This window comes from Lissotriton helveticus, chromosome 1_1 (assembly GCF_964261635.1).
Source record: "Lissotriton helveticus chromosome 1_1, aLisHel1.1, whole genome shotgun sequence".
Taxonomy (NCBI): domain Eukaryota; kingdom Metazoa; phylum Chordata; class Amphibia; order Caudata; family Salamandridae; genus Lissotriton; species Lissotriton helveticus.
Genome location: NC_136057.1, coordinates 2074715037 through 2075291752, shown reverse-complemented (window position 1 = coordinate 2075291752; position 576716 = coordinate 2074715037). Strand labels below are relative to the sequence as shown.

The following is a 576716-nucleotide window of genomic DNA, read 5'->3' as shown; positions in this document are numbered from 1 at the left end:
AGAACTCTTTTCTTCTAGCATTAGTGGCATTAGATAAGTCTTGAGATATGAAGATGTTGTGACCAGACCATTTGAGATGACGTTTTGCTTTGGCTGCAGAGAGGACTCGCATTAAGTCAGTAAATTCCAGGAACAACCTAAATATCCCTCTAGGTTGGGAAGCATGAGGTTGCATTCAACCAAGTCTATGGGCACGTTGGATATTTAATGAAGGCTCTGGCAGAAGGTCCAAATGTTCTGACAAGAATTTCTTTAGAAAAAGAAGCATATCCAGACCTTCAAGATTTTCTGGCAGACCATAAAGACGTAGGTAATTGTGTCAATTTCGACTTTCAAGGTCCTCAGTATGCAGCTTTAGACGTTGAATTTCTTGTTTAAAAGTCGGAATTTTAGAAGAAACATAGTGTAAATCACGGATGTGTTGCTCCATATTTAACACCTTAGCTTCCATACTAATCCATCTATCCTCATTTGTTGACGTTTCCCATTAGTCGTGGTCATAAAAGAATTAAGACCTCTCACTTCGTCCAAAATAATATCGAGAACAGGGTTTTGAGAGGATAGAATGGGTGAAGGAGGGTCATTTTTGGCTCTCTTGGGTTTGGTACCTGAAGACAAGGCTCTGACCAAAATTGGAGCTTCATTGGCCCTCTTGAAATGATGAGGTGGGCGAGAAGTGATTTTTAATAACGATTTCAATCTGCCCATAAGCCTAACAAAGACACATCAATAATTAATAATACTCCAGAGAAAAATATATCATAAGAATGACATCACTCTCCTGTCAGCACTCTGGTATTAGCTATGAAGTAATATAGCATAAGTGATGTGGCAAATATTAAATCACATGCCAAGTTTTCATGAGGCTAAGAGTTGTGACCAAATGTAGAGAGAAAAAAACTAATATGAAAACTGGCCCAAACTTGGATTAAAATGGCTTTGGCTCCATAAATGCAGTAGCTTCTGAGGTAATTTCCATTCATTCATTAAGCTGGAGAATGAGTCATACAGGAAAAAAAAAAACTTGAAGCGAATAGTAATGTCAGCAAAATAAATTAATCTGTGAGTCTGAAAACGTTGATATTTGCATTGTAAGGCCAGTAGTGACAGCGCTTGCAATGACATTATTGAGAAAAGAAAAAAACACACAATGCAGCGCGTTAATAATCTAAACGCCGGTTACCTTGGAACTGCGTGAGACGTGCGGCCGATATAAAATGGTGGCCGACGCTCACATTGCGATGAGGGAGAAACACCTTTGCAGCCGCTGGGTCGCTGTAGGAAGTTGGAGGTGTCGAAGCGTTTCAATCACCTCTCTGATCTTTCATGTTCAGGAATCCATCACTGTGGTTCCTGTTGAGTTCGGAAAACAAGCTGAAATCCTAAACGAAGCTCTGCGGTTGTACGTAGCTCACAGTAAACCCGCCATCTTCCGGCGGCGCGAGACCAGACCCCCCTTGACAATGATATTCTGGCTGTTTATATTTTTGTAGTCTGAGATTTTGGACTTTATATTTGTGCTACTCGATATTTCCTACTTGAAATTATGTCTGTTCACCTTTCTTCCACCGACCGAAAAAAAAAACTTTTATGGATGTTGCATGAAACATAAACACATTTTGTCTGCAAAATGTCTGTAATAGACTCTCACACATCAAATGTAAATGATAGAGAAACGCTATTTATAGCAATCTGTTTAAAAAGTAGTCACGGTCATTAGGACAAGACTCTTTGCAGAATATAGCTAGCTCTATCAGGGGGCCCCGTAAAAGGCTGGGGCCTGGTGCCAGAACCCACTCTGCCCATCGCTAAAAATTTCTCTGATCTGTGGACTGCAGAGAGAGTGACGATTGTGCGCTATTTGAGCTGGGTTTGCAGCAGCCGCACACTGTCTTTATTCACAGCAAAGGCAGGCTTGTGTATGCAGCTATGGCGGAGGAGCGTTGCCCCACATGCCAGCAGCCGCCAAAAAATTCAAATAAAACTAGAATAAACTCTTGTTTATTATCATTTTATTTTTCTCTCTGAGCTGAGGCTTGGGGGCGGGGCCAGGGCGGTGACAGGCTGGAGGGGGATTGTTGGACACTGCCTTCACTATGCGTGTGGTTTTGGCTGGCCATCTTAGGCCAAACAAACCCACATGCGCAGTGAAGCTCTCTCCAACCCCAGCTGTTTTGCTGGGTTTGGGAGAGCAGGTGAAGGCTCCCAGCCTGTGTGGGAGTGCAAATCATGAAGAAGAAGGACTGCCAGAGTAGCGAGGTGAACCAAAGTGAAGCCATCTGCTACAACCCGAGGAACACCTGCATTCTTCTGATCAGGCCTAGAAGCCCTGATGTCCCTGCTGCATGTACTGAAGCATATGTACACAGAACTAGAGAGTGCTAGGGGTCTTGACACTGTGAGTACAGAAAAGAATCAGGGTGCTAGGGAATCCTGATCACATTCTGTGGTTTCCTTGAAAATAATGAGAGTGCTGGAAGAGGTGCGCCCAGTGCTTATTTTTAGCTGCTGGTTTCCGGTGCTTGGGAATGGCCCCTAATTGCCATCACTGTGGCGTGTAACAGTCTGCCACAAGGTGGCACTGTCTGGTCAATTTAGAGATGACCACAACAACAGGTATTATTAATTCAACATACATTAGAAATGACTATTACCTGCCTCCCAAGCCATGCTTAAAGTGTTGGGGGCCTGAAATAGTCCGAATTGTCACACTTGTAGGAGTGTGATGGTTAGTGGTCGTGTTATTACTGTCATTTGCAGTGCAGGCATGGCAAGGTGCGGTGCAAGCTGCAGTGGCCTCCTGAGGAGAGCCCTGGCACTTATTTTTTCATAAATTAGGTACTGGGTACAATACTAACAGAGAGGGGACATCACCAGTCAGAAGTCCCCACCACTGCAACTTGGGGAGGGCAAACAGCGTGTCTGAATGGTGGATTTCGTGATGGGGCATGATGAAGAACTCAAGCAACGGGGGGCGTGGCTTGGAGCCCAATGGATGCTGTGGTGATTCTGTGAGGCTCCCGAGCTGGAATGAGGGAAACGCACCTTCATCACCTCTAGAGTGAAGGTTGCGAGTCGAGTCACCACATGGAATAGCACAGACGTAGTCGGCAGCATTTTGTCGCCTCCTGAAGCAAGACTCTGCTAAATTGGAAGGTGATGAAGCAGCAGATGCGCCCGTAGTGGCAACCGCCATTTTGCATTCCCGTATTCTTCTGCAAGCGGCGGCTTGAACTCCAAGTATCGGCGGAATTTGCCCCGAGCTAATTTCATAACTGTCGTGTCCTGATAGGGTGGGCGACCGACAGTAGGGCGTTAGGACCCTGTGGGTCCTAAGGGAGAGTGACCAGGTCGTCACCGGACACCAGTTCCGGTGACGGGACAGGAAGAGGACAGACAATGACCAGGACAGAGACGAGGACGGACGCACTGACGAGCAGCTGTACAACATGATAATAAAGGAAGTACCCGACTAACCTGTGTCCTGTACTTGGGTGCCGCCCAGCGAATAGCTACAACACGACACTGGCGACGAAGGAAAGAAACGGATCGACGTGTGTCCAGCACGTGCACCATCGTGGAAAAACCAGGTGCTCACCCTGGATGTGCCGCAAGTAAGATGGAAGACGGGAAGAGCGACGCGGGAGCCCACCAGACAGCGACAGTGGAAAGATGCAGCAGATCGCGGTAAGCGCTAACAACAAGCGCGGGCCTTTGAAAACAAGGCGCGAGGTCCCGCGAGAGCTTAGGAGTCTCGGCGGCCATCACTAAGTCAGGTGGCTGAGCCAATGAAAGTGGGAAAAGAATGAGGAGGCCATTATGAGGTCAGGAAAAGCGAGATTTTGATCGCGAAATCTCGCGAGATAACGGCGGCCATTTTAAATGGGACATTGGAGAAACAGGCCATAAGAAACAGCGGGGCTGCTATTTCAAGGCCAGGCGAAGAAGAAAATAAGTGAAACAACATTGAAAAAGAGACAATTAAAGAACACGAAGAGAAAAAAAGGTAAAGAGAGGTAGAAAGGGACTAAAGATCCCCACAACAAAACAACAAAGAAGAAAAAAAAGGGGCAAAAGAAGATAAAAGAGAAGAAAATAAGTACAAACACAATTAAGGTGCCAGAGAAAAAGATAAAGGATAAAGAAAAAGGAGCACAACATAGCATACCAAATGAAACAGAGACTCAAGAAATGATCAAAGGAAAGAACAAAGCAGCCATTTCAAAGCCAGGCAAAGGGCAAAGAAGAAGAAGAACATAAGACAAGGTGAATTAAGGAGAACGCGAGCAAGAAGAAAAGACAGGAAGAAAAAGAAGATAAAGAATAAAAGAAAGATAGTTCAAGTTCAAGTTCAGGCATTTATAAAGCGCGCTACTCACCCAGAGGGTCTCAAGGCGCTAGAGGGAGGGGTTTATTGTTTGTCGAATAGCCAAGTTTTCAGTTCTTTTCTGAAAGAGATGTGATTCTGAGTAAGGCGGAGGTGGGTGGGGAGTGAGTTCCAGGTCTTGGCTGCTAGGAAGGAGAAGGATCTGCCACCCATGGTAGTTTTTCGGATGCGCGGGACTGCGGCGAGGGCTTGAATGGATGATCTTAGTTGGCGGGTGGGATAGTAGAAGGATAATCGGGAGTTGAGGCATTCTGGTCCTAGATTATAAAGGGCCTTGTGTGCGTGGGTAAGAAGGCGGAAAGTAATTCTTTTGTTGACGGGAAGCCAGTGGAGGTTTTTTAAGTGACCGGTGATGTGCTCTTGGCGCGGGATGTCTAATATGAGTCTCGCTGATGCGTTTTGGATGCGCTGGAGCTTTTTCTGCAATTTTGTTGTAATTCCGGCGTAGAGAGTGTTGCCATAGTCCAGTCGACTCGTGACCAGTGCATGGGTGACAGTTTTTCTTGTTTCGAGGGGGATCCAGCGGAAGATCTTTTTGAGAATGCGAAGGACGTTGAAGCAGGAGGACGATACGGCGTTGACTTGTCTGGACATTGAGAGAGAGGAGTCTAGAATGAAGCCAAGGTTACGTGCATGGTCGGTGGGTGTGGGCGCTGATCCCAGAGCGGAAGGCCACCAAGAGTCGTCCCAAGCTGAGGTGGAGGATCCAAGGATGAGCACCTCAGTTTTGTCTGAGTTGAGTTTTAAGCGGCTCTGTTTCATCCATTCGGCTACTTCCTTCATACCTTCGTGAAGGTTGTCCTTGGCGGTGTTGGGGTCTTTGGTGAGGGAAAGTATCAGCTGGGTGTCGTCGGCGTAGGACATGATGTTGAGGTTGTGTTGACGTGCTATCGAGGCGAGGGGACTCATGTAGACGTTGAAGAGGGTGGGACTGAGTGATGAGCCTTGAGGTACGCCGCAGATGACTTCTGTGGGCTCTGAGTAGAAAGGGGGGAGTCGGACTCTCTGTGTTCTCCCGGCTAGGAACGAGATGATCCAGTCCAAGGCTTTTCCTTGTATGCCGATGTTGTTGAGGCGTTGTATGAGGGTGTTGTGACAGACAGTGTCGAAGGCGGCGGAGAGGTCGAGAAGAATGAGGGCCACTGTTTCACCGTTGTCCAGGAGTGCTCGGATGTCGTCGGTCGCCGCAATGAGGGCGGTCTCGGTGCTGTGTTTGGCTCGAAAGCCGTTCTGTGAGGGATCCAGGGAGTTGTTAGATTCAAGGAAGGCTGCGAGTTGGCTGTTGACGGCTTTCTCGATGACTTTGGCCGGGAAAGGGAGGAGGGAGATGGGTCGGTCGTTTTTCAGTTCTGAGGGGTCTGCTGTTGGTTTTTTCAGAAGGGCGCTGAGTTCGGCGTGTTTCCATATTTCTGGAAAGGTGGCTGAGTTGAAGGAGCAGTTGATGACATCGCGGAGTTGGGGAGCGATGATGGAGTCAGCTTTGTTGAAGATGTAGTGGGGGCAGGGGTCAGAAGGTGAGCCAGAGTGGATTGAGTTCATGAGGCGAATGGTATCTTCAATGGTGATTGGGTTCCAGGAATTGAGGTAGTTAGTTGGAGGGGTGGAATCGGAAGGGGGTGGGGTGAGTTGGTCGTTGGGAGTGTTCTTGAAGCTGTTGTGGATGTCGGCAATTTTGTTGTAGAAGAAGGAGGATAGCGCATTGCAGAGGTCTTGGGAGTTAGTGATGTCGTTGGATGCTGCGGGAGGGTTGGTGAATTCTTTGACGATATTGAAGAGTTCCTTGCTGTTATGAGAATTGTTGTCGAGACGGTCCTTAAATGCTGATTTCTTAGCGGATCGAATCAGTTGGTGGTGTTTGCGGGTGGCTGTCTTGAGGGAGGTCATGTTGTCTGAGGTTGGTTCTTTTCTCCAATTCTTTTCCAGGGTGCGGCATGTCTTCTTGGATTTTTTAAGGTCATCATTGAACCAGGGAGCCTTTTTGCTGAGTGATTTCAACTGGTGTTTTTTCAAGGGTGCTAGTTCGTCCGCGCTGTGTGTAATCCATTGCCTGAGGTTTGTGGCCGCTTGGTCTGGGTCCGTTGTTAGGGTGGGAGTGTTTTGGCTGAGGGATGCGAGAAGTTGGTCGGTGGTGATTTTGTTCCATTTCCTTCGGGGAATGGGTTGTGGACGGTTGTGGGTCAGGGTTGTTTTGTAGCTGAAGTGAACACAGCTGTGATCCGTCCAGTGGAGAGCTGTAGTGTGATCGAAGGAGATGTGCTTGCTGGAGGTGAAGATAGGGTCGAGCGTGTGTCCGGCTGTGTGAGTGGGGGTGTCAACAAGTTGTTTGAGTCCGAGATTGGACAGGTTGTCCAGGAGGGTGGTGGTGTTGTTGTCGAGAGTGTTGTCAAGGTGGTAGTTGAGGTCTCCTAGAAGAATGTAGTTCTCGGAGGCGAGGGCGTGCGGGCTGATGAAGTCAGTGATGTCGTCGCTGAATTGAGATCGGGTGCCTGGGGGCCTGTAGATGAGGGTTCCTCTGAGGGTGGTCCTGGGGTCGGTGTGTATCTGAAAGTGGAGGTGTTCGGCGGTTGCAAGATTGTCGTCAGAGCTGGTTGTAATTTTGATGGTGTTTCTATGGACGATGGCGATGCCTCCTCCAGTTTTTTTAATGGTGCGGTCTTTTCGAATGATCTTGTAGGTGTCCGGTATGGCTATGGCGATGTCGGGGGCAGAAGATGCGTTCATCCAAGTTTCAGTGAGGAAGGCGATGTCAGGTGACACAGTGTCGATTAGGTCCCAGAGTTCGGTTGCGTGTCTGTGGACCGAGCGGGTGTTCAGTAGGATGCATTTCAATCGTTGGGTTCGGTGCTGAGTGTGGAGGAAGTGTGTTTGGTGAGGGTCCTGAGGCAGTAGAACTTACAGGAGAGGCAAGAGAATGGGCCGTGGGTACGTCCTGGGGTAGCTACGCAGCATAGTGGGGTGCGTCCTGCGTTGAAGGCGAGGAGAGTAGCGGCATCATAAGTAACTCTGGGGGGTTGGGAGCGGCATAGAGCAGGGGGACGGGCGCTGGGCGTTAACGCTGCGCGCAAGTGCATCTGTCATATATGGAAAGTGGGAAGGGGAGGGGCGAGGGGGGGGTCAGCTGGGAGGCGGGAGCGGGGAGGGGCTGAGGTCAGGGAGGCTAAACAACAACAACACCAGTGCGATTAAAATGGCCGCAATGGAAATAACTTCGAGTGCAAGCGCACCTTGTCAGCCAAGCGCTATGGAAAGTTACTAGGCACTAGTAAGCTACAGTGTAGCAATGCGACGCCGTCGAGCGCGAGTAGATAGAAATGAATGCAAATCCCAAATCAGGCAAAGCAGTCTAGCGCTACGATCTGTGGGCAGGTAAAATGGCAAAGCAGTCTAGCGCTACGATCTGTGGGCAAGTTAAATGCGGTAATTCTGTGCAGGTTAAATGCAGTAAGTCTGGAAAGCACTTATCAGTCTGGCGGTATGGGCAGCAGGGAGCAGCGCTGGGAGCGACCTCTTCTGCGAGGAGCAGGGCGGTCACAGCGTTCGGGCGGAAGGGAGAGGAGAGCAGTATCCGTGGGAGGGGGGGGTCAGCTGGGAGGCGGGAGCGGGGAGGGGCTGAGGTCAGGGAGGCTAAACAACAACAACACCAGTGCGATTAAAATGGCCGCAATGGAAATAACTTCGAGTGCAAGCGCACCTTGTCAGCCAAGCGCTATGGAAAGTTACTAGGCACTAGTAAGCTACAGTGTAGCAATGCGACGCCGTCGAGCGCGAGTAGATAGAAATGAATGCAAATCCCAAATCAGGCAAAGCAGTCTAGCGCTACGATCTGTGGGCAGGTAAAATGGCAAAGCAGTCTAGCGCTACGATCTGTGGGCAAGTTAAATGCGGTAATTCTGTGCAGGTTAAATGCAGTAAGTCTGGAAAGCACTTATCAGTCTGGCGGTATGGGCAGCAGGGAGCAGCGCTGGGAGCGACCTCTTCTGCGAGGAGCAGGGCGGTCACAGCGTTCGGGCGGAAGGGAGAGGAGAGCAGTATCCGTGGGAGGGGGGGTCAGCTGGGAGGCGGGAGCGGGGAGGGGCTGAGGTCAGGGAGGCTAAACAACAACAACACCAGTGCGATTAAAATGGCCGCAATGGAAATAACTTCGAGTGCAAGCGCACCTTGTCAGCCAAGCGCTATGGAAAGTTACTAGGCACTAGTAAGCTACAGTGTAGCAATGCGACGCCGTCGAGCGCGAGTAGATAGAAATTAATGCAAATCCCAAATCAGGCAAAGCAGTCTAGCGCTACGATCTGTGGGCAGGTAAAATGGCAAAGCAGTCTAGCGCTACGATCTGTGGGCAAGTTAAATGCGGTAATTCTGTGCAGGTTAAATGCAGTAAGTCTGGAAAGCACTTATCAGTCTGGCGGTATGGGCAGCAGGGAGCAGCGCTGGGAGCGACCTCTTCTGCGAGGAAAAGCACGGAAAAGGTCTGAAAAGGGAGACAAAGGAAATAAATGTCTTGATTGAAGAATAAAGGATAAATAACGGGCAAAAGAGCGCACAAGTGGAAAAAGAGCAATAAGAAAAAGAAAGAAGACAGTGCAATAAGAAAAGAGAAAAGAAAAGAATAATAAGTGAAATAAAAAGAGAAAGAAAGAGAAAGAAGAAAAGAAAAGAGTTAAGAAAGGAGCAAAAGAGAGTGAAAGAAAGAGAGTGGAGGAAGCCAGAGAAGGCTAAACAAAAGACAGAAAAGAGAAATAACAAAGAAAAGAGGGACAAAGAGGACTTAGAGAAGGAGAAAGAAGGAAAGAATATATACATATATAAGAAAGAAGAACAAGAGCGTGGAAGAAGCCAGAGAAGGCTAAATAAAAGACAGAAAAGAGACACAACAAAGAAAACAAAAGGAAAGAAAGCAGAACAACAAAGAGAAATAAAAGGACAAAGATTGCGCAAGGACAAAGAAAGAGCAAAAGAGAAGTTACAAGGCAATAAAGAAAAGAAGAAAGAAGAAAGAGGAGTAAAATAACGTGGAAAGAAGGGACCAAAGAAACAGGAAAGAGAAAAGGAGAACATAAAAGAAAAAGAGAGAAAAAGGAGACACAAAGACAACAAAAGAGACACAAGAGAAAAGGACAAGGAGAGCCTAGAAAAGGCTAAAAGAAAAGGAGAATAACAGAAGAAGAAGAAGAAAAAAAGGGACACAAAAGGGACACAAGAGAAAAGGACAAGGAGAGCCTAGAAAAGGCTAAAAGGAAAGGAGGATAACAGAAGAAGAAGAAGGAAAAAGGATACAAAAGAGACACAAGAGAAAAGGACAAGGAGAGCCTAGAAAAGGCTAAAAGAAAAGGAGAATAACAGAAGAAGAAGAAGAAAAAAGGACACAAAAGGGACACAAGAGAAAAGGACAAGGAGAGCCTAGAAAAGGCTAAAAGGACAAGGAGAGCCTAGAAAAAAAAGGGGTAAAAAGGAGCAACACGAAAAGACATACCGCAGGAGAAAGAGCAGCAAAAAGAAAGGACAAAGACATGCAATGAGCAGAGCGGACAAGCGCCACCAAGGAAATAAAGGAAAGAGGCACCGCAGGGCCAGGACCAAAGGTGTTGAGACAGAAATAATATAGATGATAAGACAACAAGTTCTCCAAAGAGTCACTGGCGGTGACGAAAGTGAAAGGATGGATGATAACGGCTGTCTACGACAAACAACGAATAACAAGAAAGAGATAGCATTTCAAGGACAAAGAAGGCGGAGAAAGAAGAAATGGCAGCGACAACTGCAGCCACATGGAAGGTAGAAGATAGAGGACAAGGAAGCGATAGAGACACTAGATTCACGAAGGGCATGCAGTAAATAACAGAGACTCATTGAAGAAATGTAGAATGACAAGTACTCTCTCTCTCTCTCTCTCTCTCTCTCTCTCTCTCTCTCTCTCTCTCTCTCTCTCTCTCTCTTTTCGTTCTTTCCCCTTCATCAATGTAACTGTGAATGAGGACTGTCAATGGTGGGCGACAGTGGTTATGATAAATGTGTCATGAACATTTGTTTGCAACAAGGGGGGAGATGTCATGTCCTGATAGGGTGGGCGACCAACAGTAGGGCGTTAGGACCCTGTGGGTCCTAAGGGAGAGTGACCAGGTCGTCACCGGACACCAGTTCCAGTGACGGGACAGGAAGAGGACAGACAATGACCAGGACAGAGACGAGGACGGACGCACTGACGAGCAGCTGTACAACATGATAATAAAGGAAGTACCCGACTAACCTGTGTCCTGTACTTGGTGTGCCGCCCAGCGAATAGCTACAACACGACAATAACCTTCACACATTTTAGGGCATTTCATCTTCTTTATTTAACTTAATTTCAGGAAGCGTTTTATAATAGCGCAACAAGGACAGTTATTTACTCAGCTCTGTCAATGCCCTGGGGGAATGTGTTCATAAACGCTGATATGACGACTATACAAGCCTCTTCAGCGCCGCAATTGTAATGCTTTCAAAAAGCACCTGGCTTTTTTCACTTCATTTCAAACTTGTTGCTTGTATGTTAATGTTTCTGTGAGAATATGATATGACAGTCACCATTTTACCACCTTCTCACCCAATTTTACACATGTTGCAATCCCACATGAACTTGCGTAACTAATTCAGTTGTCGACATGAATTTAACTCCATCTACTTCAACTGTGCTGCGTTGGTTTCTGCAGAGTTACTTGGCAAAAATGAAGACTTTAGAGGATTACCAGCCTAAACATACAGCCCTGTGATGTTATGCAGTAGTTCTTTCTCTCAGAAGCCACCTCGTTGCTTTATATGTCTGGCTTGAATGTATTTAAGAATGTTTATTCAAATAATGCAGTTATGTAACCTGTGGGGATGATTTATGGTTTACATAGGTTTCCAATACTTATTGATCTGCCTTAATTTCCAATATCTCCATTTAGAGTGGTGTCCTACTGCTTTGTATACCTTCTCATCCGCATTTATTACCCTGTATTCAGCCTCTTCATTTCGAAGTTTGTGTCTGTCTTCTCTTTTTTCGCTGTAAAGATTTTCATGGGAAGGACCAGAGGACCTTCTGCTATCTCAAAATCTAAACGCATCTTCATCAAAAACTCTAAGGTTTTTCGGAATTCTCTAATTTGGACAGTTTAGGACTTCTTCAAAAAGACCAGCATAACGCAGAAATGGAACCATCACAGTTGCCAACAGGAAAGTCGAATGTGAAACGTTTATAAAAGGATCCCCCCTCTCCACCTAAACTGACTTCGCCTGTCTCTATGGAATTACTGTTACAGGAAATAAGGGCCCTCAGGCCATTCATGGAGGAAACAAACACCAAATTACAAATTCTGTCTGATAACTGGTCACAAATGGGTGTTAGGCTCACAATAGTGGAACAGAATGTCTCCTCCCTTCAAGACATCACTAAATGTTTGCATATGGCAATGTCTGAACTGGGGTGGCTTGGTGAGCAAAATAATGATGGATTAAACCCAGATTTGTGACTGGGGGTGGATGTTTTGCCATTGTGAAACATTCCGTCCATCATCTTGTTTGTTTTGCTGTTCACCCTATGTGGGAAGGGTATGCCCAAACGTGGGTCCCTTGTTCACTAAGCCACTGGAGTCAAGCTATCCTGGCTGAAGACGGCTGATAGCCAGAAACCGGTCCTAGGATGCTTGATTCCGGTCCAGGAAAGACATGGCTTGGCAGTTCGGGCTGGACTGTTCCCCTGAGGCACAGGGTCAAGACTGATTTGCATATGGCCATGTCTGAACTGGGGTGGCTTGGAGAGCAAAATAATGATGGATTAAACCCAGATCTGTGACTAGGGGTGAATGTTTTGCCATTGTGCAACATTACGTCCATCATCTTGTTTGTATCCCTAAATGTGTTACCTCCCTACACTCTCAAGTATCAACATTACAAAAACAAGTTGAGGACTTGGAAAACTGAAATAGGAGGAACAACATACGTATTTTTAATCTGGTTGAGGGGGTTGAAGGTAAAGATCCTATTGCCTTCTTTAAGTCTTTTCTCCCAAAGATCCTTCATTTACCAGAACACACCATTTTGAACATACAACGTGCTCACAGGTTAGGTCGTATTGCTACCAATACTTCTACTCCACACAGACCGAGAGGAATGATTATATATTTTTGGGAATACACAGACTTGTTAAAAGTGCTGCATGCTGCCAAGGCTCTTCAAAAGATTTCCTGGTCTGGAGCTACATTATTCTTCACACAGGACTACTCCAGAGCTACTGCAGCAAGACTTGAGGCTTTCCTTGACATGAGGCCAGTCTTAAGCTCTATGGGTGCCAGATATGGTCTATTCCACCCATGCTTGTTTAAAGTTACCTACAATAACAAAACAACTTCTTATGAAGATCTAGTATGTCCATAAAGCTTTATCAATGCACACAAGACAGACCTCATGGATTCTTCAAGACCACCCTCTTCTCATGGGACTTGATTTATTTGCACTTCCTATTTGAGTTGTTAATTTTATTGTTGCTTACAGGTTCTAGGATATTATCGAGATGTATTAATTCTACATTTTAATATTTTCTTAGGCATTGTTAACAAATTCTTATAAGCTGTCATTACTTTTATGTTCACACTTAGGGGGTCATTAGGATGTCGGGCGGATTGCCTCCACCAGGCTGGCGGTGGCCCCGCCCGACATCCTTCCCTGAATTCCCCCCCCGCCATATTAGTATGGCGGGGGGACCACGGCGGAAGAAAACACCGCCCGCCACTTTTCCGCCCCGTCACCTTGCGGCCGGGGCGGAAAATGTTGAATATGGTGGTGGTGTCTATGAGACACCGCCAGCCATATTACAAGGGCAAGAGTGCAATGCCTTTCCGGAAAGGCAGGCGGTCTTCACTCTGGGGGCCCCCTGTGGGCCCCCAGAGTGAAGGTGAGGGGGGGAGGTGCACACGGGGGGTACCTGTGGTACCCCCCTTCATTTTCATTTCCAAAGCGGCAGGCACCGCGCGGTGCCTGCCGCTTTGGAAATGAAAATGCTGTGATGTATTGTCAGCATTGTGGCGGGCGGTGCAGAGAGCACCGCCCGCCACAATGCTGAGAATACAGGATGTGCCCGCCACTGTGGCGGGCACATCCTAATGGCACCCCTGGGACCCCCGCCCTTAAGGCGGGCTGTCCCGTTTTCCGATAGGGTGGCGGGCGGAATGAGGCCCTTAGAATCTATCTTAAAGGTAACCTTGTTTATTCCAATCTTTTGCCTCCACAGTTACGTTTATAACATGATGTGTTCCCTCCTTGGTTCGGTTTAACCCTCGCTGGTTGTCTCGTCTGCTCCATGTGGTCCCAACCTCCTCCACATTCATGTTCCCTAAATGTAGGTACGTCTTTTGTCTTGTCCTTTGTTTTCTGTTTCGTCTTACAATTTTGCTCTCTTTTTACTGTTGCTGTCTTTCATACTCCTTTTCAGTCTCACTCTTCTCTTTCCAGGATCTTACTTACTACCTTAATTCTCATTTCTTCTTGTTCCTTGTTTCCTCATCATACTGCCTTCAATGCTATCCTATGCTCATTTATCAACTCTATGTTACTTTCATGATTTATATTTTCTATGTTTTTCATCTCTCTTTTATCTAAGTTCCAATCTTTATTTCAATTCTTTCTTACTTATGTACAACGTTGTTATAATGAATCAGATTTGTATTTCAAAGTTTTGATTATTCCTGTTTATGATTATCTATGTCACTGAAACTTATTTCTTGGAACATTAAGGGGTTGAACTCCCCCATCAAAAGGCAGAGAGTCCTTACCCATCTAGCCAAGTTAATGCTGATTTGGTGTTTTTACAGAAACTCATTTAACAGATACTGAATCATTAAAATTGAAGAGAGGGTGGGTGGGAGATGTTTTCTCATCTCCTGGAGATGGGAAGCGTAATGCAGTAACAATACTTTGCCATAAATCACTTTAATTTTCACTCTTATCACAAGAATCAGAGGTTGATGGTGGATGGAGTGTCAAATTGTTGTGTAAAGATACTCCAGTCTCTTTGCTTAATGTATATGCCACCACATGCGGTAAACCCTCTTTTTGGTCCGCATTAGCCAAAGAAATTACGCACTCTATGGAAGATAATTTTATATTGGCGGGCGATTGTAATCAGGTTTTTGACCCATTTATTGACAGGAATTCCAAAATTCCTTTTGTTCCTCATAAACCGCATGAATCCTTTGTTCACACTATCACTCGAAACAAACTTCTGGACGCTTGGCGCTTATGTAATCCAATAACCAGAGAGTACACCTTCTATTCTCCTACTCACCAAACTCAATCCAGAATCGATTATATTTTTGTCTCTCACAATATTTCCTAAACACTTACGTATGCCGAAATCGGCCCTATCTTAATCTCAGAACATGCTCCTGTTTCAATTGGTATTGATATCCTACCTAAATCCTCCATCCCTAAAATATGGCGTTTTAGTAATGCTCTTCTTTTGAATCCAGAGTTTACTGTTTACTTCACTAATTTCTCTAACGAATATTTTGAACTCAATCACACTGACAACATGCCATTTTAAACCATATGGGACGCTTTTAAAGCCTCAGCAAGAGACTTTATTATTGGTTTTGTCGCCAAACAACGTAGAACTGCTCACCTACATACTACACATCTTCTTCAAAACGTATGCCGAAATCGGCCTATCTTAATCTCAGAACATGCTCCTGTTTCAATTGGTATTGATATCCTACCTAAATCCTCCATCCCTAAAAGATGGCGTTTTAGTAATGCTATTCTTTTGAATCCAGAGTTTACTGTTTTCTTCACTAATTTCTCTAATGAATATTTTGAACTCAATCACAATGACAACATGCCATTTTAAACCATATGGGACGCTTTTAAAGCCTCTGCAAGAGACTTTATTATTGGTTTTGTCGCCAAACAAATTAGAACTGCTCACCTACATACTACACATCTTCTTCAAAACATTAAGAAGTTAGAACATTCTTATTTCACTTCACGCACAAAGGATTGCTTAACAGCTTTTATGAACGCAAAACTGCAGTTTACCAAAAAATCGACCGATGACGCCTCATTACACTTATTAAAAACGAGCGCAAAGTTTTATGGAGGTAAAAATAAAGCTGGGAAAATATTGGCGAATTATTTAAAAGTTAGACAGAACAAAATAAAATATCGAATCAATATATGACACCAATCTAAATTCTGTAAGAACTATAGGCCTATCTCACTGGTCGACATCGATTATAAAATCTTCTCAAAAGCACTAGCTATTAGATTGGATTCCTATTTGCCAAATTTGCTGGGAAAGGAACAATCTGGTTTTGTTAAAGGGTGATTAATTACAGACAGTAACCTGACGCTGAAAAAGCGTTTGATAGAGTTGAATGGACCTATTTATTTTATACTCTTAAATGGTTTGGCTTTGGTCCTAAATTTATATCTTTGATTTCCCTTCTTTATTCTAACCCCATGCTGCAGTCTTTGCCAATGGTTTGATCTCCCCATTTTTTAATTTGGGTAGAGGAGTTTGTCATGGTTGTCCACTCTCTCCCTTTTTATTTAATCTGGCTTTGGAACCCTTCCTCTTCAAATTACAACAAAATCCAAGTCTACATGGTTTCCAAACGACTATTATCACATTAAACTTGCAGCTTATGCCGATGATATCTTGCTCTTTATTTCTAATCCAAGTGAATCAATTCCTGCCTTTTTAGCTGGAGTACAAGCATATTCCGTTATCTCTGGGTATTAACTTAACAACGATAAATGCGAAAAAGCCAGACTTTAGTGCTTCAAATTTTACATGGAACTCTAACCATATCAAATATCTAGGGCTATATATTAGACCTACCATCCCAGACACAGTAGCACTGTGCATGAATAAATGCATTAAGAAGCTCTCAGACTTAACCACCAAGTGGCATCCCCTTCACCTATCTTGGTGAGGACGCTTAGGCACCATTAAGATGATGTTGTCGCCTATAGTCTTATACACTATATCCAATATACCAGTTCCCATCCCGGTCAAATCATTTAACAAAGTTAATTCAATTCTCTCTTCCTTTTTATGGAACAACAAAAAATCTAGAATGTCTCTGAAGAGGTTAATTTGTTCCAAGGCTTGAGGTGGAGTTAATTTTCCAGATTTTCAGACCTATCACAAAGCTTTCCTTTTACGTCAGGCATCCTTTTGGTTATTGGAACCCACTTCTGACTGCCCCCTGTGGACCTCCATTGAACGTCTATTTCTTTATCCCTTTTCTTTTCAGGAGTAGCTTTCCTTCTCACGCAAACCACAAACTCTCTCTATCCCCATAATCAAACTGACTTCTAAACTCCTCCAGCCATCACCTCCTCCTTCTCAACTCACCATAGATTCTTTTCTCAATTCCACCATTTGGCATAATAAAAATCTGCTTATTCACAATAAACCTTTCTATTGGAAAACTTGGAGACGTTGAGAATTCATTTGGATTCATCAGTTATTCTCCTAATCTACTTTTTTACCTTTTTCCTCACTTAGCCAATTGTTTAACCTGCCTACCTCATTCACAAACAAATATAACCTATTAAAAGAAACTGCGATGACTATCTATACTCAAATATCTGGTACACATACTACTTCTATTAACCCTATCATTCCCTAACAACTGCACACTCTATTACAAAGCACGAACAAAGCTTCCACCATATACAGGTTCCTACAAGACACTGCTATTAATAGGCAGAAATCTAAAACTGAAGAAGCGTGGGAACAAGATCTTCAGACCTCGTGGCCAATTCCTTTATGGAAGAACCTATGGACCAAATTACGTAAATCCTCATGGGCAGCAAGTACAATACAAACACTGTTTTTTGTTTAGAATAGACTTTTATTATCACTGGTCGCTTTAAGCAAAAGTTTCTTAACTGTGTCAGACGCTTGCTGGACATGTTCGTCTCCGGCTGCTGATTTATTCTACATGCTGTTCTATTGTGCTTCTGTATGTCACTTCTGGAAGCAAGCATGGGCTCAAATTAACTCAATTTTTAACACTAAGTTCCCCTTTTCTTTCACCATTGTTTTCTTAGGTAGCCTCTCACCTGTTTGGGAAAATATGACGTTCAATGTTAAAATCATTGATCTGTTATTAGCTGTCACCTTTCAACAAATTACTATAAATTAGAAAGATTTTACCAAAATTTCCTATAGGGCTTGGTGGTATGCCGTTTGTCACAATCATAGGTTAGACACTGCTTTTGTGTATCCTATAAACCTGCCAACAAAACGTTTAGACGTATGGTCACCTGTCACAAAATTTTTTGATGTTAGCACTAAAAGGTTCTCTCAACCACAACCATTACAATAAGAGGTTTCTAAACCCCCTGATCCCTTATTTGTTCCTATTTTGCCTATATTTTTATTGGTATTATTTTATTTACACTTTACATGTAGGATTTGTATTTTGTACATTGTTTATCATACGTTTGATTCGTATATTTGCAAATACACTACTTTGAATATTTAAGATATGAGGATCCTGTTCTGTACCCATTATAGACATCTTTATATTTCTCAATAAAATGTTCTTGAACTGTAAAGAACCCAAGCAACAAGATCCATCCAACTGCAAGCATGCCTGTTTACCCAGTGCTGGCACTGTCTCTGCTTATGTGAACCAGCACTCACAACCACATTCACTAGGCCAGGAGTGAGAAACTGTGGTCCGGACTCAGGGGCGCTGCTGAGTGACCCCATCCCAGCTGGAGAGGCACTACCTGAGCCAACTAATGAATACCACATGCTGTGCATGCAATGTCAAGACAATTTGGACAAAACGTAATGTGGAAAGGGAATGGTACCAAAGCTGTGCAGGGTAGAAACTCATACTGTTAGGGAGAAAACATTCATCAGCATCGGCAAAGGCTAGGTCGTCCTCCTCACTGACACCAGTTATCCTAGAACACCTCCTCGCATCCCCAGGAAGATACAAGTGACTGTTTTTGCTTTTAACTGAGGGTACCATTGCAAACTCTCACACATGTCGCAGCCCAGGCTGTCTCCCAAGAACCACTAGAATATTAATTGAGCACAGATGCCCTCTACTATCTATGTGTCTATGTACAGTATTGTGTTGTGTATTAATAGCAAAGAACTTCTTCTTTTCAGACAAAGCACAGACTTGGCATTGAGTTATTTATTATTCGTTTCTAGTGGATAGTTTGTTAAATTCTAAGTCTCTCACTCCACCCTACCTCCCTGAGTAACCTTCTCGAGGACTTCTCAAATTCATTACCCTGAGGGTCAAGAGCTGTAGCGGTATAGTTTTTGCCTCCTTTTGGGTTCAATAACTAGGTTAATTCCCATTACACCAGTGCTAATGACTCTGACTGTTACAAGCTGAGCCCAGTAACCTGTCTGCCCTGGGAGTCCTGAAAGATTTCCCACATGAGGTGTTAACTCCTGAAATGTGTGTGGGGATAAACATCAGGCTGTAATGTTCCCACAAAACTTGCAGTTCCCAATTCTGTCAGTAACTACCACTACTGATACCATAGGGAATTATCAGAAACTCGTAAAGAAAGACTTGGAGTTCCAGTCGTTAGTTTTCAGCGCTGCCTCAGATTTACACATCTTTGTAAATCTGGATTAGCGTCAAAAAGCAATGGGTGTTGCGGTGGAACCCCCACACCAACTTCCATTGCATGCCTGTTTCACACAGATACGTGCCTGAAAGGGTACCACATCTACAAAGTGGCGTTAAGCTGCAACAAGTGGATTAAGGCCACATTGTAAATATGGAGCAGGGTGTTGCGCCACTGGAACGCCATTAAAAGTGACATTTGGGGTGCAATCCCTTGTAAATATGCCCCTAAATTATACCATTTATTTTTATCTCTGTTGAAATCTTAAATGGTTCTTCAACCTGCAACAAACACAGCAAATACATGAATTAGTTTCTGATATGTACTTGAGCTCCAATTTGCTCTGAATTCCTAGGTACTGACCGCTCAGCCCTCCACAGGGCTTGGTCGCCCCACTCACTGCTGCCGCTCCTGCCTGCCGCTCCTGCCTGCCTTTGCCGCCTCCTGCCTGCAGATTCCTTCGCTCGCTGCCCGCTGCTCCTGGGAATTTCCCGCTGCTCCTGGGAATTTCCCGCTGCTTCTTGGAATTTCCCGCCGCTGCCTCCCTGCAGCCCCCCCCTGTGATTCCATTCGCCGCCCCGCTCCCGCCACCCAGCTGCTCCTCCCTCCCGGCTCCTTACTTAAGGGGACCGTAGGGGACCACAGAGTGTGACCGCTCAGCCCTCCACAGGGCTTGGTCGCCCCACTCACTGCTGCCGCTCCTGCCTGCCGCTCCTGCCTGCCTTTGCCGCCTCCTGCCTGCAGATTCCTTTCCTCGCTGCTCCTGGGAATTTCCCGCTGCTCCTGGGAATTTCCCACTGCTTCTTGGAATTTCCCACCGCTGCCTTCCTGCGGCCCCCCCCCCCTGTGATTCCATTCGCCGCCCCGCTCCCGCCACCCAGCTGCTCCTCCCTCCCGGCTCCCTACTTATGACGCCCCAGAGCGACCGCGCAGCGGACGCGCGCAGCGGGAGCGCCGATTGATCGCCGAAGGTGCACCAAAGGTAAGCCCGTCTGCGCCCGTCCGCACCTGGCCCGCGCCCAGCGCCAGGACCCCTGGCCCTCCCCGCCGAGGCAAGGCGACCCGACTGACCTACGACGCCGCCACTCTCAACGCACTCAATGCCGGCCCGACCCACGCCTGCTGCCGAGCCACCCCGAGACGCACCCACGGACCCTTCACCTGCTGCACCTGCAAGTTCACCTGCCTCCGAACCTGCCCCGCACCCGCCAAGACAAACACCAGCAGCAACCACCTGAAGTGCATCCTGATCAACACCCGCTCCATCCACAGACACGCCGTGGAACTCTGGAACCTCCTCGACGCTACATCACCGGACGTCGCCTTCCTCACGGAAACCTGGATGAACGCCTCCTCTGCACCCAACATCGCCATCGCCATCCCGGACGGGTACAAGATCATCAGGAGGGACCGCATCAACCAGACCGGAGGTGGCATCGCCATCGTCCACATGAACACCATCCACATCACGACCGACGCCAACGACTCCTTCGCCTCAGCCGAACATCTCCACTTCCAGATTCACACCGACCCTAAGACGACCCTCAGAGGCACCCTCGTCTACAGACCCCCGGGACCACGCACACAATTCAGCGAAGACATCACAGACTTCATCAGCCCGCACGCCCTCCCCTCCACTGACTACATCCTCCTCGGGGACCTCAACTTCCACCTGGAGAACAACAAGGACCGCAACACCACCGCCCTGCTGGAAAACCTCGCCAACCTCGGACTCAAGCAACTGGTCAACACCCCCACCCACTACGCCGGCCACACGCTTGATCCCGTCTTCTCTTCCAGCAAGTACATCACCTTCAGCCACGCCACCGGACTCCACTGGACCGACCACAGCTGCGTCCACTTCAGCTTCAAAAGATCCATGACCCACCACCACCCGCAACAGGTACCTCACAGGAATTGGAGCAAGATCACCGCAGACCAGCTCACCACCTCCCTCAGCCAAAGCCCACCCGCCAACACAACGGACCCCAACGAAGCAGCCCGCAACTTCACACAGTGGCTGACCGCCTGCGCCGACGACCTCGCGCCACTAAAGAACCCTCCCAGCAGACCCAGAAGCAAGAAGGCATCCTGGTTCACCGACAACCTCAAGGACTCCAAGAAGACCTGCCGCACCCTCGAGAAAGCCTGGCTCCTCGACCGGACCACCGACAACATGACCGCCCTCAAACACGCTACCCGCAAGCACCACCAGCTCATCCGCACCACCAAGAAGAAATCCCTGAAGGAACGACTGGACAACAACGCCCACGAAAGCAAAGAGCTCTTCACTATTGTTAGAAACGGCTGTCTCTAGTTGGCAGAGGTATACACTTCTGACAAATAGGGACACACCTTTTCTAGTCAGGGCAAGGGGATCACACACTTAGATAACCCCTGCTCACCCCCTTGGTAGCTTGGCAAAGCAGACAGGCTTATCTCAGAGGCAGTGCGTTAAGCATTTATGACCACATACAGTAATAAAGTGAATACACTACAAATGGACACGACACAGTAGTATTATAAAAATAAGGATTTTTATATAAGGCTTAGCACAAGACCAAATAACGACAAAATATACCACAATCTTAATAAATACTCTTGGAAGGAAAAATAACAGTTCAAGCACGGTTTCTTATTAGCACAAAGTCTTTAGTAACAAAAGCAACTCTTTTTCTTTAAAACACAGTTCTTGGCAACAATATAACCCACGCGGGAGTCACACGACGTCGAGGCAAAGTTAATCCAAAGGTTCGGCGTCGACCGCGAGGAGCGCTACGTCGAGCCCGGAGTCGCACAGACCCCAACAACACAGTACCTTGGAAAAGTGAAGCACTCGATGATCAGCGGCGTCGAGATGTCAGGCGTCGCGTCTTCGGCGTCGATCGGGCCTCGGAGTCGGGGCGATCTGCAGCGGCGTCGACCGAAGTCAGGCAGGAGCAGCGCTCACGAGATGAAGCAGGATACGGCGTCGTCGTCGATGTCGATGTTGCAAGAGTGAGCAGCGCTCACGGCGTCGAGAGGGCTCGGCGTCGATGCGATCAGCGGCGGCGTCGACACAGGGTCACTTGGAGCTGGAGCCGAACTCACTACTCACTGGCGTCGCTACTGGCGTCGATCGGGCCCGGCGGCCGGCGTCGAAGGTGCGGGACACTGGAGCCGTTACTCACGATGTCGAGCTGGATTCAGCGGCGTCCGTCGGAGTCGAGATTGCTGATTCTTCAGAGGTGCTGGATTTCAGGTTCCAGCAACAAGCACTTTTAGCAAATAAATGAAGTCCTTTGACCCTGTGACTTCAACAGGAGGCTGGCACTTCTTCCAGCCCTTGGAGATTTTCTTAGCAAGTTTGAGAGTACACACTCAGTTCCTCTCTCCTGGTTCCTTGGCAAAAATAAAGAAGCAACTGCAGGATTCCCCCACCAAACAGCACTCTGGCAGAAGGGGTAAGCAGTCCTTGGATCAGCAGGCTTCTTGTCCTTGGTTCAGGTTTCCTTGTCAGAAGTGATCTAAATTCTTGGTTCAGGGGTCCTTCTCTTATACCCTTTTTTGGCTTTGATCCCTTTGTCCATGCAGGGGAATTTCCCCCCATCTCGGGTTTGTTGTGGGTGTTGCCAGGTCGAGGCACCTGGCCTATTCACTGTGCAGGGCAGAGTCTTCAGCCGCCCAGCAGGAGCGGAGCCAGCATTGTCACTGGCAGGGGCCGGGCCATCAGTTGCCCGGCAGGAGGTGGGCCAGGAAAGTCCCAGGCAGGCACAGAGTCATCAGTCGCCTGGCAGGGGGGCGGAACCAGCATTGTATCAGGCAGGGCAGGCTATCAGGAGCTACTCTTCCCCTACTCTCAATGCAAATGCCCCACTCATCCCACACTGACTCATTCAGACCTCTGGAGCCACCCAGCTCCTGTCACACGCACTCCAGAACCAGCAGAGACCGGTAGACAGTTAGACAAGAAAATAGCTACTTTCTAAAAGTGCTATTTTCAAACACAGAGTCCAAAAACCATCCACCCAAACGGATGCGTTATTAAACCCTGAGTTCAGGGATACCAAACTCGACATTGCACCATGCTCCCCGAGCCCGCTAGGATTATAGCATTAATAATCCTGGCAGCCCATTCTAACTGATGGAGAGCAGGTAACCTTACAATAGTGAAAAACGAATATGGCTGTAATTCACTATTAGGACATGCCAACCTTGTCAGGCTTGTCCTACCTTATGCTTACAATGCACCCTGCCCGTGGGCCTACCATAGGGGTGACTAACATGAAGTTAAGGGAAGGTTTAGGGACTGGCAAGTAGGTGTACTTGCGTAGTCTGCGTGACAGTACCAGACTGCACGTGGTCTAGCAATGGCAGACCTTCAGACATATTTTACCAGGCCGCTTCTGTGGGTGGCACAACACGTGCTGCAAGCCCACTAGCAGCATTTGTATTTACAAGCACTGGCACTCTTGGTGCACTCTACTAGGGACTAATAGTAAACCAAATAAGCCAAACATGGAATTCAATCAATACAGCAATTTCACATAGGGAGCACTTGCACTGTGGCACTGATCAGCAGTGGCACAGTGCCCAAAGCATTATACCAGCAAAAACATCGTAAACAGAGGAGGCAAACAGAAAAAATGGAGGAGAGACTCATGCCAATGATGTCAGGTCTAACACGTGTCCCCTCCAGCTGAAATGTGGGGAGAACTACCCTTACCCTAGGGAGTCCTCATCACTAAGGCGGAAAAATCTGGACAGACCATCAGCATTGGCGTGATCTGTACCAGGGCGGTGTTCCACCGTGAAGTCCATCCCCTGTAGGGAAAGGGACCACCTCAACAGCTTTGGATTCTCACCCCTCATCTGCATCAACCATCTGAGGGGCCTGTGGTCCGTCTGAACCCGGAAGTGAGTCCCAAACAGGTAGGGTCTTAGCTTCTTCAGCGCCCAGACCACAGCAAATGCTTCTCTCTCTATCGCACTCCACCTCTGTTCCCTGGGAAGTAACCTCCTGCTGATGAAGGCTACAGGTAAGTCTCGGCCCTCTTCATTCACCTGAGCTAGAACAGCCCCCACGCCATGCTCTGAAGCAAATTCTTTAGAAAAGTCGGGTGCCTGGAGTATGGTTGCTGTGCACATTGCAGTTTTCAGGGTGTCAAAGGCCGTCTGACAGGCGTCAGTCCAGATCACAAGTCGTGGCTGCTTCCTGGAAGTCAGCGTAGTCAAGGGGTGCACAATGTTACCATAATCCTTGACGAACCTCCTGTAATAACCCGTGAGACCCAAGAAGGCTCTCACCTGAGTCTGGGTTTTGGGCGGTGCCCATGCCAGGAGGGTATCAATCTTGGGTTGCAGGGGGGCCACCTTGCCGCTCCCTACTTGGTGCCCCAAGTACACCACTGAACCCTGCCCAATCTGGCACTTACTGGCTTTGATTGTGAGGCCTGCTCTGCGCAGGGCCAACAACACTTCCTGGAGGTGGCGCAAGTGTTCCTCCCAGCTGGCGCTGAACACTGCGATGTCGTCCAGGTAGGCGGCACTGAAATCCTCCAGTCCAGCCAAGACCTGGTTGACCAACCTCTGGAAGGTGGCAGGGGCATTCTTCATCCCAAAGGGCATAACCCGGAACTGGTAGTGCCCATCTGGTGTGGAGAATGCTGACCTCTCTTTTGCCCCATCAGTCAAGGCGATCTGCCAGTACCCAGACGTCAGATCAAATGTACTAAGGTACCGGGCAGCCCCCAACCGATCTATGAGCTCATCAGCTCTGGGGATGGGGTGCGCGTCAGTCTTGGTGACTGAATTGAGTCCTCGGTAATCCACACAGAACCGAAGTTCCGGTAAAGCACCAGGCGCTGCAGCCTTTGGGACCAAGACCACTGGGCTGGCCCAAGGACTGCTAGAGGACTCAACCACCCCTAAGGCAAACATTTTGGAGACCTCCTCCTTGATGTATGTTCTGACCTTGTCAGTCACTCTGTAAGCCTTGTGCTTCACAGGAGTGCTGTCCCTGGTGTCCACATCATGGACACACCACTGAGTGACACCAGGGATCAAGGAAAACAGATCAGGGAATTGTCCCAACAATTGGCGACAATCCTGCTGCTGTTCAGGGGTCAGTGTGTCAGAGAGGACAACACCATCCACTGACCCATCTTGCTCTTTTGCATACAGGAGGTCAGGAAGAGGCTCACTCTCCTCCTCCATTCCAGCATCTGTAGCTAGGAGCATGCCCACTTCGGACCTTTCTAAGTGGGGCTTTAAACGGTTGACATGCAGGACCCGCAAGGGGTTCCTGGGAGACTTTAAGACCACCATGTAGGTGACATCGCTCTTTTTCTCCACAACCTCAAATGGTCCAGTCCACCTGTCCTTGAGCGCACAAGGTTCCACAGGGGACATGACCCAAACTTTCTGTCCAGGTTGAAGCTCCACCAGAGTGGCATTCCGGTCGTACCACCGCTTCATCTCTTCCTGGCTGGCCTCCAGATTTGCCTGAGCAAGATCTCTGAAGCGCCTAGTCTGGTTCCTAAAGGCCAGCATGTAACTGTATACATACTGGGGAGGTTTCCTGGGAGTTTGCTCCCAGCCTTCTTTGACCAGACTTAAAGGTCCTCTTACCGGGTGTCCATACAAAAGCTCAAAGGGGCTGAACCCTAGAGACTTCTGGGGCACCTCACGGTAAGCAAACAACAGGCATGGCAAGAGGACGTCCTATTTACGCCTCATTGGTTCTTCAAGACCCATAATCATGCCTTTAAGGGTACGGTTGAATCTCTCAACCAACCCATTACCTTGAGGGTGGTAAGGAGTGGTGAATTTGTAGGTTACCCCACACTCCTTCCACAGAGACTTCATATAGTTGGAAATGAAGTTGGTGCCCCGGTCTGACACCACCTCTCTGGGGAACCCCATTCGGGAGAAAACACCCATCAGTGCCCGTCCCACCACGGGGGCCGTCACTGTTCGGAGAGGGATGGCTTCCGGGTACCGTGTGGCATGATCCACCAAGACCAGGATGAACCTGTTGCCCATGGCTGTCTTGGGGTCCAGGGGCCCAACAATGTCAATCCCCACCCGGTCAAAGGGGGTACTGACCACGGGAAAAGGTTGGAGGGGAGCCTTCTGCTTCCGCCCGCTTTTCCCACTTGCCTGGCAAGTTTGACAGGTCTTGCAATGGATATCTGTATCCCTTCTCATCTGAGGCCAAAAAAAATGGGTGACAAGCCTGTCATAGGTCTTGTCCTGCCCCAGATGTCCAGCTAACGGAACGTCATGAGCCAAACCCAGTAGGAAGGCTCTGAAGCGCTGGGGTACCACCAGCACACGGGCTGACCCAGGCTCAGCAGCCTTAGGCTCGCTATACAGGAGATCGTTCTCCCAGTAGACCAAATGTGACCCTGATGTTTGGGCTGAGGCCTGCTGCCTCATACCCACAAGAGAAGGGCACACTTTCTGTTCTGCACAGAATTCCTCCCTGGAGGGACCACCATCCTGCTGCCAGTGGGTCAGCTCGGGCAGGTCTCCCAGTTCAGCAACTTGTTCACCTGTGGGTTCCAGGGCATACCCCTCAAGGTCTGCCTCCTCCTGGACCACGGGAACTACGGGGGACGGTTTCCCGCGCCCCCTGCCTCTTCTCTTCACAGCTGGGTCCTGGGCCATACTTTCAGGCTCCAGACCCCATCAACACCCTTACTTGCTGTCATGGATCAAGTGGTTGCACACACCCACTCTGGCACACCCAACATTTTCAAATGTGTCTCCCTCTCCACCTTAGCCCAAGGGGAGTCTTCCAAATCATTGCCCAGGAGACAATCAACAGGCATGGCGGGCCTTACAGCAACTTGAAGAGTACCTGAAACTCCCCCCCCCCATTCAAAGGGAACCTGAGCTACCTTACACTCTCTCTGGGAGTTGTCAGCAGCTATCACAGGGTAGAATGCGTGGGGAACAACCTGCTCTCTGGACACCAAGTGACATTTGACAGCTGTCGCACTCGCTCCGGTGTCTCTGAGAGCTTCCACTCTATGGCCATTAATGGTCACCTACTGCCTATATTTCTTAGTGTTACTAGGCAGAGGGGGTGGAGGGACCAATTCCATGTCTCCTAGAGAGACCAGGGACATCTCTGCGGGACCCTCCACACCATGGGCAACCATCTCCTCCCCTCCCAGGGCTACACACACCAGCTGACGGGGTGGTGCACTGGGTGGTGCACTAGAGTTCTTCAAGGGACACTGAGGATCATAAAAACGGTGTCCCACCTGCTTACAAGCGAAGCAGGTCATTGGGCCCCTACGAACAGGTTTACCTGTCGGGGCCTCTGATTTCTTATCTGGGGGAGGCTGGGAACCCTTCCCTTGGTTCCCTTGGGGATTACTTTGGGGCCCTTTCTGGAACTCCCTCTGTTTGCCCTTGTCCCCCCCCACTCTTCTGCTGGGGACCCTGCCCACCTTTGGCTGAGTCTCCCACTGGACCCTTGTGGACCCTGGTACTGACCCAGCGGTCCGCCTCCTCAGCAAGTTTTCTAGGGTTAGATATCTTGCTCTCAATAAGGTGCTGGCGCAGCTCTGGAAAACAGTTATTAGACAAGTGCTCCCAAGCAAACAAATCATAATGAGCATCATAACTTTCCACTTTGCTGCCCTTTACCCAACCATCCATGGCTCTGCAAAAAAATGACACATATTCAGCCCACGTGGTACCAGGCAACTTCTTACATTCTCTAAAGGCCTGTCTGTACTTTTGTGGGGTTAGGCCATACCTTAACATTAAAGCATCTTTCATATGAGTATAAGACATCCTATCCTCAACAGGCATGTCTAACAGGGTATCTCTTCCCTCATTCACAAAGCGACCCCACAACCCCGCTCCCCAATCCTTCTCAGGGACCCGGTGGGACAACAATGCTAACTCATATGCTTTAAACCATTGACCAATATCCTCATTCTTCTGAAAATCTTTGATCACATCTTTGGGAAAATAAAACCTACTTTCTGCAGGCACAGATGGGATGCTGCCACCAGAGGGATTCAATTCTAACTCTTTAGCTTTGAGCTCCAACTCCCTCAACCTGGTATCACGCTCCAAAGCTAACTTCTCTCTTTCAAACTCTAACCTTTTGATCACCAGATCAGCTTCTCTCCTGCCTCTTGCATTCTCTATCTCCAACTGCCCATTTATCTTAAGTTTTGCCATTTCCATGTTGTATGCTCGCTCCTTCGCCCTTTCTTCTCTTTCTTCAGGAGAAAGACCTTTGGAGGAAACACTGCTGCCAGGAGGGGAGGGGGGCCCATTCACTGGCACCTCCTCTTCCCCTTCCCCTGTCGGTACCACCACCGGATCAGAGGAATCTCTGGCCTCTACCCAGGCCTGCAATGCTTTGAGATATTCTGGTTTGTTTTTGCAGCCTGTGGTAGGAACTTTAAATTGCTTGCAAAAGGATTTCAGATCCTTTAACTGATAGTCGTTGATCTTACTCCTATCAAATTCCTCCACAACAACAACAGGGGCAGTGACTCCGGCATCACTCATGGGCAAAACTGGCAGTTTCAAAAATCAAGTTCCAGGAAAGCGGAGAACAAAAAATAAAATATCCAACCAAAACAGATTGTGGCTCCGCTATGGTCTGCTTTCACTATGTAGCGCACACTAATCACTGCACATGGGTCATAAATGCAAAGTTCAAATCCTCACCGCTGACCCACCAATGTTAGAAGCGGCTGTCTCTAGTTGGCAGAGGTATACACTTCTGACAAATAGGGACACACCTTTTCTAGTCAGGGCAAGGGGATCACACACTTAGATAACCCCTGCTCACCCCCTTGGTAGCTTGGCAAAGCAGACAGGCTTATCTCAGAGGCAGTGCGTTAAGCATTTATGACCACGTACAGTAATAAAGTGAACACACTACAAATGGACACGACACAGTAGTATTATAAAAATAAGGATTTTTATATAAGGCTTAGCACAAGACCAAATAACGACAAAATATACCACAATCTTAATAAATACTCTTGGAAGGAAAAATAACAGTTCAAGCACGGTTTCTTCTTAGCACAAAGTCTTTAGTAACAAAAGCAACTCTTCTTCTTTAAAACACAGTTCTTGGCAACAATGTAACCCACACGGGAGTCACACGACGTCGAGGCAAAGTTAATCCAAAGGTTCGGCGTCGACCGCGAGGAGCGCTACGTCGAGCCCGGAGTCGCACAGACCCCAACAACACAGTACCTTGGAAAAGTGAAGCACTCGATGATCAGCGGCGTCGAGATGTCCGGCGTCGCGTCTTCGGCGTCGATCGGGCCTCGGAGTCGGGGCGATCTGCAGCGGCGTCGACCGAATTCAGGCAGGAGCAGCGCTCACGAGATGAAGCAGGATACGGCGTCGTCGTCGATGTCGATGTTGCAAGAGTGAGCAGCGCTCACGGCCTCGAGAGGGCTCGGCGTCGATGCGATCAGCGGCGGCGTCGACACAGGGTCGCTTGGAGCTGGAGCCGAAGTCACTACTCACTGGCGTTGCTACTGGCGTCGATCGGGCCCGGCGGCCGGCGTCGAAGGTGCGGGACACTGGAGCCGTTACTCACGATGTCGAGCTGGATTCGGCGGCGTCCGTCGGTGTCGAGATTGCTGGATTCTTCAGAGGTGCTGGATTTCAGGTTCCAGCAACAAGCACTTTTAGCAAATAAATGAAGTCCTTTGACCCTGTGACTTCAACAGGAGGCTGGCACTTCTTCCAGCCCTTGGAGATTTTCTTAGCAAGTTTGAGAGTACACACTCAGTTCCTCTCTCCTGGTTCCTTGGCAAAAATAAAGAAGCAACTGCAGGATTCCCCCAACAAACAGCACTCTGGCAGAAGGGGTAAGCAGTCCTTGGATCAGCAGGCTTCTTGTCCTTGGTTCAGGTTTCCTTGTCAGAAGTGATCTAAATTCTTGGTTCAGGGGTCCTTCTCTTATACCCCTTTTTGGCTTTGATCCCTTTGTCCATGCAGGGGAATTTCCCCCCATCTCGGGTTTGTTGTGGGTGTTGCCAGGTCGAGGCACCTGGCCTATTCACTGTGCAGGGCAGAGTCTTCAGCCGCCCAGCAGGAGCGGAGCCAGCATTGTCACTGGCAGGGGCCGGGCCATCAGTTGCCCGGCAGGAGGTGGGCCAGGAAAGTCCCAGGCAGGCACAGAGTCATCAGTCGCCTGGCAGGGGGGCGGAACCAGCATTGTATCAGGCAGGGCAGGCTATCAGGAGCTACTCTTCCCCTACTCTCAATGCAAATGCCCCACTCATCCCACACTGACTCATTCAGACCTCTGGAGCCACCCAGCTCCTGTCACACGCACTCCAGAACCAGCAGAGACCGGTAGACAGTTAGACAAGAAAATAGCTACTTTCTAAAAGTGCTATTTTCAAACACAGAGTCCAAAAACCATCCACCCAAACGGATGCGTTATTAAACCCTGAGTTCAGGGATACCAAACTCGACATTGCACCATGCTCCCCGAGCCCGCTAGGATTATAGCATTAATAATCCTGGCAGCCCATTCTAACTGATGGAGAGCAGGTAACCTTACAATAGTGAAAAACGAATATGGCTGTAATTCACTATTAGGACATGCCAACCTTGTCAGGCTTGTCCTACCTTATGCTTACAATGCACCCTGCCCGTGGGCCTACCATAGGGGTGACTAACATGAAGTTAAGGGAAGGTTTAGGGACTGGCAAGTAGGTGTACTTGCGCAGTCTGCGTGACAGTACCAGACTGCACGTGGTCTAGCACTGGCAGACCTTCAGACATATTTTACCAGGCCGCTTCTGTGGGTGGCACAACACGTGCTGCAAGCCCACTAGCAGCATTTGTATTTACAAGCCCTGGCACTCTTGGTGCACTCTACTAGGGACTAATAGTAAACCAAATAAGCCAAACATGGAATTCAATCAATACAGCAATTTCACATAGGGAGCACTTGCACTGTGGCACTGATCAGCAGTGGCACAGTGCCCAAAGCATTATACCAGCAAAAACATCGTAAACAGAGGAGGCAAACAGAAAAAATGGAGGAGAGACTCATGCCAATGATGTCAGGTCTAACAACTATCGTCAAGGAGTTCTCTAACCCCAGCACCGGCACCAACGACATCACTCCGTCACAAGACCTCTGCGACTCCCTCGCCTCGTTCTTCCACCGCAAGATCGCCGACATCCACAACAGCTTCGGCGCCCCACCCATGCACCCAACCATCGAACCAACGCCCCCCACCGCCACCCTTCGCACCTGGACCACGGTGACCACCGAAGACACAGCCCGCACGATGAACACCATCCACTCCGGATCACCGACCGACCCCTGCCCACACCACGTCTTCAACAAGGCCGACTCCACCATCGCACCCCAACTCCGGAACATCATCAACGCCTCCTTCAACACCGCCACCTTCCCGGAGAGCTGGAAGCATGCCAAGATCAGCGCCCTCCTGAAGAAACCTACAGCGGACCCCACCGATCTCAAAAACTTCCGCCCCATCTCGCTCCTCCCTTTTCCTGCTAAAGTCATCGAGAAGATCGTCAACAGACAGCTGACCGCCTTCCTCGAGACGAACGGATCCCTCGACCCCTCGCAGTCCGGCTTCAGAGCCAACCACAGCACCGAGCCCGCCCTCATCGCAGCCACCGACGACATCCGGACCCTGCTAGACAAGGGGGAAACAGTGGCCCTCATCCTCCTGGACCTCTCCGCTGCGTTCGACACGGTCTGCCACCGCACCCTAGTCCAGCGCCTCAGCAACATCGGTATCCAAGAGAAGGCACTGGAGTGGATCATCTCGTTCCTCGCCGGAAGAACACAAAGAGTCCGCCTCCCCCCGTTTCGCTCCGAGGCCACCAAAGTCATCTGCGGCGTCCCGCAAGGATCTTCACTCAGCCCCACCCTCTTCAACATCTACATGAAACCTCTCGCAGCCATCGCACGCCAGCACAACCTCAACATCATCTCTTACGCCGACGACACCCAGCTGATCCTCTCCCTCACCAGAGACCCCGACACCGCCAGAACCTGCCTACACGAAGGGATGAAAGACGACGCCGAGTGGATGAAGGACAGCCGCCTGAAACTGAACTCGGACAAGACGGAAGTCCTCATCCTGGGATCTTCGCCCTCCGCCTGGGACGACTCCTGGTGGCCCCCAGCCCTGGGCACTGCACCCAAGCCAACCGACCACGCACGCAACCTGGGCTTCATCCTGGACCCCTCCCTCTCGATGACCAGACAAGTCAACGCCGTCTCCTCATCGTGCTTCAACACCCTGCATATGCTTCGCAAGATCTTCCGCTGGATCCCGACCGAGACCAGGAAGACTGTCACCCAGGCACTCGTCACCAGCCGACTGGACTACGGAAACGCCCTCTACGCCGGAACCACAGCCAAGCTACAGAAAAGACTCCAGCGCATCCAGAACGCCTCCGCCCGACTCATCCTGGCTGTCCCCCGACGCAGCCACATCTCCAGCCACCTGAGGAACCTGCACTGGCTCCCCGTCGACAAGAGGATCACGTTCCGGCTCCTCACCCACGCACACAAGTCTCTCCACGACCTGGGCCCCAAGTACCTCAACGACCGCCTGACCTTCTACACGCCCACCCGCCAGCTACGGTCCACCAGCCTCGCCCTCGCAGCCGTACCACGCATCCGAAGAGCCACCGCCGGAGGAAGATCCTTCTCTTACCTGGCTGCCAAGACTTGGAACTCCCTCCCCATCCACCTTCGGCTGACCCAGGACCATCTCGCCTTCAGGAAACAACTCAAGACCTGGCTGTTCGAGCAGTAGCATACCCCTCCCCCCAAGCGCCTTGAGACCCTCCCGGGTGAGTAGTGCGCTATACAAATGGCATGATTGATTGATTGATTGATTGGTACTTACATTAACGGAAGCATGCCATCAGACAAAAGCTAGTGCTTAGATAATAATAAAATATGTTTGCGAGAAATTCCATTAGTAGAAACCTTTGCTGGGCACATTTCCTCCAACTCGACTCCTTTGATCCAACTTAAGGGCAGTTTCTTAGTTGTGCAGACTGCACTTTATGTATGCAGATTTAAATATTTCTTCTAAATGACAGTCTATTACGAAAAATGGAGGACTGTGCAGCGATGTTGAATAATCAATAAAGAACTGTTAGTAACACCCAACATCGTTTTTTTAGAACGACTCTACATTTTTGCTGCCCCATTATTCCAAGATCTACAAATTGAGAACCATTACGAACAATAACAATTACACCTGCTATTTACAGCACTTAGAAACAAGCAGTTTTGTAGAAAAAAGTGTATAAACAATTATTAATAATTTCACTATATTAATAAAGAAGTTGGGTATGATATTTCAATGTATAAAAACCGGGCTTCGCTCTAATTATCTACTTGTCCATAGCTTCCTTCAACAAGCATTCTTTATACTTTGCACAATAGCAAGAAGCAAAACACTACAGGCAGATTTGTCATCCTTTCACGCAATGTAACATTCTGCACTGTGTTGCATGAAAGGAAGATGGCAGAAATTCTCCATATTTACAAAGATATGGGGTATTTCAGCTCTCTCCTTGCAATAGTGCACTGTCTGCTGCCTAGTGCCCAGGCAGGTACCCTTGCGCAATACTGCAAGAGTGTCTTTGTTACGGGCAGGATTGGTTTTCTGGAGGAATGGACACCTTCTTGCACAAAAAGGATCCTTAGAGGCAATTCCTCTTTCTATGTGTGCTGTCACACATGGAAAGAGGAATTGTAGAAAGAGGAATTAACAATGAGAAGTAAAGATATTTTTCCTTGTTACGCCTCTGTAAGGTAGGTGCACAATTTTGACACAAACCCAAGTGTACAAGTCTTTGTAAATCTGGGTTTGTATCAAAATATCTCAGTGGATCCATGGGTACGCCCACGTTACGCCCATGTAACACCTACCCAAAGCAAAGTGATGAAAGGCAGCACTATGCACTGCCTTGCATTAATTTGCATTTACTAAACCATGCAAAGCTATTCAAAGAGGCTTGCATGGCTAAGTAAATCCCAGTAAAGGACTTGTGTTGCCTTGTGAAGACAGTCATCACGCAAGGACAACACAAGTCTTTAGTAAATCTGTCCCTGCGAGTCAAAGGTAGGCCAAAACATTCAACAGAAATATTCAACAGTAGGCTTTTTTTCTTGTTAAGCTTGCTATAGAGTTAAACAGCTGATACATTCCTGTCATAGAAGGAGCATTCCCTCTTCTGCAAAACAAAGCTAAAGCAAGCAAGATAGAACTTTTGATTCTGATTTATGTTGTCTTTGAGATAAGAGCTACTAGCTGCTGAGCTGCTGTGTTTACACTTTTGACGAATTCCATAAAAATAGGTAAAACTTTGGCATGCATTCAAAGACAGCCCCAGTTAAATGGGAAATAAACACAGACAGGTATTAATCTGATCATCCAAGCAGAGAAAGCTAAAATAAACGTGTAGAAAGGGGCAGTGAAAAAAATAGGTTTTCGAAACATTTTGTCATTACCTGGTTATAAAATACCATAATGCTCTTATTGGGTGCACAACTTTAGTCGCTACTGTTATGTTATGTTGACTTGTAGAGCGCACAATCACTCATGAGGGTACCCAGACACTTGAACAGCTAAAGATCCTGGCAGAGTTATCCAAAGATCCAGATTTTCAGCCTCTTGCAAAACTGAAGAAATGAGGAGGAGGCCCTAATGAGTTGGGGGGAGGTTGTTACATGTTTTGGTTGTGATATAGGAGAAAGGAGCGACCTCCTGCTTTGTTTTTGTGAATGCAGGAGGTGTATGCAAGCATGAGTGAGGTAGAGCGTAGATGTCTGGTGAAAGTGAATGAGGAAGTTAATGTACGTTGGGCCGATGTTTTGTAGTGCTTTGTAAGCGTGAGTGAGCAGTTTGAATTGTCTGTGTTTGTGAATAGGGAGCCAGTGGAGTTCCTTGAGGTGTGGTGTGATGTGGGAGGTCTAGTATGAGTCTTGCAGTGACATTCTGGATGGTCTGCAGTCTTTCAAGTTTTTAGGGCCTAGGGGAGGGTGTGGTCGATTTTAGGCCTGGGGTGGAAAGGGGAAAGGTTTAGGGCTTGGGGTAGGGAGTTGGTTTTCAGGAGGAAGGGGGTTGTTTTATGTATCAGGGCGGGGGCAGGGGTCGGGATAAGATTTACCTGATAAGTCTTAGCCATACATGCCTTAAGAACGCATATTGTGTTGTAGAGGCATGCATGGTAAAGGCATATGCCTGGTTAAGACTTGCCTGGTTAAGACCGCGTGGAACTGGTATGCGTGGTAAATGCATGCGTGGTTCCATCACACAACCAGCCTAATTTGGCTGTCAATATGCAGCTTGGACATACTGCTGAGTAAAAGGCAACTGTGCTCTGCAGTTACTGGGTATGTTGAGAAATATTATCTTGGAAGAAGGAGGAGAGTCCCTGGTAAACCACCACTGCCTTGAGAAAGGAACCTGCCCAATTATAGAATATGACCACAGAACGCAAAATGTGCCCTTCGAGAGGATAGCAGAGTAGAGGGAAAGTGGACTTGTGAAGCATGGCTATGGAATCTGAGTAATTACACGCATACAACCCAGTTGTCTATGACAGCTGGGTTGGGGAGTTTGAATTGCGCATGTCGGTTTGGCTGTAGCAAGGTAGCCTGCAAAACCGACATGTGCAATTCATACTGAAGGTCCAGGGCATCATTGCTGCTGATTGGCAGCAATGAGGAGTGTGACGTGTGCAACAAGTGCCCTCTCTGTTCAGCAGAAAGCTGGAAAAATAAAATTGTTATTAAATCCTTTTTTCCATTTTATTTTTCCAGCTTTCCACGCAGCAGTGTGCGGGAGGCGAGGCGGTGGAGCTCCTCCACTCCCATGGAGGAACCGCTGCTGGTTCAAACATTTTTAAGTCGAGGAGTTCTCTCTGGCAAGGGTGGCTTCCTCCAGAAGGATTAACTATGTGCATTTTTGACAGTCTTTCCGTTTTTTAAGGAAGTGCCTCATTTACCTGCTCAGTGGATGACAGCTTTGCTTACACTGGATGGTGCACTTGACGAGCTTGCATTGACAAAATCTGCAAAGCTCGACCACACCACCGTCACTCTCCTCCTGCCATCGAGGCAATCTGCGTGGTAGACCAGATCAACAGATGCTTGTATCCAGCATTTGGGGCCTCTTCAGTGGCGATGATGGCTTACATTAGAAGTGCTACCACCAGTACTTTGGGCTCACTGCAAGGGTATCAGACATCCCATTGTTCATTAACTTAGAGTGTCTTTATGCAGTTTATCAAATGAACAACAGTCAGGGAGACCAGACAACCCTATAAAAGTCATATCTGTACCAGTGATCCTCCCATTTTGCATTCTGCTTCTTCTGGGCACTCAACATGCTAGGAACATGGCTGGGTTTTTCCTCCTGGACAGTCTTCTCCTCCAGGGCGAGGCACTCTCCTTCCTTATCTGAGCAGGTAGATCTCTAGGCATTACACTAATACAAAAAAGGGGGGCCCCCTGAAAAAATACGGGCAGACGTCAGGGGAAAATTACACTACTGCAAGGGAGAAAGTCCACCCTGGCGGATTTGAAAGTGGCCCATAAAGAGTCCAACATTAATAAACATACAACAAGGAACTCACCAGGGGGTAGCAGGGAGGTCACACGGTACACAAAATGTTATATCAAAAAGTATGAAATCTTTATTTTCTTTTTTGTCATATTTTATCAGTGCAAGCTTAATCCATAATATTTCGAATCCTAATACATAGATTGATTAATTCATAAAACATACTTCAATAAATACCTAATACAGTCACCCCACAACACCTCTCAACAGACACACACTTCCTTATCTTTCAGTAACACTCAATCATTCACCAGTACACTAAACATAGATTACACATTCCTCAAGGTAATCCCCAGAGAGACAAGAATAATGATTGGATCCTGCGGGATCTTCATAGCAAATTGCCAGAGAGTCCAAGTTGATGAAACAGGATCCAGGACACATGTAAAGCCAACGCGCGTTTCGGTGCTACGCCTAGAGGAACAGGCGCACCTTCATCAGGGCTCTCACGCCGAGGTAGTGGGGGACACAACACATAGGAAAATATCCGTGGTCAATCTGTTATCAACAGAAAAGTTATATTTTAGAATATATACCCTCATGCACCGTTGCACAATTTTTCAATTTATTCTTCCCATCCGTTAAAACAAAACTGGTTTTCATTCAATTGAATATACATAACTGATTCCACAGGATAAGAGTTCAGTCCTATAATATACTTTGTTTAGAAACCAAACCCTTACTTTGGTGAGTTCCAATGTTGATAGGATAAATAATCATATAGTACTTATATAAGCCATGTATTTAATACACAAAAGGGAATTCCTGGAATCCAAAACATCTCTTACATTTCCTATATCAACAGTCATCCTAGCATCTCATCACTCAAAAATATCTAAGTGGTCATGGAAGGCAGAATTCAGAAATAATGGCAAGAGATTAGGCTCATTATGTAGGTAAGGTACATTTACCTCTGATCCGTGTTCCCTAGATCTGTATATTTCAACAGAATAGTTAATTAGCGGTAACAGGCTCGGTGTAGATGACAGGGTTCAACAGACTGGTCAGATAGCACCTAGTTGGAATAAGGCAGGAAGAAACCCCAAGGGGACATTTCAAACAGGTTCAGAGGGTAGAACAGATTTATACATCCCTCAAACAAGCAACCGTAACCCCTCTCTTTTTTGCACGACTTACCCGCTGCAATAGAATCTTTAGGGACACGTCTTTCAAATCTCTCGTAGAAGGTTCGGATTCAACTAACAGGACGGTTGCCGATTTCATCTGAAAAATTATATATATACACATTCATCAACGTCGCCCCTACGTCCATAATTCAACTTTTTAAAAAAAAAGTTAGTTCAAGGTTTCAGAATATCGCAACAAGCTACATCAAAGCGGATTGAACATTCCCTCGTTCTTCCTCCCAATACAAAAAGTGTACAGGAGAGGAACTATCCAAGCATTCTCGTCCGAGCCAAAGAACATGAGGTTGTAGGAAGCGGCTCAGTCATACAAATACAAAAGTACCAAATAGTTATCGGCACGGCATGCTTCACTCTTTTCAACCGTCCAGAACGGCGGCTCCGCTGGAATTTCAGACAGACGCACTGCTTCTCCTGCAAGTTGTGCAGACTTCAGGTGATATCCTCTCAATGCTGGGAGTCTGGCAGTAATGCAGACACCAAGCCTTGATCACAGCAGCTCTATGAGGACTCTGTAGAGCACTCCTATCCTTGGAGAAGAAAAAACTGAAACTGTACAAAGTGAGGTGGCTTGTGTTCCACTTTTGAATTAATTCTACAGACGAGTGAGGTGGAACCCCAAACTAAGGTCCTGGAACCAGTTTGACGTTGTTCCTTTTCAAATGTAATTTCCTGTATATATTTTAGGCACAACCTGTGTGGCAGGTGCTGGCCCTCACAAAAGATATGGCAACACAGAAAAGCACCCCTGGGTCAAAAGTGGAAGGAGAGAGGGGGGGCATCCCTTTTAAAGGACAGTTTCCCTCGCCCAGTCTTTGGTGCCATACTTCGACATTAAGTAACCTGCTTGCACTGTGAACCTAAGTGCAGTGCTGGCTACAACCCTCTCACTGAGAGGAAGAAGGTCAGGGGTGTTTTAAGATGTGGTCAAGAGGTATTCTAAAACCTTCAGATGGTGGAGGGAGTGCAGGACGGAAGTAAAAGTGAGGTTAAAACTAACTCCCTGGTATGTCAGGACAAGTTTAAATGGGACATCCAGGGGTCAGGATTAAAAAAGTTTTGGCTATGGCAGTAAAATTCAACCTGTCATAGGCTCTGAATGGTTGACATGTTTCAGCTGCAATGGCCTCCGTAGAGCAGCAGATACTCATGATGCTAGCTCCAAGCAAGAGTATACAAAAGATTGGCACAATTAAGTGTGAACACTCTGTACCTAGCTGTCATTAACCTTCCTAAAGTAACATTTAGAGACAGACATAAGATCAGACCCTGTGTAGAAACGTCCTCACCTTGAATAACAGAATCGCCTAACTCACCCCTATACCCTACCATCTACCAAATGGGAGTCCTTTGGGAAAATCTGCTCAGCAATCTAGTGAAAGGTCAGAGAAATTCTGAAGGATGGCCATGTCTCCACTCCATCCTCTCTCACTTATCTGTCTAGATGTCGACCCTCCAATGGAAAGAATGCAAGCAATTTACCTGCACTGCCTGGGGAAGCAGTACCCATCCTCATCTTCTGCAGTGCTAAACTATTTGGCGATCTCACTAGTCCCAGAAATCACTCACATTTCACACACAGTTGTATGCATGCACTTGGCATGCACATGGGATGTTAGGAGAATGGTCTGGGTGTCAATTTAAGCAGAACATTTACTGAAATGGGAGCAGTAGGAGTAGGCCAAATTCTTCTCTAACCCAGGACTATGAATTCACAAAAATTGGTGAATCTTGGCTTGCCCCGAGGAAGATGGTGTATCCTTTACCAAAACTTCGTACTTCACAGAGCCAACAGAATTCCATCTTGTACACAATCTGCAAATGCACAGAGAAACATGAAATAACCACGGGCCATGATTTTCCAAACACTGAGATATTAGCACTCCAAAGATATCCTAAACTAAATGAAAAAAGCAACAATATATAATCTGTGAGGGAGCTAGAATAGGCATCTCTCACGATTACGCCAAAGACACAATGCTGCATAGAAAAAGGTTTTCTCACCCTTTGAAAACAACTCAAGGATCTCTCAATATCTCATTTAATCATGGGCACATCTTGCTTCAAAATCATCTTCAAGGTTACACCCAGAATCTTCAATGACCCTGACAAACTTCAGATATTTCTACAAGGAATAAAGCATTCAGCAATGGACCAGTAATCAAGTAGATTTGTACTACCCTATTCCTACAGATCCACTATCCTGATTTTTAGGGTCTTCTCAACAATGAGTTTGTGAATTGAAGATTCTTGTTGACAGACATGCTTTACTTTAATAATTTCATTTCTCTAACCGTTTTGTGGTGTCTTTCTGTTTGCTTGAAATTCAGGGATGGCGACATTGTTGATAGATAAGTTCACTTGCCCTACTCAAGTAATCCTTGGTTGCCCATAAGTATAAACCCCATTGAAGGCAGGGTTTATTAACTAAATCTCATTTATGTTATATCACAATCTTTGTTCGGTTAGTCCATATCAATAGAGGCTGTTCACAACAATGTTATTGTTACTTATTATATTGAAGTTGATCCATAGTTAATTCCTGTTCAGGAGCTGTCATCAATGTATTATAATATTTGTGTTATGGAGGCCATCTCCGGGCGCTTTCTTATCCCATGTTGTTAGCATTGCGTAGGTTTGTGGGCCTTCGGGCTCCTGATGGGTGGAACGGGTGGGTTTATGTGATAGATGTTATATCTCTTCTTCACTATACTTTGTCTTAATATCATTTTTATCCTTCTCAAATTTGATTGAACGTAATCTATCTTATGAATCACCAAATATACCTTATTTTTGTTTAACTATAACTCATTCAACATTTGTACACATTACTGATCAGTAAGCCTAGGTGGAATTGGCAGAGTTTGATTCTGTGAAATTCTGGGAATTACATTAAAATTCAGCCGAATTCCATAGAGTGGACACGCAGCAGAGACAGCAATATACTGGCAGTGCAAGTAAAAAGTAAAAACATGCATCCCTACAGGAAAGAAATATAAGTCCATTAAAAAAAGAAGCAGGTCAGATAAATCACAACTTCTCCTTCGCACAAGGTCAACATGGCTCTTTTGACAGACCTGCAAATGGCAGTTTAAGTCCCGCAAAAGGTGACACTGTCACGCCCCCACTCTACTACACCCAGCACATTCACATACTCGTTCGACTGCTCATCTGTCATGATAAATTGACAATACCCATCCACCCCCTCACTCACCAGCAGTTGGTTCACCCCTGCTGAGATGTGATCCGTCCCTTTCAGCACGCCTGCTAGCAGGAAGAAGAGGACGCTCAACAGCACACTGATTAGAGTGTAGAGAAGGGCCATGGTTGCTTGCTGCTGGGAGGAAACTGCTGCTTGCAGCTGGGAAAGGGATTTGGCTGCTGCCTGTAGCAGGGAGGTTAGAGCAGGTACTGCCTTGAATGGTTTGATTCACTGTCTTCTTGGGTGGGGGAGGTAGGGGTGGAGGTGTTGAGCATGTGCCTCCTATCTACGATGCCTGCTCAACTACCTGCTCCCTCGCGTTCTTACTCCTCTGCTGCATTCTCCTTGGTGGCAGTATGGATGAGGTATATTTAATTATTTAAGACATTTATAGAGTGTAACTGTTAAGTAAAAAGGTTATCCTGACGCTAAATCCAATCAACTGGGAATCAAACATCAGCACTGAAGAAAGAAGTAACAATAAGAATCAAGGGGGAAAGATACAGGTTTTCAAAGTCCTTCTGAAGCATAGGAGATCAGTTGAGTTTATAAAGGAAGCAGGAAGTTGATTCCAGAGCTGGGCGACCTTCACCAGGAAGGCACATTCACCCTGTCTAGACTTCTAAAAGGTGGCAATACAGACAAGATTAACTGATGAAGTGCAGAGACATCTCCCTGGTGCATATTTCCAAAAACTGTTCTCGAAGTGCATTGGTCCATGGCCCTGGAGGGCTTTGAACACAATGCAAAGGTTTTTAAAAACAAACCTTTGCCTAATCAGAAGCCAATGGAATCCCTTCGGTGCTTCCCAAGTGGATGACCTTCTGGGTCTATTCATAGCCAATTTGATGTTGCAACCTTAACTCGATGTAGTCTTTGCAATAAGGAGCGAGTTGCAATAATCCAACCTGCTCAGAATCACACGACGTCAACCAGAGATTTAGCAGATGGGGCTAACAAGGGAGGAGTTTTCACAAGCCCTGTAAAAGTGAACAACAAGTCCCAGCTACTTTACAGTCGGAGTCCAAAGGGGAGGGCTCTTCCTGTGTGAGTAGTGGCCAGAACTTGGTTGGGTACTAAAGGGAACTTTGTTGGCTGAGAAGCATAACAGCTAAGTTTTGTCTCCTATAAATTTCAAAGAGTTGGTGTTCAGCCAAGTGGCAATGTCCTTCATGCAGTTGTGAAAGATTGTGATCTCTGCCTGGTGCTCATTGTCCAGCAAACATAATAAGATGAGAGACGGAGTGCTGAAGCATTTCAGACACTCATTCCCAATCACAGATATGTGTTCAATCCATCATTGTTCTTTAGCTCACTTCGGCACCCCACTTAAGACCCAGCTATATGAAAATCAGTCTTGACCCTATGCCTCATGGGAACAGTCCAGCCTGAACTGCCAACCCAGATCTTCCCTGGACTGGAAACAAACATCCTGGGACCAATTTCAGGGTACCAACCCTCATCAGCCAGGCTAGCTTGCTTCCAGTAGCAAAGTGAGAAAGGGACCCACGTCTGGATATACCCTGCCACCTTAGGGTGAGCAAAGCAAACCCAATAAGATGATGGATGGAGCCTTGAAACTTTTCAGACATTCAGCACCAGTCACTATTGAGCTGGGTTGAATCCATCATCGTTCTTTTGCTCACTTTACCATCCCAGTTCAGACCAAGCTATAAGCAAATCAGTCCAGTGACAGAATTAGCTGAGTGTCATCAGCATAGTTAACTATCTTGATGTTATGAGCCACCAGGGGTCTTATCGGGGCTGGCTTTAGCACCGGTGGCGCCCGGTGCGACAATCGCTTTTGGGGCCCCCACGCCCCATGACCGCCTCCTCAGATTCTCTCACTACCACCTCCAAAGGTGCACCTCATCCATCCTATCATAAAATATTGCTAAGCACAGAACCTCTGAGGTCACAGCCCCCCTCCACAGGTCAGCACCCAGTGCGGCTACACTGGGCACACTGCCCTTAAGCCGGCCCTGGGTCTCATACAGAGATTGAACAAAATAGGGCTAAGAGCCGACCCCTGTGGACAGCCAGATCTTGTCTGGGCTTTCAGTTCTGGGAGATCCCGTTCCTTGTCTTGCGCTGGCGCTGCTGCTGTGACCAACTCCAAGCCACCTCACAGCTGCTATCCCACTACCATTGATCACACAAGCCCGTACTGTGAGAAAGTGCCATCTTTCTTGCATCCATATGCCCCCACTTTTTGCTGAATTGCTGATGTGCTTTAACTGAGTGTGCCCTGGGCTCCTGCCAACCAGGTACCCAGGGCCTGTGTTCCTTCCCTAAAACTGTGTTGAAACTAAAACTCAATTGGCATCTCTGGCCACCTGTCAGCCCCTAGTAAATGGTACCCTGGGTACCCAGGGCCTGGTGACCAGAGGAGACCCCTAAGGGCTGCAGCAGTTATTGTGCCACCCTTAAGGGCCCTGCACCCTGGCACCCACACACTGCCTTGGCAGGCTGAGTGTCTAACTACAGAACTAAACAGAAAGTCGACATGGCACACATCCCTGTGTGCCAAACCAACAAACCCACTGCCCTGGCATACATCAGCCACCCCTCTAGCTGGGTGCCCTATGCCAGTGGCGTGGGCACAGGTACATGAGCCCTGTGCCCCTACCGTACCCAGGGCCATTCCTGGGCACTGTAAGTGCAGTGATGCCATTAGGAGTATATGGTGCTGGAAGGTTGTCATTACGAACTCCACAGCACCATAATGGCTACACTGAAGACTGACAAGTTTGATATCAAACTTCTCAACACATTAAACCCACACTGATGCCAGTGTGGGATTTAATGTCAAATGCACTACAGAGGGCATCTTAGAGATGCCCCCTGAAACCTAACCTACAATCCACGTCTTGTCTGAGAGGTTGCCTAGGCTGCCACACCGCAGAGATGTTGCTGGACCCCTGGGTGGAGAGCCCTCGCTTTCCTGGGCCTGCAACAATGCACATCCTGGGATGAGGTGCCAAGCCTCCTCCTCCAGGATGGGCAGGGGAAGCTTCAAAGGCATTTTGCCTTTTTGAGCTACTCCAGACCATTTGCTGTACTCAGCTACTGGCCCCCACCAGTTCTGACCCCCACACTGGTGGGAAGAATGGCGGGTAACTCTACGTCAGGAAGGGGGTGTGCCAGCATGTGCCAACTCCACCCCTCAGGTGGGAGAGGCGAGGTGAAGCACGACCTCGGGCTCCGGCCATCTTGAAGATGGAGAACCCTGCCCAATCACAGGTAGGCTCCTGCTCCCCTCCACAGGAGAGGAGCAGGTTAGGGGGTGTACCCACCTCAGGACAGGGACCCATTGGTCCCCCTCCTTGCCCTACCTGTAACACCCCTAAATTTAGTGTTTAGGGGCACCCTGAACCTTCCTTCCTCAGATCCCGATTGCAACTGCTAACAGAAGGACGACGCCCACTGACTTGGCCCCAGAACCCCACAGGCCTGTTGATCCTTTAACCTGCTCCTGTGAAACTCCGGCATCTCCTATGGACAGCAACCTCAACAATCCCGGAGGACCTGTCTGCCTTGAACCTTCCAAAAGACTGGGACTCCCACGAGAAGTGGTTCTGCTCCAACAGCCATACCCCTGGTGCCAGCCAGGAACCGCAATTCCAGCCTGCTCTGCACCCGCCAAGCCCGGCCTGTGCCTTAGTGACCCAAGACCACAAGGACATCCCCCCGGGGACTGGGACCCGTAGTCCAGTGTCCAAAGACCCTCCTCAATGACCCAGATGACACCTGCAGCCTCAGAACCAGGGACCCCTCCAACTGCGACCAGCTGAGGGTAAGATTTCCCGACGCCAAGAGACACCCCTGCACCCGCCGCTCCACGGACCCATGTGCCCTCCTTTGGAGTACCTACCTCTTCTCCAAAATCCCAACTTACCTCTTGAAGTGGTGGTCGCACCTGAAGAATCTCCGTCCCCGAGCCTGCAGCCTTTGTTCACTTTTTAACTTTCCCGTTGGATAACATTGAGCGCCCGACGGCTCAAAAGCACCCTGCACCCAGCCGCCCGAGTGCCGCTGGAAGTGCAACTACTACCCTACTCTACTTCCCCACTTGCCCTGAGTAAGTGACCAGGAGCTCAGCTCCCACAGGCGTGTGGCCTGCTTGCTTTCAGCCACCAACCAAAGGCCCCCTACCCTCCACAGGATTGCATTGGGCCTACTCTCTATGCACCCGGCTGCCCCTGTGCCGCTGAGGGTGTAACAACTGTACCTTTCCGACCCTGGGAGACCCCTGAGTCTATGCCCAGAGCCTTAACTCTACCAGTCGAGTACTTACCTAAAAGCTGATAACTCACTTTCCTTCCATGGGTTAACATTGACTGGTTTTCACTTGAAATTTCTTGAAAGTGTGGAGTTTTGAAACTCTAAAATATTCATCTAAAATCAGCCGAATAATGAATTCCAAAATACTCACCTGTGATCAGGAGAGAAGCCAGTACTGTACCGTTTAGCCCAGTACTGAACCGCAAAAGTAATCCTAACTGTACTTACCAGTTACCTGCATTTTCTTCCAAAGGAAACCATTGACTGTTTTTCTGTGAAATTTCTTCTAAGGGTCGATTTTTGCACACTACAAATATTCTTTAAAAATAGTATCAAATACTAAAACGTAATTACTTACCTGTCTTAGGTAGAGGTCCCAGTGCTAGACTTAGGAGTCCAGTACTGGATTACAAAAGTAACGAGAACCTACTTTACCTATGACTTGTATTTCCTACCATAGAATAACATGGCCTGGTTTTCACTGAAAAGTTTCTAAGTGTCAACCTTGAAAATACATTTATATTCTTTAAAAATCACAACTGTAACCAAAACCCTTTTACTTAACTGTTTACAGCTTAGGTCCAGGATCCAGTCATGTGGTTAGAAAAGTAATCCTTAAAGTAATCAACTGCATCTATGTAGAAAAACCCATTGAGTTCAATGTTAAATTGTGTTTAGAAATGAGTTGTGTATTGCAACCACTGTAGCTATTGTACTTACAAAGTCTATTACCTTTCTGCAAAGTAATTACCTAAAGTTACTCATATTGAGAAAAGTATATTTTGATACCTGTTGGCTCTAAAATAAAACAACTATATCTTTTGATATAAAAACAATTGACATAGAGTTCAGTTCTTGAGTGTGTGAAACCTTTTGCTGACTGAGTGTGTACAACAAATGCTTTACACTGTCCTCTGATACTGCCTTACTGCTCGACCAATCTACCACTTTAGAGAGTAAGGTCATATCTGACTTTAACCTCTGTCATACCTCTGGAGACTGGGGACTCTATACACACTGTACCATACTTTGGTCCAGTATATATAGAGCCACTTTCTTACATTGGTGGATCCGCGGTGGGATACAAACCTGCATTTGTTGGACTACTTGGTTACCATCTGATCACACGACAGAACTCATAAATTGCCTATAGAATTCTGAAATTTATTATTAATTCAGTGTTACATGAGTGACGTGGAATTACTAAATTCCTCCAATCCTGCAGACAGAATAAATAATTCTGCCCAACGCAACTCAAGAGTCCTACTGCAAAGGGTCCAGGATAAGAATCAACCTACTATCACAGGAGATCATGACTGATAACAATATTCAGGTGTTAAATGTGCTCTCTCAAAAGGGCAAAATCATCCTGTCAAAAAAAAAAAGATTATTGTTATCCAGGGAGATATCATTTTATTACCAGAGACATGGATTAGCTCCAGAGAGTCAATGAAAAAATACCTGGATTAATGACTGTCAGTTCTTCCGCACAGCATATGAAAGATTGGGTCATTATTTTAATAGCTACAAAAATCCAACATCACTGTCAACTTTCATCAATAAGACACATTACAGAGTGCTAATCACATTTTCCACGAAGGAGGACACTGAATTCTATATTATCAATATTTAAGCACTTAACAATGATGACCCTGACTTTTGGTCTTCTCTCAAAAAAGTGATTTTGGATTTCCCACAAAATATCAGTATAATAATGGTTAATGACTTTAACCTTCATTCGGATGGGAATCTAGACAGACTTTTGATGGTGAAATTTAGACCTTCTATATCGCATTCCAAACTTCTGAGTCTTTGTGGAGCTCATTGTTTGGAGAATTTACAATCCAACAGGGTGTGACTACACAATCTATTTACAACCCCCTGACTCCTTGTCAAGGATGTATTATCTTTTGGTGGATAGTCGACTTCTCTTTCCCAGATTAGAATCAATAGTATTTTCATATCATGCATGTACATCTCTAGTGTTAAAACTTTAACTCCTACACCTCCATGGAAACAATGGAGGATGTATGACAATCTAGTAGACACTGTAGAAAGGAAACAAGCAACCCAAAAGGATATCAATCATTATATATTTGAGAATAATACAGAGAATACACCCCCTGAAATGGTTTGGGATGTTATCAAAGCTGACATTAGAGGCTGAATTATCAACTTGGTGTCAGCTAAAAATAAAAAAAGATCAGCAACACCTCAATGAACTTGAATCCAAGATTAAGCACCGATATTTCAAACTAAACTATACAACAGCTTCCAAAGTTTTTACTGAATTGAAGAGCCTTTAATATGACTTCAATGACGTTCTGAGTGATAGGGCACACAAATGGGTAGCAGTGAGAAAAGCTGAAAAAATGATTAGGAAAAACAAAGCGGGATGATACCTTGTCAGTTATTTCAAATTTGAGGGAAATAACCTGACTATTCCATTCATAAGAAATAAAATCAGACTCATTTGAGGACTTTTACAAGAATCAATACCAACCTGATAGAACCATTGAGCCAAAAACCATTGAGCTAATCTTTCACTCCCAACACTCGATATATGATCTAGGTAAAACTTCAATAAACCTATTTCATAAGATGAAATACTAGTTTCTAAAACTAGAGAAGGCCCCTCTCCCGGATGGGTTCACTAGTAAAATTTATAAAACAAACCTACAATCTCATTTTACACCCTTACAGAACCTTTTCTCACACTTCATTGAAAGTGGAAACATTCAAGATTCATTCCCAAAGGAGGAAAAATACCTCTTGGATATAAAGAACTTTTGCCCAATCTCTCTCGTAAACATTGATTGCAAACACTATGCAAAAGTTCTTGCAACCAGGCTAGAAAAAGTCCTCAGCCTATTAATCTATCCTGCCCAAGCAAGATTCCTCACAGAAAGAATGGCATGCAATAATATAATAACCTTTTGTCACACTTTAGATAAGGCCAAATTACTTAATTCCCCTGCCCACACCACAACCTCAGAATTTTTGTTTACAGAGTCTTGTAGAGCTTTCAGAAAACGACTCTAAACAAATTTGACTTGGGCAAAGCCTTTGTTAGAATGACGCTGGCCCTTTACTCTAATACGAAAGCCTAAGTATGGATAAATGGATCCTTATCAAAGTCATTCACTTTAAAGCAAGGTACTAAGACAGCGATGCTCTCTTTCACCGCTCTTTTTTCGAATTTTTATTTGAAAGACGAGTCCCTTCTTCAATTTCTACAATCTAACAATGATATTAAAGGGATTCCTTTCAAATCAGGAGTATAAAATGAATGTAGCAGCCTACGAGGATATTGTGCTGATGTTTACAGATGATGCTGATAGCACAATTTTCTATATATAGGAGGAAATAGAGAATTATGTACATGCAGGGGTATTCTCTTAATAGAGAAAAAGAGAGGCATTCCCTTTAAATATACATTGCCTTTCTTCTCTTATTCAGGAGACATGCCCAAAATGTCAAAACAAGGCACTCAAATATATGGGCTTATGGGTTGGAAGGGATATTAAAGAATCCTTGACAATAGATGAGTATATAAACTATTTACAAAGTTTAAAAGCTACTCTTGCAATGGCCTCTGAAATGTATAACATGGTGAGGTATGTCAGAAACCATCAAGATGATGACATTAACTTCCCACTTAGCATGCTGCCACTTAAACTATCACATATTTTTTTAATACTATAGACATATTATTGGTAGATTTCCTTTGGGGAAAAAAAGCTAGGATTTCACTTAAAAAATGTAGACTGGAGAAGAAAGAAAGGGGAGTTAAATTTCCAGGGGTGTTGTAAATAGATATTATATATCTATGCAAGGTTTTTTAAATGCTAATTCCTAACTATATAAGGCCTGAAACCTATGGTTTTTTCAGTGAATTTCAAAGGTTTATTAAATGCTAATTCCTAACTATATAAGGTCTGAAACCTATGGTTTTTTCAGTGAATTTGCAAGGTTTTTTTAAATGCTAATTCCTAATTATAAAAGGCCTGAAACCTATGTTTTTTTCAGTGAATTTCAAAGATTTTTTAAATGCTAATTCCTAACTATATAAGGCCTGAAACCTATGGTTTTTTCAGTGAATTCGCAAGGTTTTTTAAATGCTAATTCCTAATTATATAAGGCCTGAAACCTATGTTTTTTTCATTGAATTCGCAAGGTTTTTTAAATGCTAATTCTATTAGCGGATAACGTTTTTATATATTAAAACGTTTTGTAAATCTCAAATGCCTGCTTTGCTAACAGAGTTTTTAAGCACAGGCTCTTTTGTCTCTGGTGGCCATCTTGGGAGACTGCATATCAGAATTTTTTTAATGAAATATAAGAGGATTTGAGAAGTCACTCAAAATGTGCCCTAATTTTTCTTTCTTCAGCACTAATCATAATTTCTATGGCAAAATGAACCCCCTCATTTTGTTCCTTTGCAAATTAAATGTTTTAAGTGTTAACACTTTATTCCAATCAAGATGACTTCAGGTGTGCCATACTTTTGTCATAAGTAAGACTGTTAGCGCTCTAGTTGTTCTTTAGAACACTCTGGGACATTCAGTCATTGGGCTATAGTTGGGCTACATCTGGCTGATATTTGGGCTACATTTGTTTTTTTTGTCTCTGGTGGCCATGTTTGGGCTACATTGGGCTACATTGGGCTACATTTGGGCTCTAACATATATATAGCCCAATGTAGCCCAATATATATTTTTTCAAAGTTAATTTTCGTAAAAACCACTGGAGCACATATCTTGAGACATAGCAAAGGCACATCGGGCTACCAGTCCCTACAATTTTGCCAACTTTGGTGGAAAACCATTCAGCCGTTCGGGCTAAAAGTGAGTCCAACCGCCCTATGGAAATTAACATGGGGAAAACACGTTTTGGGATCCCCTTTTATCTCCGCCCCCGCTTGACGAATCCCCCCCAAACTTTCAGGGAAGGACCGAAGCGCCGCGAGGCAAAGTTAAGGAAAATTTCAGGAAGATTCCTCAACCGGGGCCAAAGTTATTCCCAATAGAATGTTGCGATTTCCCTATGGAAAACAATCCTAACTATCTTTTAAATCTCAAATGCCTGCTTTGCTAACAGAGTTTTTAAGCACAGGCTCTTTTGTCTCTGGTGGCCATCTTGGGAGACTGCATATCAGAATTTGTTTAATGAAATATAAGAGGATTTGAGAAGTCACTCAAAATGTGCCCTAATTTTTCTTTCTTAAGCACTAATCATAATTTCTATGGCAAAATGAACCCCCTCATTTTGTTCCTTTGCAAATTAAATGTTTTAAGTGTTAACACTTTATTCCAATCAAGATGACTTCAGGTGTGCCATACTTTTGTCACAAGTAAGACTGTTAGCGCTCTAGTTGTTCTTTAGAACACTCTGGGACATTCTGTCATTGGGCTATAGTTGGGCTACATCTGGCTGATATTTGGGCTACATTTGTTTTTTTGTTGTCTCTGGTGGCCATCTTGGGAGACTGCATATCAGAATTTTTTTAATGAAATATAAGAGGATTTGAGAAGTCACTCAAAATGTGCCCTAATTTTTCTTTCTTCAGCACTAATCATAATTTCTATGACAAAATGAACCCCCTCATTTTGTTCCTTTGCAAATTAAATGTTTTAAGTGTTAACACTTTATTCCAATCAAGATGACTTCAGGTGTGCCATACTTTTGTCATAAGTAAGACTGTTAGCGCTCTAGTCGTTCTTTAGAACACTCTGGGACATTCAGTCATTGGGCTATAGTTGGGCTACATCTGGCTGATATTTGGGCTACATTTGTTTTTTTTGTCTCTGGTGGCCATGTTTGGGCTACATTGGGCTACATTGGGCTACATTTGGGCTCTAACATATATATAGCCCAATGTAGCCCAATATATATTTTTTCAAAGTTAATTTTCGTAAAAACCACTGGAGCACATATCTTGAGACATAGCAAAGGCACATCGGGCTACCAGTCCCTACAATTTTGCCAACTTTGGTGGAAAACCATTCAGCCGTTCGGGCTAAAAGTGAGTCCAACCGCCCTATGGAAATTAACATGGGGAAAACACGTTTTGGGATCCCCTTTTATCTCCGCCCCCGCTTGACGAATCCCCCCCAAACTTTCAGGGAAGGACCGAAGCGCCGCGAGGCAAAGTTAAGGAAAATTTCAGGAAGATTCCTCAACCGGGGCCAAAGTTATTCCCAATAGAATGTTGCGATTTCCCTATGGAAAACAATCCTAACTATCTTTTAAATCTCAAATGCCTGCTTTGCTAACAGAGTTTTTAAGCACAGGCTCTTTTGTCTCTGGTGGCCATCTTGGGAGACTGCATATCAGAATTTGTTTAATGAAATATAAGAGGATTTGAGAAGTCACTCAAAATGTGCCCTAATTTTTCTTTCTTAAGCACTAATCATAATTTCTATGGCAAAATGAACCCCCTCATTTTGTTCCTTTGCAAATTAAATGTTTTAAGTGTTAACACTTTATTCCAATCAAGATGACTTCAGGTGTGCCATACTTTTGTCACAAGTAAGACTGTTAGCGCTCTAGTTGTTCTTTAGAACACTCTGGGACATTCTGTAATTGGGCTATAGTTGGGCTACATCTGGCTGATATTTGGGCTACATTTGTTTTTTTGTTGTCTCTGGTGGCCATCTTGGGAGACTGCATATCAGAATTTTTTTAATGAAATATAGGAGGATTTGAGAAGTCACTCAAAATGTGCCCTAATTTTTCTTTCTTCAGCACTAATCATAATTTCTATGACAAAATGAACCCCCTCATTTTGTTCCTTTGCAAATTAAATGTTTTAAGTGTTAACACTTTATTCCAATCAAGATGACTTCAGGTGTGCCATACTTTTGTCATAAGTAAGACTGTTAGCGCTCTAGTCGTTCTTTAGAACACTCTGGGACATTCAGTCATTGGGCTATAGTTGGGCTACATCTGGCTGATATTTGGGCTACATTTGTTTTTTTTGTCTCTGGTGGCCATGTTTGGGCTACATTGGGCTACATTGGGCTACATTTGGGCTCTAACATATATATAGCCCAATGTAGCCCAATATATATTTTTTCAAACTTAATTTTCGTAAAAACCACTGGAGCACATATCTTGAGACATAGCAAAGGCACATCGGGCTACCAGTCCCTACAATTTTGCCAAGTTTGGTGGAAAACCATTCAGCCGTTCGGGCTAAAAGTGAGTCCAACCGCTCTATGGAAATTAACATGGGGAAAACACGTTTTGGGACCCCCTTTTATCTCGGCCCCCACTTGACGAATCCCCCCCAAACTTTTAGGGAAGGACCGAAGCGCCGCGAGGCAAAGTTAAGGAAAATTTCAGGAAGATTCCTCAACCGGGGCCAATGTTATTCCCAATAGAATGTTGCGATTTCCCTATGGAAAACAATCCTAACTATTTTTTAAATCTCAAATGCCTGCTTTGCTAACAGAGGGGTCGATCAGGATGGCGGACGGAAGAGCCACCGCGGCCCTGGAGTAGGCGGAAAAAGCCTTTTCCGTGTCCGCCTGCCGCGGATACTCCGTCCGCCATATCAGGATAGGAAAACGTGTCAAATTTCCGTCCGCGACGGAAAAACACGCTCCGCCGGCCAACTACACACGACCACGCGGCGGACGGAACACATCCGGACGCTCCGCCGTACGCACTGACGTCGAAGACCGTCCCCCAAATCAAGATGGCGGAAAACACACATAAAACCGCTGCGGAAATACAACCTGTCTTAACACGGCGGAATCCCCACAGCGAACATAGGTGACACAGCCGAGATACCCACCGCAAGCTGACCACCACCATGGACCCGGCGCTACACGCTTTCCCGATGCTCTTCGCGATCCACCACGTCCTAGTCATGGCCTACTATGGACGACGACGCAGGTAAGGTACAAACCATTGGCTGTCTGGAGGGGAATACCAGCAAGGGACGTGACGTAGGGAGGGGGAGTGTCATGTTACCGAAACCACTGATGAGAAGCATATACGAATACACATTAGCAGTACGCAAGCAGGAATGACAACGACAGACCACGAGACTTGATAGACTACCTTTATTGTCAAATAATAGGGGTCAAATCACAGTGTATGCGTGAACATGGGCAAAGTGGGCACCAGAGCAGGTACAACATAGCAGGTAACGAGAGGGCAGCATGCAGTATCAGAGCATCAACAGGGCATTGTGCATTACAGAGCAGGTACATCAGAGGCAGGTAACGAGAGGGCAGCATGCAGTATCAGAGCATCAACAGGGCATTGTGCATTACAGAGCAGGTACATCAGAGGCAGGTAACGAGAGGGCAGCATGCAGTATCAGAGCATCAACAGGGCATTGTGCATTACAGAGCAGGTACATCAGAGGCAGGTAACGAGAGGGCAGTATGCAGTATCAGAGCATCAACAGGGCATTGTAGAGTACAGAGCAGGTACATCATAGGCAGCACGTGAGAGGGGCAAAGTGCATCAACAGTCCATTGCACAGAACAGGCCCATCAGAGGCAGCACGTGAGAGGGGCAAAGTGCATCAACAGTCCATTGCACAGAACAGGCCCATCAGAGGCAGCACGTGAGAGGGGCAAAGTGCATCAACAGTCCATTGCACAGAACAGGCCCATCAGAGTCAGCACGTGAGAGGGGCAAAGTGCATCAACAGTCCATTGCACAGAACAGGCCCATCAGAGGCAGCACGTGAGAGGGGCAAAGTGCATCAACAGTCCATTGCACAGAACAGGCCCATCAGAGGCAGCACGTGAGAGGGGCAAAGTGCATCAACAGTCCATTGCACAGAACAGGCCCATCAGAGGCAGCACGTGAGAGGGGCAAAGTGCATCAACAGTCCATTGCACAGAACAGGCCCATCAGAGGCAGCACGTGAGAGGGGCAAAGTGCATCAACAGTCCATTGCACAGAACAGGCCCATCAGAGTCAGCACGTGAGAGGGGCAAAGTGCATCAACAGTCCATTGCACAGAACAGGCCCATCAGAGGCAGCACGTGAGAGGGGCAAAGTGCATCAACAGTCCATTGCACAGAACAGGCCCATCAGAGGCAGCACGTGAGAGGGGCAAAGTGCATCAACAGTCCATTGCACAGAACAGGCCCATCAGAGGCAGCACGTGAGAGGGGCAGTATGCAGTATCAGAGCATCAACAGGGCATTGTGCATTACAGAGCAGGTACATCAGAGGCAGGTAACGAGAGGGCAGTATGCAGTATCAGAGCATCAACAGGGCATTGTGCATTACAGAGCAGGTACATCAGAGGCAGGTAACGAGAGGGCAGTATGCAGTATCAGAGCATCAACAGGGCATTGTGCATCACAGAGCAGGTACATCAGAGGCAGGTAACGAGAGGGCAGCATGCAGTATCAGAGCATCAACAGGGCATTGTGCATTACAGAGCAGGTACATCAGAGGCAGGAAACGAGAGGGCAGCATGCAGTATCAGAGCATCAACAGGGCATTGTGCATTACAGAGCAGGTACATCAGAGGCAGGTAACGAGAGGGCAGTATGCAGTATCAGAGCATCAACAGGGCATTGTGCATTACAGAGCAGGTACATCAGAGGCAGGTAACGAGAGGGCAGGTTGCAGTATCAGAGCATCAACAGGGCATTGTAGAGTACAGAGCAGGTACATCAGAGGCAGCACAACTACGTGTCCCTACCAACCCGTCACAGGGACCACAAGAGTGCCACGCAGTTCTCAATGGACACACCATGTGAATTAACATTTGAGTGAAGTGTACAGCACGTCACATCACAGAATCAGGGGGGACTGCGTGAACGACCTGCCTCGGACACACTGGCAGCACCAGCAACAGGAGTGTGAGACACAGCCACAGCCCGAGTGACACACACATGGGCCACGGACCCAGACACACTGGCAGCACCAGCAACAGGAGTGTGAGACACAGCCACAGCCCGAGTGACACACACATGGGCCACGGACCCAGACACACTGGCAGCACCAGCAACAGGAGTGTGAGACACAGCCACAGATGTAGTCACTGACACGTGAGCCACTGACCCAGACAGACTGCCAGCACCAGAAACAGGAGTGTGCAACACAGCCACAGATCTTCTAACTGACACGTGAGCCATAGACCCAGATACACTGCCAGGACCTGCAACAGGAGAGGGCACAACTGACACTGTGCTACCATCTGATACATGAGAGTCAACTGCACCGGCGCCACTGGGACAACTGAAATGATGAGCCACAGGGCTGTATGGGCCAGGAGGCAGGGTGGGCCTGGGAGCTGGGGATAGCTCACCTAGAGCCAAATCGGGGTTTGCAGGTGTCAATGGTGTGTGTCTGCGTTTCTTAGGGAGGTGTGAGTGCACCCTGGACAGGACAGGACTGCCAAGTGGTGGGGACTCCAAAGAATCACCACCCAGCATAGGTGGAGCAACTGCTGCCGGGGATCTGGTTTCGGGGGACGTGCTGGAGCCTGCTTGTCGTTTGCTCTGTGCCTGCCGCCTGGACTCGGAATGATGTGTAATGGGGGATGCAACAACAGGGGACACCCTCCTCTGCTTCTGACTGGCCTGGATGGGAGTGGAGGTATGGGGGGACTCCGCCGCGGAGACATCAGTTTGCCGTTTATTAGAAAACATCAGCCTCAGTGCAGCCAGGGGTGAAGTATGCCTGTCCTTGATTGCGCCATTGTCCATGCTAGATGCCTTGTCCGTAGGATGTGCCTTATCCTTAGGTGGAGTGTTGTCTCTGGATGTAGCCTGTGCCCTGCTCGCCGCCCTGTTCCTGCCAGCAGACTTGTCGTCTGTGGTGCACCTGCCTCCAGCAGACACCTGCTCCTTGTGTGTGTCGCTGCCCTTGGGAGTGTTCCTATCCACTGCTGTGGGCCTGCTCTTGGGAGTCTCCCTGCTCTTAGTAGGTGCCTTAGTCTTCTCACTGTCCTTGGGAGTGTTCCTATCCACTGCTGTGGGCCTGCTCTTGGGGGTCTCCCTGCTCTCAGTAGGTGCCTTAGTCTTCTCACTGTCCTTGGGAGTGTTCCTATCCACTGCTGTGGGCCTGCTCTTGGGAGTCTCCCTGCTCTCAGTAGGTGCCTTAGTCTTCTCACTGTCCTTGGGAGTGTTCCTATCCACTGATGTGGGCCTGCTCTTGGGAGTCTCCCTGCTCTTAGTAGGTGCCTTAGTCTTCTCACTGTCCTTGGGAGTGTTCCTATCCACTGCTGTGGGCCTGCTCTTGGGGGTCTCCCTGCTCTCAGTAGGTGCCTTAGTCTTCTCACTGTCCTTGGGAGTGTTCCTATCCACTGCTGTGGGCCTGCTCTTGGGGGTCTCCCTGCTCTCAGTAGGTGCCTTAGTCTTCTCACTGTCCTTGGGAGTGTTCCTATCCACTGCTGTGGGCCTGCTCTTGGGGGTCTCCCTGCTCTCAGTAGGTGCCTTAGTCTTCTGACTGGCCTTGTCCAAGGAACAGTCCATGGACATGTGAGTATCCCTTGCCTTCGGAGTACCTTTCGTGTTGAATGCCTGTGTAGCTCCGGAAGGCATGTCCCCCAACAACACTTGTGGATCCTGTGTGTGTACTCCAGTGCATCCGACGTCGTCTACGTGAACAGATTTAGCTGATCTAGGGGATGGGGTCTGTGCCCTGCGTGCCCTGACGTGCTGTCTGACGCTGCTTCTAGTGCAATAACCTGTATTTGAGTCCTGCTCTGAATAATCACTACCCCCTGAGACATCCAGCGGTGTAGATGGGGAAACAGAAGTAGCAGCCTGTTCATTCGACTGTACTATTGCAGACGACACACTGCTTGCCAATGACTGCACTGTCCTGTGTAGACCTGCAAGATCGCCATGCATCCCTTCCATGAATGCCACCACCTGCCCCAACTTCCTATCATGATCCTGGAAAGCATTTGTCATATTGGTCTGACCCACACACAGCTGTCGCAGCAGATCAACGGCCTCAGCACACAGTGCATTTTGGCTCACCGTGGCAGGGGCAGCGGTGCCTGCACCGAACGCCACTCTGCTCCCCCTACTCCTCCGGCCACGAACAGTACATGGTGCAGTTGGCGGAAGTGTGGGCCCTGTGTGCTGTCTTCCGACAGAAGGTGATGAGTGCCCACTCCCAGTCTGTGACAACAGTGCAGGCTCACCAAGAGTGTCCGACGAGGAGGACGATGGTGTCTCCACATGCGAGTCCTCAGGGACGGTCCTGTCCCCCTCTCCGGCGCTGGCCTCCTCCGTGTCAGTCTGCGTGTGTGCGAAGTCTGAGCCGGACTCATTTCCTCGGCTACTCTCCACCGTCTGTGGCTGAGTGTCCTCTGTCAAAGCTGAAATGCACAGAAAAGATGTGTGAGTCATGGGCACACTCACGTACAGAAGGAACAGGATAGCCAAATCACATAGCAGACAAAGGTTCATGAGCCCTCATCCTGCACAAAGCCCACCCCTACCAGTCATCCTCACATTTTCTGCCATGGGGACATGGACCACTAGGGGATGTGCTTTAACACTCAACTACTAAGCAAGTGGCGTGTCAACATGGCGGACCTGGATGTCAAATGAGTACCACCCAATGGGACCAAAATGCCATCACAGGAATACATACGCAACACGGAACTCAATAGTGTGTCTGTGCACCAATACATGCATAGCACTCACAAGTTTCCTACACAGACAGTATGCTCACCGCTAGTTTGCTGTTGATCGGCACTCAGACGTACGGCCAGTTCAGGATGCGTCACTGCAATGATACGGTGCATGAGAGGGGTCATGGAGCGTCGGGCCAGACGGGGCGTCCTTGGAATCAGGCCCAGTGTTACTTCCGCTACATTCTTGCTCAGCCTGGAAATGTCGTCCCAGCGTTTGTGGCAGTGTGTATGTCGTCTGTTGCACACCCCCAATGCCCGTACTTCCCGTGCTATGGTCCTCCACAGGTCCTTGCGAAGGTGCAGCTTGACCTACCATGATGGGAGACAAAAGGGTTTAAGTCAGTGGACAGGTGGCCTGTCACACACATAGGGGCAAGACGTTACTGTCAGCAGCCATGCACAATCAGGAACATATGTCTAGCCCACACTACACAGCTAAGATATAAATAGGCCTGATCATTTGGCCCCCTCATGCACACCAACATGTCCCACACTGCACTTACCACCCGTCCCGGTGCGCCGTAGAGGCGTCCATAGTTGCGGAGTACACCGTCCACGAGGACATCAAGCTCCGCGGCGGTGAAGGGTCGAGACCGGATCTCTTTGCCTCTCGACATGGCAAGATCACGGAGTATGGCACTAGAGCAGCAGTCGGTGGTCAGCTCAGCAGCAGCAGCAGCAGGTCGAGGTGATGGTCACAGGCAGCAGTCGGTGGTCAGCTCAGCAGCAGCAGCAGCAGGTCGAGGTGATGGTCACAGGCAGCACTGGTCCCCAGGGTAGGAAGTTTCATGTTGGCCAAGACACATATATAGGGCCCTCAGCACGTGTCAGTGGCATACGTCGCCAGCAATTGGTCAGCCCTGGAAGCGTGATCGTGAAATGGGCCAATGACTGGCCCTGTTGTTGCGGTGCACAGCTTCCGCTACTTGCGATTGGCCGTATGCGGCCAGCGTCCCTCTTCCCATTGGCTGCATGTGCAGGGACCGTCACGGGCACACATCGGCAACCGCACGTGCAAGCTTCAGGCACGGATGCTTCAGTTGCAACAATATACTATCACTGGCGCCTCCATGGCGGGGCACGTACACAGCGGGGGAGGTGCAGGCCTATACACCCTGCAGATGTACTCAATGGACATGCCAGTTCATGACCCCCCTTACAGTCACCTTGCATCATCCACCGTACACCGGCCGGAGCGGCCGGCCCATGAACATCCGCCGTGCCCGGCCATGAACACAACCGCCATGGCCGTGCCCGGCCATGAACAACCGCCGTGCCCGGCCATGAACACAACCGCCATGGCCGTGCCCGGCCATGGCGGTTGTGTTCATGGCCGGGCACGGCGGTTGTTCATGGCCGGGCACGGCCATGGCGGTTGTGTTCATGGCCGGGCACGGCGGTTGTTCATGGCCGGGCACGGCCATGGCGGTTGTGTTCATGGCCGGGCACGGCGGTTGTTCATGGCCGGGCACGGCCATGGCGGTTGTGTTCATGGCCGGGCACGGCGGTTGTTCATGGCCGGGCACGGCCATGGCGGTTGTGTTCATGGCCGGGCACGGCGGTTGTTCATGGCCGGGCACGGCCATGGCGGTTGTGTTCATGGCCGGGCACGGCGGATGTTCATGGGCCGGCCGCTCCGGCCGGTGTACGGTGGATGATGCAAGGTGACTGTAAGGGGGGTCATGAACTGGCATGTCCATTGAGTACATCTGCAGGGTGTATAGGCCTGCACCTCCCCCGCTGTGTACGTGCCCCGCCATGGAGGCGCCAGTGATAGTACATTGTTGCAACTGAAGCATCCGTGCCTGAAGCTTGCACGTGCGGTTGCCGATGTGTGCCCGTGACGGTCCCTGCACATGCAGCCAATGGGAAGAGGGACGCAGGCCGCATTCGGCCTTTGGGAAGTAGCGGAAGTTGAGCACCGCCATGGCGGCGCCAAATATGTGATCTTGTCAGACGCTGCACCGTGATGTGTTGTGTGCAGTTGCGTCATGAGGGATGTGAGGGTGATTGTGAAAGGTCATATGTCATACAATATAGCATGTGTGTCCATACAATGGACATCGGTCGGCACACAATGGCCAACAGATGTGCATTCGTACGTGTTGACGTCGGGTTTGACCCTACAGACGTTGTTACATCTTCACAACTACACAGTACATCACGGCTGTGTGGCCAATTCATGCATCTGTTGTCGGTTTATTGTTGTGTCGAGGTGACTACAGTGGTGGTGGTACACATGCATTCCGTGTATGTGATTTATACGTTCTGTCACCATGCATGTCATTACCGTATGCACATCATCATTGGTGGTGGCATTTGTGCTTGATGACATGGCGTGTGTAAACTTATCGTTTGTGTGCATGCAGTTGCATGAGTGTCTGTGATGTGTCTACGATACATTAGTGTGACGACTGGAGTTATGTCAGTAAGGTACACATGTGATGGAGTTGTACACGTATGCGTCGTTTGTACGTTGACCTAAGTTACATCTCTCTCCCACACAGGAGGGCTCCAAATGTGCATCGCCCATACACTCAGCTGGAGGATATGGTAGACGAGGAGGTGATTCGGAAATTCAGGCTGGATCGACGTCAGTTGCTGGAGCTTGTGGCTCAATTGGCTCCTCATCTGCAGCCACGTAGAACGTATCCTGGCTCGTTTACACCCACTGCAAAGGTCATGGCGGTACTACATTTCTTCGCTACTGGCACATTTCAGTATACAGTTGGAGGTGCCGGGGGTATGTCACAGGCAATGTTCAGCACGGTTCTTCGGGATGTGTTAACAGCTATGATGCTGTACAAGGATGAGTACATACATTTCCCACGTCCGGAAGAGTTGCCAGCTGTCAAAGCTGGTTTCTATGCACTGGGCCACATACCTCACGTTGTGGGCTCAATTGATGGCACGCACATCGCGCTCATTCCACCACGGGCACGCGAACAAGTGTTCAGGAATCGCAAACACTTTCATTCGCTGAACGTGCAGGTGGTGTGCCTGGCGAGCAACATCATCTCCCATGTGTGTGCAAGATTTCCTGGATCCGCACATGACGCCCACATCATGCGAACCAGCAATGTCCCATGACTCATGGCAAATCTGCCACCCGGTCAAGCGTGGCTTGTTGGTGAGTGTGCAGTGGGGACTCTTGTGATCTCTGTGTTGCATGGGGTACCCACCATATCTTGTTCTGATGTTTGTCTCTGTCATCCCCCTACATAGGCGACTCGGCTTACCCAAACCGGCCCTGGCTCCTCAGTCCCCTACGTAATCCGAGGACGGCGGGTGAAATGCGGTACAATGAGGCACATGGAAGGACACGGAGAGTCATCGAACGTACCTTTGGACTGCTGAAGTCTAGGTTTCGGTGCCTCGATAAGACCGGAGGGGCACTGCCTTACTCACCAGGAAAAGTATGCAAGATCGTGATTGCCTGCTGCATGCTCCACAACCTGGCAGTACGCAATGACATTGAACTGCTGTTGGACCCTGAAGACGAAGGAGTTCCTCGGCCTCCCATCCCACCCATGTCGACTGATGAGGATAGTGGTGAGGAGGAAGGTGTGGACCAGAGGCGCCAGCTCATTGATCGCTACTTCCCTTGAATGTGAGTATCTACCTCTAGTGGCGGTTGACAATGCCTCATGTATGTTTTCTGGTGTTGTGTGGATATGGGGTTATTCAGCTGGGTGTGGTTTGTGATGGTTGCACATGTGTGTCTTCATGTCTTTGGACATAGGAGTGTCCATGATGTGTGTGCTCCCATCCCATGCTTGTGTGATGGTTGTCGTTTGTGTAATGTTGCTGTGCATTGTGTTGTGATGTGTGTGAATCTCTTTACTGACGTGTGTTTGCTGTCTCTGGTTTTCTCTAGGTCACTCCCGCAGCGCCATGATCATGTGCGACTATGATCCCTGTACCTGTTTAGGTCTGTATCTGATGGCAATCATGTGAATAAACATGGAGGCAAAACATCATTGTGTGAGTAAATGCAATTTATTGACAGGTTGTGCTTTTGTGCTGGTGAATATTTACAAGTAAGTGGGAGGGAGGGAGTTGGAGTTGTAGGTAATGGCAGATGAAATGTCCGTGCTGACACCACATTGGGGGGTGTCAGGCTAGTCCAGCAGACCAGTGGCAATGATTGTCTATGTGGGACAGGATGGTTTGCAGGGTGAATGTCTGGCACAGGCAGTGGCATTGTCAAGGTCGTCCCCTCTTGGAGCGTGTGCCTGGCGCTCCAACACTGCTCTCAGCAACTTCCTGCCTCGGACGCCCCCTCCGTCTCGGAGGTGGTACAGAGGCAGCTGGGAGGGCAGGTTGGTGATGGGCCACATCCGTCGCCAGGGGCTCAGGTGGTGGTGGCGGCGGTGGAGGCGGAGGCGGAGGTGACGGGGGAGGCGGAGGTGACGGTGGCGGTGGCGCTGACACACATGGTGGAGGGGGGGGGGGGTTGTTCCGGGCAACCCATTCCCTCCACATCGTTGCCTGCTGGCCCATGATCACCAACATCTGGCCAAGGATGCCAGAGATCTCGCGCAGGCTGTTGGTGTTGTCCACTGAGTCCTGGTGAACACGATCGGCGTTTGCCTGGGACCGGTCGTATGAGGCCTGGCACCTGGCAAGAGCTTGTAGGGACTGTGCCACTGGCTCGGGTAGCTGTCCCTCCTCTGACCGGCGGTGTGTGGGTCGCCTGATTGGCAGTTGTCCCGTTGCCTGTGGCCCACTCACCCTGCTTGTGTGTGGGGCCGTTGGACCAGCGTTGCGCGCTGGGTCATGCTGGGTGGCACCGGCAGGAGTGGTGGTGCTGGTGGTGCTGGTGGTACTGGTGGTACTGGTGGTACTGGTGGTACTGGTGGTGGTGGGGACTGTGCAGATCACAGAGACAGGTGTCGCTGGTGTGACACTTGCGACGTTGGTCGGTCCTGGGAGTCCCTGTGAGCCAGATGGCCCTGGCTGCGTGCTTGGTCCCGCTCCATCCTCCGCCCCGGAGCTGCCTGTGTCGTCGTCGGCAGAGAGTCCTGTAGGTGTGGGAGGCGAGGCTGGCGGCCGGGTACTGCTTTCCCCAGTCAGTTGACGATCACCTGAGGGACAAGATCGAGCAGGTCAGTAATGTGGACAGTACATGGTTACATTGATTTGTAGACATTTCTGTTTCCTGTCGCACACACCCCACCCTCCACCACCACCGCCACCCTCCCCGTGCACATGGGGGCCTGTTGGGAGTTGTAGTTTGGGCCTCTCACACACCCCACCCTCCACCACCGCCACCACCACCACCACCCTCCCCGTGCACATGGGGGCCTGTTGGGAGTTGTAGTTTGGGCCTCTCACACACCCCACCCTCCGCCACCGCCACCACCACCACCACCCTCCCCGTGCACATGGGGGCCTGTTGGGAGTTGTAGTTTGGGCCTCTCACACACCCCACCCTCCACCACCGCCACCACCACCACCACCCTCCCCGTGCACATGGGGGCCTGTTGGGAGTTGTAGTTTGGGCCTCTCACACACCCCACCCTCCACCACCGCCACCACCACCACCACCCTCCCCGTGCACATGGGGGCCTGTTGGGAGTTGTAGTTTGGGCCTCTCACACACCCCACCCTCCACCACCGCCACCACCACCACCACCCTCCCCGTGCACATGGGGGCCTGTTGGGAGCCATGGACATGTTAGTGTGTTGGTGTCCAACGTGCATGGGTTGGGGCGTGGGGGATGTTTATTCTCAGTTGTGTGAGCCTGACCATGTCGTGCTGATCGTGGTGCTTGGTTTGTACTCACCAGTCTCTTCTCCTTCGTCAAGGCCGTCTAGGCTCTCTGGGTGTAGTATCACCAGCACCTTCTCCTCCCAATCGGTGTAGGGTATGGGCTCCGGGGGTGTGCCACCGCCAGTAAGATTGGCTCTGGCGTGGTTTTTCGCTCGGATGCCCTTGACCCTGGTCTTAAGGTCATGCCACCGCCTCTGAATGTCGTGCTTGGTCCTCGGCACAGTCCCCGACGCATTCACACGAGTGACGATCCTGTCCCACATGTGGTTCTTTTGCGCCACGGTCGTCTGCTGGACTTGGGCCCCGAAGATGTTGGGCTCCACACGGATAATTTCATCTACCATTACCCGCAACTCTGTCTCCGTGAATTTGGGTTTTTTTTTGGGTGCCATGGTGTGTGGTGCTCAGTGTGTGAGTTGAGTGAGTTGGGAGGTGTAGGTGTGTGGTGTGTGATGTGTAGGATTTGTGTGGTGGGTGTTTGTGTGGTAGGGTGGTGGGTGGGTGTCTTCTATGTGATTTTATGTGAGTTAGCAGTGTCTCGAATGGCCCTCTTGCTGGCAGCAATGCTGTGGTGCAAGGGATTGTGGTTGTGTGGGGGTGTCTTTTTATAGTCGTGTCTCGATGGTTGTTGGCAGTCAGGTGGTAGGTGGGCGTGTTGACTTGTGTGCATTATTGGATAATTGGGACGTGTCATGGTGGCTTGTGCTGGGGGGGGGGCCTTGTCAATGTTCGTATGTTTGCTTAGGACTTGCGGTGCACTTTCATACATTTGTTAGGCGCTAGGGATGTTGTGCGTGTTGGCCTTCCGCCCTGATGCTGTGGTTCTCGTTGCATTGTTTCCGCCGCGGACGTGGATGGCTGTGAGTTCCGTTGTACGGGCGGATTTATCCTAATTGCGGCCACGGAGTATTCTCTGGGATGGCGGTACATGTTTTATTTTCCGCGGTCATTTCCGTCCGCGGCAGTGGTTGTTCATTGGACTCCGTCCGCCGCGGACGGACTTGGTTGTGTTCCGTCCACCGCGGACGGTGTTGGTTGTGTTCCGTCCGCCGCGGTCGGAGTTTCGTGACATGAATATCCTAATCCCAACCGCGGTTTCTCCGCGGCGCAGCCGGGAGTAAAATTTCCCCCACCATGGCGGACAGTACCCATTTCCGTCCGCCATCCTAATCGGCCCCAGAGTTTTTAAGCACAGGCTCTTTTGTCTCTGGTGGCCATCTTGGGAGACTGCATATCAGAATTTGTTTAATGAAATATAAGAGGATTTGAGAAGTCACTCAAAATGTGCCCTAATTTTTCTTTCTTCAGCACTAATCATAATTTCTATGGCAAAATGAACCCCCTCATTTTGTTCCTTTGCAAATTAAATGTTTTAAGCGTTAACACTTTATTCCAATCAAGATGACTTCAGGTGTGCCATACTTTTGTCATAATTAAGACTGTTAGCGCTCTAGTTGTTCTTTAGAACACTCTGGGACATTCTGTCATTGGGCTATAGTTGGGCTACATCTGGCTGATATTTGGGCTACATTTGTTTTTTTGTTGTCTCTGGTGGCCATGTTTGGGCTGCATTGGGCTACATTGGGCTACATTTGGGCTCTAACATATATATAGCCCAATGTAGCCCAATATATATTTTTTCAAAGTTAATTTTCGTAAAAACCACTGGAGCACATATCTTGAGACATAGCAAAGGCACATCGGGCTACCAGTCCCTACAATTTTGCCAAGTTTGGTGGAAAACCATTCAGCCGTTCGGGCTAAAAGTGAGTCCAACCGCCCTATGGAAATTAACATGGGGAAAACACGTTTTGGGACCCCCTTTTATCTCGGCCCCCGCTTGACGAATCCCCCCCAAACTTTTAGGGAAGGACCGGAGCGCCGCGAGGCAAAGTTAAGGAAAATTTCAGGAAGATTCCTCAACCGGGGCCAAAGTTATTCCCAATAGAATGTTGCGATTTCCCTATGGAAAACAATCCTAACTATTTTTTAAATCTCAAATGCCTGCTTTGCTAACAGAGTTTTTAAGCACAGGCTCTTTTGTCTCTGGTGGCCATCTTGGGAGACTGCATATCAGAATTTGTTTAATGAAATATAAGAGGATTTGAGAAGTCACTCAAAATGTGCCCTAATTTTTCTTTCTTCAGCACTAATCATAATTTCTATGGCAAAATGAACCCCCTCATTTTGTTCCTTTGCAAATTAAATGTTTTAAGTGTTAACACTTTATTCCAATCAAGATGACTTCAGGTGTGCCATACTTTTGTCATAAGTAAGACTGTTAGAGCTCTAGTTGTTCTTTAGAACACTCTGGGACATTCTGTCATTGGGCTATAGTTGGGCTACATCTGGCTGATATTTGGGCTACATTTGTTTTTTTGTTGTCTCTGGTGGCCATGTTTGGGCTACATTGGGCTACATTGGGCTATATTTGGGCTCTAACATATATATAGCCCAATGAAGCCCAATATATATTTTTTCAAAGTTAATTTTCGTAAAAACCACTGGAGCACATATCTTGAGACATAACAAAGGCACATCGGGCTACCAGTCCCTACAATTTTGCCAAGTTTGGTGGAAAACCATTCAGCCGTTCGGGCTAAAAGTGGGTCCAACCGCCCTATGGAAATTAACATGGGGAAACCACGTTTTGGGACCCCCTTTTATCGCGGCCCCCGCTTGACGAATCACCCCCAAACTTTCAGGGAAGGACCGGAGCACCGCGAGGCAAAGTTAAGGAAGATTTCAGGAAGATTCCTCAACCAGCGCCAAAGAAGTTCCCAATAGAATGTTGCGATTTCCCTATGGAAAACAATCCTAACTATATATACCTACTGGCTATCGCCAGTAGGTAATATATATATATATATATATATATATATATATTACCTACTGGCGCTCGCCAGTAGGTAGTTATAGTTAAAACCTAGTTTCCATAGGAAATCCGCAACATTCTATTTGGAATAACTTTGGCGCCGGTAGACGAATCTTTGCGAATTTCTCCAAGAAAATGGCCTGCTCCACTCCACTCCTTCCCTAGAAGTTTGAGGGTGATTCGTCAAGTGGGGGCGAGAAAAAAGGGGGGTCCCAAAACATGTTTTCCCCATGCAATTTTCCATAGGGACCTTTAGCCAGGGCTACAGCCCGAACGGCTGAACGGAATTACACCAAATTTGGCAGAGAGGTAGAGTTCAGTTCGCAGATTGTGCTTTTTATTAAATGGTTTAAATCCGTTCAGTAGTGCCTGAGAAAATCAAAAGTAAAATCATAGCGATATCTAGAGACGGAGTACAGTACGCGTACCTTCCAGAGCACGAGCTGCATGCTGATTGGCTGTCAACTGTCTGTCAACACTCGAAACCAGGAAGTGTTGACAGCCATCTTGTGCCTTGGTAGAACCGAGTCACAAGAAAACAGGGAAAAAAAGGTAAAAACAAAGAAAAGGGGGCAGGGTAGAAACACCCTGACCCCCTACGCCGACACCCAAGGCCCAAAAAAATATATATATATTTTTTTAAATCGCGTGGTACGTGTACACTGCCGATCCCCCATAAAAACATTAAGGCACCTCTCTGCAAACGTGCCCCTTGGCGCGTTTGCAGAAGGGGAACTAATTCCCCTTGAATACTGGGGTCCCTGGGGGCCAAGTAGCCCACCAGGAACCTCCAGTATGTGCTAGGGGGCTGCCTTGCAGAGACGTGTAAAGAGGCCACACCCCTTTTTACATCTCTCTGCAACGCAGCCCCCTGGCGCATTCTGGAGGTTCCTGGTGGGCTAGTTGCAGAAGGGGAAGTAAATTCCCTTGAATACTGGGGGTCCCTGGGGAACAAATAGCTCACCAGGTACCTCCAGTAAGGCCACGAAGCTGCTTTGCAGAGTGTTGTAAAAAGGGGCATGGCCTCATTACACCTCTCTGCAATGCAGCTCCCTGGTGCATACTGGAGGTCCTTGGTGGGCTAGTTGGCCCCCAGGGACCGCCAATATGCAAGAGGAATTAGTTCCCCCTCTGTAAGCGCGCCAGGGGGCTGCGTTGCAGAGAGGTGTAAAAAGGGGCGTGGCCTCATTACACCCCTCTGCAATGCAGCTTCCTGGCACATACTGGAGGTTCCTGGTGGGCTAGTTGGCCCCCAGGGACCCCCAATATGCAAGAGGAATTAGTTCCCCCTCTGTAAGCGCGCCAGGGGGGTGCGTTGCAGAGAGGTGTAAAAAGGGGCGTGGCCTCATTACACCCCTCTGCAATGCAGCTTCCTGGCACATACTGGAGGTTCCTGGTGGGCTAGTTGGCCCCCAGGGACCCCCAGTATGCAAGGGGAATTAGTTCCCCCTCTGCAAACGTGCCAGGGGGCTGCATTGCAGGGAGGTGTAATGAGGCCACGCCCCTTTTTACACCTCTGTGCAATGCAGCCCTCTGGCGCATACTGGAGGTTCCTGGTGGGCTAGTTGGCCCCCAGGGACCCCCAGTATTCAAGGGGAATTAGTTCCCCCTCTGCAAACGCACCAGGAGGCTGCCTTGCAGGGAGGTGTAAAGAGGCCACACCCCTTTTTACACCTCTCTGCAAGGCAGCCCCCTGGCACATACTGGAGGTTCCTGACCCCCTAGGCCTGCTCAGGGGGTCCCACAAGGACCCCCGAGGCCCCCCCAATAATTTTTTTTTTAAATCCCGGGATACGTGCAGGGTACGCGTATACTGCCAATACCAAAAAAAAACATAAAGGCACCACTCTGCAAATGCACCCCCTGGCGTGTTTGCAGAGGGGGAAATAATTCCCCTTGACTACTGGGGCTCCCTGGGAGCCAAGTAGCCCACCAGCAACCTCCAGTATGCGCTAGGGGGCTGCCTTGCAGAGATGTGTAAAGAGGCCACGCCCGCTAGTTCGCCCCCAGGGACCCCCAATATGCAAGGGGAACTAGTTCCCCCTCTGTGAACGCACCAGGGGGATGCGTTGCAGAGAGGTGTAAAAAGGGGCGTGGCCTCATTACACCTCTCTACAATGCAGCTCCCTGGCGCATACTGGAGGTTCCTAGTGGGCTAGTTGGCCCCCAATATGCAAGGGGAATTAGTTCCCCCTCTCTAAACGCACCAGGGGGCTGCGTTGCAGAGAGGTGTAAAAAGGGGCGGGCATCATTACACCTGTGTGCAACGCAGCCCCCTGGTGCATACTGGAGGTTCCTGGTGGGCTAGTTGGCCTCCAGGGACCCCCAGTATGCATGGAGACTTAATCCCCCAACTTAGAACGCTCTACGGGGCGCGTTTGCACAGTGGTGAATGTAGGGGGCGGGGCTTGAGGTGATATGTGTGCAAACATGCCCTGTGGCGCGTTTTAAGTTGGGGAATTAATTCCTCTTCAATCCAGAGGTTCCCTAGGGGCCAACTAGTCCAACAGGTACCTCCATTAAGAGCCACGGAGCTGCGTTGCAGCGTGTTGTAAAAAGGGGATGTGCCCTCTGAACACCTCTCTGCAACACAGCACCCTTGCACATACTGGAGGTACCTGGTGGGTACTTTACAGAAACACACAGTCACTGGATGATGTCATCAGTGATGTCATCAGTGATGTGATCAGTGATGTCATCAGTGATGTCACTGACCATGTCATGAATGATGTAATATGTGACATCATCAGCAGTGGATTGCGGGCGTGCGAGTTATAGTGAGTCCAAATAACTATAACATGGGAATTTCAATGGTTTTGTATGAGTAAAATGTTCAGCTAACTATAACTGGTGTGAAACCTATGGTTTTTTCAGTGAATTTCAAAGGTTTTTTAAATGCTAATTCCTAACTATAACGAGTGTTAAACGTATGGTTTTTTCAGTGAATTTCAAAGGTTTTTTAAAAGCTAATTCCTTACTATAACGAGTTTGTAACCTACGATTTTTAAAATGAATTATTACGTTTTTTCATAGCTGTTTTTTTTATAACTATTAATTATTATATTTTTTATAAAATTATTGAAATAATGTATATTTTTCTAAAAATAATGTTTCAGTGTACTTTTCCTGTGTTTTTTTTTTTTTTTATCATTTTACCTCGGAGCGCTCAGGGTACGCGCACCCGTAAACGTACCCGTACACGTAGCGTAAGCGCTATTCCCGCGTGAGAAAAAAAATGTAAGTATGTATTTAAAGTAAATAATAATGCAAAACATTCAGTGGCATATAAAAGTAGTATTTTTGATTTTAAATAACCGTATTTTAACTTTAAAGCATTTCCGAAAATCTAGCAAAACGTCATTTAGACGTCCCGCGTAAGCGCCCCCGGAAGCGCCTACGTACGTGCCGCGTAAGTGTCCCCGGAAGCGCTCCGGAGCGCGTAGCGTAAGCGCGTCAAGTCATGTGACCTTAAAATAACACTTTTCATTGGTTCATAACAGTTTTTTTCCACAAATATTGAAAGTCCCCACACATATCCCTCACTACCTCTTTGCAATTGCTAAGAGAACACCTCTTGCCTGCTTCTGCATCTAATTTTGGAGAGAAGGCTGATTATGAGAACACTTCCTCTGATTCTGAAGAGGGATTCCTGCCTGAGGATCCTCCTACCAGGAAAGTGAAAGAACACTTCATTTGGAAGTTTTTTAACGTCCCCGAAGGACAAAAAAAGTGAATGCAGCAAAGGTGTGCTGCAAAATTTGTGGCACCACCTTATCACATGGCAATCCTAATAAAAAATATAGTTTTGGAAATGCCACTTTAATTAGGGATGTGCAGAGAAGACACCCGAACAACTTTTCCAGGGAGAGTGTCAGGGACCTGGCACGGAATGCACCGAGAGATGGGGCCAGAACCTCGACTGGTGGTGCAACAGCTTCGGGAAGACAAGGTGGAAGAATGATCCCGAACAACCAGCCAGTCTTTGCACGCATTAAAATTCTATGCATGGACTGCGATGAACTACTCTGTTATGGGGAGCAGAGCATTGAACTGATTGCTCGGAGGAGAGAGAAACACCGCTGCCCTCCCCACCCCTAATTTTCCCCCTTTTTTTGCTCCTGTTGAGCAGTTTTGGAATCCCTGGTTTTGTTTTTCCCCTGAAAAAAATACCAAAAAAAATAAAATCGTTATAAAGAAGTATTACAAAAAAGAAGAAAAAAAGAAAAAAAAAGTTATTTTCAGAACTAACTCCAATTCTCCAAAAAGAGCTATATTCTTTACATATTTTGCAATTCTTTTTTTCAGAAAATGTGTACTGAATAAATGAATGAATGAAATGAGTGAATGAAGGGGAGAAAGTGACAGAGGGAACAAGTAACAGAAGAGGAGTGAGAGAAGGTGAGTTGTAAACAAGAGTGAGTCGAAGGGAGTGAACGAACGAGAGAAGAGTAGTGAGGTTAAGGAAAAGAGTGATGAGAAAGTAAATTTTGTATGTTAAACTTACCTTATATGTAATGTAAACGTAATTACATATTTTTACTAAATTTAATATCTGTGGAAGAGAAAAATAAATAAGTTATAATATTTACAATAAATATTTCACAATACAAGAGACAAGGCAGGAGATTAAAAATCATAAAAGGTTAGTAAGAGATAAAGTAGGAGTGAAGGACACAGAAAGGAAAACAAAGAAATGGTGACGGCTAGAGAGAGTAAAAAAGAAAAAGAGGGAGAGCAAATTACTAAGAGGGTAATGAGATGGATACATTCAGTGACAGAGAGGAAGAGAAGGAGAGAGAAATGAAGTGAAGGTGAGTAAGATACTAAAGGAATGTGAGTTAGGAAAACTAAAGGAAGAAAGGGGAGAAAGGAAAGGGGAGTGAGTGACAGGGAAGGAGGAGTGAGTGAGGGTGGATTCATGACAAGGCAGGAGATTAAAAGTCATAAAAGGTTAATAAGAGATAAAGTAGGAGTGAAGGACACAAAAAGGAAAACAAACGAATGGTGAAGGTTAGAGAGACTAAAAAAGAAAAGGAAAAAGAGCAAATTACTAAGAGGATAATGAGATGGATACATTCAGTGACAGAGAGGAAGAGAAGGAGAGAGAAATGAAGTGAAGGTGAGTAAGATACTAAAGGAATGTGAGTTAAGAAAACTAAAGGAAGAAAGGGAGTAAGGAAAGGGGAGTGAGTGACAGGGAAGGAGGAGTGACTGAGGGTGGATTCATGACAATGAGGGATGGAAGGTGAGTGAGAGTGAGTGTAGGGGCGTAAGACAGTGAGGGGACAATGGGAGTGAGGGTAAGAGAGAGGGAGTGAGGGAAGAGGAGTGAGAATATGAGAGAATAGAGGGAGTGAGAGAAGGAGTGAGTAGAGGGGAGTAAGGTGAGTGAGGGAAGGGGAATGACTGAAGGAGCAAAGGAAGGAAAGAAGGGGAAGGGGAGTAAAGCAAAGGGACTGGGAAAAGGTGAGTGCGTGAGGAGAGAGAGGGGAAGGGGAGTTAAGGATGGGGAATAAGGATAAGTGAGGGAACCGGAGTAAGGGAACAGGAGTAAAGGAGGGTGATAGAAAGGCAGTGAGGTTGAGGAAAGAGGGATGATAGAGGGTGGATAAAGGCCAGTGAGTGCAAGACAAGGGGACTGAGGGAGTGAGGACATATAGGTAGTGAAGGAAAGAGTGAGAGAAAAGGACTGAATAAGAGAGCAAAGAAAGGTAAGTGAAAGAGTGTGGGTGAGTTATAGGGAGTGAGCGTGACAGAAGAGGAGTGTGAGACTGAAGGGATGGAGAGAGTAAGGCTAAGAGAAAAGGAGTGAGGGAAGGGGAGTGACAAAGTAAGAGGACAGAGGAAGTGAGAGAAGGAGTTAGTGAAGTGGAGTAAGGTGAGTAAAGGAAGGGAAAAGAGTGAAGGAGCGAAGCAAGGGAAGAAAGAGGAAGGGAAGTAAAGCAGGAGGTCTGAAAGAAGGTGAGTGTGGGAGGGGAGTGAGGGAAAGGGGAGTAAACATGCGGATTGAGAATAAGTGAGGGAAGTGCAGTAAAGGAACAGGGGTGTGGGTGGGTGAGAGAAGAGTAGTGAGGATAAGGAAAAGAGTGATGAGAAAGTAAATTTTGTATGTCAAACTTACCTTATAAGTAATGTAAACTTAATTACATATTTTTACTAAATGTAATATCTGTGGAAGAGAAAAAATGTAAGTTATAATATTTACAATATATATTTCACAATACAAGAGACAAGGCAGGAGATTAAAAGTCATAAAAGGGTAGTAAGAGATAAAGTAGGAGTGAAGGACACAGAAAGGGAAACAAAGGAATGGTGAAGGTTAGAGAGAGTGAAAAAGAAATAGAGGTAGAGCAAATTACTAAGAAGATAATGAGATGGATACATTCAGTGACAGAGAGGAAGAGAAGGAGAGAGAAATGAAGTGAAGGTGAGTAAGATACTATAGGAATGTGAGTTAGGGTAACTAAAGAAAGAAACGGGACTAAGGAAAGGGGAGTGAGTGACAGGAAAAGAGGAGTGAGTGAGGGTGGATTCATGACAATGAGGGATGGAAGGTGAGTGAAAGTGAGTATAGGGGCGTAAGACAGTGAGGGGACAATGGGAGTGAGGGTAACAAAGAGGGAGTGAGGGAAGAGGAGTGAGAATATGAGAGAAAAGAGGGAGTGAGAGAAGGAGTGAGTAAAGTGGAGTATGTTGAGTAAGGTAAGGAGAATGACTGAGGGAGTAAAGAAAGGAAAGAAGGGGAAGGGGAGTGAAGCAGAGGGACTGTGAAAAGGTGACAGCGGGAGCAGAGTGAGGGGAAGGGCAGTTTAGGATGGGGAATGAGGATAAGTGAGGGAAGTGGAGTAAGGGAACGGGGGTGAGGGAGGGTGAGAGAAGGGCAGTGAGGGTGAGTTAAGAGGGGTGATAGAGGGTGGAAAAAGGTGAGTGAGCGTGAGACAAGGAGAGTATAATATATATTTCATAATACAAAAAACAAAATAACTTGTACAACATGTTATATGGTTTATTTTTGCTGTTCTCAGAATATATTGAATTTCACTTAAAACAGTGAGTTCAATACTACTCATCATATGACAGCGGGCAAAAAAAACCACAATCAAAAAGATTGTGTTTAAAAAACCCATACAACGTTTCAATAAATAATGTAAAATTTAGAAAAAACATATCTTAACTCACTTTTGATCCACATACTTTTCCACGAGGCCAAATAGTATATGGAAAGTCCTTTTCTTTGGAAATTACTCAATAGTATTCTTAAACTTCCATTAACCCGAGTTTCTGAAAGAAAACCTCCAACATCTTTTACATCATGAAACAATAGTTATCTTTTCACTTCTGGCTTACTCATGATTAACATTTCCTATAATAATCATATCACTCACTATGTGATACACTTACACTACCTCTATGACAACTACAAGTTTTTTAATATCTTAATCAATCTCACTCATTAATTTTGAACAGCAGACTAAGTTTTATTAACCCCTCCAATCTTCATAGGCCAATTACCTTTCCTAAAATTTCGGGTGTAAGAATACTAGGTAAGAATTTGGTAACTGATAAGGCAAACGTTGTGTGAAAGTCAATTGAGGATCATTACAATTAGACCAGCCTTTTTGACATTTTAAATAAGCTGCGTAATGTCCTGATGTTGTCGAAGGACCATCATGTTAAATAGTTGCTGCAGTTGCAAAGGTTCTTCCTGAAATTAATAATTGAGAAGCCAGAAATTTTTTATTTAAAGTTGTCAATTTAGTTCCATCAGGTCTACATCGTTGGAACATTAAAATTACATACTGTCCATATCTTTGTATAAATAATGTTGATAGCATTGCAGATTTACATTGAGTACAGACCATGTTTTGATTTGCTTCTCTAACTAGATTATTAAAAGACACTGATTTGCAGTCTGGTAAAGTCAAATATATAAATCTTTCAGTGTCTATTGTAGTAGTACTTGAAAAGGAACAATTGTCGCAGTTATGCTGCCATTTATAAGAAAGGTCAAAAAGATTTCCTACATCTACACCTTCATCTTGCACTACAACAAGCATATACATTAGAAATTCCTGACAATCTTGCTGAATATTCTGTGAAAATTGATTTAGACCAGAACATATGTCTAAAACATTTCGAATTTCAGAAATACTTTGTATTTTTGTTCTATCACTGCTACATTTCTCAAACACAGAATTCAACAAACAACAAAATCTTTGATCACGATTTTCAACAATCTATTCTTGTACAGTTTGGAGAAAAAAAAACATTAACCACTATGTTGGCATAGAAGTTGACACCAGAACTGTTTTCAAACTGAAATCCAACAACATCTTTAACTGAATCCTTTTCCTTTCTGCTTACAATTACTGGTTCATCTACTTTTTTTCTTTTTGCTACAACTTCACTACAATTTTTCTCATTTCTTCTTTTTCGGCCTACTTCACGCTTTTCAAAACTTAAACCTTGAGATTTATGAATAGTCACTGCATATGCCAAAGAAACAGGAAACTGTTTTCGGCGGACATATACATCTTTCACAAGCAAAAACAGAGCAGAACAACGACTGATTTGTTGTACTTTGTCAATACCATCAAATTTAATTTTTATAAATTCAATTCCATCTCTATTTCGGTAATTCACAAAATCCACAACATGACCCATTGCTCCATTTACTAAACCTCTTTCCACATGTAAATTACGTCGTAAAATTATACGACAAATTAAAGATGCATACAGAGTCTTTTCCAAACCAGCAGTTTTAGATATTGTCTTCTCTAAAGAATCCAATTTTGATTTCAACTTTTCTGACAAAATAATAGTTGCTGCTTCATGCTCTATTTTATCAATTGCTTCCAGTTTCACAATCTCTTCATTTTCTAACTTTAAAATTTTGTTGTTGAAGATTGAACATTCTTGCAGAGTTGGCATCAAGCATATGACAGATTTGTTTTCAGGAATTTTCTTAAAATATTCTCTGGGAGAATGTTTTCGTTTGGAAACAAATTTGAAATTAATCGTGCATGTAAAGCTTCTTTGCCATGCTCACTTACTTTTCCAATTCTTACATCTTGTAGAATATTTTTATAATCTTCATCCTTTGCCTGTCGCATTTTTTGAAGCAGTTCTGCATATTTGAAATTTAACCATATGTTAACATTTCCAATGCTTCCTAAGCACTTCTGGTATCTTCATGCGTAAGCATTTTAAACACTGGTTGTCCTTTCACTGGAGTTAGCTGCAGTAGATCTCCAAAAACAATGATGTGTTTGCCTCCAAATAACACATCATACTCTGTTTTAAGAATTTCTTGCATTCTTAAATGCACAAAAGCAGGCATTACATTTGATACCATGCTTACCTCATCAATGATAAGAAGTTTCATTTTCTTTAGGACTCTTGAAACTTCACAACAAGCTTCTCCAGATAGCTTGTGGTATTGTAATTTATTATCATGCTCTACTGGCAGCATCAATAAACGATGCAAAGTTATCCCTTTAATGTTATGTTCTGCCATCCCAGTTGGAGCGGTAACAACACATGACAGCGATGACTCCGTTCTTTTCTGCAGATAAGTTGCAATTGCTTTAATCAGAATTTTTTTTCCAGTTCCTGCTTCTCCACTCACGTACAGTCAGACAGGCATAAATGATGTACATGAGCACTCTTTTTTCTCATGACATAAACCATGCTCAATCTGTTCCGTGACTTCGTCATATATTTGTCTCTGCTCAACGTTTAGTTCTTTTTCCAAATCTTCTAAGTTAACTACATCCTCCTGAGCTTGTTCCATGGCTCTTTCCACTTCATCCATGGCAGTGGCAGCTTCATTTTGAATAATTGGTCCTCCTAGTGGATCCTGACTCAATGAAGCAGAACTCTGACTGTCTTGAGAACTGTCTCTAGCAATCTCTGCTGCAATTGTAGTTTCTTGCTGTATTTCCTCGTTCAACATTTGCAATAAATTGATTTCTCCTTCTATTGCTATAGGGAATATCATCTCCTTCTACAGGTCTAACATTTTTTGAGGGGCACTTTTTTTGTTTGTAATTAGAGATGGGTTTTTTTTCTTTGAAAGAACATCTTTTTTTTTTTTACAATTCATTAATTTCCTTAAAAACTCCCTTGTTTGCTTACCAGGAGCATTTTTTTTTTCACTGAAGATTGTGTTTTGGATGAATCTTCTAATTCAGTTTTCTTGGACCATAAATGATGTTTATAAACTTTTTGTCGTCTTTCCTTCGTTGGCATATTCTTTTATCTTTCTATAGATGATTACAATCTGTGGTAAAGAAACAATAACATATTATAGACCTCTACTAACATACTACATAGCAATTACAATAAGTATACGATATAAACACTAGTTTACAACATAAGTAAGTTTATACCACATCAACTGCGTCACAGCAACAGTGCAGTACAGTTTCATTATTAATCTCACTCTCTGTCTGCACCATCTCACTCAGTGCCTGTGTCTCATGTCACTCTGTGCCTGTGTCTCATCTCACTCTGTGCCTGTGTCTCATCTCACTCTGTGCCTCTGTCTCATCTCAGTCTGTGCCTGTCCCATCTCTCTCTTTGTGTGTGTAATTTCTCTTTGTGTGTCTCATTTCACTCTATGCCTGTGCCTCATCTCACTCTGAGCCATCTAACTCTGTGCCTGTGTATCATCTCACTCTGTGCCTGCCCCATCTCTCTCTTTGTGTGTGTCATTTCTCTCTGTATGTGTGTCTCATCTCACTCTGGTAAATGTTTCATGGTAAAAAGTATGGCTTTAACATTTTTGACAAGGATCACACTGAGTGTCTGTATGAAATAAAGAATTATATTTTCACATTTTTCAATAATGTCACCTATGTCTGCTCACAGTTTACAACTCTAAGCTTAAAGGGTACTCTGTGCCTGTGTCTCACCTCACTCTGAGCCTGTGTGTCATCTCACTCTGTGCCTGCCCCATCTCTCTCTCTTTGTATGTGTCATGTGTCTGTTTGCTTATGTCTCATCTCACTCTGTGCCTACCCCATCTCCAGGGTGTGCAAAAAACAGACCACATACATATAAGGAAGATTGGTGAGATGGTATGACCACAGACACACATAGTGGAGGCAGAGACATACATGGTAGATTACATGTAACATTCTGGTCATGTGCCTAAGATCACACTGTGAGTCAAGCTTAATTTTAAATGAATCTGGGTGTATAATTTGCTTAGTTGATGTGTTTATAAATATGGGAATACATGTATTCTTGAAGTCAGTTAGGCTTTAGGATATGTACTAGTAGAGAATCTTAGGCAGCATGTTTGTCTGGCCTCTTAGTTCACAAATAGGCTGTAACCTGTGCAATAAATATGCAGGGCGTGCCGTTGAAATGAAAAAGGAATGTTATATCTTGCTTATATATATATGTGGTCTTTTTTTGTCAGTAGAGACAGTGAGATAGTATGAGCAGAGACACACATATTGCATGCAGAGACAGATATGGTAGATTACATGTAACATTCTGGTCATGTGCCTAAGATCACACTTTGAGTTAAGCTTAATTTTAATTGAATCTGGGTGAATAATTTGCTTAGTTGATGTGTTTAAAAATATGGGAATACATTGATTCATGAAGTCAGTTAGGCTTTAGGATATGTACTAGTAGAGAATCTTAGGTAGCATGTCTGTCTGGCCTCTTAGTTCACAAATAGGCTGTAAACTGTGCAATAAAGATCCAGGGTGTGTTGTTGAAATGAATAAGGAATGTTATGTCTGTTTTTTTGCCAGTAGAGACAGTGAGATTATATGAGCACAAACACACATATTGTATGCAGAGACAGACATGGTAGATTACATGTAACATCCTGGTCATGTGCCTAAGATCACACTGTGAGTCAAGCTTGATTTTAAATGAATCTGGATGAATAATTTGCTTAGTTTAAGTGTTTAAAAATATGGGAATACATGTATTCTTGAAGTCAAATAGGCTTTAGGATATGTACTAGTAGAGAATCTTAGGCAGCATGTCTGTCTGGCCTCTTAGTTCACAAATAGGCTGTAAGATGTGCAATAAAGATCCAGGGTGTGCTGTTAAAATGATTAAGGATTGTTATGTCTTGCTTATATATATGTGGTCTTTTTTTTGCCAGTAGAGACAGTGAGATAGTATGAGCAGACACACACATATTGCATGCAGAGACAGACATGGTAGATTACATGTAACATCCTGGTCATATTCCTAAGATCACACTGTGAGTCAAGCATTATTTTAAATGAATCTGAGTGAATAATGTGCTTAGTTGATGTGTTTAAAAATATGGGAATACATGTATTCTTGAAGTCAGTTAGGCTTTAGGATATGTACGAGTAGTGAATCTTAGGCAGCATGTCTGTGTGGCCTCTTAGTTCACAAATAGGCTGTAAGCTGCGCAATAAACATCCAGGGTGTGCTGTTGAAATGAATAAGGAATGTTATGTCTTGCTTATATATATATGTGGTCTGTTTTTTGCCAGTAGAGACAGTGAGATTGTATGAGCACAAACACACATATTGTATGCAAAGACAGACATGGTAGATTACATGTAACATCCTGTTCATGTGCCTAAGATCACACTGTGAGTCAAGCTTGATTTTAAATGAATCTGGATGAATAATTTGCTTAGTTGAAGTGTTTAAAAATATGGGAATACATGTATTCTTGAAGTCAATTAGGCTTTAGGATATGTACTAGTAGAGAATCTTAGGCAGCATGTCTGTCTGGCCTCTTAGTTCACAAATAGGCTCTAAGCTGTGTAATAAAGATCCAGGGTGTGCTGTTGAAATGGAAAAGGATTGTTATGTCTTGCTTATATATATATGGTCTGTTTTTTGCCAGTAGAGACAGTGAGATAGTATTAGCACAAACACACATATTGCATGCAGACACAGACATGGTAGATGACATGTAACATTCTGGTCATGTGCCTAAGATCACACTGCGAGTCAAGCTTGATTTTAAATGAATCTGGGTGAATAATTTGCTTAGTTGATTTGTTTAAAAATATGGGAATACATGTATTCTTGAAGTCAGTTAGGCTTTAGGATATGTACTAGTAGAGAATCTTAGGCAGCATGTCTGTCTGGCCTCTTAGTTCACAAATAGGCTGTAAGCTGTGCAATAAAGATCTAGGGTGTGCTGTTGAAATGAATAAGGAATGTTACCCTCCAATAGCATAGAGTGGAGGGGCGTACAGTGGAGCGGTGTAGACTGAGGTGATGTAGAGTATTATAGTGTAGAGCAGAGTGGTGTACAGTCAGTGGAGTGCCGCAGAGTAGAGTGGATTAGCGTAGTGTGTATTGGTGTATAGTGGAGTATCGTAGAGTGTAATACCGTAGAGGGCAGTTTCATAAAGTGGAGCGATGTATAGTGGAGTGTGTTAATTGAAACACACATAGCGTGGAAGAGTGTGAATGGATGTAGATTTAATGTAACACATTTGTAAATGGCAATGTTCGGTAGTATGTGTGAATAGTGTATGTGGAGTTGTAAGTTTTAAAAAATATAGTTATATATTGTGCCACCATATACCACAATAAGTTTGCGTTATACCACAGTACATGTCGATGAGAAGTTTGTATGTGATTGATTAAAGGCTGTGTTTACCAGAGATAAAAGGCAGCCATGTAGCCTTTAATACAGTTTTGCTGTGCTCTGGGTTCTGCTGCATTCTGGATTAGGGTCTTAGATATAGTAAGTAGTAGGTTTTATTGTGGTTCGCCACCGATTACCACTTTATTAAAGGGACAGTAGTAAAGACATGTTTTTATAATTTTCTATATATTTTATAGCAGTCTAAGGAGAACTGCACATTTTTTGAAGTTGCATGGTAATTAGTAGGTATTTGTTATTTCAGCACATCCTATGGAGGGGTGTGTACCCCTGGGCTCTACTCATGTCCTAAAAGATAGACTCCTCAAGTTACGAATCACAAAATGATGAGAAGAAAGTTCAATACATATTTTGTTTTATTTAAATCTTTGTGATAATTTCTTAGTTTTTCACATGTTCAGTTCAGGTAGCAGAACTTATATCATTATGACTGGATCATGATATTTTGGGTATTTATGGTAAAAGAACAATTGTAGCGCCCTACTGGTTCATCAAAAAATAGTGTGAATGTTCCAATCAATTTGTGGGCTCAGGGATGAACAATCATATAGAATATTCATGTTATTTGATTCATATAATCATATTCACATTTTGAAAGAGACGGGTTGATAAGAATATTCACAATGTTTTTTTGATAATCCAATAGAGTGCTACCACTGTTCTTTTATCATTATCGCCCACAAATTGATTGGAACATTCACACTATTTTTTGATGAACCAATAGGGTGCTACAATTATTTTTTTATCATTATTCATGTCAACTTTATCACCCCGTTTTCATTTTTATACATTCATGATGTGTAAAGCTTTATTTTCAGCCATCATGCCACGTTTGTCATTCTTATAGATTGTTATAATCGACAGATAACTGCCAAGGTAAGACGGTCAAACTATTTACTGCATGGGAATCACAAATTAGCCATATGGACACATGGTAAACAACATAATTAGTTACACAGGAAAATATAATTGTATTTTAAGGTCATTCACAACACTCTAAGATGGCCGCCAACAACACATATGTGAACCATATTCCTACATCGATGCAGACTACTAATGAACTTGGTTTAAACTCTTACGTCCACCCACTAACGGATTCACTACGCTGAACCGGAGATAACCAATCAGAATAGCCTGACGACTGGATCATAAGTTTTACCACATTGTTGAATTGCATGATTTTTGTGCTGTCTTCACCGGCAAATTGTAATATGCGTGCACGATTTATTAACCGGCACGAGAGGCATAATAACATGCACATAATTAAAACCTTTTAACACACGGGTTCGCATGTTTCCCGTTGCATGTAAACGTATATTTGCCATACCCTACCGAAGCATGTTGGTCATATCGGCTGTAATCACCCAAGTGCTTCTGACGGCAACATTACGACACTTTAATCACCCGATAACACAGTCTATAACACGGTCATCAAACTGTATCTAAAGAAGCTTGTCACAACTTAGGAATCACTTTTAGTTACTTGGTAACCCTCACACCACTTCTATTTGCTGACATGGAAGCATGGTTTCAACACTCGATTTATTTCAACACCACAGAGCCCAGTGAGGCAGTTTAGAGATGTTTCTCAACTTCCTTGTACGCATGATTTAGCTTATGGGATTTCATTCACTTTGATGTGTCACTATAATATCATGGGAAAGCATTCGAAAATGCACACATTTGTTGTCCCCTCATATTAATATACGTTTATTACAGGATTGTGCCCTGACGAAGTGTAAATACTCAAAATGCATTGGATATCATGATCCAGTTTTTATGATATAAGTTCTGCTACTTGAACTGAACATGTGAAAAACTACGAATTATCACAAGGATTTAAATAAAACAAAATATGGATTGAACTTTCATAATTTTGTGATTTATAACTTGAGGAGCCTATCCTTTAGGACATGAGTAGTGGCCAGGGGGACACACCCCTCCATAGGATGTGCTGAAATCTCATATTATACAATGTTGGAATGGAAGACGTTACCCCAGGAGCACACAACATATTGATTGTTTAAGCGTCTATTCTCTTGAACGTGGCTGTCACGCGTATCTAGTTTTAGTAATTTGTAGGTATTACCATGCTACTCAATAGACATTTCTGCAACTATTTAAATATGTTAAAGGCAGAAACTACACTTTAGTACACTATATTTGTACAATATAGTGTATTATAAGATATTTCTAATTTTTGAACTTATTTATTTATTTTTGGTACCGTCGTACTCCGAGGCAGTACCGCAGTACTCCGTATATATTTTTTTATTATATAGAAACTTATAAATATTTTTCTCTACCTTTTACTGCTACTTTACAAACGTGGTATTAGGTAAGAGAAAAATACTAAACTTAATATTTACCTAGAACTGAAGGCGTAACACAGAACACAGCAAAAACTAATTAAATACAACATGGCGGCCTTTAACTTTTGTAAAGGCAGTCATTAGCCAATCACCTAATGACTTTTCATCACTATGTACCATGGTACTTCTGCGAAATGCCGCAAAAGTTTGAGAAAGTACCACGACAATAGATAGCACTAAGTTAAAATACCTTATAACTTAAACAATATTTACCCTACTCACCTGTAGTACCCATAAGGCTTATCAGTACATCATAATGTCTAATCCTGCCAAATTTCATGTAAATCCGTTCAGCCCTTTTTGCGCGACATCCAAAGCATCAATCTATGAAAAATGCATTGGTGGAAAAAAAAGTTTTGGGACACCACTTTTATCTTTGTACCCCCTTGACCAATTACCGCAAATCTTTGCATCATCTGCCAATGTAAAAGGAAGAACCGGTCTGTAAAGATTTGTTATTTGTACACAAAGTTATTAATGATAAAAAATCTGAGGAGTTCCTATCTTTGATAACTCTAACTATATTGCCACTCTGTAAAATATAAATACATTTACTACTACAGTGCAAAGGTCAGCCTTCAATTTATTACCTTAGAAGTGTGATTTTCACTGCAGTGTTTTTCTAACCATGGGTCCTGATTCAATGGCGGGTTGTGAGCCGATTTTTGGTGGGTTGCAAAAGTTCTAGCAAAAAATAAAGATAACTTTAAATTCTGTATTTGTCTTGTCACATTTGCTCAAAGACAGAGGTCATTTGTCAGCCTATGTCTTCTGACAAATTTCAGCTTTTTGTAACACACAACAAAATGTAAATACCTGTAAATGAACTGTAAAAATTCAGCAGTTAGTAAAACAAAAATGAAGGAATTTTTTGGTAATTCTGAGGTGCGATGGAAGAAAAGAGTTTAATAGGCTCAAAACAAATCCATACCACTTGGTGGTGCACAAAGTATAAATATTGGATCACTGACAGAATATCGACAACAAAAATGTTGAGCTACAAAAATATCGAGACAAAAATATCGTTGTCCAAAATATCGAAGTCCTATCTTCATAATGGTAAGTACCAAAATATTAAAAAATATATCACAGTTAAAAATAATGTTTTTAAAAATATCGTTTTTTTAATGTTTAAAAAATAATGTAAAATAACGTAACTAATACATATAATTAAAAATAAAGATAGTTAGAATTATTAGAAAATCTATAAAACTAAATATTAAATATACATATATATAAAATATAATATATAAATGTACTTAATAACTTTAATTCATATTTTTTCAATAAATTATAAAAGTTAGAAACATATAAATATTTATAAATACATATATCTATACATACACCAGTAAAATAAAAAAATAAAACATGTATATATAATAAATAAAAATACAACAATATTTGTATTCTTTAACAATTACATTTGACACTACATTAACAGCAACAGTAGGGAAATTATTGGATAGAGAAGGGGATAAAATTACTATTCCCACTCCAGGGAGAGCAACAGTCGGGAAAGTGTTGGATAGCGGAGGGGAATAATTTACTATTCTCACTCCAGTAAGTATAACTGTAGGGAGCGTGTTAGATAGTGTAGGGGAATAATGTACTATCCCCACTCCAGGGAGTGCAACAGTAGGTAAAGTGCTGGACAGCGGAGTGGATATAATTACTATTCCCACTCTAGCAAGGGCATCAGTAGGTAAAGTGTTGGATAGCGAACGGGAATAATTTATTATTCCCACTCCAGTAAGTACAACAGTAGGGAAATAGTTGGATAGCAGAGGTGAATATTTTACTCTTCCCACTCCAGCGAGTGCAACAGTAGGGAAAGTGTTGGATAGCGTAGGGATAAAAATTACTATTCCCACTCCAGGGAATGCAACAGTAGGGAAAGTGTTGGATAGCGGAGGGGTAACAATTACTATTCCCACTCCAGCGAGTGCAGCAGCAGAAGAAAATATTGGAGAACAGAGGGGAATAATTTACTATTCCCACTCCAGCGAGTGCAACAGCATAGAAAGTGTTGAGTAGCGGAGGGGTAAAAATTACTATTCCCACTCCAGAGAGTACAACAACAGGGAAAGTGTTGGAGAGCGGAGGGGTAAAAATTACTATTCCCACTCCAGAGAGTGCAACATTAGGGAAAGTGTTGGATAGCGGAGGAGTAACAATTACTATTCCCACTCCAGCGAGTGCAACAGTAGAGACATTTTTGGATAGCAGAGGGGAATAATTTACTATTTCCACTCCAGTGAGTGCAACAGTAGGGAAAGTGTTGGATAGTGGAGGGGTAAAAATTACTATTCCCACTCCAGCAAGTGCAACAGTAGCGAAAGTGTTGGATAGAGGAGAGGAATAATTTACTATTCCCACTCCAAAGTGTGCAACAGATGGGAACGTGTTGGATTGCAGAGATTAATAATTTACTATTCTCACTCGAGGAAAATAATTCAAATTAATTAACAAACAATTAATTAATGTACATTTTTGTTTACATCCCACCATAATCCCCTATAAATGATACCACCAATGTTGTAAAACATAAAACACTTAACATCAATCATTAATAATTAAATATTAAATATTAATGTACAAGCACTTTAAAAACAATCAATAATACATTAACTCACACAATGAACACTAAATAATCACTTAAAATACATTTTAGAATAAGAAAATAAAAAATATATATATATTAAAATTAAATTACTTCCCTATAAACCCAGATCACGCTCTTAAAAAAATGACACACATTACATAAATATTAATTATTTATCAATGAATTAATAATTATTAATAACCAACTAATACATTATTAAAAATACATTACTTACCCGAATTAACAATCTAAAATCATAAATACTTAATTATTAATTAAAAATATTAATTCATTAATTATAATTAAATTACTTCCCACCCTATTCCCCTATAAACCCACAACCCGCCCCTAAAATGTTTTACATAATTATGATATTTACCAAATAATTAATAATAAACAACCAATTAATAACTAATTAATAATAAATGAATTACCACAATTAAGAGTATATAATATTGAATATATAAATATTATTAAATAAAAACAAATAATTATAATTAAATTACTTCCCACCCTATTCCCCTACAAACCCACAACCCATTACGGAACAAAAGACAAAATGGCAAATGTTAATTAAAAACATTTATGAACTTGTAAACATTATTATTACATGTATTACTATTAAATTACTTCCCACCCTATTCCCCTATAAACCCACAACCCACTACGGAACTAAAACGCAAAATTTACTTTAAAAAAATTTAATAACTTCTAAAAATGTAACACATATATTAAAAAACAAATGCAATACTTATACAAAAAAATAGAAAACATATATTTAAAATACACAATAAAATACATAATACTAAATCAAACAACTATATTTTTTAACAATGATATTTTTGCTAACTATATTAATTAATTTGATATTTTAAAAAACGATATTACTTACCTTCAACTCGATATTCTTGACAACGATATTTTTGTAGTCTGATATTACACTCAATATTAGTGCAAGTCGATATTTTCAACTCAATATTATGTCTATTGACCATAAATATTCAATGAAAACTGATTTTCACACATTATCATTCATGTGCAATATAGTTTTATCACTAAAACTGCATGTCTTCGCAAAAAAACACCTGCCTCATGTCCTTTAAAGTTAGGTGGGCTGCAAAAGTTTATAGCTCTAATAATTGGGTTGTGATTCCCAAAGGTTTGGGGACCAATGGTCTACGGCCTCACAGATTGCATGCTCCAGTTACTTTTTACATGGAAACAACTTTCCTTTTACTCAAGATGCCTCTTCACTGTGGTTTTACCTTATTACAGAAATGTAACCCCTTGCATTCTGGTTTTGAATCTTTTATAAAACAATTACACCTGAAAAAATCCAGAGGCATAAGCTACATCTGCAGCTACATACAGTATAAAAAGCTATTTATTTCCATGGATACGGGAGCGGAGGGGCATCATGACCCACCCCAGGCGTCTCTTCTCTTCTCCTCACGCTCAATGGCAATAAATAGCTTATTTCACACATCACATCTGTATACATACTAAACATACACACAATTACCTCTGGTAGTTATTTCTACACATTTAGGTGGCAGGCCTCTATTTTTTTTCCTTCTTTTTATTTTGTAGCATATGCTTGAAATAATGAATAATAACTAAGATCACATCTATTTGCCAATTCAGGACCTATTGACTTTGTGCATCTTTTATACTATTTTTTAATACGTCTCTAGATTCTCTCTTATTTAATCTTTCTTTAGAGGGCAATGGAGGCTTGCTACTGTAAAGAGCTGTGCCTGTGTATGGTAACAGAACACTGGCAGTTATCAGTAACCATGGTCATTATCATTAGAAAGCTATAACTGCACCCCCACCCACTGACAAAATGGGAAAGACAGAAGTCACTAAATTGCCACCTGCCTTTTGGCAAATCGGGGAGGCGTGGCTTCGACGCCAACCAAGATGGGTGTCGAACTCTGGAGCTCCGTGCCAGTGCCTCGCACAAATTTCCATTTTCCCCAAAGACTGCAGCTTTTCTGGAGAAAGGATGTAGGTTTGTGCCCTCTCATCCTAATGGATCCTCCTGAACACTCTGCCTGCCATTCTGCTGCTATTTTCATTTAAATCGCAAGACTTTTTTTTCCCTCATTGCGGCCACCATTTGTTTCAAAAGGCATCAAGATGTTTTTTTCTCTTTTTTCTTTAAAATTACTGCTTAAGTGCTCATTGCCAGTTATTTTTAGTTGGGCAAATACATATGATATAACTATTATCCTCCTTGGTGCTATTTCAGCTCTGAAGACAATATGAATACAATATGAGGGTTCTGTCAGCGACCGCCATTTTGTGACTCCTTCTCTTGCACCTAATAACCAACTTCTATTTTTCCATGAAGCGTTTGATGACTGTTACATCAAATTGAATAAGCAAGCTTTTCTTTTTTTCATTAACCACTTTGAAGTTCCTTTCTTATTCATGAGACATGATGTGCTCTGTTCTTCAACGACAGCCTTACAATCATGTTCCTTGAATGTTCCATGTGCTGTTGCGCTTTCTGCAACGCAAGAAACCAGGATCTTTTTCAGCTATTTTGATCATCTACATGTGAGGACTTCCCAATTTAAAATGCTTTGACGCCTTTTTCTGTGTTTTTCACATTCAATTTTGCATATATGAAATAATTTCAGGCTATAAGAAGGTTGACCTTGCGATTCTTTACCCAGATTAGACTTGCTTTTATCCTCACAAATCACTTAACTTTGCTGCTCAATGCCAATACCATTTATGAACTTCTCCTCTTTTTCTATGGTGAAATTAAGAACCCTTAAACATACTACGTCTTCTAAATCCATTGTGCATTCAGACTCTGATTCAGCTCTCTACGACATGGAAGACGGTTCTCCTAAAAAATCTGATCATCCATCAGGCACCATTCCAAAGTCACATCTTCCAAGCAAATTACCTGCGATTTCTACCAAAGGACCGAAAAAGGATCCTCTCTTCAGTGAACACATCTTCAGCATCCATGGATTTAATTCTTGAGGAAATTTGTGCTTTGAAGCCTTTCATGGAGGAAACCACTAAAACTCTGCAACATTTGGATGATAAATGGTCTTCGTTGGAATCTCGTAGGCTTGTTGTGGAACAAAAAGCGGACTCTATTCAAAACTCTTGTTCAAGAATTTCAATTTTGGAGTCGGAAATATCTCTACTTAAGAAACAGTCGGAGGATTTAGAAAATCGCAAACGCAGAAACAACCTTCGAATTTATGGTCTTCCAGAAAATATCGAAGGCTCTAATCCAACTATTTTCTTTCAAACTTTTCTGCCTAAGCTGCTGGAATTGTCTTCTACTACTTCTCTTAACATCTAAAGAGCTCATAGATTGGGGCTCAAGATTTCTGCGAAACCTCGTGGAGTAATCATGTTTTTCTTGCAATATACAGACCTTTTGTAAGTCTTGTCTGTAGTCAAGTCCAAAAAACTGATTTTTCGGGAGGGTCATCGACTATTTTTCTCTCAAGATGTAGCCAAGGTCCCAGCTGATCGCCGCAAGAAATTTCTTGATCTTCGACCACAACTGCGCTCCATAAACACCAGAATTGAATAAGTTCAACCCTGCATCTTCAAGGTCACCTATAAGGAAAAGACTACTACATTCATTGATCCAGCTGTCTTGCAGGAGTTCCTCCATCAACATGGAGCTGTGGCTATGGACACTTCAAAATCTATTTGACTTAATATTTTGACTCGTCTTGTCTGATTATTTATTGTTTATGTAATTCCTTGATTTTTGTTTTGCTCTATTTTATATTATATAAAGACATCTGATCAATTACTTTTGTGTGATGATGATTATTTGTTTTTGGTGGCGACTGTAATCAAGTTCATAATCCCATATTAGACACACAATCCCCAGTTAAATTTGTAAACACTAAAATGCATTCGCAATTTGCCTCCTCCATACGCCGGAAATCTCTAGTTGATATCTGGCGGCTATGTCATCCAGACCTTTGAGAACACAATTACTACTCACCCCCACATCAATCACAATCTTGTATTGACTACCTCTTTTTAAGTAAATTCTTAGCTCAACATGTCCTTCAATCTGAGATAGGTTCTATTTACATATCAGCTCATTCTCCGGTTTTTGTTGATTTTGATCTGATACCTTTTTTCCCACGTGCTGGCAGATGGCGTTTTAATAATTTGTTACTCGTAGATCCTAATTTCTCTAGCCAATTCAGTTCTTTTACTTCTGAATATTTTGCTATTAATACAACTCCGGAGTCCTCCCCTATAATAATGTGGGACTCATTTAAGGCAGCCGCAAGAGGTTTCATAATGAACTATGTCTCACAAAATAAAAAAGTTTTGAAAAACAAACTACTTAATTACTCTCCAAAATTAAACAATTATAATATACTTATTATCACTCCAATACTGAATCTTCTTAGACAGATCTTATCGATGCTAAACTGATCTTTAATAGACTATCCCCGAAAGCTGCTTCTTCCGACCTTTTGAAAAGTAGCTCTTGTTATTAAGGTGGTCAAAATAAAATGGGTAAGTTACTGGCTAATTACTTAAAAATAAGACAAGACAGAACTAGAATAGAATCTTTGCAAAGCTCGGATGGAACTTTACTTTCTAAAGACGATGATATAAAAAACTATATACTCTCGACACTTCAGATTTATCCTCTTACTTGCATTCTATCAATTCTCCTCCTTCCCAACATATTGATTTTGATTCGTTACCAACTGATATCACACTGACAGAAATTACTCGCGCTGTCTCAGTATTACCAAGATGTAAAGCCCAAGGACCTGATGGGTTCACTGTAGAATTTTATGAACACTTTTCTAAACTTCTCCTTCCAAGCCTTCTCCTCCTATTTAACTCCTTCATCACAACCGGTTGCTCTCAGGGCACTTTTCAAGAAGCCATGATATGTTTAATCCCGAAAGACAATAAAGTTGCCTCTTTATGTAGAAATTATTGTCCCATTTCTTTAGTGAATACAGACTATACGATTTTTGAAAAACTTTTAGCACTGCGTATTGACCCCATCTTACCTGAACTTATTGGACCAGAACAATCTAGCTTTGGTAAGGGCCGATTATCCTCCAACAATTCCAGAGTCTTTTTCAGTGTTCTTAGCAAGGCCTCTTCTTTGGACTATCCTCTTGCTGTTATAGCTTTAGATGCTGAAAAAGCGTTTGATAGGATTAGATGGACTTTTATGTTTCATAATTTAAAATGGATAGGTTTCCCACACAAATTGATTTTTTGAATTTCTTTATTATATTCTGGCCCTGGAGCTTCTATTTTCGCTAATGGTAAAGTCTTGGATTACTTTTCTCTCTATAGAGGGGTACCACAGGGATGTCCATTATCACCTATGTTATTTATAGTGGCATTGGAACCATTTTTAACTACAATTAGGCAGGACACACAGATTACTGGTTTCCAACTAGGTCCACCTCAAGTTAAAATGTCTGTTTACCCGGACAATATCCATTTATATTGTTCTAACCCGGATACCTCTCTTCCTCCCTTTGTCCATCAGGTTGATATTTTCTCTCGGTTATCAGGTTACCGCATTAATCGGGATAAATGTGAAGTACTGCCCCTTAATGTTTTATGTCTTAAACACTATTTTCTTCATACTGGATTTTCCTGGCAACCCCCTAAGTTAAAATATTTAGGCATGTGGTTCTCTTTGACTATTTCAGAGACTTTAAAATTTAATTTTGATCACATTATCAAAACATTAAATGACAACATCACTAGGTGGCACCCTCTTTTTCTCTATTGGTGGGGAAGATTGACTCGATTAAGATGATGCTTTCTCCTTTAGTTCTATATACTCTCTCTATGATTTCTGTGCACAATCCGGATGCTATTTTAAGAAAATTAATTAATCCTTAATACAATTTCTTTGGAAAGACAAACCCTCTAGAATAGACTTGCCCTCTCTAAAAAAAGGCAAACTTAATGGAGGTCTTAAATTCCCTGATTTTAAATCTTATCATTATGCCTTTTCTCTAAAACAAGCTTCCCGTTGGCTTTCTTCTAACTTCCTTACGCATCTCCCAGTATGGATATCCATAGAAACATTTCTCGTCTCCCCTTTTGATTTCCATGAGGCACTAGCCTTCACTAATATTAACTCATCCTTACGCTCTTCCATTATTTCTCTCACTCGTAAACTTTTAGTTCCTCTTTTACCTTCTTCTTATCCTTCCACTACTTTGAAATCTCATCAACCCATTTGGCACAATAAATTATTACGTATCAAAAATCGTACCATTTATTGGAAATCGTGGGGATCCAAAGGTTTAATCTGGATCTCTCAACTCTTGAATACTACTGAACCCTTATCTTTAACTGAACTTCAAACTAAATTCTCTCATCCCAATTCCTTTAAATCACAATATAACCTTCTACTTCCCTCTCTCAATCACTATCTCCTCACACTTCCGGTTAACCCCAATCTTCCTATTGCTTGTTCTACAGTTTTTCCCTTATTAGATACTTCACCCTCTGCATCTTCTATTTATAAATGTTTATTATTACCTCCAGAAAGACATAAGTCGAAGACTGAATTGGCATGGGAAAAAGATGTAATACAGTGCTGGCCTCCATTTGGGATAAATTGTGGCTTAAAATCCATAAAACATCAAGAGCTGCCAATACTACTCAAACCCTTTATTTTGTTTTTCAACGTCTTTCTCCTGCAACATTAGCATCTTTTTCTCTGGATACCCCTTCCACCTGTTGGTCTTGTCCCTGTTCTAACGCTGATTTAAAACACTTGCTATTCGACTGCCCTAACATTTCCCAGTTCTGGCAATCAGTTTGGTCCCAAATTAATTAGAATTTTAGAGTTAATGTTCCCTTTTCATTACCCAAAATTTCTTACGCTCATTATCACCTCATTGGCATCAGTCACCTTCTAATTGTAGCTATTAGATGTATTAATAGCCATAGCCTTCCATTTGATAACCTCAAACTGGAAACAAGCAGATAAAGTTACTTTTAAAGCTTGGTGGAATGCCATATGTTTTTATCATAGACTCAACACTAATAATGTCACCCCAATTTCTCTAGCAATTAAGAGATCTTTTATGGCTTCCTCTCACTACACACTTATCCTGGTCCGCTTCTTCAAAGTATTTCTATTGTTAGTGAAGTAAATTCATTGGCTGATGTCCGGTAACCACAGTGATTCACCATGTTGTCTTTTTCTCAACATATTAAGATATTATTGTTCTATGCCTATGTATTTATATTGCAATATTTATTCATTAAGTATTTATTATGCATACAGTGTTTAACTTAATATTTACTTTTTTTCTTAATCTTTGTAGTGACATATTATATTGCTTTTAACTGACCCCTTCCTTTGCCCCTTTGCTTTTTACTTTTCCCTTATGTTTATTGTAGCCATTATTTCTCCTACCCCCTTTATATTATTCTGATGTTAACTAAGCTTTGTTACGTTTATTGTACTGTTGTTCTTTTTTTCTCCAGTTTTCAATAAACTCAAACTTAAAAAAAATATATGTTAATTACCTTCCCTTGCGCACAACATGGAGGGGATGGGACACACCATCCCAAACATTCTTGCAGCCATGTAACAAATAGCCCTCCTAACTAATAGGTAAAGGTGGGAGGGAATACCACAGCATCTAACAGCTGCCCCATAGAGGATGGAAATTTGATTAAAAAGAGTGGTTTCCCTTCAGCACCTGGTGAAATTCAGAATGGGGTTTGTGATCTTCAGATATCCCCAACCCTCCCCCACCCTCTTTAAACTTGTACAAATTGGGGAGAAACATACCCTTTTAGCCTTGGTTGTATGGTGCACAGCATAGGGGTAGGTCAATGATGGTCACTAATGCTTGGTACCATTTATGTTCAGGACTCAATGGGGCCATCGCCCCCAGTACAGATACCTCCACCAAGGCTCACTAATGCTTTTCTATTTTGATGTTTATTATTGCATGAGGCCATGAGGAATACTAATGGTGGATTCTTTAAAGGTTATTAAGGCTGTCTGCATTGAATTTTATCATTAAACATCAACTTTTATTTTCACTACTCTTTCTGGTAAGCAAACAATTGAAGAGTGAAATGATTGAATTGTCAATAAAGTACAGTCCATCGTTTTTGAGCTAGCTCACCATCAACTTGGATTATTTTCCAATATGGATGGTCCAATCTGCTCTTCCAGTCAGGGTCCCCTCTCTTCAGGACAAGAGTAATCCCAGACATAGTCCTACAGCACCCACCACAGCATGCACATGACCTGTCACTCCTATTGGTCACACTAAGGGCAACAGAAAAGTAGTAGGTGAAATGCTTGGATTGGATCACCTTTCAGCTTGTCATTTCTTGTGTTCACTGTCTCTCCCTGCAACAAATACTGGGACCCCCTCAACAGAATATACTTTAACAAGGCCAGGGAGACGAGGGGAAAACAACAATGAACCACAAAAAATAAACTCCCTAGCGACCTAGATGGTATTACCTATTACTTCACAATACATTACATACTGGGCTAGTGAACTGAAAAGACAATAATATTTTACATTATCATTTCAACTTTTTTATTTATTTTTACTGAATCTTGATTCATTGATTTAATTCATTTACCATCTTTATAAAAATACATATTCATAATATATACAAAAAAGAAATTTCTACACACAAAATCTATTCATACCCAGGTAGAGAACGACCCACACATACCACTCATACACATATATGCATTCCATTCATAACACATCCAAGACTCTACAGGATTGTCCCAAATTGTGCTTTTAGTTGGTTCTAATCTCAATGGCCCAATATTGGGCTACTGCTCAAGAGTAGGTTTGAAAAAGGACACGGTCTCTCCCTGACCATCCTTGACATAATCTCAGCCATTTTACAGGTAGACATCGAATTTCTAAGAAGACATTGGCAACATAAGTGGGACCTCTGACAACCCCTGAATGATGATCCAGGCCCCAAGGTGCTTGTATTATTTACCAGTGCAGATTCACAATATCTACCTTCAACTACCCCTGGTAATGCGGTTAAATGGAGAGGTCCTTTTTCCTGTTTGATAGAAAGTCATAATTTGGCTGTTCTCAAAAGGAATAAAGTGTTTGTGACACTTGAAATTGGCGACTGGTATATCACCGTCTTAATAAATTGCCATGTAGCTCAAAATGGAAAAGAGCCTAAAACTTGAGTGAAATACAGAGTTTTATCTCCTTTCAAATTCCATAGAAGTCTGACTTGGCTGCTGATGCCAATATGAAGGTGAGATCACTGTTTCACGAATTTGCATTGCTCCTAAATACTCAGTTATCAAACCTTTGATAAAAGCTATTTTTCAACTTCCTATTGCAAAGTGCCAATAAAACATACAGTGATCTATCAACATCCAATAAGAGGGTTCTTCAGCTTACAAAGTTGGGTTGTCGAACCTCAAATAGCACAGCCAATGGTCATAATTCTGGGGCACATTGCAGTCAGCACGAAACAATGGCTGAGATAAACTCAAACATTCCACTGATTACTTTTTTGTGACAGTTATGCCAATGCTGTTCCATCGAACTCAAGCTGCACCTCACTGATGCTACCCAACAAAGCAGAAATCGCTCTAGAGTTGGTCTAGTTCCTGTTTATTGGGGACACAGTAAGCATTCCAGGATAAACTGTAGGTCCAAAGCCAATTTGAAAAAAATGATGGACTGGAATGAGATCCAGAGTATTTACCAGTGACTGAGATAATTAAAAGTGTTCTACGTGTAAAGTGAGAACCTAGCTATACTGCAATGACTCCTTTTGAACTGTTTTCTGAGGATAACTTTAATTAGGCATAACCATAAAGATTCTGAAAGCAATATGGGAACATACAAACAATTGTAATGAGCTATATAGATGCAGTTAACATTCGCGTATGATTGCATCGTATCAATTTACTCAGCAAACCATCATGCCCTACAGTTCTCTATGGTTTAAAGGCCCTGAGGATCCGAATACAAGTGATGTAGGTCATTTGCTGAGGTATTTCCACACCCAGAAGTATTGATATCATTAGGGACTGGTATTTTAGAGTTGTAGAAATACCAGGCCATTACGAATTTTGCACTTGTAAATGAGTGATAATAATGGAATTTAATGTCTCAACATGTATTTCACTATTACTAGTATTTATAGAAGTTTAGGTTTTTGGGAAAAAAACTTGCAAATTAAATTTGGACCATAACTCCAGTTGCAGACCAAATATTGAATGATGAGTTACTGAGAATGAGGCATAAATTATTTTCACTAGAGTCCCATAACTAAAGTCATACACAATTATACTTATAGGATCTATCTCCGAATATCAAACAACAGCTTCACATTATCAATCAACTTTTATAAAGCAATGGTAGCCTTAGGAATCAGTCATTTTTTACATATCCTTCCCTTCACACCTTTGCAGAAGGCTCTTCTTTTATTGTGTATTACCTACACCCCAGAGGGCCACAAGAGTTCTTAATATCTTGAAACAGTTGTGTTTCATTTTTTAAAAATAATACTTTGCACACAAGCGAATACAAAAAGCTTCAATAACATTATGAACATTCACACCGAACTCAATAAAGATTTCAATACAGAATTTGTTAAGATATCTTATATTTTAAATAAGTACATCCTTATTAAATATAACTTTTACATTGAGCTGATTTACACGCTTTGATTCTTTTAAATCTCACAACTCAAATAATCAAGCAAAGCCCACATTTAGGAAACAAAATATAATTAAACAAAAGTTTCCAAAAATAGTTTAAAACCAAAATAGTGAGGAGTTGTGCCATGAAATAAACAATATTTTCTTGAGAAAGCATTGATCCAGCGCAAGGCTAATGCCAGTTCAGGGATCAATATTCAATAATATCACAGAACAATGGCCCATACACATTCACCCAAATCCCTGATGTGCTGGGGTCAATTCTTATACGTTCAAAACAGTTCCTCTAAAATCCATATGCGACGTCATAAAATGCTTATCTAACTTATACATCAACTTTCCCTCTAGTTGGTCGATTAACCAATTAATTGAATAGTTGATGGTAATGATAATACCATCTAACTAACTATTCAGTCAGCTAAATAATCACAGACTCTCTGTAAAGTTAATAAATGTTTTATCTCACATAAATGGTTAATGCTCAATGAAATTCACAAAGAGGAGAAAACATCAGCAACTTCAAATGAATACAAACTCATCATACAAGCTGTGACTTTGTGCATGAAAGAGTGGATAGATTACGAGACAAAAGTTTAAGCAAAATGTAATGTGAAACAAAATACACCTAACGGAGGGGATAGATGAAGAGGCAATAGTTTAATCTAAAATAACACGTATCAATATTCCTATGACGGAGTGGATAGGTGAAGAGAGAAAAGTTTCAGAGACAAAATACATGTGCAAGTAATTTTGCAGGAATGAGTCAGAATAATACAAACCTAACGGTCTGTGGAAAACCCCTTCCTTGGCCTAGGTGATAGTGGGGTTCCCTGAAATAGAATCAGGGAACAAAGATTTCAGAACCCAGGAGCAGGACAAGGACAGGAACAGCTAGGCTTCTCTGCAAACCGACGAACAGCGATGCATTCACCCGTCTTCTCTCCCTCCCCACAATTCTAAACGACACCCCTAAAGGCACCCCAATTATACCCTAAAACCTTCATGCCTGTCCACATCAGTTGAAATATTTCACGTAACTCGACAGGGGATTGGTGGGTTTGGGAGGTGGTGTTGTCACACCACGGTGACTTCATTCAAACTTTGGGCATATTCAATGTTCTACACTCATTCCCATGATTTATAATTGTTCCATTCACACGATTTAATACATGTTACAGTTACACATAAATTAAAGCAATATCTGCGGAAGAAGTCTTCTAGTCCCGCGGTCAGTCTCATCCCTTGGCAGACAATCATCACATTGGCCTTCAATCCTTGCATCTCTTCTGCTGTGCTCAGTGCTTCTGTCTTGCCTTTGAAAGATCAATTTCACTCATTTGTTCACCCCTCTTCTATTCGGCCAGGTTAAGAAAGCTGGTGTTTCATCCAGCTCACTATAACAAATGGAATAAGAACATTAATTAATTATATGATAATGCATTTTTCACTGTTTACCACCCACCTTTGCATTATTCCTCATTAGAGTTACCTAGCATAAGCTTTAAGCAAAAGCGGCATTATTTATTATTTCAAAGCAAGATGCAACATGCAACTATGAAATGCACATGCGGCCTAGTCATGCATTATTTCTTGTTTCTTTCAAAGCATACGTATAAATACGGTTTTAGTTCTTTCATATATTATTTCTCATTAGTACATACATGCACTAAGCTATTTCCCTCGTGTTTGGGTAAGGTGCACATTAGTTCTCTATTACTGCTTACTTTTTAGTACGCATTATGGGAGTGTCAATTAGAGCAGGGTTTTTTTGCGAATCCATGATCCATCAGCATTGCCCTATTGATTTATTTGTTCAGTGAAACTAATATTATTCAAAACAAATGTCGACTGGTAAGGCATATTTGTTTCAATTTCCAGGCGCTCTGAATACAGCGAGGTTTCAGTGAGTTGAAATAGTGACCTTAAAGAAAAAAAAGTTTGATTGTATTTATTTTGTAGGGTGATGCAGCAGTAAAGAGGTTACAAGCTTGCTAAAAGGCCAAGTAATGTTCCTACATAAATCTCCATTAGCATTATGCTGACAATTGAGAGTGTTGTTTGCATGGAGCAGTTGCCCTCCCTGTCTTTTTACAGCTTCCTTTCAAGCTTCCAGTGGGCTCAGAACATTGCTTCTGCATTTCATCATTTATGACATTTTCGATGGGTGCAATTACTCAGTTAATTTTCAGAACAAGCATTAAGCAGTGGAAGAAAATCTTACTTAAGCTTTGCAGTGAGTCACCACACAAAGCTCATTGTTTACTTCATTTTGAGTTCAGCTTGAAAACATGAAATGGCAAATGGCGCAAATGTAGAAGGGTTTTGCATACTTATAACGTAATGCCCTTTCGGTTAAACATTGACATTGTAAAAAGGTAATTTCGCAAGATTTCAATGGAATAGAATGTAACTTAAAATTGATGAGATACCATGGGTAGGCCTGGAAGGAAGCGTACTGGAATTAGACCACCACCAAGCAGCATTCAACAAAGTGCAGGGTTTTAAATGTCTAGTCTGGTGTTTCCTGACGCAACATTATTAAGCGATGCCAAATAATTTAATCAGCTTCTGATAACAGAAACAAACCTACATCCAAATTTGATTTGGAAAAGTAGCAGGATAAAAATAGAAACAACTCTAGAAAGTAGTCTCTTCATTTAAAGGAATTATTATTTTATCCACAAATCCAAAGGGTTGAGAGCATGTTTACAGGCATGTTTAAAGGCAATTTTCTGTGATGTGGTGTATGAGAAACTCGTTAATTGTCCAAAAGAAGAAGAGCACTGAACCTGTGTTTGCTTGTGTGGAAAACTCTAACGCCGAATTCCTATTGCCCCCCCCCCCCCCCTACCACATACACACAGACACAAATACTCCCCTGGTAGAAATGCATGTAACAAAAGAGTGCAAACCATGAGAAAAGACAAGGCCACACCAGTTATTGTTGGAGAGAGCTTGGCTGCATGTTTTATTAGTAAGCAAAACAAAATTGGGTTAATTTATGGGCGCTCCAAGGACGGCCAGAGGATGAGCACCTATGCTGACCACCCACCTGATTAGCCAACGAGCGCCTGGACTACACACCATGGGGCGCTATACCTTTTTGGGGTTTCCCACACTGTGGGCCCCATAGAACAGAACTCACATGCAGTGGCGGAGCGGTACGGGGCAAGCCTTCACTTACTTAGGTTTACAACTGACTGTGGGACTAGGGCCCAAAGTAATTAACCCCTGGCCCATCCCCCAGTTGCCCACTACCTCTGGAAGTGACTTCTGCAGCTCAGAGGGAATAGACGAGTACCCACAAGTCAGGTAGTCACGGGGGAGGGGTGTGCCTTGGGGCAGGGGAATGCAGCACCAAACACCTGCCCACCGAAATTGGGAGCCAGCACGTGACGCAGGCAGCTCCATTCCTCGGCATCCAAAGAAGGCCTTACTGCAGCAGCATTCTGCAGTGAGGTGCCTTGTGACATAGCTGTGTCCGCAGGGCCTTAGTGCCGTCATTGTTGCCGTAGTTCCTCTACCCCTGCCTCACCTGGGTTCCACCTTCTGTGGTACATGGTTTTTAGAGGAGATTGAGCTGGAGCAAGCTCATAACTAGGTTTGCATGACTTCACGGTGGTATGAATGCTTGTAGGTACTTGTACTTGTGGCTGCTCCAGCAGGTGTAAATGGCATTGCCATTGTTACAATTGTATGGTTCCATGCGGTCAGGTTTCTATCATGAGGGAGCAGAAGTGAATGATGGCAAGGCTTATTTTTTCAGTGTGGCTGCTTGCCTGCGACCAACATTTTGCCTTTTAAACACAGCTGTAAATGGAAAATAAATTACCATGATTTACCATAAGTTAGGGTATTGTGGGGTCAAACCGTGGCATCGTAAACGTGGAGGAGACATGGGGGCAGAGTCATGGAAAGTGGAGTCTGACAGTCAACTTGTAAACGTATATGTATTTTTTTAAGTTTGTCGAAAATAAAGAGGCAACAAGGAGAAAATCTGTTCTGGGTTACATAATTGGTTACAAACGGACTGCTTTTCAAAACATCTTATAGGGGAAAGGCACCAGCTGAAGAGCTCTTTGTGTACTCACCAAACCTCAGGGGTTGATAATGACAGTAAGATAACTTTGGTGGTTACTGCACTTGCTAACGAGATCTTTGAAATACCCAGGGTGAAGTCTGATTTATCCCCTAAAAAGTAAGTCCCGTCAAAGGGCACGCCCTTAAGGAAAGACTGGACATCGATCAAAAAAACAGCTGATTTCACAAAGGAATGGCATCAGACAATGACTCTAGTGCCAGTGGCTTACCCAATGGAATCTGCGGTATCTAGGGCACAACAGATGGCAAATTTAATGGCATCATAGCCATACCCTATGGCCGCGATCAGCCCAGGATGCAGTTCTTCTTGGACACCTGGGAAGACTTGAAAGACAGAATTCCAGAGATTATGGAAATAGCGGCCCAAAGGTCAACAGACATTGAACGACTGGAGAGCATAACTTATGGAAAAAATATTCTTTTTCTAAATGTCTTTACTCGTTTAGACTTCCTACCTGGGGGAGGAGTCTGGAAGGCATTTTGGTCTTTTTGACTGGTGGAAGCTTGCACCACCAAGCTCTCATGGTGTAAAAGCGTGATCACCATGGGGCAGGGCGATGGTGGTGCACAATCTTACAATTCACAGGGGCACCAAAGCAAGGTTTTGTCCTGGCCCCTATGAGGGTGTTGTCAAGTGCCTCTTGAAAGGGCAACATGGGCTCAGCATTTGTTTTCACCGTATTGACGATATGAGGTAGAGAACTTCGGCTGCCCTCTTCATGACCATCATGAAGGAGGCACCCGTTATCTTCACGGAAGGGTTGCACAAGTTCCTACATCATATTCATGGTCAGAGCCCATCCTAAACAAGAAGTGTAGTGTATGAGACATGCCCTTACAGAACCAGGGCATTAAGTGGCTCAGAAGAAGCGGGCAAAAGCTGGGATTCAATGGATGAGCATGGTCTGGGTCAAATTCGGGGTAGTACTGATTTGGAGTCAGAGAGTACAATAGGATTCACATCAACCTTCGGTGTTGATGGACTAGACATTAACATTTAGGGAACTGGCAGGGGCTGCGGAACCGGAGGTGGAGTCGGCAAAGTCTCTGGTATAGGTCAAGCAGTGGTAATAGAGGGACCAACTGGCACCAAGGGTGACTCCACTGTTACTATCCCAGATGGAGGACTTCTCAGATCTGTGGGTCCTACACCTGATGGTGCTGGATTACCAGCTCAGTTTACCAAACTCAACTGGGCCCATTAGCATACACACATTGAACCGGTAATCCAGCTTAACTTCCTGCCAATCAGAATTTTATTTCACTTTAGGACTTATACCTGTACACCATGACCTACTAAATTCTTGTCACTTTTGCTCTAAGTCCTAAATCTAGGGATCAGGGAGTTAGAATAATAGGTAGCAATTTGGCATTTACCTTCATGGAAAATAACCACAGACTCGGGAAGGTTTTCAACACTTTATCTATTCAATATTTTATGAGTCAGGTGCCACAGTAGTGAAATCAACGACTTTGTCAGTAAGAAAAACAATTATTAAAACATAAATATTGCAGGACTTTAAGAAAATGCCTATATACATTGGTACCTGGGAAGGGTGGAAGAGGAAAACGATATAAGGACATACCACACAGATTATATTTACCTAGAACGGTGCGTAGACCAACCCTGGCCACGGGCTGGGACAAGAAGAAGAGCTCCCAACTAATCAAGTACCAACAGGACAGAACAGGTGCAGGACAGGACAGGCAACCTCCGCTAAGTGCAACAACAGCGTCACACCCCTCTCTACGGCTACTCTCGGACCCCGACTGGGTAGATCGATTCTTCCCCCTCAGTAAAACTCCAGATTCTTCTGTCAGAGGGCTCGACTAGCACCCTGCTCTCGAAATTCTACTTCAGCATACGTTGGGTCAGTGACAGGTTTGTGACAGGTAGGACAATCAAACTGACTAAGCCTACCTTAGTTATACCATTTCAGAGTGTGTACCACCCTCTGTTGTAAATTCCATGAGTTTCCTTTTTTTGATTAGTCAAAAAGAAGAGGAGAGGTCATCACACCATACTAGTATGAGAATATTTCCATTCAATATAGTTGATCAATTTTCCCGCCCACAATTTACTTTCCCATGATTTTATTCCACCCAGCAATATTAGTTTCAATTTCATATACAATGTATTCAAAATCATTTAGTTTCTTCCTTTCCTAGGGTCACACGGTCAGGTTCCCAGGAACATTGCGAGTAAGTCAGGACTTGGCTGCTTGTCAATGTCAGCGGCTTCAAGGCTTTTTATGTTCAACTGGGCAGACGCAGCCCTTTCAAAATTTAGTTTGCGACACCCTTCAGGCCAAAATACGAGCTATTAATGAAGTCAAAGAGAGACACATTAGAATACACAAATAAATGAATGCACTGTATACCACTTATTTCTACTCTAACTACATTATTTTATTTTCACTATAGCATTAATAGTTCAGCAGAACATACAATTGTTAGTTTAAGCAGGAGCATGTGCATTAGTATGCAAAGCATGGAACGGCCATCTTGGCACTAGTGCGCAGCTGCAAGAATTCCCACCAAAAGCAAAGATATGTCACATAACGTAGATGTGGCAGAGGCATGCGCAGAAAGATTCACACGTTTTCAGCAGCCATATTAAGACACTCGGGTTACTGTTAGTAAAAGAACATAGACAAGCTTCCCCTATATACTACAAATGTTGTGTGGTGCAATTATTAGTATTAACAAAACGTGTTGGTTAATAAGTTACATGTTATTTCGAGAGGATTGAATATGAGCAAGTTTCTTTATGTATGAAACCTTGCTCCATCACACCCATGGCAGGAAAAGTCGAAGGAATCCAAAGAGTGGCAACACGACTCTTGAATCTGCCTCGAAGTCGCAATTGGCCCTGGCAACTAGGATTATACTAGGACAAATTTGGGATTCGCTCAGACATTAACAACTTTGGGAGTGAGGTTCAGAAGCATTGTGACACCCTCATTCCTTCTCAGGTGTACAAGAGTGATGGGAAGGGATGAGTCTCACTTAGACTTTATGTTTTTACTGATTTAACCGAGGATTGCAGCACGCGGATCAATCCCGGTACTGACTTCTGGACCTTTGTCTGGCATGGGCGGACATTGGTTCCAAATCAGAAACTATTTCAGGATTAGATTTGTAGAGATCCCCTCTGTAGTAAGGGTTGATGTTTGGGCTTTTGGAACTGACAAGAAACATGTACCAGTGCTCAAAAGGAGCCAAATCATGCATCAACTGGGTCAGTTGGCACCGTGGCAGAACCTGCGAATGGAAGCTCAACTATGGACCCCTAACAATTCTGTAGAGCCCGAAGGAGCTCTAAAGGAAGCTGTCAGCATCCAGAAAACTTGCATCATGGTTTTCCTAAAGGTCTCTATTATCTGTGGGGTTGATGATGGCCCAGGAAACTTGGAGCATGGCAAGACAAGTCTCGGAACATCCTAAGAGTCTGACAACTGTAGCGAGTTGGGATGTTGGAGTGCCAACTCTGTGACTTCTCCAAGAAGTGGGAGTGGCAGGAGGGAGATGAGACTTGCATTTGTGGTGTGGCTTGTCTGGTGAAATCATTTTTGACTTACCTGAGGACAAGTACTTCAAGTGAAACCAGGTAGCGGAGTGGGAGTAGGGCCGTGAATTGGAGCGGGAGCGAGTCCAGTGTTTGGAGTTTGACCTACCTTGTTTTTTGTATTCAACAACATGTAGATTTACATATTGCTCCCTGATCACCTTTGGGTGCATGTGTCTCATGACTGAGAGTTGTGCCCAGACCCTGGGCAATATAGGCAGACATTGTGTGGATTCTGTGACCCACGTCTGCTTCCTGCAGTCACAGCACAGTTTGAAGTCAGTGGTTTTTGTTGAGGTATTTCCCTAACATACTGTCGTTGAAACCTGTGTACAGCTCTGTGCCATCAATGTACAAGTTGTTACAAGTGTCACCTGCCACTCAGTAGGAGCAGTTACTTCGGAAACAAATTTAGACCCAGCCTGGCACTTGGGAATATTTACAAGATGAGGGATCTGCAGTTGGAAATATCAATCAGAAAGCTACATTCTGATTTCAAAAGTGAAAATCTACTGACTGCAACATGATGGCAAAAGCATGGGTCTCTGATCCTTAGAAAGAGCTCAAATATCACCGGAATATATTTATGGTTTGGGAGAATCATCGGGCACATTGATTGGGAATGGAATGGGGAATAAAAACAAACTTGTGCACAGGCTGTACATGCAAGCAGACAAACATAGCAGCCCTTTCAGCATGTAACAGCATGTACGCTTTAGCAAACAGTAATAATAACAAAGGTAAAATCGGGAAATACAGGGTAAAAATAAAATAAAACAAAGACATGGGTATAGGGTTATCCCTAACATGGAAATGGCATAAGGCTCTATTACGACAGGTAAAACAGCTATTTAGTTGTCTTTCATTTTTAAAAAGAATCCTTAGAAGTAACATTATTTGCACCGGCACAGAGATACATTTTCCTCTGCAGGACAATGGATAGCAAGCATTTGCAATGCAATAGGTCTCGCATTCGAATAGTTAGAGTTATTAGTATTGTAAATAGCAATTTGTTTATTTTTGTGGTAGTTTTGAAAATATCTAACTTAATAGTTTATTTATGTAAAATGCAAATATTTTTAAGTTTTGGAAATGTGACACCTATAGCATTAGTAATGCAATATGTCTTGCCTTAATGTAACGTGCATCTATAGATATAACAATGGTAGCGACACTTGAGGGGTGGTTTCATTACTGCCACGCCCACTATCACCGCCACAGCAGGCAGCTCATCATGAGAGTAAAATTGCGTCAAGTCAGCCTGCCTACTCGACCTGACTCGTAGTAATTATTATTCTTAACACGAGGCAGGTTTAAAATGAGTAAATAAAAAGGCTGCTTTTCCCCTGCAGCCAGTGTGAATGTGCCCCTCGCCTCCCGTCCCACGCTTCCCTTGCCTCCCGCTGTCCCAAGTGAGCCATTATCAGTCTGTTCGCCACAGGTAAGTTTAGTACTATGAGGACGAGCACGAAGAAGTTAGGTGCGATGTCTGGGGAAGGCGGGCCCACGGGAGGCTGCAGGCGCAGGGAAGGAAAATAAGAAAGCGTTTGGAGGGATTGTTGTCAAAGGAGGTTAGGAGTAAAGGGTGTGCTATTCCATGAGGTGGAATGGGGGCTCAAGTATATGTGGGGTGGCGGGGATGCGAGCTAAGGGTCTTAGGCATTCATAGAATTGTTAATGGTGGTACTGCATTGTGTGCTGCGGCAGCCTTAGACACTTGTTTGTGGTGGGCGGACTGTAAGACACTGGGTTGGGCTGGATTTTGGTAGGATAAAGGCAGTTTGTGCGAGAACACGGGCACATTTATTTTTCATTACTGCCACGCCCACTATCACCGCCACAGCAGGCAGCTCACTACGAGAGTAAGATTGCGTCAAGTCAGCCTGCCTACTCAACCTGACTCGTAGTAATTAGTATGCGTAACACGAGGCAGGTTAAAAATGAGTAAACAAAAGGCCGTGAATGCTGTTGCAGCCCGTGTGAATGTGCCCCTGCCTCTCGTCCCACGCCTCCCGCTGTCTCAAGTGAGCCCTTGTCAGTCTGTTCGCCACAGGTATGTTTAGTACTAATTCACTCTGGTAGTAGTACTGTACTGTCACGTCAGAACAGGGCAGGGGGCATGGTGTCTAGGAGACAACAGTAGGTGGGACGGGGAGGGGGGGGGGTGTTGAGGACGAGCACGAGGAAGTTAGGTGCAATGTCTGAGGAAGGAGGCCCACGGGAGGCCGCAGGCGCAGGGAAGGAAAATATGAAAGCGTTTGGAGGGATTGCGGGCAAAGGGAGCCAGGAGTAAAAGGTGTGCTCTTCCATGAGGTGGAGTGGGGGCTCAAGTATATGTGGGGTGGCGGGGATGTGAACTAGGGGTCTTAGGCATTCATAGAATTGTTAATGGTGGTACTGCATTGTGTGCTGCGGCAGCCTTAGACACTTGTTTGTGGTGGGCAGACTGTAAGACACTGGGTTGGGCTGGATTTTGGTAGGATAGAGGCAGTTTGTGCGAGAACGCGCGCACATTTTTTTTTCATTACTGCCGCGCCCACTATCACCGCCACAGCAGGCAGCTCACTACGAGAGTAAGATTGCGTCAAGTCAGCCTGCCTACTCAACCTGAAGCGGGGGCAGTTTATAATGTTCCTCAGATGCGCTCTGGGTGTTCGATCGGCCTTGGGAGGGGGCATGGGGATGATGGGGGCCCAGAAACACGCATAACAGTCCTCAAACGGTCAGTGAGCATCGATAATGCAGCAAGTGCAGTTGCACCGACGCCCAGGAGGCCATAGTACCCCTGTTAGTACCCCTGTTGCCATGTAACTCAACGTCTGCTTTTGTAATCAGTTCTCGTGTAATGCTCTTACCATGTATTATTTTCGTTCCTATTGTGAAGCACTCTAACACCCTTCGGGTAAAGTGTGCGTTATATTAAAAGGCCTAAATAAATACAAAAGTACATAAGTAAAGTTAGTGGAAGTCGAGATCACGCAGCTGAGATTGTTTTCTTGTATCCGAAGCAGCGGATGTTGTGATGGGGTGACCATTTGTCACTAAACTGAAATAACACGTGGCAGCGCCTGCTTAGTATCGTTTTGGAGTGTCCCTGTGCTTTGTAACAGTCTACTTCTAATGAAAGCGGAAACAGTGTCGATGGCTGTAGGGTGGGGGAAAGGATGTCTTGAACAGCGTAAATGCAAGTAAATGGCTGCAGGCTGGGGGAAGGCTGTGTTGAACTGCCCATGTGCAAGCAAATAAAACGAATACAAACGTGAAATGGAGTAAAAAGCACGTAGAAATATGGTGAATTGTTAGAGGCTTGATAGGGGTAAATGGAATTTTAAATGTAAGAACGTAGTGCAGAATACAATAATGCGTTTCATTTGGCATGGCAAGTTATAGTTTCTTTACTAGTTTTGATGTGTATCATTTTGTGCGTGCAATGGGGTGAAAAGCACGTACTTGAACTGCCTAAATGCAAGTAAATGGTTGTAGGCTGCGGAAGGCTTTGTTGAAATCAAACGAATACAAACGTAGAATGGGGTGAAATGCCCGCAGAAATATGTGGTAGAAAAAAGGAAGTCTCAGCGTAAATGGCTGCAAGCTGGGGGAAGGCTGTGCACCGAAGCCCAGGAGGCCATAGTACCCCCGTTAGTACCCCCGTTGCCATGTAACGCAACGTCTGCTTTTGCCATCAGTTCTCATGTAATGCTCTTAGCATGTTGAAAAGCACGTACTTGAACTGCCTAAATGCAAGTAAATAGCTGCAGGCTGGAAGAAAGCTGTATTGAAATAAAACGAATACAAACGTGAAATGGAATGAAAAGCACGTAAAAATATGTGGTCGAAAAAAAACCACGAAAAAATATGTGTCAAAGAAAGGAAGTTAACGTCGGCTTGCAGATTGTAGCAAGCCACAACTCTGACAGTAAACGAAACTGAAAGCACGCTAACACAACAGCGCCGGAAAGCTGGAAACAAATGCGCGTGTACGCAGCCAAATCCAGCCAAATCTGCAAAAGAAGCTCATAACACCCTCTTGTCCCTAATTCCCCCGAGACGGGCGGCTATAGGTCTCCTAGCTGGACGCATCCTTCGGATGCTAACTCCAGGGAGACCGAAAAAGGGAACTAATCTTCTGGCAGTACCATCCGCCTACTGTGCACCAATTGTTAATGGCGATTATGGATGGTTAACTTTGAAAGTGCTGGTGCATAAGTACCTACATCTTCTTGGACCAAGATAGCAGCCAATTCTGCTTCTTCTAAAGGAGTTCGGTGTGACAGATCTCACCCCTCACAATTCCATTAAAAATCCTAGTGTGACGTTTTACATCATAATTGTCATATATGCTTGCAAAACATCCAGAGATTAGGAAGAGACACTAGCGATATATTCCAATACGTATACTTGTGTGATGGGGAAAACAAGCTTTAACCTCTCCAAGAAAACTGTAGAAAAATTATAGCAACTCAGTGATCCTTTTAGCACAATTTGACAAAGTAAACATAGTTACTATGGGCAGTTAAGAAAATCTATTTATGCAATGTGATAGACCTGCCAACTTTTGGCTTGATTTCCATGTCTTTTTATGTGTGCTGAATTTCGTTTTTGCTAGTTTTAGTACCCTGAGCACTTTAATACTGCTGACCTGTGCTAAAGTGCAAGTGCTCCCTGTGTAAATTATATTGGTACTTGGTTTATACATTTGATTTACTAGTAAGTCCCGAGTAAAGTGCTCTAGGGGCCATATTACGCATTGACTTTGCACTGGGCGCACCTTTTAAAAGGTGCGCCCGGCGCAAACAATGACAATCCACCCCATTACAATGTATGCGCTGCCCCTAGGGATGCTGAAAACGTGTGCTGTCTTGGGTACAGCGCATTCATGTGAAAACACGGAGCGGCTGCAGGCAGCCCCTCCCTGTTTTCACAGTACAGCAGGCACCCGTCTGTACTTTTAAAGGGGATTAGAGATCCCCTTGCAGCAGTCAGTGACTGCACCCGCCTGCAAGGGGATGTCTGGGGGGTCTATAGGACCCCTTTTTCTCCCCTCCAGAGGGCTGCTCTCAAGAGGCACACTTACAGTGTGCCAACTACAAGGAGGCGCACTGTGAGAGCGCCCGCTGAGAGCTTCTTTGCCTCTGCGCCCGCATCTGTAATATGGTGCAGGAGCAGAGACAAAGGAATCCCTACATTTGCATAGGGCACACCCCTATGCAAATGAGGAAATGCCTCCTGAAGGTAGCGCTGGTTCTTTAAGTGTGCCAGTGCTATCAGTATAACTGAAGGGGATGCACAAGCGTCTGCGCCCCCTTCTGTAACACCAAAGTGCACCGCATTCATGCAAAGTGGGCGCAAACACCTGTTGCGCCCCCGGGGCACTTATTGTAATATGGCCCTAGGTGTGCCCAAGGCCTGTAACTCAAATGCTACTAGTGGGCTTGCAACACGGATTGTGCCACCCACATGAGTAGTCCTGTAAACATGTTTCAGGCTTGCCACTACAGTGTTTTCAACTGCAGTTTACATTTCCTATTTCGACCTGGCAATGACCTGGCAAGTGCACCCACTTGCCAGGCCCAATCCTTCCCTTTTATTACATGTAAGGACCCCTTAATGCAGGCGTAGGGCCGCCCCATAGGTAGGGTGCAGTGTATTTAAAAGGTAGAACTTCTACCAGTGTGTTTTAATTGTCCTAATAGTGAAATACTGCTACTTTTTTTCACTATTGCAAGGACTGTCTCTCCCATGGAGTAACATAGGGATTGCCTTGAAATATCTTTTAAGTATAATTTCCCATTGGGAGCAGATAGAGAAGTGAAGTTTGGGGTCTCTGAACTCACAATTTAAAAATACATCTTTTGGTGAAGTAGTGTTTTAATTTGAGTGTTGGAAAATGCCACTTTTAGAAAGTGTGCGTTTTCTGTAAAATACATGTCTAGGTTGGCTGCCAGTTGGCATCTTGTGCGTTCACTTCAGAGAGTCACACAAAGAGAGCAGAGGTGTACCTTGCATATCCTGATGGACCATCACCAGGCTGATGGGTGCTCCTGAGCTATGGTGGTAGGAGGAGTTGTCACTGACAACTGAATAGGGATGTGCTTGTCCTCACACAAAGCTGTCTCCTCCCCCCTGTAGTGTGTCTGGAGCCAGGTCAGGGAAGGGCAGGGTCTTGTGCACTGCAAAAACTTTCCTTTGAAGTATGCCTACTACAAAGGTAGAAAGGGGTATAAGTATTGAACCTTGACATCCTGAAAGCAGAACCCTTTAGAAACGAGGATATTCTGCCAGGAAGAAGGGCTATATGCTGTAGGAGCAACTGCCACTCTGCCTGTTGCATTGTTGTACTGGCCTGCTGCTTGCATATGGCTGGGTCTGAACTGGGGTGGCGAAGTGAGCTAAAGAATGATGATGGATTTAACCCAGATCTGTGACTGGGGGTGAGTATCTGAAAAGTATCAGTGCTTCAACTATCATCTTCTTGTGTTTGCTCTTTTCTCCCTAAGTTGGTAGGGTATGCCCAGATGTGGGTTCCTTGCTCACTATGCCACTGGATTCAAGTAAGCCTGGGTGACGAGGGGTGTTACCCCAAAACCGGTCACAGGATGCTAGTTTCCGGTCCAGGGAATACCTGGCTTGGCAGTTCTGGCTGGTCTGTTCCCATGAGGAACACGGTCAAGACTGATTTGCATGTAGCTGGGTCTGAACTAGGGTGGCGAAGTGAGCTAAAGAACGATGATGGATTCAACCCTGATCTGTGACTGGGGGTGAGTTTCTGAAAAGTTTCAGTACTCCGTCCATCATCTCCTTGTGTTTGCTGTTGCTTGCTGCTTCTTTCCCAGGAGTGAAAGGACTGGACTTTGCTCTCTACATCCTGCTTCCAAAGTTCCTCAAGGGCTTGTGCATGCTTGCCTCCTGTTAAGAAGTCTCAGGGCCAAAGACTTCACCTACTAGTGCCTGGGTTCTTCTGTTGAGAGTCCTGACTTCCAGGCATTAACTCCCAGTGCCTGTTCTCTCGGCGCATTCCTGCACAACATCGACGCAATGCAACTGCCTGCACCAAAGCGTGCTCCTCGAACGGTGCATTAACCACGGCTTACACTGCAGGCATCAGCTCGCCGTCTCAAAGTATCTGACAAATCACCACAGAGTGAGCCCCGCGCACTGTGTCACTGATGTCCTTGGCACCCGCTCTGATTCCAACGCAGCACCTAATTGGCGGCTGTGGAATTGATGCAGCGCCACCTTTGCGACTGATAAAATGGATGCAGAGTGTGCTTTGCTGCTGTCACAATGATGCAGCATGGCTGGATTTTCAATGCATAGTCCCTCGACGGCAATACTTCATCAATGCCACACCGCAGTAAGGAACCAAAGCCGCATGTCTGGAGATTGATGCATCACCTACCCTTCCAGTAGGGAACGGACACATTACCTCCCCTGACAGTAAGGAACCGAAGCATCATCTCCCCTGCCTAGCAGTAAGGAACCAATGCATCACCTCCCCTGTGGAGTAAGGAACAGATGCATCACTTTGCTTTTCGGGGACTTCACCTCCCCTGCTACATCTTTGATTTTTGATGCATCCAAGTTACTTTGAGCTAAAAGAAACGCTTCCATTGGTTCCTATTGACTGAACTTGCTTAATCTTTGAAAAGTGATATTTTGACTTGTACATCTTAGATTTTTGTCGCTTTGGTCTTGTTTTATTCATGTAGATATTGGCTATTTGTACAAACTGGTGTGGACTCCTTTTGTAGTGTTTTCACTGTGTTACTGTGTGTATGTACAAATTATTTACACATTGCCCCTGAGATAAGCCTGACTGCTCATGCTAAACTACCAAGGGGGTGAGCAGGGGTTATCTTAGCTGTGGGACTCCCTTACCCTGACAAAGTGAGGGTCCCTATTTGGACAGGCTGTAAATCACTGCCAACTAGACACTCCATTGCTAGCATAATAGCACATGGCCTATCTGTAAGAAAGAGGATTATAGCCTATAAAAAAAGTTATCCATTTATGGTTTCCAGATTTGTATACCTTTTTATGAGTAAATTGCTCTAACAGCGTTTCACTCTCGTTAATCTTCTATTTAAGTTGACTTCAGTGGTGACTTTCAGCACTGACCTATTAAAATAAGGCCTGCCGTTTTGCAGCCGGGTAATGACCCTCTGTGCTAGATACAAGTGGACATATGTGCACATGTGTATGCAGACTGAGGAAGACTGCTGTTTGATTTAGCCTGGTATCTTTGCACTGTTGCAGATGGAACCAAAAAAAGAGGTTTTGGTCGGATTAGACCTTATAACTCAATTGAGAAGACAAAAAGAAATGTCCCCTATCGATTTGAATCTCCGGTGTGTGAGTGTTGAGCTTTGAGTACAAATTGTCTATACTTGCAAGTTGTTATTGGGACAACAGAGAAAAGTCACTAATTTGACTGTTCATATAATATCCTGGACCCAAACACATACTCAGTGTGCTTTTTGACCTAAATTCGAATGTTTATGTATTTTAAACTTAGCAATATTTCTGTGATCCTTCCTGAATGATTCCCATTTTAAACTGCCTTGTTGGGTCAAGTTAATTATGCTGCTGGCCACCTGGCAACTCAAAGCCTGCCCTGGGCCTATCTGAGGTAATTAGCCTTCTCCTGGGAGAGGACTATTTGCATGAGACTTTTTCATGAGGCAATTAGCTGACTCTCTTTGACAATTCAAAAAAGCATTTTCTTACAGAGCAGAGAGACAGCAGGTGCCCTCTGAAGTCTTTGAGGGAAAAAGCCAGTTCTGGCTGGGAGGAGTTAAGATCTTTCTCAATATCAGAAGTTTCCATTATGATGTGCAAGGTTTGGGCAGCCAGGAGTTGCTCACAGGAAATGAAGAGAGGAGGGGTGGTGTGGCATCTCTGGATTAGGTTGGGTATTAACACAGAACTCTACCCCGTTATTGTTAAACACCTGCATGAGGGAGGAGACTGAGAAAAATAGTACCAATGCAAAGGACTCACTGTATGGAGGAAACACTTTCTAGAGTGGAAGAAGATTCTGGAGTTGCATTCTTGGACTCTATTCGCCAATGCCTCCAGAGCTACAAGCACTAACTTGCCCTCTTGGTGGACAAAAAAGGTTTGTTTTGCTTAGAATACTAACTTAAAGGAGTCCCCTTGGACTTATGTGGGCTGATATATGATCAGGATTGGATGCCCCAAGCTACTGCTGGACTCACTGTCATCTTGCAAGTAGCAGATGACCGACATATTGGAAATTATTGAGACCGAGGGAGAGAAGTGAAGGACTCACATACTCCAGGACTTTGTTCTTTGACTAGCCATAGTTAATTACAATTCCTTGACTTTGTACTACAACGTGTTGTCCTTTATTGAGCACTTATCCAAATGTGACATTTGAGATATGATTGGAAGCTTGGGGGCGTGAGGATGGAATGGGGGTATTTTGTTATAAAAAGAGTTATTTAGTTTAACATGTGGATGGGGGAATGCTATCAGTGACAAGAATGCTTATTCGATTACAGAGTGGGGAACAGAACAAGGTCAGTAGTGCTTGCTTGTTTCAGGGGCGTAGCATAGGCCCCCGCAGCCCCCAGGTAACCTTACTTTAGAGAGGGCCCCCAGCCACTTCTGAAGCATTCTCGCAAAGGGTGAATGAAGTAAACAACACAGCAGCTGCTGCCTGCCTGAAGCCTGCTGAACGGAATGGGATATCCAAGCATATTGGATCACACAACATACTTGCAAAAGCAGAGAAGGACCTCGGTAAAATGCGCCTCCAGTGTCAAAGGAGGAAGGAAACACCTGAAGACCAGGGTGAGAGAGGGGAAAGTGAACACAGGGAATGAGAAAGAGACAGAGATAACTGGAGAATTAGTGTGAAGTAATAAAGATCTGGTGACAGGAATAGAGGTGGAGATGTGGGAGGATGAGAAAAAGGCAGATGAAAGAGGAGACAGGTGTGGGACAGAAATAGGCGAGACAGCTGAAAGAGAATTAGAGTAGATGGGTGATAAAGAAGCAGGCAGGTGAAAAAGGAACATGGTAGAGAGACAGAGAAGAGGCAGGTCTGTGAGTAGTAGACAGGTGAAACACCATGGGGAGCGTTAGATGGGAGGCCAGTTAAAAAGGTACAAAAGAGACTGAGAAGAAAAGAAATAGTTGAGTGACAGAAAGATAGACAGAGGGTGAGTGAGATGGGGGTTGGTAAAGAGACAGCCAGTTATAAAGGGCAACTGAGGATAACCAGGTGGAGTAGACAGATGTGAGAGAGATAACAGACACATGAGAGACAGTTAAAGATAGAAGAGGAGGGAAGTGATAGAGCTAGAACTGTAAGAAAGAAAGACAGTTCAGAAAAAGAGACAGCTGTTGGGAGGAAGATAAGTTGAACACAGCTGAGAGATATGGAAGTAGAGATTCATGTGAGAGAGGTGATAAGGACATAGAGTCATATGGAAAAGAGACAGCTTAAAGGACACACAGAGGGGGCATGGGAGGGGGAGAAGGGCTGGGCGGGGAAGACAGGTGAGTCAGATAGAGTGGGTGATTAAGCAAAAGCAGTAAAAAAAGGACTGCAAAGTAGAAGAGACAAACTGAGATAGGGAGGAGACAGAGGTTTAAATATATATGTTTTTATTTAAAACCTGTTAATCCGTTTGCTACATTGTGCATTTAAATTAGTCATGCATTATAAAGTAGTAGGATTATTAGGTGTTTTTCACTTTTTTTTTCAGTTCAGAAAATATTTATTGGGAAAAAGAATGCAATAGGGTACAATATATAAGAGCAATACAAATAATAAAAAGTATACAATCTGTACCGGTTATGGTAAAGGTTATACAAAGGTAAAAACAAAAAGCACTTTAGGCTGGTCAGATATTCAGAATATCAATTGCATAAATGTTATATAATATAGAGAAAAAAGATTTAAAAAAAGAAGTAAGAATGCATGAAATGTAATATCAGTGAAGAATATACATCTAACTGTATAATAACATAGAGGAAGTCATGGAGGCTTAGCTACTTCTTGTTGCAAAGGTGTTAGAGAGGGGGCACGCCTACCACCGATGTCAATGAATGATATAACCGGTTCCCATAAATCGAAACGTTTGGATGCTAAATGTTGGGGATAAACAATATCTAATCTATGATTATAACAGACAGCATACCACCATGCTTGATATGAAATTTTGGTAAAGTCTTTCCAATTTTTGGTTATTTGTTGAAATGCTACTGCAACTAGTAGATCAATTATTTTCATGTGTGTAGTAACGGATTTAGGAAGAGGTGTGGCGCCGCGGCCAGGGCGACTGACGCTGGAATCTGGGGACCACGGTTCGATCCCCGGCTCCGGCGGCAGGTTAGTCCAGCACCATGTGACTCTGGGCAATAGCTCGCTTAATCTTCCCGACGGCCCCCCAGCGCCTAGAGACCCTTACGGGTGATTGTGCGCTTTACAAATGTGGACTTTACTTTACTTTTACTTTACTAAAAATATATGCAAAATAGAAAAGGGATGATTAGAGTGGAAAATTTAATTTATTTGGGACCACACCTTTATCCAAAAGTTCCAAACAAATTTGCAATTAAAAAACATGTGAAGTAGATCAGCATGGGATGACGAGCAAGACCAACAAGTGTGAGAAGTGGTGGAACAATATGTATGAAGGGTAGAAAGAGTAAATAAAAGTCTATTATATAAAGAAGAGTGTCTGTGTCGTACTGGCAGCTCTAGAGGATTTGCTAAGGCGAAGCCATATTTTGTCCCATAACTCCACATTCCAAATAAATATCTAAATCTGTCTGCCAGGACAGCTCTGTCTTGGTTTTAGCTCTTGGAGTCAAAGGAGAGTGCAAAAACGTATAGATCACAGAAGCTTTAGAATTGCGAAGTAACAAAGAACGTAAATTATCTGCATGAGTAGGGAAGGAAGAAGCATCAGAGGGAGAAGATACATGTTGTGAGAAGGCAGATTCATTGGCACATGTCAGAAGAGAATATTTAGCACTAAAGGAATGAGGAAGATCAAAAGCAACACTTGCTTGTGCAAAGGACATAATTTCATCTTGACAATATATTTGTTTGTTTTTTTTTGATTTTTTTTTAAACCTTTTTATTGGATTTTGCATTTCGCTCATTGACATACAGCAAAACATTTGTACTTGTGATATATAACACTGATCCAGTGCTAACATGTAACGATATGGCGGTGGAGGATCTTATCTCGGATTGAGTACAGGATATAGTGAGGGGGGTAATTAGCACCTCACTACCGCCTGTGGGATCGGGAGGTATGTAGGATACAGATAATATATTAGGGACCACAGTTCTTTGCCGCATGCCGCCGTGTCCATGTCCCTTCCTCCCATGCATGCAGTCAGGAAATGATAATCCAAAGTCTAACTGGAACCGGGGGTGGAAAAACAAAACTAGGGAAACTATGGGGTGGGGGGGGCTAAGGGGGCGTCGTTGGCGGGAAGCCAAAACTAAAACATGTCTTAGCTGTTGCGCAAAACCTAGGTAAAGTGTTCCTGTATGGTGGTGACGTCTAAGCAGAACAGAAGCTTAGCGATGAGGTGATAGGGTGCGGGGGGAGCGTGCGCCAGATGGAGCGATGGCGGTTGCGCCCATCGGTTGGGTTTGCTTGAAGGCGTGAAGGAGTGTCGCCCACTCCATGGAGATGGGTCTCCAGCGAATGCCGCGAGCCTCCTCCAAGCGAATAAGGTCTTCTTCAGGTGCATTTCTTCACTGCCCCCCACCATGCTGCCAAAGGGGGGCCCTCCGCTGCGCGCCAATGCATGGCTATGCTGCTCTTAGCCAACACTATCGCTAGAATAGCAAATTTGGTCTCTACTTTCTTGTGTTTGTTGCGCTTAAAAATGCCTAGGGCACAAGCCTCCCATGTGTAAATATCTGCGAGGCCGGTGACTGTCCGCAGAGTGGTATGGACCGTCGTCCATAAGGTTTGTAGTTTGGGGCATGTCCAGAACATGTGTATGAATGGGGCGTCTGGCGCGTTACAGCGGGGGCATTCAAAGTGGGAGGCGGGGTAAAAGCGCTTGAGACGCGCCGGTGTGAGGTAGGGGGTGTGTAAAACGTTGAATTGCACATTTTTAAATCGTTGGTTACGTGACACCTTTTTATGATGCTCTAGGGCCTTTCGCCATTCCCCATTATGAAGGTCGCGCCCTATGTCCTCCTCCCATCGGAGCCTGACAGGGATACCTGGGTGAGTTCTATGATGGATTTGTATATCCATGTGATGTGGTGTCGGCCCCCCCCATATGGAGTATAGCGTGTATGACCGGGTGTGTAACAGGTTCCCCGTTCCGTAGATCCAACGCGCGTTTACAATCTGCCACTAGTTGCCGATGTAGTAGGAATTGGCCTGCTGGCAACCCCCTATCTTCGGCTAGTTCCGCAAACGTGGCTAGTTGGCCATCGATAAATAAGGCCTCCATTTCAGTGAGTTGGAGGTCAGTCCAAACGCGAAGATCGCTCGCCGTATAGAACCCGCGCCCTTTTGGGACGCCCGCCAGCGGGAGCAGTGGAGAATAAGCCGGTGTCCCTTTGGACATGCGATGGACCCTCCGCATACAGGAGCGAGCTACCTGGACCAACATTGGATACGCCGGGTTGGGTCGCGTGCCTGGGAGAAGCAAGCGCATCAGTTCCAGGACTGTTAATTTCCCATCTGGGGTGGCAGTTTCCCCTAAGTGCCGCTGTGCCGTCCAGCACGACAGCCACTGGAGCTGCGCCGCCAGGAAGTAGGCTTCGAAGGACGGGGCGCCTAGCCCACCTCTATCTCGGGGTAGTTGCAGGATCGACAGGCCCACTCTGCTGCGGCCCCGCCCCCAAATCAGTGAGATTAGTAAGGAATTTAACTCAAGAAAGAAGGATCGCGGTGGGACCACTGGAATGTTAGCGAAGTAGTAAAGGAGCCTGGGCACCATAATCATTTTGGACAGGGCATTCCTCCCGATGGGAGCCAAGGGTTGTGCTTTCCAGAAGCCCACCTGACTCTTAAGGCCTCGGAGGGCTCGGACATGATTTCCCTCCAGAAGATCTCGGGGGTCATGATAAAGTCGGATCCCCAGATATCGCGGGGGATCCCCAGTCCATGTCAGAGAGGCTTCCCCAAGGCTGACCCTCCTCAGCTGGAAGTTCGGGTGCAAGGGGTAGAGAGAGGATTTCTCCCAATTCACTCGCAGTCCTGTGGCCCTTTCGAAGTCTGAGAGCGTGGTCCAGATAGTCGTGAGATCCGCAGCAAAGTCTCTAATATAAATGAGGAGGTCATCCGCATAGAGGGAAACACAGTGCACGTGGTCCCTTAGCAGAATCCCCCAGTGGTGGCCCAGTTCCCGTAGTCAGACTGACAGTGGTTCCATAGCCATGGCGAAGATGACAGGGGACAGGGGGCATCCCTGGCATGTCCCGCGCATGATCGGTATAGAAGGGGAGATCGAGCGGTTGATTCGCACCCTAGTGGAGATGCCGGAATATAGTAAGTGTGTATATGCAATGAAGTGGGGTCCTATTTCTACCTTCTGAAGCACCTTGAACAGGTACCTCCATGCCAGGGTGTCAAACGCCTTCTCGAGGTCCAGGACAAGGCAAGCAGCCTGCGGGAACCGATGCCGAACCCCACCCTGGACCTGGAACAGATGCTGTAGATTATGGGAGGTATTCCTCCCAGGGATGAATCCGCTCTGATCCGGATGAATACGCCTGGGAAGAAGGTCTGCCAGTCTGTCCGCAAGGATTCAACCTAGGATTTTGCAGTCCGTGGTCAACAGGGTAATGGGGCGGTAGGAGGTACGGAGCAGTGGGTCCCGATCTGGTTTGGGGAATGTCACCAAGAGAGATTCCCGCACGGATTAGGGAAGCATGCCGGTCTCTACTGCCTCCCGGAAGACCGCGTCAAGCCGGGGGGCTAATTGTTGGGAGTAAGTGGCGTAGAGCTCCACCGGCCTGTTTGTTCTCTGTCACCGTAATCTGGGCATCGAGTGAGGTGCGTTCGTCGTCTGTGAGGTGGATTATCGCGTCTGCGCTCAGTAAGTGTTGGATGTGAACTTCCCGGTCGGTTCCCTATATAGTACAGTATAGTAGTCGTAAATGTGGGAAACAATATCTGCCTGTGCATAGACAATGTCCCCCGTGGCGTCTCGAATGCCTGTGATTGCGTGTGGGTATCCTGGCGGATGAGCCATGCCAGTAAAGCGCCAGCACGATCCCCTTCTTTATGGGCTCGGGTAGTGTAAGCTCGAAAATTGTAACGTCGCAGGTCTGCGCAGGCCTCCTCATATTTGGTTTTGGCTTCTGCCAAGGGCAAAGGGAGGACCTCCCGTCTATCCTCCGCCTTAGATAACTGCGCAACCCGCTGCTCCGCCACCTGAACCGCCCTTTCCAGGGTCTGCTTCATGCCCGTGATTTGGCGAATACAAGTCCCTCGCAAGACCACTTTGAAAGAGTCCCATTCTAGGGAACGAGACGCCGCAGTGCCACTGTTTTCGTCAAAGTAATGGTGAATTGTGTCAGTCTGTTCTTGGCGGAACACCGGGTCTAAAAGGCAATCCCTGGGGAGGCGCCATGTAGGAATCGGTGGTGTGGGTGGGCGCCATGCTAGGGAAACTGTGTGCGCATCGTGATCCGACACAATCCTGCCTAGATAATCGGAGTGGGTAATGCGCGTCAGAAGAGATCTTGCACATAAAAATCGATCTAATCGGACCCGCAAGTCATGTGGTATCGAATGGAAAGAATATAATTTGGTAGCTGGGTGAATATGGCGCCAAGCATCCGTGAGTGACCAATGGGCCACCCAGGCTCGGACTTGACAATAGAATTGATGAACCCATATTAATCCCCGATGTCTCCAGGATTTCCGAAAGAAGGGTTTGTTATTAATAAGAATGTTTGTATTATGCCATATAGGGAAATCAAGAAATGGTATAACAGAAGGGGTAGGGAGAAGTTTAGAAATGTGTCTAAGAAGAGGGGTAGAAATAGATTGCAGCTTGCGTGTGAAAGATAAATATTCGTGAAAGTAAAAAGGTGAGATGAAAGATCGTTCCAACGTAGTCCAAAGAGGGCATTTTGTAGAGGGATCTAGGAACCAACGTGAGGATTGGGTAAGTATAAAGGATTTGTGGTAGAGAGGGAAATCAGGGAAGTTAACTACCCCTTCTGATTTTGGGCGAATTAGTTTAGAAATAGACATACGTGATTTCTTTTCCCCCCACAGAAAGGAAGATAAAATGGAGTTGATTCTCTTAAAATACTTGAGAGGAATAGATAAGGGAATGTTAGAAATTGTATATAGGACAATGGGGGAGAGCATCATTTTGATGGTGTCCAAGCGACCCCACCAAGATAAATATAAGGGATGCCACTTTACTGTTAAGGAAGATAATCTGTCGACTCATTTTTCCATGCACCGTGATATTGTTCCTGGAATGGATGGAGTAAAGTCTAAGCCCAGATACTTAATGGAATGGGGGTTCCACGAAAAACCTGAAATATTAAAGTCAGCACTAAAAGTATACTTTGTCAAGGGCAGAATTTCACATTTGTCTTTGTTTAATTTATAGCCAGACACTGATGCAACAGCCTCCACCTCTTCCAGAAAAGCAGGTAGAGATGTTTGGGGTTGTGATAAGAATAAGAGTACGTCATCAGCATACGCTGCCATTTTGATGTTAGTTTCTTGGAAAGTGAAGTCATGTATATCTGCGTTTTGTCTAATTCTAAGCAAAAAGGGTTCCAGGGCAATATTAAAGAGGAATGGGGACAAAGGACAGTCCTGTCTAACTCCTCTTGCAAGATGAAAGTAAGAAGAGATCTGTCCATTTGCGGTAACAGCAGCTCTCGGGTTGGAATATAAGATGGAAATTAAAGCGATAATTTTAGGGCCGAAACCAAACCATTTGAGTGTGTGAAACAGATAGGGCCATTCAACTCTATCAAATGCTTTCTCCGCATCCAGAGCTATGGCAGCCAAAGGGTGAGAAAAGGAGACAGAGGTTTGAGAGAGATGAAAAGAGTTGAAAGATAACTCTGAGGTAAAAATATTGGCAGATGAAAAGGTCATAAAGAGACAGACAAGAAAGCAATAGCCTCGAGAGAGCATACGTAGTCACAAAAGAGAGCAATGAGAAAGAGACATACAGGTTAGAGAGAGAGAGAGGTGGGAAAGGGACACGCTAAAAGGGGTGATTAAGCAACAGACAGGTGAGAATGGGGCAGCAGAAAGAGAGAGAGAGAAAGAGAGGAGAAGTGAAGGGGGACATGATGAAGAGACGGGTGACAAAGAGACAGTGGGGAGAGAGAGCGAGGTAAATCAAGAGATCGATAAAGATGAAAAAGAACTGAGAGTGAGGCAGAGAGAGTTGGGAGATCGGAGAGAGCATGGTAATAGAGTCAAGTTAGAAAGAGAGCAGAGGGGCTGAGGAAAAGTAGCTAGTTGATAAAGGACATGCATCAAATAAGACAGGTATGGAGAAAAGGGAGAAAAGAGGTATTTAAATTATAATTATGTGAGTGAGAGATAGCTGAGCAAAAGTGGGGAGAAGGGTGGAAGAGGTAATAAGGAGACCTATATGTAATCAAGAAACAACTGATAGGGAAAGGTAGCAGTGATGATAAAGAGACACTAGAAAGAGAGGGAGAGGTAAGAGAGAATAACAGGCGACACAGAGACAAGTAAAATGGAAGGTGGAAAAGACAGACAACCCAGTAGAGAAGAGATGACAAAAAAACATGGAAGAAAGGACAGAGGAGAGGAGTGAGGTAAAAGACAGAGAAAGGGGGGAGAATCATATGACATGGAAGATGTTAAGGAGAGAGTAAAAAGAGGCCACATGAGGTAGAATATTAGTAGGAAAAGATACCGATGGGTAGAATAGCTACGGAGAAGGGAAACTTGCAGAGAAGTAGAACACAAAGTGTAAAAGTGAGCATGTCCTATTACAAACGTAGATGAACATTCTGGTGTTCTGTTATGGAGAATGTGTATTTTTTTTATAGTGTTGGCCACTGCACAAAGAACAGCATCACCCAGTAGAGCAGTAATTTATCCTTAGCTATACATTTTCTTGAAATGACTGGTTATTAACAGTTTCTCAGTTGCCTAGCTGTCCAAAGGCAATAAGTAACATAGGGAAACCACGAAGATGGCAAAGAAGGCTTCACTGGAATGACTTTCACAGTATCTAAGAGATAAGTCTCATTGGAGCTGAAAATCTCAAATGCCTTCAGGGGCAGTATCTTCTAATGACTTTTTAAGGCACAATATGCCTTTGTGATAAAAAGCTCTATGGGCCAGACATAGTATGCCTAATTCTATGGAGCACAAAATAATGTGATTTCTTCACTCCGTAAATCAATCACATAGCTTGGTCTTGAACCATCTGGAACATATAAACCTGTCCAGCAGTTATCTTGACATGAAGGACATTGTCATAGTGCATACAAAATAAAATGATAACCCTCATCAATGCAGTCCTTTTCCTTAATCCCAAGAATGGAAGAAGATTTCTGGCAAGTCTGGACTAAACCTTTCACTTTTGTCCTAATTCTGGGAACTAAAGACAGTTGATAGACTCTCAGGTTCTTAACAGTAGAGTTGGTTCTTGATGCTAAAGTAAGGAACTCCGGCCATGAAAACAGGTACTAAGAAGGAACTGCCGCTCCGTTTTGTGATATTTAATTTGTTTCCACCACAGGAAGTTGGTTTACTTGCTCGCATTCCCGCAAGAAGCTGTTATTTGCTTTCTCTCTATTGTCAGACATGAGGGGATGGAATACAACAAGCCTTGCTCTAAAATTGTGCATGCCTCCTGCTTTACAAGAAGAGACAGCACCAAGCCTCATGATGATGGCAGTCTAATTTCTGCCTTTCAAGCTTGCATCTTCGAACTTGCAACTACACAGGGTTCAGGAGTGAAATGATAATCAGCAGTAGACTAGCGAGAGATGGCAAAGAAACCAGAAGCCTGGAGTGACGAATTGCTAGTTGAAATTCTGATCTGAAAATGCCTAGTAATAAAGGTATCTGTCTGACCCGGGCTGAATATAGTAGGCTAGTACAAAAGTAGCACAGTGGTACTGAAAAGGCAAAGAGGACCATTTGGAACTGGAAGACTGCAGGAAATCCGGAAGAGTGAGAGAGTACACGCTAAAGGGTAGGCAAGGAGAAGAATGTGGAGCAGTGGTGAGCAGGAGGATGCATAGATGAGCTGGAAAGGTTCTGTACTGCAACAAAACACTGTGGAACACAGACAGTTGGAGCTAAACTCATTTTTAAGTGTACTGAAGAAACTTGAGAATATTCAAGTGATCAGAATTTTTTGAAAGGCATTTGCTGTATTCCGTTTACTGACAAGAAGGCATGATGTGCAATACAAAACACCAAAATGATGGACGGAATGTTGCACAATGGCAAAACATTCACCCCCAGTCACATATCTGGGTTTAATCCATCGTTATTTTGCTCACCAAGCCACCCCAGTTCAGACATGGCCATATGCAAATAAGTCTTGACCCTGTGCCTCATGGGAACAGTCCAGCCCGAACTGCCAAGCCATGTCTTTCCTGGACCGGAATCAAGCATCCTAGGACCGGTTTCTGGCTATCAGCCGTCTTCAGCCAGGATAGCTTGACTCTAGTGGCTTAGTGAACACGGGACCCACGTCTGGGCATACCCTTCCAACATAGGGTGAACAGCAAAACACACAAGATGATGGACGGAATGTTGCACAATGGCAAAACATTCACACCCAGTCACAGATTTGGGTTTAATCCATCTTGTGTGTTTTGCCTTATGTCTGGACCAGACAACTTTTCCCACAAAAGGGGCTTCTAACACCACCAGGTGACATCATGCAGCTCCATCTGTGACTACACTTCCAGACAAGAAGTCACCAGAGTATATGAGGCATCAACCAGCACAATGATGTAATTTCCTAATATCATTTTATTGCCCCATTGAGGCATGTGGAGAGAAACCAAGAGAGCCACGATAGCAACACACACAGCTCATTGCATATTTGCATACTCTAGTATCCTATTATTTTTGGTTCTATCTCATCACCTTAGAAATGAGTTCCAAAGCAGTACCGTCCTGGGAGGTAGGACTAAGCAAAGCCAGTTAGCCTAGGAAGCTGTGCAATACATATCAGGCAAAGCACCCATCATCAAGTGTCTGAGTTGTGAGACAGTAGTGACTGGATGGTCATCAAATCTGTCATGTGAAGTTGATGTAATATGACAGTGCACGTTTGGTGTCCAGCCTATGCTGTTGTTCTGATTCCTTGGTTGGATGAAGAGAAGGGAAGAAAGATGGCGGGGAAGGGGACTGGCCAATATGAAATACAAATACCACCTACTGAAAGAAGGATGCACGTTTGTTAAGAGCCAAATATCCACTTAGAAACTTGTGAAAGTATCCTTTTCTTCTGACTTCTACATCTACCCTCAGATTCCTCACCTTAACTATGAGTTCCAAAGCAGCATGTCCCGGGAAGCGAGCATTGAGGAGGGCCTGTTAACCAGGGTAATCATGTAGCCCAGCCTGAGAAAAGTACCCATCACTGCATGATGAAGCTGGAGGCAGTGGTGCTATGCAAAAACATGCTATAATGAGGAGGTAGATGACAGCAGATGTCAGCAATGAAGATACCTCTAGAAAGAGCTGTTGAAGTAGCCATGGCCTTGGTGGACTAAAGCAGAAGCAGTGTGGGGGATATTTATTGGTCAGGGAATAGAGAATCTTGATACAAAGGAACACCCAACAGAAAATAGTGCACTTAGTCACTGCCTTGCTGTTTTAAGCTCCACAGCAACCTAGAAAATGCTTGTCATCAACTCTGTCCTGACCCATGCGAGGCAGGATGTGACACTGCGCCGACTCGGGAGCTGGAGAATCCAGGTTTGAGTCTCTGGATGGTCACAACATCCTGTGATTCTGGGCCAATCATTTAATCTCCCCGTGCCCATGGACAGTGCCTGGATACTCTCATAGGTGATAAATCATGCTATATAAATCTACACACAATGTATTATGACACCAGACTTCTGGGGTCCAACCTAGTCAGCCATTTCTCCTCCTCTTCCTTGGTTATATGCATAGCAGGAAAGAAAGATGGAAGGGTGTTGGACTGACCAATATGAAATGCAGATACTACCTACAGTAAAAAGGATGGACAGGTACACAGGATCAATTTATCTGGGTAGCAAAGGTGTGACTGGTGGTTGAACTGAGAGGGGCTGAAGGGTCAGTTTGCAGAAGTAATTGCCACCCAAAAAACTGTTTTTAGAGTATGGAGTAGAACAGGGCAAAAGTGTGTCGGCTTGAATAACGATGCTATCATGAAATTCACAACTTGATTAAATGATATGCTGTTAATGTTGGGCCACCCGAATAATGTTTTTTCTATAAACGATCTACAGCCTTGCCCTTGTGATAAGGCAATTCAATCTACGGAGCATATCTTCTTTATTTTGTCCATTTTATAAAATAAGGAGAAAGTATTTTATTGTGCCACTTTAAAATACATTTTCATTTCATCCTTTTGCACTCCGCACTTTCCACATTTCATCAACTAGACACCGCGTTTGTGTGTTACGCATTGTCATCATTTTTATTGGCAGCTATAAAATCTTGCAAAAGCTCTATAGTACCCCCTTTCTAGCCTTTTAAAATGATTGTTTGACTAGAAACTTGATGTTTCTTGCGTTTATTATCTTTTTTAATATGAAATTCTTAACCTAACTGTTCATTGGCTGCTACGTACTGTAATTATTTTTCTAACTACCGTTCTTTGTATCATATTCATATGTAACAATATTTAATATGCACTTTTATGCATTCTTTATTGTAATGCGAAATAAAGTTATGTGATGATGATGATGATTCAATACCCACTGAGGGGCTAGCGCTTTAGAAACTGTGCCACTAGTTGTGGAAATAAAATTGACAATTGTGCCCCATCATTTCCCTGTTTCTGCCTGACAGCCATTTTTCTCAGACAAACACCCATTTTGTGTGTGACATGCTCTCAGCAATTTGTCTGAAAACTGTCCTTCACATCCCCATTGAATCTTGCACAACCCCCTGCTCCTTGTGGTCGAGCCAATTCCAAGAAGCCTGTCTGTGTGCCCTCCCCCAGTTGTGCCAGAGACTCAGCCACATCCTGTCCATTGTTGGTAACTCAGCATGTCACACCAACTGCCCTGTGACCACCCCCAACTGAAAGAGGAAGCACAAGGTTAGGCCCTGAAACCACCCCAACTAATAGAGGAAGCACAAGGTTGTACACTGTGAACACACACATTTCTGTGGTTCTGCCAATTCTGGGAACCAGCAGCAGATAGTTCCTGTTCTTAACTGTAAGACACCCTGCACCTGGCATCTTAGTTCATTGACCACCCCTTCCTGTGTTTCAGCCAATTCCCAGAACCAGCAGATAGTTCCTGTTTTAAGAAATAGTTACTGCAAGCCAGAGAGCAGATGGTCTCTGTTTTACACAAGATAGTTCCTCTTTTTGACATGAAGCACGAGCACAAACCCCAAGTGAGGAAGCCTCCCCCTTCCAACTGTCAGACTATTTCACATCGCAAGTCCCCTCACGAAGCCTAAGACACGCCCCCATTTCTTCACAATCTGCCCCTCTTGCTGATTTTTGTTCCTCTATCTGCCATGACATGTTTGTTCCTCTATTTTGCCTCATGACCAAGACTGTATAAATGTCCTGCTGTTGAAAATAAAACCCACTTCAAGAGAGGGACTTGAGAGATTGCTCCTGTGCCCGCTTGGCGCTGGAAGCGCTCCCCTTAACTCGAGTTATTGGTCTCCTCCTCCTTCATTTGAGCACCACGGACTCCTCGCTTTGCATTTACAAGAAATTATGATTTATTAAGCATAGAAATTCAGAAATGAGGTAATAAGTAAATTTAATTTACCACATTAATTGGCGCCCGGAACAGGGACATTCCCTTTCCCCCACGCGCCGGCGATATTGGACCCGGTACTGTCCCCTCCTGACCGTTGACGGACTTCAAAAGTGCACAACGCGGGGAATTCCCGCTAACTCCCTCGAGGCGAAGAGGGGGACCGACTGCGGCCCAGCATCCACACGAGGCGGTGGGGAAATAGCGGAACGTCCTGAACCAAAGCCCAACCTGCGAAGCAGACGAGTCCGAGGTTCTACAAATCCCACCTTGAAACTGCGCGACGTGTTTTTCCAAAATCTTCAAGAGGCCTTCCAGTTATTTTTCGGTGAGTACTGCTGAAAAGTATAAAGACGAACCCACAGCTTTTGTGGGGGCGGTAAAGATACGCGTTTTGTTGGTTTCTCACCTATCTTTGGTGAGGACTACTAAAACTAGTATAAAAGACGGACTCACTACCTTGTGGGCACGGTAAAGATAAATGTTTTTGTGGGTTTCTCACTTATTTTGTGAGGACTACTAAACTAGTATAAAAGACGGACTCACCTCTTTCGAGGGTACGGTAAAGATATTTGTTCTGTTTGTGTTTTTCTCACTTCTAAAATCTTTGAAAGTCTTGCCATCATGCCTATTTTCTCGAAAATACATAAGATGGCAACCAAAAGGAGTATTCTTGAGAAGGAAATTCCCCTTCCTCCTCGGCATACTCCAGGACACTTCATGTATGCAAAACATGGTGTTGGTGGACTTATTTATTGTGATTTATGGGTAGAATATACTAAAGACCTAGAACACAGATATAGATGGCCTGAAAATGGTACTTTTGACATGGAATGTATTATAAAATTGGAGGAACAGTTATGGAAGAAAAAGAGAGTCCACCAGTCACAGAGTGACTCAGAAGAGTTATGGAGAAAAGAAGCCCATAGGAGGCAACAGAAGGAATTGCATAACGTTGAAAAGGGTAAGAGAATGTCAGAGCAGGCCAAGAAAGAACAGTTACAAGAAATAGGGAAAGAAGTAGTTAGTGAAAGGAATAAAAGGGAACAATCAGCCATTTCTACTGGTTTTTATCCTGTATTGCCATCTGCACCTGAAAACATTAACATTGCATCAGCACAGCCTACAGCCCCACTACCAGAGGATACTTTCACCAATTCCCTCTTAGATACTCCACCTCCATATGAGGTTCCAGTAATTCAACACCCTCTGCCTTCTCTCAATATAAGATATATGACAATGATCTCATAGCCTAACTTTTTCTAGCATTACCACGCTCACATCAAAGATTAGCAAGTCTCTACATGGTACAACATCTCATCACACTCAATGACACTCATTTTAAACATGATCCAAGACTCGAAGATTTTCTGTCTGACTGCGCTGATAACATGTTCCTCCACAATAGTTCAGTTTTTCTCAACACATTTATAGATTTTAGACAGAAATACCAGAAAAAGACTGAATATAAATCTTTCAATAATACGTGTGGATCAACTAATAGACTCCCTCAAACACGCCAGTTCCCCATGAGAGAGGTCCACCCCAGAGCTGACACAAATGGAGCGCTACAACGCGTCTTCATTTATGTACCCTTGACAAAACTTGAGTTACTAAGGATGAAAGAGATGGTTCCCTCCCACTCAAGGGATCCTGCTGGATTCTTTAAGGAATTAGGAGATGTATTAATGATGGTAACATATACTCTTTCTGATATCACAGCAATTCTGAAATTATTGTTGCCATCAGGTATATATGACAAACTAAGAGAAAAAGATTGGGAAGTAGCAGGTGAACACATTAGATGGACTGAACTTCAGAATGACGAAAATACTAGAGTAGCAGGTCAAGGTATAGGAGACAGACTAAAAGCACTTCCTGGCACTATTTTAAAGGTGCTACCACAGTTACTAACAGTGAAAAAGGAGGACTGGGATGCCATTTCCTCCTGCAAACAGAAACATGGTGAAGACATAGGAGATTATTACACTAGACTTGAAAAGTGTTTTGCGGTAAATAGCGGCCTTACGCCGACAAGTGAAGCTTACCCGCATCTGTTTGTTTCCAAATTAGTAGATAACGCCTTGCCAGCCATTAAGGACAGAGTACTAAAAGTAGAAAGTACCTGGCAAGCACATACACCTCCACAGGTGTTACAAATGCTACAATATCACCAAAATCGCATTAGGGATGAAGAAGAAAATGATAAGAAACGCATGAAAGACACAAAGATGAAAGCATTAGTAGCCCAAACTGCACCCCAGCGTCAACAGACACCAAGTAGCCAGACAAATATAAAAAGCACTTGTAATTATTGCAAAAAGATGGGACACTTCGTTAAAGATTGCCCTGTCTTAAAGCACAATTTGGCTACTGGTAAGACCCAGCCACGCCCATATCAGCCAAAACAGAATGGTTCCCTAGACAGTTCAACACCTTCAGTTCCACTGACAACACAAATGGCCCAAATGAATATTATAGACAGCGCCTACACTGAATATTACCCAGATTTCTCATGATGTTGCCCAGAGAGAGAAGATGACAAACTGCCCCTAATCCCCATTCCAGTAGATCAGACAGGTCCATTTATAGAGGTCCGACTTCTTGGGGAGGACAGGAAATTTCTACTAGACACTGGGGCCAGTAAAACAACAATAAGCCATCAAGAGGTCCCAGAGGCTCCTCTCTCGGGTTCAAAAAGTATTTCTCTGGGTTTCTCGGGACAACCTGTGACAAACGCCACGTCAAAGCCACTGCCCTTGAGGTTGGTCCCCTCATGACAACTACAGATCTTATATTGACAAAATCATGTCCAGAAAACTTGCTTGGTATAAAAACATTGAAAGAATTAGGAGCTGTCATTGTTTGCTCACCTACAGATGTCAGACTATTTCTGCGAGATTTCAAGGGCCACTACACAAGTAGAGAATTAGATGAGCGTTTGAAAGATTTGCCACACACCCTGTGGGCCACTGATTCCACCACAGTAGGATGTATGGAAATAACACCTCACAAGGTTACACTGAAAGAGGGAGCCCAACTACCACGCATAAGGCAATACAAAATTCCACCTCAGGCTGAACAAGCATTAATGTTAATTATTCAGGACCTAATACAGTCAGGTGTGATTAAGGAAACAACTTCTAACATTTGCAATTCCCCTGTTTTACCAGTCCATAAAAAAGTGGAACCAGGAACACCACCTGTCTACAGACTAGTGGTGGATTTGAGAGAGCTCAATAAATGTGTCGTTCCACAACACCCTGTGGTTCCAGACATCTCCACCCTACTCACAGCCATAGATGCGGAAGCATCGCATTTTTCAGTCATTGACTTGAAAAACGCATTCTTTAGCATACCTATTCACCCAGACAGTCAATACCTTTTTGGCTTCTCCTTACAAGGACGAAGTTTCCAATTCACAAGAGCTCCTCAAGGTTTCACAGAGAGTCCAAGCGTATATAGCCAAGCATTAAAAAGACAACTAGATACTGTTCAAATGCCCACGGATACAGCCATACTACAATATGTTGATGATATCCTCATTACGGCCAGATCTGATGCAGCATGTGCTGAAGCATCACTATTAGTACTAGAATTCCTAGCTGCAAATGGCCATAAAGTTTCCCCTGGTAAGCTCCAATTTTGTTTACAGCAAGTGGCATACTTAGGGCACTTGCTGTCAAAGGAGGGTAGGCAGCTTACACAGGAACGCATCCAGCTCATACTACAAATACCACAACCAACAACACAGAAACAAGTTCGAGCCTTTGTTGGTCTCACCTCATATTGTAGACAGTGGATCCCACAATTTGCACTCATTTCCAAACCGTTAGTGCAGCTGACAACACTCGAAGCTGGCGCTACTCCACAATTACTTTGGACAGAGGAACACACGCAAGCCTTTCAGTCTCTTAAAAAATCTATGTGTCAAGCCCCAGTGCTGGCAACACCTAATTACACCAAAGATTTTACATTATTTGTAACAGAAAACTCAGGTACAGCACTATCAGTTCTGACCCAACTTCAAGCAGACAAACATAAACCATGTGGTTATTTTTCAAGCACATTAGATCCAGTAGCACAAGCATTGCCTGCATGTCTAAAATCAGTAGCAGCTACTGCACAAGCTATTAGACAAAGCGATTCTATTGTATTGGGACATCATCTGATAGTTCAGGTCCCACACGCTGTAGAACTTCTGTTAAACAGAACACAAACACAGCATCTGACAATAGCCAGACTCACCGGATATGAGATGACACTTTTTCAGCCACACATTGAGATTAGACGCTGCAACATTTTAAACCCAGCAACACTGTTGCCACTGACCTCTCCTACTGAAGAAATTCACGATTGTATTGACATAATTGATTTAGTGACCAAACCAAGACCAGATTTACAAGATACTCCCCTTGCTAAGGCAGAAATTACACTCTTTGTTGATGGTTCATGTATGAGACTCCCCGCAGGAGAATTAGCAGCAGCCTATGCCGTCACAAATGGTACAGACACTTTAGAAGCACACAAGATAGAAATACTGTCGGCACAGGCAGCAGAACTCATAGCCCTAACACGAGCATGTCACTTAGCAAAAGGAAAGTCAGTTAACATCTACACTGATTCACAATATGCCTTTGGAGTTGTACACAACTTCGGTACATTGTGGAGAGAGAGAGGATTTCTCACATCACATGGGTCCAGAATACAGCATGCTACACTCTTAGAGGCCAGTCAGTTACCAGAGAAAATCGCAGTGCTAAAATGTAAAGCGCACACAAAAGGAACAGATGAAATATCAAAAGGAAATGATTCTGCAGACAGTGCAGCCAAGTTAGCAGCAAACACAGAATTAAGTATACCACACCGCCAATATACAATACGAGACCCCTTTTCTGACATCCAGGATGTCCAAAGTCACGCCACACCACAGGAACTGCTAGAATGGAAGAAAAAAGGAGGGGTCCTTACAGATCAAGGCTGGATGACACCTGAAAGAGCAGTATGGTTTCTACCGGATGCCATGGTACATGTTATGGTAAACACCATACATGGACCAGCGCATCTGGGAGAAAAAGCAATGTTAGACAGCATACAGAATATATGGCACAACAAACATTTGAGAACTGCAGCCAAACAAAAAGTTAAAACGTGCATGATTTGTAATCAGTTCAACCCAGGAAAAGGCACAAAGGTGGAACAGGGAGGATTTCAACCCCCTGACCATCCATTTGAAGTTCTCCAGATGGACTATATCCAGATGGAGAGATGTAGAGGTCACAAGTATGTACTAGTTGTAGTGTGTGCTCTGACCAGATGGACAGAATCCTATCCCGTCCCAGATTACACTGCAACGACAACTGCTAAACAATTAGTTAGAGAGTTTTTCCCGAGGTATGGGTTGCCCCGTGTCATCTACTCAGATAACGGCCAACTTTTTTCCTCTGAACTCATGAAGCAAGTGTCTCTTCTGTTAGGGTACACTTGGAAGTTTCACTGTGTAAGACATCCTGAGGCAGCAGGTCTAGTAGAAAGACACAACCAAACTTTGAAGACAAAATTGGCCAAGTAATGCACTGACAAAGGCGTGGACTGGATGGTAGCCTTACCGGTTGCCCTCTTTTACATGCGTATGGTAGCCCATTCCAGAACTGGCTTATCTCCATATGAAGTGGTCTTTGGCAGACCACCAAATATGTGGGGTACGCCAAGGCCTAAAAGAATAACTGATGTTGACAGTACTATGCTGACTGACTACCTGGCTTCCTTGAGGTCTGCACTCCAATCTTGTCGTTCTCAGGTTGCTGCCACCTTCCCTGACAAAACCAACCCGGAAGAACACGCCAGGAACTTCGGCCGGACCAGCCCCCTCCAGCCCAGGTGGAAGAAGCCAAGACTCGTACTACTAACAACACGGACAGCAGTGAAGGTCGAGGGCAGGAAGGGCTGGCTCCACGCAAGCCACTGCCGGAAACATTTTGGACAAAAATACACTGTTGCTGATGGCCCTGCCAATCCCACTGACATTGTGACTGAACAATCTTTATTGCCTTTGGAACTAACCCCACAACAGGATTACAAATCAAAGTTAAGGTCTGCCATTCGGACTCTGGCTAATTAAGTCCATTAGGCGTCGGTCCAGTGGTGAAGCGGTTGGAGCATGGGAATGGATTTTAACACCTTGACTATGTGGGAGAAAGAAAAAATGAACTCTAGAAAAAGACATAATGGTCCTAATATATGTTTGACAGTATTATTTTTCCTCATGGCAGTTATGACGTGTCTTGGTTGGATTCTCCACACTGTTTTTCCTCCAACACGACACACTTCTCATACACCCAACAGCACTCAGGAACACACCTATCACGACCTACCCCCTCATGAACAAGCCCATAGACTAGCCTTGCGAAACAATACCTTCATACAGATGCTACATCACACTCAGCAGGCCAGTAATAGCACCAATTATTGGATTTGTGGCCGCATCCCACCTCATCAGAAAAAGGGAGGGATGCCTCTTTTTCCTTTCTCATTCTCTTATAATGGAACTTGTGAAGCCTGGTTCGCCCTAATAACAGCTGACGATACTAACCCCACCTCCTCCCCTGACGGAAATAATTCATGCAAGAATGGGTGGCCTTGGGGGGATTTAAACAAGGTACTCAATACTGCCTGTTACCCTAATAAGGAGGGAGATCCTCAGGCGACAGGTACAGTCCTAGAAAGTGAAGAATACAAGCAAGGGAACATGACCATGTCCTACAAGATGTTAAATACCAAACCTAAAAAGAATGCTGGTCCCCCTTTCATCTCGGTCTCACCAGTAAAAGGACACCTGTGCATCCAGAAAAATGGCTCTGTTCCATTAGGACACAGTGACTGTCATACCACTATAAGTTTTGAAGACAGAGGAAAGTCCTCATTTCTAGCATCTCGCCATACTTATTTCATCTGTGGCCAAACGGCCTATGTGCAGCTGCCCTTGAACTGGAGGGGAACTTGCTATATAGCATTCCAGTTACCCCCTGTCTTTGTGGCCCCATCCACTTACCACCGAGACATCCTAGTGCCCCATGTCAGATCGTCCTGGGGATGGCAACTGCTGTCAGCAGCAGGTATAATATTCTTGATAATAACTGGATGCTGCCTTTGCATCCAATGTGGCCCTGCCCTGTGCGGTCTATGCGCTGCAAAATGCATTCCTAAACCACTTGTCCAGCAGAGAGGAAGGGAAAGAATCATGTTACAAGAATGTATAAATGATCTCATGCAAATTGAGATATAATGTAGGTACACTCTGGGGCAAGGAGGGAATGTGGAAATAAAATTGACAATTGTGCCCCATCATTTCCCTGTTTCTGCCTGACAGCCATTTTTCTCAGACAAACACCCATTTTGTGTGTGACATGCTCTCAGCAATTTGTCTGAAAACTGTCCTTCACATCCCCATTGAATCTTGCACAACCCCCTGCTCCTTGTGGTCGAGCCAATTCCAAGAAGCCTGTCTGTGTGCCCTCCCCCAGTTGTGCCAGAGACTCAGCCACATCCTGTCCATTGTTGGTAACTCAGCCTGTCACACCAACTGCCCTGTGACCACCCCCAACTGAAAGAGGAAGCACGAGGTTAGGCCCTGAAACCACCCCAACTAATAGAGGAACCACAAGGTTGTACACTGTGAACACACACATTTCTGTGGTTCTGCCAATTCTGGGAACCAGCAGCAGATAGTTCCTGTTCTTAACTGTAAGACACCCTGCACCTGGCATCTTAGTTCATTGACCACCCCTTCCTGTGTTTCAGGCAATTCCCAGAACCAGCAGATAGTTCCTGTTTTAAGAAATAGTTACTGCAAGCCAGAGAGCAGATGGTCTCTGTTTTACACAAGATAGTTCCTCTTTTTGACATGAAGCACGAGCACAAACCCCAAGTGAGGAAGCCTCCCCCTTCCAACTGTCAGACTATTTCACATCGCAAGTCCCCTCACGAAGCCTAAGACACGCCCCCATTTCTTCACAATCTGCCCCTCCTGCTGATTTTTGTTCCTCTATCTGCCATGACATGTTTGTTCCTCTATTTTGCCTCATGACCAAGACTGTATAAATGTCCTGCTGTTGAAAATAAAACCCACTTCAAGAGAGGGACTTGAGAGATTGCTCCTGTGCCCGCTTGGCGCTGGAAGCGCTCCCCTTAACTCGAGTTATTGGCCTCCTCCTCCTTCATTTGAGCACCACGGACTCCTCGCTTTGCATTTACAAGAAATTATGATTTATTAAGCATAGAAATTCAGAAATGAGGTAATAAGTAAATTTAATTTACCACATAGTGATGATCTAAACAAGGAAGGTTGATTAGGTAGACACTTTAAAGTAGACAGGGTTGATAAATACCCCTTAATTGTAGTTATTGCCAGGTCATGTTGAGCAAGGTACAACACAAATTGCAAGACATCAGAAATGCAAGATTTAAAGAGATTTAAAAGAGCTTTCTTTAACATTACCAGGACCTATTCACAGATTGTTTGGAATATTCCATAGGTTTATTTGATATCTTCACATTTAAATATAGCACTATACAACGCATGGATCATAATGGTTTACTTGCTTGTCTCTTCATAGTGTCTCCGAGCATTTCAGGTAATAGATCTCTGGAACTGTAAAGGAGATTAAGAAAAATCCTAACATATGAGTGGGGGTGGAAACAGTAGCAAATTACAATGATCTAAACTGGAGTCTGCATGGTGATGGTGATTTTCCCACCATGAGAACCAGTTGTGGTGCAAGTGCATTTTAGAGGCATGCCTTTCTATTGCATACAGGTTCCAGATTTGTGTCCTCCAAAGACTCGTAGTGGGCCAGTCTGGTGTTTTCTATTTCTAACCAATGGCGAGGTTGGTGCCAATAGGACTTGTGAGATCAGTTCACTCAGGCTGATGAAATCTGGTATGACCTATGTTCAAGATTAAAAGGGATTGATTACTTCAGGTTGGCACCACTGACCAAACTTGTCCAATGACCTGCATAGAAGGATTCAGTTGCAACCTTCCTGGAAGCCAAGATGATGTTAGAAACTTCAAAAGAAAGGCAGAAGGATTCTAACTTGCATCATACACTCTCCATGCATGCAGCTGCAGCGTTTAGGAATTGAGGTGGAGGATCTAACCATCCTGCTCCAAAAGCAGGTCCACTGTGTAAGGAAGAGGAACCAGCAGTCCAGAATCAACTGTTCTCAATCTTCCATGCCTTCCGCAGCAATGTTAACAGACGTGGGATCAGCAGCACTGCTTACAGAGACCCCTGAACCTGAATGCATTCCCAGAGGAAAGTCTATGCAACAAACGGAAGACACTTCCTTTTCTGGGTAATGCAACAGAGATCAACAAATGAAAACCTCAATCTGGAGAAGATCAACTGTCACTTTGGGGTGTAGTTCCCAATAATGGTCTCTCTAGAGAAGGCAGCTGATATCATCAATCTTCACAATGAGGAAGCCTGTTAGTCGAGACACTACCAGAATATGCTTCCCAACATAGAATCAAAGACCATCTCAATGCTCTGCCACCTGATATGATATACAGGAGTTTTTGGTGGGTGTTGTCTGTCAGAATTTAGATGGAAAGGAAAAAAGGCCTTGAGGAATAAATGGATTGTTCACAGCTCAAGCACCGTTAAGTGCAGGAGCTTCTCTGACATGGACCAAGGCTCTCTCAAGTACTGTCATCCAGATGAGCACTCCAGCCCAGCAAGGAGGCATTTGTGACCACTGTAACTTGAGCCTGCTCAGGACTGAATGGATGATCCCTCAGAAGGTTGGGAGGGCGCACCTGGGCAATACATATCCATGGAATTGAATCACTGCTAGGCTCTCATCCGACTTCTCATGTGAGTCACCAACCGAATAATAGAAACAAGGTAAGAGGAGCACTCAAAATGTATTCTTAAAGTAAATATTTAGGACTATCTCATCCAAGGGTGCATCACCAACAGAATACACATACTCATGAGGCCCAGCAGGTGCAAGATATGCAGGACTGGGATCTGAGCATAAGACACTATACTTCGGAATCATTACTCTAATATCTGAAATCCTCTGAGGAGGAAGGAAGGCCTTCATAAGGATTATATCAAGGACCATACCTACAAACGTCTGCATCTGTGGGCTGAGGTGAGACTTATGAGCATTGATAGTAAATCCCAGCTCACGGAAAAGAGCTATCGTCTGCTAGAAATTTTACTGGACCAGAGTCAGGGACTGTGCCTCACTAGCCAGCTATTGTGCAGGAAAACAATGAGTCCTGACCTCTAAAGTTAAGTTACCAAGACCACCAGCACCTTCATGAAGATGTATGGAGCTGTTGTCAGTCAGCATGGACCGGCCACAAATTGAAAGTATAGGGGCTCCACCTAGAACCTTAAGTAATGCCTGTGGGTGGAGAGAACTGGAAATAGGCATTCTGGACATATCAGGAACAGCATCTTGAACTTTTCCAGCTGAATAGATAGGTCAGGCAGTGGAGAACCATGATAGGTCTTTGGCCTTTTTAGGGTTAATGAATTTAAGGGAATAAAATTATGTGTCCCTCTCTTACGGAAGCACCGCTTCCATGGTTAAATTTTCAATCAAGGTCAGGACTTCTGTCCCTGGGATCAAGCCATAAATCAGCAGGAATGGGCTGAAGAAAAGGGAGTAGCCTGTAGGGGATATGAAGGGAAGGGTATAGTCCCTGGAGAATACAATGGATCACTCAGAGGTCTGACATGAATGTCTACTTAAAGGTGATGTTGTGAGAGGATGAGTCAGAGGAGATTGTGGGTGTAAGAACCTTCAGAGAATGGTGGGGACTAGATCTACTACTGATTATGTTTCCTAGATCCCCAGCTGCTCCGAAAGGAGCAATACAGTTGTTGCATTTGCATGGGCTGGTATATTTGCCGTTGTCGGGATGACACAACCAAAGAATAGCCATTATACTTCTGATACTATTAGTGAAATTGCCGTGCAGCGACAGTCAAGCACAGGGCCCATTTGAAGCACTGCAGAATTTGCAATATTCCAAGACAAAGTCACGTTTTCCCCCAATTAGCTAGTCACTGTCAAACGTTCATTAGTATAGCCTAGACATTTCTGAAAAATTTGGTGAAAAGAAGCATGCCAACCCAGCCTGACATCCAGGCACAAAGGCCAAGCAATGGTGTCCAAGGATTCAAAACTGCACTTCAGGATCTCTTTGGATGCATCATGCCATCACTCACTTGGTCAATGAATGAATTCTCCATTTGACCTGGCAGGCTGACAATTGTAAGTTTCAGCAGTTTCCATAAGGCATGAACATATCAGCCTAAACGTTAAGTGGTATTAGCTCTTCGGAGATCCAAGCTGATGAGGGCAAAGACTTTGCAACCTCAGCCATCAAATTTCTTAGATTCCCTGTCAGTAGGCACCATAGGATAGACATTGGGGTTCTGGTTTGCAGGTGAAATTTGAACCACCAGACTCTTCAGTGACAGATGGGAGGACATAAAATGCAGGTTACCTGGAGAGGCCCTATTGCATCTTGCAATTCACCTGTGAACTGCCTGGACTGAAAAGGGTTTCTTCCATGCAGCAATAAGGTCAAGGAGAGGCTCATTAAACGGAAGCAAGGGTTCTCCAGAGACTGCAAGATTTCTCTTAGAATGTTAGACTTCACTTGTGCAGAACGCAAAATCGATTCCATGGCATCCGTTGCCTTCTGAACAACTTCTGTACAATGTGACACATCCTCCAAGACAGGCACAGAGGGGTATGAAATGTCCCCTTCTGGTAAAGTATATAGGCCACTGACAATTTTTAAGTCTCAGTAGCTATCCACATCACTATTGTGAGGTGGCAGGTGATGATCATCCTCCTTGCAGGCATAAAACTCATCATCCATAGCCAATACATTTGAATCTGAGCAAATATTTTTTCCCGGCAAATAAACTTCTGGGCCCAATGAACGTGCTCGCAATATGGCATTGTTTAAGTTAGCTCTACTGCTACACAGATAGTTTATCACAAATTGAGTGCACCATAGTTGATTAAATGATATGTTTTTGCCAATTATCCTAGAAATTTCCATTTCCACAACTATTCTTGGATTTATATTAATAATAATACTTGGCAGTCAACAGACTAAAAAATGTGATGTAATAAATAGTCCTTCATGTTTATGTTGGGCGCTTGGCATTAAAAGATTGTTGCTATAACTGCTAGAGTACAATTAAAGTGCCATTGTGCCTATGCATTTCATTGTTACATTACTTTCTGATTGTGCAAAGAATACTGCATAATAGGCATCAACTAGCAAGTCTAAAACGTAAAAGTTCTAAATATGCTAAAGTTTCCTTAGTTTTTATACAAGATGCTTACATATTGTATCGTCTCTAGGGCTACTAAAGGGTAATGAAAGTGCTGTTGTGCGTATACATACGTAGTTGATGTAATGATTCTAGTTGAGCAGAGTGCTACAAAACAGGAATCTACTAACAAATCTAAAGCCTCTTAAAAGATCTTAAAAACTAAATTTCATAGTCGTCTAGTTCATTGATCGTTGTTGTAGGAGTGTGGCTCACTGATTAGAGCGGCAGACCCTGATGCAGAGGTCTGGCCGGGACCAGGGTTTAATTCCCGTCGCGGCAGGGTCTTGAGCTCAAATGTCCGCGGACCCGATAATTCTCGGCACGGTGCCTACTCTAATCATGGGGTCCCACGCTGCAACTCTGGGCAATAGCTTGCTTAGTCTCCACACCGGCCCTAATCGCTAAGGATGCCTGGCTTCACCAGGGGGGTGCCCAGGAGTTGGGCACCTCACAGGAACAGGCCAGGATGGGTTCCTCAGCGGTTTATTCAGCGCGGGGACACACTGGTAAGTGTAACCATGCGCTTTATAAGCTTCAGAATTACAATTACCCATGGTAGTCCACAATTTGTGCTATGCCCAGAGCGATCAGTTAGTAAGTAAATTATCATAAAATTACAGAATTTTCAAGAATTTGCAATTGCTATTGGGGTCAGTGGGATTTAGACTCTTCATTATGGCCTTGCGACAAGTTCGAATTTCCCGATCATTGAAGATGCGCTTAAGCAATAAAATGCGGGCTCCCTTTAAAGCAAGACATATGCAGACCAGGTGTATGATATCTTCCTTTAGGGCACAACACAGTCTGCATTATTTTGATTCCTTGTGTCTCCATGTGGGTTTGTCAGCCAAGGATGCCAACACCCCTAGTAGGATAGCCAATAGGTTGTACCGAGATATGCTGCTGCTGTAAGGTGTTGTACTTTGGTATTACCATCCAGGCATGTGACCGGGCAGTAAATGTGTACTTGTCATCTAGGAGAGAGTGGATTTTGCCTGCTTTATTGATGGCACGACAACAAGTTAGATGCAGTAGATTTAAGTCCCATAAATCAGACGTATTTGTTTTTTCCAGGGACGACCACAAGTATTTACTGTAATTAGAATCTGCGTCATTCCTCAGAGACTGCCATAGAGCACTGACCAAAGGGATAGTTTGATTAATCCATATTTTGTGCCAAGCTTTAATGGAGTGGTATCTTCTTGCTATGATTTGTTGTGTTAGCCCGAATTCCAGATGGACTTACGCTGGTGAGGCGTTCTGGGAAAGCCCAAAAACTTGCTTGTAAGTGTTTGTTTGGAGTTTATCCAAGATGAGTGCATCTTTACCAAGCATTACCACGTTGCAGGGATAACAGATAGTGGCTGAAAGGAAGGGCTATCCAATTTCTTGCCAAAAGCACAAAAGGTGTAAGTCAACACATTGTTTTTACTCACCGCATGCTGCTTGTGTGTCTGGAAATTCAATTTCTTGTCGAAGTACAAACCCAGATACTTGTAATTGTTAACCTCTTCTATCTTACATCTCCTAGCTTTCCCTCTTGTACCCTGGACAAAGTAGTGGAATTCAAAGGTCATAAGGTGGACCTCCTGTTTGGGCTGCAGAGATACAACAAACTCCAAAAGGCCTTTTCCTGCCTTCCCAGCAGAACATCACCAACTGGTCTTCCCATGGACCCTGTTGCAGCCTTCGGTTGGAGTGAGTCCTGTCCCCAAGGCACTGGATACTTGGCTGGACTCAAAGTGTACTCCTGGTAAAGTTTCCTGAAACTTGGGACTTGAGAATGTTTTGCTCTGAGAAATGATGGGGGACACGGACCAACCTGTCAAGGTGACGAGCTCCCAAAAAGTGACTAGGTACAAAGGTGGAAATCTTTAGCAGGAGAAGGCACACAAATATCCAGCCAGCAAGGGACCTTCTCTGGACCTGGAATTCAAAATTCACCTACTTGGAGCTTTCCCACCAAAAGTCAACAGCTTTACCAACACTGCATCCAGTCTCTATCCGACGATGTGGAGATGTCGTTGGGCCTCAGCCTGCTGTCCTGCCACACTGAGGATTTTTGACTTCCATTCAAGATACTTAGTCAAAAGGTAAAACGTTTCACTGAGACAAACCTGGTCCCTGTATCCAATGCATGCTCCATTGCAGTCACCCTTAAAACGTACCCTTATTCCGGTCAAACACAATTAGATGACCTCTGATGGTACTTAACGTTTTTTGGTGTGGTTTTGAAATCCATAACTCTGGTCCCACTAACTGTTTTTTTTTGTTTTGGTGTTATTATATTTATTAAAATGTACACCATTTGCATAAATTTGCCTTATCTACCAGGTTGTTGAACTGGGGTTCATTAAGTGACTTTAGTGGTTCACTTTGTCAAAGATAGTGGTTAATATATGAGGTAGGTACTCACCCCATGAACGAATACCCCAGTTTCTTACTGTTGGGACCCATGGTGATAGATGTGTACCTCTGTCCAGACTGCACCACCTGCAGTGATATCTGGATCCTTGGTAATTATTTTTGTTCATGAGTGAACATGGATCACGTATGTGCACTACGAATTAGGCCTCTCTTATGGACGGTGGTCAAGTGACTGATGGCTACTTCCTTCACCTGGAGTTAAGTAGTACAAATGTGGTGATGGCAGCATACTAGGTTTTTAGTTTTTAAAGAATAGCAGAGTGAACAGGGCTTTTTACCTGTGTCACAGAAGTAGCACCTTCTGGCCTACTTTGGTAAAGTTGCTGTGTGCTTAACTCACTTTTGGCAGCATTGGTTGTTTGTGTGTGTGTGTGTTGGGCTACATGTGTGCCTGTGAGAAGTTACAGTGCACCAGGAAATAGCGCATGTAATGTTTTTGCACACTGGGATACATCATGCGTGTCTGTGGAAAGATATAGTGCATCAGGACATAGCAGGCATAGCTGTGTGCACATTTGGATACATGATAAATGTCTATCTCCAAGAAGGTAAAGTGCTTCAGGAAATAGTGTGATTAGTTACATGACATGCTGGGACATATGTGGATGTGTGAGCTGGTACTGCATTTAGGAGATAGGGAGCGGTGTTGTGTGATTTACATATCACTGGAAATGACATCAAGGTGCAAACTCTAGTTACTCCATTGGGCTGTATTTGGGGCTATCAAGATTGGCGACTATCTAATGTGATACACTGCTCTCTGGAGAAATAATGGAGTGGGCACTTCAAAGTGGGGAATCCTCAGAACATAAACTTCAAAGAAAGAAACACCAAATCATAAGTATTGTTTTACTGAATCTTCACCTCAGCGTGGAGAAGCTCAGAATGAGTTCTGTCTGTTGCGACCTGTACTGAAGACTAAAGGTCTGCCAGTCTCCTATGCATCAACCAGGAGGCTCCAGAATATTCACATAGAGCCTGTAGCAGCAGCTTCTGCCTTACCCAAGACCAATGGGCCCTGTGAGGTTAATGTGATCACTAGGAGAGAGAGAGAGACCCAGTTGGGATGCTGTTACATGGATCCCAGGAGAAGAGTTTGAAATTCTGGGTTGTTTACCTTTGTGTCAAAGTCTACAACCCCCTTGCCAGATGGGGGTTGTGGTGAAGGATAAGGGTTACCCCTTTTGGGTCTGCACTGTTAGAGAAAGAGGGCCGTCACCCCATACATCTCATTCACCTGAAGAGGGTGTCACTGTATTTATGCTGCCCTCGACCCTGGTATGCCATGTGGGGCTCTTGTATGTGTGGCTGCAACCCTACCTGCATGTCAGGCAGAAGGGGCCATGAAGGAGGAAGAGGTCCGTCTCCTTGAATCCACATACAACTGAGAAGACACAGTGGGCTGGGACTTCTGGTAAGAGCAACAACTTCAACTCCTCCATCTGGGAGTCCCCGAAGAGTGTGATCGCATCTGAGAAGCGCAGAGGATGCCAACTGCTGTGACCGCACCTTTCCATTGTCTGGGGACAACTGTGCTGTGGAGGTGCACCTGGCACTCTGACCAGCATTATAGGAGTGTGTGTACTGGAGAACTGGATGTGATTGACGTGCTCAAGCACAGACACTCTGGGATTCTTGCAACAGAGCCCTTGTAGAATTTCTGAGCATTGAATTCCTTAGTGGGTCTAGCTTGGATGTCAAATGATGAATAATCAGTGCGCTTCTCCTTAGTGGGTCCTAATTATAAGATCAATCCTTTACATATTCTGTGTGCTAGTGGGGGTGTCACATTCTCAAGGTATTCTTTGCACTATGTCTTTGCAAAGGTAGTGTCTCCCCCCTGCACTACTTGCAGTCCTTTGATGGGTTCTGGCCTGTATTTCTCGTAGTTTATACTTTCTAAACATAGGGCCTCATTTATGAGGACTCTTGCAGCCCCAGTACGTCACTTTTTTGACATTCCAGTGGCGCAATGTGCCCCGGCATATTTACAAGACCACGTAAACCCACTTAATGTGGCTTTTCATGGCCTTGTAAATATGTGCCCCTTTCACACATAACACAGCGTGAAAGGGGTGTTCCATGGGTGTTGCTGTGGGTGTTCCCGCACATCACTCACGGAATCTGAAGCATTCCCAGATTTACGAGAAATCGTAAACCTAGGTATCCGTCAGAATCTCGGGGGGGGATGTATATAGCCCCCTCCTTTTCTCTCCTCAGGGCCAGGAGCTGGGGGGGAGGCAATCTGTAGGGGGGAGTTCTCTCAGAGAGGGGGAATGGGCACAGGTAGCAGGGGGAAAGGGGCCCGGTGTGGGCATCCGGAAGGTAACATGGCTCGGTCAGGACTTCTTCACGTGCCAGGTGGGGGAAAGGGGCCTGAGCCTGGTGCAGGGGAGACGGTGGGGAGGCTGTGGGTGGGGGGGCTTTTTGAAGGAGGGATGCAGTCGCCCTCGGAGTGCTGGAACAGGCGTGGGAGCCCGTGCCCGGGAGGGGCTGGATATTTTCCTCTCCTGGTCCGTAGGGGCCTCTCTCTCTTTTTGGGGGAGGAGCGTGCGCTCTTTCAGAATTGCGGGAAGTTTGAGGGGCTGGGGATGGGGTACAGGGGCATGGGGGAGTTTGGGCCAGAGTGGGGGACCGGCCTCAGCCTTGGTGCAGGCCATGTTAGATTGGAGTGAGGAGGAGGAAGTGGGGGACCCCCCGGGGTGGGTGCAGGGGGAGTCATGGGTGGAGTAGGAGTAGGCGAGGGGGTGAGGGGTCATCAGGTTTTCAGGGGGAGAGGGTGTTGGAGCAAAGTGAGTGGCCCAGCACGTCAGTCCAAATTTTTTCTTTACAGGTTGGGGAACGTTGCGGCATGGCGGACTCGTTGGGGCGGGGTGCAGCCCACGTACGCTGAGGAGAAGGGAGGGTAGAGCCCTGCATGGCACATCCTGTACCGGCAGGGGACCCGACACGGCCAGCACACGAAGGCCCGGCACGACCTCGGTGGCCCCAACATAACGCGGAACACGATGGTCACCTTTACCAGCGGACGGAGAGGCATATAGAGGTCAACGCATGGGGGAGTACCGGCGGGTACAGTCGGCTCAACCACATGGAGGAAAAGCAAAGGCCGTTAGGGCCGGTAGGGGACAGGTTGGGCCCGGTAAGGCCGGTGTGTAGGTTTTTCCATAGAGGTGCTTCAAGAGGAAGCGATTGTGCTGGAGTATGACGAGGATTCCCCCGAGGAAAGGGAGCTGAGGAAGGAGGATGAGGGGGGGGCCCTCTCATGTCTCTTGTAGTGTGTTGCAGGCACCAGTGATCAGAAGGGCGGTGGCTGCTAGGTCCATGGGAGAGAACAGCCCCAGGGTGAAGGCTCCTCGGCCAGCGGCTTACGTGGAAGAGGCGGCAAGGCGGCCGGCGCCTGTCCGGGCACCATCTTTGGAACCAGGTGAGGTTGGTGGACCACGGGCCAAACCAAAAATGGTGTCTGTGGGGACGGGGTGTGATGGGGGTGGGGGGTGCCGGAAGGAAGACTTCACAGGGGTAAGTACGTGACAGACACAGTGGTGAGTCCTGAGGCAGACCAGGGAGCTAAGGGGAGAGGAGTTGGCCTAACGGCTAGGGCGCTCGACCTCGGACCTGGGGATCTGGGTTCGAGTCCCAGTAACAACGCCTAAAAACCTCCTGTGATTCTGGGCAAATCACTTAATCTCCCCGTGCCTAAAAAATGAAAGTGTGTCCTCATGTAACGTAACTGGAAAATATGTAAAGCGCTCTGGTACCTGATTCGGTTCGAGTCTAGTTCGCGCTATATAAAACTCTGCAAAAAAAAGAAAAAAAAAAAGGTGGAGAGCGGGACAAACACGGAGGCGGCTGGGGGGGTAAGGACCCCTTACATAGCATGGAGTTGAAGATTAAGAAGCTGCCTTATATGGGGGTGACCAAGCCTTTGGGGGTGCATTGAATTTTGGCCACCAAAGAACATATATGGAAGGGGAAATACATGGAACTATTGAAGCTCTTGCGCATGGAAGTGAGGGCTAAGGAGGAGGAATATGAGCTGGCAAAAAGGTAAACATTTTACAATTGTTGGAAGGGATGCTGTCGAAACGGAAGGTGACAGTGAAGGAGGTGCAAGTGCTCCTCGGACTTCTCAACTTCGCATGCAGGGTGGTCAGAGCAGGGCGGACAGTTTGCAGATGGTTAGGTAGGGCGCTGTCAGGCCAGCACTTATCGCACCACCATGTTCGCTTGTCAGCAGGGGTGAAGGAGGACTTGAGTTTGTGGTCAGTTTTCCTGCAGTCTTTCAATGGTGTGCCGTTGGCAAGGGAGGAGGACGTCTAGTGGGATGTACAAATCTTTTCAGACGCAGCTGGCGGTGAAGGTTTTGGTGTGTATTGGCAGGGCAGGTGGTGCGCTGAGCAGTGGCCATGGCAGTGGAAGGATGGTGGGAGGAGTACTGTGTTCCTGGAGCTTTTCCTTTTGCTGGTGGCACTGTCATTGGCGGGAGAGGAATTGGCTCATAAGAAAGTCTTGTTTCGGTGGACAGCATGGTGGTGGTGGAGGTAATTAACAGTTTGCAAGAGATGAACAAGTGTTGAAGTTGCTGCGGGGTTTTGTGCTTGGGGGCTTGCGACATGAGATTGCTTTCAGGGCGTTGCATATACCAGGTGTGGACAATGACATAGCGGATGCTTTGTCTCGTTCGCAGTGGGTGAGATTCCTTGGGCTTGCCAATGAGGTGTACAGGACACTGACCCCAATGCCGGAACATCTATGGTATGTAGGGAACGCAGGATGCTACAACTGGTGGTAGGCTCCCTCTTGGCTTCCACATGGGCGGCTTATAAGTTGCAGTGGAGGGATTTCCTCACATCTGGTGCACGTAAGCGGGCTGAAGCTTGGCAGCGGTCAGAGGATGTTGTCTAGTTTATTTTAGTATTCATTGACAGGAGCTTGACGAAGGTCACCATCGCAGGAAAGTTGGCGGGCATCGCCTCCATGGGGAAACTCCTATGGGGGTATACTCCGTCGGCAGGGGAAGTAGGAAGGAGGATCTTGGAAGGGTGGGCTAGGGAGAGGGGGGAGAGTGAAGTGCGGACCCCCCTCACCTGGCAGAAGCTATCACGAATCTTGGTGGCATTACCGGAGGTATGCAGGGACGAATTTGAGGCCTGTTTATTCTCCACTCTCATGGAGTGGATGTTCTTGGGGGCGTTTCGGGTGTCGGAGCTCCTGGGTACTAGGCAGAAGACGGGGGTGAGGTGGGCAGATGTGGCCATGGGAGAGGAGGGGATACATATTTGGTTGGCTTGTTCAAAAACGGACCAGAGAGGATTGAGCAAAGGAGTGAGTTTAGAAGCGGCGGCGCCTGCAGCCATGTGCCCCTTAAGATGGGCTCGCCATTGGTTTTCTATGTCCCAAGGAGGGGGATCAGGAGAGGATTTCCAGCATGCTGACGGGAAAAGAGTGACGGACTATCAACTGCGCAGGTGTTGAGGAAGGCATTGTGCAGTGTGGGTTTGGATGGGGCAGAGTACGGGACACATTCTTTTAGGATCGGGGCAGCCACGAAGGCGCATAACAGGGGTTGGTCACGGGGAGATACGATGAGGTTGGAGCGCTGTTCGTCTGATTGCTATCAGCGATATGTAAGGCAGAGTACGGAGGAGGCACATGCGTCATCCTCTTTTGTTTGAATCTCAATTTGTCTTTCTCGTTACAGGTTCGGTGGCTGGGCCCCACTCAACAGTACTGACAATATGGATCGTGGACCATTCTTTTGTGAAATGGGCTCAGTTTCATGCATGCCAGCGTTATTTTGGTGAAATGTTGGGGTTTACTGACCAAATGTACTGCATTGTTTGGAAGGGTAAGGGAGGGATGTTGTGGAAAGAACTGATCCTGTGTCTTAACAGATGGTTGGTAGAGGACCAGTGCCCGGATGTGTTTCTCATTAATTTAGGTGAGAACGACCTGGTGGGGGTGAAGGAAGTGGTGTTGAGGGCCATGAAAAAAGATTTGTCACGTTTGAAGGAGCAACGGGCTAGGTGCAACATGTTATGGACGGAGTTGGTGCTGCGCAGAGTGTGGAGGGGTGCTTTGAACCCAAGGGGCATTGACAGGGCCCGGAGGAAGGTCAATTTGTAAATCTCTCGGTTTTGTCACATCTAGGTTTTGGCAGGGTGGCGCATAGGAAGCTCTGGTTTGAGGCAGTTTAATTTTTCAGGGGCGATGGGGTACATTTGTCCAGGCTTGGTATGGACCTCTATTTGCTGGAGATGAGGGAAGCGTTGGCAAGGCATTTGCAAGTACAGGCGAGTTCCGTGTGAAGGGGAAGTGGCAGTGCTGGTTGGGGGGGGCAGAAAGGGGGGGTAGTATACTCCCCCCTTCTTCCTGGGTGGCAGGGGTGATTGGATTTTTGACATGGTTGAAAGAAGTTCTTGGTTATTGTTGGAGTTGGGTTGGCGACAGGGATGGGGGTAGGCAAGTTTTGTTATTTCTAGGTTACACAGGTTTGGGGTTTGACAGTGATAAAGGAAAAGAGGCAGTGGAAGTTGTTTAACGGAAGGTTGGAATTTGGGGGTTGTATATTTTGTTCCATTGATGTGTCATGTTGTAAAGTGCGGGTGGGGGTGGGTTCAAGAAGATTTTAGGGGCGGGGACGGGGTCAGATATTTGGTTGGTTAGTGAGGTTTAGTTTTGTAAGGGGTTTGCCAAGGATTTTATTATGTGATGTGCACCTGTTTCAATAAAGAGGCCTTTTTCACACATCTCTGGGTTGTGGCATGCTCCCTCCCCCCACCCCTCCCTCCCAATCTGTAATTCCGTAGAAATGTGAATGAAATCATTTGTTAGGGATCCTTTCTCATTCACATAGACTAAAAATGATTATAGCTTCTTTTAATTTAGCGTGTGGAGGGAGGCCAAGAAGATACCAAAATCTTGTGTGCTGGATTATAGGTTCTGAGTGGATACCTGCTGGTTTTCCGGTTCTGGGTGACGAGCAGAGCAGAGCAGGCGGGCGACGAGTAAGCGGACAGGCAGATAGTGAGTGGGCGTTTGTTTGTACTAGGAATTGAGGTAGGCGTGTGCGGTGCTGTGGTAATGGAGAGTGATGAGTGGTGGGCATGTGTACACAGTGGTCCTGCCAGCGCCTGCCATCACCACACAGCACGTTATTAGCCCGTCATCTCCTGCTATTTCTGTGTTATCCCGGTGCGGCCAAAGAGAAAGAGCTATCTCCGCATCGCAGTGTGCCCCATTGTTCCCCGACTTTGTGCCAGCCCGCTCCGCCCCTCATGCCCTGATGGAAAGGAAAATAAATTTGTGGATCCAGCATTAGCGCCGAACCCTTTTTATTTGGCCCCCTAGAATCTTTTCAGACTCTCAAAACTCCCCCCTCTGTTTGTCTGCCTGCAAAACGGCAAAAAAAAAGATTATATATATATATATAGACAGTAATTTGCCGTCCAGTGAGCCGCATGACCTCTGGAGAGTGCGAGTGTGGGCACGTCAGTAGTCAGCGTCTGTCAAGGGTGGCCCGGTGTTCTGCTGAGGCGGCTGGGTCGAAATCTAGTGTGGCTTGTAGGACACCTGGAGGCTTCACTTGCTACAGCCACCCCACCCCACTGTACAAGGGCACAGACTCTGACTTTTCGCCGCAGGCAGACCCAGGCGCAGTCACGGCTGCACCGATACAGATAGGAATTGCCATCCTGTGAAGGAGAGCTTTGCAGTGTGCGGAGGACAAAGGCAGCAGTAGATCACTAAGAGGTGTATCATCTTTTGGTGGATTAATTAAGATACCCTTCAGGAGCTTATGCTCTGGCAGTTTAATTGCGCCCTCAGGGTCTCACACAGAGCTGCAAGGATCTCGCCCCAGTTTATCAGGTGTTACCTCAAACCACTCCAGTTCTCCAACACTGATAAAGACCATCAGGTGGAAGAAGCCAGGAGCTCGCCTGTCCCACTTGAAATCTCACCCCTCCGTGTTGTCTATATTCACAAGGGTTTGAGGAACTTAAAACTAAGGAATAAGGAATCAGAATGGCTCCAGATGTTGCTGATGTGGACATAGTAAGCATTTGTACTGCACTCCCCAAATCAACAGTCTTGCATCACCTCAAGTTCTTTAAGTTGTACACATCTGTACTAATCCCTCTAATTCAGGTAATTTATGATTGTGTTTTATCGACAGAAGCTGGAATAACAACAACTGGAACTAAAATGGGAATGGAATTGGATGGATGTGTTGTATCTACAGATGTTGGAAACATGGAAATGGATACGGACTTGGACAATGACAGGGTTAAGCATGAGGCAAATGCTGCTTTTGAAGTAAAGCAGTCAACCGAACCAGAGGTCACAAAGGACGATACAAATTTGGCTCCCACAACTAGTTTTTGGAAAATCGAAGGGCCACCACCAGGTCCCTTATCAGTTAAAGTGAGCCCACTAGTAACCCAGACTGAAAAATTCAGTTTTTACTATGAGGATCTGGAGGATCTTACTCTCCCGGACATTATCATACGTATGGGAAAAATCAAGAAATAGAGGCAAAATTAAAAATTCAGTCTGTACCAGGTGCCCCAGAATTATCACTAAGACTGTCGCCGGACTACCTTTGCATGCCAGCTGTGTACAGTAGCACTCCTTCAAGCACTTCACCAGTGCGATTATTGGGATTGTCAAATTTGGAAGCGACCTCTAACGAAAGGGTGCAAGATGTTTGGCACACACTGAATGAAGGTGTTAATGAAAATAGGGAAGGGAGGACACATTTGGATGTACTCTATGCATTGGAAACGATTCTTTAGTAAATTTTAACCCTGCTTGAGAAATCGACTGCCCATTCTGACCATGTGCTGGGTGTACTTTCTCCGATTTTAAAGGGGGTGCAGCAACTTAATTCTGCCAGTTATTGTCTAGGAAAGGCTGGAAAATGTAATGATGTGAAATCTCAGGCGAGTCAGACTAGTATAAGGGGGTTTGAAATGGGGACCCAGGTTGGGAAATGAGAAGGTTTGGGGGCTACCCTGTCAGGACAGTCTAGAGATAACCTATGCTCATGAATGTGTCCTGTAGCTTTCCAGAATATCATGAATCAGGGATCACCAGCAAGTCACAGACAAAAATATAAATGCATTAGCACCTAAGAATACCCTGCCGGTCTACTCCATTTAAAAAAAAGAAAACACCTGGATGTCCTGTGATATAGTTTTAACAACTGATGCTTCTGTTGTTAAACAACCCATGGTTGAGTTAGAGGTTGTTCCCCTGAGGAGGGTGTCCCTCAGGCAGAAGCTAATGGCCCAAAAACACGGAGGGAGAAGAAGAGGACCCGGTATAATAAAACGTACACCAAAAAAACTGCGATTTCCAAATCTATTTGAGGAGCCCATTGATTCCCCCTTGCCCCAGAAAGGTAGTGAGTCAAAGCCTGCCAGGTTTCTGGTAGGACAGAATCCTGGGTTCCCAGAGGTAAATCCTCTCCCTCCACCTATTATGAAAGATGAACTTGTAGAGAGGGGCTTAGGACCAGAAGAAGGGAACGAGGTGTTGGGGGCAATAGGGGGGATTGTGCCCTAAACGGGTGAATCACAGAATGGCAAATCAGGTTTCAGCGCATTATAAAATAAAGTTCAATCCAGACACAGAATAAAATAGTAAAACCAAAAGATGCTTTGTCAGAGGTAGGGCAGGGCTGCATTGCTTTCACTCAAACCCTACTGGTGTGTATACTCTCCCTGTACGGTTAGATCCCAACCATTGGAGGTCTTTTGAGAGAGGGCCTATCCTTACTTCCCCTAGAGGACATATACCAGAGCCAGCGTCTGAGTCAAGGCTGTATGATAGGGTACGTGATGTATTTGACCCAGGACAAGTAGTGAACACCTTGGTTTTTTGTCATTATTTGATAGAGAACTGGGCCCTCTTAATAGAAGTTTCTTTTTGCAGCGATTTTGTGAAATTGAAGATCTGAGGTTGTTAACAGGTAAAGATATTGAGCGGTTATTTTTTGAATCGGGAAGTGAGCTCTCACAATCCAGAGTAACTTTTAGCTCTGGAATAGTTGAAATGTTCCATGGTGTGGGGTCAGTGGGTCACTGGTCCCATCCTTATGGGCACACTTTAATTCCTCTATGGATAATAGAGGTTTCAAAAAAGACTTTCAAGCAAAGTTCCGTTTGGTTTTTTTATTCGTAGGTTTCTTTATCGAGCATCATTAATATTGTTGGTTATTCATTTCAATTCAACGTAACGTAGTACCATCCTTATGTATCCAATGCATTTCGGGGTTAACATACACCCCTTCATCAGGGAAAGGACACTGCAAACAGAAACATTACAATCAAAAAGTATCTAACTGAGTCACGAAATTCAAGAAAAATAAATACATTCATGCACATTGTTGTGGCCTGGGTGGTAGGGAGGGGGAGGGGTGGGGGGAAAAACTATGAGGTACACCGATTATTATACCAAAGTGGTTCCGTGTGATGGGGAATAATATACATGCTCAGCGCGCATCGGCTTACGTGCGTCTTGCAGTAGGTATACTGGTTGTTCTGAAAGAAGAAAGGGTAGGAGCGCGTCAGTTACCGGGTAACGATACTACGGAATTGTTACATCTAACGCAGTGCAGTGGGGAGATGTGGGCTCAGACTAACCTGGTTATGTTGGATAAGGTCCTCCTTTCTTTCACGCTGGTTCAGGCGGAACGCCATTAACCGTGTTTCGTTACCTTATGGGAACACCGTCACGTGGGACAGTTGGGGGGCGTGTTCGGGAGAGTGTTAAGGGACCGTGTAAGAATTCTAGTAAACAGGGGAGGATCGTGATGCAGTTTGGGAAATGTAGTAACCTAACGGTACGTGGACTACCTGGTAACCTGGCTGTGGGGCGGGGTCAAAAGTGACATAGGTTAGGTAACAATAAGGAGGGAAAAAGGAAACTTAACCCTGGAATTGTCAGGACTGGGGAAAATTAGTATGTGAGATATCAACAGTGCGTGAGCATTTAACAAATGATGGTAAAATAAAATTAAAATTATAATTAGTCAGTGTTCCTTGAATCGTTCAGGAATCACTGCCACAGTCCGTGAGCAACTTTACAGATAGCAAGAGAGTTCAATTCGTTCATTAAGCCCCAGTGGCTTCTGGGTTGACAATTTTTGGATCCATTCATTTTCTCTTTGGAGAAGAAATTTAGTATTGTCTCTGCCCTCCTGTTTTGGAATGGTTTCCAATATCGTGAACTTTAATTGAGAAATGTTATGCTTCGCTTCATGGAAATGTACTGCTAATGTTGACTTGGTACTTTTCAGACGAATGTTGGACTTGTGTTCAATGAGCCTGGTCTTAATCTTACGTTCAGTTTTCCCAATATAGAGTTTTCCACACGGGCATTTTAGGGCGTAGATGACATTACTAGTGTCGCATGTAGCGTTAACTTGCAATTTGATCTTGTTACCCTTCATTGGATGATCGATGGTATTGCCTCGAATGATAGAATTGCAGTTCCCACAGTTAAAGCATGGTTTGGTTCCCGAATAACAGACTGGTTTGGTGGGTTTGTGTCGCACTATTTCACCCAAGTTGCGTGATCTGGTATGTGCAAATAGGGGGAGTTCCTGAAAGATCTGGTTAAAGTCTGGTTCAAGATTCAAAAGTGGCCAATGTTGATAAATGATCTTTTTAAATTTGTTGGTGCTGGTAGAAAACTTTGAGACAACTACTATGCGTGTCTGTTCTTTTTTTACACTAGGTTGTAGTAGTTTCTGTCTATCGGTGTTATTAATTTTCTGTATTGAACTTTCGATGATGTTTTCAGGGTACCCTCTGTTACGAAATTTGCATGCAATTTCTTTGATCCGCTGTACAGACTTCTCCGGGTTGGATGTAATCCTTTTAGCCCGTGCCATTTGTGAGTATGGTAAATATGTTTTTAAGTTAGATTCATGGAAGCTGCTGTAATGAAGCATGTTGTTTCTATCAGTGGGCTTGGTGTACAGGTCTGTCTCAATTGTTTGTCCGCTAATGGATACTTTCACATCCAGGAAGTTAACACTTGTATTTGAAATTTCCCAAGTTAGTTGTATTCTTTGGTCGATCTTATTAAATTCCAACAGTCTGTCTTGTAGTTCTTCTTGTGTGCTTTTCCAAACGATAAAGATATCGTCTATGTATCTTGTGAAAAGCATGAGGTGATCAGTCCATTGTCTGTTGTTGAGTATATGATTTTCCTCATAGTATTCCATGAAAATGTTCGCATACGCGGGAGCCGCTGAATTGCCCATAGCCATTCCCACGAGTTGCTGGTACCATGTTTCTTGATGTTTAAAATAGCTTTGGTACAGCGTGAATAACATGAGTTCCATTAGGAACGTTTGAAATGGTCTTTCCAAGTCAGATTTAAGCAGGCATTGTTCAATTGCTTCAATCCCCAAGGAGTGGGGTATTGACGTGTACAGGGACCGTACATCGGCTGTACATAGAATTAGTTCCTGGTTGGTTTCTAGTTGTAGGTTCCTTAGTTTCAAGATGAAATGTGTTGTGTCTTTGGTGTATGTCCTCATTATTTGTACCATTGGTTGTAGATATTTATCTAATAGTTGTCCAACGGGTTCCTGCAGGCTCCCACATGTAGAGACGATAGGTCTCATAGGGGGGTCGTTTACGTTTTTATGGATCTTGGGGAGCATTCTCAAAGTCGGACTCTTAGGATTGGATTTGGTGAGGAAATTCTTAGTTTTCATATTGATTATTCCCATTTCCAATGCTTTATCCAATATGTTGGTGAGGGTTTTCATGTATTCCATTGTGGGATTTCCATCCAGTTTCATATATGTCGTCGTGTCACTGATGTGTTCCAACACTTTCGCTTCATACATGACTGTGTTCATAATTATGAGGGCACCGCCCTTGTCTGCTTTGACACATGTTATGGTTTCATTATTAGATATTTTCTTCAACGTGGTTAAATCCTTTTGTGTGATATTCTTGGTTTTCCTGTGTTTGTGTTGAATTTTCATTAGATCCTGTTTAACTCTATTTTCAAACAGGTCCAATGTTTTGTGGCTTACAGGTGATTGAAATGTACTATGTGGTCTCAATCCGAGAAGCTGATCTGGTTCTGCTGACGGGTTGGGGGGTAGCACGTTGTCAAAAAAATGACGGAGTCGAAGTTTGCGCATCAGCTTAAAGAAGCTGACTTCGAGTTCCAAGTTATTTGTGTCGGTTGTGGGTACAAAGGAAGTTCCTTTCTGTAGGAGTTGGATTTCATGTTGGGTCAGTTGGTAGTCGCTAATATTGATAACTAATTGTTCTATGTTTTCTTGGTTGGTTTGTCCTTGATAGTTCCCGTTGTACTCCTCGTGGTTGGTGGGTCTTTCCTTGTGTCTTTTTCTTTTGTTTTGTCCTCTCCGGGGTCTCCTTTTTGTGTTTGGCCCTGTTCTAAAAAAGGACTTGGATCTATCTGCTGACTGGTCGTGGGTTGTTGTGCCTTAGTTGTGTCAGGCTGAGATGGTGTCGGTGGAGTTCTCCTAGTTCTTTGAGTGTTGTCACTATCCGATGAGGAGGTGTCTGTCTGTGATGTATACGGCTTGTTACGTCTTTTCTGGGCGTACACCTCCGCCCAAGTATAAACTTCTCCAAGTTTATAGTCAAGAGTATCCCTCTTGTATTTGCGAATCTTGCGTTCGTTGATATCATTTGTGTGTTTTGCCATCTGTGATTGAATGTCTTCCAGTATGTTTTTAAGTTCCTCCTCTGTCAGCATTTTAGACAATTCTGTTGACGTTTCCTCTATTTCTCTCGTAAGCTCACCCAATATTCCAGATAGTTCTTCAATAATAAGGAGAATGAGATCAAGAGAACACTTGTTGAGGATTTCGAACCACCTTTCTTGGAAATTTTTTGAATTTTTACACAGCGATGGTCTGAGTGCAATTCTGAGTCCCCTTGGTATGCGTAGGTTACGGTGGTATTTAACCAAAGTACTTGCGTGTAGTTGTTGATTAATGCGTCTCTTGCTTAGATATATTAACTGTTTAATGTGTTGCTCTTTGGAGCGGGTGGTGGTTTCCTGAGCATTCTCTTCCCTAATGAGCGCGTAAATGCGGTTCGCTGCTTCTTGTTCAAATGCAAAGGTCGAGGCTCGGGCCTCCGTGCTCTTAGATATATCGTCAAAATTGCTCATGTTGTGCAATGGGCGTGCCGCCGGTCCAAGATGGACGCGAAAAATGTAGAACTATGAGTTGAGTAGGGCTGGCGCACAGCTATTTTCGAATGAGGTTATTCGACTGTTTGAGGTGCTCCACAAGTGATGTCAGGCGTCCCTCGACATCAGCATTTAACAGACCATGGTGTGGGGTCAGTGGGTCACTGGTCCCATCCTTATGGGCACACTTTAATTCCTCTATGGATAATAGAGGTTTCAAAAAAGACTTTCAAGCAAAGTTCCGTTTGGTTTTTTTATTCGTAGGTTTCTTTATCGAGCATCATTAATATTGTTGGTTATTCATTTCAATTCAACGTAACGTAGTACCATCCTTATGTATCCAATGCATTTCGGGGTTAACATACACCCCTTCATCAGGGAAAGGACACTGCAAACAGAAACATTACAATCAAAAAGTATCTAACTGAGTCACGAAATTCAAGAAAAATAAATACATTCATGCACATTGTTGTGGCCTGGGTGGTAGGGAGGGGGAGGGGTGGGGGGAAAAACTATGAGGTACACCGATTATTATACCAAAGTGGTTCCGTGTGATGGGGAATAATATACATGCTCAGCGCGCATCGGCTTACGTGCGTCTTGCAGTAGGTATACTGGTTGTTCTGAAAGAAGAAAGGGTAGGAGCGCGTCAGTTACCGGGTAACGATACTACGGAATTGTTACATCTAACGCAGTGCAGTGGGGAGATGTGGGCTCAGACTAACCTGGTTATGTTGGATAAGGTCCTCCTTTCTTTCACGCTGGTTCAGGCGGAACGCCATTAACCGTGTTTCGTTATCAACATTGGCCACTTTTGAATCTTGAACCAGACTTTAACCAGATCTTTCAGGAACTCCCCCTATTTGCACATACCAGATCACGCAACTTGGGTGAAATAGTGCGACACAAACCCACCAAACCAGTCTGTTATTCGGGAACCAAACCATGCTTTAACTGTGGGAACTGCAATTCTATCATTCGAGGCAATACCATCGATCATCCAATGAAGGGTAACAAGATCAAATTGCAAGTTAACGCTACATGCGACACTAGTAATGTCATCTACGCCCTAAAATGCCCGTGTGGAAAACTCTATATTGGGAAAACTGAACGTAAGATTAAGACCAGGCTCATTGAACACAAGTCCAACATTCGTCTGAAAAGTACCAAGTCAACATTAGCAGTACATTTCCATGAAGCGAAGCATAACATTTCTCAATTAAAGTTCACGATATTGGAAACCATTCCAAAACAGGAGGGCAGAGACAATACTAAATTTCTTCTCCAAAGAGAAAATGAATGGATCCAAAAATTGTCAACCCAGAAGCCACTGGGGCTTAATGAACGAATTGAACTCTCTTGCTATCTGTAAAGTTGCTCACGGACTGTGGCAGTGATTCCTGAACGATTCAAGGAACACTGACTAATTATAATTTTAATTTTATTTTACCATCATTTGTTAAATGCTCACGCACTGTTGATATCTCACATACTAATTTTCCCCAGTCCTGACAATTCCAGGGTTAAGTTTCCTTTTTCCCTCCTTATTGTTACCTAACCTATGTCACTTTTGACCCCGCCCCACAGCCAGGTTACCAGGTAGTCCACGTACCGTTAGGTTACTACATTTCCCAAACTGCATCACGATCCTCCCCTGTTTACTAGAATTCTTACACGGTCCCTTAACACTCTCCCGAACACGCCCCCCAACTGTCCCACGTGACGGTGTTCCCATAAGGTAACGAAACACGGTTAATGGCGTTCCGCCTGAACCAGCGTGAAAGAAAGGAGGACCTTATCCAACATAACCAGGTTAGTCTGAGCCCACATCTCCCCACTGCACTGCGTTAGATGTAACAATTCCGTAGTATCGTTACCCGGTAACTGACGCGCTCCTACCCTTTCTTCTTTCAGAACAACCAGTATACCTACTGCAAGACGCACGTAAGCCGATGCGCGCTGAGCATGTATATTATTCCCCATCACACGGAACCACTTTGGTATAATAATCGGTGTACCTCATAGTTTTTCCCCCCACCCCCTCCCCCTCCCTACCACCCAGGCCACAACAATGTGCATGAATGTATTTATTTTTCTTGAATTTCGTGACTCAGTTAGATACTTTTTGATTGTAATGTTTCTGTTTGCAGTGTCCTTTCCCTGATGAAGGGGTGTATGTTAACCCCGAAATGCATTGGATACATAAGGATGGTACTACGTTACGTTGAATTGAAATGAATAACCAACAATATTAATGATGCTCGATAAAGAAACCTACGAATAAAAAAACCAAACGGAACTTTGCTTGAAAGTCTTTTTTGAAACCTCTATTATCCATAGAGGAATTAAAGTGTGCCCATAAGGATGGGACCAGTGACCCACTGACCCCACACCATGGTCTGTTAAATGCTGATGTCGAGGGACGCCTGACATCACTTGTGGAGCACCTCAAACAGTCGAATAACCTCATTCGAAAATAGCTGTGCGCCAGCCCTACTCAACTCATAGTTGAAATGTTAGCATTGGCTAATGTAGATCTTTTTAGGAAACATTGAGTTGATGTTTTTCCGTTTAAGAAGCCAGTTTTTGTCCCATGCGAGTCCCATTGGAAGGATTACCAGGACATTGGTGGAGTGTTATCCAATACTAAGGGGAATGTTAATCTGTAATATATTAACATCTGGGTTGTTAGTACTTCGGGGAAAAGATTAACATGAAGGGACCTGTGGCTCAAAGTAACACGGAACATAGTAGAGGGGAGGAGGCGGACTACCGGAACTGGGTAGCTGCATCTTGAATGCTTCTAAAGAAGGTAAAATAAATCCTTATGTTGCATAGGTTGCCCTCCGAAAAAAGTTTTGTCCTGGAACATGGCTGGGTTAGGAAATCCCAGTATTTAGCTAGACACCCTAATGCAACATGATAATTTGCCTACAGAAAACATTGTGTTGCACATATTTTGAGAATTTCTTTGTATACTGTTGTGTAGCAAAACATTCAGCAAAAGGTCATGCAAGTGGTGGTTCAGCTATGTTACTTAATTGTAGGATAAATTTGAACCCCCTGGCTTTCACCCATCCGTCTAACCTTTGCATGACCATGAAACTTAAGTTGGATAATGGGAGGCTCTGTCAGCACCCGTCCCTTTTACTGGTAAATGTATACATTCCAACTGGAAGGGTGTCTGATTCTCTGGTTTAATCCATTTACTCTTTTATCCATAAAATTAGTATCACAGAAGAATGCACAATGATATTGCTGGTGGGAGATATTAACACAAAAATCTCAAACTGTTCCTCCCTGGTTTACCGTAACCAGGAGTTGGAGGAGGCATGGACCATCCCAGAGCCAATGTTGCCCAAACATATTAGGTCAGATAAGAGAGGATTTAATTTTGTGCAAGCTTCCGAGGACCAAATCAGTCTGACCCTGTGCCTCATGGGAACAGTCCAGCCCGAACTGCCAAGCCATGCCTTCCCTGGACCGGAAACAAGCTTCCGAGGACCGGTCTTCGGAAGCTTCTTTTGCACAGGGTCAGACTGATTTGCATATAGCCATGTCTGAACTGGGGTGGCAGAGTGGGCTAGAGAATGGTGATGGATCAAACCCTGATCTTTTGACTGGGTGTGAGTGTTTGATTGGTTCAGATGCTCCGTCCATCACCACCCCCTTTTGTACCGCTTTTGGCCACCATAAGTGTGGCAGGGTATGCTCAGACGTGAGTCCCTTGCTCACTTTGCCACTGGATTCAAGCAAGCCGGGCTGAAGACGGCTGTAATGCCAGAAACCTGTCCTCGGAAGCTTGTTTCCGGTCCAGGGAAGGCATGGCTTGGCAGTTCGGGCTGGACTGTTCCCATGAGGCACAGGGTCAGACTGATTTGCATATAGCCATGTCTGAACTGGGGTGGCAGAGTGGGCTAAAGAACGGTGATGGACCAAACCCAGATCTTTTGACTGGGTGTGAGTGTTTGATTGGTTCAGATGCTCCGTCCATCACCACCCCCTTTTGTACCGCTTTTGGCCGCCATAAGTGTGGCAGGGTATGCTCAGACGTGAGTCCCTTGCTCACTTTGCCACTGGATTCAAGCAAGCCGGGCTGAAGACGGCTGTAATGCCTGAAACCGGTCCTCGGAAGCTTGTTTCCGGTCCAGGGAAGGCATGGCTTTGCAGTTCGGGCTGGACTGTTCCCATGAGGCACAGGGTCAGACTGATTTGCATATAGCCATGTCTGAACTGGGGTGGCAGAGTGGGCTAAAGAACGGTGATAGATCAAACCCAGCTCTTTTGACTGGGTGTGAGTGTTTGAGTGGTTCAGATGCTCCGTCCATCACCACCCCCTTTTGTACATCTTTTGGCCGCCATAACTGTGGCAGGGTATGCTCAGACGTGAGTCCCTTGCTCACTTTGCCCCTGGATTCAAGCAAGCCGGGCTGAAGACGGCTGTAATGCCTGAAACCGGTCCTCGGAAGCTTGTTTCCGGTCCAGGGAAGGCATGGCTTTGCAGTTCGGGCTGGACTGTTCCCATGAGGCACAGGGTCAGACTGATTTGCATATAGCCATGTCTGAACTGGGGTGGCAGAGTGGGCTAAAGAACGGTGATAGATCAAACCCAGCTCTTTTGACTGGGTGTGAGTGTTTGAGTGGTTCAGATGCTCCGTCCATCACCACCACCTTTTGTACATCTTTTGGCCGCCATAACTGTGGCAGGGTATGCTCAGACGTGAGTCCCTTGCTCACTTTGCCCCTGGATTCAAGCAAGCCGGGCTGAAGACGGCTGTAATGCCAGAAACCGGTCCTCGGAAGCTTGTTTCCGGTCCAGGGAAGGCATGGCTTGGCAGTTCAGGCTGGACTGTTCCCATGAGGCACAGGGTCAGACTGATTTGCATATAGCCATGTCTGAACTGGGGTGGCAGAGTGGGCTAAAGAACGGTGATAGATCAAACCCAGATCTTTTGACTGGGTGTGAAGTGTTTGATTGGTTCAGATGCTCCTGTAGTGTAGTTCCTATTATCCCAATAGGCTCTGCGCATTGGAATAATATCTTCAATAGTATAGACGTAGGACTGTGGTTAACTAGGTCTTCTACTGACGATATTAGACTTAAAGTTATGTGTGCCAGCTAGCTCAGAGTTCACTAGAAACTTTCTCGAATAGGCAAGGAGGAGTTTAACCTCCCTGGATAGACAAGAAGGGATTTAGTTTCTGACAACCATAGAACATGACAACTTTGCTCTCCCCTAATCAAGAGTATATCTCTAGAGTCGTGTGAAAACAAAAGACAACTTATTTTACTCAGTCAGTACGTGCATTCTTAGTTTCACCAGATTGTAGAGAAAAGGAAGAGACGGGCGTGTTCAATAAAAAGGTGTTATTTATTGATCAGTCTCCTTTCTCATACAAGAGAAATGAATCGCTATTATTGCAATACTTATAGTTAAGTAAAGTGCATACAGTAAAAACAGAATTATAAAATAATACTGTAAAAGCATTGATATGGTTTCTTAGCCATATGATACTTAAAATGGATAAAAGTTATATACATATATACATTGACTAATCTTACTCAACTGGTGCTTCTAGCTACGCCTACCCCAGTGTACCTGACCTAAGCCTAATACGTGGGCGGGAGTAGATAAGTATCAGTTTTAGTTAAGTTTGCTTTGCCAAGGATCTGATTCAAGAATTTTTTGTGAGGGGTTATTCAGTTCAGTACCTGGGATTTAGAAGGCTGGAGGGCTGGTATCTCAATCTCAGGACTCGACATCCCAGTTGCCTGCAAGGGCGGCTGGAAACGCCGGGGCTGGATTTCTCGGCAAGAGAAAAGGCAGCGTCTCTCTCTCAGCGCGTCAAAAGGGAGGGGCAGCGTCCGTGGGCTTCCTGCATCTGCTGGGCTCCTCGGCAAGTATCGCTGCTCCAATCTCGTCACCACCATGTGTTTGCTTAGGGCAATGTCGGTAATATTTATACCTGAAATGTGCCGAGATTGACGTAAGGATGGACATAAATACGTCAATAAGGATGTCATAAGAACTGGTCGTTCGTACATTCTTTACTGGAGTTCTTGGTTAAATCAAAACAATAGCTGTGGGGGATTTCCCAGGTTGCTGGAGGTTTGATTTGTTTTGAGAACTCGGTATGCTTTCTATGGGGGCTGGGGGAATAGTGCTTGCCTAACGTGGTAGCATGCGCTATGACCTAATGAGAAAACGGGTTTCTGTGCCGTTGTATGGTCACTATTGGTTTATTAACCGGACAAGGGTCAGAAACAGGAATATTGATACAGTTCCCATAGGAAATACATCACACCCACTCCACGGAATCTATGTCCATATTTACTAACCTAAGCATAGTAAACATAACTAATATTGTAGGTGTATTCAAAACCGCCCCAAAAATACATTAATTTTGCATTAACTTTGGATTTGCGTAACACATGAAAAATGAAAATAGTTACTGTATGCATTCAAGCAGAGTAATCATTCAAAGAGGATGATTTGCGAAAATAACACATGAAATGGCTCTTAGTACAGAAGAAAAAGTGCGAGTCCATTTCATCACATAGAAATACAATCGTATGTGTAAATAACCTAGAGTTCGAGGTAATGTCTCCTAGAGGTACCTAAAAATAGAAGTGTCTGTTCTCTAAGAATAGTTTACTTTAAGCAGAAGATAAGTGCCTGAAAGGTAAATATTTTAGATGTTTGGAGAACGTTTCTGTTTGCAGGAGCAGACTCGAAGAATTCTTAGTGGCTTTATTTTGAAATTTGAAGGCCAAATTCAGAGTTCAGGGAACGCTGTGTGCACGTTTGCTCAAAGTCATTCTTTCTGTTCTGGTGAAAACATCATATCATTTAGATGTCCGAAAAAACAGTCAACAGCTTCTGGTGAGAGTTCGACAAGGTTGGAAAATGACGCTACCATGCAGTCATGAGCATGATTGCTTTCAGTGATGGTTTGATCAGCATAGCTGACAGATGGTCGTACCTGATCGATGCTGCTTTCATCTTGTACTTCACTACCCTTCCTTCGCAGTGGTGAAGTCTCCACGAATGCCGTCATCAGGATTGGTAGCCGCTGGGGACAGCACAATGCATGAGCCTTTACTGGACTCAACAAAGTCTCTGCATCCAATGGCACTTCTGATTGTAGTGTGAGACAGGTGTCCAACACGCATTCTTCGCCGCATAGCAAGCACCTTAATACAGGCATAACACAGGTCTGCCACAAGGGTCTGAATGAAAGAAACCAAGTCATATTTAAATCTCGTAGCCGTGCTAATCCAAGGACTTTAGTTATGCGGTCCCGGTAGCGGATAGCTAGGATCGTTTCTTCCATCGTTGTTGGAGTCATGTCTGTGACACGGTTTGCCATATCGAAGCAAAAGTAGCAAAAATAGGATGCCTGCTACTAGTCCCAACAGGAGAGGTAGTCCGCCAAAGAGGGAATGGACGAAGTTTGGAAAAATACCCAGGATCGCTTTGAATGGTGTTGAAGCGCCTGAAAAAACTGTCTTAAATACACTGGCGATACCACTGGTATCAGAAATATTTAAGATTTCATTTAGTATTTCTGCGAAGTGTAGGGGGCTATTCGTTGATAGCAGTGAATGAATCTCTGCCGTTGTCCTTGCAACTTGGAGATCATACGTTTCTTTTGATGACGTCAACCTGGTTGGCGTCTGTAGGAGCACAGTCTTCATTCTGCCTAAAGTATCAATTCGAATAGAAGAGAAATTAAAACTGGGCCATAACCTTGCCTCCCTGTCTGGAGTATCATTTGGGAACAATACTCTTTCACAGCACATGACCCTGGTAGTCACGCTTACGAGATAAGGTTTTCCGGGCATTAGGCTGCAACATCTGCGATCTACAATTAGAATGTAACTCCCGTTCGAGAGTCTCCTAAAGAATGGTTCTATTCGTGTTGCAGGTGTGCCTAGCTGGTGACATGAAAGGTTATTTGAAGTCCCTTCACAGGCCCCATGCAAACTTAAACCCTGACACAGAAGTATACCACTTAGTGATTTTGCACAATTATTGCCACTAAGAAATACACTCTGTCCTTTATTACTAACACATGTGTGTGTATGGGGCAAGTCCCATGTCGACTTAATGTATCCTTTACCCAACCTTTCATACTGGCCTGCCTGTATATATTTTTGGCAGTATTGAAACTGGAAAGTAGTTATCGGAATATTTATTATCCCATGTATTATCCATTCAATGACAGGTCGTTCTGACATTGTCAATGGTAATCTCTCAAGTTTTTCAATGCTCAGAATTGTATAGTCAGCACCCTTCTGTGCCAAACTGATTTGTTTATCAGTAAGGTTAAAGATATTAAATAATGACGTTGTGTTGATTAAACGCCAAAGCACATAGCCTGAACGCAGATTTTGCAACGTCCAGCCGAGCTGTACAATAGAACGTAATTGAGACTGACCGTGTTGTAACATCAGTACGTCTTGCTCTATTATATCGATTGCTGAAGACACAATACTGTCCAGTGAATATATTCTGGAAGACAGAGTCATTAACCCATTGTCCACAACAGAAAGTGATTTTTCCAAATTAACACGGTCAATTTCCCGTATTTTTTCTGCTGTCTCAATTTGAGTTTCTTTCCAAGCTTCGTTATAAGCTGCATATATAGAGGCCGCTATGAAACGTTTTTGACGCTGTTTGCGTGGTCCCATCATGACATCGCGCAAGTCAGCACCTTCTTTAAGTAAAGTCAGGTGTTGCTTAATTTCCGCCAGTGTGGATGTATGTAGCCACTGAAGGCAGAGCTTTCCCACACTGTAAGTAGTTAAATGCACCAAATGCCACCCAAATTTCAATCCATGGAGAAATCAGATAGGTTTCTTTTAGTTGATGAAAAAGTTTCTTTGCTTTGCCTTTAAAAGTTCTTTTCGTTGGATGATCGTCAGGTTCATTCAGATCTTCAGAAAAATCATCGAAGTTGATGAAGTAGCCGGATGCTGTTCTGTCAATTGTTTCAATTGCTTCTGGATTACTTTTTGTTTTGTAACCCTGTAAGTTCTTGGCTGAAAATTCGTCCCCGCTGATTCGCGGATTTTACCGCGGTTTCGCGAGATTCGCGGCTCGCGAAATCGCGGAAAATCCGCAAATTCCGCGAGCGGAACGAATTTTCAGCCAATGCTTAATTTTTAACATGAGTAAACCAGCATCCATTGCTTCTGTGGATATGGAACTTGAAGAGGAGAGGTTTGATACCTACACTGTGCCAATACTTAAAGCACCTGCAAAAAAATTACAATCTCAGTGAGAGGCCTCATCAGAAAGGAGGAGTTCCAAAAGGCGCTCAAGGACTGGTTGGAAACAAGGTATGTCAGTAGGCAGACCAAGGAGTCTATGGTGGAGGGGGGAATTTAGAAGGGCAGCAGGATGGGCTAGTGGGCCTAACCAGAGGGGTGGTGCCTCCCAGGGAAGGCAGCAGCCTGTCTTCAAAGGGGCTATCTCCAGCAGAAGAACTAGAGAACAGGGAGAAAAACAGGATGCATGAGTTGGAGCTCACAAAGCTCAAGCTTGGGAAGGAGGATAAGGAGTTGGCATTTCAGAGAGAAAAACTTGTTCTGGAGGAGAAAAAGATGCTCTTAGAGCATGAGAGAGGGTTGAGGGAGTTTGATCTGAAAGCAAAAAGTTTAGAGATCAGTCCCTCTGGTGGCAGGTTACCATCGGTGCCTGGGGAAGGAAAGGTATACACTTCCAAGGATGTTATTAATGATTTCACAAAGCAGGAAGACATTGGTAAGTGGTTCAAAGCCTATGAATTAGCAATGAAGTCCTACAGAATCCCTGAGAGAGATTGGGGAGCGGGGCTGTGGGGCCGCTTTATCCAGGAGGGGAGGGACATTTATTTGAAGAATTTTATATAGCGCTGGCTAGACCCGGAGGTATCCAAGCGCTTTATATGAGGATTAGCATTTGAAAAAAACAGTGTTACTTCATTTATATCAGTTGCTTGAGCATAGCATCACTTTACTTAGACAAAAAAACAGTGTTACATAGTTCCATCAGTTAATAGAGCATAGCTTAATATAGAACCAAGTCCTATGGGGCAAAGAAGGAAATGGGGGAATAGTAAGGGGTTGGAGTGTTGATCGGGTCAGGCAGACCGGCCAGGGATATAGTACTTTAGGGGAACATCAACAAATTCAGAGTAAACAAGTCAACAAACTCGTTGCTGCTTTGTCGGGGGAGCAAGACTTTGTGCGTGCCAGCCGACATCCCGGAAAGGCATAGCGGGAAACCAGGCAACTGTGGTCAAGTCCAGAAGGCAGGTGACGGCCGTAGGGGTGATCCCCAGCTCATCTCCTCTGCAGCTAACTATGAAGCTCAACCGGGCATAGGCCGTGTTGGAAATGGATCCGCAATCGGCAGATTTTCGTTGATTTATAGGAAGGCGAGGGAAGGAGGAGACGAGCGGGATGCGAGAACCAGTGCCCATGTCCAGAGAATAGGTGACGGCCGAGGGGGTGATCCACAGCCAATCTCCTCTACAGCTACTTTGGTAGCTCCACCGGGTATCGGTCATGTTGCTAGGGCTCCATCCGCAGTCAAAAGATTATCACGGTTCCATTTGAAATTGTTGAAGTCGGCATTCAAGTTAGATCGAGGGAATTGGAGAATCAGAGGTCCACCGTCCATAGATCCCTGGACGTAGAGGATCCTGGGGAGGTAGAATCCAGGGGTAGAAGCCAAAAAGGCAAACCCTAGCCAGGGAGCTGCGGGTCGGAGCTCCTCACATGTTGGCCATCTTGGAGGTAGTACACTTTTTGGTGGCATAGAAGAGGTCTGTCTTCCTCTCTCACTTGGTGAATCTTTGTACTTGTTCCTCTGTTTGTCGCATGAGTTGCGACTGATCCGTTGTTTTTGTTTCAAGGTCTATTGTTCTTATCCCCACTGAGTCAATATATTGCTAGAGTGTCGTCAGATGCCCATTTAGTTCTGTTTTGAGCGCTTCCAGGGAAGTTGTGAGATCAGTTTTGCGCTCCTCACGCAGTTCACGTTTAAAATCTCGTAGGAACGCCATGAGTTCTTCTTTTGTTAATACCATTCCTGTCCTCTTCTCTGGTTGCCCTGTGGGCTCTTGTCCATATTGCTAGCATTGCCCACTGAGGATCAGATGTCTTATGCCCCCATGAAGGAATCCTTAGTAAGGAGGTATGGGTTGACCCCAGAGCTATACAGAAAGAGGTTTAGGAACTGTAAGAAGCTGGAGTCAAGCACTTGGGTTGAGTATGTGTCCTACTTTTGCAGAGCATTAGATGGTTGGATGAAGAGTAGCCAGGTGAATGACTTGCAGGGGTTCTCTAATTTAGTTGCATGGGAGCACTTGTCTTGTAGTTGTTTTCCAGAGCAATGCCAGCATTTGATTGACAGTAAGCTTACTGACCCCAGGAAGCTTAATGTGGAGGCGGCCGCTGGGTCAGTGCCAGGGTGCACAAAGATTATGTGGGAGACTCTGCCAAAGGGGGGCAGGGTCCCCAGCAGAAGAGTGAGGGGGACATGGGTAAACAGAAGGAGTTCCAGAAAGGGACTCAAAAGTAATTCCCATGGAAACCACGGTAAGGGTTCCCAGCCTCCCACAGAGAAGAAACCATGGGTCCGACAGGTAAACCTGTTCAAAGGAGTCCCAAGACATGTTTTGGTTGTGGTCAGGTGGGCCACTTCATATGGGATCCTAAGTGTCCCAAAAATATTACCACCGCACCCACTGGTGCACTGCCCAGGCAGATGGCTAGTGTAGCCTTGGGGGAGGAGTCAGGTGCCCACGGTGGGTGGGGTCCCGCAGAGATGTGCCTAGTCTCTTTAGGAGACAGTGACATGGTCCCAAGAGCTCATCTGACTGAAAACACTAAAAAGTACAGGCAGTGGGTGACCATCAATGGCCATAGTGTGGAGGCTCTGAGAGACACCGGAGCCAGTAGGACAGTTGTCAGTTGTCGGCTGGTGTCTGACGAGCAGGTGGTCCCCAACACATTCCACCCAGTAATTGCCGCTGACAATTCAGAGTGCCTCTGCAAAGTGCCACTGGTTCCCATTGAGTGGGGGTGGGGGGTCTCAGGTACCCTGAAAGTAGCCCTGAGGCCAGCCATGCCTGTTGACTGTCTGCTATGCAATGATTCGGAGAGCTCCCCTTGGGCGACGGTGGAGCGGAGGTCTCATTTAGAGATGTCGGTCTGCCTGAGTGGGCGTGTGTAACCACTCGGTCTATGGCAGCCGGTAAGGGCATTTAAGAGGACCTGGAGCCTGAAAGAATGGCCCAGGTGCCTGCCAGAAAGAGAAGAGGCAGGGGGTGCGGGAAACCTGGGTCAGCCCGTGTGCTGGTGGTACCCCAGTGCTTATTATTTATTTATTTATTTAAAATGATAATGCGCAACAGCTACCCGCAGTGGGTTTCCCGGCGCAAGGGATAGACTGAAGAAGAAGACTGACACAACAAAGCTAGATTTAGGCACAAAAGCTGCGCAAGATGGTTTAAAAGAGTAAGGCAGTGCTTCAGAGCCTTACTACTGGGTCTGGCTCATGATGTGCCTTTGGCAGGATATTTGGGGCAAGACAAGACCTTTGAATGGCTTGTCACCCACTTTTACTGGCCCCAAATGCAGAAGAGTTCTGGCACTCACTGTAGGACTTGCCAGACTTGACAATCAAGTGGCAAGAGTGGGAGGAAGTGCAAGTCTCCTCTCCAACCTTTCCCTGTGGTCAGCACCCCCTTTGAGAGGGTGGGTATTGACATTGTGGGGCCTTTAGATCCCAAAATAAACAGTGGGTAACAGGTTCATCCTGGTCTTGGTGGACCATGCCACCCGGTACCTATCCGTCTCCGGACTGTGATGGTCCCCATGGTGGGTCATGCGTTGATGGGGATTTTCTCTTGTTTGGGGTTCCCCAGAGAGGTGGTATTAGACCGTGATACCAACCTCATATCGAAGTATATGAAGTCTCTGTGGCAGGAGAGCACTGTTACATACAAGCTCACTATTCCTTACCATCCCCAAGGTAATGGGATGGTTGAGAGATTCAAACGGACCCTGAAGGGCATGATTATGGGTCTTGGTGAACCCATGAGGTGTAAGTGGGACGTCCTCTTAGCATGGCTTTTGTTTGCTTAAAGAGAGGTGCCCCAGAAGTCCCCAGGGTTTAGTCCCTTTGTGCTGCTGTACGGCCATCCTGTAAGAGGATCTCTGAGTCTAGTGAAAGAAGGCTGGGAGAAAGCTACCAGGATCCCTTTGCGGGTGCTGCATGTGAACCGCCTAAAGCCCCACGTGGAGAGGCCCGAAGTGGGCATGCTCCAAGCAACAGATGCTGGCATGGAAGAGGAGACTGAGCCTCTCCCCGACCTCCTGTCTGCAAAGGAGCACGATCTGTCAGTGGACGGTGTATCACTCCCCCCCAGCCCGACACCTTAACAGCAGAGTGACTGTCGCCATCTGTTGGGACAGTTTGCTGCTCTGTTCTACCTGACCCCTGGTGTCACTCAGTGGTGTGTCCATGATGTTGACACTGGGGGCAGTCCTCCTGTGAAGCACAACATTTACAGAGTTACTTACAGGGAGCAAGGCTTACATCAAGGAGGAGGTCTCCAAGATGTTACAGCTAGGGGTGATTGAGCCCTCAAACAGGCCTTGGGCCAGCTCAGTGGTCTTGGTCCCAAAGGCTGCTGCACCCGGTGTCACACCAGAACTCCGGTTCTGTGTGGATTACTGAGGGCTCAATTCGGTCACCAGGACAGATGCGCACCCCATCCCCAGAGCTGATGAGCTCATTGATCGGTTGGGAGCTGCCTAGTACCTCAGTATGTTTGACTTAACGTCTGGGTACTGGCAGATTGCCTTAACTGATTGGGCAAAGTAGAGGTCAGCATTCTCAACTCCAGAGGGGCACTACCAATTCCGGGTGATGCCCTTTGGGTTGAAGAATGCCTCTGTCACATTTCAGAGGTTGGTCAACCAGGTTTTAGCTGGACTGGTGGATTTCAGTGCTGCCTACCTGGATGATATTGCAGTCTCGAGTGCCACTTGGGAAGAACATCTGCATCACCTCTGGGAACTGTTGAAGGCTCTGCAGAGGGCAGGCCTCACGATTAAGGCGAGTGAGTGCAAGATCGGGCAGGATTCCTTGTTGTACTTCGGACACCAGGTGGGGAGCGGCCAGGTGGCGCTCCTACAGCCCAATATTGATACCATTCTGGCTTGGGAACCCCCCAAGACCAAGAGAGCCTTCTTAGGACTCACCGGGTATTACAGGCGATTTGTCAAGAGTTATGGGTTCATTGTTGCCCCCTTGACAGAGCTGACTTAAAGGAAGCAGCCCAGGAAGGTTAACTGGACTGATGCCTACCAGAAAGCTTTTGATGCCCTGAAATCTGCCATTGTGCAGACAGATGCTTCAGAGCATTGTGTGGGAGCGGTGCTCTCACAGCTGAGTGAAGAGGGCCTAGACCATGGGTATTCACAAACTTTCTCTCGGGGGCCAAATTTACAGTGTGGTTTGTGGCCAAGGGCCGCACCGGTGGGGGCGGGGTCAGTGGGGGAGGGGGACGGGTCTAGAGCAACAAAAAAAAAACCTGTGACCATGAGGTTGAACACAGGTCCCTGCAGCGGACACCTTCATCCACTGAGCCACCAGACCCGGCACATACACATACACACACACACACACCTTTCTCTCTCTCTCTCTCTCACCCTCACTCTGACTGTCTCCCTCTCTCTCAGTCTCCACCTCTCTCTGTCTCTCTCCCCCTCTCTCCCTCTCTTTCTCACCCTCTGTCACCCTCACTCTGACGGTCTCCCTCTCTCTCCCTCTTTCTCTCTCTCACTATCTCTCTTCTCCTCCTCCCTCTGTCTCCCTCCCTGTCTGTCTCCCTTCGTCTGTCTCCCTCCCTTCCTCTGTCTGTCTCCCTCCCTCTGCCTCCCTCTGTCTCCCTCTGTCTGTCATCCTATTTCAACATCCCTCTGTCTGTCTGTCTCCCTCTCTGTCTCCCTCTGTCTCCCTCTTTCTGTCTCCCTCCCTGTCACCCTCTGTCTCCCTCCCACTGTTTACCTCCCTCTGTCTCCCCCTCCCTCCCTGTCTCTCCCTCCCTCTGTCTCTCCCTCTCTGTCTCTCCCTCTCTCTCTGTCTCCCTCTCTGTCACCCTCCCTCCGTCACCCTCCTCCCTGTCTGTCTCCCTCCCTCTTTCTGTCTCCCTCCCTCTCTCTCCCTCCTTCTGTCTCCCTCCCTCTGTTTTCCCCTCCCTCCCTGTCTCCCCCTCCCTCTGTCTCCCCCTCCCTCCCTCTGTCTCCCCTCCCTCCCCCTGTCTTCCCCTCCCTCTCTCTGTCTCCCTCTCTCTGTCTCCCCCTCTCTCTGTCTCCCTCTCTCTCTGTCTCCCTCTCTCTCGGTCTCCGCCTCTTTCTGTCTCCCTCCCTCTCTCTGTCTCCCTCCCTCTCTCTGCCTCCCTCTCTCTCGGTCTCCCCCCCTCTCTCTGTCTCCCTCCCTCTCTCTGTCTCCCTCCCTCTCTCTGTCTCCCTCCCTCTCTCTGTCTCCCTCTCTCTCTCTGTCTCCCTCCCTCTGCCTCTCTCTCCCTCTCTGTCTGCCTCTCTCTCCCTCCCTCTCCTTCCCTCTGTCACCTCACCTGGCGTGCGTGTGTGTCAGCCGCGGCTGAGACAGCGTCCTGTCTGCACCGGAGTACTTTAAAAGACCACTTACTTGTTAATGAGGCATTGTTGTATTTCACCTCTTCTTGGCGCCCCTGCATCTCCACTCTGACCTTCGCTGGAATCGCCCAGCCCCCATAGAGCACTGCTGCAACCAGCAGTGTTTGCGGACATAGGACACTCTTTAGAAAAATGTTTAAAAAACACAGGTAGGATGTCTGCAAGGTCATAGTACGGCCCGGCAAGGAAGGCTTGCCGGGCCGTACTATGAGTACCCGTGGCCTAGACCAACCTGTAGCCTTCATTAGTAGGAGGTTACTTCCACTGGAACAGAGGTGGAGTGTGAATGAGCACAAGGCATTTGCTGTGGTATGGGCACTGAAGCTGAGGCCATACATGTTTGGGACTCACTCCCGGGATCAGAAAGACCACAGGCCCCTCAGGTGGTTGATGCAAACAAGTGTTAGACCTGGCACCATTGGCGTGTGTCTCCCTTCCATTTCTTGCCTTTGCCTCCTGAGTTTTTGCTGTGTGTTGGACTTCATTTTGCTGGTCCAGATGCTTTGGGCACTTTGCAACTGCTATTCCGTGCCATAAGGAAGTTTTTGCCAAGCGCCGAACAGTATTTTGGAGCTTTCTACAGGCAGTGTGGGTTTTCAAGTGTTCGCCTCGAGCCTCCAATCGATGGTCGTTAATGGATCGATAAATTTCTTCCAGCAATACTGAACCAGACATTTGGTTAGAGTTAACTGGTTCACCGTCCTCACAAGCCTGATCCGACAAATCTAGTTGCTCCAGTACCTGTGTACCTACAGATAAATCCCAGTCAGTCGTCTCCGTTGAAGTTATAGTGGAATCTAAAGCACCACACCTGTCCTTTTTCCGAATGGTAGAGGCTTGAGCTGAGGTATTCGTAGAGAAAGTATGATCCGGCATAGTTGGGGTATATTCCACCACCACGTCTTCTGGGAGTGAGACTTCCTCCAAATCAGATCCTTCAGATGGTTCGGATAGTGAATAAAATTCACCATCCTTACTGCTCAGCGGCTCTTGAGTTTCGTCATCGCTGGTTACGCCACCCGCCTCCTCCGTTGCCTCTTCAATATTTGGCCCTAATACGGCCTCTACATCTTCTAGAGCCATAGACGAGCCCGAGGGCGCGTGAGATGGTAATATAGATGTATTTGATGATGACTGCAATGACTCATCCTGCTCCCCGCCAGTTCCTTTGTTTATTCCACCAGCCCCGGCGGCCATTATAGATTTACTAGTTAAAGTACTATTTTTTTGCAGACCAGTCGCCAACTGAAACATTTGAGGTATCTTCGGGTGACCAATAGCAGAATCTTTGGGTTGAGCAGCACTCCCAGCCTCTTGTACACACTGTGTTTCTTTCTGTGTCTCTTTCTGTTTTGCAGCGATAGCGGCCCGCGTACCAACAGCATTTTCCCCTGCAGGTCGAGTTTTCCCCCCACTGATAAAGATCAATTTAAAATGGTCAGGCTATTTCAGAAGATGTTTCCTTAGTAAAATTTGCCCGGCGTAAAAGCCTCTAATACCATACGAAGTTATCCAATAAAGAGGCAGGCGCTGGAGACAGGAAGACAGGAAGACAGGAAACAAGTTTATTCCGACGGATCAGAACACATCAGATCAGACAGCAAGGTATCGTCTCGAGGTGCTCTCTCAACTTCTCTGAGAGCTGGTCTTTTATACACTGGTTTTAGACATGTGAACGTCCTTTATTACAACAGGGACATTGTAGAGCATGAGAATGACATCCCCGGCACCCCCCCCCCCCTATTCCGGCCCGTTCCAACACATGACAACAGTAGAGGCTCTTTCCCCCTCATGTGGTCGGGAGGGGGCTATCATGCAGCTGAGTGTTCTGCCGATTCCTTTGGAATGTGCGCCTGATCGAATCTCGGGGATGGGGAGGTCGTGATCAATAGTGGCCTCTTTCAGGAGAGGCGAGTGCATACAGTAATGGGCAATAAACTGTATCCTTGGGCTAAAGGATGACCAGCGGTCCGTGCTGACGTTTAGGCTCAGAGGAAGGGGTCATCAAAGGAGGGGTATTCATGGAGGGACAGGAGGTGTTGGTCAGGCGCGGGGTGCGATTCTCCGGGACAGAATCATGGGAGGGGAGGGCTCATGACTTGTGCATGAGAGAGCGGGGGCAGTCAGGGTGCATGGGGGACGCTTGCAGGGTCAGGGAAGTGCGCTGATGAGCGATCGTGAACAGGGAGACCATGGTACCTAAAATGGCTGTCGTGTATGCTCGTACGTGGGTGTGCAAGATGGCGTAGATGATGTTCAATACACGAACTAAAATTTCACAGTCCTCCCTTTAACATGTCTCGCCAGCTTGTCAGTTCGGATCGATCCCCATGAGACCACACACCTCTACCTCGTATAGGGGACTCATGTGCTCAGGTTTAAAGTTCAAAGTCTTTGGGCACATACAGTTGGAAATGAGTGCACATAAAGGTGGTAAACATTGAATAGCTAAGCAACACCCACACAGTATCATGATCGGTATCAATAAAAATGTGAGCAATCTCCATCCCCAGTTCTTCAAAGTGTCCCAGAACCAGCCTCCAAGCGACCATCCTTCCTGTTCCTGGTGAACCTCCGAGGACAGTCTGTGGAGGTGTTCGATTGCTTTATAGACTGAAGGTGAGTTATCTGGCACGTAGGTGCAACAGCTGGAGCCGATGATACGGCATGCACCTCCACGGTCGGCCAGGACCACTTCTAGAACAAGACGGTTTTGAAGAGCCACCAGGCGGACTGCCTGAAGCTCAGCCGTGTTGTTGGCGAGGACGCCAGCGGTGATGTTAATGGTTGTTTCCAATGCCTGAGTCAGGTGTCGGATTGCGCGGCTATTGGCCATTGGTCCCCACAGAGGAACAAGTCCCTTTGCTGCATCCAGGAACTGTGCTCCGGTGGAGTCGGCTTGTTCAACATCTCCAGCGCGCTTTTGCCGGTGGTGGTTGGCTGGAGCCACATACGTGGGAGGAAGAATGAAGGCAATGTAGCACGTACCCTTCCAGCCTTTTGGGAGCCACGTGTAAGCTTTGGTGCCACAAACAAAGTACATATTCGGGGAAGCAACAAAGGAAGGGGGGTCAGCTGAGACCAATGTTTTGGTGATGCGACAAGAACTGTGACCCACCAGCTGCGTTCCCTGTCCTTCGAGGCATACGAGTCCTGTGACATTGATGACGGACAGGGCCGCAGTCAGGGTGGCAGCCGTTTGTTTCCGTAGGTGGGAGAAGGTGGATCTGGCTGGATTGTGGAGCACTTGCATTTCGACTCTTTCTTTGGCTGGGATGTTTGTAAGGAAGGTTGAACCTGAAATTGCGGGACAAAAGGGCTTTCCGGTTTTGTTCGGCCAGAACCCGTAGTGTCATGTATTCCTATAGGTCCTGAATCGATCCCCCTATTCCTGACCCTATTCTAGTTAACCAAACCAACAAGTTAACTAGCAGTCAGCCCATGAGGCAGAAAACCCCCATGATGCAGATACCGTTATCTGACGCAGTCACACTACGGCACAGGAATGTGTTATCTGATTAGGTCATAACGCTTGCGATCTAATTAGACAAGCGATATTCCTCCAGCCCCTGATAAGGCATACGGAGTTCTCATAACAAATCAAACCTATGACAACCTGGGCAAAACCCTGCGGCCATTGTTTTGATTTCACCGAGAACTTTAGTAAAAGAATGTACTAACGAGCAAGTCGTATGACATCTTTATTGACGTATCTATGTCCATCCTTACGTCAATCTCGGCACCTTAAAGGTATAAATATTACCAATCTTGCCATATGCAAAGACACGCGTGGTGACGAGACGGAGCAGCCATACTTGCCGAAGCCGAGAGCAGAGCAGACCCCGCTGGCAGCAGCCCCGCCTTCCTGACGCGCTGAGACGCGCTGCTTTCTCCTGCCGAGAATCCAGCACCGGCGTTTCCGGGTAGCCCTCGCAGGCAGCCTGGAATATCGAGACCAGAGAGAGAGATACCATTCCTCATTCATCCTAACTTCCAGGTACAGAACTGAATAACCCCTCACAGAGAATTCTTTAGTTATTCACTTGGCAAAAACAAACTTAACTTAAAACTGTAACTTTCTATTCCCGCCCACGTATTAGGCTTAGGTCAGGTACACGGGGTAGGCGTATCTAGAAACACCAGTTGAGTACGTTTAGTCAAATGTATATGTGTATGTAAATATATTTTATTCATTTTAAACATCATATGGCTTAGAAACCCTATCAATGTTTTTACAGTATTATTTTATACTATTGCTTTTAATGTATGCACTTTACTTAGCTATAAGTATTGCAATAATATCGATCCATTTCTCTTGTATGAGAAAAGAGACTGATCAATAAATACCATCTTTTATTGAACACGCCCGTCTCTTCCTTTTCTCTACATTCTGATGAGACTAAGAATGCACGTACTGACTGAGTAAAATAAATTGCCTTTTGTTCACACGACTCTCGAGATTGACTCTTGATTAGGGGAGAGCAAAGTTGTCATGTTCTATGGTTGTCAGAAACTAAATCCCTTCTTGTCTAATCAGGGAAGTTAATTCCTCCTTGAACATTCGAGAAAGTTTCTAGCGAACTCTGAGCTACGCTGGCAAACCCAAAACTTTAAGTCTAGTATCGACAGTAGTAGACCTAGTTAACGTCTGGCCTAGGCCTTTACTGCTGTAGGTATTATTCCAATGCGCAGAGCCTATTGGGAAGATAGGAACTACACTACATGGCGCCCAACGCGTTTGGAAAGGGCGATAAAACTAACGTAAGACATTTAGAGTAACTCAGTCGTGCTTTCTCACTCAGACCCCTTTTCCCACAATACTCCAAAGACGTCTGGAGTGGGTGAAAGGTAATATCCGCCAAACCTCGCAGGAGGAAACTCCTATGTATGGTACTTGGTTTAGTAAACGTTGAAGGATAAACAGTTCCAAAATATTGTGCATCTAATCTTTTTTTCCATAAGAAACCTGATCTGCAAACAAACAAAATAACCATCCTGACAGTAAAATGTCAGAAAGTGATGAAGATAGAGAGGCAGTTAGATTAGCAGCTGACATAGCAGAAGCTGATACTGCACTACAAAATGCTGACCCGGAGATAATACTCATCCCGGTCATCAAAAGGAAATCTATAACCTTAAAACTTATAGAAAATGGACTGACACCTAGAGGTGGCACAGTCATATTCGTAATTGAGGCACACGAATATCGGCAGACAGAGGTGTACTATTCATGGATACATTTTCCAGCAGCAAATGCTGTAACAAAGTACTTCCACTATTACAAAATAGAGGAACCTCCTGAAATGTACACTCCTTTCGAGGAGGTGGAAGTACCACTCAAATTCCAAGAGCATTTGCTCTTATTTGATGGCACCCTAAAACATAATAATCACATCACCAGGCTCGGTCCTTTAGGTAGACCAGGAGCAACGTGGCCGGTCCTAGCCGGATACACACCACATCCAGACATCAATGGGATGTCTGCAGCACAGCTGTTAACACAGCTAAAACAATTAATAAAAATTCATAGACAATTAGTTCAGTATGTGATGCGGACATCAACAATTCAGCCAGCGATTAAACTTCCACAGCTGACCCCTCATCAGGGGAACACAAATAAAATTACACCACAGAACATCCAGTCCTGCCTAGGTAAAGTACCGGCTAAACGGGAACAAATACCATTCTGGTTAGCACAAAAAATCACCCAAATAGAGGCGGTGTTTCCTGACACCACCCCATTAGAAAAACACAGGATTCTGACTATCTGTCTTCCAATGGGAATCGCACCACACATTGAGGACTGTGACACTTGGGGTACAGTCTTTGCTTCCATCTACACAAAAACGCACGGTGTTCCATCCATTTCGGTAATACCAGATGTGCTAAAACAAATTCAAGACGAATACGGTCCAGAGCCCGCTTTAACTCTTGGTATGAAATTACTGAAAGACTTCAAGCAGGTCTCGGCTATATTACTAGCCAACATAAAAGGTGAAGCAGCAAACGTGGCGATCCGCCAGAGGTTAAAGGAGACAGATATAGCAGACCAAGCAGCTGAAATTGCCAGAATCATAGAAAAATCCTATGAGGAACTAGGTAGAGATAGTTTAGGTGGAATACCAGTAAAACCGCAACTGACTGAAAGTCCAGAAAAAATATTTTTTAATAATAATTCACCAAAAAAGAACTGGGATGGAAACAAACAATCCAATCCTAAAGAAAAGAAATTCCAGTCCAGAGGAAGGTCTCCTAGGCGAAGGGAGAAATCTCCGAACCAGAGACACAGGTCACCCCAGAGTGACCCCTCTGGGAAAAGATATAACCTTAGAAATAGGGATAATATAAAAAAGCCTGATAGATATCAAGACATTGATACGCGTCCCTCTCAATCTTTTGAGACTTCCTCGCAGAAATCGGAAAGAAGAGGACGATCAGAACAAAGAGAAGAGCACGCCAAGTCCAAAGACAAGGAACCTGCTCAACTAAAAAAGAAATTACAATTTCCCAAAAAGAAGGTAGCCAGTATCAAGGTAGTTAACAATGCCGAGAATACTGAGGACACAACTGAAAAACGGAGAGTGGGCTCAGACAATGCTAGACAGCGCAGCAGAAGTGAGCATAGCTCGCAAAGTCCTTATGAATCATCTGGAGACAGTGGACACGAATGAATATCTTCAAGTGGAAACTGCAGACACCAGGGTTAGCAAACCTCACAAGATATACGAGATAACATTACGTATAGAGGGAGATAAGACTAGGAAAATAAGGGGACTATTTTGGGATAATCTCTCCAAGGGCTATGATATCCTTCTAGCTGAAAAAGACTGGCCACCAGAGTTTGTCAGGGAGTGCCCTCATGGCGAAGAAGTAATTATGCCTGCCTTCTCAAATCAAATTCCAATTCATAAAAAATACACACTTGCTAGAAAGTGGGCAGTGGCTCTAGCACCTGCTTTATATAAAAATCATGTAGGATGGGATGAGGACTCCCCTCCTCACAAAATCCAGTTAAAATCACAACCTACTGCACAAAGGCAGTACCCAATTAAGCAAGAAGCTAAAAAACAGGTAAATGAAATACTAGATCAGCTAGAATACCAGGGGGTGATTGAAACTTGCACCTCACAAATGAACAATCCTTTGTTTCCGGTCTCCAAACCAGACAATTCATATCGTCTAGTTTTGGATTACCGACACCTTAACACATGTTGCAAAACTTTTGCAGTGCAAAACTCACACAGTGCTGCACTAATGAATAACATAGTGCGCAAAAAATACAAAACAACCTTGGACATCTCCAATGGATTCTTTTGTCAAAACATAGCACCAGAGAGCAGATATTTAACTGCATTCTCAGTAAATGGCACTCAAAAGCAATTCTGTCGGTTAGCCCAGGGGTACAAGAACAGCCCGGGGGTATTCTCAGCGAGAGTAACAGAATTACTACAACTATATGATGATGAAGCATTATCTTATGTCGATGACATTTACTTAACAGATGATGACTTGGATACTCACTTGAAAAGAGTGAACACCATAATACTTGGGTTCGCTGCAGAGGGTTACAAATTCAACTTTAAAAAATCCAGAATTGCCCATCTGAAAGTCCTATACGAAGGATATGAGTTATCAAGTATAGCCTGGTTGACAATATTTTAAGAACTAGAAGAATTAAAAAATCTAGAATATGAAGAAACATATCCTCTGCCAATCGACATTCTGCCTCTACGACATTACGCCTGTGTAATCTATACAGACGGACATGCTCAACCCTCCGTTTGGGGAGAACAGGCATACAACCCCACATGTGAGATTACAAAAGAAGTGTGGCGCGGAGGTAAACTAAAACCTCTATTAACAAAATCACACTCAGTAGAAACTAATTCAGAACAACAAACTGAAATAATAGCATTAAAAATGGCGCTAGATAATGCGGATCGCGAATTCCCGACACTTATAGTGTCCGATTCATATTACTGCGTCAAATCATATAACAAGGATTTGCAGACATGGATTCAAAACGGTTACAAAGATGACACAGATGCACCAATAAAGCAGAAACTGCTCTGGGAACAAATAGCTCTTTTACAAAAAGAACTACCAAAGACTCACGTGACTCACTCACTGAGTCATCAGCGTGATGGCGTTCACGTTGTAGGGAATTCATTGGCTGAGACAGCCACAGCGGCAGCCACTAAATCGGCTCCCGTAGATCGAAAAAAGCGTACATTAAAATACATTGACGGTGAAACAGTGCTGGCAGTGAAAACGTCATCAAAAGGCGACTGCTCAGCGTTACCGATCAACTATCCACTCAATTATACATACATAATCGATGCAAACTCCGTCCCTTTTGCTCGAATCCCTGGAGTGGGGGATAGAGTGATTCCAAACATGGACAGGAGAAACTTGTTAATCGCAGACGCACACATGGGCGAGGGTCTCAGACACCTTAAATTAAAAGATTCTCTGGAAGAATTACAATCACGGTACTGGTGGCCAGGCATGAGCCTGCGTCATACCATGTTTGTAAAAAACTGCCCAAACTGCAACAGAGATCGCAGTGGGGAAAGAAACAGTTTAATACCTCGTCGTTCTACTCCAGAAAAAATCAGGAGTAAAAAGGAAGGGTTGCGATTAACATATACAGGCTAGTTCCACTTATAATGTAGATCACCAGCACTCGGCTGACGTCCGGACTGTTATACAAAGATTTGCGAGTCTAAATGGCATATACGCTAAGCGCATGCTACATTTGACCATTGTCTCCACTCTAGCCCTCAAGCCTGAGGGGAAACATGATCAAATGAGCACAGTCCAGCGGGAATCTTCTCACTTCCTTCCTGAGGGTACGGGATGGTGTAAAGAAAAAACCAAGGCATAAAGCAATCTATAACAGAAAGGATATTAGGTTCGGGAGCTGGGTGGGTCAAACATCTAATAAGTGTCCAACGTAGTCTCAATAACTTGCCAAGAAATTCTCTGAAGGGATTCAGTGCGTACTAATTATTATTTGGAACTAGGATGATGATCTCTGACATTGATAGTCAGACTTCAGTGGTGAAAGAAAAAACCTTTGATATCAAAGACCGTTTGGCTATTTTGCAGGACTTAAACAAAACAAGAAAAGACCTGAGCAACATTAAGTTGAAACAACAGCCAACAACCACTGAAGAACCACCACCTGTCCCAGCAAGACCTGTCTGGATTCCTAAAGTCGGGGATCTAGTCAGGGAGAAGATCGCGGTAAAGAAGGAATTTGGGCCTTCTTACAGAAAAGCAGTTCCTGTCTTGTCTGTCAACGGGACAAGATCAGTTGTACTACCGCCACTTGCTGGTAAAAAGGAGAACCGAGTTGTATCAATCGACCTGGTAAAACCACAACATGTGGCCGATAACAAACAGTAGGCCAAGTGGACTCCCAATAAGTAGCAGAACACCAAGGTTTGCTACCAGTACAGAGGTCCTAACAAAGAGGCTCATCACATTCGAAACGCCTACAGAAGAACAACAAGGACTATGCAACAATGCAATAGAACTCAGACCTCTGAAAACCCAAATAAAAACATTTAGCAGAGACACACCAATCTATAATGAAGTACCAAGTGACAATGCAAGAAACAAACATCCTGAACCAATTGGAACAATTGACAGAACTGCATCCGGCTACTTCATAAACTTCGATGATTCCTCTGAAGGCTTCAGTGAATCAAAGACACAGCCAACATCAAAAACCTTTAAAGACAAAGCTAAGGAACTTTTGAAACAACTGAAAGAAACATATCTGATTTCTCCATGGATTGAATTTTGGGTGGGTTTTGGTGCATTTATCCTCATACTTTGGCTCATCATGGTACTTACCTTGGGACGCTTCATTGAGGGAAAATATGCTAAAATGGACACAGCAAGTCAGAAAATCAACTTGATCCTCAAACCACACACATCTTCACACGTCGAGAAAAGAGAACTTTCTTCAGCCAACTTCACAGCCAATCCGATACCTGGTGGGGTAGCCTGGGACAACACTGACTATGAAATTTATGGTCCGGTCGAGATCCTGAAATATCCACACCAAATTAAGATCTCATTGAGTGACTTTGCAAAACCAAACTCATTTGCTGATGATTGGGACTTCGAAAGCATTAACAACATGATGTCTGACTTAGTAATGTCTGCTAAATTTACCAAACATGATTATTTGCAGGGTTCTACAAATTATGATAGTATGTATTGCTATAACCACTATGGTAACCATTTTTTACACAGATCTGCACAACCTAGAAATGTTTTAAATTATAATCAATGGGAACATTGTGCAACACCTCCAAAAGGGAGCTCAAGAACCGTTTACGACAAATATTCATATTTTTCAGGTTTTAACACAAGTAATGCTGAAGCATTTTTTTTTAAATTGTCAAACAAGACAGGAACCAAAACCATGATAACCAACACAAAATTGTTATATTCAGACTCATTTTTTGAACAAATGAATACTTTTGGATTTGATTATTGGGACAAAAATGTTGAATTGAAAAGTGTTTGGGGTACAAAAGAATGGCAAGTACAGGGTATAGAAGCTTTGTTTAGAGCCTGCATGATCCCAGAACAAATGATATTTTTAAATGACACTGTTCAACAAACCACCTGTCTTGGCTTAGCCAAAATCAAAGATTTAAATAAACCGTCTATTCCAAAGCCAATAATGTTTAGCAATAACTCTGATACAGATGAAGAGATAGACGTAAACCATATATTAAACCAAAACAGAACACATCCTGATTGGAAACAGTGGTTGATCTGGCCCACAGATACTAATAACTGTCAAGACAGATTCCTGAACAAAACACAGGGTTTCAAAATGACCAGGCCAGACCCTAGATATCCCCAAAGACATCACCCAGGGATAATTACCACCTACAGTGTGGGCAAATTATGCCTTCAATGGCTACAAACTTCCACACTGCCTGAAATTAAGCAACACCTAACTTTACTTACTGATGGTGCTGACTTGCGTGATTTCACTTTGGGACCACGCAAACAGCGTCAAAAGCGTTTCATAGCAGCCTCTGTATATGCAGCATACAATGAGGCCTGGAAGGTTAATCAAATTGAAACAGCAGAGAGAATACGGGAAATTGACCGTATTAATTTGGAAAAATCACTTTCTGTAGTGGACAATGGGTTAATGACTCTGTCCTCCAGAATTTTTTCATTGGACAGCATTGTGTCGTCAGCAATCGATATATTATCGCAAGACTTACTGTTATTACAACATGGTCAGTCACAATTGCGTTCTATTGTACAGCTTGGCTGGACGTTACAAAATCTGCGTTCAGGCTATGTGCCTTGGCGTCTAATCAACACAACGTCACTATTCCAAATCTTTAACCTTACTGATAGACAAATCGGTATGGCACAAAAGGGTGCTGATTATACAATCTTGAGCATTGAAAAACTAGAAAGATTACCAATGACAATGTCAGAACGACCTGTCAGTGAATGGATAATCCACGGAATCATAAATATTCCAATCTCAACCTTCAGGTTTCCATACTGCCAAAAATATATACAGGCTGGCATGTACGAGAAATTGGGAAAGGGGTACCTTAAAACAACATGGAACCTGCCCTATTCACATGCATGTGTCAGTAATAAAGGACAGAAAGTGTTTCTTAGTGGCAACAATTGTGCGATGTCACTAAGCGGCACGCTTCTGTGTAACGGAATTAGTTTTCATGGAGCCTGTGAAGGGAATTCATACAACCTTTCATGTCACCAGCAAGGCGCACCTGCAACAGAAATAGAACCATTCTTTCAAAGACTCTATAATGGGAGTTACATTCTTATTGTAGACCGCAGATGTTGTAGTCTTATGCCCGGGACTCCTTATCTAGTAACTACTACTGCGAAGGTCAAGTGCTGTGGACGCTCATTGTTCCCCAGCTCCTTTCCAGACAGGGAGGCAAGGGCATGGCCCGATTTGAAAATTACTTCTATTCGAATAGATACTTTAAGCAGAATGAAAACAGTCCTTCTTCAGACGCCTACCAGGCTCTCGTCATCAAAAGAAACGTATGATCTACAAGTCGCAAGGACGACTGCAGAGATACATACATTATTATCAACTAATTCCCCCGTACATTTCGCGGAAATCCTAAGTGAAATCTTAAATATTTCTGATACCAATGGGATCTCAGGGGTATTTAAGACAGTATTTTCGATGGCATTAACACCATTCAAAGCCATACTGGGTATTTTTCCAGATTTCGTCCATTCGATTTTTGGCGGACTTCCCCTGATCCTGGGACTAATTGCAGGAATCCTATTCTTAGTCCTTATTTTTCGTTATGGCAACCCATGTCACAGACAAAACTCTTGCGACAAGGGAAGAAACAATCCTAGCCATTGGATACCGGGACCGGATATCAAAAATCCTGGGACTCTCCCGGCTTAGAGACCTGAACATGACTTGGTTTCTATCATTTCGACCAATGTGGCAAAGATGTGTTTTACCTGTATTGAGGTGTCTGCTATGCGGAGAAGAATGCGTGTTAGACACCTGTCTGACGCTACAGTCGGATGCGCCGATGGATGCAGAAACATTGTTGAGCCCGATTAAGGTTCATGCTTTGTGCTGCCCTCAAAGGCTACCAATCCTGATGACGGCATTCGTGGAAGCTTCACCACTACGATTGATGGGTAGTGAAGTTCAAGATGAAAGCAGCATCGAACAGGTACGACCTTCTGTCAGTAATGCAAATCAGAATGTCAATGGAGACAATCATGCGCAAGAATGCATGATTACACCTATTTCCGAGTTAGTGGAACTTTCCCAGGAAGCTGTTGACAGTTTTTTCGAAAGCCTAAATGATATGATGTTCTCACCCGAACAGAAATAGAGACTTTTGAGCAAGCTCGCACACGGCGTTCCCTGAATTCGGCCTTCAACTTTAAAAATAATGTCACATGAACATTTTCGCTCCAGTTCACGGACAGCAGTTTTTTCAGCAGCCCCAAATATTTTTGCATATTTTTCGGGACACTATCTTCTGCTTAAAGTAAGAACTATTCTTAGAGAACTAAGGTTTCTAAATTTTAGATAGCTTATAGACATTAGCTGCCCGCTGGCATGTTCATAAAGATATTTTATTCTCTGATGGAATGGTCTCGAAACTTTTTTCTGTCAGAAACCATTTCATGTGTAATTCTCATATACCAAATAAGCAATAATGTATACAAATGCAGTTACTTTGGCATTTTTCTACAGCTTGAGTGCATACAATATATATGTCTGCAATTTTTCAGTATATTTGAAAATTTCAAAATGCATTTATGTATTTTGGGGTGGTAAGGTATACACACTACTCTATAGTATGTTGTACTATGTTATACTATGCCTAGATTAGTAAATATGTCCATAGTTAGCGTGGAGTGGGTGTCATGTATTCCTATAGGTCCTGAATCGATCCCCCTATTCCTGACCCTATTCTAGTTAAACAAACCAACAAGTTAACTAGCAGTCAGCCCATGAGGCAGAAAACCCCCATGATGCAGATACCGTTATCTGACGCAGTCACACTACGGCACAGGAACGTGTTATCTGATTAGGTCATAACGCTTGCGATCTAATTAGACAAGCGATATTCTTCCAGCCCCTGATAAGGCATACGGAGTTCTCATAACAAATCAAACCTATGACAACCTGGGCAAAACCCTGCGGCCATTGTTTTGATTTCACCGAGAACTTTAGTAAAAGAATGTGCTAACGAGCAAGTCGTATGACATCTTTATTGACGTATCTATGTCCATCCTTACGTCAATCTCGGCACCTTAAAGGTATAAATATTACCGATCTTGCCATATGCAAAGACACGCGTGGTGACGAGACGGAGCAGCCATACTTGCCGAAGCCGAGAGCAGAGCAGACCCCGCTGGCAGCAGCCCCGCCTTCCTGACGCGCTGCTTTCTCCTGCCGAGAATCCAGCACCGGCGTTTCCGGGTAGCCCTCGCAGGCAGCCTGGAATATCGAGACCAGAGAGAGAGATACCATTCCTCATTCATCCTAACTTCCAGGTACAGAACTGAATAACCCCTCACAGAGAATTCTTTAGTTATTCACTTGGCAAAAACAAACTTAACTTAAAACTGTAACTTTCTATTCCCGCCCACGTATTAGGCTTAGGTCAGGTACACGGGGTAGGCGTATCTAGAAACACCAGTTGAGTACGTTTAGTCAAATGTATATGTGTATGTAAATATATTTTATTCATTTTAAACATCATATGGCTTAGAAACCATATCAATGTTTTTACAGTATTATTTTATACTATTGCTTTTAATGTATGCACTTTACTTAGCTATAAGTATTGCGATAATATCGATCATTTCTCTTGTATGAGAAAAGAGACTGATCAATAAATACCATCTTTTATTGAACACGCCCGTCTCTTCCTTTTCTCTACATTCTGATGAGACTAAGAATGCACGTACTGACTGAGTAAAATAAATTGCCTTTTGTTCACACGACTCTCAAGATTGACTCTTGATTAGGGGAGAGCAAAGTTGTCATGTTCTATGGTTGTCAGAAACTAAATCCCTTCTTGTCTAATCAGGGAAGTTAATTCCTCCTTGAACATTCGAGAAAGTTTCTAGCGAACTCTGAGCTACGCTGGCAAACCCAAAACTTTAAGTCTAGTATCGACAGTAGTAGACCTAGTTAACGTCTGGCCTAGGCCTTTACTGCTGTAGGTATTATTCCAATGCGCAGAGCCTATTGGGAAGATAGGAACTACACTACAGTAGTAGAAGTGTGACACTGTCTGACCGGAAGCGGCGTTGTCCTTGTGGCTTTCTTTCATGAGGATCAACCAGGCGAGGCAAGAGCCGTGAACTGAGAAAGGTGAAGGAATAAAGGGGATGGAGTGTCCGGTAGCATGTGGGAGCAACCCACAGATCCAGCAGTTTGTGGCATTTGCAGCAAGGTTGTGCTGGTGCAACAGTTGTACAAAGGAATTGTTCCAGAATTCCCTACGCCTTTCTCGAAGCTGAGGTGAAAGGGTGATCAGGTGGTGCTCTTTCACGGTGGTCGGCTGGACAGTGGTCGGCAACATTTGGTGAGCGGGCGTGCTTTCCTCCAGGATCCAGAAGGAAGTCATGAGGAGGAGGCAGAACAGGGAGATAATGAAGAAAGCCATTGTCTTTGATTTGTGCAAATTGTCAGTTTTTGAATTCCTATAGTGGGTATTTCCTGTTGCTTTCGATGTCTTCTTATCTGGCGCTTCCATCATCTTCTTATCGGGCGCTTCCATCATCTTCATCTTCAAGGTGCTCGGTAGTGGGCAGAACCACAGACTTAGTTTAGCTTCTCTCCAGGTAACCCTTGGTTGCTTTGGGTCACCGTTCTGAGATTTTCAACTTAGTCAGTGGCCTACTTAACCGAAGCTCCCTCCTTTCGACGTAGGAAATACCCTTCTCGAGATGGCACAGTGGGATCAGAGTGCTTTGCAAGTTCAAGTGCCTCAGTATCAGGATAACAGTTCAGTGATGGTCGGTCTTTGTTCAGGAGCTCTTCTTGGGTGCTGCGTTGTCTGTCGTGGCCAGGGTCGAGGAAATCTTTTTGCAATGATGGGCGTGCAGCCAGTGCTTCTTCCCCTCCACTCGAAGAGCCGTCCGAGTGGTGATCAGTACTTGCCAGGGGCCCGTCCACCGGGGTTCCAGACTCTTTGCTCGTTGAAAGTTCCGTATCAAGATATAGTCACCCGGTTGGATATCGTGACCGGGACCCCTGGAAGCATCGGGGATGGCCTGCTGCACCTGTTGATGAATGACAGACAACGTTTTAGTTAACTTGTACAAATAATCTGACAGCAGGACGTCAGGGACGTCATGAATGGAGGTTGGTTTGGGGGCAGTCCAGAGGTTCATAGGCCGTCCAAACACAACTTCGTAGGGGGTCAAGTGGTGCTTAGTGGGGGTGGAGCGCATCGATAGCAATGCCAGTGGAAGGGCATCTGGCCACTTAAGTCCTGTGGTGGCCACTATTTTTGACAGTTTCAGTTTAGCGTTGTGTCGTTCAACCAGGCCAGCGGATTGGGGGTGGAAGACCGCATGGAACCTTTGTTTGACCCCCAACCCCTTCAGGATAAGTTGGATAACTTCAGCTACGAAGTGGGGGCCATTGTCGCTCCATAAAATTCGACAAAGGCCGTAGCGAGGGAAAAACTCTTTCAGTAGTACTTTGGCAGTAGTCATGGCAGTGTTATCACGGGTCGGATAGGCTTCCACCCATTTGCTGAAGGCACATACAATGACTAATACGTACTTCAAGCCTTGGCACCTCTCTAGCTGGATGTAATCCATCTGGAGGACCTCAAAGGGGTGGTCGGGGATCCCAAACCCTCCCCGGGGTACTACAGTTCCTTTCCCGGGGTTGTGTTGTAAGCAGATAAGGCACTGTTGGACCAGGCGTTTGGCTGAGTCGGGGATCTTGCCGTTATGCCAGACTTTGGAAATGAGTTCGATCATGGGGGCAGAACCTATGTGTGCAGGGGAATGTGCCATTGTCAGTATGGGGATCAAGTATGCATCAGGCAGCAACCATTTGTTTGTGTCCTTTGTCCGCCAGCAGCCTTCATCGTCCCTTAGACCCACCCGTGCCCACTCAGTCAGTTCGTGTGATGTGCTGGTCGATTGGATATCCCTGATCGTTTCCCTAGCGTTGGTCCATTTTTCTGCTTGTGACCTGGTCACATACATGCGTGTCGTGGCCCTATTCTCAGCTGTGGTTCGGGCAGAGATGTCGGCTAGTGCGTTTCCCTGTCCAACTAAATCTGTCACCTTCTTGTGTGCCTGGCATTTAATTACTGCTAATCGTTTGGGGAGGAGAACTGCTTCAATCAGGGCGGAGACTAGATCTCCGTGAAGGATGGGTGTACCATGGGACGTCAGGAATCCCCTTTCCCTCCACAGGAGCCCAAAATGATGAACTACCCCGAAGGCGTACTGGCTGTCTGTGTAAATGTTTGCTGTGATTCCTTCTGCTATGATACATGCTCGTGTGAGGGCAATTAGTTCTGCTGCCTGTGCGGATCGTTGTGTGATGCAAGCTGTTTCAACTATTGTTCGAGCAGTCGTTACCGCATAGGCAGCAGAAGTGGTGCCGTCTGGGAGTTTGATGCAAGAGCCGTCTACCCATAGTTCTCCGTCAGGATCTGTGAAAGCAATGTCTCGGAGGTCAATTCTACTCCTAGTCTGCTCGTCCGTGAGGGTCACACAGTCGTGTATAGGGGGCACATCGGGGTCATTTTCGGGCAAGGGTAACAGTGTAGCAGGATTTAATGTCGTGCATCTCTTCAGGGTGATGTGGGGCGCAAGTAAAGTTAATTCGTATCCTGTCAGTCGTGCACTAGTCAGGTGTTGAGTCTTGGTCTGGTTCAAAAGTGTGTCAACTGCATGGGGTACTAATACTGTGAGAGAGTTCGAAAGTACAATTCCCTCACTCTGTCGGATAGAGACAGCAGCAGCGGCTACTGCTCGAAGGCAGGCTGGTAGAGCTCTGGCGACTGGATCAAGAGTGGCAGAGAAGTAGGCACAAGGGCGCTGCTTGGCGCCGATGGGCTGGGTTAGAACAGACAATGCGCATCCCTCCCTTTCGTGAGTGTAGAGGGAGAAGGGCAGTGGACGGGATGAGAGTCAGGATGGTGGCGATGTCTGAGACTACGGGGTACTGTGGCACCACCACTTTGTTGACTTCTCGCAGGTCGATGATGAAGCGGTACGCTTTCTCATCCCCCTCACCTTGCTTCTTAACAATGGGTAGGATAGGACTATTGCAGACATTGCTAACCACTTCCTCTACCACTCCTGCATCTACTAAGGACTGAATAATCGCTACCAATGCCTTCTCGCCTTCGGGCGATATTCGGTACTGTGGGAGTTTCGGGAGTATCGCATCTGGTCGAACAGTTATGTGTACAGGATCGATCATCATTCGTCCTACATCCGAGTCGTTTCTGGCCCATAGGTACGGGGGTAGGGTATTGAGCAAGGATAGGTCAGCATCTGTTACAGAGCACATATGCCGTGCGGGGTAGGGTCTGGACATGCTTGGGTTATCGTACAGAATGACTCGGACTCCATCTGGGAACACCTAATAGTAGCTCGGAAATGTTTCAGTAAGTCAATACCCATAATGGCGTCAGGGGAGTTGGAGGAGAGCAGAAACGTCGTGTCAGTGGGATTGTTTCCTAGGTCAAAGGAGATAGGTACAGACAGGGGGTTAGTGGAGGGCGTCCCATCGAAACCTATCGAGGTAATGTGTGAGCCAGACAAGGGTGCCCTTGGAATCAGTCGTTTTGATAATACACTACGTGTCGCTCCGGTGTCTACCAAAAATGGAGACTTTGTACCCAGGACCTTAGCAGTGACATAAGGACCTTGCTGGTCTACACAGAGCTCGACTGGATCCCTCCCTTGCCCCTGGCAGTCCTATGCAGAGTCGTGATCATTGTAGCCATCGGACTGTTGGTACTGATTCTGCCGGGGGCGGTCAAATGTGTTTGGTCGACCAGATCGGTCATTGGTGGTGTCGTGGGTCTGTCCTCGTCCCTGCCCTCCAGTTTTGGGGCCATTTGCCATGTCCCTTGTCTCTTTATTCTTAATCAGTTCCCGAAGGGCTGGGCATTGAGACTTCCAATGTCCAAATTCTTTACAAAATGCACATTGGTTCTCATCAAGGTCGGTTCGTGGAGCGCCAGGGGCGGGGTTGCGGTCTCTAGGGGTCGAACTCCTAGGGGCATTTGACTGGTGGTTCCCCCTATACCGTTCCCTCCCTGTGGTCACTCCCTGTAGTTGTGCAATCATTACTCGTTCCTTTAGGTCCTTTTTCTTTTTCTCAGTTGCCCTTTCGTTCTCATTCTTTTGGTGTTCGTAATACTGAGCCATCTGAAGGATAGCTGCAGCTTTAGAGGCTCCCCAACTACTTTCGCTAGTCTGTAACTTTTGGGAGACCTCTTGCGATAGCCCCTTTACATAGTTCTGCACAAATAGGTGTTGTCCGGTTGCGGTGGTCATGTCTTGGCCACTGTAGTCGGAGAACACTGTTTCAAATCGTGAGAAGTATTCTGATACGTCCTCCTGAGGTTTCTGGCGGCAGGCCGTGACTATCGACCAGTCTACCTTCTTTTCTGGGATCAACGTTTTTAGCTTCTGCACTATTTTGTCGGGGAGTTCCAGTATGTCTTTTACAGGTTTCTTTCCGGGCTCTCGCTGCCTATCTAGTTCATCGAGTTTTGTCCAGGTGTGTCCGAACAGATCTGTGTGGTCGGCTCTCCGAATTTGCTTCCACACATCAGCCGGCAGACACAACCCGAAAAACAAATCCATGTCCGCTAGAGTCATTATGGTTGAGCCCAAGGCTGTGCCTAATTCGGTATAGAATGCTGTAGGGTTTTTTCTTAAATCGGGCAGGGTTTGTCTAAAAGTTAAAATATCTTGCCGATCCCATGGTTGGTAGACCCAGTTGTACACAACCCTCCCTTTGGCATCTGCATGGTTGATATCATCGTTTGTTCCCTGACCTCTTGGGGGAACCCAATAGGGGGCGGCTTCTCTGATAGGCATCATAGTGTTGGCTGCTCCTAATGAGGGCTCAATCGTCTCATGGACTGTGAGCTTGACTTCTGGTGTCTGTTCCGCGAGGTGGCGGAAGACCTCAAGCGTTTGCATGAAGAGGTCCGTCATATCGCTTTCAGCCCCATCTCCGACATCAATCTTTCTATATAGAGTCGTCAATTTAGCAGGACCTTTAGTCTGGTACCTATCCTCATATGCGTTCAGAGTGTGGTAGCTGAACCGTAAAATAAAATGCCGTCTGTGACTACCGGCATGTGAGTTGTGCATATTCATCGTATATTCTTCACTCTCCTTCCGTTCTACCAGGGTTTTTGCTATCTGGTCGATTCCATCCCGCTCATCTTTGCTCAACCTATTTGGTCTGGCTGTTAACTGTTTGCCAGTCTCAAGTTCATCTGGTGTTGTTACCAATGTGGCTGGTGCGAAGGCCGTAAGAGTCGGGGCACTAGCGCTAGGGTTACCCTCGACTGTACTCTGGACTGGTGAGTGTTGTGCTAGAGGCTGGCAGGGAGCATAAGGAGGAGGCATGTAGATCATTGGAGGACCGAGCAGTAACTCGTCATTTGCCCGTTGTTTAGAGGGCACCTCCGGGTAGAGCGTAGGGGTGGTCCTGACAGGGCATTGACCTGTCAGTCCTGATTCTTGCGTTTGTTTAACTTCCTCCCTTCTTCTTATTTCTTCATCTAGTTCTTTTGCGGCCAGATGGGCTGCTTTCCGTAATTCTTTCACTGTTTTTGCTTCCTCTCTTTTCCTGCGGTGCTCTGCTTCTTTGCGCCACATGCCGATACTATCGAGCATAGTGGGCGTTGCCTTATTTATTTTTACAGCTGCTTCTAGTGTTTTTATTTTATTTTCATCAAAAGAACCTATCAGTGGCCACTGGTTTTCAGGATCCTTTTTTGTATATTTATGCCATAACTTACTATAAGCTATAGCGACTAGTCCTTGCTTAGTAAACATGTCCTTATTAGGGGTGCCCTCCAGTGGAGCTGGATGGTTCATCTCTAATAAGCGGTCCGGGTTGACCCAACTATGAACCAATGGGGAGAAGATAGGCATGACGGATTACCATGGGGGGGCAAAAGCCTGCACTACCTATCTTTTCACTATTTGCAAAGACTGGACAGAATATTCTATTCTACACTATTTGCAAACAGAGAATACCTCCCGAAAGACCCAATTCCAAACAGTCAATGTTCGGTCAAACAATCAATCAATGAGGAACATAATAGGTACGACGTGTTAAAGGTTTGCGTTACCTACCCTTCACTCTCTGCAAAGGGAGAGAGAATATTCCTATTCTTCCCCGTTTGCAGGAAGAGAAGATCCCTAAGAGAACCAACTTCGAACAATTCAATGCTCGATTCAATCAATCAATCAATGGGGAGAAAAAAAGAATAGGTACGACGTGTTAAAGTTTTGCGTTGCCTACCCTCCACTACTTGCAAAGACTAAACAGAGTATGGCGATTCTGTGTTTGTTTGCAAATAGAGAATTTCTCAGAAGCGGTCAATAAGTAATACTAGTATTTTCAAACAATCAATCAATCAATTTCGCAATTTTGTCGTGTGTCACGACCTTACCCGGACCGCATGGACAGTTTCTCGTCTTCCGCTTCCAGCGCCCGATCGTCCTCTACTCTCTGTTGCTATCGCGGCACTCCTGGTGGTTCCCAGTCAGGACCGTAGATCACTCGGGAGAGGTCTGCTCGGAATCAGTGAAGTTCAGATGATCGGCTGTCAGACGAGGGTCTATCGGACAGGAGCTCTTCCGATCGTTGCAGTCGTTCACTCTGTCGTCGGGACCTCTCCCACTGGATCCACGTGTCGCTGATGGGCCCCGCGTTTGGGACGCCAATTGATAAAGATCAATTTAAAATGGTCAGGCTATTTCAGAAGATGTTTCCTTAGTAAAATTTGCCCGGCGTAAACGCCTCTAATACCATACGAAGTTATCCAATAAAGAGGCAGGCGCTGGAGACAGGAAGACAGGAAACAAGTTTATTCCGACGGATCAGAACACATCAGATCAGACAGCAAGGTATCGTCTCGAGGTGCTCTCTCAACTTCTCTGAGAGCTGATCTTTTATACACTGGTTTTAGACATGTGAACGTCCTTTATTACAACAGGGACATTGTAGAGCATGAGAATGACATCCCCGGCAACCCCCCCCCCCAATTCCGGCCCGTTCCAACACATGACAACAGTAGAGGCTCTTTCCCCCTCATGTGGTCGGGAGGGGGCTATCATGCAGCTGAGTGTTCTGCCGATTCCTTTGGAATGTGCGCCTGATCGAATCTCGGGGATGGGGAGGTCGTGATCAATAGTGGCCTCTTTCAGGAGAGGCGAGTCCATACAGTAATGGGCAATAAACTGTATCCTTGGGCTAAAGGATGACCAGCGGTCCGTGCTGACGTTTAGGCTCAGAGGAAGGGGTCATCAAAGGAGGGGTATTCATGGAGGGACAGGAGGTGTTGGTCAGGCGCGGGGTGCGATTTTCTGGGACAGAATCATGGGAGGGGAGGGCTCATGACTTGTGCATGAGAGAGCGGGGGCAGTCAGGGTGCATGGGGGACGCTTGCAGGGTCAGGGAAGTGCGCTGATGAGCGATCTTGAACAGGGAGATCATGGTACCTAAAATGGCTGTCGTGTATGCTCGTACGTGGGTCTGCAAGATGGCGTAGATGATGTTCAATACACGAACTAAAATTTCACACCACGGGCAGCTTTAGGAGGCATAGCGAGCAATCTCGGATTATATTACTGGCGGGATCTTTATTGTCTTTTTTTTCCCCTTTTTGTCCTTTACCTTCGCTTTACCCCAGCTTTAAACAATATTTACAAAATTTGCAGCTCGCATTTCACAGTGGAGAATTCGTTAAAGTTCGTTAATGTTCGATAATGAGTAGAGCACCACTCGTCGAGCCAAACAATGTTACCACGAAGTCTCCGACACTGCAATGTTGTAGCGCTCACTTCATTCTTTTTGTAGCAGCCACGAATTCGCCAGCAGTTCTCTCGCCCTCGTTAAGCCCTCATTAAGCACACCGACCAGGACCGAGGCCGTATCGTATTACACTATCCAGTGCTGTCCGGGAGTCGTCGAGAGTCTTCACGCTGCCGATCGTGGGCTACCCCGCCCACAAGCTCCGGCTCCAATACTCGGCGTTCGTTTTCCAACAGTCTGCCGGGTCCCAGCACTAGAGTGCGCCGGCAAATCAAGAAAAGCACATAGTTTTCAGCAAGTAAATCAATCGATAAAAACGCCAACCGACTCCAGACACTTTCATACGCTTCCTCAGCCCAGACGAAGCAGGCTACCAGCACATAGAGGGCGAGCCGAACATTCGCACACAGGAGCTCTCACACAAACGTCCATGCAGCGGACGCCATCTTGCCCTAAAGTAGGTATTTTCTTACCTAAACATCCAGTATGTCTTTGCTAGGGTTGTGTATTGCATATCTGGCTTTTGGATGACAGGGGCAGGAGACGGGCAGTGGCTCCAGTAGTCTGATGAGTTGGGGCTGGGCTGAATAGACCGGGGCTGCATTCAGAGGAGGGGGAGGAGATTAACCGTTCACCTGAATGGGCCTGGTCTGCCCTCAACAATGCGGTCTACTCCTCCTGCCAGGAACCTGCACCAGTGAGGACAGAACTGGTTTTGGATGGGTACAGACACTCTCTGCTTTCAGAGAACAAAGGATTTTGGTGTATAAAAAGAGGGGCCCAGACTTTTAGATCGCTTCTGGTAATCAAGAATCAAGAGAAAGCTTTAGCTAAGGAGAAGAGCAGGAGAAGCTGAGAAAGAATACTCCCCCTGTGCTGTTTGCTGTCTGGGGTTTATTTTTCTAAACTGGTGTGGTGTTCATTTGTAGTGTTTTCACTGTATTACTGTATGTGTTCACAAATGCTTTACACACTGCCTCTGAGATAAGCCTGTCTGCTTGTGCCAAGCTACCAAGGGGGTAAGCAGGGGTAATTTTAGAAGTGTATCCCCCTTATCTTGACTAGAAGCGAGGATCCCTATTTGGACAAAGGTTCAAGGCATTGCCAACTAGAGACCCCTATTTCTAACAGACCATTTATGAAGGCTGTTGAAAAAGAGATACCACTTTGTGCTTAGGTCAATCCGGCAATGATACAATAGCTTGGAGTAGTATTTATAAACAGCCTCAACCATATGTTGTATGGAATCTTCCTCACGGAGTGTGCAGAACTTCCCTGTTAAGGATGAATCTACTGCCCCTACGAATTGCGACAGGGTCGTGGGAGGGATTAGCCAGGCAGGACAGACTTTGTCACCTATTATGGAAGCTGGGTAGACGATTTAAATCATGTTTTGTCTGCCCCCCATTACAACCATTATGATGTACTTTGTTGAGGCCATTGTATTTAAAATATAACATCGCCACAGCAAAAGAGGCCTGAACTTTTCTATTGCCCACCCCGAACATGTGTTTTAAAATGTACATCTTTTTTAAGCAATTGATAAGAACCAATGTGAAGATGTAGGCTGTGGTATGTTGAAGAGGGTCCTATGTGGAAAATATTTATTACATATTATATATTGAATTGTAGGGTCCTCATATTGTATATTTGATTACATTATAGAATCTAATGGCACAATTAGAATGACATCTCATCAAGTTACTTGGCCCCCTAAAGGATCAAAAGATAAATGGAACTAGTACAGTACTTATGCACTTGCACTTTGATAACATGTATGCCGCTACATCGACTGCATTACATAATTAATGTATTTTGCACTTTTCAGGCTACTGCTTGTATTTTTCCTTGGGGTCCGTCTGAGCAAGATTCACTTTTTATCTTTATTTTAAAAGAAATTCTTACAGGATGTCTCGCATTTGCACTTTCTACTATCTTGTGCGTACTTATGAATCCAGTATGTACAATAACAAACTGTAACTGTTTGGTCTCTGCATACACTTTGTTCATATATTATATATAGAAATCTAAGATGCTGCATAATGAAGTTAAACTTTTTAGAGTATTTAATGACCTAGCTTGACCCAAATTGTTTTATCAGTAATCCGTTACAATGGTGAAATCGGTCTATTAACTGCGTACTTGCACACTTAGTTTTAGCAAGTTGCTTGTACCATGTACTGCTCAACAAACTCGATGAATTTATGGTTTTACATGTATTGTAATTTTTATTTTAGCTCTGGATGATTTGTTAAATCAGAGCCTTTTTATCTGTTTATTCTGTATGTGGAACTCATAGGAGCTCCAAATCATAATAACATTGAACTGATATGTAATATAGGCTAGTAGAAAGTAGGTATAAGAGTAAATCAGCAATTTTCTTCTCTAGTAGCAAGGAAACATGACACCAATATGCAGGGAAGCAATCAAGTCAGAAATTAAATGGCCATTATCAGGAATAGGGGCATTTTCCATCACTTCTTAAGAAGTAAATGGTTGAACATTTCTAAGATGGAGTCTGGTACTGCCCTTGGATATAAACGTGCATTCCTCCTATTGGAGAGGTCTTTTGCAAATGGCCATATGATTAGTTGGCTATGTTCTCCAGTCTGAGCTTCAAGTGAGGCGGATCTAGATGGGTCTCCCACTCGGCAGCAATTAAAAATCGACATTGAAACGGGTCCTTATAAGGCTCTATATTCCGGTCCTTAGATTTACTGACAAACACCATCTATTTCTCAACAATTACTGTAAAAACACCCAGGGTATTCCATGTCAGCAATGCTATCCATGTTTACCTTTCACATGTGTGCTGGTATAATTTCTTCTCCATCTTCTCCAAAGTTTATGTGCGAGTTTGGGGAAACTTCTGTACTGAGAGTATGTTATCTAGGACCTCAATGAGGATAAAGCAGAATTGTTCGAAGAGCAAATTGCATTCAGTCGTTGGAACAGCGGATAGGAACAAGAGGTTAACACGGATACAGTTAGTTTCTGATTGAAGAGTTTCCAATTTTGTTTCTTGAAGAATACTGTGGGACCTTGCCTAGATGGATGATAAGTGATCTTTTTGTTTGAGAGGTAACACTAAGTGGTCAGTCCAGATGAATGTGAGCGGCTTTCCTACAGTAATCAGATCATAGTGGAGTGGTGTGGCTCACTGGTTAGAGGCGGCAGACCCGGGAGCAGAGGACGGCCCGGGACCAGGGTTCAATTCCCGACGCGGCAGGGTCTTGGACCAGGGTCAACGGACTCGATAATTCTCGCCTCGGTGCCTACTCTAACTAGGGATCACACTCGGCAACTCTGGGCATTAGCTTGCCTCATCTCCACAACGGCCCCCCACATACGCCGGGGATGCCTGGTTTCACCTTGGAGATACCCAGTAGGGACCATCTCACAGGGAAAGCCAGGACGGGTTCCCCAGCGGTCTACAGCGCAGAGATACTCCTTCGGGAGTCAATTCTAGCGCTTTAGAAATCCACAATAAATCAATCAATCATATGCAAATACAAGTGGGTAAGTAAATGTCATGCTACATGGGTGGGTTCATGATTCAGCTGTTTCATGTTTAGGACAACCAGGTAATTTATGAGTCTTAGCGGGGAACTCTATCCATAGATGTAGTTCTCCAAGAAGGATCAAGTTCAGCTAATCGACTGCTAATTCTTTGGACAGCACTGCAAGTCTGACTAAAAATTGATGGGGGTGGGGGTTCTGTATATTGAGAAGAAACTCAAGACTCACTTGTCAATGGTGAGAGAGGTGGGCAGGGATTCCAAATCAGTGAGGACTTGTGGGATTGATGAATTTGATTGTGTTAGATTCGGGGGTCCCTGACCCACTGCTTCTGGTCTGTGATGAGGTTTTTAAAAAATATATTTTTACCCTTCACTATGAAATCCCTGGAGCCAAATTACAAAGAATGCTCTTGAACTGCTGTTCCATCTTTCACTGCAGTTAGATCCAGCCTGCCTTTGGAGGTGGGCAAGGACCGGCCACGGACCTCCTCTCAGGTGAGAATTCCTGGAGATTCAACGTCTTGGTGGCAGGAGGAACCAGGGAAGGGTGGGGAACACTGTTGCCGGAAATCATCCATGCTCCCTCCCAAATGTTGACCTCGGTGGTCGGTGAAGCCCACACTAACCTGTTAGAGAGTTCCTGCCAAGGACTTCGTTTCCTCCTTCACATTGGAAGGCTCGAAATGTGCACCTGTACAATGTACATTATATGTCCAAGGAGTGGAAAAAGAAGGCACAAACTTATTTCCGACCCAAGGTCCTTAGCTCAGTGAACTACTGCTTCTTTGAGCTGCACTGTCTCAAAAGCAAACTCCCTCGTTTTATTTGCAGTAAGACAACTGGCAATAAAAGTTTACTCAGACCTGGTCTTCTGGAAAAAAAAGAAAAAAAACTAGAGGTTTCAGTCAATTCAACAACCTGCCCGCACAAATTCAATATATTGCAGCTCATTTGCTGGTTAATTTGAAAAAATCTGACCACATATTCCTTGTGCATTTCGTTCTGGCTCCTTACAGGCAGCACAGTACAACTATTTCACTTTGGCTTGAACACGCGCCCTTCCGGGGAAACAAACACCTATCAGTTTGGTTTCTCTAGCCCCAAAACGCCCCTCCCATGACGTACCGTGTGTTTTATAGAAGAAGTAAAAATAAATGAAGTCCTATTTAAGGCATGGGGAAGCGCAAACAGCAGCCCATTATACCAACAATTAAAATGTGGGTTACCTAGAAATGTATTTTAAATGTATCCAGCACTTTGGTTGATCAATAACTACAGATTTCTTTCACCATGTGAACAAAATCCGAAGACCCCAGTCCCAGCATTTTCAAGTTAAAATACTGTAATACTACTAACAGCATGAGTAAAGGTAAAGACGAAAAGTAGTAAAACATTTTTCAACAGTTATTTTACGTTTTTTATGTCAACATACTTCGAGGTACATTCATGAAATTATTGGTCTTCTATACTAAAAGAGTAAAATAGTTTGGTAAAGTGGTCCCTTTGACTGGACTGTGTGTCGACGTGAAGTGAATACACGCGCACTGGTGGAACAGCGCCCCTTTTGTTCCACAATTTAAAGAGAAAGGTTTCTTTCAGTTCCATAGTGTGAAAGAACTATCCTGAAAGCCACTTCCTTCTAACAGCAGAAAAGGAATGTGCACCTTCATTTCCTGATCACTGCTGGACAGATAGACTATTGTGCAAACTAAGTGAACAGAAAAACAACTCATCACGCCAACCTAAACTTCCCGGCCGAGTAAACGTGGCGTCTGCCTTGCATTTTGAGTGCTTGCATTTGCTCGTTGTTTCTTCGGTTTCCGTTCTTGTGTATAGGATTTAAACTTCAAATGGAACTAGAGACATTCAAATAATAACGGGGTGAATTGTCGTTTACTGATGCGGATGAGGTTGGGTGGGGCGGGGGGGGGGGGGGGGATTTAAAGGCAGCTCAGAGAGGGAGCCCAGGACGACCACAAGTTTGCCTAAGGTCAGCATCGCAACAATGAGATGGCTTTCGCAGTACAGCTCCAGAGTGGGACTAGTGGTCGAGTGGTCTTCAGCGGTTTCAATATACGAATATTACAGTCTTTTCTTGCGCTCTTTAAACACTGTAAATATTGTTATGGCTATTATTCCAAAAGCGAGCCGTTCCCTGCACAGTAGGCCTCCGTTATATATGCTTGGCTGACGTGTCTTAATTTCTTTAGGGTTTCTTGCTGGGTAGCAACTAGCACGCTTCAGAGAAGAGAGTCAGGTTAGGAGGACTCTGTATTAAAACCACTTCACTTCTCTGCAGGTCGGTTAGCGACTAAAGGGACACCTCAAATGAGTTCTATCACTTCAGGGTCTTAAATACAGGGGAAACATTTGAAACGGCACATTTTGCAGCTATCCCAAAATGATACTGCAATATTTTCTGATTAGGTTTTCTTTCAGTTTGTGAAAAAACAAGCCGTACCCACCGGTATTTAAACTTTATTCAGCCCTTGCTTATTATTTGCATCAGGTATACATAACTCGCTGGCACTTGAGAGGAGGCAATGAGAGAGCCATCTGTCGCAGGTACGGAGAGGTCCAGTCATGGGAGGAAATTGACTTTCCCAAGTCCATAACTGCCTTTGATACAAACGTGTATTTAAACAAGCATTTGCAATGCAATAGGTCTCGCATATACGCTAGTTTGAGCTATTGACATTGCAAATGACAATGCCTTTTATTTTTGTTTTTAAAACATAAATAAAAGGCATTGTCATTTACAATGCCTTAAACACGCGTAAATGCGAGACCTATTGCATTGCAAATGCCTCTTTTCCTTGTTTCTTTCTCCTTGTTTCTTTCTCTCCCCATCCCTAACCCCTCTGAAATGTTGTTCCCTCCCTCCCTGTGTGAGCCTCTGCACCAGGCCCAGCTGACTGATTTATTTCTCTCTTTTTCAAGTATACCCCCCTCTTCTCTCTCACCCCTCTATAAGGTCGCTCTCTCCTGCCCCCTCACCATCGCCATCCTGCCACCGTAGGCCGAGTAGGGTGACCAACTGGCATTGGTGGAAATTCAGGACGGTGAGTGTAAAAAATCAGGACAAAGGGTCAAAATTCAGGACACAAATTCAGGACAGGAGGTCAAAATTCAGGACAAAACTTCAGGTCAATTGGATAAGTTTTACAGACACATCAGAGGTTGCGCAATTGTATATAAGTAAGCCCAGCCATATCTAGACCTATTCAGCCATTTGCAAACCTATCCATCATGTATACTTCCATCTTTCATTTCACTCATCCACCCCTTCATTCATCCTTTCACTCATCCATCCATTTTCCATCCATCTGCCCTTTCACCCTATCAATCTGTACACTCATCCATCCACTCTTCTAATCATCCATCCATTCACTCATCCATCCAGCCATTTACCCTTTCACCCAAACAGCCATCCTTTCACTTACTCATCCATTCACCCAGTCACTCATCCATTCACCCATTCACCCTTTCAGTCATCCATCGCCCTCCCTTTCTCTCTCCATCGACTCTTTCACTTAGCAATCCTTCCTTCCATCCATCCACCCACCCATCCATCCATCTACTCATCCGCTCATGAATCCATCATTTTTTTTTTGAAGGCTTCTGTTCCCCCCCCCCGTGGTGGCTCCTGCCCTGCGCCCGCCTGTGGTGGCTTCTACTCCCCCCCCCGCCCGCCTGTGATGGCTCCTGTTCCCCCCTGTGGTGGATCCTGTCTCTGCCCTGTCATCCATCCTTTCTCTCATCCATTTATCCTTTCACTCCTTCACTCATCTATTCATCATTGTGTCCATCTACCTTCCCTTTCACTCACTCATCCATCCTTACATCCACCCTTTCACTAATCTATTCGCCCTTGCACTTATCAATTCATCAATCCATCCATCATTTCACTCATGCATCCACCCACTCACTCATCATCCATCTTTTCACTCATCCATTCTTTCACTCATCCATCCACCCTTTTACCCATCCAGCTACCCTTCCACCCATACATACAGCTATTTCCCTTTTCTCTCTTACATCCTTCCACTCACTCATCAATCCATCCATCCTCTCCCATTATCCATCTATTCAATCTTTCATTCATCCATTCACCCTTTCACTAATTCATCCAGCCATCCCTTCACTTACTCACTCACCCACTTTTTCATATTAATTTTGAGCTGAGCCTTTTTGAGAAGAGGCCATCAAGAACTTCACCCTCGCATTCCAGGACTGGGACAGAAGCCACCCAGGGCAGAGACAGGATCCACCACAGGGGGGAACAGGAGCCATCACAGGCGGGCGGGGGGGGGAGTAGAAGCCACCACAGGCGGGCGCAGGGCAGGAGCCACCACGGGGGGGGGGGAACAGAAGCCTTCACAGGCGGGGGGGGGCAGGAGCCACCACATGGGGGAACAGTATCCACCAGGGTGGGCACAGGGGTGGGTATGCAGTATTCTAGTATCATCTTGGTCTCTTCCAGGGTGGGGTAGGGCTCCTTACCCCCTCCTGGACAAGACAACGAGAAGACAGGCTCTGTTTCCAAAATGTTAGTTTTGCCCCCCTCCCCCCACACTGATGTACAGTACTGAAAGGAGATACTCCAAGAGTACCGATTTAACTGATTGTCCTGCATACTTTGTTAATCCGTGTGGGTGGGATTGTGCCATTTCTTTATTTTATTACAATATAGACTGCATGTTTGTAAACAAACCTCCATTCTTCAATTTAGTGACAGTAATTAAGCTCTGTGAAAAGAACCACGTGCTGCCTCGGTGTAATCAGGGCCGGTTCTAGGATGTTTGGGGCCCTGGGCAGAAAGGGAATGTGTCACACCAATTGCAGATACAAGAAGCATTCAGTGCTGTTTGCATATGAACCGATGCCCCTGCTCCTGAAGCCCCAGCCCCTCCCTCTGAGTCACATACAAACACCTCTTAACAGCTCGTCAAGAGCTGGAGGTGTGAGGGTTGCCATCCCGCTGTGCCTCTCCAATGCTGCTGGGTATCTGAGCTTTCATACAGCATCAGAGTTACCCCCGACCTTAACATCATTGTAGTCAAGCAGGGAGGTGGAGGCCAGCTGTGCCGGTTGTGTGAACAGTTAAAATTACGGACAAATGGCGTCCGTTAAAGAATCCTTCACGGACAACGGACAGAGGGCCGAAATTACGGACTGTCCGTGAAATTTACGGACGGTTGGTCACCCTAAGGCCGAGGGCCCAGCTGCCGGAGCCTTAATTCCTCTCTTCTGCCAGTATATTCCTTCCCTCCTCTTTTGCTCCGTCTCCTCATCTGAAGGTTGTTCCTTCCATCTCTGGGTTTCTGTGCGTGCGTGCGTGGAGGGGGAGGGCGGAAATGATGGGGCCTTGAGGGAGAGAGGAGCTGGAGGCGGCTCGGGGGGAGATGTGTCACACGTGATGTGAAGGGTGTGTGGAGAGGGCTCGGAGGTGAAGGGATCATAAACAAGGGCGAGATTAGGGGAGATTTGAGGGGGTAGGGTATGTGAGGGAGCTAGTGTGAGATATGTGACATGTGAGGGGGCAGCAGTGTATGAGGGAGCTAGAGTGAGATGTGACATGTGAGGGGGCAGAGGTGTGTGAGGGAGCTGGTCTGAGATATGTGACGTGTGAGGGGGCCAGGGGTGTGTGAGGGTGCTAGTGTGAGATGTCATGTGAAGGTGGGGGCAGGGGGAGAGTCCGAGGGAGGTAGGATGAGATATGTGAGAGGCTAGAGTGAGATTTGACGTATGAAGGACATGTTCGAGAGCACAAGGGAGGTTGGAAGCTAAAGTGAGATGTGACGTGTGCAACAGTGTGAGCTTTGCGAGGTGATGGGGTTCGGGCACAGATGCTTGAAGCAGGGAGTAGGGTGCAGTGTGTGACATGAGGCGACGGGTTTGAGAAGAGGGGCTTGAGGCGAGCGAGGTGAGGAACTAAGGAGAGATATGACTAGCGTGGGGGGCATGTAGAGGAAATGTGTGCGAGCACGAGGCAGGTAACTCGGGGAGTCGGCCATCAAGGTTTTGGGGTTAGTTAGAAAAGCGCTAGGATGGGGGCAAGGTGAGTGAGAGGGAAAGACGCACATGTGGTGCGAGAGTAGGATGTGTGAAGGAGAGGCGCGTAGTGTAAAGGGGAGTGGTGCCGTGCATATAGTTCGAGGAAGGGATGCTGTTCTGTGAAAAGCTCTGCGACGCTACGCCTGTAAAAAGGGAATAAAGTAAATACAAGTGCTGTGATGAACGAGGGCATGTGGTTTGAGGAGGGGACATGCTGTGAGGAATAGGGACACACAAAACAGTATGTGTGAAGGGAAAGGGTGGTCAAGGGGAACGCTACCTCTCTTGCACTTGGCCCCCCGTCCCTGATAAGCCAGCCCTGGGCACCCAGTCTTGGGTCACCGGTCCGAACAAGCCCGGCCACGTTTTTTTTTTGGGACTTTGTACACCTATGATGGCCACATGTCCCCATCACTTCTAGGGCACTTCATGTGTGTGCAGACACTTGGCGCGTGGCTCAGCAGATGTTTGTCGATGAGCAGAGGGGCTCGTTTTTGGAGATTCATTCTACCCCTCTTCTGCAAACCAGGCCCTTTAAGAGCTGCATCTCCTCGCGAGACCGAGTTTATTACGGGTGAGTGACTATTGTTCATACTTACGTGAGTTGTAAGTCACTTTACCACCTCCTGGGGTAACCCCAGACTGATGCTAGGGTGACGCTTGAGAGAAGTTTAAATAAGAAAACCAAGTGCTCGCCATTCCCGCTGTTTATTTTTGCATCAAGCTTTCACTTTAAATTGAAAGCACCATGCTAAAATAAACACGCGGCGCCCTGTCTCCTTTTGGGACGGCCCATCCAGACTGGATCGCAGGGCTTGTTAATATAACACGCCTCCTTGTGATAAGAAACTGCTTCACGACAGCCGTGAAGCAGGTGATCCAGTCCGGATGGGGCACACCAAAAGGCAAAAGGGAGGCAACGCAAACAGGTAATTTCCAATGGCAGGCCACCGTTTAGCATAAACAGTGTTGCCAGCCAATGGAAATGAGGGGCGAGGCTTAAAGCCTTTTTCTGAAATCCCTCTCTCACAAAATTTCTCGCCAGCGAGCAACGCATGCGCAGCAACGCAGGCGAGACCTAAAAACTAAGCAGTGATTTTTATTTGTACCTTCAAGGACCCTAGGTTCATTTCTTAAAGGCTACATGAGCTCCATACAAACAATCATCAATAGGGTGGTATTTTATGCTGCCTTCTTTGATATTAAAACACGCAGAAAGCAAGAATGTTAAGCACAATACATAAAATAAAAAAATAAAAAATGTATGTCTTAAAATTGGACATGATAAAGAAAATTCACACCTCATAAAAAAAAACAAAGCTCATACTTTTGTGAGTATTTTAAACAGTTTAGGGGACAAATATTAGAATATTGAATTTGGCAAAAGAAATGTGCCTCTGCATAACAAATGTAATTTACCTAGGTTACCTAAATCCTGTAGTGCACAGTATGATCACAGTGGGAAACCACAGAGGATGACTCTGCCTTCTATTTTTTGAAGACTGATGAAAGGAGTCATTTTGAGGTGGATAATAGTTAAACTTGTTAATGCAGCCGCATTTGCATATAGTGAATTTTAATATTGCTATAGGAAGAAAAGTTACTCACAACAAGGTTCCCACCATACCTCACCAACTTCATTCACTTTCACCGACTATCATATGTACTTTTGACGAACAGGTTACAGGTATTGTATTTCGGATACATTTGGTTCTTTTATTAAAAGAAAATCCTCAGCACACAAAAGTCATGTCACAATGATTATCACAGTGCAGAATGTGAGCACAAATTCAATATAATATAGTAATTCTAGTTCTTTTCCTTTATTCCTTAGATCTTCAAACAGCCAACATGCGTTTCGTCGCTTACATGGGAAATCGTCCCGCAACTTTATCAAGGCTGCAGAAAACCAAATAGGATGAGCAATGTATCACCTGATGTATGTATTATTGGGTGTATATAACATTCTTACAAACTCACCCAGTATTAGGTGTAAAGATAATCTCGGTAAATCAGTTTAAACATGCACAAGGTGTCAAATCCAAGATATTCTCATTATGATAACCCGTTTGATGTAAAGGATACAAAATTGTACCCAATTAACCAAAAGCAAAGATGGAATGAGAAACAAAATAGGAAAAGTGATTAAAACAAATCTGTGTAGAAGCTATTCCGAAAATTAGTGCGAGACAAGTGAATCCATGAGGTGTAATTGCTGTTTTCTGGTGAAGAAGAAGATTATGGCTCTATGATAGTGAAGGGACTTAAGACCTATATAGCCCAGTGGTGGCGGAAGTGCGCGATAAATACCTAAGTCTTCTAAATGTATATCCCTGTAAATAAACAACAAAGGCCAATGAATAAGTAGTTCAATCCGCAAGTCTCGCGGTGACAAAAGTCTAAAAATTATAAAAATTCTCATCACCTACTTATATTGTGGTGATACTTCCAACCAACAAAGGGGTTTCTGTTTCTAGCGACATCCTCTATATTTGTGTATGTATCCAAGAGGTCCAAGTGTATCACACAGTCCCAAGTTCTAAAGCAAAAATTGCCAAAAATGTCTCAGACAAGTGGTATAACGATGAAATAACATTAGCATCATGTCGTCTAGTTTCGTAAACTAACTGGTTGTTATGCAACATGCCCAACAATGCCCAAAAGATTTATCGCTAGCAATTTATCTTGGGGCACGAGTCTCATAATTTGCATGTGCGCAACAAAAACTCATATTATCCAAGTACAAACGCGCAGTTCTTGTTAATCGCAGAATTGTATAGAGAGCCCCCATTGTTCTAGAAACGACTCTGCCTATGTGTGCTTTGAGGCTACAAATTTCAGGCTCCATATCTTAAACCTGAAGTATTCGACTTATAACTGAGCGCATCAACCAACATGACTCCTCAAGTCTTGATATGCAATTAGATTCTATTGTGGGATTCCATTAAAGTGTTTACAATATCAAAACACACTTACCCCTCTACAAGATAAATTGCTAGCAATACAACTTTTGGGCATTGTTGGGCACTTATTCATTGGCCTTTGTTGTTCATATACAGGGATATACATAAAGAAGACTTAGGTATTTATCGCACACTTCTGCCACCACTAGTTTGGGCTATATAGGTCTTAACACCCTTCACCATCACAGAACAATAATCTTCTTCTTCACCAGAAAACAGCATTTACACCTCACAGATTCAATTGTCTCACTAGTTTTCGGAATAGCTTCTACACAGATTTGTTTTCATCACTTTTCCTACTTTGTTTCTCATTCCATCTTTGCTTTTGGTTAATTGGGTACAATTTTGTATCCTTTACGTCAAACGGGACATCATTTGTTTAAAAAAATCTGTTTTTATTTACTTTTAAGATTACAACAACATGAGAGATTATCTGTATCACATCAAGTTGTCCATACAGTGAACCTTACGTGTTCATAATGTATACCTTACAGTTACTGATCAGCGTGCGTCAAACATACACATGATGATGTCACAAATGTGTTTGTGAGTGAAGTCACGACAGGTGATACATAGTTCGCTTGGATAACAACTGTCATGAAGAGGCATGGTTCCTGTTTAACTTAGTGCAGTCGCTTCACACAACATATAATTGTAGGCAAGTGAACAGATGTTATAAACAGAAAGAAAAAAACAACCAACAAAAGATCGAACTAGCAGCTGCCATATACTTCGGTATTCAGGTGAGTATGTCGCACCCTGTCCCTCCCCCCGGCCCACGTCCCCCGCCCCCCCCCAAGCTCATATCCCCCAGTGTCTTCCCCGCCAAGGTGTATCCTAACTGCCAGGTGGCATGTGCACCCCCACCCGCCACCACGTCCACCCGCCATCAGAGCATCCCCCCTCCCTTGTCAAGATGTCCCTTCCCCCTCACTGCGGCCCCTCTGAGTCTTCCCTCCCATCGTGTATCAGGGCTTGAAGTATTTCTTCCCATTTGGCGGCTATGGGTGTCTTCCGAAGTCCCAATGTTTCCTCCCGTAAAATTGCAATCCCTTCTGCTTTAGCCCACGCTAAAAGTGAGTACCTCCAAGCCCACACATGCGGTGGGTCCCTATCCTTCCATTTACTGGTGAGGTCAAACGGGACATCATAATGAGAATATCTTGGGTCTGACACCTTGTGCATGTTTAAACTGATTTACCGAGATTATCTTTTCACCTAATACTGGGTGAGTTTGTAAGATAGTTATATACACCCAATAATACATCAGGTGATACATTGCTCCTCCTATTTGTTTTTGTGCAGCCTTGATAAAGTTGCGGGACTATTTCCCATGTAAGCGACGAAACACGTGTCGGCTGTTTGAAGATCTAAGGAATTAAGGAAAAGAACAAGAATTACAGTACTTTATTACATGTGTGCTCACATTCTGCACTGTGATAATCATTGTGACATGACTTTCGTGTGCTAAAGATTTTCCTTTACATGTGTAGTTGGCTTAGGCCAGCATTTTTTTGGGGAGATCGGTGGTTCTCGTCACCTTACAGCACCGAGACAAAGATAGGCATCTTATATCAATATTTGTTACATTCTCCTGAGTGGCGCCTGTTTCCTAGAAAACAATACCACTGTCCAGTAGTTTCAGCCTGGTTCTTTTATTAGTTTAAATAATTCATTAAAAACAGTCTATGTGTTAAAAAACATTTTATATACAACTTCAGCCAAACATTGTTGAGTAAGATGTCTTCAGCAACTGCACATAATTCTGGATGTTCTCGTTTTTGGTTTCGGTTTGCTCGAGGCTATATTTCAATCCTCTTAAACGCAATTCATAATGTTTTTCAGACTGGAAAAAAAAACATTTTTGGAGGTAAGCCGATAGGTAAGTTAATCAGTTATACAAAACACAAAATAGAAACTAGATATGAATTGACAAACTTAAACAATCAAAATATTTTTATGGAATTTAGAAGACAAAGATGGGCAATATGGTGCTCTTTGGTAAAAGTGATACTGTCACTCAAAAAAAAGTGTGACGATATAAACTCACTTCAGGAAGAGCAAAGGTAAAGACAAATTCAGTTTGGATCAGACTGGCTAGGTTTCTCAATTGCAGTACGCCCTGTGGCAAACAACTCACCAATTATCCTCACGTGACAAAAGGTCCTTATAAGGCCAAATAAAGTCAACTTATGAGCAGGGAGTAACGAGTAACTGATACATAAGGCATTTGGTTAAAACCCCTTATTGCTCAAATATGTAGAAGATTACTTTACTAAGTTACAGCTAGAAAGAGAGGCAATCTATGTTAATCACATTACCACAATGCAAATAACGACATACATTACAGACTGAGGTTGTACTTTTTTTTTAATAGACCAGTCAAATACTACTTTCTTGCTTGAGAATCCACTTTATTTTAAATTTGAAGTTCATCTTTAAATCACTGATAAAACAGCATTTCCAAAATCTATTTGTCAACATTCTGCTTGGATATTGACTTTCATTTCCTGAGTAATCGATTCTAGAGTTTCTTTGGGGAGATATGATTAAGGCTTGCTGAATAATCTTTAACAATAACAGCCAAGGAGAGCTTATTATGAATCATTCTTTCCTTTATTTTAATGCAGATCTTGGTACAGGCGACCAACACTTGAAGTACATCAGCATAAGATACTGGGCAACATTTCCAAATGGGGTTGGCGTGGGGCCACGGACCTGGAAGTGGCCTGGTTGTCCTTAATGCTCTACAGCACTAAACCTGTCTTGTGGCTAAAAAAGTTGGCGCCCTTGAAAGGAATGTCCATAAGGGAAGCCTGGACATTCCCCCAAAAGCCAGCAGATCCCAATCAGGCATGCAGTCTGAGTGCCAATGACGACACAATCGCTGTGCCTAGCGAGTAGGTCATATCCAGTCTGTAGTGAACTTTGTTGCGTCTCTTCATTGGCAATGTGTCAGTATGGCTCGGGCCTCCGCCAAGACCGTATTCATCACTTGGACAACCTAATCACAAACCGTATGGGTGTGCCAGTCCAAAAGGCCCATGGGTGCTCACAGACTGCCGTGCAAAGGAACATCCTCTTGCCAAAAATGCCCAGTCTCTTAAATGTCCTATCCGTGCTTTGGTTGGAAACGTACTAGGGTTGACCTTGGATAAGAAAACCTGGGCAAACAGACTCCCAGGGGTGGGGTGCTGGGTACCAAAGGGTAGGGTTATGGTGGCGGGCAACTGTTCTGTGTACAGGCACCCCTGTGAAGGGGTTTCCCCAGGCCCAAAGCACGACATCAGTGAGGACTTTGTTAAAAGGGAGGGGAGGTTCTGAGGGGATGACTCCCAGTTAAAGCATATCTGTGAAGGCACTTGCCTGGACTGCCACCGAAGGCAAGATCCAGGACGTCAGCTGCCAACCTCAACAGTCAACGCCAAAGCAAGTGAGGCTCCTTCCTCCATAGCCATACTAGGAGGAGAGACCAGGCTTGTGTCAGGGAAGGTGGCCCGACCACAGTCATTTACCAGTTCCTCATACTACTTGTCTTCAGCCTCATCAAGGGGGTGGGCTTATTCATAAGGATCCTCATCTTCTCCCCAATCATACTGCTCCCCAGGTCAGTCAAAAAAGCAGGATCTGGCTCCCGACTCAGAAGGTCAAGTTCTGGCTGGCGTCATAGTAGATTTGGCTCTGTTACGGAGTTGGGTATGATTAGGCGCCAGACAGAACATCACTGGAATGAGCTCCGGGGAAGGTTGCAGGAGTCATTCTGGATTCAAAAACGGATCCAGGGATCCTGACTAGTGCAGACCCGCCAGCAGAAATCCAATGGGAGTACTTTCCGAACCCATGGGACCCAAGCGCTCCAGAGGGGTCGGCCCACACAAAGATTAGGTGCATGGGGCTCTATGAAACTCAGGGAGACATGGAACAAACCGAGAAGCAGGATTCTTGTGGGATCAGGGCCTGGAGTGACATTGTTCCCATGCTTCATCTGATGAATTGAACCATCGTGGTGAAGCTGAAGAGCGCTTCAACTTCCTCCAGGACTTACTCTATGACTTCAAGTGCGATGACTAGCACCTGGAACTACTCTGCGAACGGACCCAGGACCTTCCTCGTGGCAGGGACATGGGAGATTATGGAGGTGGACGACTTCGGGATACCAGAAGCTTCAGGGAGCGCCCTCTCAAAGTATTGGGTTTCATGGTGCAGCCATTTTCACTAGTTTTGGAGTCGTCGTCTGGTTCTAAGCCACAAAGAAACCAGATGGGGGTCTGTCACAGATATCGATCTGTGACGGGAGCCACAGGGTTTTAACACCATCATTTTTTTGGAAGACATTCCTACACACACTGGGAGACAAAGTCTTGAAAAAAGTTGACAAAATGTCCAAAAATGTTGAAAAGGCAGACAGGAGTAGCTCACTCCAGATCTGCGCTGGCTGGAGTGGAAAGAAAATAAATTAGGTCAGCAGGCTGGGATGGCGCCAAACATTGCCTCTAATTTTTTTCCTCTTGTGTGCAGCAGTGAAAGACCTCTGTGCGCTGTGGTCAAGGCTATGTGCACAAAGCAAATGGATATTCTTGCAAGCACTGCGCTTAGCAATTTAAATATGTTGCAATAACTACTCCGAATTCTGGTCTACAACAAAACGGAAAACCGGGGTACTTCACACATAAACCTCTATTTAATGGGGTCTTGAGAAAGTTTTGCGACGTAGAAAAAACCACGATGACGTGAATTGTTTACTCCTGTGGCACCTACACCCCAGGTTTAAAAAAAGGACATAACTAAGAAGGGTGCACCATTATAAGATTTTATTTATCAGGATTGGTCCAAGCAGTCGTGGAGAATGAGACTCCTATTATGAAGCCATAACTGGGATCCGGGTTGGACCTAGTGAAATATTCTGAAATCTTTCACAGTGTAACTTGCTGACACCGTTACACATTGAGCAGCACCCGCAGGTGGTCTCCTTTCTTTCCCAGCAGGAACCTGAAGGCGGAGAAGGAGCCTTCTTATTTACAATCCCAGTTAGGCCAAACACAAAAGCCTAATTTAAAGGGCCTTCAGCCCTCCTTTTGTTCACTAATGATCTAGACTGAGAGCCACCTGGAGCCTAATACCTGATGCAATCAAGAGGAAACAAAGGCACACAGCTTATCACTTTATAAGTCAAGTACAGGTTTTTGACTTTGTGCACCCTTTGTATATAAGCTATATGCATGTACTGTACAAGGTAGACACTGTATGTTAATAATGCATAGCATTTACCGTAAGAAGGTAGACACTATGTTAAGAATGCATAGCTGAGAGAACCAAAAAGTCCGGATTTAAAATAAAACTGTTTTGGGTTGTCTGTAGTTATAAGACTTTATTACTACGCAAAGAATTAAACATTTCCTAGCAATCGTAAAGGAAAGTTTAAATTCTATTAAGGACATGGAGGCGAGGATTATGCCAACACTTTCTTCATTTATTAAGCAGCAGCTGTTAACAAACACAAACTATATTTCCCATCATTCATGGGGAAATGAAAAACCACAGTAACAACTGTCCAATCATGGCCCAGTATGGTCCTTCTCAGCCTCCGTCCGCCTGCACTTGCCCTCTTTCTTCTTGCGAACAAAGCCAACTGTGGTACTTCTTACTCCTGTTTGGACGACACTAATCCTGCAAGATCCCATACACAAAATTCAAACCAGGACCTCAGGTGAACCAGTCAGTAATGCAATGTCAGTTAACACAAGAAATGTAAAGAAACAAGCATGTTCAATGCAGACCAGTTCATACCATTATTAAGAAACTAATGAAAAAGAACTGTTACTTAAAACCCTGAACAGAGAGCTCCGATATAATTGGGTGTATGAAATTTAACAGAGCTATGAGTGGGTAATCCTCGTCTCGGTGCCCTTAATAGAAATGTAACTTTCCTTTACGATCGCTAGGACATTTTTCATTCTAGGCCAGGACCCGGAGGAAAAGATTAAGCCAGTTTAAAGCTAGTCAACCACCAGGATCGCAATGGAGGACACTGGTTTGAAGTAAAACCTTTTAAAGGTCAAATCTGTAAAACAGCCTGCATTAATAATATCCTCCAAGTAAGTCCCAAGGGCAAACACCTTTAGCGCCATAGCCCCTGGTGGAATGAGTTCCGAACACCTTTGTGTCAATATTGGTTTCTTGCATGGACCAGTAAAACCATTGCACAATGGTAGGAGAGGAGACAGCTCTTTGAAGTTTACAAAGGGCAATAAGCAGCTGCATTTCCCCATGGGGCCAGAGCTCCCAAGTTACGGATTCATATTGTTTGACACAGCAAACAACAGACAGTTTAGGGGAACCTGAGAAGGCCAGATATGAGAAAATTCTGGAGTTGCACTTTAGCCTATGGGACACATGTAAGGAGACCCCCTTAAGGGGTTAAAGTGCAACCAGATAATGTCTAGAGTTCGGACACCCAAGACCCGGCGGCAGTGGACCAAGCACAGCAATCTCGCCAGCTTCGCAGATAACTGCTTCAGAGAACGATACTTATCCAGTGGCCAGGAGAGGAAGAGATTCGACACTTTATTGACATCCCAAAGCACAGAGAATCTTAGTTCTGAGGGAAGAGACAACCCGATACCACGGATGAGCTTCCGGAGCAACAGATGTTCACCAACTGGAGTGCCCCCCACGTAGGCATGTCCAGTGGAGATTGAGGACCTGAAGGTGTTGACTAACCTATAGGCCAGACCTTCTTCCTCCAGACAAGTAAACAAATTCAAGATGTGGACAACATCTGTCCCCCTGGGATCCAAATCTCGCTGCTGACACCAATACAACCATCAAGGCCAAGCGATATCGTTTAACGGTATTGGCCACCCAGGCCAGAGACGGCTGCGTGCGGAAGCCTTGGGACTTGCCCACATGACCTGTAATCCTCCATGCCATAAGCTGGAGGGATTCACTGAATTTGTGGAGTAGACAGATTAGAAAATCCCAAGAAAGTTCCAGAAAAAACGGAAACCTGCCTTGCGACCTCCAAGTCAGAGCTAATACCACCAGGTCCATTAGTTGATGGTGGGTCTGCACCGTGAGTCTCATTAGCATCGCAAAACGTGAATAGGCATAACCATTCTCTGTGGAACAGTCTTCAAAAAAAGGCATCAGTTGCTATTGCTACGGGGTCCGGTCTCCAACTGAAGAACTGCAGAATTTGAAGGTCCAGCAGGGATGCAAAGAGATACACTGTAAAAGAACTCAACAGAGCCAGAAACACCTAAGGGAAAGGTTCTACAGGATCGTGTCCTTGAGGTGATGAGATTGCCAATCTGCCACTTAATTGACCAAGCCCAGGAGATGCTCCGCTACCACTGACGTCATGTTCGAGGCAGTATTCCCAGAAACTGGTTCATGTAACGGACTGCCGCTACATTGTCCATTTTCAGCAGTACACAGCACTGGGCATGTGCTTTTGTTCAACACCTCACCACTAAAGAGTTCACCATCAGCTCTAAGCAACTGATGTGCAGGGTCTGCTCGGATGCAGTCCCTCCACCTCCAGTGGCAATTCCCCCACATTGTCCTCCAAGCAGGAGCCGCTGGCATTGGATTCTATTACTAGCTCCGGTTGGGAACCGAAAATAGCCCATTTGTTCCAGGCTTCCATATGTGTTAGCCACCACTGTAGCTCATCCCTGGCTTCTTCAGAGAGAGAAGCGTGTTGGGAATAAATGAGGCCGCGACGCAGGTGGGACACCTTTAGGTGTTACAGGGCAAGGAAGTGAAGCTGCCCTGGGAAAATGGCCGATATGGAGAACGGATGGCAGAATACCCTGGCGGTCTGACGGAGAGAAGTGGAGTGCCTTGCGAGATTTCTGCGCCCCTCATGACTAATTTTAGCCATTTTTCTGGACGGTAAGCTCAAGGTGGACTCCACAAGTTGATCACAAACCCCAAGAAGATCAAAGATTGGGATGGAGTAACAGCCAACTTCTCTCAATTGATGATAAAGCTGAGGGGCAAGAGGAGATGCACCACACTCTGCAGATGCAAGTTCAGGGACTCCTGTTGAAATTGTAAGTGATGATGTGGCGGGTATATCCTTCAGATCCAAGCGCACCACCCAATCGTTGGGACGGAGTAGGTCTAGGCGAAGATGGATTCCCTTCATCTTGAAATGGTGGTAAACCAGTCACTCGTTGAACTCCTGTAGGTTTATCACCGGGCGTGACCCCATCTTGTTTCCCTACACGAAAAATTTTGCTGAGGGACCCAGAAGGGTGAGGGGCTGACCGGGAAATTGCCAATTTCGCCAGGAGTTCCTTAACCTCCTCATGGATAAGAGCCTGAGGGGTAAAGATGCATTTGATCGAGGACTGCTCTTTAGTAAATAAATTAAATGCAGAGACAAACTGCCCGACCCCCTTGATAAATGGCTAACCAAAAAACCCACAGTATGCCACCTGCGCTGCCTCAGAGATCAGCGCCTCTCCGAAGAGATGGCACAGTTTGCGTTTTCTAAGAACACCATTGCCCGTTGAGCCCAACTAGAGAGAACCTCTGGGGATAGAAGGGCACACGTTTTAGTATCCTTGGCCATGTCAAGAAATGTTGTCAATGACCCCGTCAAGTCTGACAGCTTATCCTGGCATAACCACAAGGAGTGTTCAATGTCCTTTTTGAGATCCCGAACAGATTTAGCCAAGAATATGGCCATTATGGAGTCCATCTCCAGTGTAGCTGCACTTTTACATGCCAGGGATAGTCTGGGGCATTCAGATCCTTTGAGTCCACTCCGCTGATCTGGGTGCACGAGGGCCTCAAGATTCAGCATGTTAGACTCCACACCTTTAGGGGGGCTCGCAGGAGGTTCTGTCCTCAAGGGGTTACTCTGCGGCCTCCAAGGCCATTTTTCATCTGACTTGCCAGCCGAACCTGCTGGGAATTTTTTCGAGGCAGGTAGGGAAGATGGGGTGGGGGGATCTAGTACCTGCGAATTCCCCTCAGCACTTACAAAGATTCTCATGGAGCGCAGGAAGCCTAAGTGGTAGGGGGGCTGAAACCCCAGGTAGTTCTTCCCTCCAAGGGAGGGGTTGGAAACACTTTTGTGCTTATTCAAGCAATTTCTTCCATAAGGCGCTACTGCATCTGAGACCGCCCTGTGGATTGAGGCATCTACTGCCTCACAAAACTCATACAACACAGGAAATTAGGCTACCTCGGTGTAGGTGTCATTGTACTGCTGCACGGTACTCATCTAATGGCGGTAAGTAGCTCCTTAGGGAGGCATATTTATAGTGGGGAGTTATGGACTGGGGGAACACTCAGGCAATTATTTGGGCATAAGCAGCTACATTTTGTGGGAAGTCTGCACCTGCAGGACACCACTCCAGCCTTGATTTTACTGGCCAATTAAATTGGCCTGGGTCAGAGGCCCTTTATCCAATGCGAACTTGTCATAGGCTTAATCTATTGCTACTGACCCCAGGGGGGCGGTCACAATGCTGAAGTTGGAAAAGCGAGCCAATACAGCCACAGGGGGCGTTCAAATGCCATACGGGAAACCAACTACAACGGACCCCACTGGGGTGTTCAGACTCTAGGCTGTGGGGGCACCCTGAAACTCACAGACCCACTTGATCGGGGAACACTCAGCCCTGGCAAAGAGTCAAATGGCAATAGCGTTGCCAGGTCATGCTCCAGGGATAGACAGAGCACTCCAGTGAGTCATAACGTGAACCCACGACCTATAGCAGTCGAGGACCGCCACTCAACAGCCCTCGCAGCTCCGCAGAGCCGTGAATAGCAATGAGCAGCCACAAAAGGAGCAAAAAGCGTTCCCACAGCCGCTGTGCAGCAAACCTACAAAAGAAGGCAAAAAAAACATTCAATACATAAATACTACAATAACGCAGGTTATTGGAAGATCATTCTAAGATCAAGAGCGGGGACCAATGCCCCTGACTTAAATTTGGCTGCAGCAGCGAAGAAAGAGGATGAGGACAGGTGGACGGAGGTTGGGATGGGCCACGCTGGGCCAGGATTAGACAGTTGTTATTGTGATTTTTCCATTTCCTCATGATTGATGGGAAATGTAGTTTCTATGTTTATAAAAGGCTCTATTTAATAAATGAAGAAAGTGTTGGCATAATCCTCGCCCCCAGGCCCTGACATAGAATCCCTTTTAGCAGGCTTAAATGAACAATTGGGAAAGAAAATATTAAGGTCTAAACTCATGGCTTGCATTGCGCAAGCAGCATGCTGATGCGATTTCATAGCTCACTGTGCTATATTAGTATTGCAATTTATGAACTGCAACTAATAAAAGGATCTGTGTCAAAAGCAAGAAGCCATCTACATAAAATAAAAATCTGTGATCTGCATGTTACACAGTGTGCTTTGGAATAGACACACTTACAATTTATGCAACGTTATGAATCAAAACTGTAAGCAGACAAAACTCAGATCTCTCCAGGATCTGCATTAACCACCAGAGTTATCATTCAATTAATATTATGCTTGAGATTTGTTGGGCACACAAATATCTCCGCAGAGGGTGCCTTAAGCCCATTACATATTTTAAAATGCAGCCTTTGTGACCAATTAAGCTCCACAGATTTATGGTCATGTTTATCCTTGTTGCCAATTTCTTTGCAGCAGATGTTTAAGAAACAGAATTTTTTTACGTAGCGAGACTCTGGTTTTCATGACTCCATTCCTTTTGACTGCACCCCCTTTCTGTTGCCATGCCCTCACCACCTATTTATGAGTTCACTGTATACATTTTTCCTAATTCCAGCACTGAATATCACAGATCAATTAGGTCTTTGTAGTGGTTTCATAGTGAATTCGCAAAAATTAGCATAATGTTCTAAGATCAGCATGTACAGGCTAACAGTCTAACAGAGCCATCCATTCCCTTAACTCCTCTAGTTCTAATAGGACCATATGTAAACAGTATGACTTGGAAAGGGTTGCGCTCTTATTTGTGTTTCTGCCCAGCTTTAAATTTCCATACATGTTTAAAAAAATGTTTTATCACATCAGCAGCTTCTGTGATCTGTTCTGCTGCTTTGAGCTTTTTTCATTCACTGGCCCCAGAATAAAGCAATCTAGCTGAATGAGCACCTGGGAAAGGAGGTGGGCATGCCAAGAAATTGAGAGAGCTGAGCATAGAGTTGGCTCTGACTCCAAGAGCCTGTGCATGTGCCTTGAACATATTTGGAATATAAATGATTCAACAAACCGTATTCTGGAATATGATAAACTTGCCTTCAATATTCAAGAAAGTGTATTTCTTGAACAAGACCTGCAGTAGCATTTCTTCTTAGTACATCAGACTTTTGGATAAGCAGGGCACTTCCACCACAATAAAAAAAAAGCCATGGACAATGCACGTTGTGCCTGCCCCTAAATGGCGCTGCTGCTAGTGAATAATTTTGTTCAGTTTTATATAGCGTGAAGAATGACTATGGGCTTTGGGGCGCATTTAATTAAGCAAATACTACATTACACAAAGACACATACATTGCTTATAGGCACTTGGCAATTAGGGGCCAGATGTAGAAAGCCTTTTTACGTTCGCAAACGCCCCAATTTCGCAGTATTGAGGCGTTTGCAAATGCAAAAATGCATTCTGAAATGTACAAAGGTCAAATTGTGATCTGGTAACCTAGCATCGAATCTCAATTAAGGTTTGTGATTCCGCATACGGAAGTGGTGTGTTCACGGCGTCTTTGCCTAATAAAGAATCACAGTGGTATGTAAGAATGTTTAGCAACTGAAATTCGGGTGCAAAACATTTGCTCGGATGAATTTCACCTAATTGACACCCCTAGAATCAAACGAGCCAGAAGTGGCGCCAGACTCTTCTTCCTGAATGCCGGTAGGCTTTGGAACGCTCTGCCCCCCCATCTCCGGAAAGAGACTGGCCATCTCGCCTTCCGGAAACAACTCAAAACCTTCCTGTTCCCCTAAATTATGCTGTTCCGTCTGAACACTAGTCATGCCTAGCGCTGGAGGCCTTCTGGTAGCCATGCGCTTTATAAATGTTCTTTTCATTTCATTTACCACCAACTTCAAGTTGGTGGTAACCCATTCGCAAATGGGCAGAGGTCCCCAAGGGACCCCTTCCCCTGTGTGAATGTTTTTAAAAATATTTTTTAAAGCAAAGAGTGGGCCCACGGACCACTGCCTACTCTTAAAAAATCAAACTTTTTTTAAACGCATTCTGTTGTCCCTTAAGGAAAACACGCTAATTTGTTTTTAAAACAATTGCTTTATTTAAAAGCAATCACAGACATCATGGTCTGCTTACCTCGCAGGCCACCATCCCTGTGATTTTTGCGATTCTCAATGGGTTGCAGAATTACTCATTAATATTCATGAGGCAGGTCTATTTGCGACCCACTGGGAATCACAGAATGTGTCCAAGACACATTTGTACATTGGTGTATGCGATTACCAAATAGCGAATCAAAAAAATTAGCTATTTGGTCATCGCAAACGATTACCTATGTACATCTGGCCCAAAGTGATTTGCCCAGAGTTAAAGGATGTAAAAATGCACTGCCTGTCAACATTTTTCTGAAACTTTTTATGGGGGTTAACACTGCTTCTCTCCCCACCTCAATATTACCGGGAGAGGAGGGTAAGTTGTAAGTTCAGTTTGAGTTAGCTTTCTATAATTCCCAGAGGCCCCTGGGATTACTGTTCTGGTAGACCTAAAATTACAGCATGATTGCAGTGCCTCAAACAGAGCCACCAGAATGAATAAAGACTCCCTGGACCTGGTATCCCAATGTAGAGGCTTGCAACAGGGACAGTTGCAGACTAGAAGATTAGAAGCTCAATTATCTAAATGCAAATTTGTAGGTATTATGAAGGCCTTTCCGAAGCTTTGTGGGGGCCCTAAGCAAAATAACAAAGTTCATTCTAGCCAGGATTCAAACCTGTTTCCTTGATTGCAAAGTCGGCAACTCTGACCATAACCCCAAATGCTCTTTACACAATCCTGGCAGGCCCCCGACATTAGAAGACGAAGTAGCAAGTGCAGAAGCCACACGCTCTCTGATGTTACGGACTGTGGCAGAACAGCTGCTCTTTCGATTGGCCTTGCAAAAGTATCGCCACTGCTCTTTGGATTTGACCATGAAAGATTTATTTTTTGGGCCGATAATGAGTTATATTTATGTATGTAGCTGTCCAGTGGTCTCTTGGTGATGTGTGCGGTTTGGGAGTAGGTACGCGCTGGTGAAAGGCCACGTGTGCTCGAGAGCATACGCATATTCTCGAGGGAACTATGGTGCTGCCAATAAAGGCACAGTGCATGTCACTTCTGGTACAGATGCCACAGATAGAGAGCTGATCGACGCCACCTACCAACGTGCAGAGGTACTGCTGGAAAGGTTTCCGGATCCAGGACACCTTTGGAATATTCTAAGGTTAGAAATGAGCAGTTAGAAGTCTCATCAGATTAGGTTGGTTAAAATTTAATGAAGTGACATTAATAGAACAGATTTTGCCAGATGGTTATTCAATCTAAATATCAACATCTTGGCTTATGTCTTGCGAATTTATAGACCGAAAACAAATTGTGTGTCTGGGTAATTCGGTCAAAAGCATACATGATGAAGGCATTGGTAGACTGAGCATTATAAACCATTTCACAAGCTCCCTAGAAAGGCTATAATACAAGACAACGCATGTTGCAATTACTTTGGAATCTCTATCTAAAACAGGCATGACAATAAGTCTGTCTCTTCTTTTTTTTCTTTTTTTTACTATTTCAGCTCACCTTGGCATGATAAAATAAAAACAAATGAAAAGTGATGGAAAGCGCACTTTGATAAACAATCAGCCAAGCAGCAAATTGCAGTTGCCAGGCCCTGCAATAAATCATTAAATAGGCGACATAAGGGGTGATTAGTAAATGCCACCACTAAGCGAGACCTAAGGGGTATAGCTCCACAGAGGAGAGATTCTAAACAAAATCATAAATAAAAAAATACTAACTAAGCTAGAAAGGGTGAAAAGAGTCCACAATACATGAGCTATCTAAATTAAATAAATAAACTAAGTCAGGAGGGGTAGAAAAAGCAGCAAATGAGTTGGAGGTGATGGAATGCGAGGCAGGGGAGCAGCACAGAAGGAAAAAGTAAGGAAGCATATCCATTCCCATGGATTACTGAAAGTGAAAGAAAAAAGTAGTTCCTGAAATGCAAGCAACATCGGCCGTGAAAGGATGCAAGTCAACCAATCAGAACAATACAAGACTGAAATGCTCCTGGGTGGAAAAACACAAGAGCAGGGGGCTAAATGAACAAATCAGAAGCAGGCAAGTGAGAAACTACAAAGCTCTCCAATCATGAGCAAGGGGCTGACCTGAACCTAACTCTCCGTCTATTTTGGAAACAGTAGGTCTGGTCAACAGACAGCTTAAGCTGTCTGACGCCAAGGCTTAACAAGATAGAACTTAGGAAAGAAGTCCATAGACAAAAATGGGTTGGTACACATGACACTAGTCTAAAGGAACACAGTGGAAGGGGAAACGCTTAGATTGACACTGCTGAAAGGCCAATCAGCCACAAAAGTTATTCATTATCAAAGGAACATTTCCAATAGGCTTAATGTAAGGCTTGAATATACTCTGTGAAACATACGTGAAGTAGAAGTAAGCCAGACCAAAGCACAAACAATCCTCGACATATGGCTAAAATATTGAAATCTATCCAAGTCTCTTTCTATGAAAGGGAAAGTGAGGCCATTACTTATTCCTATAGTTTTTGTCCTTGTGGTATAGATTTGAGCAATTTTTAAGAGTGCCAGAGTGGATCAGAGCCAGCTTTTACTTCTCATTCATTCTCCTTCATCTCATCGAGCTAGAGGGTGTCACCTCAGGATGACTGCACCAGCTTTTAAAACCTCTGGTGATTTTGTAAGCTGGGAATTCCTTTCTGGTACCTTGCTAATCCAGAGGCATTACGTCAATGTCTCTCGCTAGCTGAAAGCTACATGTATTATCTCAGTGCTCCAGTTTCCGAAGACACTTTTGCGATAGAACCTTTCCTCCTCCCTTGCCTCTTTATGCATTCTTCATATTCCTATTGACCCTCAGCTTACTCTGAATGGAAGCTTCTCCATTTTGCCTAACCCAGCTCATACCACCACCCCCAACTCTCATCTTAACCCCTTCGCTGCGGGGGTTAATCCCCTGCTGTGCTGGGGGTGAGGGGGGCGCGCACAGCGCCCGCATGCTCATGAAGAGCTGAGCTCGTCATGAGGCACGGCGCTCCTGTGCTCATGACGAGCTCAGCTCGTCACAGGTGCATTACCTGCAGTGGAACGCTCAGCACAGCAGGGGAATTATCCCCGCATGCGAGCGTTCCACGGCTCATGACGAGCTGAGCTCGTCATGAGCATGGAAGAGGTTAAAATAAAAAAAACTCCAAACCGGTTACATTTTTGTTTCTTACGTTCCTCAATCTAGAAGTAACCCCAATTACAACAATAGAATGACTTTCTCCTTGTTATTTCAATCCTATACCTTACATCAATGCCACCAGCTCATTCATATATTCCTCTTCAGTTTCATATGCTCCACTCCAGCTTCTCTGCACTCTTGTCCACTGGACCTCCTCTGATCTCCCTCCTGTAGGAAGCTGGCTCTGTAAATACTATACCAAAGTAAGGAATAGTGTGCACTGAGTCCAGGGAGTCCCCAGAGGTACAGCAGAGGTCAAATTAGGTAAGTACTAACAGCTCTTTTTGTGGTAGTGTGGGCGAACAGTTAGGCTTATCCAGAGGGTGTGTTAAGCATTTGAAAAATGGTGGCTCCCACTGCGCTGTCCACCGTAATGTGAGAAGTGTCCCTACTCGCTTCATGTGACTGCGTTACGCCACGAGCAGCTAGGGTCTCCGGGGTATTTCTTATGTGCGTATTTTGAGCCAAAGAGCGACCAGTGAGTGGCGAGAAATCAGCCGCTCCAGAGCAGGTGCCGCCAAGGAGAGGGGTCCCTGATCGGTGACATTTAAGGAGGCCGGAGGAGAGGGGATGGACCAGCGGTCACCGTGATAACATCAAGACGGGCATTGTGAGCTGTTGATGGGAGCGGGGAGCACAACAGCCATACAACCGGGACCTTAGCTCGAGGGTTTAGCACTGGGCACCCCCTACCCCCTCACCCTGCCGAGAGACTTAGCCAATGGGCTGTGAACCAGTGACAGAGAGGATGCATGGCATGACATGGTACCTGGCAGTGTGGCACAAAGCATGTAAAGGGGCCAACACGAATACAGTGGTCAAGCCAAAAACAACAGTGGTATGCAGTGAGTTTTCAGAGCCTACAGGGACATGAGAGACAACAAAGCTGCGATGTAGTCACCCCACAGAGTGATCGCTCCTGAAATACTGCCTGTTCCTGTCTAAAATGACAGCTGCAACAAACCCTCCTGCGTCTCTCCCGACCTTATCTCACTCCTCCCCCTACCCCTCCCGGCTCTACTCTTCTCAACTATCCTGCTACTGACCTTTGCCCTCACCTGACCTGGCCCTTAGTCCCCACCCTGTTTATCTGTGAATTTTCCCTCGTCAATTGAGTTCTCGCTATTTTGTCTGATGCCCGATGGAGCTACCTGGTTTAGCTATAGGGAAGACCGGTCGGGGATTCCCTCCTTGGACGTCACCTACCCAGTCGGTCTTTAGACAGACTTCCTTTCGTCTCTCCTGTTGTCTCTTCCCGCATCCTCCCTCTATTTATGGCTCTCCTTCTCTCCTCTCTCAATGTATTGAGACTGAACTATTTTGTCTGATGCCCGATGGAGCTACCTGATTTAGCTATAGGGGAGATGGGCTGTGGATTCCCTCCTTGGCCGTCACCTACCCAGTCGGTCTTTAGACAGACTTCCTTTCATCTCTCCTTGTTGTTCTCTTTCCTTATCTGCCCTTTCTCACCTCCCCTGCCCCCTCAACTACTTTCTCTCCTCTCCTAATGTATTGCCTATTTTTTGATGTATTGTGTAATTGTTGATCTTTTTCCGTTACAATGTTGATTCTCATGTAAAGCGCCCCGATACCTCCGGGTCTAGCCAGCGCTATATAAAACTCTTTAAATAAATAAATAAAATAAAATTTTATCCAGTCAATCAAAACTGATGCACATCCTCAGAGACTGAATCCAGACCAATTGAGTAAAAATAAAAAAGCTATACCTGTATTTTATTTCTCAAACAAAGCACGACTTGGTATAGGTAGGTAAAATTTCACAATGACATGCAGTTACATTTGAATTTTGCAATAGTTACAACTAGGTAATGATTTAGAAAGCACTTTGCAATTTACAATAATTAATTTTAGAATACAATTGAGTTACTTTTAGATTACTTTGAGTACTGTGGGTGGTATGCCTAGATACCACACCCAAGGTTCTTACAATACACAGTAAGTAAGACTTTTTATATTTGCAGTTTAGTTCTCTTTTCTCCATACAAACATTAGTTCAACACTTAGAATCTTTTAGGTTCAAAATCTCATTACATGGGTTCCTAAGGGAGAAAAAGTGTTAGCAGTTTCTCAGGAAAGTACATAACTTACGATTGGGAGTTTCGGGTGTTAGGACCAAGGTTCCCCAAGGTCTAGATGGGCACTTGAGTTGCACCACCGGCAGCACTGGGGTGGCCAGGTGAAGAGTGCAGGAGCCCAACGTTAGCCAATGGGGCTAAGGGGGCCTTCGGTTAGGGATTGCTGATGAGCAGGCCACCCAGGTGTGCTTCACCTGGCGTGGGGTTGCAAAGGTGGACATATCTCTCTTCCTAGCTTGGTTCTCCCGTCAATTCTCTCACACAAAGCGGGTGCATAACTGGTGGGAGCAAGTTGCAGGGAGCAGCAAAAGGCAGGGACAGCTCCCAAAAGTGGCAGGCCTATGAAGCTTCTCCCTTCGTAGACCCACCTCATCCTGGGGGAGCAGGCATGACACCTCTGCCCAGGATGGGCTTTGTTTCGGGACCCAGAGAGCAGAGGGGCCCAGAAATCCATCAGGTGGTGACAAATAGCAGGTAGCCATTCAGGAACCACACCTGGACTGGTCGACTTGCAGTGAGCATCTCTAAGATGCCCTCTGAGTGCTTTTACATTAAATCCCACACTGGCATCAGTGTGGATTTATTGTGCTGAGAAGTTTGCTACCAAACTTTTCAGTTTTCTGGAAAGCCATAATGGTGTGGTGGAGTTCGTAATGACCAACTACCAGACCATATACATCTGTATGGCTTTACTACACTGACAATGTCTTAGAATGGACTGAGACACTGTAGGGGGTACAATGTTCATGCTACAGTACCCTCACCTGAAAGCAGGCACACCCTGCTAAAGGGGTGACTTACATAGGCCTCATGTAGTGGGTTGCAGGCATGGCACAAACTTTTCTCTGCACCAAAACACGAATCCTGGAATGGCAGTGTGTGGGTGTTAAGGCACTAAGGGTAGAACAATAGGTGCTGCAGCCCTTAGAGGGCTTCCCTGGTAACAGTACCCATGGTACCTTTTACAATGGGTTTACCTGTGGCCAGGGAGGTGCCAATTGTGGGTACAAAGGAACAGCTGTGAGAAAGAACACAGACGTAGAGAGTAGTGGGGGGGGGGAGCACGCAAAAAAGGAGCATTTTCCTTCACCTCCTATCCAGTCATACCCTGCCATAGCTATCACCCACCTCTCAAAAGTCATCTTCCCGCTCTTAACTTGTCTTCTTCCTCTTTCTCGCATCAGTCGCTAAATCTCTCAACACACTCCCCACAAACTCTCCCTTTTTGAGCCACGGTTCTCCCACTTCAGCTTACTTTATACACTAACAACTTTTTCCTTGCTAATCCCATTGCTAATCAACATACATGCAATAAACAAGAAGTGGAAATGTATTTTTAGCCTGATATCAGACCTGGAGCCTGACCTATTTTTCACAACTGAATCATAGCTTGGAGAAGACGCATCACTAGTTCTCGATAAGGCAATCCTACAAGGATATACATAACCATCGGCAGACAGCAGGAGCATGGTCATCAGTAATCTTCAAAATAACATTACAAACCGGCAACCTATAAAAATAGAAAATCTCTGCTAGTCTGCACATACCTAACCCTAACTTGTTATTTGCATCATTTCTTACTACAGAGAACCATTAAACATTGCCTAAATCACACCAACCTTTCAACAACAGGTGGTATGAACATATGGAAGGGCCTACCCTCATGCCAAAGATAAGAGTCTATACAACAAATCAGTATGCTGTCACCTAATAACCTGGATCAGACGCGAGGAAAACAAACCTTAATCACATGGAAGAAACCTCCCTTCTTAAGCAACCACCACTGCGTTTCTCTCAACCCCAAACTACATTTCAGTCCAAAGTCCACCGCAACTATGAAGTCAACCACTATGGACACTGGCACTCAGTCCCTAGAAACTCTATTTTCATCTCTCAGTCCTGTCACCGCCTGACCATATTACAAACAAATACCAGCTGCACAACTGGTTGTTGAAAGTCTTTGATAAACCCTTCCTTCTAAAACAATCCTGCACCCTAAATACTGAGAGAGTAGCAAATAGTGAAATAAAGTTATAATGAAGATAAAATCACAAAAATCTACACTTTGGTGTCAATGGAAGAAAATCAGGTACATTACAAAATCCTCCTCCAAAAACACAGTAGTATTTATAAATCCTAGATCAGGAAAGTCTAAAGGCTATGTTATTCAAACAAGACCTCCAAGGGGCACAAAGGATCCTCACATAATTCAACGTGATGTGCTCCTCTGTATCACGATTCCTATACCCTAAAGCTTATCCCTCTGTGGCGAAGGGTATGATGCTAGAACTTCACCTCCTCAACAAGATGCCATGCTAACAGTAGGGCTAAAAGGGCATGACTAAGAGGGCTACGCCAACCAACAAACACCAGATATTTGCTTCTTTCCGGCAAGTTTCAACATCAGAATTCTGCAATCTAATTATGGCTTGTGGACCTGCAGGTTTACCTTCAGATCCATGTCGGCGACAATTCTTCAAAATGAATCTTCTATCTACAGCTATCCCAGTGATAAGTTTCATCAACTCTACTTCAAAAGTCATCTTCCATTCATAAATAAAGATATCTTACATGCAACCATTCAACAAAAACTTGATTCAGCCAATCCTGGCCAGTTACAGATAAATCCCAAATGATCAATTTCTTGGATACCGGATCGAAATAGCAGCATTTACTTGGACCTAGGACTTCCTTGAAGAAAATAACTTGCACTCAGATCAGTAAACCAGGTTCCACCTTGGAAGAGGCACAGAATCTCCAGATGGACCTATCTGAAGACATCTCTGCTCAGGAAAGTTACCTCTGCAGTTCTTTCACAAGACTGATCAGCTGCATTTGACAGTTCACCAGCAGCACCTCAACAAGACAGACTACAAGAATGTATAGTAGCTGCATCCCCATATCCATTGGGGTATGTCCCCAGGGCACTGGTGTAGAATACTCAAATGAAGTTAATAACGGTGAAGATGACAATTTAAATAAATACGATGCTCAAAAAGTTAAGGTGCTGGTATTCATATATTGTTGCTTCACAACATGAATTCAATTCCTTTGATAATCAACTAATGCTTTTTTCAACAATCAAGATGATTCACACTTCCATCATTCCAAAGAATTACGGCCGGCATGGGCCTTTGTCAGGGGAATATCTGTAAATGATCATAAAGTGTACCACTCAGTATACAGGAGCAAGACCATAGAAATCATTATTGCATAATGGCGCCACGTTAAACAACCAAAAACTTGTGAAAGGGTGATGCCTGTGAACCGATAATCAAAAAAAGACTGTGTATTTAAACAAAGAGTAGAGTGGTAGAGATATAAAAAGTGCTGTGTTTTACATGCGCGCTCAGAATAAGAAGTGTACCGAATTCCACAACCAGAAACTCTAAAACAGTGTGTGAACTTAATATGAATGTTAAAGGTGTCAGATTTTTCAAGCAAGATCAGCAAGTAGAGCTCATACCGCGGATGTGGTTATTTGCCGTTTAACACGTCGGGGTTAAACAAATAGTGTGAGCTTGCAGGATCAGAACTAGTGATCACACTGCGAATGTGGTTATGTGTCGTTAGCGATGTCAAGGTTAAAAAAATGAGTGTTATCATGGTGACTTTACCGTGCGCTTACAGCAAATTTTAATAAACAGCTAATAAACAAACCAAACACAGACTTACTGGTGTATGAAAGATAGTATCCCACTACGCAAATGTGGTTTGGGCAAGTGTTTACCCGATGAAGCGCGAACGAGAATTAAAAAAATACTACGTGGCTTTTTAGTCGAAGTAAGACTAGAGTCAACAATGAACATAAACAAAAGATTTCTGTTCTGTTATAAATAATAGTCTGCTTACTAAATAAAATCCATACATACACAAAAAACGTCAGCGATTAATAAACAGAGTGTACTAACCAAAATGATCGATAAAAGAGTGTAAGGGTAAATGTAAGATAACTAGGTAAATCAAAACAACTTAGAAGAAAGGGATAAATATGAGAGAGAGAGAGATAAAAAATAGATTCAGGTGAGAAAAGAAATGTAGGTGAGAAAAGGATAATTCACAGAATATTCAGAAACAGCTAAGAGAGCTGTTGTATCACAGCTCTAAGAAGATGTGTAGTTCATGTCATAGATAACATAGGAATTCCTTCTGCTAATTCATCCCATTTGGCTTTATAGAGTTCAACAAGCCTATCCAATAGTTTTGTCGTTGTCAAATATACTTGTGGTTAATTTTTCCTTCACATCTTTCAATGATTTCAAGGACGCAACATTTCAACTGGCTGATTTTATGCGCGGCGTAGACAAAATGAGTTGCCACAGTGGATTTCAATTATCTCGATCTAATGTTACTTTTGTGTTCATTTAACCTCACCTTGACTTTTCTTTCTGTTTGACCAACGTATACATTGTCGCACGGGCATTTCAATAGATATACAACATTAGCGGTATTGCACGTAGCAGTCACTTTCAATTTGATGTTGTACCCTTTCAGAGGATGTGAGATGCTTGATCCAGTTAATACATTATTACAATTATTGCAATTCCAGCAAGGGATAGTGCCTTTGTAAATCACGGTATTGGTTTGACGTGTGTGTTGTTTAATGATTTCCCCAAAATTTGTTCCTCGGGTGTATGCAAAGATAGGTTCATGGTTGATTATATTGTTGAAATCCTGTTTTAGCTCGAGTATTGGCCAGTGATATCCGATGATTTTTTTGTAAATTCCACTCATCATGGAAAATTTTGAAACCCCAGTTATACGATTTTGTGTTGGTTTTTCTTGTGGTCTTAATAATTCTAGTCTAGTAATAGATTGACAACGCTGTTGAGCTTGTGTAAGTACTTCTTCTGGATAGTTGCGAGCCTTAAATTGCTGTATCATGTGTTCCATCTGTTCTTCTCTGTTACTAGGTTCAGACCAACACAAAATCATTGTCTTTTTATGGTTATAGGTTCATGGGCATCACCCTTTCACAAGTTTTTGGTTGTTTAACGTGGTGACATTATACAATAATGATTTCTATGGTGTTGCTCCTGTATACTGAGTGCTACACTTTATGATCATTTACAGTTATTCCCTTGACAAAGGCCCATTCCAGCCGAAATGCATTGGGATGATAGAAGTGTGAATCATCTTGATTGTTGAAAAAAGCATGTGTGATTATCAAAGGAATTTAATTCATGTTGTGAAGCAACAATATACGAATACCAGCAACTTAACTTTTTGAGCATTGTATTTATTGAAATTGTCATCTTCACCGTTATTAACCTCATTTGATGATTCTGCACCAGTGCCCTAGGGACATACCCCAATGGATATGGGGATGCAGCTAGTATTCATTCACATCACTCGGGTTCAGTGAGTGATTCTCAGGAGGCACAGTACAAACAATACAGCTTTACAAAACAAACTGGTTGTGCACCTACAGCTACCATATATCAGACTAAAAGAATGTGGCATAAAGGAAGATTAATCATCAACTCGCCTACCTAAGTCACAGCATTATCTTTCAGCATCAAAGCAAGATCAATTACTGCCTGACTCCTCTATTATATATTCATCAGCCCAGTACTGCATCACATCAAAACCTTCGACCTATCATGCCAGCATTACACCCGAGACATTAAGAGGATTTAAAAAAAGGAAATTCAAGGCATATTGCTGGATCTAGAGTAAATCACTGACTCCTAGCCATCCACCATAGATGTTGACTAATCACCTTAAAGTAGGCTCACCCAAAACAGAGATCCTGACTTATGGAGATCAGAAGAGCTACCATCTCTTTTGTTATGTTTTGTGGATTTGTAAAGCGCAGCTAATCACTTATGAGGGTATCCAGGTGCAGGAGCAGGGGTGTAGGCGTAAGATTGAATGTGTTGGCTGTCCATCCCGCAGAGTTAGTTGAAGAGCTAGGTCTCAAGAAGTAAGGAGGAGGCCTGGATGTGTTGAGGGAGGTTGTGCCAGGTCTCGAGTGCGATGTAAGAGAATGCTTGACCTCCCATTCTGCTTTTGTGGATGTGGGATGTGTGTGAGTGTGAGAGTGAGGCTGAGCATAGGTGTTTGGTGGGTTGATTAAAGTAAAGGCGGTTGTTCAGGTAAGTTGGACCGATGCTTTGCAGTGCCTTGTATGTGTGCATGAGGAGTCTGAATTGACTGCGTTTGTGGATGGAGAGCCAGTGGGGCTCTCTGAGATGTGGTTGTGTAGTGGGAAGTCAAGATTGAGTCTTGCTGCGGTGGGCTTGATGGCCTGGAGTCGGTGGAGAAGATAGTTAGAGATACCAGCGTGGAGTGTATTGCCGTAGTCTAATCTGCTTGTGATGAAGGCTTATGTGATGGTGCATCTGGTGTTCAACGCTAGCCATTCGAAGAACTTGTGGAGAATTTGAAAGTAGAAACAATTGACTGTGTTGACTTCTGCTGTCATGTGGAGCTTGTCATCCGCAATGATTACCAAGTTTCTGGCATGATCGGTTGGTGTGGACCTGGGTCTGAGGCCTGTAGGCCACTAGGTGGAGTCCCAAGGAGAGTTCTTGTTTCTGATGATCAGCACTTAAGTCTTGTCAGAGATGAGATTCAGGGAGATGGATCTCATCCAGACTGCTACTTTAGGGGTATACAACTGCTTACATTATAGTGCGCCATACTGCACTTTTGCCATTTTAAGCCTGGTAAATATCAGGAGGTATTAAAGAATGTATTGATACTCAATATAACAATCAGGATTCAAACATGAAGCCTTTAAGCCACAGCAGATAAAAGCGGAGAGGAGTACCTCATTGTTAACTCATTTATACTGCCAACTTCAAGGGCCTCCCCTCACAATTGGCTGTATTTGTAATTTTTGTAGTAAAGATTGCACACAAGTATGCAGGGGAAACCAGTAGCTTAAGTGGCATTCTTCATACAAAGGTCACCCTAGTTTAGGTTAGTGTGCTACTAGATAGTTAAACTGAAACAACTATGGGCTTCCTTTGTTCATAACTAGGTCGATACAGACCAGGCTTAAGGAAGTCACCCCCAGAGGTATTGCAAAACAGAAAGTGCTAATGTCGATCTCCATCTTAAAGACCGATGATGTGTGGTTTCTCTAATTTTAACGGGGTTTGATGTGCAACATTCCTCATGCCAACCCCCCTGTCCATCACTGGGTTACAGATCCAGTTGCTCACTACAAGGTGGCATGCATGGTGTACAGAGGAGTCAACTGAACAGTGTAGACTCGCCAACAGACACAGCATCCCTTGAGACCTCTGGCAATTTCATTTTGTATTGGTAGCATGAATACAGAAAAGGGTCATCATTATCAGAAATTCCCTATTCCTGATGCACAGCAGGAAGGCCTAGAGGGCTAGCTTTATTTTCTCAGTTCAAAGATCTTTCTGTGGTATGTTCCTGAAGAGATGGATGATCACTGATTGAAAGGTCTTGGAAGTGGGTCACCACCCTTTCAGTGATGAGTGAGTTGTGAATTGGCATTGGTGACTCACAAACATGCAAATCTTGGCCTTTGTGAATGAGATTAGGGACCTTCTCCACTCAAGGACTTGCTAGCACCACCTGCGTGGCTTGAACATGGCAGTTATAATGTCCAATGTACTGCTTCCAACAGTGGTCCAGCTCTGCTTAAATAGACGTCATTAATTCATACTATGACTGACTTTGATTTTATGTCCTTAGCTAAAGGAAGGAGTAGGAAGCATTATTTGAAGGAAGGGTAGGGCTTGTACTGGTGCACAACTGATCACTGCCTGATGGTCTTCAGGACAGAGTTTATTTTTATTTATGGTCTCTCACCCAGCGCAACACTCAGTGTCAAATCCACTGTTTTGCAGGTCGAGTACAGTAAGCCACTCTCCTTCATTGTCATAGTTGGGTGATCATCATCATCACTAGGTATTTGGTGAAAACATGCAGGAACTAAATTGGGACCCATAACGCATTGATATTTTCTATGGGTAAAAGACCTAGAGATTTAGAAGTAAGCAACTTCCATATAGATTAAAGGTAAAAATCCCAGATTTTATGGATTGAAGGATATCTAGAAAAGCAGTGGTTGAAACCCATTACTCTTCATGAACTGGAGAGCCTTTGTGTCCAGAATGAGGCACCACTCCAACCTACTTTTCCCTCATCACAGGAAAATCTCAAATAAAAGCTCTTATGCCATTGGCACTTGCTCCACCGCATTTCCTAAGGCGATGGGTATTCTAAGAAGTATGTCACTTGCTCACTGTGCCAAAGGAATTCAACTATACATCAGGCCTAAACTGCTGTGGGATTGCTTGTGTTCCCAACTGTAGGGTATATGGCCTGCCAGTTCCATTGGACTATTCATATTGGAGAAGGATCAAGGCCGATTGGTATAGCGCCATTCTCCATACTGAGTGGCATAGTGGGAAAAAAAATTATGAACTGGAATGTCACCCGGGCGGCTGAGATTAATTCAAGCAATCCACCCATCACTTTTTTTGTTTTCCTAAGTGCCACTGGTCTCCTCTAGCAAAGAGCTTAGATATAAGTATTAGTTTTTTCTTGATCGCAAATATGGAGGCTTTCAACTAAGTGTCCCAGTCAGGCAATGTTCAAAACACACCAATCCAAGGTGATGCTGCACCATACTAGTAATAAGTTGTGAATCCTCACTGCTTCTTTGGTATGGACTAAGCAGGGACAGAATGACACAGGCGTCAGCTTCATTCTGCCTCATCATGGTCTCCGTTATAAGTAGCCTCTCTTAGCTGGTTTTGCCGCTTCACGTCCATTCAATACCGAGCCGTTTTGTAGTGATTATCTGATCAGACTGGCCCTGTAGAGGACTTGTTGTCTTTTAGTTGTGGACATTGCTGAAACAATACTTGTCAATATTTCTTTATCCATTATTTTGTCACTGATATGAGAAATTAATCTGCAATTACTGAAGAGGAGCCAGGGACCTTGCTGTGTAAGTGACCATCTTTATCAGTTGGAGTGCCACATCAACATGCTTTCTGAACAAATTCTGGTCATCGAATGTGCATCCTGATTCCTCGACAAGGCATCCAGATGAAAGAAGATGCTGTGCAGCCAGTAAAGTATGTATGACATTAGTTACAAACATGTGCCTGAAGTATTCAACAAGGCATCACTGAGGGCTCACAAAGTGTTTTCTCCTTCTTTGAGTATGGTCTGAGAGTGGCAGTCTTCAGGTAAGTGCTCAAGAACGGGTACCAATTTGTGCCAGAGTTTTTTGCCCCTGCTGGACAGGAAGGTGGTGGCACCAGCCAATTTGACACAGGTGACAGAGAAGGCAATAATTATTTTGCACATCATACTCATTATTTTTAAGTGGTCCCACTCTCTTTCTGGGGACACCATGCAGGGGGAGGAAGTATTACAAGACTTTCAATAGGCCTCTGAACGTTTTACAGCATTACAGAGTCTGTGTAATTGGGATTGTGGAGGCATGCCATTGAGGAATTCGGTGCCTGTTCCTTGAATTTCCTGCCCTAGTCTGCAACGCTTGTTGAGTCTGCAGTTGGGTACTCCATGCATCCCAAATCTTCATCTAAGAGGTAGCCCAAAATAGACATCAACAGAACGGATTTTCAGGTCTCATCTTTGAAGATAAAAAGAAAACAGGTAGTCTCAGTAGCCACCACAGGATGTTTGCCATAGATGCCTCTTGAGAATGTATGAGATCTAACAAATGTATCTGGCAGTTAGGAAGAATCCCTATGCAAGGGTTCCACTCATGTGTTATCCAGGGTGAATACATGTATTCCTCTCTGGTGCATTATTGGTAGATGAAACTTTTACCTTAGTGTCACAGTCGATCTTTGTCTGCGTCAGTGTTCTCACTCTAATCGTCTTCAGGTGGATAAGGAGCAGCTGGAGAAACCAAGGCAGCAGGTATTTGAATCAACAGAGATCTGGAGATGGCAGGTCTGAAGTGGTGGGCCTGCTTAAGATATGTTAGACGTGGCCCCAGAGGAGCAGTTTGAGGCACCTGTGATATCACAAGAGCAAAGTGTCATGCAGACTTGAATTCCAGAGCGTGAAACCTTCCCAAAATCTGCAGCATCATGTTCTGTAAAGAGTTTAGGATATCCCCTGATAGCTGTCCCTTTGGTGGAGGAATGTAGGCCTGTCACAAAGGGACTGTTGTGGCAACTATCTGTCCTCCTGGCAGTCACAACCTGGAATGTGGTCCTCCTTGAGCATGAAATGTGCATTTGTGTCATTAGGCCCCAGAGTATTGTTGGTCGTCTTCATGGCCACTGTAGAATATTTGTAGTTCACCTACATGTTTTTTCTGTTCCTCCTCACCTTCTGCAATAATGTTTTCCTCTCCTTCCTGACAAGTGAGAGTTTTCCAGATATGAGTTTAGGAGGTTTGAAGGTAATCTAGATAGGTGATACCTTGGGTTGCACAACAATAGTTACTGGTGGTGACCATTTACAAGAAGTTGGTAGATGATGATGCACTTGACACAAATTGAATGATAATGAATGTTATCAATGAGGCTTAAACCTTGGAACGAGGAATCAAAGTTATTGTTGGTAGTTACAGCAGAGCTGTAGACGATTATGATCAATTGAGAGGACTGAACTGAAGTAGCCATCGTCGATTGTCAACTTGGACAAGAAAACTGTTAATACAGTCTTAGTCCAGGGCATGTGATTATGAACCTTTGATAGTCTTTAAAAATATGAATATCGATGATGACTTTGCTACCAAAGGTATTTTTGCCATGAGTTGGATTTGCTGACCAGCATGCCCCAGCTTTGCTTTCCTTGGTGACAGAAGCAGAGGAATTCCAGGTAGCAATCAGACTCTCCGTAGAAGAAGCTCTTGACAGTATCCTTGAAGGCCAGCATCTCCAGCTATATTTTTTTCTGCTTCTAGTTTTGGATGCGAGCCTGCCAGCTGGCAGGCAAGACGGTTAAGGATCGCGCTGACTGTAAGGTATGTTTCTGGAATCTACTAGCACGCTCTTAGCACCTCGGGCGAGCGTTTCATTGACCCTATGTCAATCACAATGTCTTTCTCCCCTCATTTAAACGCTCTGTGATTCATTCTGCAACATTGCTACCAATGGATAGAAGTTGATTTCCAACACATTTTCTCCAGACGCGGGCCTACCGGCTAGAAGGCATTTCGTCAATTGTTTGAAGGTGTGAATTACTTTCTTTTGGTGGCCATAAATGGTCCTCCCTTCAAATCATTCATTATGTCCTCTCCTCCCCTTCCTTCTTAGACACGCCGAGATTTATTTCAATTGAGGTCTAATTAAAGAAACGTCAGCACGCAGCGTCCTGACTTTTCTTCTGTGAGTATATTTTTTAGCAGGGGCATAATTTTGTAATTAATTAATGGCCCTTATGTTAATAAAGGATGTTTTCCTTTCCTTTACCCAGACTCACGTAGTCCACAGATGGGACTGAACTGTGTCTTCTTACCCCTCTTGACATAGGAGCCTATGAGCCCATGTTAATAAATTGAGATTCCACTAATTGCATGGTTGGATACAAGGTCATCATTCATTGTCCCTGGTTAAAATAATTATTTAACAAGTACGTCCATCACCAACATGAGTTCAGTGTTCTTTTACTTTGTATGTAATTGTAGGGGTCTCCCATTGTCCTGAAGAGGACCCCGGTTTAAGGACTTAATGCACCTTTGTTTATTGATGGGGTCGAAATGTCGACTGTAATTTAATGCCTGTACTGATTATGTTGCACAACTTCGATAACAGTAATTGTGTTACTGTATCTATTATATAATTGTATTTCTAATGGATTTTGGCCGCACAAGCTATCAGACAGGTCTTCTTTTAAAAGACACTGTAAATATTGTATAAACACCCCCTTTCTACACTTCCAAACCCTCACAACGAAAACTTCCTGAGCACTATCTCACCTGGAGCACCTGTGTTTAAGTATACCTTAGATGCATGATTATAATGCTGAGATAAGAAAAGACTTGAACGTTCAAAATAGTTTCTCTTAATTCTTTTTATTGGTGATGTGATGTTTGTTTACTAGGCTTTCCACTGTGACTGCCTGTTATTTGTACTGACATTGACCCAGGTTCTGTGGACTTTTTGGGTTCTTCCTTTTGGTGTGTAACAGCTTTATTTTATTGGCAGCTTTGGAACTTGTAGTAGGGGAGGGCATTTCAAGGACTTCTAACCAAACAACAACCATCTTTCCCTCTGCTATTAGATTTCAGTAGTAAAGGCCTTACAGATCGTGTATGTCTTGACAGAATAGTTTGAATAAAGGCAATATAAGTATTTCGATTCATACAGCATAAAAAAATATATTTGTGGCTCCATACTATTCACGTGGCCCATGAGGTTTTTGTCTTTTAATGGAAGGGGCGAAACTCATGATGAGAACTCCACCCCCAGGGCTCAAACACCCAGAAACAGGCATGTCCCACTTTGGGACGAATCCCATTGAATTGAGTGAAGAAAGCAGATCTTTGAAGTTTCTCTTCTTACACTTAAGGTGTGGTAGAAAATAGAGCTAAATAATGTCTCTAGGAGAAATGCAGCTGCAACTCAGGCCAAGAGAAGCCCATTGAAGCACACAGTGCTTGGCTGAAGCAACGCAAATGAGTACGTAAACACGGCTGTCTAACTAATGACTAATAAGGATTCCGAACCTTGTGACGGAATTCAAGCAAATGAGTTTACTAAAGATCGAATGCCGAAGAAAGAAAGGGGATCAAGTGAAGCTTGTTTTGTGCTTCATAAGGAAACCATGTTTCAATGTGGAATTCGCACAACAGGACTTCGAAAAATATAATGAATCATGGTCAATACACTAAGTAAATAAACAAAATAGAATCCACTGGGGATTAAGAGAGTGGTCCCTACTGTGATGGGGAGCACATAGTGATGTTTGATTACCCCTCACACACCAAAAGGACCCTTGGTGTCATTCTACCATCATTGGGGTCTTCGCACCCCTCTACGGGATGCGGCGTGCTGCGACCTAACGTTTGCGCGGGAGCACTTAATGGTTAAAAACGTGCTAAACGAGGTAGTGGCTGTATAATTATGTACAGATTGTGAGTAAGGTGGGGAATTAAGTGCTTTCCCGTCCTGAAGAAGGAGTTGGATACTCCGAAACATGTCCATGTCGACGCACTTAAGAGGTAACTGTACATAATTATACAGCCACTACCTCGTTTAGCACGTTTTTAACCATACCAGCCGGGGCTTAATTAAAGTTTTTTCAACCCTGAGCCAGATATTTTTTAATCTCACTTTCACCACCCCACCACGCACGTTCTATACCCCACACACCACCACACATAGTCCACACAATTAAGTGCTCCTGCGCAAATGTTAGGTCGCAGCACGCCGCATCCCGTAGAGGGGTGCGAAGACCCCAATGATGGTAGAATGACACCAAGGGTCCTTTTGGTGTGTGAGGGGTATTCAAACAACACTATGTGCTCCTCGCCACAGTAGGGACCACTCTCTTAATCCCCAGTGGATTCTATTTTGTTTATTTATGTTGCCCAGGGAGAACGAATCCACTATAGTCTCTCTCTCCCCTTTTGTTATAAATATATACAATACACTAAGTAAACAGACTTTGTTATTGTCTTTAAATGGTATGCTTTGCCCAGGTACAGGACAGCAGGTCACTCTTTGTGACTATATGATAGAAAAGGCTTTATAGCTCTTTGACAGATGGGAGGCACACATTTCCATTTTGTAAGGTAAGAATGTTAAATATGTTTTTCAAATTGCCAATGGAAGGCCGACATAGTGACATGTTTTTTTTTCTACTCATAAATGAAGAGCTGGCTCTTCCTTCGGTCACTCTGTGTACCGAAATGAACTCTTTCTAGAACGTTTAGGATCAGAAGAGAAACAGAACCTAGATGACAAGGCAGTTTCTTCAGAAGAAAAAGCCAGAAAGTCAGGAAAACAGAACCTAAAAAATAACCAGATATGCTCTAAAAAGAAGCAGTAACAGCTAAAGAGTAGAATGATCCAATAATGTACTGCCTAGTCTTAGTTTTGAGAGCAAGACACTGGTTGAAGATCTTACAGAAAAGCTGTGATGTACTGTTAATCAACAAATGGGCTCTTTAATTGGGGAAGGAAACAACTGACCTGGAAGAGGAAATCCATCACAAACAGGTAGAACTAGGTTGTCATATTGCATAGGCTAGATAACTGGAAATAAATCAACAAAAAAAAAGGGTAGTCAAACCAAAGATTAAAAAAACATGGGCTAAAAAATAGCTCCAAACACCTAGGGGCTTGATACAGAAAACATTTATAATTGGAAAACATATGATGGAGCAAGGGTAAGTTAAGACCCACGGGATTCATGGTGGCAGAAGGAGTTGAAGAGAGAAGAGAATGCAAAACTGCAAATACCCATTAAACAAATACCGGTCTGGAAGCACCTTTGAAAGAAACTGCGACTGGAATTAAGCTTTTTAACCAATAGTGAACGAAACAGAGACTTCTTTTTTTTTATAACCTTTAGGACACAAAGTCGCATCATTGTTTCGTCCGGGTCTCAAAGATAGGATGGTGAGATGCGGCATTGTTTTAATGAAAGGTCTCATTGAAGGGATGCTGAGACCCAGCAACATCTCCTGCACAGCAGAGACACCGCTAGAAAAATAGACTTGTCTCCCTCATTAGAAACAGCAAAGGAGATCTGAGGAAATGTAATGTAGCCAAACTGTTCGGAAGTTTTCTAACAGTTCTAGAGCACTCTAAAAAGACCAGACTCAACTTTGTGTAAAATATCAGCTGCCAGAAAATGTAAAGAAAAATTTGAAAATAGAAGAAATGCAAGTGTACCAGTCAAACACTCTGAACTTCAGTCCCACAAATATAATGTTTTCTTTAGGCAAACCCAAGCTATGATTCAACTTAGTGTAAAGGGAAAGGTAGAGTGAGGAAGCAATGTGCTTACATACTGAGCTAGTACAAGAACAAATTCAGATGAAGTACCGCTTTCAAAATAATAAAAAAATGACTTTTCAAAGACTATTTGTTGCTGCTTAATAGAACCAGTCATTTATAACTGACTCACCGTCATCTTCCTGGTGGTTAATAACGCACTCTGATTTTAGGATTTAGTAATGTCTCGAGGAAAATATACACAGATGACAGATTGCATCAAAGTAAAGCAACATAGTATTATCTACATATTATGAAAACGACATCATTGATATCAATTTCTCCAAGGGCAATAACAAATCTTAGCATAATACGATATTTGGTAAACTTCTCTCAAGGACAGTTAACTCGGATTCTGAATGATTATCAAGTCTAGCAGGACAATAAATGGCTTTCGGTTGCATGGATAGTCACAGGCACCAAGCATAAACATTTTCATCTGCTCATTTACTTAGATAAATGAACCAAATTAGAGGCTGTCTGAAAGTGTGGAACCTACAGGCGGAATTGATAGATTATGGATGCGTTAAACAAAAAAACAAAAATCACTGAGAATTACACACTTTCATCAATATACAAATACAGGAAGGAAAAAATACACTAACATGCAAGACAAGAAAATACAATTTACATTTACACGTAGATTACATTTTATGAATTCGAATTTGATCTGTAAATTTATTGGCAGGTGTCTAAAGTGAAAAGAATGTACACGTTTTATACTATTGCTATCATCCGTATTACTTAGTTCTGCTGCTCTGTTTTCCTTGATTTTCCCTATTTCATAATCCCAAACAAAATAAAAATGGTAACAAAATGAACAGGTACACTTTCAGAGCCATCACTCAGGCTTTTGCAAGCTAGTTCTTCTCCAAAAACCTAACACGACAACAACATCACCTTAAGACTTGAATGACACCCAGAAACGAAAAGAGAAACAAGAATTGAAAATGCCAGTAGGCCTGGCTTCATAAGAATGTTGTATGGCACAGTAAAACATAACAAATAAATAGCATGGAAATGAATATGTATTTGTGTGGAAGCAAAAAACTGTAGGATAATAATGTGTAGTTTAAAAAAGGTAAGATGATAGTTGCACTGTCAAGCCAGACATACAAATCCAAGTATATTCATGACTGCCCAACACCCATCTGTCTTCTTGCCAGAGATATCTAAGATACTTTAATAGCATTCCAATGTCATGTGTGTACCCCTCTAAGTTAATTCTCAGGCTGCAGGAAAAATAAACAAAATGATCACAGCTGTGTGGAAGACAAGCACTTTATTTTCCTGGAAGCACACAACGTCTGCCCAATTAAAACATGTACTCCTGGAACCCAACATGTGGCAGAGCCAAGGCCCCTCTCTAGAAGAGCTCACATAATTGACCGGCGACAGCTGCGCGGTCAAGCCAGACCATAAAAACCCTGAATAGCAGCATAAATACCCATTACACAAATGAAAAGGATTGTGCACACTGGGCTGCACGCTGTAGTGCTGGGGATTTCAATACTTCTTTCATACTAAAAGTAACACAGATCACACCACTGCTAAAAAATGAATAAATAGAAAAGTAAATATCATGTTAAAGAAACCATCTACTTCTTTTTTCCCGTTCAAACGCAGTGTGAGCAGTTTCTGGGGCAAAGATGATACTGCGCAATTAAATTGCTCGTTTCCACGGATATTACACGGACTTCTGGATTTCTGACGATGCAAAGGTGCCCCACTAAATGATCTAGTATAGGAGAAAGACTGCTTATGTCAACAAGCTGGCAAAAGAGAAACTTGACCCATTAGGCCGTTCTTGATACCCTGAACTAAAATGTCATTGTAGGGAAAGCATCTGAAGTTGCACAGGCCTTTAATAAATGCAACAATTCACCAGAATAGTCCAAAAATCTGGTGCTAGTCATGTATTGGTCAGAAGAACACATCCAAAAGCAGACAAACCAATAACCCCACCAGAGCACACTTTTGTGCCCTAAAGCAATAGGCTTTTCTACCCCGTCTACTATTATCTTTGTTTTCTAAAATATATTCTCGAGATACTCTAGCAGTGTGGCACTTTGAGTTACAGTTATATCAATTTCTAAGCCACCATTATCCCTGAACATAAAACATTTTGGAAAACCACGGATTTTCTTAACAAGATGGTAGCTATGCATCTTCCCAAGGTTGCTTGTCATTCTGGGGAAGCTATTTAGTGAAGCAATGGTGTGAGATCGAGGTTAGAGATAGAGAGAAATAGTTAGGAAACCCTTCAAGATACGGGACAGAGACTGCAGGAATAGGTAAGAGGCCTGAACCATCAGGTGGTCTGTTGAGAGCGGCCTATAAAGATTGGTGTGTCCCTGTACCTCCCTCAGGAGGTCAGCCAACTGATCCTTGTAGACACTCTGATTAGCCTAGGATGAAGGCAAGCAGGTCCAGTCTTCCTTTTGGACAGCAAGGCAGTCCTTTTTCTGTAACTTCCACAAGTTAGGAGTGTTTGGATGATTGGCTCTGGAGGGAAGTCTGTGTGTGAGTGTGTGAGGGAAGTGTGTGTGCATGTGTGTGAGAGAAAGAGAATGGAGTGTGTGCGTGTGTGTGTTTTCCCTGCCCTACCCCCGGATCTGGAAATGTTTCCTCTTCCTATGTCAAAGCTCCAAACTGGCTGGGGGTGACATAAGGCCAGGGAGACCTGGTGTGAGGTTCCTTTGTGTGCGCGGAAGGGAAAACCATTTGAAGTGTAAGGGGGCAGGGTACATCCCCTCCCCACTCATCCTAACAGGATAGCCCATTCTGTCAACACCTGAGCCCCCTTTGTGTGTCTGGAAGCAATACACAAACTCCAACAACAAGGTGACTCGCAGCGATGTGACCCAGGACACTGGTAGAAGGCCCACATGGTTAGGACAAGAAAATAGCAACTTTCTGAAAGTAGCATTTTCAGAATTGTAACTTAATATTTGAATTGACCAGTAAAAAGGATTTTAAATTACAATTGATTTGAGTGTAAACAATATATTTATATATGCTCCTAACCCAGAGTTAGCACTTATTAAATGCAATATGATAACCCAGTGTTAGGCAAAAGGAGAAATATTCCATGGAACAGTGGATAACTACTCTAGGGGTTTTTCACTGCCAGGACATGTAAAAGTTAAACACACGACCTATCTTTTAAATACAGTGCACCCTACACTATGAGCCTTTAAGGCCCCCCTTAGGGGTGACATTAGTATTAAAAAGGAAGGTTGGGCCTGGCAAAAGTTTTATTTTGCCAAGTCGAAATGGTAGTTTTAAACTGCACCACAGGCAGCAGTAGCAGGCCTGAGACATGTTTTAAAAGGCTACTTTAGAGATTGGCACAATGAGTCCTGCAGGCCCACTAGTACCATTTAAATAACAAGCCCTGGGTACATGTGAGACCTTCCTAAAGTCAACAAAAACAAATTCAGCAACAGAAGGCAGAATTTTCAGGGGAATACCATGCCAAAGATGTCAGGACTAACAATGAGGTTGCCAAGTCTGGTTTTCCAGTATAAAGCAGCACACATACTAGCAGAGCCAACAGTGGTGAGTGGCCCCCCGGGATTGTTTGTTATTTTCTATACTAGCGCGACTGCCAATCATTATTTACTTTTCTTATTTACTATACCTACAAGATGGTCACAATGAAGCACCTGGAGTGTGTCCTAAGTGGGCGCTGATATATTCTAATAACTTTATAAAGATTTGTTTTCATCATTTAGAGTGCAATTAAAACTCTTCTTTAAACGAAACAATAAATAAGCTCTAGATACAGAGAAAATGTAGACAAACGAGTCAAACATCATAGTGAAGGGGACTAGATAATGTGGCATGATAAAAAATTATGTTTTCAGTTAAGGTGGGTGCTGTACATAAAGTCCATCAGAGAATTAAAGCAGTGGGGAAGAGGGAGTGAGGAGGAAATCTTTCAAGGGTAGAAGAAAGAGTCCATACAATGCTTAAGAGTGTGTGGGTTCTTCTAGTCTTGAGCCACAAATTTAAACATTATAATGTTAACCAAAATTAGTAATAAAATATAAAAGAGACCAGGAAAAGCACAAACTCATGAATGCATTGCATCTGTATAGTGTTTTCTTATCCCTAGAGAGGCCCAAAGTGCTATTCTGGGTGGTCTGATTGTATTATTTATATACCTTTTTATACACATGGAGAGGTTGTAGTTGCTTCAAATTATATTGGATTCTTAAGCACCGTTAGCAATTCATTGCAGCAAGAATATTATTTAAGATTGTCCCTTAAAGATCATGGTGTGTGAGCTTTCATGATGCGGTTTAAGTACAGAGAGTTAAAAGTTGTGGAGAGAATGAGAATGGATGCACTCCTGCATGCAGGTATTTACCTTCATTGGGTAATGCTATTCAAGGTAGAAATACTATTGATGCACATCATTAGGGTCCCCTTCGTAAATGGAGTATGCCCAGCTGCAGCACAAAATGCCAAGCCCAGTAGGGTTAGACCATTAAGGGATTACGACATGGAGTCCACTTAAGAGAACATGGAAAATTATAATTAGTTAACTGAGGAGGGAGTAATATATGGAATGCACCCAGAAGCGATAGATCAACCCTGTTTGTAGGTACTGGTAAACCATCAGGGATTATAATATGGAGAACACCCAGCATGGAAAAGGAACAACCCCACAGGAGGGACTGTTATGTTACTAAAAGGAATAATACACAAAATATCCTTGACAGTGAATGTGTACCAGCTCCATGGATACAAAAGGAACATGAATAACTACCTAGGACTGGAGTCCACATTGAAGCATTACTGTTGTATCTCAAGGATTTTACAGCTACATCTAGAGAAAAAGTATAAGTTTTGGATTGAATTTGTGGGTTACCACATTCCATGTTAAAATATAATTTGCTACATGCCTAAGAAAACACAGTCCTTGCCCTACATGTTTTTATTTAGTACAGTGTAGATATTTTTCAATAAATGGAGGTTAGCAAAATAAAAACAGTTCAACTAGGTGATTGGCTGCCATGTGACCCGGAAGTATTGAATATATGGCAAAGTGTGTGTTGTCAATCTAAGATCGATAACTGACGACGGTCTATGAGCCGGATTTATTGATAGCTCTGTATTCCCTGACTGTTGGATCCACTTCGTGTGTTCGACTTATACAGCGCCCCAAACTATAAATAGGCAAGATCCTATCTCAGGTACCATACTATCATTGCTGAGAATTATGGACTCTATATTAACACTTCTAGAACAGAACCTGGAAAATACGGACCAGATATTAGAAACCCAAACAGGAATCCTACAATATCTGGTTGATAAAAAAATGAAAAAAACCCTGACAACTCATTCAACCTGTTCAAATAGCCCAATTACAGCCATTACATTTACAGCTTGACATAGACAGAGATGACAAGTGCAGTCTAAAATCCCCAGTCTCTAGCAATTCTCCGATACACGGAAAGTGGGTAGAGCAGAAGGCGACCCAGACGGGGAGAAACCAATCTAAACGGAATCAAAAACCTAATTGTGCCATTAGTGATGAAATTTATTCCCTCCGATCACTCTTTAAAGACCCTTGCCCTGTGAATATAAAGGGAAATGCCACTCAAAACCCCATACCTCTTTTTCCAATTTTTCAAGTAAAAGACCGAAAAATTAATCTATCTATTTCACAATTGCGAATCGGAAGAGAGTCAGAGGAAGTCCCCACTCCGAATAAAACGCCACAACTTGATTTGGAGACAATGTCACATAAAAAGGAGATTCATAAGAATGGGCAAATTAAAAAGAAGAAAAAGTCAAAGAAAAGAACTAAACGTAGAATAACAAAAAAAGCCTCGCGAAAAGTAACATTTCTCCAAACAAGCGTGTCAGAGCAAGAAACGGAAGAAACTAATCCAGGCAAGAAAAGCAGAAATGAGCACTCAAATACCATTCAGCAGCAGCTTTCAATAGCACCTCAAGTCGAAGTAAAAACCACAAAAGATTTGAATCCTTTAGCACAAACTTTTTCAATAAAACCTTTAAAAATTAAGGAACGTAATTTTCAAACTCAACATGTTAACCAGGAACATAGGAGCACCCTAGAATTTATTGACATTTTTCCCAGCGGTAATTATCCATTAAACCGCGGGAGAATAGTCGATTTATTACGCACAATTAGACCCCTACAATCATTAACCAAAGAAGAAATAAAACTAGTTTATTTTCCTAATAAATTGCTCTGCTCGGTGGCTCACGTGGAGTTCTGGTCAAACAAGGTTCCAGCTATAATAATTAAAGAACAAGATATTCTCCATAAAAACGGATTCGACATCGGATTAGTTAAACAGGCCAGCCCAACTCATAATCAACCAAAAGATGATGAAGAAGATTGGGACAATTTTGCTAACCTTAACCAGCAGGGCGCGGGAGGTGAAACAAGGAAATCTGAGCAAGATAGCCCTCTATTGATTTCGATAAAAGATGGAACTCGGCGAATTTGGCATGGCTCAGAGACAAGGAAAACGTCATTATCGGATGAAAATTCCTGGGCATGGATCGCGCGTTCTCTGAACAAGAATAAGTCTGACAAGGAATTGAAGCTGCCTTTTTAGCGATAGTCAATTAATAGTATCATGGAACATCGCAGGAAAAACTATAGATAAGATGTCCGTAATATTGGAAAATGTACCTTCTATTGTGCCGCTACAAGAAACATGGTCTTTGGCACCTTTCTCTCAAATACATTATTTTGTGTTCGTCAAGGCAGCAGAGGCCTCTAGAAGAGGCCACGCAAAAGGCGGCCTAGCAATCCTTCTAAGAGAAGAGATAGATTGGGATCTAGAGGAAATTGAGCTTTTTCTTTGCCAAATGTGCAATGTATAAATATTAGGTGCCGGAAGGAAAGATTGGAACCACTTTCAAATCTCTTACTTTTGAATGTTTACTTCCTGCCAGGATCCTCAAAAGATCATCTCTTGACAAAAGCATTCAAGAAAATTGAATTCATAATAGAAGCAAAGGGATATCCAATGATGATAATGGCTGGGGATTTTAATGGAAAAATTGCTAATGCTTTAGTTAGCAACATGGGAAAACATCCTCAAGAAGAAGTTTGCTCTATTCCAACTCCAGTATTTCCCGATAATATAAAAGCAGGAGGAAGGGGGAAAATGCTCCTGTCAGCTATCAAAGAAATTAACGGCATTATCTTAAAAGGAAGAATTGATGGAGATATACCGGCGGCATACACTAGACTGGGTTCCAATAAGCCTTCAATCATAGATTAGATTATTTGTAGTTTTGATCTGTTTTCGAAGGTCCAATCATTTTCCACTCAATCTACGCATGAAAGTGACCATGTATTACTTTTTATAGAAATAGACGTATTTAACAGCATATATCTTCGTGGTCCCTACACTCTTTGGAGGGCCGGGCAAGTGTAAATCATAAAATAGGAAAGATCCATTGGAATTCGAAAGCAATTAGTAAAATAAACCACACAATCTCTCAAGTATTGTTAACAACTGCAAATAGAGAAGACAACCCAATAAACAGATTTGAAGTTACAATACAGTCTATTGTTGCATCTCTTCAAGCCAATTCAGCAAGACGATTAAATGGTAGAACATATCAAAAAGCAAAACAAGCCGATTTTAATTCCAGAGAACTAAATAAATTGATTAGAAATACATTTCGATCCTTTTGCGCTATAGGACAAGGGGAAATCAGGAAAATGAAAAAACAATACCAACGGAGAAAAGTAAGAGAAAGTAAAGCTTTAAGAGATCGTGTCTGGATCGACATTCAATTTGCAGTAAAACATAGGAAAGCCATAAAGTTCTGGAAAATAATTTCTGAACAAATGGGGATGCGAAAATCAATTCAAGCAACACCAGTATCATCAATTGACTGGGAAAAGCATATTCTCAGGCTTTATAAACTTAATTACCAGAACCAGACCATTCCCAGACAGCAAAAAGTACAGAAGAGACAAGGCGATCAGGAGTTAATGAAAATTACAGTCACGTAAATATCAGCTTTCATATCCTCTGCTAGGTCTTCTGCAGCAATGGGCCCGGATAGAATCCCAATCAAAGTCCTACAAAATAATGCAGGCGACTGGGGAAAATTCTCAGCCCCACTATTCCAATATTGTCTAAAGAGTGGGGAGATACCGGAATCTTGGCGGGGGAGTGTGGTGGTCCCTCTCCTTAAAAAAAGGCTCAAGAACAAATCCTGCCAATTACAGACAAATGGCGCTTCTAGATGCCACTGGCAAGATCTTTGCAGCTTGTGTCCTGGAACATTTAAAAGACTGGGCATTTTCGAATAAAAACAGTTCTAGATTACTTTTAATACTTTTTGGTAGAAGTGGCCTACAGACGGAACATCTTAAATAGAATGAACTTTTTTCTTTTGTACTTATTGATATCTTACTTTGTTATAGATTTAAACAATTCACAGACTAAAAAGAATTTGTAAAGCGAATAAAGAATCACCTAAGGGGCTGTATAACTACAGACAGTGCAGTGCGATAAGAATAAAAAGGGATGACCGCTTTACTTACGCATGGACCAATTAGATGTTCTTCGGTCTAATTTAATGCTGACAGATTGCTATACTTTTATTTTTTAATAAGTATTTTTTAACAGCATTTCTTTATTAGAAATGTTTGCATCAAATGCTGTTTGTAATCTGATTACTTTCAGGTAACTTCCAACTACTGACATAGAAAACAAGAAACAATTACAATTCTATCATTTAACGTACTATGTAATAGGCAGCTCTAAGGGCTTACAAAGTCAAAGACATATACTGATATGTAAACACTCTACCCTATCTCTGTCTACACATCAGCAAACAAATTAAGACATTCACAGCCATAATGTAAAAGGTGTGGGACTCTATGATTTTGGTGACTTTGGTTCCAGTTCCAGCAAGAAAAGGAGAGGCAACAGGGGACAGCCCTGCCAGGTTCCCAGTGCAATAGAAAATGGTTCTGAGTGAAAGCCATTACAAGTGATGGTTGCTGTTGGGAACAGGACACTGCTCGCGAGAGAGCAACGGTGGATGTACCGTTTAAAAACTCACATAGATGGCTTGAATGTCGACATTCTGTGGTTACAAATATAAATCTACCCTCTCACTGAACCACTATTATCACCTGTGTACCATAAGTTTCCCCATGCAGTAACAAATGTGTAACATGGTCATCGCTATGTGATTTTTTTCAAGTCTCATTTTGCATCACAGGTCCTGATACATCACACTACTTTGGGGCTTTGGAGATACTAGCTTTTCTACCATCATCTCTGCCGTAAGAATATAGATGTGTTTCCTGGTTTAAATTAGAACTTATTTAGTAAAATGCCCTTTGAGAGAGTGCCAGTAAGTATATAAAACACACATACACACACACACATTATGACATTAAAGACTCGTGAAGCTTCAACATTTGTCTTCATTCGACAGCCTACAATAAAGAAAATCAGCTTTATCTACCTGTTGTGTGGCCGTTCCTTTGCAGGCAAACTGTGTGGTTTGATGTTTAGCGGCTATGCCTGAAGCCGCGGAAGGAGCCCCGCTGTTTTGTTACAGTCCGGCAGCAGCGCCACCCGACGCTGCTGCGTGAGGAACAGGAGCTGTTTATTGTGGCAGAAAAGTGTCGTTGTGAGGACGAAGTGATGCGCCACAACCCACTTGGGAGTTATTTTGAATATTGGAACATTGGGAAGGCTGGCAACCCACTGGGGTAACACACAGGCACCACAAGTACCAGAATGCCATGCGAGTGGCTACGCCCATTAAGGCGGGAACTTTGCTATAATTATGGTGCTCAAGAAACTGTTGCCGTCCCATTGTTTGTGAGCCTACAGCCCATGACTAAGTGCAGGAGCATGAAACGCGTTGGGCAGGACTCTAAAGACTCGTGAAGCTTCAACATTTGTCTTCATTCGACAGCCTACAATAAAGAAAATCAGCTTTATCTACCTGTTGTGTGGCCGTTCCTTTGCAGGCAAACTGTGTGGTTTGATGTTTAGCGGCTGTGCCTGAAGCCGCGGAAGGAGCCCCGCTGTTTTGTTACAGTCCGGCAGCAGCGCCACCCGACGCTGCTGCGTGAGGAACAGGAGCTGTTTATTGTGGCAGAAAAGTGTCGTTGTGAGGACGAAGTGATGCGCCACAACCCACTTGGGAGTTATTTTGAATATTGGAACATTGGGAAGGCTGGCAACCCACTGGGGTAACACACAGGCACCACTAGTACCAGAATGCCATGCGAGTGGCTACGCCCATTAAGGCGGGAACTTTGCTATAATTATGGTGCTCAAGAAACTGTTGCCGTCCCATTGTTTGTGAGCCTACAGCCCATGACTAAGTGCGGGAGCATGAAACGCGTTGGGCAGGACTCTAAAGACTCGTGAAGCTTCAACATTTGTCTTCATTCGACAGCCTACAATAAAGAAAATCAGCTTTATCTACCTGTTGTGTGGCCGTTCCTTTGCAGGCAAACTGTGTGGTTTGATGTTTAGCGGCTGTGCCTGAAGCCGCGGAAGGAGCCCCGCTGTTTTGTTACAGTCCGGCAGCAGCGCCACCGACGCTGCTGCGTGAGGAACAGGAGCTGTTTATTGTGGCAGAAAAGTGTCGTTGTGAGGACGAAGTGATGCGCCACAACCCACTTGGGAGTTATTTTGAATATTGGAACATTGGGAAGGCTGGCAACCCACTGGGGTAACACACAGGCACCACAAGTACCAGAATGCCATGCGAGTGGCTACGCCCATTAAGGCGGGAACTTTGCTATAATTATGGTGCTCAAGAAACTGTTGCCGTCCCATTGTTTGTGAGCCTACAGCCCATGACTAAGTGCGGGAGCATGAAACGCGTTGGGCAGGACTCTAAAGACTCGTGAAGCTTCAACATTTGTCTTCATTCGACAGCCTACAATAAAGAAAATCAGCTTTATCTACCTGTTGTGTGGCCGTTCCTTTGCAGGCAAACTGTGTGGTTTGATATATATATATATATATATATATACATATATATAGTATACACATGTATGATAATCCTATACATTTGTATTTGTACATTCTCCTTTAAGTGACCTCCATACGATTTTAGATCCAACACTGCCTTTGGGTCAATAGAAGCTTTTGAAAAACTTTTTTGAGTACCACTCCCAGAGTATCAAACTCAATCACCAGTGAGTTTATTATATTATACTTATTGTGTGTACATATAAAAATAGGCGGAGTATGAAAAAGGCAACCCCCTATTGACTAGGTCAGGGAGGAGGGGGAAAGAAAAACAGAAATATAATTGCAAAAACAATCTCCCACGCAATCTCTATTTTTTATAACGGTGGCTTACTCAAGCTCAAAAATGGGGCATACTGAAATACTACTCTCCACACACCAACTTTGATTACTGTTATTTCACATTTTATTATATTTTTATTTTTTTTAGGAAACCAATTATAAAAATTTAGAGATTGACTTTAACAACATTTCATTTCTTGCGACAATCACAGTTCAATTTTACATCTGTATTCACAGTATAAAAGCTCTTGCTATGCAGTTCAGGGGCGTCACTAGGGGGGTGTGGGGGATGCGGACCGCACCGGGTGACACCATCACATGGGGTGACACCGTGCAGGCCTGCCAAGTAGCCCCATAGGGCGTGACGCTAACGCATTTCTGGCACATCTGACACCTGTGCGTGCGCCCGAGCCAGCAGGCTTCACTTGCCAGCGCAGGCTCAATAACAGTTAAAAATCTCTGCTGGGGTCGGACTCGACTGGCACGGACACTATCTGTGCACCTTCTGCGCCTCATGGTTCCAGGACTGCATTTGCTGAGGGAGTAGTTTCAGCCACGAGACAGACCTTTCGAATTGCCGCTCGCACCCTCAAAGTAAGTGAGTGCCTCTAAAGTTACAGGGAGCCATGGTGACGCTGCAACCTGTTGTGAGACAGGAACGCAGTGGTTCGAGCCTAACAGAGGGTGGGAACTGTCTAAGTTTCCTTTCGAAGAACATGACTCTTGCGGAGGTAGCGCTGTGTGGGCAGCCGCAGTGGGTAACTCGGAGGGAACAACTTCCAGCGCACAGGTGACAACTGACAAGTTGGAGCATGAAACTGAGATTGTCTGCGAGAAAACACATTCTGAGGAGTTCCCCAACAGCAGAGACCCTGCTGGAAGAGCCTGAGCAGCGATTCTCGAGATAATGAAAAGTCGCAGTCTCTCAACGCACTCAGCATCAAGGTAAACACCGACGCTCACATGGTTCTATAACTATTGTGATTCGTGACATTGGGTTTGTTTTAAGATTCGGTATGAAGTATTATGCACTACAGTGCTTTAAGTTTAGTTATCTAATGCTAAAGTACAGACTGTATAATTATTAGCCTTCAAGATGCAATGGTGTTACTAAGCAGCAGGAATAAATAAACACTAGCTGTTCCTAAAAGATTTCTTCTTTGTATTCAATGACAGGGTCGAGTGTATATTTTAAAGGGCGAGATTTTTTTTCCAGTGCACTCTGCAAGCAAACTGATTTAGCTTGGGCCCTGGGTTTAGCGCCTGTGAAAGGGAATGTGTCGGAGTTAGTGCTCAGGGCGCAGTTGGGATCAACATACTTGAGCAGGTGTGTATTTAGAACAGGTTGTATGTATGTTCATTCAATCTTTGGCCTCTGTGTGGAGTGTCATAAATATGACTCCGGTGATTTTGGTGGGAGCAAGACTCCAATGGGGCTTATTTACAAGCCCCTTGCGTCAATTTTAATATGGGAAAAAGCGACGTACCAACGGCGCAAGGGGCTTGTAAACAAGCCCCAAGACTGCTAAAGCAATGGTTTAATTGGGTGGTCCCTCCGGGTCTCAGACCAGGTTGTAATTAAAAGTTAGCATTGCAACTGGTGTCACTATTGGGCCTAATAATCATGTCCCTAATTTTACCGTCAAAAGCACTGCTCAATTTCTGACCAATGGATGTAATCCAAATCTGTGATTTAGCTTCTGTTTATATTGCACGTGTTTTACTGGTCCCGGAGTAGCGTGCTACTTGCCGAAAAAGCACTTTGACGCCTCGTCAGGGGTAGTAGTAACTAGTAAGGGCTATATCAATACAATTACAATACAATGCTTAATCTTCCATTCCCAAAGAACGTTTATTAACTCTTGGGTGCTATGTTTCTGTACTCCTGCAGTTGAAAGGAAGGGCACAAATTGAAACTGTGCATGTCACATAAAGCTATCCCTAGGCTGGCGCTCTGCACACCAGTCCTGAGGGGGTGACACCATGAGCTACCGCACTGGGTGACACCAACCCTAGTGACTCCACTGATGCAGTTTAAATAGAAAAGAGAAAAACAACAATCCCCTGCGCTCATACCTCATTGAAATGACCTACAACCATATCACTAGCATACTCACACCACCATACTGCTCCCACAGACCAACACTGAATGCATAGATGGTTAAAAAACGGGGTGGCAGCATCCACCCTCGATTACTGTGCTGATGCCTGGGGTGTCACACTCTGGCCGACGTACGTTTCAATGGACAATATTAATGGTCTCCATCTTCTTCAGGACCTTTAATTTTGCATATAGTTTTTTGTAACGGGGAAAAGTTTGGGGGAACTGCTAAAAAGCTTAGAAACTGCTCGAACCAGAGTTGTGCGAGCAAAAGCGGAGCCTTCAAGTATTCTGTATCTTCTGTCTGGCCAATGACTCCATGAACTTGGAGCCTTGACTTCTCATAGGGGTACATACAGCTCGATATGTATATTTGTATAACTGCACAGATTGATAATGATAGGATCTCTATAGGGCATATGTTTCGTGTCTCCTATCCCATTTACTTGTTCACAATTAATCCAGCTACTTCTTTCTGTGAGGCAAATACTGCTTAGCTGTATTGTACATTCTAGTTGTATAACTTCACAGGCGTTTTGTCGGTTTCTTTTTGGTTGTTATCGCCAGTAAAAAGAAGAATTCCTTCCGTTACCCCCTCTGGCGGACACCCGATCACCGTCTGATTCCGATGATCCTCCACGTTGGAAATAGGCACCAAAATGATTTAAGATCGTCCGTAGGGAATTTGAACTTTGAAAACACAGCCGGCGGAAAAGAGAAAATTAATAGGAGATTGGCAGGCACAGCTAGGATGCAAAGGGTTTCCATCCCAGCGCGTTTCAGTTCCCCTGATGAGGCACTACACGAAACCCTGAATGGACGAATACGGAGGCTGGGAAACCTAGCCCAATGCTCCGTCAGTAGCCGGGCGCCAGTTCCGGCCTGGTCCTATTAGAACCCCGATGTACTGCAGTCGCAGTAAACCCGTGAGGAGGTATGACAATACACAGCAGGTGATTCAGCGAGGGTGACCTTCGCAAAGTAAATTCTGTGGGGATATGGAACAACCGCCCAACGGCTTTTACCAATATGGTTGCCTACTTGATTTTATGTCTTTCCAAAAGAAGTTATGTTAAGATGGAAGTATCCTTTATGCACCCAGGCTCACTGCAGTTTAAAGGATTCGGAAGCCGTTAAGTGTGGTTCTTACAGTCGGGCACCATCTGGAAATGTGGTCACTAAATAGGCTAGTATCTTTTTCAGTTTAATATAGCTGTTGAGACCATTCACATTCAGGGAAACGATCTGTAGATCAGTGTGACACATGGTAATGTACTGCAGTGAACAAAGGAGTCTGACCCAAAGGTGATCACAAGAGAACTAATAGTGATAAGAGGAAGAGCACAGCAGCGCTTCAATATAGACTAGTAAAGGCAGAGACAGTCCATACTACTGTATGAGTCCTGACCTTTAGTCAGGGTTGTATGGCGTCCACCAGCCAGATAATACACATAAACCTACAATGAGGAACAAGTATTTAACCCCTCACTGGTCCACCCAAGCCCAGGACCAACAGCGTAGACCCTCCTCACAATCAACAAGAGACCGGTACAAATCAAGGTTGCCCCTGAAGCCCATCCAGAGAGAAAAAAGAAGTTCAACTCCCATTTTAGCTCAATCCCAATCATTGTGTGGATTATCAGTCTGGGAACGCCATACAGCCAAGTTGTACGGTGTCCCCCAAGCCTATAATCCAGATAATGATCGAGAGTGAGCTAATTGAGAGATTGCCATTTCTCCTCCACTCGTAGTGGTTAAGCTCGCTTGTCTGCACACAGCTCTCCATAAAGGTGGGTTACAAGTCTGCAGCCCCCACCCACCGACAAAAAAGTGGTGAGCGTTTTGGTATTATCAGGAGCCTCGAAAATTGTAGGACATAGTTGGCGCGCTGTGGCTGCAATCTATGAATATTGAAGAAATTGTCAGAGTCTAAAGCAAAGGTTTCCATGGCATCTTGCAGTGTTATAAACCAATCCCCCGGGTATAGGTTAGCCAGCGTCAGGCAGCCACCCTCCTGCCACCTATCTATAGACATCAACTGCTCTACCAGGTCGAAAGGACGTATAATCCAGATGTCTAGGTCAGGTGCATAGGGAGTCCGTCTGATTACTCCCTGAAGCGTCCTGTCCCAGAGTCTAGCCATCAGTCGGATCAATTAGGGAAAAGTCTGAGGCACGTGTCTGCCTTGCATCAGAAGTGACCCCAGTTTACATTCATCAAGCGTGCCTGCCAGTAGGGATCTTTCCCAGTTATGTTCAGCGTCCAGCCAATTTACCGCGAGTTGAAGCTGGGCTACCAAATATAAGTCTTGGTCCAGGATCTTCAGCCCCCTGCCCCCCCCGTCTGCAACCACATCCTCCGTAGCGTATCAAGGCTTACACTGTACCTCTTTCTGTTCCCAAGTAGCTCCACCAAAAGCGAATCCAGTTCTCTGAGAAAGATCCTAGGCAGTTCGTAGAAAGTTCTGGCATTATGTAGAGGCAGCACCACCTTGCCCAATCTTGACCATCAGGGATACATGCAATGTGTTCCAGAACCGAATGGAATGTTGCAGGCTTTCCAGCCCTCTACCCATGTTATAGTCCTAAAACTGCCTTTCATCGCATGCTATGTGTATCCCTAAATATCAAACCTTGTCCACGTTCTAAAGCAGCTCCAACCGTGGGAGCCTTTCCAGCGGTAAACTCTTAAGCCGTGCCAGTGGTAACAATAACGACTTGGCCCTGGTCGATCTGAGACCCAGAGACCTCCCATTCAGTAGCAGTGGGACCGACGGATCCGGCTGTCTCAAGTATACCATAGCGTTCTCTGTATACAGTGAAGTGACCTGCTCAGTCGCCCCTGTCTATATTCCCCACCCCCTAAGGACCAGACTAAAGGTTCCATAACTACGGCAAAGATTAAGGGGGACAGAGGGCAGCCCTTCCTTGTGCCACGTTGCAGGGCTATCATAACTGAGACATACGTATGGACGTACCCTGGCTTGAGGGTTCGCATATTGCGATCTGATCCATTTTATAAATTGGGAGCCCAGTCCCATTCTATGAATGACCTGCCAGATATATTCCCATCTTACAGAATCAAAGGCCTGCTCAATATCTAAAAAGGCCAGGGCGTAATGATCTTTCTCCAATTCCAGTGAGTGCATAACGTGCGCCAATCAGTGGATGTTGAGGAGCATATTTCTGCCAGGTAAGAAGCCTGACTTATCTTCATATATCAGTCGTGGGAGAAAAGGCAGGAGTCTTGCTGCCAATATCTGTCTAAGGTGTTTGAAGTCCACGTTCAGCATAGAGAGGGGTCTTTAAGAACCAGTCTCTGTGGGGTCCTTACCAGGCATAGGCACAAATACTATTAGGTCTTCTCGCATGGAACATGGTAGTTCCTGTCTTTCCAAGGCCTCTGTGAGAACCATGAGCAACTTATCAATCAGGATATCTGAAAATTGCCAATAGAATTCAGCCAGGAGGCAATCTACGCCTGGCAATTTAGGAGAGTTCAGAGCCTTTGCGGCACACATCAATTCCTATCTGCTTAATGAGGCACCCAAAGCCTCCCAATCCTTCGTGGTTAGACATGGGAGCAATTATCCCCTGGTTTCCCTCTACCTGCTGCGGTATCTAGCACAGTTCCCTCAAATGTTCTGCAAATGCAGTATTTATCTCCTGTTGCGTATGCACCAAGTTACCTCCTTTGCCCTAAACATCTAGGACAGGCTGCATTTGCTTTTCTGAACTTATTAACCACCCCATAAGACACCCAGACTTATCTCCCTCTATATACCAATGTCTCCGGCTGGTACTACGGACATGCTTATCCAATTGGTCTCATAATTCCCCAAACTTTTGTCATTGGTTATTCCATTCTGTTATGTTATACCTGCCAGTGTGCGCCTAATACCCACTGTGCAAGTCATGCAAACCTCCTGAAGGACCACCTTCATGACGTCCCATTCCATGGCCCTTCTGTCCGTGGATTCCCAGTTAAGCTCAAAGTATTCCTCAATTCCCTGCAAACATGAAGTGCGTACATAACCAATAATGGGGAGTGGTCCAAGAGGTAACGACCTTATCTTAAGTGTATGCAACACTTAACCTTAGCGCACTGTTGCTTTTTAGCGGAAACCGCTGTACATATAAACTCTTAAAACAGTCTCAAATTTGTTTCAAAAAATACTTATATTTTTACATTAGTGAGCAAATGTTTTCTCTCAACCATTTACATGAGTTTAACAACAAAAATCCATTATTTAATCAACACAAATGTTTATATCATCACATTTCAAAAATAGATGTCAATTCTTTAGACTTTTAACATTTCTTTCTGTCTGTGCCCAATGCATTTCGAGCTCAATAGAGCTCTTCTTCGGGGGCCTGTGGAAATGAAATACAAAATTCAATAACTCAATCTTCTCTGCAGCATGTGCATACAATACAATGAAGCAACCATATGTTATTATTGAAAACGGTAACAATACTGCAAAAACAAAGCCTTCACCAACACCTCTGTGTATGTGAAAATCAAAACGCTGAAATCAACTTACGAAAGTCACGCTCCTCTACGGCTTTATCCTTCTGTAGGCAAACAAGACACAAAAGCAATCTCTCTAACCCTATTGTAAAGTGTAACAGACCAAAAGGAAAACGGAACCTAAAATCTTTCTTACCTTGAACACAATGAACCCAGTGTTGAACACTGGGTTCATTGTGTTCAAGGTAAGAAAGATTTTAGGTTCCGTTTTCCTTTTGGTCTGTTACACTTTACAATAGGGTTAGAGAGATTACTTTGCTTTTGTGTCTTGTTTGCCTACAGAAGGATAAAGCCGTAGAGGAGCGTGACTTTCGTAAGTTGATTTCAGCGTTTTGATTTTCACATACACAGAGGTGTTGGTGAAGGCTTTGTTTTTGCAGTATTGTTACCGTTTTCAATAATAACATATGGTTGCTTCATTGTATTGTATGCACATGCTGCAGAGAAGATTGAGTTATTGAATTTTGTATTTCATTTCCACAGGCCCCCGAAGAAGAGCTCTATTGAGCTCGAAATGCATTGGGCACAGACAGAAAGAAATGTTAAAAGTCTAAAGAATTGACACCTATTTTTGAAATGTGATGATATAAACATTTGTGTTGATTAAATAATGGATTTTTGTTGTTAAACTCATGTAAATGGTTGAGAGAAAACATTTGCTCACTAATGTAAAAATATAAGTATTTTTTGAAACAAATTTGAGACTGTTTTAAGAGTTTATATGTACAGCGGTTTCCGCTAAAAAGCAACAGTGCGCTAAGGTTAAGTGTTGCATACACTTAAGATAAGGTTGTTCTATAGAGGCACGTTACAGGACAGACGTGCTACCTCAGCTGCACGCTTAGGGTTAAATTTTATAATTTGCAAAAATAATATAAAATTTCAGGTAAACATTCGAGTGCTCCTCTTATCAAAAAAAACCAAGAGGTAACGAGCCATATACTGCACATCTTTGATTTTATGGACTGCAGTCATTTGAATAAAGAAATAATCCAGCCGTCTGTATGTGTCTGTCGCTGAGGTATGATATGAGTATGTTCGTCGGATGGTTTCTCTGGCGCCAGATATCCACCAGCCCCAGACTACCCTTCATCTGGTGTAGTGCTACTACGGCTCTAGGTTTGGCATTTGTGCTAGGAGGGGGATCTGTCTATATTACCATTTAGGGCACAATTAAAATCACCTTCCATCACAATCTCCACTTCAGGGGAAACCTGAACTGACCCCAGCATTGCAGCAAGAAGGCGCCATCATCAACATTTGGAGCATAAATATTGATAAGGCACAAGCTATGTGCATCAGGTGTAACCACCACCAAGACATAGCGACCATCAGCATCCAAGCAGGTTCTCATCTGTAATATTTGCGAGTCCCGAGCCCCGAGTGGGGGTTCGGCAGCGAGCTTAGACGTGGTGTCTTGACTGTCCCGTGTCGGTATCAATGGCTCAGCCGGCTTTCCACCCTTATAAACGATTAATTATACCGGAGTAATGATTAATAGATGTGTTATTATGGGCCATCCTAGATTTTTCTTCCCATAGTCCCGGCGTCTAAGGAGTGATCAAGGGCCTGTTTCACCAGCACGGGGCCACTCAGGTCTCCGCCGTCCCATCACTATGAGTTTCCTGTACCAGGCATAATGGAGAATAGGGAGTTCTGGATCTCTCTAATTTATATCTCGCAGGTCCTTGAAAAAAATTACATTATCTTCATTCTCTAAACATTTTCATTCTGACTCTATAACCTCCATCACGAGCGCCAGTACAGCTGCACAGTATCTTGACATAGCCATTGAAAGAGCACTGGACAAAACTGCCCCCTGGCGCAATATTAAATGTAAGATTAGGAATGCCCCATGGTTTACTGAACAACTAAAAACCACCAAATCTCTAACAAGAGCCGCCGAGAAAAAATGGCGGAACAGTAAAGATCGGGCTGACCGTAATGCATATAAAGCTTCGCATATTGGATATATGCGTGACATAAGGTCGGCAAAGCGAGCATATCTAACGGAACGTATAAACAAAGCAGAAAATTCCTCTAAAGAAATGTATCAAATTTTAAGAGAGTTTACTACCCCCAATAATCCAGCATCAATTCCCAATCCCCAAGAATGGGCTGAAGCTCTCTCAGAATTCTTTGAGGATAAAATAACTGCCATACAGGTGTCCTTTCCCCCTGTCAAATACCAATGCAGCCTGAAGTGCAGTCATCCGCACCATGCGATCCCCTACACATCTGGAGGGAATTTGAAATATTTGACAATGATAAAACCATGTTAGTTGGACTGAAAATCAAGTCTGGGTCCCCCACTGATCAGGTCTCCCCTAAACTATTTTCCATACTTGCCCCGGCTTTGGTGGAATGTCTGACGAGCCTCCTTAATAAATCTCTTTTGGAGGCAGACTTGCCCACAATATGGAAGGCAGCAAGAGTCAGGCCAATATTGATGAAACCCTCAGCTGATCCGAATCTCCTTTTAAATTACCAACCGATCTCTCTGCTCCCGTACTTCGGAAAAATACTGGAATCCTTCGTCAACAAACAGCTTGTGAGTCATTTGGAAAATCAGGGGCTCCTAGACTCTTCCCAATCGGGTTTCCGTGCAGCACATAGCACGGAGACAGTACTGGTTCAGGCCGCGGATAATATCAGACTGGTCTTAGATAAACATCAATCAATCATTCTTGTCTTGCTTGATTTATCTGCAGCCTTTGACACCATCTCCCACCGCATTCTAATCCAACGGCTGTGGGATATTGGTGTCAGAGGAAAAGTCCTAAAATGGTTCATCAACTATCTGTCTGACCGTACAACAGCTGTCCAAATTGGCAAAAACATAGCAAATACACGGCCTGTCAAGATGGGTGTCCCGCAGGGCTCCATCTTAAGCCCCACGCTTTTTAATGTCTATATGACACCGTTGGCCAGAGTGATTAGAGCCTTCGGCTTTGAGGTTTTATCCTATGCAGATGATATCCAAATCCTAATCACACTGGGCCCCGACCCTAATGAGACAAAACTGTGTTTCAAAAACTGCATGATCGGGGTTGAGAATTGGATGGGTACCAACCATCTGCAGATCAATGGCAGTAAAACCGAGATCATGCTTTTTGGCAAAGCTGCCGAACATTGGACTCAAGACTGGTGGCCAGCAGATCTTGGTAACTGTCCAACCCCCAGGGAATCAGTGCGGAACCTAGGTTTTCACATTTACAACAAACTATCCATGAAGAACCAAACAAACCATATTGTAGGCACTTGCTTTGGACTTATGCGCAGTCTGCGCAAAGTGTTCAAGTGGATCTCCGCAGAGGCACGTAAAGCTTTAGTCTAGGGTCTAATTATAAACAGACTAGACTACGGGAATGCTCTCTTACTAGCTATAAATGAGCACCACTTGAAAAGACTACAGGTTCTCCAGAACACCGGAGCGCGATCGGTTTTAAACCTTCCCCGTAGGTCTCCTTCTGCCCCATGCCTGAAGAGCCTTCATTGGCTCCCTGTTAAAAAGCAAATTCTGTTTAAAACATTATGTCTAGTCCATAAACATATGTATGGAAATGGCCCAAAATATTGGTCCCATAAACTCACATGGTATACACCCAGAAGACAACTCAGATCCAGTACTGAGTATCTGCTCACTCCTCTTAGAATACAAACCTCCAGAAATGTTGGTCGGGCTTTTTCCTTCCTTGCCCCCACCTTCTGGAATAAAATGCCCCTTAATCTGCGCGTTACTTCAGAACACAGTTGCTTCCGTAAGAAGCTGAAGACATGGCTTTTTGCAAACTAAGCTGTCCATTTCTCGTCAGAGCTGTCATGAGACTCTTTGGATGTGATATGTGCGCGTTACAAATGCCTTTGACTTGACTTGACTTGTAACTCCAAGGGTTGCGCCTCCGCTCACAGGGTGACATCAGCGGCCACTAGTATAGGACCCCCAGGCTGTGCCTCTGGAGCCTGCGACCATCCCACTGGCGATACTTTGTTCCGGGCCGAACTCGGTCTTCTCTTTTTTCTTTCCTCACGCCATGCTTGGTTGTGATCAGCCTGGGCGAGACCCTCAGAGTCCATCCAGGTCACAGCCTCCTGCGGAGTCTCGTTACAGAACACCTTTCCACTATATTGTTCTCCATGTTTCACCGGGAACAGCAGGCTGTATTTGATGTTCTGTTCACAAATCTTGCGTTTAACTCCAAGGAAACTGTTACGAAGATCCTGGACCTTTTTTGTGTAATCCAGGTAGATTTGGATTGGTTTGTCTTCATACTGGGGCAGGGCAATGTACACACACATATTGTAGAATTGAGTCCCTATCCCTGTGGTTACACATTCGCGCTATGAGTGCTTGAGCAGGAGCTCCCAGCTGGGGAAAATCGGTCCCAGCGCACGGTGGGCCATTTCAATAGTAAAGAACTTGGAGAGGCTAATGGGCCAAGAGGCTATCCAGTCCTCAAACAGTTCAGGCGAGGGCCTCTCCACCCATTCAGGGAAACCAAGAAAACTCAGATTATTTCTTTTAGAGCGCCCCTCTGCATCCTCTATGCGTGTCTCTATTTGCGCTGCTTTGGTATGTAGTGTCTCCACCACAGTTTGTAGAGTCTGTACATTTTTGAGAAGTGAGACTACTTCTCCCTCAGTATTCATGGCCCTTTCTGTGACCTTCTGATGGCCCAGTCTTAGGTGAATAATGACCATTGCCATACTGTCCATTTTGGACTCCAGTGCCACCTTGGAGCCCCGTATGGCCTCAAGGATGTCAGCTGTGCCGGTTGTCTGTTTGCCACACCCCAGACCTGCATCGCCTCCACGCACCTGTGCTCCAGCCGCAGGGCTGGGGATAGCATATTGTATTAATTGGTTAGCCTTGGCCCCCCTCTTGGGCTTGTCTGTAACCATTGTTACCTTCGATGTGGTCCTTGGATGCTTGATTCCGGTCTGGGAAAGAAATGGCTTGGTAGTTCGGACAGGACTGTTCCCATGAGGCACAGGGTCAGAGCTGATTTGCATATAGCCAGTGTCTAACCCAGGGTGGTGTGGAGTGCAAAAAAACGATGGATTTAGGCCCAGATCTTTGTACTGGGGTGAATGTATGACATTGTTCTACATTCTGTCCATCAACTGTGTTTTTTGCAACCTTCGATGTGGCCAGCACCAGTATCCCTGGTGTTCACTCTGTCAATTCAGATGCAAGGTTCACCTTTTCCGGTTGGGTGTCAGTAGTCTCAGAGCTTCAACCATATCACACTCCCTAGTCAGCACTTCAAGGCTTTCAGCGACTGAGTGTAGCGAACTCCCCCCCTGATCCGCAAGTGACATTCAAAGTTCCTTGTAGGAGCTATTCTTTATCACCTGGCTGCACCCTTTATGTAGGCCTTCTGTCTGGGTTAGGCTTTGATGACCGGCTTAGGTTAAATTATGATCCATTAGCCCTCCTCAGTAGCATTTTCCCCAAGTGCAGTATTTTCGGCAGTACCCCTGTGTTGTTATGGGATTGTGCTTTCATGGTGTCTTTTTCTCAGTGTTACTCTTTATGTGTGTGTTCATTTATTTATTAACCTCCCTTATTCTTCTTAGGCTTATGTATTCCCCCTTTGTTTTCATTTAGTGCCAGTCATGGGGGATTACTCCTTCTAACCCTCCTCCTTCTCCAAAGATCTTCAGGGGCAGGAGGTCTCCTCTTTGCCTCCCACCTCTTGCGCTGATCTGGAGCCCAAATGTACTGCTGTAACTAACTGGTAGGGGCACCGATCCTGCTGGGGTCCCTCAATACTCCAGTGGAGTGTTCTCATCTCGGGGCGGGCCAGGGGTCCTCTCTACACCCAGCTTGGACCACCTGTATCTGCAGCACTGCCGCAAGCTGCCTTAATCAATGTCAGACACTCCCCTAGACTCCAACAACTCTTACCCGAGCTTGCAGGTCGCGCAAGGGAGCCACCGCAATAGTTGGTGCCCTCTTGGGTCCGATCACCACCTCAGCTTCCGGTTCTTTTGTGGCAGCCTTCCTCTGTTCTTATTGCCCCGGGGACTCTTGTCAATGTGTGTGCGGGCCACCATTTTGTTTGATCTGCAAAGGCTTGCTCCGCCTCTTGCAGCTGCCCCCAACGCCCCACTGCATGTCAGCAGCAGTACCTCACCTCTGGGTCTGGCCAGCACCCTGGAGCCATTATTCCGCTACTTCCAGCGATGCAGCACACAACAGCAACGGCTCCACAAGGCCGCAGGGCCCGCCTCTACAGAAGTAGTTGTTATCCTACGCTACCAGCCTGGAGCCCGGCCCGCAAAACCGCCTTGGGGGGATAGTATGTGGCACTGGAGCTTCCAGTGAGCATGGAAATTGTTTTTGGCAGTGTTGTTACCCACATGCTTTGCCAGGTTTCAGTAAGATATTGATGTCTGGACGGAGCTCTGTTTTAACGCGTCTACCACGCCATCTTGACAGGCCATGCCCCTCTTCATTTACTTAAACTTTAATGCCAGTTACGGACAGAAAATGCAGCTGTGTAAATAAACATGTCCACTGAATCTTGAACAATATTTAAAAAATGTAATACCTAACTTGTACTCACAATGCTCAAAGTGCAAGCAATCTGCTTTTTCTCCTCGGTTCTCTTTTTCAATTCAGCTTCCAATTCGAGCATTCTCTTTTCAATAGTTCGCTCCCTCAAAGCAGTTTTTTCCTTTTCTGTAGACAACTGAATTACCAAAAAACCACAAATTGTCAGTTCTATCAGTAACAACACAGACCTTTTCTGCAACAAAGCACTGAGATGCACATGAGCGTTCTGGCAGGTGAATAATCAAGGATGACAAAATAGCATGCTGCTATTCTATTTCTGAAAATAACATGATTTTTCATTGACAGGTTTAATATATGGATTGACTTTTAAAATACATATTATAGAAAGACCAAAGGAGTGAAGAATTTATTCGAGCTACTTTTTGATGAATTTTGAATGAATTACACAATAAATGCATCTTACCTACCAATGGCCTATTATGATGAAATACATGTATATTACCACATTATAGTAACATTGACACAATGAAAACACTTTTTACTGCCTCACATACTGCATGCCACAATTTCTTTACACATTTACACAGGAAAACAACTCTCCTAATAGTCAAGATATCTCATCAGTGTGATTACCTTGGTGCACAAATGTAAGTCCTTGCAACTCGGTTTTGGTTAAATATCTTTTGTTATAACAAATACACACAAAAAATGGCAAGACAAACCATATATGCAGATGTGCAGAGTCTAATATGCTATTTATTACCATTATTGAGGGAGGGGAGAGGCTTCATGACATACTCGATTCTTTTCCTCTTGTGAGTCATAGACCTTCCCACATTCAACAATGGTAATAAATACATCACATTCTACACATCTATATATCTTTGCATAAAATATATGATACACACACATATATATATATATATATATATCTATATACATAAAATTCAAAAGTAACGTATTAGTTAGGAGAAATGTTCAGTAACAACGTAATGCTTTAAACTCTAAATAAAAACAGAAATTCACCAGTTATAGTTATCTCAAGTAACTATAACTCGTGGCCTAAGATAACTATTACTTGCGCCCCCACCATGCACAGTTTTCACATAAATAAATTAATTGCAAATATTGCAGTATTATTATAACTTATTTCATAGAAGATGGCATGAGTGATGTAATATGTGGGAAAATTAGCAGTGCATGGTGAGGGCACGAATTCTAGTTACCTCACAGCATGTACCTACCAGTAAAAGAGTTATCCAAGGTAAATAACTTGTTCTTCTGATGAATACTTCTTACCTTAAATTCTTCACCTTTACAATGGATACAAAATTAGTACCTCTCAAAGTGGTGCATCTGTTAAGTGGACTCAGATCAAAACGTGCGACATGTCCATTCTGTCAGACCGAACGGTAAAGGCAGTAGTGCTCCATAAACGTGTGCTCGACTCCCATCTTGCAGCCTGGCAGATGTCAAGGACAGGCCCTCTGCATGACAATGCAGTGGTCGTACCCATAGCCCTTGTGGAATAGGCCCTCAGTCCTTTGGGAGGCGGCTTTTTGGCCAGTGCATGTCCGATCTTGATGCAAGGGAATATCCACCTGGACGGAGTCCTCTTCTGCACAACCTTGCCTTTCATTGCCCTGGAGAACCTCTAGAATAGCTGATTATCCACCCAATGGTCCTTGGTACGATCAATGAAAAAAAAGGTGGTGTAAGGCAGTTGTACTGACAGTGCCTGCAGTTCACTCAAGTGATGAGGTGAAGTAATTGCAATACGGAAGAAAGTCTTTAAGGTGATGAAACGCAATGAGTCACTATTCATCAGCTTTAAGGGCGTACACATGAGAAATGTCAAGACCAAATTAGGTGAAAGCATCAACGAACAAGTTACTTACCTTCGGTAACGCTTTTTCTGGTAGATACTATATCTGCCTGTGGATTCCTCACTTTGTGAATATCCCCTTGCGTCAGCAACATTCGGAAATTCTTTTTTCGTAGCCTCGCGCCGACGTGGACTACTGACGTCATAGAGACACGACCTCGCTCGCGACTCCGCTGACGTCACCGACGCCTATAATAGGCCCACGCCGGCGTGATGACATCAGTTCCGCCTTTTTTCCGTGCCATCGAGGCACACGGACGGACCAATGACAGTAGAAATATACAAGTATACATAGTACACAATAATCAAGGCAAAACACACAGTGTTAAGCAAAAGCAGGAAAGCAATTGGAACATTTCCTTGACAACAAAATATATATACATTACATTACAGTAACTCTGGCATAGAAGAGTGGACAACAGGGAGGCGGGTGGGTCAGTGAGGAATCCACAGGCAGATATAGTATCTACCAGAAAAAGCGTTACCGAAGGTAAGTAACTTGTTCTTCTGATAGATACATCTGCCGTGTGGATTCCTCACCTTGTGAATAGAGTCCCACAGCAGTCCCCACTCCCGGAGGAGGGTGTCCACTCTTCTAGACCAGGAAATCCTGAAGGACAGAGCGTGCAAAATGACCGTCCCTCCTCACTTCGGTATCCAAGCAGTAATGCTTCGCGAAAGTGTGGAGGGAAGACCAAGTTGCCGCCCTACAAATGTCCTCCACAGGAACACCTCTAGCCAATGCAGAGGATGAAGACTTAGCTCTTGTAGAATGAGCCCTTATACCCTCTGGTGGTTCCTTACCGGCCAAAGAGTAGCAGATCTTTATGCAGAGGACGATCCATCTCGATAAAGTTCTCTTATGGACCGCTCTTCCTTTCTTGCAGCCAGCAAATCCAACGAAGAGCTGGTCTTCCAAGCGAAAGTCCTTGGATCTGTCCAAGTAAAAGGACACCGCCCTCTTAGGGTCCAGACGGTGCAGTCTCTCTTCCTCCTTGGAAGGGTGAGGGGGAGGATAGAAGGTAGGAAGGGTAATGGACTGTCCTAGGTGAAAGGGAGTTACCACCTTAGGCAGAAAAGCAGCCCTGGTCCTAAGAACCATTCAATCAGCATGAATGGACAGGAATGGGGGCTTGGAACTAAGAGCTTGAAGCTCACTAACCCTCCTTGCCGAGGTTATTGCAACCAGGAAGACAGTCTTAAGGGTAAGAAGCCTCATGGGACATTTATGGAGAGGCTCAAAGGGAGCACCCATCAAAAAGGTCAATACAAGATTCAAATCCCACTGAGGCACAATAAAAGGTGAAGGAGGGAACCTATTAGTGAGACCCTTCAAAAACCTTAAGACCACAGGAGACTTAAAAAGAGAAGGCTGGTCAGGCAAGCTGAGAAATGCCGACAGCGCCGACAGGTAACCCTTCACCGTGGCAACCGCAAGACCCTGCTGCGCCAGAGAAAGGGCAAACTGGAGAACATTAGACAAATGGGCCTTCAAAGGATCAACAGACCTTTCCCCACACCACGTGACAAATTTCGACCATCTATAAGAATAGATGGACTTAGTGGAGTCACGCCTGGCTGACAAGATGACATCCACAACGTCAGGCGGAAGGGAAAAGGAATTCAGGTTGCCCCGTTCAATCTCCAGGCATGAAGGTGCAATGTCTGGAGGTGGGGTTGTAGAACCTGCCCCTCCATCTGAGAGAGGAGGTCTGCCCTGAGAGGGAGACGGAGCGGCGGGTGAGAGGAGAGGTGGAGAAGATCTGTGTACCACACCCTTCTTGGCCAGTCCGGGGCGACCAATATGACTTGGGCCCGGTCCTGGCGAATCTTCCTCAGAACCCGAAGAATCAAGGGTATGGGAGGAAAGGCGTAAAGGAGTCGACCTCCCCAACTCAACTGAAACGCGTCCCCCAAGGCTTCATGCATCGGATACTGGAGACTGCAGAATGACAGGCAGTGCGCATTCTCGTAAGTGGCGAACAGGTCCACCCGAGGAGTTCCCCACATCTGAAAGATGTCGTGAACCACCTCCGGGTGAAGTCTCCACTCGTGGTCGGCAGAGAACTGTCGACTGAGACTGTCTGCACGAACGTTTAACACTCCGGCCAGATGATTCGCCATCAGACAAATCTGATGGTCCTGAAGCCAGGACCAGAGACGCAGAGCCTCTCTGCAGAGACACTGTGACCCCACACCTCCCTGCTTGTTGACATACCACATCGCGGTCGTGTTGTCCGTCAGGACTTGAACTGACTGACCGCGAAGGGAAGGGAGGAAGGCCTTGAGCGCCAAACGAAGCGCCCGCAATTCTAGAAGGTTGATATGAAGCAACCTTTCCTCTGGAGACCAAAGGCCTTTGATCTCCAGACCCCCTAGATGAGCACCCCACCCAAGAGTGGATGCATCCGATATCACTGTGGCCACCGATGGGGGGAAGTTGAAAAGGCTTTCCTTGGGACAGATTGCCTTCCACGCCCCACCAAGACAGATCCGCTGCTGCTTCTCTGGAGATCCTCACTGACTCCCTGAGATCTCCATTGTGCTGATACCACTGCCTGCGGAGGCACCACTGGAGCGCCCTCATGTGCCAGCGTGCATGGTTGACCAACAGAATGCATGAAGCCATCAGACCGAGCAGGCGAAGGACCTTCAGGACTGGAACGACCGCTCCATTGTAAAATAAAGGAATCATATCCCGTATGTCGCGAATCCTTTGAGGGGGAGGGAATGCACGACATACGGTTGTGTCCAGTACGGCACCCTTGAACAGGTTGCGCTGGGAGGGCACCAGGTGAGACTTGGGCACATTTATCGAAAAACCCAACCTGTACAACAACTGGGTTGTCTCTCGAAGATGATGGAGCACTCTCTCGGACGACTCTGCCTTGATCAGCCAGTCGTCCAAATAAGGGAATACTGGAATCCCTGATCTCCTGAGATGCGCCGCCACCACTGCCATCACCTTGGTGAAGACTCGAGGCGCAGTAGTAAGACCAAACGGAAGGACCGCAAACTGGTAGTGCTGCGATCCCACCGTAAAACGGAGATACCTCCTGTGCGACTTCAGGATTGGGACATGAAAGTAAGCATCCTGGAAGTCGAGCGACACCATCCAGTCTTCTCCTTGCAGCGCCTGAAGAACCTGAGCAAGGGTGAGCATCTTGAATTTCTCCTGCCTCAGATAGAGATTCAAGATCCTGAGATCCAGGATTGGACGAAGTCTGCCATCCTTCTTCGGAATCAGGAAATACCGGGAGTAGCATCCCTGACCCCTTTCCTGCTCTGGGACCACCTCTATCGCACCCTTTCTTATCAGAGTCAGCACTTCCTCCTGCAGAAGTGACAGATGTTCCTCGGAGCAATACCCTTGGCAAGGAGGAAAATTGGGAGGGAATTCCCGAAAGGAAAGGGCATATCCATTTTCTACAAGATTGAGAACCCAAAGATCTGATGTAACCGATTCCCAATCCTGTAGAAAATGGGTAAGCCGGCCCCCAACCGGACCCACATGATCCTGAATGTCGGATCTAGGGCTGCTTCTCAGGGGCAGGAGGGTTGGAGGAAGTGGAGGAGGAAGAGGCCTGACGTCCACGAGGACGTGCTCTCTGCTTTCCCCTATATGTCCTATATAAGGAGTTTTGCTGCTGCTGTTGTTGTTGCTGTTGCTGCTGGCCTTGCCGGAAATTCCGAAAGGAAGAGCGACCAAAACCCCTGAATCTTCTGCCAGTCGAAGAACCTCTCATTTGAAGACCTAAAGACTTGGCAGTTGCTCTACTATCCTTAAACCTCTCAAGGGCCGCATCAGCCTTCTCCCCAAAGAGGCCAGAACCATCGAAAGGAAGATCTAACAATGTTGCCTGAACATCCGCCGAAAAGTCAGAGGATTTCAACCAGGCGGACCCTCCTAGTAACGACAGCAGTGCCCATAATGCGCGCCACGGAGTCTACAGTATCCAGGCCGCTCTGAATGACCTGACGAGCCGCCGCCTGAGCGTCAGAGATGACTTCCTCAAAGTCCTTCTTGCTGTCATCAGGAACTTTTGGAACAAGAACACGCAAAGAATCCATAAGTGCGTGTAAATACCTCCCCATCAAACAAGCGGCATTTGATGACTTTAATGCCATACTGGAAGAGGAGAAGATCTTCTTTGCCACCTGATCCTGCTTCTTTGCCTCCTTCTCATAAGGAACCTGAGGGAAAGCACTAACGTTCTTTTTGGAACATGCAGCCTGAATGACCAAACTTTCCGGTGAAGGGTGAGATGTTAAAAAGGCAGGGTCCTCAGGGGCAACCCTGTATCTTCTGGCTACACCTTTAAATAATTTTGTCCACCCTAAGCGTGGAAGGGTATACTCAGATGTGAGTCCCTTGCTCATTGCACCATCAGGATTCAAGCAAGCCGGGCCGAAGACGCCTGAAATGGCAGAAACCGGTCCCCGGAAGCTTGTTTCCTTCCCAGTGTTAGAATTGGCTTTTGTAGTCTGGTCTGCCCTGTTCCCATGATGCACTGGGCCAGGGACAGACTAATTTGCATACAGCCGGGTTCTGAAACTGGGATGGTGCAATGAGCTAAAAAACGGTGTTGGATTTAGCCCTGATCTCTTGACTGGGTGAGAGTACTCTGCTTAATTCAGAGACTCTGTCCATCACCACCCCTTGTTGTAAATAATTTTGTCCACCCTAAGCGTGGAAGGGTATACTCAGATGTGAGTCCCTTGCTCATTGCACCATCAGGATTCAAGCAAGCCGGGCCGAAGACGCCTGAAATGGCAGAAACCGGTCCCCGGAAGCTTGTTTCCTTCCCAGTGTTAGAATTGGCTTTTGTAGTCTGGTCTGCCCTGTTCCCATGATGCACTGGGCCAGGGACAGACTAATTTGCATACAGCCGGGTTCTGAAACTGGGATGGTGCAATGAGCTAAAAAACGGTGTTGGATTTAGCCCTGATCTCTTGACTGGGTGAGAGTACTCTGCTTAATTCAGAGACTCTGTCCATCACCACCCCTTGTTGTAAATAATTTTGTCCACCCTAAGCGTGGAAGGGTATACTCAGATGTGAGTCCCTTGCTCATTGCACCATCAGGATTCAAGCAAGCCGGGCCGAAGACGCCTGAAATGGCAGAAACCGGTCCCCGGAAGCTTGTTTCCTTCCCAGTGTTAGAATTGGCTTTTGTAGTCTGGTCTGCCCTGTTCCCATGATGCACTGGGCCAGGGACAGACTAATTTGCATACAGCCGGGTTCTGAAACTGGGATGGTGCAATGAGCTAAAAAACGGTGTTGGATTTAGCCCTGATCTCTTGACTGGGTGAGAGTACTCTGCTTAATTCAGAGACTCTGTCCATCACCACCCCTTGTTGTAAATAATTTTGTCCACCCTAAGCGTGGAAGGGTATACTCAGATGTGAGTCCCTTGCTCATTGCACCATCAGGATTCAAGCAAGCCGGGCCGAAGACGCCTGAAATGGCAGAAACCGGTCCCCGGAAGCTTGTTTCCTTCCCAGTGTTAGAATTGGCTTTTGTAGTCTGGTCTGCCCTGTTCCCATGATGCACTGGGCCAGGGACAGACTAATTTGCATACAGCCGGGTTCTGAAACTGGGATGGTGCAATGAGCTAAAAAACGGTGTTGGATTTAGCCCTGATCTCTTGACTGGGTGAGAGTACTCTGCTTAATTCAGAGACTCTGTCCATCACCACCCCTTGTTGTAAATAATTTTGTCCACCCTAAGCGTGGAAGGGTATACTCAGATGTGAGTCCCTTGCTCATTGCACCATCAGGATTCAAGCAAGCCGGGCCGAAGACGCCTGAAATGGCAGAAACCGGTCCCCGGAAGCTTGTTTCCTTCCCAGTGTTAGAATTGGCTTTTGTAGTCTGGTCTGCCCTGTTCCCATGATGCACTGGGCCAGGGACAGACTAATTTGCATACAGCCGGGTTCTGAAACTGGGATGGTGCAATGAGCTAAAAAACGGTGTTGGATTTAGCCCTGATCTCTTGACTGGGTGAGAGTACTCTGCTTAATTCAGAGACTCTGTCCATCACCACCCCTTGTTGTAAATAATTTTGTCCACCCTAAGCGTGGAAGGGTATACTCAGATGTGAGTCCCTTGCTCATTGCACCATCAGGATTCAAGCAAGCCGGGCCGAAGACGCCTGAAATGGCAGAAACCGGTCCCCGGAAGCTTGTTTCCTTCCCAGTGTTAGAATTGGCTTTTGTAGTCTGGTCTGCCCTGTTCCCATGATGCACTGGGCCAGGGACAGACTAATTTGCATACAGCCGGGTTCTGAAACTGGGATGGTGCAATGAGCTAAAAAACGGTGTTGGATTTAGCCCTGATCTCTTGACTGGGTGAGAGTACTCTGCTTAATTCAGAGACTCTGTCCATCACCACCCCTTGTTGTAAATAATTTTGTCCACCCTAAGCGTGGAAGGGTATACTCAGATGTGAGTCCCTTGCTCATTGCACCATCAGGATTCAAGCAAGCCGGGCCGAAGACGCCTGAAATGGCAGAAACCGGTCCCCGGAAGCTTGTTTCCTTCCCAGTGTTAGAATTGGCTTTTGTAGTCTGGTCTGCCCTGTTCCCATGATGCACTGGGCCAGGGACAGACTAATTTGCATACAGCCGGGTTCTGAAACTGGGATGGTGCAATGAGCTAAAAAACGGTGTTGGATTTAGCCCTGATCTCTTGACTGGGTGAGAGTACTCTGCTTAATTCAGAGACTCTGTCCATCACCACCCCTTGTTGTAAATAATTTTGTCCACCCTAAGCGTGGAAGGGTATACTCAGATGTGAGTCCCTTGCTCATTGCACCATCAGGATTCAAGCAAGCCGGGCCGAAGACGCCTGAAATGGCAGAAACCGGTCCCCGGAAGCTTGTTTCCTTCCCAGTGTTAGAATTGGCTTTTGTAGTCTGGTCTGCCCTGTTCCCATGATGCACTGGGCCAGGGACAGACTAATTTGCATACAGCCGGGTTCTGAAACTGGGATGGTGCAATGAGCTAAAAAACGGTGTTGGATTTAGCCCTGATCTCTTGACTGGGTGAGAGTACTCTGCTTAATTCAGAGACTCTGTCCATCACCACCCCTTGTTGTAAATAATTTTGTCCACCCTAAGCGTGGAAGGGTATACTCAGATGTGAGTCCCTTGCTCATTGCACCATCAGGATTCAAGCAAGCCGGGCCGAAGACGCCTGAAATGGCAGAAACCGGTCCCCGGAAGCTTGTTTCCTTCCCAGTGTTAGAATTGGCTTTTGTAGTCTGGTCTGCCCTGTTCCCATGATGCACTGGGCCAGGGACAGACTAATTTGCATACAGCCGGGTTCTGAAACTGGGATGGTGCAATGAGCTAAAAAACGGTGTTGGATTTAGCCCTGATCTCTTGACTGGGTGAGAGTACTCTGCTTAATTCAGAGACTCTGTCCATCACCACCCCTTGTTGTAAATAATTTTGTCCACCCTAAGCGTGGAAGGGTATACTCAGATGTGAGTCCCTTGCTCATTGCACCATCAGGATTCAAGCAAGCCGGGCCGAAGACGCCTGAAATGGCAGAAACCGGTCCCCGGAAGCTTGTTTCCTTCCCAGTGTTAGAATTGGCTTTTGTAGTCTGGTCTGCCCTGTTCCCATGATGCACTGGGCCAGGGACAGACTAATTTGCATACAGCCGGGTTCTGAAACTGGGATGGTGCAATGAGCTAAAAAACGGTGTTGGATTTAGCCCTGATCTCTTGACTGGGTGAGAGTACTCTGCTTAATTCAGAGACTCTGTCCATCACCACCCCTTGTTGTAAATAATTTTGTCCACCCTAAGCGTGGAAGGGTATACTCAGATGTGAGTCCCTTGCTCATTGCACCATCAGGATTCAAGCAAGCCGGGCCGAAGACGCCTGAAATGGCAGAAACCGGTCCCCGGAAGCTTGTTTCCTTCCCAGTGTTAGAATTGGCTTTTGTAGTCTGGTCTGCCCTGTTCCCATGATGCACTGGGCCAGGGACAGACTAATTTGCATACAGCCGGGTTCTGAAACTGGGATGGTGCAATGAGCTAAAAAACGGTGTTGGATTTAGCCCTGATCTCTTGACTGGGTGAGAGTACTCTGCTTAATTCAGAGACTCTGTCCATCACCACCCCTTGTTGTAAATAATTTTGTCCACCCTAAGCGTGGAAGGGTATACTCAGATGTGAGTCCCTTGCTCATTGCACCATCAGGATTCAAGCAAGCCGGGCCGAAGACGCCTGAAATGGCAGAAACCGGTCCCCGGAAGCTTGTTTCCTTCCCAGTGTTAGAATTGGCTTTTGTAGTCTGGTCTGCCCTGTTCCCATGATGCACTGGGCCAGGGACAGACTAATTTGCATACAGCCGGGTTCTGAAACTGGGATGGTGCAATGAGCTAAAAAACGGTGTTGGATTTAGCCCTGATCTCTTGACTGGGTGAGAGTACTCTGCTTAATTCAGAGACTCTGTCCATCACCACCCCTTGTTGTAAATAATTTTGTCCACCCTAAGCGTGGAAGGGTATACTCAGATGTGAGTCCCTTGCTCATTGCACCATCAGGATTCAAGCAAGCCGGGCCGAAGACGCCTGAAATGGCAGAAACCGGTCCCCGGAAGCTTGTTTCCTTCCCAGTGTTAGAATTGGCTTTTGTAGTCTGGTCTGCCCTGTTCCCATGATGCACTGGGCCAGGGACAGACTAATTTGCATACAGCCGGGTTCTGAAACTGGGATGGTGCAATGAGCTAAAAAACGGTGTTGGATTTAGCCCTGATCTCTTGACTGGGTGAGAGTACTCTGCTTAATTCAGAGACTCTGTCCATCACCACCCCTTGTTGTAAATAATTTTGTCCACCCTAAGCGTGGAAGGGTATACTCAGATGTGAGTCCCTTGCTCATTGCACCATCAGGATTCAAGCAAGCCGGGCCGAAGACGCCTGAAATGGCAGAAACCGGTCCCCGGAAGCTTGTTTCCTTCCCAGTGTTAGAATTGGCTTTTGTAGTCTGGTCTGCCCTGTTCCCATGATGCACTGGGCCAGGGACAGACTAATTTGCATACAGCCGGGTTCTGAAACTGGGATGGTGCAATGAGCTAAAAAACGGTGTTGGATTTAGCCCTGATCTCTTGACTGGGTGAGAGTACTCTGCTTAATTCAGAGACTCTGTCCATCACCACCCCTTGTTGTAAATAATTTTGTCCACCCTAAGCGTGGAAGGGTATACTCAGATGTGAGTCCCTTGCTCATTGCACCATCAGGATTCAAGCAAGCCGGGCCGAAGACGCCTGAAATGGCAGAAACCGGTCCCCGGAAGCTTGTTTCCTTCCCAGTGTTAGAATTGGCTTTTGTAGTCTGGTCTGCCCTGTTCCCATGATGCACTGGGCCAGGGACAGACTAATTTGCATACAGCCGGGTTCTGAAACTGGGATGGTGCAATGAGCTAAAAAACGGTGTTGGATTTAGCCCTGATCTCTTGACTGGGTGAGAGTACTCTGCTTAATTCAGAGACTCTGTCCATCACCACCCCTTGTTGTAAATAATTTTGTCCACCCTAAGCGTGGAAGGGTATACTCAGATGTGAGTCCCTTGCTCATTGCACCATCAGGATTCAAGCAAGCCGGGCCGAAGACGCCTGAAATGGCAGAAACCGGTCCCCGGAAGCTTGTTTCCTTCCCAGTGTTAGAATTGGCTTTTGTAGTCTGGTCTGCCCTGTTCCCATGATGCACTGGGCCAGGGACAGACTAATTTGCATACAGCCGGGTTCTGAAACTGGGATGGTGCAATGAGCTAAAAAACGGTGTTGGATTTAGCCCTGATCTCTTGACTGGGTGAGAGTACTCTGCTTAATTCAGAGACTCTGTCCATCACCACCCCTTGTTGTAAATAATTTTGTCCACCCTAAGCGTGGAAGGGTATACTCAGATGTGAGTCCCTTGCTCATTGCACCATCAGGATTCAAGCAAGCCGGGCCGAAGACGCCTGAAATGGCAGAAACCGGTCCCCGGAAGCTTGTTTCCTTCCCAGTGTTAGAATTGGCTTTTGTAGTCTGGTCTGCCCTGTTCCCATGATGCACTGGGCCAGGGACAGACTAATTTGCATACAGCCGGGTTCTGAAACTGGGATGGTGCAATGAGCTAAAAAACGGTGTTGGATTTAGCCCTGATCTCTTGACTGGGGAGAGTACTCTGCTTAATTCAGAGACTCTGTCCATCACCACCCCTTGTTGTAAATACACCTTTAGAGACAGCAGGAGCCGACAAAGGTTTTTTCCATACCTCTAAAATGGGCTCTGTCAGAGCATCATTAAAAGGAAGAAGAGGTTCCAACACTGAACTTGGAGAATGCAATACTTCAGTCAAAATATTAGATTTGAATTCTGCAGTAGGCAAAGTTAATTTAAGGAGATCGGCAGCCTTCCTCATAATTAAATGGTAGGGTTGAACATCCTTAGAAGGTGTACTAGAGCCTGAGGGTAACTCCCACTCTGGAGAGAAATCCAGGCTTCCTGCGTCTGCCAACTCCTCAAAACCATCTTCATCCAATTCACCTTCTTCAATGTCAGATTGTGAATCTAAGAACCTCCTTTCTTCCAAAAGGCGTTGAGCCTCTCTTCTGGATCTCATCTTGACACGCTTTGCCACCGGATCCACCACCGGCTCCGACGGATTCTGAATCGACATCGGAATCGAACTTGATGGCTCGGAGGGATGTGTTTGAGGCCGATTCGGAGCAGGCGAAGCCGGGATCGGCGTCGATGGCTTCGGTGGAGGTGGAAAATGCCACGGCGGCGTCAGGGCCGGCATGTAAGGCATAAATGGAGCCGAAGGACAGGAGTGAGGAACTCCTAAGCTAAAAGCTAGAGGACCCATGGGACCCGAAGGTGCACCAGAGGGGTACCACGCCCTTGAAAAGACTCCATACATTGCATTGAGAAACGCAGATGGGTCCTGGCCTGGGGCAGGAAAGGGCGGTTGAAAACCCTCAGGCCTGTCTCGAGGAGTGCTCGGATTCAGCTCATCTATAGGCGCGGAATCCCCATCCTCTCTAAGCTCTTCCTCATCTCGGGCCGGGGACGGCGCCGGAGATGGATTCGGAGACGGATTCGGAGACGGCGCCCGAGACTCAGATGGAGAGGCCTCACCTTCAGGTTCTGGATCCGAAACATCAAGGGTCACCACCTTCGAACGAACCTTCTTCGGTGACCCCGACCTCGATCTCGATCTCGACTCCTTACCAGTACGACGGGATTCATGTCTCCTCTTCTTATGTTTTCTCTTCTTTGAAACATGATCCGAAGCCGACTTCGAGGAAGACCTCCCCCGAGATCCAGACCTCAACTTCGATCTTGACTTCGACCTCGCCCTTCGAGAACGGGACCTCGACGATTTCTCCTTTCCAGCTTTCATCTTAGCTACCAGGAGCTTCGCCTCTCTCTCCCTCAGGGCCTTCGGGTTCATCTTCTTACACGAAGAGCAGTCATCCACATCATGGTCCGAGCTCAAGCACCAGATGCAGCCGCTGTGTGGGTCGGTAATGGACATCATTTTGCCACATTCTCTGCATGGCTTGAAGCCGGTCTTTTTTTAAGACATTGTCGAAGATACAGGATACAGAGAAGCAGAAAATGGTAACAATATAGACAACAAAGTATCCGTTGGCTACAGAGATTCCCGATAACCGTTAGCGTCGACGACGCGGAAAAAAGGGAACTGATGTCATCACGCCGGCGTGGGCCTATTATAGGCGTCGGTGACGTCAGCGGAGTCGCCAGCGAGGTCGTGTCTCTATGACGTCAGTAGTCCACGTCGGCGCGAGGCTACGAAAAAAGAATTTCCGAATGTTGCTGACGCAAGGGGATATTCACATGGTGAGGAATCCACACGGCAGATGTATCTATCAGAAAAATAGCTTTCAATCATGTCCACTGTAAATCCTTGAGGTGCCAGCATATGCCGCTTGGCATAGTGTACTAGCAGTATGCAGAATGGAAAGAGGACAGTAAGCCTTAGAGCCAAAATCACTGAGACCAACAAGCACGGATGAAACATTGGGATCACAGCGGGAATGTCCTGGAATTGTGGTGGAGGGAAGCCTGACAATGTACTGTATCTAAGATAGCTCCAATAAAGGGTAGCCTCTGCAAAGGAGTCAAATGTGACATCGACATGTTGATTGCCAATCCCAATAATTTCAGGAGGTTTGCCATCATCTGGAGGCGGTCCACAACTGCCTGTGGCCAGTCTGCCTTCAACAGTCAGTCATCAAGGTAGGGCAAAACTGGTACCCTCAACCACAGAAGGTGTGCATCGACCACCACCATCACTTTTGTGAACACCTAGGGGCATCAGTGAAGTCGAAGGGGAGCAGGGCAAACTAAAAATAATCCTGACTTACCTTACACTGAAAGTAGGGCCGGTGGGATTGCAGGAAAGGCACATGAAAGTAAGAGCATTGGAGATCCAACGCCATCCCACCATCAAGTTGCCTAGTTTCAGGACAGACAGAACCTGGGCCAGCTAGAGCATCTTGATTATGTCCATTTGAAAGAAGGTCTTCATAGGTTGCAGATCTAAAATAGGATAAAGGCTTCTCTCTTTCATTGGCACAAAAAAATAACAGGAGTAACAAATATTCCCCTACTTCCTGGACCGGAACCCTCTCTATGGATTCTTTGGCAAAAAGAGCCTGCACTTCTTGGAGGAAGAAGGATAAGTGCTCCTCTGAGAGATGGTCGGATGTGGGTGGAAGATGCAGTAGGTCGAAAAGGAATGGCATGGCATAGCCTTGTTGGACGATCTGAGGAACCCACCTGTTGGATGTTATATGTTGCCACCCATGGAGGAAGCATCTGATCCTGTCTAGCACAGGCACTTCATGTGCTGCTAAAGTGGATGGTAGAGGGACTGGGAAGGCTATGGTTTTTTATGACCTGTGCATTTTCTGCGTGATCCCTACCCTGAAATGACTGGGGTATCTGTTGAGGGAGAGGTGGGCCTTGGTGTGGGCAGCACACCAATCCACTGAAATAGCCTTGAAAGGGGTGAAACTGGTGAGGATATTGTACTGCAGTGGTAGAAAGGTTTATGGAATGAGCTGTGACCCAGTTTCCTTGAACGTGTTCCAATGCTGAATATGCTTTCTCTTCAAAGAGGAAGGCCCATTAAAGAGGCTGACATCGCCAGGGAAGCATGCAGCTCTCATTAACGCTTGCAGCAGGGTACCACGCTAGTGTGAACTGCTGGCCCAAGCAGCCAGCAGTGTCTAGCCAGAGAAATTAATGTACTTTGTGGTGTCCTGACCATCTGGGATCGTTTGAGCCAAATTGGCCTGTAATTCCTTGGGGACAGCCGACATGATCTCTGCAACCATGTCCATAAAGGATGGGTTTATCTCTCCTGTAAACAGCTGGCATTGACTGACAACCAGAGGGCAAAAGTGAGCTGAGGAAACATCAGCTTCCCAAAGGTCTCAAGGAGTTTCCACGATCAGGAAGAGTTGTGAGGAAAGAATTGATGTTCACCCTACTGGTTGCCTCTGGTCAGAGTCTGAACTGAAAAGTTGGAGCGCTGGGGTGCGGCTCTGAGATAGAGGCATAGTTTAGTCTGGGACAGAATTACTTGAGACCGGGTGTGCCGGTACAGCATCAAGGAGTGATCTCAGTCAAGGCAGAGATGTATTCAACTCGGAGTTGGATAGGACGATAGTAATGGAGTCATCCTCTGCTGTCAATGACTGGTGTGGAGTCTGCTGGAGGACTGGAAGTTGGCTTCGTTATCGGCGAAGAACCCGGGGCGGGCCCTCAGCAGTATCCCAACTGTAGAACTTAACGGATCCTTGAATCCCCCAAAGTGTGCCAGAGGGATCTAGAATAGTGCTGCAAATTCACAACATGCAACATGCCCTCTCCGAAGGCCTCAAACTGTTGTGATGTTGCTAACAAACACGTAGCAAGAACCACAAGGTACCCGACATCCTCGAGACTTCCCAGGTTGAGACTGTTGGAACTGGGACAAATCCTGCTTCGTCTTTTTGTGCTTCCATTTAGACTTTGACTTATTGGACCTAGACGACAACCTGTTATGGGTATGTACTCAAGAGCAGAAAAGGATGTGTGGCCTCAACTTTGAGAGAAGGCGGGAGTTCATAGAATTCTTTCGGTGTTCTGTAACATTTAGCTTTGCTTTCTATTCCCAGATCACCTTTGGGTTCATAAAGGCATACTCCTTGCTGGACTTGGAGTTGTGCGCCAAGCCTAGCACTAGAGACAGAACCCTTGGGGATCTGTCACAGACATCTGTTTGCAGCAGCCCCAACAAGAATTAATCCCACTAGTTTTCAGAGGGGACATGGTGCTTTTGCACACAGAAAATTAGAATTTTGGATTATAACCTGTCAAAAGGTAAGGAAAATGTTGGGAGTGAGCTCCGGATATGCACAGGAAAGTACAAAAATAAAGGAACTGATGTCAGCACGCAGGGGTAGCACTTCTATGCTGTTCTGTTTGTTACTTCCGGGAGGATCGAAGTTAGTGTGAAGCAGCACAACATGCGCACCAAAGAAGAAGCATGTGTCTCAACAACAATGATGCCTCCGAGGACAGTCATAAAGAGAGCCAAGTTACGGAGAAAAGATTTTTGCAGAGGCTTCAGGCGGGTGCCTACCCCACTGCGTGGTTCGGGAGCTTTGCCGGAGCCCACCCGGCAGCAGGAGAAGACCGGGCGGGTGCCTATCCCACCGCGAGCCGCGTAGCCACTGCCAGAGCCCACCCGGAAGCAGGAGAAGAACTGGGCGGGTGCCTACCCCGCCGTGAGCCGCGGAGCCACTGCCGGAGCCAAGGCGGCAGCAGCTCGGCGCGAGAGCACAACCAGCAGCGGAGAGAGGCACAGCGAAGTCCCCTGCCGGCAACACTGCAATGGGGAAAACTCACATCGCGCCGGGTCCCGGGAGCACCCGGCTGAACCAGCAGTGAGGGAACAGACAGGGCGCAGGAGCTGCCAATCGGAGAGCAGCGTCTCGCGGCCCGCGCATGCGCAGTAGTGCGCTGTGACTAGAATCTGCCCTAAGAAGACACCGGGGACTCCCCTTGCCAGACGCAGGACAGGGCCCCCGCAGGACGCAGAGATATTAGTACACGGTTTTGAGAGAGGTTTTCCAATCCCATTCACAGGCCCCCTCCCCCCAGGATGCGAGAGAAACCTAAAATCTGCAATGCAGCACCCAGGGGTGGTGACTACAAAGATCGAGAAGGAATGGCGCTTAGGCAGGATCGAAGTCCCCCTCCCCGCCGAGAAAGGCAGGGACATGATTATCTCACCATTAGGAGTAGTCCCAAAAAAGGAGCAGGGCCAATTTCGGTTAATCCACCACCTATCATTTCCAGACGGTATGTCAGTAAATGATGGAATCAATTTGGAGGTTTGCTCAGTGTGCTACTCCACAATCTATGACGTTATAGACTTGGTTAGGGAGACGGGCCGAGGGACCCTCATGGCAAAAGCAGATATCGAGTCAGCATTCCGCTTACTCCCGGTCCACCCCAACAGCTCCCACCTGCTAGGTTTCCAGTGGGAGGAAAAGTATTATTATGACAAAGCTATGCCAATGGGGTGTTCAATATCATGTGCATACTTCGAGATATTCAGCACATTCATCGAATGGGCCCTGCACCACAGGCACCCAGCAGGCGGGAAATCCATTACCGCAACGATTTCCTGTTCACCGGCCCAGCAGCATCCCCTAAGTGCAGCGATACCCTGGGAGCATTCATAGAACTAGCAGGCAGACTAGGGATCCCCCTGTCAAAAGAAAAGACCGAGGGGACAATCACGAGAATAACATTCCAAGGGATCGAGCTGGACTCGATCGCCGGAACGTCCAAACTCCCACCTGAGAAAGTGGAAGACTTAAGACATAAGGAGCCTCCGCGGGCGCGAGAAAGCTACTCTAAGGGACCTCCAGCAAGTCATAGGGAAGCTAAACTTTGCAGCCAGGGTCATCCCAGCAGGCAAGGTCTTCGCCAGGCGATCGACACAATTGACACGCGGCCTCACCCAGAAACACCACCACGTCAGGCTCCGGGCTGAGGTAAAGAAGGACCTGGCTATGTGGGACACATTCCTGACAGACTTTAACAGGCTGCTGATCTGGAGGGAAGGCTGGGTGACCAGCAAGCAAATCGAACTATACACTGACGCATCAGGGAGCACAGGTTTCGGTGCAATCTTGAAGGGCAAGTGGTGCGCAGGGCAGTGGCCCAGCAGCTGGCGCAGACAGGGCATTACGGGCAACATTACCTTCCTAGAATTATTCCCGATCATTGTGGCATTAACGATCTGGAAGACAGAACTGCGAAACATGAAGCTGACGCTATGGTCAGACAACAAAGGCGTAGTGCAGGACATTAACAGGGGGTCGGCTAGGTGCCCGACACGCTGCGACTAATGCGCCGTCTGGTTACTTACCAGCTGGAGGGCAACATAGTCCTACGAGCAAGGCACGTCTCAGGGGTGGAGAACGAAATAGCGGATGCACTATCCAGAGACAAGATGAGCAAATTCAGGGAGCTGGCACCCGGGGCGCGGGGCGAAACATGACCCACTTCCCGAAACAGCTGTGGGACCTGGCAGGGTAGACTTATCGGAGCTGGTCCTCCAAGCGCTCGCCCCGGCAGAGGCAAGGAGATACGAGAAATACGTAGCAACAGTGATGAAGGTGGGGGGGGCATCCAATCACTAAGCAATGAAAGGGACACACGCAGGGCAGCGGAACTATTCATCGGGTGGGCGTACGAGGGCAAGAAATCCAGGTCATGGGCACAGTCCCACCTGGCCGCCGTGGCCCACCATGCGAAGTTAGAGACAGGAAGGAATCCAATTGCATCCCACTACATCAGGACAGCGATGAAGGGGTGGAGACGGAAAGAAGGCAAGAAGGCCGACACCAGGCGCCCAATAGATTTTAAGAAGTTGGGGGTGCTATTGAAAGCATTGGAGGGCACTACAACAGACGGGTACGAACTATTCCTATTTAAGGCGGCATTTTCCATGGCCTTCTTCGGGGCACTTCGCCTCAGCGAGTTAGTAGCCCCGGCTAGGGAGGGTCAGGCAGAGCAGTGCCTACAGGCGAGCGTTGTAACACCCAGGGCAGGGGGAGTGGAGATTATGCTAAGACGGTCAAAAACCGACCAAGCAGGCAAAGGGACCGTAGTGAGGCTACAGTGCATTACCGACCAAGAATGCTGCGCGGTATGTTGCCTGCTTGCCTTCATGGCAGCGTGCCCGGCGGGCGGGGGGCCCCTCTTCAAACACAGAGACGGCACCCATCTGAGCAAGTTTCAATTCACATCAGTCATGCGACTCGCGCTAGGCAGGGCAGGCTTGCCGCCGAGAGGCTTTGGGTCCCATTCATTCCGGATAGGGGCAGCCACAACGGCGGCGCAACATGGAATGAGCGAGGCAAGGATACAGGCAGTAGGGAGATGGCGGTCACGAGCATATAGGACTTACGTGAGGCCCCAACTGCTATGACCAGAGCGGCGCAGCAGAGGCGTAGGGGCCGCCCCCCCCCTTTGCGGCGAACAAGGGAGTGACTGGTCGTTTTCCCATTACCTTGACAGGAAGAAGACCGCGCCTGTTTTGGGTGGTGGGGCACTCATTTATCAGGCGAATGGAGGCTTAGTGGAGACACAGGGGCCGCACGCTACTCCTTCAAAAAGAGTGATAGGAGATAATGCAGATGCAGAGCGCACAAAATATCTTGGTACAAACTAAGTAGACATAAGGATAACTGAACAATAATATGATATGGTGTGCATTTAAGCGAATTTATGGGTCATACATCACACATAGCGAGATTAATCACACTTTACTGTGGTTTAACAAACCACCAGAAATTAAGAACTAAAGTAGCTGAAACTAATTTTAAGGATACCCTGCATGGCAGTTCAAAGAAGACATGTTTACACCCGTGCGATCAACGCTTTTAGAACCCTGACGAGAAACAGATATCTAAAGGTCTGAAAAGATCATATAACCAACTTACGTAAATTGCACAATTTTTTGTCAAAAGCGGCCTTGAATTCTTTGATAAATAACTTGTTTATGGTAAAAATATAGAACCCAATAAAACATCACATGTTCTTAAACGCCAGAAACATGAGTCACGTATTATATTTAACTGTTGACATGCATACATTTTTAATAATGAAAACCAGACTGGGATTTCTTAAAAAGAAAATATGTATCCAGATTTTGTTAATATCTATGCATACCTGTTTCCTTCCATCTTCCACTGCAGTTTCCAGTAATCTTACTAAAGTACTGCATTCCTTTGATTTCTCATCTAGCTGAAATGAACTTTTACGAAGACTTTCCTCTTGGTGTGCAACATTTTCTTTAAGTTCTCGATTTTGTGTAATCATATTCTCTAGCTTTCTGTAGTCAAGAAAAAAAACAATCGATTAAAAAACATTCTCATAATACATTAGCTGTAAAACAGTTAGATGTTATACGTACTGGTTAAGCTCTGTCAATTTCTTCTGAATTCGAGTATTTTCTGTATCCAAAGAATGGTTTTCTAAGTAAAAACTGTTGGCGTCAACCTACAGGAAGAACATAAAATGCTCAACACGACCGTTTGTGTGAGGGGAATCTCGGAGAATACAGCAGTGGAACAGTTTAGTCTTTAAGTTTGCAGTACCACGGGTCGATCAAGTCTACCAAGCACTACATCCAACAACACAAATATTTGGTAATATTTTCTGATACAGCAGCAAACCTAAATTCAGTCACTTAAGAAACGGCCAGTATTGCCTGCCACCCGTACTCTGATTACCGCTCTAGAAGGCACATTTTTTTGTGGGATTTTTTACAAACTTCCCTCCTGCTTGGAGCCCAGCAAACCACCAACCTACTGCATTCTCGCATAAAGTATCAACGCTATACTTTTTAATGACTCAAATGGCATTATAAACAAAACCTGTAAACATTGATCTAACAGTTGGACATCTGTTGTAGTTGGAGTGCAGGCTCTTCACACAAGTGTCAGGAGTCATCAATTACAACTCACGTTATTTATTGCAAGTTAGGCCCTTACGTTAAAGCCACAGCCTGATGACTCCTGTTAGGGCTCCATTCTCCCACCACCAGTAATCAACTCCCAGGCGTCATCCAGCGCACAGACACCAATTTTCTACGCATCATTACATTCTCACAACATCTGCTCAGCATTCTACTGCATCCCCACTTAGCCCACACATAAACAGACACATGACACCACTACAGCAACAAATCAACTATAAGCAGTATTTTACTTATGGGCTTAATCAAAAATACGTAGACTGAGGGGGCAGAGGCAAGCAGCTTGCGAGGGACAATGAAGAAGCTCAAGTTCCTAGTTCTGTGCCAAATAAATCATTTTATTCTACGATAGTGTAACAACTCATGACCTGGAATGAAGCACCTTGTAAAATTATTCAGTTTTCTTCCTGGACAACACACAGTGAAAAGAAAAACATCAACTTCGCCTTACTCTGAAACAAGATCAAGTTATGATTCTCTAGAGGAGGCCTCTTGGAAAGAATCACATTCATCAATGATCCACTAGTAAGCTTGAAGCTGGGACCAGACGGAGAGAGACACATTGACTGGAGAAGCGTGGCTCAGTGGTTAGAGGCGGCAGACCCGGAAGCTGAGATCAGCCGTGGACCAGGGTTCGATTCCCCGCCTCGGCGGGTCTCGGGCTCAAAAATTCCACAGACTCGACAATTCTCGCTCCGGTGCCTACTCGACTCACGGGGTCACACTCTGCGACTCTGGGCAATAGCTTGCTTAATCTCCACTACGGCCCCTCGCGGCGGGATGCCTGACTTTCACCTTGTGAATACCCTGCCGGGGTATCTCACAGGGGAATACCAGGACGGGTTCCCTAAGCAAGCGCCTTGAGACCCCTGGGTGATTAGTGCGCTATATAAATCGAATTACATTTACATTTACTGGATGGGAGACTGAGAAAACAACTGACCTCTGGTAAACAGGTAGGCGGGGCCATGGAGGGGTGACGATCCTTCACCGTTATTATACCCATGCATTTCCTGCAGCAGTACAAGCATTGGTAAGCAAATAGGTCTAGCCTATGCAAAAGCTATTGGTTTTGCCAATGTGTTTTACCCATGTTGTACACCAGCGTGGCGCTTGTTTAGCATGGCTAAAGGTTTGAGGCGGAGAGGGGAGTGGAGTGGAGTGGTGTAGAACCGAGTATTGTGGATTAGAGTGAAGTAGAAGGGCATAGACTGTTGTTACACAGAATGGAGTGGAGTGGCATAGGGTGGAGTGTGGTATAGTGGCATCTCATAGACTGGCTTGGCGTAGAGTAGAGTGTTGTGGAGGGTCGTAAAGTAAAGGGTTGCAAAGTGGAATGGAGCAAAGTGTTGTGGAGTAGCGTAGATTGTCAGTATGGAGTGATGTAGAGTGGAAGGTCATAGTGTAGGGGGGTGTAGCATAGAGTGGAGCAAAGTGTCTTAAAGTAGAGTGGAGTAGAATAGCGTAGAGCAAAGTAAAGTGGCATAGAGAGTTGTAGCGTGAAGTGTTGTGGAGGGCTGGTGCACGAAGGGGCCCAGAGTGGAATAGTCACCTAGAATAAAGAGGCATAGAGTGTCAGAGTGGTGTAGATTAGAGTGGAGTGGAGTGGAGTAGAGTAGAATGGCTTACAAAACAGTGGTGTCGAATAGAGTGTTGTAAAGATTCGAAGAGTAAAGTGTCAGAGTAGTGTTGTAGAGTATTGTAGCATAAAGTGTCGTGGCGTAGAGGTTCATGGCATAGAGAGTCATGGTGTATCATGGCGTAGAGGGGCATATCGTGGCGGGTCTTAGCATGGAGGGGTGTGGAGGAGTGGGGAGTGGACTACAGGAGAGGGGACCACAGTGGAGGGGAGTATTGTAGAGTGGAGTATCATAAGGCGGAGTGAAGTGGCGTAGAATCTGGTAGAGTGGAGGAGCGTGGAGTTGAGTGGCATAGAGTGTCAAAGTGGAGTAGAGTGTCAGAGTGGAGTAGTCAGAGTGGAGTTGCATAGAGTGGAGTATAGAGGACAGGTACACTGGATAGTAGAGTGTTGTGTGCATTGTCGCCTAAAGGGGTGCATCGTGGACGGCCATAGAATAGAGGAGTGTAGAGGGGAGTAGAATGGGGGGGTGTAGAGAGGAGTAGAATGGAGGGGGGTAGAGTGGAAGGGCTTAAAGTGGAAGGGGATAGAGTGGAGGGCCTGGAGGGGCATAAAGTAGAAGAGTGTAAAGTGGCGGGGCGCACAGGGGAAGGGCATAGAGTGAAGGGCGGTAGAGTGGAGTGTCAGAGTTGAGCGGCAGAGGGGAGTGGAGGGAATAAATTGTGGTAGGTTAGAGAGGCGCAGAGCGGAATTGAGTGGGTAGAGTGTAGTAGAGTGTCAGAGGGGCGACAGAGTGGGGTGGCATAGAGTGCAGTGGCATATAGTGGACATGTGCACTGGGGAGTGGAGTGCCATAGTATGTCATAGAGTGTTGCAGAATGGACTGGCGTAAAATTGTGTGGAGTGTGGTAGAGTGGAGGGGCATAGAGTGTAGTGTCAGAGTGGAGGAGAGAGTGGAGTAAAGTGACAGAGTGGAGTAGACTCTCAGAGTGGAGAAGAGTTCAATAGAGACTAGAAACGCAGAGGGGAGTAGCATGGAGTGGAGTGTCGCAGAGTGGCGTACGGTGGAGTATGCATGGTGTGGTATTGCACTGCCATAATGGACAACATATTTTCAATTGAAACAGCCATTACATTTCCACATGCATACAGTTTTACTGATTAAACTGTACAGCACACCAACAATAATTTGTCAAAATGTCATTACCAAGTGTATTGATTTGTTTTTATCCACCACACTTCAGAATGACAAAACATGTGCTTCATTTGTGCTTTCCTAATCCTGATATATTCTGAAATACTTGCACAGTTCATTTACAGACACTTACATTTTGGTATGTGCTAGAAAAAATAACATCTTACAGCCTCTCCTCTCCAATGGGTACCCTGCAGGATTTTCACATAAATACTCACAATTTGAAGTCAGAGAAAGAAAAATAAACACCAAACCCCCCTCAACAACAGAGCCTGACATTTCACTTCCATCTTTGAACTCACAGTAAATGTGAAAAGATAAGAACAAGATTTAAAGGCCTGTTTACAGAAAGAGAGCAGTGGAAGAATACAGTTAACAGGATATGCTTGATCGGAGGGATGTACTCATGCTGGACAACCTAAAACAAATAAAGCCAGCAAATAGAAAACAAGCAAATGTGAGTTACAAAACACAAAGCCAACGGTAAAGAATGTGCAGAATACATTCCCAGGGAAGCTTTCAGAACGTCCCCAAGATGTTGTTAGGAAACCACAGCTGCGCTGTAAAAAAGCAGGCAGATGCTGTACAGAAATCATGGTAGATGAGCCAGTTTGCTTTAGGAGATGTGCCACCTGAGGGAGGGAGTTAAACTAGTAATGTCAGCATGTAATATGCAATGATGACACCAGCTCTGCTGCCTTTGCTCCTCGTTTGCAGGCTCTGAGATGGGCTAGTCACAGAGTGGAGGAGACCATGCTCTGACCTGCTCCTGCAAATCTGACTATGCTAAGTGGTTGCCCATGTCAGTAAATAATTGTATCAAAGGTTTTCTCTTGAATATGTCTACGTGAGTGTCAGTGTTTGCACCGCTATACAGTGGTGATGAAGCAGTTCCGCTAATATGTGCTCTCCTGAGTGACTGGAGTCTGCTGCTGTATTCTAAAATTGTTTTCCTCACCTCGTCTAGGTATGAGTGCTGCTCTGTGCATTCTGACCAAATCGCGCTTTGAGTGTTACCAATTGCTGCTCATTTTTAAAAAACTAATATAATTTTAACTTCCCGCTGCTAAATCTTTTTAATATTGAATTTGAATTGTTGTACCTTGTTCCGGCCTTAATCGCACTTTTCCTGTTCCCTTGCTGTCGGACTGGCGGTTTAACCCCTAGAGCCTACTAGGATGGGCGGGGGGAGGAGTCTAGCTCCACTCTTGGCCTTAAATGACAGCTGCCGGCACGCCAAAGTCAAGCTCGTCTGCAGCCGACCAGGGCTACGGGCTACACTCCATGCCCTTTTTTCCTGTTAATCCGCTAAGGAGCTGAAACAACTGCAAGGTAACATGCCAATTGACACGAACACCCGGGCTAAATTGGACAAGGTGGGGATTCTAATACATAGAGATACCTACCCAGAAATGTATCCAAAATCCTCCTGCCTGGAGGATCATCTCAAACAAATGATCTCACCAAATTTTGCACCCCCCCCAGCATCAGGAATTAAAGGGACTTACAGTTACCTATTTGAACACTCGCTCGCTGGCGAAACACCAGCCTAAAATTGTTCAGCTCTTAGATTCAGACAAACCGTATATACTCCTCACAGAAACGTGGCTCACTGAAGAGTCTGCCCCTGATATTCTAGCAGCAGTACCGGATAGCTATTATATTCTTCAGGCAAATAGGACCTCAGGCAAAGCAGGGAGAGGGGTTGCAGCTGTCATTTACCAGAAACTTTAGTTCACCTCACTAGGGGTCACAGGCTTACCCTCAGTTGACAGCCTAGTTTTGAAATTTGAATCTCCTCCGTCTTCTTTTAATTGTGCTTTATTTTATAGACCTTCTTATCACATGCCTACTTTCCCCCTGTTACTGAGCAAAATGATCTCCCATCTAGTCATTAATCATTCCAGAATCCTCATAATCGGAGATTTTAACTATTGGCCCCGTGACGTACGGGAGAGTGCTAGCTCAGTTGAACTGGCAGATCTACTCTTTGGGATGAATTGTACTCAGCATGTGAGCGCAGCTACCCACATAAAAGGGCACATTTTAGACCAAGTCTGGACATCTAACCCGAAGATCTCTAAGGTACTGATTTCTCCTTGTACGTGGTCGGACCATCATTTTATTACATTCACTCTCTCCAGTGTTCACTCATCCAAACCCCAACGATTAGAGTAGCATATGGCAAGAAACTGGAGACGTTCAAACACAGGCGATTCCTGCTCGCTATTAACCGCCACGGCCCGTCAGTACAGGAGTCTCTCCACAATCAGGCTGAAATCATTAAGACATGGCTTGAATCTGCTAGTGACAGTGGTGCTCCTCTTAAGAAAACCAAAATCATGAGACCTCATGACACACAACGTTGGTTCTCCGACGACTTAAAGGCACAGAAACTTTCTCTAAGACACGCAGAACGTCGCTGGAGACGCCACTACTCTCCAGATAAGAAGCATATATTTCTAACCCAGCTTAAAGAATATAAAATAGCTATTCTTCAAACTAAGGCCGATTATTTTTCTAAGAAAATCCTGAACTCAGCAAACAAGCCCAAGGATATTTTCTCTATAGTAGATGAGCTTTCCAAACCAGATAGAGTCAAAGTGAAACCTGTCCCTTCGCAATCCTTATGTGACTCTCTCAACTCCTATCTTATTGAGAAAAACTGCCACTATTAAGTCAAGCATCCCTACATATACCTCCCCCATATACTCTCCGCTTATATGCAAAAATCCACTTCTGCTTGATCAAATCCCTTTGATCTCCCAGGAGGTATTTTTTGGTTTGCTCAAGAAGGTTGGTTCTGGTTCTCCTACTGACTGATGTCTCCCCCCCCCCGCCCCACACATATTACGGGTATGCCTTTCTCACCTGCCCGGACCCCACTCTTTCACTCCTGAATAATTCTCTCAAGCTGGGTATAGTCCCAAGTATATTTAAAAGTGCAGAAATCGTCCACATTTGAAAGAAACCTACTTCTGACCCTCTAGTCCTCAGCATATATTGTCCCATGTCCTTTTGCCCTACTTAGGTAAAATCTTAGAGGCTCATGTGGCAAATTGATTCAGCTCCTTCAGAGAACACTCCCACTTTCTTGAGTTTCATTAGGCAGGTTTTTGACCTGCATACTCAACAGAGTCAGATATTCTTACAGTTATGGACAAGCTCAGAGGGGGGGGGGTGCATGGGGGGCAGACAAGGGCATCACCCAGGCCCTAGTACTTCTTGATTTGTCAGCGGCATTTGACACGGTCGATCATGATCTCCTGGTTGACCATGTCAGTAATGCCGGGATCCAGGGTCTGGCAATGAAGTGGCTCTCTTCTTTTCTCAGCAACCGGCTTCAAGCGGTTTGCCTCCCCAGTTTTTCCATCAACGAAATGAAACTGACATGTGGGTTTCCCAATGGGCTCCTCCCTATCACCGCTTCTCTTCAATTTGTACTTACTATCCCTTGATCTGCTCCCTGAGAGAAAGAAAGGTTGGAACCTTTAACTACGCTGACGACCTTCAACTGGTATTTGATATCAACCACTCGGCATCTTCCGTGTTCAACTTCCAATCTACCGTGAATTTTCTCAGCGAATGGATGAATAGTAACCAACTTAAATTGAACCCTGGCAAAACTGAGCTGATCCTTACGGGTGTTCCAGCCAACCCGTGGAACTCCACCTTTTGGCCATTATTGGGAAATTCCCCACTCCCAGTAAGTTCTACCAAAAGTTTGGGTATTGTGATCAGCAATGATCAGTCCATGAAAGCTCAGATTGGCTCAGTAGTTCCCTCTTGATTCTTCCAATTGTGAAGAATTAGGAGGATCAGTAGATTTCTGACAATGGAAGCCCTGACTTTAGCTCTGGTAATCTCCTGTGTTGATTACGCCAATTCACTGTATGTAGGTATCCCAGCTTATCAATTACATCGCTTACAGCTGGTACAGAACCAAGCCGCCAGGTTGATGTTCCAAATTTGAATCTCCTCAGTCTTCTTTTATTTGTGCTTTATTTTGTAGACCTTCTTATCGCATGCCTACTTTCCCCCAGTTACTGAGCAAAATGATCTTCCATCAAGTCATTAATCATGCCAGAGTTACTGATCCTTGGGAAAATTACAATAAGGAACCAGATACAGATAATGACCCTGACCTGTAGCCTTCTAGACCCTCCCTACCTGATGATAACATTGGATACGCTCAACTCATTAACAGAGCTGCACAATATCACGGAGTGGAGCTCCATAAAGAGCCTCTGGAAGAGGATTACCTCTTTGAGACACTCACCTATTCTCAAACATCTAGTCACAATTTACCTATGCTAAAGGGCATGTTAAAGCACATGGATGAGGTCTTTAAAGACCCAGCGAGAGCTAGAATACTCGCACCCAGAGTAGACAAAAAATACAAACCCCCTCCTACAGACCCTACTTATATCAAATGTCAGTTGACTTTGGACTCTCTTGTAGTCTCTAACACTTGCAAAAGAGCTAACTCTCAAACGACAGGTGAGGCTCCCCCTCCTGACAAGGAGTTCAAACTCATTGATGACTCGGGTAAGAGAGTGGCTACACAGGCTGCAGATTATTGGCGCATTGCAAACGCTCAGGCTCTGCTAGCACACTATGATAGGGCTCATTATGATGAGTTAGAACAACTCATTCAACAGTTACCCGATCAATACAAAGCAAAAGCTAATGACCTTATCCAGGAAGGCAAACTTATCAGTAACACTTCCATTAAATGTGCACTCGATGCAGCAGACACAGCAGCTTGTGTAGTAAATACTAGCTTGCTACTGGGCAGACACGTTTGACTTAGAATGTCTGGATTTGAGCAGATGGTACAATCCTCCATACTAAACCAGCCTTTTGATAAGGAACATCTTTTTGGGCGAGCTGTAGATACCTTCCATGAAAAAGGACACTGAGGTTGCAAAATCTATGGGGGCTTACAATTACCAACCAACAGAGGGTAATTTCAATGCTCCTTTTACAGGCGTGGCTCAAAGACCGTGTCCACAGAAAATATCTCCTCCTCTTACTAGGGGAATAATCAATCCACCTCTTCCAGAGGCTATTTTCGAGGAAGTTATAGAGGGAACAATAATAGGGGAAGAGGCAAAGGCAACTCCACACGCACTTCCCCCGCAAAGAAACAGTGACTTCCCTCCACTACCCCCGATAATTCCATACTGTCGGGGGACGTCCCTCACAATATCTGCCTGTTTGGAATTCAATCACCTCAGTCAAGTGGGTACTACAAATTATCCAGTATGGTAACTGCCTGGAGCTTACCAGCACTCCCCCAACTATTCTTCCAAAACCACATATAATGTCACCGGAACATCTCACTCTCTTAAAATAAGAGGTTCTCTCTCCATTGGAAAAACATGAAATAAAACCAGTTCCATGTCCTCATCAAGGAACAGGAGTATACTCCCTGTACTTCCTAATCCCCAAAAAAGACGGCTCTCTCAGGCCTATATTAGACCTCAGACAGCTAAATCTCTACATTCAAACAGACCACTTTCACATGGTCACACTCCAACAGGTGCTTCCACTGCTTCAGCAAGGTGACTTTATATTTAAAGGATGCATACTTTCATATTCTCATCCAACCTGCTCATAGAAAATATCTCAGGTTCATGGTGGAAAGGATACACTATCAATTCAAAGTTCTCCCGTTCTGGGTAACTACAGCACCCACAGTCTTTACCAAGTGTATGGCAGTAGGCGCAGCTCACTTAAGAAGACAACACATTCACGTCTTACCTTAGTTTGACGATTGGCTAATAAAAGCCAAATTGCAACACAGCTGCCTTCGCCACACTCAAAGAACTGTTCAACTACTTCACAACTTGGGGTTCACTGTCAACCTCCCCAAGTCTCATATTCAGCCATCCAACACACAAGTGTATCTGGGAGCCACAATAGATACTTGCAAAGCTCTTGCATACCCAAATCCAGTCAGGATATGTAACATGTAAAATCTAATATCACAATTTCAACCTCAACACTCTCTACTAGCCCGAGAGTTCATGCAATTGATAGGAATGATGGCCTCCTGCATTCTAATCGTTCCAAATGCGCCCACTACAGGAATGCTTAGCACGTCAGTGGATCCAGGCTCAAGGAGAGTTAAGAGATCGAGTTTTGGAAGACAGCCGCACCCATCGCTCTCTGCAGTGGTGAAATGTACAAAACCTTTCCAAGGGACAGCCATTCCTCGACCCGGTTCCACAGATAATACTAACAGCAGACGCATCTCACTGGTTGGGGAGCGCAACTTCAAAAACACACCATTCAGGGCATGTGGACTGTACAACAAAATCAACTCCACATAAACCATCTAGAACTACTAGCAATATTTCTTGCTCTCAAAGCTTTTCAACTGAATCTAGTAGGCAACGCTGTCTTAGTTCCTACACACAACATGACAGCAATGTACTACATACAAAAACAGGGAGGGGACACACTCTGCAGAACACCTCCCAGGAGTAAACAACCAGATTGCAGATCAGTCGTCAATGGCAACAGATCCATGAATGGGAACTTAATCCTCAAGTTCTCCTCCCATTCTTCCAAATGTGGGGCAACCCAGAAATAGAACTGTTTGCCACACCCCTTAACGCAAAATGCCCAAGCTTCGCCTCCAGGCACCCACACCCATTATCCAAAGGCAATGCGATATGGATGAACTGGTCAGGAAAATTTGCTTCCGCTTTTCCACCTCTCCCGCTATTTCCGTTAGCGGGTTGGAAGCTCAAACAGCATTCCCTCCCTATCATCCTAGTTGCTCCAACATGGACTCGACAGCCATGGTTCACAACATTGTTGGAACTATCAGTAGTTCCTCACCAAAAACTAGACCTCTCATCTATGCTTCTCACTCGGAGCCATGGAGAGACAAGACACCCAGATCCCAGTCATCTTAACCTTGAGATCTGGCACCTGAAATCCTAGAGTTTGGCTACCTTAGCCTGCCGCAAGACTGCATGAACATCATTAAAGAGGCTGGGAACCCTACCACAAGAGAATGCTACGCAGCAAAATTGAAACGACTTGTAGTGTACTGTACTAACGATCAAATCAATCCACTAGATGCTTCAATCCAAAATATCATTTGTTACCTATTACACCTTTAGCATTCTAATTTGGCGTATACATCCGTACGCTTACATCTTGTTGCAATAGCTGCTTACTTACAAAACAGATAGCATTTATCTCTGTTTCAAGTACCCACTATCAAAGATTTTATGGAAGGACTCAAAAGAATCATTCCTCCTAGACTTCCACCTTCTCCACTGTGGAATCTCAATATAGTTCTCACTAGACTCATGGGTCCACCATTTGAACCTTTACACAAATGTGAACTACAGTTTCTCACATGGAAAGTAGCCTTCCTTATAGTCATCACATTTCTTAGAATCGTGGGTGAGCTTCAGTCACTAACTATACAAGAACCATTTTTACAAATACACCAAAATAAAGTGGTTTTTAGGATTAATCCCACGTTTTTACCCAAAGTTGTTTCTGCCTTTCATATCAATGAGTCTGTTAAGTTGACTGTATTCTTCGCTCAACCAGATTCAGTGGCAGAATGTGCTCTTAACACATTATATGCTAAAAGCTATACTATGTTCCATAGAAAAAACAAAACCTTTTAGGAAAACAAATCAACTTTTTGTTGCTTTTTCGCCACCGCATAAAGGCAATCCCATATCCAAAAGCAGGTATTGCACGGTAGATAGTTAAGTGCATTGAAATATACTACATTAAACTAACCGCACATTAACAGTTCCCACTAGAGCACACTCTACACGCAAACGAGGGGCTTCTATGGCATTATTAGGGACTAGACCCTTAGATGACATCTGCAAAGCTGCAACAAGGTCTACACCACACACATTAACAAAACACTATTGTGTAGATGTGTTAGCAAGACAGCAAGCTAGTGTGGGCCAGGCAGTTTTACGAACACTATTTCAAACCACTGTAACAGCTACAGGTTAGCCACAGCTTGGGAGATAACTGCTGAATAGTCTATGCTAAAGCATATGATCCACAGCTCATATGCCTCGAACGGAAAATGCTACTTACCCAGTATGCATCTGTTCTTGGCTGTAGAATTATATGCGCCCACCCGCCTCACCGGGTACCTCTAACTGTTGCAGTATTATCTTACTTAGATGCCATTATCACCCTTTATGGCAAAACAATCTAAGGATGGAGCCGATGCCCATGCGCACTATTTCCGAAGGGAGGAGTCACCAACCTCGTGACTACAAAGACTTCTTAGAGAAAAAGAAAGTGCAAACATCCGGACCCAACACTAGGTGGCGATGTATGCTAAAGCATATTATTCTACAGCTCTATATGCCAAGAACAGATGCATACTGGGTAAGTAGCATTTTCCTTTTACTTGACTTTAGAAGAAAAAATTCTGAGGGAACATTACACTCGGCACTTCATGTCACCCAGAACATGGTCCACAGCATCCACATCCCTCACTTGGGGTTTCATCATAATCCCCCTCAGGCGAAACAGGTTTGGTTATGTTAAGGAATTTATTGAGCGCATGTACACCAAATGGCTTCATGGCGCTGAGGGCCAGGGGAAGGCTGCCGAAGGAGAACAGCTAGGTCTTAAGCTGTTTCCTAAATTGTGCACAAGAAGTCAGACCTCAGCTCCACAGGGAGAGAGTTCCAAAATTGCGGGGCCAAGATCGCAAATCTTAATTCCTCATGTTTCTTACATTTGAAGGACGGAGTAGCCAGCAGATTCAGATGGGAGGAGCATAGCACTGGACCCTAGAGGAGATAAATGCTGACTGTTACCGGAGAGGGCTTTGAAGATAGTGCTTCCCAGCTTGAAAGCACAGCGTTTGGCCACAGGAAGCCAGTATAGGCTTTTCATTAGCGGTTTGACTTGGTGCCATTTGGGCTGTTGAGTACAATTCATCCCAAAGAGTAGATCTGCCAGTTCAACTGAGCTAGCACTCTCCCGTACGTCATGGGGCCAATAGCTAAAATCTCAGATTATGAGGATTCTGGCATGATTAATGACTTGATGGGAGATCATTTTGCTCAGTAACTGGGGGAAAGTAGGCATGCGATAAGAAGGTCTACAAAATAAAGCACAAATAAAAGAAGACTGAGGAGATTCAAATTTGGAACATCAACCTGGCGGCTTGGTTCTGTACCAGCTGTAAGCGATGTAATTGATAAGCTGGGATACCTACATACAGTGAATTGGCGTAATCAACACAGGAGATTACCAGAGCTAAAGTCATGGCTTCCATTGTCAGAAATCTACTGATCCTCCTAATTCTTCACAATTGGAAGAATCAAAAGGGGACTACTGAGCCAATCTGAGCTTTCATGGACAGATCATTGCTGATCACAATACCCAAACTTTTGGTAGAACTTACTGGGAGTGGGGAATTTCCCAATAATGGCCAAAAGGTGGAGTTCCACGGGTTGGCTGGCCCACCCGTAAGGATCAGCTCAGTTTTGCCAGGGTTCAATTTAAGTTGGTTACTATTCATCCATTCGCTGAGAAAATTCACGGTAGATTGGAAGTTGAACACGGAAGATGCCGAGTGGTTGATATCAAATACCAGTTGAAGGTCGTCAGCGTAGTTAAAGGTTCCAACCTTTCTTTCTCTCAGGGAGCAGATCAGGGATAGTAAGTACAAATTGAAGAGAAGCGGTGATAGGGAGGAGCCCTGGGGAACCCACATGTCAGTTTCATTTCGTTGATGGAAAAACTGGGGAGGCAAACCGCTTGAAGCCGGTTGCTGAGAAAAGAAGAGAGCCACTTCATTGCCAGACCCTGGATCCCGGCATTACTGACATGGTCAACCAGGAGATCATGATCGACCGTGCCGAATGCCGCTGACAAATCAAGAAGTACTAGGGCCTGGGTGATGCCCTTGTCTGCCCCCCATGCACCCCCCCCCCCCTCTGAGCTTGTCCATAACTGTAAGAATATCTGACTCTGCTGAGTATGCAGGTCAAAAACCTGCCTAATGAAACTCAAGAAAGTGGGAGTGTTCTCTGAAGGAGCTGAATCAATTTGCCACATGAGCCTCTAAGATTTTACCTAAGTAGGGCAAAAGGAGATGGGACAATATATGCTGAGGACTAGAGGGTCAGAAGTAGGTTTCTTTCAAATTTGGACGATTTCTGCACTTTTAAATATACTTGGGACTATACCCAGCTTGAGAGAATTATTCAGGAGTGAAAGAGTGGGGTCCGGGCAGGTGAGAAAGGCATACCCGTAATATGTGTGGGGCGGGGGGGGGGGGGGAGGGAGACATCAGTCAGTAGGAGAACCAGAACCAACCTTCTTGAGCAAACCAAAAAATACCTCCTGGGAGATCAAAGGGTTTTGATCAAGCAGAAGTGGATTTTTGCATATAAGCGGAGAGTATATGGGGGAGGTATATGTAGGGATGCTTGACTTAATAGTGGCAGTTTTTCTCAATAAGATAGGAGTTGAGAGAGTCACATAAGGATTGCGAAGGGACAGGTTTCACTTGACTCTATCTGGTTTGGAAAGCTCATCTACTATAGAGAAAATATCCTTGGGCTTGTTTGCTGAGTTCAGGATTTTCTTAGAAAAATAATCGGCTTTAGTTTGAAGAATAGCATTTTTATATTCTTTAAGCTGGGTTAGAAATATATGCTTCTTATCTGGAGAGTAGTGGCGTCTCCAGCGACGTTCTGCGTGTCTTAGAGAAAGTTTCTGTGCCTTTAAGTCGTCGGAGAACCAACGTTGTGTGTCATAAGGTCTCATGATTTTGGTTTTCTTAAGAGGAGCACCACTGTCACTAGCAGATTCAAGCCATGTCTTAATGATTTCAGCCTGATTGTGGAGAGACTCCTGTACTGACGGGCCGTGGCGGTTAATAGCGAGCAGGAATCGCCTGTGTTTGAACGTCTCCAGTTTCTTGCCATATGCTACTCTAATCGTTGGGGTTTGGATGAGTGAACACTGGAGAGAGTGAATGTAATAAAATGATGGTCCGACCACGTACAAGGAGAAATCAGTACCTTAGAGATCTTCGGGTTAGATGTCCAGACTTGGTCTAAAATGTGCCCTTTTATGTGGGTAGCTGCGCTCACATGCTGAGTACAATTCATCCCAAAGAGTAGATCTGCCAGTTCAACTGAGCTAGCACTCTCCCGTACGTCACGGGGCCAATAGTTAAAATCTCCGATTATGAGGATTCTGGAATGATTAATGACTAGATGGGAGATCATTTTGCTCAGTAACTGGGGGAAAGTAGGCATGTGATAAGAAGGTCTATAAAATAAAGCACAATTAAAAGAAGACGGAGGAGATTCAAATTTCAAAACTAGGCTGTCAACTGAGGGTAAGCCTGTGACCCCTAGTGAGGTGAACTAAAGTTTCTGGTAAATGACAGCTGCAACCCCTCTCCCTGCTTTGCCTGAGGTCCTATTTGCCTGAAGAATATAATAGCTATCCGGTACTGCTGCTAGAATATCAGGGGCAGACTCTTCAGTGAGCCACGTTTCAGTGAGGAGTATATACGGTTTGTCTGAATCTAAGAGCTGAAAAATTTTAGGCTGGTGTTTCGCCAGCGAGCGAGTGTTCAAATAGGTAACTGTAAGTCCCTTTAATTCCTGATGCTGGGGGGGGGGGTGCAAAATTTGGTGAGATCATTTGTTTGAGATGATCCTCCAGGCAGGAGGATTTTGGATAAATTTCTGGGTAGGTATCTCTATGTATTAGAATCCCCACCTTGTCCAATTTAGCCCGGGTGTTCGTGTCAATTGGCATGTTACCTTGCAGTTGTTTTAGCTCCTTAGCGGATTAACGGGAAAAAAGGGCATGGAGTGTAGCCCGTAGCCCAGGTCGGCTGCAGACGAGCTTGACTTTGGCGTGCCGGCAGCTGTCATTTAAGGCCAAGAGTGGAGCTAGACTCCTCCCCCCGCCCAACCTAGTAGGCTCTAGGGGTGAAACCGCCAGTCCGACAGCAAGGGAACAGGAAAAGTGCGATTAAGGCCGGAACAAGGTACAACAATTCAAATTCAATATTAAAAAGATTTAGCAGCGGGAAGTTAAAATCATATTCGTTTTTTAAAAATGAGCAGCAATTGGTAACACTCAAAGCGCGATTTGGTCAGAACGCACAGAGCAGCACTCATACCTAGACGAGGTGAGGAAAACAATTTTAGAATACAGCAGCAGACTCCAGTCACTCAGGAGAGCACATATTAGCGGAACTGCTTCATCACCACTGTATAGCGGTGCAAACACTGACACTCAGTAGACATATTCAAGAGAAAACCTTTGATACAATTATTTACTGACATGGGCAACCACTTAGCATAGTCAGATTTGCAGGAGCAGGTCAGAGCATGGTCTCCTCCACTCTGTGACTAGCCCATCTCAGAGCCTGCAAACGAGGAGCAGAGGCAGCAGAGCTGGTGTCATCATTGCATATTACATGCTGACATTACTAGTTTAACTCCCTCCCTCAGGTGGCACATCTCCTAAAGCAAACTGGCTCATCTACCATGATTTCTGTACAGCATCTGCCTGCTTTTTTACAGCGCAGCTGTGGTTTCCTAACAACATCTTGGGGACGTTCTGAAAGCTTCCCTGGGAATGTATTCTGCACATTCTTTACCGTTGGCTTTGTGTTTTGTAACTCACATTTGCTTGTTTTCTATTTGCTGGCTTTATTTGTTTTAGGTTGTCCAGCATGAGTACATCCCTCCGATCAAGCATATCCTGTTAACTGTATTCTTCCACTGCTCTCTTTCTCTAAACAGGCCTTTAAATCTTGTTCTTATCTTTTCACATTTACTGTGAGTTCAAAGATGGAAGTGAAATGTCAGGCCCTGTTGTTGAGGGGGGGTTTGGTGTTTACTTTTCTTTCTCTGACTTCAAATTGTGAGTATTTATGTGAAAATCCTGCAGGGTACCCATTGGAGAGGAGAGGCTGTAAGATGTTATTTTTTCTAGCACATACCAAAATGTAAGTGTCTGTAAATGAACTGTGCAAGTATTTCAGAATATATCAGGATTAGGAAAGCACAAATGAAGCACATGTTTTGTCATTCTGAAGTGTGGTGGATAAAAACAAATCAATACACTTGGTAATGACATTTTGACAAATTATTGTTGGTGTGCTGTACAGTTTAATCAGTAAAACTGTATGCATGTGGAAATGTAATGGCTGTTTCAATTGAAAATATGTTGTCCATTATGGCAGTGCAATACCACACCATGCATACTCCAACGTACGCCACTCTGCGACACTCCACTCTGACACTCCACTCCATGCTACTCCCCTCTGCGTTTCTAGTCTTTATTGAACTCTTCTCCACTCTGAGAGTCTACTCCACTCTGTCACTTTACTCCACTCTCTCCTCCACTCTGACACTCCACTCTACCGCCCTTCACTCTATGCCCTTCCCCTGTGCGCCCCGCCACTTTACACTCTTCTACTTTATGCCCCTCCAGGCCCTCCACTCTATCCCCTTCCACTTTAAGCCCTTCCACTCTACCCCCCTCCATTCTACTCCTCTCTACACCCCCCCATTCTACTCCCCTCTACACTCCTCTATTCTATGGCCCTCCACGATGCACCCCTTTAGGCGACAATGCACACAACACTCTACTATCCAGTGTACCTGTCCTCTATACTCCACTCTATACAACTCCACTCTGACTACTCCACTCTGACACTCTACTCCACTTTGACACTCTATGCCACTCAACTCCACGCTCCTCCACTCTACCAGATTCTACGCCACTTCACTCCGCCTTATGATACTCCACTCTACAATACTCCCCTCCACTGTGGTCCCCTCTCCTGTAGTCAACTCCCCACTCCTCCACACCCCTCCATGCTAAGACCCGCCACGATATGCCCCTCTATGCCATGATACACCATGACTCTCTATGCCATGAACCTCTACGCCACGACACTTTATGCTACAATACTCTACAACACTACTCTGACACTTTACTCTTCGAATCTTTACAACACTCTATTCGACACCACTGTTTTGTAAGCCATTCTACTCTACTCCACTCCACTCCACTCTAATCTACACCACTCTGACACTCTATGCCTCTTTATTCTAGGTGACTATTCCACTCTGGGCCCCTTCGTGCACCAGCCCTCCACAACACTTCACGCTACAACTCTCTATGCCACTTTACTTTGCTCTACGCTATTCTACTCCACTCTACTTTAAGACACTTTGCTCCACTCTATGCTACACCCCCCCTACACTATGACCTTCCACTCTACATCACTGTAATAAAATGATGGTCCGACCACGTACAAGGAGAAATCAGTACCTTAGAGATCTTCGGGTTAGATGTCCAGACTTGGTCTAAAATGTGCCCTTTTATGTGGGTAGCTGCGCTCACATGCGGAGTACAATTCATCCCAAAGAGTAGATCTGCCAGTTCAACTGAGCTAGCACTCTCCCGTACGTCACGGGGCCAATAGTTAAAATCTCCGATTATGAGGATTCTGGAATGATTAATGACTAGATGGGAGATCATTTTGCTCAGTAACTGGGGGAAAGTAGGCATGTGATAAGAAGGTCTATAAAATAAAGCACAATTAAAAGAAGACTGAGGAGATTCAAATTTCAAAACTAGGCTGTCAACTGAGGGTAAGCCTGTGACCCCTAGTGAGGTGAACTAAAGTTTCTGGTAAATGACAGCTGCAACCCCTCTCCCTGCTTTGCCTGAGGTCCTATTTGCCTGAAGATTATAATAGCTATCCGTGATATTGTGCAGCTCTGTTAATGAGTTGAGCGTATCCAATGTTATCATCAGGTAGGGAGGGTCTAGAAGGCTACAGGTCAGGGTCATTATCTGTATCTGGTTCCTTATTGTAATTTTCCCAAGGATCAGTAACTTTAGGTCTGTCCTGATCTTGTGGTATGTCCTGCTCCTCATCAGTATCCCCATCCACACCCCCATAATCCTCATCCTGAATGGTAGGTGAAAGTGGCGCGGTAGTGAATTTGATGGTGAAATAATCAAATTTGGATTAATAGGAGAAGAGGGCGGTGAAATGTAAGGTGGAGAAGGGTTAGTACCAAAGTCCTTTGTCTTAAGAGGTACAGAACAGTCCTCTGTGAGGTCCAGCTTCCGTTTTTTAGGAAGAGTGGCCTGAATATGCCCTGTTTTAGGGTTAATAACAAGTCTTTTTTGTTTTGGGTCCAAAGATGGCTAATTGGACTGAGGCTCTATGGGTGGAGTGTCCGTTTCTCTTTTTGCTGATTTTGGTGCCGAGAGATTCGGCTCTGGCGCCTTCAGTGTTGGAGTCTTTAGTGCTGCAAGTCTTTGTGTTTGGTGGGTTTGGGCTCCGATCCTTTCGGTGTAGAGGGTTTCGGTTCCGAGCCTTTTGATGCGGGGGATTTCGGCTTGGAGTCTTTTGTTGCAGAGGATTTCGGCTCTCAGTCTTTTGATGCCGAAGATTTCGGCTCAGAGTCTTTTTATGCAGAGGATTTTGGCTCCTAGCCTTTCGGTACGGAGGTGTTTGGCTCCGTACTTGTAGGTGTTGGGGATTTTGGTTCAGAACTTTTAGGTTGGAGACTTTATGTTCCAAAGTCTTCGGTGTCGAAGGTGTAGTTTGTGGCCCCCGTGGTGTGGTGACTGGTAGGGACTTGGACTTATGTTTTGGTGCAGAGGGTGTTGGTTTGGCACCGGAATGGGGCCGGCCCGAGCCGGAAGGCTTTTCTGTATAACATAATAAAACGTGTATTTGTAACGCGCACGTTCACCCGGAGGTATCTTGGCGCTGAATAACGGATGTTTTATTGTTACCCAACTCAAAGGTACTAATTTTATCGACCTCAGATGGATGAAAGGCTGAGTGGACCTGCTGGGATTTGAACCTGTGACCATGAGGTCAAACACAGGCCCCTGCAGTGGATGCCTTAGTCCACTGAGCCACCAGACCAGGCTGGAGGGAGGGCATTGGATACTTTTTGTCTGTGCCGACCTGAGCCCGAAGGCGGTACTGGAGCCTTTGTTTTATGTTAACTGGGTACACTGACCCGGAGTGATATGCTCTTCTTCCTCCTTGTTGGAGTCTGCTTCGGACACGGAGACCTGTTCTTCTTCCTCAGCTCCTTCGACTGAGTTTTGGATATCTGGATCTTCTCCGAAGATGTCCAGTACGGAGCCGCTGTGGTGTTGCATCTCGTGGCATTGAGCCCGACGATCACAAATATTTTTTTTCAATCGGAACGATCGACACGCTTCACAGTTCTTTTTGTTGTGTTCCGTGGATAAGTAGAGGTTGCAGACCTCGTGCAAATTGGTGCGTGGAAACTTAGCACAACACCCGGGACATAGTTTAAATGGAGTCTGTTCTATCGGCTGCTGGCGCGGTCGGCACTGGTAGGCCCAACGGCCCGCCTCGATTTTCCCGATCGCGTCAAATGGGGAACCGCGATAGAAGACAATACTGTCGAGGGTAGAGGATTGCGTGTCAAAGAAGTTAGAAAAAGACACCGAAATGGAACGTCGCAATACACATCCGAACCCGATGGTGGAAAAAAACAATCTAAGGATGGAGCAGATGCTCATTAGCACTATCACCAAAGGGAGGAATCACCTACCTCGTGACTAAAAAGACTTCTTTGAGAAAAACAAAGTGCAAACATCCGGACCCAACACTAGATGGCGATCTATGCTAAAGTATTTGATCTACAGCTCATATGCCTCGAACACAATGTTTATTGACTTCAACCTGGTACTAACCTGGATGAAAGGCCAATAGATTACATTTTGATTTGACAAGATGCTAATTACAATGTTTCATAATTTTATGAGATTGAAATTGAATATGCAAAGATGTAAATGAGTGAATAAATGAAAGGTTGAAGTAAATGGACATTGCTATTACTTGAATATGGAAGAGAAAACTCGGAGGAACATTACACTCAACACTTCTTCACATATTGCTTGCTTACCTTATGAGGTTATAGTTGGCCCTATTCTCTTGAAAGTGAAATTTCCTGTGCTTAAGAAAAAACATTCAATCGGATATTAGGTAGCAGGATAGAGTGTTAGGCCTTTTTTTTCGGTGTGATGCTATGGATGATGTTGTGGTGAGTATGCTGCTTGCTTCACTCAACACAAGTGATTTGCGAAGTCTGGCTCAAGATAGACACACTAGGTTAAGCGTTTCTACACTGATGGTGTATTAGGGTTGAGGTACTCAAGGTGTTTTTGCTTTACTGTGCTGGCTCTAATACCAAGGACATTGCATCTGAACTCCATTCAGATCACAAACTGGCACATGTGTAAGTATTTTCAACCTATAATACAATGATTATGGACATTCCATACTGTACTCTGAGACAGAGGCTGCGGAAATGATGGAAAATGTTGCCACTAGACTACAGGGTTGGGTCATAGACAGATATCACACAATGGGCACAGAAGGCCCAGCAGTGGACCTAGTTTCAGGGACAGACTGCTTCAGAAGCCAAGGCTACTCGAAAATAGTTTGACTGAGGTGCTGGCGGCTCACTCAGCCCGTGTTCAGGCCAAAGCTGCAATGGATTAACGACACTGGTGGATGACCATAATGGTTACTTCTGCTGCAACAAGGTCAACAAAATAGTATTGAAGAAAGCGGGGCGGATCCTGCTGCCTTCCTCAAACTAGAAGCTTCTTGGTATTTAAGAGAAAATGCCACCCATTTGGAAGATATACATGTATTTCTAAAATGTCTGCGGACTCAGATGTGTATTTCTGTGCCTTTCGGTGCCTCTACATGAGAAAAGAAAACAAACATTCCGCGGAAATGACAGCATGGCATGAGTGAAGGAAGCAATGAGATGGAAAAAGCCATCAGCGCTATTGCTCATTCTTGTCGCACATGATCTCTGACTGCGAAGATAGTCTCAATCTGTGATAGTACTGTAACTGAAGAGCTCGATATTCACAGAAATTATACTGGGTAGCGACACTGATGGCACTAAGTTTTCTTTCTTGGTTGAAACTAGAGCCACCATTAAAATCAAGATAGACAATACACCTGCCTAGTACAATCTCGCTTCATCCCACCAATATTAAAATTATTCCATAGGGATCCCATGGCACTATTCTGCAGGTGATGTTTTAAAACATCTAACTCATGATAGCATACATGATGAATTTGAGATATCTGTAGTGGCAGCTAATGCCGACACAGTGTCACAATTCTGCAATGGTCAGAATGTAGGCTGTCTCCTACAAGACATATGCTTCCTCACCAGTTTAAGACCTTTGAGGGCCCGATGCCACTAGATTGATTCTTGGAGTGTTCCATAGACTGAACAAGTTGAAAGGAAGGTAGATTATTGCGCGCATGGATGAAAATGTCAAGTCAGTGGTTCAACACTTGAGAGCCATTCCATTGAAGTAAATTTGTACAGCCACCAGTCTCACACCCAAAGATATACGCAATTTCCATCAAAGAAATTTTATGGGCACCTATTCTCTCAAAATGACATTAAACATGACCCTGACTAGTTAAAGGCCCTCAAGTCAGCACAAATACTGTCCTTTACTTTTTTCTGGGTATGGCCAACTACTGTGCCAGACACATCAGTGATTTCATCACCATCAGTGCTGCCCCGAGTGACCTGACTAAGACAGTTCAGGACATCTGATGGTGGTGTGAGTATAAGATCAGTTTTGCTTTCATAAGGCACTGCACTGCACTGCAAAGGCCAGTGGCTGACCTACTTTGACCAGCCTTTGTGCACGGAAATAATCATCAACCCTAACCCAGTCGCCTGACCATCATTCTGGCCCATGTGAAAGCAAAACGGACTGATGATTATGCCAACCACAGCCTCATGAAACTTGAAGAACAAAATCCTTACCTTTGATAATACGTTTTTGGTGGGTACTCAATAACCGCAGATACCTCAACTTTAGAATACCACTAGGCACCACACTGTACCCAAAGTATTTTACATCAGTGCTCCTGTCAACTAAAAGACAGCAACTTATGTCTTCATGTTGACTTTGTACTACCCCATAAATGACGAAGCACAGCTGAACATAAGAGACACCCTTGCACACTGACAACAGTTTCTTAATCTTTCTCCTCTGTGCCCCCAGATGTGCCTTGAACAAATTGCAGATAACGGTGTGCTAAATTCTAACTTGGGACTTTATAATGATGTCAAGGAGTACACTCCACAGAATGGGGACATGGGAGGGTAGCGAGGAATCTGCGTTTAGATAGTGTATCCACCAGAAAGAGCACTGTCAGATTAGTTCTTCTGATGGATTCTTCTAACTGCAGATTCTGCGACTTTAGCATAGACACCATGGCAGTACCTCCCATAGATGAGGAGGGTGCGAGGAGAGGAGACCAGAAATTGTTGGAGGACCGAGGTGACTGGACTGTCATGGAAGTAGTGTTTTGTTAAAGTGTGCACTGACACCTACGGAACAGAACCAGCTCAGGCCTTGCCAAAGACATTGTAGCAGCCTTTGTCCTTTGTCCTAGTGCAATGGGCTTTCAGGCCTACAGGGTGTTGCTTTTGGGCCAGTGTGTAAAAAGTTGGAGGCAGAGGGCTATTCATTTTGACAGGGTTCTTTTCTGCACCACCTTCCCTTTTTTAGCCCCAGAAAATCCTACAAAGAGTAGATCATCCACACAACGGTCTTCTGTGTGCTCAATGTAGACATTCAAAGTACGGTCCGGTTGAGGGAGCCTCTTCTTCTTAAAACATTGGCAGAGTGATAGATTGTCCGATGTAAAAAGGAGTCACAACTTTGGGTAAGAAGGCTGCCCTGTCTCCCAGCATTAATTTGGCTGGGTGTAGGGTAGTTGTACAGGGAGCATCTGCAGTTCACTCATGGGTTGATTGTAAGCAGGATAACTGTTTTAAATGTTAGTTGCCACAGTGAGCAGCTGTGCATCGGCTCAAAAGCAGTGCTCCTAAGAAATGTCAGCTTTAACTTCCAATTCAAGGAAACGTGAGTCACATCTTTACTAAAACGCATCACAACAGGTGATTTAAATATAGAAGATTGATTCAATAAAAACAAAAAAGGCAAAAAGGATAGATAACCCTTAATTATGCTCATTACAAGGCCTTGCAGGGCCAACAGTAGAACAAACAATAACAAATACAATGGTATGGCCTGCACAGGGTAGGTATGATTAGCACCACACTAGGCAACAAATTTGCTCCTGCCCTCAGCATACATGAACTTTTTTGAATGGTGTCAGGCTGCAAAAATGACAGAATATTTTTCGTGGCAGATTGAACAATTTTAAAAGCTGCCGCTCACTCTTCACACTTGGAGATGCAGGTTACAGAGATTTGTATGCCGGCCCCTACCCTGTTGGCAAGACAGGAGGACCTCCCAAAATGGTTCCCTGCTCAGAGGGCAAATGCTTATGCTCAGGAGATATGGTAACATATCATCCTGCCTCAGAATAGGGTGATTACAATGAATCGGGCTCAGTCCATCCTACTTTTTCTCAGAAATCGAGACAGGAGAGGGAGTGGTGGAACACATATAGGAAAGCCATTCGATTCCACTCATAATGTGTCTCCCAATTACTTTCCTGAAGGGAACTCCAGTTTGCAGTAGTTTTGACACTGCACGTTCAACAGCGGCAAACAAATCTAACAAATGCAAATTTCACTGATCGGAGATGTCCCTTGCAACCTAGGGACGGAGATGCCACTTGTGATCAACCAGTAAATTTCTGCTCAGCTCATCTACCATGGGACTCCAAGATCCTGCTAAATCTGGGCTACCTGCTAAATGATTGTCTACTAGCAAGATGTTCGTCTGGTCCATTCAGCTCCAGAGACAAAAGACTTCCTTGCACAGGATCCCGGACACCAATCTGACCAACTTCTTGCAGTAGCACATGACAGTCATGTTGCCTGTGAGCATTTGTACCAGTCTCCTATTGAGGGACGGCAAGATGCTCTCCAGCCCAGACTGTTCAGTAAAAAAAACAAGAACATCGATATGGAGTGACTCTCTGCTAGAGATTAGAGGACTTTGGTCACCACCGTTCCCAGGTCACCCCACACCAACCCAGCAGTGATGCATATGTCACAACTGTGAAGCCGGAGTGGGAAAAGAAAATTAGCCTTCAACAGGTCAGGCTGGTAATTGTCTCACAACATTCTGAGCCGTCTCGTGCAAGATCTGGATGGATTGGGAGAGGCCACCCTGATGATGGACCCATTGAAACCTCAAGCTCCGAGACTGTCTGATGAGATATGGATAGTTTGAGATAACCTGCTCCGGTGCTGAGCCCACCGAAACTGAAGGTTCTACTGTAGGCCCTCCATATGCCATCTGGAGCATGGGAAAAGGAGAATGCATGAGGCTAGGAACCCAGAACAATCCTCACAAAGGCCCAGAATTGAGTTTGAAACAGTCATACCATGACTGTCCTGTAATCGCTGTTGTGATGGAAAGTCCTTGAAAGACACACTGTCCAAGATTGTCTATTTAAGGGGAATCCCCTTCACGTGTGTAAGGTTAGTCTTCGGTACACAGATGGAAAAGCCCAGAGAAAATTCGGAGGAACATTACACTCAACACTTCTTCACATATTGCTTGCTTACCTTATGAGGTATAGTTGGCCCTATTCTCTTGAGAGTGAAATTTCCTGTGCTTAAGGAAAAACATTCAATCGGATATTAGGTAGCAGGATAGAGTGTTAGGCCTTTTTTTTCGGTGTGATGCTATGGATGATGTTGTGGTGAGTATGCTGCTTGCTTCACTCAACACAAGTGATTTGCGAAGTCTGGCTCAAGATAGACACACTAGGTTAAGCGTTTCTACACTGATGCTGTATTAGGGTTGAGGTACTCAAGGTGTTGAACAAGTTACTTACCTTCGGTAACGATATATCTGTAAGAAACAGTAGTTAGTATTAGATTCCTTACCTTAGAATATCCCCAGGCGTCAGTCTGGATCCGGAAACTTTTGCGTAGCAGTACCCCTGCGCGTCGGTAGGCGTCGTCTGCAGGCGTCCCCTGCGGCTCCGCGTCCGTCGTCGGCGTCGTGCGCCGTGATGACGTCGCTGGAGTATATAGACGCCGCCTCCGCGCGCTGACGTCAGTTCTTTGTACACAGCTTTTCCGCGCCAGAACACGCAGAGCCGTGTGAGAACCAACACTGGTGCCATTTGAAACTAGGGCCCTGAAAGGGATGTCCTTAACCCTAGGTATCAGTTCGCAGAACGGGGAGGATGGGTGGGGCGGTAAGGAATCTAATACTAACTACTGTTTCTTACAGATATATCGTTACCGAAGGTAAGTAACTTGTTCATCTGAAAGAAACAGGTTAGTATTAGATTCCTTACCTTAGAATAGATACCCCAGCAATACCAACCCCGGTGGTGGGTCTGCGAACCAATACAAACCTACACCAGAAAGTCCTGGAGGACCGAACGGCCAAAGAAGCCATCCCTCCGGACTTGACTGTCCAGGCAGTAGTGCCTCGCAAAGGTGTGCAGCGAGGCCCACGTAGCCGCCTGGCAAATGTCCTGCAAAGGGACTCCCCGGCCCAGGGCAGTAGTAGCCGCCGTGGCCCGAGTGGAATGGGCCCTCAGCCCAACAGGAGGCTCCTTCCGAGCCAAAGAGTAGCACGCTTTGATGCACAGAACGACCCACCGAGAGATGGTCCGTTTATGTACCGCCCGTCCCTTCTTCGCACCCACGTAGCCAACAAACAGTTGGTCATCCACCCGGAACTGGCGTGTGCGATCCATATAAAATGAAAGCGCACGTTTTGGGTCCAGACGATGGAGCCGCTCTTCATCCTTTGAAGGATGCGGAGGCGGGAAGAAGGAGGGTAAGGTGATGGACTGCCCGATGTGAAAAGCAGATACCACTTTGGGCAGGAAAGAAGGTCTAGTTCTCAGAACCACCTTGTCTGGATGAATGGACATGAAAGGAGGTTTGACAGAAAGAGCCTGGAGCTCACTCACTCTCCTGGCAGAGGTGATGGCAACCAGGAAGGCCGTCTTTAAAGTCAGGAGACGGAGAGGACAGGAATGAAGTGGCTCAAAGGGAGCGCACATCCAGAATGTCAGAACCAGGTTCAAGTCCCACTGAGGCATCACGAACGGAACTGGTGGATACATGTGCGTGATGCCCTTCAAGAATCTCGTTACAATAGGGGACTTGAACAAAGAAGGTTGATCAGGCAGCCTTAGAAAGGCCGAAAGGGCAGAAAGGTAGCCCTTGATAGTGCCCAGAGCAGAGCCCTGCTGGGCAAGAGAGAGAAGAAAGAGGAGAACCTCGGAAAGAGGGGCAGAGAGAGGGTCCACAGCCTTTGCTGTGCACCATGCCACAAATCTGTTCCACCGGCAGGCGTATACCGACTTTGTGGAGGGACGCCTGGCTGCCAGAATCACATCACAAACTTCAGGAGGCAAGTCAAATGGCCTCAACTGTCGCCGCTCAATCCCCACGCATGGAGGTGGAGACTGGACAGGTTCGGGTGGAGGACCGTCCCCTGCTGCTGCGACAGAAGGTCCTCCTGAAGGGGCAGGCGGATCGAGGGACCGACTGACATGCTGAGTAGCTCGGGATACCAGTACCTTCGAGCCCAGTCCGGAGCCACAAGGATAACATGGGCCCGGTCGCGCCTGATCTTCTTCAGCACTCTGGGCAGAAGTGGTATAGGCGGAAAGGCGTACAATAGACCGCAACTCCACTCGCGCCGAAAGGCGTCTCCGAGCGAGTGCCGTCTTGGAAACTCCAACGCGCAGAACTGATGACATTGCGCGTTCTCTTCTGTGGCGAATAGATCTAACCAAGGCTCTCCCCATTGCAGAAAGAGGCCTTTCGCCACGTCCGAGTTCAGACGCCATTCGTGATCCACCGAGCACTGACGGCTGAGTTCGTCCGCCCTGGCGTTCAGAGAACCTGCCAGGTGTTGAACCGTCAGAGTCACGCCCTGACGTTCCAGCCATTGCCAGAGACGCAGAGCCTCCTGGCAAAGGGTCCACGACCCCACTCCGCCCTGCTTGTTGCAGTACCACATGGCGGTGGTGTTGTCCGTGAACACCTGCACTACACTCCCGTTGACAAAGGGGAGGAATGCCTTCAGTGCTAGGCGAATCGCCCGCAGCTCCAACATGTTGATATGGAGCCGGGACTCCGCCGGAGACCAGATGCCTCTGATCTCCGCCTCTCCCAAGTGGCCTCCCCAGCCCTGGAGGGACGCGTCCGTCACAACTACGTGCTCCGGTTGGGGAAGGGAGAGGGATCTGCCTCTGACCCAATCGCGGTCCGTAAGCCACCACTGCAACTGTCTCGCAGTGCCCTCCGAGATCAGGACATGGTCGGATAGGTTGCCTTGATGCTGGGCCCACTGAAACTTCAGGTCCCACTGCAGAGCCCGCATCCGCCACCGGGCGTGATGCACCAGAAGGATGCAGGAAGCCATCAGCCCCAGCAGCCGCAGCGTCAACCTGACCGAAACCCGGGATAACGGCTGAAAGATGGGAATCAAAGCCTGTATATCCCGAACCCGCCGTTCCGGAGGATAAACCCGAAACTGCGCCGAGTCGAGAACCGCTCCGATGAAAAGGAGCTTTTGAGAGGGACACAGGTGTGATTTCGGCACATTGATGGAAAACCCCAGCTCGTGCAGGAGGTCTGCCGTCATCTGAAGGTGGTGGACGACTGTCTGGGGCGAGCCCGCCTTCAACAACCAGTCGTCGAGGTAGGGGAAGACTGAAACCCCTAACCGGCGCAGATGAGCTGCGACCACCGCCATCACTTTCGTGAACACCCGTGGGGCGCTTGTAAGGCCGAATGGGAGCACGATAAACTGAAAGTGCTCGTGGCCTACCGTGAACCACAGGTAACGCCGGTGGGCCGGCAGGACGGGGATGTGAAAATACGCATCCTGCAAGTCCAACGCCACCATCCAGTCTTGTGGGTCTAGAGCAGCCAAGACCTGAGCCAAAGTCAACATCTTGAACTTCTCCTTCCGGAGGAAGCCGTTGACGTTCCGTAGATCCAAGATAGGACGCAGGCCCCCCTTGTCCTTCTTGGGTACCAGAAAGTAGTGGGAGTAGCAACCACACACTACTTCTGGCCCAGGAACGCGCTCGATGGCCCCCTTGGCCAAGAGGGCCGTAACTTCCTCCTGCAGAAGTGTCAAGTGGTCCCCCGACACACGGTGGTTCTGCGGTGGCATGGCTGGAGGAGTGCTCTCGAAGGGGAGGGAGTAGCCCCTTCGGACGAGCTGCAGCACCCACCTGTCCGATGTGATGGTGCGCCAGCGGGAGTGGTGATGGCGAACCCTGCCACCCACTGGCGTCACATGGGCCTGAAAGCTCGGACTAGGAGGATTTGGAGGCTGATGCTGCGGGGGGAGGTGTGGCCTGACCTCGCCGTTGTCCCCGACCGCCACCACGGCGGAATCCACGGCCGCCACCGCGTTGAGAAGTATTCTGCGGTGCATGGCTGGCAGCACGTGTGGGACCGCCCCTCCCGTGGCCACGAAAGGAGCGAAACGAACCCGTCTGCTGGCGCTGGGTCGAGAGACCCAAGGACTTGGCTGTGACCCTGGAGTCCTTGAAGCGCTCCAGCGCGTGGTCCGCTTTGTCGCCAAACAAGCGACTACCATCGAACGGCATGTCCATCAAAGTATTTTGGACATCCGCCGAAAAGTTGGCGGATCTCAGCCAGGCGTGGCGACGAATCGCCACCGTCGTGGACATCGCTCTGCCCAGCGAGTCGGTCGTATCAAGACCACACCTGATGGAATATCGTGCCGCGTCTCGGCCTTCAATCATAGCCTTGCCGAGCTTCGCCCGCACCTCCGGCGGGCATTCTGGCAGACACTCCGCGACCGTATCCCACAGAGAGTGGGTGTAGCGGCCCAAGAGGCACGAGGTGTTGCAAGACCGCAGCCCCAAACTCAGGGACGAGAAGACCTTCTTCCCATACTAGTCGTACCTCTTTGATTCCCGGTCGGGCGGGGCCGACGGGAATGCGGTCTGGGAAGTAGAGGCCTGGATCACCAGACTCTCAGGGGTGGGATGGGTGGACAGGAACTTGGGGTCGTCCGGACACGGACGGTGGCGTCTGGTCACGTTCCTATCAACAGGCGAACCTGAAGCGGGCCTGGACCACGTGCCCAAAAGAACGTCTGTCAAGGCTTCATTGAACGGCAGCAGTGGCTCCTGTGGGCATGACTGCGGTTTGAAGACCTCAGTGAGGATGTTAGGCCTCACGACCGCGACGGGGAGCTCAAGGTGTAAGGCCTTGGCAGCCCTCATCAACACCACTGAATAAGCAGCCCCAGCCTCCGAAGCCACAGTAGGAGGCGAGACAAAGCCAGGGTTAGGAGAGTCGTCCAGACCACTGCCGTCACCCAAGTCACCTGTCCAGTCCACGTCGTACTGACACTCGCGTGACAGAGGGTCCTCAGACCCCTCCCAACCCTCTCCATAATCTGCATCCTCACCATATTCTGAGTCAATGATGTAGACCAGCTCCTCGGGGTCAATGGGCCCCATCGGCGCCGGACTCGGCGTCGGACGACGCCGGTCCGACTCCGCGTCCGGAGTAGGAGAGGGAATGGGGGTGGCGCCGCCCAGAGCCGGCGCCGGAGCCCCGACGCCGGCCGGAGCCGGCGTCGGAGTCCCGGCGCCGCGCGGAGGCGGCACCATGGGTTGCCCCGATGGAATCGGCGCCGGAGAGGCCGGCGGACCAGCCGGCGTCGACCCTGAAGGGCCCAGCGGGGCCGGAGCCGCCGGCGGCGTCGGGGCCGGAGCACCCGAACCGCTCGGGCCCCCAGACGGGACCACCGGGCCCGCAGGCGCCGTAGGCCCCGTCGGAGGAGACAGTGCCCTCATGGCCATGAGGAACTCCTCTATCTCCTCGCGCGACGCGCCTTGCCCAGGGACCGACGGGTATGGAGCAGGCAGCGTCGGCGACCCACGCGAGCCGCGGGGGTGGGGCCACCCGAACCCCCGGCCGCATCGCGCGAGCGTCGGGGGTAGTCGGGGGTACGATGACGACGCCCCGACTTCTTGTGTCTCTTTCCTGAGGAACCAGAGGAATGGTGACGACTCCCGGAGCGCTCGTGGTGGCTCCGCGACCGCTCCCTCGACCGCTCCATCGACCTCCAGCCGGACCGGGACCGCTCCTGACGCGGGGCCGACACCCGGAGCTCGAGTAGCTTGCGGGACCGCTCCCGTCTAGCCTTACTCGTCAAGGCCCGGCAGTCGACGCAGGATTCCACGTCGTGGTCCGCGCCCAGGCACCGGAGGCAGAGTCGGTGGTGGTCCGTGACCGACATCGTGCGGTCACACCCGTCACAATTCTTAAACCCGGGCATCCTACCGGCACCTTAGAGTTAGATATAATCAAAAACTTTGGTCAAAAGACCGGAGTACTGCTCTTCGGATCTGCGCTAACTGGCGCGGAAAAAAGAAGAACTGACGTCAGCGCGCGGAGGCGGCGTCTATATACTCCAGCGACGTCATCACGGCGCACGACGCCGACGACGGACGCGGAGCCGCAGGGGACGCCTGCAGACGACGCCTACCGACGCGCAGGGGTACTGCTACGCAAAAGTTTCCGGATCCAGACTGACGCCTGGGGATATTCTAAGGTAAGGAATCTAATACTAACCTGTTTCTTTCAGATTTTGCTTTACTATGCTGGCTCTAATACCAAGGACATTGCATCTGAACTCCATTCAGATCACAAACTGGCACATGTGTAAGTATTTTCAACCTATAATACAATGATTATGGACATTCCATACTGTACTCTGAGACAGAGGCTGCGGAAATGATGGAAAATGTTGCCACCAGACTACAGGGTTGGGTCATAGACAGATATCACACAATGGGCACAGAAGGCCCAGCAGTGGACCTAGTTTCAGGGACAGACTGCTTCAGAAGCCAAGGCTACTCGAAAATAGTTTGACTGAGGTGCTGGCGGCTCACTCAGCCCGTGTTCAGGCCAAAGCAGCAATGGATTAACGACACTGGTGGATGACCATAATGGTTACTTCTGCTGCAACAAGGTCAACAAAATAGCATTGAAGAAAGCGGGGCGGATCCTGCTGCCTTCCTCAAACTAGAAGCTTCTTGGCATTTAAGAGAAAATGCCACCCATTTGGAAGATATACATGTATTTCTAAAATGTCTGCGGACTCAGATGTGTATTTCTGTGCCTTTCGGTGCCTCTACATGAGAAAAGAAAACAAACATTCCGCGGAAATGACAGCATGGCATGAGTGAAGGAAGCAATGAGATGGAAAAAGCCATCAGCGCTATTGCACATTCTTGTCGCACATGATCTCTGACTGCGAAGATAGTCTCAATCTGTGATAGTACTGTAACTGAAGAGCTCGATATTCACAGAAATTATACTGGGTAGCGACACTGATGGCACTAAGTTTTCTTTCTTGGTTGAAACTAGAGCCACCATTAAAATAAAGATAGACAATACACCTGCCTAGCACAATCTCGCTTCATCCCACCAATATTAAAATTATTTCTTAGGGATCCCATGGCACTATTCTGTAGGTGATGTTTTAAAACATCTAACTCATGATAGCATACATGATGAATTTGAGATATCTGTAGTGGCAGCTAATGCTGACACAGTGTCACAATTCTGCAATGGTCAGAATGTAGGCTGTCTCCTACAAGACATATGCTTCCTCACCAGTTTAAGACCTTTGAGGGCCCGATGCCACTAGATTGATTCTTGGAGTGTTCCATAGACTGAACAAGTTGAAAGGAAGGTAGATTATTGCGCGCATGGATGAAAATGTTAAGTCAGTGGTTCAACACTTGAGAGCCATTCCATTGAAGTAAATTTGTACAGCCACCAGTCTCACACCCAAAGATATACGCAATTTCCATCAAAGAAATTTTATGGGCACCTATTCTCTCAAAATTACATTAAACATGACCCTGACTAGTTAAAGGCCCTCAAGTCAGCACAAATACCGAATACCATCTCTGTCCTTTACTTTTTTCTGTAAATCGAGACAGGAGAGGGAGTGGTGGAACACATATAGGAAAGCCATTCGATTCCACTCATAATGTGTCTCCCAATTACTTTCCTGAAGGGAACTCCAGTTTGCAGTAGTTTTGACACTGCACATTCGTCAGCGGCAAACAAATCTAACAAATGCAAATTTCACTGATCGGAGATGTCCCTTGCAACCTAGGGACGGAGATGCCACTTGTGATCAACCAGTAAATTTCTGCTCAGCTCATCTACCATGGGACTCCAAGATCCTGCTAAATCTGGGCTACCTGCTAAATGATTGTCTACTAGCAAGATGTTCGTCTGGTCCATTCAGCTCCAGAGACAAAAGACTTCCTTGCACAGGATCCCGGACACCAATCTGACCAACTTCTTTCAGTAGCACATGACAGTCATGTTGCCTGTGAGCATTTGTACCAGTCTCCTATTGAGGGACGGCAAGAATGCTCTCCAGCCCAGACTGTTCAGTAAAAAAAACAAGAACATCGATATGGAGTGTGACTCTGCTAGAGATTAGAGGACTTTGGTCACCACCGTTCCCAGGTCACCCCACACCAACCCAGCAGTGATGCATATGTCACAACTGTGAAGCCGGAGTGGGAAAAGAAAATTAGCCTTCAACAGGTCAGGCTGGTAATTGTCTCACAACATTCTGAGCCGTCTCGTGCAAGATCTGGATGGATTGGGAGAGGCCACCCTGATGATGGACCCATTGAAACCTCAAGCTCCGAGACTGTCTGATGAGATATGGATAGTTTGAGATAACCTGCTCCGGTGCTGAGCCCACTGAAACTGAAGGTTCTACTGTAGGCCCTCCATATGCCATCTGGAGCATGGGAAAAGGAGAATGCATGAGGCTAGGAACCCAGAACAATCCTCACAAAGGACCAGAATTGAGTTTGAAACAGTCATACCATGACTGTCCTGTAATCGCTGTTGTGATGGAAAGTCCTTGAAAGACACACTGTCCAAGATTGTCTATTTAAGGGGAATCCCCTTCACGTGTGTAAGGTTAGTCTTCGGTACACAGATGGAAAAGCCCAGAGATGATAGAAGGTCAACTGTCATCTGAAGATGGTCCACACTGACTTTGGCATGCTTGCTTTGAGTAGCCAGTCGGCAAGGTACAGGACCTTTGATGATGAGCTGTGACCATTGCCATACTGAGGTGAGAATGAACAGTAACACCACGAAGTGTTCTTGACTAAACCTCGAACAACAGGTAGTGTCTATTGGACAGGAGGATGAGCATATGAAAATATGTATCCTATAAGAAGGCATTCAGAGGTTGGGGTGTAGAATGGGTCAGAGGCTGCCATCCTTTTTGGGTATGAGGAAGTAGTGAGAATTCAACCCATCATCTTTCTGCCTCAGGAACCCTCTTATTGACATTTTTGGCCAGGAGGATGATATTCTGTATCAAAACTTTGGATGGTCTGGTAAAACTCATCCCAGTATGGGGGGGGGGTGTGAGTGGGTAAAACAAACTGTAGGGTGTAGCCCATCTGAACTAGGAAACAAAGGATTTTAAACTTGAGCGGAAAATCAAACCATGCTCCCTACCGGATGGCTGGGTATCTGGAAGGATAAATCAGAGAGGCTTGGTGGTCACTGCAGAAGGGGGAGAAAAATGAAGAATACTGCTCTTGTTGATGTGAACAGCTCCGAACACTATCACTGTCCCTGGAGCAGCGAGAACTCTGGGCGGGTTGTTGAACTGGCTGAGACTATTGCTGCTGTATGAGAGGCCTTGTGAGTAACCTTTCAACTACATATATTCTAGATAAATAAATATTCTTTATTAGGTTACAAGACATAAAAGACACAAAATCATACAAATTGTAGACATAAGATATGAAAAAGATAGAGCCCACGGCCCTTAACTGTACATAATGTTATAGTCAGTAAACAGTCTCCATCAATATTATTCACAATTAAAACACGACATAAAACATTTTGCAGTTCAACAGTCGGCATAGTAAAGACATATGTTGGATTCATAGGCTTGTGTGTACAATACATAATTTCAATGAAGAGCATGTGCAATCAAGATGCAACCCGTGCAAACCAAACAAAGTACTACTAGAATCATTAAGTGAAATCGATATTCCATTCATAGAGAGCTATGCTAAGACTAAAAAGCGTAGGGGCTTTTATATCCCCATGCGCTTGCAAGGCTTAAAAGAAGCTGCAATATGCTTATAAACTGTAAGTCACTCTATTTCTATTCGTAATATTTGCTTGAGGCCTATGTAGCTAAGATATACAGTGCTTAGGCTCAAAAGTACATGTGCAGTGAAAAGTATGCCGTCTGAAAATGCTTGTGATGCAATAAAAAACCAGGAGGGCAATAGGAGCTGTTATTTTCCCACGATCTTACGCAACTTGATAGAAGCTGCATTATACCTGTAGACTGTATGACACACCATGTCTGTTTGAAGTCATTGTAAGTATAACAGAGCAAGTCTTCATTGTTTGATATTTAAACTCCTGTGCAGAGGATCAAGTAAAGCCTTCCTGATCTTGTCATACAGGCCACAAAAAAAGAAAAAATGCAGCTGCAAGTGAACGGAGTTCTAATCGCATGGGCACTCTATGAGGTCCTGGTCACAGCTGGCTGTTGAGGGGTAGGCATCCAGCAAATGAGACATATTAAGACAAAATCGTACAAAATAGTACCGGTATGAACTAGGAATAGTGAGCGAATACGGTTCAATATGTCAGGTCATTACCAACATGCCATATGACCTAAATGACCGCTTGCCCCTTCTCCCTTTTTCTGAACGTGTAACTCATCCATTTTGTTTCGACCATAGCTTTCATGTGCCTTAAAATACTTGAGGGGTTATTGAAAAGTTCTTGTCTCCCTATCAATTGGAATTTAGCTGTGACATTTTGCAGCCACAGAATGTTACCTGCCTTGTCTAACTTCAGACAGTCATTAATGACCACTTTGATCATTGCGGCTTCCGGTCGGTTCCAAATGGAGACCCATAGCATAAGTGGGGCTAACAGAACAATGTCTCTCACATTGGTGAGACCCAATTCTTCGTGACATATAGATGCTGGTAAAGACCTGGGTAATCATAGCAGTTTGCGTACAAATTTGTTTTCAGCAACCTGCAATAATGTTGGCTCCTGAGTTCCCCGGATACCTGTCTCACAGATGGCTGCTGAAACGCATCTGGCCTTTTATATATTGAGCAGTGCACTCGTAGGAGAAGATCCTAGCTTTTTTACCAACTTGTAAATAGCAGCCAAATCTTGTTCAAATTGTGTGTATCTAACCTGGCCAAGATTTTTCCAGTTACATTCACTATCAAAAGGTAGCACCAGATACATAAACGTATTCACAGTCTGTAGTTTAGTGCCTTGAATATAGAATGGTCTCACCTTCCCCTTGGGGCAGCCACAAACCATGGTGAAAGACTTTGATTTGTTAGTTTGCAGCCCTAGGGAACCCACACAGCGCTAGAGTCCCACACCTGTTCTCAACATGAAAACGCAGCAATCTGGGTACATTAATACAGGAATAGCTTTTGACCCTGCCCTTGGTGGATCTGCCACAATCTCTCCTAGATGTTTCTCCAAATCATTGATGTAAATACTAAACAAAAATGGGGCAATGACACAGCCTTGACGTACTCCCTTCCAGATATTAATTGAAGGGGTACATTCACCATAGGGGCCTTACCTAACACACCCCACTACAACCTCTTGAAGTTGGTTTAGGACATACACTATCCCCACCTTCACACCCAGGTCCAGCAATATGGACCAGAGTTTGCGGCTGTCAACATTATCGAATGCTGAATATAGATCCATGAAGGCAAGTTATAGTTGTCCCGTCTTTGACCTTACATACTTACTATGCATGAGAAGGAGATTCAGACATTGGCCGATCGTGCCTAGTTCCCTCCTAAAGCTGTACTGGGCAGGGGTTAAGATGACTTTGTCAATTGCCCAAGTCTTCAAAGGCTCCAGTATAATCTTGCCCAACACTTTCACTGAACTGTCTATAATCGGAATTGGGCAGTAACATTTGGGGTCCCTTCTATCGCCCTTTTTAAATGTGGGCACTATGATGGCATTTGACCTCTGTGTTATTCTCAAAAAGGTCAATTGTCACCCCATCAGGCCCTGGTGCTTTACTATTTGAGCATCTAGGCACAGGTAAGATGACCTGTGCCTAGATCCCTAGATCCAAATTTAGGTTAACGGTCAGTGGACTGCTATTATGGCCACTTGCAAAGTATTGGGAATTTACCACTTTCTAGAAAATGTTTGTGTCTTTTCCTCGCTAGCCCTCCCCAGCTGCTCCCAGGCTTTCTTTCTCATGGTGGCTTTCCTACCTCAAGCATGGCCTTGTAAGAGCATCTACAAGATAGTATAATCTCCGTGTCCATTGGGGGGTGTCGGGGGGGGGGGGGGAGTCTTTCAGTGCTTTCTTTAGTGGTTTGTGTGCTCTAGAACATGGGCTATCAAACCACATGATCGACTTTATCGGGTGGTGAGGTGGAGGAGTTGTTAACAACTCAGAGATTCGCCTATATAATCCTCAGTATCCCTCCACGATGTTTAAAGGGTAAGCTTCGGAATCCAAACAGGTTGCTATTTCATTCTCACAGCTCCTCATCAGTTGTCTCAAAGGATCCCTCGTATCAACCTCCATTCACTTGCGCCTGAGTCCCTGATTTTTAGAACAGTCTGCACTGGGGGCAATATGAGTAGGTGCGGGGGTTGTTAATCTCAAATTTAAGAAAATGGCTTGTGATCACTCTTATCACACGGTAAAATAGCGTAATTGACAATTTTCGCTATTATCTCCATTGGGACTGCAATAAAATCAATGAGACTGTCAGAGCCTCTCCCTATAAATGAAACTTGTCTGTCAGTGACATCACTTGCCAAATCAATGGTAAGCAGTAGGTAATGGCTTAACCAAAGGGTGTTTAGTGCAGTGACACAAGAGCTAGGATGAACGTGTGAGAGATCTGGTGAATCAGCCTCCCACAATCTGCATAAAAGATTACTAGTGAAATCGACATAACCTTGGGTAAAAATAACCCCCTCCCCAAAATACATGGAAATCCCCTGATGTGTTTCCTACAAATTTGAGAGCGGAATCTAGCGAGTCTATAATTTCACTGTCGTTTGGATCAAAGTTATTATTGTAAAAGTAGATCAGGATCACAGGGCAAATCTGTAACGGTATACATTATTTTGCAGGAAAAAGTCGCTCTAATTAGAGTCAATAAACCGCCACCATTATAACCATGCAACGCGGAAACCGCTGGAGTTGAAATGGCATAGCACCCATTCAAAAATATATGATCACATGTCTACGTCTCTTGGAGACAGATTATCTGATATTCTGTAATGATATTTAGCCATATTGGATCTTGTAGTTTATGTACAATCTGTGCAATTTTCCAGAATAAAACCTATGTGTCCGACCCTCTTATAGAAACATGTGTATCTATTATCTTGAGATCAGCAGCAGTTTGGGTATGAAGGCAATAATACTAAACAGGTCCTCATCACTCTGCTCACGATTACCAGCTATCCAGTCAATCAACATCTGCAAGTGCTGAGACGCAATTATAGGTTCGTACTAAAAAAGCACTAAAAAAGTAGCGGCCTGATGATTACCCAGAGTTGGCCTCACAGCAGTTATCTGGTGATAGCAATGTGTTAGGTCTGATAGGGAGTACGGAGGATTGAGATACACTTGTATTGCCAACATGGCAGCTTTCAAGTGGAACTGGTTTAGAATTTGTTTCCGAGAGAACAGATGGCATTGAAACAGTTGGAGTGCGATGTGATATTTGCTTGGGGGCAGTCTTGTTTAATAACTCATTAGTTTGACCAGTTTGAACCCCGGATAATACCCTCTGGGATTACACCAATTTGTTTTTGTTCAGCTAGCTGGTCCTCGTTTCTGTTAGTATAGAACAACCCCCAACCTCCCCCCCCGCAGTTAGCTTGCTGGTGCTTTTAGCAGAGAGATCAGTTAGTTGCCCTTTAATATAATACAGAGTTAGTTCAATCCCATTTAAAGACAAAGTACTGGATTAAAAAACTTGTGCTGTGGTAGAATAGCCAGGATTGACCAGCCCAGTGGAAGTCCTTATCGAATGCTTCCCCTACAGCAGTCATATTTGATTGAGTTATAACAGCAGGAGGTTTTCTAAAGCCCAAATTGGTTTGTTTTTTAATATGTCTTTGCCTTTTGTTGGGCACAGATCCAGTTGGTGTTGATTCAGGACATGTCTCATTCTCAGTTGTACGTGTGATCCCAAACACACTGATAAATATACATGGATTACTTGCGCCCTTGCCACCACCAGAAGGCAGTTGGCCCAACTACTTGCTCGATCTCCGCCTCTCTGGAAGGCCTTGTTCGTTCGCTGTATTAAGACTAATAGGCATGGAAGTGTCTGTTGCAGTGTCTCTACCTGTACAGGCCAGAGCTAAAACATTTTTTGTGGCATCCAATCCCTCCTCCACAATACCAATTTCATTGTTAATGGCTGGGTGTCGCTTCTTACTTGCCATACCAGAAACAATTGATGTGTCAGATTTTTCTCATACCCATGGCAGTAGCTCCAGCGGGGTTTTCCACGGGCTCAAAACTTGGCCCCAGCGCAGCCCGCATGTGTCCCATGCAGCGGGAGTGCTGGAAGCCCTTTATGTGCCCGTTGCCGCACTGAGGGCAGACAGGCGGCTCCGGCCGCAAAAAACACTGGAGCTCTTAGTCCTGTGCGATGAGAATGGAATCCCGTGCAGCGGGAGTGCTGGAAGTCCTTTATGCACCCGTTGGTGCACTGAAAGCAGGCAGGTGGCTACGGCCACAAAGAACACTGGTACCTGTAGTCACAGGTGATGAGAAGGGAGTTAACTTTATGTATTGCTGTTGAAACTGGCAAGCGAGCAATAGCAACTCTAGGTAGCGGGCTATGGAGTGATTGTTTTTAAATCACTCTAAGATCTCGTTAGGGTTGTCAGAAAAAGACTAGAGTCATCAAAGGGCATGTCAATCAGAGACACCTGGATATCCCCCAAAAACCTTGTTACACACATTTAACAAAGACACCGCTATATTGGTGACCATGGTATGACCCACACAGTCTAAAGTGTCAAGACCAGCAGGTAACACACACATCAGGGCATCCGACCTATCTTGGACGCTTTATGTAAATGTTGCCCCGAGGCCCTTTGGAATGGCTTACAATTTGTTGATTATCTTCTACAGTATGAGTGTACCTACCCAGAATGTAGACCACATTCAGAGCACAAAAGGCCATACTAGTTGAGGAGAACAACTTATTTCTAAACGTGTCAATACGCTTAGAATCCCTGTCCAGATGAGTAGAAGGAAAGGCATTTGGTTTGACCATACTCGTTGACGCCTGCACTGCAAGACTTTCTGGAGTTGGGACTGAGTAAGAAATGTACAGTCACAAAGGGTTGGCCTATGCTGCCAAGCCACAGGTCAAATGACTGAAGGGGCTAAGCACATCATCATCCAAATGGCCCCAAAGTGCCTCACCGAAGGGCAATAGAGGCAATGTAGTGGCCGGCCATGAAAAAGAATTTCAGTAAGTAGGTTGGGTTTTGTTTCTACAGTGGGAGGTTGTAGGTCACACAGGCAATTTCTGGAGTGTTGTCCAACACACTCATATTCTGTATGTCCAAACAGTGCCCTGCATCATATATCAAAATGAGGGCTTAATAACAACATTATCATCATGGGAAATATGGTACAACTAATGGAATGCATGCAATTCCGTTACAATCAGGGCCCTCACCTCTTGCAGTACTGGCATCTTGAAATATCCTGTAGATTAGAATACTGCAGTGACCTGGGGAGGTTTGTATACTTCACGTTACATATGTTTTATGTTTGTGCCACAGCAAAACTAATCAGTTTTTTATTTATAAGTTTAGACACCAAAGAGAATAATTGAAGAATAGGTTACTTCCACCTGGACATAAGCTCCAATGTAATATGAGGACGAGTGGTGAAGCACTCGATAGATGGCCTGGTTCAGTTTACCAATACTGTCTTGGCCTCGTTTATGCAACAAATATCAGTTTGCATGGCTCTTTCTTCCCTTTGGCAAGGACGTTTGTGACCAGTTAAAACGGAAGAAAAACATATGCAGAAGTTCATTGAAATGCTCTAATCCCCACCCTTAATGGTAATGGCTGCTGGCACAGAGATGGTATTTTCTGTTCTTCCAAGTTGCAAGAATGTCCAGCGAGGGATGATCACATTTCACAATTGTTAACTTAGCCGGTGTGGAACTCACACTCATCCAAGTCATGACATTTTGAGAGAGTTAAACTGAGGGCATCTGCCTAATCATTGGGAGAACTCTGCAGATGTCCTACCATCACAGGTGGCTGCTGCTGGATATCACTGGCCCCACAGCTGTTGAGCTTTGTCTAACAGGATGCATAGTTTCGTTCCACCAAGTTTGGCAATTTAAACTATCAATGTAGACCCAGCAAATAGCAAATAACTCCAAGACACTGAAGTGAAGACTCTAAGCTACCAACCATTTTGATTTTCTCACTAAGTCCTGCATGTGAACTTCCCATCTGCCCACTGACATGTCCGATGTTATTGTCATTTGATTTTGAGGGAGCGTAAATAGAACACCTTCAAAAGATTATATGGTATTCTCCACTGCAATAATGTTTGTTTCAGACAGCGAGTAACAGTGACTTAGTCTTCGCATGAATCTTTGGCCTGCAGCCATTCATGCTGTAATTGTTAACAGTATTTCTATAGCGCATTACTTCCCGGAGGCGTCTAAGCACTATTCAATTCCGGCTAGGCATTTCACTAGGTCCGAAAAAGGCTATTGGGATCTGAACAGCCAGGATTTACCTCTTTCTTGAAAGCTAGAAGACTGGATATTGTTTTCATGGAGAGAGGCAGTGTGTTCCACGCTTTAGCTGCTCCAGCACTATGCTCTCCCCCCGTACTTTTTGTATCTTGGTAGTATTAATAAATTAGCAGACCATGATCGAAGATTTTTGACAGGGAGATATCGTTTGAAACTCTGGTTCAGGGATTTGGGGCAAAGATTATGGAATACTTTGTAAAGTAAACATAGTATCTTAAAAGTTATGCTTTGTTTAACTGGAAGCCAGTGCAAACTTTAATTCTTGAGGCACTGAGCAATTTTGGAGAATATTCAACAAGAAGCCTGGCTGCCGCATTTTGTAAAAGCTGAAGTTTATTGATATTATACTTGAGAGTAGTCAGAAGCAGACTATTGCAATGGTCAATCTTGGACAAAATTAGCAATGTTACTAATGTCTTTTGAAGTTTATATGGTATAAAAGGGAAAACCTTTTTAATTATTCGGAGTGTAAAAAGTAGAAGTGAGTTTATTTACCTGATCAGCAAAATTGAGTTGGTTATCGATAATCACCCCCAGGTTTCAAACCTTTTCCACTGGGGGGGATAGGGGCCATAATGCCAGTCAGACTGATGGCCCCCAGAAAGAGGAATGTGGTCCTAAAAGTAAAACTTATGTTTTTGCTGCATTTAATTTAGAGCAGTTACTGTCCATCCAGTTATGGATAGCCAGCATGCAATCATGAAATCTGGGCTCTATGCTTATATCGTTCTTACCTATAGAGACGAGAATTAGAATATCATCGGCATAGGTTGTAAGAGAGAACCCAAAGCTTCTTATCAAATTTCCTAGTAGGGAAACATAGATATTAAAAAGGGTAGGGTTCTGTGAGGTCCCCTGCGGAAAGAGACAAAATTCTCCAGTTATACTATTTGCTCCTGATCCGTTAAGTAGGATATTAGCAGGTCCCATGCTAGATCAGTGACCCTGCAGGTTGCACGCCGTGCTAACAGTAAGTCATGGCTGATTGTATCAAAGGCAGCTGAGAGATCAAGCAGAACAAAGGCTGTCCCCTTTCCTTGATCTATAATCTGCCTGATCTCTTCGGTTGCCTTGATCAGTGCTGTCTCAGTGCTATGGCGTTTCAGAAAGCCGAATTGTGTTGTGTCCAACAATTTATTTGATTCAATGAAAGTTATCAGCTGTTCAAAACATTTTCGGCTATTTTGGCTGGTAGTGGAAGGAGGGAGATTGATCGATAGTTTAAGGAATCCTTTTGGTCCAATGAGGCTTTTTTTAGTAAGGGGATCAGTACATCTTTCTTACAAATATTTCGGAATACCCCGGTTTTACACATGGTTTGAAAGATGAGCATTAATTTGGGTGAAGAAACTTCTGCTACCAGTTGAAGTAGGTTAGGTGGGCAGGGGTCGTATGGGGAACCTGAAGTAGCATTTTTCAGTAATTTTATCGAATCCTCATTTGATGGAGCAGTAAATTATTTGAGGATTTTAGTTGCCTCTAACAGCTGACTAACTCCCGCTGGATGGTCAAATAAAGAGCATGCAACAAGGGATCCGTAAAATGTATGAAGGCATTTGTCCTGCAAGTGGCTTTTACTGTCTGAATGAAACTGAGTCACAGTTGAAACTGGCTGTGGCTAGGACCATCAATTACGCACTCAATGTGGGAGAAGGGAATGCTTTACCTAGAGTAATGCTGAGAAAAGTACCTAAGAAGGTTAGGAAAGTGCTCAGCGTAGGAAGGATTTTGCCTTGTTCAAGGCAGGCATAGGATATGATGAGTTTTCTCTTTCCTTTGGTGTTGAACCTTTTATCCACCAACTGGAATATGGAAAAACCTGGCTACCTTTTTCCTGTAGATGTGCTGCCACAGACACTTCTGAAGACTCTTGGGGCCAACCTAAAGCTGAATGAAAGTGCAACATACTGAAAACACTGTCCATCCAAGGAAATCACAGATACAGGCTTTCATTCTCAAGAAAGGAAATAAAGAAGTGAGTATGTAGACGGTCTAAGGGCTTCAGGAATTTCCATTTTTGAGGCATCAGAAGCACATCCTTAAGTGTGATCATTATAACGAGCTGGGTCTTCCACAACTTATTAAGATCCCAGTCTCCCATCTTCTATTTGATTAAGGACCTTGAATAAAAGCCCTAATTGTGTTGGTTCTTCTTTACTTTCTAGAAAGCACCCTGGATCAGAAGACTGAGGTTTTTATCTGGCAACTGGTCCAGTTGGTGAAGACATTCTCAGATTGATGGGTGGTCAGCATATGCCCTCAATGGACCGTCTGGAATCAACACTCCCCACCCTCTCCCTACAACAATGTGAAAGATGGGGGTGGCAGGAAATCAGGATCTTTTGTTTGGATCTTATCCTCAGGAGCATGATGAACCCTGTTGCTTTTCTGGTCCGGTCTTTGTGTCTGTAACAGTATTTGTCGCTTAGAAATGTTGTAAGACTTTTTTGGGCAGGAGTGGAAGGTACTAATATCCCTATGCATTTGTTTACTATATTGACCTAAAACAGTCAGTGGATTTGCCGCTTCAATGAAAGTTTGCTGCCATGGAACTCCCTCTTTTCCCTAATGTGTCAATACATAATCCATCCCAATCAGCAGGAATAGAGGTAGGCATGACTAGATTGCGTTATCTCCTTTGAGTCACTGCAGTAATTACTAAATCTAGGCATAGGTTGCACATAAGGCAGAATTGTGCAGAGTCTGGAGCAAGGTATTCCAGTAACAGGAATTGAACTATGAGAGGTAACATGGCCGGGGTTCTTATCAGCTTAAATCCTAGTTGCCACACATTGCTCATATTAGGGATGGACTTATCACACGTGTTGGGTTGTTCTTTAAAAAAATTTGGACAGGAAACACAGCTGCTCTGACATGGTCAAGGGAAGGCTACATTTTTTTTGCTGTTCTTTCATGCAGAACATGAATCCTAGAAATATTGTCCAGTGCAGATTACAACTGAGATGGTGTCTCCTGTCCATTATCTGGCATGAGCAAATCCTCACTGTCTTCTTGATCCTGAATGTTGTAGGTATTATTGTCATCTTGATCCACGTCCTCCAATGCTGGCCCATTGTCCACATCTTGGAATTCATCATCATTCACCTCTGCACTCTAGTCACATAAATGCTCTGGTGTTGGCAGAATTAGCACCAACTCAAGAAAATGCTGAGGCACTGGTGAAGGAAGTTGAAGCAGAGGACAGAACGTTGCAGCGGTGATGTAAACAGTTGATTGACAGGCAGAGCAGGCTCAATCAATCAATCATTTGTAAAGCGCACTACATACCTGCGAGGGTTTCAAGTCGCTGGGGGTGTGGGGGGTCGCTACTGATCAAAAAGCCATGTCTTGAGTATCCTCCTGAAGGTCAGCAGGTCTTGGGTCTGTCGTAGGCTCAGTGGGAGGGTGTTCCATGTCTTGGCGGCGAGGTGGGAGAAGGATCTCCCACCGGTGGCTGTTCTTCGGATGTGCGGGACGGTGGCGAGTGAGAGGTCGGTGGAGCGTAGCTGGCGGTTGGGGATGTAGAAGGAGAGCCGTCTGTTGAGGTAGGCTGGGCCAGTCTTGTGGAGTGCCTTGTGAGCGTGGGTGAGGAGCTTGAAGAACATCCTCTTGTTGACGGGGAGCCCGTGCAGGTTTCTCAGGTGGGTGGTTATGTGGCCATGGCATGGTACGTCGAGGATCAGTCGTGCGGAGGCGTTTTGGATACGTTGTAGTCGTTTGATGAGCTTGGTCGGGGCTCCCACATAGAGGGCGATTCCGTAGTCGAGTCTGCTGCTGACGAGGGCCTGGGTGACTGTCTTTCTTGTATCTGTCGGGATCCATCTGTGATTGAGTTGGGACTGGCGTTACCATTCTCATGCAGATACTTTTTATCATTTGTTGAAATAGCAAAAAATATTCATTAGGAACCTTCACCATCTGTGTTCCTGATGAACAAGTTACTTACCTTTAGTGATGCTCTTTCCAGTGAATACTCTATGCAAATGCAGATTCCTCGCCTTGTGAATATTCCCCCGGCATCAGTCTGGCTCTGGAAAGTGGCGGCAGGTGGTACCGTGGGTATCCTCACGGTCTTCATTCTGTGGCGGAAATGATGAATGGAGCTGCACATATGTGCCACCACGCGTGCTGAGGTCCATCAGCGAATTGGCATTTCCAGGTTGGGACTTTTTTTTACATGGAAAAAGATCCATTCCATAGAGCAGGGAACTGGGAGGGCAGTGAGGAATTTGCAGCTAGAAAGGGTATGCACTGGAAAAAGCGTTACCGAAGGTAAGTAATTTGTTTCTTCTGATGGATACTTCTAACTGCAGATTAATCACCTTGTGAATAGATACCAATGACCACTTCAAGCTTGTGAATATCATTCAGACTCCAACCGCCCACACACCTCTCCAATTGAAATGCGTACTACTCAACTGCAGATCAGAGAGTAAACATGCATCCGATATCTTTGACCTCATTCTAAACAATGAGGTTGATGATATCATCCTCACGGAAACCTGGCTAGACTGCTCGTCCACCCCTATCATTGACTGCGCATTCAACTCACCATGAGCGGCTCATTGCCTCCAGAGTTAGCACCAACGTCTCTTGAAACTGCTTTACTCCACTCAGCGAAAGAGATATTCACAACACTCTGCTGGTGATCAACCATTCTAATCATTTCATGGACCCGCTACCTCCACCCATTTTCAAAGATACCAAGGAGACTATCATCCCAGTAAGGATAAGGATCGTCAACACCTCACTGTTACAAGGCACGATCCCCAATTGCCTAAAAGTAGCGCAAATCTCCCCCATCCTAAAAAACAACAGCAGGCAGCTCTGCCCTCAATAACTTTAGGCCAATCTCCACCATCCCCACGCTGGCTAAACTGCTTGAAAAATGCGTGCAGATGCAACTTTGTGAACACATGAAGCATTTCCAACTCCTGGACCAACATCAATCAGTATTCAGAGAGGTCACAGCATGGAATCTGCGCTAAATCACATTACGGATGACATTCTAAAAATACTAGACCAAAACAAAGGTTTTAGCAGATTTTATTGCAGAGAACGATCCAACTAAAGATGGTTATTTCTGCACTACCCTGCCTTTCATTGCCCATAGGAAGCTCATAAAGGGCTGATTGATCATTCCTGAAACATTGAGGGCTCATTTGGGATATAATCAATGCAGTCTCGTCTCTTTTCTAGGGGATGAGGCAGAGCAAAGTATGCCAGAAGAGTAATAGCCTGCCCGACACTGAATGGTGTTACTATTTTCGGCAGAAATGCAGCTCGGGTTCACAGCACCAGCTTGTCTGAAATGTTGTTGTTTAGGGCGGCTAGACAGACAGAACCTGCTGCGCACTCACAAAATGAGCAGATGTTATCAGTCACAAAGACTGTTTTCAGGGACAAGAGGTGTAGTGGACACCTGAGCACTGGTTCAAAAGGGGTGCACATAAGAAATAAATGCAGGTACCTATTGTGGCATGACAAAAAGCTTCTGCAGAAACATGTTTTGAAAATCTTCAAGAAATCTCATCACAACAAGCAATTTGCACAAAGAAGGGCGATCTGGCAACCTCAAAAAGCTGAAAGAGCCGGCGAATAGCTTTTAACAGAACCTCGCTGGTCCAAAAATTAAACAAATGAATAAACATCTCTCCAGAGGCTGTGATGGGTACATCTGGCGTTTGCAAAGCAATCCACAAACTTGTATAAGGGCCCGGCATACTGTGACCTTGTGGAAGGGCATTTAGCTGCCAAGGTAACATCAACAGCCTCTGGAGAGAAAACAAAAGGAATCTCCATTCATGTAAGTGAAGGTTGAACTGTCCCAGGCCCATGACACCGCCCTGATGCTGCTACAGAAGATCCATCGGAAGCAGCATGTTGATTGGAGAACAGATGCTCATGCCCAGGAGTTCTGGATACTTCTCTCTCCTGGCCCAATGCAAAACCACTAGGATGATTTGGCCTGGCTGTTTCTGATGTTCTTGAGAACTCGAACCAGGAGATGCTGGGGCGTGAAGGCCTATCATAATCTCTTAAGATTGAGCCTTCTTGGGTCGTCCAGTGTACAATTGTTTTTGCCTTTGCACGTTCTCAGCAGTGGCGAAAAGGCTGAGCCAGAATTCAACATTTTGCTGGACAACGACCTGCACTACCTCATGTTGTAACTGCTAACTGTGATCTGCCAGGCATTGGTAGCCGACTACGTCTACCCTGGTATTTAATGCTCCCAACAGGTGGTTCCGGGCCAAAGAAATGCCCTGACAGTTCAGCCAGCTCCAGAGATGCAGTGCCACAAGACCCACTTGCTGTAGTACCATATTGTGGTGGGGAAGTACGTGAGAACCAGTAACAGTCTCCCTTTAATGGTTGGCAGGAAGGCCTTCAACACCAAGTGCATCACTCTTAATTCCAACCGACGGATGTGGGATAGGGTTTCTGCCAAAGTACTATGATCTCCACTTGTCCCTGATGGCCGGCTCAACCTAGCAGCGTTGCATCAGTCACCACCGTCCGCTCTGGGTGGGGTAAGGAGAAGGGTCTGTTACTTGTCCATATGCAGCCACCACTGCAGATCTGTTGCAATCTCCTCCAAAAACATGGATGGAATCCGTAGGTTCCCCTAGTGATGCACCTACTGGGACATCACATCCCACTGCAGATTCATGTGCTATCTGGCAAGATCCCCCAACGCCTGTACGCCTGCAGAGCAGGAATATGGAAATAAGTATCCTGCAGGTCCAATGCTACCATTCAATCTCAAAGATGCATAGCAGACAGAACCTGGGAAGCAGGAGCATCTTGAATTGGTCTTTTTCGCAAGAAGGTATTGAGAGGGTGAAGATCTAAAATCGAACAAGTGTCTCCATCCTTCTTTGCCACAAGGAAGCAAAAGGAATAACACCCACTTCCTGGTTCTGATGGCAAAAACCTCTCTATTACCCATTTGGCCAAAAGGGCCTGCAATTCCTAATGAAAAACAGATATATGTACTTCCGTCAGCCACAATGGTGTAGGTGGAGGGTGCAGTAAGGTAGGAGGAAAGAGGAGAGCATAACCCCATTGTACAGTCTGAAGGACCAATTTGTCGGGAGTACAGTCTTGCAACTCCTGGAGTAAATGGTGAATCCTGGTTCCTTTATGGTGTCCGAGTGTCAAAAAGGACATACTAAAGCAGTTTTGAAGCTGTGGTTGCAGAAAAGACAGGGTACTGAGCTGTGCATTGTCCCTGATGTCTTGGATTTTGTCTCTGGGAGATGCGACATGACTTTGAAAGGAATGTTGGGTATGCTGCACTGGCGGGGAGGTCTGGAATGGTCTGTACCCCTGGTATAGCCACAAAAGGGAAGAAATTGTTGAGGAAACTTCCTTGCAGGTGTAGAGAGACCCAAATCGTGACCTTTAACTCGACTCACTTTGAACTGTTTGAGGTCAGATTCCACCTTCTCTGAGAGGCATGAGGGTTTTAGAATGGCATGACCATCAAGGGTGCCTGTAATTCCCCGAGAAGCCGGTGGACTTCATCCAAGAGTGATACCAAAGCACCACATTCAAGCAAGTTGCTGCAGCCGGTCTGCTGAGTACAGCAGCCTGACCAGAGAGCAAGAACATAGTTTTGCCAAAAAGCTTATCCATAACTGCTTCACTAAAGGGCATAAGATGTTCCGTAGGTGCCTCATCAGGTTGAAGGACCTCTGTAAGAAAATAGTTTTAACCTCTGTAGTTGGGAGCTGTAGTTCAAGGACCTCTTCAGCTCGTCTGATCATGACCACAAATGATGTTCTCTCCTCCGTGGCTGAAGCAGGACGGGAGACTAATCCAGTGTCTGGGCAGGTATCCAAGCCACTGGCATCTTTTAGCTCTACATATCAGTTTTCTTCACCATATTGTGGACCAAATTTGTCTCAGTCATCACCAAATTCTGACTTCAGTCTGAATCTGAGCCAAACATCTGCTGTAGTGGCTGTGCTGAATGTATGGTAATGTCAGCGTGTTGGAGTCTGAAGGATTGCCAAGTGACGATGCCTGCAATGGGATCAGGGCACAGGGTTAGCCGTGTTTGAGACAAGTTCGACTTGGAGTCAGAAAACATTACATGGAGTGGATCCCTCTCCAGTGCTGTCGATGTTGAGGACACCAGCACAGACTGCAGCACCAGAACCTAAGTCAGCACTGAACCTGGTGCAGAACCTGAAGCGGGTTCTAAGGATACAGATGGTGCTGAGGGCAAACTCGCCTGTGGTAGCCCAACTAGAGGCCCTTGGGGACTGGAGACGTGTCAGAGGGAACAGAAGTGTGCAGATAATGCACAGCATAGCCTCCCTAAAGTCCTACATTTGCTGTTAAATCACAGAATGCACACACTGCACCACCTACCAAGCCCAGGAGTACTGCTTTAGAATAATTTCCCCAATCAAGTCTGACCCCAGGGAAATATCCACAAGGTGAATAATCTGCGGTTAGAATGATCAATTAGAAGTATAATGTGAAGCTCAGGCATAGTGTGTTGATACGAAGGATCATACCTATCAAAATGTCTTGGATTTTTGTAGATGTCATTTTTGTAGCAAGGTTGAGACTCTTCTTAATTGTACTTCGCGACATATTGAACTTTCAACTGCAGTGGACTATATACTTTCTGAGACTGCTCTCCTTCTGTAACAAACAATTTCCTTATTCGCTTCCAGAATAAGAGTGGATGGATGGTCAAAGAGGCAAAGGGTGCTTTGCAAAGGTCATTGTTAACTCCTGCAATGGGGAATGGAGGAACCTCCAAAAGGGAAGATCAAACCATGAAGGGCAATGAAGACGGCTGAAGAGACTACTGTCAGCAGCAAGAAAGCACAGAAGGCGAGAAGACCATCTGCTTTGACAAGGTGAATGCCGACCACAAAGTGCTGACCGTGGTTGATCAGGAGGTTACCGGCAAGGACAAGGGAACCACTAGATGAGGCTCTCAACCAAGTCGGCCATCGACAAAGCTGTGGAGGAGAAGATTCCTGTTGACAGAGAGATGGTGAACTACAATGACTGAGGAACAGATGATTTGGCCCTCGCTGTCTTTTAGGCCGTCGTCAATGTCTGTTTCAGCAGGAAAGTGACGAGATATACGTCTAGGTCACTTTTTGCGCCAGTTTTACAAAGGACTAGCCAAAAGAATGCAAAAAGAACAATTGATGGACAGAATGCTGAACAATGTCATACATTCACCCCAATACAGAGATCTGGGCCAAAATCCATCGTTTTTTTGCTCACCATGCCATTCCAGTTTGGACACAGCCATATGCAAATCAGTCTTGACCATGAGCCCAATGGGAACAGTCCAGCCCGAACTGCCAGGCCAGGTCCTCCTTGGACTGGAAACAAGCATCCTAGGACCGGTTTCGGGCTTTCAGCCCTCATCAGCCAGGATAGCTTGACTCCAGTGGCATGGAGAGCATCAGACCCATGTCTGGGCATACCCGTCCCAATCGGGGTGACAAATTCAAAAAGAACAATTGATGGGCAGAATGCAGAACAATGTCATACATTCACCCCAGTATAGAGATCTGGGCCTAAATCCATTGTTTTTTTGCTCACCATGCCATTCCAGTTTGGACCCAGCCATATGCAAACCAGTCTTGACCCTGTGCCCAGAATGATCACAGTTTAACTGAAGGCAGGTGAACTGCTTTTTCAGAGCAGAGGCACGTTTAGGAAGAACCCATCTGGGAGAAATTCGACATCTCAAGGTGCTTTCTTTTGTGTGCCTTTTTAGTGTATATTCCTAAATGGGAACTACTTGCAGAATAATCCATTGCAGCGAGAATCCCCTGAAAAAGCTGAAAGGGGCATTGTGTTGTGCTTTTGCAGATCTAAAACCATCCTCCTGTCTCTCTCACCTGGAGTTTTTGACATGAAAGAATTACAGATGTAATTATTTAAGCAGTAAATGTACTTGAGGTGCAGCTCATTAGAAAAGTCATTTTAAATGATAAGCTGAACAGGCCTTAAAGGGAGAACGTGTCCTTCTCTGAGCAGAAGTTGACATCCTGGTTAAAATCTCCCCTGGCCACATACACCAATTATCAAGAAACAACTCAGTGGGACCCAGAGGCTGAAGCTCAGCCTGGAATGTTGTCCAGAGAAGAATGTATTTATTTATTAATCTTGTAGAGCGCAACAGCTACCAAAAAAGGGTTTCTCGGCTCTGGACGGACTAGGTGCAGGTTATAGCATATTTGTACCGGTGACAGAGTTACTGGTTAAATAGCCAGGTCTTGAGGGATCTGCGGATCCGTGTATAGATGGTTTCTTTGCGGATGTCCGGGGGAAGAGAGTTCCAAAGTGATGAAAGATCAAAGAATAGATGAAATCTTTATTTTCGGATTTAGAAGCAGTAGATAGAGAAGGGGTCTGTCCATGGACTCCCTCACACTCAATGTGAGGTAGAAAATCTGAACTATGGCGGTTATTGGCTCGACCTGGTGGTGCATTCACTCGTTTGGTGCCTTTCAATAAAGTGAATTACACTGCTAAACAAATATTGTCATTTTGTCTATGGCCATTCTGACAAAGGTTATTGCTCTTTTAAGCTGTTAGAGATTCTAACCCTGACAATGTGGAAAAATTCAAGCGTGGGAATCTATGAAAGAATCAGTACTGGACAATCAAACACTACCAACCGTCAGTCAGTCTAGTCACTGCTTATGTGGAGCAAGAAGTTATGGGATTGTGGAGACACTGGCTATACCCATGACCAGCAGAATACAGCGTTGTAGTGGGTCCCAATTCGTAAATTGTGACCCACTTCGATTGGCTACATTCACAATGGCATGAAGGGGTCTGCACACCATCATGTCAATGATTGCTTTTAGACAAAGCTATCTTTTTTTTAAAGGAAAATGGACTGCGTTTAAAAAAATTAATGAAAAGGAATAATTACACCATTTTTTTAGGAGCAGGCAGATTTCCCGTTTTTCTTTTATATAAACATTCACAAAAGGGGTTTGGGAATTGCTTACCATCTCCTTTCAGGAGACCGTATAATATATTAATATTTTGCGACCGGAGTTCAGTTGCAAAACATTAATACATCCCTAAAGGAATTCATATCTGGAAGGGTGCCCTTATCACGCCCCTTCCCAATACCGATTAGGTATCTATTCCCAAATTCAAATTGGGATCTGGAAACATCTTATTGAATCACAAATGGGGTTTGGTGAATTCAAAAATTCAATTTTGCGGTCGGAAAGTCTCTGATTTTACGAATCGGAGCCTTACCGACAGTAAAACAGCTTAGAACATGAGGGCCACAGTGTGGTGAGGCGACATCTTTTAACAAAACATTCCCCTTCGCTCTTCCTGTTAGCAATGGAACCCCTAATAGCTAATATAAAAAACAACATATCCATTAAAGGGGTGAAATTTGGAAATAAATGCGTCAAACTGGCCGCCTATGCGGACGATATCCTGATTGTGACAGAATCACCAGACACCTCCATCCCTGCACTAATGACCACCATTGACAGGTACTCCACACACTCGGGATACAAACTCAATCGGGATAAATCAGAGGTCAAGCCACTCAATTTTTTAACAGCCAAAGAGGTACTGGGAAACTCAGGGCTCTGCTGGCAAACAGAATTTGTGAAGTACCTGGGTATTGAATTCGGTGACTCCCTTATGGAGACCCTCCAACGGAATGAAAAGTTAACCTTAAACAAAATCAAAACCCACTTGGAGGGTTGGTCCCCTCGCTTCATTACTTGGTGGGGAAGAGTGGAGACCATTAAGATGATGATATCACCACTAGTTAATTACCTCATATCTATGCTCCCTCTTACTCTTACGCCTGACTTCTACCACAAATTAGACATGACTATATCAAACTTCCTTTGGAAGGGGAAAAGAGCCAGAATCAGCATAAAAAAGCTCCGCTTAGACAAAACCACTGGCGGAGTCAACCTACCAGATTTCAAAAGATATGAAACCGCCTTTCTCGCCAAGCAGGGAGCCCACTGGCTCTCACCTTCACCTGACTATACTCCAGTATGGCTAGAAATCGAGAACGAGATTCTAGAGGGTATTTCCCCTAGCGCGGCTCTCTCATCTAATCTAAACAAGCTAACCCACTTCAAATCAATATTCCATAACACAAAATCTGCTCTTCTGAAGTTTGACAGAATCCTAGAAAACAGCATTCGGGGCTCACGTTGGGAATCCTTATGGGACAACCGTAACATTTTGTATAAAGGTAAACCCCTACACATAACATCATGGATCAAAAAAGGCATACTGTTTCCATATCAACTTTTTGCGGGATCGTACCCTATCCCATTCAGTGACCTACAAATCAAATACGACCTCGAACCAATTGAATTTTATAACTTCCTTAACGTAAAAACAGCACTGTCCAAAGCCAAACTCTCCCGAACACCACCCTCCCTTCCATCATACCTAACCAGAGTGAACAGGCTAGGACACCAGGTTTCCTTCCTATATAGACTCAGTCGCCCTCAACACTCTAGCCTCATTACTCCAATTACACAATTCTGGAACAACCTTGCGTCCAAGCCAATTACAGAGGTAGATTGGACCAATACATGGGTATCCTGTATGAGACACAAAATCAGCCCCACACTTTCTCAGACAAAATACTGGCTCTTACACAAGGCCTTCTGGACACCGGCGCGATTATTTGCACACATCACCTCAGACGCCTTCTGCTGGAACTGCAAACGCGCAGAGGGTGACCTATCTCACATTATCCTAGAATGCGACTGTGTAACACATTTTTGGGAGAAGATATTCGAATTTATATCAAAACTATTCCACATTACACCAATTAAAGAGCTCCCTTATCTAGTTTTCGGATTCACCCAAGACCCTTCCCTTGAAGCAGACGATAAGGCCTTACTTGACCTCCTTCTCACGGCGGCGATCAAGACAGTCCTTAGTAACTGGAAAGATACCAATAAGGCCAACTTCGCAGGGTGGTTGAATTGGATAATCAGTTTACGCGGTGCAGATAATATCGCACTTCAGCAGACACCGTGGCGCCCCCCCACGAGAAAACTGTGGTCAACCCTTGATAATTACTTTACGACACATAAGCCACCTTAATATGGTCCACCACTGTTTACGCCACATACACTAGTGCTTGCAGTCTTCCATCATTGTACTATTTTTCATGGTACCCTTTTCCTTGATGCTAGTGGTACACAATATCTGTTACTAAATGCTTGCTGAGTTTGCGATACATGTTCTGCTGCCTCCGGCGAGATATTGGTTATTATACTCTTGAATTTGTCATCGACTTTTGATGTAACGTAATGTACAGCACTTTTACACCCTGAACTTCTGAACATAACTGTACTACTGGATCTATTCATTGTTTGTTACTGCTGAAACAACCAATAAAACTTATTGAACAGAATAAAAAACAATCCACATGGTTATTATTGATAAGAATTTAAGTATGATAATATTTCACTTGTTTTGTTGCTTTACTTTATACAGACACAAAATATGCATGTGGTTTTTGCATAGTGGCACTAAGCCACAAAGCAGCGATGCAGTCCACGAGTGATTGGATGTATGGCTGGGTTGTTAGGGAGAACATGACTGTTACTTCCTTCTTTAAAAAGGTGCATCTTCAGCTCTTTCCTAATTTGGAGCAGGGTCTGGCGCTCCTTGTGGGTACATATGTCATAAAAAATGTGATTATCAGTTTTTAACCTCATTAATTTTTACTGAAAGAGATGGGTTATTTTCCTATTAGCTCGACTCACCTGTAAATCTAAAAGTAATGGCGCACCCTCAGAAAGTAAAGGCGTTCATACGGGAATTGGGAGGGGAAATTCTGTAAACAAAAGGCATCTTAGACATTGGGTCATAAATTTACCGTTTACTATTTAAGAGAACGTCTTCAATTAATATTGAACTCATACGTACAGGGATTTAAAATATAGTCCAAAACTATCTGCGTGGACCTCTAAATTGACACGATAACAGCCAGGAAAGCATGACGCGCAACGCACCAACTTTGTAGCACAATTTAAATGAAACAAAAATTAAGAGAAAATTTTGCTGAGGATGGCTTGAGTGCCCTCCTCTGGCAGAACCGTTATTGATGTCTATTCACTATTGCAAATATGTAATGTTTTAAAAGCTGAAATAACTTGAGGCCTCCCTCATTATCACGATACTCAAATGGATTTTCTGTTTATGCCTCGAGCAAACCAAAAAGTCAAACGGAAAAAACGGAAATCCATCTGTAAAGATTAATACCGGATTGGTGGAATGGGTAATGATGGTTTGTAGGTCACGCACATCAAACCCATATATGTATTCTTAAAGATTTGAGTTGAAAGGTGTCCAGTTAGCTCGAAATACCTCCTTTTAAATATTTTAATTAACAGCAAATCAAATACGTTGTAGGTTTTAAGCACCTTTTTAGAAAGTTCTGTTACAGTGTTTGACTGGCCTGTATATTTTCTCTTGGAGACCAGGAGACTTTCCTCACACTCCTGCAAACTCCGCTCAGCTGCTTTGAGCAAGCCAGGAATATACTCGAGCTCTTTTACATGAGCGTCCATTTGGCTCAGCACCTGCACGACAGCATTGCAAAAATAGGAGCAAAAGAGAGTAACAATTCACCATTTCAATGCCTTCACATTTTTTCTAAAAAAGAACCATATACGTGTAATACAACTTGACAAGGAAAGAAATACAACATACCCAAGGTCAAAGATAGGAATAGGATTACAAACCTTTGTCAAAGTCACAAATGCTCAGGAACAGTGGCACCATTTTTGGAGCCTTTAGCCTCGACTTCAAATAAGTTAGGATAAAGTGAGTGGTTTCATGCACTAAATACCAATATCCCAGAGCGAGTGATTTATCGGGTTTAGTAAATACTTCCTATTTCAAGTGTTTCACTTGGTAATGACGATTAACATATGGAATTGTTATTTGATGCATCAAACTGCACGTTTTGCCTTTTTCCACGATATTCAACAGAGGAGACCTGTCAGAATCTGTCAGTGGGTTGCAATAATTACTGAATTGCTGAACTAGTGCCCATGAAAAAAATCTCTCATTGAGATTGGAGTACAAGTTCTGAATTGGTTTATTATACAAGGTAAACAACACAGACATCAAGTGCGGATATGAATGTATGACGGAACCACGCATGCCTTTACAACATTTCCATTACAACGCATATGCTTTTACCACGCAAAATGTTACCACTCAAAAGTTTGACATGCACGCCTTTACAACAAAAATTTAAATATTTCACAAGAAAGTATAATGCTATATATATATATATATATATATATATATATATATATATATATATATATATATATATATATATATATATATATATATATATATACACGGCTGGACGGCCGCGTATAAATTGTCGCTCCAAGGTTGTCCACCTTTGAGTAGCACACGAGCAGCAGCTCACCCTCACCTGCACAAAAATCAAGCTGCTACTCGTGTGCTACTCAAAGGTGGACAACCATGGAGCGACAATTTATATGCGGCCGTCCGGCCGCTGAGTATGCACCACCCCGTCATCCATGGGGGTCACGGAAGTGAAACAGCAGCCGTACACGGGATCGAGGACGGGCCCACTTGCGGGGTCCATACAGGACTTGATTATGTGCTTTCCGCACCACACTTCCCATAATACACAGTCTCATTTGAGACTCCCATTGGTGGGTGTGTCATATGGGAAATGGAGAAGTGGGATAGCGGTTGCGCACACCGCTTCCGTTAAAGCCCCTGAAGAGAAGCATATGGAGCTTCGAAACGCGTCGGGCAGATCCATTACGGAGCGGCATCTACAAGCGGATCCCCGCCCTCACCTACACATAAATCAAGCTGCTACTCAAAGGTGGACAACCTTGGAGCGACAATTTATACGCGGCCGTCCAGCCGCGGAGTATGCACAACCCCGTCATCCTTGGGGGTCACGGAAGTGAAACAGCAGCCGTACACGGGATCGAGGACGGGCCCACTTGCGGGGTCCATACAGGACTTGATTATGTGCTTTCCGCACCACACTTCCCATAATACACAGTCTCATTTGAGCCTCCCATTGGTGGGTGTGTCATATGGAAAATGGAGAAGTGGGTTAGCGGTTGCGCACGCCGCTTCCGTTAAAGCCCCTGAAGAGAAGCATATGGAGCTTCGAAACGCGTCGGGCAGATCCATTACGGAGCGGCATCTACAAGCGGATCTCCACCCTCACCTACACATAAATCAAGCTGCTGCTCGTGTGCTACTCAAAGGTGGACAACCTTGGAGCGACAATTTATAAGCCGCCGTACAGCCGCGGAGATGCACCACCCAGTCATCCTTGGGGGTCACGGAAGTGAAACAGCAGCCGTACACAGGATCGAGGATGGGCCCACTTGCGGGGTCCATACAGGACTTGATTATGTGCTTTCCGCACCACACTTCCCATAATACACAGTCTCATTTGAGCCTCCCATTGGTGGGTGTGTCATATGGAAAATGGAGAAGTGGGTTAGCGGTTGAGCACACCGCTTCCGTTAATTCCCCTGAAGAGAAGCATATGGGGCTTCGAAACGCGTCGGGCAGATCCATTACGGAGCGGCATCTACAAGCGGATCCCCGCCCTCACCTACACATAAATCAAGCTGCTGCTCGTGTGCTACTCAAAGGTGGACAACCTTGGAGCGACAATATATTTATTTATTTATATATTTTCAACAGATCTGCAAATAATGGCGCGCACTCAGATAAATGATGGAAAGCAGTGTTGGTTTATTTCCTCAGAATGTTGTGCTTTTCGAAAGTTACACTTCCTTGATCACACACTGAGCGCAGTGACACGGTGCTATACATACATGTTTATGGTACTCAGCATAGAAAGGGGACTTCGAGTAAAAAGTCACCCTGGGCTGCACTCCAACTGTAGCGGCCATTTTGGAACATTTCGCATATACATGTTTACATATTCGGCAATGTTAATATCACAAAAGCCTGCTTAAAAGCGGGGCTTGTTACAACCCTTATTTGCAGTAACACATAAAATTGCATTTATCACGCAAAGTCTTTTTGCCCTACCGAAATGTGTAACTATGCAGATACTATGATCGATGTGTTCAAATTTGTCAGAAAGCTCAAACTGACTAAGTGGCATACCTTGAAAGGCAGAAAAATGGGGGAAAGTATAACCAACAACAGTGCCACTCAGCCTAACTTAACAGTGGGGGATGCAAATATTCTTAGAACCATGCAGGACCTAGAATCCAACAATGAAACCACATACAGTGAGAATGTAATCGAGATAACAGAGATTGAGGGAGTCATGACTGACAAGGCAGCCTCTACCCCTTTTAAACCCAAGTCTATTTTTTACCCAATGTTACCCCATGATAATATAGACACGTTCCACGATGTAGTAGTCAAATCACTGCTGGAGTGCAAACACAAACAAGGTTAAAGATATTCTGAACTTTTCAATCTGACAATCAAGCTGAAACACATAATTGCTTCTCTTGCCAATGATAAAGAAATAATAATTGGGCCAGCTAACAAAGGGGGTAACGTTGTGCTTCAAAGTAGAGAAATGTATATCGCTGAGGCACACAGACAAGGACAAAACATTTTACTGTAGATGTAACACAACAAACTACAATGGTAGCATCACTTCAACATGGGGAAAACTATCTGAGTGGCAACAACAAGGTGTTATCTCCTGGGAAGAATATCTGATCCTTAAGAAAGACTATCCAAAACTCCTGATAACATACTTTTTTCCCAAAATACATAAGAACCCATTGACGCCCCCCCTGGTAGGCCCATCGTATCATCCATAGGAAGTGTTTTTGAAAACATCTCAAAATATGTGGACCATTTTTTGTGGAAATATGTGTCAACTCTGCCTTCTTATGTAAAAGATACGAAGGACTTTCTGTGTAAGATAGGGAACATTGCATGGGAAGAAGGATATATGTTTATCACCTTGGACGTATGTTCTTTGTACACCATTATTGACCATAACCAAGGGATCAGAGCTTGTATGCATTATTTGAATGAGATACACAATGTATCTTGCACACAGAACCATGCTTACCGATATGTACATGTGCCTCCAGAACAACATTTTCATGTTTAATGGGGATCTGTTTAAACAAATCCTGGGGCCAGCTATGGGGACTTGTTTTGCCCCTAACTTTGCGTACTTGGTCCTAGGCCTGTGGGAGGAGGAAATACGGGAAGATGACAAATATGCTGCAGATTTCGAAAAGGTTGTCATATGGCTATGGTACATAGACGACCTTTTCGTCATATGGAAGGGCAGTGAACAAGACGCTAGATACTTCATAAACTCACTGAACGAGAACAGTTACAACATCGTACTCACTCACACCAAAAGTGAGGAAGAAATGGAATTTCTTGATGTAAGGGTTAGAGCAATGGAAGACACCTTGCAAACCAGACTGTTCAGGAAAGACACAACAGCTCTTCACGCTCTCAGTGGCCACCCAGATACCCTTAAGTGGAGTATCCCCTACCGGAAGCTACTGAGAGCAAGAAGAAACTGTAGCAACAACGAGGCCTATCATGCGGAGGAAAAGATCATGCTTTCTAGGTTCAAAGACCGAGGATATCCAGAGTGGGTTCTGAATAGAGCAGTATCAAAAATGAAGAATATCACCCGAAAGAAAACTCTAGAACCTAAAGAGAATGTGAACTCTAGTGAATCCCCTGTAACCAGAGTTATTCTCACGTACAATAGAGATTCACACAAGGTACAGAAAATATTGTATGATAACTAGAATATCCTGAAGAGTGATGCCATAATAGGCCCCACTATCGGTGACAGACCGAAAATCACGTACCGTAAGGGTAGGAGCCTCAGAGACATACTAGTGCATGGGGACATCACAGAGCGTACAGACCGTGGTCAAAACAATCTCAAGGGATTTTATCCCTGTGGCCATTGCAAAGTGTGTAAGAATAGCAAGATGGTACAGGAATTCAGTACACCGAATAACAGAAACAGAACCATAACTCAATTTCTCATGTGCAGCTCTACGTGCATCTATGTCTTGGAGTGCCTGTGTAGGAAAAGGTATGTGGGGAGCACAACACTGATGGCCAAAAAGAGGGTTCTTGAACATCTCTGAGCAATTACCAACAAAGATCCCCACTACCCGGTAGCGCAGCATTTTGCCGACTACCATCTGTCCAACAGTTCGCTATTACACAACTTTGCCATAGAACAAATACAGATGGGTCCGAGAGGAGGCAATAGAGAATTGAATCTCAGGAAACGAGAATCAAAGTGGATTCTCGATCTCAAGACCAAATACCCGAAGGGACACAATTAGGACGAGGAATTAGCAACACATTTAATTGAAGAGTAATGTGGAATTTGTCCACATGTTTTTCTCCATGATGTTGTAAGATGCATTTGATGTGTATATGTGTATTTTTATAGAGTATATCCATACTCTATTTTAATTCATTTTTTCTTGTTTTCTTTATTTCACAGGAGGAAAGGAAGGGGCCCAACGAATCTTCACGGGCAACCTAACACTTGCTTTCCCTATTCTGGGAGTGCACCATTGGATGGATAGATAAGAACATTTCACTTATATTCAGTCTTCGCACTATGTTTTTCACGGTTACATGCAGCACTCGTGCTCCAAAGAAGGAATTGGTTCTTAGCCACAAGGCACCATTATTTGGTCATGCACTTTATACGACATAGGCCAGGGACTAGCGAGTGTATTAACAAGATAATAGATGTGATAGTCATATACATAGTTTCGCGACAATGCTGGTTTTTGAGCAAGAACCACTTTACATCCCTTATCGAAAAGATTGGAGTTCCAGTCTTCTTAATTAGCAGGACACACCCTCAGGGAAAGTTAATCCAAGTTCCTTTTGCCACTTGGCGCAAGTATTGGGATTATCGGTTCATAGAGGACCGGTAGCATAGGCGAAGGGTGACGTAACCACTTTGGTCACAGCCGAGGGTGCTATTTTCGTAATTAATTCCAGACATAGTCCAGACGGATTTAGGTGTGGGCAAAGTCAAGCATGATGCTGTTAATGAGTATCAGACAGCATCACTACAGTGGAGAGTGACAGAAGGCGTAACACACTGTAAACTTTACTCAGCTTTCCTTTACTGTTCTGGTTTCTTTTCCTTTTATGACTTTGCGTGAAAAAATGCAATTTTATGTGTTATTGCAAATAAGGTTTGTAACAAGCTCCTCTTTTAAGCAGACTTTTGTGGTATTAACATTGCCGAATATATAAACATGTATATGCAAAATGTTTCAAATGGCCACTACAGTTGGCGTGCAGCCCAGGGTGAAATTTTACTCGAAGTCCCCTTTCTATGCTGAGTACCATAAACATGTATGTATAGCACCTCGTCACAGCACTTCGTGTGTGATCAAGGAAGCGTAACTTTTGAAATGTGAAACATTCTGAGGAAATACACCAACACTACTTTCCAACCTTAACTCGAAGTCCCCTTTCTATGCTGAGTACCATAAACATGTATGTATAGCACCTCGTCACAGTGCTCAGTGTGTGATCAAGGAAGTGTAACTTTCGAATCGCGTAACATTCTGAGGAAATGAACCAACGCTGCTTTCCAACCTTTATCTGTGAGTGTGCCACTATTTGCTGATCTGTGGAAAACGTTTAAGCTGGCTGAGAGAGGTGTGTGTGTGTGTGTGTGTGCGTGTGCGTTTTTGTTTTTTTTAGTGGCTCTTTTATGTTGGACTATCACATGAAACCAGATGGGAGTATTCAAGGCTTTTTAAAATGGCACATTATCAGGTTGATGAAGGATGCTGAGACAGTCGAAACGCGTTCCTGTTTTAACTCGCGCTGAAAGTTACATCAAAAATACCATTTAATTTAGTGAGTGCAAGCTTTGTTTGGAGTGAAGGGAAGTGCTTTCTTATACTTACGAGGCGTGCGTGGTATTCACATCTTACTTGCGCCACCGGCATTTCGCTGCTTACTTGCGCCACCAGCGGTTGGAGCACGTCTCCCAAAGCCATGTTTCTTTAAATGACTAGCGTCAATGCTGTTGTGCCCCCGAACAACGGATATGAGTGGCAGCAGCGTCGTCTGTCCAACGCTGGGAGTCTTCGGCTGCTCTTGGCGGGGACGGAGGTTCTGTTGTGGTTACTCACTTTTAAATGGATTTGTATTCGGAGAATATATATATATATATATATATATATATATATATATATATATATATATATATATATATATATATATACATATATATATACATTGCGCCTAGATCATGTACTGAGTCAACACAAGATAATACAACTCGGTTCGCTACCAGCATGCCCTGTTTAAGGAAAGAATACAGCAATGCGTCACGCTGCAATTACGTACAGAGCAATAGGAAAACAATGCAATGCGTATCACCACCAGCATGCCCTGTGCAAGGAAGGAATAGCGTAATGCGTCACAGTGCAACTTAGCACAGTGCCATAAGTAATCACGCTAGGATCCCGTATCCTGCAAGAGAAACATAACGTAGTGCCTATCGCACTAACCCCTGAGTTTGTTAAGCACCTCTAGTGTCAGACGTTGTCCAATTTGATAGTTCATTAGCAGCAAATATGCAAAGTGTTATATGACTGTTTTTAGAAGTGTGCGACCGGTTGCCCCCAGCACGGATCAACGGTGACACCCAAGTTCCAATCCGGGCCCTGGACCCTGTCCGGGACCAGCACGGACCGAGATCTGGGCCGAAGCAACCGGCGCACACAGCTGCCAGCAGCGAGCCACCTGCGCCACCAGCGGTTGGAGCACGTCTCCCAAAGCCATGTTTCTTTAAATGACTAGCGTCAATGCTGTTGTGCCCCCGAACAACGGATATGAGTGGCAGCAGCGTCGTCTGTCCAACGCTGGGAGTCTTCGGCTGCTCTTGGCGGGGACGGAGGTTCTGTTGTGGTTACTCACTTTTAAATGGATTTGTATTCGGAGAATATATATATATATATATATATATATATATATATACACATTATATATATATATATATATATATATATATATATATATATATATATATATATATATATATATACACATTGCGCCTAGATCATGTACTGAGTCAACACAAGATAATACAACTCGGTTCGCTACCAGCATGCCCTGTTTAAGGAAGGAATACAGCAATGCGTCACGCTGCAATTACGTACAGAGCAATAGGAAAACAATGCAATGCGTATCACCACCAGCATGCCCTGTGCAAGGAAGGAATAGCGTAATGCGTCACAGTGCAACTTAGCACAGTGCCATAAGTAATCACGCTAGGATCCCGTATCCTGCAAGAGAAACATAACGTAGTGCCTATCGCACTAACCCCTGAGTTTGTTAAGCACCTCTAGTGTCAGAAGTTGTCCAATAGTTTGATAGTTCATTAGCAGCAAATATGCAAAGTGTTATATGACTGTTTTTAGAAGTGTGCGACCGGTTGCCCACAGCACGGATCAACGGTGACACCCAAGTTCCAATCCGGGCCCTGGACCCTGTACTGCCCCGTCCGGGACCAGCACGGACCGAGATCTGGGCCGAAGCAACCGGCGCACACAGCTGCCAGCAGCGAGCGGCCGAGAGAGTATCCCTCGGGCCCGCACCCTGCCCCAGGCGATGATCCACTTTACCTGGGGGGTGCGACCTCACTCCAGAACCTTGTCACCACGGGCAAGGCCGCTCTGGCTGAAAATTCAGCTCCTGCAGGGCTGCCGGTCCGGGCTGCCAACGTTAAGCACAAACTCCTTCCAAGAAGCCTTTCCCATGATGCTGAGGCTACCCCACGTTGCCTTTGAGGGTCTGATCACTTAGCCCCCCTCTCCAGTGCTGTCAGGACTTCTCGATCTCCTGGTGCACACGGTCTTCAGGCGCTCTCCACTAAAGCCCGACTCGCACCACAACACGCACACTGCGTGTCTGAGTCTCACCTCTCCTCCTGGTGCACACGAGGTACCAGGCGCTCTTCACTAACGCCCTGGCTGCACCACCACACGCCAACCCGCATGTCAGAGGCTCACTCCTACTTAGTGCCCACGAGTTCCTGGCACTCTTCACTAGAGCCCGGACTGCACTGAGACACGCACCCCCTGTGCGTCCCGAATCTCAGCTCTCTTCCACGGTGCCCACAATCCACAGGCACTCCAACACCTGTAGCCGGACCAAGACATGCACCCTGCGCGTCAGAGTCTTGATTCACTCCGGGTGCCCACGATCACCTTAGGCACCCCTTCGGAGGTCTCAGGCTGCCACGACACAGTCCCACCACCGCGTCACTTGAGACTTCCTGGAAAATTTTATGTTCCTGTGTTTCCGAACAGGGAGTCAGCTCACCTCGGGTCCTTAGTGTACAGGACGCAGCATACAGCAAAGTCCTGCTCAGGAAGAAGGGGGGCACGACCCACTGCAGAGTTCCTTCAGTCTCTCCTCGGTCCAGAGCCACAAACTGCCCACAAGCCCTAGATTACGAAGCAGGGTCAAGTGTGTCCCGCAACCTATTAAGCAACTCCGATCGTGGGCAGGTCAAAGAGACCAGAGACTCGACCAGTCCACGCCGTCTTCAAAGCTCTCTCAGCACTTCTCTGAATGATACCGAGACCATTTTCGACAACATCGTCAACATGACAAAAACCTAACCAAAGTCTTGGGGTTACAGTTCTCCTAGTTATACCCCTCCTTGTCTTTGAAGTTTCCTTGTGCTCAGGGGTCCCCGACCCTTCCCTAAATCAGTCTAGCGTATCTCCCTCCCAGTGTCACCGTTCTCTCTTTGACACTGGGGGCCTGGATCTTTAATCACTCTGAGGGAGATGGGTCTATTGTTTTATGGCTCTGAACCAGGCCTCTTCACCTGGCAAAGCCACTCCTTCTCCCCGCTACAGGTGCAGGCCAGCCTGGCGCCGTCTGCACCCCTCCCCAAGGGGCACAACCTCCTTTAGCCTTTCTCACCTCTCCCAGATCCAGGCAGGTAATTCACACTAGGCTGAGACATACAAAAAGGTCTAAAGCAAAAACTCTGCCATTTTCTCAAACAGCCGTTTCTGGACACACAGCGGCAAAACCATCTACCCAAAAAGATGCGTTATGCGGCTGTGAGTTCAGTCATACCAAACGTCACTGTTCCATTTCCAATTCTTGAGAAACTAGGCTAACAACACTACACCCAGCCTCCCCATTCTGTCCTATATGCAGGATGGCCTTTCACCAGGGAAAATGAAATGGAGCCTTTTCCACTGTCAGGGCCTAGCACCAACACTGGTACAGGTCCTGCCTTTTACCTGCACTGCACCCTGCCTACGGGTTACCCAGCGCATCCTACAGGGGTGCCCTATGTGTATGCAAAAGGGAAAGTAAGGCTTGACAAGTGGTAGCACTTGTCAGGACAACATGCTAATTTAGCATAATGTGCGCAGGCCCTACACTGAACACCTATGTTCCCTATCTGCGCATTTCTTTAGTACGAGCTCTGGCACAGACAGTGCACATCACTTAGGGATCTTGCTAGTAAGGCAAACATACCAATCTGAGACAACCAAACACCACTACAATTTATACAGGGAACATCAGTACTTGCACATTGATTAGCAATGGCAAGTACCTACAGCATCTAACTTCACAGCTCTCTTTCAAGAAAATGGTCTAAGGGAAAAGCAAAAGGTTTAAGTGAACTTTAGCCAACAAGGCCAAGTCCAACAGCTACTTAAGTGGGTGGCACAATCAGTGATGCAATGCAGGCCCACTACTAGCATGTAATTTACGGGCCCTGGGTGCATATAGAAGTACTTTACTAGGGATTAATGCGTAAATTAAAATATGCCCCTTGGGTATAAGCAAATATTACCATGTTTAGAGGAGAGAGCACATGCACTTGAGCAGTGGTAAAGAGCTTAGATTCCTAAGACCAGCAACAAAAACGTGGTCAGAAAATTGGAGGGCAAAGATTTCGGAGGGGGATGGAGGAGGGGGGGGGGAGACGACCACCCTAATAAGGCTGGCAGGTCTAACAACTGTCAAGGAGAAACACACCTCCTAATTAAAAGTATACATAAATAAATAAAAAAGGGAAAGGGAAAGGTAAATTAAAAATACATAAATAAACTTCATAACAAAAAACAGAACGCATTAGATGGCACCACGCTGCCATCTACTGGAGAGAAATAAATATATTTCATATTCTAACTTTTTTTTTTGTTTAAGGACATTAATATAAAAACAACAAAAGAGGACGGGACTACGAAACTAATTACGCTGACATTATGCTCCAGAGAATAAGGTCAAAGTAATTCACAGTTGCGAACAAATCCTTGGTACAATTCTAGTGCATCGGGACATGGTAACAGTATAGAAAAATTACGACTACTGGAAGTGGTTTGAAGCTCAGACCTCAAGGAGAATACAGAAAATGGTATTTGATACGTATCCTTTGTCAAGGTGGAATTTCTTGAGAAAACACGTAAAACAGGTCTTTGATTCCTAGCACACGGTTGAGGTCCGCTATGAGTTAAGCTTTCTTTCCCCGCCCACATCGTTGCTCCTGCACCCCGGCCCCGGGGGCTCCATACCCAGGCTAAGCATGTGCCTTCACACACTACTCGGAAGTAGGAACGATTACCTATGAACCCTTAAAAGAGCCTAGTACTGGAGATCAGCATACTGGCCATGGCAGCTGCTGTCCTTCGTACATCGAATGAGTGGTCACACGCCGTGGCAACTGCTGATTTGATTTTTGATATGCAAGAGTAATTTATTAAACAACCATAAGGCAACACCAAGTTTGGCCACTGTTTGCGTCTCTCCCCTTAGGCAATGCCCGGATGATTAGTGAACTTCAGCGGCCTTGTCCTGTTACTGAAGTTGCTCTGAACCCTCCAAGTGAAGAGCCCTCTCAGCTTCATTAGCTACAAACATGATATAATTAAGAGGAAACTTAGCCCAACTGGAGTAAATGAATCTCAGATGATTCCTCACCGTCAACCTAAACCTAGTGTAAGGTTCCACTAGAGAATGCCTTGCCAATGTTAATCCCATAAAAATTTTAAAAAAATAAAAAAACGTTTCCAGACTGGAAACTTGGGATTGGTTGAGTGCATGCGTTCGAAGTGCGCTGACGTCAGGCGAAAGAGCACCACGCTCAATGATGGTGGCTGGTGGGAACATCTTCAAGAGTAACTTCAGGAAACCCATTACTACAGGTGGGAACAGTACAAGATTTGTGCAGGGGCACCCGTTAGCTGCATAAAAAGAACTTGATATTGCCTGGCCAAAAGGTTGTTGTACTTCTTGTTGTTCACTCCTGACATGATGCGCTGTGCTAACCAATTACCACAAACAGATTCTCTCCTACAGATAAAGTGGTGTTAGTCAAACCCACCCTCTGCTGACCAGCACATCCATGCAGTCCTGAGGCACGTTTATGAGTAGTAATTGCTACTTCTAGGTGCATAAGAATTATGTTGGAATACATTGGACCAATAAAGTGAGCGAATATGGCTTCAAGAGAGGTGACAGTACTGAGCTTACAGAGTGTACACAGTTAAAAATTCTTCTTTGTCATTCTTCCAGTGGTCAACCTTCATACCTTGTACCTCTTCGGGTTCTTTATCTTAAAAATGACACACATCCCATTTACCACTTCCTCTCCTGTACCAGCCCTGAAATCAAAATAGATCCGCGTGGTGTGGTAAAGTGCGCTGAGTTCCTGGAGAGCCTAGTGGAGGGAGTGGGAAGGGCTCCCCTCACACCCTCTTTTGACCCCCACAGCAGTGGGAATGCTGACAGACTTTGAATCGTTGAGCATCAATGTAATTATAACAGTTTCCACCTCCACGGCCTAAGCTTCAGAAACCTCAGTCCAACTTGAGTGCCAGATTTGGCGACCACAACCAGGCAGTAACGCTAGAAGAACAAGTGCACCAACCTTCAACTGGTTGCCTAGGAAACTGGAGCTAACGGCATGCTGGTGACAACAGCAGCAGCTGTAGCCCTTCGTTGCAGCGAGTATGCAGTGAACCCCCCTCACCTCCCACCCTGCCAACTGTTGGCATGAATTTCTATTGAATACTGAAAATCCGTTTAATATGCTTGAAGCTACTTTGTCTTGGTCTAGCCTGAACAGAAATAATGACCAGTTGAGTAGTCAAGCTCTACGCTGCACGTCAACTCTAGGACGTCAGGCATTACGTTGCTGGCAGACAAGATGTGGGCTGTGATAAAGCACCATCACCGAGTCAAAGCAGGCCATGTTATTTTGCAGTGTTTTTCTGGCACATCCACAGGCAATCCAATGTGCGTGCCCCACCTTACGCAAGAAGCATCAATGATCATTGTGACTAGAGGTGTACTCAGATACAATAAAAAAAATAATAACAGTCTCAGGATTATGTGCCTGGTCTATTTCATGGGTCAACTTCATTTTGTCTGTGACTTTGATAAGGGTGTGTCATTCACTGCTCACCTACTTTCATCTTCAGCGTAGCTTTCGGTGTAAATGTACATTCTGTTCCAGCCTCACTGGATCATAATGATACAGGATACCTTGTCAAACTCAGTGGAGACTACAACTAAAGCATTCACTAAGTTCTGCAGCTGCTAGCCTTTAGAACTCCATTTCAATGATGTCAGGAAGAGTATCTCCCTTCAAGGATCCGTAATTGATTTCTGAAAGTTCATGATAGTCACAGGAAGTGAAACAGCTAAAGCCAGCCCTGTATTTTTCTCTAAGCATCACTCGGAGAAGGCTTTGTGGGCCAATCATCTACATATAAGTAGAGGTGAAACCAGTCTGAATTGGGGTTTTCCCACTACGGCTAGACACTGTAGGTACAAAGGGAAGCAGCAAGTAGATCCCAATGCACAGGAACGGACAATAAATTAACTGATCCCAACTTTCACCTCAGGAGCCTGTACTGCTTTTTCTGAACGAGGACATGGAAATACACATTCCCTAGGTCCAGGGAGCACATACGGTTTTCCTTTCACGAGTGGATATCACCTTTGAATAGTCACCATCGTTAAGGATTCTTTTGAAACGAAATGCTCACAGGCCCTATAAACAGTCGGACAAAATCTACTTCCTCTTAAAGGCATTATGGGACAATTACACTCCTTTACCTAATAAATTCAATATATTTGTGGTAAGCTATCAATTTTGTTTTAGTGAGGCCCAATTTACTGGTCACAACATCTTACAGGGCAGTGAACTGATCTGACACTACACTGGTCTCTGGGGACACTGCTGAGGGCAAATGAAGGGGAGAGGGAGTGCTGCAGCAATAGCGGTGGAAGGAACATGTGCTCCTGGGTAAACACTACCCTTAGTCCACAAGGAGTTTGTCAGGAAATTCTAACAAAGGTACAAGAAAAATTTGCACTGAAATTCTTAATTGGCGGTTTTAAAAAACAATGGTTTGGTTGGAGAAACTCTGCAAAAACATATTCTGAAGGAAGTCAGGGAAGGTATTTATGCCCCCACCACTTTCAGAGATTAATGAAAGATCTATTGATATTCTAACAAACAAATATCCTATGCCCCTTTCCCAGAAGATTCGGTAGTAAGAAATAGTAGTCCCCGAGACAATGAACTAATTAGAGATCTGGAATATAGTGCTATGGGTTATTGTTAACAATTTCCTTAACAGTGTTTGTTACAGCATATTTTATGGTTTATAAGCACTTCAAATAACACGGGTTCCTACTACACAGCTCAACAGTACTCAACATGTCGAATTACTTTGCACAACAATTGCGTAAGCATTTTGAAATAGTCTTCTGACTTTCAGACTGCACACATCTCTGTAAGGGACACAGTAACCCCACAAGCAATCTCATTGTTTTTTTAAATTCTCTAAACTCACCAGAGCCACTTCAGCAAACAGAAGTAAAGGGATAATTGGGAGGAAATAATTAATCCCTTTCAAGGATTCTGTGTTTTAGGTAACACATGGTTATAAGATGACTATGGGCCCGATTTAATGCTTGGAGGTAAGGATACTCTGTCACAACAGTGATGGCGTATCTTCACCGCCAAGAATGTGGTCCGTCCATCACAGTTCGATGGGGGCAGACCTTCAGGTTAATCATGGCAGAGACTACTCTGTCGCCGCCATGATTAACCCCCTCTGACTGCCCTGGGGAGTAAGGGCCATCAGAGAAAGGACTACATGTCCACCAACCCAATTTGGATGGGCGACATGAAGTCACTTTTAGGTTGAGCCTCGACAGCGCTTGCGCTGCCTGCCTGCAAAACCTGTTGTCTCTCTTTTGAGGGGTTTTGACACACCCACTGATTGCCATTGGTTGCCATCTATGGCATTCAGAAATGCAGGCATGTTATTGGTGTATTTGTGTAAAAGTCCCTCCTTTGTGTGCTTAGCTCCCTCCCCAGCGATTTCACAAAGAGAACATTTTGTTTGGCCATTGCACTGTACAGCATGTGATGGCCCCTCCTACTGTATGGGTAATGCCGTTTTTTAAATTAAACTTTGACCCCTGTAGGTGATATATACTGTACCTACTTTACCAGAAGTTATGTTTGTGTGCATTTGGGAAAAACTGTCTATTAAATGTATCCTTCATGTTATCAATAGTAAAATGAATTGACAAAAACTACTCTGATGGCGGTTCCTGCCAAATTGCCAATGCCTATATAAATGCCTGCCTCCTAGACGGTCATTTATAAATTTGACGGACGTAGTCGTCGTGGCTGCTAGGCTAATGGTGACTACAAAAAATGTAATCGAGCCCTATGTTCTTAGAAACGAAAAAGGCTTCAATTATAAAAAAATAAATTGGTGGCCGAGATTAAAAAAATGATTTACCAAAATGTCAAAAGGCTTTAATAAAATTTTGCAAAAAATTGTTTGATTAGTATTTTGGTACAGGAGTTAATCAGGTTAAACGTCAAGCAGGTTAGACTCAACACAAGTGCAACAGTGCCCTTTACAAGTTCCACTTTAAGTATTACCCTAAGATAGATCAGCTTGACATGCATAGCAATACAAAAACAGCGCAACGAGGGGAAAACAATAGTTACAACTAATTCTTCAGTACGACATTGAAGATACAGCATGCTGGGCGGGAGTGATGTAACAATATAACGATCAGAGAAGGTGGAGTAAGAGATGAGTTAGTGGGGGAGCATCTTGCATTAAATGTAACAGCGAGTGTTCCGCCTGTAACATTATAGGTATGGGGATAGAAATGAAGTGTGGAAAACTAAGGCGGAGACTATCTGCAATCAGATACTAGATGTTAGTATCTAGGATGCCACCAAGACATTCTGTGCAGTGACGGGGACTTCTCTTGGAGGCTTTCCCAGGAGTGTTCCCCTATATGATGGTAAGGAATTCCAAATCATCTGCACAATAATTGAGATTAAGAAATTGATGGTGACGTTGTCAGAAATCATAATGCTAGAAGCCGCAGCTTTGTTTCAGGTCACAAGGATGGCCCTAGTTTACTGCCATGCACAGATTTTGTAGGCATTCCATGAACCTAATCCTTTTTAGATGTGACCTTAAAGAAAGCTTTAGGTGTCTTGCCAGACTACTATTTTAAAGAAAAACATATTAAACATTAAAGATACATACAGGGGCTTTCTGTCAGAGTTCTTCACCAATTGGTCTGGTCACGTGTCATTCACATTTTGTTCCCTCTCATCATAGCATACAGAAAGGGTAATTGGAACAGCATACTTTAAACACTGGTTATTTATTTTCCCTTTGGCGAGGGCACAGTAGCTCACTGTAGCCTGCAGTGTTCTGCATCGCGCATGGGCTTTGCTTCTGCAGCAATTTTTTTCTCATTCTTTATATTTCAGTTGGTTGCAAAACGGTCAACATGTTCCTCTCAACACATCAGCAATCATGAAACAGTAGAAAATGATAAAGAATAAGAAAGAACGTTTAATTTCATGTGACCTTGGATTTCCATGCACGGCTGCACAAATTTTGGAGCTCTCTTCTAAAAGCTCCAAAATGGCTTACACGTTACTTCGAAAAGCACTGGCTAACTTGTCTGTGCCTGTTAATGGATACATCCGTTCCAACTCCAAGTTTTCTTTAATTTCCTTCCCATTGTACAGATTGCTGTGACAATCATTTTAGAATGGACCTTCTACGCAAGGAACTTCATGCAAGGACATCATTTTGTTGATATTTAGGTCAGTGCAGTAATAGCACCAACACATTGGAAATATCCACATTTATTGTTTTGCGCATCACAAGGCCTTTAGTCGAGGGGAGGATTCGAGCCTCCCTCCCAGTACCAATGGCGGTAGCTCTCTGCACTAGGCCGTGCTTGTTGCAGTTGTGCTGTCATCTCTATTCAGTTCGACTTTAATTACACACAGGCACATTTGTAGGTTACAAATAGGGCACGTTTCAGTAGAGGGTTCTGTGCATAGCCCTATTTTTGCCCTAAGTGGCCAGGGTATGCCCAGACGTGGGTCTCTTGGTCACTTTGCCACTGGATTCAAGCTAGCCCAGCTGATATGGGGTGATACCCCAAAACGGGTCCCAGGATGCTCGTTTCCGGCAGAGGGAGGACCTACCCTGGCAGTTCGAGTTGGACTGTTCCCATGAGGAGCAGGATCAAGGCTGATTTCAATCAATCAAGCAATCAATCAATCAGGGTTTTGTAAAGAGCACTACTCACTCAAGGCACGGGGAGGGAAGGAGGACAGCTCAGTTTGAGGTTCTGTGATTCTCGAACCGGACTCCATTTTGTTTGAGTTGTTCGTGACGCCATTTTGTGTTGCCCTCACGTAGGCCCGTGGAGGTAACCGAACGAACAAAGTTGCTTGGGCTTCGTTGTTCATGTACGTATTAACTAGGCCTTTTCTGACTTGTGAGTGAACTGCAGGACGCTGACCCCGTCACCTGAAACGGACCCTTTGCGAAGCCAATTTCTCTGGCTGATCGTTGTCTGAGATTGCCAATCAATGCTCAGGATATCGTTAACTTTAGTGCCCTTGTACATATCTTATCCTATTCAGCATCTGAACTGTTTCCTTTTCTTATGACTTTTCATTACATGGATAGTGCTTTCAATTATGGGTTTGTCCGGTTTGTAGAAATTGAATTTGGGACATTCCTAATAATTAACTTGTGGTTTGGTACAATGTAAATCAAGCTTTTATGATGTGATAATGCGTGGGAAAATGTATTTCATTCGTCAGTATTTGTCGCAGTGGGTGTGCATTTATAATGAGCCAAATGTGGATAAAAAGTGATGCCTTGCTCTACGAAAGTTGAGCAGTCTCCTAAGTTGTACACCGTGTTGTATTGCTGGGATTACTGTTACTAGCTACAGCTAATAAATTTGATCTTTGACGCCATCCAGAAATATTCTGTGTCTCTGTATACCAAGACAGGTGAATCGGAATACTTTGGGCGTGCCCCTGGCGCCGCTGGGTTCTAAAACCCGGTTCTTCAGTTGGCGCCCAACAGTGGGGCGACTTCAGCGGTACCGGTCCAAGCCCGAGGATCGTGAGGAGGCCCGTGAGGAAATTCTGGAGGAAGGCCAACCACTTCATCGACCCCTGTATGTCGACGTGGACCGAAAGTTTTTACTGCGAGGCCTCCCGCTTTCCGACGGCTACGAAGGACTGCTGCCCTGACTGTCGCCCTGTGTTGGACCCTTGATTGATGATTTGTAGAGCGATACGATAGACGATCTTCTGGTGGCGTGACAGATATTTTGGTTCAGTATAAGTGGGTCGCTCCCACGACTTTGTTTTGTTTCTTGGTTTTGATTCGGTTATTGCAATAGTCGAAGCCGAGGGGCTCGTATATTTACGAGTGTATCGATAGTTGATAACCCCTTGAAGTGTGAAGCTAGACTAGTGAGCTATAAGATGCCTGGTCTTAGCAAATTTGGGAAATGGTTTAGTTGTGGTTGCAACAGGGATTCCCGATTGGAGGATTCATGTCCGATACCTCCAGTTGGAACTCCGACTTACGAGCTCTACTCAAAACACGGAGTGGGTCCTATTACCTATAATGAAGTATGGGTTCGCTATACGAAGAAAGATGGTGTTTTACAATGGCCCCAACATGGTAGTTTCGAATTAAATATTTTAGATAACTTGGAAGTTGCGCTATTTAAGAAGAAAGCCCGGCCGGCGATGTTTGATTCTTTCCGCCTTTGGCGTAAGGAAGCCAAACAGCGAGAAATTAAGCAAGCAAAGAGAGATGGGAAAGATAAGAATATGTCAGTACAACAAGCTGCTAGGCAGTTTAAGGCAGATGAAGATGATCGTGTGAGTGAAGTCTCAGATAGACAACGTTGCATGGCCATCGACAAATGTTATCCGGCCTTGCCGCCTTCCCTTTCAAAAGTGACTGAAGACTCTGAAAAAGATCCTTTGATGTCTCATTTACTGAGATTACCACCCCCTTATATGCAAGGTGCTACTGCACCTCCATTACCCCCAGTTGTTCCACCCTTTGTTGTTCGCCCCCTGCTGTTGTTCAGCCACCCGTTGTTGCAAAGATGGTTCTCCCTCCTACGGTGCAGCCCCCTCCAGGGACCCAGCTTTGCTATCAGCTTTGCCTCAAGCTCTTGTACCTTACATTCCTGTATCTCCGACTCCTGCTACTTCTGTCACCTCAAACTACTCTTTCTCCTGTCCTTATGGCAACTTCTTCTCCTTCTGTTCGACAAAGAATGACCAAGACTTTTGCTGGTCTTTTGTCTCCACTCTTTGGGTCACTAAATATGACCCCTGTTTTGGAACTTAAGCAGAGTCGTAGTCAGTTTCCTGGTCCCGACGAACGGGCAGTGTTGGATCTTTTGGCTCGTAGATGGATTTTAAATGCTTCCAGGTATACTTTACAAGCAGTTATGGATGTTTTCTTACAGTGGGAGCCGCCTAAGCAAAGGTATGTTTTCGATGTAATGTGTACTTTTCTCAGTCAGGAATGGGAAGATAATGAGTTGGGTCCGATTCGCAGGAAGTGCTTGATGTTCAATCCGAATTTGCTAAAGGGACAATAGTGGAGTCTGATGTTGAGGAAGCCGTAGAGACGATACTTGTCTTTAGGTCTAGACTACCGCCTCAGACATTGTACGAACCTGATTCCTTTGTTAGGAGGAAAGTGAAGCAGTATCCTATGAGAGAAGTTCCCCCTGTATGGAGAGAGGCAGTTGCTGCTAATGTTAATCAGGATATTCAGGCTGAGCCGGCTCATTTTCAGCGAGTATGGGTACATGTCCCTTGGAAAAGAGCAGAGGTCTTGGCTCTTAAGCAGACCTTGCCAGACCCCTGTAAGAATCCTGCTGGTTATTACAAAGAGTTGTCCCAGACAGTTGACGCGTGTGTTATGAATTTAGCTGACATAGATTTATTTATTTGAATTTTATATAGCGCATAGCTACCCTCGGGCATCCCAGCGCTTGTCCAGAATGAAAGCAAATGGCAAACAGGCAGATACAGCGGCATCAGATAGGGAAGAGATGGGTTTTCAAAAGTTTACGAAACCTAACAATACACGGCTCTGAACGCAAATTCAGAGGAAGCGCATTCCAGAGAGTGGCAGTATTAACAGAGAACCTTCTCCCACCCGTGCGTGCCCTTCTAACTCTAGGAATTTGCAATAAATACTGTTGATCAGAGCGCAGAGCTCTGTTAGACTTATAGGGCACAACTAAATTCCTCAGAATGGGAGGCCCCTTATCCTGACGCGTTTTGTGCGCTATACAAAGCGACATAAATGTAATCCTTTCCCGCACCGGGAGCCAATGCAGCGCCTTCAATGCGGGTTTGGCTGACTGCATCCTAGACGAGCTCGTAAGAAGCCTTGCAGCCGCATTTTGGATTTGCTGAAGTTTATTCAGCGTTGCTTCAGGGGAGCCCAGGAAGATGGCGTTACAGTAATCTAACCTATATACAATAAGCCCCTGAATAAGCAGCTTCTTCGATGTCAACGGAAGAAGGGGCAAAAATTTTCGAGCTGCACGGAGGAGCCCAAAGCAGACATCTGCCGTTCGTTTAGCCTGGGTCCTAAATGAGAGGTCCTGCTGTAACCAAACCCCAAGACTCTTAATCTCCTCTTTAGGACTGGGGAGGTCGCCTAGACAACTGGGCCAATAGTCGTGGGGAGTGAGGGTCCTTTATGCCCTAGCAGCATTATTTCGGTCTTTGACCCGTTCAGTTTTAGAGCTGATTCACACATCCAGGTGTAGACTTTGGACCTGCAAGAATGCAGCGCATCTGGATTTTCCGTCAGCTGGGATAGAGCCACCACCAGCTGAGTATCGTCAGCGTAGCTGATGATTTTAAAACCAAAAGGGGTCACCACATCCTCCAGGGGGGCCATATACACATTGAATAATGTGGGGCTTAGGGAAGAGCCCTGTGGCACACCACACTGGAGGGGGATAGATGTCGACCGTTCACTGCCTTCCCAGACCTGGTACGACCGGTCGCTAAGAAATGACGTAAGCCATTTCAAAGCCGCACCTGTGACCCCCAACACTGACAGCCGATGGATCAACACTTGATGGTTAACAGTGTCGAAAGCCGCACTGAGGTCCAGGAGGATTACTGCCACTGACCCTCCTGAATCCAAAATGCTCCTAGCTTCTTCCACGACTGCCAGCAGGGCGGTGTCCGTGCCCTGACCTGGCCGAAATCCAGTTTGCAAATCACGCAACAGGCAATTGGACTCCAAAAAGTGGGAAAGGTGACGATTTACCAACTTTTCAGCAATTTTACCGAGTCCCGGGAGCAGGGAGATGGGCCTGAAATTAGCCAAGTCCGAAGGATCCAGACTCGGCTTTTTCAGGAGGGCTTTCACAACTGCTCTCTTCCAGCTAGGTGGTACCAGGCCTTGGGCCAAGGAGGCATTAATAAGATCCATGATAGGGTCAACAATAATAGTTGACGCCTGTTTCAGGATCCTCATGGGAACCGAATCCCTAGGGGAACCACTCTTCATGGAGCTCAGTACTTTAAGGACCTCGTCTCCTGATACTGGGCCAAAAGCTTCTAGCTGAACAAGAGCGCCCCTAGGTTGGCTACCAGCATCTGCTCTCTGGTCCGCCTGAGGCAAGGCACTAAGAATCTTATCTATTTTAGTATGAAAGTAGTTCGCCAGCTCCTCACATTTGTTTCCTGGGCTGTCGTGGGTTACTGGGGGCTGGGGAATTCTAAGGAGTTCCTTAACCACTCGGAACGTTTCTCTTGAGGAATTCGACGAGGTATTGATCCTCTCCTCAAAAAATTGTGTCTTAGTGCGGCGAAGAGCAGCTTTATACGCTCTTATCGCCGCCCAATATTCCTCTCGATCAGCTTCCCCCCATTCCCTCCTCCAGGCCCGATCCAGCTTCTTACAACCCTTCCTCAATGTTCTTAGCTCGGGCGTGTACCAGGGGGCAGAGCCCATTCTCTTCTCTCTTTTCAGCACTCTTCTTTTGGGAAGAATGACATCAAGGGAGCTAGTCAGCCACTGATCGAAATTTGCGTCGGCCCTTACTGGATCAGGAACTGGAGAAGGGCAGGTACATTCCAGATTGGTGATCCAGTTATCCATCGATAACCTGGACCAAGCTCTTTCTAAGGTATGATGGGTATGGGTATGGGTATGGGTATGTTGATGGGTAATGTAGTTCCTCAACCTTTGTGGGCAAATATCCGTCATGAGAATCATGCGCAAGAATTAGGAGATACGTGGGTTAATATTGTTGCTGCAGATGGTCGACAGGTAGGAGGTGCCAAACCTGAGCCCTTGGTTGCAGAATTACCTGATAGGATTATTAATTTAATGAAAACTACGATGCCTCCTTTACGAGTGAATTGGGATAAGTTAGCAGCATGTAAACAAAAGAAAGACGAGAGTGTGTCTGATTTCTTCACGAGATTTGAGGAAACATGTATTGATCATAGTGGTCAGGACATGAGCACTGAAGGTGGTCAAAGGTTGTTCGTGGACAAATTTGTCTTTAATTTGCTTCCCGAACTTTTTAATAAGTTAAAGGACTCTGAGAGTTCATGGGCTGTTTATTCGTCGGCCCAGATATTGGCTACTGCACAATATTATGAGAAAAGGGATAAAGATGGGAAGGATAAAGTAGAGAAGAAGACTAGAGACCTAAAGACGAAAGTTCTTTTGCAGCAAGCTTATCCGCCTCGTTCGAATCAGCCTCAGTTTCAGCAATCCTCACAGTTTCAGAGATTGTTACAGAAGCCCGAGTATTTCGCTCCGCGATTACCGCCAGAACCTAATCAGTGTGCTTATTGCAGAGAAGAAGGTCACTTCAAAATTAGTTGTCCGATTTTGTTACAGCGTGCGAATGGTATATCTGGTCAGAGAGGTCGTGGTGGTTTCCAACAAGTTCTTAGGGGTAGGGGACGTGGTGTGTTTCCCCGGAATGAGCGTTCCTTTCCCCCTCAGAATTCTACGAATTGTTTTGACAGACAGAATGTTCCGACTGTTCAGTCTGCCCAGTACTACACTGATGATTATTATGTCGAGAGTGAGAGTGCTGGTTATAATGATAATTAGGACAGCCATGGGCAAAGAGAGGAAGCAGTGCCAGTTCCAGTAGACCAGAGTGGACCTTATGTTGAAGTGATTACATTAGGTGTGGCAGAACCTTTTCTTTTGGATACTGGTGCGACAAAGAGTTCTATTATGCACTCTAAACTTCCTGGCGCACCTTTGTCTGGCTTGACCAACGTTTCAGTAGGATTTTCTGGCGCCCCAGTTTATAACCCGGTTTCTAATGCTTTGCCCCTTTCTATTGGTCCTTGTGAATTGGAAGATCCTCTTATTCTAACGACTGGTTCTGATGAGAATCTGTTGGGTTTGGACTTGCTGAAAAGATTGCACGCAACATTACATTGCTCTCCTTCGGGAGTACATCTTACGATGGGTAAGAAAGTGATTTCCCAGATGTATTTGTCTAAAGATTGCCTTCACCTGGAATTGCGTTCTCTTCCTGATACACTTTGGGCTACAGGTCCCAATGATGTTGGTCTCTTGCAGATTCCACCCTATGTTGTCACCCTTAAGTCAAATGCTAGGCTACCTCGTATTCCCCAATATAAAATATCTAGCGATGGTGAGAGAGCTCCTTTAGCGATTATTTATGATTTGGTTGAGAAGGGTGAAGTTGAAGAAACGAGAGGTAATGTGTGTAATAGTCCTGTTTTGCCTGTCCTTAAGCGTACTGATGCTTCTCAGCCACCTGTGTATCGGTTTGTGATCGATCTTCGAGAAGTTAATAAGATTGTTGTGCCACAGTTTCCTGTTGTCCCGGATATAACTGCTTTGTTGACTCTGATCCCTGCTTCAGCTGCTTGGTTTTCAGTTATCGATTTGAAGAATGCTTTCTTTAGCATTCCGATTGCTGAGGAAAGTAGAGATATTTTCGGCTTCTCTTTAGGAGGTCGCAGCTTCCGGTTTAAGAGAGCTCCTCAAGGTTATTGTGAAAGTCCCTCCATCTATAGTCAGGCGTTGAAAACTCAGCTTGATAGTTTTGTGTTGCCTTCTGGTGCTACTCTTATACAGTATGTTGATGATCTGCTGGTTGCTGCTGATGACGAAGAGATTTGTAAAGAAGCTACTCTTACTTTGTTACGACATTTGTCTGACCTTCATCATAAATAGGCTTTCCTGTTTTCAGTTTCTATTTTTGGTAAATTCTGGTGGGGTTTTTTCAATATCTTAAAAAACAGTTGTTATCAGTGGTTACACATTTTCGCGCCACTAAAAACAACAGGAAAAGTGTTTTTCCGGTGTTTATGGAACATTTTGCTTTTATTGTTGCTTGCTTTCTGCACTGAAAGAACATGATATATAGACAGTGTACTTATAGTGTATATGAGGTCCAAATAGATTTTTGCAAATTAATCTTACTGTAGTACACCATACAATACTTCTTCAGTGAGTCTTTGGGTCATGTGCGATTGCTCTTTCCTTCCCATGTTTAAACTTCTGTGAAAAGGCCCTCTCAGCATTCTTAGCCCATGGGGCTGAGAACCATCAGCTAAGGGACACAGTTGGGATGACTCTTTCTTTGATGCCACATAAAGCACGAAATGATAAATATTTGCGTTTTAATTCCTGTGCATTAGAAACCAGTGCACCAGAATGGACTAAAAAGTCAAGAGCATCCCTCATTAACTCTTAAGATTGTAAAGATGCTTTCAGCATACCATCTAACAAGTGGCAAGGATCTACTACAGGAAATCACTTCAGCTCGGGTGTCAATTTTGACAGGTCATCACACAACTTTTTTATATACGCAGCTGAATCACTGCAAATACAAACAATATCACTCCAATCTTTGTTGAACTTGGAAAGAACCTTTTTTGCAGAGCATTACAAGTGACACTGCGTTCCATGTTTTCCAAAAGTCTGGTGTCATGTTTTTACCACTATCCCAGATGCTTGGTGGTATATATACTTGTCACTATACCTTACATTGAATGTTTAAAGCCTGAGGTGTTGGCAATTCACCTACTATCAATACTGACCCACTAGAAACTATGGTCTGATGTATTAAGGGTTTTTACCCATTCTCTGTGGGTAAATATCATGACACATATTAGGAAAGATTTTTATGAAAGAATCAAATGCAGCCAAAATATCAAATATGAGTTTGATATTTCCTGATTCTCTATAGTTTATCAAATAATTAAACTAGACCTAAAACATGAAACTAAACCCTGCATCTTCAGACCAAAGGCCACAAAACTGAAAAAGTAAAAGGAAGAAGAAACAATATTTTAGTGGAATCACTAAAGAACAAACCTCAAGCAGAATAATGTTAGCCAGTCTTTCTTACTGCTACTTGTATAACAAAGTTACATCGTATTGACCCCTTCAGGAAGAAATAAATGACTTTCACTCTCTTTTTCCTTTCTTTGAATTGCATTTAGTTTGTGGTTGTCCAGGTGTTTTTTCAGTGTTTATATGCTTTCACCGATGAGGGCTATTTTTCTTTCAGTGGGGTTTTATCAGTTATTATAGGTTTAAACCTAAAACCCCAGAGCCTAATCATAAAGTGTCACCTTTAAAGTTACAGTATTGCCAACAAGAAGTAACCTACTTAGGTCATCACTTGTCGAAGGAGGGAAGACGATTGACCCCAGAACGAATTCAAGCGATTGCTTAAATGACTGTGCCATGCACAGAGAGAGAAGTGCGTGCCTTTTTAGGTATCACCTCATATTGTAGACAATGGATCCCGAATTTTTCCTTGTTAGCAAAACCTCTGTTGGCACTGACTCTTTTAAAGATACTCCGTATTCGCTCCCTTGGTCTGACGAATGTCAGAAAAGTTTTTCTGAATTACGTGACGCATTGTATTGTGTTCTGCTCCGGTATTGGGTACCCCGGACTACAGTAAACCTTTTACACTGTATGTACACGAGAGAGAAGGTTGTGCATTGTCAGTGTTGACGCAACAATTTGGAGACAAGCAGCGCCCATGTGCGTATTTTTCAGCTACGTTAGATCCGGTAGCTAGAGCGTTGCTGAGTTGTCTGAGAGCTACAGCGGCAACGGCTGTTTCTATTCGACAGTCTGCTGGTTTGGTATTGGATAATACGTTGATTGTGATGGTCCCACATGCAGGGGATACTTTATTGAATAGGACAAAGACCCAGCACCTTACTAGTGCGCGTCTGTCAGGATATGAGTTGACGCTTTTGGCTAGCCATGTGCACATCAAAAGGTGCAATGTGTTGAATCCAGCTACGCTGTTACAGATTTGTGTAGAGACAGATGATCAAGAACAGCATGATTGTGTTCTCCGGACAGAGGAGGAAACGAAGGCTAGAGTTGATTTTAAAGATACTCCTCTTTCGAATGCTGATGGTACTCTATGGGTAGGCTTTGGCCGTTTGTGGTGAGAGAGGATTTCTTACTTCTCATGGTACGAAAATTCAGCATGGACAATTGGTGAATGAACTTCTTGAATCACTTACTTTGCCAAAACAGATTGCAATTGTGAAGTGTAGTGCGCATAGAAAGGTTGTGGATGATGTGGGTCGAGGGAATGCGTTTGCGGATGAAGTTGCGAAAGAAACGGCGAAGGATGTAACGAGTCGAATGTATGTTGCAGGCCCTGCTAGATGGGTTATGGCTGGTGGAATGTGTGAAGACACAATAGAAAGTGTGAAGTTGATTCAGGCCGAAGCTACGGAAAAAGAAGTGAGTGTGTGGAGAGAAACTACGGGAATGTTTGATTCGACAGGTTGTTGGGTTGAGTTGTCGGAGCACCAGCGATGGTTGTTGCCTGATGCGTATGTGCTCCCGGTGGTCACTATGGCTCATGGATTGGCTCGCATTAGTTCGAAAGTGATATGCAAGTTGTTGGCTCCAGTATGGCAGAATGCTGGAATACCTAAATGTGCTGAGAATTTGGTGAAGCATTGTATGATTTGTCGGATGTATAATCCTGGAAAGGGAAATCCAACTCCAGCTGGTCATTTTGCTCCCCCAACGTATCCGTTTGAAGGGATACAGCTAGATTACATTCACACGGAGAGATGCAATAATTTAAAGTATGTCCTTGTGGTCGTTTGTGCCTTTTCCAGATGTATAGAGGCCTACCCCCTAAAGGATAATACTGCCTTGTCTAGAGCCAAAGTTTTGCTCAAAGAGTATTTCCCTAGGTATGGTTTGCCGAGAATGGTATGGAGCGACAATGGGAGTGAATTCGTGGGCCAGATCATGAAGAAAGTGTGTGCGGGTTTGGGTATCAATCAGAAATTTCATGCTGCGAATCACCCCCAGTCCGCTGGACTTGTTGAATGCTATAATGGCACTCTGAAATTGAAGTTAGCTAAAATACAAGCGAGCACTGGTCTTACATGGCCAGACGCCTTGCCATTGGCCCTTTTGTCAACAAGGACGACAGTACATTCCCGTGTGGGACTTAGCCCATATGAAATTGTTTTTGGTTGTCCGGCCAATGTTTGGGGTGTGCCAAGGCCTAAGAAATACAGTGATATCGAGTACCCTATGTTGGTGGATTACTTACATGACTTGACTGCTAAATTACGTGTTCTCCACCAACAGGTCTATGACAGCTTACCGACAGCGACTGCGGATCCAGGCCACACAATTCAACCTGGTGATTATGTTCTTACTAAAAACTTCCAGCAAACTAAGAACTTGGAGCCAAGGTGGACTGGACCGTATTTAGTGTTATTGTCAACTCGAACTGCAGTTAGAGTAGCTGGTAAAAAGAATTGGGTACATGGTGCCCATTGTAAAAAGGTTCCATTGCCCTTACCGTATGACAAGTGGGTGCGGGGAGGTATAGCTGATTCTGAATGTGAAAGAATTCCTAGATTTGTACCTTTTAGTGACGCACATTTGGAATGGACTCAGTCAGAACGTGTGGACGATGAAATTTTGCAAGCTGCTGTGCCACCACATCTAAGATTGGATACAACGGATCCGGAAACACTTTTTCAAGAGCAAACTGTGCCTGGCAGAGAGCGCTACAACCTAAGACCGAGAAAGGACACATAAATGGACAAATAAAATTTGAATTTTTGTTGTGAGTTACACCTTTTTCAGACAAGAGACTATTGACGAAAGGTCTGTGGTTCATGGTCGTTAGCACGATCTTGACGCACACTTAAGTGAAGAAGGTAATAGCCGCGAGCAGCACGTTAGATAATGGAGTCTTTTATATCTGAGAAAAGTGTTCAGAGAATTGATTTTAAAATGAAAATGTGTACATTGGTTCGTAATATTGTGTTTCTTGATGCTTTTGAATATTACATTGGCTTGTGTGGGTTGGATTGTCTATGTTACACAACAGACGCCTGTACCTACGTCCCAACCTACTTTTTCTTTTTCTACTGTTCCTTCGTATGAGTTTCACACTTTGCCTGAACATGAGCAGACACGAAGATCAGAATTTGTTAACAATTCATTTATACAGTTGTTGCATCAGCATCAGCTAGTAGTAAATGCAACGTACTGCTGGGTATGTGGTCTTATGCCGCATACGACAGATAAGGGAATGCCATATTTGGTTTTGCCTTTTTCGCCTAATGGGTCAGTGTGGGCACTCCAAGCAATGTTTATTTATGCGAATGAAGCATCTCCTTTACGTTCCGTCAAAGATAATGCGAGTAATAATGCCTTGATACAGGGAATAGTAGATATGATCAGAGATATCGATGCGTATAATGCTATCCCTAAGGATGAAGTACGAGCATATACTGGTTGGAACAAGACTGGATATAGCATTAGTCTGACAGAGAAGGAGAGACGAAAAAGGTCTCCCCCCTATTTGGATTGTACCCCACTGAGGTTATCTTTGTCTGCAAGGTAATGGTCAGAATCCGAGAGCTCAGCTTGGTAAGAGTGTGTGTGTTCACACCTATGTCTTTGCATTCCAGAATTCTCCACCGTTTGTGCCAGCTAAAGGCACATATTTTGTTTGTCACAATAGAGCCTATACATGGTTGCCAACTGATTTTTCAGGTACATGTTATGTGGCATTTTTGCTTCCCCCTACATACACTGCTGCTTTCAATTAGCATAAGACAAGATATGGTAGAGGTGTCATTGATGCGAAAGATACTGTCGCACAAGAAGCTGGAGATTTCTTCAAGGGTTTCGTGCCCTTTTGGGGTCCTATGGCCAATAGTAAGAATATTCGACAGCTTACGAGAGTGGTTGAGGCCACTATAAATGAAACTGCAGGTGCTCTTAGCTCAGGTGGAGAAGTGTGGCTCAAATGGTTAGTGTCAATTTGAAAAATTTGGAAAAATTCATTTAGTAAGTGCGCACTAGAGTCCTGGTGATCTAGTGATCCCAGGCCATATTCATTGTTCTTTTGGAGTCCAGCAGGCACCAATCTAGTGCAGCACACGTACCGTGCAAGTGGTTTAGTTGGACAGCAGAGTGCAATACCTCCAACCATTCATTCAAATGGTTAGAACGGCAGACCCTGATGCAGAGGTCTGGCCCGGGACCAGGGTTCAATACCCGCCTTGGCGAGTCTTGGGCTCAATTTCCTCGGACCTGCTAATTCTCGCCTCGGTGCCTATTCTAATCATGGGTCCCACTCTGCAACTCTGGGCAATAGCTTGCTTAATCTCCACAACGGCCCCAAAAGCGCTGGGTTGCCTGGTTTCACTCTGGGGGTGCCCAGGAGTGGACACTCACAGGGAAAACCAGGAAGGGTTCCTAAGCGGTATACGGACAGCGCCGGGACACTACCTCAGGGAAGTAGCTGTGCGCTCTATAAATACCAGTACATTTACATTTATTACAGCTGAGCTTCAGGCGGATCGTCTCATGACTTTACAAAACCGTATAGTTTTAGACATTATATTAGCAGATAGAGGTGGGGTATGTAAATTGATTGGGTCTAGTTGCTGTGTTTTCATACCAGATAATGCCCCGACAGTGTACCAAGCCATCATGAAGTTATATAAGTCCGCTGAGTCTATACATGTAGACGAAGGGAACTGGTCATTGACTGGATGGATTTGGGGACTGTTGTCCAGATGGGGATGGAATATTCTGATGTTCCTTGGTATGGCTTTAGCTATCCTTTTCTTGTGTGGTTTGTGCATCCAGTGTGGTCCCGTCATGTGTAGTCTTTGTGCTACGAAGTGTGTGAGAAGACTTGTCCCGGGAGAAGTGAAGGATAATAAGATGATGCTACAGCAACACCTTGATGACCTGATGAGAATAGATATAGACCTGGATTCAGATTGACATGAGTTTAGGTTATTGCCTACGTAATGGCAAAAGGAGGTCTGAGGTTCTGTGATTCTTGAACCGGACTCCATTTTGTTTGAGTTGTTCGTGACGCCATTTTGTGTTGCCCTCACGTAGCCCCGTGGAGGTAACTGAACGAACAATGTTGCATGGGCTTCGTTGTTCATGTACGTATTAACTAGGCCTTTTCTGACTTGTGAGTGAACTGCAGGACGCTGACCCCGTCACCTGAAACAGACCCTTTGCGAAGCCAATTTCTCTGGCTGATCGTTTGCCAATCAATGTTCAGGATATCGTTAACTTTAGTGCCCTTTTACATATCTTATCCTATTCAGCATCTGAACTGTTTCCTTTTCTTATGACTTTTCATTACATGGATAGTGCCTTCAATTATGGGTTTGTCCGGTCTGTAGAAATTGAATTTGGGACATTCCTATTAACTTGTGGGTTGGTACAATGTAAATCGAGCATTTATGATGTGATAATGCGTGGGAAAATGTATTTCATTCGTCAGTATTTGTCGCAGTGGGTGTGCATTTATAATGAGCCAAATGTGGATAAAAAGTGATGCCTTGCTCTACGAAAGTTGAGCAGTCTCCTGAGTTGTACACCGTGTTGTATTGCTGGGATTACTGTTACTAGCTGCAGCTAATAAATTTGATCTTTGACGCCATCCAGAAGTATTCTGTGTCTCTGTATACCAAGACAGGTGAATCCGAAGACTTTGGGCGTGCCCCTGGCGCCGCTGGGTTCTAAAACCCGGTTCTTCAAGTTGAGTGCTGGGGTCATCTAAAAAGCCAGGTCTTGAGGTCCTTCCTGAACTGGGGCAGTGTGGGTGATTGCAGGATGCGGAGGGGGAGGGGGTTCCAGGTTTTGGCTGTGAGGTAGGAGAAGGACTTTCATCCGGTTCTAGTCTTGCTGATACGTGGGACGGTGGCCAGCGAGAGATGGGCTGATCTGAGATGTCTTTTGGGTGCGTGAAAGGAGAGTTGGTTGTTCGGGTATGCGGGTCTGGTGTTGTGAAGGCCCTTATATGCATGGATGAGGAGGTTGAAGGTTATTCTTCTTTCGACTGGAAGGCAGTTGAGATCGCAGAGGTGTTGGGGATCTGACTGCGAGGGGGGTGTCGAGGATCAGTCTCGCTGCAGCGTTCTTTACAGTCTGGAGTTTTCGAAGGAGTTTCTTATTGATTCTGGCATAGCGAGCGTTGCCGTGGTCCATGAGGCTGCTGAATGCATGCATGGCAGTTTTTCTGGTTTCGGTTGGGATCCATCTGAAAGTTTTTCAAAGCATGCGGATGATGTTGAAGCAGGTTGAGGAGACTGCATTGATCTGGTGGTTCAGTTTGAGCGACAAGCCTAGTATGATATTGTGGTTCCATGTGTGGTCGGTTGGGGTTGGGAGATTTTCAAAGGCAGAGGGCCACCAGGAGTTGTTCCATGTGGAGCGGGTGGTGCCAAGGATGAGGACTTTTGTCTTTTTGGATTCGTTCCAAGCAGCTATTCTCCATCCAGGTGGTGATGGCTTTCATCCCTTCTTGTGTTGCCCTCACGTAGCCCCGTGGAGGTAACCGAACGAACAATGTTGCATGGGCTTCGTTGTTCATGTACGTATTAACTAGGCCTTTTCTGACTTGTGAGTGAACTGCAGGACGCTGACCCCGTCACCTGAAACGGACCCTTTGCGAAGCCAATTTCTCTGGCTGATCGTTTGCCAATCAATGTTCAGGATATCGTTAACTTTAGTGCCCTTTTACATATCTTATCCTATTCAGCATCTGAACTGTTTCCTTTTCTTATGACTTTTCATTACATGGATAGTGCTTTCAATTATGGGTTTGTCCGGTCTGTAGAAATTGAATTTGGGACATTCCTATTAACTTGTGGGTTGGTACAATGTAAATCGAGCATTTATGATGTGATAATGCGTGGGAAAATGTATTTCATTCGTCAGTATTTGTCGCAGTGGGTGTGCATTTATAACGAGCCAAATGTGGATAAAAAGTGATGCCTTGCTCTACGAAAGTTGAGCAGTCTCCTGAGTTGTACACCGTGTTGTATTGCTGGGATTACTGTTACTAGCTGCAGCTAATAAATTTGATCTTTGACGCCATCCAGAAGTATTCTGTGTCTCTGTATACCAAGACAGGTGAATCCGAAGACTTTGGGCGTGCCCCTGGCGCCGCTGGGTTCTAAAACCCGGTTCTTCAAGTTGAGTGCTGGGGTCATCTAAAAAGCCAGGTCTTGAGGTCCTTCCTGAACTGGGGCAGTGTGGGTGATTGCAGGATGCGGAGGGGGAGGGGGTTCCAGGTTTTGGCTGTGAGGTAGGAGAAGGACTTTCATCCGGTTCTAGTCTTGCTGATACGTGGGACGGTGGCCAGCGAGAGATGGGCCGATCTGAGATGTCTTTTGGGTGCGTGAAAGGAGAGTTGGTTGTTCGGGTATGCGGGTCTGGTGTTGTGAAGGCCCTTATATGCATGGATGAGGAGGTTGAAGGTTATTCTTCTTTCGACTGGAAGGCAGTTGAGATCGCAGAGGTGTTGGGGATCTGACTGCGAGGGGGGTGTCGAGGATCAGTCTCGCTGCAGCGTTCTTTACAGTCTGGAGTTTTCGAAGGAGTTTCTTATTGATTCTGGCATAGCGAGCGTTGCCGTGGTCCATGAGGCTGCTGAATGCATGCATGGCAGTTTTTCTGGTTTCGGTTGGGATCCATCTGAAAGTTTTTCAAAGCATGCAGAGGATGTTGAAGCAGGTTGAGGAGACTGCATTGAACTGGTGGTTCAGTTTGAGCGACAAGCCTAGTATGATATTGTGGTTCCATGTGTGGTCGGTTGGGGTTGGGAGATTTTCAAAGGCAGAGGGCCACCAGGAGTTGTTCCATGTGGAGCGGGTGGTGCCAAGGATGAGGACTTTTGTCTTTTTGGATTCGTTCCAAGCAGCTAATCTCCATCCAGGTGGTGATGGCTTTCATCCCTTCTTGGAAGTTATGTCTGGTGATGTTGGATTTGTTGGTGAGGGAGAGGATTGGCTGGGTGTCGTCTGCAAAGGAGATGAGCCCACGGTTCTGGATGATTGTTGCGAGGAGTGCCATGTAGAAGTTGAAAAGGGTGGGGCTGAGGGAGGAGCCCTGGGGCACTCCAAGTTGGTCTCTGTTTGTTCTGAGAGGTAGTCTGACCCATTGAGTTCTGCCAGTGAGGAAGGAGCTAATACAGTAGAGGGCCTTGCAGCAGTTGCCAGTGTTGTGGAGTCTGGTGGCTAGGGTGCAGTGGGAGACGGTTTTGACTGCAACAGAGAGGTCCAGGAGGATGAGGGTTGCCGTTTCGTCCTGGTCGAGGAGGGAGCGGATGTTGTTAGTGGCAGCGAGTAGGATGATCTCGGTGCTGTGGTTGCTTCGTAATTCAGATTGGGAGATGTCCAGGACGTGGTTAGCTTCGATGAAGTTTGTTAGCTGGGTGTTGATGGCATTTTCGATGACCTGGACTGCGAAGGAAAGCAGGGAGATGGGCCTGAAATTCTTGAGGTCCATCAAGTCCATGGAGGGTTTCTTCAGAAGGGGGTTGACTTAGGCGTGTTTTCAGTCGTCGGGGAAGGTGGCAGTCCCGAAGGAGCAGTCGATTGTCTGACTTATTTCGGGTGCGATGGCCGAGACGGCTCTGTGGAAGATGTGGTGTGGGCAGGGGTCTCAGGGTGCCCTGAAGTGGATGGTTTCCATGATCTTTTAGGTGTTTTCTGTTGTGAGCGGGATCCATTTGAGCAGGGTCTGTTGGGTGCCGTTGCATTGGGGGGAGCTGGTGCGGGGGGGGGGTCATCTTGGTTGTCGAAGTTGTCGTAGATCATCTTGATCTTGTGGTGGAAGAAGGTGCTGAGTCCATTGCCGAGGTCTTGGGAGGGTGGGACATCTGTTTCGCTGCAGGGTGTTGATGAATTACTTGATGATGGAGAAGAGCTCTTTGGTGCTGTGTGCATTGGTGAGGGTTCTGTCTTGAAGGGATTTCTTCCTTGTTTTGCATATGGCAGGGTCCAAACTGGGATGTCTTAGTGAGCAGAAGAACGATTATGGATTCAATTCTGATCCATGACTTGGGGGTGGAGGGTCTGAAAAAATTCAGCACTCTGTCCATCATCATATTGTGTCTGCCAACAGAATTTGCGGCCCGATTAAGACTTTGGCAGAAAGCCGTGGTCAGACCGCCTGCCAGATTAGGAGTTTCCGCCTGTCTGGCAGGCTGGTTTTTGGCGTTCACATGACAGTGACTCTAAAAATCGGCACCGCAATCGGAACCCCAAAAACATTTCTTGCACAGCATGGACTGAAAAATCCATGCTGTGCAGGAACCTGGGTGTATGCACACCGGGAGTGGAGGGGGGCACATGTTGTGCTACCCTGTGTGCATCCCCATGGGGAGGTGGCAGAGGGGACCCTGCATGGCCCCCTTTGTTTCCTCTCCGCCACTGTGTTATAGAGGAGGAACCTCCATGACACAGCCATTGGACAGAAAACTTGTAAAATGCTTGGTGGGATTGTGGAGCTACTAACTCCTAACCGCTGCAACACCGCCAGGGAACGGTGGTTCCCTGGTGGCTGTGGTGGCCCAACCGCCCTGTTGTAATTGGATGTTGGGAGAACGCCACTGCCACATCCCCATGAGTCTGGCCTCGTAATCCGGCCCTTAGAGCTGTGTAGAACATGCCTTTCCTGACACACTTAGTCCGATTGGGCTTAACATGCAAAAATCGTGAGATAGGGCATTGTCATACAGGATCTAACATTAGTTATACTTTTTGGGACAAGGAAAAGTTAACAAGCGGTTTCTGGAGTTAGAAAATTACCCTGGAATCTGTTTTTAACCTTCATATCTACTTCAAAATCTAATCTAATGACTACTACGGGATATATGAAGCTTGGCAAATAAATGTGTGTGTGTATATATATATATATATATATATATATATATATATTCACTGAAAAAACCATAGGTTATAGACCATATATAGTTAGGAATTAGCATTTACAAAACCTTATTTTACTCACACAAAACCATTGAAATTCGCATATATAGTTAGTTGCACTAACTATATATCGCGCACCCGCAATCCACTGCTGATCATGTCACATATTACATCATTCATGACATGGTCAGTGACATCACTGATGACATCTCAAATGACATCACTGATGACATCACTGATGACATCACTGATGACATCTCAAATGACATCACTGATGACATCACTGATGACATCACTGATGACATCTCAAATGACATCACTGATGACATCACTGATGACATCTCATTTGACATTACTGATCACATCACTGATGACATCATTCATGTGATAATACGATGAACCTCTTCAGACTCTAATATAACCTTAGATACACTCAGTGTAAACAGACACTCACAGACTGTCACTCATCCATGGATTTACTCACACACCTACCACTCAGTCATGCAAAGAATCAATCACACCTCCATTTCCTCAACTATACAGTTATACACACCTTACTTATTCAAACATATACTAACACATATTTACTCTCTTATACAATCCCTGATACAAGTTCACAATGATCCATACAGCCACTCACACATTCACTGGCTCTTATGCACAGTTATTTATATATGTCAACTCTCACATGTACTATGTTTTACATATGTACTTACTTTGACATGTAGCACTGAGATATCCATTCACTCACCAATACACTCATGCACACAGTCAACCGCCCATACAGCTGTTTCCACATGCACTTTTGAACCCATACATCTAGTGAATCAACTGCTCACACATCTATGCACAGAGTCATACACCTCCCAGCCACCCACACACACACTCAGTCTCCCATACAAATACTTGGGCAACCGATCAATAACCCATATAGTTACTCATATAGCTACTGATCAACACATGCAGCAGTTTACAGAACAACAGACATAATGATGCACAAATTAAGACAGTTTAGTCACTAACCCATGCACTCAGTGAGACACATTTAATCACTCACTCATACAGTCAGTCATGCACCTACTAAATCCTTCATCCAGACACTTATACATCCACTCATTCTTCAATATGTAAGACATATTTTAACTTTACAGAAACATACAGTCACTGGATGTTGTCATCAGTGATGTCATCAGTGATGTCATTTGAGATGTCATCAGTGATGTCATTTGAGATGTCATCAGTGATGTAATATGTGACATGATCAGCATTGGATTGCGGGTGCGCGATATATAGTTAGTGCAACTAACTATATATGCGAATTTCAATGGTTTTGTGTGAGTAAAATAAGGTTTTGTAAATTCTAATTCCTAACTATATATGGTCTATAACCTATGGTTTTTTCAGTGAATTTTCAAGGTTTTGTAAATGCTAATTCCTAACTATATATGGTCTATAACCTATGGCTTTTTCAGTGAATTTCAATGGTTTTTTGATAGCAAATATCAAAAGCTGTAAAATGTATTCTTCTTTTAAAGGAAAAATATATTTTATATGTATTTAATATAATTTTTTTATGTATATACATTTTTTGAGGGAACGAATTTATCAACTATCATGCTGAAGAAGAGTGTGGGGAAAAAAAAACAAAGAGGAGGACTAAGAGGAAAGAACAATCAGTTCAAAAATACAATTTTGCTTTAAAGCATGAAGTGCTTTTCCACACATTTACATTTAAATAACCCATATTAGAACATACAAAATATCTACAGAGGAGACGGTGTACATTGAATTTTAGACTCTTCATTGGTACCTACATGTTGGTACTTACATCACCCACACAACACAACAACCGGGACGCTGTCACAGATATATATATTTTTTTGAACGTTAATTTCTCCAAATCCACTGGAGCACATATCTTGAGACCTAGCAAAGGCACATCAGGCAAACAGTCTCTACAATTTTGCCAAGTTTAATAGAAATCCATTCAGCCGTTCGAGCTAAAAGTGAGTCCAACCGCCCTATGGAAAACTCAATGTTAAAAACACGTTTTGGGACCCCCCTTTTTGTCTTGGCCCCCGCTTGACGAAACCCCCCCAAACTCTCAGGGGACGCTCAGAAACAAAATGTGCCATTTTCCTGAAAATTTCAGCCAATTCCGTCCATCAACGCAAAAGTTATTCAACATAGAATTTTCAGAAATCCCTATTCAAAAAAATCCTAACTATATATATATATATATATATATATATATATATATAGTTCTATAACATTTCTATGGCAAAATGAAACCCCTCATTTTGTTCCTTTTCAAATTAAATGTATTAAGTGTTACCACTTTATTCCAATCAAGATGACTTCAGGTGTGCCATACTTTTGTCATAGGTAAGACTGTTAGCGTTCTAGTTGTTCTTTAGAACACTCTGGGACATTCGGTCATTGGGCTATAGTTGGGCTACATCTGGCTGATATTTGGGCTACATTTGTTTTTTTTTGTCTCTGGTGGCCATCTTTGGGCTACATTGGGCTACATTGGGCTACATTTGGGCTCTAACATATATATAGCCCAATGTAGCCCAATATATACTGGAGCATATATCTTGAGACATAGCAAAGGCACATCGGGCTACCAGTCCCTACAATTTTGCCAATTTTTGTGGAAATCCATTGAGCCGTTCGAGCTAAAAGTGAGTCCAACCGTCCTATGGAAAACTCAATGTTAAAAACACGTTTTGGGACCCCCCTTTTTTCTCGGCCCCCGCTCAACAAACCCCCCCCCCCCCCCAAACTTTCAGGGGACGCTCAGAAACAAAATGTGCCATTTTCCTGAAAATTTCAGCCAATTCCGTCCATCAACGCAAAAGTTATTCAACATAGAATTTTCAGAAATCCCTATTCAAAAAAATCCTAACTATATATACCTACTGGCGACTGCCAGTAGGTAATATATATATATATATATATATATATATATATATATATATATATATATATATTATATATATATATATATATATATATATATATATATATATATATATATATATATATTATTTTTTTTTTATTTTTTTTTGAGGATGTCAAGACTTGCATTTTAGTCATCGCTGGTGATGAAGACAAAGATTCTCGCTACATTGAAATGTTACTTTAATTGCTTTTTTATTGCTAGACAGCTATTAAAGTTAAGTTGAAGAGAATGTGAATGAATTTAGTTTCATTCTTGTAACTTTACCTTGTGCAAGTCGCTTGTATTTCCATGTTTAGTTGTTTCTGTACTCTGTGTGAGTACAAATCAGAGTGCACATGATATAGGCACAAGACCATAGATATCTCAATCAATGCACAAATACAGCAAATGATCAACGTATTCAATAGTATATAGAAGAATTAAGTAATAACAACGCTGCCTATTTTATTCTCATGCCCAATCAAATTGGGTTCATAGAACTAGTCAACGACGTTTCGATCCTTTTGAGAAATAGAAGGATCTTTCTTACTTGCGCCATCACATTGTTTTTAATGTTTTTTATATATATCTATGGTCTTTGGGGCACTGTTCTTTAAGCATAAGCTTACCCATGGTCCTAGATGGGTTCCCTTGTTGCCCTTATCTATCATACATGCACAGCACATATGCCAAGACTCAATTGTATCATTTTGTCAAGACATCGTCCTGGTTTCAGTTCCCTAGGACAACGAAGGACCCAGGTAGGCAGGATTTATATGCTTTTTTCGCTGCTTCGGCCCTTTCTTATGTCCGGTTTAGAGATAGCTCAGCCATCTCAATAGCTTGGTTTAACTGAAAAACTTCAGCAATAAAAAATTCATATGTATTTACATACATAGTGGGGCTTTTGGTCCTCTCCAATTCAGTGATATGTTTAACTGCCTTTCATTTTTTGCCTACACCCACCACAGATTTCAACATAGTACAGTTGGTCAGGACACTTCAGCCATTTGCTCTCTTGCACTGTGAGTGATGGCGCTGTGCTTCATTTCAGCAGACATCTATCTAAAAGGAAGTGCACTTCGATCCTAGCGCTGACGGGTCATTATTTACTACTACCAATGCTTTTCTCTCCAACATCTACCTTATTATTCTTAGTCACCCCTGTCTCTTTAAACACTGCTGTCATGTTACAGTTATCCAAAAACAAGTGTGAATTTTCTTTGAGGCTATAAGAATAATCTCTTTCTGTGATGAGCATTAAATATTAATAAGGTTTGTACAACTGTTCTTAGTTCACCTGCCTGCAAATGAACACTGTAATACTATATTAAAATTATATGTGTTGGTGTTTTTTCAAATTGGGCATTTTTATTGGAAGTACATAGCTCTTCTGTTGAGGCAACAAAATACTAGTTTTTTCGTTTTTATGTATATGCTTAGAAAATAAATAAAATACAAAAATAACCACGCTCCATGTTGTTAAGATCAGACGTATTGGCTTTGCACCAATGCTTGTTTGTTCTATTAAATCCCTCATGTTTTTTTTTTTTTAATTGCTTCAATAAAACTCTGTTTTTTGGTGCTGTATTGTAAATGTCATGTGCTTTAACCTAAAAGCCACAACAATATTTCTTAATGGATTTGCTTTTCAGGTGTATTCATTTAATCTTCAACAAATAATTTCCATTTAAAATTTAAAGTCACCTGAAAAGAGTTGCAGACACAAAATGGAGGTGTTAGTGAGCAAACAACAAAACCGCCAGTGAATGGACAAGGGAAATACAAGTTGCAGCCAACTGGTTGAATACTGAGAGTGCCTTTTTTGGAATCATTGAAGGTGTCCCAAAGAGAAACATGGAAAGGCATGGAAAGGGGAGTGATATAAAAACAAAAGAGAAAAGGAAGCACAGAAGAGAGAAAGTGCATGGAAAGCAGTGGACGTAGAAATAATTTCTTAGAGTGTTTATGTGCTTTAAGTGGTAAAGAAGTTATAACAAACTTAAGGAATCAATTGTCAGAAAAGCATACCTTTTCAGTTCCAGAATCTTTATTTTCAGAAATGTGCTTTCTTTCTTGCAGCACTTTTTCGAGTCTGCTTTGTAACTTCTTTGTTTCACTCTGTATTTTACGAAACTGAGAATAAAAGGTAAATGCTAGAGGCTAACATTAAAAAGACCTTTTTCACGTGAAATGGGCAAGTTACTAATCATATAATCGGCTGAATCACAAACAAACTTTAAAGTGACATACAATACCTTATTTTACAATTAACACAAAGAGTTAAACCTGTTGCCATTTATAGCCAAACTGCAGGTCAGGATGTCCAGTCAGTATTAAGTGTACTTCGTCCACTAACAAAATACAATTTCAGAACAATGCTATTCTACTTTCAATTCCAAGGATGCCTAAATTTGTTAAAAAGTACATGGAACAATGAACAAATACAAAGCGTATACATACAACTTTGTCACATTGGTGTCTTGGCCAAACATTTTTATGGCAGAAAGTTTGGTGCAACCATAGAATTTTTGTTTAATAGATTCAATGGAATATTGTTCAGGGGTGGCAAACTTATTTGATATCGACTAGGAGGAATTCAAACCACACCCTGAAATTTCTGTTCAAATGCACAACAAAAATACCGGAGCTGATTTACACCAAACTGTGCAATAAGAAATGTCTTAGCCCACATTTCAAAGGTGTATTGAGGGGCCTAAGATGAAAGTATTTGATCAAAACTACCCAAGAAACATTGAAAGATGATCTAGAAGGGAGGGGGCGATGGGGGAAGTGAAAAGGAAGTCTGTTATCATCCAAGATTACCGGGACCACTCCCAGTATCTGGAGGGTTAAAGAGGAATAATAACCAGAGTATATCCTCCCTTTAAACTGTATACCACAAAAAATACTCCAGTTGACTGACCACTGGTCAGAATATATGGTATGTCTCCTGTACCCACATACAGGAACAAAACAAAAGAGAAACCTAAAATTGAAGGGAACCTCTCTAGTGGAAGGTTGTGCTAATCACAGCCGTCTGCTTCTGGGAAAAGCACCTTTTGTTTTTAATTACCCTCACACACCCTAGTGGTGTCATGCTTCATCATCGGGTCACCCCAACCTCTAAAAGTCGGGGTGGGCTCAACCACACTTTAGACAACACTCCAAATTCCAGATTGGTTTTGCTGCAGAGTTCACAGTTATTCAACTTAAGTGACTTCAAATCATACCTGCGTCTCATACTGTTTAACAAAGTTTTTCTCTTGCTTCAATTTCTCTTGGAGATCTGTATATTCACTCTCATAAGACAAAATATTCGCCTCCATCTTGCCAACAGAAACCTGCATCTCAAGATAAAATTAACACACAGTTCAATAGAATGTCCCTTTTCTAAACTAATGAAATACCAATAATTAAGTTCAGAGGGAAGCAAACATTAAAAAATTGTGCTAGAAGGAAAGAAGATGTGTGAGTCAGGATACTGAACCAATAAAGAAGAAAAATATTTTGTTATGTATCAATATAGTGGGAGGGCAAAATGTAAATCAATGAAAAATGCACAGGGCGAAGGTTAAAAATGTGCAAACATTTGTCAAGTGGAAATTATTTGTAAAAATATATATGTTTGTAAACATTTAGCTGGGATTACTTTCTGCAACACAACTTGTGGTAGACCTATTTTTCTTCAGCTTCAAATTTGCAACTTTCACAAAGTTTGCAAAGCTTGCACAGTCCGAAAAACACCCAGCAAAGTTGCACACAGTCTAATGAGTAGGATTGTTATAATTTGTTTCGATTGCAATTAACAGCATTTTATTTTAAGAGTTCAGTTAAGGCAACACAGAAGTTGAAAGTGCTTGTCAGATCACTTTGCACTATCTAAAAAATGTTTTTTTAAAGAAAAGTAGGTAAATGGTATGATGGTATGCTAACATTTTTATGTTTCAACAGGTTTCTTTGAAAGAGATCCAAATCATGCAGTCAGTGGTAGCTTCGGAAGGCACAATTGTGTTCAAAAACAAGCAAAAGTTTGCAATTTGTAACATCAGTTCTTTACTACAGGAATCATGAAATTCATAGGCTGACAAATCCCGCCGACGTGAAGGATCCTGGACCACATTTTAAACTGAGAAAAAACCCAAGTAAATCAAATAAGAAAATCCTTATGGAAAGGAAAAATGCTCTCCAAACAAGCATTTTGCACCTAACAAACTGTACCTCATTCTTGTTTAAGTTTTCAATTATAATGGGTTCAAACATTACTAAGGTCTGACATGCTTCCTAATCAATCACTCAAATTTTTGTAAAGCGCACTACTTACTCGTGAGGGTCTCAAGGCAATGGGGGGTGGGGTGGGGGGGATGCTGCTACTGCGCAAAAAAACAGGTCTTGAGGAGTCCTTTGAAGGTTAGCAGGTCCTGGGTCTGCCGTAGGAGGATAGGGAGGGCGTTCTAGGTTTTTGCGGCGAGGTGGGTGAATGATCTGCCACCAGAGGTTGCTCTTCAGATATGGGGGACGGTGGCGAGTGCGTGGCCGGCGGAGTGAAGCTGGCGGTTGGGGGTGTAGAAGCTGAGTCATCTGTTGAGGTATGCTGGTCTGGTGTTGTGGAGTGCCTTGTGTACGTGAGTGAGGAGCTTGAAGGTGATCCTCTTGTTAACGGGGAGCCAGTGCAGGTCTCTCAGGTGGGGTGTGATGTGCCAGTGGCAAGGGATGTTGAGGATCAGGCGTGCAGAGGCGTTTTAGATGCGTTGAAGTCGTTTAAGGGGTTTGGCTAAGGCTCCAGCGTAAAGGGCGTTTCCGTAGTCCAGCCTGCTGCTGACGAGAGCCTGGGTGACCGTTCTTGTTTCGGTGGGGATCCACCTGTAGATCTTGCGGAGCATGTGGAGGGTGTTGAAGCAGGAGGAAGAAACGGCGTTGACCTGCTTTGTCATGGAGAGAGTAGAGTCAAGGATGAACCCCAGGTTGCGTGCGTGGTCGGTGGGTGTTGGAGCTGTTCCCAGTGTGGTTGGCCACCAGGAGTCTTCCCAGGCTGAGGGGGTGGAGCCGAGGAAGAGGACTTCCGTCTTGTCAGAGTTTAGCTTCAGTCGGCTGTTCTTCATCCACTCGGCGACGGCTTTCATCCCTTCGTGGAGGTTGGTTTTACCGGTGAGAGGGTCCTTGGTGAGGGAGAGGATCAGCTGGGTGTCGTCGGCGTAGGAGATGAGATTGAGGTCGTGCAGTTGAGCGATGTGGGTGAGCGGTGCCATGTAGATTTTGAACAATGTCAGGATGAGCCCTTGATGATACAGAGTTGAACCTTAGGAGTTAGAACACGCAAAGAATCCATAAGGGCATGCACATATCTCCCCATCAGACAAGTGGCATTAGTCGACTTCAATGCCATGCTAGCAGAGGAGAAGGTCTTTTTAGCAACCTGATCTTGTTTCTTTGCTTCCTTTTCACAAGGAACCTGGGGAAAGGCACTTGCATTCTTCTTAGAGCAGGCTCTCTGGTGAAGGATGAGAAGTCAAAAAAGCAGGGTCTTCAGGTGCAACCCTGTACCTTGATGAGTCGGTGACATCAGCGGAGTCCCGAGCGATGTCGTGTCTCTATGACGTCCGAATCCACGTCGGCGCGAGGCTACGAAAAGAATTTCCGAATGTTGCTGATGCAAGGGGATATTCACAAGGTGAGGAATCCACACGGCAGATGTATCTATCAGAAAAGGGGAGGCGGACGCTCTGAGTTCTGCCAGAGAGGAAGGAGGTGGTCCAATCCAGAGCCTTGTCTCGGATCCCCGCGTCGTGGAGGCATGTGCGTGTGCTTCTTAATATTTTTGGCTTGTTAATCAAACTTGTAATAAGTTAGTGGGAAATCAGTCATGTTTTGAAACCGTACCCCGTGCTTCAAACTTAAAATAAGGTCCTAAGACAGGAGATACAATCAAACCTCCGTTCTTTTTTTCTTGTACATGACTGAAACTCTTCTTCTAAAATACTCTATACCTCTGAACTTATAAATACCTCATGTGCTTCCCACCAGATGGGCATTTTTCGTTGCTTCAGTTTTTTAGACCCTTCCACTGGATTTCGTCTCCCCCCCCCCAAAAAATAAAGATAAACTAGCTAATTCATACAGTTATTCGGTCTACTCAATGACAATTCATATACAGACAGGAAAAGATTATGACCGGTTACCCCAGGTCTCTATCATGGTAAACTTCATTACACTCATTAAAAATAACATTGCCTCTTTCTTGGTGTAACAACATGAATGGAAGCAAAGCTCTATATCCTACATCGAATTTAAGGACTGTTGATAAGTTGAATGCCTCTCAATGCAGTTATGTAAGATAAAAAGTCACAAAATTAACCTTTGCTTAACCCTCTGGCAGCCTGGCACAAAAGCAGTTAGGGTTAACTCAGACACTATGTGTAAAATATATATGCAGCAAACATACAGTAATACAGTGAAAACACAACCCAAGAAAAATCCCAAACGGATTAAGGCGGCGCAAATGGTTAGGACAAGAAAAAGTCAGCTTTCTAAAAGTGGAATTTCCAGAAAAAGTCAGCTTTCTAAAAGTGGAATTTCCAGAACTGAATATTACAATTCATTTGAGTGTTAACAGAACATTTTTACCTGGCCCCAATCTAAAATTAGTACTTATTAAATGTAATAAGGCAAACCAGTGTTAGTTAATGGGAGAGACAGGCCGTACAACAGTGAAAAACAACGTTAGGAGTTTTTTTCACTGCCAGTTTTAACTTTTACCGATTTCCCAATTAAAAAGCATGTTGAAATTAAGAAAGGAAACAAAAACATGTCAGAAGCTAATGACAATACGAATATAATTGGTTTTGAACAAATCAGAATTGTGTTCATTGAAAAGCACTTACCTTTAACCTTGTACTTTCTTCATTGAGTTGTTCATTTTCTGAAATTGCAATTTGAATCTTTTCGAGTAGTTCTTCTTTGGATTTGGCACTATGATCTCTGATTTCCTGCAAACTTGTTGATAGATCATTGATCTGTCTGATAAAAAGGAAAGTAAAGTCAAGTTACTGCAACTTGAAAATAAAACGTACCCGCCTGCTCACCTGTGTATCCCCATTCTCAGGCTACCTCCAATTTCTCATTTGAAAATATTATTTGCTTAAATATTAAAGCTAAACTCTATTTAACTGTCTTTATAAACCCTTTGTTGTCAAACACAAAACACATACACACACACATCCAAGCATCAATGTCATCAGACATCTAAGGAACAACTTGGTAGAATACGGTGCAGCACATATGGTCTCTACAAAAACTCATAATTCAAAACTGAATCCCTAAATTAATCCCTTCATACTACATCTAAACAATCTCACTCCTCTTTCAAAATGATCATGAGCGAAAAAGTCAAACTCCGAGTACAGGCATTGTACAGGACAGCGTATTTTGGTAAATGGTGAAAATGAATTTAGCCTACACCCACTGAAGCTACATGGCAGCATTGCTGGTACTGTAACACGGTTCCTCCCACAAATATGTTCTCTCAGAACTAATATGATAACTAATAACACAGGAAAAATACTACTTCAAGCCAATAACTAATCCAGACAATAAATAACCCTGGAATCAGTTAATTGTAATTGTTTCTGAAGAAAGAGTAGTCAAAGCACTGACTAAAGGGAGACAAGATGGAGCACCAGGCCCGAATGGCCTGCCGCAGAGGCTATTCAAGTCCGACGTCCCTTTCTGGTCCACAGTGCTATTAAGTCTTTTTAACTACACCCTGACCTACCAAACCATCCCGGATTCTTGGAGAGGTGCTATTATCCATCCCATCTACAAAGCCGGACCGACCACGAGGCAACCCGAACAACTACAGATTAATTGCCTTGTTGGACATAGAGGCAAAACATTTTGCAGGCCTCACTTTGGAGGATCTCAGACAATGGGCAAAGGATAAAAATCTGATTCCTTTTAATCAGACAGGGTTTGGTGCCAAATCAGGAACAATGACAAACTTATTGGCAACCTCCACCATCATTGATAAAGCCCTCACAAATTCCAGGTCGGTCTTTTGCTGCTTTGTCGACTTCAAAGCAGCCTTCGACAGGGTGCCCAGGGCAGCGCTGTGGCAAAAACTGAAGCAGTGGGGAATCCCAGACAACATCTTGAATCCTATTATCCTGCTGTACTCCAACACATGGGTTCGAGTGAAGTTAGGGTCTGGCGCGCATCTCTCCCGGAAAATCTGGACCTCTCGTGGTGTCAAACAGGGATGCGAGCTGGCTCCCCTTCTCTTCAATCTATTCATTGCGGACCTATCAAGTACTCTAGAGGAAGTAATCAGTCATCCACCAAAAGTAGGAGCCACGGCATTATGCAATCTTTTATATGCCGACGACTTGGCACTGTTCAGTCTCACCAGAGTGGGGCTACAGAGACTTCTGGACGCCTTAATGCAATACACGGCCAACAACCAGTTAGAAATTAACATGAAAAAAACAATGGTTGTCCCGTTTGGCAAAAAACGCTACAACGGTGGAGGCTGGACAATAAACAAAGAAAGCATTTCAATCGGCCAATCGTACAAATACCTAGGGGTCCATTTGGACTCCAGGGGCAATTTCACCAAACAGAGCACTGTGATTGCAGCCAAGGCAACAGCGCTAATGATATCCCTGGCTAAGCTATCGAGGAGACTCTCAGGCCCCACGGTTCTGCCCTTACTGGAAATGCTTAGAGCAAAGATCGGGCCCACACTTTCGTATGGCATAGAGATCTTTAAGGGAAAAATGAACAAATCCCTAAACAAACTGACAACTAAACTCTATAAGAAATTGCTTCACCTGCCGAGTTCCTCCTCGCCAGCACAGGTCAGACTAGAGCTGGGCTTAACTAATTATGAATCCTCCAATGTTGGCTCATATCTTAATCTGATCCACAAACTAAGGAAGGCAGAAGCTGGCACCTTGGAACTCCTGGTCTGGAATGAAATTAGTATGAGTAATCCGGGAGTAACATACGGCCGCCTCCTAAATAACTACATCCAACAAACGTCTGCTGCGGATCTCTGGGCCCTCAACCCAAGTCAGACTGCCTTCAAAAACACAATAAAAAAAGTTATAAGACTGAAATCCCTGATTATGGACAAAGCTCTCCTTGCGAAACGCAGCCATGCTTGGGCAGTAGCCAACTCCTATAAACGACTTTACCCGGCAAATTATCTTTCGATAACATTCTCCTACCATCTAAAGCGATGCCTGATCGCCCTAAGACTGGGAGACTGGCGCTTCCTACAAAATCTCCCTGTATGGCGGCAAAAAAGGGCTGATCAAACGTGTAGAGGGTGTGGGTCAGTAAGCGAAACTTTTTTGCATGTGCTTTGTATATGCCCCTTCTTCATTTCCCAACGCAGACGCCTACTCAGGCCGGAATGGAACAGGCTGGGAGTTCGGACTTGCAGACACGCCATTACTGCTGCTCTGTCCTTAGAGAACACTGTCTTAAACATAAAATTGGCCAAATTCGTTCAGTATGCCTACAGGCTTCTAGAAAAATTGGACTACTGTGCAGCATAATGTGTACCTAACTCCATCTGTATTGTCCGGGAGTGCTATTTCTAAATGGATACGTTGCAGTAAGCACTGATAAGAAAGCCACATTTTATTCTGTTTTTATTTTCTTCATTAGGGCTCGGGCCTACGTCACCACGAAGTGGGGGCGGAGTTTCCGAGCTCTTATGTATTAGAAAAAAAAAGAATTCTGAAAGGGGTCCGGGCTGCCACATTCCAGAAAGTGTGCGTTTTTTGCGTGTGGTATTTTGCCATGTGCATGGTAATTGGTCCAGGCAAGGCTGTGTTTAAGTAAGGCAGCACGCCATAGGACTTAGGAATTTGTCAATGTCCACTTCCTGCATAAAGTGTTCGGACACACGCAGAAGAATACATAAATCCTCAATTACCAGCTGTCCGAGGTGCCGGTAATTGAAGGCAGATGGTGCTGGGAGCGTGTGCACTGCTGTGTTTTTTCCCTTCAGCTCTGTGTGCGCGCATGAACAGCCGGCCAGCAATGTAGAGAATCACATGCATCAGATCTGGTTTTTTTAAACAATTGCGATCGCGAAAGTGATCTCTTTCTGTGCTGCTTGTTTAAACAATTGCGATCGCAAAAGTGATGCTTTCTGTGCGGCTTGTTTAAACAATTGCGATCGCGAAAGTGATGCTTTCTGTGCTGCTTTTTTTTCGTATGTAATCTTGTTCTTCTACGAACTCGATGGTAGCGGAGTATCCCATCCTCACCCTCTAGGTCACTTCATTAATTTTCCACGAGTCCGCCGTGTCTGTTGGCGAGTGCAGATTGGTAGTGCAGAGTGCAGAGTGGTAGTGCAGAGTGGTAGTGCAGAGTGGTAGTGCAGAGTGGTAGTGCAGAGTGGTAGTGCAGTTTGGTAGTGCAGTTTGGTAGTGCAGAGTGCAGAGTGGTAGTGCAGAGCGGTAGTGCAGAGTGGTAGTGCAGAGGGGTAGTGCAGAGTGCAGAGTGGTAGTGCAGATTGATAGTGCAGAGTGCAGAGTGGTAGTGCAGAGTGGTAGTGCAGAGTGGTAGTGCAGAGTGGTAGTGCAGAGTGCAGAGTGGTAGTGCAGAGTGCAGAGTGGTAGTGCAGAGTGGTAGTGCAGAGTGCAGAGTGGTAGTGCAGAGTGGTAGTGCAGAGTGGTAGTGCAGAGTGGTAGTGCAGAGTGGTAGTGCAGAGTGGTAGTGCAGAGTGGTAGTGCAGAGTGCAGAGTGGTAGTGCAGAGTGCAGAGTGGTAGCGCAGAGTGCAGAGTGGTAGCGCAGAGTGCAGAGTGGTAGTGCAGAGTGAGAGTGCAGTTTGAGAGTGCGAGTGGTAGTGGTAGTGCAGATTGAGAGTGCAGAGTGCAGATTGGTAGTGCAGAGTGGTAGTGCAGAGTGGTAGTGCAGAGTGGTAGTGCAGAGTGCAGAGTGGTAGTGCAGAGTGGTAGTGCAGAGTGCAAAGTGGTAGTGCAGAGTGCAGAGTGGTAGTGCAGAGTGCAGAGTGGTAGTGCATAGTGCAGAGTGGTAGTGCAGAGTGCAGAGTGGTAGTGCAGAGTGGTAGTGCAGAGTGAGAGTGCAAGTGAGAGTGCGAGTGGTAGTGCAGAGTGGTAGTGCAGAGTGAGTGCGAGTGAGAGTGCGAGTGGTAGTGCAGAGTGGTAGTGCAGAGTGGTAGTGCAGAGTGCAGTTTGGTAGTGCAGAGTGCAGATTGGTAGTGCAGAGTGCAGTTTGGTAGTGCAGAGTGGTATTGCAGAGTGCAGAGTGGTAGTGCAGAGTGGTAGTGCAGAGTGGTAGTGCAGAGTGGTAGTGCAGAGTGCAGAGTGGTAGTGCAGAGTGCAGAGTGGTAGTGCAGAGTGCAGAGTGGTAGTGCAGAGTGCAGAGTGGTAGTGCAGAGTGCAGAGTGCAGAGTGGTAGTGCAGAGTGGTAGTGCAGAGTGGTAGTGCAGAGTGGTAGTGCAGAGTGGTAGTGCAGAGTGCTAGTGCAGAGTGCAGAGTGGTAGTGCAGAGTGCAGAGTGGTAGTGCAGAGTGGTAGTGCAGAGTGGTAGTGCAGAGTGCAGAGTGGTAGTGCAGAGTGCAGAGTGGTAGTGCAGAGTGCAGAGTGCAGAGTGGTAGTGCAGAGTGGTAGTGCAGAGTGGTAGTGCAGAGTGCTAGTGCAGAGTGCTAGTGCAGAGTGCTAGTGCAGAGTGCAGAGTGGTAGTGCAGAGTGCAGAGTGGTAGTGCAGAGTGCAGAGTGGTAGTGCAGAGTGCAGAGTGGTAGTGCAGAGTGCAGAGTGCAGAGTGGTAGTGCAGAGTGGTAGTGCAGAGTGGTAGTGCAGAGTGGTAGTGCAGAGTGGTAGTGCAGAGTGGTAGTGCAGAGTGGTAGTGCAGAGTGGTAGTGCAGAGTGGTAGTGCAGAGTGGTAGTGCAGAGTGGTAGTGCAGAGTGGTAGTGCAGAGTGCAGAGTGGTAGTGCAGAGTGCAGAGTGGTAGTGCAGAGTGGTAGTGCAGAGTGGTAGTGCAGAGTGCAGAGTGGTAGTGCAGAGTGCAGAGTGGTAGTGCAGAGTGGTAGTGCAGAGTGGTAGTGCAGAGTGGTAGTGCAGAGTGGTAGTGCAGAGTGCAGAGTGGTAGTGCAGAGTGGTAGTGCAGAGTGCAGAGTGGTAGTGCAGAGTGGTAGTGCAGAGTGGTAGTGCAGAGTGGTAGTGCAGAGTGCAGAGTGGTAGTGCAGAGTGGCAGTGCAGAGTGGTAGTGCAGAGGGCAGAGTGGTAGTGCAGAGGGCAGAGTGGTAGTGCAGAGTGGTAGTGCAGAGTGGTAGTGCAGAGTGCAGAGTGGTAGTGCAGAGTGGTAGTGCAGAGTGCTGAGTGGTAGTGCAGAGTGCAGAGTGAGAGTGCAGAGTGGTAGTGCAGAGTGCAGAGTGAGAGTGCAGAGTGGTAGTGCAGAGTGCAGAGTGGTAGTGCAGAGTGCAGAGTGGTAGTGCAGAGTGCAGAGTGGTAGTGCAGAGGGCAGAGTGGTAGTGCAGAGTGCAGAGTGAGAGTGCAGAGTGGTAGTGCAGAGTGAGAGTGCAGAGTGAGAGTGCAGATTGAGAGTGCGAGTGGTAGTGCAGAGTGCAGAGTGGTAGTGCAGAGTGCAGAGTGGTAGTGCAGAGTGGTAGTGCAGAGTGGTAGTGCAGAGTGGTAGTGCAGAGTGGTAGTGCAGAGTGGTAGTGCAGAGTGGTAGTGCAGAGTGATAGTGCAGAGTGATAGTGCAGAGTGGTAGTGCAGAGTGGTAGTGCAGAGTGGTAGTGCAGAGTGGTAGTGCAGAGTGGTAGTGCAGAGTGGTAGTGCAGAGTGCAGATTGAGAGTGCAGAGTGCAGATTGAGAGTGCAGAGTGCAGATTGAGAGTGCAGAGTGCAGATTTAGAGTGCAGAGTGCAGATTTAGAGTGCAGAGTGCAGAGTGGTAGTGCAGAGTGCCTAAAACACATTGCCATTTACAATGCCATTATCTCTAACTTAAAACAAACCCGAGCCCTAATGCATTCCTAATGCTTGTTTTTAATCTCTTTTAAGCTGTAAGATTGTATTAATGTGCTGGAAGAATCTTTTAAAGATATGTTTTTATATCTAAATAAAGAATTTACAAAGTTAATTGTAAACACACTGGAATTACTGCTAGCTTGCACACAAACCTACTTCAGATCCAATTTCTACTGCTTTTCACTTCGGCATGATACATAAACATCCAATACCATCAAATCCACCAGCTGTATGGACTTCTTTTGACTTTTTGACTCCAGTGTAGGTATTCTATGTCTTATCCCAGCTTTTAGACCTTCTTTTACCTGAAGACTATTTCGTCATCATCCTTGGTCTTAATTTCAAGTCTGTGACGGTAGTGCCCTCATTGCAAATTGCCTTGACGTGCAAACAAGCACAAACGTTTCTAACCTCAAAAGTTCGCTCATTGAGATAAAACCTTCCTCCTGCTGAGGCACTACTCTGAAGATCATTCATAATCTTGATGGCAGCCTTAACAGCTTTCTTAAATACTTTAGCAACCGCATAACTGTTGAGTTCCTTTGGGTGCTTTTCTTCCTAATTATCAGATTCTGGTTCTAACAAAGGGTGCCTCAACTTAACCCATTTTTCTAATTCACTACTACACTTATGCCACATATAAAGAAATGAGGCCTCTTTATGCTATATTTAAATAGCATTCTCTCCTACCCATGCTTCATCACCCACTGAGTGCTCTAAGCAGCGCCCTGTCTGTTTCTCTTGGATGATCCAATCTACCAAAAACCCTAGCCCACACTAGAAAAGATAAAATCTGTGTATACATAAAATTGACTTAACCAACTTTGGGTGACCGGACTGTGCAGCCGCCCACCAAAACCAGATGATTTAAAATATGTTACCAGACCTCCCTCCCATGCAGAGCTTTAAATGGACAGATATTACTCTCATATTAGAAAGGTCTGTCCATATAAAGCACTGCTTCCGCTATAAATCTACCATGGCCAATAGAATTGATGAACTTGCCCGACTCAACTTGAATTAAAAAAAAGAAAAAAGATGTGCCCCAGGTTAAGACATCTTAACACAGATAAAGACAAAATCAAAAAATAGCTAACAAATAATTTAATAGCATTTAAATATTTTTAAAGCTTAAGTGAGTCAATTCAAATCTATTCAAATCCGAAATGTCAACCAACAATTGCTCTACAAACATATTCACTTGATCAATTCATCTAAAAATTCTTCCATCAATTAAACCTCTTTTATCCCATTTACAAATTGTCCAGAAGATGCAGATTTCATCAATGATTAAATGGCCAGATTAAACAGATTAAATCGACCACAGGATCACTCATTAACTCCTTCCATGCTAGTGATGGAACGACTCCGTCACGAGCCACGGGCGCGCTGTGCTTATGACGGAGTGGTTCTGTCATGCCGCGGCCGCTCCACCCACGCAGCACCGATTCCCCGCCTGTGCGGGCGAATTAGTGAGTGGGTGAAGCCGTGACGGAACCACTCCGTCATAAGCACAGCACGCCCATGGCTCGTGGCGGAGTGGTTCCGTCACAAGCATGGCGGCGCCGCGCGACCCCCCTCCCCCACAAGCGCCGTGGCGGAATTACCGCCGTGGCCAAGGGGTTGGGTTAAAGAAAAATAGTTGTTACCATGTGTCTAAAAAGGTCACTCAAACTGAATTCAAACAGGTCATCTATTCCACAGACCTCCTTGGTAAACAAAGATAGCCAACGTGACAATTCTTTTGAAAAAACACTTTTGGTTATATCTAATAAATAGCTACAAGGCACAAATCTTACTACCAGAATGCCTGAAAAAGATCAAAATAGAAACCTTACTCAACAGCAGACATGATGATGTCCCGACACCCATGCAACTTCAAGTCATATATCTACCAATCCTAGCCAAAGTAATCGACCAATCGTAACCAAAATAATTAAAAAACTAACTGTAGAGATAATCTTCTGGCAGATTACTGATCATGATTCAGGCAGAACACAACACAACACAGCACAGCACCATTGCTGCACATCAGCCTGCCTCAAGAAAATCATTCAAGATCAGAGGTCACAGCACCTCCTTGCCCCCTTCAGCCTTAAGCTTCAAAAAACAGTCAACTCTGATAATCTCTTTTCCACCATACAAACCAGCCACGTTCCTCCAAATTCATCTGAATATTCTGAAAAACACTGCTTTCAAACCCAATTGCCTGGGTTTCACGATTGATGATCAACAGCCTAAACTCACATGACAAAAAGAAGTGAAAAAAGCTACGTAACATTTCTTGAAAACCTAAATCCCCCCTGATTTCTGATTCACTTTAGAGAAATGTGGTCCAAACACTGATACAGTGTAGGATTGACTATGTATCCTTCCTCATTGCAGGCATCCCCAAAGACAGGTACAATCATCTAAATTCTGTCCCGATCCTTGCTGCTCTACGGACTAGAATGTGGGACAATATAACTTCAAAGCAATAAACTCCGTCTGACAATAAAAGCTCCAAAGATTTCAATCTGAGATATAAACATGCAGACATTTTTTTTAAATCCAAGCACAAAAGACAGAGCATAGTTCTTGCCAAACTATCATGCACTAGCACATGTTAAAAATACGAAGAGAAAAATTCAAGATTCAGCGGGATGGATTCATACCATAGGAACAACCATGGCGGAGGTCTTTGAGGAGTACTATGAGCAAATATACTCTACCGGGACTACCAGATCTAGACAAGACTGTACTGAACTCTTGAATGACATCCCCCTCCGAACCCTCTCCCTAGAGGACAGGAAATAATTTGAACAGGACTTGACAACTGATGAGATAACCTAATGGCCTACCTGTAGAGCTTTTCAAATGTGTAGAGGATAAATTGAAGCCATAAATGCTAAATCGGTTTCTCTCGACTAAATAAACTGGTGCCTCACCAGAGGATTTACGAATGGCCACCATTGTGATCCTACCCAAGAAAAATAAGCTGCTTACAGTCGGCAATTTAGAAGTTAATGTTCTGGCCAAAGCCCTGGCCAATAGATTAGTAAAGGTACTCACCACAGTTGTTCACCAGGATCAATCTAGGTTTATGCCACACAGGGGTACCAGATTAAACTTGTGACACCTCTACAGGCTTCTCTGTACAACGGCGACCCCTCAGGCAGGGGATGCTGTTCTGCTCATTAGATGCACAAATGGCTTTAATTGCATGGAGTGGTCATACCTATTTGCTGCCCTGTCCAGACTTGGATCTGTTCCCAGGTTTTGCTCCTGGATCAAACTCTTATATCATGGCCCATGGCAAGTCTGGGTTGCCCACTTTCTAATATAGTACAATTTTTGCCCTAATACACTTCATAGGGGAACAAGTCTGGGTTGCCCACTTTCTCTGATGATTTTCGCCCTGGCTCTGGAGCCACTAGCGCCTTGGAAATTGCACGTCGCTCTATTATGGGGATCTGGGGAAGCGGTGACTGGGAAGGCGGACTCTACCTCTATGCCGATGACATTCTGTTGTATGTAACCACCCCTTTCCATACATAGAATTCTTCATATTTGAGAGTTACTCCAGTTATCAGACTAACTGGGACAAGTCTCTAATTTTTTTCCTGGTGTGGGGATGACCAGCATTGACGCCCGGGTGCAGGGCGCCTGTGATAACCCGGGGATTCCAATATTTCGGTATATATGCGACCAAGGACACTGCATACTTTATTGAGAGGAACCTAATGTCTCAGTTGAAGCATTTTAGGGAAAATGCAACTCATTGCCGGGCACTTTCGGTATCCCTCATGGGGAGGTCAGCGCTCTTCAAAATGACCCTTCCCTGCATGGTGTACACCCTGCAAAATACCCCCTACAGGGTGTCTCCCAACTTCTTTCTTAAGGTGAATAGTGAAGTACACAAACTACTGTGGAATGGGGACAGTTCCCAGATCGCTCTAGGTAAGCTTCAACGAGGAGTGTATGGGGAGCTGGTGATTCCAGACATTCAAGTGTATTACTGGGCAGCACAACTGACCACAGTGATCAAGTGGGTATTTGGGGGCATGGAGGATCCAGCTTACCGAGCGGATCTGGGTTGCAATGGGTGACAGAGGTTCCCTATTTGTCTTGTATAACAAACAACAAGCAAGACTATTGTCACCTGACACTCAGGTGGTGGTTAGGGCATGGAGAGAGGGTACAAAACATTTGGGCTGAGCGGGCAAACTGACAAATAGGACAGTGATCTCCTGCGGGAAGTTGGGATGTTGCAAGGCTTCCGTAAATGGGGACAGATAGGTATTGAGCATTACTGGGATATTTGGAGAGTGGACAAATGATTGCCCTTCGTGGAGTTGCAGGAGGAATATGAAATAGGGGATACAGAACAGTTTAAATACCTGCTGATAGGACCTGTGATGCGATGGCGTGTGCCAAACGGAGAACAACTGCCAGAATCTTCTCCATTAGAGGACCGACATTGATAAGATCCAATGCAAGTGAGAGCAATCTCATTAATCTATAAGAAAATAATTAACAACTTTCCTGACCCACTGTGGTCATTGTGAGAAGCATGGGAGTGAGACATCGGGTTATTGAGGAGGTTAACTGGGCAGAGGCAATCTAGAACCCTAGGGAAATAGCTATAAGGGCTCACTTCCGTATGATTCAACTGTGGGTATTGTACAAATTTTATTACTCTAGGTCTTTATTACATCGTCTTGGCCGGTGCAAGACGACCCTTTGTGTCAGGGGTTGTGACATGGTGGGCTCCTTTTTTCACATTCAAAGTTACTGGGAGGAAGTGGTACAGGTTATGGCTAAAGTCATCGGAGTTACAATCTTGTTAGAGGCCAGATGGTTAAAATTACGTATAATAGAGGAGGAAACCTGGCCCAGACAATCCGCAATTTGGCTATGGTTAGCTATGGAGGGGGCCAAAAGAAATATTGCAAAGGCATGGCGAGCGAGTAAACCTCCAAGTGACAGGTGTGCGAGGACTACTTTGAATGGTGCCTACAGGCGGAGCGGGTGGTCTATCATAGCAAGGGCTTCCCTCTGAAATTTGATAAATTGTGGGGCAAATGGAGCTCGTATAGAGATACACGAGGGCCTAGTAAGGGCTGTAGGAGGAGAAGAGGTGGGTGTCGACAGTTATTCAGATGTTTCACGACAATGCACTCAATATGTAATGCATAATGCTTCTATGAACAATGCCCAGATTATTGTAACCATGATGGTGACAACAAGAAACCCTACTATATTGAAATGCGAATTAGATTTAAGCAGTTTATTCGAAGTGTACTGAGAAATGGTTAAATAAAAAGATTTTTTTTCTTTTTTTTTTAAACACGAAGAGAAGAAAAGTGGTATTACTAAAGGGCAGATAGGTATGGGTAAAAATGAACTCCACTGACTGTTGAAAGAAACTGTTTGGTGGGCATTATATTTAAAAACATAACATGTTGCTTGATAATTTTATTGCAGGATTCCCGGCTTGACATGGAAGAAAATTAACGCATGTGCATCTATCAAAGTTCAATACTGGAGAACTACATTTATAAATAAAGCATATGTCTCCAGCATTTTAAAGTTGTATAATATCTGAACACATAAAGCACATAACACCTGGGAAATAAGTGGAGAGCAGATTCCGCAAAGATATCTGAAGACGTTTTGCAAAGACTTCATCCTGGAGGTCTTGTAGACTTTTGCCAACAGCGTTTTATCCATAAAGCAGAGCGCTGTGGCCTTTCTTAATATCAAAAGGGTAATTAACCACTAATGTAACTGCTAGCTTTCTTTCTCATATGAGAATTTAACCCATCTCACTGTCCATTTTGCAATAGCCTGTCAGTGTTTAGCTTGACAATGGGAAACAAACAGCTGTGTAGCAGACTTTAAGGACCATGCCATATCATTTCTATACATCAAAGCATTCTACATTTCAAAATAGTAAAACTCTGTCTGATTCAAATGGAATTCAATGACCCTCTTCGGTTTAAACCTCAGGTGCAGCGATGCATCACAACGTCTTGGGTAATGACTCAGAAGGACAGAGACTTCACTCCAAAAATTTGCAAACTCGTTGTACACTCCTGGGTACACGTAAATGTTATGTTGAAGTAATAGAAAAGTTACCGGCAATAAATAATGCAGCTAACAAAACGGCTATTGATCTATAACTGAAGTACGTTGGAGAAAATTCTGCGGAGGGAAAGAACATGAATGGAAATCTCGACAGGCATGATCACTGTTGTCATGTGGAAATATTTGTAAATGTGATCTTCAAGATAGGAAATATTAGAATCCCTTGAACCATGAAACAGCCACTTGGTAAGAGGCAATGTAAATACCTGGGCAAGAAAATCTTAGGCAAAGCAACTTAGCTTGATGTTTTATTTAGAAGTGAGACACATAGCACATCTCCTGTAGTGTGCTGGCCAGTGGAATATCTTAATAATGGAGGGCAAAATAATCATCAATATAAAGACAGGTATGTAGGGAGGGCAGATGATTCTGCCAGAGAACAAAGTAGTGAAATAGAGGACTAGCTTTATTCTTCTTTGTTTTGTAATCTTTCCCTGCAAAAGTAATTGGTGGAAAATGGTCAATATTCTCCTAAACCAAGCTGAATAATAAAAAAAGTCATTCGTCCGATGGTGATGTGCCATATAAAAACACAATATAAGGACTTCTGCTTTCTACTGCATAACTATGTGCTCATTTTAGTGACCATCTGTAATAAATAATGTGCAAGACTTTGAGAGGGTGAGCGAAACCAATTTGGAGCACCAAATTCTCTAGCTTGACTCTCTGCAGGGTGTCCACATCATGTTCTTTGAGTTGTTTAGTTGAGGCAGACCAAAATTCTTTAAAAGGATAGCATTTCCAATCAGTCTAGGTGTATATCTTTATTATGATATGCATACAACGAACATTTTACACTATGGGAGAGGACCTCATTTTCCAAACATTAATTGACGATCCTTGGACCCATTGGTGGCTCATAGTATTAATAAATAGGATCGCTTCCTTTAATACCTGAGCCCACTTTCAATCACACCAGCAAAGGGAAATGTATTCAAACAATTCAGGTAACCATTCTTGTTCACTATTTAGAAGACAGGATCTTTCCTTACTGTGTCAATGATTCAATATTCACTTGCAATTCTGTTCTTTCTTCAACAACCATCTCATGATGACTTTTCCAGATGTTAGTTGATGAAGCAAATTCATGTAACTCAATGTCCTGAAGGATTAAAAAAATATAAACTGAATATCATTATTGTAAGCAAAAATATATGGATACTTCAGAAATAAAATTGTCCTTATAAATTGCACAGAACTGTTTATTAATACATCTTGTTCACATGGCATGCATTCACATGTTAAAATACAGAAGAATGAACCTTGTTTTTATAAAAGACCCACATTCCACAGACTTTGCTTATGCAAAGAGCTGTATATAAAGAGGTGTTACTATTCCCCGCTCCAACAGTAGATATGTAATATTCCAGAGTACAGCTTGAATTATGCAAATAAGCAGTTTTCACAAAATCACCCAACCCACATTTATATCTATCATACCTGAATTTTGAGTGGGAAATGTGTCTTTTCCAAGGGTTTTTCCTAAACACAAAAACCCTTCTTTTGCTCCATAAAGGTGCAGCACCGTTGAAACAAATTGGATAGTCTTTGCAGTTGGCTGCAAAAATCTGTTTTATTGGCCACAAACGTGAACTAAAATAATTGGACTTGTAGGTAAAAAACAGGACACAAGTTACTTACCTGTACCAACAGTTTTGCATGGTGGGACTGTTCAAATGTTTAAATCCATTATGTAATTATTTGCTCCAATGAAACATGGCTGGCCTACGAACTACGTCATCGGCCTGACAGGGCCTAGCAAGAGGTACGCAAAAGCCTACCCGCTGCACTGAATGTCCCATAACCGGAGCTGGCCTCCGCACCACATATTGAGCAGCTGAGTGTGGCTTACTGCCACGGATTCCCTGTGTCGACCGCACTCCGGGTCAAGGGATCACAAGAGTGTAAATCCTGACCTGGAACGACCCCCCCAATCCCCCTAAGACCGGCACAACAACCTGCGGTCTGCAGCGACGTCAGTGGGAAGAAGCAGATTCGGGGATTCGGAACCCGGTGGGAAAATCGGACTGCCCAGGAGAACTGTCCGGGAGCTCGCTGGTACCGGAACATGCAACCCTCCCTCCCCGCAGCCCCGATAAAGGTAGGCGCTTAAAGGATACACTCACGAACCCAGGGGAGTCCCGGAGCGGACCTGGGAGTAGTGTGGGACCAGGAGAGGTGCGGAGGGCGGAGACCCCCTCCGGAGGCTGCCAGAAGAGAGCCGAAATGCCGCGAGGAGAGGTCTGACCCTTTAACAGAAGAGCAGCTGTTAGAACTGGGATTTCTGGTAGGCTAAGGCTGACGCCAAAGCCAGGCAGAAACCACCATTCTAGTCAGGGCAAGGGAGTCACACGCCAAGATAACCCCTGCTCACCCCCTTGATAGCTTGGCACGAGCAGACAGGCTTATCCCAGAGTCAATGTGCAAAGCATTTGCGCACGCACACAACAGCAACAACATCCTAGACACACCACAAAAGGAACTCCACACAAGGTTATATAAAAATAACTTCTGTATTGTCAAAACACATCAGATAGACATCACACATGTACATTGTGCCAACTGGCACGGGCAATATTCACAAGGGATTATTTACAGGACAGGGACACATGGGCCACTGTCAGAATGAGCACTTAGCAGAAATAGAAATACTGTTAGAAATAGCACTTTGTAGATCATAGAATAATAATCACTTTAGCACACAACCAGTAATCACTGGTAACAGGTAAGTACCACTTACGCAACCCTAACCACCTTAGGAGAATACTACGCAGAGAACCAGGACCTCACTAGGACCACCTGCACTTGAAAGAACAACCACCTAAGTAACACAATACAATTAGGGGTATAAGCAAGAACACATTACACATGATGCATCACAACATTCAGAGGTGTAGGGAAGGAAAACACATGATGCATAAAAACACATTCAGAGGTGTAAGGAAAGAAAACATATGATGCACATATGATGCCTAAAACATTCAGAGGAGTAGGGAAGGAAAACACATGATGCATAAAACACATTCAAAGGTGTCAGAACAAGGAAGACACATGATGCATAAAAACATTCAGAGGTGCCAGAACACCACTCAATAGCGCAAAAACACATGATGCCTAAAAACATTCAGAGGTGCAGGAAAAACCACACAATTGCGCAAAACTACATGAGCCACCACCTGTGGCAGTCCCTAGGCAACTGGCCTTGTTGGGGCTAGGACGCCCTGTGTCCCAATGTCACGGGCCTAAACGTGGCAGCTGCCCACAAATTGCTGGGCAGCTGAGGACAATAAATGGTGATGGATCAAGCCCTGATCTTTTGACTGGGTAGGAGTGTTCTGCTTAATTCAGATACTCCGTCCATCACCACCCCCTTTTGAATCGTTGAGGACAATCCCAAGCGCCTAAATGGTGCAGCTGCCCACTAATTGCTGGGCAGCTGGGAATCAAAACTGCGACAGGGTCCTCACTGACCCTAGAACAGAACTGCGCCAACTGTTGGAGCCTCACAGGCTCTGAAACTCTGCGCACGTTGGAGCCACACAGGCTCTGACACAAGATATGCCCCCATCTGTTGGAGTCCCCCCTCTGGGGACTCGTGATCAAAAGAAATGCCCCGTAAATACTGTGGAGCGTTGTGAGGGACATGGGCATTTTAAATAAAGTGTGCCCCAGTCAGAGCCACACAGGCTCTCTAAACAAGTACCAAGTGCCCCCATAGGCTGGAGCGGCCCGCTGCCATCGGGGCCGCTCTGAAGATGGGCGCCGCACAGGTATGGGCACAGGGGGAGGGGGCGGGCACCGACAACCTGCCCCGACACCACCCTCCCCTAAATAACAAAGCGTGGGCCCCTCTAGGCCCAAGCAACCATCCTCCTCGTGGGAGCAGCCCACTGACACACGGGGCCGCTCTGACACAGTGCCTCCACCGGCACCACAAAAATCCATCTGCTCCCTCGCGGAGCAGCAACAGAACTGCCCCCGCATCACCCGGCCCAGCCCCGACTCACCGGACCTCGGCGGCGCTTCTCTGGGCAGGCGGCGCGGGACTTCTCTGCCGGGGCTCCCTCCAAGACACGGGAAACACGCAACACCTCTCCTCTTCTCTTCTCTTCCGGCGGGCGCTTCAGGCGAGCAACGCGGAGGGGCAGGCACCGGCATTGTGCCTCCCGCCCCCCTCCGCAAGACGACAGGCTGCACGTCTTCTCCCGGGGTTCCCTCCAGCACATGGGAGCCCCGACGACCAGCCGCCATGCTCCTCTTCTTTTCCCGGGGCTCCCTCACAGCTCACAGGGACCCGGGCGGCCATTCCACGGCCAGCTGCTTCTCTCTCCGGCCGCGGGCGGGCGGGACTTCCTGCCGGATTGCAGGCCCCGCCCCCCCGTCCCGGCCAAAAGCTGCCTGACTTCCGGTTTCTGCGGCGCGGTGGCCGCGGCAGTGATACAAAGGGGCACAGCGAGGGGTGAGCACCCTCGGTTGCAAAAATAAAAGTAGAAACGGGGTGAGCACCCGTTAGGCAATTAAATAAATGGGGTGGCACCCATCAATAAAAATAATTAAATATGCAGGGCATAACGCAGGGTAGGCTCCTGCGAAGGCACAAAGAGGAGAATCCCCAGCACATGATGCAGCCCAGGGCTGCAGGGCAGAAACAAAGGCTCCTTTAGGGGAAACAAACACCTACTAGGTTCTGGGGCACAGCAACCATACAGCCCCACAGGAAAGTCTCCCAGAGCAAGGAGAAAGTCCCCCAGCCATCCTCAGGCCAGGCAGAAGGGTCCAAAAGAAGTCCTCCAGCAATCCAGGGGCTGGGCAGGGCCCAGGGAGGCAAGCCTTCCTTTGGGCCCAAGCAGCAGCACGCCCCTGGCAGGATTCAAGTCAGAAACAAGAAAATTTTGTAAGGGGACACAGCCCCTTTTTATACCATAAAATCCTTTGTCTATCAGGGTGCAGGCAGTGTGAGAACCAGCTACAACTGGTTATAGGGAACTCCTTTCAGTGTGAGGGGCAGAGGCGACTGCCGCCCAGCAGGAGGTGGAGCCAGCATTGTGGCAGGCAAGCACAGCCCTATTCACTCCCAGGTGCCATCTCCTTTCACCACTCTGGTTGCAGATGCAGTCATTCAACCAAGGGCTGACTCAGACAACCTCCTGGGGGCTCCCCAGCCCCTGTCACCCTCAAACCAGACAGTCAATCCACAAGCAGGCCCAGACACACTCCTGGAGCCAAGCTCCAGCCAATCACGTGCCAGCAGACTCACTACACACGCACACCCATGTCTAGAAGTGGCACTTGCACACTAGACACATTAATGCCACATACATCATTACGCAGCATTCAATCTCACGAGTTCGCACATACCAAACTCGACCCTGCACTCCCCACACATCAGGAACCACCATGGTCACACATATTCCCCATGCATTCCTATGGGAGGGCAGATCACTCATCACACATACACAGAGAGCTCACGCACTTTACACTGTACCACAGTGAAAACGTGCGCACAGGCCTAAAATCACCAACACCAGGTTCCAGAAACAGGCTAGGAAAAAGCAAAAAGTTTTGGGGTGAACCTGCCAAAAAGGCCCAGGTCCAACAGCAGCCAACAAGGCGAAGTAGTCTCGGCGGGGGAGGAATCGGTAGCGACCGACCGCCGTCATGCACCAATGCACTGGGGACGCCTGCCTTCAAAATGGCCGCCACCCCGCAACAGTCCAAGCAAACTCGGTGCCCTCTCGTGCCTGAAACCAGCAATAGATCACCAAAAGCTGGCCGACCTGGAGCACGACCCCAGAGGCGGGCGCTAAGAACATCAGGACCAAGGAAGCCTTATCGGAGGTTAAGCCCCAACTCCATCCTTTGTTAAGGGGCCGCCTGACCCCAAAATGGCCACCAATTCAGACTAAATAGCAGAAACTAAGGACGCACTCATTCACGATCTCCTATACATCCGGAGAGGATTAGAGTCTCACTGCCTGCATGTCCCAAGCAAGCTAACACAACCCCAGACAGAAGCGACGCGCCTCCGGCGGCTCAGCTCTTAAGGCCTCACGTCAAAAGAAATCCACCCAAGCTGGACAACAGCAAAGAGGGCGTCTTCAGCACGATTACTCCTGAGGACGCAGAGCCCTCAACCCACATTACTGCACAGGGGCCACCTGACCCCAAAATGGCCGCCCATTTGTTGAAATCACAGATTACATTGATCTGCTGGTGCCTGGCATATAGTTTTGCTGGCACCAAACAGCCCACTCACCTAGAGGGGAACATAGCACCACCGCCTGTGCCCCCCCATCAGGATTATACACCCTCCTGGCAGGTGGTTGGTATCCCCGCCGTTGGTCCTATATAGCAGGCCACACCCTAGATTGAATCCCACCGAACGTGCCGCTAGGAAGGAACAGCCTATTTGAGGACCTAGACTGGAAGGACTGCCCAAGGCCTGAAAGAACCGCAGAGAGCAGACTCATCTCGACCCAGCAACAGCAGGGTAGCAGGAAACCTCATCACGCGGTACACCCCAAAGGGGTGAGACCGGGGACACACCAAAGTAGGATTATCCGCGGGAAGCACTGCCCTAGACCGGGATTACCCTCAGAGAGCAGGCCTACCTCGACCAAGCAACTCAGGTGAGCGGGACCCTCATCACGCGGTGCTCCCCGTAGAGATGAGATCGGGGGCACTGCACAGCAGTAGGAATAATCTCCTCTTGAGAGCCATCACCTTTAACTACACTTCCTTGCACTGCATCTAGCAGCTCCCCCCCCGCACATTCGAAAGGCTCACCTCCCCCTGCAGCCTTGCCAAGATGCCACCAGCCATGCATGCAGATAAATACCTATGCCTATGTCCGAACTACCTAATTTCCCACGGTCAAAACGCCTTCGCTATATCTTGCCCCCACAGACTCTCTGTTAAAGCAAAAAAACTCCTTAAACTCAGAGTTATCAGACAACTCCCCGAAACACTAATCGTTGACACGTACCACTGCCCATCTAGAGGGCAGCTGAAAATCGACTTCATCTTTAACACCGACAGACCCGACCACTGGGTCAACAGCCTTAACGCACACCTCCTAGTCTCCAAAACCACCATCACAGTTCACAGCCATATATTAACTATCTCCCTACAAAAACACCATACCCTTACCGGCTTCATTTCCACAACCATTTTCGAGAATGGCACCATCCTGATACAGGCAAAAAATGAGAACCTCGAGTTCTTTGACTCCCTTTTCCTCACGCTAAAGAGGACCACATCCCTCATCCTCCCACGTGTGCGGAACTCCCAACCGGGTAAACTCCAACCCCCAGCAACTCACAGGACCCCGCTTGAGCCCCCTCCCTGAGCCTCTCCCCATCCCCATTCACAATGGCCCCATGGCCAGCCCCCTCATACTCCCACAGCGCAGCCATTCACCCAGCTAGAGAGAGTTCCAACAGCCGCCCAACCCCACCCCCCCAGTAATCATAGTCAGCACACCAAAGTAGAGCCCCATTCACAGACCCAGCTAGAGAGACCTCCAACAGCCGCCCAACTCCACACCCCCAGCAATCATAGGCAGATAACCAGAGTAGAGCCCCATTCACATTCCCACTCACAATGGCTCCATGGCCCTCCCCCCAAATCTCCCACAGCGCAGCCTATCACCCAACTAAAAATAGCTATTCCACTTCCCCTGAACCCTACTAGAAATAACGTTACGTGCTGCTCTCTCTCCCACATCCTTCAAGACGGGTCCGCACACTCCTACCCAACGCAGAACACCACCCTTCCTTCCCCTCCCACCTACACTAAGAACCAGACGCATCGCGCCAGCCTTCGTGAAGCTCAGCCGGAAACCACAGAGTTAATTCCCCAACCTCCTTTGATCCATATCAGAAACATCGCTACTAGCGCACACTCACCCCCAACACAGAGCACCCTCCACCTTCCTCCTCCCACTCACACAATCAACATGTCGCACCGCCTCACCCTTCTGGAAGCTCAGCTCGAAACACTAGTCCGAGGCCTGAATGAAACCCTATCCTCCCTAGCCAAAATTGGTGTGTCCACCAAACAGCCCGATGACCCCCCTACCCCCGCCCTTCCCAGATTGCCCAAATCACCTCCCCACAACCTGACCCCCGATACCCCCAGATCGAGTCCGCCAGTCACTAAACCAGAATCAGAAAAGCGAGTAGACAGACCGAGAAGAGGGAAACTCTCCCTTCCCCCCAGGAAGCGATCACACTCGCCTCATCTTATGACCACCCAGCGAACCCTGACCACATCTCCGCACAACCTTCACAGAGAGCGACCCCACCTGCCCTAACACAGGACCCCATGTTGATCTCCTCACCCAAGTCCTCGATTCAAGTAATTACAGGAGTGGCCAGGGAACATCCCCCCTGAGAATCCCCAGACCCCTGGCACATCTAACCTCCCTAACCAGAGCCCAACCCAGCAAGTCGAGGCTCGATGAAGAACCCCACATCAAATGCATGCTCATCAACAGCAGATCTGCCTCCAAACATGCAACAGAATTAGCAGAAGCTATCCTCTCCCATGACCTAGATGTAGCTTTTATTACGGAACCTGGCTCAACACCCGGGCAGTCCCCATCATGGACATGCTGGTGCCGCCATGATTTTCAATAACCCACAAAGACCGTCATAAGCAGAGAGGTGGAGGTTTAGCTATCATTCATAAAAGTACTCGCTCTATCACGGAAAGCTCATCGTGTCTGTACAGCTCCTTCGAATGCCTCTCAATCAACATCAAATCAAGCGCAAATAGATTGTTACTATGCCATCTCCTCTACCACCCAACAGGCAACTCCAAGGAAGAGTGCAACTCTCCGACCTAATCGCCCACTGCGCGTTCAACAACGCCAACAACATAATCCTGGGCGATCACAACATAAGAAGGAATGAAACAAATAACCCACTCATCCAATCCCTCAATAGTCTTCTGCTAGAAAATGATCTGACAACACAGCTCTGAAGAAATGCACCACAGAGGAGCGATATTCGACGCAATCATTGCGGACATAAACACTATCACTATTGACCATATCATTCCAGTAGACTGGTCAGACCACCACATAATTATTTTCCATGTTAACCAACCAACGCCAACTCAACCCATAAAACAAGCTCCTCCCAAATGGGTTAGGAATACTGCCCAAGTCCCACGGAACAACCTTGAAGAAGAACTAAGCACGCTCCTCCCGAACATGACGGAGCACCTCTCAACCACAGATCTCACCTCTCTCTACCATACCAACATGACGGCCACCTTAAACCGCCTGGCGCCCTTGAAACTAAAAAATCCCAGAAGCACTCCATCCAGATCTTGGTTCACCTCTGACATCAATGAGGAAAGAAGACATCTCAGATCCCTAGAAAGAATCTGGTGGAGCAACCCCTCCGCCCATCACCGCGAACAACTCAAGGCAGCATGCAGAAACTACAACAAACACATCAAGAACAAAAAAATCCTCTTTCTTTTGTTCCGCTCTAGATAATGCTAAAAATCGACCGAAAGAACTCTTTAGCATCATCATAAGCCAAACATCCAAAGCAAATACATCCGAGTTAGTGGCCTCCAAAGATCAATGCGACAACTTTGCCAGCTTCTCAATGAAATAATCGTCAAGATCGACCTCTCTCTCAATATAAACACCTCCTTTCTTAGGGAGACCAAGACACCAGCATTGACGGTCAGCACCCCATTGAACCCACCCACTCATTGGTCCTTCTTCATGCCCATTCAGGAAGCAGAGATAGTCACTCTGATCGCCAACGCCAAATCAGCATCTCACTCCCTGGATCAGCTTCCTATAAATCTGGCCAAACACCTAACACACACCTTAGCCCCAATTTGGTGCAAGATCATCAACAGCTCGCTGAGGTCGGGAAATATCCCCGACTGCCTCAAGGTCAGCCAAGTCACGCCGCTACTAAAAAAACCAGGGCTAGACACGGAAGACATGAACAACTTTAGACCCGTGTCGAACCTAGCTCTCTTATCCAAAATACTGGAAAGATGTGTTCTGCCACAGTTAACCCAACACTTGGAGAACATCAAGCTCCTCGACCCACACCAATCGGGATTCAGAAAGGGATGCAGCACTGAGACTGCAATTCTAAACGTCATAGACAATTTACACAAATCACTTGACTCAGACCAATGCTGCCTTCTCATTCTCCTTGACTTATCGGCCGCGTTTGATACAGTTGACCACACATCGCTCCTCAAAGTCCTTCAAGAAAGAGCAGGCATAGAAATGACGGTACTAAACTGATTCTCCTCCTTTCTTCACAATCGCTCGCAAAGAATAAAAATTAAAAACTGAATCTGACCCTCTACCCGTCATCAGAGGAGTCCCACAAGGTTCAGTACTCTCTCCCCAACTTTTCAATATTTACATGGAACCCCTCACCACACTACTCAGGAACTCCAACATCCCCTTCCACCTCTACGCTGATGACACGCAGCTGTATCTGGAAACCACCTCCATGGACGACATCCTCAAACTTAATGACACGCTCAAAGAGGTTCAACAATGGCTCTCACAGAACCACTTGAAGCTTAATCAAGAGAAAACTGAAGTTCTACTCATCTCCAACAGAGACAAAAAAAAGAAATCGAAGAATGGCTCAAAGCCGTAGATGCCCTCAATGGCACCCTCAAGCCAAAAGACTTGGTAAAGTCCCTAGGTATCACCCTAGACCCCAAACTAGATATGAAAAAACACATCTCTGGTGCCGCCAAAAGCGCGTTCCTTAATCTGAAACATCTCTACAAAATAAAACCCTTCCTTCCTCCAAAAGACCTTCAACAGGCCACTCAAGCATTGGTGCTCTCCAGAATTGACTATGGAATCGCAGCCCTGGCCGGATCAGCTAAATCGCACCTAGGCCCCTTGAAAACCACCCTCAATGCCGCAGCTAGAATGGTCACAGGAACCAAGAAATTCGATCACATTTCTCTCGCTCTCAAGGAACTGAAATGGCTCCCAATTGAACAACGAGCCAACTTCTGAACAGCATGTCTTACGCACAAAGCCCTTCACACAGGCAAACCAGAATACCTGGCCGCGAAACTCAAAAGGGCCGGCCAGTCCAGGAATCTCAGAAGCTCCAACACCTTCCTTCTCATTCCATTGAAATCTTGGATACGCAAAACTACAAGTAAATCCTTTGCGGGAAACGCACCCAAGATCTGGAACTCCATTCCCCCCCACAATAGAATGACCTCCTATTTCCCGAAATTCAAAACTTTACTCAAAGCCCTCTTCCTTGAGTGCACCTGAACGTATCGGGAAGAAGATAGCACCCCCCTGTGGACCTAATGATCTGTATCGTATTGTTATTTGCAATGCTCATAAGTTGACCAGATGTGGATTCTGCATTCGCCGTTAAGGCACATTGTTGTATCTGATGTGATGCGCTCTGATACCCTTGGGTCCAGCTAGCGCTATACAAAACTTATAATAAATAAATATAAATAAATAAAATGTGTGGCGCCTGGGAGGAGAGATTTGACTACTGTTCCCTGCTGCTCACTGTCCTGTGTTGCGTGGCAAGATGCCCGCGGAGAGGTCATATGCAGACCGCTGCCTCCTTTTCAGCCAGGTATGATCTCTAGGGCGTTGGAGTGTAGATCCCAGTTTCTACTGCGCCTGGTGCACGCCGCACAAGTTGTTCCCCGGCCTTCCTGGATGACTGCTTGCGCCTCTTGCGCATCTCCTGGCCGAAATGCTCAATAGCTGGGACACACTTCTGGAACTTGCCCATCGGCGGTGGCTGCAGTGACACGGTGCGGCGCCAGCGCCACCGCCAAGGGTCACATTGCTCGTTGTATCACAGAGCACACTCAGGGCATAGCTGTCTTGAACACCTGGAACGCCGGGATTGTGCCGCACCTCCTCTCTGAAGGGCACGCATCCCTTACCGCTGCCCCAGGGGGCATCTGGCTTGCAGAACCCGACAATCCGGTGTAGAGCTGGTTCCATACGCAGGCGGCGGGAGTAGCCGGCTGGACCCCTCCTGTTTGCCCGGCTGCGGCGTCGAGAACAACATGGCGAATGGCCATGGCAGCCGCAACGCGCTCCAGACGAAGCTGGAAAAATATGCTTGGCAAAAGGGGCAGGGAGACACACAGACCTCTTCCACAGAAGCAAAATGCCCACCAGAACCTGCGTTGCAGGATATTCTGGCGGCCATCATCACGGTGCGTACATCCCTAGAGGGCTGCATTGACACTGTCACGAGTGAGGTCTCCCTGATCAGGGCAGACATGCGCAGGACAAACGAGCGTCTCTCTGAGGTGGAATCCACTACCAAAGACCTTGTAACTGACTCTGATCTGCTCAAGCGCCAAGTTGCGGACCTGCAGGCCAACCAGGAACTGCTAACGCATCAGCTCGATGACTACGAGGGTCGTATGTGCCGCAACAATGTGCGCATTTTGGGTGTGCCTGAATGAGCAGAGGGACTGGCAGACGATCTCTATGTTGAGAAGTTGTGCTACAACACCTCCAACCTAAGGTACTATCCAACTACTTTTCAATTGAAAGGGCACAAGGGTGCCAGGCCGAAGCCAGGAGCTCCGCCCTGTCCTCTGCTGGTGCGGGTGTTCAACTTCAGAGATCGGGATGCCATACTACACTCAGCAAGAGTAAGCCCGCTAGTCACAATCGACAACAGCACAATCACTTTCTTTCCTGACTTTACACTACACGTTCAGAAACAACGCTGCAGTTTTCTGGAGGTGAAACGAGCTTTGCGTGGGCAAGAGATCAAGTGCGCAATGCTGTTCCCCGCAAAGCTACGTGTCTGAGTGGAGGGGAAAACCTGGTTATTTTCCAGCCCAGAGAAAGCCGGGGACTGACTTGAGAAATGGAGTATGGTCGAGAAGCGGAATAACGGGGACCGCCGAGGGACGGGTCGTCAGTCATGGTCGGACGATCGTCAAAGAGTCACGAAGCCGGATAGCGTTGTTACCGATATCTCACTGGGCCAGAGTCAAACGGAGGAGCGGTGAGACCCTGGAAATTTCTTAACTGCGATCCCCCCATGGTGAACTTCTTGTTGTCACTGTACTCTGGGTGCTGTGCCTGCCATCTATCGAATGCCTGGGTTCACCTACTGTGGATCCAGAAGACAACAGAGACGTAACTATGTATACAGAGTGGGGTGATGGGGACACTGGTATTGTTTCACAGAACTACCTCCTCACTGGGGACAAGTACTGGGGGCATAAGTTTGCTAAACAACACTGTTATGGGGAGTGGGGTTGGTACACGCACCTACAAGTTTTTTAGGGTGGGCGAAAGGCACTCTGCACGTTTTGGGAGGCGGGTGGTTTCTTGCCCACCATGCAGGGAGACAGGGAGGGGCGTGGTAGGGTTTTTTTTCGAGGGTGGAGGGGCTTTTGTTTGTTTTTCTTCTCTTTTGTTGGGTTAATTACAAGTTGGGGGGTGGACATCCTGTTCACTACATTTCTCCATCATGCATCCTATTATGTGCTTTGTACAGAGGGTTTTTTCTTGCAAAGGAAGGGAGGGGGGCTGTTTTAGTGTGTATTGTTCTTTGGGTATGACAAATATGACTGGCTCCACAGAAAGGCAATCACTGGTCGCATGCTTTTGGTATTTCTGTCTCCGAAGATTTGGTGGTCTACTAATGTGTCCTCCCCTTGAGGCGGTCACGGGAAGCTTCCCCTGCAATTGAATGACCAAGCAATGAGACGTGATGGGTAAGACAACTAAACAGGGGCTCAAGCTGTTGTTGTGGAACGTAAACAGGTTGCATGTTATAGTGCTCCAATTTATTAAAAGACACTTCCCGGAGGTAGTCCTTTTACAGGAGACGCACTTGCTTGGGTATGCCGGTAGGGCCGTGTTGCGATGGGGTTTCCAACTGGTGGCTCACTCTGCTTTTGGTTCTGGCTCCCGGGGAGTGGGCATAATTGTGCGGAAATCATTCACCATGACAATTGACCTTGTTTGCACTGACGCCCTGGGTAGATTCGTTGCCACTTCTGTGACCTTGAAAGGGCGCATACTCAATCTCCTTTCTGCCTACGTGCCCCCGGGATTGCACACCAAAGCCTTTGCAGACTTTGGGGAACTCCTCTTAGCCTTGCCGGTTGGCAGAGTATTGATTGGGGGCAACTTCAGTTCTACTGTCTCTGATTCTCTTAACTGCTGGCCCCAGAAGGCCTTGCCACCCTCCCACACGCGGATCCATAGCTTTCTTGGGGCGATGGGTCTGGGACACGTCTGGAGGGGTCTACACTCGGCCGAACAGCAGTACTCTTTCTACTCAGGTGCTCACGTAGTATGTCCCGTTTAGACTATGTATTGATGCTCGCACATCTACTTGTTAGCGTGAAGGACATACAGCATTTGGTAGGGTATCTCTGACCACTCACCTATCCTGTGTCGCTCGGAGGTGGGGGAGCACATAGTTGGCCGTGTAGCCCCGATCAACTCCTGGTACCTTACGACCTCCCCAATCAGGGATAAGTTTGTCAGTGAGTCAGACCTTTATTTCCAGGAGAACTAAGGGACTGTAGACTCTGTGACAACACTATGGGAAGCCGACTAGACTGTCATATGGGGAATGGCTCTGGATCAGACCTCAGGACAGCGAAAGGAGTAGTGTACAGATATAACTCGCTTAGAGGGAGAAATCCTGTCTTTGGAGGAATCCCTCCAGCTTGACGACTCGGCGGCGGTACGGCAGAGATTGTGCATTGAAGTCAAGGAATATACCAACTTGGTGACAGACTGCCAAGGCGCACCACAGGGCCACACTCCGTAAAATGTATGACGTCGGTGACCAGGCTGGCTTACTGTAAGCCTGGCTAGATCATAGAGATCAGGCCTGTAGAGTTGTGGTTGAAATAGAGACAGACTCTCACTCCTGCCTCACTGCCCCCCAGGATATAGCGGATGCATTCGGCCAATATTACTAGTCACTCCATAAGTCTCAAACTCCACATATGGAGGATGAGGCTTCCTCGCTTTTGCAGGATATTTCTTTGCCCTCGCTCACTGATGAGGAGCGCTCCGATCTTGACCTAGACATCACAGTCACAGAGGTCGAAAAAGCCATCCACGATTTCGCGGTGGGAAGGCATCGGACCCTAATGGCTTGCCCATTGTATTATTTAAGCTGACTGCGGGCAAGACAGAACCCTATCTCACCACAATGTTTAGTTATAGTAAGAAGGGGGGGTTACTGCCCGAGGACCAACGGCTTACTAATATTGTAGTCATCCATAAAGTGGGCAAGCGGAGTAATTAAGTGCACCTCTTACAGACCCATCTCGCTGCTCAACTGCGAAGCGAAAATCCTTGCGAAGGTCCTTGCCTCCCGGCTGCTTAGGGTCACTGCCCGTCTGGTCCATCCAGACCAGTTGGGATTTATGCCTGCTAGAAACACCTCCCTCAACCTGCGCAGGCTCCAAGGAGTGGTGTGCCATGCTGACACGATTAGAGAGGACGCTGTTGTTGTCTCCCTTGACGCTGCTTCAGCATTTGACACCATCGAGTGGCCTTATACATGTCCTGTCCTTCATAAAATAGGGTTTGGGCCCGAATTTACGAGCTGGGCTCGTCTTCTCTACCAACAGTCACTTGCTCCAATAGTGGTTAAAAACAGGAAATCTCCAGTTTTCACTCTTGGTAGGGGCACCAGGCAGGGATGCCCCTTGTCCCCGCTTCTCTTTGCCCTGGCCCTCAAAGCCTCTGGCAATGTGGGTTTGCAATGACCCCGCCATAAGGGGTCCTAAATGGACGTCCAGCTGGGAAGACAGAATATCGCTGTATGCGGACGACATCTTGCTCTACCTGGCGTCCCCGGCTGCATCCCTCAATGTGGTCCTGGACATATTCCAGGTGTTTCGTAGATATGCTGGCTATTCTATAAACTGGAAAATCTGTGTTATATGGCCTCTATGGAAAGAGGCCTGTGCTCCCTCTGGGATATCAACTGGCAGAAGCTGTTGACGGCTTCAAATACTTGGAGATCTGGGTCTCTAAGGATCCGTCCAGATTTTATGATCGCAATCTCCTGCCGCCTCTCATGCATCTTAAAGCTGACGTCTTACATTGGAAATCGCTTCCGCTCTCTTTTTTGGGGTGTGCTGCCCTGTTCAAAATGATGTCCCTTCCCAGGTTCGTATATGCTCTCCATAATACTCCACACTCAGTTGCACCCTTGTACTTTAAGGAAATCAATCGTATCATATGGGACCTGTTGTGGGAGTGTAAGCCACCTCGTATCGCGACACACGAGCTTACGTTGAGTTGGTTCAATGGAGGCATCGGACTTCCAGACATACGGAAGTACTACTGGGTATCACACCTTGTGGCGATTAACCAATGTATGTATAGGCCACAGGGCAACCCAGCCTTCCAGATCGACAGATGGCTCCTGCCGGGAGGTAGCTTTGAAGGGGCTCTTTATCTACGGTCATTGAAGCCTGCCCTGACCGGCCCAACAGAACATGGAGTACAGGTGTGGGAGTCGGCTACCAAAAGTTTGGCAAGGGAGGGGAAAATTGCGCAGCCACACCACTCTGGTATAGCGAGCAATTGAGCAGGTTGATGCGCTCGAGGGCTTTCGACCATTGGGACCTTATCGGTATATGCAAGGTGGGCGATTTGTGGAAGTCCGGTGAGGTGGTCCCTTTTTCTCGGCTGCAGCAGGAATACGAGTTAGAGCAATCTGACCACTTCCTGTATCTCCAAATTAGACATGTCCTACTGGTGATTCTCCCTAAGGGTAGTGAACTCCCCGCTTGAGGATGGAGTATTAGATGGCATTTTGCCAGAGAAGGCCATATCACTCATCTACAAAAAAACTGGTCAACAACATGGCAGATTCCCTGACTCGTCTGAGGGTTAAATGGGACCCCGATGTAGCGGAATTAGACAATGACAACTGCGAATGGTTGGCAGTGGTGGCATCCCTTCGGGAGGTGGCTATATCTTCAAGGCTGCGCCTGGTGCAGCTGAAATTCTACATACATCCTATCTGTCTGGGTCAGTGTTGGTTCCTATGGGATCCGGCTCAGACGGCTACTGTGTAAGGCGGTGTGGGCCTGAATATGTCTTAATGGGGACTGAAAGTATTGTTTGTGACTATTTTGTCTTCAGTAAGCTTTGGTAATGTAACAATATTGCCATTGTATTTGTACCGTGATATTTTCATCGATCATGCCTTGATATAAAAAAAAAAGATTTATATAAAAAAAAATTGAATGGTTGTTTCGCTGTGGATTATTGTACTTTAAGTATACCTCCTGAGTTCTACCGGATATCCTGTACCCGCGTCTCTAAAGGGGCCTTGCTTAGCAAGGAAAGAGTTGTGTCAAGATTTGGAACCTATTTTGTCCGCTGTTCTTTTTCTAAGTGACTCAGTGCGTTTCTGCACTACAAGACCCAGACACCCTAGTGAGGTGGCAATCTTGGGAGGGGCTCGCGTATAAACCAGCCCCGCCCTGAACAACACACTTGCTATTTCAGAGAACAAACTTCTCTTTGGATTTTCCTTACAGCAGTGAGGCATCTTAGTACAGCAGGTGAAGGAGGGTCAAGTTTTACCATATAAATTCCCATACAAATTCCCAACATAACAATCTGCTCTACCCAGGCAGAATTAAGCCCCCTATATAGGCCCCACCAGTTAAAACTTGGAAGATGTTATGTTATGTTAAAATTATTTGTACTGCGCTCGGTCACCAGACGGTTTCATGGCGCTCATAACAAATGCGGAAGGCAGGAACGGGGGTTACTCGAACGCTGACTGAAAGAGCAAGGTTTTCAACATCCTACGAAAGCAATCGTAGGTGGGGCAGTGTCGGAAAGCAGTCGGGAGGGAATTCCAGATTTTGGGGGCCAGAAAAGAAAAACAGAGACCACCGTGCTTTTTGCGTTTGATTTTAGGAATGACTAGAAGGTTGTGTGAGGTGGAGCGGAGATCTCTCAGGGGCACATATCGCTTCAGGCTGGAAGAGATGAAGGCGGGAGCTTGATCAGACAGAGCTTTAAAAATCGTACAACCAAGTTTAAAGGTGCAACGCTTAGCCACCAGGAGCCAGTGCAGGCTCCGCAACAGCGGCGAGACGTGCTGATGTTTAGGCTGAAGGTAAACTAGGCGTGCTGCCTGGTTTTGCACCAGCTGCAACCTGTGGAGATGGTAAGCAGGGATTCCCACATACAGAGTGTTAGCATAGTCAATTCTGGACGTAACGAGAGCCATGATGACAAGTATAAGTGTATCTCTGGTGAGGAACCTGCTGATCTTACGTATCCTACGCAGGTGGAAAAAGCAGGATGACGTGACAGCATTTATCTGAGGCCTCATGGATAAATCACCAGAAATGACTACGCCAAGGCTCTTCACTGAGTTGACGGGACAGGGTGGGGACCCTAGTGAGGGAGGCCAAAAGCTGGCATTCCATGGGTTGGCTGACCCGCCTACCAACACAAGCTCGGTCTTAGTGGGATTTAATTTAAGCTGACTGTGATACATCCATTCCGATATATAAAGCATGGTAATTTGGAAGCTAGTGCAAGAGGATAGGGAAGTGTCAATAGGAAAAATTAGCTGCAGATCATCCGCATAATTGAAGATTGTAGCTGAGGATTTGCGGAGAGAGGCTATTAGGGGCTGCATTTAGAGATTAAATAACAAAGGAGATAGGGCGGAGCCCTGTGGGACTCCGCAGGATAGGGGGGGAGTAAGAAGCGGAGAAGGTAGACAGGTGCACTGCCTGGGATCGCTTATCCAAAAAAGATCTGACCCAATCGAGAGCTACACCCTGGATGTCGGCATTATTGACACGGTCGATCAATATTGCATGATCGACCATGTCAAAGGCCGCCGACAAATCCAATAGGACAAGTGCCTGGGAGATGTTATTGTCGGCACCCTTTCTCAAGGCATCCATCACAGCCACGATGACCGCCTCGGTAGTATGGAGCGGCCGGAAACCGGCTTTCTGGGCATCCAAAAAAGACGAGCTCTCAATAAAAGCACTCAGGCAGCGAGTGACATACGTCTCCAGAATTTTACCTAAATACGGAAGAAGGGAGATGGGCCTGTAGTTGCTCAAGACCGTACGTTCAGCGTTGGTCTTTTTTAGTATCGGTATCACTACTGCCTGTTTAAAGGAGTCCGGAACCACCCCAGTAGCCAACGAGTTGTTAAGTAGTGCCAGTGGAGGGTCAGGGCAGGCCAGAAAGATTTCCTTAAGGATTTGGGGAGGGCAACAATCATTGGGGGAGCCAGAGCTCACTTTGTGTAGTAGCGAATAAAACTCAGTGAGGGAAATAGGAGGAAAAACGTCCAGACAACAGGGATGTTTGGGAGGTAAAGGAAGAAGAGAAGAGGATGAAGGCGAGGGGATATTGTTCTTAATGGTCATAATTTTGTCAAAGAAATAGGAATTGAGGGAATCGCACAGAGCCTGTGTCGGTTGGGGTTGGGGAGTAACACGGTCTGGCAAAGAGAGCTCATTTACTATGGAGAAGATATCCTTTGCCTTAGAGGCAGACTCCATAATTTTTTAGGAAAAGTAAGTTGTCTTAGCCAGCAAGATAGATTTTTTATAGGCTTTCAGGCAATCCACAAACTCAATTTTGAGTTGTTGATCATAATTACGCCTCCAGCGGCGCTCAGCCTGGCGTAAAGCTAGTTTATCCAGCTTTAGTTGATCCGTAAACCACCGCTGGGCGTCACGGGGGCGCATGGATTCGATTGCTGTAAGGAAAATCAAAAGAGAAGTTTGTTCTCTGAAATAGCAAGTGTGTTGTTCAGGGCGGGGCTGGTTTATACGCGAGCCCCACCCAAGATGGCCACCTCACTAGGGTGTCTGGGTCTTGCAGTGCAGAAACGCACTGAGTCCCTTAGAAAAAGAACAGCGGACAAAATAGGTTCCAAATCTTGACACAACTCTTTCCTTGCTAAGCAAGGCCCCTTTAGAGACGCGGGTCCAGGATATCCGGTAGAACTCAGGAGGTATACTTATTAAAGTACAATAATCCACAGCGAAACAACCATTTGCTATTCAATTTTTTTTAATATAAATTTTTTTTTTATATCAAGGCATGATCGATGAAAATATCATGGTACAAATACAATGGCAATATTGTTACATTACCAAAGCTTACTGAAGACAAAGCGGTCACAAACAATACTTTCAGTCCCCATTAAGACATATTCAGGTCTTATTTATAATATCTTCATTCGATCTTTGAGGTTCACGTATCTCACCTCTGTATGTGTTCCATTGTCCCCAGACCTGCATCCATTTATTCGGGCACCCACTGGCTTCATATACAGATTTTTCCAATTGCAATATTGCGTTTAGCCACCATCAGCCCCAAGGTGACCCAAGTATGCTCCCTGGAATTTAGGTCAGTAGGGCTCCAGATATTTAAGTGGGTCAGTTTAATGTTACAGTCTATCTGCTGCCCCAACACTTTTTCCATAAGGTTCGCTACCACCTCCCAATATCTCTGGATAGTGGTGCATTCCCAAAGTGTATGAACAAAGGTTCCGTCCTGCCCACACCACCTTACACAGTAGCCGTTTGAGCCGGATCCCATACGAACCAACACTGACCCAGACAGATAGGATGTATGTAGAATTTTCAGCTGCACCAGGCGCAGCCTTGAAGATATAGCCACCTCCCGAAGGGATGCCACCACTGCCAACCATTCGTCATTGTCTAATTCCGCTACATCAGGGTCCCATTTAACCCTCAGACGAGTCAGGGAATCTGCCATGTTGTTGACCAGTTTTTTTGTAGATGAGTGATATGGCCTTCTCTGGCAAAATGCCATCTAATACTCCATCCTCAAGCGGGGAGTTCACTACCCTTAGGGAGAATCACCAGTAGGGCATGTCTAATTTGGAGATACAGGAAGTGTTCCGATTGCTCTAACTCATATTCCTGCTGCAGCCGAGAAAAAGGGACCACCTCACCGGACTTCCACAAATCGCCCACCTTGCATATACCGATAAGGTCTCAATGGTCGAAAGCCCTCGAGCGCATCAACCTGCCCAATTGCTCGCTATACCAGAGTGGTGTGGCCAGCGCAATTTTCCCCTCCCTTGCCAAACTTTTGGTAGCCGCCTCCCACACCTGTACTGCATGTCCTGTTGGGCAAGTCAGGGCAGGCTTCAATGACCGTAGATAAAGAGCCCCTTCAAAGCTACCTCCCGGCAGGAGCCATCCGTCGATCTGGAAGGCTGGGTTGCCCTGTGGCCTATACATACATTGGTTAATCGCCACAAGGTGTGATACACAGTAGTACTTCCGTATGTCTGGAAGTCCGATGCCTCCATTGAACCAACTCAACGTAAGCTTGTGTGTCGCGATACGAGGTGGCTTACACTCCCACAACAGGTCCCATATGATACGATTGATTTCCTTAAAGTACAAGGGTGCAACTGAGTGTGGAGTGTTATGGAGAGCATATACGAACCTGGGAAGGGACATCATTTTGAACAGGGCAGCACACCCCAAAAAAGAGAGCGGAAGCGATTTCCAATGTAAGACGTCAGCTTTAAGATGCATGAGAGGCGGCAGGAGATTGCGATCATAAAATCTGGACGGATCCTTAGAGACCCAGATCTCCAAGTATTTGAAGCCGTCAACAGCTTCTGCCAGTTGATATCCCAGAGGGAGCACAGGCCTCTTTCCATAGAGGCCATATAACACAGATTTTCCAGTTTATAGAATAGCCAGCATATCTACGAAACACCTGGAATATGTCCAGGACCACATTGAGGGATGCAGCGGGGGACGCCAGGTAGAGCAAGATGTCGTCCGCATACAGCGATATTCTGTCTTCCCAGCTGGACGTCCATTTAGGACCCCCTTATGGCGGGGTCATTGCAAACCCACATTGCCAGAGGCTTTGAGGGCCAGGGCAAAGAGAAGCAGGGACAAGGGGCATCCCTGCCTGGTGCCCCTACCAAGAGTGAAAACTGGAGAAGTGACTGTTGGTAGAGAAGACGAGCCCAGCTCGTAAATTCGGGCCCAAACCCTAATTTATGAAGGACAGCACATGTATAAGGCCACTCGATGGTGTCAAATGCTGAAGCAGCGTCAAGGGAGACAACAACAGCGTCCTCTCAAATCGTGTCAGCATGGCACACCACTCCTTGGAGCCTGCGCAGGTTGAGGGAGGTGTTTCTAGCAGGCATAAATCCCAACTGGTCTGGATGGACCAGACGGGCAGTGACCCTAAGCAGCCGGGAGGCAAAGACCTTCGCAAGGATTTTCGAAATCGATACGGTGAGTCACGATATTCTGCTGACAAGACTGAAAAGCATTGGAGTTGGGGGAGCTGCGCTCGACTGGTTCTGCTCCTATTTGACGGACAGATGGCAGGCAGTAGCAATCCCTCCATACCAGTCAGAGTTCGCTACAGTTCCACACGGGGTCCCACAGGGGTCTGCAATTAGTCCGATACTTTTTAACGTGTACATGCAACACCTGATGGGCATCATCAAGGCTTGCGGCATTAGCGTGATCAACTATGCAGATGACACGCAGCTGATGATCTCTCTTGATGGTGCCCATGCAGATTCACTCGAGACCTTCCATACCTGCATGCTGGAAATGACATCCTGGTTAAATCAGAACTCATTACAGTTTAATAGTGATAAAAGCGAAATAATGCATTGCAAAGTAGGTAGAATCACTAGAAGTCTGCCCACTGACGTTTGGCCTCTGGAGCCAGGGGAGCTACTAACCCCGGTGAAATCAGTGAGGAACCTTGGAGTCAGTTTCAATGACAGTTTGAGTCTAGAGACCAATGTCAATAGGCAGGTGAGCAGTTGTTTCGCCTTAATGCGAGGACTTCGAAAGCTGCTGCCCCTTATACCAGCACAGATCAGAGCCACCATAGTCAGGAGTACCATTCTTAGCCGCCTGGATTATTGTAATGCTCTGCTACTGGAATCTCCTGCTTACCTGATTTCCAGACTTCAGAGCATCCAGGCGGCTGCAGCTAAAATGGCACTTTCCCGAGGGCGAAGATCCTCCACTACTCTTGCACTGGCTGAATTACACTGGCTGCCTGTACACCAGAGGATCCTCTTCAAATCCCTATGCACTGTCTTTAAGGCAGTGCATGGGATGGGCCCCCTACCACTTCAAAACAAATTCAAATGGTATGAAACCATTCGGACCCTTCGATCCTCCTCTACTAACCTCATTAGTATACCCAGGATAAGGAAAGCCACTTATGGTGGCAGAGCCTTCAGTATAGCGGCAGCTCATCTGTGGAATAGACTACCTATCGCCATCAGGAAAACAGATGAACTGATGGCCTTTCGAAAAAAGGTAAAAACATGGCTTTTCCCTAAAATCTAAATGCCCAGAATCAAATGACACCCTTTCTACTGATGATGCACAGCGTTTCAGCTATATTCATACAGCGCCAGGATGCCCGTAGGGTTGCAGAGCGCTTTAAAAATACTATAAATAAATAAATAAATAAATAGTTTTCAGCGGGGCAACAATATTGCAGGCAGACAGCAGCCATTGTTCAAGAAGAGAAGCCTGACAAGTCACCAAGGCAGAGGTCGGAGGGACTGTGGAAGCTAGTATGGATTGAAGTTCCACCAGATTGGCTCTCTTCCAGTTCCGGGCTGAGAAATTAGTAGTAGGGATGGGGCGACTGGGAATAGTCAGGTTAAGGGAAAAAGAAATAAAACAATTATCTGACCAAGAGCAAGGGGACACTATAGGGGACGAAATTTCAAGATTAGCCGTCCACACTTGGTCTAAGATGTGACCCTTGCAGTGTGTGGGTATTTTGACATATTGACAACAATTCAAACCTGATAAAAGATCAGAGAATTCCTCCGAGAGGCGACTCTCCCGGGAGTCGGAGGGCCAGTAATTGAAATCTCCAATAATGATAACCTTAGCATGGTTAATAATAAGTTGGGAGATAAGCTCGCCGAACTGTTGAGGGAAAAAGGGCATGTGGTCGGCGGGTCTGTACACAAGGACACAAATGAAAGAGGACCTAGAAGAGGAGAATTTGAGAATGAGACTTTCTGTTTTGGGGATCACGGCACTAGCTAAGGTTGTAAAAATATGCTGGGAGCGAATGATGGCTGCCACCCCACCCCCGGCCTTCCCAGCTGGCCGATTAGGATTGCAGAATGTAATAGCCGGCGGGGATCGCAGCAAGGATATCAGGGACTGAGTCCTCAGTCAGCCAGGTTTCAGATAAGGAGGATGATATCCACAGCTCTATCATCTAGCAGCTGGAAAATTTCGAGCTGATGTTTCACCATTGACCGAGTATTAAGGTAAATCACGGTCAATGGAGTAGCCCCTGATGTTACCATTTTGCGGGGAGATGGTATCGACTCAGTGCACAGAGACGGAATCTCTGATACAGAAATATCAGAGGGAACAAATATGCCACAATCCTGGGCTGCCCTTGTAGCGCGGGCCTGAAGGGGCACCGAGCGGCGAAACATTAGGAGGTCAGCAGAGGAATAGGTGATGAACTGGGCATTATACCTGGCCCCAGGGCCCGGTCGGCCGCGGACGGGCGCAGACGGGCTTAACTTAGGCGCAACTTCGGCACGAAATCGGCGCGCCCTCTGCTCTCGTCCGCTGCGCTTCCGCCAGGCCAGCATGTTATATAGACCAGGAAGTGAGCCACTAGACCGCTAACCTGCAAGGTGGAGGGGCAGGGCGGAAGTGGTGTCAGGAGCAGGAAATGGCGCTCGGCTAAATGCCCCATTAATCTCAAACATGCATTTCTCTTGTGCCCAGCACTGCGAGGCAGGCTGGCCAACCACAGACTTTCCACAGTAACAAGAATAGCCTAACTGACACATACACAGGACCAGCTGGGACTGTCTCGTTATTTCATAAGTTGTGTTTGCTTTATTTTTATGTTATGAAACTTTCCAAGCTTGTTCAAACGAAACCAAGACAGCACCTTGCCATGATAACACTTGCTTCAAAGTTCCGCTTTCTTATGTATTTTCCAAGCAACTTATGTTGAAAATGTTCTTTTTTATAATTTGCGGTCAAGAATTGCTGACCACCCGATCAAACACCTGGTCCAGCATGATACCACTTCTGTGTTCTCAGGATGTTAGCAACTTAACTGTATGCTTTCGGTAAAGCACCTACGTCAAGCACCTACGTCAATGTGGTTTAGCAGTTCTACATTAAACAGGAATAAAAGACCTGCACCCTAGTTGGAGCCCAGAACTCTTCTGCAGTGCCATGCACAGCCTGGGTACCAGACGGCCGTATATCTGCATTGGGCCCACAAAGCCTACTCTCAGGTGGTAGAACCCAATCTTAAAATTTTTCCTTTTTTTAGTCTCATCTCTTATCCTCGGTTTCTCATCCTCACTCAATTCATTGCATTTAATGTACTTTAAGAATTGTATTTCTTGGATGGTTAGTTTTCTCATTTCCGGTTTGCCTTCTAGGCACTTGCAAGTTTATGAATACGTATTTTTGTGTTGCTATTTCTGACTGATTAAAATTGTGATTTCATTATTCTCTTTAAATTAATGAATTGATTAATATTTATTTTTTGCTGTGTTAATGACTTAATGAATAAGAGTGCCACTTCAACGTAAGACCTTGGTTTCACACCAGTGTTCAATATTTTTAGACAAGCAGTGTTTGAACTGGTAAAGGCCACCACAGGAGGGTCTAGTCACCCCTCAACACAGGAACCTGCCGAGTTCTGCTGCCTTTTTGGATACAATTTGGTGAGTCTCCCTTCGAGTACACTAGGTTCTTCATTTCAATAAAAGGCTGATCGGCTCTTCTCAGGTAAGGTTTTTTTGGGCCACATTGCTTATTGCTCAAGATTGCAGCCTTTGCCTGTGTTAAAGACTGCACTTCTTTTCAGCTTCCCTTTGTGTGAAAGAGACATCATTTAAAAATAAGTGATCATGTTGCTTAAAGGCCACTTTATCAGCGCTCAATGGTATGATAGAGACAGCTCAGCTCTTTATCGTGCATACAGCCTCTTCTTAGATCAGGTTAATTGTGCTGGAGACTGTGACAATAAGAGGCTTCACCAGATCTTGTATTCTTATTTTACAGCTTTTACATTAAGCAATCCGGTACAGAACATAGTCGAGGAGATGGACTAGAGTGACAAACTCCTAATACAGGGTAAGGATCTAATTCTTAAGGAGAGCTTAGAAGGGTAATAATCTGAGGACACCGTCAGAACATCCTGTTTTCTCTTTCAGATCTCCCTCCCCGTTGTTCTCATCCTCAGCACAGTTGCCCTCGCCTGGCGTCTACAATAATCTGCACGGGTCTGGAATTCACAGTTGGTGATGTCTGGAGATGGCCCTCTTGATCTTGGTGCAGACCCGGAGACAAAACCGGCGTTGACCAGCATTCAGTGGTTACTGGTGCTCTTTAAACGTGATGGGGCATAATCCTTGGCTCAAATTCCCGTGAGTGGCGACTTCTTAGAGGGTTCGGGTGGTTTGCTCACCCATCCTTGCCAACAGTCTTACGTCTCTCACTGTATTTCTTTCACTTAGTCTCATTGACACTTGCACACACTTTTATTTACTCCATCTCGCCGACTCATGCAGTCTCTCTCATTCTCATCCTCTCAGTCAAAACTAATTTTCACTTTATCTCACTCTGACTCGCTCAGTCACTTCCACTCATTCTCACTCGGAGTCACTCCTTCCTACTTAGTCCCACTAATTGCAATTCACTTAATCTGACTGTGAATCACTTAGTCTGGTTCGCTTTCATTCATCAGTCAGTCTCAGAGAGTCCAACTCACTCTCACACTGTGGCTCACTCAGTCAGACACAGAGTATCATTTAGTCACCCTATTCTCACTCATTCATTCTTCCTATCACTCATTCCTACTCACACCTTCACTGGCTCACTCTCAAACACATACACACCACACACACACACCACACCCACCACACACCCCCCTCACTCAAACGCACACAACATTTAAAGATTTTTTTTTTACTTACCTTGGTGTCTGCACAGGTCTTGTGTGGACTCCTATTCCTTTTTGCTTTGAGCACTGGAGCATGAAACCAAACCTCAAACCTGCACAGATGCAGGTACTAGGTTTCTGTCTCTGCTTTTTTCACCCTTTCCTTTTTCAACTCAGTAATGAGTTGGGAAAGGGTAGGGTGACAAGTTGGTGGATGAATCAAGCAGCACTACAGGGTTTAAGCCAGCGGGAGGCATGCCAGGGCCTACCTGAGGTGTGCAAGGGCCCGAGGCCAGGGCTATGATTTCTACGGCCATGGATAATCTCCGATGGCTAGGGCAGGCACCTTAATGAGCCCAAAGCAACCATTAGACAGTGTCACAATAACCTGCGTCATGCTGTTGGTGGACGTTATTGTTTTTCATTATACCACAAGAGAACAATAGATTATTCACTCTTGGTGTAATAAAAAAGGGCCAGAAAAAAAAGGGCAAATCTCTTGACCCCCAGTCCAGAGATATGGGTTACATCCATTTTTTTTTGCACACCATGCCACCCCAGTTTAGCAGTTCAGGCTGGACTGGCTTGGCATTTCGGGCTGGACTGTTCCCATAAGGATCAAGGTCAAGACTGATTTTCATATGGCTGGGTCTAAACTGGGGTGGCATGGTGAGCAAAAGACTGATGGTTTCAACCCAGATCTCTTCACTGGGGTTGAATGTTTGATGTTGTCTGCATTCCGTCCATAATTTGTGTGTATTTTGCTTCCTCGCCTAAAGTGCGACGGGTATGCCCAGACGTGGGTCCCGGGCTCACTGTGTCACTGGGTTAAAGCTAGCCTGGCTGATGAGAGGTGATACCCCAATATCGGTCCCAAAATGCTTGTTTGTGGTCCAAGAAGGACATGGCTCAGCAGCTCGGGCTGGACTGCTCCCAAGGGGATCGGTTTCAAGACTATGGCTGGCTCTAAACTGGGGTGGCATCAGAGACGTTTTAAGGCATTAGCAAAGTGGGCTCTGACCTAGGGACCCAGCTTTTCAGAGGGCCCCCTGATAGAGCCAGCCTTCTTCTGCAGAGAGTCTTGCCGGGATGACCCTGAATATTTCTTAAAAAAAACAACAAGTGATGGACTGAGTGTGGATCAATGTCACACACTCCCCCAGTCAAAAGATCTGGGCCCAAATCCATCGTTTTTTTGCACTCCACACCACCCTGGGTTAGACAATGGCGATATGCAAATCAGCTCTGACCCTGTTGCCCCATGGGAACAGTCCAGTCCGAACTACAAAAGCCATGTCCTTCCCAGAACGGAATCAAGCATCCGAGGACCGGACCGGTTTCGAGGTAACACCTCTCTTCAGCCCGGCTAGCTTGACTCCAAGTGGTGTGGAGTGCCTGGGACCCACGTCTGGGCATCCCCAGCGCACTTAGGGCGGCAATTGCAAAAAACAACAAGTGATGGACTGAGTGTGGATCAATGTCACACACTCCCCCAGTCAAAAGATCTGGGCCCAAATCCATCGTTTTTTTGCACTCCACACCACCCTGGGTTAGACAATGGCGATATGCAAATCAGCTCTGACCCTGTTGCCCCATGGGAACAGTCCAGTCCGAACTACAAAAGCCATGTCCTTCCCAGAACGGAATCAAGCATCCGAGGACCGGACCGGTTTCGAGGTAACACCTCTCTTCAGCCCGGCTAGCTTGACTCCAAGTGGTGTGGAGTGCCTGGAAGGACATGGCTTTTGTAGTTCGGACTGGACTGTTCCCATGGGGCACAGGGTCAGCGCTGATTTGCATATCGCCATTGTCTAACCCAGGGTGGTGTGGAGTGGAAAAACGATGGATTTGGGCCCAGATCTTTGGACTGGGGTGAATGTGTGACATTGATCCACATTCTGTCCATCATTGTTGTGTTTGCAGTTACCGCTCTAAGTGTACTGGGGATGCTCAGACGTGAGTCCCAGGCACTCCACACCACTGGAATCAAGCTAGCCGGGCTGAAGAGAGGTGTTACCTCGAAACCGGGCCGGTCCTCGGATGCTTGTTTCCATTCTGGGAAGGACATGGCTTTTGTAGTTCGGACTGGACTGTTCCCATGGGGCACAGGGTCAGCGCTGATTTGCATATCGCCATTGTCTAACCCAGGGTGGTGTGGAGTGGAAAAACGATGGATTTGGGCCCAGATCTTTGGACTGGGGTGAATGTGTGACATTGATCCACATTCTGTCCATCATTGTTGTGTTTGCAGTTACCGCTCTAAGTGTACTGGGGATGCTCAGACGTGAGTCCCAGGCACTCCACACCACTGGAATCAAGCTAGCCGGGCTGAAGAGAGGTGTTACCTCGAAACCGGGCCGGTCCTCGGATGCTTGTTTCCATTCTGGGAAGGACATGGCTTTTGTAGTTCGGACTGGACTGTTCCCATGGGGCACAGGGTCAGCGCTGATTTGCATATCGCCATTGTCTAACCCAGGGTGGTGTGGAGTGGAGTGGAAAAACGATGGATTTGGGCCCAGATCTTTGGACTGGGGTGAATGTGTGACATTGATCCACATTCTGTCCATCATTGTTGTGTTTGCAGTTACCGCTCTAAGTGTACTGGGGATGCTCAGACGTGAGTCCCAGGCACTCCACACCACTGGAATCAAGCTAGCCGGGCTGAAGAGAGGTGTTACCTCGAAACCGGGCCGGTCCTCGGATGCTTGTTTCCATTCTGGGAAGGACATGGCTTTTGTAGTTCGGACTGGACTGTTCCCATGGGGCACAGGGTCAGCGCTGATTTGCATATCGCCATTGTCTAACCCAGGGTGGTGTTGAGTGGAAAAACGATGGATTTGGGCCCAGATCTTTGGACTGGGGTGAATGTGTGACATTGATCCACATTCTGTCCATCATTGTTGTGTTTGCAGTTACCGCTCTAAGTGTACTGGGGATGCTCAGACGTGAGTCCCAGGCACTCCACACCACTGGAATCAAGCTAGCCGGGCTGAAGAGAGGTGTTACCTCGAAACCGGGCCGGTCCTCGGATGCTTGTTTCCATTCTGGGAAGGACATGGCTTTTGTAGTTCGGACTGGACTGTTCCCATGGGGCACAGGGTCAGCGCTGATTTGCATATCGCCATTGTCTAACCCAGGGTGGTGTGGAGTGGAAAAACGATGGATTTGGGCCCAGATCTTTGGACTGGGGTGAATGTGTGACATTGATCCACATTCTGTCCATCATTGTTGTGTTTGCAGTTACCGCTCTAAGTGTACTGGGGATGCTCAGACGTGAGTCCCAGGCACTCCACACCACTGGAATCAAGCTAGCCGGGCTGAAGAGAGGTGTTACCTCGAAACCGGGCCGGTCCTCGGATGCTTGTTTCCATTCTGGGAAGGACATGGCTTTTGTAGTTCGGACTGGACTGTTCCCATGGGGCACAGGGTCAGCGCTGATTTGCATATCGCCATTGTCTAACCCAGGGTGGTGTGGAGTGGAAAAACGATGGATTTGGGCCCAGATCTTTGGACTGGGGTGAATGTGTGACATTGATCCACATTCTGTCCATCATTGTTGTGTTTGCAGTTACCTGAATATTTCTTAAACATATTGTTTTAGATACCGTTTTCCTTTAATTTATTTTTAATGTGGTGATTGTGTGAGAGTCTAATACAGACATTTTGCAGAGAAATGTTGCGTTTTTTGTTACATGAAACATCCATAAAAAAAGTTTATTTTAGATAAAAACAGGAACTAACATATGAGAAATGGGAGGGTGGCAGATAATGTTTGCAGTAATATTAATGAGCTGCTGCTATGTTACAATATTGAAAACACACATCACAATCCCTGAATATTAGATGTAAATACATTTAGAATGTGTACCAGTGTGCCAGTGCAATGTCAGTGACCAGGCCAAAGAGGGCATGAAAGAGCTGAAATTGGATCTTAAATTCAAAACAGTTCAGAACAGGGGCCCCCAAAATATGTTTGGCCCAAAGCCGTCAAAATTCTCAAGATATCTCTGGGTGGCATGGTGAGTAAAAGAACAACGGATTCAGCCCAGATATTGATTGGGGCTTAATGTTTAATGTGTCCCGCATTCAGTCATTCATTAGTGTGTCTTTTGCTTTCTCACCCCAAGTGCGCCGGGTATGCCCAGACATGGGTCCCAGGCTCCCTATGCCACTGGATTTAAGCTAGCCTGGATGATGAGGGGTGATACCCCAAAACCTGTCCCAGGATGTTTATTTCTGGTCCAAGGAGGACCCAGCTTGGCAGTCGGGCTGGACTGGTCTCACGAGGAGCATAGTCAAGACTGATTAGTATATGGCTGGGTCTAAACTGGGGTGGCATGGTGAGCAAAAGAACAAATGGATTCAACCCAGATCTCTTAACAGGGGTGAATATTTGCTGTGTTTCGCATTCCATCTATCATTTGTGTATCTTTTGCTCCCTTAAGGGTACCAGCATAACCTAAAATGTTTCAGAACAGTCATTGGTACACTTTCTTTTCTTCTGTGATTTTTATAAATTGTATACTAAAAACGTTTTAGTCTTATTCATGAGACTTATGTTTCTAAGGTACTGCGCTTTAGACTATCAGATGAAGAGACGTGTACTTGCATACATCTATGCCTTCGTGCTGCTGTGTGCTCACGGGGCAGCATGCAGTTTACTTAAACTGTGAATATATCGGATTTTATGTGCTTTCATTTATTATATTGCTTGACAATTGAGGAAACACCTGGTTGTGGGCCAGGTACACATGTAAGGTTAATGAATTTCCCACAAACATGAAAGGAATAGTGGCCCATCTCCTCTTTTTTTAATTCATGTTATGTACTTTTAAGCATTCTACTGAATGTATATACATTTATGTATGCTCTTATGGTTGTATTCTCGCCCGAATTAAGGTTTCAATCAATAAATCAATATTTAATGCATCACCATGCACTTTGATCTTTGAAATACAGATATATGTAAGTGCTTATACTTGCCTTTTCTCTAATCTGCGCAGTTACATTTTCTTTAGCATCTTCAAAGTGCTGTGCTCTCTTTTTTAGAACTTTAATTGCCTTCTTCAGGGCTTCATTTTCATGAGCACTTTTTTTCTTCAGCGTTAAAATATTTTGCTTGGCTTCTTTACGTTCTAGCTTCTTTTCACAGATTGCTGCATTCAGATTCTGCAGTAAATTAAGCAATGTTACTATTTTACGTTATGCTCACAGATAAATGTAGGCAAATCAGCAAATGCATAACTGTTTCTTCTATCCCGTTTACTCATGTCAATTCTTAATTTTCTGTGAACATGTACAGTTTAGGACTTTTATATATGCTATGTGCAAGAGCAGACTATGAGATTAATTGCGTTAACTGATATTTATCTGTTTTCAAACCATGATTTAGAGAATTCAGATTTAAACAACAGAATAAATAATCTTTTGAAAAATACGTCTTCCTGTGGCCCTCAAGTTATGTAGGGTACAGTCCATCAGAAATCATTGTTATCCTTTAGAAAAATAAAACCTTATTCTGTGATTAATTGAAAAGTAGAAAAACTACGAGAAAAATAGCTTTATCTTAAACTGAGAGCCACACACACACAGAGCCACACACACACACACAGAGCCACACAGCCACACACACACACACAGAGAGCCACACACACACACAGAGACACACACACACACAGAGCCACACACACACAGAGACACACACACAGACACACACACACACCCAGAGACACACACACACAGAGCCACACACACACAGAGCCCCACACACACACATAGCCCCACACACACACATAGCCCCACACACACAGACAGAGCAACACACACACACACACACACAGACACACACACACACACACAGAGACACACACACACACAGACACACACACACACACACAAACACAGAGACACACACACACACACACACACACAGAGAGACACACACACACACAGACACACACACACAAACAGAGACACACACACACAGAGCCACACACACACAGAGCCACACACACACACAGAGCCACACACACACAGAGCCACACACACACAGAGCCACACACACACACAGAGAGCCACACACACACACAGAGAGCCACACACACACACAGAGCCACACACACACACAGAGACACACACACACACACAGAGACACACACACACACACACAGAGACACACACACACACAGACACACACACACACACACACACACACACACACAGAGACACACACACACAGACACACACACACAGACACACACACACACAGCCCCACACACACACACACAGAGAGCCACACACACAGAGCCACACACACAGAGCCACACACACAGAGCCACACACACACACAGAGACACACACACACAGAGACACACACACACACACAGAGAGACACACACACACAGAGACACACACACACAGAGACAGACACACACACACACACACACACACACAGAGACACACACACACAGACACACACACACAGACACACACACACACAGCCCCACACACACACACAGAGAGCCACACACACAGAGCCACACACACAGAGCCACACACACACACAGAGCCACACACACACACAGAGACACACACACACAGAGACACACACACACACACACACAGAGACACACACACACACACACACAGAGACACACACACACACACAGAGACACACACACACACACAGAGACACACACACACACAGAGACACACACACACAGAGACACACACACACACACAGAGACACACACACAGCCCCACACACAGAGCCCCACACACAGAGCCCCCCACACACAGAGCCCCCATACACACAGACCCCCCCATACACACAGAGCCCCCCATACACACAGAGCCCCCCCACACACACAGAGCCCCCCACACACACACAGAGCCCCCCCCACACACACACACAGAGCCCCCCCCCACACACACACACAGAGCCCCCCCACACACACACAGAGCCCCCCCCCCCACACACACACAGAGCCCCCAAACACACAGACCCCCCCCACACACACACAGAGACCCACACACACAGACCCACACACACAGACCCACACACACAGACCCACGCACACACACAGACCCACACACACACACAGACCCACACAGACCCACACACACAGACCCAAACACACAGACCCACACACACACACGCACACACACACAGAGACCCACACACACAGACCCACACACACAGACCCACACACACACAGACGAACAAGTTACTTACCTTCGGTAACGCTTTTTCTGGTAGATACTATATCTGCCTGTGGATTCCTCACCTTGAGAATACCCCCTGCGTCAGCCACATTCGGAAATTCTTTTTTCATAGCCTCGCGCCGACGTGGACTCCTGACGTCATAGAGACACGACCTCGCTCGCGACTCCGCTGACGTCACCGACGCCTATAATAGGCCCACGCCGGCGTGATGACATCAGTTCCGCCCTTTTTTCCGTGCCATCGAGGCACACGGACGGACCAATGACAGTAGAAATATACAAGTATACACAGTACACAGTACTCAAAGCAAAACACACAGTGTTAAGCAAAAGCAGGAAAGCAATTGGAACATTTCCATGACAACAAAATATATATACATTACATTACAGTAACTCTGGCATAGAAGAGTGGACAACGGGGAGGCGGGTGGGTCAGTGAGGAATCCACAGGCAGATATAGTATCTACCAGAAAAAGCGTTACCGAAGGTAAGTAACTTGTTCTTCTGATAGATACATCTGCCGTGTGGATTCCTCACCTTGTGAATAGAGTCCCACAGCAGTCCCCACTCCCGGAGGAGGGTGTCCACTCTTCTAGACCAGGAAATCCTGAAGGACAGAGCGTGCAAAGTGACCGTCCCTCCTCACTTCGGAATCCAAGCAGTAATGCTTCGCGAAAGTGTGGAGGAAAGACCAAGTTGCCGCCCTACAAATATCCTCAACAGGCACACCTCTAGCCAATGCTGAGGTTGAAGACTTAGCTCTAGTTGAATGAGCCCTTATACCCTCTGGTGGTTCCTTACCGGCCAAAGAGTAGCAGATCTTTATGCAGAGGACGATCCATCTCGATAAAGTTCTTTTATGGACCGCTCTTCCTTTCTTGCAGCCAGCAAATCCAACGAAGAGCTGGTCTTCCAAACGAAAGTCCTTGGATCTGTCCAAGTAAAAGGACACCGCCCTCTTAGGGTCCAGACGGTGCAGTCTCTCCTCCTCCTTGGAAGGGTGAGGGGGAGGATAGAAGGTAGGAAGGGTAATGGACTGTCCTAGATGGAAGGGAGTCACCACCTTAGGCAGAAAAGCAGCCCTGGTCCTAAGAACCATTCTATCAGCATGAATGGTCAGGAATGGGGGCTTGGAACTAAGAGCTTGAAGCTCACTAACCCTCCTTGCCGAGGTTATTGCAACCAGGAAGACTGTCTTAAGGGTAAGAAGCCTCATGGGACATTTGTGGAGAGGCTCAAAGGGAGCACCCATCAAAAAGGTCAATACAAGATTCAAGTCCCACTGAGGCACAATGAAAGGTGAAGGAGGGAACATATTAGTAAGACCCTTCAAAAACCTTAAGACCACAGGAGACTTAAAAAGAGAAGGCTGGTCAGGCAAGCAGAGAAAAGCCGACAGCGCCGACAGGTAACCCTTTACCGTGGCAACCGCCAGACCCTGCCGCGCCAAAGAAAGAGCAAATTGGAGAACATTAGACAAATGGGCCTTCAAAGGATCAACAGACCTTTCCCCACACCACGTGACAAATTTCGACCATCTATAAGAATAGATGGACTTAGTGGAGTCACGCCTGGCTGACAAGATGACATCCACAACGTCAGGCGGGAGGGAAAAGGAATTCAGGTTGCCCCGTTCAATCTCCAGGCATGAAGGTGCAATGTCTGGAGGTGGGGGTGTAGAACCTGCCCCTCCATCAGAGAGAGGAGGTCTGCCCTGAGAGGGAGACGGAGCGACGGGTGAGAGGAGAGGTGGAGAAGATCTGTATACCACACCCTTCTTGGCCAATCCGGGGCGACCAATATGACTTGGGCCCGGTCTTGGCGAATCTTCCTCAGAACCCGAGGAATCAAGGGTATGGGGGGAAACGCGTAAAGGAGTTGACCTCTCCAACTCAACTGAAACGCGTCCCCCAAGGCTCCTTGCATCGGATACTGGAGACTGCAGAACGACAGGCAGTGCGCATTCTCGCGAGTGGCGAACAGGTCCACCCGAGGAGTCCCCCACATCCGAAAGATGTTGTGAACCACCTCCGGGTGAAGCCTCCACTCGTGGTCGGCAGAGAACTGCCGACTGAGACTGTCTGCACGAACGTTCAGAACCCCGGCCAATGATTTGCCATCAGACAAATCTGATGGTCCTGAACCCAGGACCAGAGACGCAGAGCCTCTCTGCAGAGACACTGCGACCCTACTCCTCCCTGCTTGTTGATGTACCACATCGCGGTCGTGTTGTCCGTCAGGACTTGAACAGACTGACCGCGAAGGGAAGGGAGGAAGGCCTTGAGCGCCAAACGTATCGCCCGCAATTCTAGAAGGTTGATGTGAAGCAACCTTTCCTCTGGAGACCAAAGGCCCTTGACCTCCAGATCCCCCAGATCCCCCAGATGAGCACCCCACCCGAGAGTGGATGCATCCGTTATCACCGTGGCCACCGATGGGGGAAGTTGAAAAGGCTTTCCTTGGGACAGATTGCCTTCCACGCCCCACCAAGACAGATCCGCTGCAGCTTCTCTGGAGATCCTCACTGACTCCCTGAGATCTCCGCTGTGCTGATACCACTGCTTGCGGAGGCACCACTGGAGCGCCCTCATGTGCCAGCGTGCATGGTTGACCAACAGAATGCATGAAGCCATCAGACCGAGCAGGCGAAGGACCTTCAGGACTGGAACGACCGCTCCATTGTAAAACAAAGGAATCATCTCCCGTATGTCGCGAATCCTTTGAGGGGGAGGGAATGCACGACATACGGTTGTGTCCAGTACCGCACCTATGAACAGGTTGCGCTGGGAGGGCACCAGGTGAGACTTGGGTACATTTATTGAAAAACCCAACCTGTACAACAAATGGGTTGTCTCCCGCAAATGATGGAGCACTCTCTCTGACGACTCCGCTTTGATCAGCCAGTCGTCTAAATAAGGGAATACAGGAATCCCTGACCTTCTGAGATGTGCAGCCACCACTGCCATCACCTTGGTGAAGACTCGAGGCGCAGTAGTAAGTCCAAACGGAAGGACCGCAAACTGGTAGTGCTGCGATCCCACCGTAAAACGGAGATACCTCCTGTGCGACTTCAGGATTGGGATGTGAAAGTAAGCATCCTGCAAGTCGAGTGACACCATCCAGTCTTCTTCTTGCAGCGCTTGAAGAACCTGAGCAAGGGTGAGCATCTTGAATTTCTCCTGTTTCAGATAGAGATTCAAGATCCTGAGATCCAGGATTGGACGAAGCCTGCCATCCTTCTTCGGAATCAGGAAATACCGGGAGTAGCATCCCTGACCCCTTTCCTGCTCTGGGACCACCTCTATCGCACCTTTTCTTATCAGAGTCAAAACTTCCTCTTGCAGAAGTGACAGATGTTCCTCGGAGCAATACCCTTGGCAAGGATGGAAATTGGGAGGGAATTCCCGAAAGGGAAGGGCATACCCATTTTCTACAAGATTGAGAACCCAAAGATCTGACGTAACCGATTCCCAATCCTGTAGAAAATGGGTAAGCCGGCCCCCAACCGGACCCACATGATCCTGAATGTCGGATCTAGGGCTGCTTCTCAGGGGCAGGAGGGTTGGAGGAAGTGGAGGAGGAAGAGACCTGACGTCCACGAGGACGCACTCTTTGCTTTCCCCTGTAAGACCTGTACAAGGAGTTTTGCTGCTGCTGTTGTTGCTGCTGCTGCTGCTGGCCTTGCCGGAAATTCCGAAAGGCAGGGCGGCCAAAACCTCTGAATCTTCTGCCAGTTGAAGAACCTCTCACTTGAAGACCCAAGGATTTAGCAGTCGCCCTGCAATCTTTAAACCTCTCAAGGGCCGCATCAGCCTTCTTCCCAAAAAGGCCTGAACCATCGAAAGGAAGATCTAATAATGTCGCCTGAACATCAGCCGAAAAGTCAGAAGATTTCAACCAGGCAGACCTCCTAGTAGCGACAGCAGTGCCCATAATGCGCGCCACAGAGTCTACAGTATCCAAACCGCTCTGAATGACCTGGCGAGCCGCTGCCTGAGCGTCAGAGATGACTTCCTCAAAATCCTTCCTGCTGTCATCAGGAATTTTTGGAACAAGAACATGCAAAGAGTCCATCAGAGCGTGTAAATATCTCCCCATCAAGCAAGTGGCATTTGATGACTTCAATGCCATACTGGCAGAGGAGAAGGACTTCTTTGCCACCTGATCCTGCTTCTTTGCCTCCTTCTCAAAAGGAACCTGAGGGAAAGCACTAACGTTCTTCTTGGAGCATGCAGCCTGAATGACCAAACTCTCTGGTGAAGGATGAGAGGTTAAAAAGGCAGGATCATCAGGGGCAACCCTGTATCTTCTGGCTACACTTTTAGAGACAGCTGGAGCCGACAAAGGTTTTTTCCACACCTCTAGAATGGGCTCTGTCAGAGCATCATTGAAAGGAAGAAGAGGTTCCACCACTGAACTCGGAGAATGAAGTACTTCAGTCAGAATATTAGATTTGAATTCTGCTGTAGGCAAAGTCAACTTAAGGAGACTGGCAGCCTTCCTCATAATCAAATGATAGGGTTGAACGTCCTTAGAAGGAGTGCTAGAACCTGATGGTAACTCCCACTCTGGAGAGAAATCCAGGCTTCCTGCTTCTGCCAAATCCTCAAAAGTATCTTCATCCAACTCACCCTCTTCAAGGTCAGATTGTGAATCCAAAAACCTCCTTTCCTCCAGAAGGCGCTGAGCCTCTCTTCTGGATCTCATCTTGACCCGTTTTGCCATCGGATCCACCACCGGCTCCGACGGATTCGGAATCGACGTCGGGATCGAATCCGCAGGTTCAGAGGGATGTGTTCTAGGCCGACCCGGAGCAGGTGAAGCCGGAACCGGCGTCGACGGCTTCGGTGGAGCCGGAAAATGCCACGGCGTCGTCGGAGCCGGCATGTAAGGCATAAACGGAGCCGGAGGGTAGGAGTGAGGGACTCCTAAGTTAAAAGCCAAAGGACCCATGGGACCCGAAGGTGCACCAGAGGGGTACCACGACCTCGAAAAGACTCCATACATCGCATTGAGAAACGCAGAAGGGTCCTGGCCTGGGGCAGGAAATGGTGGATGAAAACCTTCAGGCCTGTCCCGAGGAGCGTTCGGATTCGGCTCACCTAAGGGCTCAGAGCCCTCATCCTCACGAGGCTCCTCCTCATCTCGGACCGGGGACGGCGCCGGAGATGGACTCGGAGCCGGATTCGTAGTCGGAGACGGAGCCGGAGACGGCGCCCGTGACTCAGAAGGGGAGGCCTCACCTTCAGGTTCTGGATCCGAGACCTCAATGGTCACCACCTTCGAACAAACCTTCGGTGACCTCGACCTCGATCCCGACTCCTTACCAGAACGACGTCGGGACTCATGTCTCCTCTTCTTATGTTTCCTCTTTTTTGAAACATGATCCGAAGCCGACTTCGAAGACGACCTTCCTCGCCCTTCGAGAACGAGACTTCGACGATTTCCCCTTTCCAGCTTTCATCTTAGCCACCAGGAGCTTCGCCTCTCTCTCCCTCAGGGCCTTCGGGTTCATCTTCTTACACGAAGAGCAGTCCTCCACATCATGGTCCGAGCTCAAGCACCAGATGCAGTCGCTGTGTGGGTCGGTAATGGACATCATTTTGCCGCATTCTCTGCAGGGCTTGAAACCGGTCTTTTTTGAAGACATTGTCGAAGAGACAGGATACAGAGACGCAGAAAATGTTAATAATATAGACAACAAAGTATCCGTTGGCTACAGAGATTCCCGATAACCGTTAGCGTCGACGACGCGGAAAAAAGGGAACTGATGTCATCACGCCGGCGTGGGCCTATTATAGGCGTCGGTGACGTCAGCGGAGTCGCGAGCGAGGTCGTGTCTCTATGACGTCAGGAGTCCACGTCGGCGCGAGGCTACGAAAAAAGAATTTCCGAATGTTGCTGACGCAGGGGGTATTCTCAAGGTGAGGAATCCACACGGCAGATGTATCTATCAGAATCACACACACACACACAGACCCACACACACCCACACAGACCCACACACACACACAGACCCACACACACACACACACACCCACACACACACACACAGACCCACACACACACAGACCCACACACACACAGACACAGACACACACACACACACAGACCCACACACACACACAGACCCACGCACACACACAGACCCACGCACACACACAGACCCACGCACACCAGGGAATTTTGTCAGGAGAAGAGGCGTCACACCAACAAAGTGTGAGATCAGGTGGGGGTGGATGGGGGCGTGGGTGTGTTGCAGTGCGGTCGATAAAGGAGAGAGCGGGTGGGGGGATTCGAGAGGCAGCCGGTGGGCGGGGGCTTGCTGGGGCCGTGAGTTCGGAAGGGCAGCTCAAGGAGGTGGGGGTCATGGTGCTTGAGGAAGCATGGAATAAGTAGAAGGATGAGATGCGTGCACAATGGAGAAGTCAGGGGCAATGAGGCAGCAAATGGTAAGGAGTGGGGGGGCATTCACCCCAAGCAAAGGATGGCATACCAAGGCAAAATACCGTTAAGAAAAGCCCCCTCCCTGCGCAGCTCCCAGCAGGCAAAATAAGGCGTGGGAGCGATCCAAGGCTGCAGCAACAGAGAGGGCGGGGGCCCCCGGAGAGAAAGTGCCAAAGTCCGCACCATAAATTATGTGGAACTATCGTAGCTTTTATTCAATAGCTTGACTCTGAATCCCTGCGGGCATATATCAGAAGTGTGGGATGTCGTGGCTGGAGTTAGGGGTCAGGGTAGAGTCAATGCAGACGTATGCACTGCGCTCTTACCCCGATGGGCTGATCAAAGCTGGCGGAGTCCTTCTCGCCCAGAAAGCGGTAGTTGAGGTATGGGGGCACCTTGAGCACCCGCAGGCAGTCGAAGGGTTGCTCGGGCGTGGCATAGCATGGGGGCTGCGGGCTAGGCCTTTCTCCACGGTGGTGTGGCGGCGGGGTGGTGAGAAGACCCGGGCTGCCGCCTCCTCCGCCCCACACACACAGAGCCCCACACACACAGAGCCCCACACACACAGAGCCCCACACACACAGAGCCTCCCACACACACACAGAGCCCCACACACACACACAGAGCCCCACACACACACACAGAGCCCCCCACACACACACAGAGCCCCACACACACACACAGAGCCCCCCACACACACACAGAGCCCCACACACACACACAGAGCCCCACACACACACACAGAGCCCCACACACACACAGAGCCCCAAACACACACAGAGCCCCAAACACACACACAGAGCCCCAAACACACACACAGAGCCCCAAACACACACACAGAGCCCCAAACACACACACAGAGCCCCAAACACACACATACAGAGCCCAAAACACACACACACTGAGCCCCCACACACACAGAGCACCACACACACACACAGAGCACCACACACACACACACAGAGCCCCCCCACACACTGAGCCCCACACACACAGAGCCCCCCCACACACAGAGCCCCCCCCACACACACAGCCCCCCACACACACACACAGCCCCCCACACACACACACAGCCCCCCACACACACACACAGCCCCACACACACACACAGCCCCACACACAGAGCCCCACACACAGAGCCCCACACACACAGAGCCCCCATACACACAGACCCCCATACACACAGAGCCCCCCATACACACAGAGCCCCCCACACACAGAGCCCCCCCACACACACACAGAGCCCCCCACACACACAGAGCCACACACACACACAGACCCACACACACACACAGACCCACACACACACACACACACAGACCCAAACACACAGACCCCCCCACACACACACACAGAGACCCACACACACAGACCCACACACACACAGACCCACACACACAGACCCACGCACACACACAGACCCACACACACACACAGACCCACACAGACCCACACACACAGACCCAAACACACAGACCCACACACACAGACCCACACACACACACACACACACACACACACACAGAGACCCACACACACAGACCCACACACACACACACAGACCCACACACACAGACCCACACACACACAGACCCACACACACACAGACCCACACACACACAGACCCACACACAGACCCACACACACACACACATAGACACACACACACACACAGACCCACACACACACACACACACACACATACACGTGTTACCATCCTTGTGGGGACTATGTGTGAATACCTGCCTTGTGGGGACTAACCTTCCTTAATGTTTTTAAAACACACTAATAACAGAAAAATGTTAAGAAAAAATTCTTGATACAGGATCCTGCTTCAAATTTGCAAATATATTCTTATTTAACCGTGCGCACAGCACCATCCTTGTGGGGACTTGAACATGTGCTACCATCCTTGTGGGGACCTAGTCTTTAACACTATTTGTGATTGAATACAGACAAAGGCACATTACTAAATGTTTATTTTATCAACAATACACACAAACACCCTTTTAATCTATTCATATATAAATTGCTGCATATATACTAGGGGTTTACATTAAACACAGATTATGTTAATGTGCCAGAAAATATCATAGCATGCTTAAAGAAAGACACTTAAAGCTGTATTTAACCTATTTATTAGTGCTTAAAATCTTAGGAAATAAGGGACCTAACACAAAGAAATGAACATATGAAACCAAGGAATATGGTCAAGTGGAACCCAGAGATTAGCTGCTTACATGTTTGCCAAAATAGATTTTCAAGTCCCCACAGAGATAGTGGGTGAAGATCATTGTGTTTAAGTCTCCATAGAAATAGTGTGCACATTCAACGCTTAAATCACATTATAAAGAGTGTGAACCTAATGATGTTCAAGTCCACATAGAGGTTGTGTGTAATTATAGGAATGCTCAAGTCCCCACAGAGATAGTGTGTTATCATAGCGATATTCAAGTCCCCACAAAGATAGTGTGTTATCATGGAGACGTTGAGGTCCCCACAGCGATGGTGTGTTATTATAGTGATGTTAAAGTCCCCACAAAGATAGTGTGTTCTTACAGCGTTGTTCAAGTCCCCACAAAGATAGTGTGTTATTATAGCGATGTTTAAGTCCCCACAGAGATAGTGCATGAAAGTGATTGTGTTTAAGTCCTCATTAAAATTGGGTCCAATTTACAAAGTTAAACTTAGACAAAAAGTCTAACTGTACTACTTTTCAATATTCACAAAGCCCCATACAGAGAATGTGAAGCTGATGATGTTAAAGTCGAAGCAAACACAAGGAGATGATGGACGGAGTGCTGAAACTTTTTAGTCACTCACCCCCAGTCACAGATCTGGGTTGAATCCATTGTTGTTCTTTAGCTCACTTCATCACAGTAGTTCAGAACCAGCTATATGCAAATAAGTCTTGACCCTGTGCCTCATGGGAACAGTCCGCCCGAACTGCCAAGACAGGTCTTCTCTGGACCGGAAACAAGCATCCTGGGACTGGTTTCGGGGGAACACCCCCTCATCAGCCAGGCTAGCTTGAATCCAGTGTCAAAGTGAGCAAGGGACCCACGTCTGGGCATACCCTGGCAACTTGGGGTGATCAAAGCAAACACAAGGAGATAATGGATGGAGTGCTGAAAATTTTCAGTCACTCACCCCCAGTCACAGATCTGGGTTGAATCCATCATCGTTCTTTAGCTCACTGCGCCACCCCAGTTTAGACTCAGCTATATGTATATCAGTCTTGACCTTGTACCTCTTGGCACTCCCTGGTGCTTCAAGTCGAAACAGAGCTTGCATTTAATTACAGGAATACTCAAGTCCCCACTGAGATGGTATGTTTTTATAGTGATTTTAAAGTCCCCACAAAGTTAGTGTTATATTATAGTCTTTTTTCAGGTCCCCACAAAGATAGTGTGTTATTATAGCAATGTTTAAGTCCCCACAGAGATAGTGTATGAAGATGATTGTGTTTAAGGCCTCCTTGAAATAGGACCCGATTCACAAAGGTAAACTTAGAGAAAAAATCTAACTTTTCTACTTTTCAGTTTCACAAATGTAGACTTAGACCAAAAGTCTAACTTTACTACTTTTCAGTATTCACAAAGCCCCATACAGAGAATGCGAAGCTGATGATGCTCAAGCCAAAATAGAGCTTATGTGTAATTACAGAAATGCTCAAGTCCCCACAGAGATGGTGTGTGACAACAGTATTACCACGGTCACCTAGGAGAATGTGTGTGATTATAGACATGCCCAGGTCCCCACAGCGATAGTGTGTGACTGTAGACATGCCCAGTTCCCCACAGAGATAGTGTGTGATTATAGAGATGTTGAGGTCCCCACAGAGATAGTGTGTGACTATAGACATGCCCAGGTCCCCACAGAGATAGTGTGTGATTATAGAGGTGTTGAGGTCCCCGCAGAGATAGTGTGTGATTATAGAGATGTTGAGGTCCCCACAGCGATAGTGTGTGATTATAGACATGCTCAGGTCCCCACAGAGATAGTGTGTGATTATAGAGATGTTGAGGTCCCCACAGAGATAGTGTGTGACTATAGACATGCCCAGGTCCCCACAGAGATAGTGTGTGATTATAGAGGTGTTGAGGTCCCCACAGAGATAGTGTGTGATAATAGAGATGTTGAGGTCCCCACAGCGATAGTGTGTGATTATAGACATGCTCAGGTCCCCACAGAGATAGTGTGTGATTATAGAGATGTTGAGGTCCCCACAGAGATAGTGTGTGACTATAGACATGCCCAGGTCCCCACAGAGATAGTGTGTGATTATAGAGGTGTTGAGGTCCCCACAGAGATAGTGTGTGATTATAGAGGTGTTGAGGTCCCCACAGAGATAGTGTGTGATTTTAGACATGCCCAGGTCCCCACAGATATAGTGTGTGATTTTAGAGATGCTGAGGTCCCCACAGAGATAGTGTGTAATTATAGAGATGTTGAGGTCCCCACAGTGATAGTGTGTGATTATAGACATGCCCAGGTCCCCACAGAGATAGTGTGTGATTATAGAGATCTTGAGGTCCCCACAGCGATAGTGTGTGATTTTAGACATGCCCAGGTCCCCACAGATATAGTGTGTGATTTTAGAGATACTGAGGTCCCCACAGAGAATGTGTGTGATTATAGACATGCCCAGGTCCCCACAGAGATAGTGTGCGATTAATGGGATGCACTGCGCACAGGGATAGCACACAGATAATGCATGATTATAGTCATGTACAAGTCCTCACAGAGGTATTGTGTGATTACAGTGATGTTTAAGTCCCCACAGTGATAATATGTGATTACAGTCATATTCAAGTCTACACAGTGATATGTGTAATGATAGGTATGTTGAAGAACCCATACAGATTGTATTAGTCTGGTGGCTTATTAAATGAATGAATCCACTTGAGGAATATGTGTTGACCACTCTCACATTTTTTAATCCTGGTGCTACCACTCAGCCTTGATTCCTTCCAAGGTCTATACTGTAAGTACTATTTACTGGAATAACAAAAAAGATATGGTATTCAGCAACAAGATACCCTCAGGTGTGAATGTGCACTGTATATATGCACATTAGATGATGTGATGTGATAATAGTGTTACTCAAGCCCCACTAGAGATAGACTGGAATCATCCCATATCTATGAATCCCACTTCAAATGCAGCATTAACTGATTTAAACCGTGTTCATCCAGGAAGGTTCACACTTCCTTAAAAATCCAAGTATCTGAGTTCTCATTTTCTTTTCTAGCCCACATCTTATCAACTCTAGTCTCCATTAAGAAGATAAAACTGTATTTCTTTTTTTTTATATATACTTTTATTGATATTGCAAGAAGAACATTTTCATTAAATTTTCATAGTATAACAAATACATACAAAATAGAAACAACATAAGCTAACAATTAACATCTAAGACAGAGAGAAACATAATATAATTTCAAAAATATATTATACAGAATATTGACACTGTAGTTAAGCTGGTCTCATCAGATCTTTATAACCTCTATTTCACAATTCAAAAAAAGTTCCCCAAATTTTTTCCCTTCTTGCCAAAGCCTTAGGGCCTCGTAGTCTTGCTAATGAAAGTTCCATTACATTTATTTTGCTTATCAAAATCCACCATTCAGTTATTTTCGGAGGATCTTTGGAAATCCAGCTTCTAGCTATAACTAACCTAGCGCAGGCATATAGTATAGTTAGCAAATCTTTATGCTGGCAACAAACATCTTGTATATCTAGTAATATCAAATGCGCCGAAAGCAATGGTGTAGCTATTTGCTTTCTGGTCAAAACGTCAGTTATCCCCTTCCAGAATAGGACTAACTCTGGACAGGAGAAAAGCATATGCTCAATGCCTGCTGCTTCCATATCACATTTTGGACATTTTGTACGATCAGTTGAATGATTTCCTGATGCCCAGCTAGAGATCCTTTGAGGCGTATAGTATAACTGAGTAATAGTTTTATATAGCTGTAGCCTCAGATTAGAAGATTGCACAACCCGGTTTATTTGGCATAGTGAAAGTGAAATCTGTGAGGGATTGATATTTATTCCCAATCTTGTCGACCATTTGGCCGCTATTTTCCCACTATCATCTTGTTTACCTAGACTCAAATATCCATAGCCCATGCTTATAAGCGATTTTGTTTTATCCGAGTATAGACATGCTAACGTATCTGAATGGGCCACTTCTTCGATTTTCATTTTGCGAAGTAAGAAATCTCGTATTTGAATGTATTTAAAATACATGCCATCATTTAGTTCAAATAGTAGTTTTAATACATCAAAATCTAGAAAGCCACTTGGGCCATATAAATCACCCAAGGAGTTAATACCATGTCCGGCCCAGAGATTCCCTATCCCGTCTGAAAAAATGTCAGGCAATCCTGGGTTGCCCCATATTCTGAGTTCAGCATTAAAAAAAAAAATCTTATCTATGGTCATAATTTGGTCCCATATTTTCTTAATATGTCTCGCAGTCTTAAATTTTACTCTTTTGAAGTAGTTAGGATCGTGAACACGAAATAAAAATTGATTGCAGTTAGGTCCCAGCATAAACTGATGATAAAATATCGAACTCTCATTTTTCAACAAACTTCGTAAGCGAGAAAAAAAAGTGGCCAAAAAGTATAACCTAAAATCAGGGAAATAAAACTGTATTTCTGATTGCAATAAACTCCCATACTGATTCATTCTGACACTTTAGGAAGATTACAATAGAGAAATAGATATAAGAACTGGTTCATCTTTATAATTTTTGTCATAATTCAAGAATGATATGGTCCTCGCCTCACAAAGCTCTTCTTTCTCTCAAATTATTACTTCTACCTGCTCTTGGGGCTCTTTCTAGCTAACCAGTGCTAGTCCATTGTTCGTGTGAGAAGTTTGATCAGTGCCGACTTTTAGGGGGTGTGAGCGGTGCCACTGCACCGGGTGCCAAGGTCAGGGGGGCGCCATCTGTGCTCTGAAATAGATGCCAGTTGCATTGCATAACACCCTGCACTGAGTCAGAAAATAAAATAAAAGATTTTGCATGAACGTACGGGAATTTCATTTAATTGATCCAGGCACATAGAGCAGAGCTCCACTGTTTCCTTGCACCATCAGCATGTCTTCTTACTGCCATAACTACTAGACATTCTACACCAGCTCAATTTTGTGTAATTCACTTTCAGTTCAGGAATTGAAACAAAGTAAGTTGTAGGCAGCTGCATTCTTTGCCTCCAACAATTTTCATGCAACAATAAACATGTCATGATAACTCCGGTGATTAATGTTCTTTCGGGAGAGAGAGAGATTCAATCTTTGTCAAGTGGAAGTTTTGATTCAATGTAAGGTAGCACAGAGGGTTAATATGGCGGCTGCAAAGAACATGTACAATGCACATCACAAAGAGCATATAATATAAGTAAGTCAGTAGGTTACTGCTTTTATCGGAGAGATCCTATTGTTACTTGCAGTTTATATGTTTAAATCCTGATGTAGAACAGTGAGCAATTAACTGTCATCAAGGAGCTGCATGAAAACTGCATGGTATAGGTTAGAGTGTTGTGATTATATCCCCAGTCTGTTTTATGCAATGTTTCCCATACACTGATTTACACCTGTGTAATTGATTCAGTGGGATATCTAGGGGGGATTTCACACCCGGCGGAACAAGTTTTGGGGCTCTTTTCTGCTGTCTCGAGGCACAAACTCTGCCCTACTCTTCAATCAGCCGCCCCGGGGCGGCAAACTCAGTGACCGCCACGGGCGGCCAAAGGGCTAGCTACGCCACTGGATTGCATGTCTCTGTGTAATATGTGTGATGTAAAAGGCTCTGACACTCTACACTGGTATGAATGACACTATAAATCTAATTTAATGCATCTGGGAAAGAGTAGTTTTGGAGTCTTGAGGGGCACGGTGGAAGGGTAGTAATGAGGGAATCCCTGACGGAGGTGGGCATTGGGGGGCGCCAACAAACGTTGTTGCACAGGGCGCCACCAGAGCTAAAGCCGGCCCTGAGTGTGATTTTTCAATTGTTAGAGGTATGATGTGGCATCGCCTCCAACCAGCACCACTGGCGATTAGGAAGCACTCCGGAATCCACAAAACCCAGGTTGCAATATATATATGCACATAAACCTTGTTTAACAAACTTTAAACATTTAGGGGTCGATTTGGATGGCGGACGGACAAAGTCCGTTCGCCATCCTGTCTGTGGCAGGGACCATCCGCCACAAGGGCGGAGGTACCGTGCCCCGAATTAGGATGCACCCGCCACAGTGGTGGGTACATCCCGCATTTTTAACATTGCGGCCGACGGTGCCGTCCGCCGCAATGTCAAAAATGCATGTTGTGCATGTTGTGCATTTCACAGCACAACATGACAGGCACCGCGCGGTCCTATGGTACCCCCCATGTGCACCCCTCACACCCCCCTTAACCCTGGGGGCCCGCAACGGGCCCCCAAAGCAAAGCGTGTATGCCTTTTCGTGGCGGCATTGCCACCACGGAAAGGCATCTGCATCCGGCCATCCTAATATGGCTGACGGTGTCTGATAGACACCGCCACCATATTAGACCTTTTCCGCCGCGGTCGCAAGGCGTATGGTCTTCCCCTCCGCCACTGTAATATGGCGGGGGGAAAATAGGTTGCGGACTGGCAAGGATGGCGGACGGATCGCCACCGCCGCATTAGCGGTGGCGATCCGTCCGCCATCCTAATTTACCCCTTAATGTGTTTGGGAGCACAAATTCTGTAAGTGGATGACCAGAATGGAGATAGCTGTCCTTTGTTCAAGAGTAGAAAAAAATCAAGTTGACAATGGTATATCCACCTTTTTAGGGGAAGACACATTCTCAAAATGTGCTCAGGTGAAACATGGGAAACTTTCACAAAGTTGAAACATCTATTGTTCAACCTTTCATATTTGGAGTGTAAAACAGAAATTCTTAAACCAGGCTTAAACATTCTCAAAAGTGCCCATGTCATCTACAAGAGACTTTCTTAGCATTGATGGTCTTGTTATTTGAAGGGCAAATCATATACAAGAATCTTACAAATTGTATTCCTGAACTGAGGTGATATGCTCATAATGTAAGAGTAGAGAAAGTCACTTTGGCTGACATACAGCTCTCTTTTTCATGGGAATAAAAACCTCAGAATGTGCCTACTTAAATTATAGGAATCTTTCACAATGTTAACAAACATATTTTTGAGGAGTGAGCCCAAATGTTGTACTTCGGTGTGTGTGGGGTATAAAACTAGGCTTCCTAAAAGGAGCCGGTGAATCCATTGTTCAGGAATAGAGAAGGAAAATTTGATAGTCATGCAATGTGCCCATTTTAAAGATAGGAGTCCTTCACAAAGTTGAAAAACGTGTTTTTGTCAGTGGGCTTTTTGTACATACAGTCTTAAATACTAAGGGCCTCATTTATAAAAAAGTGTTGCATCGCTGCCTGAAAGCAGCGATGCAACACTTTTCAATGCGCTCTCCTTGCAACATGACGGATGTGCCGCATTTATTGTACGGCACACTATGTCGCAAGAAATGACAGATACTTCAGGAATCCTGACTTATCTGACGGCGTGAAACCCACGCATTGCTAGAGTTGTGTCGTAAGCATGATGCAACTCCTAAAATGCATAGGGTAAGCCTATTCCAATTGCATTGCATCACCTTTATGCCTGCTGTGAGGCAGGCCTAAAGTTGTAATGCAGTAGTGTTTTTGTGGGGGAACGCCCACCCTACATACATTATACCTGACGCAGGTATAATGTGGCACAGGGCTGTATAAAGTGACGCATCTGCTTGGATGCATCACTTTGTAAATATGGTGCAACATGGCACATTTTTTATGCCACTGTTGCCTCACAATAAGTGATGCAACAGCGGGCCAAAAGTTTAACAAGGGGCTCATAAATAAGCTCCTCATTTAGCAATTAGGTTTGTGTTCCCTTTGTGCCACAGTAGAGAAAATGACTAATAGTTCTGTACTTACACTTTTCATGAGAAAAGGGAAATTTTTATAATGGGCACATGTTAAATATGGTGAATGGAACAAATATTGATTCCAAAATATCATGTGACATAAATATGTTGTCAAAAATATCACCTCTGGAACAGAATATCAAACTTAAAAATGTAGGTTATATTGTATACAATATCGGTATGAAGAAAATTGTTGTAATTAATATTGTGTACTATAGCATAGTTGTAATAATCATGTTTTTTAATTCAATATATATATATATATATACATATATTAGTAAAATTGTCTTTTTTTAAATATAGTTTGCAATTTTAAATGTGCCGTCTACAAATACCTATGTTAAGTAGTTTATAATTTAGTAGCCAGATATTGCGTTTTTAGGGGCTTATGGAGGGAGATTAATTACATTTTAACTAATTGTTTTTTAATGTTCAGTAATGTAAGGTAAAATCAATATATAAATGGTTAGTATGTAATGTTTTATTTGTTTAATTGTTGTTTCATTTATTTGGGTTTAATTTCAGATTTTTTATTTATATTTAGTATAGTATAATTAGTTATAGCTAATTTAGCAGCATGTTCAGTTTGTAGGGGAATAGGGTAAAATGTTTTCAATGAATATTTAAAATGAAAAAATAGTTTTATTTAGACTATGCAAGAAATAATTAGTAATATATGTCAGCAAGTGTATATTGTATTTATTATTTTTATATGTCTCATTTATTTTAATTTTATTATTGCTTTATTTATATTTTAATTTATCTTGTTGGTGTTTAGTTTTTTCAGTTGTAGTTAGAGAAGTGAATTTTACCTATTTTTAAATATTTCCTTTGATTATATATTTATTTTGTATATTTATAATAAATTGTGCCTTTTATTTAAATGTATAGAATATGTATTTTCCAGTTTCACTATGGTTAATCATATTTTATATATATATATATATATATATATATATATATATATATATATATATATATTCACTGAAAAAACCATAGGTTTCAGGAGTTATATAGTTAGGAATTAGCTTTTAAAAAACCTTTGAAATTCACTCAAAAAACTATAAGTTTTAGTGGTGTTATAGTTAGCTGGACATTTTACTCATACAAAACCATTGAAATTGCCCCTATATAGTTAGTTGTACTAACTATATTTCACGCACCCGCAATCCACTGCTGATGATGTCACATATTAGATCATTCATGCATGGTCAGTGACATCACTGATGACATCTCAAATGACATCACTGATGACACCACTGATGACATCATCCAGTGAATGTGGTTTGCTTCATTATTTAAATATGCATTATATATATAGCAATTTGCATTGAAGAATAAGTGGATATATATAAATAAATATTTGGATGGAGGATTTAGTAGCAGTGTAATTGACTGTTTACTTGACCAATTTATAATGTCTCACTAAATATAGTGGATAGTGACTAAACTGTGTGAATATCTGTATCACTTTGTCAGTTGTTGTGAAAACTGATTCTACAGTTGGTTACTAGCTATGTGAAAGTCTATATTAGTTATCGATTAGTTAACTGAGTATTTGTATGGGAGTGTGAAAGTGTGTGTGGTTCAGTGAGGGGTGTGTGACTGTCCAAAGATGTGTGAATAGTTGATTCAGTAGATATATGAAGTTAAAACTACATGTTCTAACAGTTGTTTGGGTGAGTGAATATCTTTATGGGTGTGGTGATGAGCAAATATATTTCTCAATGGTACAGGTCCAACAAACTAGAAAAATAAAAGGCAGTGTATGTGTCAGTTGTTGTATATAAATAAGTATACATAAGACACAATGATTGTGTGAGTGACTGTATGGATAACTGTATACTTGTAATAATGATTTTATAATTCACTAAGTATGACTTACTATCTAAATAAATAGAAGAAGTGGTGTTTGTATAAGTGTTTTGCTAAGTAAATATGTAAGTATGATCCATTGTTTGCATAAGTGAGTAGGATGACTTCATATGTGAATAGGATGTGTGCTGTTGTTTAATGTCGATATAGATGTATAAGTATTTTTGATAGTGTTCTATTCATTGACAGCATGTATGAGTGAATCCATAGGTAAGTGATTAGATGTGTGTATACATCTATGAATCACTGAGTGGATTTTTAGATACTTGTATTGCTGTGACAATGGATTTAAATATGATACTCTGTAGTTTACAAATGAGTGATGAAAAATTGTAATAGTGTATGAAAAGGTGTATGTGATTGTCACGTGGATGATGTCATCAGTGATGTCATCAGTGATGTCATTTGAGATGTCATCAGTGATGTCACTGACCATGTCATGAATGATCTAATATGTGACATCATCAGCAGTGGATTGCGGGTGCGCGAAATATAGTTAGTACAACTAACTATATAGGAGCAATTTCAATGGTTTTGTATGAGTAAAATGTCCAGCTAACTATAACACCACTAAAACTTATAGTTTTTTGAGTGAATGTAAAAGGTTTTTTAAAAGCTAATTCCTAACTATATAACTCCTGAAACCTATGGTTTTTTCAGTGAATTTCAAAGGTTTTTTATATGCTAATTCCTAACTATATAAGGCCTGAAACCTATGGTTTTTTCAGTGAATTCGCAAGGTTTTTTAAATGCTAATTCCTAACTATATAAGGCCTGAAACCTATGGTTTTTTCATTGAATTCGCAAGGTTTTTTAAATGCTGATTCTATTAGCGGATAACGTTTTTATATATTAAAACGTTTTTTAAATCTCAAATGCCTGCTTTGCTAACGGAGTTTTTAAGCACAGGCTCTTTTGTCTCTGGTGGCCATCTTGGGAGACTGCATATCAGAATTTTTTTCATGAAATATAAGAGGATTTGAGAAGTCACTCAAAATGTGCCCTCATTTTTCTTTCTTCAGCACTAATCATAATTTCTATGGCAAAATGAACCACCTCATTTTGTTCCTTTCCATATTAAATGTTTTAAGTGTTAACACTTTATTCCAATCAAGATGACTTCAGGTGTGCCATACTTTTGTCATAAGTAAGACTGTTAGCGCTCTAGTTGTTCTTTAGAACACTCTGGGACATTCTGTCATTGGGCTATAGTTGGGCTACATCTGGCTGATATTTGGGCTACATTTGTTTTTTTTGTCTCTGGTGGCCATCTTTGGGTTACATTGGGCTACATTGGGCTACATTTGGGCTCTAACATATATATAGCCCAATTTAGCCCAATATATATTTTTGCAAAGTTAATTTTCGTAAAAACCACTGGAGCACATATCTTGAGACATAGCAAAGGCACATCGGGCTACCAGTCCCTACAATTTTGCCAAGTTTGGTGGAAAACCATTCAGCCGTTCGGGCTAAAAGTGAGTCCAACCGCCCTATGGAAATTAACATGGGGAAAACACGTTTTGGGACCCCCCTTTTATCTCGGCCCCCGCTTGACGAACCCCCCCAAACTTTCAGGGAAGGACCGGAGCGCCGCGAGGCAAAGTTAAGGAAAATTTCAGGAAGATTCCTCAACCGGCGCCAAAGTTATTCCCAATAGAATGTTGCGATTTCCCTATGGAAAACAATCCTAACTATATATACCTACTGGCTATCGCCAGTAGGTAATATATATATGTTTTTTTTTTTTTAATGACTGTATGTGAATGGTATATGTAACCTTTCTGAAGTCCAACACTTTCCCTACTGTTGCTTAAATTGGAGTGGGAACAATCAATATAGTCCATCCAATTCCTATGCTTTCCTTATTATTGCTTAGTTGGTGTGGCAATAGTTAATATAACCCTTGCAAAGTCCAACACTTTCCCTACTGTTGCTTTTGATGGATTGAGAATAGTAAATGTAACCCCTTTGAAGGCCAATACTTTTCCTTCTGTTTCATATATATTTGGGGTGGGAATAGCCAATCTAATCCCTCTGAAGTCCAACACTTTCCCAGCTAATGCTTACATTGCAGTGGGGATAGTAAATCTATCCTCTCCGAAATTCAGTACTTTCCCTGCATTTGCTTAGGGTAGAATGGAAATGGCATTTGAACCCCTCTGAAGTCCAACACTATCCATACACTTACTTAGATTGGAGTGGAAATAGCAAACAAGGACTTTCTACTTGCTCCCTTCACAGTGAAACTCTGCCTCATAGCTGCTGCTGACCCTTGGTCGAGGCCCACGTCCACCCGCAGGGCACTGCCTGCGCCTCATATTAGGTGGTCTAGTGGTAGAGCGTCACTGCTCTGCTGCTGTGCTGTCCCTCGGCCTCTTTTCTGATTTCCGCCTTTCTGCCTTTATTCAGCTTTTTCTTCTTTTACCTTTTTCTTTCCTCTGTTTGCCGCTCTCGTCACTGTTGGTGTGATCCCCATGGCCCGCCCCCCTCCAGTGACCCTTCCCGCTCCCGCATTTCCGGTCTTCCAGCTGTCCAGCCCTTTAGCACAACTTAATGTTGGCTGCACCGGTTGGTGTGCCAAAGGCAGGCCTGTCTGCACCCGACTGTGCCTGGACCTTGCCCAACCCCCCGGGACCCTTGTTCTCGGACCTTCAACCACTATGATGCCAGCACCCTCCTCGCCCATAACTCAGGATGCCATACCGCCTGCCACCTCGTGTCACCAAAGAAGACCTGCCAGAACTTCAGCCACACTCATGCCACCATGCCAGATTCTCTAGCCACCCAACTGACCAACTCGGTACAAAAGGGGGTGGTGATGGACGGAGCATCTGAACCAATCAAACACTCACACCCAGTCAAAAGATCTGGGTTTGATCCATCACCGTTCTTTAGCCCACTCTGCCACCTCAGTTCAGACATGGCTATATGCAAATCAGTCTGACCCTGTGCTTCATGGGAACAGTCCAGCCCGAACTGCCAAGCCATGATTTCCCTGGACTGGAAACAAGCTTCCGAGGACCGGTTGCTGGCATTACAGCCGTCTTCAACCCGGCTTGCTTGAATCCAGTGGCAAAGTGAGCAAGGGACTCATGTCTGAGCATACCCTGCCACACTTATGGCGGCCAAAGCGGTACAAAAGGGGGTGGTGATGGATGGAGCATCTGAACCAATCAAACACTCACACCCAGTCAAAAGATCTGGGTTTGATCCATCACCGTTCTTTAGCCCACTCTGCCACCCCGGTTCAGACATGGCTATATGCAAATCAGTCTGACCCTGTGCCTCATGGGAACAGTCCAGATCGAACTGCCAAGCCATGCCTTCCCTGGACCGGAAACAAGCTTCCGAGGGCCAGTTTCTGGCATTACAGCCGTCTTCAGCCCGGCTTGCTTGAATCCAGAGGCAAAGTGAGAAAGGGACTCACGTCTGAGCATACCCTGCCACTCTTATGGCGGCCAAAGCGGTACAAAAGGGGGTGGTGATGGACGGAACATCTGAACCAATCAAACACTCACACCCAGTCAAAAGATCTGGGTTTGATCCATCACCGTTCTTTAGCCCACTCTGCCACCTCAGTTCAGACATGGCTATATGCAAATCAGTCTGACCCTGTGCTTCATGGGAACAGTCCAGCCCGAACTGCCAAGCCATGCCTTCCCTGGAAACAAGCTTCCGAGGACCGGTTGCTGGCATTACAGCCGTCTTCAGCCCGGCTTGCTTGAATCCAGTGGCAAAGTGAGCAAGGGACTCATGTCTGAGCATACCCTGCCACACTTATGGCGGCCAAAGCGGTACAAAAGGGGGTGGTGATGGATGGAGCATCTGAACCAATCAAACACTCACACCCAGTCAAAAGATGTGGGTTTGATCCATCACCGTTCTTTAGCCCACTCTGCCACCCCGGTTCAGACATGGCTATATGCAAATCAGTCTGACCCTGTGCCTCATGGGAACAGTCCAGATCGAACTGCCAAGCCATGCCTTCCCTGGACCGGAAACAAGCTTCCGAGGGCCAGTTTCTGGCATTACAGCCGTCTTCAGCCCGGCTTGCTTGAATCCAGTGGCAAAGTGAGAAAAGGACTCACGTCTGAGCATACCCTGCCACTCTTATGGCGGCCAAAGCGGTACAAAAGGGGGTGGTGATGGACGGAACATCTGAACCAATCAAACACTCACACCCAGTCAAAAGATCTGGGTTTGATCCATCACCGTTCTTTAGCCCACTCTGCCACCTCAGTTCTGACATGGCTATATGCAAATCAGTCTGACCCTGTGCTTCATGGGAACAGTCCAGCCCGAACTGCCAAGCCATGCCTTCCCTGGACTGGAAACAAGCTTCCGAGGACCGGTTGCTGGCATTACAGCCGTCTTCAGCCCGGCTTGCTTGAATCCAGTGGCAAAGTGAGCAAGGGACTCATGTCTGAGCATACCCTGCCACACTTATGGCGGCCAAAGCGGTACAAAAGGGGGTGTTGATGGATGGAGCATCTGAACCAATCAAACACTCACACCCAGTCAAAAGATCTGGGTTTGATCCATCACCGTTTTTAGCCCACTCTGCCACCCTGGTTCAGACATGGCTATATGCAAATCAGTCTGACCCTGTGCCTCATGGGAACAGTCCAGATCGAACTGCCAAGCCATGCCTTCCCTGGACCGGAAACAAACTTCCGAGGGCCAGTTTCTGGCATTACAGCCGTCTTCAGCCCGGCTTGCTTGAATCCAGTGGCAAAGTGAGAAAGGGACTCACGCCTGAGCATACCCTGCCACTCTTATGGCGGCCAAAGCGGTACAAAAGGGGGTGGTGATGGACGGAACATCTGAACCAATCAAACACTCACACCCAGTCAAAAGATCTGGGTTTGATCCATCACCGTTCTTTAGCCCACTCTGCCACCTCAGTTCAGACATGGCTATATGCAAATCAGTCTGACCCTGTGCCTCATGGGAACAGTCCAGCCCGAACTGCCAAGCCATGCCTTCCCTGGACCGGAAACCAGCTTCCGAGGACCGGTGGTGTGGAGTGCAAAAAAAGATGTATTTAGGCCCAGATATCTGTACTGGGGTGAATGTATGACATTGTTCTGCATTCTGTCCATCAACTGTTGTTTTGCATTTGTCACCCCGAGTGGGATGGGTATGCTCAGACGTGAGTCCCATGCTCTCCACACCACTGGAGTCAAGCTATCCCGGCTGAAGAAGGCTGATAGCCAGAAACCGGTCCTAGGATGCTTGATTCCGGTCCAGGAAAGACATGGCTTGGCAGTTCGGGCTGGACTGTTCCCATGAGGCACAGGGTCAAGGCTGATTGAACTGGGGTGGTGTGGAGTGCAAAAAAACGATGTATTTAGGCCCAGATATCTGTACTGGGGTGAATGTATGACATTGTTCTGCATTCTGTCCATCAACTGTTTTGCATTTGTCACCCCGAGTGGGATGGGTATGCTCAGACGTGAGTCCCATGCTCTCCACACCACTTGAGTCAAGCTATCCTGGCTGAAGAAGGCTGATTGCTAGAAACCAGTCGTAGGATGCTTGATTCGGGTCCAGTAAAGACATGGCTTGGCAGTTCGGGCTGGACTGTTCCCATGAGGCACAGGGTCAAGGCTGATTTGCATATGGCCATGTCTGAACTGGGGTGGTGTGGAGTGCAAAACTCAATGGATTTAGGCCCAGATACCTGTACTGGGGTGAATGTATGACATTGTTCTGCATTCTGTCCACCAACTGTTGTTTTGCATTTGTCACCCAACTGACCAACAGCACACTCGACCGACTCAACTGCATCCTCCTCAACGGGCGATCCCTCCACAAACACGCCAAATAATTCTGGGATCTCCTCAGCGTGGCCTTTCCCTACATCACCTTCTTCATGGAAACCTTGATCAACCCCTGATCCAGACCTAACATCGCCATCACCATCCCGACGGCTACAAAATCACCTGCAAGGACTGCATGGACCGACCAGTAGGAGGTATTGCCATAATCCACAAGAACAACCTCCGACTGACCACAAACTCAAATGACCCAATGACAACCACGTAACACCTCTACTTCCAGATCCAGACCAACAACACCCTCATCTACAGGCCCCCCGGCCCGTGCTCGCTCTTCACCAACACCATCGTAGACCTAATTTCACCCCAACCTCTAGCATCCACCGATTACATCCAAATCAGAAACCTCAACTTCCACCTGGACAACCCCAGTGACCAGAACACCGCCTCCCTACTTGTGAAACTTGCCACAATTGGATTCAAGCAAGTAGTCACCACACTGACTCGCCCAGCTGGGCACATGCTCGACCCCATTTTCTCTGCCAGCGGAAACATCACCTACAGCAACACACCACAGAAGTCTGCTGGACTGTCTACCACTGCATGCATCTCGCCTTTGTCATGCCCACCATACACTACGATATTCATCATCCCTGTCATAGCTGGAACAAGGCCTCAGAAGAACTTCTCGTCGACTTCCTCAGCACAACCACTCCGCCAACACCAACAGACACCAACACTAAAGCGCAAAACCTTCACCAATGGATCTCCAACTGTGCCAACACTCTGGCCTCCTCCTGAAGACACCAGGCAAGCAACACTCGAAGAAAGCCAGCTGGTTCACTCTCGCCCTCCATGAGTCCGGACAACTTAAGAAGAGATGGAGAAACAACAAAACCCGGAAACCCACGCAACCTTCAAATCGGCTGTCAGCGCACACCACCTTCTCCTCAAAACCACAAAGAAAACTGCGTTACAATACAGAATAAATGCTAATGCACACAACAGCAAAGAACTATTCCCATCATCGAAGAGTTCGCCAGGCCCAACACTACAGACATCCCAGCCAGCCAAGACCTCTGCAACAAACTTGGCACCTTCCTCCACTGCAAGATCAGGCATATCTACTACAGCTTCAACACCCAAGACCTTGCCATTATGTCCGCCACCACCGCACGCAACCACACCACACCCCAACAGATCATGCTCAAATGGACTCCGCAAACCACAGTTGACACATTCAAGACTGAAGAGCATCCACTCAGGAGCCACATTGGATCATTGCTCATACCACATCTTCCATAGAGCAGCCGCCTCCATTGTGCCAAGCTTCGCTACACCATCAACTGCTCCATCAGGGCCTCACCGCAAAGCTTGTTGCTGTGCTGCCCTGCGTCAAAAGAAAAGGGGATGAATGTGCAGTATTTATGAGATATGGTGCATTCCTGTCCTCTTTCACTGCGCTGGCACACAAGTGGCTGCCTTGCCCCAATGCATGCACACTTGCACCATGGTGCAAGGTTTTGTGCGTTGTATGAATTATTATTTTTGTGCAGGAAGGTATACCTCCCTGCAAAAAAAAATTGAAGTGTTTTGCTCTTTCTATGTGCCCTGCTCTTTATGCCACCCCATTCTCAGATTTACGCTACGTTGTAAATCTGGGAATGTGTCAAATCCATCAGGAACACCCACCGAAACGCCCACGTCACCCCTCCCTAATGCGGGTTGAGGCAACACAGCAACTTGCGCTGCCTTACACCATATCTAAGAGGCCATGAAAAACAATGCAGGGTACCTTATCTGCGCCACTGAAACATCCAAAAACATTACGCTCCAGTGGCGCACAGGGCTTGTGAATAAGCCCCCGATGCTTTGATGCCATTCTATTCATGAACCCATATTATGTAATACCTCAAAAACTCGGTACTAGCGATCTCTTACAGTAAAGCTGAAAATAGATGCCAATAATCCTAGTTCTGTGACTAGGATGTACCAAATGGATCAGGTCCCATGGTAGTAGGTGACTACTGGGTAGTATTCATGATAGATACTGAAATGTACCACCACTGTTTTAAAACTTGCAACTATTTCATAAAATTTGGAGACTAGGGGGGCAGATTTACAATAACTGGCGCATCCCTGCATATCAGCAGGGATGCGCCAGTTATTGTGTGTCACGGCTCCGCCACCATGGATGCGCCGCATTTACAATGCGGCGCACCATGGGTCAAAAACGGACAGATGCGTGACACATCTGTGCTGTAAAGGCGCCGCATTGCTGGAGTTGCGTCGCAAGCACGACGCAGCTCCAGCAAGGCCCTGGGGTGCCCTCTCTTTACAATGCTGCGTCAATCCTCATGCCTGCTTCAAGCAGGCGCAGGGTTTTGACACAGCATGGGCTCAAAAATGATTGAGTGAAATCTTGTTGGTTTCACTCAGCCACTTTTAGGAAGCGTACCTGCGCCGGAACGCCCCCCCTGCGCAGGAACGCCTACTTCCGGCGCAGGGCTTTACAATGTGATGCATCTCCCAGATGCGTCACGTTGTAAATACCCTGCAGCATGGCGCTGGTTTTGCGCCGCCGCTGCGTCACAAAAGTGACAACGGCGGCATAAAAGAGGCGCAAGGGGCTTGTAAATCTACCCCTTTTTGTTCATTTTCTAAGCTTGTCTCAAAGGCTGCAGGAGCGAGTAGTCAAGGCTTAGTTCAGAAGATTTTAAATAGATTAGAACTCAAAAACACTATGAATTATACTCACACACATAAAATCAATCTCGGACTGTTATATCTTTTAAAATTACCTGATTTAGAGGAGGGGATTTAGAATTAAAACCTCAAAATGCACCATAGTAGCTATGTGACTCATAATATCCGTGCTGCCAGTAAACATTTTCTGATGTCTCAGTGCAGACAGTGCCTCTCTACACATACAAATTGTCCTGCGACGTGAAAATGTAAAGTTGGCCATCCTAAACACCGTACTTATAAATGTGCAGAATTCTTTAAAAGTTTGATAACAGCACAAGTTAAATGACAGTCCTGTTTGATACATCTCAATTGTTTGTTTTTTCATGCCTTTTAGTATTCAAAAACTTGATTTGAAATCTTATTGAAAATTGTGTTCCAGTTACATGTACAGCATCTGTTTAGTTCCATAGCCATCCATAGATGCAGCTGCCTATGTTTTAAGTTGCCTAGTGGGCAGAGCAAAGATCCTTTGCAGTGCCTTCTAGGTGATTTACTTACAGAACAATATTGGATTTGGAAAGACCAGTACACTGAAATATGTTTTACTAAAAGAAATGCAGCTCGTGGAGTGCTCTAGTAGAGGGTTAGTTTATGACAAATGCCTACATTTAATTACTGGAAAGGTCCCACTCTAAAAAGAAACACATTTGGCATTCAGTCAGCTTTTGTGCATGAACGTGTACAGCACGTATTTATTTAAGCCAGAGTTACTGATATTGCAACTGCTCCTGGAAAACCATCTCCACTTTGAAGTGAGATACAATACTTTTGTAGGACATCTGCTTCCGAAGCAAGTTCGTTTTTTTATGTAAGTCAAAGATAAGGTGACATAACTGAAATTTTTTTTTTTCAATGTAGAAGCAACCTTGATGTCATGCTGGTGTGCTGTGTGTTTGTCGAGGTGTCTGCATTTCACCTACAGACATTGCCTAAAAAATGTAAAGCGCCCGTGTACCTTCGGGTCGAATAAGCGCTACATAAAGCTGCAAACATTAACTTGGGCAAGAGAAAGGAAGGGGCTCGGCTGGAGCTGGGAGGGTAAAGACTCGGTCACTTTGTCATGCAGAGCGCCCCTGGCAGTGACCCATTAACACCTGCTCCTCAGCCTCAGACAAGACAAAAGACGCATTCACCTGCAGATCTACAGGAGGGGGAAGGGCGCCAAGGAGGATGGGGAACAGATGAAGTTCATTCTTTTGCAGTGATGGACAGCGAGAGAGTGCCTTAATTCTCAGAACTGGGAGAAGTGGCATTTGAGCACGCTAAAAAGCTCACTTAGAAATCCATTGCAAAAATTGAAAGTAAGCCATTTTTAGGAAATTAAGCACAAGTCTACACCAAGAAAAATGCACACTCACGCATTTAAAATCTGTAACTATTTTTGAAAAATAATACAATCTGAACTTCTTTATTAAAGAGAGTATGTTCCTCAAAAATATTTACTGCTTTTGCTTTAGTCGTGATTATTCCATGATTTGAATTGCATCTGTAAAATGATAAACGTTTTCCATGACCTACTGTAGGACTGGTTTATGGATACAGGTTTATAGCAAGTCTTGGCTTTTTAATTCAGAAAATTAGCCCTTACAAGCTGGAATCCCAAACATATTGGTTTCACTCTTTATATTTTGTAGACTCTAGTTTAGCTTTTCAGATTTTAGACAACAAGCCTCAGAATGCAAAATATAAAATATAACACAAGGCCGGCGCCTGCTAATAGATAACTTGATTGCTCAAAATCCATATGCTCATCAGTCTAGAATACCAACAAGATGCTCTATTTGGTTAAATTACCCCCATTTTAGCTAGGAATGAGCATGGATTGCCATATCACACCACTAAACAATCAATCAATCAATCAATGCTAAGTCGAATTTTACAAAAAAATCCATAAAGTAATAAAATTACAAAAAATATAGGTGTAGATGTACAAGAAAGTGGGCGGCACACCATGGCGCAAAGATTGACAGATGCATCAAAATTTGTGAGGCATTTGTTTGGGCGAAAGTCATGATTGCTGGAGTTGTGTCGCAAGCACAACGCAACTCCAGCAATGATACATTATACCTGATGCAGGTATGATGTGACCAGGGCTTTACAACGTGACACATCTCCCTAGATGCATCGCGTTTTAAATTGGCCACATTTTTTAAACCGCTGCTGCGTCACAAAAGTGAGGCAATGGCACTGCAAAAGTGTTGCATGGGGCTTGTAAATCTGTCACAATGTATTTTTGTTACATTAAACTCTCAAATTATCCCATTCAACGAAAGAGTAGGCCGGGGGCACTGTTCCCTATGTCTGAAACTAATGTCCATTAGAGGCAAAAGCCAGTATCTATGACAAAAAACATTTCACTTGCAGGCCATTGGGGATATGAAACAAAACAGATCAATTACAAAAAAATTATATTTTACTGTTTGACTTGTGGTTCCTACATATTTTCTTACATTAAAAGGGTCATTAGGCTTAGAGAGCATTACACCACTCATACATTAAAGGAGATTACATGAATTTCTTAATCCAGCAGTCCCTTCCTGATTTGAGATCTTTGTCCTATCTAAATTGCTGTACTTCCCTCTTACATCTCATATTGTGTACTTGTGGAAATTACTCTAGCCACATGAATCACTAACAAAAACTCCTCTCTAATTGCAAGCTTACCTCTCCATGTAACTGTTGTAGCAAGCACAAAATACACTTTCCCAACTTTGCCCTATTGGGCAAAACCCAGGACGTGCGTGTCAACCCCAGTCCAATCCTGAAAGGACTCTTGCATGACTTTTTAAACATCCTCCACCCTGCCTCACTCTCACCAGCCACCCCTTGGCTGACACAGTTGTTGATGACCGGACAGCCACGGGCCCCATACTCTCTGTCACTATAAGCAGCAGGAAAGTTCACCTCTTATCTCCTTGTGAGAGGGTGTACCTTCGTCATAGCTTGCTGCATGACAGTCTTATGCTACCTGTATATGGACACCTATGAAGACTTGACTGTCTCCTTTCTCATCACTATCTTCCATGCTGTGTCAGTGTTCAGGGGCTGCCTTTCCCAATCAGCAGATGTCTTATGTGTGCCTGCAGACATCCATGTTTCCTCCCTCAGGATGGCAAAGACTCCAAAGAGGAGACCAACCTTAACACATGCAAACCCATAGGTTCTCACTTATGGGACCTTAGCTGCCCCCAAGTCTTCATCTCTGCCTTTTCCGACAAAGGCCAGCAGCACTGATCACCAGGAACTACCACCATATTTAGGTGAAGGGTCTCCCTACATTGGACCTCCTCCGTTTTTCCTCCTCCCACAGGCAGTGGGAGTCACCCAGATAGGTTCTGCTATGTTAGGTCCTGGAATCATGCCAGAGGCCCTGCTCCTCCTCAGTAAAGGTGAACGGTGACCCACAATTGCTGGTCGCTATCTTGCTCAGTCAGTAGATGCCTGGCCCAAAGTTTTCTTGTCACAGCATTTCCAGCTCTTTAGTCAATCACTAATGCTTGGTAGTTCACCACAGCCACCCTCCTCTCCCATCCAACACCATTCTGACAATCGTATCAAAATCAAGTGAGGCAGTGCCTGACACTGGCTGACCCCACAGAGGAGATTCACTTCAATCCTAACTCCATGCTCACCTTCTTCAAAGCCACAGTAGGGCAGTTTTGAAAGAAAACAGATTCAATAGAGGAAGTGCTGAGGGACTTGAAAAAAGTGAGTGCTATCAAAAGAAGCACTGTGATAGTTGAGTATATGGCATATTTTTGGGCTGCATAAGAATTTTGTTAGCTACTTTGTTTAGTGTGTGTATTGGCTGTTGTTGATAATGTGTTGCAGTTGCATTTATAAATTGTTTCAATTTAAGAGGGGTAGCATGCTACTTCATGGAAGTGTGGGTGTCAAGTGACTTAGTTGAATAGTGTTTCAATGTCATGCATGAGAACCATAGTTGTGTTTTTATCTTTTTTATTGTTGTTGTACCTTAGCAAGTAGCGAAGCAAAAGGAGAGAAAGGACATAGAGGCCCTCATTATGAGTAGCCTCATTATTTCCGATGGGAACTACAATTAAAGTTACCGTTCAGCATCGGAAATATGGGTTCTGCAATACCTCCAAAGACCTGGAGTTTCCCCCCTAGTGACTTTGCCTGCTGAAAGCAGGAGAAGTCCCCACTGAAACTCTGCGGCATGAGGAATTACAAGCAATTGAATATGTTGTTTTTGATTCTCCTGGTTGCTCTAATTTCTGAATGGCTGTTCCTATAGATGGCTCTATAGGTAAAGAAGTTCAGTCTTAAAGGCAGAGCATCTGGCAATTGGGAATCAACAGAGTGCTGCAGGGCAGAGTAGATGTGGTCATGTAGATGGATTAACTGCTGTCTTCAGAACAAGGTCCTAGACTAGTGTCTTTTCGTCATCAAGAGGAGAAAGGGTGAGTGAGATAGCAGCCAGGTACATGGGAGGTAATGTGAAATGCATAAAACTGCATATTAGAGTTTGCATGGTGTATAAAGCATTTCTTGTGACTTAGTTAATTTAGGGAATATGGGGAAAGGCTACAATTAATCGTCACTCCAAGGTTTTTCACTTTTGTCAATATGGCTGATGCTGCACTAAATTCCTGATTTCAAATGCTTGTTTGCCAGTAGTTCTACCAATTGCTTCATGTTAGGATAGAATCTCTGTTTTGGACCAGGTTAGTTTAAGGGAAATAATCAGTATTCATTGGAATTGACTTAAGACAGTGGTCTAGTCCTGACGTTTCCAGGTCCCTCTGTTGTTTCAACTTTAACATGACCTACATGGGGTCAGTGCACCTATAGCATGTCAGGTTGGGGGAATTGAAGAATTTAGGTAGTGGTCTTAGGTAGGCATTAAAGGGTAATAATGAAATGAGGGAGTTTTAAGGAACAGTATCATTGATGTTGACATTTGGTGATGTGAATTGAACAGCAAGATTATGCTGGGTTTAATGGAAAGTTAGGAGGCGAGGCAGTCACAAATACTTGTAATGATGCGAAGTTCATCTGGGCTTACTATGAGGGAGTGGTGGTGAACTGTGTCACAAGAAGCAGTTAGAAGTAGCAGTGAGAATTCAGCAACTCTGGTCCTGTCCATGGTGGTCTTTGCATTGTCTGAAATGGAAATCAGAATTCAGTTGGTGCCTCCCCAATGGTGGCCAACCCTGGCATTGTGTTTGTCACCCGACATAATAATGGCTATGATCAACATATTTTGTGAGTTCTTGGCCAGCCACTGCATTATTGCACAGTGGTGGCATTGCTTGCTATATTTTAAGCATCCTTGTCATTGTGCTGGACATCAGTGAGATGTAATGGCAGTACCTGGGCACCTAAGGCATAATCTGTTCATTCAAGGGGTTTGTACATTTGAGTACCTAAAGGAAATGAAAGGCTGATTTTATAAAGCATGCTACAATTTTGACCCAAGGATTGTCTCTTTCTTTTCAGAAAAATATATTTTTCCTTGGGGAATTGAGTTTGTATATCCCAAGTTGAAGTATTTATTTGCTAGAACAATTGAAATTGAGCCAAACTGATATGCTTATGTTTGCGGACAAAATAACTGTTTTCAGAACGTATTGAAATTTGAATGATATAGCTATCTGTCTGGGGAAGACCTATTCTAGAAGGCTGCTTTGGCTGTTATTTCATCAGGCATGTGGAGGACTTTCACTTAGATTACACACTTTCTGATACTAATGTTGGTCACCTCTACTATGAATAGGATGGGCACTAAAAATGTCAACTCAGATGTGGTAATATTGTAACAGCTATAAAATGTGATGGCAGCTCAGGATTATTTTCAGTACTCAGAAGTAGCTTTCATTACAGAAAGTTTGGAGACTCCTGATGAAGAAGCAACAGTTTTTGAAATAGAGAGGAAAACTCAACATTCAAATCTCAGGGAATTAAGAGTTTTTGGGTGTAACCCCCTGGAAGATGCAGTTTGCAAACCACCAGGGTACACTTCGCTTACAAAAACACAGACTATTTAGTTTTCTATCTGCCCTCAAGAAGTGGTGAGAGGACACTCGCTTGAAGACTTAGCTTCCAAACCACCCCAGAGGTTTAGGTCTATGGAGTTTCAGCAATGCACAAACAGAAAATCACTCCTTCCAAAAATCACCATAAAAAATGTCTAATTACCTCCCAAGTGGTGCAGGTGCAACTGATGATCAGAAGACACAGCTTCTAAAAATCATCACAGAATTAACAGTCTATGAAGTTTCCATAGAAGCAGCATGGGTGCACACCAGTCAAATATGTAGTTTCCATAAACAACCATGGAACTGATTATTTAGTTGTCCTTTGGCCATCAAGAAGGGGTGTCAGGAATACCGCTGGAAGACTTGACTTCCAAACCATCAGAGAGTTTTGATTTTATGGAGTCCACCTAGGTCGCAGAGATACACTCACAGAAATACACACCTTCCAAAACTACCAGAAACATGTCTAATGAACCCCCAAGTGGTGCAGGTGCCACTGACGCAGCTTCCAAAAATCATGACAGAATTAGGAGTCTGTGAAGTCCCCATAGAAGCAGGGAGCCTCTGCTGTGTGGCAGCGCAGGCATTCAAAGTGTGTCGCAGGGAAGAAGCGTTTGAGCCGTTCTGGGGTGAGGTACACGCGGTGTAGAATGTTAAATTGGATGTTTTTAAAGCATTGGTTACATGACACTTTTTTATGATGTTCTAGGGCTGTTGACCATTCCTTATCATGTAATATCCAGCCAAATTCCTCCTCCCACTTGAGCCGTAATCTCGTTAATGGTGCACATGTGAGAGCTATGATTGATTTGTAGATCCAATTGATAAGGTGTCTCCCTGCTCTCCTATTTAATATCGAGTGTATTGTCGGGTGTGTTTTGGGTTCTCCCCCCATCAGATCCCATGTCCTTCTACAGTAACCAACCTATCTCCTACATCTCTGGATCAGTAAATGGCGCCTAGATGCTCCTTGGAGCGATAGTTGCGCGATATAAAAAACCAATTACATTACATTCTACAGTCGGCTATTAGTTGTCTATGGAGCAGGAATTGTCCTGCCGGAAGCCCGATTCCCTCTGATAGACCTTCAAACGAGGTCAATTGGCTGTCGGTGAACAGGGTATCCACCTCTGTGAGTGCATGTTCTGTCCAAGTTTGTAAATCCCTAGATGTGTAGTAGCTATAACCCCTAGGCAGACCTGCTAGTGGCAATAAGGGGGAGTACATTGGCGTTGTTAGAGAAAGACGATTGTCCACACTATACAGGATCTGGCTACCTCCACCAAGACAGAGTGGGGGGATTTGGTCTTGTCCCCGGGAGGAGCATTTGGGTGATATCTGGGACTGACAGTGTCTCCGCTGATATTTCAGTTTCTTCTATATGGCTCCCCACTGTCCAACGCAAGGTCCATTGCAGTTGTGCTGTGAGGAAGTAGGCCTTACAGGATGGGGCTCCCAGGCCACCCCAGTCTCAAGGGAGCTGTAATGTCGTCAGAATAACTCTGCGACGACCTCTGCCCCAAACCAGGGTCAGCAGTAAGGAATATAGCTCCTGGAAAAAGGCCCATGGAGGGATCACTGGGACATTCACAAAAAAGTAGAGAAGACGGGGGGCTATGATAATTTTCGATAAAGCCACCATCTTTATTGTGGCCAATGGAAGCATTTGCCAGAAGGCGACCAGGGTCTTGATGCCCCGCAGGGCCCGAAAGTGGTTGCCCTCAATGAGATCCCACTGAGTATGGTACAGCCTGATTCCCAGATATCTAGGAGCAGTCCCATTCCAGGCTAACCTAATTTCACCGGCCGTTATCTCCCATTGGGGGGTGTCTGGATGAAGGGGATGAATGGTAGATTTGGCCAAATTCACACTCAAACCCACGGCTCTCTCAAAGTCTTCAAGTGTGGCCCACAAAGGTGTGAGGTCCGCTGTAATGTCTCACATATATTTGGAGGTCATCCGCGTAAAGAGACACTGTGAATTCGTCCTTCGAGTGGTATACCCCAAAGCTCTCCCCCTTTTCTAAATCTGATCACCAGCGGTTCCATTGCAAGGGTGAACAGCAACGGAGAGAGTGGGCATCGTTGACTCGTCCCACCGTCAGCGGAATAGGTGGAGAGATATGTTCTTTTTCAAGCAGCCTTATAGCTGCTACCAACTGGGCCTGCCATGGAGAGCCACCCTCTTCAAAAATTGTTTTGATTTGAGCTTTCAGTGAGGATGCAGAGGCACACAGAGTTCTAATATAGTATTTTAATATGTCCCCTGAGCAAGTGATATCCGGGCAGATGAGTCCCAGCTCCAGCCTTACTCTTGCTCTCCTGGCCTGTCGTGGGAGAGCTAGAACCTTCCTGTAGGCAGAGATTTGGACATTCATGAGGAGCTTATTGAAGGCGCCGGGAAAGACTAATTGACCATAGTTAAGAGAGGGAACACGTTTTGCTCTTAGAACTTTCAAGATGGGTACTGCTGTCAGCCTCTGAAGTCGCTGGTTTAGGCGTTTCAAACTGTGAATAATGCTTGCCCCCTTGCTCCATATATGTTTCAAGTGGGCTGTTGGTTTTTCCCCTTCCCATAGCCTGAGGCCGGGTAGTTATAACTTGTGTATGTTTTAATTTGCAAATCGCCTAGGTGCCATTGTGCTGTTTTCTTTCGGTGGTACTTCCCAAAGATGAGTATCCTGGTCTTCTCCTGGTTCATCAGGAGGTGATTTTTTCAATTATACCTGTGTTGGGCATTTAGACCACGTGTGAGTCATTATTTCAATATCGGCGGCGTACTGAAGAAATTGGAGCCATACTTTCCCCAGCCTTGGTGTTAGTAAACTTGCACCTTCCAGTGCTTTTCAGTGTAAAGATTATAGAGTAGAGGGGCAAGGACACACTCTTGTTTCAGGCTGTTATAGGTTGGCACCTTGGCTGTTACAGTGGTTTCGCTGGTCTTGATACGGACACAGGTCCCCTGATGTAGTGCAATTATTGCCTTTAGCAACATTTGGGGAATCCAGCGGCCTGTGATCACTCTCCTCCCTATTGACGGCTTAGAAGTTAGTAAGGTGTGATACCAGACGATCAGAAATAAAGATGTAGTCGATTTTAGACTTGTCTCTAAGGGTGGGGAGAGGGAGCCAGAGAGGATCCACAGCCGCTTTGATGGCGTGCGCGGAGGCCAGGTTTTGCTTGTGAAAAAGCCGCTGCAGAGAAGCAGCTTCGGTGTAAGATCCCCACAGAGATAGTGTGTTGTTATAGAGATATTGAAGTCCCCACTGAGATAGTTTGTGATTATAGACATGCCCAGGTCCCCACAGATATAGTGTGTGATTTTAGAGATGTCAAAGTCCCCACAGAAGTGGTGTGTGACTATATTACCATGGTTGCCAAAGATAATGTGTGTGATCATAGACATGCCCAAGTCCCCTGAAAAACCTACACCCACCTAAACCCCAAAAAATCACTTGCCACCCAAAAACCCATACCCACCATAAAAAATGTCCTGTGACACAAATACCCATAAAAACACTAAACTGTAAATGATTCATTGCCACCTAAAAAACCCATACCAGCCCTAACCCCTAAATGTTCCCTTGCCATCCAAATACCCACACCCACCCTAAACCTTAAAAATTCCCTTGCAACCCAAAAAAACCCCATACACACTAAAATCTACAATATCCCTTGCCACCAAAAATCTGACTCCCACCCAAAACACTAAAAAGTCCCTTGCCACCCATAAAACCCCTAACCACTCAAAACCCTACAAAATCTCTTACCACTCAAAAACCTACCTCAACCCTAAACCCTAAAAATTCACTTGCCTCCCAAAAACCCATGCCCACCCTGAGAAAGGTACCTGCGGGATATAAGTGGCCAATTTTAGGTTATGGCTAGAAGCGTCGTTCTGCGCCTTGCGTTCCATAAGGGGAGGGGGTTCAGCGGGTTGTTGAGAAGTGGCATGGTCGGAGCGTATAATACATCCAAGCGTGCCCACACTAGTTCAATCATGAGTGACCGAATGAGATTAAAAAGTGCATTGGGAGTGGTAAAGGGATGTTAACAAAGAGATATAGTAGTTTCGGTAATATAATCATCATGGCCACCACTGTGCGGCCTGCCAGAGAGAGGGGGATGGTCTTCCACTGGCTCACCCTGTCTTCAATCCAGGCCACCACCCTGCCATAATTTTCGGTCCATAATTCCTGCATGTTACTGCTGAACCATATGCCCAAATATCGAATTGGACCCGACGCCCAGACCAACGTGAAAGGGAGGACCACAGATTTGCTCCAGTTGATGTTTACATCTGACAGTCCACCATATCGTACGACTTTACGTGTCATGGGCGACACGTTTTCTTGGGGGTTCATCATATATAGCGTGATATTATCGTGATATAGCCCTTGCCACTAAAAATACCACACCCATCCTAAATGCAAAAAATTCCAATGACACCCATAAAAACCATTCCTCCTAAACCCTAAAAATCCCATACCATTCAAAAACCTCGAAATTTCACTTGCCACCCAAAAACACACACCCATCATAAAAAATCCCATTTGACCCAAATACCTATACAAACACTAAACCTTAAATGATTCATTACCAACTAAAAAACCCATGCCAGCCCTATACCCTAGATGTTCTGCTGCCACCCAAAACCCATGCCCACCCTAAACCCTAAAAAATCAATTTCCACCTAAATACCCACACCCACCTTAAACCTTAAAAATACCCTTGCTACCCAAAAACCCATACACCATGTAAAATCTACAATAACCCTTGACACCACAAATCTCACACCCACCCTAAACACTAAAAATGTCCTTGCCACCCATAAAACCCATACCTACCATAAACCCTAAAAATATTACCACTCGAAAACCTACACCCACCCTAAACCCTACAAATTCACTTGCCTCCCAAAAACCCATACCCACCTTGAAAAATCCCTTGCCACCTAAATCTCATACAAACACTACACCTAAATGATTCATTACCACCCAAAAACCCATACCCAGGCTAAACCCTAAAAAATGTCTTACCACCCAAAAATCCATACCCACCCTTAACTTTCAAAATTCCATTGCCACCCAAAAAACCATACCCACCCTAACCCCTACAAAATCACTTGCCAATCAGAAACCATACCCACCCAAGAAATAAAAATTCCCTTGCCGCCCTAAACCTTAACAAATGCCTTGCCACCCAAAAACCCATACCCACTCTAAGCCCTAAACATTCCCTCAACACCCAAAAAAGTGATACTCACGCTAAACCCTAAATATTCCTTGCGACCCGAACCCCCAATAATCCCTTACCACCCAAATACCCAGACCTACTCTAACTTTAAAAAATCCCTCGCCTCCCAAAAACTCATACCCACCCTAACCTCATAAAAATTCCTTGGCTACCCAAAAAACCATACCCACCCTAAACCTGAAAAGTACCTTACCACCCAAGGAACACACTCTAATCCCTGAAAATTCCATAATCATCCAAAAACCCATAACCACTCAAAACCATACATTTCCCTTGCCCCCCAAAAGTCCACACCCACTCTATCCAAACAGATGTGCAAATGAAGCAGTGCCTGAATCAAGAGGAAGGGCCAGGTTATCTACCTTACTTGTATCATCTTCATCAATTTCCAACAAAAAAGTGCACTTTAATTGAGTTTGAATCAGATCAAAAAAAGTCATGCTTTTTCTGCATACATTGCTTAGTCATAATCTTTGCTTTCACCAGGAAACAAATTTCTTTTACAAAAGACTGAGGACCAGATCCACGAAAGTGTCACTCAACACAGTGCAGCAGCCAAAAAGGCTGTGCTGCGCTGCATGACAGGGAGAAAGCAAGAGTGCCATTTCTACAGATATATGGTTTCCCTCTTTATAATGCAAGAGCAAAATATTGCTGCCTAGCAACATTCACACACCGTTGCTCCATAGTGCAAGGGTGTGTGCCCGAGTCTAGCATAGATTTTATGGAAGGGTTCCCTTCCATTACAAAATACTATGCTTAGACTTTTCCTACTCCTTATTTGTGTGATGTGCTCTGCAACACACATGCAAAGTAAATGAAAACATTTCTCCTTTTAACGCCTGCTTTAAAGTGGTGTTAATTTTGATGCAAAACCCTGTCTGCTACTGATAGTAGATAGGGTTTTGTGGGTGGTTGCATGGGAATGCCTCTGTAGCACCTATGCAATGCTCTGTTAATGGTGTGACATTTAGGCAACTATCAAGTGCAAAACAAGTTTTACGCTAGAAAATAAATAACAAAAGTATAATCCTTTGTTGGGAAAGCCTCAGATTTAATTTGCTGCTGAAACTGGCTTCATAACCAGTATCACTGGTGCCAAAATTGACGCTGATAGACGGTACTGGTACCAACGTCGAAGTCAAAGGAACCACTGACACCAAATAATAAATGCCGAAGTAGACTTCAATGGTACATTGCTCATGGACTCCACTACCAGATACGTAGCTCCATTAACTGGGGAACAATAAGGGCCTTTACCAAATATCTCCAACAAGGCCTGTATAAAAAAGAATTCCTGCCCAGAAGACATGCTAACAGCTGGGAAAAGCTAACTTTGACATGGGCTCTAATACTGGCACCAGCTCAGAAGAATAACAATTATCTTTGTTAGGCCTCTCCCAGTTCATACCATAATGCTGAAAAGATCTACAATGCTCCATCATACTTTTTATGTCTCTGACTAGGTGTTTTAGTCGTGGTGTGAGAATATGTTTTAGGTCTTCCTCTAGAGTGAGAGCTATATTTCCTCTTCATGGAGTCCACTATAAGTTTTGTTTCCCTCTCCTGAACACCTTCAAAGCACATACAGAGCAAGAAGGCACATCGTGCAAATTCCACAGACACCACAAGCACCCATTGGGTATCCCAGGCCGCCATTAGTCATCAACATTTAAAATGCTTCAGAGGTGAGAAACCTGAAAAGGCTCAAAAGTCTTTTGTAATCAACTAGGGAGAATACAGATTTTTATTTTCCTCTTGAGCGTTACTTGTAGATATGCTAGACAGTTTCCATTTGTGGCCTTATGAGCAAGGCAGACTGTCTTAAAAATAGATTGTCATGATTGGAAGCAAGTAAAGGGCTTTTAAAGAAAGGGAGATCTGGTCTCCTAGATTTATGTGTAGGGGTTTCCTTTCTATTTCCCTTTGAATTCTTGTCGGGAGTCCTGTAACTGAAAGTCTGTTTGCTGAATCCATTTGTGACATAATGAGGGAGGTGGTGAAATGAATACCTGTCATTCAGAAAAGTGCAAAGTAGAAGTACTAATATGCGTGCCTGCATTTCTACGCAAAAAATCCAATTTGTGGAACAAACCAATTGAGGGTACTTCAGGGAATAGCGGATTTTACAAATTGAATTAAGAAGCAATTAACCCTACTCATTATTAAGGTTTATAAGTTGGACAGAGTTCTGAATCCTCTTACCAAGACAAAGTGTAGACAGCACTTTTAAGAGTGACATATCAAGACCAGGAATAAAAGAATGGATACTTGGATGATGAGCCTCTATGCTCAAGGTACATGGCTGCACTAAAAATTGACATATAAAAAAACAGTGTCCTAGCTACTTAAATTTAAAAAGGAATGAAAAGCAATGATTTCAATTTGTCAAAACTTAATTGTAAAAATATGTTTGTTAAATTATGGTGTACATAAAAAAAAAAAAGTAGAAATGTTTTACAGAATGACCATATTGCCACGATGGAAGTTATAGAGCTGCTCTGGTCTTCAAGTTAGATCTACTAAATTTGAATGATTTCTACATAAATCATGTGAAAAGGAGCAGTCCAGGGTCCTCCATATTCCAAAGACCTTGGCGTACAGCTTTTGGGGGACATGATCCCAAGGAACACCATAAATCAAGGTTTAGGTAAAAATAGGGAGTTAATCCTCCTTGAATTATTGCACAGTATTTTCTTAGATCATGCACTACATTACTGCAAGGAATACATTAGTCATTGGTGGGACTTGAAACTGGACTTCAGAAGCTAGTGCCATTTCTATCATTAGCCACAGAAGCAGAAACTCACAAAGGTAATGCACTTGAACTACTTTCCTACATGGCTTTGTAAGGGAGTGTTGGTGCCAAAAATGGATACAGGCTCATGTTCCCTGCTGCATTCTCTACGCCTTTGCCTGTGCCTTATTCCCCTTTGGCTGGGCATGTGCAGCATTATGCAACGAAAATGGGAATTCTGTCCAAGCCCCTGTAAAGGACTAGAGGCTTTGAAAGTCTTTCAAGTGTCCTTTGTGAAGGACTTAGGAAAGGTCTCCTGCCAGAAGCCATGGTGCTGTCCTGCACATTTAACATACATGTGAAAGGTGTCAAGGGCCTCCTTAACACTGTCCCAAAAGGAGTAAAAATCCACAATGGCAGAAAATACCTCCTTGGCAGATGTAGATAAGCAGGCAGCGAACCCGTCCTGAAACCGGGCAGAGAAACTGTCCAACAAGATCTTCCAAAAACAAGGACTCCAATGGTATCTCGCACGCAGGAAAAGTGGAGCGAAAAACAGGGCCAAAAATAAAAGCAAAGGAAAAATAAATGTGACGAAATATAGGGTATCAAATGTATTGGGACATATCAATCTCTTGTCAATCCTTCCTTATATGGACGATATATATAGGAAATGACATCCCAGAAAAATAATGAACCCCATATTGGCTTGGGATCGTCAGGCAATAATCTGTGAAAAAGCCACTATCTTGCAAAGAGCCATACATAAGGATAGCCTCTCTCTTCAGGAGCATGGCATTGTATCGGCATGAAAAGAAAAAATCCACATCTGACATCCCCTTTTCCTTGCAGTCTTCCATGCTCCAGCCCCTGCCCATTATAAATGGTATTCTTCGTAGGCCACGGAGCACCACTCCAGGTGACTGTGACTGCGGACATGCAATGCGGTCTGGGTGGCTACGATGCCCACCTGTGTCCTGAGCACAAAAACCAGAGAAATACAGCTTGACCAATCAGCTAGCATACAAACCAGAGACGTGCTGTTTTCCTCCAAAGGTACACCACCTTGAGTAAGTTTGTTGCACAATGTAACACCCCCTAGGAAAAGAAGAACTTCTTCTTTCCACCATATGTAGCAGTTCTAGTGCACGGAAGCCCAGAAGTAGCAGTGTTTAGACAGCTGCCTAACCAGATTGGACAGACATTCACGTGCTGAGTCTGGTGTATGCACTGTTACTGTAGGAGGTATTGAAGCCTGCATGTGCAGGAAACTGAAAACATGGCCTCTTGGAGCTTCACAGGGCTGGGGAGGGCTCTTGAATAACCAGGCACACCTCTGAGTCTTATTGAGTCAGGCTACTGCTAGGCTGCTTATATGGAATCTATTTCAGGTACCCAGCATGCCTTCACCGTCACTGTGCTCTCCTCAGCTGGGATGCATTACATTTGATGAAGCAACGTCAACACTTCGCATTGCCGCTGCTATACTCTTGCCAGTACTGGCAGTTCTTAGCAGCAAACAAGTAATGATGCAGGACAAATATTTGTCACCAGGTGTGAACAGATATTCCTGCTTATAAAGGAGTATTAAAAATATGATAAACTAGCAGATTTTTATTCATAAAACACCTTATAATACTTATGTTAGAACATAATTGTAAAGGTAATTTGATTAATTTAAGGTTCAACAAACACTTGTGGATATATATGAGTTGTTAAGCTGTAATGACTTAATGTGCTTGGGTTAACCTTTGTAGATACTCTGTGCATTGCATTAAACTCTCGTAATTGAGACTATTTTGATGTAAAACCATTGATATAGAAATATTTAAACTGATTTCATGGAAGATTTAGGAATACCGAAGGGAATATTGCATTGTATATTCTAGACGCAGTATTGGTATTTTAGGATTATTGGTTCAGTAGGATAAAAAAGACAACTCTGCACTGGTATTCAATAATTTGTCAGCAAGTCAGTTACAATTTTATATTTAGAACAAACACTTTCCAGTAAGGCTGAGCCTCCCATAGGTTTATTGGATAATACTTACATGTCTCATAAAGTGGTGCTGCTGTACTTTTCGTGAAAACCACCAGTAGTTCTAGCCAGAGCTGCAGTACCTTCAATGGCACATCTTAAACATGTCTACTGATTTTGCAATTTACATTACCAAGACGTTATTGCTGGAATTAAATATATTTAATGGGAAAACCTCCAAAACCCCTTCCCTGCAGTGTTTTTAAACTTTTCGTGGACCGTGCCAACACTTCTTTGCTTTTGATCAAATCGATACTTATTTGCCATGGTTAGGAATAATTTTAAGCTATGTTACGTTAGATGGTATTTGAATAATGCCTCTATTAATCATGTCTTTCTGATTTCGTGGCTCCCATTGGTCCTTTTCAGCTTCACTTCACTGCATGATCTCCCCTGGTCTTCGTGTGTCTGTGTCTTTCTTTTCATGTCTTTCTAAATTAGTGTATGCCTTCGTCTGTGACTTCCCCTACCTTTGTGATGTAGGTTTTCTCTTGTAATTTTTCCCTCTGTTCCTGACTCCTTTCTAGTCACCCTGTGTTGTTGTATGTCTGTGTCTTCCCCACATTTACCCATTTTCAGTCTTTCTATGTCAACCTTCTCCTGTCTAATGTCTGTGATTTCCTCTGTCTATGATGCTTATGTTCCAATCTTCTGTGTATGAATGCTATCCATTGGCAAAATCAAGTTTTATTATTAGATATATCCTTGTTTTCAATTAAGTGCACACATCTATTGTCTGGGAACAGTGGAACGGTGTGCAGAGAACACTGGTATTGTATTAGAAGCTTCTCAAACAAAAATAGGTGCAAGACCAGTAGTGACTGGATCAGAAAAACCAAAATGTGTCCAGAAATTGGAGAATAGCAGCATAGTTAAGAGGGGAGATAAAGAGGTTTGCTCTGACTGCAAAATGTTTTATCTATGTGCAGAAGCGACATTTAAAACCCAGGGGTCGAGGTGCAAAAGTCAGCAGCACTTTACAGACATGTAGCATTGCATATAAATAAATCGTTTTTTTGTGTAAAATACTAATGATTCTATGCGTCTGAATGCACAGACTTCTTGTAACACCCGGTTTAGGTTTATTCCATTCATAATTGATTTTTTAGACCCTTAAACATTTTCCATTTTCATTTGGGTACAGTATTATGACTAGAGGTTGGCAACATCACAGATTGTGGAGAAATACTGTCTCGATTGAGAAATATAATTTGTTATCAAGCAAAGAAATGTTCTTCAAAAGGTGCTTTAAATAGTGCGTTTGCTGTCCACTTGTGGAACACCTGTCCCTGAATTACACTGACTGTTTCCGCTTAGTAGAAGAAAGTTAAAGAAATACTTTGCTACTGCGTTTTATGGAAAGCGTGTTTTGCGTACTAACTGCTCCTACTGACAACTTCATTTGGAGGAGGCAAATGTCAGCCGTAGACATCAGCTCTCTTCGATCTCCTCTCCCAGCTGCATTCTCGCAGTGCAGGGGTTTGCCTTGAGTAGCTTGCTGCCTTGTGAACGCTTACTGCTGCCAGGGTTGAAGCAGGCCGAGATGTAGCTGGGAGGGTCAGGCTCTCAGGCCTTTGTTATGCTGAACCTGGGAGAGGCCCATTCACACCTGATTCTCAGCCGTGGTCATGACAACGGAGGCTCTCACCCACTACATTAACCTGTGTTTGGGGGGAAGGCTGCCACAGTGTATGGGGCACTGAAGGGGTTCTTATTTTTAAAAGAAAAAAGTCTCTGTGATGGCACACAAAATGTATGTGTTCTTCTCATATTAGGACAATCCTGAAGTACTACATGTTTTAATACATATCCTGCGAGCAAGAAAACGAGGAAGTGTTTATCAAATTGTCCTAGAAATCTACTGCCTGCTCTGTTAAAAAATTAGGGGCAGATTTATGAGGCCCTTGCGCCACGTTTACGCCGCTGGTGCGTCACGCAAGGCGGCGTAAACGTGGCGCATCCCTACGAACGATTTACAACGTGACGCATCTAGGCAGATGCGTCACGTTGTAAAGCCCTGCGCCGCTTGTGGGCGTTCCGGCGCAGGGTGGGCGTTCCGGGGCAGGTGCGCCTCGCAAAACTGGCTGAGTGAAATCTATAAGATTTCACTCAGTCACTTTCAGGCCAATGCTGCGTCAAAAGCCTGCGCCTGCTTGAAGCAGGCGTAGGTCTTGATGAAGCATTGTTAAGATGGGGCACCCCCGAGCCTTGCTGGAGCTGCGTCGCGCTTGCGACGCAACTCCAGCAATGCGCCACCTTTACGACACAGATGCGTCACGCATCTGTGCCGTTTTTGCCCCATGGTGCGCCGCATTATAAATGCGGCGCACCATGGGTTGCGGAGCTGTGGCGCACTGTGGCGCACATAAACTGGCGCATCCCTGGGGATGCGCCAGTTAACATAAATCTGCCCCTAAGTGTTCGCAGGATTATTATTTTAAAATCATTTAGCAACCTAATTTAGTTGTTTCTGTTATTCTGCTGTGGGAAGTTGAGAATGTGAGCAACTGCAAATTACGTACGCCCTAACAGGATATTTGCATAACCACAAACCTTTGGACATTGTGAAGGCAGAGACATGTGGGCCGTAGAAATAACTGCTCACCCTAATACTCCAGGGCAGAAAAGAAAACGTTTTCTTTGTTGCAGGGTGCAATGAACACCTATTTGCAGTAAGTGGAAGGGGGAGTGCTGTGGTAAAGGAACAAGACAATTATTTTGTAATGTATTTTCAATGTGCGAAAAAAGCGTGATATTGCATTTTTAATAAAGTACATTTCCCCTTGTGCTTTACAGTATGACCACTCGGTGGTGGAACGTACACCTAACAGCCAATAGCTGATGTGATTGACTAAGTTGCACAGCAGTGGCTGAAGAGGGCTTACCCAAAGTACACTCAGTGCACAAAACCGGGACTTTCCCTAGAAACAGAACAAAAACCACGCTTTTGTCCTGACTGCATCTCTGGTCTTCCCCCACATGTTAATTCTTCTGTCGGAATATGAAAATGTATGAAACTTTCCCCTATAATACATCTGTTCGAGATTTGGGTGGGGTAGAAGTGCTTTGTGCACAAAAAGAATACAAATCTACACCTATTTAAATGCAGTAAAAACCCAGACAAGGGGAGGCATCTATAGCAAAAAAACTGCTTTAATGATACAAGACTGTACTAAATAGAGGCTGCTTGAAAATAAGCTTCAATGCTCTCGGAGTATAGAAAAATATAGACAGGGCAGGCATTATTTTGATTAGCAGGTGTTTTTTCGTGCATTTTGCTGCACTGTTTTTTTTACTGTGCCCCCTCTCTTCTGTAGATAGTGTAAGTCATACATTCCTGAATACTGAATGGGAAGAGGGTGGTTAAGGTCAGAGTCAGAACACATTAGGCATTAGATTACAGTTCAAGAATGGCAGGTTTCACATATGATGATGCATTGGTTGCTCTAGTTGTGCACTTAGGGGGCAGGCAATTTCTGGAATGTTATCAGGTTTATCAAGCCACCATGGTAGTAAATATACACCAGTAAAGTCATCTTCCGAGAGCACTAATGTGGAATTGACCATCTGTAGGTGAGGTGCAAGTTGGCTCAGTGAGTTAAACAGTTTACTGACATCTATGATCTACAGGTCACATGTTTGAATCTCTGCAAGAGCAACGTTAACATCCATCCTTACAATGTTGGTAAGGTTTCCATTTAAGCCAAGCTCATAATATTTCAGTTGGAACAACATTATCTCAGAGTCTTTAATAAATATATATGTAAAAATAATTTTTTAAATAACAAAATGTTATTACATTTGTGTATTACACAGCTACATCCACATACAAGGACAATACTGAATTTACTTTCCACTGGGTCTGATCCAGGGGCACCAGCACTTCCCCAACCACAATATAGCATTAGAAAAGCAGTCTGTTATGAGCAAACCATTTTCCCCATTTATTTTCATGCTTTTGAGGGCAACCACAGTGCTTTTTGATGGGTCACTCTTGGCGCCACACCAGTCGACGCCCCTCTGCTACACCTCCAGGTGCCTCTGGCAGTGGGCTATATCTCTTTTCGCCACCAGATATACCACCCCAATGAATCTCCTCTCAGCCCGGGAATCACCGATTCCCTCCAATAATTCCAGTAATACCTTTCAGGGGCCCAGTTCAATGTTATGCTGCAGGACCACAGAAATTTCCAGTGTCACTCCCTCACATGAGGGCTTGAGGCATGGACAGGACTATGTCTTGTGAAGGAAGTCTGCTTTTGGGGCTTGACAGCATGTACGACTGGCCTGCTTCTCCCAGCCATCTGCTGCATGCAAGACATATGCATCATAATTGTCACACATGCTAAACTTTCCATGTGGAAGTGGGCAAAGTAAAAAAATGAACTGTTTCCCTTTGAACGCCATAAACATTGTGCAAAAATATTTTGCAGTGAAATTAGAGGATGAGTCTTTAATGTAGCATCAAATATGTAAAATGACTTCATTTTAAAAGTTTTCAAATTCCCACTACTAAAATGTAAATATAAATGTGAACAGTAATTCCCTGAACTACAAAAACATAAGGACAGAAGTTATGTTGTAAAATATTTGACAGATATGTTTCAGTTCCAGTAAATGATTAAACTGCAATCACTAATTGCTTTATCATGTGAAACAATACATCTAAAATGTACTGTTAATGCAAGAAACTAGATGAAATTGGTTAGTAAAATAATTTAAAAACAGCTGAAAAAAACATTCTTAAATGCAGAAAATGAGAAGTCATGGCCTTTATTTCAATTGTACAGTCTTTTAATAAACCGAAAAGTGGTTGTTTTCAGCAAAATGTAACCTTTAAAATGATTCTTCTTTCTGCTGATAGAGAAAGTGTGTTTAATATGCTAAGTGTGTTTGAGGCTGCAGTACCACCTCCTGTCTACAGGGGCAGAGCGAGCAAAAAAATAAACACACATGGTGAAACACAGGTCCCCACAAGGCAGTTTTTTAAAAAGTTGTAAAAATTGGCACAGATGTTTTTGAAGTCATTTCCAATCATTTAGTAAACATTACCTTGTGGGGACTTGGGTTCAGGTCCCCACAGTGCAATCAAGTCCCCACAGCGTGAGTGTGTTATCATACCCAAGTCCCCACAAGGATAGTAACACAAACCCAGACCCACACACACACACACACACACAGACCCACACACACACACACACACACCCACACACACAGACCCACACACACACAGACCCACACACACACACACACACAGACCCACACACACAGACCCACGCACACACACAGACCCACGCACACCAGGGAATTTTGTCAGGAGAAGAGGCGTCACACCAACAAAGTGTGAGATCAGGTGGGGGTGGATGGGGGCGTGGGTGTGTTGCAGTGCGGTCGATAAAGGAGAGAGCGGGTGGGGGGATTCGAGAGGCAGCCGGTGGGCGGGGGCTTGCTGGGGCCGTGAGTTCGGAAGGGCAGCTCAAGGAGGTGGGGGTCGTGGTGCTTGAGGAAGCATGGAATAAGTAGAAGGATGAGATGCGTGCACAATGGAGAAGTCAGGGGCAATGAGGCAGCAAATGGTAAGGAGTGGGGGGCATTCACCCCAAGCAAAGGATGGCATACCAAGGCAAAATACCGTTAAGGAAAGCCCCCTCCCTGCGCAGCTCCCAGCAGGCAAAATAAGGCGTGGGAGCGATCCAAGGCTGCAGCAACAGAGAGGGCGGGGGCCCCCGGAGAGAAAGTGCCAAAGTCCGCACCACAAATTATGTGGAACTATCGTAGCTTTTATTCAATAGCTTGACTCTGAATCCCTGCGGGCATATATCAGAAGTGTGGGATGTCGTGGCTGGAGTTAGGGGTCAGGGTAGAGTCAATGCAGACGTATGCACTGCGCTCTTACCCCGATGGGCTGATCAAAGCTGGCAGAGTCCTTCTCACCCAGAAAGCGGTAGTTGAGGTATGGGGGCACCTTGAGCACCCGCAGGCAGTCGAAGGGTTGCTCGGGCGTGGCATAGCATGGGGGCTGCGGGCTAGGCCTTTCTCCACGGTGGTGTGGCGGCGGGGTGGTGAGAAGACCCGGGCTGCCGCCTCCTCCGCCCGGCAGGAGCCATCCGCCGTCCTCACTGTGGTTCTGCCCCACGCAGATCTGCTCTGCCCCATGTCGAGGAAAGTTCTCGCAGCGCAGGCGCTCGGGCCATATGTGCAGTTAGATGCAGCACCATTCCTCTCCTGCAATACTCATCACTTCCATGCAACACTGCACGCTGAGAACTGATAGGTAAAAACAGGCATGCAGAGGATGCCTGAATCAACTGAGACAGCATGGCCGTTAATACGCATGAGCAGCAGATGATGCCTTTCAGGTAGACCCGTGGGTTAATGTCCCTACTGCGGGGATCTGTAGGCAACTTGAAGAGAATCCTCTAATTTGAAAAACCTGAGACACAAAATGCTACGGGTCCAAAAATTTCCTAAATGGATCCCCTATACACTGGTACAAATGGCAAAGAAAGTGAAACTGTGTATGGAACTGAAGACAATGCACAATGTAGAATAAAAATATGTCAGAAACAAAAGCAAACTCTTAAGTTTACAGCTTATTTGTGTTATACTAGTCGTTAAATGCCCTGTTATCTGTAGCTCTAATAACAAAGGAGAGGGCATTTAATAACTAGTACGGCCGAAGGTAAAATGACTCCAATGCTATAAGAACATTCCACATACTGAGGCAAGACGTAAATTAAACAATGTGCTAATCATTCCTAGCGCGGAATAAAGGTCAAACAAAGAACTATATTTTTTCGGGTTTAATTTCTGGAGAGGTTCAATCAAGGGCAAATTGAATGTCCACTATTCACCGTGAGCTCTTGACCTCAAGGGAGTGAAGTGTGAGGACGCAGGGGTACCTGAAAAAGGCTAAAATATCAGGTCTCTTAAGACAAAGGCTACCGTCTAATCTCACATGATGGATACTATGTGCCTGCCTGGAAAACTAGTACAAAGTATCTGGCTCCTCACCCGACAGCCACTTTGCTCCACTGCTTGGTGGGGGCAACAATGGCAGCCTCCCTTGTCGACACGAGGCTGTACTCCACGGAGGCCGTGCCCCGCAGGTAGTTCAAGACCGAGCTTGGCAAGTCTGCGTCAAAATTATAGAAGTAGCCCACTGCCAGCGCCATCACTGCCACGTAGGTCGCCTTCGTCCACATGTCTTTAGACACTAAAGTAAGCCGCACAAGGGCATGTGGGCTTGGAGTAAAGAGGGCAGGGTGAATATTCTGACGGGTGGAGAGAAAGTGACTGGGAAAAGCTTCAGTGACTCGTATGGATGCAAGAGGCTGGAGATAAAGAGATAGAATTCGAGAGGAAAGAGGCCTCAATGTTTTTTAAAAAATGACAAAGAAAGCAAACATTGAGGGGGAGGTGGTGAAGCCCAGGACTGAAAGGATCAGATGGGGCGAGAGATAGGAAGGGACGAGTAGTATCGTGACGAGAGAAGTAGTCAACTGGGGGCCAGGAAACAGGTTGAGAGTGAAGGGTTCCGGAGAGGGGATAGAACGGGTTGAGTGGGAAATGAATGAGGATGGAAAGGGAAAGGTAACAGAAGGAAAACTAACAATGGTGCATGCGGGATGCGCTAGATAGAAGAATATGGGTAACAGGACAGATAAGAGGACAGCATCAAAGGAAGAAGCAGATCAGAATGAGAATGATGGGGCTGAGTGAGCTGGCCCGCAGGAATTTCGTCGACCCCGGGCTCTGGGTAGCACCGGAGTGAAAGAATACATTGACAGCAAGACACATTTCGACCAATCAGCAGGATGAAAGAGTTTCAAAGGAGGACGGGCGGCGCCTCAGAACGAGGCTAGAGACCGATTCAGGAAGAAGGGAAGTTTCGTACGCATCCAAATATAGTGATTGGGAGAATAAAATCCTTGCATGAGGCTTGAAATGCAGAAGCATATGCCTCTTGCCCATGCAAACATGGTGGCCAACTTTGGATGGAATTGTTAAACATCTCTTCTTTTCCGTTCGTTGCAAAGGGGCTCGTAGATAAATTGAAACGGGTTATTCCCATTTTGTTGCAACCTTGTACAAAAATTAACATTCAACCTGAATGTACTGCTAATTTAAAGTAAAATGTGTGCGATATTTTGACATCACACCAAGTTTGTATTCTAATAATTGTATAAGTTTATATTCTTATAATTGTATGGTGAGTAACAACGAACTTTTCATTTAAAGAAGTCTGGCATTTGGATGAGTCTTTTTATAACAAACCCATTCGGCGTGCCTAGCAACGACGTACATTACGTGAAAGGCACTTCAAGCGGCCCTCAGTCTGAACAGGTCCTCTGACTACCGCCTGTGTAGCTTTATGGTTGCTATCTCCTTCCGTTTTATTTTTCTGGCGTGTTAGGTCTGTCAAGTGTGAGCGCACCCAGTGCAGTCTAAGAGCATCCGATTGTGACCGAGGAACTCGACTCTGAGCAGTAAGCTCTCAGCGGCAGGCAAGGAGCACATGGTCCGGGACAGGGAGAGCCACGAGGAGGAGAGAGGTGAGAAGAAGGATGGGGGAAGAGGAGGGGAATGAAGGGGGAGACGGCGGAAACGTCGTGGCTCCGGTGGTGAGTTCTGTGCGCAATTTCTAGATGCGCGTGTTTGTACTTTCCTTTCAGAAACAGAGCGCGCACCGTCATGAGTCCGGGCCCGCCCTCCCGTGTCGTCAACTTCAGTACAAACCCAGCACCTGCACAGGGGAACACTGCATAGGAGAGCACGTACAGCAAGTCCTCGCAGATTTATGCTGTCGGCTACGCGTATTTCCAAAATAAATAATTGGGCCTCAGCGCTGCAATTATATTCCCACGCAGGCCAGCTTGAGAGGCGTGTATGTGGGAGCAGTCTAAAGACGCACGCTGGTTCCTGCCGACATCCAAGCCTTAGTCAGCAGTATGTCTTAAACAATGGCTACCCCGGACAGAGCATGTGACACTCTGCCATCAGCTCTGATACAAGCAATCGCCATGCTCTGTAAGCCCCGTCCTTTTCGGATTGAGGGGCGTGTTTTCCGAGGAGAGAAAGAAACAAAAAAAAACACGCCCCTCAATCCGAAAAGGATGGGGCTTACAGCGAGACAATGATGTCACAGAGACCTCTTCTCCAATGGCTGGCCGCCGTTTAGGAGGACAGCCAATGGAGAAGAGGGGCGGGGTTTACCCTCGCTACTCTGAGACATGCAGTCTCGAAGCGAGACTGCGCATGCGCGCAGCCTACGCTAGTCCCGACCTAAAAAGCAAGCACTACAGTGCAGCTTACAGGACTTAAAGTAAATTTTACCATTACTCACACTGCTTTATCAGTAAAGCATTCCTCGTGTTCATTGTCAGGACTAGCCCCAGATGAAAGCATTGGCAGTGTTATTTTGGACCATCAACTATGTCTCAAAACCTGCAGATTGGTGTAGGATGGCCAACCACACAGAAACAGACCTACATTTTAACTTCTGAAACTACGGGAATGAAAAGTGGGAGTCCTTGAAACCAATCCTAGGAGAAATTCCAAAGAAAAATAACGTGTTTTGTCAACTTAGTTTTTAATCAAAGGCTGCTTTCATACTTCGCACAGGGGATTTGCAACTTGATTCACGTAATGATTCATGTATCAAAGGTCCGATGCTTGGGATTTTAAAGGTAACACTTTAATCCATTGTAAGTTAGTAGAAGGGATTCAGTGCAGGAACTGTTTGATTGGCCCTTTTAAGACCCACGACTAGAATAACTACTTGCTAAATTGGCCCTAAAGTAACTATTCCTAAAGGTACCAAACCCTATGTGTATACTGTTACAGTAGCTACTAGCAAAGAATATCTCAGCACATATTGGCTCCACTTCATAACTCAATGAAAACACTGCACAACAGACCTACATATAAACAAACAGTTGCCATTAATCTAAATCCTACTGAGAAAGCCTATAAAACAATTTCTCAAATCAGATACAGAATGTTTATGTTTTCAGACCATTTCTTTTCTTTCTTTAGTACAAGGCACTCATACCAGGGAGTCAATCAATCAATGTCATCTTTATTCGGTCCAAAAAATATCGAAGCATAATGCAACAGATATAAAAGATAAGACGATATCATAAAACAGAATTCCAAACACATGCAGATCAACCCGCAATTGTAAAAAGTCAGTCCTTTCCATATGCCTGTTTGACAATCAATTACAAATCCTTCCATGCTCACCCGAACCAATAGCTATTTCATAAAAATTCATATGGATCATCATAAAATTCATAAAGCAGACTTCCTAGCATAAATGACACTCCACAAAAAAGATGACATGCTTTAGCAAATGTTGGTTGTTGATAGGGACTAGAGGAATAATTAAGCTGGACAACATTGATAAAAATCGAGGTGTTTTTAGATAACTCAATATAGAATGCTTCCTCCATTTTTTATAAAAATTTACAAAAAAGAACAATGTGCATTGTTGTCTGTGTAGAAGCATTATTGCATGGACAATTGGATAAGGTCGAGGGCCAATCATTTAGTTCAGGGAAAGTAACCATGCAATGAAAAATGTCCATTCCAAAACGTGTTAAAACATATCTATGCTTTTGGTGTGGGACCGGTCTAATATATAATTGGATGTCGTAACTAGTTAAAAATAACTAATTCCTTTGAACTGAGGATTTTACGAGTTCTTCTGACATCCTGTTATTCTCCAGGAGTACTAAGCAGATCCTTTTTGGGTCTTTCCTATTCAGTTTCACTAGACATTCAGGGTTATTGAAATATTCTGAACGACCCAGGCCCTTACAGAAGCTCTCTACATTTTTTAACCAGGTAATTTGTGCATAATGAGTAGAGTTTAGGCAGTCCCTAATAATAAGTTGATTTTATAACAGTGTACTCAGGATTTCCACACTTTATGCCACAACAGTATGGGTTGAATCTTCATGAAATCTGTAAGAAACAGTAGTCCCAACTCTGCATGACAGACAAAAGATGATGCGGATTTAGGAGTAGAGAGAAGGTTCCTTAAAAATTAATTTTCCACTAGTTGAATCGGCTTGCAGTTTACATGTCCCCAAATGCCTGCCCCATAGATTGCTTTGATGACACACCGGGCCTTATAGATGGTCAGCATTTCCTTAGGGGGGGTTAGTACCCAATCTCAGAGCAAATTTACGTAATGCCCTACAGGCACTTCTAAAAAGTAACGACCTTGTTTTGATAGCTTGATTCCAGGAACTGCCTTTGTCAAATAACACACCAAGATATGAGAAGGTATTGTGTGTTCAATATCGGTGTCCCTAATTCTCATTACTCGTGAGCTGGCCTTTTTCCTCCCACACTTCATTACAAAAGTTTTAGCCTGATTTACATGAAGGTCTAGATCCTGCATGTAATTAACAAAGGCGTTAAGTACCAGCTGCATTGAGTATGGGGTGTGCAGCATCAGTACCAAGTTGTCAGCATAGAGAAGGGTAGGCACAAGGCGGTGTCCCACCTGTGCCAGGTCCTTCGGTTGCAGGACCAGGGCAGTGCCCACGTTATTTATGTAAAGTGAGAACAAAAAAGGTGCAAGGACACTGCCCTGCCTCACCCCTCTGCCTATGCTGAACGGCTGAGTGCATTCACCATGGGTTCCATGTCTAATCCTTGCTTTGGCTCCTGAATAGAGATCCCTTAGGAAGGAAATTATCTGGGAGTCCACTCCCATCTCGCCCATTATTGCCCTGAGCTTAGAGTGGTTAACACAATCAAAGGCAGATGAAAGGTAGACAAATCCCAAATACAAATTAGTGCATTTGGTTTTCCTGTACTTCCCTATGAGAATAGACAGATTAGGACTCAGCTCAATCGTCCCACACTAGTACGAAACCCATATTGTAAATCAGTTAGCACACCTTTACTAACAGCCCAATCTTGTAATCTTTTTAAAATTATTCTGCCAACTATTTTTACTAGGGAGTCAAGCAGCAAGATTAGCATGTAGCAGGCAGGGTTGTGTCTGTTTTTATAAAGGGGGACTATTATAGAACCCCCCCCCCCCCCAGTAGGGAGAAATGCTGACATACAGCAGGCTTTTAAAACAATAGTTAAGATGGGGCCCCACAGTGGTATATTTGCTTTGTACAGATCCACCGGGATGGAATCATGGCCAGGTGCTTTTCCCCCTTTACTAGAAATTATTCCCTCAATCACCTCATCTAGAGTAAAAGGGGCAATATTTGATGACTGGTAAGAGTCCATAATACCATCATTGGTAGTAGGTGGATCAAGGGGGGTCTGTGCGGTATAAATAGTAGAAGTGCTCGATCCAATTGTCCTCAGGGATTGCAACCACAGTGCCAGAACCGGCATCTTCACATAATGGAGTAGAATTTACTAACCTCCAGAAGGTGTTCTTGTCATTCAGTCTGCTTGCCTTACACAATGCATCCCAGGCCTCATCTCTTAACATTGTTTTTTGATTTTTCAAAGCCTGGCTAAAAGCAGATCTACACTGCTTACCCTCGTGTATGTCCCTAGGATTTCTACGGAGTGCCTCTAAGTTTTTTGTTTGCATTTGTACAGTGTGAGTCAAAACAACCATTATTAATCTTCTTCATTTTTATTGTCGACTGCAAGTTGTCTTTCACCTTCTTGCTCATCTCTAGGAAATAATTATTTATGTCTACTGGCTTTGCACTGTCATCCAGACAAGTCTTAAAGTCTTTCCACGCTTCTCTTATTAATATACCGAGGAAGTCCTCTGGAATAATCTTGTCCCAACGCAGTGAAAAGCCATTAGTTGTGGCAAGCTCTAAGTCTCCGCAGGAAATCGTCACAGGGACTTTGTTATCTTTAATAAATACAGACTTTGCTATTTCAACCGATTGGGGGATAATGGTCGCTTGGTGGAATGGAGTGAGTTTTAAAATGAAAAACTTCAGGGATCAAATTATTTGAACTTAAAACATCAATAATACTAGGATTGCTACAGCCATTAAAAGTACATTTAAAAGGTTCATATGGTACTGATATTTCATTACAGAAAGCTAGATCTAATGTATAAATTAATTAATTTATCTTATCACCATAACTATTGTGTGGGAAGTGAGTTTTACTTGAACCATCTAAACTGTTCATGCTCGAGTGACATGCGAATTGTTGACCCACCCACTGACACAGGGGGGTATGGGAGCTCCAGCTATGAAACTGGATGCATTATGCGTACAAGCACAATTTCTACATTATTGGGTTTACCAGACTCCATTTCAGCCGCATGTGGCAGTGGAAACGGACATAGTAGCATCAACTCAATTATCAGTGGCAATATATCAGCCATACAGAGGCCTAGAGAAGACAGACACAACAGAAACACTGTGCAGGGCCTGGGATGGACTACGGAAGCAAGCTGGGTCCCGGGTGCTATATGCTCCTTCAATCCACTTAGCTAATAATCCTATGTTACCGAGCGTTATGGATGGGATAAGTAGGTCAATAGCACAAAAACTGTCACTACACACGTTTGCAGACCTATACCCTGATAATACTTTCAGGGAGCCCCCGGCGGACGTTGAGGGACGATGAGTGCCTTTTTCCGAATTGTTTCTTTATCATAAACTACGGGCTGCCTGTAGAGAATTACATGATGACTTTCCAGTCCCCCCACCCCCACTCGCTGCCCTAGAAATTCTGCTGAGTTCACCGTCACCACGCATACTTCTTACACGCCTTTAAACCTGCATGCAAAACACTGCACGGGTGACACAATCCAGGGCCCTACAGGGGTGGAATGATGAACTCCCCATCCCATTAACAGAGGATCAATGGTTATATTGCTGCAGCCAACTAACAAAACTATCCCCAAACTATAGGCTCCGTTGGATTCATTTAAAATGTCTCCATAGGTACTATAGAACACCGATTGGACTTCACTATATGGGACTCGAGAGGGCGAGAGCTGCAGGGGGTGTGGGTTGGCCCCGGCCTCCTTCCTGCACATAGCTTGGGAATGCTCGACTCTGGCCCGCAGTCTTTACAACCATAGATCAGATTCTTGGGGTATCCTTGCCACCATCCCCCTTGCTTGGGCTTTTAGGATATGTTAAAGACACCCATATTAAGCAACATAAACTACATGCACTACTCTTATTGTTTGCAAAGCACCAGATTGCCGTACACTGGGGAAGGGTGCCCTCAATTAAAAAATGGATGAAGGATGTCACATAAGGTCACACCCAGCTAAGCACCTTTTGGGAATTACTGCCTGTTACTTCAAGGCCATGCGACATTTGGCAACCCTTTATTGTGTGGGCCCGGGAGCGGGGAGATGTGGATGATGCCCCATTGGAAACTAATGCTCCCAATGGCGAAGGGATCAGTCCTGCTGTGTAGACCTAGGTTTGTAGACTTGGGTAATATAAGTGTAACCTTAATGTATATGGCTGTTTTGACTCGCTGTAACCGGAGCTGTTCTAATGTGAAGATATCTAGGGTGCGCATAACATCACATTTGTAACATGGATTGTATGCGGCACATCGATCAGACTTATGCTCATCTGGTATAATGGTCTGTTGTATTATGTTAGTGTGTTTTTTTGAAAAATGCCAATAAATAAAATAAAAATAAAAAATAAATTAAAAAAAGATCTTCAGTCTTAAGCCTCATGCTATGAGGTTTTCATTATAAATAAGAGGTTAGAGATAATTAAGTTGGCTACCTCTGTGCTTACCTAGGATATATAGGCTTAAAAGCATATTTTAGGTGTATGGTTTAGGATGCCCAAAATGGTATGGATGAAGGCCTGTCACTGTGCTTAAAAAACACTTTGCGTTATCAGAGAATGAGCTATAATAGCAGCCGTCATTGGGATCAGTTTGAGAGAAAGCACTTCCTTGTGAAAAGAGGTAACAAAAGAGGAAGGTGTGGTCTTGGGTAGCAAGCAGTCAACATGCCCCACTGCTTGGCTCAGTCTGGGTGCAGATGGGTAGCCTTTGGTAATACTTAGTTACAGCTGCAAAGGTGAGTTCCCTAAGAAAGCCTCACCAAGTCAGTATCAGGAGGAGACAGACCAATTCAGCAGAAACCAATGTTACTTCTTGAAGTGTCCTTGAAATTTTCCAGTCACTTTGTGAGCAAGTAGGAGTATTCAACAACGCCTTATAAATATATTGTCCTTTGAATTTACTTTATTGCCTTGATTATTGTAAGCATTCTTAAAGTGTAATTGGCAAACTCTTGGGAAAAGCTTCAGTTTCTAACAGAATGAAATTGAATAAGTACCTTTATCTTTTCCTTCATGACTTCATTCTCTCCCTCCTTTTTTTGGATATGACTTTGAAGATGAAATTGAGTTACTTCTAAGGACTCTGCCAGTCGATTTGCACTTGTGATTCGATCCTACAAATTGTACACCAAAAAAATGGTTATCACCTACTACATGCATACCATGAAAGTAACTGATTTACAAAGTTACTAATGCACCAATTGGTTTCACTTCTTTTCAGTGACCAGATTCATGACAATTTTAAACATAGGTATGTTACCAATATCTTAAAATATTCAAAGTCTAAGCAATGGGTTTTTATAAAATAATATTTTAATTAGAACATTAAAAATCTATGAAAATAACTTTTTTTTATTCCAAAATTGATAATCTATGTGTCTGTATTCCACTGCCATAACCATGGAAGCAGTGAATCTAGTAAATTGTAGTTAGGTGTTCTTTTTTAACTAAAAGACAATAGTACCCTTGTGGCAATATTTTGCAACTTATTATGAAATTGGTCACAATAAAAAGGTGTATTACAGCAAATGATCAACTACTTAAAAACTATAATAATACATTATGTAAAGTATTTTCAGAGATTATGCAGATCATATATTTTAAGTGATGCAAAAAATGGGTTTTGATGAAATAATAGGGCAGGCCATAACACAACCTGTATTTGTAGAACGCACATTCACCCAAAGGAGTATCTTGTTGCTGAATAACAGATTTTATCATTGCCCAAATCAATGGTACTTAATTTATTGACTTCAGAAGTATGAAAGGCTGAGTGGACCAACCGGGATTGAACCAGGGACTTATGAGGTCAAACACGTGCCCCTCATTGGACGCATTAGTGCACTAAGCCACTACACCCGACAAAAAGAACACCATGTATTCAGTAGCATTGTTAGTAAAAGTATTCTGTTAAAATATAGAATAATACCAGAAATTTGTTTTTGCTAAAAACCAATAAATGTATATTTTCAGTTGTTGGAATGCCCAAGAAGTTGGATTAAAAAATATTTAGAAGGTTAATTAAACCCCATCCTGAACATGCATATACATGCAACAACTGCGCTCTTCCGTGCTGTCAATACAGATGATAAATGGCAATTTCCCGTGCAGACCCTGAACGTGTATACACTAGTAACCTTAATCTAATATGAAATAATACGAAGTCTGTGACTGCATCTTTCTGTTTTGATGCACCAAGAATAATTCTTAGAGTGTTCACTTTCATTACAAACCTTGGTGTCTCTCAGCTAGCCCCAGTAGATTGGTGTGCGCCATTCAAACAATGTATATATCCATTTGGATATTAGCGCTGCAATGTAGATTTCCTTACATATTTGCTCAACAAAGGCAGCACATCCAATAACCAAACTGCAGGAGAGGGTGGTAACTGCTCAGTTGGGACTCAGTTATCAATATAACGGACTTCCCTTTAGAACCTCAGTGTGCAAGAACCTTTCGTCACCCCTGCCATCTCAATATCTCACAGAATTATAGGAATATCACATAGTTCATTGGGGGTTTAATATAAGGAATGCAAAACCTTCAACTGTAATAGTTTAGCCCCTCCTTATTGAGTGCTGCACTGGACTGTTACTAATTAGAACTAGCAGCCCAATCAGCTCTCCTATGGCACGGGCAAACATACTTAACACCCCTTTAAGACTAAGGGCCAGGTTTAGGTCTCAGCAGACAGATCTTTAGATCTCACAATAGAGACAGATATCCTGTCTGCTGAAATATAAGAAAACAAGTTACTTACCTGTAACTTTGGTTCCCCGGCATTGGTAACTTTCATAGATTCCCATGTTTTTGTATCATTCCCCATCGTCGGAATGGGAGTCTGACTCCCATTCCGACGACGGTGAATGATACAAAAGCATGGGAATCTATGAAAGTTCCAATCACATGGTGAGCAAGTAGGAGTATTTAACAACGCCTTATAAATATATTGCCCTTTTAATTTACTTTATTGCCTTGATTACTGTAAGCCTTCTTAAAGTGTAATTGGCAAACTCTTGGGAAAAGCTTCAGTTTCTAACAGAATGAAATTGAATAAGTACCTTTATCTTTTCATTCATGACTTCATTCTCTGCCTCCTTTTTTTGGATATGACTTTGGAGATGAAATTGAGTTACTTCTAAGGACTCTGCCAGTCGATTTGCACTTGTGATTCGATCCTACAATTTTCACCGCAAAAGCTGCTTATTCCCCTGTCTTTACATTTAGTCTCCCCCTTAACCCATGCTTTGACATATACAGCCCCTTAGCAAACATGAATATTAGGCACTCGATACACAAAGTACTAAAGCTCGCAAAATCAGTTGCAATACACAAAGCAGTGCAAACTTGGCAAAGCTACTAAAACACAACATTAAGGACTGCTTGCACTAAAAATACTTTTGTGAAAAGTCCATTTTATTTTTTTGCCCTCAATGCCACATCAGAGTGTGGCTCTCGCAGCCCATCAAGGTGATCTATTAAAACAGTTCGACTTTTCTTCTTTAAAGAAAAATGATGCCATAACGTATTTCCTGTACTCATAGTTTGTATTTTTAATTTTCCCATAAAGCCTGATTTTGGGTTACCAATTGGATATTCCCAGAAAGATCTATTATTTTATAGCGGCACAACGTCAAGAAGGATGTTTTTCTGCCAACAAAGCGAATTAAGACAAAACGCTGAATATTCCCTCATCTACCTTCACACTTCCATAGTGTCTCCACTGTATGCAGAGAATGCTGTACAGGAACTATCCAATTCAGGAAACTACATACCAATGGCATTGGGAATATGGAGATTCTATTCTTGCAGAAATATATTTTAGCGTGTTAGTTCCCTAAACTGGTGTGTTCATTTGTGATGTGATGTGATGTCTCTGTGTGATCACTGTCCGTCATATCTGGAAATCTGGGCGAGAGGTGTCAACAGCAAGAGTGGTCCTTCACCTGTCGCACTTCCTTCCTGTGCATTCATGGACAGTTTTTGTGTTGTGCAGCATGTCAGGTGCTAAAGAAATCTGCTCTCATATTCAAATTCACATCATGCAATCTTGTCTTTTCTTCCTTTCACTGCTCTTCCAAGAGCACTGCACTGTTTGCCTCCCTGTGGACTTTGTTGAATCATTTTAAGGCCCCAAGTCACTCTTTCATTTTCTGTGCAGTTTGCAGAGTTCTAGTGAGTTGAGGTCATTAGCAAACATGATGGTACGCACAGCTTTCTGCAAAAGTTTGGGATTCACAGTTTGTAACCACATGACTTTAAAAAGTTTCGCCGTTTGCTCCTTTCAGTCAGTCAGTCAAATAGACTTATTTCGATAACAAGTATCATAAAAGCATCATCATTCTTACAATCCAACAATAAAATATACAAGTTATCACAAAAACATTAATAAGAGGTAAGTATGTAAATACCATCTAGGAAAAGCAAATTAGCATTTTTTCATATCGTTATTGATTATGAGCAACAACGGGCTAATACCAAATTCAAGATGGAAAATTTGTTCATACTTCCAATACATAGTAAAATGCGCTCCTTTCATACATTCAGCCCCCAATTACTTAAACCCATACGGCCTAAGAACCTTTTTAAATCTTGAGTTACACTGAAATAACACATTTAATAAATGGCAACAGGGTAAATTTTTTGATAGTTTCTTCAAATAAAGTGGTGATCAAAGTTTTACCTAGGGCTTATATTTTTTTGGCTAAGGGCCGAAATATGCTGTTTACATCGTCCTGTTTTTCATTTAAGTCAGCTTAGCAAAAAGATAATTTTTTTCTGCAAATTAATATTACAAGCAGTATCAGAACGCGAAATAATAAAAACCAAAATGCCCAACAGGTAAGAAAGGGGCAAACATCATAACAGTATCCATTCCAATTTTAGGTGTAGTTAATTCAGTATGTTCTACTGTGAACAACTACGCACAGAATTAAACGTAAGCGTTTTACACTCCAAGTCAACAAAATATTTTTAAACAAATAGATTACTGAAAATGGTAGCACAGAAGGTCCCGTTTCATAGCAAAATCTCAACATAATGTTTTAGGTGAGCAAGCTACAATGTACCTTTTCTTTTTGGAGAATAAGTAAAACCTCTTGAATTTTGTTCTCCTGTTCCTTCAATGCATTCTTTAGTTTCTAAATGTAAATAATGGAAATATTACAGAAAGAAATGTGGCATTGCACTATTATTACAACACAAGGTTTAATTAGGGTTAAGGAAAACCTATTACATTTGCACAAAGAAGCATTTTAGATATAACAAATATGCAAAATAACAGAACATTATTAGGACAATGATATGAATGGCAAACGCAAACACAATAGCGTAATATTCAACAGCATTTCAGCTACCAGACATTTGGAGCATACCTTTAAAAAGACACTATTCTAATTTTTGTAGGGCCATATTGTGCACATAAAGTGAAAAAGATAAAATACCAAGTAGGTTTTTAGAACAAACAACTGGATAGTGCAATATATTTTGAAAACATTTTATTCTATTTTTCATTAATCCCGCTGTCAAAAAATTGTTTTGGTTTGAGTTTACAGCAGTGTTGCACGGATGAATTTTGGTGCTCAGCTAACATGTGTTTCACCCAATATGGTGCGCAGGACTGGGCTTTCTCAAGGCTGGAACATTCACCGAGAACTAAAAGTCACAACAACATAGGATCAAGAAAGAAGTTAAAGGACAAAAAGGTTTAGACCTACATGTGTTAAACAGCGCATTGCTGCAAACATGAAACAGGATTGGTTATAGGTCTCTTCTTCATAGACACAGTAAAGAGTAAAACAAGTCTTTTAACACTGCAGGTCTATTCTAAAGCCATACTGAAGAGAGAGTTTAGAATCATGTGCAATGGACTTCGAGACAAATCTGTTAATAGAAATAATGTTTGGCTGTAGGAAGACAGTTTGAGCAGGATATTTACTAGGAGGGTGTTGCACAATATAATTGGAATATTTACCTATAGGTTAGGGTCAGTTACTGTGCTGTAAAGTGACCAATACATTGTAAGAGTGGATCCCATGGTACTGTTGAGAGAAAGTGGGAATACCAAATGACAAATGAGCTCAACAGTTAGTAGCGCGAGATGTAAAATGCAGGCTGGTATTACAATAATTGTGGCCTCATAAAGAGGCAGCGGATGCATTCAGTTTTAGTTAACAAGCCGGTAAGCATTAGGGGTTTATGGTGTATCAGGAGATACTAGTACCGGGCTGGGGCAAGAGCAAATGTAAAGCAAGCTTACCGGTTTTGTCTCCTAAAAATATATCCAGCACTTGGATGGTGAGCCAGGCTTGGAAAGACAACCACAATCTGCAGCAATCCTTGTATGCTTTTGGGACTGCACCTCGTTTTTTACGAGTGAGACAGTGGGCAAGTTTGCCCTGGAGGAAGGAGGCATTGACTAGGAGCTGCTTTAGCCTGTAATAAAGGGATATGGAGACGTTCCCAAATCCTCAAAGTTTAGTCAACAGGCCTTACCCAAATGAAGATGCTATAAACGATCTTACTCTTACTTTTAATGGACTAGCAGGGACAATCGGTCGGGCCTGTATGCTGGACATGAAAATAGACTACTGCAATGAACTCTACCTCGGATTGTCGGAGCAAGAGCTCACTACAATCCAGTGACTATAGAACAAGGCAGTGAGATAAGCATGGGGTCTTTGGGAATTTGATCAAGTGTCTTTCAGTCTCTCTTAGCGTGGTCACCATTAATTGTCACTAAAACTTAATTTAAAGGTCCTCGGTCTGACCTTTTAAACTTCACAGGCCTTTGTCTCATGCTAGGTGACTCCCTACAGACCAATTAGAACTTTTTATTTCTAGCTCTTCGCTAGTCCTTGAAGTCTCATGCTTCAAAATGTACGATCTGACAGTTTTAGTTCTTAAGCTTCAGAATGACCTGCTGCTGGGGCTCCAGAACTTGAAAGATTTTAAGGTATTCAAGCGTTCATTCAAATCTGATCTCATGTTAAATAATTGTTGTACGTTTCTATTGTTCCAAGTGACAGGATGCTTCAGTGAAAGCACATTCACAATGCATCATTACTATTACTACAAACAAAAATCACAAAAACATCAATAATATCTTGTGTCTGGAATCCCACCTCCACGTATCCTAAACGACGACAGCAGGGTGCTCTTCAGTAAACGTACCCTAGAGTTTCCATATAATATTGCCTTCCTTTGAAGATGCCGACATAGTTTATATCAATTTGCAGTTTTGTTTGCACCATTTTAGATTTCTGTTCAAAGTATTGCAACAGAATACTAAGAAGCCTGTACATTGTTTTACATTCAAATTCAATAGGACATTAAGGACTGTAGTGTAAAAATGTACCTAATGTAAAAAATCAAAACATGTTCATGGTACTATATTTGAATTCCTGGCTTTCATGAAATTGCGGAAGTAGTACTTGTGTTCTGAATACTAAAATACATTATTTTTTTTAAAGGAGTACTGTGATTTTTTTAATTTTTTTATAAAGAGTTTGATAGGAAAGCTTATTGTTATAACTAGTTGGAAACTGGGCATGATAAAAAAAAAGGTCTGAATTGCATAATTACATTTTAATTTCAGCACGTTAAGCCCTACAAGTTTCGTGGTACTAGATCCAGGTCTCAAAAAAATCAGAACACTTTCCCCCTATTGGTTTACAAGCGATATGTAGAATTGCAGAAGCCTGATTGGTGCCAGAGTATGTGTTCTTTGATATTGAAGTAGTTCTTGGGTATCTAAAGCAATTCATTAGTCTATCACACATTTCAGCAACAAAGGAGACGGTACACTTTTTTTGCTGTAGTTTCCTTTCTTGGGAAACCACAACTTGTTATGCTTTTCCAATGGCTGCTCGACAAGAAGATCAGGATAAAAGACATTCAGAAAAAGAACTGGAAGTTGAGGAGATTGTTGCCAGAACCCACTGCATGGAATGTGTTCAACATTCCACCTGGTGAGAAACAACTGGCAATGAAATATGTGATTTGCACTTTGTGCAAGAGGAAGCTGAGATTGAGCAACTAAAGGAAATACAGTTTAGGAATCACATTGATGCACAAATATCTTAATGCATGCCATGCACAGCAGTTAATGGTTTAGAGATTTAAAAGTAAGAAGAACAGCGAGGACACTAGCACTTCTGCAACCATGTATGCCATCTCTGCTGGAGATCAATTGCCTGAAGAAATTCTATAGAACAGGAAGCCACACTCCTGATGCAAAATTGGGCCACACAAGTCAGGGTTTCCAGGAATCATAGAGGATTTGTGGATCCAGATGTACCACTCCAGAGGTCGGATTGGTTCCTGAGCCTGGTTCCTGAGGTAGATAGCCACATGGCCAGTACTTTGACTTGGAAGTCTGCACAACCCATAGCTAGCAGCAACCGTCACTGTACACAGCTTTTGCTTGTGAGTGTCAGTGGTTGTCTCTGGTTCTCGCTGTAGTGTGCTGCCAGGCCATGCTGCATAATGACCCTTGGCCATGTTAAACAGTGTTTATGGATAGGGTCTTGCTCAGTTTAATGTGTTTCTTTTTGAAAGGTTAATGCTTTGAAACAGTTTTGCGTTTTTTTTTAATTTGTGAAAACAATTCTAATGTTTTCTACATTGTTTTGGTTGCCAATCCATTAATATGAATGGTCCTGCCACCTTCACAAATTCTACCTCTTCACTTATTGCCTTGGCAGAAGTTCCTGTAGTTTCAGTTGAGCCTGTTGGGTCATAGTTCTGCTGAGTATTTTCCGGTGACATGTTGCTTTCTGATGTTCATCTTCTTCTAGTAAGTTGAGAACGCCCTTTTCTGTTGCAATCTGGAAACAAAATGACAGTTACAGGGTGGGGGTACATTGCTTCAACGGGGTATGGGCTTATTATCGTTTAAAGGAGGAAGGAGGCTCAGGTGTTCAACACCAGTTTGTCCGGAAAGAATGTAGTATACGAAGGGTTGACAGAGAGGGCTAGTAGCTCATTCGCATACCACGCTGATGCTATTGTAATGGGGAAGTTGTCTTTAGAGTGAGGAGCCACAATGGACATCAGTGCAAAGGGAGTACAAGTTAGGAATGTGGAACTAGGCTTAGGTCCCACTGAGGCATGATGAAAGGTGTGGATAAAACAGATGCTGAAAAACGTTCAAAAAAGGCACCACAACAAGTGACTTCAATAAAGAGGGCTAGTCCGGCAACCTCAAAACAGCTGAAAGAAAAGATAAAGACCTTTTTATTGTGTCCAAAGCAAATCTTTGCTAGGCTAAGAACAACGCAAAGAGCAACACTTCAGATACAAACTTGTCCCAACAGCAGATATATACTAAATTCATGGCGAGACATTTGGCTACCAGAATGATGTCAATGACTTTACAGGAACTTAAAATTAAGTCAACTGTGGCCTCTAATTCTCCAAGCATAGAGACAAAGATTGCACCGACCTGGGAGCAGGACACTGCCTGCTCTGGGACAGACATCACCCCAAAGATGCCACTGCCGTGATCCGTTGTATTCAAGGCCTCAACCACGAAAAAGCTGGGAAGCCTGGTGTACTGATCGCATTAGCTGTGGATGGTATTAGAAAGCCCTTACCAAACACACAGAGGGCGGTGAAACTGTCTCACTGGGACAGACAGACCGTAGAAACGTGCAGTGTCCTTACTGTTCTAAAAGCACTCAAGAGCCAAGACAGTTTTCCAGCCAAATAGACAATAGCTGTCAAAGAGCATATCTATAGGAGAAGACTGGACGTCCATGGGGAAGCCTGCAAACCCCATCCAGGCATCTCTGTGGGGGGCCACACTTGTGAGTGAATGTCTGATGTCTTCAGGGACAACAGGTAGGACCTGAGCCACAGAGTCCCAGAGTGCCTCGGAACAGTAACCCAGTAGGCAACTTGTATTAATTATACGTAGGGCAAGGCTAGCAGAAAAGAACATGCGCTTGCCAAAGCCCTCAAAGACGCTTAGATTAAGTCTGGCAGAGTAGCGTGAAACGGGTTTGGGTTGACCCTACTGGTGTATGCCTGCATCATTAAGCTTTCCGGCATCAAATGCCGAATTAGAAAAGCCCTGAGCAGGACGATGACGCTAGGCAATTCGCCGACTGACAGAAGGTCCAGAGCAAGGCTTCGCCCATGTACCTAGTAGGGCATCAATTAAGGCCTCATGAAATGGGAGCAGAGGATCTGGCTCAGTCAAAACATTAGATTTTACCTCCATCGCTGGTAATTAGAGGTCCAATACTCTTGCTGCCCTTCTTATTACCCCTGTGAACAAAGCACTTTCTTCTTTGGCAGAGTCTGGAGGAGAGACTTATACAGTGCTTGGCGAGGTGCCCAGCCCACTGCAAATCCTCATATCAATTGCTTTCAGTGTAGGGGAGCCTAATTAAGGTGGCTCCACCATATTGGTCATTATCTGAGTTGATGACAAAGAAGTTATGAAGAACCTGTGCTCGACCACGAGGATAAAAGCAACCTGTCAGAATACGATGGGTTGCGGTAAGGCTGGTGTCTTTAGGGACTGGGGCCTGACCTCGGCAGAGAAGAATGTGACAACACTTTACGAATGTGTCATTTTCCGGTATCAATAGTGTTGGAATTGGCGCTGCTGATCAAGGGCCCAACGTGGATGGAAGTGTCAGGACCAATGTCGGCACTTATGCCGGTGCAGAACTTGCAGCAGGTTCAGAGTGTCCAACTGGCACAGAGGGAGGGTCTGATGGCAGAGGCTTAGTTAGAGGTCCTTGCGGTTCCTTGTGGAGCTGATAAAGTGCCAAATATATGCAGCATGGCTTCACTGAATTTTTAGATCTCGCCTGAGCCAGCGCATGTGATGCTCTGCGAGACATTTAGTAAGTGGGTTTTAAAAGTGCTACCACAAGCTTTTGCTGGTCTCAAGCTTGCGGTTACGACCATGTGAACGTGCACAGCCACCATCTGGCTTTCTGTAATGGCTCATTAAGCCTTACAGCGCGCGAATCATGCTCTTCCACCCCTTGCTGTCTGCTCTCACTACCCCCTCCCTTCTCCCCTCCCTCCTCGTCAGCTTCTTGGCAGACTCTACTGTTTACTACAAGGTTTATTTCAAATCGGACATTGATCACGCGCAAAAAGTAAACAATACTGAAAACCTTAGGAAATATAAACTACAAACATCTCTCACAAAAAAAACACATGGGACATATTTAGGCAATAACTCTAAACATCCTGCCATTTACTTTTATGGAAAACAACGTACTCGGTCACCAAAGATGAGACATGTGAAGGGTCTATTTGACCTAGGTGCAAGCAATGAACATTAACATGTTTTATCTCCCCAATACCAAACTATTTGTAATTTTTCTGTTACTTAGATCAGCCTACTTTTTTTTTTTTAAAAACAGCGCATGCCAGTCTTTGCAGTAGAAACTCCAGAAAAATGCTGTGCCCTTTTTGCCCCTGGGCTTTGCCGTCCCTCTTCCGTGGTTCGCCTTGGGGTCATCACAAACCTCGACACCCCGACAGTAACCCGAAAGAGGGGGGTGGGAGGGGGGGGGGGAGGCATTTGCTTCTGTCCTTGTTGTGAAACGAGCGACTCCAACCTTCACTTCCCCAAGTGTTTGATGGACGGCGGCGGACGGACAGGACGCGTCTCATCGGAACACTGCATGCATGGTGCACGCTGGATTCAAAGGTCAAGCTTTTTTCCTCCCTTTTTTTATGCAGTTTTATGTAGTGCGAAGTTATTGGAGCGCTTTCTACGAGCACCAGTTACATTTATTTTTGTAGACACAGGAAGCGTAAGCGATATGCCCAGAATCACGAGATGTTGAGCTGACGTCGAGACTCGAACCTAGTTCCTCAGTTCCAGTGTGACAGCTCTGGCCCTTACGCCACATTCTCTCCTCCTTTACTGGCGAGCCCGGCTATTTTGGAGCTGAACGTCTTCCCTCCAGAGTGTGAATGCACAATCTTTTTACAGCGCTAACAATAGAGAGTGGTGATGCATTCTCCTAAACTCCCTCAGATGTGCTGGTAAATCCATGCACAGGATCACACCGTTTTGTCAAGTGGGGAGTCGTGCGCTGGGATTGCGAACAGGGTTTCCTATGCCACTAAACTCCTCCGACTTGCGCTGTGACCGCTTGTGCCGAAGGATTGTACTGGCTACAGCCTGGCAGACACCTACCACCCGCCAACAGGAGGTTCTGCCTCACATACCTCACGTCTTTTCTTTGTCCAACAGACCAAAGACCTTGCTCTCCATCACCTGTTTCTTTTTACCTTGCGAACCTCACATCTTGCCTCATGCCTTGCCTCACATGTGAGGGTCTGCCTCGCAGACTCTGAACTTCTTGTCCCTCACCTGTTTGTCTCGGTTTAAGAGACCTTCTCTCTTCCCTTTCCTCGCCCTCTTCTCTTCTCTGCGTCTAGCCAATACCGTGCCTTTCTTTCCCCACCTCTCTATGGCTCTCGAAGCGCATACCCTTGTCTTGCGTCCCACCCAGCCTTGCATTTGGAGGTTACTTCAACCCATCACTCTCATCTCTCCCATGACATCACCAACGGCCAACGTGACGGGCACCCGTGCACATCTGACCAACCCGCTCACCAACTCCGGTGGCTTTTGGCACACTCTCAACCAAGACACCCTCTAACTGGACATCCAAATTGTTTCAGCAGCGCCCGCTTGAGATTTATGGGTTTTTGGGCGCTAGGCCATGGACGTGCAACACAAGAAACTAGAGAAATTCTACTGGTTAAATAAAAATATCAGCTGAAACCATCACACCCAACTTGGCAACAAAAAATAATCCGAGGTGCAACTGGCACCAACATGAATAGCTCCCAAAGAACATATGCACTAGTAACCGGATCCTGTAGAAACCTGTAGAAGGTCTGCCAGAGTCAACAGAGTCACAGGTGGGCCTCATATAAGCGTCTATACATGCTTACATTACCCATATACCTATATATTGCTGGTAACTCACTTTCCTATAAAGCCCTTCACCGCTGAGCTGCACACGTTTTCAGCCTTCTCTTGTAAACTGTGAGGTCAGCATGCCTGTGGGCTCCATGACGTCATCGGGGGGCCACTGGGCAAGTTCCACCGGTGCTTCACCAGTCAGAGGGATAGTGAACTGCTTGTCCATGGACCTGACGGACATCGCTCACCAGAGGCCGCAGAGAGCTGGGCTTTTCCCAGACAGGGAGGCTCGAGGCTTGTCTCAGAGGTGTTATACAAAATATAATGTGCCAACATGGGCTTCCACAGTCTCTAGCGCTTTAAGACTTTAATAAACAATCACTCGCATTGGCAATAGGTATTGCTTTTGGGACCTTATACGTAACCTCAACTGTTGCATGGCTAAAAACTATAAGGTACAAGGTTTAGCCATGCAACAGCTGATGTTGTTTGCATTAAGGATATTATGCTGCAAAACTAAATACTTATAAGATCCCAAATGCGAGACCTTTTGGCTATGCCAATGCTTGTTCTATCTGCTGCGAGGTCGCCGATGGCCGCAGAAAGTCGAAGTGCATTGGGACAAGTTTCTGAATTGGCTCGAAAGGAGATCAAGTTTGCGAGTAAGACAAAGAGGTGCTTTTACATCCTTGCACCTTCTATGGAGCTTGAAATTAGCAGGAAATGACAGAGTCCCACTTGAATTCTTGTGTTCCTATTTGGAATTAACCAAAGACTTCAACCATGACCTTTGGACCTCAAACGGCGTGGAGTCTTCAAGCGTTTGGCAACATACAACTTCGCTATTCGGTCTCATATGGCCTGAAGGTTCACCTGAACACACGCGCTGTAGGCGCCGGAGTCATGTTCCGGCCCTAAGCACCAAAGACCTACCTAGTGGACATCTCATTGACTGGAGCATACAGATGCTGTGAAATAGCCAAGCAGAGCAAAAGCTAAACAATCCCATTTTCCAAGCTCATCTACTGTGTATATGGTATGTGGATATCATACAATTTTCCCTCAGATGAGTGCATTGACACCTTCTTCAAGCCTCAACCCCTGCCACTCACAAAACATACATGATCCAGTAAACGTTTCGTTGTGCTATTGATTTGCCCCTCACGGCTGAGTAAACATACATTTTAGCAAGTGACAGCCTGAAGCTGGGTCTCATGCTCTTGAAAACAATGCATTAATATACCAGTTTCGCAGATGGAACAAAATATTTCACAAAACACGTCTCATACGAAGGTACAGTTTCCATCACAAAGTCCACAATCGGTATAGATAACAAAAAAAGCATATATTGTTTGCATAAACAATACTTACAGCATTTTCCGCTTCATCCTCAAGTACCATATCCAGTAAAACTTCAATATATTTAATTGTCTCATCTGTATCTGGCTGCTGCTTTGAAAATAGAGTAAGACATTATAATCTGATTTGCTTCATGGCTGACGACTTTCAAATTAAATCTCATTATTTAAACATGTTGTCATGGTCGCAAAACTCTAAATGTCATGTTTTCTTCAAGCTTAAAACTTGATGAGTTCGGTCGATTGATTCATAACATCTTTAATTTGTTTTCCACCAAAATGCTCACAATGATTCTTTTGCTGGACTGACCTTGTTTATATTTAACTTCCTCAGCCCCTTTTCGCTTCTTGAACTAGTACATATATTTCGTTTTTTTCAATGTAAAAGATGTAGATATTTTTATTACATTAAAGCCACATGTAAAAAATCTAATCTGTACCCTGAACTCTCAATCATGTCACATATCCACCATTATACCCACTACCAAAATGCGATTGAAATGGTCAAATCAAGTAGACCTAGCAACCTAGATGCCACATTAACACGCATTGGCAATGCCGACAGTCCTGGTGTTGTCGAAGAACAGATCCTGTGCACACGCAAATGAAGCTCGTGGTCCTAGTGTCAGGACTCGAAGTTACGTGCAGAATGAAAATTATGTGAAAGTTCAAAATAACGTCAAGCACAAAGGTTCGTGTGGGTGAAGAATATTTATAAGTCAATTGTTGGTCAGTACAGAGAATAATAACCAGCCTAGGCTGGCTATTATTCTCGTACTGACTAATGTACTGTATTCTCTGTACTGACTAACAATTGACTTATAAATATTCTTCACCCACACGAACCTTTGTGCTTGACTTTTTTTGAACTTTCACGTAATTTTCATTCTGCACGTAACTTCGAGTCCTGACACTAGGACCACGTGCTTCATTTGCGTGTGCACAGGATCTGTTGTTCTATTTTGGTTTAGGCCTTCCTACACCATTGCAGGAGTTGTTTTGCTTTTGGGTTTGTGTTCCCCTGTCCTGCTTTGCACCGCGTGCCTACTGCACGAACATTTCAATCCAGTAATCACATTGCTCAGAGCGCCACTGCTTCCTGTTCTCTCAACTCAAACCCAGTCCTGGTGTTGTCCACCTGCCGTTTTGCTTCGTGAACGCTTGTTTTGTCCTGGTATAAGGACATTTTTATTTTTCATGAAGTTCATCAATCTAAAAATAAAGCATTGGCTAAAGGACCAAATTTTCTTTTTGGTTCAAAAAGCAAACAGTGCCATGGCAATCCCTCGCACATAAAGGAATTACTTTGAATGTCAATATGGTTCTAGTGAAAGGGAAGAATGTCGTCATTCGCTGTGAAGTTAGGAAACTGCTGAAGTGAGGGGCTCACTGTCCCATGCTGTTGTTGTAGTTGGTCGAAGAAGAATGTAAATGGCACAAAAGCAGACTGATGGGTGAAGACGGCTGGCTAACAGTCCCTGTAAGTAAGCATATTAACCATATAATTATAGTAACATTAAAAGGTGTTCGCTAACGCGAGACCTGAGAATCTTGTAGGTATGAACTATTGTTGATAAAAGATTCAAGCAGCTTATCCTACACAAACAAAAATTGCAAGCAACCTACCACACACCAATCATTTGTATGTGATGGGAACTCTGAAAGCAAACGTCCATTGCACAAAAAAACAAAGGGGATGTCTAGTAATTATGAACAGAGAGGACTTGAAATAGGACGCATGACGAGTATCCAGATTTGAAATCATTGATGAAATCATACATGAAAAAGGAAACCTAACTTGAAAAATTAAACCACTGAAGAATGTATGAAGCTTCCGGGGTACAGTTATCACAGAAAGTTTTCAACATACAGAACTTTTCGCAACATGGTTTCTGTTGTAAGTAGATTAGGTAGGCAGCAGGACACGTCTTCAGTTTATTAAGATATATTTATTAAGTTAGACAGCAGAGCAGTAAACCTCACAGCTGACCAGACCATCAACTGCCAAGGCTGGAATCTTCACAGATAGAACACTCTTAGGTACTATGGGAGGTTGAGAAGATAGAAACACTAAGAAAGACTACAGACACCAAGTAGACATATTGTATAAATATACAACACATCTTCTCCCTTTACAGATAAAACACAAATGAAAGACTCAAACACATTGTAAGAGAAAATCTGGAAAACACGAAGAAGAAAACATATAACACGTAGGAGGTCAGCGACCTCATGGACTTCCAGATCACGAAGGAAGAGAATCAGGATCAAGATGAGAAAGATGATGATCATGATGACCACCTTCTCCCCTTCGATTGACAAAACATGAAGAGCCAGTCTACTCTCTACAATCCGTCATTGTGGCCATCAAAAACGGAAATAGAAAGGTTACTTTCTCCGATAAGTGTTTGTCCATCGCGGCCTCTCGCTCATTGTTGAAGATAGAACAGTTCTGGAAGAACAGTTCTGGAAGAATGTTCCAGAAGATACATTTAGAGCCAGTTCTCTTGCAGTCTTGCGGTCCAAAATAAAATTCTGGACCAGGTTTCTCGGTTTTGGTTCATTTCCTCGGGTTGAGGACCTCTGGTTGTGGTTCGGCCCTCAAAGTTACCTTAACATTTTCCCTTTTGTGGAAAAACTGTCTCAGTACTACACTTGGTTCAAGTCGCGGAACACTTATCCCGGTTTAGAGAACCATTATGTAACCGTGGTACTGGAACTGTTGCCCATCACGAATCTCAGTCGTGAACTCTCCCGGTCCTGTGACACTCTTTGTCCACTCCCGGTAGAAATTCTGGAACATCCGTTGTCCGTTTAGATAGGTTAGAACCTTTGTTCACTTTTTTTTCCTCCGAGACCTTAGTCTCCTTATGGAACCTTTGTTCACTTTTTTTCCTCTGGGACCTTTGTCCCCACTTTAAACCTTTGTTCACTTTTTTCTCTCTCTGGGACCTTTGTCTCCACTTTGAACCTTTGTTCACTTTTCCGCTCTGGGACATTTGTCCCCTTCCGGTCCTGGGACGTCCATAGTCCTCTCCCGGTTTAGATTCTGGGACCTCTGTCCCCCTCCGGTCCTGGGACTTGGTTTGTTGCTCACTCCCTCAGTACTTTGTTTTCTCTGAATCAGAGTTTGAGACCCAATTCTATGTCCTGGTTAAAATTAGATTTGCATTTCACTTGCCAAAGTATTCTCCAGGTCAATATTGAAATACACATTGCAAAATTTCCCAGTTGCGTTTCTTTTCTTGAGATATAGTCTTTTATGACTTCAAGTCTGATTTTTTATTTTATTTTATATCTGCTCTCTCAAAACGCTGGAATATGATGAATCCTGTCATGATACTGAGTTACCTTATCTTGAAAAATTTGCTTCAAAGAATTTTGCTGTAATGCCAATAATACTGTTTCTGCACTCCATCTTGGTGCCTCAAAACTGTATGCACTTCAGCCTCTTCACACAAAGATTATTTAAATATCGCTTTCACCTCACTGTACTGACAATCTTAGATAAGGAAACAAAAACTCATGAAATACTTTAAAATTCCACCAGATGGCACACTTGTAAAAGAAAAGAAAACTTCAATTTCAACTCGTTCGTGCTTACAATACAAAATTTTCTAGCTATCGCGACAAGAATTTTAGATTCTATTAAGGACACGGAGGCGAGAATTATGCTTTCTCATTTCTTTACTGCACAAACAGCAGTCAATGAAAATGAAACTACAAATGTAAAAAACAACATTTCCCATGAGGCTTTGAACCACGCCTCCAATACAACAACTAATCACAGTGGTAATAAGCATATAAAGTATAGAGACACTAATCTGGCCTCCTCTTTCTTTGCGCGAACAGTCTCGTAATAATAACCAAGTCTTGAACTCTCAACGGAGAGAAAAACAGTTCCTTAAGAATTCTCAACAGAGAACAATCCGTAACCATGAAGGGGTCATCTTCCGCCAGGAAGGTACAGCAACACAATCCAACGAAGGCACTCAACTCTTGTTGGAGTCATTTCCTAAAATAGAAAAAGAAGTTTGAGAAAAGGAGCCCACCACTACATTTCTCACTGGGTGGGTATAAAGATGTTAAACAACATAACTTGACTAACTCTACAGTTACATAACTGTCCCAACGGGTGGGATAATCCTCGCCTCCGTGTCCTTAATAGAATCTAAAATTCTTGTCGCGATAGCTAGAACATTTTGTATTCTATGGCAGGACCGGAGGCTTCTGATTATGCTGGTTCAAAGCTCACCAAACACAGTATCAGAAACATGAGGAATAGGTTTATAATAAAAAACTTTAAACATGGAGTCCGAAGACCAATCAGCCGCTTTGAGGATGTCCTCCAAGCGGGAACCCAACAAATAAGCTTTTGAAGCCATCGCACCTCTAGCTGAGTGAGCACCATAAACCGAAATATCAATGCCAGCCTCTGACATAATCCAACTAACCCATCTGGCCAAAGTAGCCGCTGCGACTGGTTTGAAGGGTTTCTGAACAGAGATGAGCAACTGGCCTAAGGGATCAGACCTGTGTGCGATAGTACGCTCCTCATAACATTTCAGACACCGCAAAACACATAACTTGTTATTATGTGGAAAAGCGGGATACTCCACTGAGCGTGACATAGTCTTAGTTCGTCGTGTAATAACAAAGGAGAAACCCTGTGGAGAAAACATCCCACCAGCCAAATCTAGCGCTCTAACATCTGAAACTCTGCGACATGAAATAAGACACAGTAGCATAGTAAGCTTGGCAGAAAGCTGTTTTAAGGATAAATCACCATTATCGGGCCAGGTTTCCAACAAGTTAAGAACTTTTGTAACATCCCAAAGCGTGGAATACCTGGGCCGAGGAGGGTTGGCCACCCGAACCCCTTTAAGTAATTTACACACCAAGGGATGCATCCCCACAGGCTTACCATCAATGTGATCGTGTCCAGCAGAAATAGCAGACCTGAAATTATTCACTGACCTGTAAGCCAGGCCTGAAGCTGCACATACAGACAGGAAATTCAGAACATCAGTTACATTTGATCCCACGGGATCCACCTGTTTTGAAAGGCACCAACCCACCCATTTCTTCCAAGATGCAGAGTATCGTTTCCGGGAGGAAGGAGCCCACGCCTGCTCCATAAAGCTGGAAGCCTCCTGTGAAAGGCCTGCAAGGCATTCATGTCTCCGGAAAGCGTCCACACCATCAGAGTTAACTGATTCTGCAGGATTAAGGGGTAGCAAGCTCCCACTGGATCCTGCAGAAGCGTCGGGAAAACTGGGAGCCGGAAGGGAAGGTCCACAGATAACTCCAACAGTGTGGGAAACCACGATTGAGTCGACCAGAACGGGGTCACCAACACAATCGTCGCCCTCTGCCGGCGCACAAAGGCCGCCACTCTCGGGATCAGATCAAACGGGGGAAAGGCATAATTGCTCCGTTGCCCCCAATGGTGTAAGAACGCGTCCGTTCCCTTCGCCATCGGGTCCGGTCTCCAGCTGTAAAACAGGGGAAGATGGGCATTGAGGCGAGAGGCAAACAGATCCCTCTGACAAGGGCCTCGCATAGTCATGATCCGAGCAAACAGCGATGGGTGAAGTCTCCAATCGCTGAAGTCTCGAAGGAACCGGGAATTCCAATCCGCCACCTGATTGAATTTCCCCGGAAGGTATTCTGCCACCACAGAGATCTTGCGATCCAGGCAATAGTGCCAAAATTCCTTTGCAATGTGCACCAGCATACGGGACTTCGTCCCCCCTAACCGATTGATGTATCTCACCGCTGAGACATTGTCCATTCGAAGGAGTATACAACAATTGCTCTTCAGCGGTGAGACAGACCTGATGGCAAAGGACCCTCCAACAACTCTAGACAGTTTATGTGTAGTGTGAGTTCGTCTGTTGACCACCGTCCGCCTGTGGTTAAGTCTCCACAGCGAGCGCCCCAGCCCCACTGGCTGGCGTCTGACTCTACAACCACATCTGGGGCTGCGCCGAAGATGGCTCGGCCGTTCCAGGCCGACATGTGTTCTAGCAACCACTGAAGCTCCTCTCGGGCCTCTGGGGAAAGAGGAATGAGATGGTCGTAATGAAACTTCCTCTGTAAATCAAATATTTTTAGTCTCTGCAGGGCCCTGTAATGTAGGGGGCCCGGAAAAATGGCCTGAATTGACGAAGCCAGGAGGCCCACAATCCTCGCCAGAACCCGCAAGGAGATCATCTCTTTGGTCAATGTGGATGTTATTTCTCTCTTGATGGACCTGATCTTGTGAATAGGAAGGAGGAGTTGAGCTGAGACTGAGTCTATCAGAAAACCTAGGAATTCCATCTGCTGGTTCGGAATTACCACCGATTTCTTGGTGTTGACAACGAACCCCAGATTCTGCAGAAGGGACGTCGTCCACTCTAAGTGGGTGAGGAGAAGGGACCGATCCTGGGCTAGAAGGAGCATGTCGTCTAGGTAAACAATGAGACGCACTCCCATCTCTCGGAGGCGAGAGATCACAGGTTTTAGAAGCTTGGTGAACACCCAGGGGGCCGAGGACAGACCAAAGGGAAGCACCTTGTAACGGTACCATCGTCCTTTCCAAGGGAACTGTAAGTATTTTTGATGAGAGAGGCAGATGGGGACTGTCAGATAGGCATCTTTTAAATCTAAACGAACCATCCAGTTGTTTTCCAACAGAAGGTCTCGTAAAAGATGGATACCCTCCATCTTGAAGTGGCGATAAGTGACATAAGGATGGAAGTCCCTTAAATTTAAAACTAGGCGCTGACCGCCTCCTTTCTTCTGTACGAGGAAGACGTTGCTGCAGAAGCCTCCTGGAAGGAAGGGTCCTACAGCAATAGCCTTTTTGGCTAACAATTCTTCCAGCTCCGAGTCGATAAAACTCTGTTCTAGACGGGAAAAAGGAGAGGCTGAGGGGGGGGGAGACCTGGAGGGGGCATTCTAACATCTCTATCTGGTAGCCCTGGACGGTCTGGAGGACCCAAGCATCTGACGTGAGGTTCGACCAATTCATTGCAAAATGACGTAACCTGCCCCCCAAAGGAGTCAAGGGGCACCAGGGACTTACCAGAGGACTGATTGTCGAAATTCTTGTAACCTCTGTTGACACCTTGATTAAAGCGGCCTCTGAAGCCGCGGGATCTTGACGGGTAGAAACCGGCCTGGTCCGGCTCTTGCGTGTAGCCTCTGCCACGTCTGGGTGTGTATCCCCTTTGAGGACTGGTATTAGAATAGCGGACAGTCGAGCATCCTCTACCACGTCCGGCCCTATTAGAGACCTGGTGCAACACCCTCTTCAAGGAAGCCTGAGATTTATCCAGGGACGCGAATGTATTAACACATTTCGCAATATCCTTCACAAAGTTGTCTCCAAACAACTGCCCTTCCGCCAGAGGACCCGGCTCAGAAGAAGACATGTTCGACCAATTGAGGGTCAATCCGGAGCAAGACTGACTTCCGTCTCTCAGAAGCTAGAGCGCAGTTGGCGTTCCCCAGCATGCAGATGGCACGTTGTGCCCAGCCCGCTAAGACCTCAGGATGAATAGCGTCCCCAGTCTCCTGAGCTTTAAGAGCCAGTTCCAGGATCTTGGCCAAAGGATCCGAAAGGTCAAGGACCTTATCTTGACACGCCCTGAGCGCGCGATCAATCCCCTTCTTGGGGTCTTTCTTATATTTTTTGAGGAAAGTAGCCATAGAAGTGTCAATGTCAATGTCAATGTCTGGGGTGACGGCCACCTTGTGGGCCAAATCGGGACGGGGGAATTCGGACTTAAGTCGGGCTCTCACTTCTTTGTCAAAACCTTTACGGAGGCGAGTTTCCAGGTATTCAGCCACAGCAGGGGGGAGGACCCAATCCGAGGATCTAGGGTGCACAATGTCCGATGGGTCAAAAGAGAAGGGCAAAGGGGTGACAGGGGGGTTAGCATGCTTACGTTTCTTAGTGCGCTTGCGTGGGGCAGCATCAGAGGAGTTGGTATCGGTATCAGTGCCAGTAGTGGTAGTATCTGGGGGGGGGGGGGGCGGGACGGCAAGGCTTGGTCACCAGCCGAAGACTCCTTGGATTTATATAACTTGTCACAGGACTGGGCATGGGGCCAGGCCGCATCAATAGCCACCTTCTTAGGGGGGGGGATTGGTCTTGATTAGGAAGAGAAAGGGGCTTACCAGGGACCAACAGCTCCAGTTTCTTGGCTAAGGGAAGCAGGGCTGAGTAAAGGGCCTTATCAAGTTTAGCGTCCAGTTTTTTGTCAATAATATCCTCCATAGACTCCTCCTCGTAATACTCTGTGCCCTGGTAATCACACGCAGTACCCTCCTCATCGCAGTATTCCGTATCTGCCATATACACAAGGAATTGTAAATTCCACTCTAAATCCCCAGAGGGAAGCACAATTGCCAGCCCAGGAGAGGGCGTCAATCAGGGGAAGTGCCCAGGCACAGGAGCCGGAAATACCAAGAAGTAACTCAAATTCAGACGTATAAGTCCAATTCTAGGACTAATGGAGGGAAAACCAACCCCTATCTGGCTTAGAAAAGGGTTGCCAAAAATTGACCCACTTCCACACTCACTGGGAAACAAGGGGTTAATGCTGTCTAGCTCCGATGCAAATTGTGTTGGAAAACGCTGCTTTTTGATGGTAAAAACGGCCCCTCGGCTCCTGGCCAAACTGAGTGATTCCCCACTTCAGCCGGGGGCAGAGCGTCTTGCAGGCACTAGATGCGGGCTGCGCTCGCACACTGACGCGCGCGAGTCACCGACGGCGCACGCCGGGCGTCCGGCGAGCTCCGACGTGCGCCTCCTTCCCCGAGGGGGGGCCAAGTCCCTCCAAGCCGCGGACCGCGAGCGACGCGGCCGCGGTCAAGAAGCAGCAACCGGGAGAGAAGGGGAGCCTACTGGCGCAACACCCGCCCCAAAGGGAAACTAACCGACACGGAGTGGGCCAGAGAAAATCCGCTCCGAAGTCGGGGGGAGGGGGAAAAGGAAGCCGACAACGGCGTAGACTTAAGAAGCACAATACGATCAAAAAACCTGCATACAAGGTAAAACCGTGCACATACAGTGCAAATACACACAGTAACAATAGCAATGCTCAGCGAATAAGCGCCATGAGCGATAATTACAACATGAGGCCTGCCTTGAAGCAGAATAAGCATATAACGTAAAGAGCACTTATCTGGGCTGCGGAGCAGCAAAGAAAGAGGAGGCCAGATTAGTGTCTCTATACTTTATATGCTTATTACCACTGTGATTGGTTGTTGTATTGGGGGCGTGGTTCAAAGCCTCATGGGAAATGTTTTTTACATTTGTAGTTTCATTTTCATTGGCTGCTGTTTGTGCAGTAAAGAAATGAGAAAGCATAATCAGAAGCCTCCAGTCCTGCTATAGAATTACGAATGCTTTAACTTTTTTCCCGATCTCTGTGCTCAAAGGACATTCCATTGCGCAACCTGTGTCTATCAAATAGTGCGCCAATAAACGTAAAAAAAAAACAGACGTGCTTGGCCTCAGAATATATCACCTGCATGCATTCATTCTCCTTCTCTCTAAGCATATGCGCATACATGGGAACTAAAGGCGCTCCACTCACCATTTGTTATTTCAAGAAGTGAGGGGAAATTAGATTTGCCGGTGATGAACTTGGGCTTCATGAAGTGAAACGGACAGTCTACTGTAGTTCCGTAAAATGTGTTACCATGGGAAACCAGAATGTAAAGGGAAAAGAGCCTCAAAATGGCTTCCTGACATGACGTTTTACTTTTCACAACGTTGCACGTTGACGTGAAGACGTACTAAGAGAAACATACTGATACCTGGAGATTCCAATTCGTCATCAGAAGGGAAAATGCCACAGGGAAGAACAGATCAGCATGGAAACACTGGGAACAGGCTTGAAATGGACAAACGGCCATGCATACCAGCAGAGGAGAACGAGTGGGCACTCACCAGAAAAGCAGAAACCTCAGTCAGTAATTGACTACAGACACCAAGTAGACATATTGAAGTAAGTATAAAATATACAACAGTTTCCTTTCAGCATTTCAATGACAGGTTTGCATTTTGGCAATCAGAATTTCAATGAAAATACTGCCCTGCTACACAAAAAATGGGTCCTTTTAAAAACATTTGATTTTATATATTTCTTAGGGGGCGTAATTGTAGGACAGTGGTTCCATATCTCCTTTCCCACCAATGACAAGGTTTGGGTTATGCCAGAGAAGATTTCCAATGTTATATTTCCTTGAGGGTAGAGAGAAATTTTTTGAGTACCAGAAAAATATCTTGCAAAGATCTAACAAACTATGTAACTACTTTTCCAGGATTCAATCAGAAGGGTTTACAATACATTCTGAAAATCCTATACTATATTAATTTAATAGAGTGCTCAACAAACTGAAGGCTCTATTATAGCCTTAGAGCCTTATGTAGTGGGAGTTACCAGACATTAAAGGCCCACTCCAACATTAAAGGCCCGAGCCAAAGGTTAGGGCCTTTAACAAGGGAGCGCACCTTTAATGGCCCGTATAACCCGCTATGGAGGGCTCTAACGCGATTAGAACATTCCGCCCCTAGAGGGCAGATTGTTCTAATTTATAAAACAAAGGTCTCTTGGAGCCTGATGGGATTGAAATCCCCTCGGGCTCCGTGTGGCCTTTTGTTCACAGCAACAGCTGTGAACACACATTGGAATGTTGGAGCTCAGGGCTTCTACCGGCCATTAGAGCACTCCATTGTTTTCAATGGAGCTCCCAACATTCGAATGTTCTAATAAGGGAATAACTGTTAACTGTTCTCCTCCTGAATTATTGAGATCCTCAGACTGATAATGGTTCATATGACCTGCTACAAGACTAAAAGGGTGAACAATGGGATGGGAACTCTAATTGACTAAAAAACAGACTGGGTTACCATAAAAAGACATGTTCGAGATGTCAAAAGGGTGCATTGAGACCAGTATACTATGTTGCCCTATAAATATACATTTCCATTAGGAAACCAATGTACTTTCAAAAAGGCTAATGAATGTGGATAAAGAAACAGGCATCCAAGTTAAGTATATCGGATTAATTAAGAGTACATTTACTTCACGTATGGATATTGGAACTTGGACCAACTAGGATTCGGGCTGGTGTGTTCGGTCAATTAAGGATTATCTCCAAAAACTTTAGGCATGAACGAATGCATGAAGCATTTGTTCAAGCTAATGTTAAATATATGATGCAATCCATCTGTCCCATTTTATATACAGTAAAATGGGTGATGAAACCATACCTCTTACAGGTCTGGATATGGAGGGCTAGAAACTTTAAAAGGTCTGGAAGTTATGAGGATTCTTCTGAATTGTCAAAAAAACTAGAATACTTCACAGGATAAACACAGAAGATTTCTTGTATGAGCAGGGGTACCTATGAATATTAAGAAGCGATTGTCAACAATTACCTGAATGTGAAGATAATTCCTCAAACATGTATCTATTCTATATTCCTCTAGCAAGTATCAATGAAATCCAATCAAAATAAATGCTGTCTCGTGCGTTTAATATGTAGTAAATTATATTTTTAAACCACTAAACAGTATAAAAGAGTTTAAAGATTAATATCATATGTTAATGTTTTAAATATTAATGCATAGAATTCTGCAGTGGAAACATTAATGCACCAAACATATAATATAGTAGAACACAAACGTTTATGTAAATATATAAAACGCGTTTTCAGCTATAAACGTTTACTAAGAATGAACAGTAGATTTCATTCTAACAACAAATTCTATTAAAAGGCAAAGAACATAATCTATCCCAGCTAAAGTAGGCACAAAGTATTTCAGCAGTTTAGGTCTACACAGAGTGTGCCTCAGACGGAGAGCTTTTCTGCCGAGAGCAGTAAATGGCACATTATTGAATTTCCCATGTGCTGCGAAAATGTACACAGGTTGGCAATTTAAATAAATATAGCAGTTACTTATATTTTTGTGACAGTGAAAAAGTCTTTGCTCGCAGTCGACCAACTGGTGTTTATATTAACTTACCTTTGAACAGGCAGTAGTCTTAAGTAGCTGTTCTAGGGTCCTTCTTACATTTCTGAAAGTTTCCAGCTCTTTAAACAACATATCTTTTTGTTTAGAAATCTTCAACACATCTGATGTAGATAGATTAACGGCCTAATAAAATATAAAACCACAAATATGAAACATCTGCCACCTTCAAAATGTAATGCATTCTTTTCATTACCAATAAACGTTTCAGCTGTGAATATTCACCAACCTCGAAAAGTAAGGTAACTTTCTTTGAGAATATTAACAAAGTGAAAAGAGTTATGTGGAAGATTGTTCTTCGGTTCTTAAACATCCAGGCCCAAATTCTGAAGGCAATGCTAAATAAGGTGTAAATAGGTACAGGTGCATGAAATGAAATTACAAGTGGGGCTTGTCATATAAAGTGCCCCTGGGTTAAAAAAAAAAAAAAAAAAAAATCATGTGAACCTGTTTTCAATGCTCCTGAGTCACTTTGGTGTTACAGAAGGGGGCGCAAATGCTTGCGGGCCCATTGAATAATACAAATTTCGGTGGTGCACCTCTAGCACATATAACAATCCTAAGAGAGTGTGCCTTCATTTGCATGGAGACAGCACTTTGCCTTTCCACCCACGCCGTCTTATGGATGCAGGGGGCAGAGACTATAAGAATGTGCACCGATTGTGCACCGCAAGGAGGTGATGCACAGTGTGCCCCTGAAGTGTAGCCCGCTGGAGACAAAAAAGGGGGTTATAATGGTCCCCCAAGAGAGCCCCTTGCAGGCAGGGGCAGAAATTCACTGCACCCGCATGAAGGGGGATGTAAGTGCCCTCTGGTAAAAATGTATGGTGCTGCCTGAACTGTGAAAGAAGAAGCAGCTGCTTCAAGCATCCGTGCCACCTTTCACTAATGCACAGGCTACTGAGGACTGCAGACTGGGCATATAGACTATTTCCTTTCAGTTAAGTGATCATACATTATTGGTTTCTGCCAATAATTACCCTGTGAATCAGATCAGACAACAAAGCATCTCAACTTGCTCATGATAAAAGAATACAGCATGTTCTGGAATACAAGATGATTATGCAAGATGGTAAGTCCACATTTTTTTTAATAGAGTTGCTGTACAACGTGTTGAGAACCTGGGTGGTTGTAGGGGTACATAGGATCACTTAGCTTAATGGCCATGCCTGGCATAAGAACAACATAGATGTCCTATTAGGAAAGGTCAGAAACTATACCACGCATATCTGGATGAATTCTACTAGTGTAGGGAAAGAATGGATGCTTTCCCCACAAACTTCAGTGGAATTGTCTTCACGTTAAGACAGCATTGGTGGTAACACATTTGTCGAATCTGATGGATAAGCAAAATGTAAATGTAGAATGTGCTTTGGGAAGAAGAAGGCAAGTCAGTTATTAAAAATTCAAAGGGAGGGAAGGGTATTGGTGAATGGATATTGATCAAGGAGCCAAAACGCTTGTAAAACGGCACCACCTGTGAAAAATGGCTTTATTCGAGCTGAATTCTCAGTCTTTGATGTATATGGTCCATGATATAAATTAGTCATTGATCTTGTGACTAATTGCAATGCACTGTATTCATATAAAAAGGTATATTTTCTGTTTTACTATTCTCAAAAGAGACCAAATATTACATTGACAATTCAACTTAAACCGAAGATACATTTTTAATGATGTTTTATTAAGGTATTTCCAGCGATAACCATTATACACAACATTGTCTACTTTGCCTCTTCAGAAACATGGCAGTTACTAAAGCAGCGCACAGCACCATGCAGGGAAGAGTGCCCCATGGCTGCATTTGATTTATGATGTGTTCCATCATGGGGACTTAGCTGATGGGTACACTATTAACTGTGGAATACAGAATTTATATCTTATAGATCATTGTTATGGAGCAACAACTAGATTAGGGGAATTGTGTACATTCTAATATTCTGAACCTTGGATTATAATTGGAATTTAATTAACTACAGTTTGTGTTCATAGTAATCATTTATTTACTTTGCAAATTCAATAGAAATTGATGGCTTACCAGCCAAATCATATAGCAAAAGTTATAAACAAAAATATGTATTTCTAGACTTACAGTAGGCATCTCAACAACAGCATCTTTCATTGTGTAGGATAACATTTCTGCAGCATTGGAAGCTCTCTCAGCTTCAATAAGTTCTGTCAACAACATGGTTGGTTTCATCACTGGTATCTCCTTGAAACCTACAAGAAAAACAGTGATAATCAAAGGTTTACTTCAAATCCCCAGAGCGGAGCCTCAAAAGTATGTAGCAGATCGGAGAGAACACATCACTAGTCGGAATTAAATTGAGTTTTCAAGAAAATATGGTGAAAAATATAAACAATTTTTTAGGACTTCTATTCTCTACAACCCATATATTTAAGACGCATCAAGCTAAATGTACCTAATAGAATAGTTTCACAAAGTTCCATTGGAAGGCTCAAGCATGTCCACCGCTAAGGTCAGGATGAAGTTTTTGGTGTGTTTTTTTGTAATTCTCTCCATGGCATTCCACGTTCTTCACAGAACCTCACATAGTTAACTGATAAAATATCCCGTATTGTGTATCACTGCCAACGAACTACGGACTCAAAGTATGACGTTTTTAAGTAATACGCAATTTTCAAAGAGATATTTTTTTATGCTGTCTTTGCCAAGGGAGCCATTAGTTAAAGTTCCCAAAAGGTAAGATTGTTAGTTGCACAGTTCTACCTTTAGAGAAAACTAAACGGTTTTATCACCACAACATAGAAGAGCTATGCATGCATTTCGAAACCACACAGCTACCCCATTAAAATCCTACTGAGAAGATTAAAAATCAGTTTGTAGAGTCCAGATTTTTTGCATAAAATGCTAAAAGTTCCTTTCACGGATGGACCAGATTATTGGATTATTGAGCTTAATAAAGGACCAGTTACCCAAATGTATCTATCACCGAACAGCCCTCAAGTGTAAAGAGGTGGGTTTCAAGATCTGTATGGAAAGCGATGTTAAAATGTACTTAAAGTTTATGGGGAAATGAGCTCCAGAGAAAAAAACAGCTGCTTGAGCGAGTGCGTAAAGAATGAAGAATTTGCGAACGGCTGCTGAGGGCACAGTAGAGAATGTGATTGGGAGAAAAACAAGAATGTTTAAGTAAAGAGAACCCTTCTAACACAGGACACTGTGAACCACTGGAAAGTGCTTTAAAAGATATCCACTTGGATGAACGTAGCCAATTAATTTTGGAAAGATGAGATGAGACGTGGTCAAATTTCTTTAGGCACAGAAGACAGATCCCCGAGTCCCTGATCACTAAAAATGTCAAGAAGATATTTTGCTATGCCCATGTGGACGTGATGTCGGATCCAACTTAGAGGAAAAGACAGCTGGGAAAACAGGAAAATGGCCTTCGAGATGGAGGTGAGGAATTGTGTTGTTGAGTGCTGATAAAAAAGAAGCAGTGGATTTAGCCATTTTAATCTGAGACAAAGGTAAGAGTCAAACAGTATACTAAGATTAAAATCATTGGAAACCTATACAAGCCGGGGACCAAGTTGTCTTGGCCTCAAGGAAGTGGTCCAAAGGGAGGGGCAATGGTAATATGAGGATTTACCTAGTGGTGGCCCTTGTAGGATGATGGCACCTGCAAAATCTGTTTAAGGTAGTGTGCATCACAATGGAGATGCAGACGCTCCAGATAAATCACAGCAAGGTTCCCCTCAGGAAGAGGGGGTCCAGCACATTATTTTTCTTTTGCAGTGTCTTTTCAGAGATGTCCAGCCGCTTCTGCTGCTTGCATTGTTCCGACAAATAACTAGCTCATTAAAAGGCTGTATTTCCATTCGAGAGGCTTTCTCTGCCTTCTCCGTCTGTCAGTCTCCGGCTTTTTAGACATGTTATGATAGGGGGATTGCAGTTTTGCTTTTAACACTTTCACTGTGGGCCGAAAATTCCAGAATTTAAATACTGTTGTCTAAAATGCCCGAATTGGCTGGCAGTGTTATACATAACATGGACCACTTGTCACTTGTGTTTAAACTTTAACAAAGTCATATACTCCATTTTAAAACTGCTAGTTTTGCATGTAAAACGAAAGTAACCTCTGCTCAAATAGTACGTGAGTGTTCACACTTTCACTCACATCATTCATTGAATCAAACATTGGCAAAGTAAATTGGTTTTTTTTGTGTAATGAAATGTTTGGTAGCAAGCTTCCCGGCACAATTAAGGTACAACAAGGACAGCAGAAGCACAGCCTACAGCACAAATAATAATTTAAGGTGGCAGTAGCAGAATGAGCACCACACAATTCAATCACATATACAGAGCGGATACAACACAGATAACTAACATTAAAGAGGGAGTGACAGGCATTGAAGAATTGTTTAACATGCTATATAAACAGACTTAAAACTACAAAACTCCTGGAAGAAAGTGGAACCTCTTATGTAATTGCCATACATTCATATACTTATACTTAATTTTGTAGGTTTTATTGGTATGTTCCATAGCTAGCACTTTAAAGCAAGAGGGAACTATTCTTCATTGGTTCGACAGTATTCTAGTTACGGGATACCTTGTTTGGGTGAGGTCATGCCCATCCATCAACATTTATATTCTTGCTTTGTTAAACTGCCAGCTCTATTTGTGGGGCGTTTCCATACCACAAGATTAATATGAGCGGCAGGAAATTCAAGCAACAGAAATGCTTCTTTTTTTGAGACAAAATGTTTCAACTCTCAGATATTACCCCTATGGGGTCACGCATCTTTCTCTGGACTATAGGCCTCTCACATCAAATACAATGAAACAGGCCCCGTTTTATAGGGCATGTTCACCAGTGTCAGAGTTGGGGAGGAGGGGGGGCGGAAGCGGGGCGGGGGAGGGGGCCTGGGGGGAGGAGGAGGGGTGGCCTGTAGGGTAAATTTCCACAGTTCCACAGGACACTCTCTTTGAAGATGGCCACCTGCAATGCTCTATTTGTGCGGCTGTCAGCAAGTGCCATATGTTTCACAGAGAGGGTCACTGTATTCACAGCCCTATGATACAAGCATGGCCATCCAACCAGCCCCACTCGCAGCTGATTGGGTTTAAGTGGCGTTCACGCATAGGTCGAGACCACAAGCCACACTGAATATCCAAGCATCTCGTGCTTCGGTGCAAGTGGCAATAGGGCAGTGACAGTGACAACTGGATCTTATGGTTTTCCATGACCCCACCTGCGTGCCCCCCTCCTTGCATCTTGTCCGGAAAACTAGTGCTAAAGAGGCTGCGGGGAACTCTTAGTTCAGTCTGTTCCTTCTTTCCAGGTGAAAGTTCGCAGACTGCCACTTTATTTATAGCTGAGATATGAACTTTTAAATGAAAAAGGCGTCGTTTGGATGGTTTCACTTTTACACATTAGACTATATTGCTACACTGAGAGGCCTTTATTAGAATTAGTGAACACATCACTTTTGCCCTAACGATTGTAATCACTCCAGTAGCAAGTACATTGTTTTGTGCCTCTTATACAAGGCCTATATTTTAAAAAATGGAGCAACAGCAACATTATGGTCAATTAAACCATATACAAAACAGATGTGTATTGTGGGCATCCAGAGTAGAATTATTTCAAGATGCTCTGAAATGTGATGATCATGTAAAACGAGGCAGAGTGTAGAAAAGTAATAGGGTCCCACAGACTGGTCAAGCTTGAAAGCTGGGATTAAATCAAGGTTTCCTGTTTTGACATTGTGCAATTCAGATCCTGGATTGGTTTGACATCATTTTCCTCTTTTTCTCTTATGCTAGTTTCATTAGTGACCCAAGATGCAAAACTGTTATCTTGTGCCTCCTATACAAACTACACACTAGAGAGGTTTGCTCACTAAGTGATGGCCCTGGAAAAGGTGGTGCAATAAAGAAAACTGAACAGGGTCACAGAATTTTGTCAAACTAGGAAGCCAGGATTGAAACCGGGGTCTCAGAGTCACGGCGCACAGCTAGTTTTTGCCCTGTTCCCCACAAAATATTCTGGTTGGCCTGGGCACTGTATAGAAGTGTAATCCAAATATCCTTTGTTATTTTTAGAACATGGGGCAAGAGCCAGGGATAAACCCCTTCTTTATACAACATGTACACCTTGGGAAGAAACAGTGCGTGCTTCCATCCTTCAGGGGACAACTGCAGCTACGACAGCAGAACTAAAAGCGTTCTGCATCACAGGACAGGTACAAATGAGGCAGCAGCAGTCCAAGAATTACTCCCTTACAGAACAAATACAGCATGGTATCTCTCACAGAAGTCAGCAAGGGCAATGGTCTTTTACACAGAGAACATATCCTGCAGAGCAGACTAGTACAACATTTCTTCACTCACATAACTTGTATAGTTTTGAGCCATTAACAAGCTGATCAATGTTTTTAAGCATCCTAGATGCACCCTAAGTAAATATGGGCCAGAGGTACAAGCATTTTTCCTGTCGGGGCGTTTTTCAACAGGAAAATTGCTTTTTCAAATGTACAAAATGCAATTCGGTAACTGGTTATCAAATCGCATTTTTCATTTGCAATTCAGTATTTGGAGGGGGCATGTTTAGGGTGTCTGCCTACTTTTTAAAAAGACACTGTTTACTCTTAAAAAAATTAAACTTCAAGGTTTATTTTTTTTTTTTTAAACGCATCATGTTTTACTATAAGAAAAACGAGCTGCATTTAAAAAAGAAAAACCTCAGCAGGCCACCCTCCCTGTGATGGCTGTGATTCCTAATGGGTAGCAAACTGCGACCTACCTCATTAGGGGCCAGATGTCAGTTTTTAGCGATCGCAAACATGAAATTGGCCCATTTGCGACCGCTAAAAAGGGTTGTAGCATATACCAAACCTATTTTGCGAATCGGTAACCTGTAACTGACTTGCAAAATAGGTTTTGTGAGTCGCTATTAGAAAAGGGTGCGTCAAGGGCGTTCCCTTTCTAATAGCGAGTCACAGGGAGATGCAAGATTGTTTTGCCACCGCAAATGCAGTCACAAAACAATACCATGTAGCACCAGTTCCAAACTGGTGGTAAATGGTAAGCCAGTCCCAAACGTCTCCTTTGTGATTAGCAACGAAAATGTTTAAGAGCAGGCAGCGGTCCTAGGGACCACTGCCTGCTCTTAAAAAATGTAACTGAAAAGTTTAGGTTTTTTTGCAGCCCATTTTCCTTTAAGGAAAACAGGCAGCATTAAAAAAAAAAACTGAAAAAGCAGTCACAGATGTGGTCTGCTAACCCCAGCAGGCAACCATCCCTGCGAGCGACAACCATTCCCAATGGGTTGCAAAATGCGACCTGCCTCATGAATATTAATGAGGCAGGTCCTTTGCAACCCATTTGGGAATCACAAAGTTTTGCAATTTGTGAGCCACAAATAAATGCAAATTACGAGTTGCTAACACGGAGGGCTCTAAAATGCATGAGGTAGGTCGATTTGCGAACTACAAGGAATCCCCAAATGAAACTCTAAAGGAGTTTCATACATTAGGAATACCGATTTCCTAATTGCGATTAAGAGAGAATCACAATTAGGAAATCAGTATTCTTAATGTTTGTACATCCAGCCCTATTTTATAGATAGCAACACTGGTGCCAGTCTCTTTCAAAGGTTTTTGAATGTGATCTCACCAGGCTCTGTGCAATCTTAGCTTTGGTGCATACATGCTAACCCTCCTGATTCAGGTGGGAGACTACCGATTGCAAGGCGAGTCTCCTGCCTTCCGATTCCTGTCTGCAAAAACCCAAGTCCTCAGCAGGCTTCTGCAGACAGGGTCTGGACTTGTGTGGCTCAGAGATTGAACTGCCAGTAACCTGCTCCTGCAGGACACTGCGCAACATTTTTGTCATGTTCTCTCTGCCTGCTTTATCCTTTTTCCGTGCTCCTGATAGGTAAGGGGGGGGGGAGGGACAAACATTGGTAAATGAATTAGGTATCGCCTACGTGATCAATAATAAAAATACATCGTTATCATTTGTCGTTTTGTGAGTAGTTGCACAATGTAAGTTACTGAAACTCAATAAAAATGTTGCGAGTTATTTATTGAGAAAGACAATATATGGTGCTGTTACAGGTGGTATTATACAGCGTGAATATAAAGGGGCGGGGGGAGGTCAAAGTAAAAAAAATGTATCCGATAAGTAGGGTTGAACTGGGTGCAGCCATGGCAGACTAGGTAAATGGCAGATGAAAACAATACAAGCACAAGTTAAATGCTGTGCAGATAAAACCTAAAAATAATATAAGACCCTGCCCCAAAGGACCCGCCCCATAGTGCCCACACAGTCATCCGCTCCCACCCAACATCATGCACATTTTGCCCATAATGATACACTGGACACATAGTTTATGGGTGAGAACTGCTGCAGGTTTATTTCATACAACAAACGTATGACGTTTGGTGGGTTATCTTACGGGCGATCCAAGGCAGGCAGCCCCTCGCTGTCCCGCCTGCCTAACGAGCCAGCCAGCACGGTGGGTCGACGCCCGGACAGTGCAGCACCTTGTAGATCCTTATCTTATACTCCCGCCCCTTACATGGCTGAGCGGTATGGCACACCCCCGGTCGGTTCAGGCCCCCCGACCGCCCGAAGGACTAACGGGGCGCCGTCGCGGTTTCCCGGAACCTCCTGCGGCTCCAGGTCTTTGGCTCAGGCACCCTTACTGTGCCAGGAAGAGGTACCCTTACTGTACCAGTCTGCCGCAGAGGTACCCTCACTGTACCCGTCTGCCTCCAGATCGCCCTGTAACTCCGCCTGCAACACAAAGAACAATGTTAAAACGTTCAAACATTTGCGCCGCCTGTCCAGCCGCTGGGTACGAGGATAGGGTGGGTGCAGCGCTCAGGCGGGCGGAAACAGGAAAAGAGGCAGAGCCAGGGGCAGCCGGGGCATAAGTACCCAGCCCGCCCCCACAGGTAATCCCTCCCCTGGCCGCGCGACATGACGACCGTGGTGAGGGGCAGGGGATCTTGCAGACTTCCCCTCCTGGCCATCCCACCCCCCCCACCACCAGGTTGGGGGGGGGGAGCTTTGACTAGTGGCCACTAAGGTGGCTGCTCTGCTGAAGTCCCCCTGCGTGGGACGCGGGCAGCGGCATTCAGTCAGCAAAGCAGCCTACCCTGTGAATGAAGTGCAAGATCTCCACCTCATGGTAACAATCAGGATATCAGCATAATAAAAGTATACACACCTAGATTGATTAGTTAATAGTTGTGTCACTTTCAGAAAAATACATAATTCTCCCTTGAGGAAGCAGGGAGACACGCCATCTTTACTATTATACTAAACCAACAACTGCATGATTCACAGAACCACAACCACCACCACCACATCTTCTAACAGGAACACAGACGAGAAAAACCAACCCCAGCCCCCACGGGAGTGGAGAGGATGTGACGCAGCAGTCGCAGATGCTGACTCGAGAGCGAAGGATCCCAGTTCAGAGCTGGGTGGCGCAACATCCATTGATTATATGCAAATCAATTAATCTCTCCGGGTGATAAATTGCTATATAAATATGCTGCAAGAGTAAAAAGCAACAAGAGGCGAAACTTTATTACAAAAATAGTTCTGCCAAAAGCGTATGTTAACAGTATTTCGGCTGGCAGAGGAGATACTGGCATTGGTAAACGCAGGAAAAAATGCGGCATGTAATAGGAGGGTGTAGTGTCCTAGCTAAAGGCCTAGGAATCAGAGGCGGGAGGACACACGTGTGCTGTTAGTGGTCAGCACTTAACTTAACCACGCCCGGGGCCCCGGGCTTTTTATTAACTCCCCTTACGTCTCCAACGTTCACGTTGGACTTGACCAAACCCCTCTACGCTGGAGGGGCAAACAGGACAACAGTGGGAGGGGGCGTGTGCTGCAGTGGTACGCCCCACTGCCAGCAACACTACATTCCTCCTTTACCTGGGAATAAGACAAAACTGGAGCAACGACAGCACACCAATCGCTTCATAGTCATTGGGTGTGCTGTAACACACATAAAGTACTCTCTTTTACAGTCTCTGTGGAACGTGACGCCGGCAGAGTCCTTGGAGACATCGTGAGACCCACCACATGCAAAACACAACAACAGAACAGTCTTACTTTATTCTCGGCGGGGTCACAATCACGGTCTGCTCAACGCCAGCACTGTGCCACGAAGTCCCGATACCTCTGGGATGGTCTGGGGCACGGACGTAGACTGTACTTTGCTTGGCTCCGCCCCTCCGCTACGGTCTGGGATGGTTCTTCAGAGTCTCTGGTTTCGCTGGTGCTGGGGTCTTCTGCGGGTCCATTGGGTTCTCGATCGCTCTGGGTGGCGTTGCCGGATTGGCTTATCGGGGTTTCCGTTCCAGCTGGTTCTGACGGTCTGCATTGAGGGGCTGGGCGCCAGTCGTCCAATCCTTGATCATCACCCCTTTCGGGCACTTTTTTTAAAGAAAGAAATATTTCTTGTCACGACCTCTCCATTTCTTGTGGCGGTGATCATTGTCCCCTTCATCTCCGTCACTCTCCAGGGGTCAAGTTCAAATGGTAGACGGAATTTTCCGCCAGGGTGGCGGTCTTTAACTAGGACTGTATCCCCGACTTGAATGGGGCTTTCCGCCGCTCTCCGTCTCTGGGAGGCGTCCTGGTTGTTCCTGGTGCGTTGTTCCATGGACTGGTTTCTGGGGGCTGGCGTTAGCTCCCACGTGGGATGGTGCGGGATAGTGTCCAGAATTGCTCGGTTGAAGGAGAGTCGACTTGGAGAGACTCCAGTGGTGCAATGGGGAGTCAAGCGATATTCTCGGAGAAACCGGTATAGGGCTAGTTCTAAACTGTGGCCGTCGGCTATTGCAATTTGGATTGTTTTGTTTAGAGTTCTCATTAGTCTCTCGACCTCCCCATTGGCTTGGGGCCATCTTGGTGTTATCCGTTTGTGTCTGATGCCGTGGCTCTGCAGGTATTCTGGGAACTCGCTGCCATTGAACGGGGGTCCATTGTCTGTGCGGATTTCTTTCATGAGCCCGTGGGTGGCAATGATTTTTTCAAACTTTGGGATTACTTCCGACGCCGCCGTGGATGCCACGATTTCCACTTCAGGATAGCGAGAGAAATCATCTACCACAACAAGCATGTACCTGCCGCCGGGGAGGCTGCCGAAGTCTGCGCTCGCTCGCACCCATGGGGAAGTAGGACCTTCTTCGGTGATTATGGGTGCTGGGGGGTTAGGTAGACTTGTCGCTAGGCACACTGGGCATCTCTGGACCACTTCTTCAACGGTTTTGTCGAGCCCTGGGAACCACAGTTTGCTTCGAAGTCTGTTTTTAGATTTCACAATCCCTTGGTGTGATCCGTGCGCCAGCAAGGCGGCTTGTTGGGCAAGGCTGTTGGGCAGCACAAGGCGAGGGCCCCTCAGGAGACATCCTTCGGCTGAAATGGACAGTTCGTGTCTGACTAGGTACAGGGCTCTCAGGACAGTCTGGGCATCTGGGGTGCGAAATGACGCTGGGCTCTGGAGTGCCTTCCAATCGCCAGATTCTACGGCCTGGATCGCAATCTGGAGGCAGTCGTCGTCCTTGGTGGCTCTAGCTACTTCTTCCAGGGACATTGGCCGTGGTCTTGACCGTTCAACGATTAGCCGGACGTACTCTTCCGTGGCAGCTGCCTCGGCTGCTTCTGCATCGGTGACCGGACGGGCGTGCCTCGATAGATAGTCCGCCGGATTTCGGGTGCCGGGTCGATATTCCACCGTAAACTGGAACTCTTGCAACTGCAGCACCCACTTCTCGATTCTTGGGGGTGGGCGAGAGGATGAGCCTTGGAAGAGTGGGATGAGGGGCTTATGATCGGTGACCACTGAGAAAGGGTGCCCGTAGAGGTAGATGTGGAAATGGCGGCATCCCCACAGAATGGCGATGGCCTCTCTCTCGAACTGCGAGTATCTTTGCTCGGTAGGTGTCAGGGTGCGGCTGGCGTACGCAACTGGGGCCCACTCTCCGCACGCTTGCTGTTGAGACAGAACCGCTCCGAGGCCTGTTGGGCTGGCATCGACCACTAGTTGTGATTCGTGTTGCGGGTTGAAATAGGCCAGGGTTGTGTCCGCAGATAGAGCTGCTTTGGTCTTTGCAAACGACTCCTGTTGTTCCGGGCCCCATGTCCGGGAAGCAGTTGATTTCGTGAGGTCACGAAGGGGGCCTGTCAAATCCGACAGATCCTTGATGAAGCGCCCGCAGTATGTTACCATGCCCAGGAAGCTGCGGACGGCTGTCACAGACGTGGGGGCTGGCACGTTGTGGACGTCTTTGACCTTTTCTGGATCTGGGCCCACTCCTTGATCGGAGAACTTGTACCCAAAGAAGCTGATGTCTCTGCGTAGGAATTCACATTTGTCCTTGTGAAGGGTCAGTCCTCTCTCCTGCAAACGGGTGAATACTGCCTGGAGGCGTTGGACGTGTTCCTCCAAGGTCGGGGCGTGGACCAGGATATCATCGCTCACGTTGAGCACTCCATTGAGGCCTTGCAGTACATTGTGGATGATGTTCTGGAAGACTTCGGCTGCACTTGATATGCCAAAATTGAGCCTGGTGTATCTCCAGAGGCCTACGTGGGTGGAGAAGGTCGTGATAGAGCGGGAGTCTGGGTGAAGAGGGATCAGATGGTACCCTGACCGTAGGTCCATCTTGGAGAACCACTTGGACCCTGCGAGCTCCCCGATGATGTCGTCGATGGTCGGTGTCAGGTGACGTTCTCTTTTGATGGCTAAATTGGGGAGGCGCATGTCTACACAGATTCTTACTGCATCGGGTTGCTTTGGCTTCTTGGCGACCACAATGGGGGATACCCATGGTGTGGGTCCGGTCACTCGTTCGATGATGCCGGCCTGTTCGAGCATTCTCAGCTCGGCTTCGACTTTTGGTCTGAGGTGAAACGCGATGCGTCTGTGCCGGAGGGCCACTGGAGCTACTGACTGGTCGATGTGGAGTCGGACAGGAGGCCCTCTTAGACATCCGATGCCCTCGAACAGCGAGGAATGTTCTGATACCAGGTGATCCAAACCGTGGGCTTGCACTGTTAGGGCAAAGTGGATCAGCCCGAGTTCTCGCGCTGTCTTGCAGCCAAGGAGGAATCCTGATCCTTCTTGGGATACGTAGGACTTTGTCTGCAGTTGCGTCGAGTCGTGGGACACAGTAGTGCGGAATACACCGCACAGGCGCAGCGGGCGACGAGTCCCATAGGCGAAGACTTGCACTCTGGTGGGGTGGAGTGTAGGAGCGTTCTCTAGATCCTGGTATACGCTGGCGGCCATGAGGTTTATTGTTGCGCCTGTGTCGATAAGGGCTGTGACGGATTGGCCATGCACTTGGACGGTGCACATTAGTTCCGTAGATGACGTGGCTGCTAAGGTGTTGAGCATGCGTACCACATGGACGGATGCGGCGTCTTATTCATCGTCATCCATGTCGCTGCTGGCGGATGTGTTCGGTAGCGGAGCCATCTGTCGCACTCTCCTGGGTGGGCCACTCTGTTTCTTCCGTTGCGACGATAAGCAAACACTCGCATAATGGTTGGCTTTGCCGCAGGCGCTGCAGATCTTGCCTTGGGCGGGGCACGCGCCTTTGTGGGGAGTGGCGCCTCCACACCACATGCATGCTTGGTCGTGGGCGGCTTGGGCTGGCTTCGGTCGCCCTTTGCGGGGTGGTCTCGTCCGGTTATCTGGAGTTTGCGACCTGATGGCGCAGACGGGTTCCGTTTTGATCGTGACAGCTGGGCTAGGCTCCATGTGGGCGGCACGGGCTTTGGAAAGTTCTTTGGACCGCCCAAGGGCTAGGATGTCGCGCATAGACATGGCGTCCGTTTCTAGCACTCTCTCCCGCAACTTCAGGGAGGCACACCCCTGTATGAACTGGGCGCGGATTTCGTCTTCTGCATCCGGGAGGGTGCACGTGCTGGCTAACTTCTTGAGCCGAGCGTAGAAGACATCTACGGACTCTTCTGGGAGTTGGCGGGCTTGGCGGAGCAGAAATCGTTCGTAGTTCGCGCTGGCAAATGGCTCAAAATACCGTGCGATGGCATCCCTCAGGGTGGTGTACGTGTGGGGCGGGTCTCCTTCCGTGACGTCCTTGGAGATGTCGTGGATCGCTTCCCCTCCCAGGTGTAGGAGCATGGCGCGACGTCGCGCCACAGCAATATCCGCCGCGATGAAGTAGTTTTCGAGACGCTCCACCCATTTCCGCCACCGGGCTGCTTGTGAGGGGGGTGTCCCTGTGACGGCAAAAGGTTCCAGAGGCGGCACGGTGGCCATGACGGCAGAAGCCAGGCAGAATGGGTGACAGGAGGTGCTGTAGGCGGCTTTGCAGGCTCCTGCAGTTACCAGAGATGGATCCTGGAAGCGTGGAGGGCTCGTAGGCCTCGCTCCGCGAGATGCGTGAGGTTTGGCAGGGCCTGTTCACACGCGCGATGCGTGAGGGACGGTAGGGAGGCCTTGTCGCGCGCCAGAAGCGTGGTGCCGGGCGCTCACAGCGCATGCGCGGGATAGCCGTGGAGCCGTCCGGGGCTGGGGGCTGATCAGAGAGGTGCAGCCAGGGGCTGGAGGCAGCGGGGGCTCCTTGGGGTACCTGAATGCAGCGAACAGGTCCGTGGTGCTGCGGAGGACGCAGGACGGCCTGGGAGGCAGGCTGGAGGCTTCACGGGGCACCGGTGAGTGGCACGAGGCGCTGCAGGGAGCAGGCAGGTTGACGGTGTCACCGAGGCGGGCCACAGCGGGCTGACGGCGCTCGGGAGTGCCGGGCAGTGCGCCGCGTGCAGGCTTGCACGGCGCTGGGCAGCGGAGCACACCCGGGTTGCGGTGGTGCGGCAGGGCACGCGATGGGGGTGGATCGTAGACCACCTCGTCGCCAGTGTAGTGTCCTAGCTAAAGGCCTAAGAATCAAAGGCGGGAGGACACACGTGTGCTGTTAGTGGTCAGCACTTAATAAAAAGCCCGGGGCCCCGGGCGTGGTTAAGTTAACTCCCCTTACGTCTCCAACATTCACGTTGGACTCGACCAAACCCCTCTACGCTGGAGGGGCAAACTGGACAACAGTGGGAGGGGGCGTGTGCTGCAGTGGTACGCCCCACTGCCAGCAACACTACAGAGGGAAAGTAAGTTCCAAGTACAGGAAATAATGAGAAGCCAGGAAAGAGAGGAGCCAGGATGCAAGTCCCTTTAAAGTTTATATTAAAAACAATAGATTTTCCCCAGTGCAGGCGAAACCTAAAAACGGGCATTGTGATTTAGTCCCAGTATAAGCCAATAGACCAGATTCAGGCCTCAATAGAAGAAATACATTCTCCCGATTATTTTTAAAATCTCCCACCATCTTCTACAATGTTGGCGTGTATGGCTCGGTACAAAAACCCGATCGATATGTTGAGGCCGCCACAGGCTTTACCTAAACATTAAATCGGAAATTGTTAATTGCGTACCCCAGCAGGCGTTCTCGAACAACTCAAGATGGGTTACATGATAACTGCAATTTAACATTGAGTGTCAAATTTCCTTAACTTGGTGTCTTTTTACAGCATGTGCATGGTTGTTATAAATTATGAACGATTAAGCATTGCCCTCTAGTGGTTGTTGGGGTTATAAACACGAAAAGCGACAACATAAAAACAAAAAGTGAAGTTTGTCTTGCTTAAAGAAAATAATTACGTTTTTTTAAAGTAACGACCACCTATTTAGAAATAGGACGCAAACAACGGAGTGAAAAACATTAATAATACTAGCAATTTGTACCTTAGAAAACAATTAAATGAATAAAGCGAAATCGTGTCAACAGGACACAGCTGCTGTAAGCCATCCTTTGTTTATATGACTCTTTTATATATTGGTTTCTTTTTATTAAAATTGTTGGTCTTACTACTATTGAAATAAATATAAATGAACACTTCTAAACAACTCACTATCAATTAAATAGAAGGGTTTAATGCGTTAGAGGCAACCAACCAGCATACATAACATCCCTGAAAAGGGCATGGAGATGGTCAAATGTTGGGTTATGCATTAACAACTTTTTTTTTTTAAACTGCCCTGGAATTTCTTTTGGAAAATAGTTTTAAAAATAACGCTGTTCGTGTCCTGCTGTAGTCTGTTCCTTTTAAATCGTGCGCTTGTCGTAAAAAAAAAAAAATGCGATTTTATAAACACGGGAAAACTGTGCACGAAAAGCTTAAACGCAGTTTATTACACTACCTTTGCTAATTGACTGTCTTGCAGTTGGTAAGTGTACAGTAGCGTGCTTGAATATTTTCTAATAAATCATCTTTATAGTATCACGATTACTCAGCTATAAATGTACATTTATGTACAGAATTATTTTACACGTTATTTCATATTCTAAAAGCAAATAACAGATAGTGCTTTTCAAAAGACCTTGAAATCAGCCAAATTAAATATTGCTTGTTGACTTGCACGCCTTTTGTCACACTTACAACTGTGACGTTGGGTGTTCATTCGTCTCCAACAAGCATTTGCAATGCAATAGGTCTCGCATTTGCAAGAGCTCTATTGGCATTATAAATCACAATGCCTTTTATTAATCTGTTTTGCTAATTAACACGTGAATAAAAGACCTTCTCATTTACAATGCAAATAGCTCAAACTCTTGTAAATGTGAGACCTATTTCCTTGCAAACAGGTGGCCGCCATTGTCCCGGCGGCTTGGAAAGTGAAAGCATGCATGGCGCGATGAGTGTTGCAGGAGAGGATGTCATGCGTGCAGTATGAGAAACTCATTAAATAGTGCTTACAGGCTAAATAACTTAGTGTAACAGAAGTAAAAGGGCCAGTCCTCATGGGAGGTTACAAATAAAGACAAGGTAGTACTAAGGAGGGACTAACACGCCTATCACCGAATTAGAAGCCAACATTTTCAAAGGACAATGACACAAGCCAATGAAAAATTTGGGTGGAGAGTGGGCAGGGCTTCAAGTCCATGCTCTAATACTGCATGCGTCGCACAACAGCGCTTGCAATGCCCAGGCTCAACCTAAAAAGGGCTTTCATCGAACCAACATTCTGTAATGTAATGTTAATCAGTCCTGGTATAGAATGTAACAGGCGCCGTTGACTTTAGGCAGCGCTACTAAGTTGCTTTTATGAGTCTCCTAATAAGGTCTGCATGGGTCATAAAAGACGATAGGAAGGAGCCTGAACAGTATTACGTCATCACCATAAACCCAGAGACGTTTTAAGGAATTGGCGACCTGGGAAATTACCCAGGGTCCCCAACTTCTCAGGCCCCTCTTCCCTCAACCTTCCTACCCACCCCCCCCCCCCCTCTTAACCCACCCCAAAAGTCAGCTTTCTCTGTCTAACCTCTGCCTACTTTTATATCGAAACATTTCTCTTTACAGAACTCCACCCAAGGTTTTTTGGGGCCTCAATCAATTCATATTTCTTTTTTCTAAACACTTTTTATTGGTTTTAATATTTTGGCAATACAAACAGTACACACTTTAATCCTTATAAGGAGAGGCATTTACTCTTAAACTGTTTTTGATTACCTAATTTCAGAAACTTTGTTTGGCATAATGCAGGCTTAAATTACCAAAAACTCGGTCAGAAAATTCAGCGTCTTTCCAATCAAACGCCCCCCAAAGTTTTGTACCGGGCCCAACATTTTCTAAATTGACACTGCCAAATCATTTTTACAATTGTAACGGTTTCCTTGCTCTTCCTGTATAATCAGTACGTTAAGAAATCTGGTCCACTCCAGAGCCAAGGTTCACTCAGAGAATATTAGAGGAATCTCTGAAGTGGACTAATGTGCCAGACATCCCACAGATCAAGTGCAAAAAAAAAATCACCCATCATGACCAATGTTCCCTCTAATTTTTTTCCTCTGTGTGTGGCAGTGTAAGGTCCCTGTGCGCTGCAGCCAATGCTATGTGCACCAAGAACCGGACCGTGCATATGGGTGCAGCGACAAATATCAGTGCAAATATCACTCCAAACTTTGCTTACAAAATGAAAAAACGGTGCATTCCACACATACAGTGCCACATGATATCTCTTAAGGCAGGTTTGTAATTTACATACACACACCATGACATGAATTGGTTACACAGGCAAGTCAACTTCAGCTTTAGAAAAGGACAGGACTCCAACAGTGGTATCAATATAAGATTTCACTAAAGATTCTCAACTAGAGCTCTGTTCAAAGGGTGGGGAAATGTCGGGAGCCTATACAAGATTGCATACCTGGGGATACATGCAGGGGGGCACAGGTTATCCCCCCCTGTGTGCATGCACTTTGAGTTCCTGCAGGGCATGGACTTAGCAGTCCATGCCCTGCAGAAATTTGCTTTGGCCTTCCCATTTCGGTGCCTTTTTTATAGGTACCGCCGTGGAACATCCAGGCACCTTGAGATCTGCATGGTGCACATTCTTTGCAGCAGGCATATTAACCCTGTGCGCTACCTTAAAACTTCCGCTAGAGAAAAATCAGTTATCTTGACAAATTTAGTATTGCATGAAAATTGCTGGAGTCAAGGAACATCAAAGCAGGTGCTAGTAAAGCAATAATATACCTGCAAACACGGTGTGGAAATGTACCCCTTTTTCTAGGGGTACACTGGTGCAGGGTCACCCTTTTGTCCACTGGTTCAAAGACTAACAAAGTAGAGATCAGCACTGGAGTTGGGAATAAATAACAAATGTATTAATCACTCATGAGTGGGACCACATCCACATAGCACTCTTAAGTGCTGCCTGAGGTAGTACACTGAAGTCACAGAACACAGGGCTTTTTATGCAGGTTTTCTACAGTGTAAGCATGTGGACAGAAATAGGAAGGACACGTTTTTTAAATAGTTTTCAGCAAACAAGAGCAGATGAATAACCACTTGGTCAGCGGAGGGGGAGCAGGAGTGCTTATGGCAGCAGTAAATAATTGGCAGGTGTACTGGCAGCTACAAATTCTCAGCACATACATTGCTTTTAGCTGAGTCAGGAAGTCAACTAAAAAAGATAGTACAGGCAGAGTGAAAAGATGAAAGAATTACGAAGGAAACTTAAATGGACACCACAGCTGAAATGACTGTCGCTTATACCAAGTAAAATATTACACGTTTTCCACAACGGCATTCCTCCCATCCACCTCTCGAAGTCCGCACCCGGTACAGTAGCACCGGTCACACACCCTTAAATCCGACCCTGGTCCCGCAGCTGAGCCGTTTTAACCACAGAAATGCAGCAAGTCTACCAGGGACATCTTAAGGATTTTGGGGGCCCCTGTTCAGAGCAGGTTTGAATTTATGATTTAATTTCAGCTCTTTCTTGCCCTCTTAGGCCAGGTCACTGACAGCATACAGGCGCAATTGTCCGAATTATAAACATGTTTACATCTAATGATGAGGGATAGTGCTGTGTTTTATCAATACTGTAACACATCGGCAGTTCACTAATATTACTGCAAATAACATCTGTGACATACTCCCATTTCTCATATGTTTGGTCCTATTGCTATCTAAAAGAAACCTTTTTATGGATGTTGCATGAAACATAAAAAATTCTCTACAGAATGGCTATAACAGACTCTCATACATCACCCACCTTAAAAATAAATTAAGGGATAATGGTATTCAAAACAATCGGTTTAGTAATTATTCAAGGTCATCACGGCAAGACTATCAGGGGGCTCCCCTTAAAGGCTGGGGCCCTGGGCCGGAGCCCATTTTGACCATACCTTAAATCATCTCTGAAGTCTCTGCCCTGCTAAGTACCACGCATCAGGCCTCAGACTAACACATTTCAGTGCGGGGGTCCGCATCAGTGCACTGAAATGCAAAGACATGCATAATTTCGGGTCCTCTGGAGCGCTAGTAATCATGCACGAATACTGACTGATTGATTTTCACTGACTAACTTTAACTCCTGTGCTTATTTTAACTGACTGACTTTAACTCCTGTGAGCTTATATCAATTTTCTACTGACTGCTCCCTCCAAGCAAAACAAAGCTGAGTCAGAATCGTAACTTTCACTAGATGCGGGTGGGGCTAGACAGTGGGTGTGTGTTCACGTGAGTGCGGCAAGAGGGGGGTAGAGCCATAGTGGCTGGAGGCTGGAGTAGGTCCGTCGACGCCCTGACCAAGTGGTGCAGAAGCAGCGATAGCCCACTCTGTCAAAGGCAACCTGGTGGTACGTTCTGAGAGACTGATGGGGAATTACGAGGAATGATACAGGGTCATGTTCATGCACGCTGGATAAGTATGACTTGATGGAATGGTAGAGCCGCCTATCGCCGTGGAGTCAAGTGTGAATGTAAATGTAAATGTAAATGTAAATGTAAATGTACAGGAATTTATATAGCGCAAATCACCAAGCGGTTTCTAAGCGCTTGCTTAGGGAACCCGTCCTGGTATTCCCCTGTGAGATAACCCCGGCAGGGTATCCGCAAGGTGAAAGCCAGGCATCCCGCCGCGAGGGGCCGTTGTGGAGATTAAGCAAGCTATTGCCCAGAGTCGCAGAGTGTGAACCCATGAATCGAGTAGGCACCGGAGCGAGAATTGTCGAGTCCATGGACATTTTAGGACTCAAGACCCCGCCGAGCCGGGAATTGAACCCTGGTCCCAGGCTGACCTCTGCTTCCAGGTCTGCCTCCTCTAACCAGTGAGCCACACTTCTCCAAGTGTGCGACATACGGGTTGAAGATGTGACTGCTAACCATGCACCTCCTTTGCCCGTTTCACTCCGCGTCTGCTAGGCCTCTTGTGGGTTAGATATTTGCTTTCTACAAAAGGGCAAGTCAGCATATAATTGACAGAGCCGAAGTGGACATCCTGGTTGGGAATATGGTTTCCACATCGAGAAACATAGCGGCCGTTTGTACAGTTTTCTTGAGAGGCCAACGTTTGCTCACGTGCAGCTGCTACTGAGCCATAGAATCATGCTTGGGCCGGTGTTTGCCAAAGGAAGTCATTACAGTGAAGTGGCCCGAACCAATTGCTGCTCCCCAAGAGCCACCTTGCAAAATAAGTAGTGTCTCACAGAGGCATTTCTCTCACTGCTTCAAAATGTACTTTCAATTATTAATAGCACTAGTGTGCCGCACCCCTGATGCCAGTCCAATTAATTTCAGCACCAGCGCGTTAAGTCAGCACAGCCACTGGTCAGTGCCAGTGGTGTGTAGTTCTTTGACAGCCTGTGGCTGCAGGGCTGTATTAGTTACATCATTTTTTAACAGTTGCGTCTGGTTAGCTAAGTTAGTGCGCTTCAAATTTTGGGGGCTTGCTCAGGGGCGCAACGCGAACTTCTCGGGGGTTGGGGGGGCGCTAGACTTACTGTTCCTACTCCAAAGTAAGTAGAAATTGAGAAAGTGTTGGACTTCGAAGAGGTTAGATTTACTGTTTCCACTGTACCAGAAGCAAAAGTGGGAAACGTTTTGGAGTTTACAGGATTTAGATATACTATTAGCAACTCGTAATTGTTTTATGAAAATATATAAATATCGAACAAAATAAAAAATTAAACATTCAAAACAAACCATGTATTCATTAATTTAATGATTTAATATTGTATAATATACTTTTTATATAAAAAATAAATTAAAATTATAAAAACGATAAATATTTAAAATATATGCAATTCCCTCATTACTACCAACAAACACAACCACTAAATTAAAATGAGTAAAACAAATATAAACATGAAACATTAATATTCAAGTAATTATTACATAAAAACAACAAAATTAAAACAATAAAAATATCATTTTAAACTAATCAGTCAACAATTAATTAAAAAACAAAATAGCAAGTATGCTATTTATTAATTTTCTTATCAATAGTCAGTTAAATTAATAATTAATTATAAATTAAAAGCAATACTTTACAACCCACTAGTAAATCAAAAATTTCGAATTATATTTAAAAACAAGTAAATATCAGATAAAAAATGACAGATGATACAAAAAACTAATATCATAATACTAATACCTTATAATGCCATAATAACTCATATTTATCAAAATTATTAAAACACAATATTTTTAGAATAAATAAAACAATATTACATACGACATTTAAAAAAACGATATTATGTAACTATAAACACAACATGCATACCTTCTATGTTTGAATCAACATTGAAGAGCTGCTACAGCTGTTATGTGCAAAGGTTGAAACGTTCCCTTTTGTTCTTCTCAAGAAGAAAACTCGGGGTGCCGGAGATAAGACTCCAGACTAACCCTGGGCGCAGTTCGGGTAGTAGCGCTATGTGTAGCTACGCGAAGTGCACTTTGCACTACACGTAGCTAAGCAAACTGTGTAGTGCACTGTGCAAAATGCTGTTCGCACTGATTGTACAGTGCGGACACGCATCTGGCACTGTGCAATCAGTGCAAACCACATCTTGCACAGTGCAAGCGGTTGTTTTCTGCCAGTCTAGTAGATTTCTACTCGAGCGGCAGCTTTCTCAACGCGGACTGGTAGTTTCTCATCGCGAGCGGTCGCGACCATACACAACCACTCCAATGAGAAACCTCAAGCGGTTGTTTTCTGCCGCTTGAGTGGATTTCTACTCGAGCAGCAGCTTTCTCAACGCGGACTGGTAGTTTCTCATCACGAGCGGTCGCGAGCATACACGACTACTCTAATGAGAAACCGGACTTCCCTACGTTTAGAATCTCGCCGGGAGGTTTATTTTCCACGCTCGTGATCGCCAACTTGATGTTGCTGATCGCAAATGAGGAAAAAGTCTCTCCGGGATGTAATTTTGATTGCTCGCTGTCACCAACTTGACGTTGAGGACCGCGAGCAAGCAAAAAATGACCGCTACACGTGTTTGCACTGTGCTATGTGCAGTTCGCGTAGTGCGAAGTAGCGCAAACTTCGCAAACTACGCTAGTGTAGCGTAGTAATTTGCCCAGGGTTACTCCAGACACTGCCGAGCGGAGCCCACAATATTATGTGCCCCTCTCTATTAACAAATGAAAGGCAGCAAGTCTACAAGCACAACATGCTTGTAGACTTGCTGCCTTTCATTTGTTAATAGGGCACAGCTGGGGGACAGATTATGTGCCTTTGTGAAAGTACTTTAATTAGAGGAAAGCGGTGCTGCCGCTTTCAGAGGTGGTGTGCACTATAATACACAGACCGGGAAGGTCTTACTCCTTTATATTCTTGTTTGAAAAATTTCTCCAGATTCAAAATAGTTTCAAACCATATAGATTATTTATCAATTGTTTCTGTTGTTTTTTTCTTCAAAACTTTCTGTTAGTGATTTTCACATCATCACAAATCACATTTATATCTTCCCAATGCATTTCGGGTCATATAGGACCCTTCCTCAGGGGTCTATATTGAAACAAACAAGGAAAATATTGTGAGCCGTCTGGCCTAATAATCTGACACACGATACATAACAATTTGAATGCTCAACATGCTCAATCATTTTCTGCTGATGGTACACTGCAAATATATTGGTAAACATCATCTCATACATTCCTGATCAACTGAAAACTCTATATTAAAACCATCAATTACACATGACCAATTGAACTCATAGTTTGAACAAAGTTATAAGGGACAACTCAAATGAAAGCGGTTCGGTTGTGACATTCGGTTGAAACTGTTACGATGACACATCACAACCACTTTTCCGTTTGTAAATGCCTGAACTCGAGTCTAAGTTTAATCGCTTAAAACAAAATATGCTGACATATTTCTAAAGTTCAGGGACAACGCGCTGGGGTTCTAAACATCAGCTATCCGATTACAGCGGGGATATTCTACTTACGCAAATGTGTTCTTTCAGCATATCCCGTTCCTTAGCCAATGGGAAATCGACTACCTGGCCCTCGAACCCTGAAACTTAAATACGCGCTCTGATTGGCTTGAGATGCGATCACGTGATCGCGGTGCTCTTTACTCAAAATATGTAAAATAAATGGAAAATTGCACAGGTTCTATTCGAAAGTGGGAATAAAAACAACTTGACATGGACAAAACTTGACTTGCGGTGTGATTTCCGCCTAATTGGATTATGAAAAATGTAAAAAGAAATTTCGAGTAGGCATAAATCAACTGGCCTTTGTGAAAGTACTCATGTTAATTGCAGCGCATGACATGCGCTGCCATTAACATGAGTACTTTAACAAGTGAATACAATCGAACAGTTTTAGCGCCGTACGGGTTTTAAAAGCAGGGGTATGAAGGTCCTCAGTTGCCTGTGCGCGCTTTAAATTTTATAATGCGCGCTATAGGAAACATCGGTGCGCGCGCGTCCAGGCGCGCACCTCATTGGGAACAGTGATGATGACTTAGGGCCGGATTCCGATGTCGTTTGGAAGGAAGTACGATGCGGAAATCGTGTATGCACCAACCCAATCGTCTCTTTGACCCGAAGCTGTCCGTACGACTCGTTTGTAGCCGACTTGTGCCGCACTATGGAGCTGAATTTCGATGAGTGAGTACAATGCACATTTCGGACAACCGCTTTGCCTCGGTCTCACCGAGACTAAACAGCGATCAAAATCATACTTCGGGGGGCTGTAGCAGGTCCCCCTTCACACGGGACCCTCCGACTCTGGCACAGGGTGTGCCATGGGTCCCCACGAACTAGGTATGCACATTGTGGCGGGCACCGTGGGGTGGCCGCCACAGGATGTACGCTTGCCTCCCACCCCTTTTTGCTATGGGAGCTGGTGTACGTGTACACAGGCTCCCATAGAGAACAATGGGAGTCCGAGCGAACCGAGTCTGTAAGCGTAGGGCTGCACTATACTCGCTCGTTCAGACTCCCGGTGCACATTTCTTTCAGAAAGCCCTCCAGGATCCGAGTCTTACGGAAGGCTTTCCTAGCAAGTTCGGAATCACGCCCTTAGTGTTTTTGAAAATACTAGCAAAATTGGCTCACGCACAAAGGCTCTAGTAAATGACACATACCATGCCCATAGAGCTAAGATGAGACTTGAGAAAGCTCTGAACATGGTAACTGTCCACTAGTATATACCTGTGTCAACTTGTGAAGGAATGGAGCCTCATCTATTATGGATAATGGCACCAGAATACAGATTTTATATAACCTGCCTCCAGAATAAATAGGATTCACTTCCTGGTGGCTTTCCCAGTTACTGGCAAGTGGTTCGCTTCATGACCTGGCTGCCCATGTTATACAGTGTCCATACAGTCCACTAAGCATTTTATGTTATTCTGTACTTTATATTCTGCTTTTAGAATCCGGTTTTTAGCAGGGAGTTGTTTTAAAACTCATCAAGAAGGCTCAATGTTTTTACAACGCTGCGAGTCTGCTACAATCGGTCACACAGTATTAAAATTTATTACACGGGCGAGGAGTTTAAGGAAAAAGTATGCATTGTGACTCAGTTACGACATCACAGAAAGGCAATTGACGATGTGAAACTCAGTAATTTATCTTTGTGATTTTATTGTGTGTGATCTCCGTGTAACTTGTTTCAATATTGGGTACTTATGGTCTTTTCAATCCAGTACCAGGGCCATATCACACACATTGTGTGTCCTGTGCTCTATACCTACATCTAACAGATTTGATGTGCTTTCTAACTTGGACTGATATTTGGGCAAAACTGCCCCTACAACATCTGCTGTCCCCTTCCAGCTAATAAATCATCAGTAATTTCCAGTGTTTTTGCTGCCACACAGTAATACTTTCCACACTCTGACCACACAGTATAGAGATCTTTCTATGCTTAGCTGGACTGTAGCAGGCCTGGAGGCAAAGATGAACAATAGCGTATGGCGGGCGTTTGTGTAAAAGTATGACATAATTGGATTACAGGAAACTTGGCTTACTGCTGTATTACAATTCGAGGGATAGGACTGTTACTCGTGCCATGCTATCCCATCAACTCGGGCCGGGCTAAGGGGGACTAGCTATTTGGGTCAGTCTAAGCCTCCAAGTAGAGGTATCAGAGGTCAACTCTGGGTAACCTTCCTTTTTAGCGCTAATAATTCACGTTCCCAAGACAAACATCGCTTTTTATTTGATAAACTTTTATAACAATGACTTTACTAATGCTACTTGTACACATTTTATCTGTTTGTTCAATTTTTATCTGACATGCATAATAAGACCATAAATACTTACCTGCAATGAAACATTTTTTTTATCTGTGGTGATTTCAATGCAAAGTTAAGTGGGGGGGTTCATGGATCCAAGATAACCATATAGATGGCTGCTTAATTACCCAGGATGCAAGGGGGGCGGAACCTTCATAAGTGTGTCACTGCACAGGACCTGGTTGACTTACTCGAGACACTAGGTGGTGCTAACTGTACAATCCTGTCTTTTGGGGGGTGGGGGGGGGCTCACTAATAGACTATATTTTCGTAAATTCCAACTTTGTACCTAGGTTTTATAAAGGTGAAATTCTACCTGAAGAGTGGGGAGACCATAACGCTCCTTCATGCTTCTACCGATCAAGGGCCTTACATGTAATAGCAACCTAGTATCATTCATGCAACACACTTCGGACGGTTTAAGACTAGTTTGGCACCTAAAATAATTATCAGTTCTTCTTAAATTACACTTAGATGCATTACTTCATTGCTTAACTGAAAATGGTTGATGACTCTGCATTATCATAGGCTAATAAGTATAATTAGAGAGTCCATGCTCAGGCTGATTTCGTCATGCAATATGGACCCCAGATTGTTTGATGGGCCCGGTTCTAAGGCCAACCGAAAGTTGAGGAAAGCCCTAATTGTACGACCTAGGGTTAGGAGCAAGATTTCCCTGGCACGTAGAGAGTATAAAATCGTGCTCTCAAATAGGAAGAGGAAACTGCCAAGCGTGATTGGGAACTGCTAGAAAATGCAGTTCTGGAGAAAGATAGTAAATTCTTCTGGGATGTAGTCAAATGAATTAGATCTAGAAATCCTCCATTAATCCACCTCTGCAAAACAATATTTTAGGCCCAGATTGGGTTACTCACTTTGTTTCGATCTATTCTATTGAGGAAGATTCTAGTATGTGAACAGTTTTTTGCAATAGGTTTTAGAATTCCACACCCTTTTTAATATCGTTGCAGGAAGTAGAAATGCCAACACAGCAAGGGTAGGAAAGCGCCCGGCCCAGATGGGGTACCTATGGATTTGTTGAAGTCCGTGCCCGAGATATGGAGCCCCTTGTTACCAACACATTTAATTCTGGCTTAACAACTAATATCCCCCTTCCAGGGCTACCGCAACGAGTCTACCAATATTTAAAAAGGACAGTATGACCCCAAAGTGCTATTGCCCTATCTCGCTCATCGAAAGCACGATTATTGGTAGAGTAATTTATGATCATTTTGTTATGTGCAACGGATAAGGACATTCTTTCCCCTTTTCAATATGGTTTCTTTCAAACCTAGGCACCAACGAACAGTGTTTGAACAGTGTTTGAACCTGGCCTTGACAATTTCAAAGTACACTAATGCCAGACTCGCTCCCACCTATCTTGCTTTTATGGGTCTGTCCACTGCCTTTAATAGAGTGAACAGAGCCAAGCTGTGGCTAATGTTTCTGGACCAAGGAGTGGACCCTTCCAATGGTACATTTTTTATATTCATTACATACAGATCTCCCTGCTAGAGTTGGTTTAAACTCCCATGGCAAGATTTCTGCCAACTTCTCCTTGAAGAGTGGAGTGCGACAGGTGTGCATATTGGCCGCCCTACTGTTTATTTTATATCTATATGGTCTAACAGCTAATTTAATTTCCTCCCCTTCAGATATACCTAGAATAGCAGGCACTATGATTCCCACGCTACTTTACGCTGACAACACAGTACTGTTAGCTCTAACTCCAAATGCACTGAGGCGGTAGGTGAAACTCTGTCACTTTTATGCAAAACCTGAATTTTAAAACGAATTATACTAGGTTGCACATTATGTCCTGTGGACCAGGTAAAATAAGGCTAAACAAAATCAGTCTTGACGGCCAAGAACTAACGAATTTCAACAACTGTTTTTATTTAGGATAAGCTTTTAGATCATAAGGGTCTTGGAATCCCCACCTCACACAAGCTAGCCTACAGCTTAGTAGAACTACAGGGACAGTCTGTAATTTGATTAGATCAGGGACTAGAGGCACTGTTCTTCCACAATTGAAGGTGTATAATTTGCAGTTTACTAGTACAGCTACTTATGGCGCAGGTATCTGAGGAGGTTTAACAAATGAAGTTCCGTACAAGCTGAGGAAAATTGTTTCCTCCGGCGGTTGCCGAGTTTACCACCAGCCACTTCCAGTTTCATTATACATTTGGAGTTAAATCAGGGTTTTTTATCAGATAAAGGGCGCCTGGCATCTCTCCTATTATGGGTTAGCATCCGGACGTACCCAGCGGCAGGGATATTATACTTGAATGTTTAGCGCTGGATAAGGCCCACTTTATTCCATGGACACCCTTGGTCTATCAGCTTGGATTATCCAGCCTAGCACTATCCCTAAAACTGGTAAGGGAGAGATGAAAGCATCATTCTTGGCGTATTGTGCAGACACAAGAATGTAAAACGAGTTAGCAAAACCCTCAGTTGTGAATGACTGCAGATCCCTAAGCACAGGCGAACCTGCTGTGTATTCATCATTAGATCCTACAAGATGGGAGTGATCACTCCTCTTCCGTTTTGGTACCCAGACCCAGAGGCAAATATGGAATCTACTTGCCCCTGTGATAATCAAACTGCACAATCACTTTCTGAAGCCTCTTATGTAAGTTAGAATTTAGACAGTGTACAGTAGCCCTGCTCCACTTACAATTCTGAAGTAACCCGAAATCTCCTACCACATTTGCGCCTTTTGAAAGTAGCCGTTCGGGCTAGAAAAACTATGGGAGACTAACTTTTCGAATTATATGCACTCTATGTGTTATCAGCTAGATGTTAGTATTTTGGGAGGTTTCTCAGGAGTGGAGAGTGCTTTTTGTGTGAGCTTTTTCTCTACACGCTTACGCACTTATGCTTAAAAAGTCAAAATTTGCATTGAAGTTTCCTTTAATCGGTGGAGTTAGACTGAGATGTCCCTTTTACTTTTGTGTCAATAGGAGTATGTCACGGACCAGATCTGAGGTTTTTGTTCTTCTTTTCTCTCCCATACTCTTGTTTAATCTCGGCCAATTGTGACATCAGCGTAGTGATGATTTAAATTTTATTTATTTTTTTAAATATTTTTATTTATTTTCACCTGGTATAAGATTACCAAACATTCGACAAAGTTTCCATTCAACCAATAAATACAAAATTTAACAAAAATTGATCAATCTTTTCACTTTGTCAGAAGTAACTAAACATAAAATCAAAAACATGAACGAACATATAATATAATTATCTTAAATACATCAATTCGTTTCTAGGTTCCCCCAAATTTTCTCAAATTTTTTGAGCGATCCAACACCCCTGAGTTCTGCCAGTGTACATTCCATAATTTTTATTTCATTAACCAGGTACCACCATTCCAAAGCGTTGGGTGGGTTGGGGTTGATCCAGGCCCTGGCTAGAGTTAATTTGGCACAGGAAAATAGAATTGATAGTAATATGTAATGTGGTTGATTTGTCAAATGTAGGCCTAATATTACCATGGGTGCAGTTATTGGTGAGCTAAGAATTTTTTTTGTAGTTAAAATCTTTCCCACTTCTTCCCAGAATTTCCCTAATTTCGGACATGAAAACAGCATATGGGCTAGATCTGCCGCGTATTCGTCACATTTCGGGCATTTCGTTTTTTCTCTTGTGATGTTGTTCGAGGACCATTTAGAAAATCTTTCTGGGGTATAATATAGCATATATATAGTTCTATATTGTTGTAATCGTAAACTGGATGATCTTACATTGTCATGAATGTTAGTATAAGATGTACTTATTTGTTTTCCCGTTAAATTTGTTCCAAATTTTAAATTCCATTTATTTGCTAGTGTATCATTATCGTCGGAACTTAGACCTATAAAGAATTTATATGCCGAGCTAATTATTGATTTCTCTTTTTTAGAGTTTAAAAGTTCCCATATACCCCCACTTGATATAGTGTTGATTCTGTTCTTCCGTATTAAAAAATCGTATATTTGCATATATTTGAATCTATGTGTATCAGAGAGACCATATAATTGCTTTAAAGCTAGAAAATTCAGTATACCTAGCGAGTTATATAGGTCGCCCAAAACCTTAATTCCTTTCCGTTGCCATTCACAAGTTGTCCCGTCGCTGAATATACTAGGCAGTCCGGGATTATCCCATAAAATTAATTGTGAGTGAAATAAAGTGGTTTTACAATGTGTATATATGTCCTTCCATATCCTTACTATGTCTCGTAAAGTCTTAAATTTGACCCTTTTGTAAAAATTTGGGTCTGTAATACGAAGAAAAAATTGTTTAGCATCATCCTTTAATGATAAGTAATGATAAAAAAGTAGGTCCTCTTCATTTAGTAGTGATCGAATACGTCTTATGAAAGAAGCCCAGAAGTATAATCTCATATCAGGGAAGTTAAGACCACCAGATCCTATTTGATTTTTCAGAGTTTTTAACGATCGCCTAGCCTTCTTATAACCCCATATAAAGTTACAGAAGATCCTATCTAGTTGTTTAAAGAAAAGTCTATTCTGTGCCAAAGGAATTGATCTGAATAAGTATTTTGGTACTATTTTCATTTTTATCAGATTTATTCTGCAGATTAAATTTAGTGGAAGTCGGTGCCATTTTTTTAAATTTGAAGTGGTAGTTTTCATTAAATTTTTGTAATTGATGTTATTAATTTCTTTGATATTTGAAGTAATTTTAATTCCGAGATATGTCGCGGTCTTGCATATTTCAGGTATTGGTTGAGGGGGGGCAAAGTTAGCTATTATTTGAGTTTTGTGAGTATTTAATTTATATCCTGATACATTGCCAAATTTTGATGCTTCAAATTTAATAGCTTTTAGAGAATCAGTTGTTTCGATGGAGTAAATAGCAATGTCGTCCGCATACGCAGTAATTTTTAAGCTTTGACTGCCAGTCTTGAAGGGTGTTATTCCTGCCTGAATATCCAAAGCCTTTAAGAACGGTTCTAATGAAAGGGCAAACAATAAAGGTGATAAGGGACACCCTTGACGAGTGCCCCTCTTGATTGGAAAACATTATGAGGTAAGACCACCATAGCTAGTGTATGCTATTGGATTGTCATAATGTGCCCAAATCCCGTTTAAAAAATTTCCGCCGAACCCCATTGATCCCATTACGTGCCATAGATAATCCCACCCCACCCGATCGAACGCCTTTTCGGCATCGAGCATTATCATAGCCAGGGGGGTAGCCTCTGTTGCTGCTATATCGAACGCTATTATTGCTGTATTAACATGGGCAGATGTATCTCTCCCTGTTATGAACCCATGTTGTTGCGTGTTTACAATTTTAGGCATTAATGGTGCTAATCTTCTAGCCAAACATTTTGAAAAGATCTTTGCATCCACATTGATCAGGGAGATTGGCCTATATGAGCCCATCTCCTCTTTAGGCTTACCCTTTTTATGAAAAAAAATGATTTTTGCTTTATTCCAAGAGCGAGGGGCTGACCCGGTTCTACCGATATAGGTAATTACCTCTAAAAGAAAAGGTGTTAGCTCGTCCAAACATGATTTATAAATTTCCAAAGGGATGGTGTCCTCACCAGCAGATTTTCCTAATGGCAGTGACTTTATGGCTTCTTTTAATTCTTCATTAGTTATTTCTGAGCTCAGATCCTGTCTCATTGTTTGTTAACTTATTTGTTAAATTTTCTTTTAAATAATTTTCAATTATTTTATCGTTAGACCTATTCTCTGGTGTATATAAGGTTTCGTAATATTTGGCAAATTGTTGAGTTATATCCTCTGGCTGATTATATCTCTTATTATCAACCCCCGTAATTTGGGAAATCATAGATTGTGCTCTATCCTCTGCTACTTTAAATGCTAAAATTTTCCCAATTTTATCGCCGCCTTCATATTGTGAAAATTTATATTTATGAACTTGTGCACTTCTTTTTTTTTAAAAGAGTTTCTTTAGTTTTGCATTTGCACTAATCTCCAGGGTTGGGAGGTCATCTCTTAAAGCTTTTACAAGTTTTATCTCCTCAGCTACAATATCGGAAGTCAAAGTTATTTTATGATTGCGTCTTTCGTGATTTTGTTTTAAGACAAAGGTTTGCGTAAACCCTCGAATGCTGGCTTTACAAGTATCCCACACTGTTAAACATGAAGCTGTGTTTCTGTTGAAAGTCAAGAATTCTATAATGTGTTGTTTTAATTGTGAAATAAAATTCATATCTGATACTAAATTCCTGGGAAAGGTGAAAGCCCTTGGAGGTTTATGTTTCAGAGACAAAGCAATTTCAATCATAATGGGATTGTGGTCAGATGTAATACGTGGATATATTACCATATTTGTGGATCTCATCAGAGTGTCTGATATAAAAGCCATATCTAAACGTGAGCATAACCTGTGGGGAGCTGAATAAAATGTGTAGCCTGGAGAGTTTGGATATAGTGAACTCCATACGTCTTTAACATTGTGTAAATTACATAGGTCTAAAATGGATGCTCTATTTTTAGGCATTCGTTTATAATTGCCCGGGCGTGTTGTATCCGTCTGACAGTTCAGAATGCAAGTCACCCATAATTATTACTTCTCCCTCCCAATCTAAGAGCGCTATGTTTAGTTGTTCGAATATTCTAGGATCTTCTTTGTTCGGTCCATATATAACACATGCTACAAACTTCATATTATCAGAACAAAATTGAACGATTGCCCATCTCCCCCATTTGTCACCCTGTGATTTAATTATTTCTGCCTTGAACCTTTTGTCTTTTAATATGGCTACCCCTCTAACAGAGGACGTAGCTGCAGAGCTTATTATCATCTCAAAACCCAGTTGACTTAACAGCTTTTTATCTTTATCTATGATGTGAGTTTCTGACAGAAATATTAAATCAGGATTATATAGCTTTAATTCTTCAGCCACTAACTGTCTCTTGCGCTTGTTATTCAGCCCTGAAACATTCCGAGCCAAACATCTAATAATATGCATCTCTAATGAAAAAGATATTGTCAATACTCAGCATTATTTTTTGTAATTCAAAATAACGAATATATTTTAATAGCAAAAGACTCTCATCAAGCTTTTCTACCAGGTTCAAAATATTTTTTTTCTTTTCTTCCCCAACCCTCCCTCCACCTTCCCTCATCTCCCACACCCCCACCCACCCCAGCCTGCTAAGACCCCCCCGCCCCTCCCCCCCCTACCTACTGCTGCCGCTGACAAGGCAGCGCCTGCGACCGGAACCATGAACCCCCCCCAGCTCCACCCTAGATGCAAACTAGTGTTATTGTTATACTTCATCGAGATTGGTGACTAAATGTGTTACCAGAAAAAGAACAAAAATTAAATATTTTAATGCTAGAAATGTCCTTATCCGTGCCCCACCCTATAGCCCGACCTATATCCTATAACCTATAACCTAAAATCTTGATACTCAATTATCATCTATAAAGGTTTTTCTGAATTTCTTATATAAGGACAACTGAAGACGGCTGAGGCGCTCCTTGCTTCTTTTCAGTCTTGACTCTTATTAGTTCTTACTAAGACTGACCAAATATTCCTGCGCCTCATCGACTTCGCTGAAGAAGTTAGTGTGTCCTTTCATGATTACTTTAAGTCGGGCAGGTTCTTGTAAGTATGCTGAGCCTCCCAATTTATTTATAGGGTCTATCAATTTGCGCATTTCCCATCTTTTGTCCATCGTGGTTTTGCTTAAATCTGACCGAGCAAAGATGGTAAGATTATCAATAGTTATTGGGGAGTTAGGCTTAGCTTTTTGCCAAACCGCTTGTCGGAGCAGAAAGTTACCGAAATACATCAAGATTGGGCGTGGAAATTTATTACTCTGACGCTTTTGGACAAGTGGAAGTCTATGTGCACGTTGCACTTGGGAGTCCCAATCCCAGTCTGAAAGATCCGGGAATGCTCGAGGTAGTAACTTCACTAGAAAGGCCCTCGGGTCGGGCCCTTCCAGTCCTTCCGGGATTCCGTATAGTTTGAGGTTGGACCTTCTTTGACGATTCTCCAAGTCGTCAACTTTCGCCTGGAGTCGAGTTAGCTCGGTGTCATGACGTCCCACCGTGGTATCTAGTCGTTGTGTTCCTTCTTCAACTAAGACTGTACGTTGCTGGAGTTCTATTATCTCCTGTGTAATGGCATTTAAAATAGAGGCTATATCAGTTATTGAGCTTTGCAGTCTTATATTATAATTTTTCAGCTGTTGATAGTGTAGCTCCGATTCTGCCCTTTGATTTATCAGGAATTTTAGTATAGTGTCTAATTGGGAGTGATCAGTACCTCCTAGCTTAGTAGCTTCAGTTGAATTTGCATTCATCCTTTCATCTGATAGTTTGTTTAGCTCAATGTCTGTATCCACAGATACCGGTAAAGCAGATAGAGCAGATGTCGTTGCCTCTGCCGTTGATTGAAGTTCTTTTTCTTCTTTTGTAGACTCTATGGTAAGAGCATAGTTATGAATTTGCAGTGCCTCATTATCTATAGGACTATCTGTAGGACTCCCCCCAGAAAGCCTTAAAGTCATATTCTTAACTAGCCCTTTAGCCTCAATCCACTTCCTTAGCGGGCTTTTTATACTTTTTACGCTGGCTATTTTTTTTGAGTGCAAAAGAGCTGCTCCTGTAGCCAGGCTAGACAAGGCTTTACCTTTCTTCTTGTAGGTTGTCTTGGCTTTACCTCTAAGTCTCTTCGGGGGTAATTTACTCAGAGTCTTGTCCATGTCCTTATCCTGTTCCTCTTCTGTATCGTAATCACAGTCTTCAAAGGAGAGATGTTCATCAACTAGCTCTAAAGTATGTTCTGAGCCACGGTTGTTCGCTGCAATTGTGGCATGACCACTGCATGCTTCTAGAGTCTCCATATCATTATCCGTTAGATCCTCCGCCCTCGAATATATAGCCAAATCTGAAACTGAATGAAATGAATTTAATGATTGAGACCCCCCTTCTGTTGCCTCGTTTGACTCCTTTTTCTCTACTGTTATCTCAGTATGTATTAGTGCTTCCCGAGTCTCACAATTTTCATTGGAGGTAGGAGGTGCTGTCTGGTGGATAAATAAGTCTGAGTCGTCTTCATGATTTGTATTGGCCAAAGCTGTATTATTCTCATAACTTTTTATAGCTCCGTCCTCCTCCAGAGAAGCCCCATCTTTACCAGTTTCATTAGCAATTTCATTAATATTTGCGTCTGTTTGTATTAGATTTTTTGAAGTGGTCCCACAGTTAAATTGAGGAGGGCGCAGAATTGTCTTACCTGCCGCCTTCCTGTCGCTCCCCTTTAAAGTACTTGCCGGAGCCGGCGCTGCCAATGCTGCTGTCTCAGTGCTCGCTGTCCTGTTCTCCACCTTCCCCGTTGTAACGGGGGAGCGGGAGGAGGACTGTATCAGGGGGATTGGTGGTGTCCGCGCCCCGCTGACCCTGCGACCCCTTATCCATTACAGACTGACCCGTGGAGAAACCAGCAAGACGATATTGATGAACACGACGACAGCAGCGGCCCCTTTAACTGGGCCTACGCTTCCGAAGAGGAAGCCACGCCCCCTAATGACGTCAACCCGGCCGGAATGGCCAAAAGCCAGGAAGTAATGTACAGAGGGTGTGTTTACACCCCGGGAGAGCGGAAGGAGGAAGAGGAGGCGACGAAGAGCGGTGAAAAGGACGGAGAAGGAGCAGAGAACCCGAAAGGAGATCGAGGAGAGGCCGGGAAAGAAGGAGAGCCAGGAGGCCAACGACCCCGTGATCCGCCGTGCCACACTCCCGAGGGAGGAGTGTGGCTGTCACAGGTACGGCGGCGTTGGGCAGCCTGGGTGGGGAGCCGGAGGGCTCATGTATAGAGGTGTAAAAAGCCCTTGTTTGTTGCCTCCCTGTTGTGTGACCTTCCACCCCATCCATTTCCCCTTTCCAACCCTGTGCCTCACCTCCTATCCCAACCTATGCTCACCGTGCACTGATTTCATAGCACCGAGTATACAGCACTATACACAAGGGTTTTACCTCACTACCCCGGCCCTCAAGGTGCAGCGCCAGGACAGAACCTGACCTAACGACATCCCTTTTTCTGGTTTCTTACATGCGGCGGAGCTGGCCTGGGTTCCCCTACGCTCCCCCAAGACCGAACAGAATCCAGTAAAAGACAAGATCACCGCCACGGATCCCGGAGCACCATCCCGTGACCGCCTGACACAGAGACGGAGAAAGACTTTTGTTTATAAAAGCACTTTAAAAATAAAACCTGCATTGCCCTCTACACCTGGTGCCTTGGTCGTCCCTTCAGCCCCTCCTACACCCGTCTTTGTGTCTTCAGTAGCTACTATAGCCGTCACGGGAGTAGCGCTGGTTGGAGCGGGGGTTATGACTGAAACTGAGGCTGGAGCGAGGGACATAGTTTCTATATTGCATTTATGTGCCGCTGCCGCTGCCGCTGCAGCTGCCGCCGCAGATGCAGCGGTTTTAGTGTTCCGCGTTGTGCGAGGAGGATGTTTAGGTAACATGGTCTCAGGCAAAAAAAAGCAAACCTCGCCTTGGCCAGACCCAGACCTAGACCCAGCAAATCGCTGCCAGATAGATCGAGCCTTTTCTCCAGCCAGCCCCGCACTGCACGCCAGATATCGTAGGAAAGCCACAGCATCGACCAAAGTATCAACTGGGAGTAGTCAGAGAAAATGTGATGCTATATGTATTTTAAAAGCGTCACAGAGCTTTTACCAGGTGAGCAGATCCGGACCAGATACTGTTTCTGCGCTTTCCCCGCTTCTCCGTTTGCTTATTAGCTTGTTTCAGTTAGCTCCGTTTCCAGACGTTTTTTTTTTTTTCACCGGCTCCGTACTGACTCGTGGCTCTCAGCCTGCCGCATTAGTAGTTCGAAAATCACCACCCCGGCGTTTATCAACCGTCTCCGTTTTCTTACGGTTCTTGCAAAATCTCACGGGGTGACTGTAGTCACTGTCGGCATCGGAGTGGAGGGAGAGAACTCACGGTCCTGCCGCCTGCAGAGTCCTCACTCCGCCATCTTGGACTCCGCCTCCGAATTCTCTCCCACTTCCATTGCGAATGCAGTGATGATTTAAATTTTAATTGCAATCTTGATCAAAGGATGAAATCTGGTGACTTAAAGCACATTAACATAACTACATTTTAATTGTTTTTATTTCAATGTAAATCTGTGCATAAACCTCAGATATTATGGATATGCATTATATTTTATGGTCTATTTTTAATTAGACTGAATAAAGATTTTGAATTTAACTACCCTGGAGAAAGTTTTATTTCTATCCTTATCGGGAGTAAATTTGCAATCTTTTCTACTGTGGGTAAAGATTGGAGAGGAGTTGGTGAAAACTGTTGAACAAGTTGACCCTGAAGCTGCTCGTAGGCAGGTCGCTCCCCACGCTGCTACACGGCTCTGCCTGCATTGTTTTTGCCTAATCTTGTATTTTCCCCCCGTGCCTAACTTGCTTTCTTGCCCAGACTTGTTTTTATTCCCGTGCCTGTACTTGCTTTCTTGCCCAGACTTGTTTTCATTCCTCTGTGCCTGTACTTGTTTTCTTACCTAAACTAGTTTTTCCTTCCTGTGCCCAGTTCTCCTGCGGCCCCGCCTGTTTTTCCCGCCGCTGCGTCCCTGCGCAACACCCCCCTGCAATCCCATTTGCCGCCCCGCTCCTGCCTCCCAGCTGCTCCTCCCTCCCACATCCCCTCATATGGAGGCCGCGCAGCGGGCGCGCCTAGGCAAGCCCGTCTGCGCCCGTCCACGCCTGGACCGCGCCCAGCGCCAGGACCCCTGGACCCCGCGAACGCCACGAAGCCCGACACCGCTACGATGCCAGAACCCTCCACGCACTCAACACCGGAAAATCACACACCTGCTTCCTGGCCGCCCCGAAGCACACCCACAGAGCTTTCACCTGCTGGAACTGCAGCTTCACAAGCATCCGCCCCACCATGCTGCCGACCAGGAAAGAACCCAACCACCTCAGATGCATCCTTCTAAACACCCGTTCCGCCCGCAAACATGCCGTTGAACTCTGCGACCTACTCGACTCAACCACCCCAGACGTCGCCTTTCTGACGGATACCTGGCTGAACCCCGCCTCGGCACCCGACATAGCCATAGCCGTCCCAGAAGGCTACAAGATCACCCGCAGGGACCGCACCAACGGAGCAGGAGGAGGAATCACCATCGTCCACAGGAACACTCTCATAGTCTCAACCAACACCAACGACATCCTCAGCACCGCCAAACACCTGCACTTCCAGATCCACACCGACCCAAACACCACCCGCAGAGGAACCCTCATCTACAGACCCCCCGGACCCCGACCACAGTTCAGCGACTCCATCGCCGACTTCGTCAGCACACACGCCCTCTCCTCCATGGACTACATCCTCCTCGGGGATCTGAACTTCCACCTCGAGAACAACAACGAGACCAACTCCACCACCCTGATCGACAACCTAGCCAACCTCGGACTCAGACAACTCGTCACAACACCCACCCACTCCGCCGGTCACACGCTTGACCCCATCTTCTCCGCAAGCCCCCATGTCACCTTCAACCACACCACCGAACTGCACTGGACCCACCATCGGTGCATCCACTTCACCTTCAAGAAACCCACCACGCACCACCGCACCCAACAGATGCCTCGCCGCTGCTGGAGCAAAGTCACCGAAGACCAGCTAATAATAATAATAATAATATCCACATTTGTAAAGCGCACAATCACCCGTTAGGGTCTCTAGGCGCTGGGGGCCGTCGGGTAGATTAAGCAAGCTATTGCCCAGAGTCACATGGTGCTGGGCTAATCTGCCGCCGGTGCCGGGGATCGAACCGTGATCCCCATATTCCGGAGTCAGTCGCCCTGGCCGCGGCGCCACACCTCTTCCCTAACCACCACACTCGCCCAGAACCCACCCGCCGACCCCACCGACCCAGACACTGCTGCCCCCAACCTCAGACAGTGGATCAACAACTGCGCCAACACCCTCGCCCCGGTCAAGAAACCCTCCAACAGTCACACCAACAAGAAAGCCAGCTGATTCACTGAAGACCTCCGGGCCTCCAAGCACACCTGCCGAAAGCTGGAGAAGATCGGGCTCCGTGAACGAACACCGGACAGCCACGCAGTCCACAAGAACGCCACCCGCAGACACCATCGCCTCATCAGATCCGCGAAAAGGGCCTCCTTCAAAAACCGCCTAGACAACAACGCACACAACAGCAAAGAGCTCTTCAACTTTGTGAAGGAACTCTACAACCCCAGCTCCAACACCAACGATGTCCCACCCTCGCAAGACCTGTGCGACTTGCCACCTTCTTCCACTGCAAGATCGCAGACATCCACGACAGATTAAACGCCAAGACCGCCCCGACAACCACTGAGATCTCCGCCCCCACGACCACCATTCGCACCAACCGCCTGCTCTCCTAGACCAACATCAACGACGACGACACCATCAAAATCATGAACACCATCCACTCCGGATCTCCGTCAGACCCATGCCCACACCACATCTTCAACAAAGCCAGCACATCCATCGCACCCCATCTCCGGAAAGTCATCAACACCTCCTTCGAGACAGCAACCTTCCCGGAGAGCTGGAAGCACACCAAGATCAATGCCTTACTCAAGAAACCCAAGGCGGACCCCAAGGACCTCACGAACTTCCGGCCCATCTCCCTGCTCCCGTTCCCAGCAAAGGTCATCGAGAAGACCGTCAATGAACAACTGACCCGCTACCTCGAGGAGAACAACATCCTGGACCCTTCCCAGTCCGTGTTCCGCAGCAACCACAGCACCGAGACTGCCCTCATCGCCGCCACCGATGACATCAAGTCCCTGCTGGACAACGGAGAAACGACGGCCCTCATCCTCCTGGAACTGTCAGCCGCCTTCGACACGGTCTGCCACCACACACTAGGAACATGCCTCCATAACACCGGGATCCAAGAGAAGGCCCTGGACTGGACCACCTCCTTCCTCTCCGGCAGAACACCAAGCGTCCACCTTCCCCCCTTCTGCTCTGAAGCCACCAAGATCATCTGCGGCGTACCCCAGGGCTCATCCCTCAGCCCAAATCTGTTTAACATCTACATGGCACCGCTCGCCCACATTGCCCGTCGGCACGACCTCAACATCATCTCCTACGCCGATGACACCCAGCTGATCCTTTCCCTCACCAAGGACCCCCACACAGCCAAAACCAACCTTCACGAAGGAATGAAGGCCGTCGCTGAATGGATTAGGAACAGCCGACTGAAGCTAAACTCGGACAAGACGGAGGTCCTCATCCTCGGATCCACCCCTGCAGCCTGGGACGACTCCTGGTGGCCGACCACACTGGGTACCGCTCCAACACCCAGCGACCACGCACTCAACCTAGGGGTCATCCTTGACTCCACCCTCTCCATGACTAAACAGGTCAACGCCGTCTCCTCCTCCTGCTTCAACACCCTCCGCATGCTCCACGGGGTCTATAACTGGATCTCCACTGAAACAAGAACGGTCACCCAGGCCATCATCAGCAGCAGGTTGGCCTACGGAAACGCCCTCTACGCAGGAGCCTTAGCCAAACTCCTGAGACTGCTCCAACGCATCTAGAATGCCTCTGCACGCCTGATACTCGACATCCCTCCCCGCAGCCACATCACACCCCCCTTGAGAGACCTGCACTGGCTCCCAATCAATAAGAGGATAACCTTCAAGCTCCTCACCCACGCACACAAGGCACTCCACAACACCGGACCAACATACCTCAACAGATGACTCAGCTTCTACACCCCCACCCACCAGCTCCGCTCCGCCGACCTTGCGCTCGCCACAGTCCTCGCTTCCAAAGAGCGACCTCCGGCGGCAGATCGTTCTCCCACCTAGCAGCTAAGACCTGGATCACACCCTCCCCATCCACCTACAACTGATCCAAGACCTGCTGACCTTCAGAAAACTCCTTTTCGAGTAGTAGCAGCATTCCCCACCCCAGCGCTGAATGAAGCACATGCATAAGCATCATTTCCACAGATTGAGGCTTCCCAAAAGCTACAAAGACCCCCTTGGAGCAGTCCCAAAACCAGTAACATCATCTGTGTCAAACTGATCAGCATCTTAACAATCGAAAAGGATGAAGCTCCATACTTCCCACCCTCACCGTCCTTGATACGCTATATAAATGTAGGGTGCCTGTTCTTATCTCTCCATCAGTCTTGGAGGTCTTGAGAAAAAAACTTGATCTTGGCATGTGAGCAGGGAGACCACACTCACCAGATAGCCATGGTTACTGCAATCTTCTTTATGGCTGTAGGTAGTCAGGAGACATTGGGGTATGAAAAAACAGTCAAGTCAAATTTGTCCAAGCCAGTAGCACACTAGAAGCTTGACTTCCTGGTATGTGTACCCAGTCATCAGTAAATATTGGTTACACCTCATGGTTTTCAAGATACAATCGCATATCGTGACAATCAACAATACAGACACCTAATTTTAAGTGGGGCCCAACCTAGAGCTCAGAGGCTGAAGGACTCTACTTCAGCTGACTGGTCCCCCCCCTTCTTTCCCCACTTTAGACACCACTACACAGAGCCCAGAGTGCCTACAATATTTCTTGGTAGGTTAACCCCTCCTCCTGCTATGGAAATATTTTTTGGGCATACTTAAGCATTAGCAGGTACACAAGGTGCATTCTTGGACCCATTTATTTAGATTAAATTACTCTTCATCGAAACCAAAAAAGGATCTCCCCTGACCAGTTCCACACTGGAAAACACCACCCACAAGCTTAATAACAAAGTGGCATCTATAACCTATACACACTTTTAGGGTTGTTTCACTGGCTCGAAGAGAGCTAAATGGAGTATTAACTTATTCACAAGGAAAGAAATCCTAGAACTATTTGGATAAGGATCTCTTGATATTGGAAAATAATCGTTGAACTATTTAAGAGAATATCTCTTGTGATTCAACGAGAACCAAGGAAAATAGATTGAACACCAGTTCATTCTAGAAGGAGACTCCATAGTGCAAAATTAGGGAATGCATAACATTCCAAGAGAAGGCTGGAACTGGAAACTGCTGCACTGAACTCAAATTCTGTCAATCTGTTGTGACTTACAACATGAAGCGGAGACACAGTATAGGTTTAAGCATTTATTATAGTACAGCAACACAACGTCAGCGCACCCGCCGTCTTAAGCCAGCAACTCTTCACTGACAGGTCAGCGTGCGCCTCTCGCTGTAGAACCTTCAGACCCCAACACTCCACCGTGGCGCGAGGAGCGGAGCCACGGTGTAAACAACATCATAACACAATCCATGAGCACAAATCATCCAAGATATGTGCCTTAATGAGCAGCAAGTGTATACATGGGGTATTAAATGAAAAGGCCAAGAATGAAGATTTGGACTAATTAATTCAAAGATACTTCAATGGCCACTTATTACTCAAATTGGCACAATACAAAAGCCAAAGTGAAATTTTTAGACCCAACATCTTTAGCCTGGTATGGCCCCCAAACACTTTTGCCTTCACCCCTCCTGTTTGCTAAATTCATTTTGGTTGGCTTTAGGACTCTGTGTACTTCACCACTGCTAAAGTGCTTGTGTTCGCCCCTTCAAACATGGTAAATTTGCACTACACCTAATTAGCACATTTAATTTACTTATGAGTCCGTAGCAAATAGTACAACATGTACCCAGGGCATGTAAATTAAATGATACTAGTGAGGACCAACACTCATTCATTGTGCTACCCATTAAAGTAGCTCAGTTCAGTTCAGTTCAACTTTATTCGGATACAGCGGTACCCATAAAAGCACAAAGACAAATACATATTAAAAAATTGACCATTGAGTATTAAAATATTTTAAAATTCATTATACAATTCCAAAGTGACTTTGTGCGAAGCTATACATCATGACAGTACAGATAAATTGTTAAAATAGAGGAACAATGAAGAAACAATATAAAACTATTTATAAAATTTCAGGCATCAATTATAGTTCTGCGCGCCCTTACTACCGATTTTAAAAAAGTGTTAATGCGAAAAATAAGGTCCACGTTGTCTAATGCTAACATAGATCGAAATGCCGCCTCTAAAGTGATTGGTCTTCTTTTGTTAGAATAAGGATATAAAAACTGTTTAAAATATTTAATATAGTATTCGCAGAAAAATATAAAGTGCTTAATAGTTTGCTCACTTCTCCCGTCACAAGGGCACAAGTTCGAATTTGAGTTAAGACTATGGCCAAGTGGGAAGCAGAGTGCGAAGCGAACCGTGCCGGCTCTTAAACAGAACAATAGGCACATCTCCCATCGGCTCATTGGTAAGGACAAATACATATGGAGTGGATGACTGTACCGTTCAATGTCCATGTAGTTGCGCACAGTTATTTTTCTGGCCTCTGCTACCTCCCGCTCGATCTTATATAGGGAGTACAGAGCATTCCGCATTTCTTTTTTTGTGACTAGGATAGCGAGTGTAGGGTCCCAAAAAATACTTTCCATATTTATACTGTGCAAGCTACTCAGCACACCACTCAACCATGGGATTTCTTGACATTTAGCGCAACCTAGACAGTCCTTAATAATTGTCTGTGTCAAGGAGGCTGCTTCATTCTTCCATACTGCAATCCACATGAGTGCCAGGCGGGCCCTAATAAAATCAGTAATAACATTAATATTGAGCTCTTTGTGACATATGTAATGAGAGGTTGAGATTGGAACATTCAATAATTTCCTGCAAAACTTATTCTCCTCCTGCTGTATACCAGAGCAGTTGACCGTCCCCCATATCTCGGCGCCATATGTGGCTACCGGGATACACTGCAGTTTGTAAATCTTTTCTACGTCTAATACTGCTCCCATAGTCTTGGGGCGAGGTACGCTTAAGATCGAATTGGTGGCCTTTGAGAACTTGCTCCTGGCGTGAGCTAAGTGCTCACTCCAGGAGCTGTACGCAGCAAAGGCCAAACCCAAATATACGAAAGAATTTACCGCGGTCATCTTATGGCCGTCTATTATGATCGGGCATATAGAATGTTTACCCGGGCCACTGCTCATTAAAAAAAATTTTTTTAATTAACTTGCAAGTCTAAATTTTTCATAAAAATATTAACATTTTGGACAAAGGTGTAGTGAATTTGATGTACGACCTATTAAAACTGCATCGTCAGCATAAAGCAGCACAGGGATGGGTACTTTGTTAATATATGGAACATCTTGAGTGGCCAATTTCAGGGAGGCATTCAGGCCGTTAATATATATAATGAAAAGCAGGGGGGCCAACACGCAACCTTGTCTGACCTCCCTCCCGATGTTAATGGATCTTGAAACCTCTCCTCCCGCCCCAATTCTTACTTGGGCTTTAAGGTCTCTGTGCAAATAAGCCAGGAAGTTAACCAGGGTTTCATCCAGACCCCCGGCCAGAAGGATTGCCCACAGCTTTGACCTATTTACTAGGTCAAAGGCTGTGGACAAATCCATAAAGGCCATATAAACCGGGGATTTCTTGGCAATGGCATATTTGCTAATGATTAGGTTCAGGTTAAGGCATTGTTCCCTGGTTCCTACCTTGCTCCTAAAACCCAGCTGACAGGGATCTAAGATGTTATTTGCTTCTGTCCAATCTACAATTTTATTATAAAGAACTCTACCTAAAATTTTAAGAGTATTATCTATCAGGGAGATGGGGCAATAGTTACACGGGAGTGACCTATCGCCCTTCTTAAAGATCGGAACTATTATACTTCTGGCCCATGTATCAGGAATCTTTGCCAGAGTCAGATTATTAAAAATATTCAGAAGCAGGGGGGCCCAAAAAGCCGGGTTCCATTTAATTAAATCTATGGGCAGCCCATCGGGACCAGGCACTTTATTGCCTAGGCTTTGATTCATTGCTTCAGTTACTTCAGAGATGCCGATATCTATAGGTGTTAGATTACCAATGGTAGGGATTAAATCGGGTGAGGATGGGACAGAATAAATAGTTTAGAAGTGATCCACCCAGGCATCGCCAGTTATGTTGCAACTAATTGGCGTCATTGACTGGCCCATGTAACGCACTTCCCTCACTGCCGCCCAAAAGAAGTTACCGTTTTTTGAGTTAGCAGCATCGGACAATTTGTCCCAACGTTCCTTCAAAACTTCATTTTTCCTATTCTTGGTTACCACCTTATAATCATTTCTTGCCTGTTTAACCGTGATGGGGCATCTCGGGGTAGTAGTTAGTGCCCTACGTATGTTCCTATTTGCTTCAGAACAATCATGATTGAACCAACTAGGGACAGATACCACCTTTTTGGCAGTTTTAGATATGATAGTTTTAATAGTCCGGCATATCTTCACAAAATCCTCAATTATCTGCGCAGGTGGTGATTCAAGGGAAAGGCAGGAATCAATAAGAGGCATGTTATTTTTTACCAATGACCTAAAGATTTCTGCATTGACTGCCCCCTTCCAGCATAGTCTTAGGTTATCAGTTGAAACCATTAGGTTTGCCGCCCCACATTCAATCTGAGAGATGGGCCGTCTGGTTGTATTTAATGTTACCTTAATGGGGTTGTGATCCACATAGTCGGAAGGTATGACTGCAGCAGAGGCCACCAGTTTTTCAATTAGAGGGCATACAAAAACATAATCTATTATGGAACCACTCCCCCTATATGTCAGATGATTAGTCCTATAGGAACCTGCAACTAGATCCATAACATTGGATAGATTATAAGATTTAATCAACCTTTAGAGTTCTCTACCTCTGGTAAACGAGGATTGCGCACAGAGAGCTGTATCCATATCAGAGCCTTGACCTTGAATTTTGGCGTTAAAGTCACCACCTACTAAAATACCCAAAGAATCTCCTTGAACAGATTGATTATCCAAGTCTGAGACAAAATCAAATAGCTTTAAAAAGCTTTTATTAGGAACTGACAAAGTCGTTATTGTAAAAATGTAATAAGTAAAATTGGATACCTCTTTTAAACAGTACTGCTTGGAGGTCTAGACTATGCGTTGGGATTACTTTAAAACTTCCCCCAGCTGCCACATTAAATCCCAAAACCAACCCCCCCGATGGCCTCCCCTTCCTGGGTGTTTCTGAAAGGACACTATAACAATGAAAACGCTCGATATATAGGTTTTCAGCAGCCCAAGTTTCCTGGAACATAAGGATATCGTATTCCCTTACTGAATTTACCCATTCAGTATTATCAAGTTTGGATCGGAGACCTGCCACATTCCAGCTAAGTATGCTCAGACTTGCTCCATTATCCCCATTTGCTAGGTCTTTCTTCCCTTGGGCACAGGGTGGTGCCGTCAGTGTATCTTCAGTTGGCAAAATACTATCAGCCATAAAATCTAAGGGTTTTGGTGGTCAATCTTGTTGATCCAAACTGTGGAGAACTTGGAAATTGAAGTAGCCCTGTAAAACATGTCTCAGGACCACTTTTGCAACTTGTAGCACAGTTTTAATCTGTCCGTTTTTAAATACTTGCATTGTTCCCCTTAGGAAGGCCCGAAAAGCTCATAGGGCAGGGTGAACAGTGCTTAAGTTATACATGTCCTGCCTGTGAAAAACTGCTAAAGTCGTTCTTTCCTGTTGTGAGGCCTATCTCTCCCATTGACACACACACTGGGTTATCTTATTAAATGTCTTAAGTGCTGACTTCTGATAAGGAGCAGATATAGGCATGCTGTTTACACTCAAATGAATTGTAATTTAAAAATCCTCTGTAATTCTAAAGTCAGATTTGAGATCACCATTCTGAAAAAATGCCACTTTTAGAAAGTTATAAACCATCAAAGGGGTGGCTTAATGAATAACATACTTTTTACTAAAGGGCAAAATATTTAACCCCTTCCATGTGTCGGACGGCCATCGCGGTGGGCGCGTGCGGAGGACGGCCGGGGGCCGTCCAAACCACGCCCATGCCATAAATCACCCGCACCGCAGCGTAATTTTCACCACGGTCAAGGGGTTAATAAACTTGACCAGTGTTTACATTACACACTTCTTCAGTGACAATACTTACATTATACTCGGACTAGAACAAGGATAACCACTCTTCTTTTACATAAATGAAAATCATTTCCAAAGCTAGACCATATAACAATCATGCAACATTAAAAATGTTTACAAAAAGAAAACTAAAATGACCAACATGACAATAAATGGTGCATTGATGGAAACATGAAAGGAAATATATTGTATTGTAAACCAGTCCAAATAATTTCATTTGAAGGGATTAGTTGACAACAGCTCAAAGGAGACTGGGTTAAAACATCATTTAATATGGAAAGGATTATCGTTCATATAAAAATCTCTTCAAACATCCTATATTGGTGAACGCTATTAATAAATGCCCAGAACCTTGCGCCTTAGAAAGTTATAATTTTGTTGTGCCAACAAACTATGCTTTTCTGCCTATATCCTTGGTCACATGACTGTGAATGGCTCTGATGTTGGGGTTTGCCTGCAATTCTTTGGGTGGTTCTTAGATGTAGGGGTGGAGTTGTTTGGTAAATACTTTTGTTATTGACATTTTGCTATCTATTCAGATTGTAAACTGAACTAGTGCACTTTCTGTGTGCTTGGAATGACTCTACTCCAAGATAGCCATCTGACATCCTAGAAGTGCAGGGCATGTTCAGAGTAGTCCAGGCCTCCGGAGTTAGGTTGGAACCAGCTCGAACACTCTTTGGCGAGATGTGGGGTAAGACTGATAAGAGTGACTGTCAGCACCTAGCAGTCTAGTTGACTGGAGAGTGGCACACCGAGACCCCTTGCCCGGAAGGGCATTCACTCATTTTAGCAACCTCTGGCCAGGCGTGGCCAAAGGGTATAAATAAACGGGCGGAGGCCGCTCGTGACTTCAGGCCCACAATGTGCAAGTAGTGTGTGGTGTCCATTTCTGCACCACGCCCTTGCTAGGCCCCAACACTCTGGCGCACCAACATTACACTGGCGACGAGGATGGGCGCTTCATTGTTCATTAGACGGCAATATCCTATGCCCCACCAGGCTCCTGGTACCTGCTCCTGGCCCATTGGCGCAGCGGAGTGACCAGTGATGTCGTAGCCTGACGAAGAGGACACTGGCCTAGTGCTCCCTTGCCGTGGGGGAAATGAAGAAAAAAAGGGGTCGTGAAGGGTAACACCGCGGGCGTAAAGGGGCACCTTCACCCCGCGACGCAAAAGCCTCCACCGCCGTTGCAGCTTAGGTACTTGCCTGCCTGTCTGCCTGCAAGCCCGCCATGTGCGCTGCCATCGCTGTTGCTCCCGATCTGAGCCCGGTTGAAGCCCACGTGGTGGTACAGCGGTGCGCGCATGTGCCTACATGCCGGCAGAGATCTGGTTGATGATGCACACATGATCTGAGCCACGCCGAGCCCCAATAGCACGATGCCAAGACATTAGCGACAACAGGCCACATGGTACTGGCCCCAAAGACAGTTTCCCTCATTCTGACCACTCTCAGAGTCCTGCACTGAGCATCAGGAGAGAGTCCCTGGAGAAATAACACAGGGTAAATCTGAAAGCAGCAGCACAAAGTCACAGTACCAACAGGCACGGGGGACCAAAAAGGCACCAGCCTCCACAAGCATCCTCAGACCATACCTACGCACAGAGAAAAGCACAGCATAAAGTGTACCCAACACAGGCAAGCATGTCAAACCCAGCGGCTCAAGCAGCACCGCAACCTCAGCCGCCCGCCCAACAAGCAGGATTCCCAGCCAAACAGCCGATGTCACAACACTCGCAGATCAATGCGCTACCTCCGTTCAGCGAACTCATTGACCCAGCCACCACGTCTGCTAGATGGACACTCTGGATCAGCAGGCTAGACAATTATTTTACTTCGACACGGGAGACAGGCGGTGCGGTAAAATTACCCCTACTACTACACTTTGTGGGCAATGAAATCTACAAGCTATTCGCCCATCTTCCCAACACCGGAGTACGAAAGGACCACTATGCAGCGGTCAGGGCCCTAAACACGCATTTTGAACCTCAAATAAACCTGGGTTACAAGAGGTTTAAGCGGCGCCAGGCACGGCAGGGGGGAGGAGAATCGATGGATGCGTTTCACGCATGTTTGCGTGAGCTGGCAAGCACCAGCACGGATGATGACCAGAACAAAGAGGTGAGGGCTCAAGTGTTCCAAGGGTGCTGAAACAAGAACCTCAGGACCCTTATCCTACCCCAGCCAGGTATTACCCTGGAAGACATCCTCATTATGGCCAGGTCACACGATCTATCCGATGCCTGGGCAACGGCAATGGACATTGCGATCACTCACTAGGTGAACAAGCTGGCTTCGATCAAGACAGAGTGTAGACGCAGCCAAGCCCCAGGTCAGAGGCGCCCGAGGACGGTGACCTGGAAGAAGTGTACAAAGCTCTCGCTGTGGATATTGCGGCAGGGAAGAACATCTGCAGGAAGAATGCCCAGCGCAAGGGTGAACAGGTTCCAAATGTGACACACCCAACCACTTCGCAATAGCATGTAGAGGAGGCCCGTGAAGTCGAGAAGCCAGAGGACGACGGCCGCCGTCAAGGGCGGCCAAACATTTATCACTGGAAGAGCCAGAAAACCCAAGAGTGACCAGGAAAAGCACTACCTCGAAGACTCATCGACTAACAAAGAAGGCGAGTGTTATCTGATGTCATTCGCAAGCAACCTCAAACGGAAGAGGCGGCCACAACCCTTGTGTGCCATAGACATTGCAGGATCCCAGATCACCGCGCTAATAGACACTGGAGCCTCGTGAATGTGATGGGGTGTCAACACTATAAACTACTCAACCCAAGGTCCACACTATCTCCATCGCACGTCCGGCTCCTCACAACCATGGGAGAACCCCCTCGCCACCTCCGAACCACGCTTCAATGTCTTGCGGAGCACGGAGCCACCCTCCACCGAGACAAGTGTTCGTTCTTTCAGGTGTCTATTGAATTCTTTGGGTACGTGTTCAGCCAAGAGGGAGTAAGAGTAGACCCGAGAAAATCGCAGGTGACACAACAATCCCCGGCACCAATGTCAGCTTGGGAAGCGAGAAGCTTCCTTGGAATGGCCACCTATTGTGGGAGGTTCAAACCAAACCTGGCAACACTAGCGGAACCTCTATGCGCCCTGACCAAGAAAGCTATGACCTGGAAGTGGAGTCAAGAAGAGGAGAGTGCCTTCCAAAGGATCAAAGAAGCGCTGCTGAGAGGAACTACCATGGCATACTTTGACACCACGCGAGCGACAGAACTCCTCGTGGACCCAAGTCCTGTTGGACTAGAGGCTCTCCTGACCCAGGAGACGGAACCTGGAAAGTGGACCCCACTTGCCTTTGCAAGCAAGGCACTCACACCGATGGAGTCCAGATACTCTCAGATCGAGAGAGAGGTGCTGGCCATCAAGTGGGCCTGCAACCACTTCCACCAATATGTCAGCGGCCATCCGTTCTGGGTAGTGACCGACCACCAGCCCCTGATCCCGTTGTTCCGAGGCACTGCACCACACCCTCCGCCAAGAATCGAACGCTGGGCCATACAGCTGCAGCACTACCAAATGGAGGTGGTATACCGACCCGGAGAAAAGAATCCGGCAGATTTCCTGTCGAGGCACCCACCAGAGACAGACGGACATGGTGGCGAACAAGAAACAAAGACAGAAGAATACATAGACATGGTGTCTCAATGGGCCTGTCCGCGAGCCATCAACCTAGATGAGATCAAAGCTGAAACCGGCATGAACACAGTACTAACGAAGGTGTTGCATTCACTCCGGAGTAGGTCCAGGGGAGAATTCCTACACGGGATGAATGGATGGAATGAGTCCAACAGAGACACGATGAACAAACTCTGGAGAGGGTGCAATGGACTGAGTGCCACCGCAGATAGAATCGTATTACAAGGATCTCGAATAGTCATCCCCGCCAGCCTACAGGAATGAGCCACAGCCCTAGCTCACGAAGGACACCAAGGAACGATGCGAATGAAGTCTCGCATGAGGGTGAAAGTGTGGTTCCCTGGGCTCGATGCAGCGGTGGACACGCTCTTAAACAATTGTCGACCGTGTCAGCTTACGAGCAGCCAAAAACATCCTGCCCCTGTGATAACAGAAGAAGCAGCCACTGCTCCATGGACAGGACTAAGTATAGATTTCGGGAGTTTCCCAGATGGACGAACAATCACAGTAATATTTAATAGCTATACAAAGTATCCCATAGTTGAAGTTTTTGCGCCCACCTCATTTGTACACCTACAGCCAGTACTCAAGAGAGCGTTCTCGCTATTTGGGCTTCCGCAACAGATCAAGTCCGACAATGGACCCCCATTTCAAGGGACAGAATTCATAGACATGCTGACCTCACTAGGAATCCACCATCACTGAATCACTCAGCAATGGCCCCAAGCCAACGGAGAAGTAGAATGCTTCATGAGGACTCTCAATAAAGTTCTGCGGATCGCGTTTCTGAACAGGCCGACCCAGAAGTAGCCATGCACGGGTTCCTATGAGAATACCGGAGGACCCCACACAGTACCACCCAGCAGTCACCTTGGTCGCTGATGCTAGCAGGACCATGGCGAGACACGCTCCCCGCTGCTGCTGGATGGACACCAGAACCTTATGACCCCGCAAAAGCCCAGGCACGAAGAACAGCAACCAATGTGCAAGCTAGCAAGAAAAGGTATGCTAAGCCGAGAAACATCCTGCCAGACTGTACTGTCCTGATTAGAAATCGCTGCAGCGGTGGGAAGTTCCTTACAACGTACAAGCCTGAAGCATGGACCCTGCTGAAAACCAACAGGACCGCCATTACGGTCCAGAAAGGCACTGAAGTCATCACCCAGAACATATCCTGGTTCAAACGGGTCCATGACACCAGCGTCGACTGGAGTTCGCCTAGACAGCATAACATGGAAGAGACGCCGTCGAAAGCAATCACTGGGTGTTGAGGATGGTCTGACTGCGGTAGGCCTACCCTCCCCGACACCTGCAGATGTTGGGACTACCGCAACCGATGTCGCCACCGGACAGCCAAGCAGCCCTCAGGCGAGTTGTGGAGTCCGGTCCCAAACGTACGAACTGAGACCAAACCCAAGACCGTGCCAAAGACGCACAGACTTCATGTGTTAACTTTGATGTGTTCATTTTGAATACTGATTTGGGATGGGATGTAGCGGTCTTTACTGTATAGTGGCACCCCGAGACCCCTGGCCCGGAAGGGCATTCACACATTGTAGCAACCTCTGGCTAGGTGTGGCCAGAGAGTATAAATAAATGGGCGGAGGTCGCTCGTGACTTCCGCCCCACAGTGTGCAAGTAGTGTGTGGTGTCCCTTCTGCGCCGCGCACTTGCTAGGCCCCAACGCTCTGGCGCGCCAACATTACACTTACTGCCATGAGTACTTCAATTTGCATAAATTGATCTGTGATCATAAAACATAGCATGGTCACAAATCTCAGCGAAAAAACTACTCATGTCCTACATCATGCTTTGAATCACAAATAATTGTCTTTGGTTTTTTCAGCTACATAATCAGCAGAGCAAGATACACAAATTTCTAGAGCTTTCATGAGCTACCTAAAAAGTCCACATCCACGCATCCCAAGCTCACGAACAAATGCATTAGCGATCACACCTCATGTCCGATGGAAAACAACAAACAATGGATTAGGACACTGAAAAGCTTCCACACACGAAATAAAAACCTGCTATGTGCAAGGGTTTCTAACTCACCTCAGTATTCACATAACTCTTCACCAGGTGTCCGTTCGAGGAAGGTCTAAGTTTTTTTAATGAAATGAAATGAAATGAAAAAAGGGACTTGCTAAAGCGCACTGTGGCCAAGCGGCTTCCTGGCGCTGAGAACTAGTACCTGACTCTACAGAGCATCCGAGAGGGCTAACAAGGGAAGGCCTGGGCAAAAAGAAACGTTTTCAGGGCTTTGCGAAAAGAGGGGTAGGTGGGAATAGAACGAATAGAGAGAGGAAGACTATTCCAGAACTGGGGGGCAAGAACCGAGAAACGGGTGCCCCCTGTTCTGGATTTACGGAAGCGGGGGACTTGGAGAAGAGAGAGAGATGAAGAACGGAGAGTGCGAGCCGGAGTGTAGGGAGTGATCAAGGAAGCAATAAAAAGGGGGGCGGAGTGGGTATAAGCCCGGAAAGCTAAGCAGGCCAATTTAAAAAAAGATCTAAAGTGCACAGGGAGCCAATGAAGGGACTTGAGTACAGGCGTGATGTGGGAGGATTTGGGAAGGTGGAAGATAAGACGGGCTGCCTGATTTTGAATGGCCTGTAACCGTCGAATTTCAAAGGCAGGTATGCCCACGTAGAGGCCATTCCCATAGTCAAGGCGGGAGGTGATAAGGGCCATGACTATGGATTTAAGGGCGTCCGTGGAGAAATACCGGGATATTTTCCGGATAAGACGGAGGGATAGGAAACAGGAGGAAACGACGGAACTAACTTGGGCATGCATGGTAAGGTCATTACTGACCTTGATGCCCAAGGTGCGAACAGAGGAGACCGGTAAAGGGGGGGAGCCAAAGGAAAGGGGCCAGTGAGTCGGGGACCAAAGATTGGAGGGCCCACCCATGAGGACAAGCTCCGTCTTGTCCGGGTTGAGCTTGAGATGGTTAGTGCTCATCCATTCCGAGATAAAGACTAAAGTGGAGCTAAGAAAAAGAGGGGAATCCGAGGAAGTGGAGAGATCAAAGACGAGCTGGAGGTCATCCGCGTAGTTGTACACGGAGACCCCCTGCTCGCGGAGAGAAAGAATAAGAGGATAGATATAGAGATTGAAGAGAAGGGGGGAAAGAGAAGAGCCTTGGGGCACCCCGCACACGACTGGGCGGGGGGGAGCGGAGAAGCCTGAAAGATGGACGGCTTGTGACCTGCCTTGGAGGAAGGATGCTAGCCAGGAGAGTGCTGTTCCCCTGATGCCCGCTGCGCTGACACGGTCGAGAAGAATGGCATGGTCGACCGTGTCGAACGCAGCTGACAAGTCGAGAAGCACCAGGGCTTGGGGAAGGTTGATGTCCGCTTTCCCCTTGAGTTCGTCCAGAACAGCAGTGATCACAGTCTCCGTAGAGTGGCCCGGACGGAAGCCCGCCTGATGGGGGGCCAAAAGGCAGTTTTCCTCGATATACGAGGACAGGCAAGATGTTACGTGACTTTCCAAAATCTTCCCCAAGTAAGGAAGGAGAGAGATAGGCCTGAAATTGGTGGGGAGAGAAGGGTCCAGGCCAGGTTTTTTAATAATAGGGAGAACCATAGCGGTTTTAAAAGAAACAGGGACAGAGCCGAGAGCCAACGAAGTGTTGAGCAAAGTGAGGGGGGGGGGGGCAGGGCAGCTAGTAAAAAGAGCTTTAAGAATCCGGGCCGGAGCACAGTCAGCCGGAGAACCGGACTTGACTTTAGAAAGCAAGTGGAGGAATCTGTCAATGGAGATAGAAGGAAAGTGATCCAGAGAAGAAGAGGGCAAAGGAAGGGGAGGAGAAACGCGGGGTTGACAGACTGCGGGGATGTTAGCTTTAATGTTGGCAATCTTGTCGATGAAGTAATCATTAAGTGCAAAACATAAGGATTGAGTGGGGGCAGGACTAGTGCGATTGGAGGTGGCAAGTTGCTGAGTTTTGACACAAAGAAGGCTGCTCTGAGGTGACAGCTTCCGGATTCAAAGGTAAACCCCATACCCATTGCAAGCGCATCTCCCCACTCAATGATCAAAATGGGCTTTTTTTGCATAACCCGATTACATTGGCTTAAATATATTTTGTTTCCTGATATCGTGTCACTCCTATTGCCACACGCGAGCACTGAAATGTCACACCTAATCACGCTGTGATACAGAATATATCAGCGCACTGTAAATAAAGAAATGTAAAGGATAATCAAAATGAAAAATTGGCAGCTAACCTATAAGCGGGCTGTGGCTACAGTCCAAATTTCGCAAATTCAAACCAACCCAATGAACTCATATTTGGGTAGGTTAAAGCAGTAGACATCCTTTTTACTAACGAATGTGTGTAGTTTGCCCGAAGCAGCGCTAGTGCGTTAACACCTAGTATCCCAACCTGTCATGCAATATGAAAGGACTTTAATCACAAACCCACATGCCTATCCCGCACGGGACCAGTACAGTATCGTCAGGGGCATTTCGTGAACTGTAGACACCCAGGCTGTCGGCGGCGAATTCAACAGGTGGCAGTTGCAGCAGGGAGGAGCAAGATACACACAGGGTAATACAGGTAATAAAGTGTTAGTGACCAGAGCCTACACCTGATACCTTTTGGCGGCGGATGGCTACAGCGGTGCAGAGGAAGGTCAGAGGAATTCTCACCTGGCACTACCGACCTGATTTTATGTATAGCCTAGGTTTTCCGGGGTCATGTTGCGGAAGCTCGCAGAGGCAGTCAGCATCGTTAGGGCTGTGCAGCGTTGCTAGGAGCAAAATCCGAAACAACCATTACAGCGCTGCCTCATATGAAATTCAAAACATGCTCAACTTCCCTTGGAAAGTATCCCAATACGAGAGCAACTCGCAACAAAAAAAACACTTAAACAAGCCTCGCCTCCCCGGATCACGCATAAGGAAGGAAAAAGAATATTCAATCTATATCTTTGCCTAACGATTTCGACGCGAAGACACGCTCATATGCAGCGGTCGAAGTATAGTAACAAGCACTGGTAAATGCATTAGGTTTTGTCTACCGGTTTAACAATAAATACGTTTTTTTTTGTAAGTTGTAGCTTACTGAGTTGTACAATATAAGGTACAGAAATTCTGTTAACGTGTTAAACTTATGACTTGTTAATGTGCAAAAAGGCAGTGTATTACCATAGTTGCAAACATTTGAAAAAAAGGCCTGGGACACTTTGCATCACAGGGCTGCTGTAGTTAGAAAGTTCTTGTTTGCATACCTGTGTGTAATAAAGAGGAACAGTTTCTGCAACAATATTACCCCGGACAGTCTCCAACTTGCCTAGACTGTCCCTGCTAAAACGGGACCGTTGGCAACTATGTGTTACTTGTGGTATAGTGCGGGTAAGTAATAGCAACATTTTAAAAAATGAAATGAGAGGGAAATTGTAGAATTCATTGATGTAATACCAATATTATGGTTAGAGGAGTTCTGACAAATTTGGGCCTGGTGCCACTGCACCTGCTACACCATTCAACTTATGCCCCTAGTGCCCGCAAGATAACTGCATTTGTGTCTGCCTGTTTAGTAGAAAAATGTAGAAATAAGGGGGGAAAGGATGCAACGGCAACTGAAGGTAGAAAAATATGAGAAAATATTGAAAATTAAGCGAAAGAAGGAAAGAAATTGGAGATATGACTGACTGAAGAAGTAATTAAGAAAAGATAAAGAAAAAGGAAGAAAGGATAAAATGAGAAAGAAATTAAGAAAGAAGAAGGAAGGAGAAATTAACGAGAAAAGAATGTGCTTGAAGGGTGAGAAGGAGGAGGGAGAAAAGAAAGTAGTGGAAAGGAAAAAAGGCTTGAAAATGGAACAGGGAGGAGGAAATGAGAAATTTCCTAGTTTGCACAAAGGAAAGTTTCAATTCTATTAAGGACGCGGAGGCGAGGATTATGCATATCCTTTCTCCATTTATTAGACAGCAAGTTAGAAGTACAAGAAAAAACAGCCATGAACTACGTAGCCCATGAGGCTCAGCGGTAGTCATGGTAACCAGGCAACCAATCATAGTCCAGCCAAATGCATAAAGGAGATCCCACGTCGTAGTCCTTCCTCTTTCTCTGCTGCTGCTGGAAGTTAAGGCCTCTATCCTCTGGTCCGTTTTCTGATTGGAACCTAGGGTAAGAGAGAACATAATAATATCTTGTCCAGAATCATTTGGAATAAACAAGTCAAACATGGTAATGAGGAAACCATAGCAAAACAGCATGAAATAAGGTGCAAGTCATATAAGACAACAAGAAAAATACATCAATGATGAAGATATATCATAATAACATAAAAGCAATACTCCTCTGATACGAAGAAAGAGTCCTTGATACAGACAAACCCAAGGGAGGGAGGATAGAAGAAGCCAGGGAGGGATAATCCTCGCCTCCGCGTCCTTAATAGAATTGAAACTTTCCTTTGTGCAAACTAGGAAATTTCTCATTCTATGTCAGGAAGCGGAGGCGAGGATTATGCAAGTTCAAAGCTTACTCACAACGACAGAAGCGGCCTCGTGAATTGGCCTGAAATAAAACTTTTTAAAAGTTGAATCAGAAGACCAATCAGCTGCATTCATAATGTCTTCCAATCTGCCGCCAACTTGGACAGCTTTGGAAGCCATGGCTCCTCTAGTGGAGTGAGCTCCAAAGTTCCTGATATCAATGCCAGCCTCGGACATGATCCATTTAACCCATCGAGCAATGGTGGGAGATGAAACCGCTCAAAAAGGTTTCTTGATGGCAATGAGTAGTTGTCTCTCACCAGGAGGGCGAACCTCCAGAGTCATGTTCTCATAAGCCTTAAGGCAACGGACAACACACAATTTAGGTGAATCTGGAAAAGCAGGATAGGATACTGACCTGGTATTACATTTTGTCCTCCTGGAAACCATGAAGGTAACACCTTCAGGCGTAAAAACTCTGGCAGAAATGTCTAGAGCCCGAACATCAGAAGCCCTCTTACAGGATATAAGGCATAGGAGAATAGCCAACTTAGCAGAAATCTCCTTACGGGACAGGTAGTCATTGTCTTGCCAAGATAAAAGATGACGCAGAACCACATTAACGTCCCAAAGGCCCGAATAGCGGGGCTCAGGGGGACGGGAGAGATGAATTCCTTTCAATAGTTTACAAACCCAAGGGTGTTCCCCAACGGGAGACCCATCCACAAGGGAATGACCAGCAGAAATCGCTGATCGGAAAGAATTAATGGTACAGTATGCCAAATTCTTATGGAAAAGATCAGCAAGGAAATTAACTACCTCAGTGACAGGGGAGCCCACGGGATCCAGGTGTTTCGCCACACACCAACGAACCCAACGGTTCCAAGCTGATCGGTATCGCTTGCTGGTACCCGGGGCCCAGGCCCGCTGAATGAGGAGTTCAGCCTCTCTTGAAAGTGAGCCGTTAGACCATCGTCCCCTGAAATCCTCCAGGCCATGAGATGTAGATGGCCTTGGAGAACCAGAGGGTGAGGATGACCCAAAGGATCCGTCAGAATGTTGTCGGAAGATGTCAACCGAAGAGGACAGTCACACGACAGTCCAGAAGGGATGGGAACCAAATCTGAGCTTTCCAGATTGGAGTGATCAAAATCAGAGAGGCCCGCTGTCTGTGGACCTGGGCTGCAACTCTCTGAATGAATAGAAACGGGTGAAACGCATAAGCTGGGAACACTGACCAATCTTGGAGGAAGGTGTCCACCGCTTCCGCTCCCGGATCCAGTTTCCAACTGAAGAACCGTGGGAGCTGGGCGTTCCACCTGGAAGCAAACAGGTCCACCAGAGGACGGCCCCAAAGGTCCGAGATCTGTTAAAAAACTGTCGGATCCAGTCTCCAATCGCTGGCATCCCGAAAGTTCCTGGAGTTCCAGTCTGCAACAATGTTCAGAACTCCCAGAAGATACTCCGCCGTCACCGAGATGTGACATTGAAGGCAGTAATTCCAAAAGTCCTTGGCAAGGTCCGCCAATACTTTGGAATAAGTGCCCCCCAGGCGATTGATATAACGGACAGCCGTCGTATTGTCCATCCGGAGAAGGACACAACAGGAGACCTTGGTCGAGTTGAACAAGCGAATAGCAAAGGAACCCGCAAGGAGTTCCAGGCAATTGATATGGAGGTGTAACTCCTCCTCCGTCCATCTGCCCCCCACAGAGAGGGAGCCGCAGCAGGTTCCCCAGCCCTGGCGACTGGCATCCGATTCGATCACCAGATCCGGACGGGAGCCGAAAATCTCCCTCCCGTTCCAGGCATCCATGTGGTCCAGCCACCAAAGGAGTTCCGATTTGGCCTCTGTGGAAAGGGAGATCAGTTCCGAGTAAATGAGACCTTTGCGGAGATGAAAAGCCTTCAGTCTTTGGAGTGCCCTGTAATTAAGGGGCCCAGGAAAAATGGCTTAGATCGACGAAGACAGTAATCCCACAATTCTGGCCAACTGTCGAAGGGAAATCCTGTCCCGACGATAAACCAACCATTCGTTGAAGGAACGGAGGTTGATGACTGGTCTGAACCCTTTGTTCTTCTTTTCGACAAGGAAGATATTGCTGAGAAAACCTGTCGGATGAAGGTGTGACGGAAGAATAGCGCCTTTTGAAAGCATATCCTGAACCTCTCTGTCTATGAGCGCCTGATCTGAGGCGGAAAAAACCAAGGGGTGTGGACGAGTGAGTTTAATGGGGGATCCGTAGAATTCTATGTGAAACCCCTGAACAGTCTCCAGAACCCATGAATCTGAAGTGAGAGCTGACCAGTTTGCTATAAACAGAGCAATCCTGCCCCCGTAGACGCACCGGGGAGAGGAGAGGAATGCTTACCGTTGAATCCTTTTGAAGAGGACTGGTTTCCTCCACGGCCTCTGCCATGGCCTCTGCCTCCACGAGATGGGTAGAAGGAGCCTTGTCTCCCTTCATTCCATCCGTTGTTTCGCTTGCCTTGATCTCTATTGGAGCCTTGTTGGAACTGGCGACCGGAAGAGCGACCCCTGCCTCTGCCGGCCCCGGCAAAAACCTTCTTTCGAAAAATCTTTTTCATTGAGGCTTGGGCTTTATCGAGTGCCGAAAAAGTAGCCACAAACTTGCCCAACTCCTTCACAAAGTGATCACCAAATAAAGTGCCCTGAGCCACAGAACCCGCCTCAGACGAGGACAATTCCCCCAACTTAGGGTCAATTTTTAGAAGGAGGGAACGACGACGCTCGGCAGATAGTGCACAGTTGGCATTGCCTAAAAGGCACATGGCCCTCTGTGCCCACTCCGCTACGTCGTCAGTGGGAAGCGGCTAACCTGACTACCTAGAGCGTTGAGCTAGCTCAATAATCTTGGTAAGGGGGCCCACCACATCCAGGAGCTTATCCGGGCACGCTCTCCAAGATCTATCAATACCCTTCTTCAGGTCTTTCATGTATTTAGCAAAGAAAGTACACAATTTAGGGTCAATTTCAGGAGTAGCTGCGACACCATTCGGGAGGGTGGGGCGAGGGCACTCAGACCGCAGGCGAGAACGCACATCCTGAGACAGGGGTTGTCGAACCTTAGCGGCCACATAGTCCGCAGTCATCTTGTCTGGAACCCACTCAGTGGAACGAGGGCGAAATATACAATTTGGTTAAAACATCTCCGGATGAACCGGTTCAGCCTCAACAACATCCGAGCAAGTGGACCTAGGGCGCCAAGACTCAGACTCCACCAAGTCCTCAGAGGACTCGTCGTCATCATCTAAAACCGCATCATCGTCACCCTCTCCCTCTTCGGGAAACCCTTCCTCCGGGTCAAGGTCCTGGGTGGCCTCGCCACCAATAAAGCCAGGTGAGTCGTCCTCCCAGTAGGGTGCGCTTCTAAGCGTGCGTGCACTCTTATGAAATACTTCAGCAAGCCTGCTGAAGCATTCCAGGTGCCCCCCGTCACTCTTTTTGGCCTTACATGGTACCACAGAGTGCATACCACTTGCGCCCGCCCCACTGTCTCCCAGTAGGTATGTAACGTTTACAACGAAATTTTTACAACGCACTACCATTACAACGCAGGCATTACCACGCATACCATTACAACGCATTGCGCTGGGGGGCGCTCTAGGATAGGTAATAAGTTTAATTTTCTATCCAACACCTTCCCTAGTGTCCACGGGGACTGGAGTTGGAATAGAAAATTATACTTACCACTATCCAGCACCTCTAAGCGCTGTGCGTTGTAATGGTATGCGTGGTAAAAACCGCGTTGTAAAGGTATGCGTGGTAAAAGTATGCGTTGTAACGTCATACATCCCTCCCAGTATACCTGAGTGAAATTTAAAAACATGGGCAGACAGTTTATTTACGCTGTCCTGCAGAGGGGTAAGTGCCTGGGCAATTGCTGATGAGAGGAGCTTGTCTACCTCTGCAGGAGGGCGGCTTAATGGGGACTGGTCAACAACACCTGCATTGGATGTATAATCATGGTCCTGACAAGACTGCATGGTGACAGAGGGATGGACACCCATAAACCAACACCCAGTGAAAGTAAAGTGGGTTCCCCCCAACACAGGCACCCAAATGTCCAGACAATAGTAGTGCTGAAATACAATGCCAATAGAAACAGTAGAACAATGGCAATACACTTGGGCAAAGCCCGTCAGTCCTACCGCTGCAAACGCGGTGTCAATGAAGGGGGGGAGGCCAGAACCACCAGAAAGCGAAGCGCAATGCCTCCTGCGCGTTTCTACCACAAGCGCGCAAAGGGCGCTGTGGAGAAACAATGCAATGGAGAAAGAGGAAGGACTATGACGTGGGATCTCCTTTATGCATTTGGCTGGACTATGATTGGTTGCCTGTTTACCATGACTACCGCTGAGCCTCATGGGCTATGTAGTTCATGGCTGTTTTTTCTTGTACTTCTAACTTGCTGTCTAATAAATGGAGAAAGGATATGCATAATCCTCGCCTCCGCTTCCTGACATAGAATTCAGAGCCTTGGTGCAGATGGGAGTTCCTTGCTAGGCTGTTTGGCGGCAGTAAAATAAATGTTTCCTTTTGCCTAGGAGAGGCATGGCGGGGCAGGGGCACCTTTTGGTTTAATGAAATGGAAGAAGTTTTTGTAGGGCAGGCAGGAATTGGAAAAGCAGTGTCGGAAACACCCAGGGCCACAGAACATGGCACCCTCAAGAACCATGCTGAAGTGAATTTAATGCGGAGTACCGGGACAAATGTGCTAGTCAGCATATGTGAATAGATGCTGGAATTAATGAGTGCGCAGGCATTAATGAGTGCAGCAGGGAATTCAGGAGTGCACATGGTGAATGATTGTGGCTGGGAATGAAGGGTGTATGGTGTGAATGTAGAGAATGCATACAACAATTAATAGGTGTGGTGGGGTGAATGTGAACGAGCAAGTACAGGAATGAAAAAGTGGGCGAATGGAAGTGAATCAGTGCAGCATAAAGTCAGCATGTCGGTCAGCTATTGCAATAGTGAGAGAATGTGTAAGTGCATGCAGCAGTGAATGAGCGCATGCATGTAGTAGTGAGCAGGAGTAAGTGAATGCAGCAGTAAATATGTACTAGAATGAATGGATACGTAACCATATAGGAGTGAAT

The 576716-nt window shown here is 45.2% G+C and overlaps 1 protein-coding gene across 14 annotated transcripts; it reads right to left on the bottom strand.

The window, feature by feature from the left end:
* Nucleotides 1–207967: 207967 nt before the first annotated feature.
* On the bottom strand, nucleotides 207968–569990 carry ODF2L (outer dense fiber of sperm tails 2 like). Of its 14 annotated transcripts, none has more exons than XM_078645363.1 (16): nucleotides 569803–569954; nucleotides 516523–516650; nucleotides 514425–514556; nucleotides 502407–502487; nucleotides 493192–493263; nucleotides 489121–489237; nucleotides 428731–428916; nucleotides 397739–397848; nucleotides 384492–384627; nucleotides 380844–380960; nucleotides 379642–379746; nucleotides 339391–339549; nucleotides 283667–283752; nucleotides 283423–283585; nucleotides 263327–263452; nucleotides 207968–208177 (listed from the first exon to the last, which is right to left on the bottom strand). In XM_078645363.1, exons 2-16 carry the CDS (start codon nucleotides 516628–516630, stop codon nucleotides 208049–208051), a joined length of 1827 nt encoding a protein of 608 aa, XP_078501489.1. In that variant the 5' UTR covers nucleotides 516631–516650; nucleotides 569803–569954; the 3' UTR covers nucleotides 207968–208048. The 14 variants fall into 14 exon arrangements, with proteins under 14 accessions (XP_078501489.1, XP_078501528.1, XP_078501499.1 ...); XM_078645402.1 differs by having other exon boundaries at nucleotides 380844–380954; XM_078645373.1 differs by lacking the exon at nucleotides 489121–489237 and adding an exon at nucleotides 491185–491301 and having other exon boundaries at nucleotides 569817–569952.
* Between the last annotated feature and the right edge of the window lie 6726 nt (nucleotides 569991–576716).

Excerpts from the sequence above, each read along its gene's own strand:
- ODF2L (XM_078645363.1), bottom strand. The coding sequence starts at position 516,630 with ATGAAACCAACCATGTTGTTGACAGAACTTATTGAAGCTGAGAGAGCT. Across the intron at positions 514,557-516,522 it reads CTGTTGTTGAGATGCCTACT|GCCGTTAATCTATCTACATC; the intron begins GTAAGTCTAGAA and ends ATATTTTATTAG. Across the intron at positions 493,264-502,406 it reads AGGATGAAGCGGAAAATGCT|AAACTAAAGAATGCATTGAA; the intron begins GTAAGTATTGTT and ends ATTTACATTTAG.